We start from the raw sequence: 576716 nt of genomic DNA, 5'->3' as shown, positions 1-576716 counted from the left end.
ATGCCTATTTCTATTTTTGGCTACCATTGTTGGTACTAGTCGATAACGAATGAGGACTTCAAAAGTCACAAAATGGCATGTTTTTCCACTGCAATCGCCCACGGGAATTGAGTAAGTGTTCATGAGAGTTCACTCAAGGTAAAAATCTCACCACAGCCGCCTTCGGGAATTGAGTGAGGCAATTTTTTCGAGCTGTCACTTCACATTCGCGCATCAGAATCAGCCCCATTATTACGTGTCATGCCGGGAATAACTGTGTGACAATAATTTTTTGTTTCGTGTCCTTTTTCGCTGCAGCCAACGTCGTCGCGTTGTTTGAGGGGGAGTGTGGGATTAATGCTGACTGGTGTTGATATTCCTATTGGGGTAATCCTGATGATGCGTATTTACCGAGGTCGCCGGTGGTATGTGTTTCCCGGTCATGGGTAAATATGAGACCCGGCAAAATCAGGTGACACAACCAAGTTTACTGTGTGTATAACCCCATTCACGGATGTATCGACATAATATTGGGACGGAAGGCAAGAAAGGTGTTGGCGGCATTGTGGTGAAAGTAAATTTTAATTATCAGGATGTATTTTATTCAACTTCGCGTTCAATGGGGTTGGAGCGAAAATATGCAAGAGCGCCCACAGGTGAGATTGAAATCCTCAATTATTGGTTTCCGGGGCTCGTGAAAAATGCATTTTTTAAAGATACATTGAATTTTTAATCCACCTTTAACGGGTAATTATGCAGGAAATTTTAATCAATTATGGAACAATACGGGGATTCATCAATAATCCAACTGTTTTTTTGTCAACACATCATTCATTCAATGTTGTGCTAGAGCACAATTTCATTCGAAATCCTGAACTGATCCAGATGAGATTAACATCATCCGGCTTGTCTGGAATAACGCAATATAGAAGAAATCGATTATCCGTTTCTCCGAAAACGTTCCACGACTACTACATCGTCCACAAACAACAATTGAGAAATGCATTTCTTGGGAATCGACGATAAAAAGTTTAAATTGAGTTTCGATTAATTTCAATTTGTCGTCTTTTTTATCTATTGCTGCCATATTGCTATAGTCTCGCGTGTTTCCCGTCACTTCGAGAACTAATTATCGACGCCAAAGTCATCTCCACCTGAAAGCAGTGCTACTCAGAGTCATTAACACACGGATCTAGACACATGACCATACTTCAGTTGCGAAGAACCTCGGATGGGAATGATCCCATGTCTGTTGGTGTGCTTAGCTGGCCAAGCATCTACCGACGCCGTCCTCTCCGGAGCCGTTGTTTCTCCATGACTCGTCTTTACATTTTGCTTGTTTGTTCGTGCTGCAAACCCCCCCCCCCCCCTACAGAAACTTAGTAGCCGCTCTCACGTTATCGCTAAATTGTCCAATTAAATAACCGGCAGGTTATTTTTTGTTTTCTTCACATCACCCCCACATCCTTTGAGCTTTCCCATGCCGACGAATCGAAAGCCTAATTCTAATTTTCTGTTTATTTTCCTAATAAGTTTTCCCGAAATCTACCCAAGTGTTTCGTTCCGTGACTTTTTGTGCTTTTTCCGGTCCCATTTATCGTGAGAAAAAAAAAAGTACGATTGCTCGAAACAATTGGAAAAGTTTCGTCAACTCGTTTGCTTTTATGTTTGTGTTTTCTCTTCCTCACGAAAAAAAGCCACATGCATGCAGTGCCATTGCATTTCGAGTTTTGATTTCATCAAATACGGTTGGAGGGACCATTTAAAAAACACAACGTGTCTCGGTCGGTTTTTTGCATAGTTATGGAAGGTACTAACTAGACGGCAAATCTTTGGGAACCGTTTGGGAAATGTTGGTGTCAATGTATCGATATGAAAATATTCGGAGTATTCCACTAGTCTGAATGTAACTTAGGGAAGGGAAGGTTTAGAATCTGACAGTAGAGTTGGCGATTTGCAAATGTTTCAGGAACGGAATGGTTTTCAAAAGATGAAATTTGAATTGGCAGTTCTTAAGTACAATTTTAACCCGATGGAATTTGGTCTGGGTTTCCGGGGATTGATACATTTGAAGTTTGGTCTTTGTATGAAATTTTCCATTATGTACGTATTGATGATGAAAAAATTGTGATGGGTTGTATCTAGGACACGTCCGCAGTTTTCGACAGAAAGCCTGTCCACGTTAAATTTCGGACACTTTTCTTTCAGTGTAGTTTATTAAATATTTCATTCCTCTCCTCTTTATTTCGATATCCAACATGTTTACATTCTTCTTCAGTTTGATAAAATGGCGTCGAAGTACGCAAACGCATTTTGCGCGAACGGCAGCAAAATCCAACACTGTCTGTACGCGATCTCGCCAGAAAGCTAAACATGTCGAAGACATGTCGTGTCGTGTTTAGTTTGTGCAAATCGTTTGACCAGCGCTTAACTGTGGATCGGAAGGTTGGAAGCGGAACAAATCGAAAAGTATGTTCCCTACAGATGGACCTAAAGGTGGTTGCCATTATTGAGAAACATCCTAAACTTTTAGTTAGAAATGTGGTTCTGAAGGTAGGAAAATCAAAATCATTTGTACAAAAAGTGAAGCAGAGGCATGTACTGAAGGCGTACAAAGTGAAAAAGGTGCCCAATCGTGATGATAAGCAAAATATCACTGCAAAAAGCCGTGCTAAAGTACTCTGCACCCATTTTTTGCAAAAATATTCATGCACCAGAAAGAACGATGAAACTCATGTTCTCGAAGACTTCAAACAGCTTCCGTGTCTCGCTTTTTATACTGCAATGCGAAGGAACGCCGTAGCCGAGTGTTTCCGGACCAAGAAGCCTAAATTCCCCGAAAAGTATTTGGTTTGGCAGGCCATATGCAGTTGTGGCCGAAAATCCAAATCTTTCGTCTCTACCGGCACTATCAACAAAGATGTCTACGAGCAGGAATGTCTCCAGAAGCGGTTGCTACCATTCATAAGAAGCCACGACTCTCCAGCGTTGTTTTGGCCAGATTTGGCCTCTTGTCACTATGCAAAATTCATCCTGGAATGGTATAATGCACATGAGGTCAAATATGTGCCAAAAACAGCAAATCCACCGAACTGTCCAGAACTTCGCCCAGTGGAAAAGTACTGGGCTCTGATTAAGCGAAAAATATTCGAAACTAAGAAGAAAGCGAATGGCATTAATGATTTCAAAAGGAGATGGAAAAGCGCCGCTCCCAGCATATCTGAGGATACTGTACGAAACCTGATGGCAGATGTTCCCAAGAAAGCTCGTGAATTTTACAGACAACATATTTAACATCGAAGTAAGCTTTCCTTGTTTTAAATATGAGTCTATTTTACTGAAATAAACAATCGGTTTTGTTGTATTACGTGAATTTTTGTTCTACTGGCATCATCTTGGTGTCCGAAATTTAACGTGGACAGGCTTTAAAAATACGGAAATATATTATTCGATCCACTTGTTTCTCACTTTGGATAATATTTTAGAATCCATCGAAATTTTTGAAATAACTATTTAGCTATTTAGTGTTTTATTACTTCAGTAGAGTCGACACATGCATGCGACTCAGAATCGTCGAAAGCTATTAGCACTTTTCGTTTATTTGGTTCCGTCCTCACTTTAGGATTGCACTGCACTGTTAACTCGCATCAGACTTTCTTCCCACTCAGATATCGATCACAAACTACAATCACTTTTGCTCCTATATTCCGCTGGAGATGTGATCAAACCCCACAACATGCAACAGTAAGGTTTCCCTGCTGGAATTGGATCCATACTTCCATGGAAGATATGTTGTATCTAAATAAATGTAGTGTATATCTATATTCCAAAATTTTGGATACTCTTCCATATCCGCACTAGCACGAAAATGTCCCATGTGCACCTTCTTTGTCGTAGTACACTTTGCTACAGAGAGCTTCCTCATTTTGTATCGGGCAGTTTATGTATATGTGTGTGAAATCAGCATTAGGCATGAGCAGAGATGCCAACCTTCCTGATTTTTCAGGATTTCCCAGACTTTTTAGCACGCTCCCTGATATTCTGACGAACACTCAATTTATCCTGATTTTTCTGAAATGATCCTGATTTTTGTATCCTTTACATTATTCGTAATAAATATACTGGTTTCCATGCCAAAGTTTTCTGTCATGATAGTTCTCCGGTTCGCACTTGTATATATCTTACATTAAGTTAAACTGTATACTGACCTTTTTTATCTCTACTCTCAATTGTTTCGTGGCTTCCCAAAGCAGTGCCAGAAAATTTCATGAAACCAGATTTTCTGACGAATTTATGAAATTACAACGAGATTAAGTTTGAGGAACAACATTGCTTTAACTAGGATAATGTGTATGTAAATGTATGTAATAATAATGTACGAATACGTTTCAGAGTGTAAAATTACTCAAGAAAAAATTTTTGAATCCACAGTAAATATATAAAGATTTTATCTGCAATTTGTTCGTCTGATTCAAAGTAGAATAAACACTAATGATGGGACTATACTAAATATATCTACAACCGTACTAAATATCATAAAAATTAGGAAAAATAAACAAGCCTTCCACTGCTGATATGTTTTCCGAATTTGTTGAGTAAATATTTACTCTAAAGCATGTATGATGAATTCAGTGGAAATTTGAATATTGATTTCTCTGCAATTGGATGTAGTGATGCTGTAGGTTTTTCGGAAAAAATGTAAACGATCAAAAAGTCAGGCGAAACACTAACATTTCCGCTTATGCGATGATTTATACCATGCTTATTAATTCTTTTACATATCCGGTCTTCATTCGAAGGAAGATATACTCTGTTTCTGGTGGGATTTGGAATGGATTCTGTATTATGAGCTACTACCAAGCAACCTGTTTCTCACATGTATGGCTCGCAGCAGTTTTCGAAGAGGAAACAAACATGTTCTGAGAGGATAGAATATTTGAGTTGTGTGAAAGATTGCGAAAAATTGTGAAACGGAACTATGGATATAAAATTAAATTATAATGCTTTGATTGAAAATGATGTTTTTGTTTTCCCAAAAATCAACATTAACTTTTCGGACAACCCAATATAAACTATCCTGATTTATACTGATTTTTATTTTCATTCTTCCTGATTTTTTCAAATTATTAACCCTGGGCATGAGTGATATCGGCTCGTTGTGCTGAGCTTGCTAGCTCGCTCGCAACTGCGGTTTTGTTTTTCGCCTCTAGCCCTGAAAAGGGCCCTTGTGGAAAGAAATTCTACCCCATACTCCTCCTTCACCAATCTTGAAAATGACAATCCATTCCCGCACGACGCTCTCCGGCAACAATGTTGCTTTGATGACCACCAAACGAGAAGTGGTGTGGCTTCAAATCGCGGATGGCTTATTTATACCAAATATGTTGAAAACGAGCAGAAACAAATGTATTAGTTGCTGGTTATTGATGGTACGGATAGGGTTAGCACACAAATCGGCAGAACAAATGTATGGGAAAATGAGAAAGCTCCCAGTTTTCATTAATTTTAACTGTTAAGGCATTCGTGAATTGTAATGTATAGCATATCAAACAAATCTTAGAGAATTTCAGATTCGGTTGGTGTGCAAATCATTAGAATTTGTTCGCTGTGAAAGTAGTTATTAACGTTAACTTTATTTCTTATAAACGTGACCTGTTTTCTGATTTGACACTCTTCCTGAAAGACGTAGTTCTACGTCAAAAATCGAATCATAAGAGGCGGGTCTTATGATGTGATTTGCTGTTTAAGTTTATACAACCAACATTTCCGTCGCGATTTTGTCTCTCTAGCTTCCTACAAATATTCCTCAAGAAGCTTCGAAGCTTCGCTTCGACTAGCACTACTTCGGCATTCGCCGTCAATATGATTTGACATGACTAGAAAATGATTGTTAATGGTCAACGTCGTTTGACTATTTATGGAGACGTATGTGCTGTGTCACTAATGAACATCATGAAATGAACAGTCAAACGACCGTCGAGCTGAAAATGTCATACGACATTTCGACTTTTTTCGTTTTATTCATTAGGTATCCATACCATCCATCGTGTGTGTATGTGTGAGTGAGGAGGAGGATGTATGTGTGCAGCTACGCTTGAATGCAGAATAAAGAGAGAAAAAGAATGCATACCACTGCAGTTTTAATGTCAAATGACCACCATAATGTCAAATGACATTAAAACTACAGTCAAATTAGCCGGAATTGAAGGATGGTTATGACCACGAATGGTAGAAAGAGAATAGCATTCGTTCGACAGAAAGAGAGAACATATAAACGTTCAAATGATGGTCGTGTTTGCGGCTTTGCATTTATTTCTGATGTGACTGTTGGAACCGAGCAATGCATTCTTGGTCATATTCACAGTACATATCGAGCCGTGACTCTCGCGCAAGGGCAGTATGTGATGGTTAGGAAAAATGCCGACCGCAGAAAGTCATTTCCAATTGAATTAGAAGGGAAGGAAGGAAGGAATTTCAGCATAGTCCGCAGACTACCTCAGTTGAATATGACTATGCCAAGCCCTGTCGGCAACCACTAAACCGAAACGGAAGCAACTACCAGCAAAATAGAAGACATTGGGCCTGACCACGAACGTCACTGTACGGTGAAAACGATATGAAGTGCATACAAATTACATACAATGCATTTCGTTTTCACCGTGAAGTGACGTTCGTGATCAGGCCCATTGTTATCCTAGTGAACGATATGGGAGTAATTTTCGATCGGCCAACTTGTTCCAGAGATGTAGATGAAACAAGTTCTGGCTGAAATGGGTCTTGAGACTGAGATCGTGTTGAATTCCCATTTGTGGAATAACGTTCATTGTCATTCAGTTGTCCAAAATTTTAACAGTGAAGTTTTCCCTCTCCGGACCGGCTTTCCGTGAGTAGCCCCACGGAGCAACTCGAAAAAATGCTCAATCATGAACGGAACGGATTTCTTGTTTTCTGGCTACTTTAAAGTGCCATTCACATACAACATCCACGTCACGTACACGTCACGTTACGTCAATCATTCTCCCATGCAATTCTTATGAAAGCATTAACATACAGCGGCAACGGCAACTTCGACTGATTTCGACTGAGCCTATTTCGAAGCTTATTTTTGTTCTGATAATATTCAGAAAAAAATCGCTCGACAGTTGCAGAGGAGTGAGGCATAGTGAGAACGTTACAAACAAGACATCGAAGCGCCAAAATGCGAACGAACCGTCAGATCTTTTTAGCCATCCAATTTTTGTCCACCAGCCCTGCACATGCTCGTTTTCTGAAACTGTGATTTCCTTGCGTAGTAATTCAATCTTTGAAGTACAGAATTTATTCTCTACATCTTGCACATTCGCATTGTAGAATCTTGGAAACGCTTCTAACATTACGCTAATGCTTGTCAAATTGGAAAAGTTTATGGGATATAACATTGGCGCAGCCTTCAGCGTCGAATCATCAAAATCGAATATTTTTCTCGTTTGCTTAACCAGCTCCACGAAAAAACTGCGACAAATATCCTTTGAAATGATCTGTCTTTTGCTATCCATTGTACTGACAATTTCTTCTGCTGCTATTCCAACTTAAAAATTGTTGTTGCTTTTCAAATGATCTTCATATTTAATAGCATTGGACATTGAAACAACACAAGATTCCTTGCAGATAGTAGTGAGAATGATCAAATGAAAATTTTTCAGCTCTTCATGTATCATCGTGGATTCAGGGTTTCCAGCATGGAATAAACGATTCAATTGATCTGGGTCAAACCATACGTCGCACCGTCAGACGATCCTTGTAAGGAATTCCGTCCTTATGAAACTGACCAATCATTGCATTGTAAACGTTTTTATGTTTTTTTACACGATTTGCTCGAAATTACGCGATTTTCGACTAGGTCTGCGCTTTCAGCGTGCCCACGCAGAATTGCGAGCGCACGCACAAACGCATACACAACGCCGGAAGCACGCGCACGCACATACCAAATGCGTGCACAAACACGCACACACACGCGCAAACATGCACAAACATGTGCACAAAAAACGCGAGCGCACACAAACATACAAATGGACGCACAGGTGCGCACAAACGCGCACACACAAGCACATACACGTGCACACGCACAGACGCACGCACGGAAAGAAACGAGCACGCACGTGCACACACGCACACAAATACGTACACACGTACGCACACACACCCACACATGCCCACGCACAAAAAACGCGCACACCTGCACGCAAGCAAGAAAAAAAACATGCGCAAACGCACGTACACACGCGCACACAAACACGCACAAATGCGCGCAAACACGCCTACACATGCCCGCGCATAAAAAAGCGCACACTGCATGCAAGCAAAAAAAACACGCGCAAACGCACGCGCACACACGCACACAAACACCCAAAAAACGCGCGAACATACACGTGCACGCACACAAACAAGCACAAACACAAACATCGGGCTGTCGAATACTCGGCTATCCGGACTCCAAGCTGACCGGTATCCAGTATCCGACCAAACCACTATCCGTTTTATCACTAATTTCACACTGACAACTAGCGCCGGTAAATAATTACTCCTGCAGGCATACTACACAACCCTCACTGCACCGTTTTCATTAGTTTCAGTGAATAAGTTTCGAATGCAACAAGGAAACATTCATTTCTGTACAAACTGCCAGAATACATGGATGCTTCAAATTAATTTCCAAGTGACGATTTCTAACGTCGCTTTTGTTTGCAGAATGAAAGGAATCAACGTGAAATGAAAGGAATATGTACGAAAGAGACGAGATATTTTTCTTATTGTGCGTGAAAAGAGAATAGACATATTTTTAGCCTGCATGGTTCTGGTTCTGTTCTGAGAAGCGATAGACACATTATTGAGTGACGATGTGCTAATTGAAGTGAAATTGTCAGGCCCTGATCCTTATGTATAACGGAAGTAAAAAGATAAGTGTTTCTCGCTTCCGAAAACCCGTAGTTTTTTCCTGCGATTTCGTTGGTTACTGGTAGCTATGTTCGGTTTTCCTCACGAATGAGGTCATCTGCTGTTGCTAGAGGATTCCCTAGTATTTTGTACACTCTTCTGCCTATGCACGTGCAGTACCACTGTTGGACCGTCCAGAGCTAAGTAGACAGGGAAAGACATTCACGAATCGCTGCCAGTAAAAAGCACGTCCCGTTGTACCTCTCGGCGAGCTCCCCGTTACCCAACACCTAAAATCCTCGCGCTAAGCTCCGTAACAAACACTAATTGCCGTAATATGCTCTGAGGAAACATGAGAGAAAAATGTAAGCTGAAGGAGAGATGTGATATTGCACTGGTCTTTTTTTTTACGCGGGCACCGCGTTTTAAAAACGCCTTAATTGAAAACCCGCGTAAAAACCGCGTTAATTGGAAAATCCGCGTAAAAAAAACCTCGTAAAAAACGCACAAAAAAAACTGCGTAAAAAAACCTGGGTGTATATCGAATATGATTTGATCAAATTTCGACGAAAAAACGCATAAATTCATCCGATTTAGCTGTATATGTGCGAGTGACCACTATACCTCCAAGCAACAAAAGTTCGATTTCCATCAATGAGTTGAACTATAATATTCTTAGAAAACGGGAATTGTAGCGATATGTGGACGCTGGAAATACACATATTCCTTAGGGTGACCACTATGCCCCCACTTCCCCTAAATTGAAACTCGTTTCCTGTTGCTGCTGCTGAGGTTGTTTCTGTTGGAGTGGCTGCTTTGCTACCACTCCTTTTGCGGATGTTGGATTTGATTACCCAGTTTCTTTTCGGTTTCTTCCATAATGATTGATGGTGTTGACTACTTTTAGGTTAGAAAATAACCGATCGCATCGCTGCGAAGAAGCGAATTTTATGCATACTGGCTGTCAGAAGAATCACACTGGCATGAAGGTTTTTTCGCTTCTCTTCAGACTTCCATTGTATCACCGTTGTATGTGATATCAGCATTAAGAAAGTCTGTTGTCTGCTCGCTAGCTGGTATGAGACTGAAATTGACTAGAGTGAGGCCAGTATTTATTTATAACGTTTTATTAATTTTCTTATTCCCTTTGGATAGAATGACATGCACAGTGGATAGTTACGATTGTTTTTGCTGCGATATTGGTGTATTCAAATTGTATTTCACTGCTGCTCTAGTCGCTCCGTTTGGTCGGTTACAATTTAACCAGCACAAATCTCATCAGCTGCTTGTTTTTGGAAACAAACTGCTGTTAGAGATTCTAGAGCCGGCCATTGGGAGCGCTGTATTGAACAAAAGCGTACCGATTAAGAAAACCGAGCTTAAGAAAAAAAGGATTAAAAAGACAAAAACTAATCAAAGCCTGGTAGTTTTGAGAGAATCGGAGATAAGGACAGTCTCTCACGGTCAGAATTGTGTGGCACATTTCAACAGAAATATTAGACCTACCAATAGCGTTTATTCATAAGGAAATTCTGAAAAAAAAAATCAGTTTCAGTCAAAGTCAAACACACTCACCGTAACCGTTGACGCAAAATTGAGCCTTCCTCTAGAAACGCAACATAATAGAAGCGTCTTGAATAACTTGTAAATTCTTCCTCTTCGCTAACTAGCGGCAACTTCTGACTTCCGGCATCCCGATGGAACAATGCTAGAGGCGTCTGGCTGACGAAGAAGCTATTCTTGGGTCGTAACCAATGGAGGAAATGGCTCGAATCTAATTTCTAAAACTTTTCCATCATTTCACTTTATGAGGAACTGATTTCCACGGAGGCGTACTTCCCGGAAGGGTTCCATCGCAACACAGAGGGATGCGGGTTCTAAGGCGAAAAAGGCCAATGCAAAGTCGACTAGTCGAAGGTGTAATTACATTTCCAATGGAATTGATTTGAATTTATTCGCACTTAGTCTTCGCCGGATTTGCGTTCCTGTGCTTCTGTTCTGTTTGGCCCGCCGGTAACCTAACCGGAATGGGACGGTTTTCTGATCAGTTGAGATTTGCCAAAGTTTACGCGTTTTCAAGTTTTGCGTCGAGTGATAGATGGAATGGTTAAAGACTTGATTTGAATTGCGGATGCGCGTGGATTAATTCGTGAAAAATGATGTGAGCGGTGTGATTTATACGAATGTTGGGAGTAATCTGGTGTTATTTTAATGTTATTGAAATGAATTCTTCGTTGCAAACTAAGCCAGAAGGTAAATATTCTTATTCTGATCGGGAAGTCACTCCAATCTAGGTAGGTCTTTAGTCGCAATTAACAATAAATTGGCTCTAATGCCGACTCGATCCCACGCAGAAATCACGCTCATATATGTTCATACCAGTGGTTGTGTGTATTGCGGTTGACGTTCCGGAAACGAATGTACTTTACATGTTTATCACTTACCGGAATTGAAGATAAGTACGAGCCGACTCTATTGCCACGGGCCAATCGCTGCCAAAGGACATGGCATTAGGCAGCCCCGTGAGTCTCGTTCAGAATGTCTCCGTTTTCTAATTCTCGAGACAATTTAATTTATTAGCTTTCTGTGGCACGATTCGATTTATCTTTTCAAAGCCTGTGTGTTGTGGTGCTGTGACTCCCCTCTGCTCCGGTGACAGCACCACCGGTGGGAAGCGGAAGATTTATTCGTCGATTGTCCTTCTACTTCTTCTTGGTTCCACCCTAATCTTACCACTGGATTGGATGAATGTACCGCTCTATATACAGTCGCATATCAAGATTGCGCGTTTCCTCTTTCCCCGCCGGGGCAATATATCGCGAATTAGTTCCGGTAAGTGACGTTTCCGATGTGATTGATTTATTCGACTGTACATTGAGCGAGGATGGGGCGAATAGAAATGCATCAATGTGCAACATTGTATAACCTTAGAGCATTGCTGTTAAGTTATTATTTTTCGAATATATTCCATTCATTCAAAGTTCACCCTTTTACCTGACGCATAATTAGACAGAAACCATCCGAGCAAAATACGGCTCGACTTCGCAATTCAGTTGGTGTGCAATTAGTGAAATGAGGCATATGGCCGTGAATAAAGCACTCCGTTCTATATCCGCTTTACACGAGGATCTCTACTGATGGACTGCCAAAATGAGTCTTGGTATTGCCGAAACATTTTACGTTAATTTGGCTTCGCCATAGCACGCGCATCATTTAAAAGATTAAAAGTTGTAAAAATAATTTATACGTATAGAGGGTACTTCGTTTTCGATGTTCATTTGTTTTCGAAATTCGTCTGAATCTAAAGAATGATTGTATTTATACGCATAATTTCTGTATCTCCATTATTCGAAACAATAACCATTGGGGATTATACAGCGTTTCGAATTGAACAAGATTTTTTTTTAAAATATGAGAACAAAGACCAATTCAGTATATTTTATGCATTTTATTCCAAGAACTCCACAAAGTGAAAACACTTTTCACACAATTCTCGTGTAACTTTTGAAAAGGTCCTATGTAACAAATGTAAACAAATCGAGTTAATGGACGCTATTAGTTTTCAATCATTGAATGTATTACAAAAACAATCGTTCACGTATCTATCTTCTTCATCATTTTATCGCCGATATAAAAAATATCCAATGTACAGATTCGGATTTTAAGCGCCCGGTTGTTACTTCGGACGCTTCCTTCCTCCAACGCCCGAAACGTCCGAAGTAAAGTAAAGCAGTCAAAACAATACGAAGTCGTACTTCGGTCGTTTCGAGTTTTTGTTTCTTACAGGTGTTGTTACCGATCTCAGTACAATTCAACGAGTGATAACAATAATAATCTGCCTTCAGAATGAAATGCTGAAGGCAGATTATTATTGTTGTTTAGTAGTTAGTTTCAAATTCTTATCGTGCAACGTAATATGTCCAATGTGCAAATGCGGGTAGTCAAAACGTCCAATGTAACATTTTTCGCTCCTAGTCTTCAACTTTAATCTCAAATCACGGAACAACAGTTACGATTGGTTTTTCAGAGTTATTCTTGACTGCTAGTGGTGAAAGTAGCGATAAAGATCGAAAGCTTTTAAGACAATTCGCGGAATAATGTTTGGGTCTTCAACTTCGTTTTTCTCGAGTTGACGAAAATGTTACATTGGACCTTTTCAAAAGTTACGCGAGAATTGCATGTTGAATGTTAATGAAAAGGTGAAAACGCGCAGTGCTATAGTGAGTAAATTCGCGAAACTGGATAATGATGACGAAAAAAAGTATGATCAAAAAATCAATTTCCTTCGTATGTCGAATTCAATTTAAGCGGAAAGACCATTCGATATACCGAATATTGTAATGAAACGTACTGCAAGGCAGTTTTGAGCGGATTCCAGGACAAGAATTTGAAATCTCGTTAGATCGGCCTAGATAAATAGATAAATTTCAGAAGAAGTTTCTTCCTTTTCTGAAGCCGCATAGCGGTGATTGCCTTTTCTGACCCGACTTGACAAGCTGTCGCAGCCAGGGCTCGGCACAGTCATATTCAAACGAGGATAGTCAGCGGACTATGAAAAAATTCCCCGTCGTATTCAATTAGAAATGACTTTTGGCTTCTTCACGCAGTACCTCCATCAACATGACTCAATAATTTTAGTTCAATAGTCAATATTTTTTGGTAAATATTACCAATGATTAGCCTATTTTTGCAATACGAATTAGTCGTACATATTACGCGATAACATTGGTAAACAAATGTAAAACCGCCCAGTAATGTTATGTTTAGATTTTCTTCGCGGTTGCCAGTAATGACAATCGTCAAAGTTACCGATACCGCGTAGTAAAAAGTACCAATCGCTGATAGGGATGTGTATTGCATCAGACATTCATTTTACATACAGTTGGTAATATTTACAGAAAATATGTGTGTTCATTCTCTGAAGAGAAGAGAAACTTTGCATCGCAAATTCATCCCCTCCACCTTTTATGATTCTCCTGTCAGCTGGGATAGCGACCCAGCAGCGAGAAGAAGAGAGTATTTTTCCATCCGTGAAAAAGTGCACATCAAATTAAAACCGAAATAGAAGCAAAACAGGAGACCTTAAAAGTGTTGGAACATGTTTTATCCTCCACCATATTTGACAGTGAAGAGTTGAGATTTTTGTCAAACATGGATAAAAGACCTCGTGTGTTTTTATGCTTTATTCTTGTCGCATCGTGTTTTTTCTTTGTGTAATCAAGTAAACTATTCCTCGAAAGTGTTTCCGCAGTGAACTTTGCAAGTTTAAGCGTCCATTGGCAGGTTTTCCCCAGTAAAACGGTGCCCCATCCGACGCTCTCGAGCTTATCGAACGAACAATGTACATTTTACTAATGTTTACATTATCAAAGGTTTGGTAGCTTTTTTTAGTAACCCATTTTCTGGATAGATGTATCGATGTTTGAGTTCAACGTGGTTTTATATATACTACTGAGGTGAGCTAGATTGTTTTGTATCGTACACGAAAATTACTCACACGTAAAGAATAGCATGCAATGTTGTGCCCAAACTGCACTTCGAAGATTTCGAGTTCTGATCGTCAGTGCCATAGCCTGCATGATAGACACATATGATGTTGATTAGACCGATTTTACGTGTTTTTGTGTGTCAGAAAAACTCCATTCTTATTCCTAAATAAATTCACGGGTCCCTATATGCTTGAGCGGCTAGCTTCGATTCTGGGATCGAATGAAATGTGTTTCCTGAGCCAAGATGATAAAGCATGTGTCTTAATGGGTTGAACAGCAGCCAGTAAGCAAGCTCTGATAGATGCATCTCAAACTACATGACTACATAATAATCTGTATTTCTACAGATTTTTTAGTTTTTTTTAAACCAAGAATCTGTACATACAGATTACAATTTTTGTGTGTTTGATACAGAATTTGCTTTAATTTTTTAAAATAACATGCAATAATGGCTTGAGATTAATAATATATTCCCCATCCCATTTATAATACAGCGTTATTATCAATAAATAACATCGTTTATTTTTTTCTTACTAAATACAGAAAATGTAAATTCCAAAAGTGTACTCATACTGTCATGAAAATTATTTTGAATAATTTGAATTTTATTTTTCAAATGAATTGAACAAAAGAATTGAAAATGCACAGCTCAAAACGAAAAGAAGGGATTAAAACAATAGTTCAGGAAATACTGAAGCTCGGACCATTGAATATGCTGAATTCGCCCGCTCTCACTGGAATCCGTCGTTGAACATAACCTAGAGAGATTCAACTACGAAGCTATTTCACTGTTTTTTGAATATTGTTTTGTTATTGCTTTTTGGATGACCGCCCATGGAAAAGCTTACGCGGATACGCGAAAAAACAGACACATAGATGAAAATGGAGAACTAAAATGCAAAGTACCCTCAACTTCTTTTTCGCCTTTGGGATATCTTCAACGGACTTGTTATATACAGTGGTAGACATTCGTTTAGCCGCACCCTATTTTTCCTCAATATTTTTAAAAATAAGTCAAATCTTTGTAAAGTTTTGCTCATAAAAGACGATTATTGTTCATTTTCATCGAATTCATTCTAAAAAAAAGTATAAATTCACTTTTTGTTTTCCAAGTAATTCAAATATGTGGAATCAGGGTGGACATTCGTTTAGCCGCATCCTAAAATTTCAATAAAAGAAAATTTGTGCGGCAAATTTCGAGTCCAATCGGTAGCTAATATTTAGTATGTCCACCTCCTTTTCGGATCACTTTGAAAACTCGATTTGGCATCGAGTCAGACAGCTTTTAAAGTGTTGCCATATTGATCATAGCCCAACATTCCTGAATTACTACCTTGAGAATGGAAATGTTGTCAAACTGTCAACCGTTTGCATAGACCATTTCGGCCAAGATTCTCCATAGGTTCTTTATGGGATTGCAATCGACTGCCAGCAGGTCATTCAAGAATGAATGTCCTTCTTGGCAAACCATGCCTTCGATTTCTTGGAAACGTGGATCTATGCATAATCCTGCTGAAAAAACGACATCCTCGGTAGTGTTATTCTCGAAAAAGCCAATCAAAACGTCTTCCAGTAATTGAAGATACTTTTCGGAGTACATTCGGGTGAAAATGAAACAAATGGGAAGCTTGCTGTGATAGGAAACTGCTCCCTACACTGTCAAACTTCCGCCCCTAAAGTTTCGCTTCGATCTCACGACATGCCGTTGACTTAAATTGTACCAAATACTGAAATTTCAGTTTCTGTTAAAATGTCGGGCTCTTATGATTTTGAACGCTAGCATTGATTTAGGAAAAAAAAAACTAATTTCATTTGCTTATTTTTACTTTTAATAACAACTCTTTTCCTATGTAGTGGACTATTACGAGGGTCACTATTTATATTTCGGGAATAGGAACAAAAACAAATAGTTAAGCTGCGAATATATTTTTATTGTTTTTCAAAGTACTCGCCACGATGATCGATACATTTTTGCATGCGCTTAAACCAATTTTCAAAGCATTTATTCCAATCGACACGAGCCTTTTTTTTGAGCGATTGTCAAATTATGTGGGATCCAATGTGAACATAATTTTCGCACAACTAAGCGTTCATGTAAAATCGCATATATGCTGGTGGAACTAATGCTTAGGGATGCCTCAATCTCACAATAGGTTACATGACGATCTTGCTTAATCATTTCGTGCACAGCATCGGTGTTTTCTGGCACTACAGTCGATTTTGGACGACCTTCACGAAACTCGTCGGACAGCGAACTACGACCACGATTGAATTCACTATACCAGCGATACACAGTGGTTTTTGATGGAGCTTCATCGCCAAAAGTCAAATTAAGTTGATTGACGCACTCTTGTTGTGATAATCCACGTCGAAAGTCGTAAAAAATCATCGCACGAAAATGTTCACGATTCAGTTCCATTTTTTTGCCGAGACCAAACTTTCAACTAAATATAAAATAAACAAATAGCGTCCGTATGACAAAATGTTCTGAGTACGTATATCGTCAAAAATGTCAAACTTTACGATGGAACCAGATGGAGTCAGATGGACTCACATGACATCAGTGTTGCCAATTCCCGAAATATAAATAGTGACCCTCGTATAAGAAAAGTAACATACATAAACAAAATCTGTGACGTCACAGATTTAGAAAATCTTCCCACCTTTTATTTTCCATCTCGGATGTACACGATGTATATTTTGATTGACATCATATACGATTGACATTTGATACCATTTTATATATATTACTTAGAATATACCATGTTTTTACGATTTAATGTTCGCTGGGTAGCGTGTTAAATTATCTGAATTTGTATGGTTTTTCTAAAATGTTTATTATTTAATGGGAACGGACAGGTATTTCTTCCCAAAAAGTCTCATATTTGATGTAAAAAAATATGCGTTTTACACCATTTAATATATTCTATCTACATATTTATAATGAAAAATATAGTTTATATGGTATATATAATATTTACTGTCAAATGCCAGCGTTGTCTCTGTTGCAGTCTGACGCGGTTTATTTTGAACCTAGCATCGTACGCCTGGTTGATAACATCCAACAACAAGAGATTTTACATTGAAACATAAATGGATACATGAAACAGTTGCTTCCAAGCTACAAAAAGGTCACTAAGTATTATTCTAAGTGCATTCTTTGATGTGCAACACTGACAAATCTTGACGAAAAAAGAAACATTACTTGTGCGCTACCATGGAGACACAATGTTAGAATAGGGATGCTCAGAGGCTGACATAAAACGACATCCTACCCTAGGCTGGTCTTCAACTATTTCCAATTGTTTCAATTCATTAATGTTCAGCTAGTTCAAAGGTACCATCCCACCGTTTATGCAGCGCAGCAATCAGTCAGATCGCAATGCGCTGGAGGGACACGTGACTGTTTCACATGTCACATGATTAACGTAAATCGTAGAAATGTTCACTCACGTTTTATAAATATACAGAGCAAGTATATGATTGTGCGAAACTCGCTCCACCCTAATTTTGGGAAATGGAAATTATGTTCTTCTGAGACATTATGTAAGCCTTCCCGATTTGATGGCTGTCAATTTGCCACCAACGAACAGACTTTGTCAGCAGCATGATTAATGATGCGTGTGTTGTGCCGTGATCGATGATTGGCTTGGCTTCTTGGTTTCTTTTTTTTCGCCACAGTCTGATTGTTATCGGATACGATTAATCGTACGTTTCCGCACATAAATATTATTATAACGCTATCGCTAGGCTGCATTTCTCTTTTTCAAAGACGACTTGCGTATGGTAGATACAAACGTTCGGTCATCGGCCCTCCATTTCATCCTTCGCTCCATTTCAAGACGGGGTCAACTGAACGACCTGCACGGAACACGGTTTTATTTCCACGAAGTGCCATCTTTTATCGATGTCAACTCAACCGGAAGAAGCAACAAAAAACAGAAACAACCCCGCATGCATTCGTGGCACAGCACCCGTTCGATTTTGGCGACACGCTTCAAAAGTTCCTGCTGCCAAAATTGAGCCACGTCAAAATCGAACGGGCACTGTATCATTTTCACGAATATTTTAATGTGTGCTTTGTGTTTTGGGTGGAAATGTGTGGGAAGATTCGTTCAAAGTATATTAGGAAGAACATTTGTTGCACGAGAGAACAAACTAAATGTTCGGCCACGTCTCGGAAGATGAAATCGACTGACAGTTGCTTCTCATAAGTTCCTTCAGAGAATTATAACGTCATTATAACATTTTAGTGTGAAGCGATTTCGTGAATGTTTTGTTCTCGAATGTTTATGGAAAATATTTCCGGAAAACAAGAGTCTAAGAATGCTACATTTTTCTAAAATTCCAAGGAGACTCGAATTTGATGTTTCGTATGTTTTGTTCACCTCTATCTGTATCTTTCCAATCGATCCTTCTCAAGAACACCATATGAAGCTGAAGTATTCTCGAACCGTCCTGGCAGAAGCATCCGTTTATCGGGATTTCTTAAAACATAACCACTAAAATATTTATTCTCGTGCCACGTCAAATCCCAAATCTTATAATCTCCGGCACATCCTTGAATAATTAGAACTACCAGAGAGCGTAGCAAAAAAAAAAGCGGATAGCATAATACGCGGCTTTACGCTTTTCCGCTTGCTCTACCCGGTCAGCCGGAGACCAATGGTCAGGGTTGCCAACTATAATTTAAAAAAATCAGGAAGTATGAAAATAAAAATCAGAATAATCAGGATAGCTCTTACTGGGTTGTCCGAAAAGTTAATGTCGATTTTTGAGAAAACAAAAACATTATTTTCAATCAAAGCATTATAATTTGATTCTATAACCATAGTTTTGTTTCACAATATTTCGCCATCTTTCACATAGTTTAAATATTCTATCCTCCCAGAACATATTGAAAACTGCTGCGGGACATACATGTGAGAAACAGGTTGCTTGGTAGTAGCTTATAATACAGAATCCATTTCAAATCCCACCAGAAACAGAGTATATCTTTCTTCGGGCGAAGACCGGATATGTAAAAAAATTAATAAGCATGGTATAAATCCTCGCATAAGCGGAAATGCTAGTGTTTCGCCAGTCTTTTTGATCGTTTATATTTTTTCCGAAAAACCTACAGCATCACTACAGTTAATTGCAGATAAATCAATATTCAAATTTTCACTAGATTTATCATCAAATGAGGAAATGAGGAAAACGAGGAAAGCATATCAGCATTTAGTACGGTTATTGATACATTTCTCATAGTACCATAATTAAAGTTCATTCTACTTTGAACCAGACGAACAAATTACATATAAACTCTTTTTTTATTGACTGTGGACTCAAAAATTTTCTCTTGAGTAATTTTACGTTGATAGAGCAACGTTGTTTCTCAAACTTAATCTCGTTGTTATTTCTTAAATTTGTCAGACAATCTGGTTTAATTAAATTTTCTAGCATTGTTTTGGAAAGCCACGAAACAATTGAGGGTAGAGATGAAAAAAACTTAAGTACAGCTTCGCTTCTAAAGAATTTAACTTAATGTAAGATATATCATTTCAGGAAAATCAGGATAAATTGAGTGTTCGTCAGGATATCAGGGAGCGTGCTAAAAAGTCTGGGAAATCCTAAAAAATCAGGAAGGTTGGCATCTCTGCCAATGGGTCCAACCGATGCTGCTGACCGGCCATGTTGTTGTTTTCCGAATTGATTCGTAGGTAGTAATTAATCTTTCCTGTCGTTATCAGTGGACGGGGCCGATGTAGCCGACCTCCCCCCGCAGTGCTCCACAGCTCGCTCTTCTTCCGGTGCGCTGCGATGTTGGACAATTAGCTGAAAGACTTCATTTGTGCTTTCGCTGTTCTTCTATTCTGCCGACAGATCAGTTTCGGTAAATGGGTAAACTCATTTTCAGATGAAAGCAGCCCTTGTGGTTGGCTGTATTTCGATGTGGGAGTGCGAGGGATGATAATCTAGATAATATCAGCAAATCTGCGAAGGCCAATTTAGTTGTTTATGGTGTTAATTGGATCGGGGCAAACCTTTTGTTGGTGGGCTAAGTTTTCGTGTTTTCTGGGACTATCCTTGTGTAGGCGCTTGGTAGTTTTTGGCTCTTCTCATTCAGCATTCAGTAGTTTGGTTGATTTATATTCATGAGCAACAGTTGCACCCATCGCGTGAATTATTAACCAGTTTTTCCACGTTTCTTCGTCTAGGCAGGATGCAAACAAGTGCGGAAATTGCATCGCATGCAAGACAGCAAACAAAAAAAAAAAGAAGAGCGAAATTAGCCCAAACGAATGGCTTCAGCACTCGACTGTGATGACAGGAAATGGGGCAATATTTTCTGTGCACACCATTTTCTCCCGGCTGGCCATTAGTGAAATTGTGAAAATAAACATTTAAAACGGTATAAAATATACACAATTCCCATTCGCACAAATGGCGAAATGGTAAAGCGAGCGGATACGGGATTCGATTGCGTTCTGCAACAGTCTGGAGATTTTAAATATTGAAACGACATTGCGAAGGTTGTTAGTGTGTGGAAGTGCTGTTTCCCAGGCGCGAACTGTTGTTCCTTCCTCCTTCCCACGCTATCCCGGGGATGGCCTGTCTGCACAGGAAGTTCCATGGTGGAGATAAATATATCAAAAACTTCAGGAGTCATGGGACGGAAGGGATGCTCAGGAATAGTGAAGATAAAAAACCGCGAGTGTAAAAGGCGCCTGAGAAGGTACGTAACGATCGACTTTGATGTCGGGATCATGACGAAGGGCAATTTGCTTGAAGGGTCCCAGTGCTAAATGGGCAAAAAGGTGAACACGTTAATTTAGGGAAACAATAAAACATGAAAGTAAACTTTGAAACACGTGCCACAACTGATGTTTGCCACTCCCCTCCAATCAATTATCTTTGTTGACCGTCGTCATCCTTTAACCGGACGACTTTTGCACTAACTTTCGTTGAAAAATTACAACAACAACAACCGTCCCCTTGGTGGACGGTTGTTTTTTCCCGCTGATTACTAATAGAAACGAAAATTGAAAGTATTCATTTTCTGTCTTACCATCAGTAGTTTCTATGATTTCAGTTCTGGTTCTATACTACTTAGCATATGCATTATTTCTATATTTTCTATTTTCAGGAGTACTGTACTGCCGTTCCACGCATAGTTGTCTCATGATCCAAAATAAGCAACTGTGAAAAACGCAATCGAAGTTTTCTACCATATTTGTCTACCAGGAGCTTTGAGCGTTTCAATTTAGCAATACACCGGATTTTTTATAAGCAGTAAACTATTGTCAATCTTGATTACGGATTTATGAATTCATGGTGAGACAGTTATGCCTAGAATGTCAACATGGGACAATTGAGCTTGATGTTGTTTTTTGAAATACTGGGAACAAATATTGTTTTTTGTTGTGTTTTTCCGAAAGATTATGCACAAAATCATCGTTTTATGAAGAAAGGTGAAAATTTTCAAAAAGTTACATGGGACAACTATGCATAGAACGGCAGTATAGGTGTGTGTAATCTTTGGAAGACAGATTACCGGGAGGCGATCTGGCGTAGTGGTCACATCCATACCTCTCACGCAGAGATCACGAGTTCAATTCTCACTCCCGACATTCTTCCAAAAATGGAAGTAAAAGTGACGAACCAGCCGAAATGTGCTGAAAATCACTATAATAGAGAGAAAAAAAAAAAAGACAGATTACCAGATGTTTGAAAAAAAAAAGTATGTGAAAAAAATTTTTATCCACCACGGTCAAGCTTGATTCATTTAGAATCCTGAATCACCAAACCAGTTGTATCGCGAGATTGGTTAAAGGTACTTGAAATGTTGTTATAACAAAATTCACCTAATTTATGTTTTTTTTCAGAAAAATATCGAAAAAGTCATTCCTTTACAGTTTTGATTAATTTTTGTACTTTTCTTCGGATACCCTCCATCACAGTTTGGAGTCTCTGTTGGTCAACCTAATCGGCCATTTTGCAGGAAAACCTGTTTTTGTGCGGTTGCTTTTTGTGCGGTTGCTTTTTGTGCGATTTCTCATTTGTGTGAGTGCGATTAGTTTTCGTGATTCAAGACTCGATGTCATAATAAAATCGCACAAAAAGAGTCACACAAACGAGGAATCACGCCAAAAGGGACCGCACAAAACCAGGTTTGCCTGTATTGCACAATCCCTTTATTTCTAAAGCATCTCAAGTTACTTTGGAACCCATCCACTCTTCCCTATACATTTGCGAGTCCATTGTCTTGTTTGTGACGAGAACCTTGGTTTTCTGTCCACAGCTGCAAATCCTTGCCAAATTAAGAACTTCCTGGCAAATTCATCAGCAAAATCGAACTTAGATTTGCTGAGGACATCTTTTCTTATAGAATTTCAGGACTGGGAGCATGTATCCTTCGCACTTTGACAAAACTTTGCTGTACAACTTTCGACCGCGTCTTTTGGCCCCCAGAGTTTGTCCTGTTTGGTTGCTTGCATGCACGGAAATTACGATCAGTGCCACAAATTATCAAAATTTATTCACGAATGAGAGAATTAGATTTATCCCAGTGTCGTATGACTTCTCTTCTGTTGAAACTCAACACCATATCTGTCATAATGAGTATAACACATGAGTCGAGACGCGTGAACTTCGTGTGGTATATTGAATGAAAATAGTATGAACGAATCTCGGAAAGCCTGCATTCAGGCACTTTCATTACTGTCAATAATTTCATTTGATTATCACGAAGGTGTATGCCATTCCCGGCCAATCGGTAGTAAATTCATAAAACATAGCAAGAGTTATCTATACATTCTATTGCCGAAGTCGAAAAAAACAAGAATTTTGTGTGGTGAATGGCCATGTTTTACCATTAACCAATTTCACTCTCAATTGGTTGACGTTAAATTTTATGCTTTGATTTCGACTGACACGCAATGATCTTCAATTTATACGTTACGAATATCATGACGAAAATGAAGATACAAATGAAAAATGAACTGTATGACAAGCTGATGTTGATGTTCATTCCACTGGTGTTCATTGATAGTGTTGTTTCATATTTATCGACTCTCGCTTGAGCAGTAAGTAATCAATACAAGGCAGGCAGAAATTCGCCGTATTTGAGTGTCGTGAACGTGAATATTTTGAGCACTGATTACGATAACCTTCTTGCATACGAATTCTTTGGATGGTACTTTGGTTAGAGCGTAAGTTCCACTACGACCCGTCTTCTGATCCCTCCCGGCAAAAATAGGTCAGGGCCTTTCAGATTAAACGCTTTTTGATTTCGGACATATTCTTCAGGCTCGATTTAATTTTCGGGAGTGTATTTTCGAAACATCATCTGAACCTTCCTGAGTCTCCTCCATTTCGATAGGACCACTATTTTCCATGTTTTCTAGTATATCAGTATTTGTCATTATTTCACATCTTTCCGATACCATTTTTCCTTTTGCTTGAATAGTGTTGACACCGTACTTTGTGCAACACTAAAATTTTTTGCAACTTTAGATACTTTCCGCCCATGCTTTTCGACCTGCTCGATTACTATTTACTATTTAATTTCTGTTTTTTAGTTTGCTATCGGAGCTCGAATTTGAGTTATTTTGCAAAAGTTTCACTGCAATTGATGAAAGAAATTGGATTTTCTTCGAATTTTACTTTCGTGAGCTGCTTATTAGACCGCTGACTCGCTGACCCGGCAAACTTCGTCCCGCCCAAAATGGATTTTTTTTTGTTATCAAACATTCACGTTTTCTTACTAAGCCAACGCTCATGGGTCCAATTTTACTATATGTTTCCTAGTACTTCTACGGAAACTCGTCATTATAATATCAAATTATTATCAAACATTTCACTTGCAAATAACATGTTACTCCGTTACATGGAATATATGTTTGATAAAGGAAATATAGTTCAATGAAGATTCAAATCAAACGATTACTTCCTTGAGTTTTTCGCTTACCAACACATTTGGTGATGCATTTTTATTTATATAGTTATAAGATATAGGGGAGCATTTTTTCGCCTGAAAATCCATTTCCACTTTCGAACAAAGATCGTTAGCGCAAACATCAAATGGTCTAAAACGGCTTGTCATTATGCAATTGTAGAACATATGGGTATTGAATTTTCCGGATTTTCCCATTTTCATTCAGAGTTTACCGAACATTTGCAGTTTGGTTGGGATATGGTTGGTTAAAATATGGGTAATATTTTATGGGACCTCCCTCTCCCTTGCAGAGGATGCAGGGGTGTCAAACCATCATAGAAACATTTCTCGTACCTAAAAACCCTCGAATGGCAAATTTGGCTCCATTTGCTTGATTAGTTCTCAAGTTATGCAGAAGTTTGTGTTTCATTTGTATGGCCCCTTACAGAGGGGGAGGAGTGTTGAACCACCATAGAAACATGTATTGGGCCTTAGGACCTCTGTATGCCATATTTGGTTCCATTTGATTGATTATCTCTCGAGTTATGCAGAAAAAAATTATTGACCCCTAAAATTTCCATATGCCAAATTTGGTTCGCAAAAACTGAAGCTTGGCCATCGGTAGTCATTTCAGCAAGATATTAGAGCATATAGAAGCATATCTCGAAGCTGGTATCAAATTGGTTTACGGAATGTTCGTGTAATTCAAGGGAAACACACGGTTCTTCCGATAGCGATGATTATATTTCAGTCAGCTTCAAGCTGTAAATATTCCTAATTAATTTTACACAGTATGTTGGCAATGATACCTACATTACAGTGTGCCTGTATAAATTACGCAATGGACACCGGCAGCAATATCCTTAGATGTAGTGCTGTTTCGCTGGGTAGTTATAGGAATATAATTTACTTCAAGCCCAAATTCATACTCATAAATTCAATTTCTAACCGGTATTGTCAATCACTTCTATTCACATAGAGTATAAAGTGTTTTGACCTTTTAAATGTAGAATGCTAGAATTTTAATATTCACTTAGTTAATCCTTATATATCTAATTTGTAACACTATTGTCACCAGTGAATTTTATATAATCAAGATCAAAAAACAGTTCCACGAGTTTTTATAAAGCACGCTCTTCAATCCTATGATCTGGCAGATTGCTTTCTATTGTTCATATGCTTTGACGTTGTCTGTCAATAAATGTCGTTGGATCTCCATAGTGGGATTAGATTATGTGCCTTTAGTGGCAGATAGGGTCGCCAGCGATTGTGCCTCTGCAGCAACATGGAAAAAAAAAGTTTAGGAGTAGCCTGCACAACTTAGTATAACATTTTGTGATCTATTTGCAAAGTTGAAGTTAATTGCTACTAAGTGGAGCAATATCTCACCAGAAACTATAGCTAAGCTTGTCGAATCAATGCCATGGCGATGTCAAGCTGTCATTCATGCCAAGAGTGGACCCACAAAATATCAATTGGATGTCCGGAAGAAAGTGTATATACTTTTATGCCGTAGTTTTCACTGTTATTGAAATCACCTGATCTCAAAAATTGACCAAGTTTACCAAGTTTACTTTCATATTTCCTTCGAAACACAACCTGAAACAAATATCGGTCTGTCTTTATTTCCGTACGAATTTGTATGCGTTATATTTTTTTCGATCATCACTAGAGCAAAAACAATCATAGGAGGAAGAAATTTTTCCACTCCCTTCACGCCAACGCGAACCAGGACGAGTGGAAATAATTACACTGTGAAGCGATTTCTGCCTCTTATTCTTCTGCAAGCATCCGGTCAAACACTGCCCACTGGCTTCTGCCAGTTTGTTGTTTCCAACAACGAATAGCTCCGGGAATAGTTTGGATTTTACACAGCGGGAAACGACAACCAAAAGTGAGCACCGCTACACATAATTTTATTTTGATAATTTATTTAGCTTTAGTTTATCACAGCTGAGGCTGTGAACTCTTCTCATCGGTTGTGATGTTCTGAAAAATTATCAATTAATCAAAATAAGACGTGAGTTCCTGTCATTTTCCAGTAATATAACTTGACATAAAACACGTGCAGCGCTGGGTTCTGCCCTCTTCTTGGCGCACTAACAGTTTATCTATATCACTTCGAGGAAATTGGAAATATTTCTTATTTCGCGACAGGACACTAGAGCTGGACCAATTCCAACAAACATCGCTAATATATACACAGAACTTGTTTCATTACTGTTATAGCTATACGCCCCAGGTCACACTGAGGGGCGTCCAGCTGGGGGTACAAATGCACGATCGCAATCAGCAATAAAACTTCATGTTTGCGAAAATCCTGTACCATCAACACCCCTTGGAAAAGCTGCTGGACGACTGATGCCGACGGTATTACAATTTATTCGCGCGACTAAGAGCCAAGCTGTGGTAAGGTGGGTTGGATTCGAATTGTTAGAAATTCGATATTTGCATAAATTGAGGCTACAGTTCTATGTTATCCCATAGATCAATTCCACGCCAAATAAGCCAAAGTACAACCAATTTAGACGCGAACATTTTCGATTTTTTTTTAAATCCTTGTACATAAGGTGCTAGATACCCATAATCACAATTTTCACTATTATATCATAAAAGGCAATTAAAAATATTCAAAGTTAATTCCTAGCAATAAGAATGTTGACAGCTCGCTGCCTGAAGCGAAACTAGATTGAAATTACAAATGATTTTTGTGTATAGTCTGGCCCTTACAAATTGTGTGCAAGGGCGGAGCTTAAGTCATTAGGATTTCCGCTATATGTCATTAGTGCAGTGTGACTATTACGTAAAATAACATTCACTTGTTGGCATTCAGCGCCATCATTCGAACATGCGAACATGCAGGAAACGTCGAGATCTATGATATTTTCTATCCATATAATACTGCGACCAAATACGTTTGGTTTTGTGATTTTTCAATCCAGTGCAATTAGCAGGAAAGCTTCTGGAGATTATTCTTCCCCATCAGTAGAATATTTTCGTATCCAATATTGGAGGCGCACGCAATGGAAAATGTCTCGCATCGCGAAAATCATATACTTTTCAATCGATTATTTTCGCTCAGTCGCTGAAAGTTTCAAACTCAGATAGTTTATTCGCCTCTAGTTTGCCTCCCAAATTGCCATTATAAACCATACCTTCTCTCAATTCAAACATGGACAAAAAGCATACTGAAGCAATATTCTGGTGGTGAAACGCATTCAATATGTTTCGAACTGTGAGGGAATGCAGAAGGGCCGATTTTTACATCGGGATTACCACATTACACGTATTCGGTCCCAGACGTTGCTGGATTTATGAGATTGAGTGGCAAAAGCGAGAATTACCGCACACGCACGTTTTACTTTGGTTCGTAGACAAAATACGCTCTGAGGAAATTTGTAGCGTTATTTCCTCTGAGTTTCCAGATCCGTGTACTAATCATCTACTTTCCTATGGTCTGAAATCCGATCGTGTCACAATTACCCGAACAGATCGCAATATTGCATTCTGTAATCCGTTCGGCTCAATTGGGTCATGCAAATGGTGCCACCTTGCCATACAATTCGACATAGACTCCATAGAGCTTCATGTTCCATTTCTGTGAAGGGATATTGATAATGAATTTTCTGGTGAAATAAGCACGCTTTTAAAACAAAAAATATAAATGAAAATAGAACCTAATGGTCCCTATTGTAGAAATCGAGGCGATAAGAATTTTGCTCGTTAACTCCATTTTACTATTATAGAAATCGAGCAATTCGATAGCACCGAGCGAGTGATAGCTATCGATGCAAGTGTCAGAGCTTTTCGAGTAACAATCCCTAATTATTATTGATTTTCTGTATTGACGTGGGACTACGTCTAACCGGAGTATATGGGGGTAAAATGAAAACCTAAACATAGAACATGCAAGAAAAAATGAAAGATTCCGAATGTTCGTAACTCGATCATTTCTTATTGGATCGGAAGGATGTTTGCATTAGTTGATACGGAATATTTCTACGCTTCTATCGCAATTAATAAAATGTTTTTTTTTTATTAGATAATCAACTGAATAACTGTCAAATGTTAAGCGCTATCTAAACGCCCTAACTAGCTCGTTTTGATTGGCCTGATTTACGGTTTCCCCAACACAGCCATCAAAACCAAGCAGCCTTGGGGAAATCGGCATTGCAAACACATGAAAGTATGGGGACTTTCGCTCGCACTGAAATGTGTTCCCTAACACAGACTTCAAAACCAAGCAGCGTTAGAGAAATCGGCATTGCAAATACATGAAAGTCGGGCCGATGAAAGTCGGGGAGTATTTTTGTTCCGACTGAAATGTGTTTCCCTAACACAGACTTCAAATCCATGGAGCGTGGGGAAATTGGCATTGTAAATACATGCAAGTCGGGGGCATTTTTGTTCCGACTGAAATATATTTCCCCAACTTCAGAACCAAGGTGTCTGGGGAAATCGGCATTGCAAATACATGCAAATCGGGAGTATTTTTGTTCTGACTGAAATGTTTGCCTAACACATACATCAAAACCAAGATGTCATCATACCAAACGTAATAGACTGTCATTAAATTTACTTGTAACGAAGAACATAATCTATTGCATGAATTGACCTCACATGGCATTGTACAATCTTTTTACTCACAAAGCAAATATATTGAATTCAATTGAATCCGGAAATTGTTTCATTCAATCAAAATTTGAATCAATAAAAACAAATGATTGCTAAGCTAAGGAAGTCCCACGTCAACCTTGCGGTTATATCATAGATATAACCCACCCTTTTTTTTTGTTACAGAACAAAAATATATAATTTTTTCACTCTACATTTAACCTTTAAGAGATCGAATATGTCAGTTACGTTAATGAAATACATAAAATAAGGAAAAGTAATGGTCTGTTTTTTTTTAGTTTTTTGTTGGCGGTCGTCATCTTGGCGCTCTATTCCTCGGTATGTCAAACAGAACTATGGCACATGAGTCACGAACATTTCACTTTGTTTATCGAATGAGGATACGCGCCGTCACTTTCGGCAGCATAAACATCAAACACACTTTCGTTCAAATCGTTTCATTCGTTCTATTCTATCGATTTTATTGATTGTTAAAACATTTAACCCATTTTAGGCCAAGCGTTCGAAAAATCGAACAGCAACTTTTATAATTTTTCATGTCTTTGGGAAGCAACCAAATGGTAATGTTTTTCATTCTAAAGATAGCTTAATTTGTTAGCTACCACTTACCATCAATTATATTCAGTTTTGTTCAACTTTATTGAGCAATAAGTTCGATTTAAAGCAAGCATGTATGGAAGGTGTTTCAAATTCAAATAAAAACCCTCAATAAAATACAAAAATATGAAAATTTTCTTACAGTTTTACTTTGATAAAAGAATACACATTGTATTGCAGGGCAAAATCATTCGATTGATCCTTCTGCAGGGAAATAACAGCCAGGAAAATTGAGTGTTCGAAAAATCGAACGTTTTTTTCTGCTGAATTAATACCAACACATCTAACCTCCGCAGCGTATTCTGGTTTGTTCACTTTGGAAGACGGAAGGTTTTTTAATTAATTTTTGCATTCCCAAATGTGAAAGTTTGCAAGTATTGATAAATTAAGAAATGATTTATTGTCCATAATAACCTTAGGAGTCCGTAGAATTTCGTGTCTGGAGGATCTGGAGGAAATCTTCAGTACGTGTACCGAGAATTCTAAAGGGACTTCTGGTGTCAATATTCTTCCGCCGGATCCGGTGGGCGGTCTCATCGATGAAGTAAACCTAAGTGACGATTCTATCCAACTGAATGGTAACCTCTCAAACTCAATGCCATTGTTTTTTCGCAGCGTTTTTGTACTTTGCAGGTTTTGGGAAATGTTCGATTTTTCGAGAAATGAACAATCGGAAAGAAATAATTCTTAAGCAATGACATTTCTCCACAATCAATGATAAAAATAACAGCACTAACTTTTGTTTGAAAGGAAGTGCCTGCCGGTAATAAGTTAAAACTACATGAAATAAGAAATGTTACATCTCACCATAAATTAATTAATTTAAGTGTTATTACTTAGGATTGAAAGGATGAAAGGAATAAGGCTTATACTTAGAGACTTTAATTCTCCTGTGCCCCCAGAATGCAAAATCAATGCATTTATGAATGCCGCATACTTGCTAATTGAAGTGACTTTTAGTTCGCAGTATGTTTGTACTTGCAAAAAAAAAGTGCGGGTTTGGGCCAATGTTCGATTTTTTGAACAGCCATTTCTCGGAAAACGGGAGATGGGAAAAAAATAATTCTTGAACATTGGGATTTCTTTAGCGTCAATTACACCAATGGCTTTTGTCAAAAAAATAATTTTGACGGTTTGGTCGTTAATGGGTTAAATAAACTATCAATATATTGATTATTTTTTATTCAACAAACAAAATATCCACTAGCAATAATTTATATGGCACAACAAAGTTTGCCGGGTCAGCTAGTAATAAGTACAATAACTAAACTAACATGACTGTGATTGGTAGGGCTTTCCTAGTACTGAATGGGTTATTCGACTCTCCACAGCATTCTTCTTGACCACTAGGACTAGCCTAGCGTCACCGCTACAATGTTTGTTAACATATGAGTATGAAAATAAAAAATCCAGAGATAGCATCGAAATGACAACAAATTGTGAGTCAAAATGCAGAGAACCTCATCGGATGTGTTCCTGTGGCTGGAGGAAAAAGCCAACCATCCAACCAGGATGAAAGGTGGGAATGTTTATGTTTATATATGATTTATCGTACGATTTAATTGAATACATAAGAGTTGTCAACAAAACTGGAGTTAAGCACATTTTTAAATTTGAACAAATATTGATGAGAGATTCCCAGCAATTCTTGATGTTTATTGCATGATTTGGTTACTGTATAACTTGTTTGAAACGAAGGTTTAGTGTAATGATTTTATTTTGAGGATTATATTCACAAACATACAAGTATGATTAATATAAATTGCATGTATATGATGCGCCTAGCCAGCCCATACATGCAAACGTGGAGGCGATATACATACATCCTATAAAAAAATAAATCGTATAATTATCGTTTATATTACATCATATACCCCATATACATGTATATGGCCTCCAATTTCATATGCATATGCCAGTTATACACATCATACAAGTAATGTGTCTTGAATGTATATATATCGCCTCCAATTTTAGATTTTTGACATAGGATTACGTCTTACACTAAGGGTGCCAAATCAGAAAGCAGGTCACGTTTTTGTGAAATAAAGTTAACGTTAATAACTATTTTTGCTACGAACGGAATTTTCTAAGATTTGTTTGATATGCTATACATTACAATCCCATAGTCTGTATATGGTTTAAATTGATGAACATTGGAAGCATTCCCATTTTCCCATACATTTGTTCTGTCCATTTGTGTGCTTTTCCAAACAGAGCTGTCAATAACGGGAAATTTATGCAGCCGCTAGAACAGAAACAACGAAGGGGGATAGCGTAAAGAGAATATTTGCGAAGTAAACTCCACGCTTGCATAGTAAGTAAGCTGTCGCTAGCGTATAAGTATTGCATCTCCTCTGAGGAAAATTCTCAGAATCTTTCTGTGCCCGAAACAACAAAGGTCGCTTATTCTGCTCGTTTAGTGTTTTATATTTCCCCTCGAGCTGTGAACGCTAGCGAATATTCCACTTGAAGTGCATCTGGCATTGCAATTAGCACAATCATCCGAGTCATGGCAAAGCAGGCGAAAAAAGAGAAGAATGCAAATGATTATAAGTCGCTTCTAAACATCACTGTTTGGTTTCGTGTGTGTTGCTTGTTTCCGTTGCGCGAAACTTAGAACTTAAAAACTTTGTTGACAGTTTTGACCGAGAGTCGAGAAACGATTTTTCATAAACGGTCATTCTCCCGATGTTTCATTTTTAGCACTGCAACTGTGTGCATCTGTAAGACTGTGTTTGATGCTTGTTGGATGGCGATGCACTTCTTCTTCTTCTTTTGAATTATAGACACTTGAAACTCAGAGAGGTCATTCGTATTTGATGGCGATGCACGGAAGATGTCTCTCGTTAATATTCAGTGCAATGCGTGCATTGATATAAAGAAACAAATTGCGACATATGACCAATTAGTGAATTATTCTCGCAAAGGCAAAACATGATCGTTGCTTCTCGAAATGATTCTTCAAAACTACGCAAGCAATTAAACCTTTTAAGGGTCCCGGAACTTTTTACTAAAAAGTTATTTATGAAATTTCGACGTATTCGCAAATAATATTCGAAATGATAAACCATCAAATTTCAAAAGAAAAAAGATTGCGTAGTCCTACGTTCTAAGCGGTCATGTCTCGGATACAACCCTTCGAATTTTTTTACGATTTAATGTTTGCTGGGCAGGCCCGAAGGCAGTTTTAAATTATTAAAATATGAATAAATTTTTTTGCTTCGTGTTATTTGATTACTTGAAATATGTAGTACTGAACTTTATTTAACCAGTTCTATATAAATTTTGCGATATTTCCACTAAAGCACAATAAACAATCAGGAATGACGTATCCGATTGCAACTCTTTCATATCCTATGTAAGAGCTTTAATTGCCCTAGAATCATATTTCAGATAGCCGTACGAGATAGCTGCGGCTTGATAATCCAAACAACCGGAGTTCAAATCCCATCGGAGCAATTTTATAACCATCGCGACCACTCATATCACACATTTATATCCCCAAAAGTCAATTGATTAATTCCTATTTGTACAAACATAAATGTTTGTAAAGGTTATATATACATACAAAAATGGTGATTTCCCGGGTTGAACATTTTACTTTAATATTTTCCGCCATTTTTTATGTAACAGTAAGTTACCTCTAATTCGATATTTAGTTAATTGGACAGACCTGTAATGTGACACAAATAGTTATATTTTCATCTCTATTTGGATATTTTTGTAAACATCGAGTTCGGTACCCAAAGTATGACCCCAGATTGAAAGTCGCCACCAGACGTCGATATTGTACCACTATCATCGCGAATGTCCAATTACAGGCCAATCACCTCTAATGCGACACTGAGTAGTGCCTCGGCATGTCGAGGATTAGAGGTAACTTACTGTATATGCTATTAGGGCGCATCATATACCACCCAAAATATCAGATATTCGATGCTCTATATACGATAGTTATACGATTTAATATTTGCTGGGTTGGCATACTTGGCAGCTTGGTTTGTCAAGTTTATAATCTAATGTTTATAGTTTTGAGTTAAGTGCAATTAAATGACGAAGTTGAACTAATTTATTTTTGTCACTATGCATATCAGAACGTAAAAGACCGGCAAACAGATAATATTTCGTTCTTAAAAGTAAAAATAAACAAAGCAACTTTAACTTTCACTTTTCTTGAAACCGGAAATATTCGGACTTAAAAATAATTTTAACGTAATATTCCAAACATACATGTAATTACAAAAATCTATAATAATTATTATAATTATCAAGAACGTTTTCCGCCATTCGTTTTTTTGGTTGTCTGTAGTAAATCGTATATACGCATGACAATAGTCTTACTAGATGCATGTACAAGTCGTATACTCATCCATCCTACCATTGTGAATACTGTTGCAAATGGAACATAAATGTGTGTTCGTTGCTTATGATGCGAACATAAATAACAATATAATACAGTAATTTAAATTTAATGCGACATGCCGAGGCACCACTCAGTGTCGCTTTGGAGACGATTTTGGAATGTAATTGAACATTGACGATGTGAATTAAGGTGGCGCCATAATTTGAGCCCCGAACTTGATGTTTACAAAAATGTCCATTTAAACGTGTCACATTGCAGGTCTGTCCAATAATCTAAACGTCGCATTAAATGTAACTTACTGTATATATAAACATTTTTTTTTTGAGGCATCTCGCACAAATTGACAATATCATTCAGTTGTCAGTGCAAGTCGGTGCAATTTTTAGAGTGTAAAAAAAGTTCACTGTTTACATAAAAGCAATCTCGAACCGGTCCCACTTTTTTGCTTGAAGTTACTATTCCCTGATAATACGCTCAAATTATGGATAGTGTTTTAAAAAACAACGCCAGCCGCAGAAATTTTTTAGAGTGAAAAAAACTACAGAAACTTCAACAAGAAAGAGAGATAGATTCCGGATGGGAACAGGACGAGAGCTACATGATATATAGTTTTAATCCTTTTATTATATTTCCGTCGCGTGGCAAACATTGTAGAACAATATTTATGTGTCTACGACCGCCATGAGGTTTACGAGTTGAGGTCGGAAGAAGAGAATACGGTATTGTATGTCGTCACGTGACTTTTTAAGGGGCGCATTTGTCATCATCGATGCTAAAATGGAAACAACCTTCAGACCAATATTTTGTTCGATCCTGAATAAATAAAACAGTCTCACCCAAATGCGAACGTATGTAAAAATATAAAAACAACCCAGTCGATACTGTCGTTCGGAGAGCGAATAATACCATCGATGAAGGAAGTATAATTTAATATTATTTATGCGCGTATCTTTCGTTTTCCGTTCAATTTATGATGCAATAATGTCGATCTGCTTCCTCCCACCACAACCGGTATCATCGCCATAAAATGGCTACCACAGGCGAGAAATCCATTCCCGATGGCATAAATATTGAGCCTCGCAGCGATGGTATGCGAAACATTTTTCCAATATGGACCACTCGGTGGGTATCCTCGCAATAGTTTGATTAACGCACCTTTCTGTGTTCCCTTTGGAATCTGATAAGGCTGGCACACACACACACTGCTGGGTCTGGGCGCGGATTATTGAAAATTGTCGTTTTCGCTGAAAGCGCATTAAACGTCGCATTATTCGAACCATATTGTACAATATTGCACCGATACGCCGAGCTTACGAGCCGTATGCTAAAATCGTAATTCCGGCGAAATATGCAAGCTAGGTTTGGGCAGAGATTTAATTAAAACATCCGCTCTGAGGAAATTGCGATACTTTGCATCGTTTCGGTATCGCTCATCGGATATAGCAATGATTTGTGTGCGCCATGTTTTCGGGTGAATTTATGATCGAATAAAGGGGATATCTACGGATTGTTTCAGTTAGGTTGGAAAATAGAACAAAAGTCTATTAATATGCGAAAATGAGTTTCGACAAATGAACACCTCAGCAAATTCACACAAACAAGGACTTTCGTCCTTGAATTTTCCCTGTGACAAGGCTCGGAAACGTTCCGCCACTATATACAATCACATGACGTGGAATATCGGAACCCGTTCGAACATCACGTTTATAGTCATTCGCTGCCCCAGGAGTCCAATTAGTTATTCTCGTAACGATGAGCTAGTAGAAATGTTGTTTGCGATGATCATCTGCCACTCTGGGGACTCCACTCCAATTAGGGTGTATGTCACTAGTTGTGAATTTACATGCCCCTAAGTCTGTCGATTGTGGCATGTCCGAATGTGTTCAATAATACTTGTGGAACAAACAATGTTGAACACGAAAAAATCCGGATGAACGAAAAAAGCTGCCGTTTTTAATATTTTCATGAACCGCTTACGATGTAATCATTTGCTTTGAGAGTTTATTGGCAATTACCGATTCCTTGAGTAGGTAATTGCTCCTTTATCCGAGAGTAACATCTTCGAACCAATTTCAATATCAGTCCAATCTACAAGTTGCAACATAGGAGTGCATCCCTTCGAGCACCTCAATCATTTCGTATGCTCATCCGACTATGCCTCTAAATACTTGACGGCATATTCTAAAACCAGCATCCGTATTAAAACTCATTGCTCATTTCATTTTTTTCCCGAGACAATGATATTGTCATACTTACAAAAATATGGATACGCCCGGACATCTCTAGCTCGGAACTCGCCTTGATGTATAGCATATTTCGGTGCGGTAATCTACACACTAGGCAACCTCAGTTGGAAACCGACTCAACGAATATCACAAAAAAGTCGAGAGCACGTGTCCTCAAATGGAAGCATACACGCTAGGCAACTGGCAACTCAGGTCGGACCAACTTTTTCGATTCAACTCAGCATTCTACATTGAAGGAAATTTAAATTAATAAGTTAATTTTGAACAATGCTTGGTAGATTATTCAAGGATTATAATTTTTGTTATGTATTGAGCATTCATTAAACTTAACTTGAGATTTCGAAGTTAATTCCAATAAATGTGAACAAATATATATTATACTAGCTGACCCGGTAAACTTCGTCCCGCCCAAAATTTATTTTTTGTTATCAATACCTCCAAACTTCTTACTTACTTACTTCCTTCCTACTTACGATCATGGGTCCAATCGCAAAACTTTTCATTGATTTATCTTCTAATTGACCTTTTACAATTTACTTTTAATATAAATTTCCTAAGACTTCTACCAAAACTCGTCATTATAATATCTTGCACTTTCAAATAACATGTTTCTCCGTTACATTGAATAAATATGTAATATGTAATATTTTTATGGGACCCGCACTCCATTCCAGAGGAGGGAGGGTTGTCATACTATCATAGAAACATTTCTCGTACCTAAAAACCGTCACATCTCAAATTTGGATCCATTTGCTTGATTAGTTCTCGAGTTGTGTTTCATTTTGTATGACAGCCCCCTTCCACTTAGAGAGGGGGGAGGAGTATCGAACCATCATAGAAACATTTTGTGCCCTCTAAAACAACCAAATGCCAAATTTGGTTTCGTTTGCTTGATTGATTCTCGAGTTATGCGAGTGTCAAACCACTATAGAAACATTTATTGCCCCTTATATTATTATTATTCATTGATTCTCGAGTTCTGCAACATCCCCCCCTGAGAGAGGGGGGAGGAGTGTCAAACTACCATAGAAATTGTATGGCAGTTTCTTCAACTCTTAAAGCGGGAGGAGGAATGTCCATCCAACATAGAAACATTTTTTGCATTCTAAAATCTCCACATGCCAAATTTGGGTTAGTTTGCTTGATTGATTCTCGAGTTATGAAGAAATGTGTGTTTCATTTGTATGGTAGCCCCCCTTAGAGAGGGGGAGGAGTGCCTATCCAACATAGAAACATTTATTGTACCCTAAAACTTCCACATGCCAAATATTAATTCTCGAGTTATAAAGAAATTTATGTTTCATGTGTTTTTTTTTCGGAATACGAAACGAAAAGTATGGTTTTGGGTGCCAATAAAAATAATTATTTCGATTTTTTATTCGGAGCTTGCTACGAAATGTTGATTTCAACGATGATATAGCCTATGTGAAATATTAGCCCATTCGGACTTCATTTACTGGTGTCACAAACATTAAAATTTGAATTTTCTTTGAAAAATAAAGTCCCAGAGTGCCGATTTTCGACAAAAAAAAAATTAGAGATGACATTTCATGCCATTTTAAGACATTTGGCATCAAATTTTTTTTTCGAAAATCACGATCTCCTTTACTCCCCCCTTGGGTGATATATTGGGCAGCCACGACATAAATTTTATGAGGTTTATAAACTTGATGAACCCTTAATTGAGTGAATATCTCCCAAATTCTTTCTCAAAAACGGAATCATGATAAATGTTCTATGAAGGCAGGCTATACGAAGAAAAAGAGTTGTTAATAAAAATTGTTTGACAAATGAGAGTTATCCATTCTATTTTTTGGCATTTAAAAAAATAGGATGGATAACTCTCATTTGTCCAGCATTTTTTATAAACAACTCTTTTTTTTATTTCAGCTTTGAAATTTTGGATAATTATTGTGAAACGCTATGTAACCGGAAGCCCTTCGATTGTGAAGTGGTCATGAAAAACAAGCGAGTGGATTTCACCGAGATAAAAGTCAACATTGACTACTAAGGACAAAAGTAAACAAGTGACACTGTTAAAAAGCGAGCGGATGACACTAAGACAAAAGCCTTACTTCTTCTTTTCGGCCAATTTAATGAAAAAAAAAATCTCCAAAAATCCACATATCACATATTTCATAACGTCTTCAAAAGTAAGTTAAATGTCTTCAAAATGAGGACATGTCTTTACACTCGGGCTGTAGCACTTTCGGAAAAAGTACATCCAGGAATGTCATACAAAGAGATTTTTCTGTTACAGGGCAAGTTGTATTTCAAAGGTTCCGGTGTCATTCCATTGTAGAGTTTTTAAAAGTTGCGCATACATTTGTAAATTTGCAAAATCAAACACTTTTGTTTTCTAATTTCGCTCGTATTAGGAAAAATCTCAAGTTAATGTTTTCGTTTTCAAGAACATTTTTCATAAATTGCTCCACATATGATTTCTTTCAGTAGTGGCATCACTGCCAGCAATTATGCAGTTTATGGTGACGGATGAAAACTTCACGACTTCATCACGTTTGAGTTGCCTCAATGTGCAGAGCTGAGTAGGAGATGCGATTGACATCGCCAACATAGATCGGGTTGCGGTTGCACAATGTGTAGAAGGCCTAAGAGTGTGGCAACAACAAGTGATTGGCATTATTGGGCATATCAACAAACACAACACAATGTGAAAAACATGTTAAAACAGAAAAAATAATTGAAAATCAACAATAACCAAAAAAACGATAACAAAACAAAAAACAAATAACTATTATAAAAGTGTGCAAAATACATAATGTAGATTAAAAACACTATTAAAAATTTATCGTGCTGAAGAAGCTTGCGCAAAGGATGTTTATAAAAATGTCCAATTAGACGTGAAAACGTCCATTTATTCGTGTCGTATTACAGGTTTGTCCAATTAACTAGATGTCGACTTAGGGGCGAATCCTTGTATACACATTATCCAACTTCTATAAAACCATCCTGATTATGTTTCGTTGCAACACAAACAGTTAGAATTTCAACAAGATACATTCATACATTGTTGAATGCTTAGAATAAAGTATATTTAACGTCAATTTCGTTCAATAGAGTTGTTTGTTTATTTATTGTGCTTAAATATAATAATTTCAGCTGTCCAGTTTCTATAAGACCATTTGAAAATTCATTAGCATTATCAATGAAAAATTCAAAGCTATTGCCTGATTTACATGTCAAAAATTGGAATCCTCGGCCTTTCGGCCAATAACATGGAAAATTCCTGTTGGCATACTATTTACCAAATTTCGCTGAACGGATTTCTCGATATTTTTCTATTTTTCTGAAATTGCGACCTTGAGCTCTTTAATCGTGGTGTACCGCTTTCCTCCAGTGAAGATTCTTAGTACAAGGATCCCTCTAAGATTTTCAACAGGATTCAAGTCTGGAGAGCGAACCAGTCAGTCTAAAAATTGAGTTTTTGGTCCCTAATCCATTGCTTAGTTTACTTGCTGGTATGAATAGTATCATTTTATTGATGGATTGTGATTTTTGAAGTATTCGAAGCTGTTATAATTATTTCCCGCTTATCCCGGTCAGAGAGCTTCGTTTTACGTGGAGCTCTCTTATTTTTACCGTATCCTTGAGGATTCGTCAAATAATCCTCCTCCTTAGAGCAATTTCTCTAATTCCAACACTATCTTGGTGAAATGCGTCGATTTGTCCTTTTTCTCTATCCGTGAGCACTTTTCCTTTCAGCATTTTCTAGATTTATTAATTAAACTAACTAAAAACAAAGGAAACCGTAACTGGTCTTATAGAAACCTGACACTTGAACAATACAAAACATTTGTTTACGCTCAACGCTTGAACACACACATATGAAAATCACGCAATGTATGACAGTTACCAATACATATACATTATAATATAAATTGAAGCGTTGTTTGTTTACAATGACACAAACCAGCAAGATCATCTCTTGGTCTTATAGAAGTTGGACAGAGTGTATAGCATTTTATGTTTACAAACTTGGAGTTTAGGGACACCATATTTATAGCAAACCTTGCGCTGAAATGGAAGCTGTCACTGACAGCCTGTCAGTGAGAGAGAGTAGCCGGAGTCGCAACCGAAGTGGAGAACAAAAGGTGAGAAAATTCACGGGTTGTGGTTGTGTTAAACTTTGATAGTATTAGTAAATATTTTTCATACCATTTACTTATTTATTTAGGCTCATTAGCATTTTATCTGTAACAGAGCCGGATTTTAATCGTGTACATGTCACATGTTTTGTCGTATCTATAAATATCACATTATACAGTTGCCATTTTTTGAGCGTAAGAGTATTCCTTCTATACCATTGCATATTGTACATTACACAGTAGCAATTTAGGTGTAAGAGTATTCCTTCTGTTCTTCCATTGTTCAGTTAGACCACCGGACAGCAGAGACAGTTGATATGATCATTGACGTGTTATTAATAGAACAACAGCCCGATGTATCTCGCAGAGCAGAGCAGTTGTAGGGATGATCGATCTTATTTCGACCGTGGATCAATCTCCATCCCTGATGATAGTTGCGTGAACGTAGTTATTCTATAACAACACCTAGATGATCAACTAAGGGCCCTGAGTTTTGAACTCACGATCGATCGCTTACTAAGTGAACGCGCAACCTGTGCGGCTACGAAGATTCCCTATAGTAGCTATTTGATAAATAGGAAGTTCACATGTCAGGCATACTAGTCAGTTAGTCAAATGGTACAAAATTGAATGTGTCACGAATAACGTTGAAAGAGGATATACAGAATCTAATTACAAATTGGCAAAAATATTTTTCACTGAAAAATACCACATGTCACGAACTAAAATATTTTATTTTTTCTTTGATTTCTTCTTATATCAGAATTAGTATTCTAATGTTCATTATTTTTGGATTCTGGAGGAACTTTAGGCAAGTTTATCTCTTGTCCACAGTTGTTTTTTTCCACAATTGAGCTGCTGAACAATTCAGCCTTCTAACTTGAACGCAAGCGGAAAACTTTTCTTCTCAATCTAAGTCCAGCGAAGTCAGTAAAATTTATTTTTCACGCGCATATTTCAATCGTGGATTTTTTTTCCCTATGCACTATCTGTCAAATGTTTCTCCGATCGAATTAAAAACAATTTTGTGACTCGAACTTTGTTGAGCCAGATTTTCACCTTAGAAAGATTGTCATTCTGCAGAATTCTTTTTTTTCTTTCTTTTTGTGACGTTGGGTTCCTGCTACATGTAGCTGAGAGACGAAGCTATCGAGAATTCAGGAAACGCTTATTCGAAATAATGAAATTCTTTCTCGGTTTCAATGTTGGTTTCAGCGCGATATTAATGACGGAATTTGTTTACATTCAAGTCAGTTTTTTAATGGAGTATACCAAGCACGGCATAGAAAACATTCTATGTATTCAAAACATTGCATTCCTTGCTTTGTCTCGAATGAGCCGCTCTATTGGTATGTCTCCACTCAATTACCAGAGAGGTGTCCTAATCTGGACAGTTAAGAAATAATCTAGCATCCCGATTCTGTATTTGATTCACAAAACAGTGGGCTTTCAACTTCTTAAAAAACAGGAAGTGGGTTATATCTATGGTATAACCGCAAGGGTGACGTAGGACTATCGTTGATTTAGAGATCATTTGTATGAAGTTGAATCTGAATTCATTCTGAATGAATGAATATTTGGAGAACTTCGAAAACGAGAGCGTTACGTTGGAGGCACAAGGTTTTATGCATCCAATATTGGATACGGAAATATCCTACTGATGGGGAAGAATAATCTTCAGAAGCTATCCTGTTGATTGCGATTGATTGGAAAATCACAAAACCTAATGTATTTGGTCACAGTGTTACATGGATAGAAAACATTAAAATAAACTCTTTCATATGAATGTAATTTTAAAATCCCAGAGGAACTGGCAGATTATTTTCAGTAACGATTAGATATTTCCACATTTTCCTCGATACTGGAAGCCCACCAGTGGTTAATGCTAACTCGATAACCATCTGTTAATAGCACTTGATTGAAACATATTTGGTCACAGTGTTACATGGATAGAAAACATTCAAATAAACTCTTTCACATGAATGTATTTTTAAATTCCTAGAGGAACTGGCAGATTATTTTCCGGATCTTTCTCGATCCAAACGGAAAGAATTCCGTGCGTGTATGTGTGTGTGTGTAGCGGCTGCTTCGAGATCTTCCCGGGGAACCGTTTGTAGCATCACTCTCCTCCTGATGGATTCCCTTCTGGCCTAAGGTGCACAAACAGGCTCTTGGTGACACCGTTCATCCGCGCTTTCATGATAAATGAAGAGCTTCACCACAACAGCGACAACATGCTCCAATCGCTGTTCAATTAGAACTGAGTGGATTTCCGAGCGGCGCTCGCTTATATACCGATTGGTGATTTCAATAGCCTATTTTGAAAGCAAATTTAAGACTATTGAAACAAGTTTTTGGATCAGAAAGTAACAAGTATAGAACGCGTAGACATTTTATCTTTCGAATGAAGTGTTTATCATACCATTTCGTTCAGTTGTTTAGGAGTTATTAACACTCAAAATCTCGGTCTCCGGCGTAACGCTTTCGTTTTCGAAACTTTGATTTTACACCCCGGTATAGAAATGAAAGACGTAGTCCTACGTCAAAATCGAATCGTAATAAATGAAAATTCAGATGCTCGGCTTGAGCGGCAACGCTTTCGAAGTAAGGCGAATTCTTGTTTGTTCCAATAAAATCAACATATAGTAGCGCTTGGTGGTTTGTTATTTATCTTGTGCTATGTTTCTAAGCAAATATTTTTAAGCTATACATTCAAAACCAAACTCTTCTCCCTCGGTTGATAAATCATTGTTTTTCTAGGACATGAAGTTTCGGATCCTAAGTTTGGTCGTTGGCATCGCATTATTGTTTGTTTGTTTTTTTTTTTCCAAAAACGTATCTCCCTTATATTGCACGAAGGAGGTGAAGAAATCCGCATTGCGGCTAAAAAGTCAGATACGTGTCCTCCAGTCGCCAGTTCGGCGGCTCATAATATCCCAGGGCCCGATCCAGTCGGTTGGTGTCTTTCTCCCCACCGAACTCATGGCTTTCGCAAAACAAAAAAATTAAATAACTATTTCGCAGATGAACTGTATCTTCGATGCACACAATGTAAGACAACTTTCGGGCTGAGTTGGGAGTAAATTTATGCTTGAGTTTTGTTTCTTTCCCTTAGCCGACTGGCAGGAGTCTGATGGAGGGAAACCACATGGAGTGAAAGGAAAAATCGACCAAAATAAAAAGTTTCAAAAGTTGATTTTCTCAACATACGCGAGCAAGCAAGACCTCAGAGCTCAGTAAAGCAAATATTCCGCTCACTGTTGGGGTCGACAAAAAAAATAAGTTCGAAATGGGCTCGGGCAGAACTACGGGAAGGAAAAATCGTTTGAAACTTCGGACTGGTTCCGATAAACAGTCAACGAGCGTTGGAAGAAAGTGCATACCAATTTTGAAACTTTTAACCCTTCGCGTATAGGTCCATCGCTCACGCTGCCCTGCTTCTTTTCGCGTAGTTTCTTGAGCTCTATCTTCCTTCCATCCACAAAAAAATGGATGTTTTATCATAAACATAAAACTGTCAGAAGAAAAAAGAAGTTGGTTGTTTGCCCAACTGGAAATACGAATGTTCCGAAACCGTAGGTCTTCTGCATGCACTCCTTTTTTTTCCTTCCCGCATCCCGGGATCTTTTGGCACTTAATCCCAAACTCGGGATGGGCCGGAAAAAGTTGATTGCTTGATAAACTTTTCTGTGCTTCGTGTGGAAATTTAATTTTTTGCTTCCGTCTCGCCATGCTAAAAGCACGTCCCCTCATCCCTTTGGGGTGCCCCTTCATTGCCTGGACTGTCAAAACGTGTGACAGAGGAGAGCTCATTTTCGCGCCTACCGGAATAGAGTAAACGCAATCGGTGAGTGTAAAAGCGCGAAAAAGGGGGGAAAATCGAGTTTTTAATTTAAATTTCGCTCGTAAAACAAGTTTCTGATTAAACCTGGTGAGGTTTGCCAGTTTTTTTTTTGCTTCATCCTTCCGCTCTGCACCACTAACATTTGACGGTTCTACATGCGAACGCGAACAGGAATCTTTTTACCGCATCCATGGGGTTGTAAGTGTTTCCCAGCGAACACACCGCCGCATTCGCACCAACAGGAAACGCTGGCGCTGCGGTTCGAATAAGTTATTTAGAAGGGACAGGATGGTTAGAAGGAGAGGATAGCGGGTTATTTTTTTTGCTTGTATCGCTAAGTGGAAGAAAGTAATTGCTAGGAAAGTGATGCCGTAGAGAAAAAAGCTGTTTTGCAGCATTTGGGATCCCCTCTGTGGTGGTTGCTGGAGACGCGATGACGGAGCAACGGGACGTGCATTACAAAAAGGGTTACTGTGGCTCGAGGCCTACAAGAAGGACATCCAACCCATATCAGAGCTTTGCGTGGTGCACGTTGGACTAGTTGGATTTAATTGTGTTTTACATTCGAATGAACCGGAAATGTCTAATGTGGTGATTATCCAATGTACCTCACATTTATATCAGACAAAATTAAAATTGATCGATTCACCAACTGTTTTCTTTTTTAAATATATAAACTCATCTACTCAAAAGGCCGCTAGTGTTTGATTTTCCTGAGAGTTTTTCATTTTATTCTTCAAGATGCCGCACAATGTCAGGCCACAATTCTACCAGTTGTGATTTACCTTGCGGAATCAGGGATTTCAAATATTTTCGCTCCATCGTATTAAAAACTGATGAGCTTCTATTAAAAAAATACAAATAGTGTTTAAAAAAACGATATTTATGTCTGATGGAGCTGACGAATTTCATGCCAACTCGACTGGCCGTTGGCTGCACCATCTCAGATAGCAGTGAAACGTTGTGGGTGTAAAGACATTGGTCATTTAAGCAACTTTGCATACTTGAAATATTCGAAAATTAATTAGACTACTTTCTGGAAAAAGCCAAATTTTTATTTCTTAATTTTTTACAAAAATTGTTTGAAATTGTTTGAATTTTCACAAAAAAAAAACAAAACTTTTTGGAAAACAATTTCGCTGACAAAAAAGTTATTTTAAAAATTAAAATTCATTTTTCTCAAAAACGTTTTTTCCCAATTCCCAAAAATATATATATGAATAGCCCTTACAATATCCAACAAGTCGTCCATACATCGGAAGATGGGAACTTTTACAGGGAAAAAGTTTTTCGAACAACAACTTTTTCATGTTTCCTTTGAAAAAATACAACCAATCCTAATTTTGTTTAAAGTCAAGATAGCGATATAGTGTATTCGATAAAGTTTTAGATCTTGTTAAAAAACTTTTGTCGAAGCAGAAGCAGATCATGCAAGTTGCGATAATTTATACATAAAAATGTAACGAATAGAACATTAATAGCCTTTTTTCAAAAAAACATGAAAAAGTTGTTGTTCGAAAAACTTTTTCCATGTAAATGTGCCCATCGTCCGATGTATGGAAAACTTGTTGGAAATTTTAAAATTTAATCTTTTTTTTCAGAATTTTAAGAGCATATTTTTTCGAGAAAAATTAATTTCAATTTTCAAATTTTTTTTACAATGTTTTTTTTTTTTCAAAAAATATCTTTGATAATTTTTTATGAAAACCTAAGTAATTTCCTACATTTCATTCTCTGACCAACTTTTTGTAGATCTTATAGTTTTTAATTAAGATTTTTTGAAAAAATGTTCTGGTCAAAAAAATGGAATGCAGGAAATTATTTTGGTTTTCATTAAAAATAACCAAATTAAAAAATTAAATCATTTAAAAAAAATATTTTGAAAAATTAAAATTCATTTTTCTCGAAAACATAAGCTTTTAAATTCTGAAAAAAATAGATACAAATAACCCTTGAAATTTCCAACAAGTTTTTAATACATCGGACGATGGGCACATTTACATGGAAAAAGTTGTTCGAACAACAACTTTTTCATGTTTTACTTTGAAAAAATAAAAGCTTTACTTCCAAAATATTCGGTACATTTTTATGTTTAAATTATTGCATTTTGAATGCTCTGCTAACTTTTCTCTATTTAGAAACATGTCAAGAACATGTCAAACGTTAGAATTTACACACAAAAATGTTACGAGCAAAACATTATTTTTTTTCAGGAGATGAAAGATAGACAAAAAATTATATTTTAACAAGATCTAAAACTTTGTCCAGTACATTATAACGCTATCTTGACTTTAAACAAAATTAGGATTAGTTGTATTTTTTTTCAAAGAAAATATGAAAAAGTTATTGTTCGAAGAACTTTTTCCCTGTAAAAGTTCCCATCTTCCGATGTATGGACAACTTGTTGAAAATTTTAAGGGCTATTCATATATATATTTTTGAGAATTAAAAAAAATACCTTTTTGAGAAAAATAAATTTGAATTTTTCAAATAACTTTTTTGTCCGCGATCTTTTTTTCCAAAAAACTTTTGGTATTATTTTTTGTAAAAATTCAAACAATTTCCTACATTTCATCCTTTGTCAAAAAATTTTTAAGTATCATAGTTTTTAAGTTACAATTTTTTGATAAAAATTAAGAAAACAAAAGTAGTCTAATTCTTTTTCGAATATTTCAAGTATGCAAAGTTGCTTAAATGATCCATGTCTTTACACCCACAACGTTTCACTGCTATATGAGATGGTGCTGCCAACTCCTGAGACGAGTTGGCATGGAATTCGTCTGCTTCAATAGTAAAAATGCAAATCTTTGTAAATTCAAAATAAAATATAACATCGATGCTAAACTAACCTCCTTTTTCGCAGTGAATCTACTCTCAATGGGTCGGAAATGACGTACACCTCCAATTAAATAGGTAATGAGTGAAAATATTAGGCGTACCGGTTAGTTTCTTCGGCTTTAGAACAGATGGCGTAACTTGATTATTATTCCAGAGAATCAAATTTCCAGACATTCTTTGGAAACCTACTGTCATTGCGCGTCATTTTCAGTATACCGCAATGAGGTACATATAGAGGTGGAGCAGTAGGCGAAGTGTATCTGTATTGGCAAACAAAATATCGTATCGTAATATTTGCATTCAATATGGAATGTATATGGAAGAAACACAACAATGTTGAGAGTACTCACGGTTGCATGATAATTTGAGTCAAAGTTCTCATGAAATCATTCAACTGGTTGTTTTTTAACAGATGACAATTATATCGTGGCTTATTTCGATTTCGGCAAAAAGGTCCAGAGAGCAGTCGTATGCTTAGTTCTCGAAAACAGTAACATTTTCGGTGAAATTTTGATTAATTTGCGATTATTATCTCACAACATACACACCGACACTGAGAGCCTTCGAAAAATCAACTTCATAACGGTAAAATAATGAAACTTTGTTTGTTTCCATGAACATGGGGAGCGAAAATGCCGCATGGAAATATCACTTTTATCCGTCGTTTTCGACGTGATTTCACTAATATTCACTCCACGCTATCACATTAGCCTCATAGTCAGAGGGAGCTCTACAAAAATGAACGTTTTTAATTGATAAATTACTTCCTGAAAATAGTATTTTCACGTGAACGCGGTGGGTTTGATTGCCCACAACACAACGACTGACGTCACTATATGCGAAATAGTTATGGCAGTGCATGCTATGTCTCTCGAAACTCGACCATCTTCATTACCTTTTATCCATGACATTGAGTATACCGTGAAAGCTCTCTATAGCTACATCGCAAGGGACCGGCGTTATAGAAAATTGTCGCTATAAAAGATTGTCGTTATAGAGAGCTTAGATATCGCTATAAGGAGAGAAACGCCCAAGCTCACGCAAAACAATCAAATTATATTAGAAACAAAAGTAATTGATGTCTAACTATCTTGAACCAAAAAAAAAATATTACAATGAATATAAAATTCAGCCCATTCGTCCGATACAAATTTTTCTGTTGATAGAAAAAATTGTAAACTGTTAATTGATTTTATTTTTGCACAGATAGATAATCTGGAAAGCATCTGCTTGCTGGGTGGGCTTATAGGTTCAATGTTGAATGTTCCGTCATGTCTTGATTTGATGAATGATTGATTTTATTTATCTCATCGCCAGACAAAATATATTAATTGAACATCATTGAAGCCAAAATTCTTACCCTTTTCACGACTCTAGTCCATATTTTTGATGATGCATGAATTCGCATTGTGCCGCACATTCAATTCATTAGACAATGTTGTATTTTAGTACCCTTTACGAACCTTTGGATTATGTCCAATTTATTTTTAGCGTTGAAGATTTTCGTGTATTTCAACCCATTTTGGGCAGTGAATGTTTTCGAAGTGAAACAAACGATACTTCAAGTTATTGTCTGAATTTGATATCAAAAGCTTTATACATATAACAATTGCGCAAACAATGCATTCATTTGCATTCATTTTATTGCAAAGTTAATGCAATTGCATTCTAGGACGGGATTCTTGTACAATAATTCGATTAATTTGTTTCAATAAGCTTTCCTATTTTTTATGGTTTAAATTTCTGTTTTTGTAAGTATCCGAAAATTTAAATCAATTGGGCGTGAACTGATGTTTAAAGTTGATTAAATCTTATAATACACAACATAGACTATTTACGTTCGTAAGCACTGACATTGACACACACAATTAGCGGCTCTACAAAGCTTATGCGATTGAGCCTTACAAATAAATGAATTGGAAAGTGGAGTGAAATTGAACATTGTCGCAATAGAGAATGTTATGTTTATGTAGATAGAAGCGATAAAGTGTCGTTATAGGAAAAGGTCGTTATAGAGGTATGTCGCAATAAAGAAAAAAATTTCTATGCGATTTTGAAGGGACCTTTGGACATGTCGTTATAGAAAGATTTGTTGCTATAAAGATTGTCGTTATAGAGAGCTTTGACTGTATATCAAAAAGTTGAAGCGTGAACAACACAGTTTTTTGCCACTTCGAATATGTCGAATATCGTACCAACGAGAGAGTTTTTGCGGGGAGTGTTACTCCATTACTTCAATATGAAGAAAAAAGCTGTGGAAAGTCATCGCATTTTGGTGAAAGTTTATGGTGACCATGCTCCAACTGAGCGAACGTGTCAGACGTGGTTTGCATGGTTTAAAAGTGGTAATTTTCACCTGGAAGACGAAGAACGTTCCGGACCGCCAAAAAAGTTTGAGTATGAAGAATTGGAGGCTTTGATCGATCAAGATCGTCACAAACGCAACAAGAAGTTGCAGATACACTTGGAGTAGTTCAGAAAACCATATATTTATATTGAATGGCGTTAACGTTCCCATGGAACTTTTGCCATCTCAACGTATGCATTAGCTAGCGTCATTCATTAATACTTAGTTGAGCCAAATAACACGCCTTGAATGTATTCCGAGGGGCAAGCTCTAGAATACGCGTGACCACAGTGCAAGTCGAAGGAAATTTCTTTGACGAAAAATCCCCCGGCCAGAACGGGAATCGAACCCGTACAAACGGCATGATAATGTGAGACGCTAACCACTCGGCCACGTGTGCACACAGAAAACCATAAACGATCGTTTAAAAGCAATGGGAATGATCCGAAAGATAGAACATTGAGTGCCGTATGATTGAAGCCACGAAACGTCGAACGCCGTTTTTTCACGTGCGAATAACTGCTCCAACGCCATAAAAGGAAGGGTTTTTTTTTCATCGAATCGTTACCATGCATCAACATCGACGGCCGCGCGATATATTCACGAATGTTATGCTGTCTGTTTGGTGGGACCAGCTGGGTGTGGTGTACTATGAGCTGCTTAAACCGAATGAAAGAGAGGGAGACCTCTACCGGCGACAACTGATGCGTTTGAGCAGTGCACGGAAGGAAAAACGGCCACAATACGAGCAAAGACACGATAAAGTTATTTTGCAGCACGACAAAGCTTGGCCGCATGTCGCGAAACCGGTCAAAACATACTTGGAGACGCTGAAATGGGAGGTTCTGTCCCACCCGACGTATTCTCAAGACATTGCTCCGTTCGATTACTACCTTTTTCGATCGATGCAACATGACCACTTCTCCAATTATGATGAAGTCAAAAATTGGATCGACTCGTGGTTAGCCGACAAACCGGCAAATTATTTCCGCAAAGGGATCCGTGAATTGCCAGAAAGATGGGAAGTTGTGACTACCGATGGCAAATACTTTGAATATTAAATTTGTAATCATTTTTGTAGAACAAAGCGTTTATTTTTTGAAAACTAAGAAACTTACCGGTACTTACCTCCTTGAACAAAATATTTATGTACAATTGAACAATAATTCCATAAATCGACGAAAGTGTTTCATTTATAGAAAAGCTAGTGGGAAAGGGTGACACGAAATGACTAAACATATGTTTTACATTTTTCATTTTTGAATCTTTATTTGCCAAAATCAAAGTAACTAAGTAACTAAACATGTACAACTTCATTCATTCTTGTCAGCAATGCTTCGGTCAGACTCTCATCTCCTCTAGATGTTGTATGTACCCTGTGAATGGGACCGATTTTTGTCATCTCGAGATACGGATCGAGTTCTAGAGCCTGAATTGGAACGTGAAGAAGATCGAGAGATGGAGCGCAAGGAGAACTTTGAACGGGGTCGAACTTTGTTGTCTCTTAATTTTGAACGATTGTATGAACGACGCTCCGATTTGGAATGCGAACGAGAGCGGAACGTATTCTTGCTTTGTTTTTGATCACGCAAACTAGATTTTACATCGGGATTGCTTGAACCTGAACGAGAGCGATGGTGTAGTGTTTCATTCTTGGAATCCTTAAGTTGTACTGACGAACGAGAACGAGAGCGTGATTTGCTGTTTTCCAGGTTGGATCGTGGGGACTTTGAACGTGACCGAGAACAATACTTCTTCGCATCGCCATTGATCGATCGTGAGCGCGAACGAGACTCTTCACGATGGCGTTTTCGTCGTTCATCGCGTCGTTTTTTCGGCGACACTGATCTGAACGACGACCTTGATTCTGAACGCGTGCGATAAGAACAACCAGATCGTGATCGAGAACGACGACGCGATCGTGATCGGGATCGGCTGTCTATCGAACGGAAATAACCACGCTTGCTGCGGGCACCGTCATCCACCATCAACCGAATATGACGGCCATTTAATTCTGTGTTGTCCATTTCATCAATCGCTTTCTCCATATCTCTCCTCGACTCAAACTCTACTATTCCTTCATTCTTCCTTGGCCGATGGGTGTCGGCATAGGTGACTTCCCCGGCTTGACGAAGGTAGTCTTTCAAATCCTGCCAGCTAACACTTGATGAGACATTCTTCACAATCGCACGATACTTGGACCTTCTCGGAGGTCCGTTACGAGATCCCTTACGGACTTTTCCAGAGCGTCCACCCCGACGTACAACGCCTCCACGGGGTCTCTCTCTAGCTTGCTCGACGGACACTCTCTCGCCCAGTAGATCTTTACCGTCCAATTCACAGACGGCATCGTCCGCATCTCGGCGGTCCTCGAGTTCAACGAAGCCATATCCGTTCTTAATCATGATGTCACATATTCTTCCGTAGCCTTTGAAGAACCGTTCCAAATCACGTTCCCGTGTACCACGGGGCATACCACCAACGTACAATCGTGAGCCAGCCATTTTCACTTGTTTTCTTGTAGATTTATTTACAATGGGTCACTGATAATGCAAATTTCTAAAAACTGTTGATTAAATCTGCGGAATATTCAGTAACTGTCTGGTGAAGCTAGCTTGAGTGCAAGTTTTTATATGGATTAATATCTCGAATTGCTACCTATGGTCGGGTAGATTATTCAGAGTTTGCGGTATATATAATCATTTAAATGAGTACACTAGACCAGGTAACACTTTTTGTTGTGTTACCTCTCGCGTTGGTGGGTTTGTTGTTGGTTTGTGTTGACTAAAAATCCTACCCAGAATCAACGCTCGTAATGTAACGAAAAAAGTGCAATTGTATCAGGTTATGCATTTTTTCGAGAATTTTGTGTAATCTAATAAGCATGATCAGTCTCAAAAATTTGCGAGATGTCGGAAAACACCTAGTTTATGTTAAAAACCTCGATGAAAACAAACCATGCTCTTTCGTGCTCCCATGATGTTATTTTATTCATTATATGAAATAATTTAGTTTTCGCTCCACACAACTCAAACTGCTTGTTTCTATGATTTTTAGAAATAATCTGAAAACGTATACAATGTACGAAAATGCAAATTTTCAACATTAATTTTAACATACAAAAAATGTGTGCCAAATGATGTGTAAAACTCTCGCGTTTGAATCACAATGAACTAACAAAAAACTGTATCGAATTACTTTGAAAATGAATTGAATGATGGGAAAATATGTATGACACGAATATGATAAAATGTCTTAAATAATATGACAAATAAGATCTTCATGTGTAATAATCTATATAAATACAAATGATTTGGTGCCAGTACCTCACGGCTCACTCGAGGGCGGAGCTACGGACTTGAACAGTCTGTATCAGGTTTGATGAGTCTTAGTCTGTTACAAGTTTATATGTCAAAAAAAAATATAAAAATCATTCGGAAAGATTTAAAATTGAAAAGTCACTTTTTCAGCAAATTTTGTATATCTTTACAGCTATTCCATGCCAAATCGAGGTCTGTTGACATGAAGATTGAATCCACTGTCACCTCCTCCCTGGCCACGGGAGCAGGGAAGTCGCTTAAACGCGTTCCCCCCTCAGAAGATGTCTCTTCCGAGGAAGAGTTCACCCACCTCAACAAACCCCTCTCAAGAAAATTTGCAAACCTTTTCTCTTCGCCCCCTCAATCTCCCACTCTCGCTCTCGCTCTCGCTTCAGCTCCAGCTCTTTATTTCTTTATTTCTTTATTTCTTTTCTTTAAACCATCTGACTCACACTTGGTCTTAATGATTTTCTTAAAACTAAACGACACTACTAAATCAAAATACAATGGTCCAACAAAATAAAACAATACAAAGATTTCATCTACGAGTGAGTCGTCTGTAAAAGGTGTCCGAAGAGATATTAAAGTCAAATAAGTCGAACACATCATTGAAACGGACTGACATAAAACGAACAGGATTGTGCAACGCATAGTTCACACTGCGTCCCTCAAGATACAAAAAGTTTCTGGTACGAAGAATACGTTCAGGCGCATACATATTAATTTGCTCCAACAGTGCAGGGCAGTCGATTTCTCCGGTCAAAAGTTTGGCGACAAACATAGCCTGAGCGTTGAAACGTCTCCTTTCCAGCGTCTCCAGTCCCAAGAGTTGGCAACGAGCCTCGTACGGTGGCAAGTTTAGTGGATCCTGCCACGGAAGATTCCGGAGAGCATGTCGCACAAATTTCCGCTGAATAGACTCAATCCTACAAATCCAGTTAGTTTGAAACGGGCACCAGACAACTGCACTAAACTCCAGTGTAGATCGAACTAGCGAGCAGTATAGAGATCGAAGACAGTGTGGATCACGAAATTCACTTGTAATTTTATGAACGAATCCCAACTGCCGGTTGGCTTTAGCAATAATTTCGTTGAAGTGCAGTCGGAAACTGAGCGCATTATCAAGGGTCACTCCAAGGTCACGGATGTGGCTCACTCGCGACAGAACTTGACCAGAAATGGAGTAGTTAAACACTATTGGCTTGAGCTTCCGGTGAAACGAAATAGTGCTGCATTTCGAGATACTGAGCGACATCATATTCCTCAAGCACCATTCTTCAAAGCGGTTGACCAGATCCTGAAGCCTATGGCAATCTAGTGCGTTCCTGATTGCCATATAAATTTTCACATCATCAGCATAGAATAAGCGGCACCCAGTTGGAAGTATCAAGGATACTTCGTTGATGTATAGTGAGAACAACAATGGACCTAGGTTGCTTCCTTGAGGCACTCCCGAAGGATTAGAGAATGTCGCAGATTGTGCAGGTCCGATTTTGACACACATCTGTCTATCTTTCAGATACGAGTTCAACCATGTCGTTAGTCTTGATGAAATCCCGAGTTTGTTCAGCCTTGCTAGAAGGATTTTGTGATCGACGCGATCGAAAGCAGCCTTGAGGTCCGTATACACTGCGTCCACCTGTGTACCTTGCTCCATATTGCGCAGACAAATGGAAACAAAGTCGACCAAATTGGTTGCGACAGACCTTTTTGGGAAAAAACCGTGCTGATCCATTGACAGATAGTTCTTGCAACAGGAAAACACAGCATCATTGACAATGATTTCGAAAACTTTTGAACAGGCGCAAAGTGATGTGATTCCTCGGTAGTTTTCTATGTTACGTTTGTCTCCTTTCTTGTGTACTGGAAACATCACTGACTGCTTCCATAGCGAAGGAAACATACTCTGCTGTAGAGAGGTGTCGAATAGAACCGATAAAGGGTAGGCAAGACTTGGCGCACATTTTTTGAGTACACAAGAAGGGATACCGTCCGGACCGGGAGTCAAAGAATACTTCAATTTGCGGATCGCAGCCTCCACAACATCGCTGGTGACTCGGAAGATGTCAAGATTCAATACGTTGGTTTGAGTGTCTCTAACGGCGGCAGCAACTTGCATTTCGGAGGACGAACGGTAATTGAATGCTCGCTTGAAGTGAGTAGCGAAAAGATTGCATTTCTCGAGTGCAGTGTTAACCGAGTGGTTCACCAGAAACATGTTCACGGGCAAGCCTTTTTCCATTCTCTTGGAGTTGACAAAGGACCAGAAAAGTTTCGGGTTTCTACGGAGATTTTTCTGCATACGCCTCGTATACTGTTTATACAGGAAGCGATTGTACAAACGGTATTCGTTGCTCGTTCGGTTCAGCTCTTGCTTAGCAAACGGACAGCGCAACCTACAGAAACGCCGGAGAGCAGAGGATCGCAATCTTTTGAGTTCTCCCAGTCGTCTATTGCCCCAGATTGGTCTCCGTGCAGTCCTCCGCACAGGAACGCAATCAACGATGATACGGGTCATGACATCAGAAAACCTGGCAACGGCAGCATCCACATCCTCGATGGTCTCCAGAAATTCCCAGTCGACTTGAGCTATAGCTTGATGTAATGCTGCGAAATCAGCTTTCTGGAAATTGAAGGAAGTCAGATCTGGTACATCTTCAAATCCAGTTGGCGTCGGTAGATTGACGTCAACTTCTAGTGCTGGATGATCGGTGTCGAGCGGAGTAACTGGATCGGCAGCCTCGGTGATCGAGCACCTCGATAAAGCAGCATCATTCGCCAGCACTAGATCGAGCAAGCGGCCATTCCTGTTCGGCACTGGATTGATCTGCGTTAGACCATGGAAACAGAATCCATCGAGTAAGGCCGAGGAAGCAGTCGAAAAACGTGATCGTGAGCAGTCAACAGAAGGTGGAGCATTCGACGGGATATTCCACACTAAACCAGACTGATTGTAGTCGCCGAACGCAAATGCAACATCCTGTGCTTCAAGCTGAGAAATGATGGCTCCGATGGAATCAATATGCTTCTCAATACATCTGAGATCACCTCTCTTATCGGGTGGTAAATAAATAACACCGATACTAACGACCAAACCTTCTATCCGGATTTTGACCCAAAGCTGTTCGAGAGTATCACACACTGGAGTAGGATCAATGAAACCGCCTAACATGGATGAGACGGCTATCAAAACACCACCGCCGCGTGATTTGGAGCTGTTACGTGAATTACGATCGTTACGATAAACGGTGAACGTGTTTCCAAACAGTTGCGGAGAGAAAATACGGTCGTCTAGCCAGGTCTCCGTAAGAATGATAATGTCATAATATGATTCTGATACAGCTGCGAAGAAGTCGTCGATTTTGGTGCGCAGCCCCCGAACGTTCTGATAGTAAATCAGTAGCCGGTTAGAGTCACGTGTTACATGTCGGGGGACGTTGCGTTGCTGATGCCCTTCGATGACGTGAAGTCTTACTGCGCGGTCGTGATTATTCTCCGGTGGCAGCGTGTCGTAACTGGGATTATGGGATATTTCAGGGAGTGAATAGTTGCTAATACGATGGTACTTGCCTGGAGAGGCACGGTGGAAGACCCCTTCTCCGATCCCATACACAGGACCGGGACGACTGCTGGTTACTGGTTGAAAGGACTCGACTGTGATGGGCGGATTAGGAGCTCCCATGGTGCTTGTGGCAGAATTGCGTCCCAGTATCTGGCTGCATCCCAGTGTTCGGTACGTAGGGGTAAGTTCGGGTTGTTGTGGACATTGACTGCTGCAACTAGGAGAAGTATCACGGTACGGAGATCTTGAGGAAACTGGATACTTGCCTGCCATTTCTTTTTGGAAGACCCCTTCTCCGATCCCAAACACAGGACCGGGACGGCTGCAGGTCACTGGATGGAGAGGCTCGACTGTGATGGGCAGATTAGGGGCTTCCACTGTGCGTGCGGCAAGTTTGCATCCCGGTATCTGACCTGAAGATGCGGTGCACAGTATTCCTGAAGAATGAAGCGATGGAGGTAGCGGTGATATGCCGGGTATTAAGCTCTGGCCCCCACTCGCGCTCAACCTCCGATATTGCATCCTAACTATGCAGTCCCTGAACGCGCTCAAACATCGATCTCAACCTCGACCACCCCCTCAGTTGCTTCCTCTCCTCGTGTCAAGATCTATCCAGAAGATTCACCATGAACTGGCCCATGGGTTGGTTTCTTCCGGCCCAAACCAAAAGGAAAATCTCTAAATGTCATTAAAATTTCGAAAGATCTGGCAAGATATTATTCCTCCGTGGTCGAAATCTCCAGGGTTAGATGGAACAAACTGCGTGTTGTCGTGGCTAATCGGAAGCAAGCTAACGGTACTGGTATCGACAAGCGGTTTGTAATAGAATGCCGCGCATACGTGCCCTGCCATAACGTAGAAATTTCGGGGGTGATTACAGAAACGGGTCTGACGAGTGATTTGATAAAAAAGAGATGGCAGATTTAAACAGCTCTCTTTGATGTATGTTAACATTTTGGACTACCATCAACTAGGAAAAGATTCCCAGGCTGGGGAATAAACAAAACTCACGCCGTCCGAATCGTTTTTGCAATCTTGCCGACAGTAATCTCTGCTTTTGTGGTTACCACGACATCGAATACGTTGTTTGGTCGTGCGAGCTGTACCGTTTTGTCTCATATTCCGAACAGAAAAAATGCAATTAAAAAAAATAATAACTTTTAAACTACTAAACCGATTCATATGATCAATATACCAAATTAAAGTCAAAACTTGTATTTTTTGGAAAAATGTTATGCTCGCAAAAAAATGGAATTTGTTTCTGTAATTATTGATTGCATGTGTTTCTTATAGTTTACATGGCTTCGGGACCAAGGGCGCTATATCGGTATCGATATCTGTAAATGATGTTAAAATGAAGCCTATAATCAGGAGGCGATATGGCGTAGCGGTAACATCCATACCTCTCACGCAGAGATCACGAGTTCAATTCTCACTCCCGACATTCTTCCAAAAATGGAAGTAAAAGTGACGAACCAGCCGCGAAATGTGTTGAAAATCAATATAATAAAGAAAAAAAACATATAATCCAAAGATTGTCAGGGTTTTGGATATTAAATTATTTATAACATAAAAGTTCACATTTAAAAATTCTCAATTTTAATCATGCGTAGAAACTTGATTCATATCCCGAACACTAATTTTAATGAAGATTTCTGTATAAAATGTCATTTTATTTCATCAATTTATTGTAGATTCTTACCATTTCTAGCACTTAACATAAAAACAACAAACAAATAGTTGAAAAAACAATAAAAACTGAAAAATTAACGATACTTGTTTTTAACAGATTTTGCTAAAACAAACATTTCATCATTGGTTTTGACTGTCTTTTTTTTCAAATGCTCAATATTATAAATAATAGGCTGTATCGATACATGTAAATGATGTTAATATGGGGGCTTTAATCCAAAGAATATCTGGGTTTTGATTACACTAAATAAATAACATTAAAGACAACATTAAAGTTCAGTAAATTTACATTTCAAAATGAAGTGTTCGGAATTTGAATGATGCGTAGAAACTTGGTTTGTATTCCGAACACTACTTCAATGTTAGTTTTAATGAAGATTTCTGCATAAAATATATTTTTTTTCAACCAGTTTTTGTAGGTTCTTACATTCTCTAGCACTTAACATGAAAACAGCAAACAAAATAATTGAAACAACTACAAAAACTGAAAAATGAATGATACTTGTTTTTTGCGGAATTCGCTAACGCAAACATTTTATCATTCGTTTTGACTGTCACTTTTTTGCAAATGTCTAATACTAAAAATTATAGGCTGTATCGATGCCTGAAAATGATGTTAAAATGAAGCCTATACCTCAAAGAATGTCTGTGTTTTGATTATTCAATTATTTATAACATAAAAGTCTGGTAAATTTACATTTAGAAATGAAGTGTTCGGAATTTGAGACTGTTCGGAATATGAGACAAAACGGAATCGAATTTAGAAAACTCTTTTCGGGCCCGAGGAAGGCGGCCCAATGTGCCGGTGAGAGATGTGTTGGCTCGGTTACCCGTAAATCTCGACGATTGATGCAATTTTAAGACATTTGGCATCAAACTTTTTTTTAATGAAAATCTCGATTTTCGGTGATTTTTCGTTTTTCAAAAAAAAAAACCCGAATTTCAACGTTTGTGACACCAGTAAATGAAGTCCGAATGAGCTAATATTTAGCATAGGGTATATTATAATGCAAATCAACATTTCGTAGCAAGTTTCGAATGAAAAATCGAGATAACTATTTTTATTGGCACCCGAAACCATACTTTTCGTTTCGTACTCCGAAAAAAAAACTAAGCCCCAGAGTGTCGATTTTTGACAAAAAAAATTTTTTTCAGATGCAATTTTAAGACATTTGGCATCAAATTTTTTTTTCGAAAACCCCGATTTCCTTCACAGTGATTTTTCGATTTTCAAAAAACTTAGACTTTGACCGCTTTGCGCCACTCTACCTTAAGCCCGATTGAGCTGATATTTTGCATAGGGTGTTTTTTCGAAGTGGTAAACATTTTTTATGGGGCAACTTTTTGAAATTCGAGATGACAATTTTTATTGGCACCCTAATGGACATATAGTGGAGGGAATATGGACAAGTTTGTAATATATGAAGCGTAGAGGTTTATCGATCGCGAGAGGAATTATTTTATTCAAGCATTCATTTCATTCATCTCGAATGTCAGTTAAATGATGAAAAAATCTGATTAATCCATCTAGAAGTAATATCGTGCTTTTCAGTAGTATAAACGGACAGACCCTCAACTATTTTACTTTTGGTTTCAGTCAGCTTCTAAACAGTCCATATTTGGCGATTTGATTTCCGTTTATAGACGCAGGGCATTCCTTAGGAATAGATTTAACAGATTTTTCACTGTCCATCTCACTCCCACTGGCAACTGTCCGTTTTACCCCACCAGTACAATTATTTCAATAATTAAAATTTCCACTCTAACATGAATTTACTTTTCCATACATACCTAATATCGCTTCTATGTTAATTCACAAACCGAAATATAACCATCAGCGAATTGAATTTTAAAATAAAACCCCAATACTAACATTAGAATGACAGTTCCAAATGACAATTCCAAATGAAATCGTCCTAAAAATGCAGATTTTAAAATTTTTATATTTGATTCCAATGAAAGTGTATATTCCGTTTGGGTTGGAGAAAATATGAGTTTTTCACAGCAATTGGGAATTTTTTGACTCAAGCGTAACTTTTGAAAAGGGCGTATCAATTTGGGTAAGAGAAATCTTTGATAATTTATATCTCATAAAATATGAGTCGTACCGAAATAGTATCATAGAAAGAGTTATATAGTATTGTTGGCTTAATTCGAAAAAAATATACACTGAGAAGCAAAATTAGTACTCTTTTTTTTATTTACAAAATAATATTTTAATTTGCGATATGTATTTTTTTATATTTCTTTCAATTCTTTCGTATAAAATAGAAGTCATGTAGAAAATTTGAAAAATGGGCCCAAGATGGTAAAACTATTTTTGACGAACTTTGTGGAACATCGAATTTTTAGGAATTTTCGAAACTTCGAGTTTTTGTATGTTAGCAGTCATTTTTAATCACAAATTATGAATCCTGATGTTATTTAAAACAAAAAATGTTATTATCAATCTCCTTCTAATTCTCGAGATATTTAAAAAAATATTTGTAATTTATTGTCTTTTTAATAGTAAACAGGCCCTTTAAATATGTTTGTCGTGTTATAACATCATGTTCATGAGATTTTATGAATTCGCTTATAATTTCCAACAACTTTTCCAAATACATCGTTATGGTAAAGACATATGTTTAGGAGTTACGTTACGAAACATTCGAAGACATGTGAGTTAATACTAAAAAATCTTTTTTATCTTAATACAAACTTCAATCAATCATTGTTGAAAATTATCAGAAAATTCATAAAATTTCATGAACATGACGGTATAACACGACAGACATGTTAAAAGCGATTATTTATTATAAAAAAGATTATGAATTATGAAATATTTTTTAAAATATCTCGGCTGCATTTAGAAGGAGATTGATAATAACCTTTTTGTTTTAAATCACATCAGAATTCATAATTTGTGATTAAAAATGATTGCTAACATACAAAAATTCGAAGATTCGAAGAAAATTCCTAAAAATTCGATATTCTACAAATTTCATCAAAAATAGTTTTACCATCTTGGGCCCATTTTTCAAATTTTCTACATGACTTCTATTTCATACGAAAAAATTGAAAAAAATATTAAAAAATACATATTTTTTGATATCGCAAATTGAAATTTTATTTTGTAAATAAAGAATAGAGTACTATTTTTTTTTCTCAGTCTACATTTTTTTCATATTCAACCATCAATGCTCTATAACTCTTTCTAAGACACTATTTCGGTACGACTCATAGTTTTTGAGATATAAATTACGTTAAAAAAAGAGAGAGAGATATAAAAAAGTTACGCTTGAGTCAAAAAATTACCAATTGCTGAGGAAAACTTATATTTCCTCTAACCCAAACGGAATACACACTTTCATTCGAATCAAAAATACTCATGTTTTGTCATTTGTCGATTGCATTTGGAATTACTCATGAGTTGAATGAGAATTGCGTGTGGAGTGTAAATGAGAATGTGAATGTGAATCTGAGTATGAGTGTGAACATTGTTACAATCTCCTTACATTCCATCTGTTTCCTAGTGAAGATGTGTCACCCTTCTAAACTCGAGTCGACCGTGAGTAATCGGTTTCCTTTTTTTTAACCATAGAATTAAGGAAACATGTTAATAAAGTCTTGTAGAAATATTGTTAAGAGTTTGGCTCGTTTAAACCTATGTAACTGAGCCTGTAAAAATAAACGGATTAATAAAAAAAATCTTCCTTAAAACAATGCTTGCAACCAAACGACAAGTTACAACGCCCATAAGCTGGAGGAAATGTAATAGCTATTATTCACGAAGGAGCCGATTGCACGAACAATCTAAATCATTTCGCGGAAATGAGACGAAAATAGGCCACCATATAGCTTCATTATGCATTCGAATTTCAACTCATCACCGGTGCGCCATACACGCACCAAAATTCTGACCATGCGAAGCCTTTTCTCCGAATATTACCCAATGTCAAACGGGGCGATTGATATCTCTAAAACATGTAATTCCAATATCCAGCCCCGAATAAAACTATCAGCCCACGTCAAACAGTTTCTTATCTCTAATTCCATCTCGTGTCGAAAAACTGTCGTGACAGCTCCATCAAAATCCATCACCAGAGTTGACTCCCTCAAACGGCACGAATGTCCACTTATTAAATCCGATGATAGACCGATAGCAGCAGCTCCAGCGCTTAATAAAACTCTTGTTCCCTCCCCCTCAAATCGACCGAAGGCATGTGGGACTGGATTGGGGATATATTTTGACAAATTTATCCGAAACGTCTATTTCACGAGAGATGTTCCGTTTTATTACGGCACAATACTGAACAGGCCCTTTGTCAACACATTCGAAACATGTGATCAATGGTGATGAATCAAAAGTTATCCGAAACTGGATTGATGGAATTAAGTTCCAGTGTTTGCATTTGACAGGTCATCCATAGAGCCAATACGAGCGTTTCCCAATTCTCAACCGTATCGTCCAGATCCGGTGCTGTGGTCGCCTATTATATGCAATTTGTATGTCATGTGTCATTCGTGCACTCCGTAATTTGAGAAAGTAACCGGACGCTCCCGGACAGTTCATCACAAAATGCCGCCCACATTTGGGTATGGTTTCAGTTTAAAAGGAGTGGCAAGAACTGGGGTTGCATGCAAAGGGCACATTTGGAAACAAAACATTCACTTCATACTCTCGTCAGGGTGGGAAAAGGTGAATAAATCAACGTTGTTAATGTCAAGTTTCAACCGACTGCCATCCGATTGTTTCGAATGTTTCCTCTATCCACTGCTCTAGCTTATTCTATCAATTTTCTACATTAAACGAGTGCTTTTTTTCGTACCCAACCGTACGGAGGTAGTACTCAAGAAATCATCACACACGTAGAGCGTGAAAGTGCAGTTCTTTTTGACAGAGAAATGGAGAAAAAAAACGCCAACGCCAACCGTCTGCCCCCAGAACCGAGAACCAGGAGGTGGAAATTCAGAAGTCAGAAATGCTAACGTTGGCAAGGATTTGGAGTGCGCCGAAAAGCACGTTTGGCCCGCGAAAGGAGTCGGAAAAAAAGGCCGCGCGTTTGGTGCTGCGGTGATGGCAAAATTTCCACGAATCGCTCGATGAAGACACGGAGCGGTGCTGATCATCGGTAACCGAGAGCAGAATTGTTGGCAGAAGCAGAAAAAATGCAAACGACATTAAATACTGCTGATAAGTTGGGTCTGGGCTGAGGGGAAAAAAGCACCTAGCGTAGCGAATTGTGGGCTGTGACTTGTGCGACTGGTTTTTATTGCTACGGTTCGCGTTGGATTCTCACTCGTGTGAGTCTTTCCAATACGCCCCGGAGTAGATTGTAATATGTATCGTGTGGCGTAACGAGTGCTAACCGGAGTGCTGACTCTTCTGCCTCCCAACCAGGTTGATTTGGTTCGTTCGTCTATCTCGTTGCGGTGAGTATTCACGGAGAGGGCTACGAGTGTAGACAGCAATTTGGAAATCGTACATCAGACAGCAATTTGCTGATAAAGCGAAGCACAGTCAAAGCGAATAGTAATTTGCTCTGAGAAGTCGGTAAAATGAGTGTACTTTGCACTTATCAGGAATAATTTAGAGAGCCAGGTGATATTCCATGATTATTTCGTTTTCTGGTGGAATAAATTAATGATCGGTTGAATGTTGAAATGTTGTTTATTGCTCTATACCAATAAAAGTACATTTATGTACGCTGAAGCCGGCTCTCCGTATCCATTACTAGATTGAAGTCATACTAATATACACTACGTGCAGTAACCGAAATAAAAGATGAACACGAAAAAAATCAAACGCGAAAATGTAGAAATCATGCGTATACAAAATTGGGTGAGAACATTTTTCCAGCCTTACTTTTCACTGCAGTCTGTTCTAGACCTTTTACCCGAACACGACCCTTCTCTGCAGATTTTGTTTGACATCCATGTTTTCGTTAGAGGCGGATGAACTGAAAAGTTTAAAGTCTCTTAAAAACAATGCACTGAGCTGAATGTTTTCATCGCCTGCAGTTCCAGCTTGCTTCTCCAGTTCACATTTTCGTTCACAATGCCACAATCGGCTTTTATTTCGTCAGAAAATTCTCGTAGATCATAGTTGGGCATTTATTTTTTACTAGATATAGCTTCGCGTTACGGTCATACACTCTGTCCAACTTCTATAAGACCACCCTGATTGTATTTCGTTGCAACCCAAACAGTTAGAATTTCAACAAGATACATTCATACATTGTTGAATGCTTAGAATAAAATATATTTTACGTCAATTTCGTCCAGAAGAGTTGTTTGTTTATTTGTTGTGTTTAAATATGATAATTTTAGCTGTCCAGTTTCTATAAGACCACTTCAAAACTCATAAGTATTATCAATGAAAAACTCAAAACGATAGGCTGACTTACATGTCAATAATTGGCAACCTTGCCATTTCGACTAATAACCTTCAAAATTCGTGTTGGAATACCAAATTTACAAAAATCTGCTGAACGGATTTCTCGACATTTTTCCATTTTTCCGAAATTGCGACCTTGAGCTCTTCAACCGTGGTGTACTGTTTTCCCTCAGGGTAGATTCTGCGTACAAGGATCCCCCCCTAAAATTTTCAACAGGATTCAAGTCTGGAGAGCGAGCCGGCCAGTTCAAAAAATTAAGTTTTTAGTCCTTAATCCGTTGCTTAGTTTACTTGCTGGTAAACTAAGTAACATTGTTTTGCTGGAATGTGATTTTTTGTGACGATATCCACGAAAAAACGGTAGAAGAGAGGATTCCAGAACATGTGTGTAATCCTTGAATGGTGTGAAAGCTATCTTGAGCTTTCCGGTTGCACAGAATCCCGTCCAAACCATGCACTTTATTTGCTTTATTTGAATAAGTGATTTTGAGGTATTCGAAGCTGTTCTTGCTATTTCCCGCTTATCCTTGTCAGAGAGCTTCGATTTACGTGGAGCTCTCTCCTTCTTACCGTATCCTTGAGAATTCGCCAAATAATTTAGCACTACTCGACGGGATCGTCCAATCCGACGAGCAATTTCTCTGATACCAACATTTTCTAGGTGAAATGCATCGATTTGTCTTCCTTCTCTTCCCGTGAGCACTTTTCCCTTCGGCATTTTCCAGATTTATTGATCAAAACAACTAAAACAGCGGAAAATGTAACTGGTCTTATAGGAACTTGACAGTTGAAAGATACGAAAACATTCGTTTACGCTCACACATACATATGAAAATCATGCAGTTTATGGTAGTCACCAATACCTACACACTAGAATATAAATTGAAGCATTATTTGTTTAAAATAATACAAAGCACCAAGATCACCTGGTCTTATAGAAGTTGGACAGAGTGTATAGCAGAATTTGGTAAAGTTAGTGCCCCGGAACTTCTCAAACAAACCAAACCAGTACATGAAATTTGGCTTCCGTGTGAACGGAACAGGGGCATACCACAATAGTTCAAAATAATGGACGCAGTTTACTTGTTTACCGATCCACATTACTTCGTCTAACATTGCACCCTGTTATGTGTTATCCTGATATTCATGTCAGAATCTAATTTTGTTTTTTGTTCGGATCAAACTAGTCGAAATGTCGCAACATTTAATTGCTATTTACAATCAGATTTATTGTCGCAATAGGCGCAAGTGAGAAAGTGACACAAAAAAGACTGCCCTAATTGTTGCAGAATTACATTCAAAAAACAAAAAAAAACAATCGAACAATCACAGTCTTACGTCAAACTTCTGTCTGTGCCCCTAGGCTCAAACTAGAGATGGGCGAGCGCTCACGAGCCGCTCATTTGAGCCGGTACGTCAGAAAGAGCGTACGATCCACGGTTCTTTAAAAATGAGCCGCGGCTCTCAAATGAACGGCTCTTATATGTACGGCTCTTGAATGAACCACGGTTCAAAAAAGACCCACGGTTCTTTTATGAGCCGTGGCTCTTTTTGAACCGCGGTTCATTTAAGAGCCGTTCATTTGAGAACCACGGTTCAAAAAAGAACTGCGGTTCATTAAAGAACCGTGTTTCTTTTGAGAGCTGGCTTATTGATAAAAAACCGTGAATCGTACGCTTGTTCTGTCGAACCGTGGCTTGCGGCAGTGCGGAAGAAATATATGTTTCCCATGCTGCTTTTCAAGCGGTTTCATTTATCTGTTTGTATGTTTGTAAATTTTGGCAGAATACATATTTTCTCGAAGCTCTATCAATATGAGTATCTAATGAAAGGACTAGACTAGTAGGACACAGTTATTTATGTAAAATGGAGATCCAAGATGGCGGACGTTACAAAATGGCAGACAGTTAGTTTCGCCAAAACCCTATCAATATGGATAACAAATAAAAGGGTTTGCCTAGTAGATCACAGTTATTTATGAAAAATGTAAATTCAAAATGGCCGCCATCCCAAAATGGCGAAATATGTATTTTTTTTTCAAAACCCCCTCAATATGGGTATCTAATGAAAGGACTTGACTAGTAAGACACAGATATTTATGTAAAATGGAAATCCAAGATGGCGGCCGTTATTAAATGACAGACTACTAATTTCGTCAAAACCCCATCAATATGGGTATCAAATGAAAGGGTTTGCCTAGTAGATCACAGTTATTTATGAAAAATGTAAATCCAAAATGGCCGCCACCCCAAAATGGCGAAATATGATTTTTTTCCAAAACCCCCTCAATATGGGTATCTAATGAAAGGACTTGACTAGTAGAACACAGTAATTCATGAAAAATGGAAATCTAAAATGGCGACCGTTACGAAATGCCAGACTACATTTCTTCTGAAAACCCCATCATATGTGTATCAGATGAACGGTGTTGACTAGTAAATCACAGTTATTTATGATAAATCCAACCCGCATATGGGTATCGAATGAAATGATTTGACTAATATAATACAGTTAATCATGAAAATATTCCATTCGAAATATTTTAAAAACGTTTGGGATATAAAACGGGGAGAAAACTGTGTCTGCTTTATTCTCCCGACTGATAATTCGACATGATCAACATTATATGGATCAAGTGAAATCAGTTCTAGTGATTATAAAAAAGCTCTGTATAAATTGATTCCGGAGCTGGTAAAGCGATCTACAAATCTTGAGTCAGACGAATTAGTAGCCTAACAAATACTGCTAGATCCTCGCTTCAAGGAGCAAGGTTTTGGGGATAACAGAAAACACAACTATGAACACCAGTCGTTGATAAGGATGCTAAAAATGACATCCATAGAACACACCTACGAAACTACCACAAATCGTTGGTGATGAAGCGCTGTCATCTGTATGGGAGGAGTTTAATGCATTGGTTGGCAATCTTCGATCCTCACATGATCCAAAAGCTGTTGCAATATCTATTGTAGATAAACATTTAGCGGAACCACATTTGCTGAGACTAAGCGACCCTTCGTTTTGGTGGAATGAAAGGAAATTTATCTCTCCGCGGCTCTATGTTTTTTTTTGAAAATATTATGTATTCCGGCGACTTCAGTACCATATGAGCGAGTTTTTCCGAAAGCAAGACAAGTTTGCAGTGAAAGATGTAGTAGACTTCCATCATATAACATTGGAAAGATAATGTTTATAAATAAAAAAAATGGGTGGGTTATATCTACGATATAACCGCAAGGTTGACGTGGGACTACCTTAGCTTAGCAATCATTCGTTTGTATTGATTAAATTCTTGATTGAATGAAACAGTTTCCGAATTCAGTTGAATTCAATATAATTGCTTTGTGAGTAAAAAGATTGTATAATGCCATGTAAAGTCAATTCAAGAATTGTGATAGATTATGTTCTTCGTTACCAGTAAATTTATTGACAGATCTTTCACGTTTGGTATGATTCCTAGGACAAAATATATGTACGGAAGACTTATCAAACGATTATTTTATTTTACAATTTCTTTCTGAATTTTACATCTTTCAAATGTACGTACCGTGAATTTGCTTGAAACTGGAAAGTTCATTCGCTTCTAGTGTCTGCAACGATTTTCCCAAGTTCCTAAGTTTAGAAGATCGTGTTAGGACAGATATATTCCCGTCTGCACAAAGGCAAGCGAGGACAAAAGCATTTATTTGCAGAGCCGATTTCCCCAGAAACCTTGATTTTGAAGTCTGTGTTAGGGAAACACATTTCAATCGGAACAAAAATACCCCCGACTTGTATGAATTCGCAATGTCGATTTCTCCACGCTCCATGCATTCGAGGTCAGTGTTAGGGAAACACATTTCAGTCGGAACAAAAATACCCTCGACTTACGTGTATCTGCAATGCCAATTTCCCCAAATACCATGGATTTGAAATTTGTGTTAGGGAAACACATTTTAGTCGGAACAAAAATAGCCCCGACTTGCATGAATTTGAAATGCCGATTTCCTCAAGGCACTTTGGTTTAGCAATCTCTGTTAGGGAACACATTTCGGTGGGAACAAAAGCTCCCTCTACTTTCATGTGTTTGCAATGCCGATTTCTCCATCGCTGCTTGGTTTTGAAGTCTGTGTTAGGGAAACCGTAAATCGGGCCAATTAAAACGAGGCAGTTAGGGCGTTTAGATAACGCCTAATATTTTACAGTTATTCAATTGTTTATCTAATGAAAAATACCATTTTGTCAGTTGCGATAGTTGCGTAGAAATATTCCCTATCAATTGATGCAAACATCTTTCCGATCCAGTAAGAAATGTTCGAGTTCTAAGCATTCAAAATCTTTCATTTTTTCCTGCATGTTATGTGTTTAGGTTTTCATTTTACCCTCTATATATTCCGGTTAGACGTAGTCCCACGTCAAAAAAAAAAGAATATCATTGTGATGGAAATATTTCAGAGAAAACCTTTAGTAAAGTAATATTTTTACTTTTCTCTGCACTGATTATTGTTTTAAACCTTATTTTTTACGTCTTCCATTCTTTACATATCCGAATAAACCAGTTCTTGAAAAGAGCCGTCGAGCCGCTCAAATGATCCGGCTCTTTTCATTGAGCGCACGGCTCTGAGCCGCTCACTGAAATGAACCGTTTTGCCCATCTCTAGCTCAAACCCTTCTACTTTCTTTACTATTTTTTCTGTTTGTGTTTCGAGCAAAAAAAAATCTTGTCTAATTGTATATACAGGCAAACCTGTTTTTGTGCGGGGGATAAGGGCCGCACAAACAAAAATCGTACTAAACTTCACCTGTAGCTTTTTAAAATAGTGTTCGCTACACAATTTGAAAAAAAAACTTTTTTTTATGCAGCGGATAGGGATCGCATAAAAAAAGTTCCTTAAGGGGGGACCCCTGTCTGGAAGGTCGGAAAATAATGAATTTTTGTGGATTTTATTCGGATGTTACGTGTTCGCGTATTTTGGTTATTGTTTAAGATATACTTGAAGGTGTATTTTCCATTTTTTGAGTGCATGAATAATGATTATGACGCTATTGACAGCTGAATGCGTAGATGATGTCTGAAAATCGGTACCTTGCTGGTAGTATCGGTTCTGAAGCAACGGAGCGTCGTAAAACAAATTCCAATGAATATTTTGAAACTTTATGACAATACCTAAAGCGTTACATAGGTGTTTTTGAAAATTCGAAAAATTGCCAAAACGGAGGCCATTTTTGTTGAAGATAAGATATTTTTCATGAAAAATAAAAAAAATAGCGATTTTTTTAAAACCGAAAAAATTAGATATCAAAAAACGGCTATATAACGCCTTGGATAATTTATTTTTACATGCTGATAAAAAATTTGAGCCAAATCGGACGAGTAGATCCTGAGATATCGATCCAACCAGTTGAAATAACATGGTTTCGAGAAAAACGCGTTTTAAAATTCGTACAGCAATACTATATCCCTTGAGGTGACTTCATACTTTTGGCTGTAACTTTCCAGCGAAATCAAATATCGAAAAATCCTTTTAGGACAACATTTTTGAGGGCATAAGCTTGCAAAAAATGCAAACAACTAAAATTAATTTTTTTTCGATTTTCCAGACCGGGATCCCCCCTTAAGAAAATAACCCAAATCTTAATGATTCCATTCGTGATCAACATTCGATTTCCTATTTTCACTTTAATAAGCGCAGATCATAAAATCAACTCTATGCTCCTTTCAATAAGGTCCTACTGACACCATAAAACAAACAAAACAAAACATGAGAATGGAAATAAGCTGGCACAGTCCCTATGTTGAGCGATGAAAAACATATCAAGGATAGAAAAAATAAATTAAATGACCGATGACTTAATTTTTTTCAAATACCGCACAAAAAAAAATCGCATGAGAAAAAATGCACGAAAAAAAATTCGCATAAAAAAATCGCACAAAAAACAGGTTTTACTGTAACACAACATGTGTCGCAATAACGATTTTGAGTAAGATGTGTTTGAAATCACCCACATTTTTCATTTTTCGTAGAGTGTCCCTCCTATTTAATAGAAATCAAAGACATAGTTCTATGTCAAAATTACGTGGCATCCATGTCCACAACATATGAACTTGTTCTGACAACTAATGCCTACTGTGATACTCTACACTCTCAACGTAGTTAGATGAAAATTAGAAAATATTACTTATAATATAAATAAACTAGCTGACCCGGCAAACGTTGTTTTGCCATAAAAATTATTTCTAGTCGATGGCGATTGAAAAAAAAATACAAACCATTCTTTGTATTCCATTCCCGATGTATTTCATTAACGAATCTGAAGTGAGAAAAGGAATATATTGTTGTCGTAAAGTAGACAAATTAAATGAAGAACATCAATATAAACTTCGTTGTTGCAAATGTATTTGTTGCTTAACATTAATATAAGCATTGAATGTTTTGCTCAGCTGAGGCGAATATAGCACTGCCGAACGATTTTCCATGTCAATGTCTGCGTTGTTAATTTTCATGAATGATTGTCTGTCTTTATCTGTTTTCAGTCGTTGATATATTGGACATCCACCTAAGGTTGCGGTCGTGTCGTTGGTGAGATCTTTAAGAAAATGCATTGTACATTTTCCATCTGCCATGCAAGGCTATCAAAGTTTTAGATTACCGCACTGTTCGGTCATGAACCATGTTTGTGGTAACAATACCGAACAATCACCTGACCTGAAAGTAATTTTAAGTTGTTGAAATTTGAATTAAAATTTTTGTTCGATGTTGTTTCAATACTTAGTAGACATAGTCCTGACCCTAGCTCAACTATTTATCTATTGATCTTCTTGCATTTCAACCAAAATATCATTCAGAATATAAAATAATTATCAGGGACTATTCTCGTTCAAGATACCTGCAGATAATGTATTATTCTGCTACACAGAACACACAATAGAGCCATATTTCATTTAATTTTCTTTGTTTTAGAAGCGTGTTTATTTCACTCGAAAATTTATAACAATTTACGCTTCACATAAATGGAACACGAAGCTCAATGACTGGAATTTTTGAGTAAATTACACTATCAATTTCATCAGGGCGTATTTTGTCGATTATCCGAATTAAAAAAGTGCATATGAGGTAATCCTAATTTTTTGTAATTTTGCCATCCAGCTGAATAAATTCTGCAAGGTTTGGAACCGAATACATGTAACGTTGTAATGAATCTCATTCCACATTTCATTCATTTTTTTTGTTTGAACACACGTTTTGTATTATCATGACAATACATGTGTCTAGACCTGGCAATATCAAAGGCTGCGTCTGGCAAGTGAGTGTATGTTTCCTCACACCGCTTCTGATTGTTTAGAATCGCAGTCGTTCGCTCTCTACCTCTATATCGTTCGCAATTCATTCTACGTTGAGATGGTGAACGTTAGGAACATTAGAAACATTAGTACCATTGAAGAAGACGATGGAGAGTGTCGTTTGAACGATGGGTGCCAACGATGAACTCCAGATTGTTGTTTCTTCTTCTTCGAATCACAGTTTCTCGCGTCACTGAGCAGTCGCCTACCATGGCTCCAGCAATGTATTCAACGACATACGCATTGAATGTATACATGTGTTCTCCAGTCGGTGTTACATTAGAATTGATGAAAATAACGTGATCGTCACCTTGCAAACCGAGCATGTATGATATGAAGAATTTCAATAATTCATTATGTTTATTCAAAAAGATTTCCAGCTCGCTGGAAATATGCATGGCTTTAGTCGAATTAAAGTTATTGGCGCATGTGAGGATGAATGCGTTCAATGAAGTGAACTTAGCTCCATCTGTCATTTAACAACGTAAATAAATTCGCTCTCTTTGAAAAACAAACTACGGGTCGATTATTTGAATATTATTTATACCAAAATACTAAAATCGCGAATAAAAATAGGAGATGGGGGATAACCTGTGAGCTTATATTTAGTTTTATGTCAAATTTAAGAAAAAAATTGAAATAAAAATTTAAAAAAAAATTCTACATACCCTAATCGGTATTAAACATATGGTAATCGGTACCCTAGCGGTATCATATATAGTTTACGTCCTATTCTCATGCCTACCAAGTTTTTTATGCATAATCTCATGAGAATCGTTCGAGCCGTTTCGGAGGAGTTCTACCACGAACATCGTGACACGAGATTTTTATATATAAGATGGTAGCATTTTTCGAGTGTCCGGAGATTTCCGCTTTCAACCCAAACATTGGGTGAAAATAGTTTCCTGTGTTGATAATAAAATGCAGCTTTTGTAATTTTTCATTTGCTCATCAACATAACCGTCTTAATGCGCTGTACATCGTTCATCAATTTGCCAAAATATTTATAAATTGCGTTGAAAAAATTTAAGATATGGACATTTTTTTAGTGGTTTTCTGAATTTTCAAAAAAATTTGTTTAGTAATTTTTTGTTGAAATTAGTTTATCTTTTCTAAAGTTTTCTTCTGAACGGAACATATTGGCTGCTCCTTTTGAACGGCACAATTTGAGAAGTACAAATCGGGTCGATCAAAACGTGGAATTTAGCCCGTTTAGATAATGCTTGACATTTACCAATTATTCAATAGTTTATCTCGAGAAAAATAAAATTTGACTTAGAAGAAGATTTAGAAGATGCGGGGAAATATTTACTATCAAATGGTGCAAAAATCTTTGCGATCTATTGAGAATTCCTCGAGTTATATCAGATCCTTCATTTTTTCTACAGGTTTAGCGTTTAGATTTTCGTTTACAGATTACATGAATTACACGAATACACATTTTGTATGGAAATGTAAAATTTCATTCATAATTTTCATATTAAAAGTGTGTTTATTTCATCCGAAAAGCCATTATCATTTTCGCCTCACAAATCGGAAGACGAATCGTCAATGCCGTCAACGCAAATTCTATATGTAAACAGTTCAGCGCGAGGATGCCAGATATGGTAACATGTCATGTTTTGTGAATAATTGAATTGTTGTCAGTTATCTTCTTTCATTGAAAAATATTAAAGAATGCGATATTCAAAAAAACATCAACCGAATATCTAAATTGCAAGTCAGGAAAATGAAACATTTTCATCAATGACATTTGATTTCAGTGATCCACAGTGTTTCATATCATTCATTTTTTTCCGAAAAAGTGCACGATGAACTCAGTTACTTCTATCTAGCAAATTAAAGTCTTCCAACCACTTTACAATTCGTTCTTCGGTACCATCCTGTTTATTCCTTATTATTCTCTATCACTTCCTGAAATATTCTGGGTCAGTCACCTAACACCCTGTGTTTCGTTTCACCTTGTTTCACGTTTCACCATTCACGGAGACAGATGTTGACTCGATGAGATACAACACACCTTCGATTGAACAAGCGCGGATACTTTCGGCAAATTTTGAGTGTTTAAAACAGGGGGATAACGAATTTAGGAATCAAGGAATTGTTATTTAAATTGTTATTTAAATTTAAACTTGGTTCTCGAATCTTTTTTCACATAGCCAAATTCAAGCGCGTAGTTGAAATATAATCAAAGCGAGCTATCCGGAAGCGGGCGAAACAAAAAGCAAGTGGACTTTTGGCGATCATCTTAGAAGGTAGAAGAATAATGGGAAGATAAACAGCCTACAATTCAATTAGGCCATTATGGAGAACAAAAAGTTTCTTCCTTGCCTTCCCAAGGACGCGCATTACTGCAGGTGACCAGCCCACTGCCGGAACGGTCAGTCTAGGAGCGGTTTCAGTCGGATTTTATAATGGGGATAATATCTGCCGAAAGTACCAGCTTTAGCTTTTAGGCAGCTCAGCGCACGGTGGCTATTAAATTGGGATCAATTTTCATTATGTTTGTGCGCTATTTTTTGGTTTCTTTTATCCATATTTTCCCATTTAATGATACAATATGAAAAAGTTGGCAATGCCTATGCCTATGCTGACGCCATATAGAACAAGTTTTTTGCTTTACGGCAACGCCCATCATTAAAACGAAACATAGCATTTGGCTCCTTCCGTGCTGAGCCCGGGGCTAACTTTGTCGGCTCCCCCGATAAGGTAGGGCTGGTGACATTATCAATCGTTAAATTTTTTGAATGTCAATGATTCGAGAAGATTTTGTATTTTTTCTTCCTTTCGTAACCTTCGCTGTTTACTGGTTCCGAAACTAATACTTTAATCCAATTACCGAAGGATCAAATTTTTGAACAATGATACGAAGTCAAATTCAATTAAATACCCGCTTGACCCCTTACAGCAATGGGAACAGGAAAACACGAAACCAATATAAGGTCGTTTTCTAGTAGTCTACGTGGAGAATTTAATTATTTTCTCCAGTGGTACTTTGCACTCAGGACTTGGCGCGAATATTTGAGTTCCAATCTCCAGCGTCGGAATGTGGTTACAGTGCTGAAAATAGCTAACTTTTGGCGTCAGGAAAAGAGTCGCAAATATGCTTTCTTCGCATTCGTATTGCTCTCTCTGAAAGCCATCTTCAACTTCAAAACAAGATTGGAACCGAACTCGTAGATATTCGAATTCTCATCCTCCGGAGTTAAAGTTACTTTCACCGGAGAATACTGGCGCCATAGTTATCGCGTACGGGAAGCCGAACTAAAGTGGCTGAAGGATACATCTCGTGTAAGCTGGTGGGAAAGAGGGTATGAACAGAATATCTATATTCGGTTTTTTTCTCATCCCAAACAACGATCGTTTCGCTCGTTATGATTCCATGTGCAGTAAAAGTTTTCTCCGTGCGCCTTTCTCTAATTGAAGATATTTTTCTTTCTTTCACCCCAGCGCTCGACACTCGTGCTACCGATGTGCCGGGCGAATCCCGAGTTATGGGGGTGGAACGGACAGTAGCTGGGCTGAGTGAGCGATACTAAACTGTATGGCAACGAATTAGTGAATAATGCTATCTGCTGCTACTGCCGTTGCTGCAGCGAACATCCCTCGGTCACACGGCAAACCAATCAGGGCGGTTGCTCTGTACGAGATGAAAGAAATCCTGGACATGGAGTATTATGAGCGGATATGGAGCGGTAGGATGGACAGGGAACCGACAGATGTAAAAAAAAGAACAAGAAAGGAGAACAGCAATATAAAAATCAATTTTCTTTTATGAATACGAACTATGGAGAGGCAGTGCTGGAGGAATGGCTGCGGCCACCGAAAAATGCTTGCAAATGGTCGGTGTTCTCTCTCACATCGTCATCGGATATCTTTTTTGTTGCGGTAGGGGTTCTGTGCAGAGATCACAAGTGGTTAAATGTTTGAAGGTGTTGTAATGGTAGCGTGTACAGGATTTTACTTTTTTATTTTACCCAATTTATTGATTTTTTGTTGGAAACCATTGGGAACAATGAGGGATTTTTCGTTCTGACCCGCATGTTGTGCATCTAATTGCGTCTAAACGCTTGCCGAGAAGTGCAGTTGACACAAACTTGATTCTTACCATCAAAAGCTAGATGTTTCTCCTCATACTATTCGCGTTGACGGCGGAATGGTGTCGACATCTGGATACGACATTAGTTTGTATGAGGCTAACTCTTCTCTATCAGATTAGTCGGCCCTAAGGCAGTTTTAAATTACTAAAATTTGTATGAAATTTTTTTCTTGGCGTTATTTACCTACTAGAAGTACGTTGTTCCGACTCTAATTTAAACTATTTCTTATGAATTTTCAGATATTCTCACCAAAACTTACCACTATAATATAAAATTATCTTTAGACAAAATTTTTGTACGATATTTTTTCACCACTTGCAAGCAAACGTGATTTTCATTTACATAGAGTACGAGTTTAATTTGGGAAAAATAATTTTCTTTCATAATTTTTATTTTAAAAGTGTGTTCAACTTTTGTGCAAACGCATATTGTCATGCCTACTTCCCCATTCCGTAATATGAAGCGCAATTCGCGTTGACAGTGCGACGGTAGTGCCTCCTGGTGTTGGCAGGTGTTGGCTTCTCATTAGGGGGCAAAACATAAACAAACCGCCATCGAAAATATACAAATTTGATACAGTGATTACTCATTGTAATTCTTTGATTGTGTCGTCTGCTGGTTTTAGGAATCTTTAAACAGCTTTCAAACAGCATATTACGGTGAATAACGAATATTCTGGCCTCATTCAGCGTTTGTAGGAGGCAGAAAAAATAGGCGCATCTGGAGGACTGAGATTTTAGGGTAATTTCTTTAATAAAATTATGAATGAAACTTGAAAAGAAATGAAGTGCTGTTATATTAAACAGTTCTGTCAATTCATTGTCTTTAATAATAAAGCGAAAAACATTACGATACAATTCATTTGCAGTGCAGTGCTTCGTGGAGAAAATGGCCGAGTGGAAGCAAAGTGAACCTTGCAACGAGCCTTGTGATGAAAATATCGGGATTCAATCTATAACACCGCATTCTAGTAAAGTGGTTTGTATAGTTCCTGGATGTCGTACACGGAATGGCCAAGGATATTCATTCCACAACTTTCCCCCGAAGGCGGATAGAAAACGGTATAAGGTTTGGTTGACAAAATTGCGACTGAATTATGAGCCATCTCCGTCGTCGAAAGCTTGCAGCTTACATTTTAGCATTACAAACTTTGTTGTTCCTAGTAAGTAGTGTTTTTCTGTTGCATTCTAAAATACTAATGTCTAATATTTTATTCTAGCTGCGAGAAGGCTTACTGAACGGATGATTTTAAAAAGAACAGCCATACCAGACATCAACTTACCTAAACCAATTTGTAACACAGTGAGAGAAATAGCAGCTAAAAATCGCGCAGAACGAGCAGCCAGGCGGAATGAATTTAAACCAGATCTGAATCATTATATGGAGGACAGCCAAATGTCGATCTGTGATGATACTGAGGACGCAATAGACATTATTACAGCACCGGACTTTGAGCAAGCAGCTGTTATTACATCACCGGACTTTGTGGAAGCAGCTGTTCAGGTGGACACGCTTGATTTGGATAAACTTTTTACCGGTCGTCGTAGAACTATGTCTGTCCACTTTCAAACCGATTCGGAGTTGAACTCCTGGACAGGGTTAGCTTCCCTCAAAATGTTGGATACCATCGTTGAGGGCTTATGTTCGTTGGCCGCGTATAAGAAGCGATCGCACTCTACCGTTCCTGTAGAAGAGGAAGTGCTTGTAGTGTTTGTGAAAATGAAAACGAATATATCGTTCTCTTGCATGAGTGCTCTGTTTAACTTACATTACCAGACTATTTCTCAGGTGTTTTACCGGACAGTTCCATTGTTGAAGATGATGTGCACTCCATTAGTACCATGGCCAACACAAGAAGAAGTTAATCGCAATATGCCACACTATTTCCGACCATATTATACTGACGTTATCGCTGTACTCGATTGCACTGAAATGCCAATTAAAAAACCAAAATGTCTCCACTGCAGGATCAACGCATATTCGCATTATAAAGGACGTGAGACTGCGAAGTACTTGATTGCAGTTACTCCAGGAGGAACAATATGCTATATAAGTCATGGATATGGCGGGAAGGCTTCGGATAAGCAAATAGTTACTGCGGAAAAATTGCTCGAAAAATTTAAAATTGGTGAAGCAGTGATGACCGATAAAGGTTTCAGCATAGATACTGAATGTAAAGCCCTCGGAGTGAAGCTTGTGCGACCACCATTTCTAACGGCTCCTCGATATCAGCTGAGTACAATGGATGCTCGTGTAAATGTTTCTATAGCCGCGTCAAGAGTACATGTGGAACGAGCTATACAACGCATAAAAATTTTCGAAATATTCAACAACAAAATCGATACACGTTTTCTTCCTATATTGGATGATTTAATATACATTGCCTGTGGAATTGTCAATATTTCGAAGCCAATTCTGTCAAACGAACGATTTTAGAATTAGAATTTTTTTATTAATAATACTTTAGAATACATATATTAAACAGACGAATATAGATATTTCAAAAAAACATTAAAATAAACCTCCTTCAGCACTGCTACCATCGTTCTAACATAATCTGGATCGAATTGAACTTCCTGAACATAGCATTTATCATCATATTCTGAATAGATTATAAAATCTGCTACTCTACATTTTGTTATGAACATAGTTAGTTGCAACTGTGCGTAATATTGATGATTTTTTTTCAAAACATTTAATCTTGTAAAATAGGGAAGAAAATCAATTAAATCACTCAATGATTTATTTTCCCCTTCTTTTGGACACTTAATTTCTATTGTTCTCCCTTCGTTTATAACAATTCCGTCAGGAGAACATCCCAGCCATGAAATATGTGGGGGTATTACGAAACCACAACTCCAAACGTTTTTTCTGTAATCTCGCTCATATGCTGCTATGGCTTTTGATTCGCATCGGATCCCATGTACGATTGCTGGTGTTGAAAGATGTTTCGGTGTCACCATACTCAGGATTTTACTTTTCCAATTTTTGTTCTTGTCGGGTTGATTTGTGTAGTATGTATACACAGAGTATGCACTGGATGAAGTGATGCGCCGGCTTCGTTCTTTTTTCCATTGCGATGATACTCTTTGTTCTATAGTTCTTGTACATATTTTCAAAGACTCGTATTCCGATACTTTCACATTAATTTCGAAATGAAGTTGCAGATCCTTTTCTAACGGACCTATAAATTCCATTATTTCACGATCAATCATCGTGAAGTTATCAGGATGAAACGATCTTCTCAGGAAGGATTTAAGTAGACTGCAAGTCATATTTTCTTCAATAGAAATTAACGAATCAATGGATTCTGTAGAATGACTTTGCACATCTATATCGAGAAGTGTATTCAGAACATCAGATTCATCATTTTTGTCAATATTTTTCATTTCTCGTCCTTTCTTTTCGTATGCCAGACCGCTTTCAGGGAATCCTAATAATTAATAATTAAAATTTTATTTTAAAAAATCGATCAATAAATTGGAAGCAAACCTTTCACGAAAAGCTGAAGAATGTTGGTACCCTCATCGTGAGTCAAACCCGCCGGCGAGGCAGCTTCAGTCGTATCTTTTGTATTCGTCATTTTTTTGCAGAATGCGGTCAATGGTGTTGTCTTGTACATATCGTCAGCAACCTTTTCTGCAATTTTACCCCACTTTTGTTGCTAATCTGTTACTGTAAGCAATGGAACTGAAGGGAACCTAAAAATAGAAAAATTGATTTTTGCCATTTGTATTTAAGAAAATCACAAAAAACACATTAGAAGGTGTTTTAAAACGGCCATTATGTGTTTGCATTTTCCCATTCCAGCTTTGCACGAACACTGAAAAGACCACTTTTCAAAGGAAGGTCTGGTGCGGACGGAAATTTTGTGTGGATCAGCTCTAGGTGATGATGACTTCAAACAAGTCGCAAATATGGTAAAGCCGTCCTCGTGCACGGTTTGAACTCCGACAAGAAGCAAGTGGTTAGCTTGAAACACCCGTTCACCTTCGACTATCAACCTGCTTCCTCCTCCGACGTATTGAAAAATATCGGCAAGCTGCAAATTAACCGTCATCATCGAAGAGTTTATCGCATTGGATGCCTGTTTAAGAAAGAAATATTAAAGGTTTTCATTAGCTTTTCATTGCATTAGAAATATTCCGGAACTATTTTTTGTTCAAATCGCACTAAAGTAACTAAAGATTTTTACCACAGATTCAGGAAGAAACCTCGAAACATCGATTTTCATTCATAATTTTGATTCGAAACGAGAGATGAAATTCCAATTCGCAAATCATACTAGTTTTTGAATATTAATTATGGACGAACAATACAAGTACGATTTGCACGAATGGTGAAAAAAGATTATGCATATGGTATATGATATTTTCTTACTCACCATTTTTGCAGAAAGCTATAGAATCTCAAGATAACTTTGAACAAAAATTATAGTTTTTCCCACTGCGTTTGTTTACGTTTCACCCCCTAATTTGAAATGTCAAACTCAATGCCGTCAACGCGGATAGGACACCCAGCAGAAGGTAAACATAAACAACCGGTGTGCGCGTAATTAAGGAACGCTGTGAAACGGAACGCTATTGCTCTATTGTTAGTGTTGCCAGTTCTGCGGCTTTCACCGTTGTCATTTTAATTCGCTGCGTTGAAACTACTGTATTTCGCTATGCAAGGCGTGTATGAAAAATGCACAGTTGAGCTTCCTGCTGATTACTGGGCCTGTGGTGGGTTTTGTTCCGGCCGGTTTTGCTTCAAATGCACTGGTGTGTCCTCTGAAATACAGCACGCTGTGAATTCCAACGCTTGCCTGCATTGGATGTGTAACGCATGCACCGGACTTATGGCGAAAGCGCGATTCACCAAGGCCGTTCACTCCGTCAATGCTGCTTATGAGGGAATCATCGAAACTATAAAGACCGAAATTCGTGACAACATTTTGTCCGAAATTCGATCCGAGATACGCAATAATCTCAAGCAAATTCCTGAAATTGTAGCCAACACACCGATTAGAAACCTACCCACTCGGATTCCGCTGATGCGCAGTTCCGCTAAACGCCCACGTGTAAACGATGAGAATGACGGAATTAGCGCCCCACCACGTAAACTCATTTGCGGTACAGGCGGGCAGAATTCAGATACATGTGGTATTACTATTGATACTGCAAGTTCAGATGCCAAACTTTTCTGGATATATTTGTCGGGAATAGATCCCAGAGCTCCGGACGAAAAAGTGATCAAGATGGTCAAGACCAGATTAGCGACAGATGATGTAAAGCTTGTTAAGCTTGTCCCTCGCGGTAGAGACGTTTCCAGCCTCACGTATGTGTCATTTAAGCTCGGTGTGTGTCATGATCTGAAGCCAAAGGCCATGACATCGTCCACCTGGCCCATGGGTATTCGTATTCGAGAATTCGAAAACTACAGCTCGAACAAACCGGGGTTCTGGGATCCCGCAGTCGATCAACCGCAACCGGATACGCCGTCAGCGACCAACTAACGCCACAAACGTCTATTGTCTGTAACACCACCATTCGAAACCTGCTCCCGCCGATTTTAACTGTTCCAGCTCTGGTTAATCACTTAACCATATACTACAAGAATGTACGTGGAATGCGAACTAAAACAAATGAATTCTTCACGAAAATGGCATGTGGTGATTACGACATCGTCGTTCTTACCGAAACTTGGCTGCGACCCGATATCGCGAATACTGAGCTGGCGTCCGATTATACGATTTTCCGTTGCGATCGTAGTGAAAGATCAAGTTCTTTACGACGCGGAGGTGGAGTTCTAATCGCAGTTAGGTCTTCCTTTCGTTGCAATTCTGTATCGCTCAGTAACTAAACTCAATTGGAGCAAGTCGTCGCTTCCGTCAAACTCCCTAACCTTACTATTTACATCTGTGGCATCTACATTCGGCCCAACTCTCATCCCGATGTATACACCATGCATTCTAACGCCGTATGTGACATCTGCGACCGCGCATTGGACACTGACTCCATTGTCGTAGTCGGCGACTATAATCTCCCATACTTATCATGGACGTTCGACGAGGACATAAACAGTTATTTGCCTAGTAACGCCTCCACGGAAGCCGAACTTGTGTTCACGGAAACAATAGCTGCATCTGGACTCCATCAAATCAACACGCTTCGCAACTCGAACAATAGGATTCTCGACTTAGCATTTGTTAACGATAGTTGCAATGCCGAAATCATCGAGCCACCCTTTCCTCTTTTGAAACTTGACGCTCGTCATAAACCTTTTGTTCTCCGTATTCAACTCGACGTGTGTTCTCAGCAAGTTCCTGATGATTCTTGTGACGATCCCGATTTTGACTTCAAGCGATGTGACTTCACTGCACTGAACAACCTTCTTTCAGGTGTTGACTGGAACGAAATCATTGGCGCAGAGTCAACAAACTGCGCAACGGCAGTATTCTATGAAAAAGTTTACGAGATCCTTCGCGATAACGTTCCTCGCAAACGAATATGTCAAGCACCCAGTTTTAAGCACTCATGGTGGACGTCGGAGTTGCGACGTCTCCGTAATAGCGTCCGCAAAGCCCGAAAAGTTTACTTTCGAGAAAAATCCAGTGACGCGAAAGAAAAGCTTAAGCTTCTTGAAGCGTGCTATAGTGAGTGTCGAATAGCAGCTTTTCGCTCTTATACAGATCGAATTGAATCGAATTTGAAACAGAATCCGAAAAGCTTCTGGTCGTATGTGAAAAGTCGTAAAAGCGGATCGCATATTCCGGAGAATGTATCGTATGGTGACTTAACAGCTACCACCCCTGAAGAAGCGGCTAATCTGTTCGCAAATTTCTTCCGAAGCGTGCACAGTGATGACCCACCAGCATTCTCTGCAACAGAGTTTGACAACATTTCGCCGCTAAACGTAAGTTTGCCACCGTTAACCATCACGCCGAATGATGTTCTTTCAGCTCTGAAGAAACTTGACATCTCCAAAGGCGCTGGTACCGATCGTTTGCCTCCAACTTTCCTAAAAGAGTGTGCCGAATCTCTGATGACTCCGCTCAGCTTCATCTTCAACCGTTCGCTGATTGAACGATCGTTCCCAACTATGTGGAAGACGGCTTCGATTACTCCCGTGCATAAATCGGGTGGTACTCACATAGTCGACAACTATCGTGGAATTTCCATCCTTAGCATAGCAAAAGCAAAAGTTTTCGAAGATATTATTCACGCAGTCCTCTACAATGCAGCACGCCCGCTTATATCTGACGCTCAACATGGATTCGTGATGAAAAGATCAACTGTCTCGAACCTTATGTGCTACACAACATCACTCGTGGAGCAAATGGACAAGCGTTGCCAGGTGGACTCTATATATTTCGACTTTTCGAAGGCGTTCGACAAGGTGCCTCATGGTCTTGCCATTCGAAAGCTTAATCATCTGGGACTTCCAAGCTGGATAACAGAATGGCTCAGTTCGTACCTGGCTGGAAGAGAAGCATTTGTGAAAATTGGAAACGCTCGCTCACGTATGTATAGCATCCCCTCAGGAGTTCCTCAAGGTAGTATTCTCGGCCCTCTCATTTTCATTCTATTTGTAAATGACCTCACCGGATGTCTGAAATCTGGAAAGCTATTGTACGCTGACGATCTTAAAATGTACAGGACAATTCACTCAGTTCTCGACTGTTGTGCTTTGCAAGCTGATATCGATGAGCTCACTAGATGGTGCTCAGCTAACGGAATGCAGTTGAACATAACGAAATGCAAATCAACTACTTTCACTCGCTGCCAAACTTCCATCAGTTTCAACTATAAAATCGCCTCTAATAACGTTGAACGCGTCAATTGCATCCGTGATCTCGGTGTCATCCTAGACAGCAAACTGAAGTTCGACGAGCATATCAGCACTACCGCCACGAAAGGGTTCGCAGTACTAGGATTCATTCGCCGAAACTCACTAACATTTCAGGATCCATACACGCTGAAGACATTGTATTGTTCCCTAGTAAGGAGTATCGTTGAATATGCAAGCTGTGTGTGGTCTCCCTATCACGCAACGCAAATGTTACGCATTGAGAAAGTGCAGAAAAGCTTTATACGTTACGCGCTACGGGGTCTTCCCTGGAACGATCCGTCTAACCTCCCCGATTATGCAAGCCGCTGTAGACTGATCGATATTGAAACCCTACAGTCAAGGCGAACGAAAACCCAACGCCTGTTTGTGTTTGACATGTTGACCGGCAACATGGATTGTTCAGAGCTGATACAGAATGCACGAATCTACGCTCCATCTAGACGTCTCCGAGGCAGACAACTCCTAGCGATCCCTCCATGCAGGACCACCTACGGTCAAAACAGTCCTCTACTTAAATGTTTCCGTGAGTTCAATGTAGCGAATAATTGTTTTGATTTTAATATATCCAAAAATGTATTCAAAAATAGAATTAAGGAACTAGCCTAAGTAAACAGTCTGTACGAATCTTTATATCCAAGACGGTGAAATAAATAAATAAATAAATAAATAAATAAAGTATGCAAAGTTAAAGTTAAATGACCAATTTTTTTTACACCCACAACGTTTCACTGCAATATGGAATGGTGCTGCCATCTCCTAAGACGATTGGCATGAAATCCGTCAAAAGCAGAACTAGACAAATAGTTAGCGGAGCCATATTTGCAGAGAATAAGTGACCCTTTGCTTTGGGAAGAAGGAACAATATTTGACTATCCTCAGCTCTAAGAAATGTTTTTGTAAATTCTCTGTATTTTTGCTACTTCAGTATCATGTGAGCGGTTGACGCATGGTTTGCAACGGAGACGGGTCGACTCTTAGCAGATAGCATCGAAAAAACTAAACTTAATCAACCAAAAATACGCAATTATGATGATTGTGATGGAAATGTATTAGAGAAAAAGAGTAATATTCTTGCAATTTTATGCACTAGTTATCCGAATAAACCGCTTCTTGAAAAAAAGCCATCGAGCCGCTCGAATGAGCCAGTTCATTGATCGTACGGCTCTAAGCCGCTTACTGAAATGAACCATTTTGCCCATCTCTAGTATAAAGAGTGTCAACCCACCTTAAGAGGGGACCCCTGTGTGGAAAGTCGAGAAATAATGAATTTTCGTGATTTTTTTTCGGATTTTAGGCATAAAGTGAAGTACTCGGGTATTTTATTTATTGTTTAAGGTATATTTGAAGATGTATTTTCCATTTTTTGAGTGCACGAATAAATTCACTGTTGACAGCTTCTCAGATGCGTAGATGCTGTCTGAAAATCGGTACCTTGCTGGTGGTATCGGTTCTGAAGCAACGGGGTGTCGCAGAAATAATTCCAATGAACATTTTGAAACTTTAGGACAATACCTAAAGCGTTACATAGGGGTTTTTGAAAATTCGCAAAATTGCCAAAATGGCGGCATTTTTTGTCAAAAATGAATGATTTTCATGATAAATCACTGTTTAGAAGCTCATAAATCGTAAAAATTAGATACCAAAAAACGGTTATATAACGGTTTAGATAATTCATTTTTGCATGCTGATACGACCAAATTCAACCAAATCGGTCGATTAGATCCTGAGATATCGATACCACCAGGTGAAAAACATGGTTTCGAGAAGAATGCGTTTAAAAATTCGTACTGCAATACCATTTGACCTCATACTTTTGGCTGTAACTTTCCAACGAAATCAAATATCGAAAATCCTTTCAGGACAACATTTCTAAAGTTACAAAAATAAAAAAAAATTGGATTATTTCGACCTTCCATACCGGGGTCTTTAAGATTTACGTGAGTCTTGTCAGAATTTGAACAATTTTGACGAAACGTGTGATGCAATCCATTGTGATTCATTTTGAATTCCAAATCAGATCCAGGAGTAGATGCGTGGATCTCAAAGAACCTGTTTTAAAGAGTGAGTTCATCGAATTCGAACCACGCATTCTCTGGCACCACTATTCCACTTCCCTACGTCAGACAGGCGTTCGGCTTTAATTGTCCGGACGGCGCCATCGGAAGCTTTTTGCTCAGGTTTCCTTTTAGCTATTCTTTTTTTCACTCTAATCTCTACTCTAACACATCTAATCCGCACTTTATATCAACCTCAAAAGCATGGCGTGAACAAGCGTTGGGTAGAGAGCTGGAGAGAAAAAAATTACACAAAAGATTACCCAAAGAAAAAGTGTAGTTGAAACTGTGTGGAAAGTTTTTCTATCCCTATCCGTTTTCCCGGAGGATCGGTGGGAGCGAGGGAACACGAGAAACTTATCGTTTCTTTTATGTCATACAAAAGAATATGAGCGACGGTCGCCGGGAATCCGGTCCCGGGAGAAGTTCTGGGCGTTGCGGTGTAATATAACACTTAACAGACAGACCAGAGGATATGTGTCACTGTGCAAACAACCGTACGAAGTCCTTTTCGTGAATGGCTGGAAAATTGTTTGGATTGACTTGTGCGACGGAGTTTCCTCCATTTATCAGAAATAGTGGCTACGCGTGATAGTTTTTTTCGTGCTAAAAAACCAAGAGACTCCATTGGAAGTCAAATAAATCACCCATGGAACGTTGCGCTGAGGCCGTTACGTTACGTCTCAACGTAGTTCTACCAAAGTCATAACATAGATCATTAATATGGATTACCCAATTCATCAAAAGATGCTATTGAGTGCGCGAGAGAAGGCAAAAAAAGATGATTCTAGCAGAGGAGCTAACGTTTCAATCTCGCCGTAGATTATTTACGCTCGAATCACCAGTTTATTAAACCACAAAACCATTGCTAACGAAGGGCGATATTTCTTCCCTTGGGAATGGGGAAAGAAGCGAATCACTCAGAGTGAGCAGCACTAGCAGTTAGACTAGACGGCGACTTTTGTCAATAACAATAAAGTATGGCGGATGGATAAAAGTTTTATTTTCACCGGAAAGCACACCCGAGCAGAGAGCTGTTTACTGCTGCTGCTTTTGATTAAGATATTTGTCATGTGAATGGAAGCACTTTTTATGGTCCTGAAACCGAAGTGGATCTCTGAATGGGGTGCTCTCGAGCTCCCAACAACGCATATTCGAAAGAAAAAACTGGTTCATCTTACATGTAGTTTTCCGGCTTTATTATTTTTGTTCTGTTGTTTTTACGTAAGTCCATGTTTTCAGTTTTAAACATATTCAAATTCTTAAAAAGGGTTAACACGAAGAAATTATGGCACGAAAATCTTTTTAGAGTAAAAGTGTGCTTTTTATTTTCTTATTTTCTCCTGTTGAAGTGTTTCCAGGTTAAATTTAACGACTTGAGTAATACACTCTGTCCCACTTCCACAAGACCACCTTGAATATATTTCGTTGTAACACGGACAGTTTGAATTTCAACAAGATATTTTCATACATCGTTGAATGCTTAGAATAAAGTATATTTAACGTCAATTTCGTTCAAACGAGTCGTTTGTTTTCCGGTAGCAGGGAATCCCGCCCAAACCATGCTCGAACCTCCACCAAAGTTCCTCGTTGAAAAATATTGTTTCCATGAAGGATTCGAGATGGAAACACACACTGGAACAAGTCACCCCACATATGGTCCAAATCACCCCGCATCAAATTTTAATGTCCAAAAATCATCTCTTTTATTTTATGATATATTTGGTAGTTTAAAGCTTGATATAATGAATAAACATTATTGATTGAGAGAAAATAAGTGTAGCTTAGTATACAATGTGACATTTTTTATTTAGACCTTTTTGGTTTGGAAATATTAGGCGATTTGCTTAGGTGGTCCAAATTCCCCCCTTTTTCCCTACCCCGAACACTCTTACTTAGGACAGCTGATTGATTCTGATATATTCTCTATTGTTGCACACAGAGACTGTCGGCAAAACTATATGTGCTTGTATATCGTGACTGTTTTTTTTTCTCTTATAGTGACTTTCAACACATTTCGGCTGGTTCATCACTTTTACTTCCATTTTTGGAAGAATGTCGGGAGTGAGAATTGAACTCGTGATCTCTGCGTGAGAGATATGGATGTTATCACTACGCCAGATCGCCTCCACATATATCGTGACTGTGTTTAAATTCAAATTTCGCTATTTCTGTATCCGAAATTAAGTACGGTTGCGCGCGAACAGGCTCTTTTAATATGTTTGTCGTGTTATATCGCCATACTATAAACCGAAAATAACTGCGATTCTAATAAACCCGTCTATAGAAATATTTTTGCAAAGAAAATAAATTGATTCAAGATTCCATTGAGAAAAAATAGATGAATTTACTGATGAGAATTAGCTGGTAATTCTAGCTCACGAGCTCTTTGTAAGACGCGTAATGTAGGTAGATTTGGAAATAATTTTTTTTTCAATGTTCTGGAGAAGTTTTGACCGAAAGATGACTTTGAGGAATCAAAAACCGAGAGTGTAGATGAAGCAGCTTTTCCAGTGGTCGAAATTTCGTTACGATGGAACGAAGCTTCATCTCAGATTTGGGCGAACGAAACTTTGCTGCATATAACAGAACAAATGAGCACCTGCAGCAGCAACATGTGTTTGGGACAGACATAACCCTTAATGAGCTGCAGATGAGTGCTGCAGCGATTTCCGTTGGGATCTGATGAATAGGATGGGATTAAAATATCATTAAATGATAAGTCGGTTCCATCCCTTCGTCGGGGCCTTTGTCGTATCGTCCTGACTTGCGTCGTTCCCGATGTTTGGTACAGTGAGACAAGGAGCGGAGAGTCACCATCCATCCTGTCACCTGCCGTAGCGTAGCATAATTGATTGTAAGGATCTGCTTGATGTGTACGAGGGAAGAATAATTGAATGACGCGCCATGATGTGATGGTGAAAATTGGAAAGATTATACGCTTCTTTTAACCGGGCGGAAGTCTGTGTGTGTGAGCAAAAAACAAACATCCCCAAACGGCGACTAAGGGAAGGGGTTGCACGGTCGAAGGATGGAATTAATTAGTTTAGAAAAAGCGCGAAGCAGCGAGAATCCCGATCATCATCGTATCAAGTGAGAAGGATGTGGTTTTTGCGAAAAATTTCACGCTTTTTGCGCTTCTCTGTGCTTCTGACGGGAGTTCTGGGAGTCTGTGTGGAAAAATTGATGCAGGGGCTTCGGTTGACGTCGACTGACTTCTGCTGTCTGGGAAAAGTTTTTCAACTCATTCTTCCGAAATGTGTATTATAATTATGGGCCCGGCCTCGGATGTAGGAAGTCAGAAATTCTCTTCTGTCTTGTGCAATGACAAATGAGAAACTCCTGCCGCACTCTTGGAAGCAGAATTTACCGGAGATCGAGACAAAACTCATTTGCTTGTTTCATGATGGGGACGGGAAGATTTAAACTTTGTGAAACTTGAAAACAATTAGGACACGATTTAATAGCATTTCCATTGGAAAGGAACGAAGAAAAATTTGAGTGTTTTTTTTTTCTTGGAAACGATTAGTAAAATTATTCCCATGTTCCATTCTTAAATCAAAGCTTAGGTTATAAGACATCGGAAGATTCCCTTAAACATTTTTTTTTCATTTTAAGGCAGTATTGTAGTCAAGAAATTTGAAAATTGTAAGGGGTTGTGCCAAGGACACGACCGCATTTTCGACGTAGAACTACGGAATCAAAGACCGATCAGCCATTGTGAAACAACACTTGGTAAATGTAAAATTTTGTATGGTAGCGGTTGCGGTAAAATGACTTGAAATATGGAATGGTTTATTTCAATTTTCAGAAATGGAAAGGTGTGCTCCCGCTTTAGAATGGATCGTCCGGTTTAAGCTGTCTGTTATTTTTCATCCAAGGAAAGCTTATGCAGCGAAAAAAATTGGAAAAAGGAAGGAATATTCGAAAAAGTGATTTCCCATATGGAAGTAATAGAGTAACATGTTTTTTTTCTCTGGTGAGACAATGATAATTATCTTATATCACATATGTTAGTTTTTTTTTCTTTATTTCATCTATACATAACACAGGACCCATCTCGTCTTGAGCTACAAGACTTTCCTCATATCTCATTTCAATTCGGCATCTTCTATTTTGATACGCACCATCCAACGACTTATCCCTCTTCTTCAGTCATCATCCCTCGGTTGTAAACACTGGTGGAGTGAACAAACAATACCCAACAACCAAACGAAACGGCCCCTTTTCAGGGGCGCTAATTCATTATCAAAAAGTTGAAAGATGTAATTCTTCAAACATATCTAAAATCAGCATGCAACAGATAGCCTAAGCGTATCCTACCAACAACAAGGCGGTCGTGTCTCGTACACAACCCTCCTGTGACAATTTTAGCTCAATTTTTGTTTCATTGTTAAATGATAGATAAACAAATAATGACATAATGGATAGTAAAAATATTCTTTGTTTTATTTTTTCGGAGCTCGAAAAATAGTCCGAAATTCGTGGTTTTTATTACCAAGTGGAAGTTACCCAGTTATCTGGCCTCAAACAAACATTGCCATCTCGATTCCGATCATCCGTATCACAAACAAACATTCCAAACATTGCCTTTGACCCATCCAACCTTCGATGCCGATGTCCGAACGAAGAGGACTCGCGTCCTCTCGCCGCCAGTAATCAACAAACAACGTGGATCACGCGGATAGAACGCAGGGAATTGGCTTCGGATAACCCTATTGGTTGACAAGAAAAATGCAAATGTTCGTTTTTGTCGTGTCCATCCTCTCATCGTGTTTCGGATTCTGTGTCAATCGATTTTTTTTTCCTGGTTCCTATTTTTGGAACAGGTTGAATCCTGCCCTAGCATCCACCGGTCGGATCGGATCGCAAAACGGATTTTCGTGGATATCCGTTTCAATTTCAGCAGTGCGAGACTGATTCAATAAACGAGAGACGGATTTGTGCCTGCCTGTCCGTGCGGTGGAAATGGTTTGTATGCAAATCGGATCTGCTGATTAGGCATGGAGGACGTTGTAAACAGTTGCAGTTCCGCTCAAGGCACACATGTCAAACCCTCTCAATAAATGTTTCGTGCAGACGCCATTGTTGTTTGAAATTTGTTTAAATGAACTAGGTTATGTGATATCGATTACGTTTGTTTTTCTTTATGATAACGATATTTTCACAACGCAATAGATTATTGGAGCAAACGAGGAGTGAACAAAATTTCCAAAGACAAAGTGTCGAGAAGATACGCAATATACCTAGTTATTATATCACACAGGCACAGTTGTTTTAACCTTTGGGTACGTATTACACTAAACATTACATTACATTATATGCAAAATTACGTTCCTTGTGAATGTGCCATATCCATTCCTCAGAACAGAAGTTTCAATAGACTTAAATCTAATCATAAATCAAAGCACCATTATTCATTCCAATAGTTTTGGATTATTTTCAAAGTCACTCAATGTGTCGCTCAAGTTTCATTCCGCATTTCACAGCAATTTTATGTCTATTCAATTTAATTCACACCCCATACTGTCCTGTTAAACGTAGCACTAGGTTGCAACAATCGACATGTGACAATTTGACCTGTTTCAACATAATATCGCAAACAATATATCAATTTCGCGCATGAAGATGCACAATAATGAATTGTTTTCATTTCTACGATACACACATTCGAAAGCCACTACTCATCGAAAATCCCCGGTGGGAGAGGTCGCGACGTAATTAAATAATAATTGCTTTCGATAATAGCTAATTAACATTCCGCTCGCGTGATAGAGTTTTCCCCAGCGCAAATAATCCTATTATAAATAAACAGTTTATTTTCATCGTTCCATCTGTCATTCTGCCGTCAAGTACGAGTATTAAGCGGTGTGGACCGGACACGGCCATCAATCGTTTCATTTTAATGATGTCGGCATGATGTCCACGTGCCCGGAGAAAAAAACTGCCCTCTCAATTGCTCTCCGTTTATTTCTGCAATTCTGTACACTGTATGAAATAGTCTGTACCTGATTTCATTTTATGCTGCTATTTTTTAATTAAGCGCATTCCTGAAAAAAAAGTGAACAGAGAACTCCTCTGGAACCGATCAACAGAAGCGGTGTTGGTGTTTATTTTCCACCGGAAAAACTTTATTTTTCTTTCACGAGCGTTTGTAGTGCTTTTTGTTTGTAAAGTTTCTGTTCTTCCATCTCTCGATTAAAAACCGGCGTTTTGTTCCGTTAGACGGAGGTAATTTCAAGATTGAAATAAACGGGATAACCACCCCTCCAGCACTGGAAGTAAATTATTTACATATAATTCCAAACTTTTAACCATAGCCACCACCGACATAGTTATGCTCCTAGTTTCGTCTTGTTTTTTTTTTACCTCATCTGATTTTCCGCTCGCCCGCAACAACTAACTAACTGTTAAACTTTTTCTCGTTGTTTCAAAATTAATTTTTTTCGACGAGTCGCGAAAGCAGCAAAAAAAAAGATCCTAGTTGTTTGCCTGTTAGTATGAGTCCCACCGTGATTCTTATCGGGTCTCCCGACGATTGTTATTGAGGTTTGCTTTTCCCTCACCTCCACCGGAGCGGTTCGGCTGCCATATAAGACACAGGGTGGAAAGTTTTATTTTTCTACTCCTACTCCTGCTATTTTTTCTACAGTGAAGTCGGATATTCATTCGTGCGGCGATTCATGCATGTTTGACGGTTCAGAATATTATTCTTCATATGTTTTTTTTTATTGGCTGAATTTCACAACCTCCAATAAAAATCCGCAAATCCATCTATACACAAGGGTGGGTCTCTCAACCACTCTCCGAGAAGAATTTTTTTTTGTGGTTATATTTGATTGTATGCTCCCTGCAAATACAAACAGTATGACCAATACAAAGTTGGAATCAAAATTTCCAACGTAACCGACAATGGAGTCGGTCGAGAGTATATCAATATTGGACTCCAGGAGTTTTAAGTTTACCCGGGTATATAAGTGCACAGTTGAAATGATGTATAAGGGTAGGATACACAGTACGTAAAAAAATCACCCTCTGCTCTTAATTTGTTTATCCACCCTTATTCTGTATTCCGACGGATTTCCATTTCGCTCGAAACTGTTATTTCGTTCGAGTTATGATTTCGCATTCCCTATTCAATGTTCGAAGAGAAGCAGATCGAACGAATTACAAAAGCAACTCGAACGGAATACAGAATGGAATGTTTCCTGATCAGAGTTGGTGTTATTTTGCTTCAAAATGCCCACAAATTTATCTGAAAACTGATAATAGAACACCTTGTCCCCGGCAAAAGCTATCTTCAAATTGTTGATATTGTCCGACTAAGCTATGATAGGATATGGTTCAAAAGTTTCAAAACCATCAAGGGTTCTCTAATTGACAGGACTATCGTTTAAAACATTAATCAAACTCGAGGTTTATCGGCTTTCAAAATTTCAAAACAAATAGAGTTTGAAATTTCCATCCACGTGACACCTCAAACAGTACGAAATCAACTTCATAAACAAGGTTTTAAAGGGTCGAGTGGCACTTGAGACACCATGGCAATCAGGGGAAAACATTAAGAAACGGCTGAATCGAGCAAAAGAGCACATTAATTGGATAATTGATGACTGGAGGAAGCTAATTTGGTTAGATGAGACTAAAAAAATGTTATTTGATTCTCATCTGAGCCAACATGGAGGATGTCGCAACAATTCACCTGCAACATCATAATTTGCCAAGTATTTTTTGTTCAACAATTTTTCACCATTTCCAGCGTAGGTCGAGTCATATTTTGGGGCTAGATGGTATCATCTGGCGTCGGAGAACTCGAATTCATTCACGCAATAATGACAAAAAAGGGCTTATCTGGACATATTGAAGTGAATACTTCCAGCAAGCTCGCAAAACCTGAAGCTTGGTCATCGGTACACATTTCAGCAAGATCCGAAGCGTTCCTTGGAGCTGGTGCGAAAAGTTTGTGGAAAGAAAAATCAATGTTTTGGAGTCCCCATCACAATCTCCTGGTCTTAACCCAATATATCATTTGTGGTCTATTTCGTATGATAAAGGGTGTGTCACATCAAATTGCATCACGGAAAAAACGCTGTAGAAATTCGCCCAGTAGACCGATCGAACTATTAAACAACTTTTGGCATTTTCTTTTTATTCATACTTCGAGCCCAAGCCCGTATGCTCGCACCTTCCTCTTTACCCCGTCCATAAGGTTCTGTACAACGTCAGGTTGTAGTTTTTTTTGAACAGAAATCCATTTTCTCTTGAAGTCCGCCTCCGATTTGACAACTTTTGGGTTCTTCCGGAGGGCCTGCTTCATAATCGCCCAATATTTCTCTATTGGGCGAAGCTCCGGCGCGTTGGGCGGGTTCATTTCCTTTGGCACGAAGGTGACCCCGTTGGCTTCGTACCACTCCAACACGTCCTTTGAATAGTGGCACGAAGCGAGATCCGGCCAGAAGATGGTCGGGCCCTCGTGCTGCTTCAATAGTGGTACTAAGCGCTTCTGTAGGCACTCCTTAAGGTAAACCTGTCCGTTTACCGTGCCGGTCATCACGAAGGGGGCGCTCCGCTTTCCGCAAGAGCAGATCGCTTGCCACACCATGTACTTTTCGGCAAACTTGGATAGTTTCTGCTTGCGAATCTCCTCCGGAATGCTAATTTGTCCTCTGCGGAGAAGAACAACAGGCCCGGCAGCTGACGAAAGTCCGCTTTGACGTAGGTTTCGTCGTCCATTGCCAGGCAATGCGGCTTCGTCAGCATTTCGGTGTACAGCTTCCGGGCTCGCGTCTTCCCCACCATGTTTTGCCTTTCGTCGCGGTTAGGAGCCTTCTGAACCTTGTATGTACGCAGGCCCTCCCGCTGCTTGGTCCGCTGGACGAATGAACTTGACAAATTCAGCTTATTGGCGACATCCCGGACCGAACTTCTCGGATCACGTCTAAACTGCTTAACTTCGCGCTTGTGATCTTTTTCACTGACGGAGCATCCATTTTTGCCGTTCTTCACCTTCCGGTCGATGGTTAGGTTCTCGAAGTATCGTTTTAGTGCTCTGCTGACCGTAGATTGGACGATTCCCAGCATCTTACCGATGTCCCGTTGTGACAACTCCGGATTCTCGAAATGATTGCACAGGATTAATTCACGACGCTCTTTTTCGTTCGACGACATTTTTCCAAATTTACGAAAAATTGACAGTGAAGCATGGCCAACGTGATCTATACACTCTTATCTGATTATAAGCGAAAGCTGAAGATATAATTCCTAAAAATTAAATTTCTACAGCATTTTTTACGTGATGCAATTTGATGTGACACACCCTTTAGGGCTCAAGGAAATAATCCAACAATCCTTCAACAAGTAATTGCAATTGAGTGTAACATAATCGCACCAGAAACTATAGCCAAGCATGTTGTTGAATGTATATTTGATTTTTAACTTAAAATTATGATTGTTTTTATCACTGCAATTAAATTTGATTCTCGGCAAAGCTGTAAATCTTCAATACATTATAATACATTTTTTTCAATTTATGTGTAATTCAGGGCGGACTCGATTATATACAGTCTCCAATTTCTTTTCACTGTATACACTGCGCTTCACAACTATAGAACAATTCATTTTTTCTGAGTTTCCAGAGGTATGTAAGAAGTCGGTTGAATTGAAGTACATCGAGTAGAATACAATAACTATCTTCATTAATAAGACTGGCCATTTCAACTTTATTGTTGTGTTTAGTCGCGAAACATTAAAAAAAACTAAAATTGCAGTGTTTCATAACTATAGAACCAGATGGAAAAACTCTCGCTCCTTTACAAAATTAACGCCAATTTAACATGAATTACGATAAGTTTCTAATGCGTAGGTCATCTTTAGTTCTGAATCAGTTCAAATAACCCATTCGGGATAGTGCACCCGTGGCCGAGTGGTTAGTGTCTCACATTATCATGCCGGGTGTTCGGGTTAGATTCCCGTTCTGGCCGGAGGATTTTTCGTCAGAGAAATTTCCTTCGACTTGCACTGTGGTCACGCGTATTCTAGAGCTTGCCCCTCGGAATGCCTTTAAGGCGTGTTATTTGGCTTAAGAAATCTCAACTAAGTATTAAAAAATGACGCTAGTTAATACATTCGTTGAGACGGCAAAAGTTCCACAGAGAACGTTAACGCCATTCAAGAAGAAGAACCCATTCGGGATGGTTTCGACCAATGTGCACCATGTGGTAGTGTGTATCTCGTTCTGCACAGAGGATACTGCTCGTATATGCTCTTCAAAACACTCATAATGCTTGTAAGCTGCATTTACTATTCGTTCGATCACTCCTCATCAGCTCCTGACAGGATTTTGATTTGGTAAACAAGCTAACCAGTCCAGAATCTAAAGCCCCTATTTATAAAACCATTCCATGACCTTCCAGATTTTCTGAATTGATGCTCAAATTACCCAATTATCAAACTGTTTCTGATGCAAAAACAGCAGTAAATGATTCTGAAGTACTTCGTTGCACTTCTAACTGTTCATTCGTGTTGATGGCCTTTTGGAGAAAATTCTATAGTTGTGAAACGCAGTGTATAATCGTATCTCGTATTTTAGGTTGGGGAAAAAGTAATCCATTATTTTTGGGTGAAATTCTAAACTATTTTTAATATGCATCGGATTGTCCGATTTGGGTCAAATATACACTGTAGCACGGTACTGATTTCGACATATGGAAGCCCCTCGTTTATTAAATCTGAGTTCCTCCCTTCTGTATTTGTTTGGATGAATGGCAGAGCGAGAGCCTCTCCGCTTTGTAGATTTGAGCAACTTGCCATAATGGGTGCTGGATGTGATTCGGCGGCTGTGTTTTAGCCAAGACACCCACATACCAATACACCCGAAAGACTCATGCTTTCCTTTATTTTACTTTTTTTCGTTTGGATATTTCCTCCAAACAGCAGAGTCTTTCGGCGGGGTTTTCTTGTTCTTCAAATTTCAAAACCCGGCGAGCGCTTCGACTTGAACTCTGCTCGGGAGGTTAAAGGGTATCGCCCGCGAATGCTTGAATGCGCGACCAATGAAAGCGCAGGGGAATTTCGGTGTGAATACGGAATAGTTAACATCGTTAACTATTACGTAATTCCGGTTCCAATGAATGTCTCGCTGATCTGAGGATCTTGAGATATGCTTGCCCATTCCGACTTCGACCGTGGAATAGGCAGGGCGGACCAGTTTTTTTTGCATCGCGAGTGGACGGTAAAAAGGTACCGTAGGTGAAAGGCTACACGTGCTAGTCAGTAGACTAAAGTTTTTTTTGGTTTTTTTTCTGTTTTTTTTTTGTCTCTTTGTTTCTTTGGACTCGTCATTCATCGCCTACCGTGGAACGGCGGTAAAGTAGATGCACGTAAAGCCTAGGTAGTGTGAGTACAAAACTTCTTTCACCCTAAAAATAACATGCGCATGTAGGGTTAAGATCAAAAATAAAAACCACACACAAATTAACAACGCCACACAATTGTCACAAAATTTAGAAGTATAGAGCAATACCGTCAGCGTGCACATGCTGCTCGCTAGCAAGAAGGGTTCACACAAGATGGAGAATTAGACTCGATAGTAAGATCGCTGGGCTTGAATTCCAGGGTCCGGTGTTCGAAACCCATATGAGGATTTAGTGAAATAAATTTAGTAACCATTATTTTTCGTTATTTGTTGTGATGATTTCGTATGTAATATAGATGTGAATATAACCTAGATTCGTGGGAAGATGTGGAGAACTTAATAAATGTTTAAAGAATCAATGTAATTTGAAGTAGACATAAATGTTGTGCATTTACTGGCTAGCGGTAGCCTAAACACCCGATACAATTTTCAGATAGGTCACGAGCCCAGGGTTGGGGCTCCTCTTCTGTTGTGGACAACTTTTCAACCCCCGCACCTCGTCCTCTGAAACTTCAAGGTGGGTGGGTTTGGCATCATTGCGTAGGTCCAATGATGAGAATTTTGGCATAAACGGTGTTCATTGGAAACAACCGTATTGCCTCTGTTGCCTGAATTGTGGAACGCGGACAAACGGTGTCGCGGGTCCTTCTTAGCGCAGAAGAGTCGCGGAAATAACCGGGTTTGTGAGAAAAAGGACAAACCCGCCCTCAGTGGGTGTCTCATTGCCGGGCAAGGATAAAACACGGCGGTCGGTCTCCCTCGCGGGAGTGGCGCTTAAGCCGACCGCTTATCTGCGCAAAATCCCCGGTCGCGACGAACTCGCGCGCTTCCCCGGCGTCGCGGGTTACAACACTTTTGTTGGAAAATTTGCTGCCATTTAAAAGGTAGCTTCATAATGTCTCTATCATAGAGGTCCTAATTAGCAAAAAAACAGAGCAACATTTTTTAAGAAAATTAAAAAAAAATGTTGAAAAAAATTAATTTACACGTATTTTACTGTTGCAGTATCGGCACCATAAACATCAATCACAATTTCAGCGGCCTGGCTTGCATTTTCGCATTTATGGAATAAAAAGTGTAAAATGTACCAAATTTTCTCTTTGTTGACCTCTATTGTTAACATCGTGTAACTCACAACTGAATAGAACAAACAAAAAACATCAAAAGATTTTTTTTAGTGTGAAATGCCACCTTTACAACGAGCCTAAACTTGAAATTATATGATCGATATTACGCGAGATATGGATCACTAAAGCCAACGAAAAAATAATGGATAACTTTTTCCCCAACCTAATAGAATCGAGTCGAACATTTTTTTCTAGATTTTTTTTTGTAATACATATATGTTTCGTTTTTTGACTATTAAAAAAGAATTTAATTTTTGATTCATCCCCTTGAAGTCATAAGTCTCATATGACGAATTTCATGCCAACTCGTCTTAGGAATCGGCAGCACGATCTCAGATAGCAGTGAAACGTTGTGGGTGTAAATACATGGGTCATTTAAGCAACTTTGCATGCTTGAAATATTCGAAAAAAATTAGACTATTTTTTGGAAAAAGCCAAAAATTTTTTCTTAAATTTTTACAAAAACATTGTAACTTAAAAACTACGATACTTACAAAATTCTTGTCAAAGAATGAAATGTAAGAAATTGTTTAAATTTTTACAAAAAAAAAACACCAAAAAAATTTTGCTGACAAAAAAGTTATTTAAAAAAATTTAAAAAAATAAAATTAAAATTCATTTTTCTCGAAAAAATATGCTTTTAAAATTCTGAAAAAAATAGATTTAAATAGCCCTTAAAATTTCCAACAAGTTTTCCATACATCGGACGATGGGCACATTTGCACGGAAAAAGTTTTTCGAACAACAACTTTTTCATGTTTTTCTTTGAAAAAAATGCTGTTAATGTTCTATTCGTTACATTTTTATGTATAAATTATCGCAATTTGCATGATCTGCTAAATTTTCTCTATTTAGAAACATGTCAAACGTGAGAGTTTACACACAATAATGTTACGAGCAAAACTTTATTTTTTTTCAGGAGTCTTCATACAAAAATGACTTATATTCAAAAAACTATAACAGATAGAATGTTGACGACTTCGACAAAAGTTCATATTTTATTAAGATCTAAAACTTTGTCGAATACACTATATCGCTATCTTGACTTTAAATAAAATTAGGATTAGTTGTATTTTTTTCAAAGAAAACATGAATAAGTTGTTGTTCGAAAAACTTTTTTCCTGTAAAAATGCCCATCTTTCGATGTATGGACGGCTTATTGAAAATTCTGAGGGCTATTCACATATATGTTTTTGGGAATTTTAAAAAAATACATTTTTGAGAAAAATGAATTTTTATTTTTAAAATAACTTTTTCGACAGCAATATTTTTTTTCCATAATAAATTTTGGTATTTTGGTAAAAATTTAAACAATTTCCTACATTTCATCCTTTGGCATGGATTTTGTAGATATCATAGTTTTTATGTTATAAATTTTTGTAAAAAACTAAGAAAACATTTTTTGGCTTTTTCCAAAAAGTTGTCAAATTATTTTTCGAATATTTCAAATATGCAAAGTTGCTTAAATGACCCATGTATTTACACCCACAAAGTTTCAATGCTGTCTGTTGGCATGAAATTCGTCATATAAAAAATCCAAATTATTTTAGGAATTGATGGAGAATCACATTTGACGAAAAAAATTATTCTACGCATATGTTCGAATTTCAATAATGACCGAGTTATCGACCTTTTTCTCTGTTTTGGGCTCTACTTGCCTTAAACTGGCTCTAATTCAAAAATTACGCTACGTAGAATAATTCTGTACAATTCCATTCAGAAGGTGAGAAAATTTTATACAGGATAAAGCAGTGAACCTTCCATGTTGGTGGGTTTAAGTAACAATTCAGTGAAAAACTTAAAAGTTAGTGGTTTTGAACATGTTATTCTTGATTTTTTCAAAAAAAAACATAATAGACTTGAATATTTCTATCAACGAAATTGAAGCTCTCTAATCGCTCTACAATTCGTTCGTTGACACCTAACTTCTATCTTTTTAAATTTCGCTGCAATATCATTTTAAACAATTTCTGGTGAATTTTCAACTAGAATCTACAAAAATCACGATTTTTACTTCACTGTACTCATTAAAGCCAATTAACTTTCACTTTATCGTTGAAATATTTCATTCTCGCTTGAAATAAGTTTGAAATATAAAATAAAAAAAAAATAAAAAAATATAAGAGTCCTAGAGTCCGACCTGTATTTAGTCCTTCCTAGAGTCCGACCTGTATTTATATTCTTTCTGTTTATCAAAAAAAATCCATGGGAAGCTAAGCCAATTCATGAATTGGATAAACAAATAATTTTCTAGCGGGAAAGCAAATTCAAAACAATGTTCCCTCGTTGCTTCCAATCCATTGTTTGGCTTATTGAGTGTACGTGCTATCGTGATAAAAAATACCGGAATATTTGTTAAAATTTATAAATGTCGTTGCAGGATTTTTTCTCTGATTGAACTGTTATGAAATTTGATCATCGATGGAACCTAGGTTGAGCACCAACAGATGATGTGAATAATTGAGCGAATCAACTTATTAAAGCCTGTTCAGGTTAAATTTCGGGCGCTTTTCTTTCAGTGTAGTTTATGAAATATTTCACTAATCAATGAATTATTTCACTTACATGACATCTGAAACCTTCCTTCAGTTTGGTGAAATGGCGTCGTGGAAAGTGGAAGTACGCAAACGCATTTTGCGCGAACGGCAGCAAAATCCAACACTGTCGGTACGCGATCTCGCCAAAAATCTAAAACTGCCGAAGAGTACCGTGTTTAGTGTGTGCAAATCGTTTGACCAGCGTTTAACTGTGGATCGGAATGTTGGAAGCGGAACAAATCGAAAAGTATGCTCCCGACAGATGGACCGAAAGGTAGTTGCCATTATTGAGAAACATCCCAATCTTTCAGTTAGAAATGTGGCTCGGAAGGTTGGTAAATCAAAATCATATGTACAAAAAATGAAGCAGAGGCATGGACAAAGTGAAAAAGGTGCCCAATCATGATGATAATCAAAATTTCACTGCAAAAAGCCGTGCTAAGGTGCTCTACACCCAGTTTTTGCAAAAATGTTCATGCACCATGATGGACGATGAAACGTATGTTCTCGAAGAGTTCAAACAGCTTCCGGGTCTCGCTTTTTATACTGCAATGGGAAGGAATGCCGTAGCCGAGTGTTTCCGGACCAAGAAGCTTAAATACCCCGAAAAGTACTTGGTTTGGCAGGTCATATGCAGTTGTGGCCGAAAATCCAAATCTTTCGTTTCTACCGGCACTATCAACAAAGATGTCTACGAGAAGGAATGTCTCCAGAAGCGGTTGCTTCCATTCATAAGAAGCCACGACTTTCCAGCGTTGTTTTGGCCAGATTCGGCCTCTTGTCACTATGCAAAATCCATCCTGGAATGTCATAATGCACATGAGGTCAAATAAAGGGTGTTCGGATCAAAAAGTTGTCAAACTAAATTGCGTGTAGATCGATTATTTGTTTATTAAAAAAATCAAGGTATCTTTCTTTTTGAAGTTCAATATGTATAAAAGCCGGAAAAAATACTCAGTTAAGATTCCGGTCGATCTAGTCCAAATTGGCGAGCCTTTCGTTTGACGCCTGCCATCAGATTTTGTACAGTCACTTTATCCACTTTCCTCGCCGCAGAATGCCAGTTTGCTTTGAACTGCTTCTCACTGCTTACAGTTTTTTGGGTCTTCTTAAGGTTCTGCTTAACTATCGCTCAATATTTTTCGATTGGGCGAAGTTCTGGTGTTTTGGGAGGGTTCTTATCCTTGGGCACAACCTGCATTTTGTTAGCGGCATACCACTCCATGGCCTTTTTTCCATAATGGCAGGATGCCAAATCCGGCCAAAACAGCACAGACAAGTCATGCTTCTTCAGGAAAGGCAGCAAACGCTTTTGAAGACACTCTTTCACGTAAATTTCCTGGTTGACGGTTGCAACGAAAATGTCGCTATTCAAGCAACAGGTACAGATAGCTTGCCAAACGAGATATTTCTTGGCAAACTTTGATAGTTTAATATGCTTGAAAATGTCTGCCACCTTTCCCCTTCCGGTTGCTGTATAATACTCTTGTCCAGGAAGCTGTCTGAAGTCTGCTTTGACGTAGGTTTCGTCGTCCATTTCCACGCAATCAAACTTTGTCAACAATGTCGCATACAGCTTCCGAGATCTTGTTTTTGCCGTAAGGTTTTGCTTATCGTTGCGATTTGGAGTCACTACCTTCTTATAAGTCGATAGTCCGGATCGTTTTTCAGCTTCATGCACGCTTGTAGACGATATTCCCAACTTATTTGCGACATCTCGAACGGAGAGGTTGGACTCTTCTGTTCGTCACTGCGGCTCCCGGCTTTCGATTTCCCCCAGATCCAGGCTTTCTAGTTGTCGACAAACGTTCCCCGAACACTTTTATTACTTTGGTGACGGTTGATTTGGCCACATTCAACGATTTTGCTATTTCTGCGTGCGTGTAGTTTGGATTTTCACGACGCATGAACACAATTTTGATTTGTCGCTCCTCTTGCTTTGACGCCATTTTGATAACTAAAGATCTAATATCAAAATTCAAATAGAGGCATCATTCTACACACACACACCTACGAAATGAGGGGTGATCAGGTTTTTTATATGAATGATTAGAAAAAATACAGCGGCCCAGCATATCTGAGAATACTGTACGGAGCCTAATGGCAGATGTTCCCAAGAAAGTTCGTGATTTTTACAGACAACGTAATTAACATCGAAGTGAGCTGTCCTTGTTTTAGATATTAGTCTATTTTACTGAAATAAACAATCGGTTTTCTTGTATTACGGAATTTTCGGTTTACTGGCATCATCTTGGTGTACGAAATTTAACGTTGACATGCTTTGGTGTTTAATTTACCTTGGCGTATCGTGTTATACTTTCGGTCCGTTCATTGTTGCAATTTTTCTTAAGCAATTCACTTTTCAAAAGTGTATCGGCCCCCACTTCAGTCGACTTAAAATTTCGGAACATGCTGTTCATCATTATTGATATTGATTTGACAGATCCACGATATTCTGTTCCTCTGCTGTTCGGCAGTTTCGTTGGCCACAATTATACTCCATTTTCAATCCAAGACATCGGAACTGCCAGCACTCGAAATTGCTGATGTTTGATGATAGTAACAACGGCGAGCATTCCTTCTATTCATATTTGCAACAAAACGGAGTGAAATACGCCATTTAACGTATATTCTTAGATGTATACTACATCGAATTTGACACATCGCATCGCTTTGCAAGGTTGCCAGATTGATCTATTATATTTATTATAATAATAATCAGAACCTGAGTTGAATATGCTCGAGAGAACAAATTGTACAGTGAAAATGGTAATAAAAATAATTTAAAATTGACATAGTTTCATTGATATTCATTTATTTATTATTATTCCAATTCAATGATATTATATATATATGATTTCTATGATAGGGAAGACAAAGATCCTCTTTCTTAAAACATAGTTAAAGAAATAAAATCGGCAACCAGGAATGACTGTGCCTACTATATAGAATGTATTAGGTTATATGTTTTTCGAGTCATATGTATGAGTTTTAACCGCCGTTGAATTATATTTCAAATAGCCGTACGACTCAGTTGGTGGATGATAATCCAGACGACCGGAGTTCGAGCCCGTTAACCCTTCTGTACTCGCGTGCAAAATCATAACTCGTATACTCGCGCACTTATATTTTCGAATAGAAGTATGTATAACAACCTTCTAGATAGTTACTAGATGATAAAGGTTCTGGACTTTCATATTTTCATATTTCTAGTATTCTTTGTCGCTATGTTCTTGGTAAACTAAGAATCAATACCTGTTTTTCAATACAAGTAGACCACAAAAAAAATGATATAAAAGGATTTCTAGGAACTTTCTGCGGCTTGTTTTCTTGTCGATATTGTTCAGTCCATATATTATAGGAAAAATATCCCCGAAACTGTAATTGTAAAAAATAACCATAAGCCACCGATTAGTTTATAGTTTACAGTTTACAATTCTTCCACAAGTGCATTTCTTTCACAAGTGTGTATATTAGGGTGCCAATGAAAAAGTTACCCCAACACCCAAGGGGTGAGTGTCATCTCGAAATTTTTTTTTGTCAAAAATCGGTACTCTGGGACTTTTTGGGTTCGATTCCCAATCTGTAAGGATCTTCCCGAGTTGGAAATTTTCTTGACATGCCTTAAAAATACTTTGGCTCGAAGTTGAGATTATCATTATGATAATGTCGATACGGATAGGACCATTGTTTTTCTTTTAAAGTTTATGCCTATTTATAATGTTCGATTAATAGAAATTCATGCCTGCAACAGAGTCAGTTCGCTGTAAATATAAACCTCAATGTGTCATGCAATTTTAAGACATTTGGCATCTATATAAAATCTATATAAAACCTCGATTTCCGGTGATTTTCCGGTTTTCAAAAAACTCAAATTTTATCGTATGCGACACCAGTGAGTGAAGTCCGAATGAGCTAATATTTTGCATAGGGTATATTATTGTGCAAATCAACATTTTGTAGCAAATTCCGAATGAAAAATCGAGATAACTATTTGGGTCGATTTTTTCGCATACATTCATTGGCACCCTAACGTATATGGCCTCCATTTTTGCATGTATATGCCCGTTAGGCGCATTATATGCCAATCAAAATTTAGGGCTTATAATGATATATCTACGCTTGTTATGCGACTTAATGTTTGCTGGGATGTCCTCAATTACGATCTAATAGGATTCACTGTTCAATGATATTCCACAGCATGTAACATGACTTTTCGCATTACTACACTGTCGTTCTACGCATAGTTGCCTCATGTCACTTTTGACAATTTCCACTGTTCTTCATAAAACGATGTTTTTATCCATAATCTTCCGGAAAAACACAAAAAAACTTACAATTTGTTCCCAGTGTTTAAAAAACAACATCAAGTTCAAGTGGCCCGTGTTGATATTCTAGGCATAACTGTCCCACCATAAATTTGAAGCCCGTAACCAAGCTTGATTGATTCAAATGAGGGGATCTTGTCACAATTTCATTAAACAATAGTTTAGTGCTTTTAAAAAAACCCGGTGTATTGCTAAAAGGCTTAAAGCTTAAAGAAAACTTTGATTGCGCTTTTCTCAGTTGCGGATTTTGGAACATGAGAAAATTATGCGCAGAACGGCAGAGCACTGATTCAAATTATATGTGAGGGGCTTAGAATGCAAGGTGTGTAAGTGACTTGATCGATTCCTCTTCATCAACTTTTTCTTTATTTAATAACTCAACTGCAAAAACGTTCCAATTTAAGTTTACTATACGAGGGTCACTATTTATATTTCGGGAATTGGCAACACTGATGTCATGTGAGTCCATCTGACGGTTCCATCGTAAAGTTTTACATTTTGACGATATACGTACTCAGAACATTTTGTCATACGGACGCTATTTGTTTATTTTATATTTAGTTGAAAGTTTGGTCTCGGCAAAAAAATGGAACTGAATCGTGAACATTTTCGTGCGATGATTTTTTACGACTTTCGACGTCGATTATCACAACAAGAGTGCGTCAATCAACTTAATTTGACTTTTGGCGATGAAGCTCCATCAAAAACCACTGTGTATCGCTGGTATAGTGAATTCAATCGTGGTCGTAGTTCGCTGTCCGACGAGTTTCGTGAAGGTCGTCCAAAATCGACTGTAGTGCCAGAAAACACCGATGCTGTGCACGAAATGATTAAGCAAGATCGTCATGTAACCTATTGTGAGATTGAGGCATCCCTAAGCATTAGTTCCACCAGCATATATGCGATTTTACATGAACACTTAGTTGTGCGAAAATTATGTTCACGTTGGATCCCACATAATTTGACAATCGCTCAAAAAAAAGGCTCGTGTCGATTGGAATAAATGCTTTGAAAATTGGTTTAAGCGCGTGCAAAAGTGTATCGATCATCGTGGCGAGTACTTTGAAAAACAATAAAAATATATTCGCAGCTTAACTATTTGCTTTTGTTCCTATTCCCGAAATATAAATAGTGACCCTCGTGTAATCCGATAGATGAGGTTCTGACCTATCTTCCACATTTTCAAATTCAGCTGGGAATGTATTTGCAGTTAAGCTATGACCAAAAGAGAGAGTCGATGTAGAGAAGTCGATCAAATCACTTACACCCCTTTCATTCTAAGTCCCTCATGTTTATGTGACTCTCGAACTGCACCTGCCTGTTATGCATATATGATGTCAATTTATTCAACTTTACGATAGTGCATATCATAAATCCGATGTTTTTTATACCCAATTACGACTTAATCTGTCGTGATAAATGCAATTAGATTTTTCGCATTTGTTATTTGATTTTAGATCTACGCGGTGTACGCTTTGATCCACAAGATCTACGATTGTAATTCGATTAAGTCTCCTTTTAGTCTTCCTATCGGGCTGGCTAGCGTTTTTAGTTTGTAATGGTTGTGGAATTCTTGTCCGATATCAACGATTCATTTGTCAGGGAACCCTCTCAAAACCATCTTGTACGGCTTATCACCGAGTGGACGCGCAGCCATTAGGAATCCGGAGAACCGTTCTCCAGTTCTTGTGCAGTCCTGCAAAAACAATGATGGGGCCAATGGAAAACGGTTGATTTTTTAAGGATAGCTCTATCGGAAACAGAAACCCATGGTTCCACATCTTGATTGCGATTTTTTCTCTGAACTGTAACCCGATGAAAAATTGCACGTGTTAATTCTTGTTTCCCTTGGTTATTCGATGAAATGAGAGCAACATTTTTTACCGGTGATCATTAAAATTGCACCCGAAGAAGTATAGTTTTCTCCGCTCCGCTATCGGTACCAGTCTAACCTAAAACTGCAGTTTCATTGTTGTATATTTTCACGTGCTTCTATGGAAACTTTTTCGTCTATATTCAATTAATTAGAAACACCCGCAACGATGGGCAGGATCCAGGCTGGCAGCGGTAGTCTGTGAGCATGTGTGAAACCCCACAGTTTGAAACCATTAGCGCATTGGCGTAAACGAGAGTTCAGCATTTTTCCCAGATATGTTCAGGTATTCAAGCTTCCATCAGTTCCTGGTTTGTGCTATACGGTCATAACATACCATCATGTGGACATCCCTACCGTGGCTAGAAATGCGATAGCAAGCCACTGGCCAGTGAGGGACCATCGTGAGCTGCATGCTGTTTATTTATTGTTTATAAATTAATTTTCTACTTCTACGGTTCGCGTTTTCCCGGAAGTAGTATCCGTGGCCAGTCAATGAGGCGTCCAACAGTTGTGAAAAACGACGAGCGTCGATTCAATTGCTAATGAGATTCTGTGTCGGTACGCTTGAGTTTGACTGCAGGCAAAATTTGCGTTTTCCGACACATTTCAGCTGTTTTTTCCCGTGCATGTACAATCCATAATGCATGAGTTTCTGTTTCAAACTTCAAATCACTACTCAAATCACCATCCGCCAGTCGCACCTTCCCCTCCGAAGGACCACATTCCTCCCGCTCTCGGGGGCTGCTAAACGACGAGGCCTTCAACACGGCAACAGACTTGTGTGCCGTGGAAGCAAAATTAAGCTTCGCGTTCATTTATATTAATGCTGCCATGGCAGGTCTCCACCGCCCAGCTCTGAAGGGGCGATTTCCACCCCTCATCCAAAACGAGATCCTGCTTATTCTGGGGCAGCAGCACAGGTCAGACGACCATACAGCGATATCTACAATCCGCTACTCTCAGCGGGCACTTGTCGCTCTAATGAATAGGTGTGCGAAGTGGTTGTTAAAAATATATATATATATTCTACCCCGGTCACGGTCTCGGCAAAAGCCCCGGTCTGGTCGTCCGGCAAAGGGCCAAAACGTGCAGCGTCATCAGCGGGAAGAACAATGCGCCACTGCGGGTAACGGGTGTGAAAATGAACAGTAACGGAACCTTCCGGACCAGGAGCACTATCGGGGGCAATATTTATCCAGTTAATGATGAGCTCCATAAATCCAGCAGCAGTGGGAAAGAGGTATGGCATGAGCAGCATCGTAACAACGAGTCATGAGCGATTCCGGAAGAAATATTGCCGGCCAGGCTTGCGGCCAAGTCATTGTTACACGGGAGCAAAATTAAATGTTGTGTGCTGTTAAGAGTGACATATTAGGGGTACTTTCAACATGAAATGCATGGGACATAATTTCCCCAAATTTACCGACCGACAATGTAGTACACAGTCCTCGTCATAAAGTTTACAAACTCCAAGACGTGTCGCTACGGCATTTCGCTTCGTTTTCAACTTAAAATCAGCTTTTGACCCATTTTTTCGTATTGGACAAAACCATAAATTAATTTTCACGTCGTATACGAGGAAATTTATTCCCCTCCAGATTGTCCCTCGTGAGAATGCATGGCGTCCAAAAGCTCGGAAGAATGTTGAAAACGGAATGAAAACGTTCGCGGAAGCAGTGGCCTTCTCGGGGACCACAATCCGCCGTAATTGCAAGGTATGTGATCCGCATTTCTGGTCATTCCTCATTCTAAGGGGGAGCTACGGAAAGGCTATCGGTAGGACTGCTGACTTTTCGTTCGGACATTTCGTACCGGCAATTTGTGCCTTTGCAGCGGTGGTGAATTTAACTACCAAGCGACAAACATTTTGACCGTCATTTTACTTAGCCAAAATTTTAATCATCATGTTTTATTTGATATACAGAGAAAACTATTTGTTTATGTAGGACTACGTATTTCAGTAAGGATGTCAAATCAGAAAACAGGTCACGTTTTTATGAAATAAGGTTAACGTTAATAACTATTCTCGCTACGAATGAACCCTGATGATTTGCACATCAATCGAATCGGAAATTCCCCAAGATTTGTTTGATATGTTATACATTATGATTCCTTTATCCTTAAATGGTTTTAATCAATGAAAATTGGAAGCATTCCCATTTTCCCATACATTTGTTCTACCCATTTGTGTGCTTACCTACCCGTTCCGCCAATAACGGGCATCTAATGAATTATTTTTTGTCCGTCTCTACTTATCTATATCTATAATAAAATAGAAAAAAAAACTTTTTAAGTTAAACGGTTTAATTGTGATTAAACATAATAATGTACTAAAAGCTAGAAAATAATTAGGCAAGTAGCAGTTAGCAGTTATCACACCTTTCGTTCATTAGACTAGGGCATTGATAAGACTAAAATAAAATCGTGGGACATATAACGAAGCCGCTAATTGTGGATAATGGAAATCCAACGTTTTTTTACTTATTTTATTTTCTAGTTTTTAGTACATTATCTGTTTCATTAGAATATTCCTCTACAATAAAAACATTGTACTGTATTTTCTCAGTCAAATAATTTCATTTGATATCGATATTGAGTGTATTGCAGAAAATACATAGTATGTTCTCCAAGTCAAGTTCGTTCGTTTGATACAAATATCTCAATCAACCTTTTTTTTGAGATAATATGGAATCAGCTATTTTGTAGCGGCAGCCAAATATAATTTTTCAAGATAAGCAGTTTTAAAATGACAGCAGAGATAGAGGTGTTTTATAAATTCGGTCAGTTCCTATTGGTCCCTATTCCCTATTCCTATTAATGTGGGACAACCCTACAGGCATACAAACATACATACAAACAGTTTAAGCAAAATAAAACCGTTTAATAAAGTAATTTTCTATTCTGTGATTGCGGCCATCTTGGATTTGGATTTTTCATGATCTACTGTGATCTACTATTCAAGCCCTTTGATTTGATACCCATATTAATCGGGTTTTGAGAAAATATGTAGCCCTCCATTTGGTAGTGGCAGCCATCTTGGATTTGCACATTTCTTAAACAACTGTGTTCTACTAGTCAAGCCCTTTCATTTGATACTCTTAATAAAAAAGTTTTGAAAAAATATGTAGTCCGCCATTTTATACTGGCAGCTATCTTGAATATGCATTTTTCACGAAAATAACTGTGTTCTACTAGTCAAACCCTTTCATTTGATACCCTGTCATATTGATAGGGTTTAGTAGAATAATAGGGTTTTGAGAAAATATGTAGTCCGCCATTTTGTGGTGGAAGCCATCTTGGATTAGCATTTTTCATAAATTACTGTGTTCTACTAGTCAAGCCCTCACATTTGATACCCATAATAATAAAGTTTTGAGAAAATATGTAGTCCGCCATTTTGTAGTGGCAGCCCTCTTGGATTTAATTTTTTTATCAGTCAAGCCCTTTCATTTGATACCCATATTAATGAGGTTTTGAGAAAATATATAGTCCCCCATTTTGTAGTAGCAGCCATCTTGGATTTGTATTTTTCATAAATAACTGTGTTCTACCAGTCATTCCCTTTCATTTGATACCCATATTAATCGGGTTTTGAAAAAATATGTAGTCCGCCATTTGGTAGTGGCTGCCACTACCAAATTACATATTACCAAATTACATGGCTGCCACTATTATATGTAATGTCGATTGTAGTCAGCAAAAGACATAGTGTCTATAGTGAAATATATGTTAAAAGGTGAGACCTGTCCTATTTGTAGAAGGATTAAATAGTGTTATGGTTGCTTATTTCATATTACGACAATATTGCGAGTGCGAGAAGCTTTAATAGTAGTATACCACAGTTAGATCAGAACATTGCGATTCGCTAAGGTAACCACGTATGTTTTATGATACATTTCAATTCATCAATCTTGGATTTACATTTTTCATGAATAACTGTGTTCTACTAGTCAAGCCCTTTCATTTGATACCCATATCAATGAGGTTTCGAGAAAATATATAGTCCGCCATTTGGTAGGATTTTGATGGATTTGCATTTTTCATAAATAACCGTGTTCTACTAGTCAAGCCCTTTCATTTGATACTCTGCCATAATGATAGGGTTTAGTAGAATAATAGGGTTTTGAAAAAATATGTAGCCCTCCATTTGGTAGTGGCAGCCATCTTGGATTTGCATTTTTCTTAAACAACTGTGTTCTACTAGTCAAGTCATCACATTTGATACCCATAATAATAAAGTTTTGAGAAAATATGTAGTTCGCCATTTTTTAGTGGCAACCATCTTGGATTTACATTTTGCATAAATAACCGTATTCTACTAGTCAAACCCTTTCATTTGATACCCATATTGATGGGGTTTTGGAAAACCCATATCGATGAGGTTTCGAGAAAATTTGTGATCCGCCATTTTATAGCGGCCGCCATCTTGGATTTTCAAGATCATGAAATACGCAGTTTTATAATGACTACAGAGATAAAGGTGTGTTCCAAATTTCAGATCAATCGGTCAACAGGAAGGGGGTCAAATTTCTATTAATGTGGGTCAGCGCTACAGACAAACATGTTACAAACATACAAACATACAAACAGATTACAGGGCAAGCTAAATAAAACCGTTCGATAAAAATGGATTTCTGTCTGTCTGATTCTTATGGACTTGGGAACTACTGAACCGATCGACATGGAAATTGGTATGTAGGGGTTTTTGGGGCCGGGAAAGGTTCTTATGATAGTTCGAGACCCCTCTCCTCCTCTCTAAGGGGGCTGCCATACAAATGAAACACAAATTTCTGCATTAATCGAGAATTAATCAAGCGAATGAAACCAAATTTGGCATTTGGAGGTTTTAGGGTGCAATAAATGATTCTATGATAGATTGACACTCCTCCTTCTTCTCTTAGGGGGGGCTGCCATACAAATGAAACACAGATTTCTGCAGTACTCGAGAACTATTCAAGCAAATGGAGTCAAATTTGGGATGTGAAAGTTTTTGGGTACGAGAAATGTTTCTATGATGGTATGACACCCCTTCCTCCTTTGGAAAGAAGAGGGGGTTCCATAAAAATAATGCACATATTTCAACCAAACATGACAATTGAAAATTTTCGGAAAACTCTGAAGGAAAATGGAAAAATTCGAAAAATTCAATTCGCATGTGTTCTACAATTACATATTGACAAGCGTTGTTAGCCCATTTGATTTTTGCGGTAACGAAATTGATCTCCGTTCGAAAGTGGAAATTTTAATGTGATGAAAAGCACTCTATCTATATGAATAAAAATGGATCGGGTAATAGGGTAATAGGGTAAATGCTTGCAAATATCACAAAATGCTAAATGCTTGCAAATATCACAAAAGAGGTTGTTGAAAGTTATTTCAAGTTAATCAAAAAGTGGTAAAAGCTCTATTATAAGTTACAGGCCATCAATGGTTGTAGAGAGTTATGTGGGCATGGAAGGTTGCAGTACATTTTCAGACAAACCAAGTCGTTGTTATTTTCGCATGTTTGATCATTTCATTACATTAGTAATTGTACAGAAATATAAATTGAGCTTAAAACCTCATAAACCGTTATACAAACAGAGTGTCCGAAATTCGATTTTCTTTTCATAAATAGTGTCCGAAGTTTGTTTTCTATTCCATTGAAACTTGAATTGAAAACATTTTTATTCGATAATTTTTTGATGTTTTCAATCAAATAGGTACCATAGCAGAACTTTTGAATTGAACTAATTTATTGAAAATCTCAACCAAATAAAACCTGTGCATAAAGTTTAGATCTGTTTTCCGCATCATATGCCTTAAATTTCCAAAATATGATTCAGAACGGTAACTCTGCCTTAGCAATCGTTTCACCTCATTTCAATTCCCCTCTCAATGTTGTTTCTGCCAAATTAAAAAAAAAATATTGCAGCAACTACCACACAACGTACTTTTTAGGTATTAAAATGGTCGAAAATGATATCACGCAAAATCTGAAATGATTTCTAGCGCACCAACCACAATGCGTGTCCGTTGACCACAATGCATCATAAATGGATCTTTGTGTGCCGAAAATAAAAAGGACACCCAATGTACATTACGTGCAACTCCACCACCTTTGGGTTATCACATTATCGTTAGCAGTATAAGCTACCTTTGCAGCCGCAATCGTCCAGACAATTGGTTTGATTATGATTTGGAACGCCGTTGCTACCACTGATTAACTTTATCCTTGTATATAATGTGTGAAAGAGGTTGACTATTATTCAGAACTTTCTCTGTTGAATATAATTACCAGAGAGTAGTGATTAAATACTTCATTTGAGTTACATGTACGACACCATAAAGCTGAACGGCTTTAAAATCTAGTTTTCAACAGTCTTCCATTTGCACTTTTCGCCTAAATTATCCCGTTCTGTTGAGGGCTTCAAAATTGTTGGTACCCGGGCTCTGTGGTTAACCGCCGCTTCAGGTGAAGTGGAGCTCTCTTATTGTAGTGTGCGCCACAGTGTTCTTCATGTTTTCCGCTGTAAGTGCATATATGCGATGGAAGCTTTCGTGAATGTGGTTTTTATTTAACTTCCCAAATCGTTTCCAGTTTGACGAAAAAGCTCGACTAGCTGCTCGAAAAATAACGACGAACCGGTTGAGACTCTTGAATATTTTAAACTTACTAGCTGAATTCCATCAGCCGAGAATCGGATTTCCTGGCAATAATATTTTTTACATCATTCTATGCAATATCGAAGCACATATAAATTCCAGCTCACTATTTAATCGTCCATGCAAACGGAAGCGATCTTTGTCCTGCCATTGTTGTATCGTTGCCGTTCGGATTCTTCTCGTTTTGCGAAATCCGACTCCGTAGCGATGGTTTACAAAGCGTGAAAAAAGAAACACACCCTTAGCAAGTATGGAAGAACACAAAAAAAAACTGTAGGGGAAAGTAGGTAAAGACGGACACTGCGGGTAAGATGGACACTTTTAATATTTCATTAACTAAAATTTTTTGAAATATTTTAGTTATGCAAATACTTTCAATAAAGTGTATCAATACTTTCGAGACACACTGTTGATTTCCAGCGAGCGAACTGTCAAGCTTGTAAGCAAAACAAAAATTATCTTCGCGGGTGCACCATTCGATGTAATTTTTACTCCGTAGAAAATAGCGAAAAGTTCGTGATTTTTTGTTTTTTACGTGTTCCTCCAACGGGTAAGTGTTTATTTAGTCCATCATTAACTATGCTGTGATAATTCAGAGGTTTTTCAACGCTTTTAGGAAGAGCTACGGTCATTCGAAAAAAAAGCTGCCAGTTCGGGCAAGACGGACGCATTAAGGTAAGGAAAGACGGACACTAGTATTTTCCTAGGGTATTTAACAAAACTTTTTGGTTTTACTATAAAGATGCCTACAAATTACAAGCGCAAGAGTAACCGGCAGTCATGGACCGCTCAGCAGTTGGAACAAGCCATTAAGGCTGTAAAAAGTGGATCGCCGGTGAAGACAGCAGCAAGAAGTTACGCAATTCCAAGATCCACACTGATTCGCCACCTCACAAGTCCAACTGTATCAACTCGGCTAGGACCTCTTGATTCCGTATTCAATTCTCAACAAGAAGAGGAGCTGGTACAACATCTGTTGGATTTGGAAAAGAGGTTCTATGGAATAACGATGACTATTGTTCGAAAGCTTGCTTTTGATCTGGCCGAAAAAAATGGATTGCCACACCCGTTCAACAAGTCTACCAAGATGGCTAGAAAAGCTTGGCTAAGCAATTTTCTGAAACGAAATCCCAAATTGTCGTTCCGTAAACCTGAAGCTACCTCTGCCGCCCGAGCCAGAGGCTTCAATAAGCCAGCAGTATCTGCGTTTTACGATTGGCTGGAAGAAGCGCTGAAAGATCCCAAATTGACGCCAGATCGTGTTTTGAACCGATGAGACTAGTGTTTGTACCGTTAGTATTTGTTTTGGCATTGTAGTTAGTTTAAAAATCAGTTTAATTTTTATTCATACTTTCTTAGGGGCTGTCCATATACCACGTGGACAACTTTAGGGGGGTTAGGGATTACGAAAATGTCCACGCTTGTCCACGGTGAGGGGGGAGGAGGTTCAGATAATGTCCACGTGGACACGTAAAGTACATTGAAAGGGGTGTAAGTGCCATCATCGATTTCTCTACATCGACTCTTTCTTTTGGTCATAATATTCTATATTTACAAGATATTTTTAAATATACGCCCACCCTGAATACTCTGTATTCAACAATAAAAAGACTGAGTTGCCTGAGAGTGCTGCCCGGTCAGACATCCATATTTCTTCATATGGCTGGATTTCCTCCCGGAGATGTATATTTTGAAAAAAAAAACGCACATGAACTGGCATCGATCAATTTATTCCAACCTGTAATGGAGGATCATGTATTCCGTCAGGATAAAGACACAAAAAATGTTGGAATTTTTGTAGTATGAAAAATCACGACTTATGTGCAGGTTTCGATTCAGCTTCTGCTCTTGACGACAAAACGGCTTCGTATATATTTTCCGAGAGCTACCAAGGTTTTCCGAAAATTGAAACGAACAACAAATTCTTCCATGAGTGCACGGGCCGTATCTGTGGAGATCTGTTTCTTGCAATGATGTTTTTCTTTATTGATATCTGATAATTTTTGTAATACGCTTCTAGTGGGTTACAAGGTTGCAACATTTGCACAACCCGTTTGGATTTGACTCGATCAGTTGAATGAACGCAATATTGCGCTAATTTCAAATCCGACCGGATTCCGGAATAAGGAACATTTGAAAGAACGCATCTCAATCTACGATTTGTTTCATAAACGCAACGAAAATGCATGACTTGACTTGGATGGCACCCAGTGGAACATTAGTCTTCTCAACGTAGGTATAACTTTCGTCATTTTTATTAGTAGAAAGTACTTAGTTGAGGTTTCTATGCCGAAGAACACGCCTTGAATGTATTCAGGAGTGTGAAGCTCTAGAATACGCGTGACCTCGGTGCAAGTCGAACTCGAACCCCCAGCATGATAATGTGTGACGCTAACCACTCGGCCACGGGAGCACAAAAATATATATTTGTAGCAAATTGTGACGAGCAAATCATTCACAATAATGTTGAGTTAAAAAATATTGGACAAGTTAATAAACCCCCGAAGCAGGTTCTCTGGATCTGGTAGGACTAGAAGGAAATCTGCATTATGAACTTCTACCAAGCAACTAGTCTCGTTTAATTCCAACAAGTACTGCTCGCAGCTGAACGTATTAAAATCAACGATATAGAACACTTCAAGGGCACTTCTAAGACTCCACCCGCCTTACTCATCAGATAATGTATCTTCAGATTATCAACTGTTAAGATTTCTGTAAAACGAGAAAATATTTCGCAATCCGCGATCATGAATGGATTCTGAAACATATTACGTTCATTTTAGAATTTTAAAAAAATGAATGGAAATTTTGACTTGGTGTTATTTGATTGCTTGGTTAATTACACGTACTCCTGACCCCGTCTTAACTACTTCTTCTTCTTTCTTTGTTTTTAAGAGGCTTTAAACTTTGCAGTTCATTCGCCTCTAAAACTCTTAACTACTATATTACCGCTAAAATTGATCATTATAATATAAAATCATGATTAGACATAACCTTCCATAACAAAATTTCACCACTCGAGAATTAATATAATTTAAAATTACATAGAATAGATATTTGATACGGAGAAGTAAATTTTAATTAATAATTTTTATTTTCAAAGTGTGTTCAATCCACCAATCCATTGTCATTATCCCTTCCCAATAACGAAGCACAAAGTTTAATGCAGTCAATACAAATAACGTTTATTCGGTTGAGTGACATTTCGGGTGTGATGAACAATCCAAAACTAGGAATATATACACTACAACATTTAGACGATTTTAACAGCGCGTTGATATCAAAATCGGTGAATTTAAAACAAATCGTTTCTATTAACAAGGCTATCCTTTCTAATAACAAAACATGTAATAGAAAATTGAAACAAACTTGAAATTAGATTTGTGCGAGAAATATAGGATTCTGTTGATTTGCTTGCAAAAACTAGAGAAATGTCCACGTGCACAACAGGGGGAGGGGTATAAGGAATGTCCACGCTTGTCCACGGAGGGGGAGGGGGGTGTCTAAAATCATGCCTTTTCTGTCCACGTGGTATGTGGACAGCCCCTTACAGGTTCCTCCGAAGAAGTCTAAGGTAGCGGCATTGAAAGGCAAAAAACATGTTGGTGGTATTACATCTGCGGAACGCGGAGAAACAGCTACGGCAGTAATGTGCATGTCCGCAACCGTACAGCACCTTCCGCCGTTCTTCATTTTTCTTCGCATGCGGATGCACGAAGCTTTGAAGAAAAGGGCATCACGTGGAAACAAATTTGCCTGTAATGCATCGGGTTACATGACGGTCGAAATATTCAATGAGTGGTTCGATCACTTTTTGGAGCATGTAAAACCTTCTGAAGACAGTCCTGCCTTGCTCATAATCGATGGCCACTCGTCGCACACGAAGAACCTAGCTTTTACCGAGAAAGCTAGAGCTAACTTCGTTGAGGTTCTAGTTTTACCACCTCACACTGGCAACAAACTTCAACCGCTTGATGTATCCTTTATGGCACCTTTCAAGACGTACTACGCACAGGAAGTAGAGCGTTTCCTACAAAAGAATCCAGGTAAAGTCGTCAGTCAATATGAAGTTGCCGAGCTCATGAAACCTGCATTCATCAAGGCGGCTACTACGGAAATTGCTGAGAATGGGTTCGAAAAATCATCCATTTCCATTTGATCCATTTGATCGCCATTTGATCGCAATATTTTTTTCCGATAATGACTTTGCCCCGGCCACGGTGACTGATCAACCCGATCCTGAGATTCTTCGTAAAGAAGAGACGTTCCGATTGCATCTTGAAGGTGCGCCTAGTCAATCGACCGTAAATCGCATTTCCTGTGAGGATAAAGAAGTTCAAGTGCTTCCCGAAGACATCATAGCTGATTTCGCAGAACCGGACAGCATCTCAACGGCCAATAACCCGGTGTTTGAAATATCTCCGTCGATCAAACTTCCGTTACCAAAAATGGTCACCTCGAGAGTCACGAAGAGAAAACGCCAAGCAGAAAAGGCAGCTGACATAACGTCTGCTCAATACGCTGACACTTTGAAGAAGGCGAAAGCATCGAAAGACATTAAATCCATCAAAAAAGAACAAAAACAACGCTCTTCGAAGAAGCCTAAGCAAAATAAGGGCAAAGGGGACAAATCATCTGATAATCTATGCGAGAAATGCGGAAGCCAGTTTTCTGATTCAGATTTCGGGACAGGTTGGACAATATGCTTACAATGCCTTTCATGGTTCCACGCTGAATGCTTTACTTCTGCTGCAACTATTTGTCAGAACTGCTCTTGATTCTTCTTTTTTTCTGGTTTTTTTTATTCCCACTGAAAATTGAATTAATTTAAATACTCAAATGAACTTAAACCATCGATGAATTGTTTTTAATGCTTTATAAAAAAACTTTCGTTTTGAAGTGTATCATTAAACTTTACAAATGAATTATCGTCTTCCTAGGAGGTCATTTAAAATATGCGTGGACAGGTTGTTGGCTATTTCAGATCCTTTTCCTTCCTTTGCGAGGACAATGGCCCGCAATTGCATCCAGAAATTTTTGCATGGAGTGTATGTATTTGACCTCTTCTGTCGTTCCCTTCCAAGGATGAAACTGTCCACGAACAACGTGAGTAGCCTTTCGAATCGTAGCGTAATTAAAGAACACTCCCCATTGCTGAAAACACTAAAATACGTACAAAAACTACAACTTTTCCGTAAGTGTCTATCTTTCCCACCTTAGTGTCCGTCTTACCCATTCCAGATGTCCGTCTTTCCCGACCATGTGAAGAAATAGTATTTCGATCCATTTTTTTCAATGACCCAGAATACATCAATGTTGGAATAAATTTACTAGTATCAACGGTAATTATGATAGAAAAGGACCTGATGTTTCAATTTGTACAACAACTGCGATCATGAAAGCTATATATGTGTAAAAATTGAGATTACACCTTAGGGTGTCCGTCTTTACCTACTTTCCCCTACAGGATGCAAAACATGGCAGAATATCACCACCAGGGTGGTGTCCGGTGGTTCCAAATAGTCTTGTGAGTATTTTTCCGGCACATATTTCCGATTCGGTTGGTTAGTGTTTCACTTGTTCGCAACCCACCCCCAAAGACACGTGGGAGCGTCAAGGTGTACTCGGGAAACGCAAAATGCTGCCTCATTGTAGGCAGCAGTGTGTTACGAAACAAGTGTAAATGAATTCCGGCACCCCCTTGAGTGGGTGTGGGCACGCGGGGAGGGTTATGATTATATTTTGAAGTATGTGCTCATTTCCAACACAGCTGACTTCCGCATCCCGCACTGGAGCTCACATCATCACAATGGTCCGCGCTAACAGCACTTCCTGTGCTTCAACAATAAGCAGTGCACTCGACGACGAAGGACTAGCTTTGTGTTTTGTTTCTTTTGCTTGCTTTTTGCTGTGTTCCTATTCCAGTTGTTACACTATGTTTCCAAAAACATAAAAAAGCTCACATAAATGTGAGAAATAATACACAGCGCAATTGTTTACATGTTTGCTGAAGCTCGGCAAAAGAGTGGGAACAACAGCAAATGTGTGCATCCTCCCACTGTGAATCGCATCCTGGGAAGGATGTGACTAACGAAGTCCCGAAACGAGATACCGATTCCCGGAGAGTAGTGATACTCGCGCAAATTTCATTTCGGAACTTCAGCACGAAACAAGAAACATATGTTTTTTCTTTCTGTCCAGTTCCGTGTCGGAACAAATGCTGGAGCTTTTACGATGTACAAGAATTGATGTTTGGCAAATATTGTCACCACATCCTTTTTTGTTGTTTCAGAATTCTGATTTGCAGGAAATAGTCGGGCGTGCCGATATTTGGCACCCCGGGCGAAACCAATTCCACGCGGTCTCATTTGTCAGACTCCATTTGGTATATGAAGACTATTTATAGCGAGTTTTTATGAGCATGCTATCCATGCATGCTATTTATTAATTGTAAGAAAATCTATTAAACCTAGAAAATGGTGAATAAAATTTTAGCGGTTAGCTGTCACATTCTTCAACACCAAAAACAATTTGCAGCAATCCGCACAATTATTTGTTCCGTCTTAGTCCGTAACGACACCGTCCGACGAATTCCTCCAAGGAGCCAACAACCGGATGCCACAAGTCTATTCAAAGCACTCGAGAATACACTGCAATAATATCGTAATCTTCAACTTTTAAGCAATGAAACAACATCGCTCCCATCGCCGAGAAGAGCTGCTCGAAGGGCAACTTTCATCGTAACTGAGCCACACCTGGCAAGACCACTCATTCTCGGGTTCAATTCCACCGCCATTTGCCGAACAACAACAAGTGGTGCGTAGTGTAGGGTACCTGGAGTGTTTCCGATTAGTTGCTGGCGGTGGGTGAATACGATTTGGAACGATTGGAAAACCGTCGAGCATTCAAGTACCAAAATGGTACATATCGTTGGGTCTCGGGGAAAGTGCACTTCCGGAGGGGGGTGAACTTGGAAAGCACCTGTCAATATGGAGGATACGTTTTAGAGTGGAAATATAGAGTGTTGTACTGTAGTTGAAAATTAGTGAACAATATAGATCAATAAGCGGACGTTCTGAATATGACTATAATATTGAGTTAGTTGACTTTACCCATTCTTTGTGTGGACACCGACTGGACAACATCGTTGCTGGACGGGCTGGACGGCGAGGGATCGAGTGCCTTTCTCAAGGCAAGAGGGCGGAGGTGGCAGCGCTGGAGTAGAATAGAGTAGAGTTTTCAAAGGGCCTTTCTCAAGGCTAGAGACGAATGAACTGCAAAAGTTTAAAGTCTCTATAATACAATACCTTCCTTCCTTCCTTACCCACTTCACAGACAGAGGTGTTTTGGGCAAAGAAGTTCTATTTTGGTTGGATTTGGCATCCTGCCATCATGGAAAGAAGGCGATGAAATGGTACAAGAATAAAGTGATAGTTGTGTCCAAAGATCAAAATTATCCTAACACCCAAGAACTGTGGAACTTGAAGAAGACGCAAAAAACCCGTGGAAAGCGAAAGACAGTTCAAAGAAAACTGGTATTCTGCGGCGAACAAAGTCGGCCAGGCTGCTGTACAAAACATAACGGCGGGTGTTAAGCGTAAGTGAAAATAAAATAAGTAAAAAAAAACTTAAAAAAGTTAAACGGTTTAATTGTAATTAAACATAATAATGTACTAAAAGCTAAAAAATAATTAGGCAAGTAGCAGTTAGCAGTTATCACACCTCTCCTTCATTAGTCTAGGGCATTGATAAGACTAAAATAAAATCGTGGGACATATCATGAAGTCGCTAATTGTGGATAATGGAAATCCAACGTGCCCCACGATTTTATTTTAGTCTTATTAATGCCCTAGACCAGGGGTTTTCGATTTTTTTTATGGCAGAGCACTTTTCATAGCAAAAACATTTGACGGAGCACCTGCATTTTTTGAATCTACTGTGATCTGCTATCCAAGCCCTTTCATTTGATACCCATATTAATTGGGTTTTCAGAAAAATATGCAGCCCGCTATTTGATAGTGGCAGCCATCATGGATTTGCATTTTTTCATAAATAAGCGTGTTCTACTAGTCAAGCCCTTTCATTTGATACCCATATTAATGAGGTTTTGAGAAAACATGTAGTCCGTCATTTTGTAGTGGCAGCCATCTTGGATTTACATTTATTATAAATAACCGTATTCAACTAGTCAAGCCCTTTCATTTGATACCCATATTGATAGGGTTTTGGAAAACCCATATTGATGAGGTTTTGAAAAAATATGTGATCCGCCAATTTGTAGCGGCCGCCATCTTGGAATTTCAAGATCATGAAATATGCAGTTTTATAATGACTACCGAGATAAAGATGTGTTCCAAATTTCAGATCAATCGGTCAACAGGAAGGGGGTCACATTTCTATTAATGTGGGTCAGCGCTACAGACAAACATGTTACAAACACACAAACATACAAACAAACAAACATACAAACAGATTACAGGACAAGCTAAATAAAACCGTTTAAAAAGTCTGCAGTGTGCGGGGGCCCTTATGAGAGAGAATAGGATGTATGCAGCGTTGCCAATGTTCCAGTTTAAACTGGATTCTTCCATTTTTTTCTCTCGATCCAGTTATCCAGTTGAACCTTAAAATTGTACAATATTCATAGAAAGGAAACTTACCCAAAATAGTTCATAGAGTCCGCGTGCTATGCTGGCTCTGAGTTTATATAAACATCATCTATAACATGATCCTCCAAAACATTCTGAAGCTCAGAAGGTCATAGAGTAAATGGTTTCCATTGACTTTAATCGATATGAATATAAAACCCAAGTAATCTTGCTTCCGTTTACAACAAATGGATATTAGTTTCTCATAGTCACTCTAAGGAATTTTAGTTCTAAATATAATTAATTTAATTAATGCAAACAAACTTCCCCTAAATAGCTAATGCATACTTTGCATAAAATGCATGTGAACCATAGTGTATATTTTGCAAGAAAGCATACTATGCATATTTTTTCAAATGTACTTTCTCGAGCTAGAGAAAATATTTAAGGGCCCCTCATCTTGATCTTGATACCGAAATTTGGTTTGCACAAGCCTAATATAAGATGTAAATTAGCAATGAATAATACCAAAAAAAAAATGAGAGAAATAGCTTCTCAATACCAAAATTTTATAATTTCAATACCAAAGTAATACTTAAGCAACATTGTTTGTGTTTATTTGATAATGTTATTGAAATAACATTATGAGAAGTTGTTAATGGTATTTTTTTTGGTATTTTACCTCGTATCTCATGCTTATCCGTACCTTTTTGAGGTATCGAACTATACGCAGTTTTGCTACGCTCTTCTGTCAGCGATTTTATGGATTTTATGAAGCGATAAATACGAAACTCTTCAAGTTTTGCCCAAATAAAACTATCTCTCAAATATTGTTTTACAGTAATTACAGTTACAGTTTTATGAGCTACATATAAATACTACACAAAGCATAAAAAAATCTATTTCTCAAGCATTGAAATGGGTAACAAATCAATTTAGATCATAGTCGGTCTTCTTAAGACAAAAAGGTTTCACAGGATCCAGTTTTCTTCCAGTTTTTTAAAGAGTAATCTTCCAGTTTTTTCAAAAATATTATTGGCAACCCTGGATGTATGTACGTGTGAGTACATAAGAGAGAGAGAGAGAGAGAGAGAGAGAGAGAGAACGTTTGGGAGAAAAATCATTCAATTTTGCTGTGCTCTCGCCATTAGACGGCATTCGAGTTCGTTCGCCATTTCAGTTTCTATTGGCAATCACTTTTTCATCGCTGTGGTGTGTGTTGTGAAAATTGAAGCAAAATGGAAGCCTGCCCTGGTAAAAAAGAAAAGTGGCTGACGAAGGATGTGTATTCCAGAGCAAATTGTCTGAAATATTCTTTTTTACGTGCATAATTTAGAAAATGGTTCATTTGATTTGTAATTAAGCTGCTGCTGTTCCAACGGTTCAATCTGAAACGAAAATATGAGTCGAAACATGCGTCAAAAATGGAAAAGTTTGTTGTCACATCCTGTACTGGAAAATTGACGGAGTTAGGAGCGAAAATTGTTTGTTTGAAAGTTTGAAAGAACGAGCTGCTGATTCAGTTGTGATAGATGAGAGAAGGATTTAGAAGTTATCGAGGAATTGGCTTGCATTTTTCTTAGGAATGTAAGATTCGAGGATGTCTTGAAAGATATTGTCCAAATCATCAATCAACTCGCACGCTTTGGATCATCGTAAGTTCCAAGCTTCTTTTCTTTTTCTTACTTTTTTATTCACTCAAAAACAAATTCAAGTTCGAACAACAGATAGGAGATTTTCATTTTACCTATTTTCTGACATTGAAAACTTCTCAAGTGTCGACAACTAGGAAAAATGTTGATGCACTCCAGTCGATTAATGCTGATTTTTCTCGCAGATTTTGGAACTTCAAAGCACATGAAAGAATTCCTCAATTTGTTCTACCCCATTCAGTTTCGATGATGTACGTGCCACTGAAAACATGTAGATGGAACTCATTGGAGCGCAGTGTGATTTAGAGCTGCGTGACAAATTTGAAAAATCCATGAAGCTTTGGATTTCAACTCCAGATTTGTTCCATAAGCGCGATTTCCAGAACTAATAAAACATGTTCATTTTTTTACTTCTTTGTTTTATTTAACAACTATTTGTGAGCAATTGTTTCAGTTATGAATGAAGTGAAACCAAAGTCAAGGAACAAAATCACTGACAGTCATTTGGAAAACACGCTTCGCGTCGCTATCTCTCACATTCAAGCTGTATTTGATAAAATAGCTCAAGAAAAGTAGTTTGAAATTCGAAATTCGATTTTTGCATGTGTTTTCACAATAACAAAAGTTGCTTCACTCTCAAAGCTGTAACTCACGAACCAATCGACCGATTGGTGTCAAATTTTGACACGTATCCATTGAAAGATGGTACTTTGTGATAGTCAAGTAGATTTTTGCAAGAGGCGTCATCTAGACGTCAACCTTATGAATTTTTCAGCCGAACTGTTAGGGTTGTTTTCCAAAGCCATGAAAAATTATCAAAGTTGCTGTTCGAGTTTTCGAATGCTTGGGGCCTAACATGGGTTGATGTCGTAGACATAATCGGAGAGACGTGGGACTACACCTTCTCACTTTCGTTCGATTGTTTTTATTCTTTGTTTGTTTCATTGACCTCGACCATTTTTGTAGTTCATTTGGTGAATCGACTCACCTCCAATCGTGTCGTTTTCAGCGGCCCTATGGTTACTGCGAGGGTAATCCGTAGATGAATAGACTTCAACCTGACGCTCATCGACTCGATTAAGACACGTGTTCCTGCTCACTTCAGCAATCCTTTTCGTTTTTATACATTTGATGCTCTGGGGCGAACGACCTGCAATAACCTGTCATAGCTCCGGGTCTCGAGTATAGTTCGGCCTTCTTACCTGTCTGGTGTATCCACCGCGTGGGAAAACATATTTGTCAATCTGCATCAAAAGGAAACCTCTTCTCTAGAATGGATTCTGCATTTCCGTTCCGCGTTCCGACAATTGTCCCGCTCAAAGGACTGTCATCAAAGCAAGCGACACCACCTATGGTTATTTGTTATTTCAATTAATTTTATTCCACCATTCACCATTTTGTTTTTTTGTTCTTCACACAAACTTGTTTTTTTTTGTAATTTTTCCATCGTCCTGTAGTTTGCGTGTGATGTGAGTGTGTGCGCGTGTGTGTGTCTCAAATTTCTCGCACCGAACTTACATTTCCTCTTTTTTTTTTGTTTTGTTTTTGCTGTATATGCTTTGAGAGAAGAGTACAAACTTAAGGCTAAAATAGGAAATAAAACCCATTTTCATCGCGATTTCATAAATCGCTGATCGCATCCGGCTTACAAGACTACAAGTACACTTGATCTTAATCACGGCGGTGTGCCGCTCCGTTTCGACTCTCCGTTTTTTTTCTCTTCTCAAATCATTTGATTTCTGTCTGCGTCTATTGATTTTTTTTTTCATTTGTATGTTTGGGGGAGTTCGTGTTCGATAAGGAGACTGACGGCAAGATTCACGAAATTAAACATATTTTCCTAACCTACATCTTCGTTGCTGAAAAAAAGGAACAAGATCCGGTCGAACCAATACAAGATAATTGAACCGGGGTGGAATTGAATCGTTGTTTTTTTTGCCGATGACAAAAACGGAAGCCCCAAACAACGGAACACGTGAACAACAGCCAGAACCCACAGCTAGACTCTGTGCCCCTGGGACAGTTTATATATTTTAATTAGTGTGAAAATGTATGCAGGCAGATAAACAAGAAACTCAAATACGTTGCTTCCGGGCGGTTGATGTGTGTTTGGGGCTTCCTCCTGCAAGTGAGGATGAAATGTTGAATGTCCGTTTTTTTTTTGTTTTCTCTCTTCTGTTCTGATTCCCACACGGCCATCTGATTCTTTTCCCGTATTTGTATAAAAAATATTTACCTAACCAACTTGTCCTTAAAATTGCATTCCTTCGCCTCTCACTGTCGCTATCATTATACTGCCTTTATACATAGTTTAACTTTAATTATCTCTTCATAATAATTTTCTTTTTTTTGCGCTCATCCGCTCGCTTGTGTCGTGCTCTAGTTATAGATTTTTTTCGTTTAATAACATTTTTTTCTTCTTCTTCTTCTCTTCTGCTCAGTCGATTGGCACTCTTGTTATATTCTTTAATTAATTACATAGCTACCTCATATTCTAGTACTCATCCCTATTCGCGAGAGAAAAAAAGGAGAAACTCCAGAGTAGGGGTGTGCGACTGACGACTCGATTCGACTTTGGGGTGGATTGGGAGGATGATGATTGGACAGAGCGGAGTGGCTCTCCCTCTTCCGACTGAACAATAATGTGGCAATAATATTAACCGAGCCGCGGGTCCTGTTTTCAGTTCGATTGCGGGCGGAATCCCATCGCCGGACATACCACACGGTCGAAGCGTTTTGCCTGTCCCTATCATGTCTGCTTTCAATCCTCTGGCTGGCTTCTGTTCGTTTGGGACTGGGGAAGTTCAATTGTGGTCCGCATCGTTAATTAATACATCACATAAACGCAAAGAGACGGGGGACTCCCGAGCGTGACGATTGACATAGGTGGCGTGAGAAAGAAGAGGGTCGACACCGGCACTGGTCTGGCGCTTTGATAATGATATTTTTCTGAGAAATAAATAACACAAACAGAGAATCGATAGACGACTGCATGCCGGGAGTGAACACTCGAATAATTGCATTTCAGAAAAATCGCTAACAGATGGCTACCTGTTGTTATTTGACAAACACTGTCATCGCACGGAATTGATACATCGTCTGTAAAAAGAATACAGAGAATATTTAATGCGGGTTTGTTCGTAATTGTTGGCCCATGTTCCACAATTAGCAACTGAGAAACACACAATCAACACAATTCTACCATATTTTTGTCTACCTGAATCTTCAAGCATTTCAGTTTTACAATACACCGGGTTTTTTTATAAGCAGTAAACTATTTGAAGACTCGTGTCATGTACATGGGCCAGAAATGTTTAATGAAAATACTCGTTTTTGAGCAAAACTGCATTTATTCCGACATTTCGATTCCATTTTTATAGTAAGAAACGTCTAAAACTCCGGAATATGCCTCAGTTTCTGGAATGACTTCCTCATTCGATGTGAATATCTTTCCCTGGAGCCACCACTCGAGGTTTGGGAACATAGAGTAGTCGCTGGAGAATATGGTGGGTGAGCAACCAATTGGAATCGTATTTGGTCAAACTTCGCCATCGTTTTGAAGGACGTATGCGACGGTGCGTTGTCGTGATAGTACAGCACTAAGTGACAAACCAGCCAAAAGTGTTGAAAGTCACTATAATACAGATATAAGAATAAATGGTACATAACTTTTTTCTTTACCATATGGGGCTGTTTTTTCTTTATTTCGTCGTTCAGTTTGTCCAATAACGCTGCATAATACTCTCCGGTAATTGTTTTTCCCTTCTGCAGATAATCGATGGAGATTACGCCATGCGCATCACGAAAAATGGAAGCTTCCCTGCCTTTTGGCCGCTTTGGCCGGCTTTCTTGGCTTGCCAGCCACTCTGCAGACTGCCTATTGGACTCAGGAGTGTGGTAATGGATCCACGTTTCATTCATTTCCACAATACGTCGAAAGAAGTTCACTCGATTACGCTTCAGCAACACCAATCCGACTGTTGTCGCGCCGCTGTTTTTGATCGACGGTCAGCAAACGCGGCAAATAGATTCCCGTCGAACCGGTGTGCTGCTGCTATACAAATGAAACACAAATTTCTGTATAACTCTAAAACTAATCAAGTAAATGGAGCCAAATTTGGCATGTGAAGGTTTGAGGGGGCACGAAACGTTTCTATGGTGAATAGATACCTTTTTTGTTGACGTAGAACTACGTCTTTCATGAAGGGTGCCAAATCAGAAAACAGGTCACGTTTTTATGAAATGAAGTTAATGTTAATAACTATTTTTGCCGTGAACGGATTCTGACGATTTACATACCAAACGAATTGGAAATTCCCTAAGATTTGTTTGATTTGTTTGATATGCTATACATTACAATCCCATAGTCTGTATATGGTTTAAATCGATGAAAATTGGAAGCATTCCCATTTCATAATACATTTGTTCTGTCCATTTGTATGATTTCCCGAACAGAGCTGTCAATAACGAGCAACTTATCGATTAGCAACGCAGGGGAAATCGTAAGATGTAAAGTCTCCGTGAACATAGAAAAAGAAGAAGAACGATGGGGAATATTTGCCTACAGTATAAACAGTGGATCTTGCTGAGGCAAACTTCATTCTTCGCGAAGACACCGACTGGACAACACCGTTGCTGGGCGAGCTGGACGGCGAGGGATCAAATGGTTTTCTCAAGGCAATGAGGGTGGCGGAGTAATATGAGGAAAAAAGTAGAGTTTTCCAAGGGCTTTTTTGAAGGCTAGAGACGAAAGAACTGACGAAGTTGAAAGTCTTTCTAATTCAACAAGGAAAGGAAGGAAAGGCAAACTTTCAGTATCGTTCTAGATACGAAACAATGAACATCGCTTGTTCTTCCTTGTTTTGCCCCATCACATGTCTTCGTTTCGAACTGAGCTGAAGACGCGACAAAATTACTCACTCGCTGATGTCTCTGGCTTTGCAATCATTGCATCAAACTGACGCCATTGTATTGATGTTTTGAGCTACACAATTGTGTGGGGAATTGTCAAGCTAGGCTATCGTCAGCTCACCAAGAAAATAAATCTTCTGGAATCTTGTCAGTGATTTGGTTTGGTTACCGCATGACGGTAGGAAAACTCTCTCCATAAAGGATGACAGCTAAGCTAATCTAGGCTGGCAATATTAACAGAAAGGACTTGTGTTGAGAAGAGCGCAAAATAGAAATAAGTGTGTGTATATTTAGTTGCTTCAAGCCATCGATATATGGATATTTGTGTGCGTACGTGCGTGCTTCATAACCCGTACGTAAAAAATAGTGCATCTTCGCTACACTGAAACTCCATTTGTAATGATAAATATTAACAAGGAAGGGAGATAGCGGGAGGGAATTATTTACGCTAGGGTACTAGTAATGAATCTCTGCTGAGGAAAATATTCAGTCTTCTCCCAAGCAGTTAACATTGTTTGTTTACTGCCATCATAAAGGCTTCGTTGGTGCCTTTGATATTGCATCAATGCATAGAACTGACGCTATGGTGAAGCAGGTGTTAAGGTTGTGCAATAAAAAAACATTTCAGGGCGACCAAACGGGTAGAATGGTTATTTCAATATTTTCGTAGTATTATAAAATAATATCCGCAGCTATAAACAAGCGACTTGAATTAAACTACAGCGTAGTTCTACGTCAACAATGCGGTCGTGTCTTGAACACAACCTCCTATAATTTTCTTTTCTTAAATGATGATGCTCTCACCTCATTCCCCTACAAAGGTTTGAGTGGGACGAGTTATCTTATTGATAATACTTGAATTACTGTATTTCATTGTTACATCATATTAACCAGTGAGTACAATAAATTGAAAAAAACGGACTGGTTATTCCGCAGACATACATTACTAATCGAAAGAACAGTTTAAGCCTTTATCTAAATTATTCATTCCATGGCATGTCGAGAGAATTGCCAACCCGGGAAGACTCTAGACCAATCGGGAATTGAACCAAATGCCTACGTCAGCATTAGCCTTGAATTTACAAAGGAATTCCCGCTTCACTGGATACCCGACAAAGATCTGTTAATCATTTTCGAGACCAGACAGCTGAGCAAGTCTTATTCCAGCCGATACTTCAGGCCCATTATCCAACCTGGAGTATAAACGTGTCAACCTGAATCTGCAATGAGATCTACCACAACACAGAAAAGTCTTGATATAATGTTGAGAAGATGAATTTACAAGTATTCCGATTGAGCTATTCCTAGCTCATCCCAGGTTTCCACATTAAACCCATTTGAATACTTTTTAACGTAGGATTACGTCTTTCGGGAACATATTGGGGTACAAATTGAAAACCGAAAATCGAGCACATCGTGAAAAATGTACAATTTCAAACGCCATTTCATGATGGATTGATAAAATTTTTGCGTCAATCAATTTCGGCATCCCATAACAATTTTTTATATTGTAGAAAATAATATATGTCATGAAACTAACTATCGAACAATTGAAAAATCTCAACCCCTATCCTAACGGAAATACCCACTTATGGTTGGTCGAAATTGATGACATATGCGGCGGGTCCCTAACAGAGACATCAAAACCAAGCTGCCTGGGGGAAATCGGCATTGCAAATACATGAAAGTAGGGGGAGCTTTTGTTCCTGCCGAAATGTATTCCCTAACAGAGACATCAAAATCAAGCTGCCTGGGGGAAATCGACATTGCATATATATGCCAGTCGGGGGCATTTCTATATTGCAAGTAAGGTGAGTGATACGATTAATTCTAGCAAATGAAATTTAAATTTGAAAATTAAATGTTGGTTACTTAGTGAAATTTCATTTCAATGATCGGTCGTGTATTGTGAAAAATTTAGCACGAGTCTAAGTGTAAAATTATATACGGTAGCACTTGTGTTAAAAATGACTTGATATATGAAACGATTCATTTAAATTTTCATAAAAAAAAACCACGGTGTGTTCCTTCTCGAGAACGGGTCGTTTGGTTTAAGCTGTCTGTTTTGTTGTGTTCATTTTCACCCAAGGAATGTTTATACGGTGAGAAAAATTGGAAAAGTGAAGAAATATTAGAAAAAGTGATTTCCTATTTGCTCTACTTATAGTATTGGGTGTTGTTAGTCCAATTAAAATTTGCATTGTGTTGAATAAACACTCAAGAAGTGAAAATTATAAAATAAAATTACCTATTCCATTTCAAATATGCTTTCTCTATATTAAAGTAACATGTTTTTATTGATGAGGAAAAATGATAATTGTGTTGGGTATTGGTAATTATCTTACACAGTAGAACCTCGATTATCCGTGAGTGGATGATCCGCGGTGCGGATTATCCGCGAATGCGAGTTCCTTAGTCATTCTATGAACCTTCCCGAAATTTGTCAGTGAGTGGTAGAGTCTTGCTCTTTTGTTCCACTTTTTGTTCTCGTTCTACTTCGGTATCTTTTATCGGATACGCACCATCCAAAAAGTGTTTACCATCCTTCTGTCATCATCACTCGGTAAACACTGGTGGAGTGAACAAACAATACCCAACAACCAAACAAAACGGTCCTTTTCAGGGCCACCAAATCATTATCAAAGAGTTTAACGATGTAATTCTTAAAACATATCCAAAATCAACAGAAAGCCTAACGGAATCCTACGTCAATTATCCGGTCGTGTCTCAGACACAACCCTCCACTTTTTCAAAAAAATAATTGTTTTTTCATATGTTCTATCTCAAGTTGTCTATGTTTGCCAACGCACGCGGGCTCAAGCTATTGAAGATTTCACAAGTATTGTTTAAGTTAAGGTCTACAGGCAAAGGAAAAAAAACTAACCATCATCATTATAGCCTAAAGATAAGAAAATACAAATATCCGTTAAAACTTCGTCATCTTTTATACTAACATTAGTTATATTCAGGGTCAAAAATCTAAATCATGCTTCAAAAACTCTTTATAAATACTACGAAGGCTTGTTGCTGTCTTTGCTTCATTTGGTAATGTGTTATACAGGCGATATCCTTTTTAAAAAGGTGAGTTTTGGGTACATGACATTCGAAAGTTCATGGTTCTCAGGCCACTTGCTTGTCTTGTGTTATATCGGTGCATATCTCTTCCATACGTTATAGTGTTTTGTAAATAGTTCGGTGTCATACCGCTAATCATCTTATATATGAACGTAACAGTGCAATATTTGATACGCTATCCCACTGACATCCATTGTAGGCATTCAAGCATAAATCTTCGTGGAGTAAGTCGATCGCATCTCAATATCAAGCGCATGGCCTTGTTTTGAACAATTTGGATTCTTTTCAATTGATATTTCTCTAATTTGCGAGAAATATCACAGATGCACAATAATTGAAATGTGGATCGACCAATGCTTTGTAGATGGTGATTTTACTTTCAAAGGTCAAGAATCGATTATTTCTGCAAAGCACTCCATATTTTTGAGCTGCTTTTGAGCAGTTTGCCCATCGATAGTTATACTAAGACTATCACTGTCAAGATTGCGTGTCGATACTACCATATACTTTGTTCAACTTAAGTTTTTTTTTCATTTTAACCATTCGTCTAAGTTTTGCAGTTCACGGTTCATCTTGGCGTAGCAATCTTGCAATGTCTCAGCAACAATGAATATTACTGTGTCGTCAGCAAACAAGTTTACGTCACTGTCATTTAACACCTGTTTGATGTCATTAATATAAAGCAAGAAAAGCAGCGGCCCCAGAACACTTCCTTGAGGTACACCCAGATTCACTGTCCCTGTAAATAGTGATTTGTGTTCGCTCGTTCAGGTAACTTTCAAACCAGTTCAATACAGGTCCGGTTACATTATAATTGGAGAGCAAATTTAGTAATTTCAGTCGATCTATTGTTTCAAAAGTCCTCTTCAAGTCAATAAATACAGCCAATACTATTTTCTTCATCTCTATAGCCTGTTTTCATTTCAGGAGTAATGAATTGAGAGCCGTTTCACAAGAGTGCTTTTTCCTGAACCCCGACTGTTCCTCCACCAGAATTCCATTTTTCGTTATATGTTCCAACAGTTGGTCTTTGATAACGATTTCGAGGATCTTTTCGTATAATGGCAACATATTAACTGGTCCCCGGTCTTCTGGTTTGGCCGATTTCGGATTTTTTGGAATCGGTATGACAACAGATATCTTTCAACTATGAGGGTATTCGCCACGAAGCATCGATTCATCCATTATATATAGTAGATTTCCTTTGATTAGATCAAATGCGTCTACTAATACGGTTTTATTGATATTCTCAACACCTGCAGTTTTTCAAATCCATTACTACATTCTCAAGAGTTTCCATGTTGATAGTTTTGAAGCATCTCAATTGTGAAGACAGGCCAGGGGAAACAAAATTCGGTCTATTTGATGGAGCTAAAATACCATTGTGGATTTCTTCCACACTTGAAGTGAAAAAATTGTTGAATTTCTCTGCTGTTATATTATTTTCCTTTTTAACGTCAAACTCAATGTCGATATCCTTGCACCGCCTGGACTACACATTGCTTTGATTTTTTTCCATAGCTTTTCGGATTATGCTGAATTGTATTTATCTCATTTTGGATGAATTTATTCTTGGAATGCTTAAGTTCACGTACATAAATATTTCTCCATATTCTATACGTGCTCCAATAGTGTTTGTGCGTTTGGCTATTATTAAGTAATAATCTCTTCGTCACTTTATGTAAGCCAACGTAGAGTTATACCAGGCTCCGTTACTAATATTTCTGAGTACTGGAACGGTAGTCTGACTACCAGCAATTATCTGTTTCATTGAAGCTTCTTCCAGATTTTTTGCAACCTCATGAAGAGAGATTCGTTCTCCGATCGGAGTTATTTTGTTCTGTAGAACAGATTGCAATATTCGTTTTGCATAATTGTTCCAACACTTATATGATTTTCTTTTTTTTATTTCAGAAAAGTCAACATCAGAAAAATGGTAGACCATACCAATTGTTTCATGATCCGATAGTTTGCTATTATAAAAAATTTCAATCACACCATCGTCAAAATTCGTAAAAACTAAGTCAGTGGTCGTCGAAGATGTTCTGGTTTTTTCTAGTGTGATCACTAATTCTTTGTCTGAATCCAGCGACTTGGGTGATTGCTTTTAATTCAAAAGATTTCCTATGCTCGTCCCAATCAATGTTAAAATCACCAGTTATGACAATCCTTTTTTGTTCATACACTTGTAAATTTATATTCAAAGAATTCATTCATCTGTTACTAAACCTAAAACGAAACTAATTGCAATTGCAGGTTAGATGTCTCAGGATGAGATGGCTCAAAACCAGGTTTGAAATGTTAAAATTTGTATGAAAGTTTTTGAAATTATTAAAATATGTATTCCTGATTTGACAGTACAGAAAAACCTGTTTTTGTGCGGTTGATTTTCGTGTGATTTCTCATTTGTGTGACTGTTCAGATGCGATATTATTATTTGTGCGATTAGTTTGTGTGATTCAACACCCGATGTCGTAATAAAATCGCACAAAAGAGGAATCACGCGAAAAGGGACCGCACAATAACAGGTTTGCCTGTATAGACAAATGGTTTAGTCTAAAACTGTTCATTGTAATACAAAATAATTTTCAGAAACAATCACGTTTTTCCAAAGCTTACAAAAGCCTGTTAATCTACCATATAAAATACTTATTTGATACGGAACAAAATTATTCATCATATTCATATTAAAGTTTGTTCATTCCACATTGAAAACCTTAACCATTTTCGCCTCACTAATTGGAAGACGAACCGTCAATGCCGTCAACGCGAATTGCAATTTTGCAACAACCGACAAATTCTATCCTTTAATAAAAACGCATAATTTTTCTAAATAAAAAACACAGAACAAAAACACTAAGTATCTGAAGATAAACGACCATCATCAGCATTAATTCATTTTTTTCCGTTCCTCACTGGCTGATTCTACGCCCCCTTCAAAAAGTTTCTAATCTAAGGAGCTGTGGAGCAGATAAAAGAAGCCACTCTCCTTCTCTTCCCCCTTCAGCTGCCGCTAGATTTCACGTTCCGACGCCTTCCAATCAGCGGCAGAAAACAAACGACGCGCACACACCTCCTTCCTCACAGCGCGCTGGAAGGAAATCTACGATGCGCTCATATTTTTCCCGCCGCTTTAAAACAACTTAATGTAATACGGTGATGGTGCCGCTTTCGCCGCCCCTGCGGCTCTTAATTTCATCCCAAATTCGAATCCTGGCAATGCCCAAAAAATTGCTCCCTTTTTCTTAATTAATTTTTTGCTGCCTCCGTCTTTTGTTTTTGATTTCGCCGAATTACGGCCGGATGTTTTTCTTGTCATTATCTACTGCTTCCCAGCCGGGTCTCCCTCTCCTCCCTTCCATCACACAGACCGGTCCAGCCCACAGCCCCACCAGAGTCACGGCCAGATAGAGAGTGGAGTAATATTTCAATGAAGATTAAAATAATGGAAACAGAAGAATTTGCCTCACTTTGTCAGTCGCGGAATAATTGTCGGGCTCGGGCGCTCCGGTTGAGAAGTACCACGATTCGTGTGCTGGGACGACAAAATTAATTAGCGTATCTTCTGCGTCCAGAGTTCTATATTTTGTAAATATACCACCCGTCGTAATTCAGTCGATTAAAAAAAAATCTATCCGAACCATCATCGCCATTGTCGTTTTCCCCTTCCAACCTCCCTCGCTATCCCTATCCTCATCGTAGCCACCCCCGCCGGGTCCGCAGTTTACCTTGCCTCCGTTAGAATAAATAGCTATTATTACGATCACTTCATCACTTTCGTTCCACTTTATTATAGCCTAACTTAAGGTAATAACATTATACTAATCCAAATTTTTGATCTTTATCATTTCTGTCAGCTGAATTTTTTTTCATGGTTCACTTTTTGTCGTTTTCTTATAAAAAAAACCATAATAGTACTTTGAATGCTATTATCCCGATTTCACTTTCAATATACACTAATCGTTTTACTTCTCCGCTTTCCACTCTTTTACTCCTACTATTTACGCACGTTTAAATAGAGTAGAAAAAAATAACTATTAACTATGTTTCCCCCAAATATACTATCGAATATATAAGAGTTTTTTTTTGCTCTTTTCTTTTAAAAGCTACTCACACTACCGACAATTAGTCGGTATTTTCGTCGTCGTCGTCATTTATTGCGGCGCCGCTGGCCCGAGATCCGCGCGAGGAGATCGCAACTAAACCTCCGTTCCGTCCTCGCCCTCGTCCGCAAACAAGGGACTGGTGCTGCTCGTGTTGACCAGCGCACTGCTGCCGGTCGGTCCACTCGCAATGCTAGGCTTCTTCTTAGGCTTCGGCGGTGGCCGTGGGGGAACTTTACTCCTACTGCTGCTGCTGTTGCTGCCGTTGCTCAGGATGCTACTGTTGGGTCCGGTGGTTCTGCCGTAGATCGACTCGAGACCGCTAAGCGTTGACGTGTTTGCCGCCATCGCTTTCGCTAGCAGCGCTGATTGTCCTCCACCTGTTCCTCCTCCCGCTTCTGGAATCGATTCGTAGTTGCTGGTGCTGTTGGCTGCCGCTGCCCCCGTGGCAATCTGTCCACCGGGCGTCGCTGGAAGGGGTCGATTCTTCATACTGTACGTACTGTTGCTGCTTGGTCCAGCCTTGGCGCTTTTGTTCAGTTTGAGCGTCGAATTCCCGGAAGCCGTCGTTCGGAGGCCCAGATTGTCGTACACCGGTTCCGCCGCGGCCAGCAGTTCTCCGGTGGAGGTTGGGCTCGTGGGTGGAAGCAACTCAGCCGTGGTTGCCGTGGAGGTGACGGAAGGGGTCCAACTGGGGGTGCGAGGCTTCCTCGGAATGGTCACGTAACCTTGCTTCATCACCACCTGGGGATAGATGAGGGGCGCCGGTGTGAAGGGTGAATTTGCTCGCTGCGCTGCGATCGCTATCGTTCGGCCCGTCTTCGGGTGCTGCAGCGTGCGGAAACCGGCAGGAACTTGACCGCTGGCAGAGGCCCCCAAAATACCCGGACTGTGCTGATAGATTGGACTCGAAAGGGGCGACTTGCCGTATATTCGTCCGTCGTGGATGTTCGACATCGAGCTCTGGATCGAAGGCGACTGGGGAAAGCGAGTGGACGGGAAGGCTAGCAGATCCGGCGGCAGCGTGGCACCGTACCCATCCTCAACGTAGGCGGCCCTCGAACGCGGCGTTGTGTCCGACAGAGCAACCGAGGCGGTTTCCTCATCCTGAGTGGCTGGAAAGAAGGGTAAGCAAAAACGAAGGATTGTTCGAATTAGTATCAATATGTTCCTATATTATTTGTTTATTTGTTTAGTTCATAAAATTCAACTGACAATTGGTCGGTGTAAAGTCAGCAAATTAAAAATTAAAAGTTATTTATTATACAGCAGGAATAACGAATCGAAATTGTTATGATTGATCAATGAAAACCCCTCATAGTATAGTATGCAGTTAGAGTGGACCATGTGCTATAAACCATGGCGCTATGCTGCCGTGATCTCGCAAAGTGACGCAAGCGCCAAAATTGACATTTACGTTTTTGATATAGATCGATAAATAATACCAAATCCTTTCAAACAACGGTAAAGTTTTACAGAAATGTGGAAAAATTACCCCGTAAAAGCTTGAAAACGGTTTGACGCAAGAATCCAGTTTAAACTGGAACATTGGCCACGCTAATTACAAGGATTCCCTAATAGTGCCTTTTTTCTTCAGGCATCAAGGGACAAAGCTTCTTGACGATGTTAACTTTTCTCGCCTGCTCAATTGATTGAAGGGTAAATGTCGGATTTGGTAAACAGTCGCACTCTCCTAAATGCTTCATCGAAACGCATATTGTAACAAAACTCAAAACATCCTCGCGTAAGCTTTATCTGCTTTACATCGGATAATTTCGGACGGCATTATCTTATTTAACACGGATGGTTCCAATTGCATTCTGAACTCGAAAAAATCGGTGCTGTCCAAAATTATTACAATCGGGTTCTCAACTACGTTAACCTACTCGACGCATGCTACAAAGTCGGAAAAATGCGTGGATTCTTCTGCCTGATGCTTCCTCATGCTTCGCTCAACGGCGGCATGTTGAAGAAAATAATTGGAAATAGATTCGCGCATACATTGATGGATGAACGCCAATAGGTTGTGGAAACAGCGATTTAAATCTGCTGTTTCCACAACAAACTGGCGTAGGTGGCATAGCTTAAATAAAACAGCCTTTTTTTAAAAATCAAGCCGATGGTAATGTTTTTCCATCAACAGTACACCTTTTGTACAGATCAGATTTTCGTAATGCACGCGTATGCTGATTATACATGCAATTTTACAAAATGTCTCGTACTGAAAATGCTTCCCTCTGGCGCTTGCGTCACTTTGCGAAATTACGGCAGTATGGCTCTATATCAGCGGTGGCCAAACTTTTAGGAATTACGGGCGACTATTTGTCCAAATATTAGGCTGCGGTCTACCAACGTTTACTGTATCAAAAAAATCATTAGACAATTAATGCAGTACTAGACTATCAACCCTCCCGATCAACGCACGCATAACTCATACCTCGTATACTCGCGCACGGTGTCACAGACTGTGCGTACCTCTGTAATTTTGCTGTTGTGCATTTTTAGGCATGATTGGTATTTATTTAAAGTAAAAAAATTAAATGAAAAAAACTCCATAAAATATTTTTTCTTCAACTTCATTCAGTTTCAATATTGTTGATTGTCGATGATACCGGATACAGGTTGGACTCGATTACCCGGAGTATTGATTTTTTTTTTCACTCTGGATAATCGAATCCTCTCTCAGTAAACGTAATATAATTATGATTTGCACTTATTTATTAAACGGTTTTATCTAGGTTGACCCGGTTGTATGTTTGTGACTTTGTAACTTTGTAGCGCTGTATCACATTAATAGAAATTTAACCCCCTTCCTGTTGACCAATTGATCTGAAATTTAGAACACATCTTTATCTCTGTTGTCATTATAAAACTGCGTATTCCATGATCTTGAAAATCCAAGATGACGGCCGCTACAAAATGGCGGATTATGTTCATATTTTCTCAAATCCCATCAATATGGGTTTTCCCAAAACCCCATCAATATGGGTATGGAATGAAAGAGCTTGATCAGTAGAACACAACTATTTATGGAAATGTAAATCAAAGATGGCGATCGCCATAAAATGGCGGATTACAAATTTTCTCAGAACCTCATCAATATGTATATCAAATGATAGGGATTGACTAGTAGAACACATAGCAGATAATGAAAAATCCAATTCCAAAATGGCCGCAGTTCCAATTACTTTTTAAATGGTTTCATTCAGCTTGACCTGTTTCTATGTATGTTTGAATGTTTGTAGGGTTGTCCCACATTAATAAGAAATTGACCCCATTCCTGTTGCCTGATTGATCTGAAATTTGGAATGTATGTAGGGGTGGTGGCGTGCTCCCGTGGCCGAGTGGTTAGCGTCATAACTAACATGCCGGGTGTTCGGGTTCGATTCCCGTTCTGGTCGGGGGAATTTTTCGTCAAAGAAATTTCCTCTGACTTGCACTGTGGTCAAGCGTATTCTAGAGCTTGCCACTCAGAATGCATTCAAGGCGTGTTATTTGGCATAGAAATGTCAACTAAGTACTAATAAAAATGACGCAATACTACGTTGATACGGCGAAGTTGGAACGTTAGTGCCATTGAAGAAGAAGAAGAAGTAGGGGTGGTGGGGGTAAAACGGACATGTTCAGAAGAACTTCAATTATATCTTTGGAAACTCATATTTCCCAAAACTTTGATGCAGTTTCTTGCAATTCAATGTACTGTTTTCTACCTAAATGGGCAAATATTTTTCAAAGAAGTGTTTTTCAATGTTTTTTACTGAAATTAAAACAGACCCAAAAGTACAACATTTTTTTCGATGCGGGTAATATGGACATATAGTGGGGGTATTAAGGACAGGTTTGTAATATATGAAGCGAAGAATCACGAATGTCCGTTAAATGATGAAGAAATCAAATTAATCCACCTACACCTAAACTAGCGTTGGCAGAAAACATTTCATCTTTGGCAGAAAAGATGCCATTTCCTGTGCATGAGAGTCAAATGCGCAAATAATGAGCTGTTTTAAAAGCTTGAAAAGGGTTTGTACGTATGCGAGCAGACATCTTTTTTCTGTTTTCTTTTCTCTTTTCATTTGGGATTGTGCAAAAAAAAAGCCCATACGACGTCAATGGGGATCGAACCAAGGCCGGCTGGAATGCAAAGTTACTTTACCTGACCACGCTATCCATATAGCTGCCAGCGCTGTTATAAAGGAGCGTGATAATATTACACCTGATCATAAAATGAAGTTGGGAGATGTTTTCTAAGACGATAAAAAAGAACATGAACGAAAATATATCTTTCTCTGTCTGGGCCGTGTATATGGCAAACTATACGAAAAGCTTTCATATGCTTTCATTTAAATGTGTCTCCTGTTTCGCTCGCTCATATTGCCACTAGCATATATATTATACAAATGATATACTTGTATTGGGGAGTAGAACATTTTATGTTATCTTTCAGCTCATTTAATGTAGTAAATCGGGATACCAGAACATGTGCTAAAAATTTATTTTGGGTGTAGAAGTGATATCGTGCTTTTCTGCAGTATAAACGGACATACCCTCAACTATTTTGCTTTTGGTTCCAGTCAATTTCTAAACAGTCTATATTTGGCGATTTGATTTCCATTTATAGACGCAGGATAGTTCAAACAGACTTTTTACAGTCCATCTCACTTCCACTGGCAAAGGCCGTTTTACCCCACCAGTACAATTATTTCAATAATTTAAATTTTCCAATCAAAAACGAATTTACTTTTCCGTACATACCCAACATCGCTTCTCAGTTAACTCACGAACCGGAATATAACCATCAGCGAATTGAATTTTGATATAAATTCACTCAAAATGCTTAATATCGAAGCAGCTAAAATTACATTCACACGCGTAATTATGTATGATTTTCGGTTTTTGTTTCCCTATTCCACTTTTGATCAGTATTCATTGCCATAGGGTGCCTTAAATATTATAGAATAACATGTAGAAGGTGTTCTCATTAACAGAAATCTGAAATTCAAAATGTAACTAAACAAATCAACCACCTGCCCGTATGACCCACACTGTTCGTATTACCCGCGGTTCCCCTACTATATTTTATTAGTCAAATCATTTCATTCGATACCGATATTGAGGGAATTGCAAAATATACATAGTCGACCATTTAGTGGTGGCGACCTTTTTGAATTTATGTTGTTTATTATGTTTCGTGTTCTCCAAGTCAAATCATTCAGCCATTTTTTAGCGGCGGCCAAATTTAATTTTTCAAGATCATGGAATACGCAGTTTTACAATGACAGTGGAATTAAATGTATGTTCCAAATTTCAGATCAATCATTCAACAGAAACGGGGTCAATTTTCTTTTAATGTGAGACAACCCTACAAACGTTCAAGCATACATAGAAACAGATCAAGCTTAATGGAACCATTTAAAAAGTAATTAGTTGTTTGAGAACTGCGGCTATCTTGGAATTGGATTTATCATTATCTGCTATGTTCTACTAGTCGAGAACTTTCTTTTGAGCTTGAGCTTGAGCTTGGGTAGACTGTACAATTCGTAGTTGCTCTCCGTGATTGACCTGAACCAACCAAATTGCACAAAGAACACACAGAATGACGCTTGGGACTAGCAAATCATTCTCGTTGTGCAATTTTCGGTGATTCGAGCTTTCAATGATCAATAACGACGCCGGCCACGTCCTTACAGTCACCAGGGGAAGGGTAGGAATGTTAGTATGATATTCGCCGCCCGAAGGCCAGAAGGGTCGCCTCTATAGCGTGGTTCCCTAGCGTTTATCATGGAAGGGATAGTTTGTTAGTGGGAAGGGGTAATAATCAGGATTCACTGTGGTAAGTGATGTGATTATGCTAACGCAAACTAGAGATCACTTGACGAAACGAAAACTTGAAAACCAAATGCATTTCGTAGCCGTGAAGATATTAAAGGGTGACCTGAAAAGGTCTCTGCAAAAGGATCATAACTCTGGTAAGTGAATTAATTTTGTAAGCGTGGACCCAATTACTCGTTGAAACGAAAACTCGAACATCAAATGCATTTCGTAGCAGCTGAACGGTAACCTGAAAAGTCTCCTCTGTTCAACGGAGCAAAAACTCGAAAATCAAATGCATTTGAAGATTGAATATATTGAAGGGTCACCTGATAAGGTCTTATCAGACTCGGATCGGACTTAATACTTGTGCCTAGTCGCACGTCATGCTCTTCCATTGTAATACACGGAAATCACGGAAGTTTTCCGAATTGAGACTCTAGCATCTTGAACCTAGTCTTGCAATTTATATTTGAACCTCGAAAAGGAAAACTTGATACCTGCGATTTGGATTTGTAATAAAAACTAACAATTTCTCAAGTAATCATTCGAGCAATTATTAACGAAATCATTGTTCTTGTAGTAAGGGTTAGAATGACATAATTGAAGGAAAAGCAACGTCAATCCTCTATTCAAAAAAAAAAAACCGAAAAGGAGATACATACAAGAAGAACTCACTGACATTCAAGGTGAACTACTAATCCCAAGAAAAAACATGGGTGAGCAAAAGAGACAAATGTAAGTTAATTCAAACTTTTCTCTCGACCTCCGTAACATTCTCATGGTCGAAACGCACACTACATTGAATATTCTTGCATGGAAATCTTATGGCCGCTTGTACATACACATTAAAGTCAACGTCTAGCTAGATTTAAAAGAAAAGAAAATCGATGTTACGTTGACGTCAATGCGCTCTTTACCACGAAGACAATATTAGATATATAAAAACCTCTAAAACTATTGGATCTTCTAAAACTCTAGAATGTCGTTTAGATTGAATGCAACTTCGCGCGAAAATGCGGCTGCACAAATCTCACGCAACTGCGAGAAGTAAACAACGACATAGAACTGCACCGGCGTGGCTACACCGTCCGCTCCGCCTTGCCGTGACCGAAATCGTCTGCCTCGAACAAACAAAACAGCCTGCCTCCATCCGTCAGCTATCGCACAATCAAAATATGCTCTCCGATCCAATCCTCTCACAAAAACTCGACTGTACGTCAACCGACGAAAAGAATCAAACTCTCTACTAGTCGAGAACTTTCTTTTGATACCCATATTGATGACATTTTGAAAAAAATATATATGGTGCTATCTTGTGGTGGCGGCCATTTTGGGTTTACATTTTTCATAAATAACTGTATTCTACTAGTCAAGCCTTTTCATTTGATACCCTTATTGATAGGGTTCAAAGAAAATATGTAATCCGCCATCTTGTAGTAGCCGCCATCTTGGATTTGAATTTTTCATAAATAACTGTGTTCTACTAGTCAAGCCCTTTCATTCGATACCCATATTAGCTATTCAATATGGAATTATTATACAAATTATTCAAAATTTCCGAAAATCAAAAATGAAATGCTCCGGATAATCGAGTCTAAAATTCCGGATAATTCTTTTTTATTTTTATTATTATTTTATTCTAATAATGAAAAATGTACCACACCCATACCTCGCTTTACGGCCTAGATAAGTTCCATCAAACTCGGCCGCAAAGCGAAAAGCCGTATAAGAAATCAGTTGTTCTAATACGAATTCATACAAATTCAATCGGATCGGTTCCAAATTTGTTTAATATGTAACATGGTTTGTTATTGAAAATACATTTAATCTTTCTATTTTATTTAAATCAAAAATACATATGTAACAAGTATATAAATTTGTCCATGAAATAGCAATATACCAACCAAAATCCAACAATTAAACAAAAATGAAATGTTACATAAAATATGTGTATGTATATTAGAGTGCTAATGAAATAGACATCTCTAGTTTTCAAGCGAGATTTTCCTGAAAAATTTGATTCTCACGAAAAACTACCAGATGCAAAATATCAGCTCAATCGCAAACTCAAACTCAAACTTTGACGGCTGTGCGACATAAGTAAATGAAGTCCGATTGGGCTGATATTTTGCACATGGTAGTTTTTCGAGGGAATCAACATTTTTAAGAAAGTTCCGATTGAAAATTCGAGATGGTCATTTTCATTGGCACTCTAATATAAACCTACCTAGATGTACCGACATCGAATAAAAAATTGTCGTTATAACGGAACATTTTAGGCCGTAAATCGAAAACGTGCCTTAATTGAAGAGGGCCGTTGTAGCGAAATGCCGTATAAAGAGCGGCCGTATAGCGAGGTGTGGGTGTATTTTCATAATAAAAACCGCTTGTTATCTTGAACTACAATAAGTTGAGTTACAATATTCTTCGAAGAACGGGAATTTGTGTGGTATGTGGACACAGGAAATGGGCATGTTCCTTAGGGTGACCACATTCCTCCCAGTTCCACTATCACCTTTTTCTTGCATTGGAAAATTTCCAGAGTGATAAGAAATTGGGATCACGAGAAGATTGTAAAAATCTATTGCTATGGTTTTTCGCAAATAAGGACCGAGATCTCTATGATAGAGACATTACGAAGCTACCTTTAGAATGAACAGATTTTCCAATAAAATGTTGCATATTTGACCCAAATCGGATAATCCAAAGCATATTAAAAATAGTTTTGAATTTGACTAAAAAATAATGGATTGTTTTTCCCCAAACTTAAATTATAGGGTCCATTGTCATTATTATGATGTTGTCAATTAGGTGCGTTGGTGCTCTTTCTAAAACTGGTGGTACATTTTTCCAAAACCTAGTGAACCGATCTCGAAATCGAAAATTAATCATCTAAATTGTTACGTTGCCTTTTTTTATATCTAAATTTAATTTTTTAATAATTTTTCAGTCACTATTAAGGCTTTTATTCAAAACAAAGCCAAGTTTTATTCGAATGGTCGCCATTTTGGCAATTTCCCGAATTTTCAAAAACCGGCCAATGCCAATTTCAGCCAGATCGACTCAATAGATTCTAAGAAAAACTAGTTTTAGAAAGAGCATCCACGCGCCTAGCCGTCAACAGCATAATAATCACTATGTTGGCATTCAAAAAAAAAAAAAAACATCTTCGAATATACCTTAACCAATCACCAAAACGTCTGAACGCCCAAAAATATCACGAAAATCCGTTATTGTTCGACCTTCCAGAGTAGGGTTCCCCCTTAAGGCCACAGGGCAGATGAGAAACAAAAATAAAATAAAACGTATCGCGAATACTCACCAAATCCCGTTTCTTCCAGCAGTGTCTTCTTAACCTCGTGCCCTTCGTCGTAGTCCACCTTCTCGTTCGCCTCTATATCCGCCCGCCGCGGAGGTTTCTCGACTGGGTTAACCTCGGTCAACAGGCTTTTCTGCATCTCCATTATGACCGAACCCCCGTCGAGCACCGAACCATCCGTCGATTTATCCATCTTCGAATTCATCAACCCATTCTCGCTGATCGAGGAGTTTTTCTTGAACCGTCTCGCCTTCCGACAAACGCAGCACAGGATCACAATGGTCAGTATCAGAATCAGCAGAATGGCAAGCACCACAAACAGAACGATCCACAGGATATCGTTCGTTCGATTGGGCGGAATTTTGGCGGGTTCCTTCTTCAGATCGAAGAACTGTTCGCTCTCATCCGTCCCACCGGTATTGGTCGCCTTGCACACATACGCGCCCCTATCCGAGGGTTTCACCCCCACAATGGTCAACTCCGAGACCAGAATCTCATTCGAATCCTTACCGTTCGTTCGCACGGCATAGGTAACGCTCAGGCGCTTGTCATTCTTGGGAAACGGTCGCTTGTGGAACAACCAGTCCACCTTGGGAAGCGGTTGGCCGATAACCCGACACGTGATGGTGGCGTTTTCCCCATCCCCTGGGTATATAATACGATTCTCTATGATCTGTGGTCGACAGGCGAACTCGTCCAGATGGATGTCGTTCCACCCTTTACCAGCCAGAAGCGGTGGATCCGCACAGGTCGTTGGATTCCGATACAAACTGCGGGTCATAATGAACTCGCTGAAATTTCGCAGCGCACAGCTACAGTTCCAGGGATTGTTCGTCAACGAGAGGCTGGCCAACTTCTCCAAGTTAATAAACGTCTCACGACGCAGGATCCTCAGCTCATTGAAGTCCAGCTCGATCTGGGACAGCATCGGAACGTTATTGAAACTGTGCTGTGCTATCCGATAGATAGAATTATCCCGCAGCTCCACCTTGGTCAAGTACACCAAATTCTGGAACAAATTATTTTCGATCCGCTCGATTTGGTTGTGGTTAAGAATCAGAACGCGCAGCTTCAGCAAATCATCGAACAGACCCGGATCCAATCGCTTCACTTTATTCATCGACAGATCCAGCTCGATCAGGATCAACAGATTCCGGAACGCATCCCGGTGCAAACTTTCGATCGTGCTGTTTTTGATGTACAGCTTGTGTAAATTCTGCTGATTCCCATGCATCAACTCGTGCGCGCGGATCTCTCCGATCCGATTGTTGGACAGATCGAGTAGCTGCAGCTCCGAGCTCAAATCGTTCGGAATGAACTCGAGCCCCAGGCTGGTACAGTCCGCATTTCTTTTGCCGCTCTTCCAGCTGCACCGACACTTGTTGCACTGCTGGGTGAAATCCTTTTCCGTCTCCGCTCCCGTGCTTCCGGCCAGCAGCAGCATCAGCAGGGTCGTCACGATCAGTCCGGTGGTCCAGAGGGAAGGAAACACTACCGCAGCAGCAGCAGAGCGCCATCTCCCCCGCTGGCATCGCTGGTGATAGTCGTCCATCGTTGTGCTGTGTCGGTTTTAGGTTCCAGGTTGGGGTTTGATTTTTTTTTTGAATCTACCTTGCTATCGCCACCGTTAGCTTTGATGTGGTATCATTAAAGCGAAAACGCGCGCGTGCCTCGTCTCGTTTGTTCACAGCTGCTGCTTAGTTATGCCTTGTTTACCTCGTTGTTTGTTATCGTTCTTAGATATGGCCGTCGATCTGCAAATGATCAGAAAAAAGATACTATAGACGCTTGCAGTTTTGTGTTCATAATAAAACAAAATTAATACTTTATATCGCAATAATCACTATCAGTCTTTCATTTAATCTTTATATTAAAGGTATTTCGATGATTGGATTTGACACCTTCGCGGTACAACAATACAAATGCTAACAAAAGATTAAAATAATAAAAAAATAATAAACAAGCGCATTTCGGCCCACGCCGCAACAGCTGCTTCTGACAGGTAACTTTTTTTTTGTTTACCTGCAGCAGGGATGCCAGAAAACGTGTATTCATCCATATTTTTATATGGCGGACTTTACACGCTAAATGTTTTCATCAATATACAGTGACTCGAACTCGTAATCGTACTTCACCATGAAGATCTTTTTTTCCTTCTTTTGAAAGTCGGAAACAAGCTTCGTGTGTTTAAATGTTTTATCGATCTATAAAATTAATTGATTGCCATCGATGAAGGATAGATTCCACGTGGATATCGAGCAGATACGTGAAGATTTAACTGTGTATTGCATTAAACCGTGGGAAAATAGACTTCCAGAATCCGAGTGTGTTGTGAAGATGGAAATGAGAGCTATGGTATACAGCGAAATGGAGCGCTTTAGACGATAACCGCCGACAAAAATTAAACAAAAAAACTTTTGTTTTTAAATTGCTAAATTTTGAATGAAAATCATTACTGGATGTTGTTTTAAAACTAAACTACTATCGATGAAAACCAAATTACCTTCAGCAAATATGCACTCCCATCGTGCAACATGCTGTGGAATATCATTCAAAGATCGTAATTGCGGACATATTACATCATATTATGAATTTAAAACATCAAGATATTTGATGTTCATTTCAAGACTGGTGGTACAAGGTGCGTTCGTTTGGTCATTTGGTTGCACAGGGTAGCTGTATATGAAAATAGTACGAAAGAAAGCGTTCGCCTGAAGCATGAGAGAGCGAGGTTAGACACAAGCGTTCGAAATTCTGCATTCTTCTGAATTATATTTCATATAACCGTACGAGATAGTTGTTGTTCGACGACAATCCGAACAGCCGTTGTTGGAATCCCATCGGAGCAATTTTTTCAACGATCACCACCACTGATTTCAAAAATTTATATTCCACTTCCTCTAAAATCCAATTAAATAGTTTCTAAATATAATATTCTCTTACATAGAAATGACGATTAGTGAGGTTATAAGTGTAATTATAACCTCACAAGTATTTTCCAGCATTTGCATATTTATTGAGGTTAGAATATTGGATATTGAAGGAAATATGTTCCCACATATTGAGCGTGAAGGGTGCCTATATCACAAAATCGGCCTCTTAAAAAAGGTCACCTGCAAAACACAACGTCGATCATTGAACAAAATACAACATTTATGTGTAGTAACAATTATCTTTTTAGTTGTATACCCATACCTCGCTTTACGCCTTATATACGTTCCACGAAACTTGACCGCAAAGCGAAAAGCCGTATAAGAAATCAATTATTCTAATACAAATTCATACAAATCCAATCGGATCTGTAATAAATACGGAAAATATGTAACATGGTTTATCATTCAAAATACATATTATCTTTTCATTTTATTTGTACATAAAATAATAACAGACTCCAAAAATCAACAATACTCTATAAACAAAAATGAAACAACTTCATGTTCCATGAATTATGTATTAATATCGACATCGAAATTTTTTTGTTGCCGTTATAGCGAAACATTTTAGGCCGTAAATCGAAAACGTGCCTTATTTGAAGAGGGCCGTAATAGCGAAATGCCGTATAGAGAACGGTCGTATAGCGAGCTATGGGTGTATTTCACACAATATTAAGAAATATTTCTTCAAATGTCTTTCCGTTGTTTGAAATGCCTTCGAAGAGTTGTCACAAGCTTACATGTCTTCATAGTAAGTCAGATATCTTCAGAATGCATATACGTCTTCACATCTGGCAGCCCTGTACTGCAGGCGGCAGGCGGAGGCGTTGATCGATAAAAATTCGATCTACCCGAGGCTTTTAATCCGTGATGACAAATGTACAGTGTCGCCGTCTGTTGGCGATATCCGTTCAGTGAAATTTCAAAATAAAAAAAAATGAACGAAAACTCTTACTTTGTGTTATTTGAACATGTTTCAACGTTGTTCTGATCCTTACTAAATTTTTTTATAAATTCACTTGCTTCCTCGTTAAAACTCATAATTATAATATAAAATCATCATCAGAAACAATTCCCGCTTATGATTTTATATCAAGCAAAAGCCAAATAAAATTAATGCTTGAGGGGAAAAGGGAACAATATTTATTTCATTTCATTTTTTGCAGAGATTATCGGGACAAATACCGAAAAAAAAATACATAGAAAAAAAATCAGGTGAACGAAAATTCCAGACACGTATATAGATTCGGACATTCGAATACAAAAAAATCGGGCACAGAATAAAATCAGACTAAGGAAATATTTCGGATATATAACAAAACTCGGGCATGCATAAATTCTAGATACAAAAATATCGGACACAGAGATAAATTCGGAGAACGAAACAAAATCGGATACGGAACGAAATTCTGGTACAGAACAAGATTCGGACACAGAGAAAAACGGGCACATAAAATTCACAAAGAAAAAAAATCGCACGCGCCAAACAATTTGGAATAACTAATAATTTGGGTAACGGAAAAATCGGTATCAGAAAAACACAGAACACAGAACACAGGCACAGAAAAACAAAATTGCACACAGTAAAAAATTTTTGACATCAAATACAGAAAATAATTCGGACAAACGAATGAACATAGAAATATAACTTGGACACAAAATATCCAAACAAAAAAAAATCGAACACCAAAAAATAGTATACACAAAAAAAAGGTTGCACAAAAAAAACCAACACACGACAAATATGAACACAGAAAGAAACTCGGACGCAAAACAATAGGAAAAAATGGACACAAAAAACGAACAAAATTCTTTCATTCTCACAAAAAAAAATCACTTCCTAAACGAGTGGTACACATACAAATGGGAACAATATAAATTTTTATTTTATTTATAGAAGTTATTGCTAGAATTTGCATTTAAAAAAATCGGTTCCTTTTTTTTGCTCAACTTGTTCCAATGATATAGTATCTTTCAGATATCTTGTTTAGCTCAATAATTTATAGGGGTAGCTCCAAGCTTGAAGAAATGACTTCAGTTCAATCGAAAGCAACATGATAATGAGTGAAATCTGAAACTGATGCTCATTTCGATTCCGTATATGTTTTTTCACCTCAAATAAAGTTGGTGCTTCTCCGCTAAAAGTTTAATACAATTTCGAGTGTTTCTCGGTATTTATGGGCCCCTAAAAGCACATACACATCATCGCCTTCCAAAGTGCGTGTAATCAAACTAGAAACAAGCGTCGATATCCTACACTAGAACTCCTTTCAAAAAACGCCCCCTGTCACTCAAACACGCAAACATCTTCGCCGCATCAGACACTAGGAACGGGGAGGACACATTGCTGTTTGTGCCAATATTTGGCATAAATATCAATATTTGATTTGTAGCCAAAACTACCACCGGAGGAGCTTCCTCGGGATACCACTTCAATCCGCCCAAACTTCCTCCATTCGGTACACATCGATTGATTTTCCGAAACGCGAGACTCGTGCCCCTCCCCATTTCGCGATCCAACCGGAAGTTACGATCCACCTTCCCTGTGAAACTGTTAACTCTGAGCTCGCGAATGAAGCATATTTCGCGATAGATTACCGCGGCGGAGTTTTTTTTTTCTGTTTTCAACGTCTCTCAAAACAAAAAAAAAATGGAAATGAAGATATTTTTCCTTCATCTAAACTATGCAAAACGATACCGACATCGTGTCGATGGAAATATTGCTTGATTATTTTTCTTTTTCCCGCCACCGAAAGCAAGCCCAACCGAAGGCGAGCGAGGAGTGGTGGGGAGGTACGTGAACAGCTGGGAAGTGGCACAATTTAATTTTCCAATTAGTGTTCAATAAATTGGGCGCTATATTTTTTGTGGGCGTAGCCTTCCCGGAAACGAAAGGCGCCAGGGACCAAAGGTCAAAAATTAATTTTTCTGATATTTTTCGGCGTTTAAAATTTTGACAGCGGTTGGCATAGAGGAAGGGATCGAATTGGGGTTCTAGCTTGGTTTAAATCCGGAAAATTGGTTTATCATTTTAGGGTTCGTTTACGAGGTGTTGAATGAATCCGGGATTGGAAATCGATGGGGTTCTGTTTCGCCGTTTTTGTAATTGCGGAATATTAAAGAGCTGTTTGACATTGGGTTTCGATAATCGGGTAATCAGATCGATGAAGGTTAATTGTAAGTTATCATTAACGAAATCAAAATAAGAATGTCATTTGTGTGAATCATATTCACTGAATTTTAATTTTCAACTTCATTTACATTACACTTTTCGAATTAAAAAATGACACATGCAAAATATTGCGAAAATAAATCGGAGAGGGTAACATAAAGGGTGTGTCACATCAAATTGCATCACGGAAAAAACGCTGTAGAAATTTAATTTTTAGGAATTATATCTTCAGCTTCAGCTTATAATCAGATAAGAGTGTATAGATCACGTTGGCCATGCTTCACTGTAAATTTTTCGTAAATTTGGAAAAATGTCGTCGAACGAAAAAGAGCGTCGTGAATTAATCCTGCGCACTCATTTCGAGAATCCGGAGTTGTCACATCGGGACATCGGTAAGATGCTGGGAATCGTCCAATCCACGGTCAGCAGAGTACTAAAACGATACTTCGAGAACCTAACCATCGACCGGAAGGTGAAGAACGGCAAAAATGGATGCTCCGTCAGTGAAAAAGATCACAAGCGCGTAGTTAAGCAGTTTAGACGTGATCCGAGAAGTTCGGTCCGGGATGTCGCCAATAAGCTGAATTTGTCAAGTTCATTCGTCCAGCGGACCAAGCAGCGGGAGGGCCTGCGTACATACAAGATTCAGAGGGCTCCTAACCGCGACGAAAGGCAAAACATGGTGGGGAAGACGCGAGCTCGGAAGCTGTACACCGAAATGCTGACGAAGCCGCATTGCCTGGTAATGGACGACGAAACCTACGTCAAAGCGGACTTTCGTCAGCTGCCAGGCCTGTTGTTCTTCTCCGCAGAGGACAAATTCAGCGTTCCGGAGGAGATTCGCAAGCAGAAACTATCCAAGTTTGCCAAAAAGCACATGGTGTGGCAAGCGATCTGCTCTTGCGGAAAGCGGAGCGCCCCCTTCGTGATGACCGGCACGGTAAACGGGCAGGTTTACCTTAAGGAGTGCATACAGAAGCGCTTACTACCACTATTGAAGCAGCACGAGGGCCCGACCATCTTCTGGCCGGATCTCGCTTCGTGCCACTATTCAAAGGACGTGTTGGAGTGGTACGAAGCCAATGGGGTCACCTTCGTGCCAAAGGAAATGAACCCGCCCAACGCGCCGGAGCTTCGCCCAATAGAAAAATATTGGGCGATTATGAAGCAGACCCTCCGGAAGAACCCAAAAGTTGTCAAATCGGAGACGGACTTCAAGAGAAAATGGATTTCTGTTCAAAAAAAACTACAACCTGACGTTGTACAGAACCTTATGGACGGGGTAAAGAGGAGGGTGCGAGCATACGGGCTTGGGCTCGAAGTATGAATAAAAAGAAAATGCCAAAAGTTGTTTAATAGTTTTTATTTTACTGTCTAGAATTTTCAAAAGGATCGGTCTACTGGGCGAATTTCTACAGCGTTTTTTCCGTGATACAATTTGATGTGACACACCCTTTAACCGAAGATTTCCTTCCATTCCGTTCCTTATGCCAATAACGAGGAAAAAGTAAGAGCAAATTATTTTTCAATAATCAAATTCGCATGACGGTAACGCACACGCACTCTGCAAAGCCATAAAGAAACACAACCGAGATCTCAAATCGACATTATTCTGATTGTAAATCCAGATCCTAGTAATGCTATCCGTAGGGTCATTGCCATAGGCCTGTTATTTTATTCTTCTCCCAGTAATCACCACCGGAAAATGGTTCGGAAACACTCCCAAAACACATTTGCCAAAATCCCATCCAACCGGGATATGGTTGCACCCTTCGTCGTCACACGACCCTCTTGTTTCGTTCGCCACTAAACACACCCACCCCTACACCAACTATGGAGAGTATCTTTTTGTATTTCGCTACATTTTTCGGGAAGATTTGTTTTTACGACAATGGTTCGCTGTAATTTCTTGGCTCTATCTCCGGGCGTCATGGCGCGAGGATCTATCGACGACGGTTTCGCTTCTCGGTTAATAGAATTTTCAGGGACGGAAGCCGTATACTGGTGAATCCTTCGCGCGCGCGATACGTAATCATTTCCTACCACCGCTTTTATGACGACAACACGTAACAGGACGTAAGACTGTCTCTCTCTCCCGCCCGGCGACAGAACAAACGAATTTGTGCTACATATTTGGCGGCACATAACATCCTCTCGGGGGGATCGAGTCGCTTAAGATGTCCTCCCCCCTCCCCTTCTTCATCAGCGGTGAGAGATGGAGTGTGACACATCGTGGCGTATCGAATTATCTCACAAACTAGCGATGGCGGCGGCAACGGCAAGGATGTGCCACCCAGAGAAGCGAGCTTTATGTAAGTTCCGGTTTTGAGCGTCGGCTGATTAAATTTGTTTCGCGCGATGAGTCGAAAATGCTACACGAACGAAACTAAGGAGCCGATGCTGATGTTCTCAAGCTGATGTCGGCGATGATGATGATGTCGTTTGTCGTTTGCTTGCCTCGTCACCGCCTCCATCGATCTAACCACAGGTTGGCACAGAAAAAAGTAAACACCATAAATTGGTTCGTTCGGAGAATATAGAGCGTGATAGAAAGCTGCGGTTTGCAATAACAAAAAAAAAAAAAGAATTATACGCTTCGGAAATCACTCTCGTAGCAGCTGATTTTTCGCTTCATCTCATATTCCGTGTCTGGATTTCTTAATACATTTTGAATATAGGCTGAGCCAGCTTGTGCGATCGGGATCGTAGTATTGGAAGCCGTTTTTGAGCATTCGGTGTCTTCCAGAGAATGTCCATCCCGTAATAGTTCCGTTGGGATCCGAGTTTGGAATCCTAATTTCAAATCTGAATCTGTTTGGTGGTAAATAAATCTGGAGTCTAAACCGAGAATTTGATTTTGCAGTTTGAATCTGGAATCTAAATCTCTACACTGCGTTTCATAACTATAGAACCACTCATTTTTTTTCTGAGTTTCCAGAGATATGTAAGCAGTCAGTTGAATTGAAGTATATAGTATACACGAATGAACAGTCAGAAGCGCAACGAAGTACTTCAAAATCATTTACTGCTGTTTTTGGATCAAAAGCAATTTGATAATCCAACACCTTATAATTTTGATAATCCAACACCTTATAATCGAGCACTTCAGGTAATTTGGCATCAATTCATAAAATTTGGAAGATTATAGCATGGTTCAATGAATAGGGGCTTCAGATTCTGGACTGGTCAGCTTGTTTACCAATTCAAAACCCTGTCAGGAGGTTATGAAGAGTGATCAGACGAATAGTAGATGCAACTTACAAGCAGTATGAGTGATCTGGAGAGCTTCAACGAGCAGTAACCTCTGCGTAGAACGAGATACACACTACCACATGGTGCACATTGGTCAAAACCATCCCGAATGGGTTATTTGAACTGATTGAGAACTAAAGATGATCTACGAATTAGAAACTTATCGTAATCCTTATTAAATTGACGTTAATTTTGTAAAGAAGTGAGAGTTTTCCATCTGGTTCTATAGTTATGAAACACTGGAATTTTAGTTTTTAAAATCTTTCGCGCCTGGACACAACAATAAAGTTGAAATGGCCAGCCTTATAAATGAAGATAGTTATTGTTTACTACACTATATACTTCAATTCAACTGACTTCTAACATATCTCTGGAAACTCAGAAAAAATGAGTGGTTCTATAGTTGTGAAACGCAGTGTATCTGAGTACAGGGCGGACTCGATTATATACATTTTCGGATTTCTTTTCACTGTATACAATCGAATCCTGTATATAATCGAGTCGAAAAAAAAATTCTGCATTCGTTTTTTATGCATATACTAGCTGACCCGGCAAACTTCGTCCCGCCCAAAATTTGTTTTGACATAGGACTTTGTCTTTGATTTCTATATAGGGGGGTCACTCTACGAAAAATGTAACGTTTCATTAAGAGTTTTCAAATGCATATTACTCAAAATCATTATTGTGACATAAATTGTGTTATATACCATTAGACAGGATATTTATCCAGCATTTTTTTTACTTAAAACATGAACAGTGAATGTAGTCGTATGTCGTATGAATAAAAAGAAGTATTTACTTATTCTGCCCGTTTCCAATTAAAGTAAACTTTCCTAGTATTTACTTGAAACCGTATGAATAAAAGTTTACTTTACTAATTTCATTTTAACGCATGTTCGAATTCGAACATAGTTTATACTTTGTCAAACTGTCAACTGATTGTTTAGGTTTCGTTTCAAAACGTTTTTTTTTTGACAAAGCGTGTATGAGCGATGAAAAAGGAATAGTGTCGACGTCTGGTGGCGACTTTCAATTAGGGATCATAGTTTGGGTCCCTATCTCGTTAGTGTAATACCTATCAGATTAGAAGACACGAAGCCAGTTTTCAAATGTTAAAATTTGAATGAAAATGTTCACATCATGTTATTTAATCACTTAAAACACTTTTTCCCGACATTTATTTAACCCTTTGTTTATACATTTCCAACATTATTACTGAGTCTTTTCATTATGATATAAAGTTGTCTTCTAAAACAATTTTCGTACAAGATTTTTTCGCCACCTGCAAACAAAAGTGTTTTTCATTTAAACAGAATGCTAAATTGGTACGGAAGGTTATTTTTCATTCATAATTTAAATTTTAAAAACGTGTTCATTCCGCCTGAAAATCAATCAATTTTTTTATGCTCCCCTAAACTAGTAAACGAAGCTCAAAACTCAAAACTCAAAACATCAAAACGATTGAAAGTGTTTTCAGATCCGAAGTAAATACTTGATGAATGCTGTTTTATTCATACGAAATCAGCTAAACATCCATTTTCGAAAAGTAAATACTTTGTTGTTTCTTTTATTCATACCAAACGTAGTAAAAACTTAATATCACTGCTCGACTGCTCGAATGAAGTAAAGTAAAGGTGAATTTTGTTTTTATTCATACGGCCTAATGATACACCAAGGTTTTTTTACGCGAAGGATACGAACCTCGTAAAAAAATCCGCGTTAATTGGAAAATCCGCGTAAAAAACCACGTTAGTTCGAAAATCCGCGTAAAAAATACCATGTCACCTAATGATAGATATCAAATACTACGTTGAACGGAGGTAAAAAGTTGAGTGTTGCTCGACTCCGAAAACCCGTAGTTTTTTCCTGCAGTTTCGTTGGTTACTGGTAGCTATAGTTCGGTTTTCCTCACGAATGAGATCATCTGGTGTTGCTAGAAGATTCCCTGGTGATTTGTACACTCTAGTGCCGATGCACGTACAGTAACACTGTTGGAACGTCCAGAGCTAAGTAGACAGGGAAATCCATTCACGAATAGCTGGCCGTAAAAACCCCGTCCCGTTATACCGCCCGGTGAGCTACCCGTTACCCAACACCTAATCCACGTATGAATCGTGATAAGGTGCGGCACTCATTCCCTTCATAAGCGCTAAGCTCCGTTACAAGCACTAATTACTGTGATATGCTCTAAGGGAACATAAGAGAAAAATGTGAGCTGAGGGGGTGATGTGATATTGCACGGGTCTTTTTTTTAAAAAAAAAACCGCGTTAATTTGAAAATCCGCCTAAAAAAAACCGCGTTAATTGGAAAATCCGCGTAAATTGGAAAATCCGCGTAAAAAAACCAGGGTGTAGTTGATGCGTGTAAAGAATTATTCTCCATTTACCGATAAAAGGCATTTATCAGTCATTGTATTGTATGTTGCCCAATCAATTCGTGTTCAATTCATTTTTTGTTAGGTCTTGCTACTAACAATTTATGTAATTGTGGTCCAGGATGTCATAACATCGAGCATGTTGTTTGGTTATGTAAAAAATGCAATTAACGAATTTAACTGGCTGCTGATTTAGAAGATCGAAAGTATATACTCACGCATATCAGATGATGATAGCTTGAATAGTTGCGATCTTAATACTATGCTCCCCATATATGTCTTCTTTAGAAGCCCGCGTCACTTCCTCGAATGCACTTCCCCATTCTTCTTTCCCTTTCCTATACATAAGCAGAACTTGGCACCCAATGGGATCAGCTACACGAACTTCCCAAGAGAGCACTCATAGCCATAGAATAATCAAACATCACCGGGCTATAAAGTTAATACAGACAATGTTCCGGACAACGCGACAACGAAAAAGAAAATGCTATTTTTATTTATAATATATTATTGTAGTCATAGATTTATTTGACTCAGGCTCACATTTATGTAGATCTTAACTATTTGGACTAGTGTTTAAAAATGATACATGATGGCACTTTATCTTCTTCTGCATAATGGTATTTTTATGTACATTTTTGAACAGAATGTGGTTCCGGGTTCTATCAACGTTATCTCATCTAACTCGTTTAAAAGATACTAGTTCATACAGGAAACGTTTATTTTCAGGGCCTGCATTTGATGTATCAAAAGAGAAAAAATACAGATTTTGAACAATGAAAAAACTCAATTTAAATGCAATTACTACACACAATCACAGTCCTATGTCAAGATCCCGTCCGTGCCTCTAGGCTCAGACCCATCAACTTTTTTTTTATTAATACCTTCAAACATTCACGTTTTCTTGCTCCAATCGGGTCCAACCGCAGAACTGTTCATTGATTGATCTTCTAATCGATCCCGTTGAATTTACCTTTTACTATTACTATAATTCCTAGTATGCCTAACAAAACTTATCATTATAATATCAAATTATTTTCAGACACAATTCTCGTTCAAGATTTTCCAACCATTTGCAAATAACGTTACATGGAATAAATGTTTTATACAGAAAACATGATGGATTAAATACAGCCCTAAATCGGACAATTTTTTCCTCGAGTTCTGCTCTTATCAACACATTCGGCGATACTTTTTTATTCGTATAGATAGAAGAAGATATAGGAGTGCGTTTCATCACATTAAAATCCATTTTTAGTTTCGAACAAAGATCAATTTCGCTCAAGGTCTAACCGAGCCAACACATCCCGCACGGGTACTTTGGGTTTTTCTCCTCGGGCCCGAATTCGATCTGGCTACAAGATACATCTCGCACGACCAAACAACATGCTCGATATAGTGATAACTTTTACCACAAACACAGAGACAAGATTTATACGAAATATCAGCGCGTCTAACGAACAGTGATTGGACATGAGTCGGGAGAAGGTCTCGACTCAAGTCCAGACTTTTGAACCACGGTTTGAGGCTAGCCTTAGGGATAATTGAGTGGAGCCAGCGGCCCAATTCATCTTCATTCCATTTGCGTTGCCAGTTAGCGATGGTACTTTTTCGGACAAAAGAGTAAAATTCATTGAATGCGATTTGACGCTGATAAATGTCGCTTTCAATTGCACCCACCTTTGCTAATGAGTCAGCCCTTCCATTACCCGGACCCAGACAAAGGTGATGACATAACTGCGTCTGGATAAAGCACTCAAAATTTCTCGAATTTTCTCAAGGAAGTACGGCGAGTACTTTTCCGGCCTCACTGAACGGATAGCTTCGACAGAGCTAAGACTATTCGTTATAACGTAATAGTGTTCAACAGGTCGTGAGGCGAAGCTGTCCAGCGCCCAGTGAATAGCTGCCAATTCGGCAATATACACTGAGCAAGGATACTGAAGACTGTGGGAGGTGCTAAAAAATTCGTTGAACACTCCAAATCCTGTGGACTCGGAGCCATCAGTAAAGTACTTACTATTTATACGTTAAATACGTTAAATACGTTTGAAAATTCTCAATGGTTCCACTTTTCCGGAAAGCTTTAACTGCATTCGATTTTTCTACATGAAGTTGGAACACTGGCTATCACACCATGGATTGGGACTGGTGGAACCTGGGATGGGTTTCGTTTGAGCGCGAACTGCGTTGTCATAAATCGAACGAGAAAGGAATTTATACTCCTCCAATGCAGGTAAACCATCTCTGGAATTGATGGTTGAAGCAATCGGGTCCACATATTGTTTCCAGTCAATGTGCCTCGTGAGGTCATATGTCATGTTTATAGATTCAGAAGAACTCAACCTACTGGTGATAGAAATTGTGATTAGCAAGTGATCACTACCGTTGGGGTTCTGGATTACATTCCACTTGCAATCTAACGATAGTGAATTCGAGCAAAGCGAAAGGTCAAGAGCACTTGGGTTAGCAGGAGTTTTCGGTACACGTTTTGTTTCCCCAGTGTTCAAAACGGTCATATTGAAGCTGGTACAAAGATCATACATCAACAATGAACGGTTGTCGTCGTACTGTTCCCCCCAGGCGGTTCCGTAAGAGTTGAAGTCTCCCACGATCAACCGTGGCTCAGGAAAAAGTGAGCAAATGTTGGCAAGTTGCTTCCGGCTAACTGTCACTCTCGGAGGCAAATACAAACTGACAATGAAGAGGTCCTTGCCTCTGATGGCAAGCAACAACTTTGATCCCTCCAATAGCTGGAAGGTCAATTCGAAAAAATGAGTGGCACTTATTGATCCCCAACTGCATCCCTCCGTATCTGTCATCACGGTCCAAGCGTATAATATTAAAATCGTGGAAAGAGAGACCATCTCGCGAAGAAAGCCAAGTTTCGGACAGAGCAAATACATCACAATTGAAGTTATGAATTAAAAATTTGAATGTATCCTATTTAGGGATAAGACTACGACAATTCCACTGTAAAATAGTGATATCTCCGACCTCTCCATCTAAATTAGACTTCAAGAGAGATGATCATTGCAAGAAGGGGCCATGCTTGCATCAATTGCTGCAAAATTGTCTTTAATACTGGAAACATTGAGATGGTTCTGATGGAGTCGATTGGGAAGTTGAACTGGACGCGAAAACAGGCACAGTTGGGGTTTTAGATGTCATCTCGAGTGCTAGGTCGTTCGAAGGTGAACTATTACCTCGGAAGCCAGGAGGAACCTGATTTTGCTTGTCCGCTGCACTCGATATTTTAGGCTAGTTAACATGAGGTATCACCGATGGGACTTGTTGTTGAACTTTGGGAGTGGATACATTTTTGCGCCGGGCATTCCCTTTGAAAATAAACGATGTGCCCTTGTTAGCAGTTTCCACTTCCAATTTGTCAACTGGCAGTGAAGCAAAGACATTGTTTTTTGGTAATGGTTGCATTTGTTGCAAGTCATGGGCTTTGGCACGAAGAGTCGCACCGGTAGCCTCAATTTGTCTACCATGACGTTGTCCGGGAGAGCGAAACCTGCAAAAGTGACTCGAAACGAACCAGACGGCGTGAATTTTTTTTTCCTCTTCTTGGGTGACTTTACCGAGTTGGCGACAGTCCAAGATTTTGACTTCCGCCGAAGGGAGTTTCATCAACTTGCCAACTCCTTCACTTCTAATTTTTTCGCACATCAGACCCGTTTCAGTTGTCACCCTCTCCGATTTCTTTGTCATGGGAGGAAATCCATACGCGAGATTCGAGGATGAAGTGCTTATCAGCAACAATCTTGTTTGCGTCCTTCCGGTCAGACACGACAACTCGCATTTTGTTCGATCTAACCTTACAAATTTCCGTTACGGAGATATATCTGGTCAGATCTGTCATGATCTGAATGACCCTCAGGGCTATACCATTAGGTTTGGGCCGGAAGAAAACAACCCATGGGCCAGTTCCAGGAGCATTTTCTGGATAGACCCTGATACGTGGAGCGGATACAACAGGGGAGGAATGTGAGGACGAGGGTTGAGAGGAAACCGAGACATCAGTGGGAGGAATTAACGATAATAGGGTGGGAGTATTCGAGGGTTGAGGGGAGAGGTTTTCAATTTTTTTGGAAGGAGTTTGGTAGGGTGGACTGATTCATTCCCGGAAGAAGTATCTTCTGTTGCAGTAACACGTTTTAAATTTTTTCCTGATCTTTTATTTCATATCGTTTTCAGTATCGGAGATCTCCATCTCAGGAGCTTTCATTCATTTTTATTCATTTTTATTTTTAAAGTTATCGTTTTCTTAAAATTATTTTTAATTGCATCTATACCGATTTATTTGGACGTTTCAGTTTTGTATTTTCTAATCTAACTCGCCGCCTCTTCGAGGGATTGGGAGAAATGTCAAATCCAATAATTTTCGATCAGGATATGTTGCACTGAAAGATTGTAGTGACAAATGAACTCATTGGTCATTTGTTCTATCGTCAGGGAAAATAATTACACCTTTGAACAGATAGAATCTTAGGCTGATCGGCAGTTTGATGCTTATTGAGTTATCTTATTTTCCCAAACCAATTTGATTGTAAAAATTTCTCGTTCGACCCACACGACGTTGTGGAATTGACCAGAGAAATCCGACAGCAAGTCATCCCGAAGATGAGAAAGTTCTCTGTAATTCTGTCCCCGCAGCGGAAGTTTTGGGAACAATTTTCTTAATTAAATTGTGCGCTCGCGGGGCTGAATGTCGACCCCACGGAACAGCAGAAGGCACGGGAATACATGAAATAACAGCTCCTCTAGGTCTTCTGAAATAATCATTCCAAATCGATAACGCACAATTTGGAAAGCCCACTGGCAAATCCATCCTCTGCCTGGGCTGTGGGACTTTGTGAAGACACGCTTCCGCGCGTCCGCATTATCGGCCGGGTCTGACACGTGTTTTTCTTCCCAAAGTCCCACAGCCATTTGTGTGGACAACGCTCTTACGTGATGGCTGTATTCAGGGATGCGGATGCTGCTGTTATGTTGATAAAATTATGTCGACTTTAGCAGAAGGACAGCTTTTCCTCTCGTCACGTTGCAATTGGGGGACTCCGCAGAGTGACAGCTCGCTTACCCTCGTCTTTGTTCCGTGTGACACAAAAACGAAGATATTGTCACACAACTTTCGCAACTGACAGCGCAAATCTGGCACGAGGTTCTCCCCGCGAATCGTTAAGTAGGTATTCAAAATGCATGGGATGATGCGAACCCAGGTATACACTGTATCCGGCCTGGATGAAAGCTACTTAATGGTAACGGATCCGGGCAAGCCTCCGAGTGTGCCGTGCAGCGGGGATACAGCGTGAAGGCCTCGAGAATTTTCAATTTCCTGCAAAAGTGGCGTGTGCCGCATTAGCAGGGCTAACGCCGCGGATTCGACGAGATTTATATGTACGCATGCTTTCATCTGCAATCTCCATCTTCTCCGCTGGTGTTCAGGACGCGCAAAGAGCACGAATCATAAAGTATCATGTAGCATTAGTTTAGCTCGTTCTCATTCGTTCGACTCATCATCATATTGGCTTTGACGGCGCTAAGGTGTCGACATTTATCACGTCACATTGCCGATAGATTTTGTTTACTCAGAAGCGCGCTATGGAGAAAATACATCCTGCCTGTCTTTGTTTTGTTATACCGTAGAAGCTAAAAAGCTTCCTTCCCCTGCTGCTGCTGGTGTCTGACATGTATGTATTCATCAGATCAAGTCAAACGAGCGATGTCATCGTGTAGGTTACGCTCCGTGTGCTATATATCGCTTGATTTATGTGGAAATCGACAGTAAGCCCCCTATATTTTTCTGTTGGCAGTTCCGCATGTTTTCCGAGTCCCCTTAGTGGGCGGTGGGCTTATGAAGCCACATAGATTTTTTTTGCCTGTTTACTTCCTCTCTCATTAATTCAGGCTAAAATTCAACAAAATTCATGTCATGCAGCCGGTTATAATTGAGAGAGTGCTGCGGAAGAAGGACATTTTTTGATTGGCTGTTGATGGAGAATGATTTCAAGAGAAGATTGTTTAGCGCTGCCGTAAGGATGGATGGCTGTCATCCTGTCCTTCATTATGCAAATCTAGCCTTTTTCTGTTGCTAATGAATATCACATCATGGCTCGGAATAATCAATTCATCAATTTATTTTGTCATTGATTTTTTTTTTCTTTTCAGAGGGAACTTTTCGATCTCATGCATGTTCGAGTATAAGCATCGACTTCAAATGAAATTATTTGTCACATTCTTGTGAATTGCATTCTATTCCCATATAGCTGGATCTGGAAATTAACACCCAGAATCTATAATTTGGCGTTAAATTTCAATCTGATAGTTGTGATTTTCAAATCTGGAATTTTGATCTGAAAACTGGAGAAGAAACATGTTCGCGATGCATACTCAGAAGGATATATAATAGATAGATAATTAGTAGGAAAGGTGCGACATAAGGCCAGCTTGTGTACTGTTCTTGTGAGGGCAATCATGAATCTTGAATCAACCCTCTTCAGCTGATTCTATAACACCACATAAAACATCGGCGCTTTTCAGAGCCTCTGTGGCCTTGCTTCGTTTTGTTCTTTTCTTTTTAGATGGTTCTCATAGAGAAAATTCGCCGTCTCTACGTATTATTACTTGCGTAGTTTTTATAAGCACTTAGTTGAGATTCCTATTCCAAAGCGCGTTTACTATATTCGGAATGGCAAATTTGAGAATACCCGTTACCAGAACGGGTATTGAACTCGAAACCCACGGAATGAAATATGTGACGCTAGCCACTCGGCCACGGGAGCTATGATGTTGGTCTTAATATTAAATAAATAGGTCAAAAAAGTCCATGCATTCTGAAATATTATCCAAAGGGATGAACAAGCGAATTGGATAAAACAATTTGGTGGTTCTACGTCAACAATGCGGCCATTTCCTGGATGCCATTCTCTCTCTCTCTCTCTTCTATTTCTTTATTGAATCGTCGAAACTTTGCATTTTGGATAAATAAAAGCCAGCTTAAACTGTTTATGATCCTGAAAACGTTTTGTCAACATTTTTAACCAATTTCAAATCAACAACACATTGGCATTACTCTTTGGTTTTGTACATTTTTGACCGACATACGAATACTACTATTACTTAAAGTAGCTTTGAAAAAAATTGATTCAAAGTGATTTAAAAAACATTTCAATGGAGGATTCGACACATAAGACAATCCCCGGCCGACAGATGGCATCGATGTTTTTTTGAAATTATTTTATGATTTATTTCGGTATTTCTGATGTTCATATCGAAGAGCCGGGCTAGGGGAGCATGTGGAAAGTGGCCAAAAAATTACCAAAAATATGGAAAATTTTGTATAAGGTAACAAATAACAGAATTATGTAATTTTTTTAATCCCTATAATGTTTTTTTTAATATTGAGAACCAGTACTGTTCTAATTTTTAATTGAAATGTGTACTTTTGTTATATTTGTGTTTTTTAGTTAATTTTTAGATTTCAAATTTTTTCCATTGATTTTTGACGTGGGACTACGTCTAACCGGAATATATGGGGGGTAAAATGAAAACATAAACACTGAACCTGCAGGAAAAAATGCAAGATTTCGAATGCTTATAACTCGAACATTTTCTACTGGATCAGAAAGATGTTTGCATCAATTGATAGGGAATATTTCTACGCATCTATCGCAATTAATAAAATGTAATTTTTCATTAGATAAATAATTGAATAACTGTAAAATGTTAAGCGTTATCTAAACGCCCTAACTGCCTCGTTTTGATTGGTCCGATTTACGGTTTCCCCAACACAGACTTCAAAACCAAGCAGCGTTGGGGAAATCGGAATTGAAAATACATGAAAGTAGGGGGACTTTTGTTCTCTCCGAAATATGTTCCCTAACACAGACTTCAAAACCAAGCAGCATTGGCGAAATCGACATTGCAAATACATGAAAGTAGGGGCAGCTTTTGTTCCCACCGAAATGCGTTTCCCTAACGCAGACTTCAAGTCCAAGGAGCGTGGGAAAGTTAGCATTGCAAATACATGCAATTCGGGGGCATTTTTGTTCCGACTGAAATGTGTTTCCCTACCACAGACTTCAAATCCATGGAGCGAGGGAAAATTGGCATTGCTAATACATGCAAGTCGAGGGCAATTTGTTCCGACTAAAATATGTTTCCCCAACACAGGCTTCAGAAACAAGGTGTCCAGGGAAATTGGTATTGCAAATTCATGCAGGTCGGGAGTATTTTTGTTCTGACTGAAATCTGATTACCTATAAAGACTTCTAAACCAAGGTGTCTGGGGAAATCGCCATTGCAAATACATGCAAACTGCAATCAATACATACAAATGGTTACTAAGCTAAGATAGTCCCACGTCAACCTTGCGGTTATATCATAGATATAACCCACCCATTTTTTTTTCAGAATTTTTAGAACATGCACAATAAACAATAAATATTATTTTTTGGCATTTCAAAATTTAATTTCTGAATTTTTAAACCTGATGAAACCATGATTCTTATTTAATTGTGCTCATATGTCATTGAAAAATCACAATTTATAGAGCATTGCACGATACAGCAAAATATGTTTTTTTTAATAGTTCATATATTTTCCAACAACTTCGATAATCATCATTTTTTAATCAGACATCTGGTTTTTAGTAACGATGATTTTTTTGAAGAAAGATCAATGATTTTGAATACGCCCTTCTAATAAATCAGTCGTAATTTCAATTGGTCATATGATTATGAAAATTGTGATTTTGAGTAGCTCTCACCATGAGTACCAAGTTTCAAAAAAAAAAAAAAAAAAAGGAGAGGGTCGGAGGTAGGAGGTAGGAGGGCAACAGCACCAGTGGCTATGTGGATCGATTTTTAATTTTTTTTGTATTTTTTGATTTTTCGATCATTTGATTTTTTGATATTTAGATATTTTGATTTTTGGATTTTGCAATTCTTCGATTTTTTTTATACGAATCTACGTTTTTTTTTTCTTATTTTGATTTTATGTTTTGTTTTAAATATGATTATTTTTGGATTTTTGGATTTTTAAATTTTTGGATTTTTAGATTTTTCGATTTTTGGATTTTTAAATTTTTGGATTTTTAGATTTTTCGATTGTTGGATTTTTAGATTTTTAGATTTTTGGATTTTTGGATTTTTGGATTTTTGAATTTTTGAATTTTTGGATTTTTGGATTTTTGGATTTTTGGATTTTTGGATTTTTGGATTTTTGGATTTTTGGATTTTTGGATTTTTGGATTTTTGGATTTTTGGATTTTTGGATTTTTGGATTGTTGGATTGTTGGATGGTTGGATTGTTGGATTGTTGGATTGTTGGATTTTTGGATTTTTAGATTTTTGGATTTTTGGATTTTTGGATTTTTGGATTTTTGGATTTTTGGATTTTTGGATTTTTGGATTTTTGGATTTTTGGATTTTTGGATTTTTGGATTTTTGGATTTTTGAATTTTTGGATTTTTGGATTTTTAGATTTTTGGATTTTTGGATTTTTGGATTTTTGGATTTTTGGATTTTTGGATTTTTGGATTTTTGGATTTTTGGATTTTTGGATTTTTGGATTTTTGGATTTTTGGATTTTTGGATTTTTGGATTTTTGGATTTTTGGATTTTTGGATTGTTGGATTGTTGGATTGTTGGATTGTTGGATTGTTGGATTTTTGGATTTTTGGATTTTTGGATTTTTGGATTTTTGGATTTTTGGATTTTTGGATTTTTGGAATTTGGGATTTTTGGATTTTTGGATTTTTGGATTTTTGGAGTTTTGGAGTTTTGGAATTTTTGATTTTTGGATTTTTGGATTTTTGGATTTTTGGATTTTTGGATTTTTGGATTTTTGGATTGTTGGATGGTTGGATTGTTGGATTGTTGGATTGTTGGATTTTTGGATTTTTAGATTTTTGGATTTTTGGATTTTTGGATTTTTGGATTCTTGGATTTTTGGATTTTTGGATTTTTGGATTTTTGGATTTTTGGATTTTTGGATTTTTGGATTTTTGAATTTTTGGATTTTTGGATTTTTAGATTTTTGGATTTTTGGATTTTTGGATTTTTGGATTTTTGGATTTTTGGATTTTTGGATTTTTGGATTTTTGGATTTTTGGATTTTTGGATTTTTGGATTTTTGGATTTTTGGATTTTTGGATTTTTGGATTTTTGGATTTTTGGATTTTTGGATTTTTGGATTTTTGGATTTTTGGATTTTTGGATTTTTGGATTTTTGGATTTTTGGATTTTTGGATTGTTGGATTGTTGGATTGTTGGATTGTTGGATTTTTAGATTTTTGGATTTTTGGATTTTTGGATTTTTGGATTTTTGGATTTTTGGATTTTTGGATTTTTGGATTTTTGGATTTTTGGATTTTTGGATTTTTGGATTTTTGGATTTTTGGAGTTTTGGAATTTTTGATTTTTGGATTTTTGGATTTTTGTTTTTTTTTATGTTTTATTTTTCGATTTTTCGAATTTTGTTTTTGGAATTATGATTTTTGATTAATGGATAAAAAATCTTATCAAAAACTTTTTTTTGCGTTTTGCAATTTCGTATTTTAAATTTTAAGTTCGTATGTATTTGTTATAAGCTTTTCCTTGCTCAAAGTTGTTAAAGGTACGAGGTACAAAAACAATATTCCATATGTTTCGTATTTTGATATCCTGTTTCTTTTGAGATCCAGTGCCGCTCTTAATATTTTTTTTTGAAATACCAGAATATTTAACACAACGTGATTAATAAATTTTTGAACTAACAAATATAAAAAAACACGTACGAGTAAATTTAAAATAAAACTAAGAGCAGTATTGGGTCTTAGAAAAACACTTTGGAAACGAACAATGTGTTAATTTTGAGACCCAATGTTGTTGTTAGAAAAACTTTTTCCCTGTAAAGGTGCCTATATTTCAATGTATGAGAATTCAAAAAAATGCGTTTTTGAGAAAAATAAGTTTAAATTTTCAAAACATTTTTTTTCAGCGAAATTAAAAAAAGCTTACGAAAATTTAAACAATTTCCTACATATAAAAGACTCAAAATTTTTTAGGTATGATATTTTTTGAGTTATAATTTTTTGTAAAAAATGAAGAAACATTTTATGACCCTTTTAAAAAAGTAGTATAATTCTTTCTTGAATGTTTTAAGTATGAAAAGTTCCTTAAAAGACCCATTTGTTAACGCTTACAACGTTTCACTGATATATCAGATGGTGCTGCTAACGATCAGCCGAGTTGGCATGAAATTCGTCTATATTTAAATATCATTTATTTGGAGCAGCACTGAGTCTTAAAACATAGAAAAAATATTTCAGAATTTTGAAATACCAAAAAATATGAAATATTGTTTTCGTACCTCGCAATACTTTTACGATTCTTATAAAACTGCACGTATAAAATAATATGTGTAAACAGATTTAAACAAAATGAGAGCATTGCTGGGTTCCAAAATTTAAAAAAAATGAAATGGCGAAAAAACTTATAGAATTTTTTTATCTGAAAATCGAATAATTCAGAATTTGCAAAAAAAAAATCACTGCGAACACATGGTTTTAAAAAAACAGTAACCATGATTAGAATCATGAAATGGATTAATTGCAATAACCCACTCCATCTGAACCTCCCAAATCTACTACTCTACACACAAACTACCGTTGTCAGAAAGCATTTCATTTCCGGCAGAAAAGATGTCTTTTCGTGTCCTGAGGCGTCTGTATGTCTCAAAAGCTTTAAAATGTTTGTATGTATGGGAGCAGACATCTCTTTATTTCTTCATCTCTTTTGGGATAGCACCAAAAAAAAAGTCCAAATGATGTCAACGGGGATCGAACCAAGGCCGGCTAGAATGGAAGGCTGTTTTACACGACCACGCTATCCACATAGCTACTGGTGCTGTTGCGTAAATATGTGATAATATTACACCTCATTATATCATGAAGTTGGAGAGTGTTTTCTAAGAGTAAAAAGGAGATCATAAAGGAGATTTATATCCATCTCGGTATGGGCCGTGTATTTGGGAAACTAAAGGGTGTGTCACATCAAATTGCATCACGGAAAAAACGCTGTAGAAATTTAATTTTTAGGAATTATATCTTCAGCTTTCGCTTATAATCAGATAAGAGTGTATAGATCACGTTGGCCATGCTTCACTGTCAATTTTTCGTAAATTTGGAAAAATGTCGTCGAACGAAAAAGAGCGTCGTGAATTAATCCTGTGCACTCATTTCGAGAATCCGGAGTTGTCACATCGGGACATTGGTAAGATGCTAGGAATCGTCCAATCCACGGTCAGCAGAGTACTAAAACGATACTTCGAGAACCTAACTATCGACCGGAAGGTGAAGAACGGCAAAAATGGATGCTCCGACAATGAAAAAGATACACTATAATACAGAAAAAAAAAAAAAAAAAAAAGTTCGGTCCGGGATGTCGCCAATAAGCTGAATTTGTCAAGTTCATTCGTCCAGCGGACCAAGCAGCGGGAGGGCCTGCGTACATACAAGGTTCAGAAGGCTCCTAACCGCGACGAAAGGCAAAACATGGTGGGGAAGACGCGAGCCCGGAAGCTGTACACCGAAATGCTGACGAAGCCGCATTGCCTGGTAATGGACGACGAAACCTACGTCAAAGCGGACTTTCGTCAGCTGCCGGGCCTGTTGTTCTTTTCCGCAGAGGACAAATTCAGCGTTCCGGAGGAGATTCGCAAGCAGAAACTATCCAAGTTTGCCAAAAAGTACATGGTGTGGCAAGCGATCTGCTCTTGCGGAAAGCGGAGCGCCCCCTTCGTGATGACCGGCACGGTAAACGGTTACCTCAAGGAGTGCCTACAGAAGCGCTTACTACCACTATTGAAGCAGCACGAGGGCCCGGCCATCTTCTGGCCGGATCTCGCTTCGTGCCACTATTCAAAGGACGTGTTGGAGTGGTACGAAGCCAACGGGGTCACCTTCGTGCCAAAGGAAATGAACCCGCCCAACGCGCCGGAGCTTCGCCCAATAGAGAAATATTGGGCGATTATGAAGCAGGCCCTCCGGAAGAACCCAAAAGTTGTCAAATCGGAGGCGGACTTCAAGAGAAAATGGATTTCTGTTAAAAAAAAAAACTACAACCTGACGTTGTACAGAACCTTATGGACGGGGTAAAGAGGAAGGTGCGAGCATACGGGCTTGGGCTCGAAGTATGAATAAAAAGAAAATGCCAAAAGTTGTTTAATAGTTTTTATTTTACTGTCTAAAATTTTCAAAAGGATCGGTCTACTGGACGAATTTCTACAGCGTTTTTTCCGTGATGCAATTTGATGTGACACACCCTTTATACGATAAGCTTTCATATGCTTTCATTTCAATGTGTCTATTGTTTTCACTCGCTCATATTGGCTCATATTGGATCTAGCATATATATTATACGAATGAGAGTAGCGCATTTTTTGTTATTTTTGAGCTCATTTAGGGTAATAAATCGGGATGACAAAACATGTGCTAAAATTAATTTTGGGTGTAGCTCATGAACCCATGACCTAAATGGTTACATCACCTGCGAGCAACAGGATTCATCGTTCCACCTACTCCAGACTTGAACTTATTTCGGCCGACACTCGACTCTCCGGAAACACAGGAAAAACAGGAAGCACGGGAGCTCTTGATTAGCACTCCCAAATCCGTCGACAAGAACAACAACAACAACGGCAGATCCGACAGATCTCGTTAAATTTATCTCCCGCCGCACTCGGCAGGGGCCAACGTAATTGTCTGTCAAAAGACAAATATAATTTGCTGTCTGTTTAATGAGATACTCCTGCTGCTGCTGGTGCTGGTTGTGTCACTTCTGGCCGACAAATCCGTACGACGAAAGGCGCAAAGCACACACGTGAAACACAACACAGCTCACTGTCCTTGTCGTTACCCCGTGGGTTTCTCCGCAATTCCCAAGCGGGGTTCAAAGGGGTTGGGATTTTTTGGGGTCTTTCATGTGTATGTATACAAGATTAGAAGCGATATACCTACGGTACACGAGGAGTTTGCGTTGTGCCGAAAGTAACAACAAGCGGCGACGAGACAGAGAGACGATAAGAAGCAATGTGACATCACACGGACGCGACCCGGGTATGTGTGCTGTATGTGTGCAGCATAAGCACGAGGCACGGAGAGATAGGAATGGAAATAAATGACAGTCGCTGACTTTCGAGACATAAACGCTTGTTATCCTAACCCAAAACAAGGAACTCGCAAGGCCCATGTTGTAATGGGTGACAGCTTTAACATGATTTTTCGCCTGCTCGGAAGAGTTTTGCCGCCGACACTGGCCGGGGGCCACTTAGCAGATATGGCTCTGCTACAATTTATGGTCGTTGTTACTTCTAATGATAGTGAAAGGGGTGGTGGTGGTCTCCGAAGCCACACGACCCTCCCACCCTCTCGACTGTTGCAAGTGTCGTGTGTCATAGCGTGTGATGACACTTTTTTTCTACTCGGATTTAAACCGACCGATCCGATGAATCCTCCAATTACGATGGGTGATTTGTTATCTGATGGCAGCAGCAATAACGAGCCACCGCTGGACTATATTTTTTGGGGCTGAGTTATGAAAAATCTTCGATACGTGCTTCCCCCGAAACCATAAGAGCGGGACGACGGGAAATGATAGAGGCGGTTTCTCAAACGACGGATAGAAACAAACAACAACCAATATAACGAAGTGGGCACGTAAATCGTATCAACGGAAAACTGCTTTTCGCAACGGGTTTTTGTTTTTTCGTGGCCAAAATGGGCCAGGGATTACGGGTAATGAAGGGAACAACAAAATGCCAGCAAAGGGATATCCGCCATAGTTTCGCTGTCATTTGAGTTATGATGTGGTTTTTGGCTCGGTTTTCGCAAGGAATCCTAATTTTACTAATGGAGGCAAAAGGAAGCAGCAGCACATAAATTACCTCTTTGTGCTGCCATTCGTTGGCTTTTTTCCGGTTTTTTTTGTTTCTCATTTGTAATTTCTATTTTGTGGGTTATTTATCGAAAAGGGGTTCTCTCGCAATTGCTTCTCTTGCCAATCTCGAATGGAATCGAACAAATTCGGGTGTGGAAATTCCAATTTGTTGTGGGTTCACCATGAATTGGGTTCGGCGGAAGGGACGAAGTCAATTGGATTCACTTCTATCGGCGGATAAAACCAAGATTTCGAATGATCCCAGGGGGTGAACGACAGTAATTGTATCACCATTTGCTGGGTCTATTTTTTTTGCCTACATAACAAGTTTCGGGTCTACTTGTGTATCGAAATTGAAAATAAATTCCACTGTACTATATAGCTTTATTCCCATCGAAAGTTAACTGTCGATACAGCAGAAATCTCTCGCTTCTTCATGGTGAACAAGCGTTTACTGGTTTATAGGGGATAATACGAATTAGCAAATCAGATTACAACAGTTTATCCATAATGTGACTATACGATCCAATGCTGCACGTTCGCTCATGCTCAGACAACCATTCAAGATGAAGCGCACCACTGTCCTGTTGGTATTAACTTCTCATCCCCATCGGGGATTCGACTGTTACACTCTCTGATGATTCGACATACTGGTAAATAAATCATCGGAACGATGCGTTCTAGATCTAGACACTTAATGGCTGGAACATCGCATGGTAATTGTTGACTCGTGCTCTCGATGAATATTTATCAGTCGGTATTGTTACGTATCTTAGATATGAATGACAAAGAAGAACACAACACATCACGAACGAGCGATGTTTCTTGATGGAACCGTCTCATGAGTTATGCAAGCGCTTCTCATGTTTACTAATCTATCGCCGTCTTTCAATCATTTAGCGTCTCGCTAATGTATCAATATAACACTCAGTTCACGAATGAGAGAAGCTACAATTTCCAATCCCACACCACAGAACCGGATCTGCCCTCCCACATTCAGGAACTGGTTGGTGAATCGAGGCAACTAATTCCATTCCAACCAAATGGAATTTGTTCGAATGTAGCATTAAACCACTTCAAACGTGATACAACGTGATACACGGTACTCCAACGCAATATTAAAATAACAAACGAACAAGAGCAATATTGTTTTGAATGAATATTGCTTCGTTTTTTGTTTTCCAGCGGAACGGCTTTGATGCTTTTGTACCATGCATTGAATGAAATATGCCGCTTTTGCTTCGAATCATCCGCTTAAAACTAGGGCTTGAGTGCCATATTCCTAAACTCATTCAAAGTTTGATATTCGGATTACAAATGCAGCATCCCAAATCCATGTTTCAGTTCTAGATTCCAGCTTCCTAATTCTTGATTTTAAAAATCATACGCGAATTCCAATTTTAATATATTTTTTTCGAAGCTCACCTTCAAGATATATGATTTTATTTCCAGATTCCCAGAGAAATGTGTTATGATTCAATGTATAGATATTAGTATCGCATGTAACATGTCTGATTCCATTATTCGGATTCCGGCTCCGAAGACAGATTCCAAAATTTAAGATCAAATTTTCGAATTTTTGAATTTTAAAATTTTCGAATTTTCAAATTTTTGAATTTCCTTTTTCGAACTTTCAAAACTTTGGAATTATCGAATTTTCGAGTTCGAAAATTTATAAATTAAAATTTTAGAATTTTCAGATTTTGGGATTTCGGAATTTAAGGATTTAGGAAATTTGAAATTTCCGAATTAAGGAATTTAGATATTTTAGAATTTTAGAAATTTGGAATTTTGGAACTTAGGAATTTTAGTATTTTGGAATTTTGGAATTTTGGAATTTTTGGAATTTTGGAATTTCGGAATGTTGGAATTTTCGTTTTATTGCATTTTTGATTTTTTGTTTCTTTGATCCCTTGATTTCTTGATCTTTCAATTTTTCTTCAAATTTTGATTTTTCAGTTTTTTGATTCATGTGTTTTTTTTAATTCTGAACAAAACATGTATGAATAGTCCATATAATTACCAACAAGTCACCCATACATTGAAAGAAGGGCAGGAAAAAAGTTTACTAACTCGTAACATTTTGATGAGCTATAGATTTAAGCGAGTCTCCATACAAAAATGCCATATACAGGCATACCTTTTTTTTGTGGGGGATAGGGACCGCACAAAAAAATTGCATGGGAAAAAATCGTACTTAACTTCACCAGTAGCTTTAAAAATAGTGTTCGCGACACAATTTAAAAAAAAAAATTGTTATGCGATGGAAAGAGACTCCATAAAAAAAGTTTCCTTAAGAAAATATCCCAAATCCTGATTCCATTCGTGATCAACATTCGATTTCCCTTTTTTACTATAATAAACGGCCTACTCACTTGTGCTGATCATAAAATCAACACTTCGTTCCTTTCAATAAACTCCTATTGACACCATAAAACCAACAAAACAAAACATGAGAATGGGAATTATCTGACACAGTTCTAAGTAGAGCGATGAAATACATATCAAAGATAGAAAACATAAAATAAGTGACCGAAGACTTCATTTTTTTTCAAATACCGCAAAAAAAATTCGCCGGGGATTTTTGATGGCTTTTTGTTGGCGATGGCACAATGTTATTCATAATTTTAATTTTTTTATTGTTTTTAGTGTTAATTTTTTTTTCAAATTTTTGTGTATTTTTTATGAAAGTATTGACTACATCTCCCTACATTCCCTACATTTCATTCTTTGGTCAAAAAATAGTAAAAAAAAGTAAATTTTAAAATTTTAAAATTTTTAAATTTTTTGATTTTTATTTTTCAATAATTTTTTGATTTTGCAATTTTTGAAATTAATTTTTTTTTAATTTTTCTATTTTTCAATTCTTAAAAAAATAAATTCAAAATATTCAATTTTGCTCTTTTGTTGTGTTTTCGCCACTTTCCCCATTTTTTCCTTTGTTTATTTTTTCCATTTTGTCCCATTTTCTTTCATTTTATTCCATTTTCCCCATTTTTCCAGGAAAAAAATCCTTTTTTTCCATATTTCCCTCCTTTTCTATTGTTATGTATTTTATGTAACTTTTTCTTTTTCCCCATTTTGTTCCATGTTTTCCAACATTCCTTTTTTTTTCTCATTCGTTTTCCATTTTCTCCATTTATTTTTTTTTCAATTTTTTCATTTGTTTCCATTGCTTTTAATTTTTTTTCCAATTTTTCTTGCTTTTTCCCGTATATTTACCGTTTCTAGTGTTATTCATTTTTTCCAGTTTGTTTCACTTTTCCTCCTTTTTTCCTTGGTTTTTAAATTTTATACATTTTTTCATTTTTCTTTTCTCATATATTTTTTTTTAAATTTAGCTTCCGTTTCTCAGAGGAGAAGACTCGCGATAGCATCAACACTTGAATTTTCTAGTGATAGCTTCATTAATAGCAAGACTCGGAGTATCAGATGACAATTGTGGCATGATACATCGGATCATTTCAAAAGCCAGTTTTGAGATTCGGATTCTATATTCACATAGAATTTTAATAAACAAATAAATTAACACGTTGAGCGTCGGAATGTTCATGTTGCGCTATTTATTCAGCCAGAATAAAGTGCGCAATACCAGTGTCGGTCCCAGCTCCCGAAGATATTTATTGTCTAAAAAGGAAATACTCTGAAGTCGCTTTTTACGCGGTTTTATTTCACACAGCTTTTTTAGGCGGTTTTTGGAATTTACGCGGTTTATTTTTACGCGGATTTCGGAATTTACGCGGTTTTTTTTTACGCAGATTTCGAAATTTGCGCGGTTTTTTTACGCAGTACGTATCAACTTATTGATGTGACTATTCACGAAATAAGTTTGTATTGTATCACTAAATAGTAGCTGAGAAACAAAAGGAGACACAGATATCATGATGGCAACATACAAAAAATCAGTTAACCAATTGTTAGAATATGGACTGCATTTTTAATTAATAATTCACTGTTTGTTAGATTTTTATCCGGATTTTGAAATCCACCCGGTTTATTTTTACGCGGATTTTGGAATTTACGCGGTTTCCTTTACGCGGTTTTTGTTTACGCGGCACGTATATCCCGCGTAAAAAGCGACTCTAGTGTAGTGAAAAATTCCAATAGAAATTAGTCAAATTTCGTAACACATCCGAAAACAAAGCCTTATTTTTTTGTAACTGTCAGTCCCAGTGAGCAACGCTCTGCTAACAAAAAGCTCAATGTCGATGTTTAGGGCGGTGCTCAACGTGTTAAGAAAAATTCCAACAGGATTCATCCTTTGAAAGCAATCCCAGAGAGGAAAGTGATAGAGAGTGAGAAGTGACACGAGAAGAAATGGAACAGCTGCTGACCAACGTGCCAAGATGATACACACAGAGCACGAGAGGTGTGTATCTAAAAAATCTGGAATCTTGGAAATTTAGAACCATGAAATCTTAGAGTCTTGGAATTTAGGAATCTTGGAGTCTTGGAATCTTGGAATATAGGTATCTTCCGAGAATTTTGGAATCTTCCAAGATTACAAAATCTAAGAATTTAAAATGTGGAATCTTGGAATCTTGGAATTTTAGAGTCTTAGAATGTTCTGAGAGCTATGGAATATAGGAATCTTCCATGTATTTGGGATCTTGCAATCGTGGAATCTTCCAAGAGTCTTGGAGTCGAGGAATCTTGAAGTCTTGAATTCTTCCAAAAGTTTTGGAATTTTTGGAATCTCTGAATTTAAGAATTGTCCATGAATTTCGGAATCCTGGATCTAGGAATCTTGAAATCTTCCAGGAGTCACGAAATCTACGAATCTTGGAATCTAAGAATATTCCAAGAGTCCTGGGATCTAGGAATCTTCCAATAATTTTGGATTCATGCAATTTTGGAACCTTCCAAGAGTAGGAATCTAGAAATCTTGGAGTCTAGGAATTTTTCAAGAGTCTTGGAATGCTGGAATTTTGGAATCTGGAAGCCTTGGCAGCAAATAAATTTGAAATTTTGGAATCTTCCAATAATCTTAGAATCTTTTACAGGAACCCTGATTCAGATCGCGAACATGATCACACTCTAAATTATAAATTATTGAATCGAAATTTCACATTTCTATTATATGATTTCATATTTGGCACACGGATTCAAGATAGACATATATTTATTACTTTAGATTGTAGATCAAATTGCAAGTTCTAGATTCTAGATTTAGAATAAAGATTAAGATTCGAGCTGATTCACGAGCTCAAACTCCACATTACGATGTCACATCTCGATCATCGATTGTCGGATTTAAATTTCAAATTGTATAGTTAGCTTGTTCCTGAGAAGAAATTCTACCGTAAACAGATACACATTTGTGCAAAAAGCAGTTGGGAGATAAAAGCAGGCTTTCCGAAGGGAATGGGGTTTGTTTGCTTCAGAGGGAACATTCCCGCGTCTTTCCGTCATCGCGCAGTGCAAATGAAAAATAAACATCATTTAACTAGATTAAGCATGCCGCCGTTGAAAGGAATTCTCAATCTAATTTCTTCTACGCCGCGTCTTGCGTAGATACTGGTGATGATACACACATTGTATGCGTCTATAATTCACGCTCCCGACAAAGTGTCGCACTAAATTCAATTTGCGCCCGCAAAGGCGGCCTGCCTGTTGTTGTTCCGCCGGGAGCGAGTATGTAGCACATGAAGGATTGTGCTTCGTGAATTGGGGCTTCACCAACAGCCAGGTTCTCCCAAATGCGGCGGGTTCTGCCTCGATTCAGATTATTCGTCAGATGAATGCGATAATTTGCTTGATTGATTAGCACCCGCCGAAAGTATACAGTACGGATCATATTGTGTGTATTACATGTAGATTTTATTTCGGAGTGGCTTCAAATTGATCTTCTTCAAAATGTCATTCGAGGGAAATTTGCGTAGCAGTTGTTTGCGCGCTATCCTGGCTGAGGATTTATGTCGGGTTTTAATCCCACGGATTACAGAGAAATTAATTAATGTTCTCTCAATACAAACAAGTCATAAATCTAAATTAAACTTTTTACCCATTTTTTTAGCTTCAAAACTAAAGGGCAATTACGTTAATGCACCGCTTGGAAACCTACTCCAGCCGAGGGCCACTATCTTCTCTTCGGAGGAGCAACGTACAATCGAGCCAATCAACAAACCGCAGAAAATTGCTTGTTTGTCACACAAATACGGGCCCTCGCGGCATGTAACAATTTTTATTCCTTGTTCCCATATTTTATTCCGTACAAATAATCTTCGACGAAGGCGAAACTAGTGAGCTCGAGAGAGAAAAAAAACACACTCATAAATTACACTTTCCAACCATATTCCGTGCGCGCACCCTTTCCATTTATCAGATTAGAACCCTTCACTCGTCATCTGTGCCACACGTGCTGCACCGGTCCCGGGTAAACGAGGATGATGAGGGGAAATATGCATGCGAAATTCGCTTGAGGTGAATCCTTACTCGAGATCGTCAGCCCATCGCAGTCTCGCGCAAAAAAATAGATACATTCTCCCGATAATCCTGCATGTGACACACACACTGTCTGCATACGCCACGGCACTGCAATGGATCTATGGAGAAACAGCCCGAAAGCCTTCAAACGAATGTATATCACAACAGGTACCACCACCTTCATGTACTCATGCATTTCTGCCATTTTGAGAAAACACATTTTTGCTCGAAAACATCCGAAACATGTGAGCTCTTCTATTGCAATCCATCCGCCTCATCCCCAGCTTCCGGTGGTGGGGTGTGTGAGATTACCAACGGTGTGAAAGAGGAAACGCGGCTTATTATTTGATAGGGTTGCCACGGATACCACCAGCCTTCCCCAAACTCCGTCCAAAGAACACTCCAACGATGATAAGATTCTTCCCGCTTCTTGTCTCACCTGGCAAAATAGTTGTACTAGTGATGGTAGTAGTTTCTTTCTATGACTCGTGTAAATATTTAATTCAACTTTATCTTCTCGGGGCCTCGTCCGTGTTACACGATGGAGCGGCACCTCCTAGAGATGTACCACTTTTCCCCGAAAGGTGCTAATCACTCACTCAAATCCGCGACGAGATGTAGGATACCGGGGCTCTAATGTTTCTGGGAACAGAATTGTAACTGGGTCCCGCTCCCGACTCCGGAGCGGCAAGTGTACATCCCTCGCCACGGTTCAGTGCACTACTACTGGAGGAGTGAAGCAGCAGTGAAGTGCACTCCAGACAAACAAACATCCGGGAGCCTGTGGGTGTGCTTCGGAGGCATTGAAAAGAGGACCGCCGCTATCGCGATGATACGGATCGTGAACTTCAGCATCCGCCGCCGGCAGTGAAGTCGTCGTCAGCAGGTAGCTTCCAGCAACTGGCGGAATAATTAGAAGCAACGTGGCAGCAGTGTGTAAACAGGCAGTAAATTATATACTATACGCTCGCTGATAAGATCTGCATTTAATGACATTGCCTTTCGGCCGGGTCATGATGTGGAGGAGACTTCCTGAACAGAACGGATTACTTTAAATTTTGTACCGGTAATGACGAGGTAAATACCAATCTTCTAGTAATTACTTCGCAGCCTTGCGGTTGCTTGTTTGTGTATGTATAAGACATGACGCCTGTTTCGGGCGAAAAGTGTGTGAATATAAAGTGACTCTTCAAACAAAATTGTCAACAGAACATACATCTCATACCCATATTTGCTTGATTAGTTTTTGAGTTATGCAGAAATTAATGCTTTCTTTTGTATGGCAGCTTCTCCTTTGAGAGTGAGGTAGGAAGGGGGGGGGGGGATGCGGGATTGGAGGAGTGTCGAACCTCCATAGAAACTTTATCAATCCCTAAAACCTCTATATGTCAAGTTTTATTCCATTTGCTTGATTAGTTCTCGAGTTATTCATTGGACTCAAGAGTGTGGTAACGGATCCACGTTTAATCCATTGTTACAAAACGCCGAAAGAAGTCCACTCGATTACGCTTCAGCAACGCCAAACCGGCTGTTGAATCATCAACGCGCCGCTGGTTTTGGTCGACGGTCAGCAATCGCGGCACCCATCGCACGGATAGCTTTTTCATGTACAAAACGTGGTATAAAATGTGCCCCACTCGTTCTTTTGAAATGCCTACGGCGTCAGCTAACTCGCGTAACTTCACTTTACGATTGTTCAAAACGAGTCGTTGCACTTGTTTTACGATTTCTGGATTCGTAGGCTCTTTCGGCCTTCCAGAGCGAGGTGCATCTGCGGTGCTTGTACGGCCCATTTCAAATTAACGAAACCACCAATAAACTGTTGTTCTCGAAGGAGTAGAAGTGGAATAACATTTCGTCAACCACTGCACCACTGCATTGAGTTTTCCAATAAAAAAAACCAATGTTTGATCAAAATACGATATTACTCCTTCTCAATATTCTATACGAATGCTCAGGTAATGACACATAAACAACTGTAGTTTGTGAACAAATAAACGAAATGTCATGAATCTTCACACATGCCCACTATTGTACATTTTTAGTGGTGTTGTCTGTTGAAAAATCCCGGGACTTTTCAGCCCATGTAGTAGAATAATGCATCATTTTCAGAATGCATCAGAATTTGAGAAATAGCTCTTTATTGGAATGTTTTATTGGCCTTGAAAAGAGCTGATGGTTTACGTGTTTGTTTAGACACATCTATAGATTGGTTATTTTAAGATTTATTTCAGTCCTCGCGAGAATATTACACAACATGGTCATATGTTAAAATTTGTGTCCTAAATACCAATGCACGTGTTCCAGTGAGTATGCAAGGGAGCGTTCTTCTTGTTGACACACAACAGATACACACTGCGGCCACAGGCGATTATATATATTTGTTTGACTACCACCTATATCTACCTTTAATTACACGAAAAACCAATGTACGTGTGATCAAAATTGAACTTCGAAGTGAGACCTCTCATTCACAACGCACTATCGACCCTCCGAAGCGATTTCGCTTACGGACTTCACGTCGGGCAGAACCTCTGTGTGGTGTGGAAGCACTACACTATGCTTGCTTTGTACGTATTCTTAGGATTCATTCCGAAACAACAACGATTGTGCGTATTCTTTACGCATACGATTACGATTCTTCAATTTTGTTCTTTTCTGCTGTCGTTTCATTTGAATTTGAAAGCAGGCACTTGACGATTAGTACTTATATATTTTGCATATATATTTATAATCGAGTCAAAATAACTTGACTTAGTTTCAATGCTGGTATGAATGGCGGCATTGTCTTGTGGCAATGTGATTTTTTGCGACAATTTCTACGCAAAAACGATAGAAGAGAGGATTCCAGAACATGTATATAATTCTTGCTATTCATTCTGAAGGACGTGGAAGCTATCTTGAGTTTTCCGGTTGCACAGAATTCCGCGCAAAGCATGCAAGAGCCTCCCCCAAAGATCTTGCTTGAAAAATACTGTTCCTCCGTCCGTAAATTACGCCAGTACCCGTTGAAACCATCAGTACCATCTAAATTGAACTTTCTTTCGTCACCAAAGATAACCTAGCCAAGTTTTCTTGGTGAAATGCATCGATTTGTCCTTTTTTTTCTCTCCGTGAGCATTTCTCTCTTCGATGTTTTCCAGATTTATTGATCAAAACAACTAGAACAACGGGAAATGTAACTGGCCTTATACAAACTTGATACTAGAAAAATACAAACCCATTTGATTACGTTCAGCGCTTGCACACACACACATGATAATCATGCGGTATATGGTAGTTACCAATGCTAATACTACAATATAAACTGAAGCGTTGTTTGTTTGCAATGACACAAAGCAGTAATATCATGCACTGGCCCTCTAGAAGTTGGACAGAGTGTACTGTACCTAAACACTGTAAAAATCATTATTTTAATAATTCTAATTGAAGGCTCACCAGTTGTATTTTTTTCAAAGAAAACATGAGAAAGTTGTTGCCAGAAAAACTTTTTCCCTGTAAAGGTGTCCATCTTCCGATGTATGGAAGATTTGTTGGAAATTGTAAGGGCTATTTATATCTATTTTTTTAGAATGTTTATAACACATGTTTTCGAGAAAAATGAATTTTAATTTTCAAATTATTTTTTTCCAACGATTTTTTCTTTTCATTTTTTTTTTGGTTTTTTCTAATGAAAACCAAAATAATTTCATACATTTCATTCATTAATCAACATTTTGTAGGTTTTATAGTTTTGAAATTGGGGTTTTTGTAGAAAAAGATTTAAAAAGACTCAAAATTCTAGAATATTTCTCACACAAAATCAAACCTACACAATTTTAGCCAAGAAAGAAATGTAGGAAATTATTTAAGTTTTTTTAAAAAAATATCAATCAAATTTTTGAAAAAAAAATTGAAAACAAAATATTTTGAAAATTAAAATTTAATTTTCGCGAAAACATGCTTTTTTCAATTCTTAAAAAAAGTAGATATGAATTACCCTTACAGTTTCCATCAAGTCACCCATACATCGGACGATGGGCACTTTTACAGGAAAAAAGTTTTACGAACAACAACTTTTTCATGTTCTTCTTTGAAAAATAACTATTAATGTTTAACTCGTTACATGTTTATGTATAAATTATCGCGATTTACATGCTCTGTTACCATTTTTCAATTTATTGACATGTCAAGAACATGTCAAACGCGATAATTTACACACAAAAATGTTACGCGTAGAACATTATTTTTTCAGTAGTCTCCGAACAAAAATGTATTATATTCCAGAAACTTTAAAAGAAAGAAAATTGAGGACTTCGACAAAAGTTCATATTTTAAAAAGATCTAAAAGTTTATCGAATACACTATATCGCTATCTTGACTTTAAACAAAATTAGAATAAGTTGTAATTTTTTCAAAGAAAACGTGAAAAAGTTTTTGTTAGAAAAACTTTATCCCAGTAGAAGTGCCCAACTCCCAGTGTATGGACTACTTGTTGAAAAAAAAATTGTAAGGGTTATTCATTTAATTTTTTTTTAGATTTAAAAAAAATACGTTTTTGAGAAAAATCAGTTTAAATTTTTAAAATAATTTATTTTCAGTGAAATTTTTTGGAAAAAAGTTTGGTAATTTTTTGTGAAAATCTAAACAATTTCCTGGATTTTATTTTTGACAAAAGTTTTGTAGGTATTACAGTTTCTTAGTTATAATTTCTTATAAAAAATCAAGAAACAGGGGTCTAATTTTTTTTTTTGAATATTTCAATTATGCAAAGTTGCTGTAAAGATCCATGTGTTAACACCCACAACATTTCACAGATATCTGAGATGGTGCTGCCAACGGCCAGTCGAGTTGGCATGAAATTCGTCACATTGTTTGTCACTGATTTTCAAACTCTTCCCCGTTTGTGAGTGATATAATTCCAATATCATTTCCTATAGACAAATTATCTGTCAGCCTACCTAAATGTTGCGCTCGCTTTTCGCTCTTCCTCACAAAACCCACTTCCCGTTTGAGAAACTGTAGAGGAAACATTGTTCGCCTGCGAGCGAATGATTTTTTTTTCGTATGAAAAATTGAGATGATCATTTTCATTGACACCCTGAACCAAACGTTTTGACTCGTGCAATTCCAAATGAAATCGACAAATGACAAAACATGGGTATTTTTGATTCAAATGAAAGTTTGTATTTCGCTTGGGTTGGAGGAAATATGAGTTTTCCATAGCATTTGGGAATTTTTTGACTCAAGTGTAATTTCTGAAAAGGGCGTATCGATTTTAGTGAGAGAAATCTTTGATAATTTATATCTCTAAACTATGAGTCCTACCGAAATAGTGTCTTAGGAAGAGTTATAGAGCATTGATGTCCACAAACGTAAAAAAAATATACACTGAGAAAAAAATAGTACTTTTTTATTTACAAAAAAAAACTTGAATTTGCAATATCTAAAATATATATTTTTATTTTTTTTTAATTTTTCATTTGAAAAATGAGTCTAAGATGGTAAAACTATTTTTGACGGACTTTGTGGAACATCGAATTTTTATGAATTTTCGAAATTATGAATCCTAATGTGATTTAAAACAAAAAAGCTCTTTATCAATCTCCTTATAAATGTAGTCATTCTCGAGATATTTTCTTTGCCCTCCACTCACCCCGATCTCGAAGATACGCTCATTTGAGGATCCTAGAGTAGGGCTCCAGTTATTTAAAAGAAAGGACACAAACAAACATTTAGAAATGAGGTGAGTGGACAAAACCATGAAGAACAAAAATGTATGGACCCCCGTGGAAAATAATATTTTTCTTTTAAGGGATCCATAAAATAAGAGGAAAAACATATAATATAAAGAAAAACAAATAAACATGGAACATTAAGTTCACAAAATAGGGTAGGCATACAACGATACATGGAGTATTGTAGTTGATCGATCTATATTACGAAAACATTGGTCATTGATTTGAGATATTGTTTTAATTTCTTTTTAAAATTATCAGAACGTGTGATAATTCGAATTTCAGATGGCAAGGCATTAAAACGAGATGGTCCATAAAACAGAATGCGTCGCTGACCAACATTAGTTGTTGCTCTACTTCGCATTAAATGTTGTGCTTGTCGTGTGATGTGTTGATGATTTACTATAGGTATTGTCGAGTTATGATGAATATTATTGTCATTTATAACGCTGTGGATAAGTTTAATAGTCTGAAATTCGCGTAGTCCAAGAAGGGGCAATATTTTATGACAATCGTCGGTATATAAGTCTAACGTTGGATGAAAGATTGGTAGTCTGTATATTATTTTCAGACACTTATTTTGCAACACTTGCAGTTTTTTTGAGTTTCGTTTTACATGCATATCCCCAAACCACTATTTCATATTGCAGTAATGAGTGAATACATGCAAAATAAAAAAAATCAACGGTCTCTGTGATACAAAGTAGGATACTCTCTTCAATATACCACAAAATGAAGAAATTTTTCTTTCTACATCATTATGGTAAAAATATATGTTTAGGAGTTACGTTGAAAAACATTTGAAGACATGTGGGTTAAAAAAAATCGTAGCGATAATGTTTTCCAACTAAACTCCTAAGCATATAATTTTACCAGAAGGATATACTTGAAAAAGTTGTTGAAAATTATAAGCGAATTCATAAAATTTCATGAACATGGCGGTATAACACGCCAAACATATTAAAAAAGCCTACTTACTATAAAAAATCGATACGCCCTTTTTAAAAGTTACAGATGACTCACTCTGAGTTAGAATTTGTAGAAAATGGGTTCTTTGATTCGTCCGTATGGTATAATCTCGCATCCAAATCACCAATGATTGATACCTGTCATTCTGCTCGGCCAGAACCATTCCACATGTATATATCGATGGTTTTTTTTCATGCAAGCTTCAACGCTAATTGGATTTCGTCTAATAATCAAAAGTGACCACAGAGGATGGAACCACAAAAGAGCTTTTACGGAACGATATATGATGAAGGAAAGAATTTATCAGTAGACCACGTAATCGACCACTAATCGTCTACTCTGTCTTTTTAGTCAAAGAATAAAAAGGTAGCAGGGTCAATTACTACACTCCGATTTGCCGGATGCACTCACTTGCAGCAAAGGAACCTTTATCAGCCCCCGGGAGCCCTGAGCTCCTGCAGGGCTTTGTTCGAATTCAAACATAGGCTTGTTATAAACCAGACAAATGCTATCTCCGGTGCAACACGATGCGAATCGTTATGCCCCAGCAGTTGATTGGCTATAGTTTCCTCTGCTCACAACATTCAGAGCACAATAAATGAACCGATGTGGAATTTAAATTGATAAATTAACGGACAATTAGAATGACCTCAATTGTCCCCTTTCCTTCTACACAGTTTGCGCGCGGACATCATTGGTGCTTTGCCAGCCGACCAGCCAGCCAGTGAATTGGTTCGCTGCCTCAGGCTGCCGCCGTCGTGACCTATTGTCCGCCTCCTCGGTCGGGAGTGCATTGGAATCTCGAACGGCCGATGGCTGATGAAATTTAAAGCCAGCATCACTTTAAAGCGAGAGCGCTCGCATCAGCACTCGGAAGTCGTTGATTGAGAGGGGCCGCCCGCACCGCCGCCACTCGCCTCTCACAAATCAAACTTATCATTGATTCCGATCAAATCAAATCCGGGTAATGATTCTTCTCATCTCCTAAGCCGAAGATTTTGTGGAGAAGGAACAAAACAACAGAAAAAACAATACTGGGTCACCATCAATATCCGCCTGAAATCATCTCCATAAATTTCCATCGCTCGATTGGATCGCCGCATTGAAATGGCAACAATCGGCCGGCGGAAAGGCCGTCGGGCCGTCCGATGGAACAATTCATCCTCGGTGGCCTGGAGGCACCCTTTTGGCTATTGGGATGGGGGGTGTTTCGGTGAAGCAGTTTAAATTAACATAACGAACCACTGTGTTCGTTGACTGTTTTGTGTGTATTTTGTGTTTGATTGTTTCTTTTGCGAGCACGCTATACAACAATACACAAAAGCTCAGATTTTGGTACCGTGCGTGCGCTTGAAATGGCGCGCTTCGTCCGAAGAACTCCACGTGAAATATGAGCCACCCTCTCATCTCTTCCGGTCGTGTGCGTGCTCTATTGTGAGTGAAAATTTACGATCAGATTTTTCTCGGCCCAGAACAAGAGAACAACAGCAGCAGCAGCAACAAGGCTGGAAGAACATTATCCAAAACGAAACATTTTCCCTCCTCCGACGACCGACGAGACGTGTATTGAATCGAAGAAGAAAAATATTGATTTAATTTTCCTCAGTCGCCACTGGCTCTCTATCTTTGGGTCTCTCTTTCCCTCTCTCTCTCTCTTCGCTTTCATCCGACATTATCCTTCTACTCCTCCGACAAACAGGAATAGCAGGAAAGCCGTTAGCGCTGTGCTAGCAGAACCAAATTTTCCATTTCTCGACAGCCCTTGGAGGGAAATCGGAACGATGATTTCAATATCCATTATAATAACAACAGACTCGAACGGGGAGGAGGCGAAGAAAAAAACAAACCGGAACACGATATGGAGCAGGAGATCGGTATTAACATATATGTTAAACAGTCCAGCGAACCGGGCGGCGTCCGAGATGATGATGTTCGGGGAAAAGATTCTACTTGTTGGGAAATTGCTTTCAGAACGAGAATGGGTCCGTGTTCCGGACCATCCGAAACAAGCAGCAACGATGCACCACTCGCAACAGAGGCAGACCCTCTTGAGAGTCGTTGCGCTATCTATCGGTGGCGAATTTAGTTATCGATGATAACAATAACACTCAAGCCAAGGTTAAGCGAGAGAAAGCGGGATTGGAAACAAATTGGGAAATTTGCATTTTGTTTTCGGAGGCATTTTGCGTTACGCTATTTCAATTTCAATCATAGGAAGGTTTTTTTTTCTCGAACATATGAGGAAAATTCCACATTTAAGTTGTTTCACCAAGAGTGAGATGGAAACCATTTGAAATCTCATCTGACCATCTTAGATACGAATGATACTTTGCACAAAATTTCGGCTCAAGTGACTAAGCTTCGTTTTGAAGCCCAGTTTTGGAATGTTGTGCGTACACATTTTCAACTTTAAGCGAAGTATGTGAAGTGCAGACAAATATTCGTAAAGATATTTGTTTATTTGTTTTCGTTTTTTGACCGTAGGACAACGTCTTTCAGAAAGGGTACCAAATCAGGAATCGGGTAACGTTTTTTATGAAATAATGTGAACGTTAATAACTATTTTTGATGCGAGCGAATTTTGATAATTGCATACCAATCCTCTAATATTTGTTCGATATGCTCTACATTACAATCATCTAGTGATGTGGTACGGACAATTACCATCATTGTCTCGACATTGTTTCTCTAGGATTCAGCCTCACGGGAGGTAGATCCGTAGACATGACGAGACGTGTGTAATGATTGGTTCGTCTCATGGCATCCTATCAAGTAAACAAGATAGGGTATATATTATGAATAGGCAGGCAAACAGAATAGGTACATGATAAGAATATACGAACCGACAAGAAAAGGAAAATAAACGAGAGACAGTGAGTCCTAAAAGTGATCTCAACGCGTAAAGTCTATTATGAGAAAGGGCTCCCTCAACACTAGTCTATCATGCCGTCTGGTGGAGAGTGTTTGTGCGTTTCTGCATCACACAAAAACACTGTTTTTGTTTTCCAATGTAAAGCGGTTTTAATGTGTTTTGTCTGTTAGAAATGTGGAATAATTTTAGTGATGAATCGAACAGGCAATCGCCTGTAACCATGTATGTATCAACTGGAAAAAGACCGACTTTTATAGATGTACTATCAAGAAGAATAACATCGCTTGCGATGCATGCTCGATATATCGCCAGTTTGTGTATTATTCTCGCGATGGAAAGAATGAATCATGAATCATGAGTAAAACCATTCTGAGCTGATTCTACAAAAGCACAGCTCTTCCCAGCACCACTGGAACTTTCTACAAAGGGGTTTATTTCTAAAACTTCGATGCACTTTAAAGTAATATCTGAAGTGATAAACAAGTGGACTGAGTCAATAGATTTTTTAGTCCCACGTCAAGAATGTGGTCGTGTCCCTAGACACAATTCTTCAATTCCTTTTTTTCCAATCTAGTAAATAATCCAACTAAACCACTTAAGGGGGGACCCTACACTGGAAGGTCAAAAAATAAGGGATTTTCGTGTTTTTTCCTAATGTTGGAATTAAAGTTGAGTTTTGACACATTTTGGTTATTGGTTAAGGTATATTCGAAGATGTTTCTTTTTTTAAATTCCTTTTTGGGTGTCAATATAGTGGTGAAACGTTTTTCTCAACATCCAGTGGACTGATTAGGCTGAAATTGGACTGAAAAATGTAAAAGTTAATTATCTAAATTGTTAAGTAACGATTTTTAAAAATTCGAAAAATTGCCAAAATGATGGCCATTCGAATAAATAATATATAATTATTTTCTAGATGTTTTTTCAACAAACTTATTATTTACAAAATCATGAAAAATTGAAAAATTGAGATATAAAAAAACGGCTACGTAACAATTCACGGAAATCACGAAAATCCGTTATTTTCAGACCTTCCAAAGTAGGGTAGGGTTGCATAGTATATTTTACTATAGACGGATTTCATATCAACTCGTCTTTGAAGTTGGCAGCACCATCTTAGATAGCAGAAATGTTGCGGGTGTAAACACATAGGTCGTTTAAGCAACTATATATGTATTCAAATACTTCAAATAATCAAAAAAGACTCCTTTTTTAAAAAGACAAAAAAAAATTTCTTTGTTTTTACAAAAAAATTATAACTCAAAAAATTATAATACCTACCAAATTCTGGTCAAAGGATGAAATGTAACTTTTTCATGTTCCTTTGAAAAAATTACAATGAATCCTAATTTTGTTCAAAGTCAAGATAGAGATATAGTGTAATGAGCAAAGTTTTAGACCTTATCAAAATATGAACATTTGTCGAAGACGTCGACTTTCTATCTTTTATAGTTTCTGGAATAGAAGGCATTTTCATATGAAGACTTCTGAAAAAAAAGTTTTACTCATAACATTTTTGTGTATAAATTCTTACGTTTGACATTTAACAAGTTTTTCTAAACAGAAAAGAGGTAGAATAACATGTAAATCATGATAATTCATACATAAAAATGTTACGAATTAAACATAGTGATTTTTCAAAGAAAAACATGAAACAGTTGATGTTTGAAAAACTTTTTCTCTGTAAAAGTGCCCATCTCCCTATGTATGGACGACCTGTTGGAAATTGTAAGGGTTATTTATATTAATTTTTTCAAAATTTTTAAAAATCATTTTTTCGAGAAAAATAAATTTTAATTTTCAAAATATTTTTTTTCAATGTTTTTTTTTTAAATTTGATAAAGCACAGAATTTCTACATTTCATTCTTTGACTAAAATGTTGTAGGTCCGATAGATTTTGTGTGAGAAATTTTTTGAATTATTGAGTTATTTTTAAATTTTTTTCACACCTTTTTTTTCAAAAAATCTTAATTTAAAAACTTCACTGATTTTTTTTTAATTAAAATTCATATATCTTGAAATCATTTGTTTTTAAAATTTTGAAAAATAGGTATAAATAGCCCTTATAATTTCCAACAAGTTCAATTCTTTTCTGGTATTTTTTATGAAAATTTGAACAATTTCCTACATTTCACCCTTTCGTCATAATTTTGCATGTATTATAGTTTTTGAGTTATAATTTTTTTTGTAAAGAATTAAGAAGAAATTTTGTTTAGCCTTTTTCAAAGAGGAGTCTAATTTTTTTTAATATTTCAAGAATGCAAAGTTGCTTAAAAGACCAATGTGTTCACACCCACAACGTTTCACTGCTATCCGAGATGGTGCTGCCAACTCCAAAGACGAGTTGGCATGAAATCTGTCTATAGTGATATTTTTCATTGAATTAAAAAGTTACACTTACTTACTCACTTAGATCATGAAAAATTCATTAAATAATTAATGAATGGACAGCAAATAGTTTTGGCAGATTTGAAAACTTAGAAACAAATTGTAAAAGATTAATTTTTTTTATTAATCCGTGTATTTTTACAGGCTCGGTTACATAGGTTTAAAGGAGCCAACGTCTTAACTATATTCAATTTTTGCTTTAACTAAAAAAATGTTCTACAACGATTAAAAAACAAAACTGCAAAAAACAAGTATTTGTAGTGTTTTAGAAAATCTACCATAATTCTGCAAATATTGCAGCAAGTCAGAGTGTTTTAAAGACATAAAACATAAGTTGCAAACAAAAATAAAGGAAAGTTTTCTGAAATCTGGAAACCCAGAATCTCGAATTTAGCATCTGGAATTTGGAATCTGGAATCTGGAATATGAAATTTGGAATTATTAATCTGGAATCTGAATTTTGAAATTTGGAATCTAAGAATCTGGAACTCAGAGAAGGGGAGGGAACTGGTGAATTGAGATCTGAGAATTTGAGAACATAAGAATCTTAGAATCTGAAAATTAAAAAAATTAGACAATATGACAATTTGGGAATCTGAGAATCTAATAATTTGAGAATCATAGAAACTGGTAATATTTGAATCTGAGAATCTGAGAATTTTGAAATCCTAGATCTGAGAATCTGAGAACTGAGAATCTACTAATCTGAGATTTTGAGAATCTAAGAATCTGAGAATGAGAGATTCGGTCTATCTCAGAATCTAGGATTTGAGATTCTGAGATCTTAGAATTGGTCAATCTTAAAATCTGAGAACCTGAGATTTCGAGAATCTAGGAATCTGAGATTCTGTGAATCTATGATTCTCAGAATATGAGAATCTAGGAATCTGAAAATCTAAGAATCTGAGAATCTGAGAATCTGAGAATCTGAGAATCTAAGAATCTGAAAATCTGAGAATCTGAGAATCTGAGATTCGGTTAATCTTAGAATCTAGGAATCTTAGATTCTGATAATTTGAGAATCTGAGATTCTGATGATCTGATAAGCTGAGATTCTGAGAATCTGAGAATCTTAGAATCCGAAAATATGAGAATCTGAGAATCTAAGAATTCGAGAATCTGAGAATCTGAGAATCTGAGAATCTAGGAATATGAGAATCTGAGAATCTGAGAATTTGAGAATCTAAGATTCTGAGAAACTTAGAATTTGAGAATCTTAGAATCCGAAAATATGAGAAACTGTGAATCTGAGAATCTGGGAATCTAAGAATCTGAGAATCTGGGATTCTGAGAATCTGAGAATTTAGGAATCTGAGAATCCAAGATTCTGAGAATTTAGGAATCTGAGAATCCAAGATTCTGAGAATCTAATAATCTGAAAATCAGATCTGGGATTCTGAGACTACCGGCAAGGTTTAGATCAATGATTATATCGACGAGGCAGCGGAGGAGAGAGAATCTGAGAATTTGAGAATCTACGAATCTGACATTTGGAGAATCTAAGATTCTAAGAATTTGAGATTCGGTCAATCTTAGAATATAGGATCTGAGATTCTGGGAATCGTAGAATTTGACAGTCTTAGAATCTGAGAACCTGAGATTTCGAGAATCTAGAAATCTGAGATTCTGAGAATCTATGATTCTGAGAATATGAGAATTTAGGAATCTGAAAATCCAAGAATCTGAGAATCTGAAAATCTAGGAATCTGAGATTCTGAGAATCATAAGTTCAGAGAATCTTAGAATCTGAGAACCTAGAAATCTCAGAATCTAGAAATTTCTGAGAATCTGAGAATCTTAGAAACTTAGAATCTGATAATCTTAGAATCCGAAAATATGAGAATCTGAGAATCTGAGAATCTTAGAATCTTAGAATCTTATAATCTTAGAATCTTAGAATCTGAGAGAATCTGAGAATCTTAGAATTTAAGAATATGAGAATCCAACAATATGAGAATCTTAGAATTTGAGATTTTGAGAATCTAAGAATCTGAGATTCTGGCCAGGGAATGGCCAGGTTAAATTGCGGATATTTTCAGTTCATTCGGGCTGGAATCACTCTTTTCTCATAAACGTAAAAAAATCCCACATTTGTGCCCGGAACATATATTTCCCACACTATTAATGTGTTTAACGTTGTTGTCCTAGGACGGTTAGTAATTACCACCGTATCGATCCGCTGTTTACTCCTCTCAAGGCACACACGAGGTTCTACACACTTTGCTATGGCTCGTTTTCCACGCGAGCTAGAAAGCAAATTAATGTCAAAACACCCTTCGGAGGGTTCCTTCCGTCGGACGCCGCGTCGGACCATTTCAAAACGGAACACACTCGGAAGGACTCGGTTACGCCATCAACCTTGAGACGACTGTTCAAGCCACAAAGTAATGGCGCAAAAGAGACGTTAATGATGTTTAGCCGAGGGAAAATGCCGCCTGGGAAATGTTCTTCGAGCCCGCAGAGGTCTTGAAAGGACTTGGAAAATCAATAGACTGCTGGAAAAGATTTACATCATTGCTATTTTTTGTTTTCGCTCACGCACTTCGTCGTCATCAGTGATTACCTAGAGAGTCGGAGGGTATTTGTTTCGTAAATTTGACAGCCAATTTACGTGGCATTCGATGACTTGTAACGTTTCGAAACGAGAGAAAAGTTTCGACAAAAACAAAAAATATAACCATAATTTCGAGAAGAGCCGTGGCAGCGTAAAGTTTCCATCAAACAAGGATAAAATGCTATAAAGTTATGGGAAAATCCACTGTGTGTATGCTTCGGTTCCATTTTGGAGAGTAATAATAGAATTAACGCTTTATTCATTTATCCCTCCGCATACTTCAATGCGAATTTTCCGTCCCGGCGGAACCGGAACCGAAACGCTCATTCGCAGCTTTTCAAGCACACGGCACACAAAAGAAACAACGGCAGGGACTGGTGGTGTTGTTCTCAAGGACAGTTCCTGTGCTGATCCGTTCTGCTTTGCCGGCACAAACAAGGAAGCGAGGAAAAAGAAGTGAAAAGGGCCGAAGGGAAACTCGCCACGTCATGTTATAATGAAAATTTATAACGATCGTGGAAATAACATCAATCCTCATTGTTATTGCCTGCTGCTACTACTGCTGCATTCAGCCAACCAAGTCAAGCTTTCCGAAGGGCTCTATAGCCCAACGCAACAGCACTACTACTTGTTCAAACGGATGTTACGTGGCAAAAAAAAAAAGCTCGAGCTCCGCTTTTCCGCTGAAATAATCCTATTACTACAGTGGACACGTCCCGTGGAAAATATCCGAACCCTCATTCCTCATCGCCACTAGCGCGCTCGAGGATAGTGGGTTTGGTTCGGTATTTTGGTGTGATCCAATATTGTGAAAGTTAGTATAGCACTAGAACTGAATATCAAAATTTTCGAAACATCCTGTGGTCAATTTCGCAACAATCCATTTAGCTATTGGCTTGTGAGTGTTTATTTTATTGAATGTGATTTTTTTTCATTGGAATTTCGATAAACACATTCTAAATAGTTTTTTGTAACATTTTGAACCAGAATGTTTCGAAAACATCAGAGTGGATAAGCAAAGTATCACAAAATAATAAACAAAAGTTTCTAAGCTAAATTTTCGAGAAATACCAAAATGAAAAAAAAAAGAATTTCATGAATCGTCGAGAACAGATCAGAAAATATCCAAAAAGTAAAAACAATTAAACAAAACTAAATAAGTAGAACGAAATCATGAAGCAAAAAAACAATTAAAAATGTAAAAATAATGTATAATGTGAAAAAAAAAGCAAAATTAACTTTTCATAAAACTCTATAAAATCTAGGAGTGTGAAGTTTGTTTCACATTTCAGAGGCGTTCAGCTAAATGACTCTTAGGCTCGAGAGTATTATGTAGTGATGTAAATAAATCAACAAATATTTGTTATATAATCTATGGGAAGTTGGAAGTTAAACTGCATGGTTGCAAAAGTTTTAGTCACGAGGAAAATTGAATTATTTCTTTAAACCTTGATGAACAAATTATCGGATAGATGTAATTTATGGTTGAGCAACTAAAAAAAAGTTTAAACTTGAAATTGTTATTGAATTAGATCTTGGGGAAATTAAAAGTCTACATAAGATAACCGATTCTCCTTCATGAGTTCTTCTTCATAACTCAAGCATTTATCAAAGACCAGATTGGCACAGTACAAATGCGAAAAACTGCGAGCAGTCTTGAAGTGATTTAATTAAAATGGCAATGAATAAAATTCATCAACAAAACTAGAAACAGAACAAAACTAAAGATTCTTCAATATAATCCTAAGTGAGCATAAGCATCAACTTATAACCCACTATTTGAGCATCTCCAATGCGAAAGAACAGTATACCAGCATTTTAATAGTTGTAAACATTGTTAATGCTGAGTATATGCATTAACAATGTTTACAACTATTAAAATGCTGGTATACTGTTAATGAAAACATCGGGAATAGTTACAAAACACAATACAAATTGGAATAATGGTTCAGTAAATAAAAAATTTAAGAAATAAAATGAAAAAGAAAATATGTACATAAAAATAATAAAGAAAAAAAAATAAACATTACACACATAGGAATGATCGATAAAAACAAAGCAAAGTAGGAAAAATCGAAATGATTTCAGTCAAGAAGCGCAAATAAAAAAAAAACAAACTGAAAAAAATTATTGAGGAAATAATCGATCTAGTGTTCAGCATAAGACTGCAGAAAATCATTGTTCTTCTCAATTATTTTGTTTAGGTTTTTTTCAATAGTGTTATTAACTATTTTTCACTCATTTGTTGGACTGTTTTTCTCTTTATTTACGGTATACGTAAAAAATATGCTGTGAATGCTTATCAATTGAATCAAGAAGTGATTTGAGAATAAAACACAACAAAAAGCAAGAAATTAATTTTGTTGAATTTACGAGTCATTTGATTACTTGTAGAGTGACTTATAATTACGTCCCATGGATTTAACACAATTATTATTGAACTTTCGAAACGATAGGAACAATTCATGATGACAAACGATTCTAGAAAATAAACATATCTTCTTCTTCTTCAATGGCACTAACGTTCCTAGAGGAACTTCGCCGTCTCAACGTAGTATTACTTGCGTCATTTTTATTAGTACTTAGTTGAGATTTCTATGCCAAATAACACGCCTTGAATGCATTCTGAGTGGCAAGCTCTAGAATACGCGTGATCACAGTGCAAGTCGGAGGAAATTTCTTTGACGAAAAATTCCCCCGACCAGAACGGGAATCGAACCCGAACACCCGGCATGTTAGTTATGACGCTAACCACTCGGCCAAGGGAGCACATATAAACATATAAGTATGATAAAAAATATTTTTTGAAAAATGATGCGAAAAAAAATAGTTAATACATCAGTCATTCCATGCGAAACCGATATAGTGGTTCTGAGATTTTCGTGAAAAGTAATGATTTTGTTCTTTATCGCAAATTAGACCCGTATTTTTTTATTTATTTTTATTAGGGTGCCCTTTCCATTTTAGGATGGTCCAAAGAATCATTTTTTTCGACTTTTTCCCAAAAATGACTTCTTTCAAAAACTCATAACTTTTGAACTACTAAACCGATTCAGATGATCGATATATCAAATTAAAGGATATATCAGTCGCATACTTCCTGTCTAGTCGCATAGATATATTGGACGAAAACTAAAACAAGTGAACTTTGAAAAATCATAATTTATAAACGAAAAATAACACATCCCATTTTTTTTCAAATGTTATGTAAAAGAACCTCAGCCTTCAAGAACAATATAAAAAAATATAGCGTCCTTGGTCCCACAACCATGTAAACTATTAAAACCTAATACAATCAAGAATAACGAATTAAAAATCCAATTATTTCCGCAGACCTAATATTTTTTTCAAAAAACTCTATCTAATTGGCTTTAATTTGATAAGTCGATCATCTGAGTCGGTCCAGTAGTTTAAAAGTTATGAATTTGTGAAAAAAGTCATTTTTGGAAAAAAATTAAAAATAAATGATTTTTCAAACCTAAATGGAAATGGTCACCCGAACAAAAAAATAAAAAGAAACACGGGTCTAGTATTTTGCGATAAGGAACAAAACTGCAACTTTTCTCGTGAATCTGAGAACCGCTACATCGGTTTGGCATGGAATGGCTGACGTGATAAGTACTTAAATGACAGAAAGCATAAGAAAGTAAGAAATGCTAACTTTCAAAGGTCAGTGTGAGAGGAACACAAAACAAGGTTTGGAATGAAGAAGGAATGTATTAAATGACTAAAGGTGATTAAAAAACAAAATGTAGTACTGAACTGAACTGAATTTTCGTATGCATCCAAAAAATGATAAGAACTGCGAGGTATTTGTAAAATGTGAGTATGCACAAAAAATTATGGAAGAGTCGCATAGAAAGGTTATTAGATGACAAAAGAATCATTTGAAATACAGAAAAATCAATATTTGAAAAAATTATAAAAAGTAAAAGCAGACATCAGTGAGACCGAAAACAGAACCGTAATATTTTTGAGTCATTGTTTAAGACTGCTTCTTCCGATCACATGCATAATCCTTTAATTCCGGTGTATATTTTTAAATATTCTATCGGGTTCCGATAATTCAGTTCAATTTTTGAGTCTTTTTTCTAATTTCATATTTCCTTTTTTTTTATTTGCGTACAAGTTTTATTTTATTACGATCAATGTTCTTTTTTTTATTTTTAATGATCATTTTGCCATGCTAACAGTTTAAGCTATTTTTCCTAGTTCTTTTTTATTTGCATACACGTTTTATTTTATTACGATCAATGTTTTTTTTTATTTTTAATGATCATTTTGTCATGCTAACAAGTTAAGCTATTTTTTATATATTACTTTTTTTATTTTGTTTATATACTTCCTATTATTATTTCATCATTTGATAATCAATGAATCACCTAGTGCTTCGAAATTGTTGTTTGAATTTGTCAAATTGATAAACTATTTGACGATTTTCGTTTCAATAACATTGTGAAAATATTAATTTAATTTAATATTACTTAGAAAATAAATCATAAAAACCAGGCGAAAGACAACAATATGAGAAGAATGTAAAGATAAATTAACAGACAACGTAAAATCAATATATAGCAAATCAAGAATAATTTAAGTTGCATAAATAAAAAATAAATGTAGATATAAGTGGGACCGAAAAATGAGAATGAAGTAAAATACGAAAGAAAAGCTAACAAAATTGTTTACTGACAGAAAATGAATGCAAAAATATCCACCAAATCAAGTCAAAAGAAAAGAGCACAATGTAGCAAATTAACTTGTAAATGTATCAAAAAATTGATAAGAAGCTGTAATGATAACGATGTATTGATGAATAGTAAGTATCGAAAAATTCATAATGGAAGAATTGCAATAAATATTAATAGATACACGAAAAATAAATATTTTAGAAATATGAGTTTTTAATGCTACCAAACATATGAAATAAAACAATAACAGCATCCTTACTGTAAGACGTAGTTCTATGTCAAAATATGATTCGAATTGGGGAGACGATCTGGGAAGTAAACCCAGGGAATCAAAATCGGATCAAAGCAAATAATCAATTTAATTTTTTATTGTTAAATTCAAGGAAACAAACGAATTAAATTTTCTAAGCAAACACAAAATTAGCAGAAGATGACATCATATATTCTTTTTTTATAAAAAAAAAATCAAGAATCATCAATTCAATATGTACGAGAAAAAAGGAACAACTAATCTTAAGTTTTTTTTCATATGTTAAATATTTTTGAACGATTTTGCGAAATATTGTATTGAAAATAATAGACAATTAAAAAAATGGAAACGGCTATCTACTATGACCGAAAGAATATTCTCTACGAGAGATTATGAATGATCGCGAAATAATTAAATAAGAAAATTCGAAAAAAAACCAAGATCAAATATAAATCGTAAGTTAAATAGTAAATTATTAAAAAAAATAAGAGAAAATACCTGCAAATTATGATACACCACTAAACATCCGAACCGACATGTAAGCATGTAAACATGTTAAAATATTTTCGCAATTTTTCTTTGGTTACTTTTTGTTGTTCTATTATGGAATAATGAGCAATTGATGGATAACAATCAAAATTATATGAAAAACAAAAGGAAAACCATAGAAATAAACAAACAATCAAAAAGGAAAGCAAACTACTCTATCGATGAAGAATTCATTCTCAAATTAAAAATTCCAAGTAAGAAGAAAAATAAATGTGATTTATTTTGGGGAAAAAAGTTTCGGCGAGATTAAGTTAACGGTAAAATAGGATCGGAAGAAAAATCAAAACTTATAAATTGACAGTTATTCGATGGATAATAAAATAAACATCCGATTCAGTCGCATCTAGCCCTGATATATTGATTTTATGTATAATTCAGAAATATAAAGAATAAATAAGAAAAAAAGTAAATATATGAGAATTCAAAAAATCGAAAAATTTGAAATAAGAATATATGAAAATATGAAAATATGAAAATATGAAAGTATGAAAATATGAAAATATGAAAATATCAAAATATCAAAATATCAAAATATGAAAATATGAAAATATAAATATATGAAAATATGAAAATATAAATATATGAAAATATGAAAATATGAAAATATGAGAAAATGAAAATATGAAAATATGAAAATATGAAAATATGAAAATATGAAAATATGAAAATATGAAAATATGAAAATATGAAAATATGAAAATATGAAAATATGAAAATATAAAAATATAAAAATATGAAAATAAAACATGAACTCGAAATAAATTTTCCTATAATTTTGAGCATATTATATTATCTGATGAAAACAGAGAACCGAAGAAGTCAATTTCGACTAGAACGCAGCACCAATCCCCACTGTGAGCACCCCTTTCACTCCTTATGTGTGAGGGATTTTGTCGTATGTCCTCTCTTTCGGAGTTCGGCTCCATCTTTACCTAAACTCGAGCTAAGCGATTTGTAACTATGTTTTCGCTCGGAGCAGCTTGGATTTCTCATGCGGAATGGCAGTTATTTTTCATATTATTACGATTTCCTTTTTGGTGGGTAGTTTTTGTTTTTATTTTCGGCTAGTTTTCGACTCAAACCAACCACGTCCACAACGGTTGTTGTCGTTGTTACAGCAATATTCAATTAGCCGCGGAGGAGCGGAGGGGGCGAGGAGTTTTATTGCCTTTTCATAAGCGAACTTATTTTTCACAATTCCTGATGGTTGACATGTGCTCTTGTTCTCATTGTGATATTTCAGAGGAGGGATGGAGTGTTGCCAAATGTATCGCAACGGTTGATTGAATGATTTTCTTCGAGTATTTGGCAACACTTCAGGAGCAGAAGAGTTCTAGAAATCCAATCTTTTTTCATTCCCATTGTTTTCAGGATTCACTTGATGCGATTTTGGTGTCCTTTGCGAGCGCACGAATGCAAGAATTCACCCTTTGAGAAAGTGCTCCACTCTACGCTGGTGAAACCAAAAGAATGCCGATGAGAGGGAAAATACTAAAACGATGTGCTCATTTCCCCACTCAAACGTGTCTCGGAAAACTTTGTTGGAGCTTCTTAAATGAAAAATAATGTTCAAGACTTAATGAACGAGACACAAGTTGCTGAAAGTTTTCGAGTTGCGAGAGATTTCAACCACCTCCCCCCCCCTTTTTTGTATTTGGAAATGTAACATGTCTTATTAATGTTCCCTTACGGCGGAGTAGTTGTTCCATGACCGACCAAAAGTGGCACGACAATCGAATTGTTTGCGCTGGTTTCAAATGTGGTAAGTTACAGTAGAAGTAGACAGCAGTTTTGGGCTGATTTTCGAGTCTAAAATTCACCTCATCGAAAATCCTTTCAAATCCTTTCAGATCCTCTACAAAACCACAGCACCACATTCGGAATAATCGAAACCATTTACCGCTCGAGCAGGATTCTGATCCATTTCCCATTCCTCGCTTCTGCCACATATTGGAGCATGCTTCGCTTGTTGGAACATTCCGTAAAGTGCAGTTCTTGGTTTTCATTGACGGCTTCTTTGGGTTTCTCTATCGTGGGAAAACGGGAAAAACGGGGTAACATTTCAATTTCAGACACTTTGAATCTATCCCAGTCGTCTTCATCCTGATGATGCTCCCATATACTTCCGTCGGGATCGGGATGAGATGTGATAAATACTTTTCCCATCGTGAGTCTAAAGCTCGCTTACGAAAATAAACGCATTCAAATATTGAACGGTACGAGCCTTAGCCGTTGGATCGCATCCACTCGTCTCACTCCCAAAACAGTCCCTACCTCTGCTGTTTGCTGCTTCAAATCCTATGCTACCCACTGAATTTCCATCGCAATCGGTCTGCTCAATATTCTGGACAGCTGCCACAGAAACATAATCTCAAACACGAGTTTTGTTTTTTTTTTTGGTTTGTTTGTGTTCTCTCCTCTGACATTATGGCTTTATTATGGGTGCCAGAAAGCAGTGCAGACAAAAAAAGAGGTTATTGTCACGCCGCTTTGCGATCGGGGGCCGAGAAGCGGGAGAGCAAAATGATGGAGATTTGGGGAATTATTTTAAATCCGACCACCCCAAAAAGCGGATGAAAAATTTATCGTTTTATTACACACCAAATCAGAAGTGTATAAACTTTTTGCGAGCGTTCGGGATGCTTTGCGTGTGACAACGCTCGGCAAAAAGGGATTAAAATATGGGTTCGATTGGATGAGCGACAGATTTTTATCGATTTTTGTTTTCTTTTGCATAATAGGGTGTGCTCTTTCGATGTACATTCAAGGGGACCGCAAATGTCGCCATTAGATTTGATTTATGCCCCAATTGATAATATCTTTGTTTATCTTAAGAAAAAAGTTTGGCATTTGATTTATTCGATGCTTTCGGGAGAATCCTTTTTGTGTAAATGAGAATTCAGTAGAAAAAGATAAAATAAATTTGAAGAATTTCATTTCTCGGAAAGGAATACTTACTCGTTTTTCACGTACAGACATAAATGTTTCGTTCTCCTTCTGTGTATGTGGTTGGATGCAGCCAGATAAATCGTAGTGAAGAAACTGGAATAATGAAATATGAAATAAAGAAACGGTAAGAATCCATTGGTATGTTTGACTTGTATTGACATCGATGAAACATTTTTTTTTTAACTGGAATGTGTGAAAAATTATCAGCATTATTTTGTTATAGAGACGAAAAAAAATCACTCGGTAAAGTTTTCCGTTCAAAATCGTCATATCACACGATTTATAAACATTAAAAAAATTGTGGTTCTCAGATTTCCGTGAAATTGGAAGTTTTGTTTCTGATCGTAAAATATTAGACCCATATTTTTTTTTTCATTAGAGTGACCATTTCCATTTAAGGGTGACCCAAAAAATCATTTTTTACCCATGTTTTCATAATTTTTTTTTATTTTAGACATAAAACATGCCTAAAGCTACTGACGAATTTGCCAATTCTACAGGCCTTTGGGTGTAAAGACATTGGTCATTTAATCAACTTTGCGTAGTTGAAATGCTCAAAAAAGAATTAGACTACTTTTTGAAAAGGGCCAAAGCGCTTTTTTACTCAAATGCTATAATATCTCGATCAAAGATTGGAATGTAGGAAATTGTTTTCATTTTCATAAAAAAATGCCAAATTTTTATTTTGAATCGATTACACTGAAACAAAATATTTAAAAGTTTTAATTCGTTTTTCTCAAACATATTTTTTTTTCCAAAATTCTCTAAAAAATTATTTGAATAGTCCTTACAATTTTCAACAAGTCATCCATTCACCAGGAGATGGGCACTTTTACATGAAAATTTTTTTTCTAACAACATTTTCATATTGTTTTCGAAAAAAATTATAACTAATCCTAACTTTGTTTAAAGTCAAGACAGCGATATAGTGTACTGGACAAAGTTTTATATCTTATTAAAATATGAACTTTTGTCGAAGATGACAACTTTCTATCTTTTTTAGTTTCTGAAATAGGCATATGGCATTTTTGTATGAAGACTCCTGAAAACTTTCTCGTAACATTTCTGTGTGTAAATTCTCGCGTATGACATGTTCTTGAAATGTTGCTAAATAGAAAAAAAAAAGCAGAATGTGTCGTCCGCGATAATTTACACACTGAAATGTTGGGAGCTGAAAAATATAGAAGTTTTTCCAAGAAAACATGAAATAGTTGTTTTTTGGGAAGTTTTTTCCCTGTTAAATTGCCCATCCTGCGATGTATAGATGACTTCCTGGAAATCGAAAGGACTATTCACATTTTTTTTTGAATTTAAAAAAATACGTTTTCGAGAAAAATTAATTTAAAATTTTTTTTTTAGTGTGGCTTTGAAACAATTTTTTTGTATTTTTTCATGAACAACTTCCTATATTTCATTCTTTTACCAAAATTTTGTAGGTAGAATAGTTTTTGAGTTATGATTTTTTATAAAAAAATAAGAAAAAAGCTTTGGCCCTTCCAAAAAAGTAGTCTACCTTTTTATTAGAATATTTCAAGTATGCGAAATTGCTCAAATGATCAATGTTTTTACACCCACAACGTTGCACGTTGCTATCTCTGAGATGGGGCTGGCAACTCATAAGACGACTTGCCATGAAATACGTCAACTTTTACAATTTCGCAGAGTGTTCTTTCGATAACGAGAATTGTTTTACTATATTATAGTTTTCGTTTCCACCCTTACACTGTTACTAGCTAATGAGCTTCAATTTAATATCTGAATTGGTCCAGTAGTTTAAAAGTTAAGAATTTGAAATTAAAACGTTTTTGGAAAAAAAGGTGAAAAAAAAATATTTTTCGGACCATCGGTTGACTTTGAAAAATCTTAACTCAAAAACGAAATAAAAAGCGCTTTTGATTTTGGATATGTTATGTAGCAAAACCTCAGCTTTCAAGAATTTTTGAAAAAATACCACACTTCCTCGAAAATTGTATTCAAGTTGCATAGATGTTGTCTAGTCGCATAGGAATATTGAATGAAAACTAAAAACATATTAACTTTGAAAAATCATATCTCATAAACGAAAAACTTTTGATTTTTGGTTTTGAACTTTTGATTTTTGAAATTGATTTTTCGGACCATCGGTTTATTTTGAAAAATCATAATTGAAGAACAAAAAATAGCACCTCTCTGATTTTTGGATATATTATGTTAAAAAATCTTAGCTTACAAGAAAAAATATAACAAGTATAGCGCCCTTGATCCCGAGACCATGTAAACTATAAAAAACGCATACAACCAATTATTATGAGGAAGAACCCTTTTTTTGCAAAGGTAATATTTTTTTTAGTTTATTGTCTTTAATTTGATATGTTGATCATCGGAATCGGTTCAGTTCTCCAAAAGTTATGAATTTTTGAAAAAAGTCAATTTTGGAGAAAAGAGGAAAAATGTGATGTTTCGGACCACCCTAAGATGGAAATGGTCACCCTAATGAAAAAATTGGAAAATACGGATGTAATGTTTTGCGGTAAAGAAACAATATTACCACTTTTCACGAAAATCTGAGAACCACTATATCGGTTTGGCATAGGATGACTGTTTTAATAAAACTAGCTGACCCGGTAAGAGTTGTTCTGCCATATAAATTATTCCTGATGAATGTGTTGGTGAATTTAACTTATTTATTGTAAGCACGTTCAAATGTCTTACCGATTTATGAAATTGGTGGAACGGGACCGAGAAAAAAGATAAAATAAATGTTTGTGGTAACAATATTGAATAGTCACCAATATTCCAAAATTCGATTGATTTGAAACTCGATCGGATCTAACGATTCGATCGGAATCGACATTCTGAAATCCGTCCGACTAAAATTCAATCGTGCTATGGAATGTGCCAATCTTGCCTCGACGCAAAATAAACGTTAAATAAATTTTTTTTAAATCGTATTTGTGGAGCAATTTACTCTCCAGCAGATTGGCAGACCCGAATGCAATGTTCAATTGTTAAATGAAATTTATTACTTAGAGAATGATATCCGTTTTGATTCATTTCGAGAGGTTCATCTGTCACTAGCTTATGTGTGAAGTTTCATGACATTTCGTTTATTTGTTTACAAACTACAGTTGCTTAAGTGTCATTATCTGAGCATTCGTATAGAAAACGAAAAAAGAGGAGCATTGTTTTTTGGCGGGAAATACTCCTGAACAATCAATGCAGTGGTTGAAGAAATATTTTTCTACTTCTGCTCCCTCGAGACAACAGTTTATCGGTGGTTTAGTGAATTGAAAATGGACTGTACAAGCACCGCAGATACACCTCGCTCTGGAAGGCCAAAAGAGACTACGAATCCAGAAATCGTAAAACGAGCGCATTGACTCGTTTTGAACGATCGTAAGGTGAAGTTACGCGAGTTAGCTGAGGCCGTAGGCAGAACGAGTGGGATACATTTTGCACTACATTTTGGACATCCGCGCGATGGGTGCCGCGTTTGCTGACTGTCGACCAAAAACAGCGGCACGATGATGATCCAACAGCTGGTTTGGCGTTGTTGAAGCGCAATCGAGTGGACTTCTTTTGACGTTTTGTGACAATGGAAGAAACGTGAATCCATTACCACCCTCCTGAATCCAATAGGCAGTCGGCAGATTGTTTTCATTAAAAATCCCGAGACTTTTAAGCCCATGTAGTAAGCTAGGAACGTTAGTACCATTGAAAAAAAGATGAAGAACGTCGTATTAACGGTGTTTGTGCATTGGATCTTCACAACACACGTACTCAAAACCCAGTACCCATAACAAAAACCATACTAAATACTTCATTCAGCGTGGAGGCGATCTGGCGTAGTGGTAACATCCATGCCTCTCACGCTAAAGGTCACGAGTTCAATTCTCACTCCCGACATTCTTCCAAAAATGGAAGTAACAGTGACGAACCAACCAAATGAGTTTAAAGTCACTATAATACAGATAAAAAAAAAAAAAAAACTTCATTCAGCGATGTAATAGTTTACATTTTATTCTAAACGAATTTTAATGTCTAGTGAATTTTTCCAAGAATTTATACGGTGTTTCTTTGAATAATAGGTAACGGTATTTGGTATAAATAAAATATTTTCAGCGTGGAAAGATAAGATGGTCTGTTTCAGGAAATTTATTCCGACCGCAAAAGGGTTAATCAAATGGAAATGCTTTTTGTATATGTTTATATTTATTTTTTCAATTTTGAAATCATTGCTTCCATTGTTCTATTTTTTGTTTTGATAATTATCCGAATTATTTTCAGCTAATGGAATTTTTTTTAACTTTTTTTTTCAATTTGTTTTTCTTATGAAATCAGGGGACTCATTCCATTTATCTCTCACTCTCGGAGCAACGAAGGTGCTGAATAAACTTTGAGCCGCAAGTATTTAGGTATTATCGCTTGTACTCCACTTCTCGAAGAGCCATACTGAGCAATGAAGCCATCCACTCCTCGTCTTGTTTCACCCTTAACACGTTGAGCCCCCTGTCGGTCCCTAGGAACTGACGTTGAATGGAACGAACCGAAACCATCGTCCTGCCACATTCGATAATTTTGTATGCTGTCGACAGCGACCCTTGACCATCATAACCCAACCAAACTTAGAAGAAAGTTCTATTCCGCAATCCATGCTGCAGCACATTAACAATTAGTATCACTCGAAGAGGGATTTTTCGAACGACTTCCAGGAACCGTTTGCTCGTGAACCACTTATACCCTCGATTTTGAACCCCACCCCACCAAGCTCAATAGCCGCAATTTCACATCGACCGTGGCCTGGACGGTCAACGGTCGCCAACGTCGACGCACATCGTAAAATTGACTTCCAGCTAAATTGCTTTTTTATGGGACGACGACAAATTGGTCAAGGGACACAATCTTCTCGGCAGGGCGCGCGGAACATGTGCCGCAGAAGCCTTTCTACCCCTCACGTAACAGTGCATGATGCTCCTGCTGCTACCGGTGGTGGTGGCTGTTGGGCAGCTTTTGCGATTAAAAATTCATTTGTCATCCTTCGCTGATTACGATATATATAAACGTGGGGCGTGGGGACGTTGGTCCCTTTCGTCTAGCGGTCCCCGGGTCCAATCAAGCACAGCACAAGCAGAAAAATTGAGTTTTTCTTGGAATACGGGGAGCCTCCGCTATTGCTTCGGACGTCCGCAGATGGGCGCGGGTGAAAGTCAACATCAATTGACCATGCGACCGTTCCGAACCTTCCGTGTATGTATGTGTATGTGTTCTGTGTAGACGTACAGCGAAAAGGGAGTATGGGGCGTTCAAACGCCGCCTGGTTGACGAGTGTTCGTCAGGGTGAGTCATGATTCCGACGTTAATAATTGATCGTTGACAAGTTGGATTGATGCGAAATGGACTGTGAGAAGGGGTGACACGACTTTCACTCGCTGAAAGAAGTTGTTGTCGAGAATTTATTGAGAATGTGTTTCGACAACCATAAAAAAAACTAAGATGTTATTGCAGCAAATGAAGAGCTATTTAATACAACTTTCCATAAAGAAAAGTTGATTTCTCAATGTGGTATAATTTGCGTTCTATTGGTAACTGATTAGGATTTAGAGCTTATGTATACACTAGAGAACATTGTTAACAAATTTCATGCCAACTCGACTGGCCATTGGCAGCCATTGGCATATATTGTTCACTTAAGAAACTTTTCATACTTGAAATATTAAAAAAGAATTAGACTACCTTTTGAAAAAGGCCAAAGTTTTTTTTTCTTAAATTTTTACAAAAAAAAATAACTCAAACACTTTTCCACAAATTTGTACGGAATTAACGGAGTTTCCATGAACAATAGGTAATGGCACTCGTTATTAACAAAATATTATTAGCGTGGAAAGATAAAAGGATATCATTCAAGGGAAATTAATTCCGACCGCAAAGGGTTAATAGATGATATTCAAAAAGCGGAAAACTCGTTAAATTATCTTTAAAAGATAAAAAAGAGTTCACATTATAAATCGCAGTGCAATTAACTGCAACACTCATGACAAATGTGAAAATGTCAAGAATTGAACGAATACAGGAACACAAGCGTCCGAAAACGTGCGACCGAGTAAAAAAAAAGATCATAGATGATTAAATATTAGTACGCAGTAAGGTTGTAAAATAACGAGATATGGAATGAAAACAACACAAAAATAGATGAAGGATATAAACCCAACCTGAGGATGGCATGAAAGCGGTGCGGACAATCAACAATTTATTCTGAATAAATGGGAAATCACAAAAAACTATCATTTCACTCGATGGTAATCAAAATCACGGAATAACAAAGATTGTAAATGTAAATCAAGTAAATCAATTCAGGAAAAAAGCGATAAATGAGAAATGTTTTAAATACAACAAACAGAAAACAAAGCGCCAGACTACTCCAGACGAACGTTCTCACCAAAAATCGAAATCGAAATTCCGCGTAATTGGATTTACAGTATCGGGACCATAAACACCATACACCATTCATCTCATCACATCTCAGTCGCCTGGTTTTCATTTTCGCCTTTTTACGAAGAAAAATCGTTAAATCCGCCGGTTTTTTTTTCCATTGAGTATTTTTGACCAAAACTGAATGATTTTTCAAAACTGAATTTATTCAAAAGAGTAATTCCGAATGAAATCGTCCTAAAAATGCAGATTTGAAAAACATGTATTTTTGATTCCGTTTGGGTTGAAGGAAATATGAGTTTACCATAGCAATTGGGATCTTTTGACTCAAGTGTAACTTTTGAAAAGGGCCGATTTTAGTAAGAGAAATCTTTGTTAATTTATATCTCAAAAACTATGAGTCGTACCGAAATAGTGTCTTAGAAAGAGTTATAGAGTATTGATGTTTAAACGTGATAAGGATATACACTTAGGAAAAAACTAGTACTCTTTTTTTCATTCACGAAAAAAACTATAATTTGCAATTGCAATTTGCTGCAATATTAGTATTTTAAAAAAAACAAATAAAATCATATATGTAGAAAATTCAAAAAATTAGTCCAAGATGGTAAAACTATTTTTTGATGAACTTTGTGGAACATCGAATTTTTATGAATTTTTGGAACATAGAATTTTAGTATGTTAACAATCAATTTTGATCAAAAATTATGAATTCTGATGTGATTTAGAACAAAAAAGCTCTTAATCATATTTAAAAAAATATTTATAATTTATTGTTTTTTTTATAGTAAATAGGCCCTTCATATGATAGTCGTGTTATATAATTTTATGGATTTGCTCACAATTTCCAACCACTTTTCCAAATACATCATTATGGTAAAAATATACGTTTAGGAGTCACGTTGAAAAACATTTGAAGACACGTGGGTTAAAAAATAACGAAGCGATATTCAAAAATCTTTTTTTTTCTCAATACAAACTTTTAACATATATATTATATATATTATTCGTGATGCACAATCAAACATTTACACATTAATACAACATAACTCTTTCTAAGATACTAATTCTGTACGACTCACAGTTTTTGAGATATAAATTACCAAAGACTTCCTTTACTAAAATCGATACGCCCTATTGAAAAGTTACACTTGAGTCAATAATTTCCTAATTGCTGTGGAAAACTCATATTTCCTCCAACCCAAACAGAATACAAACTTTCATTCGAATCAAAAATACTCATGTTACCTCATTCGTCGATTTCATTTGGGATTGCTCCTAAGCAGAAGCCATGAAAGATATTACTCGTTGCAGATGAAACTGATACGTTATTCTTTTACAGCAACGTTCTTCATTACGATTGTTTTAATCGTTGACTCTAAATGGCAGATTCCACATTAGGAGTCCTAGATTTAAAATTCCATGTCCCAAAAAGCAGGATTTTGAAATTCAGATGCCGATTGCACAATCAGATTTCATATGTTTAATCATAAACATAGAAACATTCCAAGCACTCCATGTTAAAACTTTGAATGCCCTATTCAACTTGAGAATCCGGATAACCGTTTCCAAATTCCATTCTTAGATATGGGGCTTCGGACGAATTATCAAATATCAAGGGCTGAATGGCCGAATAAGATTTAAGATTTAAGATTTAAGATTTAAGATTTAAGATTTAAGATTTAAGATTTAAGATTTAAGATTTAAGATTTAAGATTTAAGATTTAAGATTTAAGATTTAAGATTTAAGATTTAAGATTTAAGATTTAAGATTTAAGATTTAAGATTTAAGATTTAAGATTTAAGATTTAAGATTTAAGATTTAAGATTTAAGATTTAAGATTTAAGATTTAAGATTTAAGATTTAAGATTTAAGATTTAAGATTTAAGATTTAAGATTTAAGATTTAAGATTTAAGATTTAAGATTTAAGATTTAAGATTTAAGATTTAAGATTTAAGATTTAAGATTTAAGATTTAAGATTTAAGATTTAAGATTTAAGATTTAAGATTTAAGATTTAAGATTTAAGAATTAAGATTTAAGATTTAAGATTTAAGATTTAAGATTTAAGATTTAAGATTTAAGATTTAAGATTTAAGATTTAAGATTTAAGATTTATGATTTAAGATTTAAGATTTAAGATTTAAGGTTTAAGATTTAAGATTTAAGATTTAAGATTTAAGATTTAAGATTTAAGATTTAAGATTTAAGATTTAAGATTTAAGATTTAAGATTTAAGATTTAAGATTTAAGATTTAAGATTTAAGATTTAAGATTTAAGATTTAAGATTTAAGATTTAAGATTTAAGATTTAAGATTTAAGATTTAAGATTTAAGATTTAAGATTTAAGAATTAAGATTTAAGATTTAAGATTTAAGATTTAAGATTTAAGATTTAAGATTTAAGATTTAAGATTTAAGATTTAAGATTTAAGATTTAAGATTTAAGATTTAAGATTTAAGATTTAAGATTTAAGATTTAAGATTTAAGATTTAAGATTTAAGATTTAAGATTTAAGATTTAAGATTTAAGATTTAAGATTTAAGATTTAAGATTTAAGATTTAAGATTTAAGATTTAAGATTTAAGATTTAAGATTTAAGATTTAAGATTCAAGATTTAATATTTGAGATTTAAGATTTAAGATTTAAGATTTAAGATGTCCCCAGGTTCAAATTTCGGACGGCAGATTGAGATTCAAGATTCAGATTTCAGATTCAGTTTCAAGATTCCAGATTTAAACTCCAGATTCCAGAAGCCAAACTCCAGATGAAAATTTCAGATTAAGATCCCAGATTTGGATTTAAGATACAGATCCCAGATTCAGAATCCAGATTCAGATTCCGGATTCAGATTCCAGATTCAGATTCCAAATTCAGATTCCAGATTCAGATTCCAGATTCAGATTCCAGATTCAGATTTCAGATTCAGATTCCAGATTCTGATTCCAGACTTAGATTTCAGATTCCAGATTCTCGATTCAAGATTCCAGATTCCAGATTCCAGATTCAGAATCCAGAATCCAAAATCAAGGATTCAGAATCAAGAATCTAGAATCCAGGGTGCAGAATCTGGAGTCTAGAAAATAAAATCCAGAATCCATAATCCAGAAACCAGATTCTACATCCGAATCTCATTCGACTTCGATTTTTGTCGCGTTATTCGTTCTATTAAATATATTCTCATAATTATGTTCATGTATTTATCTGATTTTTCACCGTAGCCTCCTATTTTATTTTTAAACACTTGTATGTATTTGCATGTATTTTAGAAAAATCTCACCTCTTTACGCGAGTCATTTTGATACTTGCTTCGACATTTTGTATGTATGCTTTAATAATGCTTTTTTTAATTAATTTTTAACTGAATAGAACATCTCCTCTGTTCGGAATAGACTATAGACGATATAGTGGTTCTCAGATTTTCGTGAAAAGTGGTTGATTTGTTCTTTATCGCAAAGCATTAGACCTGTATTTTTTTATTCTTTCATTAGGGTGCCCATTTCCATTTTAGGGTGGTCCGAAAAATCCCTTTTCTCGCTTTTTTCCCAAAAATGACTTTTTTCGAGAATTCATAAGTTTTGAACTACTGGACCGAATCAGCTGATCGACATATCAAATTGAAGCCATTTACTCTTTTTTTGGAAAAATACCACGCTTGCCAGAAATTTGAATTTTGTTGTTGTTTTGTTGTTTTCATGGCTTTGGACTAGAGGATGCTTTATATTTTTATGTTTTTTCATGAAAGCTGAAAAATATTACATATCCGAAAATCAGAGATGTGATTTTTCAAAAAAGCCTTTTTTAAAATAACCACTACTCATAATCATTTGCGAAAAATTTGGATTTTCGTTTTAGTAATTATTGATTGTGTTAGTTTTTCATAGTTTTCTCGGTTAAAAATAGATGGCTGTAAATTTTTCATATATTTTCTTGTATGCTGAGGTTTTTTACATAAAATATTCAGAAATCAGAGATGTGTCTTTCATCGTTCTTGAGTTATGATTTTTCAAATTTAACTTGTTTTCAGTCTTCGTTCAATATTCCTATGCAACTATACAAGATATGTGCGACTAGAATTAAATTTTTTTCAAGTGTAATATTTTTCAAAAAAGACTAGATCATTGGATTCAATTTTATATGTCAATCGGACTAGTAGTTCAAAAAATATGAATTTTTGAAAGAGTATTTTTTTGAAGAAAAGGCAATAGTAATTAATTTTCAAAGTCATTTTTGAAAAAAAAGGTAAAAAAAGGATTTTTTGAACCACTAAAAAATGGAAAAGAGTACCCTAACGAAAAAATAAAAAAATACGGATCCAATATTTTGCGATAGAAAACAAATATACCACTTTTGACGAAAATCTGATAACCACTATATCGGTTTGGTGTGGAATGGCTGATAGGTATACTCAACAATCAAAAAAGACTCTATAGAAAAACCTGAATGGTTTCGATCGATTGTCATAAAGAATGTATCGAATACAAAATGTTTCGCAAGCGGTAAAACAAATTGCAGAAAATGTTATTTGAAGAGAGCATGTTCGGAGGCGATTGCTTTATCTCGGTAGCTACTGTTTCATCTGTACCGGCTTCTCTCGATTAAATAGTTTTCTTTTTCTCGCCATCTAACTTTTAGTGATATTTTTCGAAAATACGTTGTTGCTATTCGAGCTCAACATAAGTCAACCTGAGCTCGAGCAAAACAAACAAACCAACAGTCTTTGAACGTCGTCTGTGCACGGATTTGATGGCTATTTGTCTTGTTGCCACTCTAAGAGTATTCCTTCCCCACTTCTCATTCCCCCTTCATCTTTTCCGGGGCTGCCCTTAATGATAAAACTTTTAATCAGCAGCATCGACATTCCGCCGCGTACTTGCCCACAAAAAGCAGCGGCACATTAAAAACACCAACTTAGGAAATATGGCGCTACCAGCGCTTCTCTGTTGGGAAAATAAGATATAATTATAGACCCCTCCCACTCTCGAACCCGTCATCCGACGCCTTATTCCGTCGACTCTCGGAAAAGCGCACTCATTCAGCGAAAACTTACTTCATGCCTTAATTACATTATTTAGACACAACTGGTGGGGCAAAGAAGCAACAAAAAAAAAAAGCCGGAACGAGTCGAGCTGCTAAAATAGCTGTACCAAGCTGGCAGTCGGACAGTCCCCCACGGAGTTGGAAAAGGCCAAACTTTACGCCCTCTCCGGATACGCGCGACTGACAGCACGAAGTGCGAGAAGTGGCACGGAAGTGAGAGACTGTAATTGGGACCTCGGATATTCCCGCTGACATTGGGTTTCCCCTTTGTTGCAACCGCTTGAAACCGCGCAGAACCATGTAGACCAGACTATACACGAGATGCTCACCTGGCACAGCAGCTTCACACCGTTTATTCGTTTATTGTTGGCCACAATTCAAGCGCTAATTTGTCAGAAGCTTCGTCGCAGGGGGATGGTAAACCCGCGACTCATCTTTTATGAGGTTCTCGCAACACATTGTTAATTCACCGTAAATTTCAATTCCGTGCAATTAACCTTGGGGAAATGAGCTCGATGGATTTCCAACGATCCGCGCGGAAGGAGAGGCTTGTTCGGAAATGTTGCGTTCCGAAGATTGCCATGTCGATTGATGATAGACAGAGGAGAAAGTAATATCAATTCATTTTACGCACAGTTTTGTTACGAGGCAGCAAACTGTGGGCGTTGAATTTTCTTTATCGAGCTTTCCAGCGAATGGAAATGAATCTTCTTCCGGCGCCAGCGACATTATGCAATGCGAATAGCATTTCCTCGCAGGGATGGATGGATGGATGGATGGAGACGCCCCCTGCGAGTTTCCTTTCACCCAACCTACCCCCCGGAAACTGGGATCCCGCTTCTAAGCACAAAGATTCCATGATCGACAACGATGACGACGACTACAGTGGGAGATAAAATTGTTTACCAACCCAAAAATTTGTGAACAACTGGCAAATGCTACGAGACCGCATCTTACATACCACCATGGGAGCTGGAGGTGGCGGGGCTGCAGCATTTGAGTACAAATTTTCAGCCCCATGATTGCGAATCTAATTATCGTAAAATTTTACATGTATTATTCTTTACGTCAACAAGCTGCGCGAGGCGTCGCATCTCGGTGGCGATTCAGGGTTTAAACGATGTCGTGATTTTTTCATCGCTGTTCTTGTTGTTTTCCCTCTTTTGAAAACACATTAAAACGTGGCAATAAAGTTGGGACAATTTTCGGACACTTTCCGGTGGTGGCATAACCAACAACAACAATGAATTCTAAGCGTTATGGGTCTCATCATCAGCGGCATCAAGCACGTAACGATTTAATTATCGTTAGCGTTTAGTTTTATCTTCAAAATGCGCGCAAATGGAGTTTATTTCATGTTTAATGCAGGGACCTATTAATGCGTTATTTGGCAGCGTGACGAGGGGCCATTCATTCGCTACTGAAAGGGTTTCATTACATTATTTATTGAAGTTTGTTCCTTACTGCAAAATATTAGACCCGTTCTTCATTAGGGTGCCCATTTCTATTTTTTGGTGGTCCGAAAAATAAATTTTTTAGCAATTTTCGAAAAATTATTTTTTTTCAAAAATTTATAACTTTTGGAATATTGGACCAACATATCGTTTTGTCTCAAATTCCGAACACTTAAGCTTTGATGGCCATTAAACAGTGTCTCATTACTCAAAATGGTACTCTTTCGCGAAATTCAATTGATTTTTGGATACAATAGAGCCTTCTTTTTCATTTGACTACAATACAATAGATTTACAAATACATATTCATGGTGAAAAACTAAAAATATGTTTAATCTCTTTTGTCTCAAATTCCGAACACCATTTTTGTCACTGACTCATATTCCGAACACTTTTGTTTCAAATTCCGAACGGCAAAAATACATTTTTTTCAAAAATCATATCTTTTGAACTACTGGACCGATTCATATGATCGATATATCAAATTAAAATCAATTAGCTAGCTCCTTTTTTGGAAAAATGTTATACTCGCAAAAAAAAAAGGATTTTGCTTTCGTAATTATAATCGTAATGTAATGATTGTATTCGTTTTTCATAGTTTACATTGTTTCTGTACCAAGGGCGCTATATCGGTATCAATACCTAAAAATGATGTTAAAATGAAGTCTATAACCAAAATAATGTGAAGGTTTAGATTATTCAATTATTTATAACATTCAAGTTCAGTAACTTCACATTGAAAAATGAAGTGTTCGCAATTTGAATCATGTGTTGAAACCTGATTCATATTCCGAACACTAATTTTAATGAAGATTTCTGCATAAAATATCGTTTTTTCACCCAGTTATTGTAGGTTCTTACATTTTCTAGCGCTTAACATGAAAACAACAAACAAAATAGTTGAAAAACTGCAAAAACTTAAAAATTAACGATGCTTGTTTTCTAAAGAATTTGCTAACGCAAACATTTAATCATTGGTTTCGACTGTCAGTTTTTTGCAAATTCTCAATATTATATATTATAGGCTGTATCGATACTTGCAAATTCTGTTAAAATAAAGGCTATAAGCCAAAGAATTTCGGGGTATTGATTATTCAATTATTTATAACATTAATGTTCAGTAAATTTACATTTGAAAATGAAGTGTTCGGAATTTGAATCATGCGTAGAAGTTTGATTCATATTCCGAACACTACTTCAATATTAATTTTAATGTAGATTTCTGCATAAAATATTATTTCTTTCACCCAGTTATTGTAGGTTCTTACATTTTCTAGCACTTAACATGAAAACAGCAATCAAAATAGTTGAAACAACAGCAAAAACTGAAAAATGAACAATTGCTAACGCAAACATTTTATCATTGGTTTTGACTGTCACTTTTTTGCATATGTCTAATATTATAAATAATAGGCTGTATTGATACCTGTAAATGATGTCAAAATGAAGCCTATGCCTCAAACAATGTCTGTGTTTTCATTATTCAATTATTTATAGCATAAAAGTTTAGTAAACTTATATTTAAAAATGAAGTATTCGGAATTTGAGACTGTTCGGGATATGAGACAAAACGGTAACTAATTGAAACAAAGAAGCTAGTCTTTTTTGATTTTTTTTAAAAAAACGTTTGCGAAAAAATTTGGTTCTACTCACACAGGAATATTGAACGAAAACTGAAAACAAGTTAAGTTTGAAAAATTATAACTCAAAAAAAAAACAACAGTTCTTTCATGTTTGGATATGTCATGTAAAAAAAACCTCAGCATTCAAGAAAAAATATTTGAAAAATGGCGTCCTTGGTCTCAAGTCCATGTAAACCATAATAGCAAATTCCATCGATAATCACGAGAACAAAATCGAATTCTTGCGCATGTGTGATATTCAAAGAAGAAGACTAGCTCATTAGCTTCAATTTGATATGTTGGTCATCTGAATCGGCTCAGTGATTCAAAATTTATGAATTTTTGAAAAAAAAAATCATTTTTGGGAAAAGGGTACAAATTTGATTTTTCGGACCACCCTAATATGGGAATGGTAACCGTAATAAAAAAATATATGACAAATACGGGTTTAATATTTTGCGATGAGGAACAAAACTACCAATTTTCAGATAAATCTGAGAAGCATTTTACGGTTTGCTACTGAATGGCTGAATAATCAGTCCAAACTTACTTTTTTTTCTTTTTTTTTTAATTCGTTTATTTTTACAGGCTCAGTTACTTAAGTTTAAAGGAGCCGAATTCTTAAATATAATTTTAAAACTATATATATAAACAATTTTCTTACATCTATGGTTAGTAAGGTGGAAAACCGATTACTCGGGGTGTACTCGAGTTTAGGAGGGTGACATATTTTTAGGAGAAGGATGGGATATAAGGAAATTGTAACAATGTTGATGAACACTCAATTTATAAATCTATTCGTATATCTATAGTGTATTTACATTTCAACTTATTCTACTATTTATAGCAAGGGGACGAATTACCCGCAAAGGAAGGAAAGGAGGGTATAAGGATGTAGGGACAATCACACACGAAGATTTATAGCTTTAAGGAAAACATATATATGGGACATGTAATCAAGGTCTAACCGAGCCAACACATCTCTCACCGGCACATTGGGCTGTCTTCCTCGGGCCCGAAGGGAGTTTTCTAAATTCGATCTGGCGACCAGATACACCTCGCACGACCAAACAACGTGCTCGATGTCGTGATAACCTTGGCCACAAACGCAGAGATTGCTGCTGGCAAGATTGAAACGGAAGAGTAGTGCATCTAACGAACAGTGATTGGACATGAGTCGGGAGAAGGTGCGAATAAAGTCCCGGCTCAAGTCCAGACTTTTGAACCACGGTTTGAGGCTAACCTTAGGGATAATCGAGTGAAACCACCGGCCCAATTCATCTTCATTCCACTTGCGTTGCCAGTTAGCGATGGTATTTTTGCGGACTAAAGAATAAAATTCATTGAAGGCGATTTGACGCTGATAAATATCGCCTTCAATTGCACCTACCTTTGCTAATAAGTCAGCCCTCTCATTACCCGGAATTGAGCAATGTGAAGGGACCCAGACAAAGGTAATGACATAACAGCGTCTGGTTAAAGCACTCAAATTTTCTCGTATTCTCTCAAGGAAGTACGGCGAGTGCTTTTCCAGCCTCACTGAACAGATAGCTTCGACAGAGCTAAGACTATCCGTTACAATGTAATAGTGTTCAACAGGTCGTGAGGCGACGCGCCCAATGAATTGCTGCCAATTCAGCAATATACACTGAGCAAGGATTCTGAAGACTGTGTGAGGTGCTAAAAAATTCGTTGAACACTCCAAATCCTGTGGACTCGTTTATAGTGGACCCATCAGTAAAGTACATATTATCGCAATTGATACCCCCATACTTTTCATCGAAGATCGTTGGAGCGATCCTCGATCGTTGGTAATCTTAATATCCATGGATATCTTGCTTCATGGACAGATCAAAATGCACAGAGGAATTGATGTAGTCAGGGAAACAAACACGGTTGGGAATATACGAAGAAGGATCAACCTGCATGGAGATGAATTCATGATATGAACTCATGAATCCGGAGTGAAAATTTAGCTCGATCAGCTGCTCAAAATTTCCGATCACCAATGGGTTCATGACCTTACACCGGATGAAGAACCGAATAGATAATAAATTGAAGCGATCTTTTAGTGGGAGTAGGCCTGCCAAAACCTCGAGACTCATGGTATGCGTTGAGGGCATACATCCAAACGCGATACGGAGACAAAGATACTGAATTCGCTCGAGTTTAATGAGGTGTGTTTTGGCAGCTGATTGAAAACAGAAACTGCCATACTCCATCACTGAGAGAATAGTTGTTCGATACAACATTATAAGTTCTTCTGGGTGGGCTCCCCACCAGGTGCCGGTAATTGTACGGAGAAAGTTTATTCTTTGTTGGCATTTTTTACTCAGATACCTAATATGGGCCCCCCATGTACATTTGGAGTCGAACCAGACCCCAAGATACTTGAATGACATAGCATGAGTGATCGGTTTACCCAAAAGTTGAAGCTTTGGTTTTGCTGGTCTATGCTTCCTAGAAAAAACCACCATCTCTGTTTTCTCCGTGGAGAATTCGATCCCTAGCCCAATGGCCCAGGTTGAAAAATTGTTCAAAGTATCTTGTAAGGGTCCTTGCAGGTCGGATTCGTTTGGTCCTACGACAGACACCACTCCATCATCTGCAAGTTGTCTTAGGCTGCAATTTTGTGTAAGGCAATTGTCGATGTCGCTTACATAGAAGTTGTTCAAAAGGGGGCTTAAACATGAGACATGAGCCCTGGGGGAGGCCCATGTAAGTCCAAACTTACTTGATTTAAAATGTTTTTGTATTTTAAATATTTTTCATAAGGTTTGAAAATTTTTGGGCCCAAAGTTTTTGTCAGTAAATTTTTAAAAAAAGGCTGATATTTCCACGTTCAACTAGATTTAGGGTATCAATTTTTCTTCGTATATTTCTTTAATACATTAAATTGAAATGATTCAGTATCTGAAAGAAGATTCAAACAGCGCATAGTCAAGAATCGTTCACTATTTTCGATTGTATCTCGATAACGGTTTCATTTGAAAAATACTGTATACCACTTTTTGGCATTTATTACTTCCGGTATTATATTAGGTATATCGTACATTTTATCCTCCGACCAGAATTTAGTAGTTATTATAGTTTGTGAGTTATAAATTTTTGTAAAAAATCAAGAAAAAAATTCCGGCCCTTTTCGAAAAGTAGTTTAATTTTTTTTGGATTATTTCAAGTATGCAAAGTTGCTTAAATGACCAATGTCTTTACACTCACAATTTTTCACTACAATCTGAGATGCTGCTGTCAATGGGCAAACGAGTTGGCGTGAAATTCCTCTGTTAAATTCAAGAAACGCTTATTGCGTCGCATAGAAAGCTCCCACTGAGCGGCGTGAGCAATCGGCACAGCAGCAATATTTTAGAAACTAAAAAAATCGAGAAGTTCCAGCATTATGACACGTAGTTTACTATAGAACAATATATAGAAGGGGTTCATTCACAGTAATATGAAATTCATAATATATACAAATCAATCATATGCCCATTTTACGCCCACTATCCGTCTTACTCGAACTATCCTACGAACAAATTTAAATAAAATTAGAGCAGCGAAAAAACAAAATTGAGCAGTACTGGGTCTCTGAATAAAAAAACAAATTTTGAAATATCAGAAATATATTCTTTTGTGCTCCACAAAATTTGGAAAAAAACCAAAAATCACTCATAGAGCAATTCCACGCCAAACCGTCTGGCCGCTGATCCGACTCTCTCCAATTTTTTTGAAACATGATACATGTTATGAAAGCTGCCCAAAATTACAATTTTCATTATAATATGACCAATTTAAATTACGACTGATTGAAAAGGGCGTATTTAAAATCGTTGATCTTTATTCCAAAAAATCGTAACTCAAAATCCAGATGTCTCATTGAAATACAATGTTTGACAAAGTTGTTGAATAATCAATCAGCTGTTTAGGAAAATAACATTTAAAATACACAGTTAAAACATATTACTCAATAATTGAATTTAATATTAAGGGAAAAGCCTTCTAACTCAAAAAAAGTTGACGTATAGTGGTGCCGTGTCGAACTCATCGAAATGGAGATATAATTTCTTAAAAATTTTAGAAACTTCAATACTTTATGAAATCATAACCATTTAAGAAAAGTAATATGAACAATAAAATTTACAGGCCATTCAGCATGAAAAATTATATATAACATTTTATCCTAGGACTAACCGTTCTAGAGATATAACCAATTTCTTATAATGAAAAAAAAAATAGTAAAAAGTCGGAATCTCAGCTGTAGTGTGCAGTAGAAGTATGTATTTTCTGTTATTTCAGTTACGGTTAGACGGTTAGTTTTTCATGTTGAATGTTCATGTTTTCCAATAAAAATATATCGAAGGGGAAGTGTTTTGTGGTATAAAAGTTTTTGATATTAAATTCAATTTTTGAGTAATATGTTTCAACTGTGTATTTTGAATGTTATTTCTCCTAAATAGCTATTTGATTTTTCAACAAATTTGTCGAAAATTATATTTTTATGAGAAATCTGGATTTTGAGTAACGATTTTTTGAAATAAAGATCAATGATTTTGAATACGCCCTTTTCAAGAAATAGTCGTAATTTAAATTGGTCATATTATAATGAAAATTCTGATTGAGCTTTCATCATAAGTACCAAGTTTCAAAAAAAATCGGAGAACGCTGCATTTGCTTTTTCTATTTCGTAGAAAAAACTTACCTTGTTAATTTGTTTTCTGATTTAACACCATAACTGGAAGACGTAGCCCTACGTCAAAAAAAGGCAATGATTTCACATACAAAACAATTTAAAATAATGTAACACAAGATGGGCCAACCAGAAGAGCCCGCGGGCCGCAGGTTGTGTATGACTGGTCTGGATGTAGACAATTTAGGTACAAATCAATATTTTTATTGTAGTCTAGCTGACCTGGCGAACTTCGTCCCGCCTAAAATTGATTTTTGACATGAATACATTCGATCATTCACATTTTCCTACAAAGTACGATCGCGGGTTCAATCCCATAACTAGTCATTAATTGATCTTTTTGTTGTCCGTGCACCCGTGACTGAGTGGTTAGCGTCTCACATTATCATGCCGGGTGTTCGGGTTCGATTCCCGTTCACGCCGGGGGATTTTTCGTCAAAGAAATTTCCTTCGACTTGCACTGTGGTTACGCGTATTCAAGAGCTTGCCCCTCGGAATACATTCAAGGCGAGTTATTTGGCTTAAGAAATCTCAACTAAGTATTGATAAATGACGCTAGTTAATGCATACGTTGGGATGGCAAAAGTTCCACATGGAACGTTAACGCCATTCAAGAAGAAGTTGTCCGTTTTATAATATGAATTTTCTAATACAGCGCGGACTCGATTATATACAGTTTCTGATTTCTTTTCACTGTATATAATCGAATCCCGTGTATGATCGAGTCAAAAAAAAATCGTTTTTTTTTTGCATGTATTTTGCGTTTTTTGAATATAAAACAGAAATTTTATTTTTGATTCATCCCCTTAAAGTCAGAAAACACCTTACTCACATGAAAAAAAAAAAAGACGGGTGGGTAATGTCGGGGACATAACCGGAGTGACGTAGGACTATACAAAGGGGACAGCTTTTGTTAAATATATATTTTAAATATATTGTTTTATTTTCTTCTACTACGTGAATACCTACCTATCTACCTGAAAAATTGATTAGTTTACTGTTTACTCTTTATGAATATGTTGATGGTTCTGAAAAGAACCTTTGGTGTTGTGTTTTTGTTATCACTCGATATTCCCATCTTGTTCGGTTAAACCTTCCTGTTTAGCTATTGCGTTTGCCACTCGCCACAGCTTTCACAGTTGAAAAATTTCTTCCCATCCAGCTTGTGACATGTTGTTCAGTAAATTACATTTAATTCGACGTGCCGGAGAAACACTTTGCCACTCACTGAAACTAATTGTTGCCTTGATGAGCGCCGAACCGAAGCTGCTCTGTTCTTGTTGCGGGTTTTCTGATTGTCGTGAGCAACTTTGCAAGCCAACTCGAGCACTCCGAAGGCCGAAACTCTATAATCGCTGTTAGGTATACTGGTGCTCCGGCACCAATCCGTTCGGCCTAGTTACCCTTGCGGAGCAATCAGTGAATGCGACCAACAGGGAACTGGAGACCAGCACGGTTCGAGTGAGACTTTGCCTTTCCCTCAACTTGTCCTCCTTTGTTACGTCCACGATGCCGATGCCGTACAACAACACGGGTTTACGGTTTGAAAGAAAATAAGATATTTTTTTTGGGGTCCGCGTGTTTCATACTCTAGCGGTACACACTCACAGGATAGAGACAAATCGGCAGACTCAGCCAGAGGGGCGAGTCCAACGAGACGAACGAATGAGCGTTAAAAGGGAGCGATGGCAAAAAAATACATTCATTACGATTTGTTCGCTCGTTGGATTCACATGCAGGCTAAAAAGGGTCCTTTTCAGGATCACAAAATTATCTTCAATCTAAAGAGTTTATTGTTTTGTTATCACTCGATATCCCCATCTTGTTCGGCTAAACCTTCCTGTTTAGCGATTTGTTGCCACTCGCCACAGCTTTCACACTTGGAAAATTTCTTCCCATCCAGCTTTGTGACATGTTTTACAGTAAATTACATTCAATACGACGTGCCGAAGCACCACTCAGTGTCGCATTGGAGGCGATTTTAACCTGTAATTGAACATTTGCGATGACAGTGATAAGTGTCGACTTTCAATGTGGGGTCATAATTTGGACCCCGAACTCTATGTTTACAAAAATGTCCAACTAAATATGTCGCATTACATGTCCGTCCAATTAGCTAAATGTCTAACTAATTGTAAATTACTGTACTGAAAAAATTATTTAAATTATGAAAAAATCAATTTGTTTTTTATTATTATTTTGGAGAATGTTTAAGAAAGCATTGAACTGTATTTCCTAAACTCTTTTTTGGAAGGTTTAATGGCCCTGAAAAGCGCCTTGTTTTGACGTAGGACTACGTCTAACCGGAAGATATAGGGGGTGAAATGGAAATCTAGGCACTGAACAAGTAGGAAAAAATGCAAGATTTGGAACGCTTATAACTCGAGCATTTCTCAATAGATCGCAAAGGTTTTTGCATCAATTGATAGGAAATATATCTACGCATCTATCATAACGAATAACATTTCATTTTTCTTGAGATAAATAATTGAATAATTGTGAAATATCAAGCATTGTCCAAATGCACTATGTGCCCATTTTTGATTGGTCCATTTTGTGCTCCTCAAATCGTACCGACCAAAACGGGCAACCAGAGCAGCAGCGAAATAGAATGAAGCACGATTGGAAAGGAAAAAGAAAACAATGAACGAAACATTGGTCGCAGTCTCACACATGCGTAATTCTCGAGCCAGCCAGTCAGCTTAAAAATCCCCGCTCCGCTGCCGTAACGATCATTCTTTGTGTGGACACCGACTGGACAACATCGTTGCTGGACGAGCTGGACGGCGAGGGATCGAGTGCCTTTCTCAAGGCAAGAGGGCAGAGGTGGTAGCGCTGGAGTAGAGTAATAGAGTAGAGTAGAGTTTTCAAAGGGCCTTTCTCAAGGCTAGAGACGAATGAACTGCAAAAGTTTAAAGTCTCTATAATTCAAGACCTTCCTTCCTTCCTTCCGTAACGATCATTCTCATTCAAACCGTACACCACATCGGTTCGCATCACAACACATCAACAAACCAACCCAAGCAGCCATGTCTGGACATGGTAAAGGAGGAAAAGTGAAGGGAAATGGAAAATCCCGCTCGAACCGTGTTGATTTGGAGTTCCCCGCAAGGGTAGCTAGGCCGAGCGCGTTAGTACCAGTGCACCTAGCCGGCGTTGTATAGCTTCGGCCGCCGAAGTGATCGAGTTAGCTGGCAAAGCTGCTCGCGACGATAAGAAAACCTGCATTCGGAACAGAACACATTCGGTTCGGTGGACATCAAGACAACAGGCAGTTGCAGCGAGTGGCGAGTGGCAAACGCAATCGCAAAACGGCTTCAGGTAGCAGAAGAAAAAAGTTTGTTCTTTATACAAACTGCTTTGATGGCAAATCCAGAACAAGGCGGCATCGAGGGCGTTCGAAATGGTTTTTCTCAAAACCACGAGTACTAAGTTTTCTAAATTGGAACCATTCCATAAAACAAGGCGCTTTTCAGGGCCATTAAACACTCCAAAAAAGAGTTTAGGAAATAAAGTTCAATGCTTTCTAAAACATTATCCAAAATAATAATAAAACACAAATTGATGTTTTCATAATTTGTTTGCCAGGATTTGATGAGTATGTGAATTTGGCAGTTGTTCTGAGCTTATTGATAGTTGGGGACTTTCCTGATTATTAAATTTTCACCAATTCTTAAATTGTTTCCAGATTGAAAGTACAGTAATCTACAATTAGTTCGACATTTAGCTAATTGGACGGACATGTAATGCGACTTAATTAGTTGGACATTTTTGTAAACATAGAGATCCAAATTATGACCCCACATTGAAAGTCGACACTGTACCACTGTCATCGCAAATGTTCAATTACAGGTTAAAATCCTCCAATGCGACACTGAGTGGCGCTTCGGCACGTCGCATTGAATGTAATTTACTGTACAACATGTCACAAAGCTGGATGGGAAGAAATTTTGCAACTGTGAAAGCTGTGGCAAGTGGCAAACGCAATAGCTAAACAGGAAGGTTTAACCGAACAAGATGGGAATATCGAGTGATAAGAAAAGCACAACACCAAAGGTTCTTTTCAGAACCATCAACATATTCATAAAGAGTAAACAGTAAACTAATCCATTAGGTAGATAGGTAGGTATTCACGTAGGAGAAGAAAATAAAACAATATATTTAAAATATATATTTAACAAAAGCTGTCCCCTTTGTATAGTCCTACGTCACTCCGGTTATGTCCCCGACATTACCCACCCGTCTTTTATGAAATGGTTTCAATTTAGAAAACTTAGTACTCGTGGTTTTGAAAAAAATCATTTCGAACGCCCTCGATGCCGCCTTGTTCTGGATTTGCCACCAAAGCAGTTTGTATAAAGAACAAACTTTTTTCTTCTGCTACCTGATGCCGTTTTGCGATTGCGTTTGCCACTCGCCACTCGCTGCAACTGCCTGTTGTCTTGATGTCCACCGAATCGAATGTGTTCTGTTCCGAATGCGGGTTTTCTTATCGTCGCGAGCAGCTTTGCCAGCTAACTCGATCACTTCGGCGGCCGAAACTATATAACACCGGCTAGGTGGACTGGTGCACTGGTACTAACGCGCTCGGCCTAGCTACCCTTGCGGGGAACTCCAGATCAACACGGTTCGAGCGGGATTTTGCCTTTCCCTTCACTTTTCCTCCAGACATGGCTGCTTGGGTTGGTTTGTTGATGTGTTGTGATGCGAACCGATGTGGTGTACGGTTTGAATGAGAATGATCGTTACGGCAGCGGAGCGGGGATTTTAAGCTGACTGGCTGGCTCGAGAATTACGCATGTGTGAGACTGCGACCAATGTTTCGTTCATTTTTTTCTTTTTCCTTTCCAATCGTGCTTCATTCTATTTCGCTGCTGTTCTGGTTGCCCGTTTTTGTCGGTACGATTTGAGGAGCACAAAATGGACCAATCAAAAATGGGCACATAGAGCATTTTGACAATGATTGATATTTCACAATTATTCAATTATTTATCTCAAGAAAAATGAAATGTTATTCGTTATGATAGATGCGTAGATATATTTCCTATCAATTGATGCAAAAACCTTTGCGATCTATTGAGAAATGCTCGAGTTATAAGCGTTCCAAATCTTGCATTTTTTCCTACTTGTTCAGTGCCTAGATTTCCATTTCACCCCCTATATCTTCCGGTTAGACGTAGTCCTACGTCAAAAAAAATTATCTATATTCTCTCAGGAGATGATAAATGGTCATATTTGATGAAAAAAATCTTCCTACGCATATGTTAGAATTTCAACAATGACAGAGTTTTTTTTTTTTTTTATCTTCGCTTATTTTTCGTCGGCCTATTTCCGCCACTTTAGTGCCAATCACCGACATCAGGGAGGCGACTCCACCTGTTCCTACCTATCAGACTCAACAACTCATGAGCCGGGCCAACTTCTTTTACTTCCGCTCCGAAGGAAGACGTAACCAGAGATTTTTCGCCTCAGAAAATCCCAACGACGCCAGCTGGGATTGAACCCAGGCCGATCGGATTGTGAGGCTGTTACGCTAACCATACAACCACTGGCGCCGTCAATGACAGAGTTATAGACCTTTTTTTTGTTTCAGACTCTGTTACCTCAAACTGGCTCTACAATACAAAGGAAGACGATTCTGTTGCTTTCATTTGAAAGATGAGAAAATTTAGTACATAGTATAGTAGTGGAACATCTAAAGTAGTGGATTTTAATAACATTTTGGAAGTGAGAAACTTAAAAATTAATCATTTTTAATGTGTTATTATTAATTTCATCCTAAAAATTTACATTACACTAGATTGTTTCTATCAATTAAATTGTAGGTCTCTAACCGCTCTACAATTTGTTCTTTGACACCCAACTTCTATCCTTCTTAATTTGGCTGCTATATCGATATGAACAATTCTGGTGAAAATTTAAGCAAAATCTTCAAAAATCACGATTTTCACCCCACTGTACATGTAATAGCCACTTAAATTACACCTTAACGTTGAAAGGCTACATTTCTTCTTGAAATAAGTCATATTTGAAACACAAAAAAAAATCCAAACTGTATATGATCGAGTCCAAAATTGTATATAATCGAATCACATATAATCGAGTCCGACCTGTACAACCATTTCATGTCAAACCGATATAGTGGTTCTCAGATTTTCGTGAAAAGTGGTAGTTTTATTCCTTTTCGCAAAATATTCAACCCGTATTTTTTAATATTTTTTCAGCAGAGTACCCATTTCCATTTTAGGGTGGCCCAAAAAATCAAATTTTCCTCCTTTTTCCAAAAAAGACTTTATAGTTGTGTTGTTACTTTAAGTACTAACATCATTGGAATGGAAATCATCTGTTGACAAATACAAAAAAAAAAATAAAAATAAATAAATAAAAAAAAATGGTTCTCAAATGGGGATCAACACTAGGGTAGGAGCCTACCTGTTGGTCTCAAATGTTCCTATCTCACGCCTCCACGAAGATCATATGACGACATTTTTAGATCGGGCGTGAACTGGAAACACACACCTGGTCTTGGCTCCGAGAACGGGTGTCGAAAGTGGCTAAGTGAGGGGGTGCGAGCGAGTCAGAGCGCTATATCTCTCCCGGGGAAGGCCTCCCGGGTCATGGAGGCCTTGCCAACCCGCTGTCTCCCGGGCAAAGGAGATACACCCAGACAATGGAGCTAAGGTCAAGACGAATACTACGAATGCGATCACCCGAGGAGGGTCCCCGAACTGGAGCTGGTCCTGGAACGGGCGTAAGAGCGAGCGGCCAGCGGCTGGAGGGCGATGTGCAAGAGCGGGCCACCAGCCGGGTTCAACCCGAAGAGCTACCGCCACACGGAAACAGCAGCCATCGACATCACCAACGAAACGCTGCGCCTACGAGGCGTGTTGCGACTGTCAGACGACAGTCGTCCACACTTGTGGGTACTACTAGGCGACGGATCATGTGGACACACGAAATGAACGAATTCGTGATCCGCGCCTATTACATCTGCACTGCTTTGGAGACGGACATGAGCGGTCGCCCTCGAATACTCGCAATGTTCGAGGAAGCGTATCCAGAGTTCGTCGGGAGGCTTGACCAAAACGCGATGAACGCGAGGCGTAGAGCGATTGTACGCAACAATATGCTCTCCCAAACGCAAGTCGACGAGATCAAGCAGCAGGTGCAGAGAGAACTAAGCTCCAGAACAAGCAGAGCAAGCGATGTGTCGAGACGAAGTTCAGTACGGCTGAGCAATTCATTCGCGAGTGGAGCACGCGAATCAGCACCAGTGGAGGCCACAGTACAACAACCCTCTGAGCCGGAAGATCCACAACCAGATCAACAACTACTACGCGATCTGGTCTTCCATTACGACGAGGCGATCTCACAGTTCCGCGACACGGACCCTTTGTCGCGCCCCAGGATCCCGAAGTTGCAGCATTCCCGCAGGCTGACAAGTGCAGTAAAGCTCATGAACGAGCACGTTCTTCCGCTGCACTTGGTTGATGCTGAGAACATGGAGGAGCTGCAACTGAAAGTTTACTGTGCTGCTGTGGCGACCGCCAAAAGTTTAGGATACCGTATTAGGCCAAGAGGCGGACTGCTCCAACATCTCCGTGAAAGGCGTGAGCCTCCATGGCGAAGGAGATTGGAGCAACGGATCCTAAACAAGCGCGCCGCAATTGGAAGACTGATGGCGTACAAAAGAGGCAGCAGATCGGTGAAATTATGTCGCCAAGTTGCTGTGATCGTGCGGCCTACTGAACTTCGCCAGCTGGGAGCTCACCAGCTGACGGAAAAACTCGACACACTGGTACAGCAATTGAGCGTCCTAACTAAACGGCTGAAACGTTACTCTGACTCTGCAAAGCGCCAGGAACAAAATCGGATGTTCAGAGATAACGAAAAAGCGTTCTACGACCACATTAGCGACGAGAAGCCCGACTACCGCGAAGGTTTGCCAGATATTAGCGATGTGACGAACTTCTGGGCTGGTATTTGGGAGACCCCAGTAGAACATCGCGACGGGCAAATGTGGTTAAGACGGGAGGAGGAGAGTTGTGGTGAAATTGGAGAGATGCCAGCTATCATCGTCGGAGAGAACGATGTCCGCGAAGCCTCGCGGTACCTGAGGAACTGGGCAGCACCGGGCCCCGATGGTGTCCAGAACTTTTGGCACAAGAAGCTGACCGTCGCACATCCAAAGATAGCTGAGTGCTTCAACAAGGTGCTACGTGACCCACACAACCTTCCTGAATTCGCCACCCGTGGCGTCACCTTCCTCCTCCCGAAAGACAGCAACACATTGAACCCATCAAAGTACAGACCGATAACGTGCCTATCGAGTCTGTACAAAATACTGAGCAGCATAATTACCGCCAAAGTTTCTGCTCACTGCGAACAGCATCACATCATCGCAGAAGAGCAGAAAGGATGCAGGAAAAATACGCATGGCTGCAAAGACCAGGCCATCATCGACGCAGCCATAGTCGGCCAGGCGGTATATAACCAGCGGAACCTAAGTATGGCCTACATCGATTACAGGAAGGCTTATGACTCCATACCTCACTCGTTTCTCGTCCGGGTATTGGAGCTCTACAAAATTGATCCCGTCGTCGTTAGGTTCCTGCAGCATGCGATGAGGCAGTGGAGTACGTCTCTGCACCTCAGTGATGGGGAAAATGTGTTGCAGTCTAGAACGCTGCAGATAAAGAGGGGGATATTCCAAGGCGACTCTTTCAGCCCGCTTTGGTTTTGTCTGGCACTGAACCCCCTCAGTAGGACGCTCAATAGAAACGGTCATGGCTATAAAATAAGGTATGGCGACGGCGCCCACGAAGAAGTGACCCATACCTTCTACATGGATGATCTCAAGGTCTGGCCAAGGCTGATTCACGTCAGCGTCTAGGTGTAGCTATCCGGGTTGTCGAAGACATAAGCAGGTACATCTGCATGGAGTTCGGCCTTGACAAGTGCCGCTGTGTCCATATGCTGAAAGGGCAGCTTACCGAATCTGGAGGTTACGAGGTCTATGACGGCGAGTTCATAAGAGACATGGTTCGTGGCGAATCCTATAAATATCTTGGATTCCGACAGCTCACCGGGATTCGCCACTCCGACATCAAGACGGAGCTGCGAGACAAGTTCTTGAGTCGAGTGAACTGTGTCCTGAGGACTTTCCTCAACGCGGGGAACAAGGTACGCGCGATCAACACATTCGCGGTTCCCCTGCTGACCTTCAGTTTTGGTGTAGTCAAATGGAGCAAAACTGTCCTCTAGGTCAGCCTTGAGAGGAGGATGAGGAAAGCATTCAAAGAGGCCGGAATGCACCATCCTCAATCGGCACTGGAGAGAGTTTCACTGCCACGCAAAGAAGGGGGACTTGGAATAGTCGACATATCTGCACTGTGTGTTGCCCAGGTACGACAACTGCGCGAGTACTTCGCAGAACGCGCCAACCAAAACGCGCTATACCGGGCTGTCTGCGCCGCCGACAGAGGATACAGCGCTCTGCACTTGGCGCAAGCGGAGTACCAACTCAACTGCAATCTGCAGACAGTGGAGGAGAAGATTGCAGCTTGGAAGCAGAAGGCAGTGCATGGTGCCCACCCCCATCAACTGGATCGGCCACACGTCGACAAGGCCGCATCTAATCTGTGGCTAACGCGTGGTGAACTCTCTTCAGTAGTAGAAGCCGACATGATAGCCATCCAGGACAGGATAATGCCGACGAGAAACTGCAGGCGGTACGTCTGGCATCAAGACGTTGATGACATTTGCCGGATGTGCCATCAACCAGGTGAAAACATAGAGCACATTATGGGAGGCTGTCCCGTTTTGGCCAACGCAGCCTACACCGAGCGCCACAACAACGTGGCCCGTATTGTTCATCGACAACTGGCGCTCCAATGTGCTCTACTGGAAGACAACGTACCAAACTACCGGTACCTGCCTGCACCTGTCCTGGAGAATGACCGTTTCAAGCTGTACTGGGATCGCACTGTTCTGACCGACCTCTCGATCCACCACAACCGGCCAGATATAATGGTTTACGACAAGAGCGACCGCAAAGTCACCATCATCGATGTCGCTATTCCACTGAACCAGAATCTGGAGGAGACCCACGGTCGCAAAATCTGCAAGTACCGACCATTGGCCGTGGAGCTCAAGGAACTGTGGGGGCTAAGGGAGGTCCCAAGAATTGTTCCAGTCGTTCTCTCTGGAACTGGAATTGTCCCGAAGACACTTCTGGAAGCGCTAAAGGTGTTGAATATGGAGAAGGAATTGGCCGGCATCCAAAAGTCGGTCATCCTTAGCACCTGCGCGATTGTCCGACAATTTCTCGGTCAGGACTGAAACAGCACGAGCATGCAGATACGTGCATTCCGCAGAGCCTAGTCCCCCTTTGGCATTCAGAAGCCCGGGGGCAGGTGAAAATTCTGGCTAGGTTCGCCTAGTTAAGAAGTGAGATAAGTCTGCCAAAATAAATAACTTCCATCCATTCCTGGAACTGTGTGTGTATATGTGTTTGAAATAAAAACTAGGCATGAATTATGTTCATTCGTTGTGTTGTGCTTGCCAGCTCGCTCGCAACTGTGGTTTCACTCCATTCCATTCCATATTCGGTTTTAAACGCCTTCAGTTCATTCGTATCTAGCCCTCAGAAGGGCCCTTGTGGAAAAAAAACTTTACTCCATACTCCTCCTTCACCTGTCTTAAGAAAGACAATCTATTTACGCTCGACGCTCGCCGGCAACGATGTAAATCATCAGCAAAGCATCAGAATTCGTTCGCTGTAAAAATAGTTAACTTTATTTCATGAAACCTGTTTTCTGATTTGGCACTCTTCCTGTAAAACGTAGTTCTACGTCAAAGTTCACTAATTTCGAACAAAGGCATGCACTACCACAGACAACATTGTTGCTGGTATTTTTACTACACACAACTGTACGGAATTACTCTTTGACCGCCTTGCCCGATACGGCCCGTCTTGTTCTTACCCCGACTGTGAAATAAAGAGTGATTTTTGATCATTTTTAAAATTGATGAGAAAATCACAAACAATAATTAATCAACAGTTATATATTTCTTGAGAGTAGATCAATAATACGCTCAATTATATGCAAATTTTTATTAAAAAAAATGTTTTCTGAAGATTCCCCGTTTTCCCCTATATGGTTCAAGTCTGCGCTACTTGTATCATTTTTTTTCCTTTCTTTTATGCTCTCAATAAGTTCAAGGAGTATTTTGGGATATATCGAAACGGATTGGAATATCAAACCCGTTGTAATTAACTGAGAACTAGGCAAGCCACTATTCCAAGCCGAACTAACTCACCAGATCCCGTTGGTGTCATTGTCCCATATGGTTTCGCATTGAGCCGCACGAATCCCACACCGGATAGAGAATTTGCGCCGACAACACCTTGGGCGAACATAAAACACGCAATCACGAAAATCGCCCGATGCATTCCCTGTTTTCTCACTGGGGTGCCACTGTTTTGGCAAAAAAACAAACGTTTTTCGAAATGTTGTGTTCGCTAAATCCAACCAATAAATCGACGAATGAGGTCTGCTGTTGCAGTTCCACGAAAGTGAAGGAAACCCTTCCCCCACAAAGCCATCTGAGGCACAGAAGGGAGGGGGTCTTTTTTCCGATAATGCTACAGTCATTTGGGATTATGGCGGAACGAGCTGCCAATCACAATGATCAGCACGTGAGACACACTCGAACGATTTCCGTGACAAAAGGAGTCATCTCCGCGCGTTTATCGCCACTTGCTCATATCGGGGACCCGGGAAGGATGGGATTAGCGTGTGTGTCCGAAATAAAAGACGGCTTCCCCTAGGTGAAACGTGACAGGCAAGGCAATATATAACATATAAATACGACGAAATGGTTTTCTTTTCTTTTTTCCTGGATTTTTTGTTGGGTAATCTTTTAAGCCCACCACCCGTTGTGTGTTCTAAGGGATGGCGACATCGTTGGCGTGCAAGTTTTCCAGCCCCAGCATCCGTCGCCGCATTGCAGTTAATAATTCCTTCGGTGTCCGATTTATTGGCATGGCACCAGGTGCAAATAATTACTTCGGTAGGCCATGTTCCCGTTGCCGTTATGGTTGAATTTAGGGCTGTCCCGCACAATCACCGTTTTTAGAACACCAGCCAATCCGAGTTTCGTTCATTGAACCGATGGGCGGCCACAATCCCAAGCTAGGGTCTCCGACCACTAGCTAATGAGCACTTTATTGCGTCTTGGTAATGACTAATGATTTTTTCCTCCCTCGTCCGCCTGATGGACAGCTTTCCACGCTTTGCGTGGGAGTATTTTCACGGTCAATTAGCTTGAGTGGTATAGTACGGAGGCCAAGCCGAGCAAAATACGAATGTAAAGTGAGCACTTTGTTTGCAATGGTGGGTGTTATCCGACCGCGATTGACGATTTCCGTCAATCGAATATTGATGAACACTTTGAGTGTATGTATCGGAAAATTATCCCAACTTTTCCCATTAGCTGCATTCTTTACTGTTCCCATCAATATTCATAATGGGCGGAAAAAAAGTATCACAACGACTTCTCAACAGTGGCTTCACCTGATCGCAAAACTTCGACGCATTTTATGGCTTCGTTAGCCATAATCGACTGACTCTTAATGGCGGGGCAGCAAAAGTTTTAAACCGAAACAAAGTATGACCCATATAAAAATTGCCTACGAGAGGAAACTCTTCTCGCAAATTTTAAAGTCCTGCACACGTCACCCCAACCCATCCCACACCTTGTTCCTCCTCGTCTTCTTCTTTCGGTAGTCTTGCAAACAGATGAATGGATGTCATGTCTCGTATTGCTCGGAAGCACTGAATTCCCTGGAATGCCAACGGGGACGAGTCGAGCAAAGTTCACTTTCTCTCGTTTCTCTCTCGCTTTGCTTCCCCACAAAGTACATTAGAAGCTGCTGAACCTCAAGCGAACTTGCGAACTTGCAAACTTCCACATACACACACACACATGCTGCTCGAGGGCGTTTTTGACATTTTGGTGTTGTCCTTTGAACTCGCTGGTTCACGTCGTCGTCGTCGTCGGAAGCTTCCACGACGTACGGAGCACATTTTTTCACGCCTCGCGCCTAGCCTTTATTACATATTAAATCAGCACCATCTTGAGCTCGAATGACATGGAACGGATTGAATGCGGACAAGAGGGAGGGGGAAGGGAGGGGGGGTGTATCATAATCATATGCATAAGGGAGTTCGTCATACGTGATGCTGCTGGGCTGAAGGAAGTATGTTTCCGGACTTATTCGACTTTTCTCTTGCGCGCACACGCGATGATAGTGTTCTAAGATGAAAGAAGCGGAAGTCGGGGGAGTCCCGGGCGATGATGGCGAGCGTGATGTATGCTTCGCGGAGCTTCAGATTAGGTTGTACTTTTGTACAAACATACACCCACCCCCACTCACTCATGCACACACACACACACGGCTACCTACCCATATTGCGACGGAGAACAATTTCATTCCAGCACGAGCGGGAGTAAATATAGCTTTTATTATTCATGGCAATATAACGAATCACGTTGACTCCAGGCTGTGTGGACGCGTGGTTGATTATTTCGGTTTTCTATGATGGAACTTGGAAGAAATTCGTTCACAATTGCGAGCGAAGAAAATCAAGGTAATGTCGGGCACTTCAATTAGTTCAGACTGGACAAATGAGAGAAGCCACATAAATCTTTAAAATAATCAATGATTTTTGAAAGATGGTCCCTCGCAAACTGAAGTCGTTTTTTTATGTTGGTGTTGCTGATCATCAGTCGCTTTTTGGCGAAGTAGCTCTTCGGATCTACCGCTACCGCAAAAAAAAAAAATTTCAAATTGTGCACCGAACATGATTTCTTAAAGCTACTGCTGAAGTTTTGCACGTTTTTTTTGTGCGGTCCCTATCCCCCGCACAAAAATTCCATTAGAACATTCATTGTGAAAAAAATAATGCCGCAAAAATTCCTCTGAACAGTCAAATTCATGATTAGCATTAGCATTAGCATTGAGCAAGTTGTACAATATCGTAGGTGGTACGAATTCAGAACTATCAAGTTAAAAGCTAGCCTCCATCCGTTGCTGATGATTAGTAATATCTCTTAGATGAAGGCATGCTTTCTCCAACAGTTAAGAATTGTCCTGGCCACGTCCTTACAACTGCTGAGGAAAGGGGAGGAATGTTAGTTCAACATTTACTTAAGAGAGATGCAGAGAACTCTACGACCTCTCATAAATGTCTCGGGAATTCGGGAATGTGTTAGTATGGAAGGTAAGCCATAGGATACACTCAGCCGGTGTTACTGGCGTAGCTTGTTGTTACTAATTATTAAGCGGTACTTGATACTTATATAATTTTACTATAACTATAACTATAACTATATCTATAACTATAACTATAACTATAACTACAACTATAAATACAACTATAACCATAACTACAACTATAACTACAACTATAGCTATAGTTATAACTATAACTATAACAATAACTATAACTATAACTATAACTATAACTACTTATGGTTATAGTTAAAGTAATACTATTACTTATTTCTTATCACTATTACTATTACTTAGTGAAAATGGTGGCTGCTGGGGGAATTGGTTAGTAAAATAGAATTAAAATAAATCGTAGAATGTATCAAATGTTCTGCCTGCCGACTGTTGTCACATTGGTTACTGTTAAAAACTATAATTATAATAAGTATAAAAAGTAATATGAAATTCAAAATATAAATATAAATAATAATTGGTTAGTGATATTATTCTATAGTTAGTAGTAGTGCACTCCGAACTTCCAATTGCTACCACGACTGTGGAACAAGTGTTCTATCAAATCTTAACATGGAACGATAACATTATGGATTTTGTTCATTGCTAGATTGGAAAATTCTCGGGAGTGAGTGTTCCAACTATCGCTTCTTAAATAGGCATGAACATCCATGGCTATTAATCTTGATGACAAAGATATTCTGCATGGTCCTGGAGAAGTTTAACTTTAGTCAAGAACAAGATTCTACACAAAAAAAAATCAAAATTATATTATCTAGATATGAATAACCTGCACAGCAGTTGAACACTGAAACTCGGAAATATTCATAAACTCGAACATGAAATTCATAATTCAAAATCCAACATCTGAAATATGGAATTTCTGAATTATATGTTATGTAATAAGTCTCCGGAATCTGGTGTAAATGGAAATTTATCAAATTAGATAATCCAATGTTGTCTTAGAAAACTAAAATTTGAAACATAAAAAAAATATTTTGAAATATTCAGAATTTCGATTCTACATACGTTTAATGTATCTGAAATTGAATCTACTTCTAGAATATTTATACGCTCAAACATACACACACGAATATTAGACAAAATAAAATAGTTCTCGTTCACTAACTGGGCTTTTTCCTAGTTCAACCCGATTATCGAATTCCACACGCTGCAAAATAGCAAAACTTCAAATTGAATATTACGTCTATCATTAATACATAAGTGGACTGCAGCATAGTTATTGTACGCTCTGTTAAAAGTAGTCCAGTAACAATAGGCCCAGTTAGCGAACGACTACTGTAAAGCCAAAAAAGAAAATATTGCAATATATTAAAGCAGCTGCTGTCGTGTCCTCTGAACAGTCAATGAATATTTATTCCAGTATTGTTTGTTCCGCAATTTAAATGCACAATATGAGTTAGCACGTTGAGCCTCAAATTATTCTTGCTGCGCTTTCTATTCAGCCCACATCAATTGTATTGTATAAATAGAAATTAACAGTTCGGCTGAAAAGTTCATAAGGGTGACGTCTAGATGGCGCCTCTTGCAAAAATCTACTTGACTATCACAAAGCACCATCTTTCAGTGGATACGTGTCAAAAAATGACAGCAATCGGTCGATCGGTTCGTGAGTTACAGCATTGAGAGTGAAGTAACTTTTGTTATTGTGAAAAAATTGTAAAAATCACAAATCACTGAATACGATGGCAAAATTGCATGCATTGGGCTTCGAATTGCTTCCGCATCCACCGTATTCTTCAGATCTGGCCCCCAGCGACTGTTTTCTGTTCGCAGACCTGAAGAGAATGCTCGCTGGCAAGAAATTTAAGACCGATAATCATTCAAGCAAACGGAACCAAAATTGTGCATGTGGAGGTTTCAGAGGGAGGAACTAATCAAGCAAATGGACCCAAATTTGGAATGTGAGGGTTTTTGGGAACGAGAAATGTTTCTATGATGTTACGACACTCCTCCCTCCTCTGGAATGGTGAGGAGGTCCCATAACAATATTACACGTATTCCAACCAAACACGACAATTGAAGAATTTTTGAAAAACTCTGAAGGAAAATGGAAAAATTAAATTCCCATATGTTCTACAATTACATAGTGAATTGTCAGATTTAGGGCTATCTTTATTCTATCATATTGTCCGTATCAAACATTTATTCCATATAACGGATAAACATGTTATTTGGAAGTGGTTGGAAAATTTTGAACGAGAATTCAATAATTGAATTCAATTGTGTCTGAAAATAATCTGATATTGTAATGACGAGTTTTGTTAGAAGTACTAGGAATTTTATAGTGAAAGGTTATTTTAAAGGGTCGATTAGAAGGTCAGTTAATGAACAGCTCTGCGATCGGACTCATGAACGTGCGCTTAGTACAAAAAAACGTGAATGTTTGAAGGTATGGATAACAAAAAATTGATTTTGGGCGGGTCAGCTAGTAAGAAATAAAAATCGTCTACATAATGCTCATCAGAATAAAATAACGAAATAGTTTCTAATAGAAATAGGTAGTAAATAGTACATTCGAACAAATGTTACACTCGGGTAAATGTTACACAATCGGTCTGAAGAATTTTTAGAAAAATTTCTAGAAAAAAATGTCCCTCGAATTTTTCATTTTAGAAGAAAATTGAAACAAAATTTGTTTGTGGTTTTCGAGGTGTACTGCGACCGAAAAGACCCAAGCTGTTCACATTTGTTTTGGAAAACACTCATTTTTGTATACATCTCTTAAAAGTTACCAGTTACATCTAGTTAATGGAGATCAGAGCTCGGCAAAGTCATATTCAACTGAGGACAGTCAGGAGACTATGAGGAATTTCGCCTTCGTGTGCAATTGGAAATGAGTTTTGGCTTCTTCCAGCAGTTTCTCCGTCAACATGACTCAACCGTCATTCGGGCGTTCAGTTGGTATCTCACTCTACAACTCGACTAACTCTTGGCCGCTGATCCGAATATCTCTTTTTGTAAACTTGGTTCTTATGATGCTACCCAAAATCACCATTTTCATTATCATGTGCTATCATGTGCTTCAATTAAGTCATTTACGGTAGATTTTTTTAAAAGGGCGTATTAAAAAAAATTGATCTTTTTTTTCAAAAATTGTAGCTCGAAATCAAGATATCCGATTGAATTATGATGTTCGACGAAGCTGTTGAAATGAAATGTTGACGAAAAATAACAATTTAAATGCATTGTTAGAAAATCTTGCTCGAGAATTGAATTTAATATTAAATACTTTTGTACCTCGAAACATTCCCCATTCGATATTTAGTTGAATATTTTAACATATAGCGGCCAAGCGGACTCTCAAAAATAGAGATATGAGTTTTTACAAATTTATCAAATTTCAATACATTGTGAAATCCTAACCTGTTGAGAAAAGTAAAATGAAAAAAATGAAATCCACATGTGATTCAATATGAAAAACTGTATATAACGTTTTATCCCAGGACCAACCGTTCTCGAGATATAACAATTTCTTTTCGTTTTGAGATATGGAAGATTTTAATATTGAATTGAATCTACGAGTAATATTTTTCAAACGTGTATTCAAAATGTTATTTTTCCTAAATAGTTCATCGATTTCAAAACAGCTTTGTAACATATCATATTTAAATTATACGTCTATATTTGGAGTTAAAAATTTTTGGAGAAATGGTCAATGTTTTTGAATACACACTTATAAAGATCAGTCCCAATCAAAATTGGAAATATTATAATGAAGATAGCGATTTTGAGCAGCTGTGTATAAAGTTTAAAAAATTCCGAATTACGGTTTTTTTTCAGTCAAATACAGAATTCCATCAAAAGATTCCCATTTCCTTTCAGACTTAAGATCCCCAATTCCATCTCAGTTTTTAGATATGTATTGCATGAACAGATCTCAGACGAAGTTCAGAAGCTGGGGCCAGTGCCAGGGCAGGCTAAGAAAACCAAAGAATTGTTGGTAAAACATTTACAAAGAAACTAAGTGTAGCATAAAAGATAAAATTATCAAAGGTCTTATTGCCGGAAGCAGATTATTCATAATGTCGTGTTTCCTATCTCCCTAAGATTAACCCACCCAGCAGTAACAATCTTTCTAATGTTCTAAAAATGCTCTGTGATGAGTGGTTCAGAAATATCGCTACTCCAGAATATAAATTTATATATTCAAGCTAGCTTAACATTCACATGATTTGGCGAATCAACTATGTACTCCCCCCGTTGGAAGCAACTAACGTTTTGGAGCTAATACATCTATTATACACTATTTGAACAGCATCAACAAATTCCGCTATCAAAACCGACGGCCCCTCTCCTACACTCATGACCCCGGGGTACCCACATTGTTCGCTAATCAACACACAAAGCAGCGCGCGCACCGTGCTCATTAAAATTTATGACTACCCAAATGCTACATAATCCGATTGTTACCAATTGTTGCCTCAGCTGTTGCCTCGCCTTCGCCCTCCTGAATCCTTTCTGTCTACATTAAATCCACTCCACCCCATTATACTCACAACAAAACAATCAACGGAACATTTTGCCACTCTCAATAAACCAAACGCCAATCCGCACCATCTGCGACTCGCGTGCACTCAGAGTTCCACCCGCGCGCCATCATCATCATCCAATCTCACCTATGAAAACTGACGCACAGACTCTTCCGAGGCGAGCATACATTTAATTTATTTTGCATAACCGGTATTTCCTACTTTCAAACTGGGAGCTTTGGTCGGTCTCTTCTGTTTGTTGGCTGCGCTGGCTGGAGCGGGCCCCTCAAGAAGCGAGTAGGACGACAGGAAGATTTATCACCCCTTTTTGTTGGTCGGCGGCCGCTGACAAAAGATCCCCCGCCTCCACCAGAAAAGATCCGGCAAATGAGGTTTCATGGAGTGTGTTGTGAGTTGCCGTTAAATTTCGAAAGATATGCTCGGGCTGTTACTTTGCTCTGGCGGGGGGCAGGACAAGGCAGAAAAAGGTGGTATACAACTGGCTATTACTAAATATGGACGCATTCACTAGTGATAATCCAACCTTTGGAGAGTGATGGATCGTGTCTTCGGAAGCGCTTGATGACATGGAAAAATGGGTTCTCCAGCTGTGGGATTGGCAGGAAATTTAGCAAAATGTGTTCGATAGGAAGGGAGACGGCAAGCCATTGTGTCGCCTCTGATTAACGATGAAAACCAGAACCTAGAAAACTCGACTCAAATATTCCTAGTGGTGGAGATGAGATAGGTTTCGTCAGGGGGGAAACGGGACTTTTGAATTTTTAAATGTTTACAAATGATTTATCACGCTATAGATCTTGTTAACGTTTCCTGTTTAGCATTAGTCTTTAAAAGAATAATTCAACTCCGAAGGTCATCAAGGTTTGACTTTATTGAAAACCGAAAAATCACCCAAATAGAGAGAGGAGTGGCGGTAACATGAAATTGAGATTAAAAAAATTGATGCCAAATGTCTTAAAATTACATGAAACATCGAAATTAATTGTTATCTTAAAAAAATCGATAAAGAATTTTTTTTCGAGATGACAGTAGATCTCGACAATTAGTGCAATTTTAAGACAGTTAGCATCAATTTTCTTTTTGAAAACCCAAATTTCATGTACGACTCTCTTTAGTTGAATGTGTTGGTGTCCCTCAAAGGTCCCAATGTCTGGTAATCGCTGGTAATCATTTTAATCTGTTTTTGGGAACGTATAAAGACCAACGATAATGTGTGCGTGTGATGCAACTACACAAGCACTCTCCACCAGACGTCATGAAATCCGACGCTTTGTATCATTTTTATCTTGGATTTGAGGTTGTGAAGAAGAAAATCGAACAGCGATTTGAAGTTCGCTGCTCGCAAACAGAAGCAAGGTGGTTGTGTAAGAGAAATTTCGCCTCAACCGTGTCCATGAGTTGCCATCGGGCGGGGCTCAAATTATCTCTCCCCAGTGTCCACTCACATGTTGCAGTTTCTGTTCTATTTGCAGCGCTTTTATTTCGAGTGTCTAGCATCTTTACTGAAAGATTCTCATTCTCATTAGCAAATCGACACTCGAATAAGACCATGCATTAATTGTTCCACGTTCGTTTTATCCTTCATCCTTAAATTTTTTTAAATTTTTATGAAAAAAAACAATAAAAACAAAATTGGAATCTGATTATGAAACTAATAATAATGGAATGAAAAATGACACCATCGGGCGATGAGGATTTTATATCTAAAGTATCTACTAAACTTTTTTCAATTGCACTTGTAGAAATTTTATATTAGTAAAGCAGTACAAAAGTTTGAAATTATAGAGAAATGAGCGAATTGGAAAAATTGCAGATTTTTAGGCCACCCTTATTTTGAACTATGCACTCTTTCGCTCTAAGGATAAGACAAAAAAACAACGAAAAATAATATGTCTATGATTTTTCGAAAAAAAAATATAGGAGGTTGTGTCCAAGACACGACCACATTGTTGACGTAGAACTACGATGTTATTTTGTTCAAGTCCTCCGCTTCGCGCTCTTCTTAACAGAAGCCATTTCTTTTAATATTTCGTGTCCCGATTAGCTTAGCTGTCATCCTTGGTGGAAATAGTTTTGTTACTGTTATTCGAAACCAAATCACACACAAAATTCCTGGTAATTAATTTTTTGGTAAGTAACTCCTGTTATTTTATTGGTGAGCCGATGATAACCTAGTTTGATGATTCCCCACACAACTGCGTAGTTCAGAACCTTAGTGGAATGGCGTCAGTTTGGTGTGATGATTGCAATGCCAGAGACATCAGCGAGTAAATAATTTGATCGCGTCCGCAGCTCAATCCGAAACGAAGACATGTGATGACACAAAACAAGGAAGAACACGAACAAGGAAGGAAAGTTTGCTCCAGCGAGATCCAATATTTATACTCTAGGCAAATATTCCCCTTCGTTGTTCTTCTTCTTCTATTCTTTGTTCACGGAAACTTTAAATGATTCCCCTTCGTTGATCGCCGATAAGTTGCTCGTTATTGACGGCATGGGTAGGAATACTCACAAATGACAAATGTATGGGAAAATGGAAATGCTTCTAGTTTTCATCAATTTAAACCGTTTACACACCAGGGGATTGTAATATATAGCATAAAAAACAAATCTTAGGAAATTTCCGATTCGTTTTTCCGTTCGCGGCAAAAATAGTTACTAACGTTAACTTTATTTCATGCTGAAGGATGTAGTTCTACGTCAAAAATCAGAGTTTTTTTTGTAACTGCTTTTTCATTATATTATTGTATGATTGAACATATTTCTACGAGTTACAATGTGGTGTAATATTCCAACTCAAAACCATTAAACATATTTATATCCACCTAAACCTGTACACACCCAGGTTTTTACGCGGTTTTTACGCGATTTTTTACAAGGTTTTTTTTACGTAGATTTTCCAATTAACGCGTTTTTCTACGCAGTCCGTGTCAAGTCGACCTCAAATCGTGGGTATTAATACTTCTAGTGTTTACGATATAATATTATTAACCATATTATGTTTTTAATAATCAGTATTTCAAAGACAGTATCGAACATTTTTGGCAAAATATAAATATAATATGGGGCTGTCCACATACCACGTGGACAGAAAAAGCACGATTTTAGACTCCCCCTCCGTGGACAAGCGTGGACATTTTCATACCCCTCCCCCTGTTGACCACGTGGACATTTTTCCTTATTTTATTAGAATAATTTAGAAAATAACTGAATTGCGTATAAATTAAATTTCAATTCCATTTAAGGGGGGACCCCTGTCTAGAGGGTCGAAAAGTAATGAATTTTCGTGATTTTTTTTTTCGGTTGTTAGGAATAAGATGAAGCGTTGGGACATTTTGGTTATTGTTTAAGGTACATTTGAAGATGTATTTTGCATTTTTTGCGTGCATGAATAAGGATTATTACGCTGTTGACAGCTGGATGCGTAGATGCTCTCTGAAAATCGGTACCATGTTGGTGGCAACGGGGTGTCGTAGAACAAATTCCAATTAATATTTTTAAACTTTAGGACAATACCTGAAACGCTACATAGGCGTTTTTAAAAATTCGGAAAATTCCAAAATGGTGGCCATTTTTGTTAAAAATAAGTAAGTTATTTTTCATGCAAAATCGCATAAAAAATCGAAAAGTGAGATATCAAAACAGGGCTATGTAACGCTTTAGATAATCCATCTTTACATGCTGATATGAAAATTCAGCCAAATCGGTCGAGAAGATCCTTAGATATCGAGACCACCAGTTGAAAAAAACATGGTTTCGAGAAAAACGCGTTTGAAATTCGTACAGCAATACGGTATCCCTTGAGCGGACCTCATACTTTTGGCTGTAACTTTCCAACCAAATTATATATCGAAAAATCCTTTTAGTACAATATTTCTGAGGGTATAAGCTTCCCAAAAATGCTAAAAACAAAAATTATATTTTTTTGATTATTCAGACCCGGGTCCCCCCTTAAGTTTATTTTGTTTCAAATTTTACTAGCTGTACCCTGCCTCGCTGTAGCACATTGAGGTTTTATGACAGAGAAATGAGTAGCAAAACGAATATGGTCCGCATCCGAATATAAATCAAACAATTCCAAAGATTGATTTTGAGCAATCTCAATCGAATTAAAATAAATGGATTCAAAATCATTATCAGATGCAATTTTAGTTAACGATTTTTAAACACTTTCAAAGAAATGTGCTGCCATCACATAGAATACATATTCAATACTTGAAAATTAATTACCTTCACAGCATAATTTCAGAAGTGTCTGGAAATCTCAAAGGTTCCTGAGGTGTTGGCAGTAGCAACGACAATCTGTGAAGTGGATTGCATATTGAGTCACAATATGTGATGGAATGCCGAACTTTTCGAGTTTTTGAAGCGCACGAAAACGAACAGAACAGTTTTATATGCATGGATTATTTTTTTTTATCAATTTTTTTTAATTCAATTTTTTATCAAAAGAATTTCAAAAAAAGAAAAGATTAAATAGGGAGCTTCACTGATATCTATTGATCCTTTGTCAAGATTACGGAGTAAAGGGTTGAATTTTTTAAGGGATTTTGGAACACCTGTAGATTTGATATAAATGATGACATGAAGATAAAACACTGCCTGAAATCTCTCTTCTGCTCGCTTGTTCGGCCGATTCTTGAAACCGCATCTGTAGTATGGAGCCCTTACCAACACATGTGGATCGTCAGGATTGAACGGATTCAAAAATGGTTCATCCGTAGAGCGCTTAGGAATCTGCCTTGGCGTGACCCGCGGAACCTGCCGTCATATACAGCTAGATGTCGCTTACTGAACTTCAATACTCTTGAGCGTCGTAGGCGTATTCAACAAGCCACCTTCGTTGCCAAACTTCTTTGTGGTGAAATCGATGCGCCTAACTTGCTCGAGAAGATGAACTTTCGCGCTCCCAGTAGAATTCTACGATCACCGTTTTTGCTGCAACCGCTTGCACATCGTTCATCGTATGGTCAACATGAGCCGGTCACGGAAATGATCAGAACCTTTGCATCCGTAGAGCAGTTTTATGACTTTGGAGAATCATCACTACGCTTCAGAAACCGAATTGAGAATCCCGATGAGTTTAATGTTATTTTTTTTTTTTTTTTTTTTATCTGTATTATAGTGATTTTCAACTCATTTGGCTGGTTCGTCACTTTTTACTTCCATTTTTGGAAGAATGTCGGGAGTGAGAATTGAACTCGTGACCTTTAGCGTGAGAGGCATGGATGTTACCACTACGCCAGATCGCCTCCCTATAGTTTAATGTTATGTTTCCATGTTTTTGTTCGACTATTTTACTAATTTTTGTTCATTAAGACGATGTTGTCAGATGAATGTTATATCTAAACAAATAAACAAATAAACAAATAAACAGCATTTTCAAGCTACAAATGTCTAGTTCAGGGATATCGTACGTACATATTTTTAGTTTGATGTGTATAGGCGTTGTAGACAGACATTGTAAGAAAAGATAAAGCGTTTTTTGTTTGCGCCGATGGTCAAATCTCAACTACGAAAGAATTATTGAACTTTTCCTCGAGACCGGTTTTTACCTTAAACTGACTTTAATTCGAGAAGTACGCTGCTTATCACAATTCAATTGCTTCCATTTGAGGAACTTTTGTATAAAATTCTGTTGTGAAACATTCAAATTAGTGGAAGATAACAAGAAGAATAACAGTGTGGTGTCTAGCAAGGAATTGGAGAGCTTTAATTTAGCTGATAGAAACAATCCGGTTTATCATGCACTTTTGGAAAATTAACAAAACAACACAATATTTTAAAGTTGTTCTGTTCACTACATCTAAAAGTTACTTGGTTTCATTAATGTAAATGTTCTACAACTGCATTCAACGCAAAATTTTCTAATCTTTCAAATGAGCAGCATAATTATTCTAAGTAGTGTACTTTCTAAATTTTAGTCAGCTCAAGACATAAAATTAGGCTCAAGGAAAGTTCAACAATGTCCTAGTGACTAGTGATGCATGGACAATCTCATGCAAATATAAATATTGATTCCTAGAAATTTCTGAAATTAAAATACTTTATAAAAATGATTTCACACGCAATTCTATATGAGAAACTATACAGACATTATTATTATATTATTTTATCATAAGACTAGCTGTTCTCGAGATATAACAAAATGTATAGAAAATTATATTTGATGAAAAATCATTTACCCATATCATGAAATTTCAACTCATAATGGTTGAGATTTCATGATATGGATCGTTTAGTTTTAATTAGTTTAGGACTATAAGGGCCTATGCACACCCCGTACCTACAAAAGTTCGATCATAGGAAATAGTTTGGTCATCCACAGTTTACGTGAAATATTTTTATAATACAGATTTCACTGAAAATCAATGATCAATGAAAAAATATATGAACATTTGACCGGGCAGTTCTCTCAGGTGGCTCAATCCGTTTTTTGATAAATACGGAGTTTTGAAATTCTTGAAAATACCCCCTCCCCCCTCTCCGGGGACAAGCGTGGACATTTCCCTACCCCCTACCCCCCCTAAAGTTGTCCACGTGGTATGTGGACAGCCCCTATGATGTCTAGTTCATCCGAAGTATACGACTACCAAGCGTTTCCATTTATCATGCCTAACAAAGTAAACGGCTGGTTGTTAGTCAATTTTGAAATCGATCGAAATGATAGCGAAATCGAGACCGAAATGTTCAAAACTCAATTTCAGGAACTATGCGCGCATCGGAATTGCAGCAAATATACCAGCTAATTTGCATTAATACTCTTAGGAAAGCAGCTCATCAACAACTTTCCAAGAAACTTCACCGCCGTAAATTCCCACCTCTTGGGGGGAGAACTCGCTACGGGTAAGTGAAGCTAGCTTTCCGTGAATATTGAAAAACCCTTGCCTTTGTACACTTTATACATCTGCGGTTCCATGAACAGTTACGCCCATTCCCCCGGTCGACTGAAGAATAAGCGCAATAAGCCACCTTTCTGTGAACACCGGCTGATGGTGATGATGATGGCGGCGGTCGCGGTGGTATTAGAAAGAGCTTGTGTTGTAATTATTTCATGAATTAAACAATTTCACGTTCCACATTCAGCCGGGCAAGAGGGAAAGTATTGATTTTCCACCACGCTCGAGGAAGAGGTTTGGTGTTGGCATTTCATTTCTTCCCCGCAGCCTGGCTAATAAATAAGGAATGAAAATTCGAACTGTTTACCGTTCGAAGGAAAATAGCCGATGGCTGCCGGGAGAAACAATTGTTTGTATAGCCGCTGAGAGGGGTCATAATTGAAACGCTGAAAATGAGTGCGTGTTGATAGCCCCTCTCGCGACAACAAGGTGGGAATAGCGGGGGAAAAAATATCCTTTCTTTCGCCTGACCGGGCCGGTTCGGACCTGGCCCAGGGGGGCTTGGTGAAAATCGTTTTCCAGCTCATAAAACATTCATCAGTCATTCCCGGATTGGACGGAAGAGTAAAACAGGCTCAAATTGACAGGCGCATAATTGATTAGCGAGTGAACTTCGAGGCGTGGAGGTTCCCAGCTCATTGTACCTCACTTGACAGGGGTTTATCGAGAGTCCGCGGATAAATCGTACATCGTGTAAACCGGTGCCAAAACGAGTGGATCGATCAACGAGCGCAGAATGAATTTCATTTGGGGTTGTGATTCGTTAGCAAACCAAAACCAGAGCCGAGTGCTGTCACACGGTGCCATCGAGATAAAAATTCAATTAAATTCACAGTCTGATCGACGCGGCCAAATCGTCTGACAGGAGCAGTGGCGGCGGCGGCATGTGTCTGAAGCTAGCATGACGACTGACATTTACACGAATGCATTCACCGAACGGCAAACATGTATACCAGATTGTCACCTGATAACAAAAACAGTCGTTTAAATGGTTTTTGGGAGGGGAAAGGGATGGGTTGAAATGAGCGTGACACGCGGGGGTCTGTGAAAGATCGGTGTTTGGTGATAAACTGTTGGTTGTGTAGTTTCGCCAATAGAGATGTGAAATGGTTGTTTCGCACCCTCGCTCCCGCCCTGATGACGATGATGATAATGATGATGATGATGTCGAAATAATGCATTCCATCGATTGGCTGATGCCAACGTCGATAAAGTGCCACTTAATGTTTCTCGTATCGCAATAACGAGCTTGGGCGGCTTGGGTATTATGTATGGGGGCGAATGTGAGAGATAAATTAATACAATTATGTCGCTCCGACTAAGAGCGAGGTATGATGGACGCGCTCACGCGATTTATATTTGTCTCATTACGAGAGACAAATGTAATTTCCGATTCTGTACAAAGGGAAATGGTTGATGACAATCGTATTAAATCTTCGAGATCAGTTTTGAAACGGGATTGACGGATGCATTATGTTTTAAATCGATTTATACACAAATCCATCCAGCATTTCTAATCGAAATGTCCTCCATAATTAATTTTGTTTTCAGTGTGATTTTTTTCCTCAAAATCTTGGCAGTTACTTATAATTCTTATCTGAAAAGTTTTCTATACAATCGAATGTTTTCGAGCTACAACTCATTGATTGAATACGCCCTTTTAACTCCCAGCTTTTAATCAATATTCCGATATATTCATACATCATTTATATTTCATTTATTAGAATGTAACGCACCTGCGAATACTTGCATACAGAACTGTTGGCTACATAATTCCTTTCGATTCAGTGACCATAACTCAGGAATGAGCAATTGATTGCGATGAAATTAGTCGCGAATTCAAACAGAAATTCCAGGAATTTTCGTACATTCCATATCCGACAGAGAGAAACAAAACAATTCAGTGCAATTCAATACTAACGAGAATCTATTGAATCACATCTGGTTACTTCTTCCGATTAGCTTAGAATTTAGAATTTAGTTTTAGAATCTATGGGGGTTAGACTCTCCACCCCCTTCTCTAAGGGGGGGGGGGGGGGGGGGGGTAGTGAGTGTCTGCCATACAAATAAAACTCAAATTTCTGCATTACTCGAGAATTGATCAAGAAAATGGAACCAAATTTGGCATGTGGAGGTTTTAGGGTGCAATAAATGATTCTATGGTGGTTAGATACTCCTCCCCTTCTCTTAGGTGGGGAGCCATAAAAATGAAACACAAATTTCTGCATTACTCGATAATTAATCAAGGAAATAAAACCAAATTTGGCATGTAGAGGTGTGAATTTATATAGGATGCAATAAATATTTCTATGGTGGTTAGACACTCCTCCCGCTCTCTAAGGGTGGGCTGTCATACAAATGAAACACAAATTTCTGCATAACTCGAGAACTAATCAAGCACAATTTGGGATGGGAGGGTTTTTGGGTAAGAGAAATGTTTCTATAATGGTATGACAACCCTCTCTCCTCTGGAATGGAAGGGGTCCCATAAAAATATTACACATATTTCAACCAAAAATATTGTAACCAAACATGAAAATTGAAAATTTTTGGAAAACTCTGAAGGAAAAAGGGAAAATTCGGAAAATTAAATTCCCATATGTTCTATAATTACATTGTGACAAGTGCTGTTAGTCCATTTGATGTTTGCGCTAGCGAAATTGATCTTTATTCGAAACTGGAAATGGATTTTAATGTAATGAAATGCAATCCTATATCCTCTCCTATCTATACAAAAAAAAAAAGGATCGCCGGATGTGTTGATATGTGCAGAACTCGGGGAAGGAATTGTCCGATTTAGGGCTGTCTTTATTCTATCATATTTTCTGTATAAAACATTTATTCCATGTAACGGAGAAACATGTTATTTGCAAGTGGTTGAATAATCTTGAACGAGAATTGTGTCTGAAAATAATCTGATATTATAATGATGAGCTTTGTTAGAAATACTAGGAATTTTATAGTAAAAGGTAAATTCAAAGGGGTCGAATAGAAGATCAATCAATGAACAGTTCTGCGATTGGACTAATGAACTTGCTCATAGTAAGAAAACGTGAATGTATGAAGGTATTGATAACAAAAAACAAATTTTGGGCGGGACGAAGTTTGCCGGGTCAGCTAGTACATAATAAATATGATCAACCGAATTAAAGTTTCCATTCTGCAATAATATCATTTTAAACAATTCTTGGTGAGCATTCAATCAGAATCTTCGAAAATCACGATTTTACCTCCACCGTTTTTATGTTAGCGAACTCATCTTAACGTTGAAATATTTGTTTTTTTTCTTGAAATAAGCCATAGTTCAAATATAAAAAAATAAACTGTAAAATATTTTTTTTAACTGTGAACTTCAATCGAGTCCGATCTGTACACCAAAAATAATATGAAAAAAAACACAATGAGAGATAAAACTACGAAATATTACAAAAAAAAAAACAAAAAACTAACAGTAAAATAACATAAAGCATTCGGATTCCACTTTAAATGAGTAAATTTTTGATGGTCTTAAACATAGTGAATATGGTTCCCATAGAACGTTCAGTTCTGACTGTCAAATTCAATTTCAAAGCAATGGAAAAGTTTCTTCAAAAATAATATATACAAATGGTAATAATCGGAGTAGTGATACAATAAAAAAAATCAAATTCAAGATGGAATTAACGTAATAAAGCATTTTTTCATCATACATCAAAATAACAAAAAAAAATCAGTAACCGATCAGAAAAATGCAAAACAAATTATTTACGAACTCAAAATAACAAAAAATATCGAGTGACCAAAAAACTAAAAACAAAATGCGCAAAAATATCCAAATTATTCTCAGCATTAACTTCAAAAAATGCCTAATTATTAACCGAAATATAAAAAATAAATACTAAACAAATTATTAGCAAATTCAGGAATAGAACATCGAATGACAAAACCATAAAATAAGCTTAAATTAGATAAAACATTCAGTTTCAACTTTAGATTGTACAAATTTGGTAATCCGAAGCATTCTACATTAGGTCTTGATGTTAACTCAAAAAAATGATTTTTTTTTTAATTTTAATGGCAAACAAAGACGTATTAAAAAAAAGTGTTGAAAATACGTGCAAACAATGGATTCTCTCTCAAACTAGTAAAGCAAATTATAAAGAAAACGAAACAATAAAAAATAAGAAATAAACAAAATCAAGCAAAATAATCCGATCAGAGAATGAACTAAACAAGTCAACATTGCTACAATATCCTCTCTTTTTCCTGACGAAAATATGTCACCCTTCTAAACTCGAACCGACCGCGAAAAATTGGTTTTACGATTTTTGCCCTAAAAAAATTGGAAAATTGCTTGTATATACAGTAGGGGACCAATGAAAATGTTCACCTCTAATTTCAAAAAGTTACCCCATAAAAAAATGTTAACCTAAAACCACCCCGAAAAACACCCTATGCAAAATATTAGCTCAATCGGACATAAGTGAGAGTGGCGCAAAGCGGTCAAAGTTTGAGTTTTTTGAAAATCGAAAAATTAACCAAGGGGGGAATAAAGGAAATCGGGGTTTTCGAAAATAAATCGTTATGCCAAATGTCTTAAAATTGCATGAAACGTCGAGATCTACGGTGATCTCGACATTTTTTTTTGCAAAACTCGACACTCTGGGACTTTTTTGGGTTTTTTTTCGGAATACGAAACGAAACGTATGGTTTTGGGTACCAATAAAAATAGTTATCTCGATTTTTCATTCGGAACTTGCTATGAAATGTTGAATTGCACGATAATACACCCTTTGCAAAATATTAGCTTATTCGAAATTCATTTATTAGTACCCGTTATTTACTTAACAGGTAATTGACTGTAAATCTCGGTTTGCCACGCAATTTTAAGACATTTAGCATAATTTTTTTTGAAAACCCCGATTTCCGGTGATTTTTCGTTTTTCAAAAAAACTCAAATTTTAACGTCTGCAACACTGATAAATAAATTTCGAATGAGCTTTTGAATAGGGTATATTATCATGCAAATCAACATTTCGCAACAAGTTCCGAATCAAAAATCGAGATAATTATTTTTATTGGCACTTAAAATCATACGTTTCGTCTCGTACTCCAGTCCCAGATTGTCGATTTTTGAAAAAAAAAAAAAAATTCGAGATGACACTAGATCTCGACGTTTAATGCAATTTTAAGACATTTGGCATCAAAAATTTTTTTTCGAAAACCCCCCTTGGGTGATTTTTCGATTTTCAAAAAAACCCAAACTTTGACCGCATTGCGCCACTTGAGCTTGAGCTTGAGCTTGGGTAGACTGTACAATTCGTAGTTGCTCTCCGTGATTGACCTGAACCAACCAAATTGCACAAAGAACACACAGAATGACGCTTAAACTTTGACCGCTTTGCGCCACTCTCCCTTAAGTCCGGTTGAGCTGATATTTGGCATAGGGTGTTTTTTCGAGTTGGTAAACATTTTGTATAGGGTAACTTTTCGAAATTTTAGGGTCGACTTTTTCCCATACATTCATTGGCACCCTAATATACAGCCATTCCATGTCAAACCGATATAGTGGCTCTCAGATTTCCGTCGAAAGTGGTATATTTGTTCTTTACGCAAAATATTAGATCGGTTTTTTTTTTTATTTTGTCATTGGGGCGCCCATTTCCATTTTAGGGAAGAATTCATTTTTTCGCCATTTTCCCAAAAATAACTTTTTTTTCGGAAATTCCTAACTATTGAACTACTGAACCGAATTAGATGATCAACATATCAAATCAAAGATAATTAGTTGAAATTTTTTAGAAAAAATATTACAATTGCAAAATGAATGGATTTTGTTTTTGTAATTATCGATTTTTTTTTTGTTTTCAAGGCTATGGACTAGAAGGCGCCATATTTTTTTATGTTTTTTTCTTGAAAGTTGGGGATTTTTTACCTAACATATCAAAATCAGAGATGTGATTTTTTTCTTTTTTAAGTTATGATATTTCAAAGTCAACCGATGGTCAGAAAAATCATGTTATGCAAAAATGACTTTTTCAAAAATTCATAACTTTTGAACTACTGGACCAAATTCAGATAATCGACATATGATATTGAATTAAAAAAGATATTACACGTGCGAAAAATATGATTCGAATCGTATAGACCCAATATAGTTGCATAGGAATGTTGAACGAAGAATGAAAACAAGTTAAATTTGAAAAATCATAACTCAAAAACGAAAAAAGATACATCTTTGGTTTTTTAGATATGTTTTGTAAAAAAAAACTCAGCTTTCAAGAAAACATATAAAAAAATACAGCGCCCTTTATGTTTAACCGAGAGAACTACGAAAAACTAACACAATCAATAATTACTAAAAATTCAAATTTATCGCGAATTTAATATTTTTTCAAAGAAGATCATTGATTTCAATTTGGCATGTCGATCATCTAAATCGGTTCAGTTGTTCATAAGTTATCAATTTCCCCAAAAAAAGTCATTTTTGGGAAAAAGGCGAAAAAATGGATTTTCGGGCCACCCCTAAAATGGAAATCGTCACGTTAATGAAAAATTAAAAAACGAGTCTAATATTTTGCGATAAAGAAAAAAAACTATCACTATTCACGAAAATCTGAGAACCACTATATGTGTTCGACATGGAATGGCTGTATAAGAGTACCATAAAAAAAAAATACTGGAATACTAATACACCCTGCATCTCCATCAGTTAAATGTAATCGAACTGGTCCAATGGAGTCGCATTATATTTAAATGCAAAAAATATTCTTCAATAAGTATAGCTCGTGTACAAGATTTGAGCAAAGTGAGACCAATATATCTGTGCATTTCTCTAATACCATTTTTATTGGTTGGGCAAGATTTCGAATGTTGTCAGCTCGTTTTGGGTACAATCGTTCCAGTTAATTGAATCTGAACCATGAGAGAAGAAGTGCCGTTCCAAATTCATTGTTTTGCCTCGTTGTATGGGTGTGTGTTTTCCACCACCGCATACTATGCCAATCCAATTAGCACAAATTGATACCAGGAAGCACTTGATGTTGCACCGGGGAGCAATAATCTATTTGACATGATGAAACGGCGGTACGCTCCGCCAGCGAACCGCCAATAGTTCTGTGGCAATATTTCAGCAAGTACACGGCATCTGATCGCGCACCTTCTCTATACATATTTTGCATTTGATGCTCTGCGGATGCGTGTTTGTCTGATGGAGCAAAAGACGAGAGACCATTATATCTCTGCTCGAACGGGCGTTCGCTCGTTTGTGATGCTGCTGCTGCTGCTGCTGAGATAACCAAATGAAGGACCAACGGTGGAGAACCCCACACGCGCGACACGGTTCTTCACCGCACCGCGGGTGCTATCTGCGGTCGCCTCGCACAACACCACAAAAGCACGCGTGTACTTCACGAGTTTATGGTTGGAAGATATGAAAGAAGTGCCATCGCGCGTCGGCTCTTCGTAGAATATTTTATGAAGGTGTGGCGCGACAAAAGAGACCAAAGCCACCAGCGAACGGTTGAGGACGAGGGCGGGATGTGTGTTCAATTCAACTTTTAATAACTTTAGTCTGCCCTGGATAGACGTTCGTGTGCAACAATAATAACAGGCGTTTCGATTGAGCTTATGAGCTTGCTCGCTGGCTGAGTGTTTCTTCCGATTTGGGGGGTGGTGGTAAGGGTAAAGTTTCAGGATAATAATGACGACAGAATCGAAGGACCGACGGGTCTGTCATGTGTATATGTGTATGTGTGTGATACCACAAGTCACATGAGAAAAGCCAGAGGTCGACACATTCGGAGTATTCCCGTAACTTACCACCCAGAAGCGGTCGACAACGAGACATCCCGCACCTGGTGAAATTAGAAAAGTTTTTGGAGTACCCAAAAGTTTTACTTTTCCTCCCGTGCACAAGCGGATCAATTGTTGATTCTGATCCGCTGACAGGGTTTCAGAGGAGGGCACCGGTTGATGAAGTGTAAGGATTCACGGTTGATTGGCATCTAAATAGTTAAGCCCAAGCAGGGGTTCCACATTTGCAGCTGATCGCTTCCCACAGAGGAAGATTTAGAGCTTTCACCCATCAGCTTCACAATATTAATCGCAAACTATCCAGGTAATCACCGTTGGAGAACCCTGGTAAACCACCTGGAAATTTAAACAGGAATGCAAGCCACACAAATACACGCATTCCATCGCTCGTAACGGAATCAATTCTTACCACTGTTTGAACCCTTGAAATTGGCCACAATATTTTTTCCGACAACAAGTGGGGCATGATTTCTCGGTCCGAAAATGTTTTCCATTCCTAATGATTAATTTTCAGCTTCCCCTGACGACAGCCGATTGGTCTTCGTTTGCTGTTTGCCTTTTTCGCTTTCGCCGAACTGACCTCTGATGGGACCGCTTTGATCTCGCATTGTTTGGGACGGAAGCAATATGACGATTGTTATCGGTGGTAACAACAACAAAGCCAAAATCAAAAGGTCGCGAAGGATGACCACGACCAGCACCTAGACGTGCGGAATACGAACGGAAATGAGGGTTGTGTGTGTGTTGATTTTCTGTGCCAATCATTCCGGTTTGCTTCGTAGTTTTTTTGGGATGGAAAAACTGACAATTGCTCACTCGCACCGGAAAACTCGATGGAAAATATGATTCGGGTGAATTCGAATAGCTGCAGTCAATGCAACATTGTGGTCAAAAGCATCTGCTAAAACTCTTGTTCAATATCCGGAAAGTGATTCTTTCAATAAAATTCATTGTTCGCGAGCGATTCGCAAAGTAATATAAAGCCAATTTGAGTAAATTGTCAAACTAATTCTCAGTTTCAGCAACAACATGTACTGATGATTGCTCGCTGTCCAGAGCGACATTGAAACACTGAACTTATTGAATATCCAAGTAGTCTTTCAGTATCTTTTAGCAAAATTAAACACCCTAAATTCCCAAAGAAATAGTCAACAAATTGTAGCAGTACCTATCGCGAAATGGAAACGGAAAATCCTAACCGGATTGGTTGTGTGATGGCGGCCGCATCGGAATAACATTTCCGCTACAATTCGAATAGAAAAACACCACTGGAAAATAATTTCTTCACATACGGAAAAAAATGCGCTGCACATTGGCATCACTTCTAACCCGGAAACAATGCACGATTTTGCGAAAATTGAATGGTCGTTCGGAAAAAGTTATGAGACAAGGCCATTGGCAGTACCACTTTGCGAACTTTGTGGGTGTAAAAAACTATTGACCATTCAAACAACCTTGCAATCGCTTTAAATCTCAAAAATAAAAAAGCTTTTTAAAAAGGGCCTAATTTTTTTCTCAATTTTTTACACAAAATTCGAACTCGAAAACAATTAGACCTACGAAATATTGGTTAAAGAATGTAGGAAAATGATTGAATTTTCATGAAAAAATATCAAAAATTTAAAAAAAACAGAAAGAAAGTTATTTCAAAAAAGGAAAGTATTTTTTCACAAAAACGTTTTTTTTAAATTCTCAAAAAAAAAATTAATAGCCCATACACAAACGAACAAGTCATCCATACGTCAGAAGATTGGCACTTCTACAGGGAAGTATGTTTTTTCACAACAATTTTTTGTATGATTTTGTTTAAACTTAAGATACCAATATAGTGTATTCGGCAAAGTTTCAGATATCATTAAAATATGGACTTTTGTCGAAGACGTCAATTTTCTACCTTTTACAGATTCTGGCTCATATGGCATTTGAGCGTGGTGATTCTTGAAAAACTAATGTTTTTATAATGTAAGAATATTTTTGTGTGTAAATTCTCGCTTTTGAGATAGTTTTGAAATGTTTCTGAATAGGGAAGAGTTTGCAGTATTTTTCAAAGAAAACATGGAAAAAGGTTTTGTTGGAAAAGCCCTTTCCTTGTACCAGTGCTCTTCTTCCAATCTATGGATGATTTGTTGGTTGTTATATATATTGTTTATTTTGTTCTTTTATCCACAAAAATACTTTTCGCAAAAATTCATAGCATTTGAACTACTGAACCGATTTAGATGATTGACACATGAAATTGAAGCCGAAAAACTAATCTTCTATGAAAAAATATCACATTTGCGGGAAGATTGGATTCTAGTCTAGTCACATACAAATTTTAAACGAAGACTTAAAACATGTTAAATTTGCAAAACGAAAAAACGAAAAAATAGCACCTCTGATGTCGAGATATGTTATGTAAAAAATACTCAGCTTTCCAGAAAAAATTTAGTGCCCTCTATCTTTAACCGAGAAAACTATGAAAAACTAACTCAATCAATAATGACAAAGCAATATTTTCGCAAAAGTATATTTTTCCAAAGAAACCTAACTTATAAGCTTCGATTTGATATGTCGATCATCTGAATCGGTCCGGTAGTTCAAAAGTTATGACTTCTTGTAAGGACAAAAATGGGGAAAAATTGGTTTTCCGAACCATCGAATAACTTTGAAAAATCATAACTCAAAAACGAAAAAATTGCATCTTCGATATCGAGATATGTTATGAAAAAAATCCTCAGCTTTCGCCCTCTAGTCCAAAGCCATGAAAACAATAAAAACGATTACAATCAAACTTACGAAAATCAAATCAATTTCTTTTGCAAGTTATTTTTTTATGAAAGGCTAGCTCATTGGATTCAATTTGATATGTCGATCATCTAAATCGATTCAGTGGTTCAAAAGTTCAATAGAATTTTCAAAAAAAATTTTTTTTGGGAAAAAGTGGAAAAAATGATTCCTCAAAATGGAAATGGGCACCCTAATAAAAAATAAAAAAACACGGGTCTAATGTTTTGCGATGAAGAACAAAATTACCACTTTTGACGAAAATCTGAGAACCACTATATCGGTTTGGCATGGAATGGCTGATATGATAACCAACAAATCACCTATGCATCGGAAGAAGGGCACTGCTTCAGAGAAATATTTTTTCCAAAAACAACTTTCCATGTTTTCTTACCGCGCGTTGTTGACACATAAGATTTTCGTTTCATCGAGTGGTCGATAGTTCGCGGTTACAGATTCACATAGCATACCTCAGTGGATTCTGAATCTCACCTCTCCCCACGGTTTTCGAGGAACATTAATATTAATTTTTTAGATAGTTTTTTTTCAGTGTGCTTAATTAAAATAGTGTTAATTAAACATTTTTATATATTTGAAATGAAATTTAAACAATTTATCACATTTCATTACTTGGCTAAAAATGTTTTAGTTCAAAATTTTTGTAGAAATTTAAGAAAAAAAACTCAAGCCATTTCCAAAAAGTCTTTTAGTTTTTTTTAAATGCAAATGTGCAATGCAGTAAATGGCCAATGTTTTCACACCCACAAAGTTTCACTGCAGACGGCGCCAGTGGTTGTATGGTTAGCGTAACAGTCTCACAAATCCGATCGGCCTGGGTTCAATCCCAGCTGGCGTCGTTGGGATTTTCTGAGGCGAAAAATCTCTGGTTACGTCTTCCTTCGGAGCGGAAGTAAAAGAAGTTGGCCCGGCTCATGAGTTGTTGAGTCTGATAGGTAGGAACAGGTGGAGTCGCCTCCCTGATGTCGGTGATTGGCACTAAAGTGGCGGAAATAGGCCGACGAAAAATAAGCGAAGATAAAAAAAAAAAAAAAGTTTCACTGCAACCTGCGAGGGTGCTGCCAACTCCTAAGATGAGTTGACTCAAAATTCATGCACTGCGAAAACAATCGTAGCTAATCATCGTGCATATCATTATATCCAAAGGAAATAAGAAAAATAGAAAACAACACTCTAATCATTGTTGCACCAGCTAGCGAGCAGATAACAATCTTTCCTAATGCTGATATCACATATAACGGCACGAAACATTGTGTCGCAAGCCCAAAGCCTGTGGAAAAAAACAACCTGAACAGCAGCAACAACGTCGGCAGCAACAGTAGCAGCAAAAAAAAAGGTGTAATACTGAATCAATCATCAGATGGTTCCATAAAATAACTGCCTTTTTCAGGGCCACTAAACATTCACGAGAGAGTTATTTAAAAATTTTCGATGCATTCTAAAGTTCGAAATCACAAAAAGCATTTTTCGTAGCTTTTATTTTCCGGCAGAGAATGTGTGAATTTAGGAGCACCGATGGATCATAAAATTTTCACGAATTCATGCATTGTTTCCGGGATAAAACTGGCATCAAATTAGAGCGCTCTTCGAGCCGGATGTGAAGAAGATGTTTTCCAGCGGTGAGAGCTGAGTTTTTCGGTTGAAAAATGAAGGTAAAAACTAGTTTCGCTGCGATTGCTATCGCCTCCACCGCCATCACACGACCGGTTCGATTCGGATTCTCTGTCTTTATCGTGCGAAAGGTGCTCTCTCATATGTTTTACCCTCCCTCTTCCATAGGAGGAAACGTTGTCATCATAGAGACATTTCTCGTGCCCAGAAACCATCACATGCCAATTTTGGCTCCATTTGCTTGATTGATTCTCGAGTTGTGCGGGTAAATGGTTTTCTCGGACCATCGGATAATTTTGAAAAATCATAACTCAGGAACAATGCATAACACCTCTCTGAATATTGGATATGTTATGCAAAAATCCTTAGCTTCCAAAAAACAAAAAATTCAAATAAAAAAATATAGCGCCTGTGGTCCAAACCATGAAAACTATAAATAATGAATACAATCGATAATTACGAAACAAAAATCCAAGTGTAATATTTCCAAGAAAATGTAATATGTCCAAGAAAGGATAGCTTATATATGAGGGGCTCAAAATGAAATGGGTGTAAGTGACATCATCGATTTCTCGGTTAAAACTTAGTAGCAAACACATTCCCAGCTGTATTTGACAATGTAGAAGATAGGTCAGAACCTCTTCTATCGGATTCCATAGCAAACTCAATTTGGAACGTTTTTGCTGTTGAGTTATTAACAAAAGTAAAACTTGATGAAGAGAGATCGATCAACTCACTTACATCGCTTTCCTTCTGAGCCCCTCATATTTGAATTTGATATGTCGATCATTTTAATCGTTTCAGTGGTTTGAAAGTTATGAATATCTGAAAAAAGTCATTTTTGGAAAAAAAAGAGGAAAATTGAATGAAAATATAAGAAAATACGGGCCTAGTATATTGCCGTAATGAACAAAACTACCGATTTTCACGAAAATCTGAGAACCACTATACCGGTTTGGTATGGAATGGCTGTATATTAAGGTGCCAATAAATGTATGGGAAAAATTGAATTGCATGAAACGTCGAGATCTAGTGTCATCTCGAAAAAATTTTTTTTGTCAAAAATCGGCACTCTGAGTCTTAGTTTTTTTCGGAGTACGAAACGGAAAGTATGGTTTAGGGTGCCAATAAAAATAGTTATCTCGATTTTTCATTCGGAACTTGCAACGAAATGTTGATCTGCACGATAATATACCCTATGCAAAATAAGTCCCGAATGCCGATTTTTGAGAAATATTTTTTTTTTACACTAGATCTCGACGCTTCATGCAATTTTAAGACATTTTTTTTTCGAAAACCCCGACATTCTTTACTTCTCTCTTGGGTGATTTTTCGATTTTCAAAAAACTCAAACTTTGACCGCTTTGCGCCACTCTCCCTTAAGTCCGATTGAGCTGATATTTAGCATAAGGTGTTTTTTTCGAGATGGTGAACGAATTTTATGGGGTAACTTTTTGAAATTCGAGATGACCAATTTCAATTTCTTATTGTCTTTATTGCAAAACATTAAACCTGTATTTTTTTTGTTAGGTTGCCCATTTCCGTAGGGTGCTTCGAAAAATCTTTTTTTTTCACTTTTCCCCAAAAATGACTTTTTTTAAATTCTTAACTTTCAAGCCACTGAACCGAGTTAGATGATCGACATATCAAATTGAAGCCAATGAGCTAGCCTATACTATTGAACTTGCAAAAAAATGGATTTTATTTTCGTAATTATTGGTTGTAGTCGTTTTTTATTGTTTCCATGGCAAGGGGACGCTATATTTTTTTCTATTTGTTCTTGAAAGTTGAGGATGTTTTACATAACATATCTCGATATCAAAGAGGTTTTTGAGATATGATTTTTCAAAATTAACCGGTTTGGATTTTTCCCGTTTTTATCCAAAAATGTCTTTTTGCAAAAATTCATAGCATTTGAACAACTGAACCTAATTAGATGATCGACATATGAAATTGAAGCCAATAAGCTAACCTTCTTCGAAACAAGATCCATTTTAGGGTGGCCAAATAAATCTATCGAAGTTGCAGAGTGTTTCAAAGTAATGTACTTTCTTTCGAAAAAATTCTAAAAACATTAATATGCCTAACTTTGAAAAGTCATCAAAAAAATCAGATTTAATGATATTGTGTCCAAATCTGGGATTTAAGCACTTGAATATTATAGCAAGAAAGGAAAATTGTTACGAAACAGCTGACGCCATTTTTGTTTTTTTTCCTGTTGGCCAGCGATTCCCATCTATGCATTGGTCCCTGAGCCCATGTTCGGGTAGAAACTCTCTCGAACCGTATCAATGCCGAACAGATTGTGTTCCCAAAGGATTTAGTTTTCCTGTTCGGTCAGTGTTGAATATTCTCACTTAGCGACTTGCAATTAGCTGCCTTCACTGAGTGCTGAAATCGTCTTTCATGATATTAAAGCCAACGCCCACAAAGAAAAAGAAAAATCCGTAGGAGAGTACTTACAAAAACAACCATTACTGACTATCCATCCATTTTTTTCCTTTTCGTATGGCAATTCGAATTCATCACTCACCTGTAAAAGAAAGAAAAGACAGACTAGAAATCAATTTGAATAGGCATACGCACCCATAGATATGCATTCATGTGAATAATATCCTGTCGAAGCCTTCGCATTTCATTCCGTTCGAGTGGAGCGACGTTTGGATCGGATTTTTCATCGTTTCTTCTCCCCGAGTCACCGAGAGGTCGGTTGTGAAAATGGAACGAACGCCGGCATCGTCATCGCCGGTTCCCCGACGATTCGATGGGTCGAAATTCCGTCGAAGCAGTTCTTCATCTGACACTGGGGACTGACCGGATGGAGGACGAAGCGTTCCTCGCTTTATATCCAACATTCACAAGAGCACACAGAAGAAAATAACCATTTTCCGGAGCCGTTTTATCCTTCATCAATTTTCACGCCCATCTAATAGACTTCTCCTCCTCCCCCCCGCCACCCCCCCCCCCCCACACACACACACACACGCTTGGTGACACCGGAGCAAACAAAAACTGAACACCTCTCTGAAAGGTCGAATGGAGTTGTGTTCTTTTTCTCCTATTCAACCCTATTTCTTCTCGCTCATTCGGTGCACTGCAAATAGTTCATAAACTATTATGAAACATGCAGGAATGCCCCGTTCGACCTTCTGTCTCGGGACCCCTGCAGTGGTTGGGATTGCTGGCAGGCATCAGCTTGTGCCCCCGTCCTCTTCGAAGGACGCCTCCACCGATGCATATAGAGTTTAGACAGGTGCATAAGAAGGGATCAACCCGGCGAGGGTGGGCCAAGTAAAGAAAAACTTCCGCTGCACGTTGCCCTTCGGTGTTGCGCCCGGGATTTAGCCATGGTGAGAAAATGGGAAAATAATGTCCAACGGTCCAGTGGAATTTGCGAGCAAGCTGGGAAGTAGCACAGAGTTGCAGTTGTCGTTTCGCACCAATGGTTCCGAGACCTACTGCCGGAAGCCAAAATGGGGCAGAAAGGTGTGGGGTCGATACCTGAATGGTTTCGTATTCCGATACAGGGTGGGGTCGAGCTAATGACGGACGGACGGGCGAACAGGGGTGGAAAAAGTTTGGGGCAATCTCTGGCAAACGGTAAAATATGTGTTTTTAATGGCTGTACATTGTTTATTAATTTTAGCTTTCCACGGAGCGGATGATGAAAAACGAGAAGGTTGTAACCTTTTGGGAGATAAGCAAAAGTTGCTTGTTTTTGTTGCTCTAATGGATTACTGTGACCAAGATTGCGCCATCGGATGAAAACGTCGTTTCAGCGCCATCGTTCAGAAATCTCTAGACGGGGGATTTGAGGTACTATTAAACAACGTTTTTGTATTTTTACACGTAGCGACACACACACCAGCCAAGCAAGGACAGGTCTCTCATTCCGTGCCCCAAATATCCTTGCGAGCGTGAAAGCTTCCCCTTTGCTGTTTATTAGATTAGTTTCCGAAGGCAAAAAATCGTCTACCTTAGATACGAGCCAATACTGAACAAATTGGGACGAACTGAGGCATGACGAAACTGGAGAAAACCTGTAATAAAACGATGTCTCCATGTGGAAAAGGGTCGCTCCGACATATGCGAACGGAGGCAAAAACGGCGCTGTCGTCTATTATCCCTTTCGGAAAATGACGACAGTTTGCTTGACATCAAACTTAAATAGAGCAAGCGATTGGGTGCGGTACAAATTAGTGGCGGAAAAGGGTTCACATAACCCATGTTGTGGTGTCCCAAAATGAGCAAAAAAAAAAATCTTCAAAATAAGCCTACGCGTGGCAGTTTCAAGGGCATAAAATGTAAAACATTTCCATCAGACTGACAATGAATCGGGTGACTTTTCCGAGAAATATGACAAACAAATATTACACATCCAGCGTGCAAACACACATATGCTCAGCAGTCTCGTCACACGCGAGAAAGGGCATGTGCTCAGGTGTGCCAAAAATGTAATCGATCTTAATCAACGTTGCGTACAAAAGCAGTTGTGCGGGGGCGCTGTCACCCCCGAGCGAATGTTTGGGTTTGGGTGTTTCCAGGCAGGATGGGACCGGCACCGTAACCAGTGCCGGTGTGTAAATACCACCGGAGAACATGTATTTAGGAGTCACGCTTGTGCTTCCATTGTCACGGACGATAATAATCGGAAAATGTGGGTGTTTCGGTGCGATTTAGTCGTGGATAGTGTGGTATTTTGTTTCTATTTTGTGTGGAAAATGTATAACAATTGTTGTGATGACGTATTCCCCCCAAAGATGGAGTTAATTGCGTATATCGTATAATGAGCTACGCTTACCGACAAGTCTGCTAATATATTTTCATGAGAATTAATAGATTTAACAAAGCACACATTTCCCCAAAATTTTCGTATTAATTTCATATTCATACATTGAGAAAAAAAAAAACAGAAATATATATTTTTGATTTTTAGACTGATGTTTTGTCACAAAACTACCATGCGTCTCTATTGGTCCTGCCCTCTTACATTCACCTGATGGAAATGCTTGATTGTTTTTGATGCTAGAGGTTGGATTCATTAATAAGAAAAAATATATTAGGGAAAAATAAATTCATTGCTCTTTCGGTGGAGGACTGTAAATATCTAGTAAAGTTGTCGGGAGCTCTTTGGATAGGCTTCATTTGAATTGAGAATGCCGTTACCAACTAACTCAAATAATTTATTTTTCTTCGTCCTTTGCACATAAATTCTTGCCATTTACTTATTCTACATTGTTCCTGTTTTTACTCTCATGATGCATATCTCCCAGGACTTTGTTAGACAAACCGATCATTCATCCATTTTTTGTTTAAAACTTTGCAGTTCATTTATCTTTAAAACCTATCAACAAACAAATCTCAGCATGTATATGGATTCGCCTCCCACGAGAATAAATCTATATAAATGAAAATGGAAGGCCAAAATGTGTAGGTAAACGGGAAACCAGAGAAAGGGATGGTCCGATTTGAGCCGTCTTTATTTTGTTGTATTCGTCTCTTCCTGTGGATCAATATAGCATAAAAAAAATCGGAAAATTTCCGGAAAACTCTGAAGGAAGGTCGAATATTCGGAAAACTGAATTCCCATACGTTCTACAATTACATCATGATGAGCGTTGTTTGTCCATTTGATGTTTGCGCTAACGAAATTGCTCTTTGTTCGAAAGTGGAAATGGATTTTTTAACGAAATAACGCACTCCTATATCTTCTATCTATGTAAATAAAAATTGATTATCAGATGTGTTGGTAAGCGCAAAACTCGAGCAAGAATTTGAGCTGTCGTTATTTTATAATATTATCTGTATCGAACATGTATTCCATGCAACGGAGAAACACATTATTTGTAAGTGATTGAATAATCTTGAACGAGAATTGAGTCTGAAAATATTTTTATATCATAATGACGAATTTTAGTAGAAGTACTAGGAAATAAGTAATAAAACGAAATGGAGAATTCTGCGATTGCATCCACGAACGTTCGCTCAGTGAGAAAACGTGTATATTTAATAGTATTTATATAAAAAAAATAATTTCGGGCGGGACGAAGTTCGCTGGGCCAGCTAGTCCTAAATAAACAAAGTGAATCATACTGACAACAAAGTATCGTTTAAAAAAAATAAAATTTGAGCTCGTTGGAAAGAAGACATTTCAAAATTGTACTAAATTCTAAGATTCAAAGATTTCACAAATTTAAAAGTTATACAGCATTAAAACTTCACAGACTCGAAGTTAAAAGTTGATTATTTTTTAAATTTGTATAATCAAGCTTTTGCAAAAAAAATTATATTATGAAATTGAATTTTTTACAAAAACCAATTTATTTTTTAACAAATTCAACAAATTTCGTAAATTTACTAGTGTTAAAAATTAACGAATTATTTCACAAATTTGAAAATTATGCGAACTAATTTCTTTGTATATTCTAAGTTTATACAAAAAGTTAACAAATTTAACAAATTTGACAAATTCAAATTTTCAACAAATTCGGATAATTCTACAAAAAAAATGCTAAGATTCAATGAATCCAACGAATATTTAAAATAAAATAAACAAAAATTCAACCAATCCAACAATGATTTAATATAACAAATTCAATTCAACAAATCGGTTTGTGGCCAAGGTTATCACGACATCGAGCACGTTGTTTGGTCGTGCGAGGTGTATCTGGTCGCCAGATCGAATTTAGAAAACTCCCTTCAGGCCCGAGGAAGACAGCCCAATGTGCCGGTGAGAGATGTGTTGGCTCGGTTGATTACATGTCCCATATATATGTTTTCCTTAAAGCTATTGATTTTCGTGTGTGATTGTCCCTATATCCTTATACCCTTCTTTCCTTCCTTTGCGGGTAATTCGTCCCCTTGCTATAAACAGTAGAATATGTTGAAACGTAAATACGCTATAGATATACGAATAGATTTAAGAATTGAGTGTTCATTAACATTGTTACGATTTCCTTATATCCCATCCTTCTCCTAAAAATATGTCACCCTTCTAAACTCGAGTACACCGCGAGTAATCGGTTTCCCACCTTACTAACCATAGATGTAAGAAAATTGTTTATATATATATATATATATATATATATATATATATATATATATATATATATATATATAGTTTAAAATTATATTTAAGAATTCGGCTCCTTCAAACTTAAGTAACTGAGCCTGTAAAAGTAAACGAATTAATAAAAAAATCAACAAATTCGGCTAATTCCACAAAAAAAAATGCTAAGATCCAATAAACCCAACGAATATTTAAAATAAAATAAACAAAAATTTAACCAATCCAACAAACATTTAATATAAAATCAACAACAACTCATCAAGTAAAAAAAATTAACAAATTCGATGAATTCAGCAAATTTACGAATCAAAAAGTTTAAGAAATGCAACTTCAATGCAACGAATTTCAAAATCATGCAAATTGTTTTTTTTCACTTTTTTATGAATTCTGAAAAAAGTAACAAAAAATCAGCAAATTCGAAAAATTTAACACATCAATAAATATCATCAAAAAATAAACGAATTCAATCGATCCAACAAAAAATTCAAAAGAAATTAATAGAAATTTAATCAAAATCGAACAAAAATTCGACAAATTTATACAATTTAATTAATTCATCGGATCAATAAATTTATCAAATTCAACAAATTCAACATATTTATTTTATTTTCTGTAGTGACTTTCAACACTTTTGGCTGGTTCGTTACTTTTAATTTCATTTCTGGAAGAATGTCGAGAGTGAGAATTTAACTCGTACCCTTGCGCGTGAAAGGTACGGATGTTACCAATACGCCAGATCGGCTCCTCTAAATTCAACATAAAATTAAAAAAAAAATCACAAAAATTCAAAAACAAAAACACATTCAATAAACAATGTAACAAAAATTCAACGGAAATTGAAAAAAAAATCAACAGTAACAGTAATTCAACAAAATATAAAAAAAATTTGAAAAAAATCAGTATTTTAACAAACTCATCAAATTTAACAAATTTGAAGAACACGAAACAAATCAAACAAATTTTTCAAAAAATCAACTACAATTAAAAATAATCAACCAAATTTCAGACAAAAAACAAATAAAGAAAAAAAGATAGAATTATAAAAAAATCAAAAATCAAAAAAAAAATTATAATTGAAACATTGAAAATATTTTTGAAACGAAAGAAAAACGAAAATTTGACAGATTGAAAACTTAGAAAAGTGAAACATTTAAAAATATAAAATTTTTAAAAATTTAGAAATGCAAAAATTTAAAAAGCTGAAACCTTCAAAAATATGAAACAAATCTAGAAAAAATGAAAAAAAATTGAGTCAAATTGAGAAAAATTGAAACATTGAGAGAAACATTGAAGCAAATTTGAAAAAAATAGGAAAAATGGAAAACCAAAAAAAATGGAAAACCTAAAAATTAATAATTTAGAAATATAAAATTTTATAAATTTGAAAGTGTAATAATTCAGAAATACAAAAACTGAAAAATTGAAAAATTGCGATAAATTGAGAAAGTTTTGAGCAAAATTTAGGCAAATTTAGAAAAACTAAGACAAATTGCGACAAATTGAGAAAATTGAAAACCAAAATAAATTTGTAATTTTTACGAATTTAAAATTAAATTTTGTTTCTTAATTTAACGAATTGGAAAAAAATAGTTTCTGTATTTCATTTCTTTTTTCTTTATTTTCATTTCGAACTAGCTGACCCGGCAAACTTCGTCTCGCCCAACATTTGTTTTTTGTTATCAATACCTTCAAACATTCACGTTTTCTTACTATGAGCAAGTTCATGGGTCCAATCGCAAAACTGTTCATTGATTGATCTTCTTATCGACCCCGTTGAATTTACCTTATACTATAAACTTTCTAGTATTGCTAACAAAACTCATCACAATATCATAATCATAGTATCAGATTATTTTCAGACATAACATGTCTGTTTATATGATAGAATAAAGACGCCCCCTGTAATTTGTGTTTCATTTGTATGGCTACCCCCCCCCCCCCCTTAGAGAGGAGGGAGGAGTGTTTAACCAACATAGAAAAATTTATTGCACCCTAAAACCTCCATATGCCTAATTTGGTCTTATTTGCTTGATTAGTTCTCCAGTCATGCAGAAATTTGTGTTTCATTTCTATGGCAGCCTCACATGGTACCCTCACAAAAGTGGGAGGAGTATTGAACCACTTTAGAAATGTTTCTTGCCCCCTAAAACCTCCGCATGCCAAATTTGGTTCAGTTTGCTTGATTAGTTCTTGAATTATGCAGAAATGTATGTTTCATTTGTATGACAAAAAAATGAAAAATAAAAATAAAACGGAAAAGTTAAAAATAATAAGAATGAAAATTTGAAAACATAGAATACATTTAAAAAATTAGAAAAAAAAAACAAAATTTAAAAACCGAAAAATTGAAAAGATTGACAAAAATGAGAGAATATTTTTTCAAATTAAGAAAAATTTGAAAAACATACGAAAAAAAATGGGAAATTTCAAAACTAAAAATTCTAAAAATGTGTAAAAGTGTAAAAATTCAAAAATTCAAAACCAGAAAATTTAAAAAGTGCGTTAAGTTGAGAAATTTTTGAGCAAAATTTAGGCCAATTAATGAAAATTAAGACCAATTGAGATAAATTGAAAAGAATTGAGGAAAAAATGCGAAAAAAACTGAGCAAATTGGGATTAAATACAAAAAAAATTGAACAATGAAACAATAAAATGAGACAACATGGGAAAAGTTGAAATTTTTTTAAAAAATTGAGCAAAATTAAGAAAAAATAGAAAAATAAGAAAATCTGGAATCTGAATCAGGAATTTGGGTAAACTCTATACTTCGTAGTTGCTCTCCGTGATTGACCTGAACCAGCGAAATTGCACGAAGAACACACTGAATGACTCCTGGGTGTAGCAAACCATGTAGATGCAAATTTCCAGAAAGAACTCCCGATTAAGATATATATTGAATTAGAATTCAGCAGGTTCCAAATTCTAGATTCTGTCAGTTGATTTTCTTACCAATGAATTCCGCCACATTAAATTGCCGCGCTTTCAAGCTGTCACGTTCCGGCGGTTGTCGCTGCAGGCTTCCCCCACTCCCAGAAGCGATTGCGTACGTGAAATAAAAGCCATTTCCCGATTTTTCCGTAACCCCCCAGAAAATGTCACTTCAAAAGCTCTCTTTCTCTCTCTTTTGCTATCGGTTCAAAGTGGTGTTGCCATCCGATTCCCTCCTAGCGGTTTTCTCCTGTCACGGTTGCTGTCGTACAGAGGGTAGAAGGCGGCATATCACACATCTCAATTAGGGTGATCACGCCGGTATATAATCAAGTGAGGCTGCTATTCGGATTCGGTGCCTCAATTGTCTCACCGATGTCGCACGTGCACCTAGAAATCTGGATTAAAATTCATGCTTCGTGTTCTGGTTCTAGTCGAGTAGGGGAGAAGCGACCGATGAGTTGAAATGAAATTTGCAATGCATCCAACTGAATAATTTTCATTGTACCACCCACTTTTAGTACCATAGAACCGCTACGAGTCATTATTTATTGGCTCCAACCGCAACTCGTAAGGGGTTATTATTTAATTTCAACCTCTCCAATAGCGGGAGAGCGTAAATAAGCAATAACGAGGCTTCACTACCGAAGAAGACATCATCATCGTCAACATTATTACCATCAGTGCCTCCTAACCAGTACAGACGGAATTGCATTTCTGCCGTCCGTGGAATGTGCTCCTACTAGTACTCCTGGAACTGATTCCCACCAATCCTACCGCACACTTCACGGCCCTCACCGGTAATAAATTGTCATTCTGCCCTCGTAGAATTGCCCCCGGTAATGTTTTTCCGGCCTGAACTAACCGCCGACCGAACGACCAACCGCCACCGTCACCCCCCTCGCAGTTCCATTTCCGAAGCTCGTTTAGAGACTCTTCGAGCTGAGCCGTGCGCAAGAGTTGCGTGGAAAATTTCAAGATTTATGGGTAATTACTGCAAATTTTAATGTTTAATATGGGAACCGAGAGTCGGTTGTCGCGCAGTCGATGTCGTTGTCGAGACATTCACTCGGTCGCTCGCTACCATATAATGGAGATCCCGTTGGATCCCGTAACAGCTGGCCCGGCTTGATTTAGTGTGCGAACATGGGTACCCGTCGTTAAGGAAAAGGGGGACAGAGCAGCACCGAGGCTTCGGTTAGTCACATATACCGCGCTGCGGTTAACTAACGATTTGCTGCTGTTCGCGTTATTAGCCGCGTGTGCCATAAAAATGTCTGTTCCAATAAAATGATGCTATCATCAATGGCCAAGTTTCCAATGACTTTCATGGGCTTTTAATGGGCCAAAGCCGATTGGTTGATGTGGCAGGTTATGACATTTCCAAACATTTTAATGGGGGGAGGGGCTTTTATTTTGATGATAATTTATGAAATATGAAGCATTAAATCTCTAGAAAATGAGTTCGATCCGAGATTTATTGTTAAGTCTGATTCTGAAAATATAAATCCTCTGAATCTGGAATGTAACTTCCAAATCATCCGAAATATTATATATATATAACATCCGTGTATTTATATCTTGACCTTTAATATAAATTTTAATTAACAATCGATTCGAAATACATGGTTTGGGATACTCAATCGGAGCTTCACACCATAAACGGGAATCTAATATAATATAACATAGGATCATGTTTTGTAATCCGGACTAGGAATTTGTAATCAGTTCTTTAATCTGAAGTTCAAATATATAATCTGAGTCCTGATTTAAATCTTCAATATTAAAGTCGGGTTGGAACAAGGAAACAGGGATCAAAGTTTAACGATCTCTTTGCAAAAGTTCGAATCTGAATGGGGAGGTCGAGAATGGATTTGGAATCTAGACACTGAAACTTGAACTAGAATCTGTTCATGAAATCTTGGTTCGATATCAAAATCTACATACTGAATCTGGAAATCAAGTTCGAAATCTCAATTTAGAATGCGCTCCATGAATCTGGAATCTTTATTTGAAATCAAAATCCGGGCTATGAATTCAAAGTCTGAGTCACGAATCAGAATTCAGAATGTAAACCTGAATCTGTTATTCGGAATCTCGACTCTGGAATCCGAAGTCTGATCCGAAACCTAAATTCAGAATCTGAATCCGGAATTTGAATCCTGGAGTTGAATCCGAAAAGAAATCTAGAACTCAAATCCAAAATCTGACCCGAACCCAGAATTTAAATACGAAAACTGAATACGAAATCAAGATCTGGAATATAGATAAATAATTTGAATTCGGAATCTGAATCTGAATAGTAATTCCTTATTTGAATCCGGAAGTTGAATCCAAAATAACAATCCAGAATCTGAATCTGAACCCGAAATTTGAATAAAATTTGGGTTTAAAATCTGACCGTGAAATCAGACACTGGAATCTGAATCCGGAATCTGCATCCCGAATCTGAGTCCGATGCTAGATCCAGAAGCTAAATCCGGAATTTGCATTTGGAATCTGAATCCGAATTCGAATCCGAAACATGTACTTGGAATATGAATCCGAATATGAATCCCGAATTTGAATCCGAACGTTGAATCGGAAAGAAAAATCCAGAATCTGAATCCGTACCCGAAATATGAATACAATTTGGATTTAGAATCTGAACGTGAAATCAGACACTAGAATATGAATCCGAAATCTGAGTCCGATTTTGAATCCGGAATTTGCATTCGGAATCTGAATCCGAATCTAAATCTGGAATCTAAACTCAGAATCTGAGCCCGAAATCAGAATCCAAAAACTTAATCCGAAATTCGAGATCAAAATTCGGAAACTGAATCTGGATCCGGAATTTGAATCCGAAAACTGGAAACGTAATCAAAATCTGGAATATAAATATAAATTTTGAATCCTAAATCGGACTATGGAATCTAATTTTGGTAACTGAATTCAGAATCTGAATCCAAAGCTGAGCCCGAAATTAGAATCCAAATTTTTAATCCGAAGTTTAAATCCACAATCAGAAGTCGAAATCTAAATCCAGAATATGAATCTGGATCCAGATCTGAATCTGGAATTTCGGAAATTCGGAATCTGAATCTGGAATTTGATTTCGGAATCTGAATCCGGAATTTGATCCTAAGTCTGAATCCAGAATTAAGATTCGACATCTGAATCTGATCCCGGAATTTGAATCCGAAAACTGGATACGGATTCAAAATCTGAAATATAAATATAATGTTTGAATTTCAAATCAAATTCTGGAATCTAATTTTGGTATCTGAATCCAGATCTGAGTCCGAAATCAGAATTGAAAATTTTAATCCGAAATGTAATCCAGAATCAAAACTCGAAATCTGAATCCAGAATATGAGTCTGGATCCGGATCTGAATCCGGAATATGAATCGGAAAACACAATGCGGAATCTTAATCCAGAATCTGATTTTGGAATTTGAATTCGGAATCTCAACCCGGAATCGGAATCTGAACCCTGAATTTATATCCGAAACTGGATACTGGATACAAATTTTTATATCTCTGAAATCTGATTTTGATATCCGAATCTGAAATGTGCAATCATGAATTCGAAATCCGAATCCGAATCTGAGTCCGAAAATAGAATCAAAAATTTGAACACGAAATTAGAATCCGAAATCAGAATTCCGAATCTGAATCCAAATCAGGGTCCGAATCTAAATCCGGAAACAAAATCCGGAATTTCAATTCGAAATGTGAAACCGGATTTGAATCTGAATTCAGAATCAAAATTCGGATTCTGGATTTGGAACTTGAGTCCGGAATCTGAAGCCGATTCTGAATCTGGAATTTAAACCCGGAATTTGAATATTGAAATCCGGTATTGAATCTGAATACGAATTAGAATCTGGAAAAAAAAAACTTAACCGGAATCCGAACATGAATCCACCTTTTGAATTCGGAATGTATTCCCGGAATTCGAATCCAGAATCTGACTAAGGAATCCAAATTCTGAATATGGATTTATAATGTAAAATCAGAATCTGGAATCTTATTTTGGTAACTAAATCTTGAATCTGAATCTGGCGTTTGAATCTGGAATCCGTATCTGGAATCTGAATCTGGAATCTGAATCTGGAATCTGAATCTAGAATCGGAATTTGGATTCTGAATTCGGTCTCTAAATCTGGTTTTTAAATTCCGAATCTGAGCCCGGAGTTTGAATCCGGCTTTTGAATTTTGACTTTGTATTCGGAATATGCATTTAAAATCTGAATCTGACCAATCAGACTCTGGATTCTGATTTAAGTATCTGAATCATAAATCTAATCAGAAATCTGAATCAGAAATCTGAATCAGAAATTTGAATCAGAAATCTGAATCTGAAATCGAGAAATTTGAATTCGGAATCTAAATCAGGAATTTAATCTGAAATCGGAATTCGGCATCTGAATTTGAATCCGCAATCTAAATCTAGAATTCGATTTCGGAATAAGTATTTAGAATTTGAATCTGAAATCAAACTGTGAAATTTGATGTTGGTATCGAAATCAGAAATCTGAGTCTGGAATATGAATCCCAAATCCGAATCTGGAATCTGAATGCGAAATATCGATTTAGAATCTGTATCAGCAAACAGGACTATGGAATCTGTTCTTGGAACCTGAATCTGGAATTCGAATCCGGAACCCGAATTCGGAATTTTAATTCGAATTCTGTATCCAGAATTTTCGAATTCGAAATCTGATTATAGAATCTAAATCTGAAATCCGAAATATGGATTCAAAATCTGAATCTGAAATCGGACTTTGGAATTTAATTTCGGTATCTGAAGCTAGAATATGAACTGCAATCTACATCTTGAATTTGAATCCGAAATCTGGATATGGAATCTGAATTCGGATTATGGATTTAGAATCTGAACCTGCAATCTGATTTTAGAATTTGAATTTGGTATCCGAATCCGGATTCCGGAATCTGGAACCCGTCATGAATCTGAATCCGGATTTTTAATTCGAAACCAGAATCTGGGATCTAAGTTAAGAATATGAATTTAAAAAGCTGAACCTGAAATCAGACACTGGAATTCGATTCTAGTATTCAAATCTGGATTCTGAAACTGCAATCTGAATCTGGAATTCCTTATATAGAATATGAATCCGAAATCCGAATCTGGAATACGAATCCAGAATCTGAATCCGGAATTTGAATCTGAAATTGATTTTTTTTAAACTTCAAAACAAGATCATCACAAGATCATTGAAAAAAAAATATTCTGAATTCAGATTAGAACCCAAAACTAAGGTTTCTGTTGAAGACCTACTTAATATCTTATTCCTGTTTTCATATCTCAATGTTGTATACTTTGAAGTTTCATCAACCTCCCCAAGGAATTAGCCCGACTACAAACCGTTTTGGGATCGCTAATAACAAATTAAGCCTGTCACATCAAACTCCCACGATAGCCCTTCTCTCAAGTCAATCCATATAAATATCCGGAAAGAAAGAACCCAAAAAGTGATGTTTATTTGTTGTTCTCTCATTTGAATAATTTATACGATGCTCAGAACACTCACCGAAAAGGATACTCGAAAAGTGGTCCCTCGGTTTGCTGCGAGCAGCTTTGATTAACCCCAAACGACGACGATTGAGCCGTTGCCGCCGTTGGCTTGGAAAAAAGCGACAAAAATGCTGGCAAATGGGAAACGAATGGATCCAGCAAAAAAAAGCAGCCAAAGCTTCGACGAGAAGAATAAATCTCGTGACACTCCGACAATTACTTGCCTCATACCAATCCTGCTCTGTTCATTGGAAGGCCGTTCGGGGAAAGTTCAGTAGCCTTCCGGTAGGTGGCGTCACTCTCGACCGGTCATTATTTCCCACTCACGCCGTTGTTTGTCGTGGATTCAATTGATTGATTGCCCTTATGTTGGGGTATGTGCACATAGATTGTTTTGCGAAACATAACACAGCTTCAAAATGACCGATCCGAGCTTCTGTGTCAGCTTGGCATAAATTCTTACACATGTTGCCGGGCTTGTACAATTCCATCACCGGGGAAACAACGGCAGCGATAATGTCAAGGCTTCACGGCCGTTCCCTTTCCATCACCGCCGTGAGTAATGCTTCCATTGGGAGCGCCACTTTTTACTTTTTACGCTTCCACAGAAACGCTGTCATGTGCTCAATGCAAATAAACTCACTTTCAACCGACCCCCTCCCCCCTCAATCTTCCCACCCATCGGTGGGCAAAAAAGGAAGACAAACGGGGTAAAAGAACAGTAGCTTCTAAAATTTATATTCCATTCGCTGGGAGACACACGAAAGCTCTCCCCGTTGGGACGCAAACGCAGGACGGACGCAAACCAGAAGAGAGGACAACACTGAAAGCATAAAGCAGGACCAAATTTGCATCTTGATTGTATTCAAATGTTATTGCTTCTTCGGAAATGGTGTTGTTGTTGCGTTTTTTTATTTGTTACCATCGCTCTGTGTTCATTCACCCTCTTCCGAGAGCACGTTTCAAAATGATTGCGTGGAGGAGTGCCGAGGGGAAGGGCTTCTCGCTTGACCATTGGAGCGAAATTGCCGGATTTTGGGAGCAAGGCTTTCCCACCGTTGATTGAAATTTGTTTGGTAAATTTAACCGATGAAGTGGAACACGAAAAACACGTGTTGAAATGGTGTATCGAATTGATTTCCAATCGGTGTAAGGGTTGTAACTGATGAAATGTTCGGAAACTTGATGAGAATCGAAATGAAATGCGATTTTTAACCCACAATATGACTTATGAGTGTTGAAACTAAACGTTCGCTTGGAACGCTTCGAAACATTTCATTGACAAAAGAAATATTCCAGTCGAATATTTTCCAGAGTATACAAAAGTATACAAGTATAATTCAAAGACAACAGAGCAAGTGTTGATTAACGTTTTCCACACAAAAATGAATCCTTTCGAGAATCAATTGAAAACCAATGAATTGTCAACAAAATAAAGCTCCCTTAAATCGAATTTTTGTTTTTGGCATTTTTGGGAAGCTTAAAAAGAAATGAAAGAAATGTTGTCCTAAAAGGATTTACCGATATTTGATTTCGCGTTTTTCTCGAAACGATGATTTTTAGGATTTTAGACAGCATCTACGCATCCAGCTGTCAACAGCGTAATAATAATGATTCGTGCAATCAAAAAATTCAAAATACATCTTCAAATATATCTTAAAAAATAACCAAAATACCTTTATTCCCAACATCCGAAAGAAAATCACAAACATTCATCATTTTTGGACCTTCCATACTGGGGCCCCTTCTTAAATCACACTTTGAGACGCGAGTACAAATTGTTTTGAAACATGAAAATATCATATTCGAAATGTGAATGTTGTTACTGAAGAGAAAACATGAAGAATGAGATAAAAAGACTAAAAAACAAAAAAAAAACATGGAGGATACCCTACCCATTCTATAAACAAAATTAAATAAAACAATAATCTAATAAAAAACATCATACAACTCTTTTCTGCCTCAGTTCGAAATAGATACTCGAACAATTTCTTCACGACGGACAAAATAGAATTTTCCCGATTACATTTTCTTGAAATAGATTTTATTATTTCTTAGATGCAAAACCTAAGACATTCAGTTCTGCATTTGTTGTTGGAAGTTCTCTTCATTAACATGAAACTGTTATAAATTTTGGTTTGAACTTGGATGTCACAATGCTTGAGAGATAGAATCTCCTTCGAAGATTTATGGAGTATTTATATGTAGTTCACAAAATGGTGACATGATCCAATAATTAATCATATCATTCGGGCAGATCAAAACAACGTTTCTGTTCACTCGAACATTACTGTGAAACAATATTTGATGATATTTTTTCATCTAAAAATCTCTAAACAGAATATATAATATAATATAGATAAAAAACGTTTTTTTCAAACGTTTTCAAAATTCTTGAATTTATTGCTTTACGGCCACAATATTGCTGATAGAATGAATGCTCGACAATGTGATCAATTGAAATTGAAATTGAAACTCAAGACAAATGTAGACCAAGGTTTATACATTGCAAATATTTTTAACATAAAATGCATAAAACTGGAGCACACAAAAAACTGGAAGTTTTTTAGAATTTAACTGTTTGACTGGATCGAAGAAAAACTGGAAGCCGGAATCTGAATCTGAATCCAGAACCTAAGTCCGAATCCGGAATATGAGTCTGAATCCGGAATCTAAATCTGGTATCTGAAATCGGAATCCGATCCGGAATTTGAATCTGAATCCGAGATCTGAATCCTAGATCTGAATTTAAAATCTTAATTTGAATCCAGAATCTGAATCTGAATCCCGAATCAGAATCTGATTCTGGAATCAGAATCTGAATCCGTAATCTGAATCTGGAACCGAAATCTGAATTCAGAATCCGAATCCAGAATTTAAATCCAGAATCTGTATCCGGAATCTGAATCCAGATTCTGAATCCTGAGTCTAACTCCGGAATCTGAATCCGGAATCTGAATCCAGAATTTAGATCAAGAATGTGAATCCGGAATCCGAATCTGGAATCTGGAATCTGGAATCCGAATCCAAAATTTGAATCAGGAATCTGGATACGCTGAGACCGAGATCGGAAGTTGAGTTCGATATCTGAGTCCAGCATCTGAATTCCGAATCTGCAGGACAAGAATGTATTATCTCCAGCTTCTTCTACAAAACCACACAAAGCATCGGCCCTTTTAAGGGCCATCTAATTCTTGTACCAAAGTATTCTTTCAAAAATGACGATTAATTCTAAAATAATGTCTGAAGTGATAAGCAAGCGATTGAAATAAAATAATTTCGTAGTCCTACGCCAACAATGTGACTACAGGTCACGACTTGCACTTCACCCTCTATATTTTTTCCAAGATCGAGTTTTCTATTTTATTGTTGGCTAGCTGATCCGGCAAACTTCGTCTCGCCCAAAATTTATTTTTCGTTATCACATCCACGTTTTCAGCGATCCATTTTTATTTGTATAGATAGAAGACGATATAGGAGTGCGTTTTATCACATTAAAATCCATTTCCACTTTCGAACGAAGCTTAATTTCGTTACCGCAAACATCAAATGGACTAAAAACGTTTGTCAATATGTAATTGTAGAACACATGCGAATTGAATTTTTCGAATTTTCTTATTTTCCTCAGAATTTTCCGAAAATTTTCAATTGTCATGTTTGGTTAGAATATGTTTGATTGAAATATGAGCATTATTTCTATGAGACCCCCTCATAGGAACATTTCTCGTACCCAAAAACCCTCACATCCCAAATTCGGCTCCATTTGGGGTTACATGTGTCGAAAACCTCCACATGTCAAATATGGCTCAATTTACACCCTAAAACCTCCACATGCCAAATTTCGTTTGATTTGCTTGATTAATTCTCGAGTAATGCAGAAATTTGTGTTTCATTTGTATTCTGCGAGTGCGCGTGGAAGTATCGTTGTGACGAGCGCGCGTCGAATACAGTGAATTTCATCTTTTTGACGTAGGGCTCAAATCACAGTCTCTATCCAGGTAGCGAGCAGACAACACTCTTTCCTAATGCTGTTATCACACACATCATGTTTTGGTCATGACTTTCACATTATCTGGCCACTGGTGTACATGACCTTACAGATGAACAGTTTAATGATTTATAAAAACACAGCCTTTATGCTGAAACATCTTTTGTTCGTGTTTGCACCTCGTTTTTAGTCCTTTGTTGCGCTGTTCGCTATTTTTGTTATTCGTGGTGATCTTGCCAGACTATCCCGCAGATAATCAGGGTTCTTTTGTACTAGATGTAATGCATAAGCTGGCATAAGCAAACAAACTGTGTATTGTTCTCACAAGAGAAAGAATGAGTCTTGAATCAACCAGCTATCGAGCCTTTTCAGGGTCACTAAAATTTTCTACTTTCTATTTTCCACAATTCAAAAATTCCGATGCATTCTTAAGGAATATCCGAGGTAATGAAAAGCCAATTGATTTTTTGACGTAGGACTACGTCTTTCATTTCTGTACCGCGATGTAAGTTCAATGTTTTGAGAACGACAGAGTGACACTGGAGTGTAAGGTTTTGAACGTTGATACCTCTTTGCCGCCTGAAGGGAGTGGTATTATAATCATTTCATTCGAAACAAAAAAAAGTCCAAGAGTTATATGTTTGCTACTTATTGACACGAAAATTGTTTCAAATTTAGCTTTGAAAACAGGTTATTGAAAACATATATAAACTCGCACACGCTCTGGAAATCCTTTTAGCTGATGCGGCGATGTGAGATGCGAAAGGTCACGCTTAGTCCTATGCATTATGTTTTTCTTCTCCAATACCATTTCTCTTCTGCAGTCGCACTGAACGATGTATTTAGCGAAAATCGAGGCATCGATGATAATTCGATACCGATGGGTGCCATTGACTATGGATTTGAGCGTGTAGAATACGAAATGTTTGATATGGTGTAGTGGGTATTATTTCATCATATCGAAGAAATCACATTTATGAAAGCAGCGTTATAAAATTATTTGCTTACGAATGCCGCAATCGATCATCGTTGTTGGGAAGGGGGTCTTATTTTTGCTGTGTAATTCCGAGGAGGAATCCATTCTTTCTTAAGCGTTAATAATACTGCTCCGGATCAACAATGATTCCAATTTTCAAGGCTTGGAGAGGGGGTACTATTTGCGCAGGGTATTTCTGACGAGGAATCGATTCCTTAGAGTCTTACATCCATTTTGCGGTTATATCAAAAATATAACCCATTTCTAGTTTTTTTCAGAGAGAGAGAGAGAGAGAGAGATTTTGAGAATTTATGCATTGTTTCTAGGTTAAAAGAGGCGTCAAAGTGCAACGCATTCAAAGCCGGATGTGAAGAAATTATTTAGCAGCGACGAGAGCATAGCTTCGGTGGAAAACTGAGGTTCTGCAGCGGTTGCTGTCGCCACCGCCGCACACAGCTGGTGGTTTGCTTCGGATTTTCAGTACATTTTTTTGCCAAGATATACTTAAAAACTACTTGGCCATTCAATAAACTCAGTGTTTCAGTGTTGCTCTAGACAGCGAGCCAGCAACGGTACATATTAATGCTGAGTGTTGATTTCTCAATTTGCTCAAATTGGCTTTTTATTGCCCTGGTGAATCGTTCGCGCTCCTTACGCCAAATGCCAAATATTTGAACTAAAGAGTATATTCTTAAATTTCTATAACGTTTATTCTCGGTGACAATAATTTCGGAGTCCTACGTCGACAATGCGGTCGTGTTTTGAACACCTTCAAATTTTTATATGCTTTTTTGGACTTTTTTTAAAATATTTTCCATTTATTATCATTCTGTTATTCTGTTATTCATTTATATTTTTTTTTCTTCATTGTTTTTTTTATCAATCATTGCATTTTTCCGGTAATCAAAAGTTAAAAAAAAGGAATTAAGAAAATAAATAAACAATGCATCGTATTTTATATGATTCACGCCGAGAGGCAAACAAAAGCTTAAAACGAATAACAATGGTTGGATGTGCAGGGTCCTAGAAGCTTTCATTCAACTGTTTCCTTAACGTGAAACTCAAAAAAAAAAAAATTCCGAGGCAACATCTAAAATTTCAACAAATCGATACTTTTCGACAGATGTCTCAGACATTGGTCTTTTGTTCACGCACGAAGACAAACAGCTAATCAAATCAAGTCTTTTTGATATCCACACCTTTCCAAGCCTACCCCGTCAGGAAGACTACTCTGAGATCGATATTCAATTAACGCCTTCGTCAGATGATAGAAAACCAACGCGAAACGGTTCAATTTCATTCCGATCGAAACAGAATGAACACAGGAGAAAAAAAACACGCAACCAAACATAGATACATATTTCCGCACCACATTTTCCCCGCCCTTCATCATATTCCTCCGCGTTTGTTCTCGGCTACGCTTCCGACTTTTCACTTTACATCCTCTTCCTGATGATCTCATTTTGCCATTTTTCAACCCCTCGACACCACATGAGGGGAGAAAGATGATATTGGGTATGTGTGTGTGTATGTGGTTTGCGAGTGTTTGCTTTGGCACACTCACCCCGATATTGAATTTCACACCCCCCCTCTCCACGCCACCCCTAGGGGGGAAGCACAATCACATAATCACGACGACGATCGTGTCTCATTTTGCCTTTGGCTGCGATTTTTGGTTTTTTGGGTTGGAAAACGGCAGAAAAACATAAATTGATCCGTTTGCACCCCCGCTATTCTGCTCCCCCCTCGAAAGGATGCCCGATTCGTGACGGAACGCGTCACGAACGCGCTGTCTAGTCGATGTTATTGGGCGTTCGGTTCTTTTTTTGCCGGCGCCTGTCATCACTATGGGATTTCAGGCGGACAAAAATCGGAGAAGTGTCTGTCACTGATCCGATTGCTATATTTCCTGTAGAAAGTAGACACTTTAACTAAGAAAAGTTAATTATTTCAGGACTGTAGCGGGTACTATACCTGAGATATCGAGAAGTAAAGATGAAAAATTGAAAAAATGCATTTTTTTTCGAAATAAATTCTAAAAAATTTTTTTGGTCATAATTATAGAATAACTTATAAGTATATTATATTCATATAAACGTTATTGATTGGGCTTTCCGAAAAAACTTGTGGTTAAGAGGCTATATAGGTGAATATAAAAAGACCCGGGTCGGGCCCGGTTTTTGACGTAGGACTACGTCTAACCGGAATATATGGAAGGTAAAATGAAAACCTTAACACAGGACAAGAAGGAAAAAATGAAAGATTTCGAATGCTTAAAACTCTAACACTTCCTAATGAGTCGGAAAGATGTTTGCATCAATTGATAGGAGATATTTCCACGCATCTATCACAATCAAGCAAACCATTTGTCATGCGTAAATGCGAAAACAGAATAGAAACATACGGTATGAGGCATGATGTCGAAGCCAACCTCTCTCAGTTTCTATTCTGTTTTCGCATTTTTGCATGACAATTGTCATGACAAATGGTTTGCTTGATCACAATTCATAAAATGTTATTTTTTCTCAGATAAGCTGTAAAATGTAAAGCCTTCTAAACGCCTTAACTGCCGGTTTCCCCAACACAGCCATTTAAATCAAGGTACCTGGTGAAATTGGCATTGCAAATACATGCAAGTAGCAGGAACTTTTGTTCCCACCGAAATGCGCTGCCTAATACAGCTCTCAAAACCAAGGTGACTTACATTATATGGCGTTTGTTCAAATTCTTTACTTACACAGCAATCAATACAAACAAATTATTACTAAGCCAACGGTAGTCCCTCATCAACCTTGCGGTTATATCATAGATATAACCCACCCATTTTTTCAAGTTTTAGGTATATACAGCCATTCCATGCCAAACCGATATCGTGGTTCTCAGATTTTCGTGAAAAGTGGTAGTTTTATTTTTTATCGCAAAACATTAGAACCGTATTTTTTTTCCAGGTAGGGTGACCATTTCCATTTTAGGGTTGTCCGAAAAATCAACTTTTTCCTCTTTTTTCCAAAAATTACTTTTTTTTAAATCATAGCTTTTGAACTACTAGACAGATTCAGACGATCGACATATTAAATTAAAGCCAATCACCTGCATACAATCAAGAAATGCTGCACCTGCGGAACGATATGTGTGTTGCTTGTGGCACTCTCCACCAGTACCGTTGGTGCACTTGCATAACGGTTGTGAGAGAGGGAGAGAAACAGATATTTTTTAACTGTTCAAAACAGAGTTGTTAGACAAAGGTTCGGATCAAACATTGTAACGCTACCAACGAGGGAGTATTTTTCATATATATAAATAAAAATGGAAGAGCACTAGAGCACTGAGAGCAAAAGGCAGACAATCGGATATCCCCGTCCGGGATATCTTAGGTAGCCGTGATCCTGATCTTCTGCTTCATCTATACCTGTTCCTCAGAAACGCCGATGTCAACGTTCCATTTTTTCTGTTATTTCTTAAAGCGTCGGTGGTGTGATTAAAATGTTTTATTCTCAAACCGATCCGAAAACTTGAAAAAAGGTTTTCGAAGAGATCGAAGGATCCTTTGTACATATTTTATTAGCATTTTATTACATAAAGTGGAGTGAAATGCTGCAATAGAAAGTGGTGAAGTTTAGCGATTCAGTGTGTTAAGCGTTCATTTTGCATATTTCCTGCATGGACACGCGCAAATATTTATGTGTGTGTGAAGTGCAGAGCAGTTTACTGTGAGAATATTGGGCGACATCAGAGAATGAAACCCGCATTCACACCAGTGACGTGATGAATACAATCAGGCTAAGTCTCTTCATGTTATGCTCTTTCTCTTAGTCTCTCTATTTCTCTTCATCTGTAACTCTCGTTTGCTTAGATCTTTCGTGACAGTAGAGGTCCGATGGAGGAATAGGCATTGTTATTTAGAATTGTTAGATATGGTTTGGCAACAACAAGTGTGTTCTCGCAAAAAAAAAGCTATTTTTGGTTTCCAACATAGCTTTTGATAGCGGACTTCATATGCTATTACAAAAAAATGCTTTGCTGGACCGTTGAAGACATTTCATACTCAAATAATAAAGCAGCGGAAGGAAAATTTTGAATATATTTTGAATTTCGTATGTTAGTTTACACTTGCATCTGTGTATGCAGCTATGAATAATTGAGACAGAAGATATTGCGCGTGTTTTTCTATCGATTAATCGAACGATTATCGGGGATCACTAGGAGTAGCGTTCCGGACTAAAGTGTGATACAGAGGGCCTCATTACGAGCGTCGCTTCGCGGTGAGGGCGAGATGATTTGTATGCAAGGTTATATACACTTCATCTCTTTTTCACCGTGAGGTGATGTTCGTGATCAGGCTCAGAGTATGTGTGATGAATTACAGAACATATCGCCGGATCGGTTGGCCTTTGAGGAGTTTTCTCGATTACTATATCAGGTCTCCCACTATTGAATCTCCGCCAACGCGATTGAATATCGATGAAAAGTACATCGAATGAATACTAGAATATATTAATATAATATATTATGTAAAATGTATCAATTTTTAAGGTTTTCCTTCTCAGGATACCTAAAGACAATCTCTGCCGCGTGTTGTAACACATGAGATTTTCGGATTTTTGTTTTGTCGAGAGGTCAATTGTTCGCATTTACATAATCACATCACTTACCGCAGTGAATCCTGATTTTTCTTAACCATTCCCACTAACAACAATCCCTCCCATGATAAACGCTAGGGAACCACGCTATAGAGGCGACCCTTCTGGCCTTCGGGCGGCGAATATCATACTAACATTCCTTCCCTTCCCTTGGTGACTGTAAGGACGTGGCCGGCGTCGTTATTGACCATTTAAAGCTCGAATCACCGAAAATTGCACAACGAGAATGATTTGCTAGTCCCAAGCGTCATTCTGTGTGTTTTTTGTGCAATTTGGTTGGTTCAGGTACAATCACGGAGAGCAACTACGAATTGTACAGTCTACCCAAGTTCAAACTCAAGCTCAAGCTCTATATAAATAAAAATGGAAGACCAAATGTGCTGGTAAGCGAAAGACCGGAAGAAGGGATGGTCCGATTTGAGCTGCCTTTATATTGTTGTATTCGTATCTTCCCGTAGCGGAAAGAAAAATCGAAAAAAATCGGAAAACTCTGAAGAAAGGTCATGTAACGGTGAAATAGGTTATTTGCAAGTGAATTAAGAATCTTGAGCGAAAATTGTGTCTGAAACAGCTCGGGCAATTTTAATGAAATTATACACAAAATGTTTGTTAGGCATGAGAACAGGTCGTAAACTACATTACATATTACTAGGATACGGATCATCGCATCTTTCTGAATACTTTTTGCGTATTTTTTAAAAATTGGATTAAAAAATACATAAAAATCTAAATTTCTATCCTCTTAACCCCATTCTCTTCTTTCACTTCGCGATTTTATGATTTTTGTAAACACAATGTCCAAATAAAAAATTTATGTGCCGGTCATTTTTCAAAAATATCGAATTTATTTACGTCGTTGGATAACAAAGGACATTACGTCCCCTTCTTCGAACTTTCATCCACATATGCGCAAGTAACCTCCATTCGCCTAGAGCCAGGCGCATCACCGGCGAGCTGGATGCCTTATTGAATGAGTACAATGAATTATTGAAATCCTTCATATCTCACATGCTGGGATATCAAAATATCGATCATGCTATTGTCATAAAACCAGATAAAACATTCTGGAGAGCATGTATGTGAATTGAATGATTCGAATTAATATTTTCGAATATGTGATTCCAAAAGACGAAACAATGAAGAAAGTGCGCTCGATGGATTTTTATGTGCACCGTACGATAATTGGACGCAGTCAGGGTAACGACATTCTACCACGACACCACGACAGCTGTGACAAAAATTCATGGTCAACATGTACTCGAAGGTAGAAAGCTGACTTAATCACAATGCATTGTCATGGAAATCGATAGTGTAATTGCTTCGGAAATTCCAGATTCGTCTACTGATCAACTACTCACCCGTATTCTAAAATACGCGACGGAGTCAAAACTACTCGAACGGATCGCATTTTTCCATTCTGTACTCCGTTCGACTCAAGACCAATCGAGTTGTGATAATATGGTACACATCATCTGGAGAGCATGTATGTGAGTTCAATAATTCGAATTAATATTTTTGAATATGTGGTTCCAAAAGACGAAACAAACAAGAAAGTGCGCTCGATGGATTTTTATGTGTATCGTACGATAATTCGACGCAGTCAGGGTAACAACATTCTACCACGACACCACGACAGCTGCGACAAAAATTCAAGGTCAACATGTACACGAAGGTAGAAAGGGAATGAGTGCGATACGTACGACGCAAGCGATAGAGCGAGACGCTATCATGAGCAACGCCGACACAGCATTTGCTATTGCCAAGCTTAAACACGAAATGGAAATGGAAATCGATAGTGTAATTGTTTCGTGAGTATTCTGAACAGAGTCAAAACATTGAGCTACGTGTTCCATTTCTGTGAAAATGGTAACAGGAGGAATAAACACGTTTTTAAAAAGAAAAATATAAATGGAAATTAACTATGCCGTTTCAAATTCTATGTAACCGAGTAACACATTTTCTGCAAGTGCAATTTCCCGCAATCTTGAACGAAAATTGTGTCTGATAATGTTTTTGTGTTATGTATAAAGTTTTGGCGAAAATTCAAGTAAAAAATATAAAAAAATAGTTGAGCTAGGGGCAAGACTCTGTCTCCTAAGTATTCGAAAAACATCGAGTAATAACTTTCATTCAAATGCGTTTTCCTAGATATTTAACCAACGACACGATCACAAGCGCAGGCGGATGTCCAATAAGAAAAACGAAGAAATACTGATAATGGCGAAGAATCATTCACAAATATCAACAACGCAGACATTGACACACTTGCAATACATTAATATAAGGTTGGGGAAAATTTTAATATGCTTAATATGCATTTTTAATATGCTTCGAATTGTCCGATTCGGGTCAAATATACACCGCTTTGTTGGAAAATTTGTTGCCATTCTAGAGGTAACTTTTCTATATTACAATCTTCCTTTGATCCCAATTTCTTATCACTCTGGAAATTTTCCAATGCGAGAAGAAGGTGACAATCGTTTGGTGCCAGATTCGAACTATATGGTGGATGCATTAAAACATCCCAATCCAGCCCTCAGAATTGTGTGCTCTTGCGTTGTCCTGATAGAACACAACACCTGTTCTGTTGGCCAATTCTAAACATTTCTGTTGTTGACTGTAGAGATCATAATTTAGTGTATTGCACTGCAAAAAATTTAAAAAATTTGAAAATAAATTAAATTGCACGTATTTTATTGTTACAGTATCGGCACAATAAACATCGATCATAATTTCAACGGCCTGGCCTGCATTTTCGTATTTATAAAATAAAAAGTGTAAAATGTACCGAATTTTCTCTTTGTTAACCTCCATTGCTAACATCCTGTAACTCACAACTGAATGGAACAAACAAAAAACAACAAAAGATTTTTTTTGTGTGAAACTCCACCATTACAACGTGCCTAAACATGATCGATATTACGCGAGATATTGATCACTAAAGCTAGCCAACGAGAAAATAATGGATAACTTTTTCTCTAACCTAATATTTTTTAAATTTAGCAATCATTTTTTTATCTCTATTATAGTGACTTTTAGCACATTTTGGCTGGTTTGTCACTTTTACCTTCCGTTTTTGGAAGAATGTCGGGAGTATTTTTTGTCTCTATTATAGTGACTTTCAACACATTTCGCCTGGTTCGTCACTTTTACTTCCATTTTTGGAAGAATGTCGGGAGTGAAAATTAAACTCGTGATCTCTGCGTGAGAGGTATGGATGTTACCACTACGCCAGATCGCCTCCATTTAGCAATCAAAATATTTACTATGAAAAAAAATATTTGGAACAACGTTTGGCGGGTCAGCTAGTTTTTTCTATAAATTTGCTTACATTTCCTCCAAAAGTTTATTCATAATATAAAAGCATTATTAGACACAATTTTCGGTCAAGGTTTTTTCTTACATGCGTTGTGTTTGCCTTAGAACACATATTTCATAAGTTGAGCTAATTTTCATTCAAAATTTTTGTTCATAAACACGGATTTCATGCCAACTCGTCTTAGGAGTTGGAAGCATAATACTAGATAGCAGTGAAACGTCGTGGGTGTAAATGCATTGGTTATTTAACCCTTTAACGGGCACTGGCAACTATATTGCCACCAACAGAAAATATATTTTTCGCTGCACCTGGTATATTATTTCAATATTTTACATAGCCAAAATATTCCAAAGGTATCTGGTATTTTTTTTGGGCTGCTAAAAATGTACGATATTAATTTGGGAGTCATGTTTATGTACCAAAACTACGATTTTAAAGCGCCGACAGAAAATTCTGTTTAAATTCGTTGAAAATTCAACAAGTTGAAAAGTTTTCCACTGTAAACTGTAAACTGTGTACTATTTAGGATCTACTGTGTAAGACCATGTAGTTTTCTCAATAAGATAAATGATGTATTTGATGAAAAATTCAAATTTTTATTTTTATTTTTGAAACTCTATATAAAAAACAGGGTTTTTCGCTGCACTAAAAATATTGTAAATCACTGAAATAATCGGTATGCACTGGAAATAGTGTTTTTATTTTTGCATAACTAAAGGCGCAATAAAGTGTAGTGTTTTTGGGGTTAACGAGCCGTGGCAACTATATTGCCACCAATCTTTTCAACTGTTTCAATAGTTTTTTTTTTTTCAAATGTTCTCTGAAGTTGGAGTCGATTCGTTGCCTTGTTTCCACGGCCCGTTAAAGGGTCAAGCAACTTTGTATACATAAAATTTTCGAAAAAGAGTTAGACTACTTTTTGAAATGGACCAAAAATGTTTTCGTTATTATTTGCAAAAAGTTACAATATCTGCAAAAATCTGGTCAATTTGAAATTGAAATTGATTTTTCACAAAAACATACTTTTTTAAAAAAATTTTAATAAATTTAAATAAATTATGTATTTGATGAAAAATTCAAATTTTTATTTTTTCCTTTGAAACTCTATATAAAAAAACAGGTTTTTTCGCTGCACTAGAAATATTGTAAATCGCTGAAATAATCGGTATCACTGCACTAGAAATATTGTTTTGATTTTTGCATAACTAAAGGCACAATAAAGTGTAGTGTTTTTGGGGTTAACGGTTTACTATATTGCCCCCAATTTTGTCAACTGTTTCAATAGTTAATTTTTTTTTCAAATGTAGATGTGTTATTCCTCATGTAAGGAGTATGTTCTCTGAGGTTAAAGTCGATTCGTTGCCTAGTTTCCACGGCCTGTTGAAGGGTTAAGCAACTTTGCATACATAAAATCTTCGAAAAAGAGTTAGACTACTTTTTGAAATGGACCAAAAATGTTTTCGTTATTATTTGCAAAAATTTACAATATCTGCAAAAATCTGGTCAAAATCTCGTTAAATTTCCATTGTCATTGCCAAAAAAAATTTTGAAGAAAAATTACTCTGAAAAAAAAATATTTCAAAATTGAAATTGATTTTTCACAAAAACATACTTTTTTAAATTTTTTTTAATAAATTAAAATAAATTATGTATTTGATGAAAAATTCAAATTTTTATTTTTTCCTTTGAAACTCTATATAAAAAAACAGGTTTTTTCGCTGCACTAGAAATATTGTAAATCGCTGAAATAATCGGTATCACTGCACTAGAAATATTGTTTTGATTTTTGCATAACTAAAGGCACAATAAAGTGTAGTGTTTTTGGGGTTAACGGTTTACTATATTGCCCCCAATTTTGTCAACTGTTTCAATAGTTAATTTTTTTTTTCAAATGTAGATGTGTTATTCCTCATGTAAGGAGTATGTTCTCTGAGGTTGGAGTCGATTCGTTGCTTGGTTTCCACGGCCCGTTGAAGGGTTAAGCAACTTTGCATACATAAAATCTTCGAAAAAGAGTTAGACTACTTTTTGAAATGGACCAAACATGTTTTCGTTATTATTTGCAAAAATTTATAACTCAAAAACTATAATATCTACAAAACTCTGGTCAAAATCTGGTAAATTTTCATTGTCTTTGCCAAAACAAAATTTAAAAAAAAAATTACTCTGAAAAAAAATATTTCAAAAATTGAAGTTGATTTTTCTCAAAAACGTACTTTTTTTAAAAATTCACAAAAAAAATATGGGAATAGCCCTTTCAATTTCCAACATGTCACCACCCACACATCGAAAGATTGGCTTTTTTACAGGGAAAAAGGTTTTCTAACAACAACTTTTTCATGTTTTCTTTTGGAAAAGATACTCATAATTCTAATTTTGTATAGAGTAAAGATAGCGATATAGCGTATTCGACAAAGTTTTAGATCTTTTTGAAATATGAACTTTTGTGGAGGAGTTTCAATCGGGTGGTCGTCGGGTGCGGACGTGTTTTTGTTGCTCCGCGTATTTCGTTCGCGAGTGCTTGTCTTGTCATAGTGTTGAGCAGGGGACAGTGCATTGAAAAAGATGTGCCTGTTTGTGCTGTATTGTTCATATTTTGAATGACCAAAAAATAGTCCACTCTGCCCTAGTGATTTCGAAACTAGTATAGTTTCATTGAATTCTGATGGAGTGTGAAAAATGTGAAAAAACTGAGAGTGGTGTTAATCGATCTTCTCAAATTCATGGATTCGAGAGTTCATGGATTTGTGGATTCGTTGATTCGTGGGTTCGAGGATTCGTGAGTTCATGAGTTCGTAGATTCATGGATTCATTGATTCACGAATTTATGGATTTATAGATTCATGAATTCTTAAATCCACATATTCATAGATTCATAATTTTTTAAATCCATAGATTCAATCATAAATTCATAAATTCTTTAATTCTTAATTTTTTTTATTTCTTGAAATCTCTATTTTTTAATCTTTCAATTCATTAATTCTTTAACTTTTTAAATCCTTCCCGCCATTGCAATCGGAGTTCAATAAAGAATACGCTCGATGTTTTACAGAATTATTCGCAAGTTCGATTGATTTCTGAATGCTCTCGGAAACCTTTTCAAGTTTCCTGAAGATAACTCTCCATCGCTACGAATGGGGTTGAATGCAGACTATGCGCGTGGAATAACGGAATATATCGCACATCTGGATCCGATTGTTTTTAAAGCAGTTGTATTGGTTACCTTCTCAGGTTTCCCACAGTGAACTCTCCACCGTCGCAATTGCGTTGCGATAAAAAAAAGTGCGATGCATACGATGCAATGAGAATCGTTAGGCAGTGTTAGGATGTAAATTATTTTTACAGGTTTTCCTTATCAGTATACCTAAAAATAATCTCTGCCGCGTCTTGTGACGTATGAGATTTTCGTTTCATAGAGTAGTATTATAGAATAACATCACTTACCTCAGTGAATCCTTATTCTTACCTCTGCCCACTAACAACTATCCACTCCATGATAAACGCTAGGGAACCACGTTACACAGGCGACCCTTCTGGCCTTCGTGCGGCGAATATCATACTAACATTCCTTCCCTTCCGCTGGTGACTGTAAGGACGTGGCCGGCGTCGTTATTGACTATTTAAAGCTCGAATCACCGAAACTTGCACAATGAGAAGGTTTGGCTAGTCCCAAGCGTCATTCAGTGCGTTCTTTGTGCAATTTCGTTGGTTCTGGTCAATCACGGAGAGCAACTACGAATTGTACAGTCTACCCAAGCTCAAGGTTAAGCTCAAGCCTATTTAAATATGAACTTTTGTCGAAGACATTAACTTTATATCTTTTATAGTTTCTGGAATACATGACATTTTTGTACGGGTACTCCTGAAAAAGTAATGTTGAAAAACTGATGTAAGTATGTTTGTCCGCTTGCCTGTATGGAAATCTCCCATAGTGGATATGGGCCCCCTCTGTTACTAGGACATCCGCCGGAGGGCGCGCTCGAAATTGAATTGTGTCGATTATGAACCGCCACGCTGTCTCTCTGCCGGATGGAGTCGACCCATTTGGTGTTCCAAAAAATTTCATTTCGCCATTCGAAAACTCGACACAGGAGTAGCGACGCCCGGTAGCGGTGGCGGCGATGGCTGTCAAAACGCGCGATGGATTGCATGTAAAACGCAATCCATCGGGATATGAGCGCCAAATGCAACAGCAATAACCCCACACCAAAATGGGATGCACAGACATGAATGGTACATTGATGAACACTTTCCAAAACTAATCTCGTGTTTCTGTCATGAATAATAAACCTAATATGCGCGCGGGAAGCCTTTTACTTCTTCTTTTTTTTGCAACGTCGGCAGGAAGTGAGTCAGGGTGGAGCGCAGATGGAACAAAAAAAGGCGAAAGGTACATAAACTTTCTGAAGGATTATGGACAAATTATTGATGGATCAACGCTACGCTAGCCCGGAGAAAGGCGGGAAATAATGGATTGGTGAAACTGGAACGAATTTAACACCCATCAGCGGCAGCGTTTGGACCGGTTAGCGCCAATTTAAGCGTTTCGATTTGAAGGGGGGAAAGATTTGCGAGAGTGCTTTTGATAGTGATGGGTTGAGACACGTAGATGGAATTGACAGGAGGTTTGATGGACATAAGGCAAAAGATTGACAGACTTGACAGGAAGTTGGAATGAAATTGCGTGCCATAATTTGACACGTTTCGCATTCGCACTTCTCTGTGCCGATTTTAATCACCGGGACCGTTTGATATAAGATATCCGCATTGTCAAACTTCAATCGTATATTATTGATACGATCTCCAATGCGGTAGTAATACATGTTCCTCCGAATTCCTTTTAATCCATCGTCATTCTCGCTGTGTTCTCTCGCACACATCGATTGGCGACAGATTAATTATTCATTTCAATTAAATGGAACAGCTACATCCCGCTTTTGCTCCATTATTGTTATTACGGTTTTAGGGATGGCAATGGTTGTTGGTATTCGGCGAAATGAAGGCGTGCGAATTATCCCTTCATTTGCAATGGCCCAATTCTATCGGCATCCGCCGAAAACGCGCTACTTTTGGCAACCCCATCGTCATCGGAAGAGCGCGCCACATCCGAGCATGTGAGTAAAATACAAGCGCCCCCTGCCCCTGCATCCTTCCACCGACAGGAAATTGTAACGAAGGAAGGCAGCAGCACACAGATTGTCAGCATCGAATGAATATTTTAACATGTTCCGCAGCACTAAAATATGAATGGTAATATTCAAACACCAACGATGCCAATCCTGGTTCCGATCCTCGCTACTATTTTCTTTTTTCGCTGCTGCTCCTCGGTGTGGTGGATTTTCCGCTCCATGGGCAACGTCGTTCCGCAGCAGCATCCTTTTCTGGCTTTTGTTCCTGCGCCCACCCGTTGCTGCCGCTAGCTCCCGCGCTTCATTATTTATTAATTTGCCTTGATTGCACCGCTTTCGTCGTGCGTTAGGAAACATTTCGCCCTGCTCCGAAAAAAAAATATATATATACACATAGAGAAGGTGATCCCGTCAACATCGAACACTCGCGGGGGTATGCGTAGACGCGCGTCTCTTGCTGCTCTTCCACTCTCGACCGAGAAGCAGCACTTACTAATTAGGTTAATCAACGGATGGAATCTAATAATGGCGGAATGATTACGGAGAGAATACTCAAGCAGTGGAAGTTCTCCTCCAGGCGCTCAGCCACCTGTCGATTGGTATCCTCGAGGAGACGGGAACTTTTCGGCAGATGTTGGTGTTGAGCGATGGCTTCCTCCCGGGGGTGAGTTGATTATGCGTACTTAATTTGTTTTCGAACTTTGATCAAGCTTGTATCTTGTCAGTCTTGATACCTGCTCCGAATCCGGCAGGATTTGGAAGCGTTCTGGGTGGTTACGTGCGCAAATCTATTCAATTTCAACAACAAAAAAGCTGAAGATTGGCAGTCACTAGCAAAAAAAAAATACTACAGGTCCATTTTAAAATCGTGACTTAATTCTTCAAAAAAATCCAGCAAGCTGTGAGCCTCAATGGAAACTTTGGCGCAACGCAATATTGGATACAATATAACAATACAGATACAGATACATTCTGCCAAATATATATATCGGAAATTTACAATTTAAAATTTTTCCGCTTAACATTTTTCAATTTTTTGTTAAATTTGGTACATACTGTGACCATTGAGTGTGATCTGTCATTTATTTCGTTCACAGCGGCATTAAGAACAAGTTGATTTTTTTTTGCTCGACGATTTTTGATATGGGTAGTTCTATTGGTCAAAAATATTGCGTGAAATTTGGTGTTGCAAACAAAATTACTGGTGCCGAAACGTTGGAAAAGTTGTAGAATACATTTGGTGACTCATAAGGCATTCTGCACTCATTTAGGACTCATATAAGGCATTCTACGGCGGCCGAGCAGAGATGAACAATTTGTCACGTCAAGGACGATCAAATTTTGATTCCACGGTCATTCAACGCATACTTACTGGCGACTCTGGCGACTGGCGACTTACTGTGACTCTTTCTTTATATTTCCGAAACTCGAATCACCGCTTTGTGGGACCCGTTTTGACATCATTGAATATATAAAAACGAATTCGTTGCGTGAACTGAAGGCAATTCCTGAATACAGCTATAAACAGTCTTTCGATGACTGGATTGATCGTTTGAGAAAGTAAAATATAAAGAAATACAAAAATATGAAAAATATCACAAAAAAATGGCGCAAAAAAATCACACGTTTACGCACAAAAACAGGTTTTGCTGTGATAAATCTCGAAAATCTCGAAAATCGGAAAAAACTACTGAAATATATTTTGAAATATATTGAAAATAAAAATTAACAAAATTTCAAAAATAGCCAAATCAACAGAATATCAAAAAAAAAAAGCCAAATCCACAAAAATCGCACAAATAACAAAATTCTAGGAATTCTGAAAAATATACAAAATATCGAAAATTTAAAAAAAAACACAATAATTCTAAGATATACCACAAATAGTAATAATCTCTAAAACCACAGAGATCCATGCAACCTAAAACACTTTAAAATTATCAAAAACATCAAAAATATCACAAATGCCAAGAATATCGAAAATTTCAAAAATATCAAAAATATTAAAAATATCAAAAATATTAAAGATATCAAAAATATCAAGAATATAAAAAATATCAAGCATTTCAAACATATCAAACACATAAAAAGTATCAAAAATATTAAAAATATCTGTTGTGGCACCGCTGGAAACACTGTCAGATGATACAAGCGCTCTCCAGCGGTGAGCGCGACAACCGACGCACAAAAAACGTCATCGACAACAAAATAAAAATAAAAACAAAGTATAAGGTTGATGAGTATACAAAAATAGAAAATTGTGAAATTAATTAAAGTTAAAATAATTGTTTATCAAGGGTAAATATGAGTGAAATGCTTAACATTGAAATTGTATTGATGAAATGATAATTAAATATAGAAAACAGGAGGATATTAGGCGGAAATTAGCTGGTTGAAGAAAAAGGTAGTTGTAGCATAGAACTTACTCATGTGATTAACAGTTTGTTACAAAAAAAAAATGTTATTATTAAATAAAGTTCATTGCAGTTTTGAGCTGCTAATAAAGAAAAAAAAGTTGCTCCAAAAATCTAGTTCAAGACAACGTCCGAACAATATCAACAATATCAAAAATATCAAAAATATCAAAAATATCAAAAATATCAAAAATATCAAAAATATCAAAAAGATCAAAAATGTCAAAAATACCAAAAATCTTTAAAATCATCAAAAAACTCAAAAATCACAAAAATAGCTCTCGGTCCAAAAACCCGAAATATAAAATAACCCAAACCGTAAAAATCACAAACATTTTGGAATTCTCAAGAATCTTAAATTTTTCAAAAATATACAAAATATCAAAAATCGCAAAAACTTCAAAGATCACAAAAATATCTTCAAAAATGATTATGATCATAAATATATCTCAATATTTCCCCACAAAAAAAAAAAAACAAATCCACATCTTTCACTGTTCGATCTCTTTTTGTTTTCTTGCTTTGCGATGGGACAGTTTGCCTTCTCGGTTGCGCGTGGCTGTGTTTTTAGTTGCATGTCGAAACTTGTTGCTGTTAGAAATCATGCCATGCGCAACATAAAGCATTTATACCGCGCAAAAAAAGCGTGCAGAAACAGAAAATCGCACAAAAAAGACCGCAGAAAAAAGGTTTTCCTGTATATCAAAAATACGTAAATATTTGAAAAATTCAAAACTAGAAATAAACTCAAAATTTCAGAAATTCTGAAAATCTGGAAAAATTCGTTACACAAAAATCTTGAAAATCTCAAAAATATCGAAAATTTAAAAAAAATCTAAAAAAAATAATCTTATAGAAAATTTTAAAAATCTTGATAATCTCATAAAACTACAAAATCTCAATCTAAATCTCAAAAATCCCAAAAATATAAAAAAACAGCAAAAATCTCAAAAATAACAAAAATTAAAAAAAAATAACTCAAATATCCAAAACCCGAAAATCAGAACAATCACAAAAAAACTTGGAATTCTCAAAAATCTTGAAATTCTTAAAAATGTTCAAAACATCACAAATCGTAAAAAACTCAAAAACTCACAAAAGTCTAAAATATTTTTAAAAATCGAAAAGATCTAACAAAATCTTCAAACCTAAAAAAATGCATTAAAATCTGAAAAATCTTGAAAATTCGAAAATCTAAATAATATTACAAATCTGAAAAAAATCTAAATCAACAATATAAAAAAGCACAAAAATCTCAACAATCTCAAAAATATTTAAAAAAAAACATTTTACAATTACAAAAATGTCAAAGACAGCAAAAACTTTTAATTTGTGTTGATACCAATCTTGATTGAGTAATGTCATTATTAATCTTCAAACGTTTTCGGTTGGCCATACGTTTTTTGTCTTTAATATTAAAATCACCACTTTTGAATCGTACAACCATTCCTTACGAAATCTATCTGATGGGGCTGATCCACAATAATAGAAAAAAATCTAAAAACTCTGAAAAATCTAAAAACTTTGAAAAATCTTCAAAATTTCAATTTTCAGATTTTTTTTTAAAACCTCAAAAATTCCAAAAATACCAAAAAAATACAAAATGTCAAAAATATTGACAACCTCAGAAATTAACCTGAAAAAAAAACTAAAAAAAAAATCTGAAAATATATTCTGAATATCTGAAAAATTGCTAAAATCTCAAAAATCTACAAAATATCAAATGTGTATCACAAAAATCTTGCAAATCTTAAAAGTATCAAAAATTTCAAAAATTTAGAAAATATTGAAAATCTAAATGCAAGTCGAACCCGATTATACACAGTCTCGATTATATTAGGTTGGGGAAAAAGTAATCCATTATTTTTGGGTGAAATTCAGAACTATTTTTAATATGCTTCAGATTGTCCGTTTTGGGTCATAATGTTGCTTCATAATGTCTCTATCATAGAGGTCTTGGTTTTTATTCGCGATAAACTCTAGCAACAGATTTTAACAATCTTCTCTTCATCCCAATTTATTATCACTCTGAAAATTTTGCAATGCGAAAAAACTGTGGTAGTCACTTGGTGCCGGGTCCGGACTATATGTTGGATGCATAAAAACATCCTAATCAAGCTCTCGGAAATCTGTCCTTGCGATGTCCTGATGGAACACAAAACCTCTTCTGCTAGCCAATTTTGAACGTTTCTAGTCAATCGCTAGCTTCAAACGGTCCATTTGTAGACAGTACAGATCTCAATTTTATATATTGCACTAAAATAGAAATTTAAAAAAATTAGAAAAAACAATTTTAAAAAAATTAAAAAAAGCAATTTGAAAAAAAAAATGAAAAAAAAATAAAGTTAAATTAAGTTGCACCTATTTTACTGTTGCAGTATCGACACCATACACACAAATTGCGGCTTAGCTTGCATTTTCGCATTTATAAAAGCAAGAGTGTAAAATGTACCGAAATTCCTCTTCGTTGATCTCCATTATTAACACTCTGTAACTCACAACTGAATGGAACAAACGAAAAATAGGAAAAGATTTTTTTTTAAGTGAAAAAACACCTTTACAACGAGCCTAAACTTGAAATTGTTTGATCGATACTACGCCAGATATCGATCACTAAAGCCAGCTATCGAGAAAATAATGGATAACTTTTTCCCCAACTTAATATAAAGTAAAAAAAAATATATTAAGATATTAGTTTTATATTTCAAATTCTAATTGAAAACTCATCAGGAACTATTGAAAATGATATTGCAGCGAAATTTGAAAAAGATAAAAGTTGAACGTCGAAGAACGAATTGTAGAGCGGTTAGAGAGGTTTCGTTTGGTTGAAAGAAACAATCAAGTTTATCGTGTATTTCCGGAGAAAATATTTAAAAAAATGTTTAAAAACACTTAAGAAAAAACAAACTATGTATTTATCCTAAAAATGATAATCCGACATTCCCGAAAGAGATCTTTTTTCACAAGCATTCACACACAACCTTCGATCCCATCGATAGGAGTGAGAGGCCTTTCCGAAAATGAGCGCCACAAAACACGATCCGGGGAGTGTTTCAATGTTGGTAAAAAAAAGGGAAAACGATACCCATCTCGATTTCTAATAATTGATTCATCAGTTTCGGAAATTCTTTTTTTCGCGAGATGAAAGTGCCAAAAAAGGTTTGTTTTTCCGTAGCGCGAAAGCGAAGCAAAAAACCAAACGCGACGTTTTGAAGGATCTCGTGGCGTTTGTGGCGCTGCCTACAGCTGGCCTGGATTTCGACCGTGTAGGTCGAGCAGTCGCATAGAAAATCAAAACACCCCAACACGTGATGCAGATTGATGCAAATATGCAAATTCCCGACAAACCAACGACGTTGACGACATCGTTGGGCTCAATGTCAGTCGGCCAAACTGCAGACGCCAACGCCAATGCCAATGCCGCCGGCGGAGATTAAATCTAGTACTTGAATTTATGTGACCTCACGTCGCTGGAATTTAAATTATTTCCCGGCAAACGCGAAACGACTGTGTGTGTGTGTTTTTTTTTCTTCTTTTGCACTGAAGAGAGGAATCCAACCATTCTATTGCTCGTGTTATCATTTTTCAGACCGGAGAAAAGCTTAATATAAACTCACCTCATCAAAATTCCAACAGCATAAAGGTTTTATCACATGTCGCAGGAACAGACATCACCTCTCGTCGTTCTCTCCGTTGGCATTCGGCAGGGAAAAGAGACCTAAATGTGGGGAAGAAAAAAAGAGAGAAAAAAAGCAATGTTATTAAAATTTCCCATTGGCAAGCAAAACGAAGCACAAGATTTACATTCTACTTCATGCCCCCCGGGATCCGGCTTTCGGGAGTGCCGGAGTGCCAATCGAACGGCAATAGTCATCGAGGAGAATCAGGGGACATATTGGAAAACCAATTTCGGGTATGATTGTGGTAAAATTTGCAAATTCATCAGTTCTGCACGCACGGTTGGGTCATGCCACCACCCCACTTGGAATTTATCTGTGACATACAAACAAATTTTCTCCGGTTTCTCCTCGCACACATTTTCTTCCTCTCAGAGGAAGGGGCCCAAAAGGGTAGTCAAACAGGATGTCGGAGGAGCCGAGGAGGGTCGAGGAGCAGCAGCAATAGCATCACGATATACAACACCCCGATAAACACTCGAGCTCAAATGAGAAGTCAAGTGCTGATGGAAGATATATCGAGGGAAAAGATTCATTAATTCCGGATTTTAACCAGCCGAAAGGATCGGCTCGGGAAGTGATCTCCGTCAAGTGTGTGGGGTCTGTTATTTTTTCCTCTGTATTCTAAGATAAAGGCTCCCCCCGGAAGAAGGGAATGGATGGAATAATAATTTTACAGTATTGCTGAATGTTTTGCATTTCTGTATCCCAGGCGGGGGATTCATTACGTGCGAAATGCCTTCTGTGAGTCACAACGGCGGAATGTCGAAGCCAAGTGAGGGAGGGATATGTACGATGGGGAAGTCGGTCAGAGAAACATTTACTGAATAATTCCCCCATCCGGATATAGGGAACTTTGAGGACAACCAGCATTGTATTTGCAGTTTTGGGATGCACAGGTAATACGAGGAGCTACATTTTGTAAATAATATTGGAAAAGATCAATTAAGGCATATTAGAAGACAGACTTCATCATCGATTTAGGGTCGTTTCTCAGCCCAAACACACAAAATGAGACAGTCAGTGAGACACATATTTCGACAGGGAATGATCTTTTGACCTATCAAAGTAATGTTATTCGAACCTCACTCATAGCTAGGTTTGCTTGTTTCAAATACGCTAGCTATAAAAATCTGAAGCACATTATATTTTTGTAGAATTTTGGGTAACGAATTTTGCTCCACGAATTCCGGGTACCTCAACCATTGATCCTAGCTAAACACAATTTTCCAGTATCTTCCAGTAGCTTTCCAGAAATTGCGAAGTATATTTATTCACGATTCTGTTCACGGTTGATGGATAAAAATTTTAATTTTTTGATTTTAAAATTTGAATTTTCGGTTTTTTAATTTTTCAATTTTCCAATTTCCCAAATTTTCAATTTTTTAATTTTTCAATTTTGTAATTTTTTAATTTTTTTAATTTTTACACTTTTTAATTTTTTAATTTTTAAAATTTTTCAATTTCCGAATTTTTTTAATTTTTAATTTTTTTAATTTTTAGATTTTTTTATTTCTTAATTTTTTAATTTTTTAATTTTTTATTTTTTTAAATTCTTTAATTTTTTAATTTTTTTAATTTTCAAATTTTTTAATTTTTCAATTTTTAATTTTTCAATTTTTTAATTTTTTAATTTTTTAATATTTCAATATTCCAATATTTCAATATTTCAATAGTTCAATATTTCAATAGTTCAATATTTCAATATTTCACTCGAATCACCGAAAATTGCACAACGGGAATGATTTGCTAGTCCCAAGCGTCATTCTTTGTGCAATTTGGTTGGTTCAGGTCAATCACGGAGAGCAACTACGAATTGTACAGTCTACCCAAGCTCAAGCTCAAGTTCAATATTCCAATATTTCAATATATATTGAAATATTTCCAATATTTTCAATATTTCAATATTTCAATATTTCAATATTTCAATATTTCAATATTTCAATATTTCAATACTTCAATACTTCAATATTTCAATACTTCAATATTTCATTATTTCAATATTTCAATATTGAAATATTTCAATATTTCAATATTTCAATATTTCAATATTTCAATATTTCAATATTTCAATATTTCAATATTTCAATATTTCAATATTTCAATATTTCAATATTTAATATTTCAATTAAAAAAAATAATTTTTAAATTTTTAAATTTTTGAATTTTTAATTTTTTAAATTTTTAAATGTTTAAATTTTGAAATTTTTAAATTTTTAAATTTTTGAATTTTAAAATTTTTAATTTTTTTAATTTTTTAATTTTGAAATTTTGAATTTTTTTTCCAATTTTTCATTTTCTCAATTTTTCATGTTTTCAATTTTAAAATCTTTAAATTTTTCAATCTTTCAATTTTTAAAAATTTAAAAATTTTCAAAGTTTTTAATTTTTCTATATTTAATTTTTCAATATTTCAATTTTTCAATTTCATTTTTTAGATTTTTAAATTTTTAAATTTTTCTATTTTTCTTATTTTTCTCATATTTCCTATTTCTCTATACAGAAATTCCACGCCAAATCAGTCGGCTGCTGAAAAAATCAGTCGTATTTGAAATTGCCCATGTGTTAATAATAATTGTGATTTTGGGGGGCTTCCATCAAAAGTACAATGTTTCAGAAAAAAGAATAGGGGCGGATTTTCTGTTTTTCGGCTGATTTGGTGTGGAATTGCGTTCCAAACGAAGTCAATGGGGATCGAAGCTAGGTCGGCTAAAATGCATGGCGATTTTAATATGCTTTTTTTATGCTGTTGCATTAATGTGTGATAATATTACACCTCATTATAAAATGAAGTTAAAAATTGTTTTCTAAGAGTAAAAAGGAGAACATAAACGTGAATCTATATCTATATAGATATATTTAATGCATGCTTATTTGCAATGTGTCTCTTGTTTCGCTCGCTCATATTGATCTTGTATTGCCGTACTATATATATTATAAAAATGCTATACCAGTATTTGAGAGTAATGATATTTTCTGTTATTTAATGGCTCATTCAATGTAATAAATCGGGATGACAAAACATCTGCTAAAAATTAATTTTGGGTGTACGTTTGTACATGTTACCTTTTCTGTTGCGCACAAGATAGAAGGATGGGTATTATCTGAAGAGTCGAAATAATCGGATGCAAGCTTGCTCTTTACGCACTACCAGTTGTGAATAAACTACAAAATACGCTTTGAAATAAATCTTATTATAAAGGTCCATTCATTATTAGATTTAAAAATTTAAATGCATTTATATTCTTTTCATCCTTTTTGTTTCAATTTCAGTTTTTCCAATTTTTCCAATGTTTCATTTTCTTTTCAGTTTACATTTTTTTTCAATTTTTTTATTTTTCATTTTTTACTATTTTTTCTATTTATACTATGCTTCTTATTCTTCCTGTTTCCCCATTTTTTTCTCATTTTACCTGTGTTTCCTATGTTTCCCATGTGTCAAACGTTACCTAGGTTTCCTTTGTTTCATATTTTTTCTTTTTGTCTATTTCTCCTATTTTTCCTTGTTTTTCTTATTTTTCCTATTTCCTGCTTTCTATTTTCTTATTTCCGATTATATAATCCTAAAATGATTCTGAAAATCTTTACCAAATATCATCCACAGTGCGAAAACAACAAAAAACAATCTGTCACATTCACTCAAACACGATATCAAATTTCTCTCCCCTTGGGGGGTACTATCAACGCCCTATCATTTCATTAAACCACGTAAAGCCACTTTATTAATGTTTTCCCTTAAATATTCGCAGGCATGCATCATTTTTCTCCTCGGTTAACCTCGCTTAATTTCGCTTCCTTATCGCTGATAGTCTTGCAGCGCAAAGAAACTGCCTCTAATTAATTGTAACAACTTACTCTTGAAGTCCGCCCTCACGAGTATCTTTTTTCTGCGTTTTTGCTCTCTGCCGCTCGTGTGTTTCGTTCGCTTTTACGCCCAAGGCCGATCCACTTTGTCCGCGCAACAAATTTATTCTGACGGTGGAGATAATACCATTACCTTGCCCGTTTTGTGCCACCCCCCATGGCAAGCCCCCCCCCCCAGCACGTGCTCCGCCGCAAATGACAGATTCTCAAGTACCGGCGAAAACGTGCACGTGAAAACTAATGAGGGAAAAAGCATAAGGCGGCGGATGAGAATAAACCTATGTTGGAAGCGATCACCGAGTGGAACAGAGGACGATCCTCTCTCTTTACGCCTACCATTTGCAGGCCTCCGCCGCCGCCGTCGTCATCCCATCCGGGCGAGAACGGTTCCACCTCAAAGTAATATTATTCTGTTGTTATTTTTTCAAGGACTTCTCCCTCTCCCCTTCGTCTTGTGAGTGGAGGAAAAACTTTTGCAATCATAAAACACCGGTCCGGGACCAACCTTTAGGTCTGTGTTCTTTTCGGTGTGCTCGAGAACATTCCTCTTCCCCAACAACCGCCGCGCCGGTTCACAGCTGAAGTATGACGGCATAAACATTTCGGAAGGTTATACGAATGAGAAAGAGAATTTGTTACCCACCCATTCGACACCACGAACATAGCGTTTAAAACTACTAATTGCATTGGCCGCTGTCGGGAGGTATGCGATTATGTGAGACCACAGCCGAACGAGGAAATTTGTTTTTGAAATGAAAGTAAACAAAATCCTATCGAGGTCCGAAATAGCTTATCGCTTCCTATCGCGGATCTAGGATAAAGATTGCTGATTTCAGACCTAGGTTTAGTAACAAATTCAAAATTCAGAGTTAAAACATTTGATACAAACTTCAAATAACATTCCAGTGTTATCTCTTTTTTTTGAGTGAAGTAAAAAGAATACTTGTTTAAAATTTCGATCTCACTACTCAGATCCAGGGCCTCACAAATACACTCTCATTGACAAATCGTCTTTAAAAAGTGAACTTGCTGCATTTCATATTGCGCCTTATTCACTCTGGATCAATGAAGAAAAAACAATCTTCTTCTTCGTGCACGCTTCATACGATTTACGATTATTCGTTCCATTCGATACAGCGGAGCGTCCTTTTCAGAGCGAACATTACACCTTCATTACACGTGTTAATTCTGTGCGGTGAAATTCAATCCCTACACGAGCAATTCCTCGCATAAACGATCAAAATGGGACGCGGATATCGCATAAATTCCACATTAAGGATTCAGATTAATTTTCAGATTTCATCTCCTGATTCACATTCCAAATGAAGATTCTAGATTTAGTTTCCGGATTCATATTTCAGACTTTCAGATTCCATCTCCTGATTCAAATTCCAAATCAAGATTCTAGATTCTGTGTCCGGATTTAGATTCCAGACTATTATTCCGCATTCAGATTCCAGACTGATGCGGATTTATGATTTCAGCTCATATATCAGATCCACAATTCCAATAACTGATTTTGAATGTAGTTCTCCGATACTTACTACAAAAAAAAAACCCAAAGTTAGCTTCCAGATACAGATTCTAGGTGAAGATTTTTGAATTGCAGAAACGGAATCCATATTTCGATTTTGAATTGATATAGTTCCTGAACTCGGATACCACCCAAAAATTTCGCATTCCAAATTCTGATTCGGAATAAAGATCCAAATCAGGTTCAGATTTCGGATTCAGATTCAGATTACGCACTCAGATCCATACTCCGGATTCAGGTTCAGATTCCAATTCGTGGATTAAGATTCAGTTTACGGATACAGATGAGGAATTAAATTTAGATTCAGATTATGAATTAAGATTCAGGATTCAGGATCAGACTCAGATTCCGAACTAAGATTCCGAATTCAGATTCAGATTCCAGATTCCGATACAGATTCCGGATTAGAATTCCGATTTAAGATTCTGGATTCATGTTTCGGATTCAGATTTCGGATTCAGATGTAATCTACACATACAGATGCTGGATTCAGATTAAGATCCCGGATCCAGATACAGATTACCAATTTAGATTCAGATTCCGAATTTAGAATAAAATTCCAGATTCAGACTCCGGATTCAGATACAGAAATTCTGGATCCCGGATTAAGATTAAGAGTCAAATTCAGATTCAGATTCCAGATTTAGATTCAGACTAAAGGTTCAGATTCCGGATCAAGATTCCAGATTCAGATATAGATTCCATATTCAGATTCAGATTCAGGTTCAGGTTCCGAATTGAAATTAAGAGTCAAATTCGGATTCAGATCTTAGTATTCCGGGTTCAGATCCAGATTTCCGATTCAGATTAAGAGTCAAATTCAGATACAGATTTCGGATTAAAATTCTCGTTTTTTGTTCCAGATTTAGACTCCGGAGTCTGATTCAGACTCCAGATTCAGATATAGGTTCTGGCATTCAGATATATATTACGGATTCAGATTAAGATTCTGAATTTAGACTTAGATTCCAGATTCAGCTTCAGATCCCGGATTGAGATTGAAAATCAAATTCAGATTCGGATTCTAGACTCAGATTCAGATTCCGGAGAGAGATTCTGGATTTTGATCTAGATTCCGTATTTAGATTCAGATTACCGATTCAGATTTAGGTTCCAAATTGAAATTAATATTCAAATGCAGATTCAGATGAGGAGGCATAGACAGATACAGATTCCGGGTTAAGATTACGGTTTAAAATTCTGAATTCATGTTCCAGATTTAGACTCCGGATTCAGATTCAGAATCTGGATTCCGGTTCAGATTCCAGATTCAGACTCAGATTCGGGATTCAGACTCCAGATTCAGATACTGATTCCGGATTTAAATTCAGATTTCGGATTCAGACTCCGGATTCAGATACAGATTACGAATTCAAATACAGATTCCGGATTAAGATAACGGTTTAAAATTCTGGTTTCATGTTCTGGATTTAGACTCCGCATTCTGATCTAGATTCCGTATTCAGATTCAGATTCTGTAATGATTCAGATTCAGATTTCCGATTCGGATTAAGAATCAAATTCAGATACAGATTCCGGATTAAGATTCCAGTTAAAAATTCGGGTTTCATGCTCCGGATTAAGACTCCGGATTCAGCTTCAGAATCTGGATTCAGGTTCAGATTCCAGATAATGACTCAGATTCTGGATTCAGATATAGATTCCGGATTTAGATTCACATTCCGGATTCCGGATTTAGAGTCAGATTCAGATTCTGGATTAAGATTCCGGCTACATATCCGGGATTTGAATTAGAATCCGTATTCGGATTTATATTTCGAATTTAGATTCAGATTCAGATTATAGATTTAATCTCCGGATTCAGATTCCAGATTTAGAGTTCAGATCTCGGATTCAAGATTCGGATCCCGAATCTGTAATGCGTATTCAGCTTCAGATTTCCGATTCGGATTCAGAGTCAAATTCAAATATAGATTTCGGATTAAGATTCCGGATAAAGACTACAGATTCAGATTCAGACGCAGATTCTGGATTCAGATACCAATTCCGGATTTAGAATCATATTCCGGATTCCGGATTCCGGATTCCGGATTTAGAGTTTGATTCAGATTCTGGATTAAGATTCCGGCTACAGATCCGGGATTCGGACTAGATTCCGTATTTAGATTCAGATTCTGTAATGCGAACTCAGATTCAGATTTCCGATTCGGATTAAGAGTCTAATTCAGATACAGATTCCGGTTAAAAATTCGGGTTTCATGCTCCAGATTAAGACTCCGGATTCAGATTCAGAATCTGGATTCCGGTTCAGATTCCAGATTCAGACTCAGATTCCAGATTCAGGCTCAGATTCCGAATTCAGACTCCAGATTTAGATACTGATTCCAGATTCAAAATCAGATTCCGGATTCAAACTCCGGATTCAGATACAGATTACGAACTCAGATGCAAATTCCGGATTAAGATTACGGTTTAAAATTCTGGTTTCATGTTCCGGATTTAGATCTCTGATCTAGATCCCGTATTCAGATTCAGATTCCGAATTCAGATTTAGATTATGTAATACGGATTTTGATTCAGATTTCAGAATCGGATTAAGAGTCAAATTCAGATACAGATTCAGGTTAAAAATTCGGGTTTCATACTCCGGATTAAGACTTCAGATTCAAATTCAGAATCTGGATTCAGGTTAAGATTCTGGATTCAGACTCAGATTCTGGATTCAGATACAGATTCCGGATTTAGATTCATATTCCGGATTCCGGATTTAGAGTCAGATTCAGATACTGGATTAAGATTCCGGCTACATATTCGGGATTCGGATTAGAATCCTTATTCGAATATTTCGAATTTAGATTCAGATTCAGATTATAGATTTAATCTCCGGATTCAGATTCCAGATTTAGAATTCAGATCTCGGATTCAAGATTCGGATCCCGATTCCGTATTCAAATACCGTAGTTAGATGCCAGATTCAAATTTCAGATCCAAGTACTGGTTTCAGATTTCGGATTGAGATCTCGTATCCCGATTCCGGATTCGATTCCCAACTATACAGATTCATGTTCAGATTCGGACTCCTTCTTAAATTCAAAAAATAAGATTTCAGGTCTATAACTCAATTCCATACGCCAGAATCCAAGTTGCATGCCTAGACTACGGATTCGGGATTCTGATTACAGACTCAGATCTCATAATTCACAATTTTGATCTCAGGATCCGGATTAAGATTAGCATTATGAGAATCTATCAAAATCTGAAGTAAGCAAACAGTACAAATTGAGCTGTGTATTTCTGCGAAAGAGGGTTATCCTATGCCCGCTGTATGTTGAACTATGAGCACTTGGATGTGGTGCAGAATTTTTTCAGATAGCTTTTGGACTTGAACGTGAACGGTAAAAATATTTCAATAAAATCCCTTTGCGAATTCGGGACTAATATGCCTAATTTTTTGAAAGTTTGATTCCCAAAACACGTACTGGTCATCTATTCGGGTTGAAATTTAGTTTATGTCGATTACGAATTCAGATTCCGAATAAATATTCAGATTCTAGATTCAACTTCAGATTCCGTATCCAGATTTTCGATTCAGATTAAGATTCAAATTCAGATACAGATTCCGGATCATAAAATTTAAAATTCTGGTTTAATGTTACGGATTTAGACTCCGGATTCAGATTCAGAATCTGCATTCAGGTTCTGATTCCAGATTCAGACTTCAGATTAAACATACTTTAATGAAAACAATTTGCGAATTCAAGGCTAATATGCCTCATTTTTTAAAAGTTTGATTCCCAAAACATTTACTGGTCATCGATCTGGGTTGGAATTTAGTTTATGACGTAGAATAACGGTTTCCAAATCAGGAAAAAATCACGTTTTTATGAAATTGTTTTTTTTTTGATTTTTTTCGCTGCGAACGGATTTTAGTCAGATACCAATCGAACATTTTCATTAGGATGACTATTTCCATTTTAGGGTGGTTTGTTTTACAAAAAAAAAGAAACTTTTGAACTACTAAACCGATTCAGATGATCGACACATCAAATTAAAACCAATTAACTCTCTAAAAATGCAAGTTCAACAAAATGCTAAATTATTTTATCTAGTGATATTTTGATTTTAAACAGATATGAACATATGGCAGAGAATATAACCTATATTTTGCATTATTTTTTCGCAGAGCGACGAGGCGAAAATTCAGGTCAGACGATTGAAAATGAGAAAGTGTTTATGGTTGGAGGTATAGGCTTCGAACCGTTGTTATGATCTTTTTCTTCGCAGTTTCTCCATGTTCTGTAGATGGCATAACTATTGGCAGAATTCATAGAATTCCATATAATTATCCCTAAAACCATTAAAAAAATCAATTGGAATTTTTTTTTCTTAGAATCATATTCAATTCTCTTTGCGTCTGACTACAACTGCAGACCTCGCGACTTCCAGCATGGAGCCAAAATGACGCACTATTTTCGATTGAATTTTGCGTGTCTTCTTCGTCGATGGCGCACGATAGCGAAACCTGCTGGATGCCTCCGATCCCCAACCATAAATCATCGTCTGCGGCAGTGTAGTTATCGGCTTTGCGCGCCGCGCTATACAAATGATACGAGTTGAATCACACAATTCACGGATCCACGCGCGCCCAAGAGCCCAACGCTACTACTGCTAGCCATCAATCACAACCGGAATCTCGCGCCGAATCGACGACCATAATCTAAAATCATCGTCTATTGTGTGTAATAACTCCACCAGAAGGGGAGGGGTGGGATACAGGCGACTAGAACTGCCGAAACCGAGCCGTCTCCTTGCCGCAGCGAACACACGCTGTTGTGGCATGTACATTAATTCCCACATTTTGACTTTGGCCGTCGTCTATTAGCACATAACTTGAGATTAACCACCAACTTTCGGCGTTCGGAGGAGAGGGAGGCTAAATTGCTTCGGTCACGCGAGAAGCCCATTCGAAGCCACCATCGCCATCTTCTGCACCGCCGCCGCCGCCCATTTCATCGACAACTCGACGAGTTAGCGACCGGCGGCGACTCCAAGTAACAACAGGCCCCAGGCCCCAGTCACTTTCGGTACGGTTAATGATTTGGGACAAGTAAAAATAGCACCCGGGCTTGTCGAAGCAAGTGGACAAATTCATTTGCACGCCAGCAAGAGCTTATCTCGCGACGGAGATCTTCCATCATGTTGTCCTGGTCACTGGAATGGATTCGGGGATACGTGATCAATCTCTTACGTGGTATTATGCGGTGCCGACTTTTGAATTATGAGTCGATTGTCAATTCGGGCCGAAGCTTGTTTCATCTAATCTCATCGATTATTTGATTAGCTCACATACATACACACAAACACACACTCCCGCACAGGGAACACAACATCGGAGAGTGCGTTTGCGTGTCCCATTGAATTCCTCGTGTACCGGATCGGATCGCATCGACCTGATTCGGATGACAGGAAGTGTGCTGCTAGGGATGACGAGAAGCTATTATCCTTTGGGTTATGAGCGGGTTACGGTAGCGTCTGGTCCCTTGTATGGAGCGGGCACAATGGAGGGGGCAATTTTTCGGAACGTTGGATCCATCGAAAAAAGGATTAAAGGACTCGGGGAGGGAAGGATAGGAGGTTAGGTTACGATGCGTAGGTGAAACGAATCAGCCGAATTAGTTTAGTAGAAATGAGGGTAAATGGAATCGAACGAAATTATGTCGGCAGACTTGCAAAGTACAGAAATTGCGTGCCGAGAGAGGGCGGCGGCTCGTTTGATTGGGGGGAACCGAGGGATGGATGATTGCATGAATTACATAGTCGAGCCGAAGCGAGGAGGAAAGGTTGTTAATTTGATCGAAATGGGATGGAATTTTTGGACATTCCCGGCATGTCACGATACGAGCAAGCGTGTGGAGGAGGCTTTAATACCGGGAATCGCTTGACACGAAATGGGTTTTCTACGATATCGTTGAAAACTTTTTTTTTCTCGAACACGCAACCAAAGTTTGGGAATAGTTTTATAGACTTCGTTATTAGTAGGCTCTTGCGCTGGTTGAAGTTGTTGAACAGCATAATGATGTTCAAACTACCCCCTTAAATCAGAATGCTTCATAGTACTGACAGAATGTGATGATATTGTAGTCATAACAAGGTTAATGTTAACAAAGTAGTTCCGTAAACTTCACATTTTGTTTGCAAATTTTCAGTATTAATACTTGAAACAAAAGCGGTTGATTACTTTAATTACAAATTAAGGTTCAGTTCGAATTCCGGTTTCGGATTTTGTATTCAGATTCCAGATTCCGATTTCCGATTCCAAATTCAGATTCCTGATTCAGATTTCGGATTCAAATTCCGGTTTTGGATTCCGGATTCTGATTCTGGATTCAGATTTCGGATTCAAGATTCCGGATTAAAAATCCAAATTAGGATTTAGGATGTAGATTCTGGATTTAGAATCCATATTAAGATTCCGGATTCAGATTCCAGATTCAGATTCCAGATTCAGATTTTGGATTCAGATTCGGATTTAAATTCCGAATTCATTTACTAGATTCTGATTTTGGACTCAGATTCCGAATTCAGATTCCTGATTTAGATTACAGATTCTGACCGAAATCAGATTCTGGATTCAGATTTACAATTCAGGTTCCATATTCGGTTTCTGGATTCAGACTACAGATTCAGAATTCAAGTTGAGATATCTGATTCGAATTCGGATTCAAATTCTGGATTCCGATAACGAATTCATTTTCCGAATTCAGAATCCTTATTCTGATTCCTAATTTAGATTTGAACTCAGATTCAAGATTCAAATTTCAGACTCAGATTCCCGATCCAGATGTCGGATTCGAATGATTGCTTCGAATTTTGGATTCAGATTCCAGATACAGATTTCCGATCCAGTTTCCAAATTCATTTTCCGGATTCGGATTTCGGATTCATATTCCGATTTTGGATTCTGATTTCGGATTCAGATACCAAAATCAGATTCAAGAGTCTGATTGAGTCGAATTATGATTCTATATTCAGAATTCGGATTCAAGATTCCGGGTTCACAATCCAAATTAAGATTCTGGATTCTGAATCCTTATTAAGATTCCGGATTCAGATTCCAGATTTAGATTTCGAATTCAGATCACGAATTCAGATTTCGGATTCAAATTCTGGGTTCAGAATCCAAATTAAAGGTTCCAGATTCAAATTCGAGATTCAGACTCGGATTCAGATTTCCAATTTAGATTCCGGATTCAGATTTAGATTCTAGATCCATATTTCCAAATTAGATTTCAGATTCAGATTCTCGATATATATTCTAGATTCCGATTCCGATTTCGCATTCAGATTTTGGATTCAAATTTAGGATTCAGATTCTGAACTCAGAATCCAAATTAGGATTCTGGATTCATATTTCAGATTCAGATTCAGATTCCGGATATTGATTCTAGTTTCAGATTTAGTTTTCGGATTCAGATTACGGAGTCCAAACCAAAATTCAGAATCCAGATTCAGCTTCCAAGTTCAAACACCAAACTCAGCTTCTAAATCAATATTCCCAATTCAGATTTCGGACTCTGAATTCAGATTCTGGATTGAAATTACAGATTCAGTTACCAGATAGAAATTTTGGGTTTAGATTCTGCATTCAGAATCCTTAACTTCGGATTCCGAATATTTACTCAAAAATCGGTTTAAAAAATCATTAATTCCATTATATAAATTCAATTCTAATTTCAGATATGAAATCGAAAGTTCAGAGTTAGAATCTAAATTTTCGAAAATCCAAATTTCAATAGCATAAATAGTTTCCGGACGAATATAGGTTCTCGATTCCAAATAATATCTGCAGGTTGTGGTAGCCCATTTTACCATTGAGATTCTATACGTTGATAGTAACTCAAATCTCGTACTCCAATTCTTACATTCATAGTTTCATTTTCAGATTCTGAGTCCGAATTCCAGGTAAGACTCAGGCTTGCGATGAATATTTCATATTCCAGATCTTCCAGGCTTCCATATATGGTATTTAAACTTCAAATTTAGATTGCAGTTTATTGGTTCTCGATGTCGATTCCTAGATTCTTTAGGCATCAGATTTCGTATAAGTATTCCAGACTTTTATACATAATTCAAAACCCATATACTAGGTCCAGACTTTGCTTTTGGATTCAGAGTTCAGATTCAGCTTCTCATCCCAGATATTCAGAGGTTAGGTTCCGAATCAAAAGTCAAACTCCTGATAGAAAAAAAAATCCGGGTTAAGATTCAGATTTCAGATTCAGCTTCTCATCCCAGAAATTCAGAGGTTAGGTTTCGATTCAAAGGTAAACTCCTGATAAAAAAAATCCGGGTTGAGATTCAGATTTCAGATTCCATATTCTAATTTCCAATTCAGATTCTAGCTTGAATAAGATTCCAAATTAGAAAAATCGATGTAGATTCTCGATCAAACTCAGATCCAGATCCAAATTCAATTCAATTCGGATTCTTCATTCAAAAATTCCAAATAGAAATACCAAATTATTAAAAAATCCAAATATAAATTCCAGATTCAAATCCAGATACAGATCCGCGGAATTGAATGGGATCGCGATAAAAGATTCCAGTTACAAATATCGAATACAGATTCTCGATTCAGATTCACACTTCCAATGAAAAATTCAAATTCAAATTCTAAATTCAGTTTGAAAATTCAATTCCAATTTCAGATATCAGATTCTAAAAGTTCAGACTAGGATTCTTGAATTTGAATTTTTCATCCGGTTCCACGATTTCTGACTAGGAATCTCAAATCTGCATCTGAATCTAAATCTGAGATGTTCATGCGAATATCAGAAATGGGAATCGAAATCTGAATTCTGAACATTCAGATCTTTTTTTTTTTCCTTTAATTATTTGATTAGGCTCAAGTGGATAACAAGTCATCATCTAGCAGACCTCATATTCCGAATCAAAAATTAGATTGCAGAGAGAAGTTCTGGATCTCGATTTTCGATTCAGAATAACGAATAAAAACAAAGACTCTAGATAGAAGCCTCGGATTTAAATGCTAGATCCAAACTTTAGATTCCGGATTCAGGTTCCGAATATAAATTCCGAGTTCAATTCATAAATTTTTATTGTAGATATATAACGCGAGAATAAATTTGGATATCATAACTTGGAGATCATGCCTGAAATCAGAATGAGAAATCTAGAGTATTTAGATTCCACACATTTGGAGCCCTCATACTATATATTCTACATTTACATCCACAGTTCCCGATACCAACTTAAATGATTTTTTTCTCATTCTAGTTGTTGGATTTCAAATTTCAAAAAATCCCTATTTCTATGCAAATTCCTAGATTTTCCAGATACAAAATCCACGTTCATATAAAACATCCAGAATCCAAATTCTGGATTATGTTTTCAAGTTTCAGAATCCAGATTCATATTGGCCTTCTAATCTTCAGATCAAGACATCAGATATTTTTAAGACCCGGATTCATATTTCAAAAATACACGCGTTTAAAAACATTGCTGTATATCTCACATTTAAATTCTGCATTCCGTATTCCAGTTCCCAAATTTCTTATTCACTCACCAGAGTTTTGATTCCATGCACCGGATATGGATTCCTGATTTCAACAAGATTTAGGTTTCCAACACCCAAATTCAGATTTTAAACTAAGTTTTCAAAATTAGATTCATGATTCCTAACATTAGGCATGGTTCTTGAATGACTGTAGATTTCTCATTCAAGCACCATCTTCGCAAACGGATAGTATTGGAATACTCGTGCTCCAAATTTTACATTCAGATTTTCAACTCTAGACGCCGAGTTAAGATTACGATAAATAGTCTATATTCAGATCTCGGATTACCGATTTCAAATTTAAATTTCAGACTTACTTAGATTTTCTATGCAAATTCCTAGATTCTCCAGATATTGGATACAAATTCCTCATCCATAAATATGGTTCAGAATTAAAATTCTGGATCATCATTTACGTTTTGAATTCAGAATCCAGATTTAGATTCTAATGTCTGAGCTTCAGATGAAGACGTCAGGTTTTGAATTCAAGATCGCATTTCTCGATTGTTGAATCCAGTTTCCGGGTCATAGATGTTGCATTTGAATGTGATATTTTTCATCTTCATTCAGAATAGAGATTTTTTGGGTGGGTTCCCTGATTTGAACCGATGAACGTATATTTTTGCACTTGCCACATAGAATCGAATTGAAACATATCGCTATTTGGCATCGCGATCGCAACGATACACTAATTATCACCATGGAGCAAGTAATTCCGATTAAGATTTTGACTTCTAGCCATCAATGCAAAATCAAAAAATATAGTTATCAATGCAAAATCTAAAAATATAGCCATTCTATGCCAAATCGGTATAGTAGTTTCTTAGACGTTCGTAATAATTGATAGTTTTGTTTCTTATCGCAAAATATAAGACCCGTATATTTAATTTTTTCGTTAAAGTTATCAATTCCATATTTTAGGGTGGTCCGAAAAATATTGTTTTTTCTCACTATTTTTTTTCCAAAAATGCATTTTTTCAAAAATTCATAACTTTTGAATTACTGCACGATTTCAGATGCTCAACATATCAAGTTGAAGCCAATTTGCTGGTACTAGACTTACAAAAACATTGAAATTTGCTTTCGTAATTTCGTAATTTATTGTGTTTTTTTTTTCTTTTGTAGTTTACTTGGGCTCGGGACCAAGGGGCTAAATCTTGTTTTAATGTTTTTTTCGAAAAACGAGGTTTTTTACATGGTTTTACTGGAATGAAAATATACCTTATATTGTGCTAAAGCGTCAAATGCACAAATAAAAGCACCTGTTTTTTTAGAGTGGTAAAATGTTTGTATGAAGGGAGCAGACATCTCAATCCCTCATACTAAACGTCAGCTTGGAATTGTTAAAAAAAAATCTTAAACGTTACCAAGGGATTGAACCAAGGCCGGCTGGGTTGTAGGGCTGTTCCACACAACCACGCTATCCACATAACCACTGATGATGTCGTACCAATGCACGAGAATATAACACCGTATTATAAAATGAAACTGGATCTTCTTTTACTCTCACAAAAAACCCGAAAAGATTTTTTTCTCTGACAGTGAAAGAGAAATTATTTGAACTTGGATGCGTGTTTATTTGCAAAGTGTTTTTTATTTTACACTTATATTGCTATAGTATATATATTATACACAAACTCGCCTCTCGCTTGAGTACATGCTGTGCCAGTATGGGTGGATAGCACATGTAATTGAAACTTCTAAGCTCATTTAATGTAATGTTGTCGAAAAATATGCTAAATATTTATTTCGTATGTAGGGTACTTTAGAATACAGGTTGCAGATTCCTAATTTAGTATTTTTCGGATTCCGAAATCAAGATTCTCACTCGTTAACGCGTATCTTTGAACATGTCATTCAAAATACAATTGAGGCGTGCTTTCTCCGGCGATTAAAGAAGATTCTAGGATCCATCGAGAAGTAGCAAAACGAAAAACGCATGTCTCACAATGTATACAATTCTAGCAGTTCCAGTCCAAACCCAAATAATCTAATCTCATTTTTGCCCATTTATCTGCCACATGGTGGGTTAGCTATCCATCCCAAATCAATATTTCATTCGTCCACTCAATCTCTAAATGACTTGACATAGCTGCTTTCGACGAGGGTTCGTCGCACCCATTGGTGACGACGATCGGAAGCAATAATCGTGTTTTGGACCTTCGCTAGGATAGAAATCCTTCATGATGAGTGCGAAAAAATACAATCATATTTATCTTTGGAAAAATTTGGAATAGTTCCCACGGACAGACCCATATCAGTGTTATTAATGGAAGGATCATCCACCCTTGGGACCGTTGTTTGCGAAGACACTTTTTTTCGAGCAGAGATTTATAACGAATAGTGCTTGAGTTTTACAACATTTTTGGATTTCACTGCCTGCAATGAGTTCACCACATTTAGGGCTTTTGCCGACTTCGTTGTGCCTTCCGTGAAAACAACTTCACACACGAGGTTGGCACTCAATTGTCCCAATCTCAAGATTAAAAGTCCCAAGCTATGTCCGAAATCAACAGCCAAAAAAGTTCGACCTCACCGCACTTCAATTCCACGAGGGACCAATGAGGAATCCAATATTTAATTCAGCAGCTTTTCACTTTTCTCAATTCGTTCGGTCAATTCGGCAAGGAAACTCCGAAACTTTTGTTTAGCGTCACTCGAAAAGGGCATTCCTTCGCTGGAACCCCCACCCCACCACCGCTCGCTTCTATCCTTTTTTATCGGTCGAAAAAGTTTCCCTCGAGAGAGGCACAGAAAGAGCAAATTGGTCAATTTTATTCCATGGGAATCCACTTCGGAGTTATGCTTTGTTGCACACACTCACACAAACACACTGTCAGTGCTATGGATTGCGTTTCGCCGGGATCCTTCCGCGTGGATGTCTGTAATAAACCTAGCCAGTGGTGGGTTCACTGAGCACAGGCGACCGGATGCAAGATTTATGACCGTGGCCAACGCGAACCGAACTCGGCACACCTCTCTTGAAGACCTCGCCCCCGCCCCCTTCTACGGGAGATGAGTGGATGAAAAACCACTCCGAACCGTAAGCCGAACCGTAAACCGAACCGTAAGGACGTGTGAATGGTTGCACATGGGTGGCACTTTCAAACGGAAGTTTTTCCCCCTTTCCTCCACTGTTCGTGTGTTGCTCTTTCAGAGGAAATTGTTGACCGTATCGGATATTCTCCACTGCTAGATGCAATCTTCATCTGACCACGCGGGTGAGGATTGGTTGGGGGGGGGACTGTGAAAGGGTGTGGTTTTTGTTTATATATGCCACACCACACGATGATGTCGGGGGGCAAAATCGTTTCGGTCTAGGGCACTTCCCAGTTTCCCAGAGGTCCATCGGTTTGTCGATCGATCTACACCATAGACGACGACAACGGGAGAACGGAAGCGCGGGAGGAACGTAAAATCGGTCCAGCAAAATCGGTTGAGTGGACTTTTTCGCTTGAATCGCTGTTACTTTTATTGAAACCATAGTCCGTATCGGTTATATTTTATGACACATTTTCCGTTTTTATTGGGCAATACAGTTTCCACTTCCGCATGCATGCTCGTCTGGCGGGGTATCGGAGGACTGATGGCGCCAACGCTCTGTCGTTAATTTTCCATTGTTGTCGTTGTCTGTCGGGGGGAAATCTGCCATTCGGTAGAGTATTTACGACTAACGAAGTGCCATTCATCTTATTGTTTTGTTTACCTCACGATACGTTGCTGTTCGAAATAGGTGTTTTTTTTTCGTTTGCAACGATAGCTTAGGTGGTTGCCTTCCAATCTTGGTCATTGATAATTAATTCCACGTAGAATCATCGATCAACAATCTGTGTGAGAGAAACGTTGACGAATTGGACGGAGAGTATCCACAAATAAATCATTCGCTGCACAAATCGATTTGACTTCACAAAAAAAAAGTGGACAAAAATAGAAAATAAATGCGCATTATTTATTCAAATTTTATCAATACAGAAATCAAATAAATATTGTAAAATGTAAACAAATGTAAATTCCATGAAACGGTAAAGTAAGATATTAATAAGCAAAAAACAACTGAATTAAAATCAAAATATACCGTTTTGTCTTCATTTTCCAAAAAAAGATTTTTGGCTTTAATTTAATATATCGATCATCTGAATCGGTCCAGTACTTCAAAAGTTTTGAATTTTGGCCATTAAACAGTGCCTCGTTACTCAAAATGGTACTCCTTCGCGAAATCGAGAAAAGATCTAATTAATTTTGAATACAATAGAGCTCATTTGACTTCAATAATATTGATCTATAAATAAACATTCATGGTGAAAAACTAAAAATATATCACTGATTCGAATTCCGAACAACAAAAATGCAAATGATATGCTCCTAGTATCTTTGGACGTTAAGGTCCACAATAAAAGGGGCCATCTACATATGCCAGGTGACAGTTTAAAAGAGTGAATGTTGAGGCCTTGGTCACATATGTGACACCAAGCGCCCTCTATAAGGCGACGTCCTGATTCGGAATCTTTGGGAACCGCTGACGACTTCATACGTCATTCCTAATAAAACCTGACTAAGCAAATCAATTTAACTCTCGTTGGTTTGCGTCTGCGACCTACGATTTGCAGGAAAAAAGCTTACAAACATTTGTTAAAGAATGGTATTTTTATATTGTTGCTCCAGAACTGGATTGAGCTTGTACCCCAATTTGTGAACTATCGCTGTATTTGCCTGAAAATAGTATGATCAAACATCTTCTGTTCGGAATTTGAATCATGCGTCGAAACTTGGTTCAAATTCAGAATCCACTTAAATGCTAATTTTAATGAAGATTTCTGCATAAAAGGTCATTTGTTCATCCATGAAAATAGCAGGCAAAATTGATAAAACATCTACAAAAATTGAAAAAATAGACTGTATCGATACCTGTTATTGGATTTAAAATGAAGGCTATAACCCATAGATTATCAGGGTTTGGTTTTTCAATTATTTATAACATTGAAGTTCAGTAAATTTACATTTAAAAATGAAGTGTTCGGAATTTGAATCATGCGTAGAAATTTGTATTATATTCCGAACACTACCTCACTACTGATTTGAATGAAGATTTTTTTAACCATTTATTGTAAATTTTTACATTCTCTAGCACCTCACATGAAAACAGCAAACAAAATAGTTGAAACAACTACGAAGACCAAAGAATAAACAATGCTTGTTTTTTACGGAATTTGCTAAAGCAAACATTTTATCTTTGGTTTTGACTGTAACTTTTTTTGCAAATGTTCAATATCATAAATTATAGGCTGTATCGATACCTGTAAATGATGTCCAAATGAAGCCTATACACCAAAGAATGTCAGCGTTTTCATTATTCAATTATTTATAACATAAAAGTTTATTGTTCGGAATTTGAGACTGTTCGGAATATGAGACAAAACGGTACCTTGCCTCTGCCAAGAGAATGGAAAAAGCACCTCCTGTATACAATCTTAGGGAAACAACTCACCGATGAAACAATTTTCTCTTTTTCTCTCAGCTGAGCTATTTCTTTCATAAGAATAAACCATATCTTTATATATAAAAGAAGGATTTTCCCACATACGTGTAAAATATCATTACGGGAGGACGGCTGATCAGATCTGCGTCATCCGTATATTTTGCGAGTTTTTCTTCACCCAAATTACAATGATAGATTACTTTGGAAAATATTTGAGATGATTAGAAAAATTCGAAACAATTTACTATACATATCTTTATATATAAAAGAAGGATTTTCCCACGTACGTGTAAAATATCATAACGGGAAGACGGCTGATCAGATCTGCGTCATCCATATATTTTGCGAGTTTGTCTTCACCCAAATTAGAACAATAGACTACTTTGAAAAATATTTAAAATGATTAGAAAAAAATTACTATGCATTTCTTTATGTATAAAAGAAGGATATTTAAAATAAAAAGGGAAAATTCGGAGATAAGAGGTACGCATATGTATGTTTGGCAGTGAAAATCATCATTTGGATCAATTTTCCAGATCTGAACGATTACATACAAACTTGAAATCTATTCGTTATTTTTTGCTAACCAAAACTATTCTCTAGGAATAAATTATATGGCAGAACAACGTTTGCTGGGTCAGCTAGCATTTCATAAATTCAATTTATAACTTGATGCGTGGACTAAATAATTATATCAATTGTGAAGAACTCTGATATCGATTGACGCTTATTTTGTTCAGAACAGATAAAGATGTGTATTTTATTTGCCCCAAATTTTGGACGAAAAAGCACCTCTTGCACACAAGCTTAGGGAAACAACTCACCGATGAAACTATTTTCTCTTTTTCTCTCAGCTCAGCTATTTCTCTCATAATAATAAACCAGATTTAATATAAGACTCAATGAAACTACTTTAAGAGAAAACTATTGTCATATCTTCTCCTTCTATATACACACTGTCCAGCTTCTATAAGACCACCCTGATTCTATTTCGTTGCAACACAAACAGTTAGAATTTCAACAAGATATATTCATATACTGTTGAATGCTTAGAATACAGTACATTTAACGTCAATTTCGTTCAAAAGAGTTGTTTGTTTATTTATTGTGCTCAAATATGATAATTTCTACTGTCCAGTTTCTATAAGACCATTTCAAAATTCAAAACGATCGGCTGATTTACATGTCAATAATTGGTAACCATTGCCATTCCAGCTAATAAGCTGAAAAATTCGTGTTGGAATACCATTTACCAAATTCTGCAGAACGGATTTCTCGATATTTTTCCATGCTTCTGAAATTACGACCTTGAGCTCTTCAATCGTGGCGCAGCGCTTTCCCTCAGTGTAGATTCTGCGTACAAGGTTCCCCCTAACATTTTCAACACGATTCAAGTCTATAGAGCGAGCCAGCCAGTCCAAAAAAATAAGTTTTTGATCCTTAATCGTTTGCTTAGTTCCCTTGCTGGTATGAATAGTAGCATAGTTTTGCTGGAATGTGAATTTTTCGAGACGATATCCACGCAAAAATGGTAGGAGAAAGAATTCCAGAACATGTATGTAATCCTTGAATGATGTAAAAGCTATCTTGAGCTTTCCGGTTGCACAGAATACCGCCCAAACCATACACGAGCCTCCACCAAAATTCCTGGTTGAAAAATACTGTTCCTTCTTTCGTAAATCACGCCAACACCCGTTGAAACCATCAGAACCATCCAAATCGAACTAATTTTTGTCAGTGAAGATAACCTATACATTGAAGAACTTTCCGTTATGGTATATAGAAAAATGTATTCTTTTGGAAACATTCTTTGTCACAACATACCATGTCCCACTGCCGTTTCATGTGAGTTTTGGCAAAACTCAGACATCCTCCGGTGTGAGATGGTGTAAGATGAGGAGCGTTAACCTTTCCCCTCTATGTGAGAATTTTTCACCAAAACTTGACGAAATGTCACTCGAGTAACATTTAAATTGAAATAAAGCTTAATTTGCATAAGCGATTTTGGGGTGTTCGAAGCTGTTCTAGCAATTTCTCGCTTATCCCGGTCAGAGAGCTTCGATTTACGTGGAACTCTCTCCTTCTGTGTATCCGTGAGGATCCGCCAAATAATTGAGCATTACTTGATGGGATCGTCCAAACCGACGAGCAATCTCTCTAATACCGACATTTTCTTGATGAAATGCATCGATTTGTCTTTCTTCTCTCTCAGTGAGCATTCGGCATTTGCCAGATTTATTGATCAAAACAACTAAAACAACGGAAAATGTAACTGGTCTTATAGAAACTTGACACTTGAAAAATACAAAAACATTCGTTTACACTGAGCGCTTGCACACAAACATATGAAAATCAAGCAGTGTATGGTAGTCACCAATACCTACACACTAGAATATAAATTGAAGCATTGTTTATTTTTAATGACACAAAGCAGCTAGAGCATCACCCGGTCTTATAGAAGTTGGACAGAGTGTACATAAAATGGATTTTTGTCTTTCTGATTCTTATGGACTCAGAAATTACAGAACCGATCGACGTGAAAATTAGTATGCAGGGATTTTCGGAGCCGGGGAAGGTTCTTCTGATAGCTCCAGATCCCTCTCCTCTCTCTAAGAGGTAGGCTGCCATACAAGTGAAATTTCACATAAAACAAATTTCTGCATAACTCGAAAACAAATCAAGCAAATGGAGCTAAATTGTTTCCGCCATACAAATGAAGGATAAATTTCTGCATAATTCCAGAACTAATCAAGTAACATTGACATGTTTAAGGAGATTTAAGGTACAAGACACGCTTCTAAGGTGGTTCAACACTCCTCCCACTTGTCTACGTATACGAATAAAACACAAATTTCTGCATAACTCGAGAACTAATCAAGCAAGTGCAACCAAATTTGGAAATGGAGGTTTTAAGGGTAAATGGATGTTTCTATGGTAGTCTATAAGCGGAAGGGGATCTAAATAACTCGAGAACTAATCATACAAATGGGATCAATCTTGGCATATAGAGGTTTTAGGGATAGATGAAGTTGCATAAGTCGAGAAACACACAAGCAAACTGAACCAAATTTGGCATATGGAGGTTTCAGGAAGTAATAAATGTGTCTATGGTGATTCGACACACTTACCCCCTCTCTAAGGGGAAGAGGGCTGCCATACAAATGAAACACAAACATCTGCATAACTCGAAAACTAATCAAGCAAATGGAGCCAAATTCGGGATAATTGGGTTTTTGGGTACGAGAAATGTTTCTATGATGGTATGAATGAAGGAAAATGAGAAAATTCGTATAATTCAATTCCCATATGTTCTACAATTACATAGTGACAAGCGTTTTTAGTCCATTAGATATTTGCGCTAACAAAATTGATCTTTGTTCGAAAGTGGAAATGGATTTTATCTGATAAAACGCACTCCTATAATCTGATAAAACGCACTCTTATATCTTCTTCTATGTATATAAATAGAAATGGATCACCGTATGTGTTGATAAGAGCAAAACTCGAGGAAGGAATTGTTCGGTTTAAGGCTGTCTCTATTCTATCATATTTTCTGTATCAAACATTTATTCCATGTAACGGAGAACCGTGTTATTTGCAAGTGATTGAACAATCTTGAACGAGAATTGTGTCCGAAAATAATCTGATATTGTAATGACGAGTTTTCTTAGAAGTACCAAGAATTTAATAGTAAGAGGTAATTTTAGAGGGTCGATTAGAAGATCAATCAATGAACAGTTCTGCTATTGGGCCCATGAACGTGCGCTTAGTAAGAAAACGAGAATGTGATAACGAAAACTATATTTTGGGCGGGACGAAGATTGCCGGGTCAGCTAGTTTAAAATAAGAATGTAATTCATATCAATCATACATAGATGTCCATTAGAGTGCCAATGAAAATTGCCATCTCGAATTTTCAAAATACGTCCCACGATTTTGTTTTAGTCTCATCAATGCCTCAGATTAATGAAGGAATGGGTTTGATAACTACTAACTGCTACTTGCCTAATTTCATTTTTTTTTTTTTATTTAAATCGTTTATTTTTACAGGCTCAGTTACATAGGTTTAAAGGAGCCGAACTCCTTACTGTATTGTTACTAGTATATAAACATTTTTCCTTAATTCTAATGTTAATAATATAGGAAACCGATTACTCGCGGTCAACTCGAGTTTAGAAGGGTGACATATTTTCTTCAGGAAAAGGAGGGGATATGAGGATATGTTGACAATGATCACACTCACACTCTCAATCACACTCATCACACTCAATTCTTAAACCTATCTTATATCTAATATGTATTTACATTTCATCTTATTCTTAAGAAGGGATCCGATCTCTCACAAAGGAAAAGGAAAAGGAAAAACTAAGGGTATAAGGACAATCACACACGAAGATCGATAGCTTTAAGGAATACATATATTTGGGACATGTAATCAAGGTCTAACCGAGCCAACACGTCTCTCACCGGCACATTGGGCTGCCTTCCTCGGGCCCGAAGGGTGACTACTAAATTCGATCTGGCGACAAGATACAGCTCGCACGACCAAACAACGTGCTCGATGTCGTGGTAACCTTGGCCACAAACACAAAGATTGTTGTCGGCAAGATTAATACGAAAGAGTAGCGCATCTAACGAACAGTGATTGGACATGAGTCGGGAGAAGGTGCGAATAAAGTCCCGACTCAAGTCCAGACTTTTGAACCATGGTTTGAGGCTAACCTTAGGGATAATCGAGTGGAGCCACCGGCCCAGTTCATCTTCGTTCCATTTGCGTTGCCAGTTAACTATGGTATTTTTGCGGACTAAAGAATAAAATTCATTGAAGGCGATTTGACGCTGATATATATCGCCTTCAATTGCACCTACCTTTGCTAATGAGTCAGCCCTCTCATTACCCAGAATTGATCAATGTGAAGGGACCCAGATAAAGGTAATGACATAACAGCGTCTGGATAAAGCACTCAAAATTTTGCCTAATTTCATAACTACTACCATAATGCATGAAATGACTTAAATTGGGATTTGTTTGCATTTGAATTCGTTCCATCCATTCACTAGTTTAATCAGTACACACAAAAGATAGCTTCCAATGCAGTCGTGAATAATCGAGCCAAAGCGTTGCATTTGTACCCGCTTTTGTAGACCGTGATAGCAAAACGAATTTCGGACTCTAAAAATGTTTGGGGGTATAAAAGTATTGCCGACATGAATGTATCTGCAATGCCCATTTTCCCAACTTCTTAGTTTCGGAATCAGTATTAGGAAAACACGTTCCGGTTTGCAAAAATGCAAGAGAGTACAAAAGAAGCCGTAGTTTGCATCTTTTTTGCAATGCCAATTACCCCAGGCTCCATGTTTTTCAAATCTGTGTTAGGGAAACATTCCGATTTGCAGAAACGCAAGCTAGTACAAAAGTAGCCGCAGCTCGCATCTATTTTGCAATGCCGTTTTCCGCAGGCTTCATGATTTTGATGTCTGTGTTGGGGAAACATTCCAATTTGCAAAAACGCAAACGAGTACAAAAGAACCCGCAGCTTGTTGCTATTTTGCAATGCCGATTTCCAAGGCTCCATGGTTCTGAAGTCTGTGTTGGGGAAACATTGCAACTTCCAGATGCGCAAGCTAGTACAAAAGTACCCGGGAATCGAACCCGAACACCCGGCATAATAATGTGAGACGCTAACCACTCGGCCACGGGTGCACTTGAAAACAATTTTAGGGCTATTGAAACGAGTTTTTGGATCAGAAAGTAACAAGCATATAACGCGTAGACATTTTATCTTTCGAATGAAGTGTTTATGGTACCATTTCGTTCAGTTGTTTAGGAGCTATTAACGCTCAAAATCTCGTTCTCCGGTGTAACGCTTTCGTTTTCGAAACTTTGAACTTACACCCTAGTATAGAAATGAAAGGCGTAGTCCTACGTCAAAAATGAATTTGTACGAAATTTTTACAAATTGTGAAATAGGATGCATTGTTGGCTGTTGATGTAAATACTTAAATACACAAAGTAGGATACAATGTATCAAAGTAGGTGACATCTAGAGACAGCGTGTAGAAAACACGTGTTAAAAGGGTGTGTCACATCAAATTGCATCACGGAAAAAACGCTGTAGAAATTTATTTTTTAGGAATTATATCTTCAGCTATCGCTTATAATCAGATAAGAGTGTATAGATCACGTTGGCCATGCTTCACTGTCAATTTTTCGTAAATTTGGAAAAATGTCGTCGAACGAAAAAGGGCGTCGTGAATTAATCCTGTGCACTCATTTAGAGAATCCGGAGTTGTCACATCGGGACGTCGGTAAGATGCTGGGAATCGTCCAATCCACGGTCAGAAGAGTACTAAAACGATACTTCGAGAACCTAACCATCGACCGGAAGGTGAAGAACGGCAAAAATGGATGCTCCGTCAGTGAAAAAGATCACAAGCGTGTAGTTAAGCAGTTTAGACGTGATCTCAGAAGTTCGGTCCGGGATGTCGCCAATAAGCTGAATTTGTCAAGTTCATTCGTCCAGCGGACCAAGCAGCGGGAGGGCCTGCGCACATACAAGGTTCAGAAGGCTCCTAACCGCGACGAAAGGCAAAACATGGTGGGGAAGACGCAAGCCCGGAAGCTGTACACCGAAATGCTGACGAAGCCGCACCTACGTCAAAGCGGACTTTCGTCAGCTGCCGGGCCTGTTGTTCTTCTCCGCAGAGGATAAATTCAGCGTTCCGGAGGAGATTCGCAAGCAGAAACTATCCAAGTTTGCCAAAAAGTACATGGTGTGGCAAGCGATCTGCTCTTGCGGAAAGCGGAGCGCCCCCTTCGTGATGACCGGCACGGTAAACGGGCAGGTTTACCTTAAGGAGTGCCTACAGAAGCGCTTACTACCACTATTGAAGCAGCACGAGGGCCCGACCATCTTCTGGCCGGATCTCGCTTCGTGCCACTATTCAAAGGACGTGTTGGAGTGGTACGAAGCCAACGGGGTCACCTTCGTGCCAAAGGAAATGAACCCGCCCAACGCGTTGGAGCTTCGCCCAATAGAGAAATATTGGGCGATTATGAAGCAGGCCCTCCGGAAGAACCCAAAAGTTGTCAAATCGGAGGCGGACTTCAAGAGAAAATGGATTTCTGTTAAAAAAAAAACTACAACCTGACGTTGTACAGAACCTTATGGACGGGGTAAAGAGGAAGGTGCGAGCATACGGGCTCGGGCTCGAAGTATGAATAAAAAGAAAATGCCAGAAGTTGATTAATAGTTTTTATTTTACTGTCTAAAATTTTCAAAAGGATCGGTCTACTGGGCGAATTTCTACAGCGTTTTTTCCGTGATGCAATTTGATGTGACACACCCTTTATTTCGTGATCCATCCATAACAGACGGAATGCGAAATACGAGGAAACTCGTTAACGGTTAACGGTAATGTGTTAAAACGAAATAACGACCAAGTGCCAAAAAGTCAATCTTTGAAATTTTCTTTTCGAAATAACAGTAAATCTCCACGTTTCATGCAATTCTAAGACATTTGGCATCGAACATTTTTTAAAACCCCGATCACCTTCACTTCCCTCTTGGGTGATTTTTCGATTTTCAGGAAACTTGAATTTTGACATCTGCGACACTAGCAAATGAAGTTCGATTGAGCTAACATTTTGCATAGGGTATTTTATCGTGCAAATCAACATTTCGCTGGAGGTCCTGTATGAAAAACCGATATGAGGATTTTCTTTGGTACCCTAAACCATACGTTTTGCCTCATATTTCGAAAAAAACGATTCGATTTCTGACAAAAAAAAAATTCGAAATGACAGTTGATCTTGCAATTTGAACATATTTTTCATCAAATTTTATTTTTCGAAAACCCCAATTTCCTGATTTTTCGGTTTCGGTTTCGGATTTTTCGGATTTTTTGGTTCGGTTTGTGCACATTCAAAATTGTCACAGCGAAAAAGTGAAGAAATTATTGGAAAAGAAACCAAATGATTGCTCGACCTAAGCATAAACTCTATGTTTTCTCTCTTGTCTTTGACCGTTCGAATTCATGCTGACTCTAAGGCTTCTTTCCGAACGTTCATTGAAAATAGAAGCAGCACTCGAAATTCTGTACTACGCAAACATTTGACTAGCAAAAATACTGCTGGCTGCGCACGATGCATTCTGTTCATTCTTTCTGGCTTCCTGGTAATTGCAGCCAAATTCATACCCGGGAGCCATCATTACGCCCGCCTTCGACGGTCCTAAATTCGTAAGCATCCGGCGGCTCTTCCGGATCGCTCGCAAACGTAAAACATTGTTGACTAAAGGAAAAGGTATCCGAATAATTACAACAGCAAACTGTAGATTATGATGATGATGATTATGAAGACGCGGAGATAATCCAAAGCTGCTCCGCGGGAAAAAGCGCACAAATGACGACAATTCCGTTCCACCGTCGTCATTACTCTCGGAGCAGTTGAAGGCGAACAAAAGGTGTGCGAACGAATTATGTAGCCTAACAAGAAAAAAACGATGAACGATGCACACGAATTGCAGCGTGCAACACACCACCATTGTAGGTTTGGCATTGTATTTGGGAGACGGGAATCCTTCCCAGGAACAGCGACATCTGGTTCCCGTGTCTCAGGATGTAATTTCTGCGGCAGAAATATGTTCCACTCGTGGGGATAACTGTCAGCGAGAGTTCACACAATCTTCACCCTGTGGCATTCGTTTTGAGAAGACAATTAAATCACGTAACGCTCCTCTCTTCAGCTGCAACTGTCCCACAAAATTGTTCCAATTCAAAACGACGAAACATTTCGGTTCCATGTTCCGAGACAATGCCATCGACCAAAGTTTTACGACTCACGGCCCAGAGGAACCCCAGAATCGAACTCACGTTACGAGAGCATTTTATAACCCTTTTTAAAAACCATACCGCTGATAACATGCTCATCATTATGGTGTGGGGGAGTGGGAGGTTTTCCAGCGGGAGCAGCACGCAACATGAACATCATAATTCAATCACGTCATGTTGGCTTTTTTTTGGAGAGTCCTTTCGTTCGTTCATATTGCCTTTGTCAACGGCAAACCGCCAGCGCCATGTGGACTCTCTCTCTTGTATGGAGATAATGCTGCCCTCTATGTGTGACCCCAAAGAGGCCCGCTGTCGTAAAAAAATGGGGGGAATTTAAATAGAAACATTTTTCCAAGAGCAAGAATAGACGCCGCTTCATCGGGAATGGTCTCGATGTTTTTTTTCTTCCGGTGTTCCTTGTCGATTCGGAGAGAAGACGCGGCGGGTGATTTTCTAGGGAAGGTGGTGATAATAAAATGTCGTTTTATGTCTGTTTAGCAGCAGCATGGAATACTGACAATGGTTTGTGTCGTGTTTTTTTGACGTCCGCTCCCATAATGGGTTATATTGTTGAATGTTTTATGGGCCGAGATAGGGTCTTCTTTGAGTGGATAATGAGATACAGATATCGGCCATGATTTGAGAGGCCTCCTCAATTTAATCGCTTCCCAGTGACGGTACTTGGGATTATTTGCATGCGCACTTTGCCGCTCCCGAGTTGGGTTCATTTTTATAAGCGTGACGTTTTGTTGGCTTTTTAGTGTGGAATCGTGGGAGAATGTAAATCACTCCGGAAGAAAGACGATGTGCATGGTTTAATTTTGTTTGAGTGGATCCAGCAATCTTGACAACGTGAGAAACGATTGATTTCTTTTGTCATCCGAAACATAAACGTTTTAAATTCGATTGTAAATTATGAAGATTTGTTCTTTACCCATCAAACTCTCAGAAAGTCGAAAATAATTTGAAAATTAAAAAAATTCTTGAATATTTTCATTCTCTATCTGCATCTGATTACGAAATCCGAGTCCGGAATCTGAATCCAGAATCTGAAACAGGATTCCTAATCCGAAATCGAGAATATGAATCCAAAATCTGAATCTGTAATTCAACCCGGAATCTGAATTCAAAAACAAAATCTGAATCTGAATCCAGAATCTGAATTCGGAATCTGAATCGGAAATCTGCATCTAAAACCTTGTATCCAGAATATGAGGAATCCAGCATCTGATTCCGAAGTCCGAATCCGGAATCTAATACCAAAAGCTGAAACAGGAATCCTAATCCGAGATCCGAAATCTTATTCTGAATCCAAATCCGGAATCTGAATCCAGAATATGAATCTGAAATTTGATTCCGGAATCTGAATTCAGAATCCAAATCCGAAATCTGAACTCAGATTTTAATACGGAATATGAATCCGAAATTCAAATCCGATTTTGAATCCAGAATCTGAATTTGAAATCTGAATCTGGAATCCGAATTCTGAATACATAATCTGAATAATCAGAATCCGAATCCGGAATCTAAATTCGTAATTTGAATCTGAAATCTGTTTCCGGAATCCGAATCCAAAATCCAAATCCAGATTTGAACTAAGATCCAAACCTTGAATCTGAATCCAGAATCCGTATCCGAAATCTGAAATCCAAAATCCGAAACCAGGATCCGAAATCTAAATCTGAATCCAGAATCTGTATTCGGAATCTGAGTCCAGAATCTAAGCCCGGAATCTGAATCCGAAATCGAAATTCGGAATCTGAATTCAGATCCATAATCTGGAATCTGAACTCGAAGTTTAAATCTGAATCTGAATCCAAAATCCGAATCTAGCAATTGAATTCAGAGTGCGAAACCGGAATTTGAATCCGGTATCTAAAAACGTAAACTGAATCCGGAATCTGTATTTGAAATCCGATATCATAATCTGGAATCTGAAATCAAAATCTAAATCGAAATCTGAATCCAGAGCCTGTATCGAAATCTGAATCCGAAGTCCTCTGGAATCTGAATTCAGAATCTGAATCCAAAGTCTGAATCACAATTTGAATCCAGAATCTGAATCCGAAATTTGAATTCAGAACCTCTATCCGGGATCTGAATCCGAAATCTAAATCCGAATCGAAATCAAGAATCTGAATTCGGAATCTGTATCTAGAACCTTGAATCCAGCACCGGAACCCGAAATCTGAATCCGGTATCTAAACTTGGAGACCGAATCCGGAATCTGAATCTAGAATCCAAATCTGGAATCTGCATCTGAATCCGAAATTGAAATCGAGATCCGGAATCTGAATTCAGAACAGACTGAATCCGCAATCTGAATCTGGATTCTAGATCAGGAGTCTGATTTCAGGTTCCGAATGCGGAATATGAATCCAAAATAGAAGGGTGATGGCGACCGCATTGTTGACATAGGATTATCTGTATATTTTTTTAAAATTTAAATAGCTTGCTTATCATTTAGGATATTATTTTAAAATTATATTTACCTAAATTACCCAGACATGTTGGGTATGTATTTCGAAGGCAACGATTTGGGTACGAACAATCTGCGTAAAAGCAGAGTAGCAACCGTCGAAAATCAAGCCTTTTTCATTCTGGAGCCCTGTCAATTTGGAATCGGTACGCATTTGGGTTCTTTATCCTTAGCACTGCCTTAACCATGCGTTCCGGAGTGAACGTTTTGGGCGCAATCGATTTGCACGGTAGCAGATAAACAACTGGGTTCATTGTTTTGTTATATGTTCAAATGAGATATTTTAATTTTAAAGCACTTCGGAAAGCCAAACCATCATGTGACGAAATTTTCGGATACAATTCCTGTTTTTCGAAAATATGGAGTTCAACTTATTTGTGTTCAAGTTAACAAACGGGTTTAATTATAAAAATTGTGAATACAGGTCGGACTCGATTATATACAATTTTGGACTTGATTACATAGTTTGAAAAAAATGTTCGTTACATTTCAAATATGAAAAACAAATTTTGTCATTTTTCTAATGGAAGTAACAGAATGGTCTTCCGTAGCGTACTTTTTTATGTAACGCCAGTTTGAGGCAACAGAGTACGAAACAGAAAAAAGTTCTATAACTCTGTCGTTGTTAAAATTCGAACTTTCCGTAGAAGGATTTTTTACATCAAATATGATCGTCTATCACCCCCTGAGAGATTATGGATAAATTATTTTTTTTCATGTGTTTTATGTGTTTTAGGTGTTTTATGGCTTCAAAAATTAAATTCTTCTTTTATATTCAATAAACGGAACATATATGCATAAACAACGAATTTTTTTTTATTTGACTCGATTATATACAGGATTCGATTATATACAGTGAAAAAAAAATCCAAGACTGTATATAATCGAGTCCGCCCTGTAGCACCTTTCTCATATTTTTTTTTCAAGTTGAAAACCATTTTTTAGTGCAGAGGTAAACTAGTCACTTGCACATATCATGCTAAATGTGAAAGATTTATGCGTTGTTTCTTGTAAAAATTTAAAAATTTAAATCATTATTGAACTAGTAGGTATGTGTTTGAAGTAAGCTGGGCCTAGACTAGTAATTGAAATTTTCTCATATGTACAAAAACGTGGTAAGAAACACATTTCTGCTTTTATCCATATTTTGATATGCGAAAGCTTTACTGAAGTACAGGGAGACTCAAATGTCATTAAGCCCTCCAAACATAAGTTGACTACACCCAAAATTGATTTTAGGCTCACGTTTTGTCATCCCAATTTATGACATTAAATGAGACATAACATAACAGAAAATGTCATGACTCACAAATACTGGTAAGCATTTGTGCATATTATGGTACAGCAATATAAGGTTAATCGTATGGACTTTTTTTGGCCCAATCCTAAATGAAATGAGAAAAGAAAACATAAAGAGATGTCTGCACACGCATACATACAAACCATTTTTAAGCTTTCAAAATAGCGCATTATTTGCGCATTTGACTCAACAGCACACTAAATGGCATCGTTTCTGCCAAAGATGACCTGTTTTCTGCCAACACTAGTTTGGGTGTATCAATACAGCATCAATAGTCACTAGTTATACTACCAAATAAGCAGGTGACCACATTGCCCCCACTACTCCTATACACAAATTCGTTACCAGAATTGGATTAAGACTTATATTTACAACAGAACACATTGCCTTCCGAAGCTTCTGTAACTCATCGACACGTGGCACCTGGATAAGATAGAACAACAAAAAAACACTGTACCAGTAATGATTCACACCGAAGAACAAATTAGCAAGTAGATGAACAAAGCTTCCACCCCAAGTCAAGGCCGCCTACTCATTTTAAAAGCTGTAACTATTGATTTTCTGCCCCTCCTTCCGCCTCCACACGGTGTCGAAGCGATACCAAAATTGATGGTAACCGAAGTAGAATTAATGATCATGATGAATCTCTTGTCGGAGCGACTCCCATTATTATTTTGGGGGAGAAAGCCTGGGCCCCGGAACACTCAGCAAGCGAAGGACGGCCCGATTTGGTTCTAATTAAAAGCAACTCAATTCGCCGGCTCAAATAAACAAGTGATTCTTCAGCGCTGCTGATGCCGTCTGGCTGCAGAGGACACCCTCACGACTGCTGATGCTGCGCCTTCGTGATGAGAAGACTGGCTTTTATTACACTAATCAATCAGATTGCTCCTTCTTGTAGGAGTCAGGAGGCATTGAATTAATTCAGAGCAGTTCGCTCTCTCGCAGCTTAATGAAGCGGAAAATTGTGAGATGAGATGATACCCGGAGTTGCAACGCTTCGAAACACACCCCGAAGGAGTATCCACGGGTGGAATTAATAAATCAACAAGTCCACAGGAAATGACCGTGCTCAGAACGGGATAAAAATTGTTTTCCCAAGGCGGGGGCGGAACGGTTAATACGGCGCAATTCTTCACGGCACTCGGCACAACTCCTTCTGCTTTTGACCGGAATTCAATAATTGCACACAAAGCGTGCTCATTCCATAGGCTCAATTGCAGTGGACTACGGGACTCCCTGTGGCCGCCAGCTGGGTCAAACCAATTAAGCAAATTACGGTGAAGAAATGGGGAAAACGAACAAAAAAGCCGGGAATTGCAGCTTAACATGTTATACAGCGCTCATTTATGGATCGTTGGAACTGCTCCGGGGTTTCAATGCTGACTTTTTGCGCCTCATATTCTTACTCTTGACACAATACTAGAGGCAGAATTGGGCGGAGTTGTAGAGAATCGTAATTTTGCTACCGTGTATGTGACGAATTATAGCGTCTTGGTTGATTGATTTTTGCCGCTGGTAAAGTTTTCTTCCAACTTTACATTATCTCGAAGAACACCAATGCCCAAAATGGTTTGCCAAATCTTGTTACTGCAATTTTTATTTATAAAAGATGCACTACTTTTCATCTGAATTCCTATAACTCTGAATTTGAACATTCCAAAATTGCAAAATATTAAAATCTGAAACTCTAAAAATTCCAAAATCTTAAAATATTCAAATCCAAAAAACTTAAAATCTCAAAGTCTGAAATTTCAAAATCTCTAAATCCCAAATCAGAAAATTTGCTCTGAGTTTGAGATTATGAGTTTTTGAGATATTGAGATTTTGGGATTTAGAGATTGTGCGTAGATTTAGGATGTACAGATTTTGAGATTTTGCAATTTTTCGATTTGGGCATCTTGAAATTTTCAGATTTGAAGATTTTAAGACTTTGAGATTATGTGATGTTGAGATTATGAGATTTTGAAATTTTCCAATCTTCAGATTTCCAGATCCTCAGATTTCAAAGTTTCCAGACTTTATGCTTTTTGCTGTGCTCCCTTGGCCGAGTGGTTAGCGTCATAACTAACATGCCGGGTGTTCGGGTTCGATTCCCGTTCTGGTCGGGGGAATTTTTCGTCAAAGAAATTTCCTCCGACTTGCACTGTGTTCACGCGTATTCTAGAGCTTGCCACTCAGAATGCATTCAAGGCGTGTTATTTGGCATAGAAATCTCAACTAAGTACTAATAAAAATGACGCAAGTAATACTACGTTGAGACGGCGAAGTTCCTCTAGGAACGTTAGTGCCATTGAAGAAGAAGAAGAAGACTTTTTGCTATTGAGACTCTGAAATTTAGAGAATTGGAAATTTTAAACTTTTGAGAACTTGCAATTATGCGATTTCGAGATTTTGAGATTATTAGGATTGAAGATATTGAGATTTTTTAATTTTCCAATTTCTCGATTTTCAGAATTACAGATTAATAGATTTTTAGATTTTCTAATTTTCTGATTTTCTGATTTTAAATTTGTTTTTATATTTCAAGTTTTTCAGATTATATTTTAAGACCTTTGTCAAAAGCTTTGAAATTTAGGGATGTATAGATTTTGAGATTTTGAGATATTGCAGTTCTTCTATTTAGAGTGTCTAATATTTTTAGATTATATGATTTTTAAGAGATTTTGGAATTTTCCGATTTGTAGATTTTATTATTTTCAATTTTTCAGATTTTTAGATTATAAATTTTGAAATTTTAGGATTTATAGATTTTGGAGTTTTGCAAATCAGCTATTTTGCGATTTTGTTTATGAGATTTCTTGGTTCGAAGATTTTGAGATTTTGAAAGTTCCCGATTTTCAGATTTTCAGATTTACAAATTTTTAGATTTTCAGATTTTCCGAGTTTCAGATTTTTAGAAATATGTTTTTATATTTCTGAATTTTCAGATTTCATCATATCATCATATTTTAAGATGCTTAGATTTTGAGATCTCAAAATTTAGAAATTTTGAAATTTTCAAAATTTAGGAATTTAGAAATTTTAAAATTTTGAAATTGAGTAATAAAAATTAATTCAAAATTTGAAATTTTAAATTTTTAGTTTTCGATTTGTAATTTTCTATTTTCTATTTAAAATTTAAAATTTTGAATGAATTCTAATTCCTCCATTTAAAAATTTTAAAATTTTAAGATCTCAAGATCTTAAAATAGATTTTGATCATAGATCAGAAATTTGAAAATTCAAAAAAATGAGAACAAATTTTTGAAAATCTAAAACTCGGAAAATCTGCAAATCGGATAATTTCTAAATCTCAAAATCTTCGAACCAAGAAATCTCATTAACTCCAAATCGCAAAATAGCTGATTTGCAAAATTCCAAAATCTATAAATCTCAAAATTGATGATCTGAAATCTAAAAAATTGTTAATCAAAAAAACTACAAATGGGATAATTTCAACATCTTAAAATTTAAAAATTGTAAACACTCAAAAAAGAAATTGCAATATCTCAAAATTCTAAAATCTATACCTTCCTTAATTTCAAAATTTTTAGATTTCCAAATTTGAAAATCTTCGAATCTAAATCATTAAAATCTACGAATCTGCAAATTTGAAATTCTTAACATCTGAAAATTTTAAAATGTTGAAATCTCAAAATCTCAAAATCTGTGCATTTTAAATCTAAAATCCCATTATCTTAAAAACTCTAAATCTCAAAATCAGATAATATTTTCTGATTTTAAAATTTAGAGATTTTGAGATTCTAAGATTTCGAGATTTTGGAATTTTAGGATTATGAGACTGTGAAATTGTGAGATTCTGTGATTTTTTATTTAGAAATTTTTCGATTTCTTTTTTTTCGGTTTTGTGATTTTGCGATTTCCTGTTTTTGAGGGTTTATTGAGATTATGAGAATATAAAATTTTAATATTTTTCAACTGCAAAAGTTTAAAATTTAGAGATTTTGAGATGGAATTTGAGAATAATAAAATTTGAAATCTAAAAATTAAAAACAGGAAAAATTTCAAAATATGAAAACACGAAATGAAATATTTTTTAAAATTTCTGAAAGGTCTCAAAATCTAAAAACCTTAAAATCCAATCTGAAAATCCGAAACTCAGAAAATCTGAAAATAAAAAAAATCTGTAATTATAAAAATCGGAAAATCGGGAAATTTAAAAATATTCAAACTTAAAATTTTCAAAATCTCAAGATCGCGAAATTGAAAGTCATCAAATTTCTAAATTTATAAATCTCAAAATTTCAGAATCTAGAAATCAGAAAACCTTAAAATCTGAGGATCTTGAAATCTGAAAATTGAAAAAATTCAAAATATCATAATCTCAACATCACAAAAATTCAAAATCTTAGAATCTCAAAATTTCAAAATACACAAATCGAAAGATTGGAAAATCTCAAAATCTGTGCATTCTAAATCTACGCACAATCTCAAAATCTCATAATCTCGAAAACTCAAAAAAATTAAAATCCCAAAATCTCAAACTCAGAGCGAATTTTCTGATTAGGAGATTTTGAGATTTTGAAATTTGAAATTTTGAGATTTAAAGTTTTTGAAATTTAAAGATTTTAAAATTTTGGAATTTTAAGAGTTTCAGATTTTAATATTTTGCTATTTTGGAATTTTCAAATTTAGAGATATAGGGATTTTGAGATGAAAATTTGAGCATTATAAAATTTAAAGTCAGAAATATTTAATAATTGGAAAATTTGAAAATTCAAAAATATGAAAAAAATAAGTACGAAAATAATGTTCAAAATGTCTAAATCTCTAAATTTTAAGATTTCAAATTCTAAAAACCTTAAAATATCAAGATCCTAAAACTGAAAATCTGAAATTTGTAAAACAAATTTTATATCTGAAAATCAGGAAATTCCAAAATCAGAAAATTTTCTGTTTGTAAATCTGAAAATCTGAAAATCGGGAAATTTTAAAATCTAAAAATTTTCTATTTTCAATTTTCAATTTTCAATTTTCAATTCTCAATTTTCAATTTTCAATTTTCAATATTTTCTCAGTGTATATTTCTTTCATCTTTCAACATCGATACTCCATAACTCTTCACTTCATCACTGCTCATGCCGAGTAATTCCGAGTGTAGCTTCCTGGGAGCTTTGGTCTGGTTCACAACTCATCTCTCGGTAAGCCTACAAACCCCCGCCGCTAGTGGCAGTAACTTGCAAATTGAACTGACTTTCATCTTGAATTCTTGAATCTCCGACTTCGCTCGTCCATCTCCTCCTCGCCCCCATCTAGGAGAAAATGTGGAAATTGGCCCAACAAAACTATGGAATGCATATCCGCCTCTGTTCCGCACGACCGCATCCCAATCGCGTTTCTGGCATTCCACCGACAACACCAACAAAAACAACAACGACTCCTCCAAATCCAGAGACGACAGAATTTCTTTTGTTTGTGAATATTTTCATTCCGCTCGGGGTTTTTCTTTTCATTTTTTGTTGTATTTTTTGTGTCTTCCCATGCCCATTTCGGGAGGAGGCGGCGGAAAAAGATGAAAGTTATTGAAATTGAAACCGGTGGTGTAAAGCTGAGCCATTGTGCATTTTGCCCGAGTTTCGGAGAAGCCGAGCAATATGACCTTTCGAGGTTCCCAGAGGCGCGCACGCACACACAGTAGGATCTGTCGTATGTTTCCATAGAAGAAAAACTAACGTGAACATTGTTGCTATTCATTCAATTTTCCACCGCCACTTTCCCTGGAAATTTGTTTCGCTTTTCGGCGAACTGAAAATTCATAGAAATACACTTTATGACCCCAACAACAGTGGTGCGCCTATCCATCGGGGGGAGGCCTATCTTTGTTGGCACTGCACGGAAGTACCGGGTGTGCCCTGTAGGGACCAAACTGTTTGCCATAAAATCGGCTTCAAAAGGCTCCGAACAGCCCGGATTTTTTTTTCACAGTGAAGACACAGTGTGCATTCAGGTTCTTCCTGCCCCCGATTGTGGTGTGTATATTGCGGATGCGGAACCAGGCACTGCGCGCGGCATGTCAAACAGTTTTATGGGGTTATGTCATGTGTCTGCGACTCCATCCCACTGCACCACTCGCTCCTCTTTCGCATCTGGTTGAGCTGGTAGTGAAAAACACACAACAATGCTGGCTGGCTGGTTGTGTGTTACGCTGTTGTGAACGGGTAAGGGATCCGGAAAATTATGGGATTCTCTTCGTAGAATGCGAGCCAAGCTGGAGCAACTTCCAACATGTTCAGCATGTTTACGATGTGGAAGGCGCGGGGGGCGGGGGACGAAAGGAGGTCAAACAAAGGCAAGGATGTTGCCGATGGTAGTTAGCAGCGAATCTGACATGTGTTTTCGTACTTTAATGCGTGTCGAAGAAGATACCGACGAGGGGCGCACAAGCACAAGCGGGTGTGTCACCACCACCACCACCACCACCATCACTAGCTGCTAACAAGCGGAAGTTGGATGGGGCTCCAGGAAGCGCGGTGGGAGCAGTTTTCGGGAGGTCATCATTTGTGATTATGAGTGTAAAACATTATCTTTTTTTTTTTGCGCTGTATTCTTTCGAAAGTGTGACAAAGTCATTACTTACGAAGGCATTCACTTAAGTCGATGTTATTCAGTTTGGTTCGAGATGAACCAAAAAATGAATGAAAAAACATTCAATCTTGAAGATTTCAAATTACAATTTTCGAGGCGAATTCAGAATTTAAATCTTAGATAGAAGATCTAGATTCCTTCTTGAAGTGTCAGATCTACGCCCAACCTAGCGTTGGCAGAAAACATATCATCTTCGACAGAACAAATGCTTGTGTGCTGAAGGGTGAAATGAATAAGTAAAACACATCTTTCAAAAGTTTTAAAATGTTTGAATGTATCGGAGCAGACATCTCTCAGATTGAACGTTAGCTTGGAATTTTATCCAAAAAAAATAATTAAATAATGTCAAGCGGGAATCGAGCCAAGGACGGCTGGAATGTGAGGCTGCTTTATACGATTACGCTATCCACATTGCTACCAGTGTTGTTGCATAAATGCGTGTTAATATTTCACCACATTGTCGTGTATATGGCAAAGTATGTGAAAGCTTTAATGCATGCTTATTTACAATGTGTCTCTTGTTTCACTCGCTCAATGCTGTACCAGTATGGGAGAGTAGTACATTTTCTGTTATTGACGTAGGACTACGTCTTTCATTTCTATACTGGGGCGTAAGTTCAAAGTTTCGGAAACGAAAGCGTTACGCCGGAGATCGTGATTTTGAGCGTTAAAAGCTCCTAAACAACTGAACGAAATGGTATGATAAACACTTCATTCGAAAATGTCTACGCGTTATATGCTTGTTACTTTTTGATCCAAAAACTTTTTTCAATAACCTTAACATTGCTTTCAAAACAGGCTATTGAAATCACCCCAATCGGTATATAAGCGAGTGCCGCTCGGAAATCCACTCAGTTATGATTGCGCAACGTTTGAGGTACGATCGCTGGAATGGATGGATATTTCCCTAACACAGACTTCAAAACCATGGAGCCAGGGGAAATTGACATAGCCAATTAGATGCAAGCAGCGGGTACTTTTGTACTCGTTTCCGTTTTTGCAAATTGGAATGTTTCCCTAACACAGACTTCAAAACCATGAATACATGAGGGAATCAACATTGTAAAATAGAAGCAAGCTGCGAGTACTTTTGTACTCGCTTGCATTTTTGCAAATCGGAAGGTGTTTTCTCAATACAGATTCCGAAACTAAGAAGTTGGGAAAATCGGCATTGCAGATACATTCAAGTCGGCTATACTTTAATGCCCCCATGCATTTTTAAACTCCGGAATTCCGCTAACACGGTCTACAAAAGTGGGTACAAATGCAACGCTTTGGCTCGATTATTCAAGACTGCATTGGAGGATATCTCTTCATGTCGCCAGCTCACTGAACTTCTACGCATATCGTTTGATGATTACCCAAAATGTTGATAAATATTTGCTGCGATAACTACTACTATTATGCATGAATTGACTTAAATTGGGATTTGTTCGCAATTGAATTCGTAAATAGTTCCATTCATTCACTAGTTTAATCAATAATTTAATCAATACACACAAAAGATAACCCTGCGCAGCGGCGATATCGTACCCAATGAGGAACATCCGAGGTGGGATTATTGTTAATTGAAGAAACACAATTGATTACTAAGCCATCGGTAGTCCTACGTCAACTTACGGTTATATCATAGGTATAACACATCCATAGTTTTTTAAGCTCATTTTAAGTAATACATCAGAATGCCAAAACATTTGCTGAAAATTAATTTTGGGTTTAGATTCGCTTACCGGAGTCGCAGACAAACGGCATATTAATTATATATTCTGAGCCACAGGTTTAGATCACCTAATCCGATTTACACTTTAAAATGTAAAATTGAGAGATACTGGATTCCAAACACGGAGTTGAGAGTTTCAATTACATTTCTGTTCAGAGTTCAAATTCTCATCTCTTCAATTCCAGTATTGAATCCAGGCTTCAGATTCAGATTCTCTTTTGGTCTTCATACTGTTATCAAATTTTTATTCCAAATTTAAATGTAAAATCCAGATTCAATCTTCGAAATTGAGAATGAAGCTCACGTTGGACTTGGGTGAATCAGGTATCCAAGTATAACAAGATTCAACCCGAAATCAAAACATGATATTTCAATTCCAAAAATTCCAATCACACACAAATACAAATCTGGGATTCACATTTCGAATTATCAGTTTTCAGGTTTCAACTTCGGGATTTTAAATCCAAATTGAGAATCAAATTTCAGATGAAAATTCTATGGCTGAGTCCCAAAAAGTCGATTTTTGGCCAAAATTTTTTTTTCGAGATGACACCATATCTCGACGTTTTATGCATTTTTAAGTCATTTGGCATCGAAAAAAATCGATCTTCCTTATTTCCTCCCTTGGAAGGTTTTCGAGGATCAAAAAATCAGAACTTTGAGCGCTTTGAGACACCCCTACATCATGTCCAATTGAGCTGAAACTTTGCAAAGGTCATTTTTTTGAGCCAATTTTGAAATTTTGAAATTTGACATGACCATTTTCGCTGCCACCCTAATATATATACAGCTATTCCATGCCAAACCGATATAGTGGTTCTTAGATTTCCATGAGAAGCGGTATTTTTGATCTTTATCGCAAAACATTAGAACCGTATTTTTTTTATTAGGGTGCCCATTTCCATTTTATGGTGGTCCGAAAAATCATTAGGGTGCCAAGGAATGTATGGGAAAAAATTGACCCTAAAAAAAGTTACCCTATACAAAATGATCCTCGAAAAAACACCCTATATATGTACAAACGTTGATTACATGATTGCAGGACTCTTGAGCAGGGCTGGTATTTTATCGAAACTTTGATTCCGTATTCAGATTCTGATTCTGGACTCAGATTTAAATTTCGAATTCAGATTCAGATTCAAGATCCTGATTAAGATTCCGCATGCAGAATCAGATTCCAGAATCAGATTTAGATTTCGGATTCAAATTCACATTCCGAATTATATGTATCTATTCTTGATTCCTATTCACACCCCGGATTCTTATTCGGATTCTTATTCGGATTCCGGATTAAGATTCAGCTGGCGGACTCAGATTTATATTTCATATTCAGATTCTGATTCATCTTTTGATTTCAGCTTCAGATTCAGAATTTAGATTCAGATTCTGGATTCAAATTTTGGATTCGAATTGCGGATTCAAATTCCTAGTTTGGATTCGAATTCCGAATTCAGATTCAGATTCCAGATTGATATTTCGGATTCAGAATCAGAATACAAACATAGATTCATATTCCAGATTTGGATTCAGATTCTGGACTCAAATTCCGGTTTTGGATTCAGATTCCAGGTTCATATTCAGACTCCAGATTCATACATCGGATTCGAATTGCGGTTTTCAAATCAGATTCTAGATTCAGGCCTAACTTCCAGATTCATACTCAGACTCCAGTTTCTGATTTTGTTTCCGGATTCTTATTCAGATTCCGAATTCATACTCAGATTCTGGACTCGGATTCATATTTCGGATTCATATTCAAATTCCGGTTTCGGATTCTGATTCCGGACCCAGATCCATATATTATTGATTGCGGATTCAAATTCAAGTTCCATATTCAGATTCAGTTTCCGAATTCAGATTGAAATTTCGGTTTCAGATTAAAATTCCGGATTCATATTCAGATTGTATACTCGGATTCACATTTCGAATTGCGATTCAAATTCTGAATCCACATTCAAATTCCGGCTTCGGATTCAGATTCCAGATTCATATTTCGGATTGCGGATTAAGATTCGAAATCCGGTTTTCAAATCAGATTCCATATTCAGGCTCAACTTCCAAATTCATACTTCAGATTCCGGATTCTTATTCAGTTTCCGGATTCTGATTCAGATTCCGGACTCAGATTCATATTTGGGATTCACATTCAAATTCCGGTTCAGAATCAGATTCCGGATTCATATTCAGATAGCGGACTCTGAATCATAATTCAGATCAAAATTCTGATTCAGACTTCAGACTTCAGATTCAGATTCAGATTCAGATTCCGAATTCAGATTCAGAAAACGAACTCAAATTCACATTTCGGATTCGCATTGCAGTTTCAGATTCAAATTTCTGTTCCAGATTTAGATTTCGGATTCATACTCAGATTCAAGATTCTGATTCAGATTCCGGATTCCTATTCAGATTCAAATCCCGGTTTCAGTTTCAAATTCCGAATTCATATCTAGATTGCCGACTCAGATTCATATTTTGGATTCAGATTCCGGATTCATATTCAAATCAAGATTCTGATTCAGATTCCGGACCCAGATTCATATTTCGGATTCAGGTTCAAATTCCGGCTCAGATTCAGATTCCGGATTCATATTCAGATTGCGGACTCTGATTCATGTTCAGATCAAGATTCTGATTCAGACTTCAAAGTCAGATTCAGATTCAGAAAAAGAACTCAAATTCATATTTCGGATTCGGATTGCGGATTAAGATTCAAATTTCGGGTTGAGATTTAGATTCTGGATTCAAATTTACATTCATATTCCGAATTCGGATTCAAATTCCGATTTCAGATTCAGATTTTTATTCCAAACTAGCTGACCCGGTAAACTCCGTCCCACCCAAAAACGCCAGACCGCTGAAATTGTGAATGGTGTTTATGGTGCTGATATTGCAACAGTAAAATACGCAATTTGAATCATTTTTGATTTTTTTTTAATTTTTTATAAAAGAAGAGGTGTTGTGTTCCATCAGGACAACGCAAAGCCATACAATTTCGATAGCTTGATTGGGATGTTTTAATGCACTCTTCATATAGGCCCGAGCAGACACCAAGCGATCACTACCTTTTCTTGCATTGTAAAATCTCCAGAGTGATGAGGAATTGGGATCAAGGGAAGATTGTAAAAATCTTTTGCTAGAGTTTATTGCCAATAAGGTCCAATACCTCTATGATAGAGACATTGTGAAGCTACCTTTAGAATGGCAACAAATTTTACAAAAAATAATGGATTACTTTTTTTGCAAACGACAACCTCGAAAAGGAATCAGTCTCTGATGCAAAGTAGTTGTGTGGCGTACAATTTGTCATAATCTTCCTGATGAACATGCAAGAGCGATATGCATAGAATCGTTCAAACGGGCAACCCACAAGATTTTGTTGAAAATGGCTCACTCTGGAGAAACGATTTAAACCATAAACAAATCGTACACAACTGTTTAGTGCAACACACAGCCTATCCAATGATCCCAACACTCGAATTTACATGAAACACACGCCAAACAAAAAATACGGAAGAATCAGGCTCTTAAACAGTGTATAGATTCAGATTGAAATTACAGTTTCAGATTTATATTGCGAATTCATACTCAGATTCAGATTCCGAATTAATTTTCATATTTCGGATTCCAGATTCACAATTAGATTCCGGATTCAAATTCAGATTCCGGACTCAAATTTAGATTCCGAATTCAGTTTCAGATTCGGAATTATTTTTTCCAATTTCGAATTCCATATTCAGATTCCGGATTCAAATTCAGATTTCGGATTCAAATTCAGAATCCGGATTCAGATTCTCAGCTTAGATTACGGTTTCAATTTCTATATTCAGGCTCCAGATTGCAATTAAATATCGTAGAATAGAGAGTCAGATTTAAGATTCAGATTCGTATACCAGATTCTAGATTCATATTTGATATTTGAATTTCGGATTCACATTTCCGACTCAGCTTTATTTTCAGATAAAATCTTTTGATTCCAAATTTAGATACAGAAATCCAACCTCCGATTTCGATTTCAGATAACCTATCTCTGAGGGATATTGATCTATAGTCTAGAATGCAGTCAAAATTTTTAAATTGCAATTCCAGTTCGAGATTTTAAATCCTGGGATTCAATCATATTCGATTTAAGCACAGCTGGGTTCTCAAGACTCCGCTCGATTGTAACCTCCATTAACGGATAACTTTATGATCGCATCAATTCGACCGAGAGGGAAGCGCATATATTGCAACGACCCGCGATCCGCTTCCCTACTTTGTTGCCATTTCGATACAAAGAACCATCAAGAATGAAACAATAACAAAAGATATACGCTCGCTCAACACTGCACAATTTTTGCCACACTCTTCGGCCATCCTCCGCCGCCTCGACCCGATTTTTTCATAATCCAAACATACACTCACACACTCAAAATGGTGAAGTGAGCAAAATAAATAAAACACGGTTGAGTTTGTTATAACGCTCTCCGAAACGGGAGAAAAAAAATATAAACCGAGATCTAAATCCGTATGGCATGGCGTGGAAATTACTAGTGGTGCACGGGCTGAGATGAATTATGGATGCTACGAGGGGTGCGACGTTTGAACGGAACGGTGGGGAGGCAATAGAAAAGATTTATGGTTTCTAATGTGTTCCATATGCGCGAGAAAGGGGAAGCAGCAGCAGCAGCAGCCCAGCATCCGATACCCGATGCAAAAACCCCAAAGCTCATAAATTGTTCATCTGGTTGATGGAAATGTGCTTTCGATTTGAATTACAGTACATATATGTGTTTTTCTCTCTCTCTATTCGCTGGTTTTGTTATTTTTATTTTTTTACTTGATGCGGTCCGCGTGTCGGCGAATGAAATATGAGCGGTTTGCTCTCGGTAGACCCTCGCTTAAAAACCCATAAGTGTGGCCCGTGGCGATTAGTGTCAAAATGGTGGTGGTCCACAGATTGTTTTCGGGCAAATCTGTCGGTTATACACAACAATCGAGTAAGGGGGTCGATTGTTGGCCGTGATTATAGAAAATTTGTAACGGATACGGTTCCTGAATTCAAATTTAAATTTCAGCTTACAAATTCTGAGTACAGATTGATGTTAGAGACTCAACATCCAGATCCCAATCCCCAGTTCTCAAAATTTCGGTTTCGGGATTCCAATTTTTCTATTCTAGATTTGGTTTCGGATTCCATCTTTTGATCCGCTCAAGTTGATACAATTAGAATCAGAATTCAACGTTCGGTTTCAGTGCATAGATTCCCGACTTTGTGTTCCTTTGTGTTCCGTAATCAGATACGGGATTTAGATTCAGATTACGAATTCTAGACTTAGATTACAGATCCAGATTCAAACCCCATATTTAGACTCTAAAGATTCAGCTAAGAGTTAACGCCATGTTACGTCAAATTTCTGAATCCGCCACGCACAGGGTACACTCCTAACATCCCTCATGACGTGTCATCCAATGACATGACATGAATCAAAGCGTCCAGATGCGCACAGAGACCCTCAAACTGAGGCAGACGGAAAGAACACTCCAGACAGACGGGAGATTCTCGCCCATCACAACTATATGTGAATTGGGGGAAAAGCATAAGCAAATCATCTGTAAAAACTAATCAACTCATCCTAACATGGTTGTCTGATGTTAAGTGTCAAAGTGGCTGCCATTGACATGCTTTTGTTTACTCACAAAATTTTAGATTTTATTACTCCAATCGTCCAATCTTCCACTCCATTTACCGGATTGATATTAATTCCAATTGATGCAACGGCAAAACATACTCGTATATGAATTCATAACCATAGCAAAATGACATTTTCAAGCCCCTGGGAAACCGCGAGCTTCACGGGAAAATAATCTCGAGCGACGAATTCGATTCCCAAGTGCGAACAGAACAGATTGGGGAAAATTTCATAACACACATCTCTCAAGCAGACGACTTTTTTTTTCTCTTCTATGTGGCTCCTTCTTCTGTTCCCAGCCAAGATTCAATTTATCACACTCGAAAATGATGAATACCTAATGGGAGTCGTCGTGAATCCGCACCCTAGAAGGACGCACCCAACAATTTTCGCCTTCGAGGCAGCTTTACTTCTTTTAGTCGGATAAAATCAGTGGAAGCTGGTGGTGGATGATATCGCCAAGCAAGATGATGATAAAATAAGCTAACCGGTGCACACACACACACACACACACACACCTGGTTTGGTAAGTAACTTCGGAGGACTTCGGAAACAATTTCATACCCAATGTATACACACTCGAAGCGTATCGATTCTGGATGACGGGGATGAGGTCAATCAATCAAATTATCAATTGAATCTAAAATTCTCGAAACATTTCTGAAGCCCGAATCCACTTCATGTAAATCGGTAATCGATCTTTCGGCAAAACTTCGTTACGCGAAACACTTTTTTGATCTAAAAAAAAACTGTTGTCATCCCGGGTCGCCTTCAAATGTCAGGGTTGCCTGATGTACTCATAAACACTCGTTTGGTTATTGCATAAAATACATTGCGTTGTGTTTTATACAATGCCGTGTGTTTCATGCAATATCTTTGGCCTTGGAGTCTCATGCTTGCTCGAAAATTAGATCTTTTCAAAGGGTTCGGAGCCAACTTTGTGGGACCTGATTCAGATTCAAGTTTAGTTCCCGATTTAAATTCTTGATGTCATTCCAAATTCAGATTCTCGATACGAGTCTTGGATTCAGATTCTCATTACCAATCTAAAATTCAAATATCTGTTTAATCATCCTTCTTTGAAACTTAAGCTTGAAAACCTTCAGAATACTTCTGAATCCTTTCAGACTGCAGTGTTATGCGAGATTTTCGATTCTCTACTCAAACTATTCAGAATCCAAACCAAACTCATACTTTCAAGATTCGGTATCTGGATTTGAAACCTTCAAGCTTCAGCAAGCATTCGAAATCCTGATACAGATTTTCGAAGTATAAAAGTTTACTAATCGTAAACACAGCTTCCCAATCCAGCCTCAAGATTCTTGATACAGATCTTAGATTTGAATACCGTTTCTCGTATTAACGGGGGTTCAAGGATTTCAGGTTCAGAACCCACAGTAAAAGTCAGATCCAGATTCCAGGAACGGCTCCTGATGTCATGTCAATGTCAGTCACAAAATCACAAAAATACAGATTCAGATTTCCGGAATCCGAATTCTAGTTACATCTAGTTACATATTCCAAGTTTAGAATTTAATCGTCATTTCTAGCTTTTGAAATCAAGATTCTTGTGTTTCAGCACTTTTGTTCTACAGGTTTAAATTTCAGATCCAGAATTTCGATTCAGAATCCAGAATAAAATCCAAAATTCAGGATTCAGAAACCGATTCAAATCCCAGATTCATATTTCCCATTCTAATTCCAAATATAAAATCTAGGTGTCAATTATAGATTTCAGAACCGAGATCGACGGAGGAATATCAGATTTAGATTCCAAAGTTGATCCTCGATTTCGTTCTCAAATTTTGATCTCAGATTTCTAGTTCAAAAACAAATGTCAGGATCCGATTCCAGATCCCGGATGCAGAATCAAAGTCAGACACCAATTTATGATTCTAGATTTTGGTTACTGGATTTAGGTTCCAGATTTGAATAACAGATTCTCGATATGAATTACACTAACAATTTTTGATTTTTCGACGTTCATTTTCGTAACCCTCGTTACACTTTCGTAAGACCATCTGATCTGTTTTTCGGAATAAAAACCTATTTTTGGAAGCATTTTTCATTCGATCGAGAATCCAATTTGGTCATTCGGAGAACCGGACCCTGTATACTGCATAATGTAAATATTGTTTCAGCTCTTGGATTGCGCTGACGGAAACATATTTCGGATTGCATACATAGATGCAGAATCTAGATCAAAATCTCCGGCACAGAATCCAGATGTCGTTTCCATATTCAGATGTCAGTTTTCCGAGATTCAGATAATGCAAATACCGAATTAAGATTCCGAAATAAGATTTCAGATCCAGATTCGGCTTCTATATTCCATATAATGCAAGTAGACGGAGACGGCGAAGTTCCTCCATGAACGGTAGTGCCACCGAGGAAGAAGAAGAATAAAGAAGAAGATTCCGTATACCTTATTACATGTTTCAATTCCTATTCCAATTCTAGGCTCGGATTGCCGATCTCAGATTTAGAAATACCAAATTCTAAGTCATAGATTCATGGTTCTAGGTTCCAGATTCCAGAATCCAGAACACAGAATCCGAAATTCTAAATCCAGAATGCATAATGTCAAATTTAGAGTCCAGAGTCCAGATTTTCGATTTCAAATTACAGATTCCTGATTTTAGATTCCAGATTCCATATTACAGAAACCAGGTTTCCAATTCCCAATTTCACAATCAAAAATCCAAAATCCATGAATCCAAAATGTGGAATCTGGAATCCAAATTTCAGAATCCAGAATCCAGATCCCGCATTTAGAATCCAAAAATCGTGATCCAGAATCCAGATTCCGAATATAGAATCAAAAACCAAAATCCTGAATCAAGAATGGAGCATCCAGTATCTAATATCCAGAATCCAGGATCAGGAAAAAAATCCAGTATTAGAGATGACACGGATATCTGATAACTATCCGACTATTGCATGTGAGTTATGTTCGGTGTTCTATGTGCAGTCTCATCCTTATCCGAATACTTTGTTTTATGCAGCAACATGCGAAAAGGACCTCGGATGTACAGGAGAGGACAGACAGTTCTAAGTTTTTTTAATCTTGAATGAAAATAATTGATTGATGTTCTTTGCGTATTTGAATTCGTAGTACTTACTTTTACTCGACCAGTATTGAAATTAATTCAAAATATCCACAACAAACTTTTTGCATTGTAATAGAAAATCCTTATCGTACAAAAATCTGCTCAAGATTCTTTGCAGAAAACTTGATACCGCATCAAAGGATATTCATTCTAAACAAAAAAAATTAATCATTTTTAATTATTTTTATGTAAAAATGTATTCATTTTTCTTTAAAACGTATTCCTTTATTTGCTTCATTCAGAATCTAGAAACTGGGATCCAGAATCCAGAATCATGAGTCCAAATTTCAGAATCATGAATCCAATTTCCAGAATCTAGAATCCAGCGTTCAGAATCCAGGAATCCAAAAATCAGAATCGAAAATCGAGAACTCAGAACCCAGAGTTCAGAATACAGGATTCGAAATTCAGGATATAGAATCTAGACTTCGGAATCTAGAATTCAGAGTCCAGACACTAGAATTGAAGTTTTGGATTCTGGACTCCGGAATCCAGAATCCCGAATCACAAATCCAAATTCCTGAATACACTATCCACAATCTGGAATCCAGGATCCGGAATCCGGAATCCAGAATCCAGAATCCGGAATCAAGGATCCAGGAACCAGAATTTAGTATCCGAAATCCAGGATCCAAAAGCTAGAATCCAGAATCCAAATCCAGAATCAAGAGCCAAATTCCGGAATCCACAATCCGGAATCCAGAATCCAGTGTCCAGCATCCCCAATTCCAATTTCAAGTTTTAGATTTTTGATTTCATGATTTTTTCAGATTCCATACCGCAGATTCCAGATTTCAGATTTCAGAGTTCACATTTCCGATTCCAGATTTCAGAACTAAAATTCCAGATACCGGATTTTAGATTTCAGATTTATGATTTTAAAAATTTCCGATTTACAACTTACAATTTCATATTTCAAATTTTTGATTTCATGTTTCCGAATTTCAGATTTCAGATAAGTTTTACCACAGGATCTCACTCCAATTTCCGAAATCTAGTTCCAGGTTCTATGCACGGATTCACAGTCTGAGGTTATGAATCCATTCAGATTCAGATTCGATTCCTGCGCTCAGTTTTCGATTTCCGGACTCTTATTATAAATTCCGATTATGCACCCAAAATTGATTTTTAGCTCATGTTTTGTCATCTCGATTTATTAAATTAAATGAGCGTAAAAATTACAGAAAATGACATGACTCACAAATACTGGTAAGCATTTGTATAATATATATGGTACGGCAATATAAGATTGATACGAGCGAGCGAAACAAGAGACACGTTTCGAATAAGCACGTATTACTTGGCCACGGCCCAGACCGAGACGGATATACATCTCCTTTATGCTGGAAAGTATTTTCTAGGAGTAAATTTAGAAAACACTTTCAAACTTCAATTTGTAATGAGCTGTAATATTATCACGCTCCTCCCCAACAGCATCATTAGCTATGTGGATAGTGTGATCGTGTAGAACAGTCTTGCATTCCAGCCGGCCTTGGTTCGATTCCCGTTGACGTCGTTTGGATTTTTTTTATTTGGGTGCAATCCCTAAAAAGATGAAAAAAGAAAAAAAAAAAAGAGATGTCTGCTTCCATACATACAAACACTTTAAAGTGTTGGGGGACACATGACTTTTTTTGCCTATTTGACGCTTCAAGGCACGAAATGACATGTTTTATGTCGAAAATGAATGCTTTCTGACAACGCTAGTTTGGGTGTACTATAGGATTTTAGATTCTATTTCATGACTCGAGTTCAACCACAGGATCTCATTCCAGATTTCAGTATTTAGTTCCAAATTCTAAATACGGATACGGAGTTTTAAATTCCGAATCCGTTTGAATTTGGGGTCGATTCCTGAATCCTGGTTTCGAATTCCGGATTCAGATTCAAAGATAGATTCAAGGTAGATACAAAGTATAGATTCCGGTCCTAAGCTAGGATTTGAAATTCAATTTCAACATTCGAGCTTTACTACAGGATCTCATTCCATATTTTAGAAACTAGTTGCAAATTCTGGGTACGGATCCCCATTGATAGATTACCAATCCGTTCGGATTCAAATTTGATTCCTAAACCTAGGTTTCAATTTTCATATTCCTATTCCAAATTTCTACAGAAATAGATTCCGGTTATAGACTTGGATTCTAGGTTCAATTTCAATATTTGAGTTTTAACACGGGATTTCCTTCCAGATTTCAGAATCTAGAGCCAGATTTTAGCTCCGGATTTCCAGTTACAGATTCGATTCCTGAACCTAGGTTTCAAGGGCCAGGTTTAGATTCTAGATTCCAATTACAGATACAAATTCTAGACATGGATTTGATTCAGACTTCACATTCCGGATTTCAAAATTCAGAATTCACTTTCTGATTCCAACATCAGACTCCATGTTTCGAATTCCATTTCACTTCTTCCCTTTTTCCGTATTCATATTACATACACAAAGAGAGGTCAGATTATGATACAGACACTCTTTTCAATCGACCGGAGGAGTAGAGTACAATCTCCATCACATACGTAACTCATTCCTCTCTGCTTCCAAGTTAGTATTACCTCCAGTAGACGGATGTAAAGCTATAGATAATTACTCCAGAGGATTTTCCAAGGTTTATGGAAAATAATAACGAGCACCGCAGCTTCTGCTGGTTCCGGAATATTTCAGGGAAGACACCGGAAAGGAGAATACAAGGGATGAATTTCCTCCTCAGTAATAGGATTACCTTTTCAACTTCCCTCCACCAGTTTGGGGGATTAAGAATCGGGAGCTTGTACGAATCGTGATAGCAGCATAGAATGGAGCGAGCAATTTCGCAGCCAGAGTCGGAATCATCCAGAAAATTGGTTGCTGGAGTTATGGAATCGTCAGAATCACACTCTAGTTCATCCACTGCGGCTCATTAATATCATCTATCAATCCACTAACAATTGACCAGACAGACCGCTTTAAAGTATAATCTACTAGTGTAAACCACTGAGCCCAACACAGCTCCCGGAATCACTTCACGGCAGTAGTTTATCCTAACCAACCAATCAACCAACCCGCCGAACGAAGGCAGCAAGCCACCGTTCCGCGCACCGAACGAGTGCCGGGGATTAGTTCAAACTCCATAAATCAGTCGGAGACCGCAGCAGACCGACCGGCGGCCCTTGGATTCCGGATTCCGAGCGTCCAAAGAAGAGCTTTGTTTATTTGTACACAACGAATGCTTACGCAGGACGCCGCCCGCAACGGCCGAGGAGAGAATTAATCTTTCCGGACACCGGTGTTTATCCAGCAGATTATGAACTCGACTACACTGTATGTATACACGTGGATGGATGTGGGTAAACAACACACGGACACGGTTTGCCCATTCAGGTGTGCAGATGGGCCCCCACACTTAAAGGTGGGATTGGACAAGCCAAAGACAAATCGTACCCTTCGAAATCGTCCGGCCGACCGAGGGTGGAGAGACTTCCGAGTTTGGCAAGCAGCTTAGAGTTTGAAACTTTCCACCTGACCGCCTTACCTTCTTTATGAGGGGTGGAGCGCGAGTGAACAAAGACCACCAGAGCAAGAGTGCATTAATAATCTTCCACCACGATTGGGGCGCTGCCATTATTGTTGGGTTTACACAATTCATTTCTTGGAATAATTTAGCGATGTTAATTTACTCAGCACACACACACACACATGCCGTAAGTAATTAGTGCAAACAACTTTGTGGTCCAGGTATGATTCGATTTCCGGTTCGGTAAATCTTCAAAGCCCGGGGCGTTTCCTTTCACGCCAACGTTATCCGGACAGTGCGCACCTTAATTACGCTAGGTCCTCTCAAACTCCGATGGACAGGATGATAATAAGATACTGTCACGCGTAACCGATTGCATTTTGATTGATGGGTTGTTGGTCTCATTGGCGAAGAGAGATCGTAATTGAGATCTAACGCAGCCTCCTCCACGTGGAGTCCAGCCCCGTTGGGTTCCGCCGCTGTCAGTCGTCAGCGGAGCGGTTGACCAAATTAATTGGCATGATATTGGCGGAGCGGGGTTTTTTTTGGTTGAGTTGCGAGGCCACGAAACGACGATGCAATTTACCACCGATTTCATTGGTTTGTGGCGTAGGAGAGACTGCGTTTCCTTCGGTCTGTCGTAAATCATATTGCGTGTCGTGGAGAGAGAGAATCTAGCCATGGTCCCATTCCCAAATCGTCATTAGGCGAGCGTGGTTGGCATCGTTTGTGTTGCAAGTTCGCAACGCGCGCCTGCAACGAGACAGCAGCAAAAACAAAAGATAACAAGAGATAATGATCATTATGTTTATGATAACAAAATTTATGACCCGAAATAAATGGCCCGAACAGGGGAACCGGGCTGAACCGTTTGCAGTCAAGGAAAGCGCACAGAGTGAAAGCTCGCGATTAAGTAGGGGGCCCGGGTTCAGGTTTTCCTTCGTTTTCTCAAGTAACCTAGTCTGTCAGCGGGCTTTTCAGGTAGGGTGAAATATCGAAAACTGAATCCGGTTCGAGGTCATTGAAAGGGCGTTTATATATAAAGTTAGTAGTGACTTGGCTGCTTCGAAAGTATAGCGCACCCAATCAATATACAATTTTACTTTCGGGTGAGACTTATTATACCGCAAGCGGTTTGGAGGTTCATGTTCTACGCTGGTAATCAAACTGAAAGTAGCGGTTGGAATTTTTTTCACCTGAGTCGTGTGATTTAAAGTAAAATCTTAGCCTTTACATGAATTCTATCCTTTCAGTATCAGTATCAGTTCCTACACCCAAAGTTAATTTGCACATGTCCTGGCATCCCGATTCATTACATTAAATAAGCTGAAAGATAACATAAAATGATCTACTCCCCAATACACGTATATCATTCGTATGATATATATGCTAGAGCCAATATGAGCGAGCGAAACAGGAGACACATTTAAATGAAAGCATATGAAAGCTTTTCGTATAGTTTGCCTAATACACGGCCCAGACAGAGAAAGATATATTCTCGATCATGTTCTTCTTTATCGTCTTTATCGAAAACACCTTCCAACTTCATTTTATGATGAGGTGTAAAATAATCACGCTCCTTTATAATATCGCTGGCAGCTATATGGATAGGGTGGTCGTGTAAAGTAACTTTGCATTCCAGCCGACCTTGGTTCGATCCCCATTGACGTCGTACTTTCTTTTTTTTGCACAATCCCAAATGAAAAGAGAAAAGAAAACAGAAATAGATGTCTGCTTGCATACATACAAACCATTTTTAAGCTTTTAAAATAGCTCATTATTTGCGCATTTGACTCTCATGCACAGGAAATGGCATCTTTTCTGCCAAAGATGACATGTTTTATGCCAACGCTAGTTTGGGTGTAGTAGTTAAAAGATACAAACTGATTCTTCCTCGAATCGGAATGCCGGGATCGTAGCACCGTTTGCAATCTTCTGTCTTTAAACGGCTATTCCACATCAAAAGCAAAAACGAATTTAAGCTCCGAATTTGCTCAAACTTTCTCTTTTTTTCCTTTTCGCAAAACTTATTTTCTCGCTTGACCCATAAGTCGGCTTTTTATCGACATATAAAATTTATGCTAATGAGCTAGTCTTTTTAGAAAATACTATACCTCCGTTACGGCACCACTATACGTCAAACTTCGTGATATTAAAAGGGGTTTTCTAATAATAATATTTGAAGAAAAATCTAAGGGGACATGTATATTAAAATCAATTTTTGAGTACGATATTTTTAAATTTTCAATTTAAACGATTTTTAAAATGTTATTTTAGTAAATAGTTAATTGATTTTTCCAGCTACTTTTTCGTACATCATATTTTAATCAGATATATGGATTACGAGTTATGATTCGACGCAAAAAAGATCTCGATCCTGGATACGCCCTTTTAAAAAATCAGTCTTAATTGAAATTGGTCATTTCATAACGAAAATTGTATTCATGGGTAGCCAGGTACCACCATATGTATAAATTTAAAAAAAAAATCGGATAGGATCGGAGCAGCAACCGGCTGATTTGGCGTGGAATTGCTCTATACTCAAATCGGAAATCTGGATGCTAAATATAGAATCAAAAAACAAGGATCTGAACAGAAGGCTTCGGAGTATGAATCTGGCTTCTGGCTACAGGGATCTGAGGTTCTGGAGGAGTTTTGTTGATCTTAAACAGGAATCCCAATCGGTTTCAAAAACATTTTTTTTATTAAAATTGCATGAAACGTCGAGATCTACTGTCATCTCGAAATATTTTTTTTGTCAAAAATCGACACTCTGGGACTTTTAATTTTTGAAAAACGAAATCGTAATCCGAAAAATCACCCAAGGGGGGAGAAGAGAAATCGAGGTTTTCAAAAAAGAATTTCCGATGCCAAATGTCTTGAAATAGCATTAAACGTTGAGATTTACTTTTCCAAAAAAAAATAATTCAGGTTCAAGAAAACAATTTTTCCGCTTTTTTCCACTACAAAAATCCATTACTCTTGACCAATTCAAACGATCGACATTTCAAAGTAAAGCTTATGAGTTAGCTTTCTTTGAGAAAATATTGCTTTCGCAAAAAACATCGATTTACATTTTTATAATTATTGATTGAGTTAGCTTTTCATAGTTTTCTCGATTATATATTATATATAGGGCGTTATATTTTTTACATTTTTTCTGGAGGTTTTTTCGGATATAATATCTCCGAAAATCGAAGTGTTACTTTTAGTTTTCGAGTTATTATTTTGTAAATTTTACAATATTCATATGTGACTACACAAGTCCTATGCGACTAGCACCCAATCTTCTCGCAAGTATGATTCCAGAGAGGTTGGTCGGATTATTGGCCTCAATTTCAAGCCAAAAGGTGGAAAAGTTATTTTTCGGACCACCCTAAAATGGAAATGAGCACCCTAATAAGAAAAAAATTAAAAAATACGGGTCTAATGTTTCGTGATAAAGAACAAATGCGTTGCCATGCGTTTCATTATCAGTAAACTCGAATTCAAAGGAGGAATAGTGATCGATGATCATAACAGTGCTTCTCATTGTCAACAAACATCTGTAAATTCACAGAGCAATAAAAGTAGTGACTCAATGACATATTTTTCACGATTTTATGGTTTCAAACAAAGAATTTTTTTTTTCTGTATTATAGTGACTTTCAACGCTTCTGGCTGGTTCGTCACTTTTACCTTCCATTTTGGAAGAATGTCGGGAGTGAGAATTGAACTCGTGATCTTGAGCGTGAGAAGTATGGATGTTACCTCCACGCCAGATCGGCTCCAAGAATAAATTTATTATAACCTTCATTTCTTCTTTGCCGTCTCCTGAACGACTTGGGCAAAATATTTCAGAGGTGCCATTCGAGTGCAAAAAGTTGTAGAATCGTGCAACAGCCGTTTTGTATCATTTCACCCCACATAATTATGAAAACATCGATCAGAACAAAAACAAACAAACGACTAAACTGCAATCAGAACCTATTTCATCGTTTGACAATCCCCCTCCATTTTTTTCTGGCCTGATCGGTGAAACGAAGCGCGAAATTGCATTATCCACCCCACCAACCGAACGCATCTCGAATTTCCCCAACTCGGGCGCCCGCCACGGTTGACTGGGGCCTCCGATTCCCAAACGTGAAAATAGTGAGAAGATAATAATTGGGAAGCCACGATAAAAAAAAAATGACAGAATGAACAATTTTTCAGTCTCGTGACCTCGAGGGACCGAGGATCAGTCTTCGTCCAATTGTACTTCACCATTTCGACGACTGACTGAGCGATTGTTTGATTGACTGCCGGCTGAGTGGATTTGTTTTTGTCGCAAAAAAATGAGTATACATACATGTCGCTTCGGTATCACCGCGATTTATGTTTTCCGCACGTTCGGACACATATTTGTGTTTATTGAATTATTCGCACACGCAGATTTTATTGCTCGAAAGTTGGATTCAGAGTATTTTTAACTCGATTACGATGCAAAATCGATTATATACGATGCGTTTTTGCTTGGTTCTCCCGACGATGAGAGGGCTGGGCTCAATTAAATCTATCAAATCAATCATTTGTTTTCCGAAGATGCAACTCTGATTTGAATTCAACACATTGGAATTCCGTTAACAACTGAGTTCCTCGGGGATAATTTTTCGTCCGCGGGAACGTTGGAACGCAACTCAAACAGCGCTCCCAAAACCAACTAAGTTTGCAAAGTGGAAAAAAATGCTGTTCAAAGGAACAAATGAACGACCCACGAAGAACCAACCGAGCTGATCTTGCCCTAGGCAGTATTATAGGTTCATAATTGTACAACCAAGCCGACCAACCGCGACTCGCATCAGATGAGGCGAGCTTAACGGTTGCTTTTGCCGTTCGAAAGCTTGACGGGGATGATGCTTGCTTGTAGCAAAACTTACACACACACAGAGGCCACTCAGCGCAAATGAAGTTTCCCATTCATGGAACGACGAAGGTGGTGCCTTCCATCCGGACGGAACCGGTACGAAGGTGGATGATGAACGGCGACCGCAGAAAAAAAACGAACCAAACGAAAAACAGGTGCGTTGCTTCTCACACCGCAAGATTGCGCATTCACCCGAAAAATGAGAGCAAACTTTTTGGTGAAAACTCGATAAGCCCGTGGAGAATGTTGTTATGTGTCTGATTTGGGAAAGGGTTGCACGGATTACATATCAAAATTCTCTTCGATATCGAAGGACCGTCCCTTTTGCCAGGTTAGATTCTACAAAAAATTTTTTTTTCATAAACAGCATTTTTTAAACCCTAACTTCTGAACTGCTGAACTTTTTCTGGTGATTAGTCCCTCTCGCTCTCTATCTATCAATCTCTCTCTCTCTCCCTCTCTCTCTTCCTCTCTCTCTCTCTCTCTCTCTCGCTCTCTCTCTCTCTCCCTCTCTCGCTCGCTCTCTCTCTCTCTCTCTCTCTCTCTCCCTCTCTCTCTCCCTCTCTCTCTCCCTCTCTCTCTCTCTCTCGCTCTCTCTCTCTCTCTCTCTCTCTCTCTCTCTCTCTCCCTCTCTCTCTCTCTCCCTCTCTCTCTCTCTCCCTCTCTTTCGCTCTCTCCCTCTCTCTCTCTCCCTCTCACTCTCTCTCCCTCTCTCTCTCTCTCTCTCCCTCTCACTCTTTCTCTCCCTCTCTCTCTCGCGCGTTCTCACCGAAGATCCGTCGCGTTTAATTTTTCGATCATCCGAAAGTCCGTGTTAAGTTAACTTCATATGGCGACCGTGACAGCAACATCAACAACCGAAATGCTTCCATCTTCCTGAATTTTTGATACAGTATGTAAACAAGTCTCATCTTTCAAAAAAAAAAAAAAATGTAAGGATCATAGGGGTCTCTTTGGACTCAAAATTCAAAAAAATCCTAAAGTAATTTATTTCCAGAATTTAGTAGTATACAATTTTTCCTAAGAAGCTTATTCAAATATCGTTCAACGATTTTAAGCATCGTTAAACGATTTTAGGCAATTCCATTAAAATTAGGCACCTCAACCATATAATATTTTTTTCTGTTATTTCTTCTGTTATTTTTCATGAGATAAACAATTGAATAACTGTATAATATCAAGCGTTATTTAAACGCCCACATGACAAGTCTTGATTGGCCCGGTTTACGGTTTCCTCAACACAGACTTCAAAATGAATGTACCTGAGGAATCCGCTTTGTGAATATACATGTATGTAGGGGGTATTTTTGTTCCCACCGAGCTGTGTTTTCCTAAAACGGACTTTCAAAATCAATATGCCTGGGGGACTCCGCTTTGCAAATATATGCTCCGAGTACTTTTGTACTCGCTTGTCTTTGTGCAGATCGGAATGTTTCCCTAAAACGTACTTTTAAACTGAGAAGCCTGAGAAAATCGTCATTTCAGATACTAGAGGTGAATGAACTTTCGCGGTTCGAGTACTACGTAAACATGAGAAATGCAGTAATTTCAGAGGGAAAGCTAAAATACAATGATCGTTTGACAATTCATCCGTTCACATATTTTGGTAGTCCTAGGCATCATATCAAGCGTAAAAGGTCGGTCATCAAATTTACTTGTATCGATGAACATAATCTATCACAATGCATGAATTGATCTTGTATGGCAACTGTTCAAACTTTTACTTACAAAGCAAATATGTTGAATTCAATTGAATTCGAGAATTATTTCATTCAATCGACAATATAATCAATACGATACAAATTCTTACTAGGACACCTTGGACAACCTTGCGGTTATATCATAGATTTAACCTACACTTTTTTTTTCTAGTTATTTAGTTTTTTTTCACCGGGAGAAGCCTTATTGGTGACTTTTTCCGATCAATCATTAAATTTTCGCGAATTCGAGCATTGTTTCCATGTTAAAAGAGGAGCGACAGTGCGACGCACTACAATCTGGATTTGGAGGAGGTTTTTACTGCGGTTTTCTTCGGTTGAAAATTTTTATTTTTTTTATTTTTCAGATGTTTTTAATGGACATTTAATCAGTTTACTACATTTCATTTTTTGACCACAATTTTGTAGGTCTTCCAGATTTATAAAATTTATTATCTTTTAAAATTTTTGTAAAAATTAAAGAAAAAAAATTATAGGAGGTTGTGTCCAAGACACGACCACATTGTTGACGTAGAACTACGCTGGTATTTTGTTCAAGTGGCTTGGTAATAGCTTCGGATATTATTTTACTCGCGCACACTTGTCTCGTCTTTGCGCTCTTCTCAGAAGAAGCCTTTTATATTAATATTTCCGGTCTCGATTAGCTTAGCTGTCATCCTTGGTGGAAATAGTTTTGTTACTGTCATGCTCAACCAAATCGCACACAAAATTCCAGAACAATTATTTTCTTGGTGAGCCGATCATAGCCTAGTTTGATTATTCCCCACACAATTGTGTAGTTCAGAACATTAATGGAATGGCTTCAGTTTGATGTAATGATTGCAATGCCAGAGACATCAGCGAGTAAGTAATTTGATAGCGTCCACAGCTCAATCCAAAACGAAGCCATTTAATTACGCAAAACAAGAACGAATAAACGATGTTTATTGTTTCGTATCTAGAACGATGCTGAAAGTTTGCCTCAGCGAAATCCAATATTTATGCTCCATGTAAATATTCCCCTTCGTTCGTTCTTCTTCTTCTTTTCTTTGTTCACGGAGACTTTACATCATTCCCCTTCATTGATCGCCGATAAGTTGCTCGTTATTGGTGGCATGGGTAGGGAAGCTCACAAACGAACAGAACACATGTATGGGAAAATGGAAATGGTTCTATTTTTCCATCAATCACATCAGGGGATTATAATATATAGCATAAAAGGTAAATCTTAGGGAATTTCCGATTCGTTTGGTATGTAAATCGTCTAAATCCGTTCCCGGCAAAAATAGTTATTAACGTTAACTTTATTTCATAAACACGTGACCTGTTTCTGATTTGGCAACCTTAATGAAAGACGTAGTTCTACGTCAAAAATTTAAGTCCTTTTCATGAAGTCGTCTAGTGTTTTTTTATGGGATTTCGAGAATGCAAGGTTGCCTAAATGACCAATATTTACATACCCACAAAATTTCTCTGCAGTTGAGGTGATGTTGCCAACTCGTAAGATGAGTTTTATGTACTATCCGAAATAAGAAAAAATAGATTTTTTTTGGCCTTTACATTTAGGGAATATTTTATCACTATACCCGTGAAAGTTACTTGTCTTGTACACACGAGTTTACTTGAGACTGATTATAAAAATCAATTAGAATATTAAATGATTACTGTTTTCCATTTCTTACAGTTTTATCTTCAGGTCTCTAATTCGAATATATAAATTTATTAGTGATCACTTCTTCCATCGCACAATCAACGAACAACCGTAATAATCACCAGCACAGTCACTCTGGCTCTGGAATACCTAATCTACGGGACGAAAGTTTTTCCGTGGCGAGAAGAACAAAATACAGAGTAGCTCCAGCTTGCGCCCTCTATAATCATGGGCTGCCCTGATGCGCGCTTCTGAAGTATGCCCGAGCCGTAGAACCTGGCGAGCATTACAAATAGTCGTCGTGCGGAGAGTTCCTTGTTGTTCCCCTCTATTTACATTCGTTGAATTTTAATGAGTACTTTGTACCGACAAATAAAACTATAACTGGAGCATAGTGGTAATACGACGCGAAGCTCGAACGCATCGCATCGCACGTTACCAGCCAGCCGGGCGTTCCCTTGGTTCAGTTCTAGGGTAGATGGCGCAACGGCGTGATCTTCGGAAAGTTGGGGCGGTCCATTAAAAAGGCCGAGCCCAGGCTCATTACATTTCATTATTATTTCCCGGTGGCGTACGCCACTGGAATACTAAGTAGAACCGCGATGCATGGCGAATGGTGCAGCAATATGCTAGGAGTTACAAGAGCAAAAAAAAGTATGATAAAGAGTCGTTTTTCGTTTCCAGCTCTGCTCACGCTCGCACGGAGCTAATGAAGTTTTGTTGTGCGCTGGCATTTGTACATTGGACTCTGGGTTAGCTACGTTAGACTAATTGGATACATACCATTGGCTAGTGACATGACATTTGTTTACTCTCAATATGACTCATAGTTTGTCCGCCGCTTGTGAGGATAAACGCATCAGGAGTACCAACCTGCGGATGAAAGGAACGAGAAGAAAGAAACAATATCAGTCAAATGCCCAACCAATCATCGGCACGAGGCGCACGAAACATGAAATGTCACAAGGTCAGCACAAATCCCGGATGCAACGAGATGCAAACAAACGGCTTTGGCTAAACAACAACAGCCCTCGGCTTCGCTTGTCAGTCAGACTCTAGGACTACTCTCGATTAATCCTGTCCCGACCCTCGGTGAAAAACGCACAGTGCGTTTTTTGCCACACACACACACTTCACTGGCGTCGTTTTCCCACTGGGAACGTTTGCATAAGCTGATACGGATTTATTCTCGGGATTAAACAGAACACGGAACAGGGAGCTGCATTCCATAAGTGAAATACTGGAGGAATCTTTCCGAGCAATGCGAAGCAATCCCGAAGCACAAACACATTTGCAACAGTTTCTCGGATGTCGAGCAGAGAGCCTCCCCTCACTCCATTTGCTGTACAGATATTCCAGCAATAAACAAACGCTTCATTATATTTCGAGCGAGCAAGCAAATTCTCCTGCGAAAAGGATATGCAGAGCATTTCTCCTTCCCCGCCTTGACAGTGATGACCACCTTCCGCTTCAGCAAGCTTAGCTCCAGAAAGAGCGATAAAAAGAAGGACCACTCACATCGGGAGACGCCTGGAACGGGCCGGTTTTCGTTTCAATGACTTTTGGGACCGGGATTTGTCGGAGACCATAAGAGCTTCTCGTGTGTTTCGTCGTTTCGATTGCGCCCCTCTATCCTCCCATTCCGCAACTGTTCGGCTCGAAATTGAAAATCAACCCCACCAACGCCGTCGATGGTTCTATCCGACAATTGGGAGGCAAGTGCCCGCACTTTGAGGATACGCCCTGCACTTTCCGTCGGAGCTTAGCGAGGATGAAAGATAATAGAAAGGGGAGGGGGGTCATTCAGGGGGTTGGAACGGAGTGTTTGCGGTGTGGCAACCGTTCAACATTCCACCCCAAGGCGCATTGGATCCGGACGGGATGGGCAGGCATATGCACTCTTGTCCGAAATTTTATTCTCGGATACTGTTTTGCCTTGGGTGTAATGTAGGTATTGTTAATATTGTAACCACAGGGTGACCAGATGGTCGTTTTGAAATTGTTTCGCAGGAAAAAGTTTTTTTTGTTCATTATGAAGAGAAATGAACTATAGAGCACATTTTTTTCATGCGGTAATCTATTCATCGTTACACCAGCATTTGGAATGTTATTACCGAGTCAAAGTTTGGAAGATCTGTAATTTAATTCCGAACCTGGCGGTCAAGATCTGGCTGAATTTGAATCTATATACATTAGGGTGCCCATGAGAATAGTCATCTCGAATTTCAAAAAGTTACCTCATAAAAAAATATTCACCACCTCGAAGAAACACCCTATGCAAAATTTCAGCTCAATCGGACTCAAGGGAGAGTGGCGCAAAGCGGTCAAAGTTTGAGTTTTTTGAAAATCGAAAAATCTCCCAAGGGGAGAGTCAAGAAAATCGGGGTTTTCGAAAGTTTTTTTTTTGATGCCGAGTGTCTTAAAATTGCATGAAACGTCGATTGCATGAAATTTCATTGCATGAAAATCGACACTCTAGGACTTCGTTTTTTTCTGAGTACGAAGCTATAGTTATGGGTGCCAATAAAAATAGTTATCTCGATTTTTTACTCGGAAATTCATGCGTAATCTTGTTTTGCACGATAATATACCCAATGCAAAGTATCAGCTCAATCGGACTTCATTTAGCAGTGTCGCAAACATTAAAACTGAAGTTTTTTGAAAACCAAAAAAAAACCGGAAATCAGGGCTTTCAAAAAAATCTTTTTGATGCCAAATGTCTTATAATTACACGAAACGTCGATATTTACTGTTATCATAAAAAAAGTTTTAATAAAAACAATTTTTTCGGCACTCGGTCGTTTTTCCATCTGAAAATCGAGTTTTGACAAACTTTCTTTTGAGATAACTATCAATATAAAATTTTATATAACTATATATAATTATATAATATATATAACTATATGTTGTATATAAATTTTATATAATTTTATATAATAACTGTAAAAGCAATGTTATGACATTTGGCATAAAAAAAAATCGAAGGCCCCGATTTTCCTTACTCCTCCCTTGGGAGATTTTTCGATTCTCAAAAAAAACTCAAACTTTAACCGCTTTGCGTCACTCTCCCTTGAGGCCGATTGAGCTTAAATTTTGCATACGGTGTTTTTCCAGGTGGTGGACATTTTGTATGGGATAACTTTTTGAAATTTTAGGGTCGATTTTTTCCCATACATTCATTGGCACCCTAATATATACACACTAGGGTGGCAATGAATGTATGGAAAAAAATTCATCAACAAATTTCAAAAACCAACCATGTACATTTTGTTTTTTGGCCCAAAAAAATGCAAAATCGGTGCAAAGTTTCAGCTCAATCGGATATGATTTAGGGTTCCTCAAAGCGCTCAAAGTTTTGAAAATCTTCCTACGGGGGAGTAATGGAAATTTGGAAAATCGAATTTTTTTTCCGATGCCAAATGAGGGGCTTAGAATGAAAGGGGTGTAAATGATTTGATCGACTACATCGACTCTCTCTTTTGGTCATAACTTAGCTGCAAATACATTCCCAGCTGTATTTGACAATGTGGAAGATAGGTCAGAACCTCATCTATCGGATTGTATAGCAAACTTAAATTGGAACGTTTTTGCAGTTGAGTTATTAACTAAATAAAAAGTTGATGAAGAGAAATCGATCAAGTCACTTACACCCCTTGCATTCTGAGCCCCTCAAATGATGTAAAAATGCGTGAACGTCGAGATTTGGTGTCATCTAAAAAAATTAAACCGAAAATCGACCTTTTGGAACTTAGCCTGAGAGGGTATGGAAGTTATGGAAAAACAATAATGATCGAATTCAAAGAACCGACAATACTCATTTTGTTTATTGGCCCAAAAAAAAAATACCTGTGCAAAATTTCAACTCAATCGGGCATGATTTAGGGGTGCCACAACTCAAAGTTTTGAAGTCGCAAAAAGTCGATTTTCGGCCAAAATATTTCTGTCGAGATGACACCAGATCTCGACGTTTCATGCATTTTTAAGTCATTTGGCAACAACAAAAATTTCGATTTTCATAATTTCCTTTATTATCCCTTGGAAGATTTTCGAGGATCAAAAAATCTAAAATTTGAGCGCTTTGAGGCACCCCTAAATCATGTTCGATTGAGCTGAAACTTAGCACAGGTCATTTTTTGGACCAATAAACAAAATGTGCATGGTCGGTGTTTGAAATTCGACATGACCATTTTCACTGCCACCCTAATATACACTATGTCAGAAAATCAGATCAGAGAGCCTAGGGAAGCTTTTCATTGTTTATCATGTTTTCTTTCCAAAAATTAAAACTGAAGATTACACTACATCAAATCATAGTTGAAGAGATTTCAAAATATGAATTCAGAATTTAGTTCTAGATTGTATAGATTGTTCGATTTCCAAACTCAGATATTTAATCTAGTTTTTCGAGTCTAAAAGTTGGCTTTCGATTAAGGAATCTAGTGGATTTAGTTTCGGCAGCTTAAATTTCAAGGTTAAAAAACCAAGGTATGGTTTTGAGATTTGAGTTTTAACACAGGCTCTCTTTCCAAATATAGGAATCAAGTTGCAGATTCTTGGTACGGATTCCTTGTTTTAGATTATGAAACCGTTTGGACCAAGAATTTTAGAATCTGAATCTAAGCTTCAATTCAGATTGTAGATTATAATGATAGATTTCGATCATATACTAGTATTTTAAATTCAGTTTCAAGATTTGAGTCTTGACATAGTATCTCGTTACAGATTCTAGAAATAAGAAAGAAACTCAGAAGCTAGTTCGTATTCCTGATTGAAGATCAACATTCTACGCTCAAATCTGAAGGACGCATCCAGATTTGAAATTCTCTATTCCAAATACAGGATCAAAATTCCAAAAACCTGAAATCCTCCTGAAAATTCCGGAGTAAGATTTTAGATTCTAATTATAGATTCCGATTCTAAGTTTGGATTTTAGAGTTTTATTTCAAGACCTGACCTCCTTTCAGTTTCTAGAATCTAGTGCCAGATTCCAGGTACGGATACACAGATTTTGCAAATCCGTTTGAGTTCAGATTCGATACCTGATACCTGAACCCAACATAGTTTAAGAATCCCTTTAAATCCATTTTCGATTCCTGAACTTAGTTTTCAAGTTCCTGATTCAAATTCTGGATTTTAATTATAGAAGCCGATTCTAGACTAGAACTCTAGATTCAATTTCCAGATTCGAGTTTTAACACAGTATCTCAATCAAAATTTCAGAATATGGTTTCAGATTCTACGAATTGACAGCTTGAGATTACGAATCCGTTACGATACAGTTTCGATTGCTGTACCCAGATTTCAAATTCGGGATACAATTTCTGGATTCTAATCATAGAGTCCGATCTGGATTTTGGATTCGATTTCAAATTTCGAGGACTAACAAAGGACCTCATTTCAGATTTCAGAATCTGGTTACAGATTATAGGTACGGATTTAGAATCCATTCGAATCTAGATTTGATTCCTGAAACTAGCTTCAATAGAAATAGAAACAACAGAAACAATCATGTTTAATATGTGTTTTTATGATAAAATTTATAATAACACATTCAGAAATGCTAACTTTTATGTTTTCACTTCCGGAATGTTATTTAAATCCACTAATTCAGATGTTCCACTACTACATCTTGTACTAAATTTTCTCATCTTTCTCATGGAAGCAACAGTCTCCCGTAGCGTACTTTTTGATGTAGAGTCTGTTTGAGGCAACAGAGTCCGAAACAGAAAAAAAAGTTCTATAACTCTATCATTGTTGAAATTCGAACATATGCGTAGAAGGATTTTTTTTCATCAAATATGATCATCTATCACCTCCTGGGAGATTTTGGATAAATTTATTTTTTTCATGTGAGAATTTTTTTTTCTGATTTTAGGGAGATAAATCAAAAGTTAGATTATTCTTTTATATTCAAAAAATTGAAACATATATGCATAATAAAACGAATAAAATTTTTTTTTGACTCGATTATATACATGTTTCGATTACATACAGTGAAAAGAAATCCGAGACTGTATATAATCGAGTCCGACCTGTATTAGTCATTTGGGGACATATTGGGGGTATAAATTGAAAAGTAATTGTCGGTCGCGTCACGGAAAAACTTCAAATTTTGTGCGTTCATTGCTTGGTAGTTTCTTGATGGATTCACGATATTCTTGCATTAAACGATATGGACACTCCGTAACATTCTGTTGCGATACAGAAAACTAGCAGACCTGACGAGCTTCGTCTCGCCCAAAATCGTTTTCGGGAGCTTTATTCCGAAATTGTTTTTTTTTCCTACATTCGTAGTCGCAGACGCCTTTCGAATTCCAATTAGCGAACGAATGAAATGTTTTTCAAATTCCCTTTAATTCGACACCTTTTATCCATAGCGGGGTTAATTTCTCGATGATAATCCGGTTTCTAACTTGCCAACAAAATAAATTTGAAGAAATTTGTGTTTTCCATTTGCTGGCGGCTGGCGTTTTAAAAAGGTTTTATTTAACTTCAAATTCAAGATGGCGGTCGCTACAAAATGGCGGATTACATATTTTCTCAAAGCTTCATCATTGACTAGTAGAACACAGTTATTTATGAAAATGCAAATTCGAGATGGCGGTCGCTACAATATGGCGGATTGCATATTTTCTCAAAACTCCATTAATACAGGTATCAAATGAAAGGGGTTAGCTAGCAGAACGAAGTTATTTATGAAGAATGCAAATTCAAGATGGCGCCCGCTACAAAATGGCGGATTACATATTTTCTCATCAACATCTCATCTCATCAATATGGGTATCAAATGAGAGGGCTTGACTAGTAGAACAGAGTAATTTATTTCCATTATCCACAGTTAGGGGTTTCATCATATGTCCCACGATTTTATTTTAGTCTCATCAATACCCTGGACTTATGAAGGAATGGGTGTGATAACCACTAACTGCTACTCGCCTAATTATTTTCTAGCTTTTAGCACATTATCTGTATTATTATAACGTTTAATCATAATGAAACCGTCAAACTTAAAAATATTTTTTTACCTTTTTTTTAATATCTTCGGGAAACAAACGGGACAACATTTCGAAAAAGTCTGGATTTGTGATTTACTTTGACTTCTAACAGAACAAGTGATAAAAATATTTCTATCCCAGTAACGTCGTATAAATACCCTTGAAAGGCCTCCTTCGATCGCCTGGAATGGTCTGCAATTCCTTTTGTCGTGTGATACCAAACCATGATTCATACACAGCCCTAATCTGTTGCTAATGCCCTGTGGCAAAGAAAAAAACAGGCACTAAATCGCACATTCCGCCACAGTTATTATCCGGGAAACGACATCCGCGCCTCGGGCACTTCTCGAACTCCCTCCTCGCGGTTCCTTTAATAACTCAATTTCAAGCATGTGGACTTTCCGTGTTTATTCACACCAACTCTCGCGCATCAGTGCTTCCCAGTGTCACAATTAAACTTATGGGTCGCCTTTCCCGGGCGCGCTCCTCCGCCTCCATCTCAATTTTATGATCCTGGATGACACTGTGGATGGTCCCATATGTAAATCCTCTCACGAACCGGATCTCCCGTGTTGTTTGTGTGTATGTATACTTCTACTAAGTCAGTCCGCTTGATACCACCAAATGTGCACTAGCTAGCTAGCAGCGGCACCATCGAAAGTCATGATGCGGGCACATAAAACAAATCCCCTCCTCCTCCAGCCCCTTTGTCATGCTGACAATACTAAAAAAAAAAGTCACAACTGGCAAAACGCGACATTGCCACTGTCGTTCGGCGCGCAACATATTGCTTAGATTACCCTTGTGTGGGTGTGTGTGTGTGGACTGCTCTTTTTGTGTCGATGTAAAACGTCATAAAACCTTGTTTATATGCGGATCCGCAGAGCACTGTAATCGCCCGTATATTACAGAGGACGCGAGGGGTGGAGCGCATAAGTTCTGTGTCCCAACGGAAGGAAAACCACGCGCGCGTAGCGTGGCACTCGGACACCGAAATCCCTAATCGATGGCTTCCAACACAGCCAGCAAGCCAGCCAGCCGGACGTGACTGGAAATGGCTTTCAATAAAATTAAAACATTCCCGCGATTTCCACCTACATTTCAGGATTTTTTTTCTCTGTGCGCCCACGAAGCATTACTCAATAATTCCCGGGATGAGTACGATTCGGTCCGTAAAGCATCTCGCACCTGAGCAAAATACCAAACAGTTATGATCTTTTCCGGTGGAGTTACAACAGACCAAGGAATTAGCGTGATGTAAGGAAGAACATTTTTAATATAATACACCTCAGTCGATGCGAAGAAGATGAAAAAAATGGCAATTCCATGGCGAAAGAAAATGGGAAAATGCATTTTCGAAATGAATTCACAATTCAGCAAGGTAGGAATCGAAACCACATTTCTCAGCGCACCCACCCAGCATACAAATGTACACAGGGATAGAGAAAGCAGCAAACAGAGTGCAGACACCGTCGTCATCTTCCGCCGCCAAACCACTGTGGGAAGATGCTGCTGCTGCTGTAAATTCATTCAAGTTAGTCGAAAAATATGCGCTTTTCGCAGAATAAAGCAGCCTCGAAGAGGGAGAGAGAGAGAGAGAGAGAAAGAGAGAGAGAAAGAGAAAGAGAGGACAAGGAGTGGAGTAAACGAACCAAAATGCGCTATCCTGTCGGAAAGTTATTTCTTCCTTTTATCGAGGCATCAGAGAATCAGAAAATTTGTATGTCAGGAAGATGGTTTTGCAACCGGGGAAGACAAACTATTTATTTGCTGCAACGAATGGAGCGCCACTCGGGCGCAAACCCTCGAGAGCTTTGGGCTCTGTGTCTTTAACACTTCTGTGGAATGATGCAAACATAGGAAGTTTTCGCCCGAGAGAAACGAGAAAATTGTTTGAAATTGTGTGCTCACAATTTATGCTGGTAATTATAAAGCTGATCCGTTTGCCTCGTCCCAAATGACATTCACAGTCCAAAAAAGTTAGTCAGCAAGTGGTCGGGGATGGTGAAGCTTTTTTTTACCTAGGATCTCATCTTTCGGTACATATTGGAGCTACAACGTTCTTTACTTAGTTCATTTCGATTGATTGAGCTTCTAATAGGTCTTTTTGAAGGCTAGACACAAATGAACTGTGTAGTTTGAAGCCTCTATGATAGACAAAAATAAACCAACCAAGCACTCTAACAATACAAGCTAGCTGATTTTTTATAAGAGCGGCAATTTTCTAAGAATTGGAAAACGCTTCCAATTTAACAAAGTATCCGAAAAAATGCTTTTACGTGTCCTTCAGCAAGATCAAATGAACCAATAAAAGCACCATCTACAGAAGATTTAAATTGTTTGTATGTATGGGAGCAGACATCTCTTGGCATCTCAGATTGAACGTCAAGTTGGGATTGTTCCAAAAAAAAATCCAAACGATGTCGTCGGGGATCGAACCAAGAACAGCTGGAATGCAAAGCTGATTTACACGACCACGCTAACCACATAGCCACTGGTACTTATTGCATAAATGCGTGATAATATTACACTTAGTTATAAAATGAAGTTGGAAAGCGTTTTCTAAAAATAAAAAGGAGAACATAAATATGAATATATATCCTTCTCGGATTGTGCCGTGTATGTGGCAAAATATTCGAAAAGCTTTAATGCGTACTTATTTTCAATGTGTCTCTTGTTTCGCTGTTTTGCTCTTATATTGCTATTGCATATATATTATACAAATGGTATACCAGTATGCGAGAATAGTACATTTTCTGTTATTTTTAAGCTCATTTAATGAAATAAATCGATGTGTCAAAACATGTGCTAATTCTTCAAAGGAAACATGAAAAGGTTGTTGGTGTTAAAACTTTTCCCCTGCAGCAGTGTCCTTCTTCCGATGTTTAGATGACTTGTTGATTTTTGTTTGATTTCGATGGTCGGACTCGATTATCCGGAGACTCGATTATCCGGAATTTTAGACTCGATTATCCGGAGTATTTTATTTTTGATTTTCGGAAATTTTGAATAATTTGTGTAATAATTCAATATTGAATAGCTAATATGGGTATGAAAAAAGGGCTTGACTAGTAGAATGCAGTTATTTATGAAACATGAAAATCCAAGATGGCGACCACTACAAAATGGCGGGTTGCATATTTTCTCAGAACTCCATCAATATGGGTATCAAATGAAAGGGCTTGGCTAGTAGAACACAGTTATTTATGAAAAATGCAAATTCAAAATGGCCGCCACCGCAAGATGGCCCCATATATATGTTTTTCACAACCCCATCAAATGAAAGGGCTTGACTAGTAGAATACAGTTATTTATGAAAAATGCAAATCTAAGATGGCGACCACTACAAAATGGCGGATTTTTTTTTTCAGAGCCCCATCAATATGGGTACCAAATAAAAAGGCTTGACTAGTAGAACACAGTTATTCATGGAAAATGCCCAAAAATGTATCAAAAGAAAGTTCTCGACTAGTAGAACATAGCAGATAAAAAAAATCCAATTTCAAGATGGCCGCAGTCCCCAAACAACTAATTACTTTTTGAATGGTTTCATTCAGCTTGACCTGTTTCTATATATGTTTGAATGTTTGTAGGGTTATCCCAGATTAATAGAAAATTGAGCCCGTTCCTGTTAAATGATAGATCTGAAATATGTAACATACATTTAATTCTACTGTCTTTATAAATCTGAGTAATCCATGATCTTGAAAAATTCAATTTGGCCGCCGCAAAAAAAATGGCTGAATGGCTTGATTTGGAGAATACATTACACTATGAACAACATAAGTTCGAAAAGGTCGCCACCACAAAATGGTCGAATATGTGTTTTTTGCAATCCCCTCAATATTGGTATCAAATGAAATGATATGACTAACAGAATACAGTATAGGTCGGACTCAATTATATGTGATTCGATTATATTCAATTTGGAATTTTTTATTATATTTCAAATATGACTTATTTCATCAAGAAATGTAACGTCTCAATGTTAAGGTGAAGTTTTAATGTCTATTACATGTACAGTGGGGTAACAATCGTGATTTTTGAAGATTTTGCTTGAATTTTCACCGGGAATTGTTTATATCGATATTGCATCCAAATTAAGAAAGATAGAATTTGTGCGTCAAAGAACAAATTGTGGAGCGGTTAAAGAACTTCATTTTAATTGATAGAAACAATCTAGTTTAATATAAATTTTTAGGATAAAATTAATAATAACACATTAAAAATTATTAACTTTTAAGTGTTTCACTGCCAAAATGTTATGAAAATTCACTAATTTAGTTTTTCCTCTACTATATCCTGTACTAAATTTTCTCATCATCATATCAATTTTCTCAATGAAAACATCAGAATCGTATTCCGTTGCGTACTTTTTAATGTAGAGCTTTCATACTGGAGTCCGAAACAAAAAAAAAAGTTTTGTAACTCTGTCATTGTTGAAATTCGAACATATGCGTAGGAGGATTTTTTTCATCAAATATGCTCGTCTATCACCTCCTGAGAGAATCTGGAACAAAAATTTTTTTTCATGTGAGAAAGGTGATTTCTGACTTTAAGGGGATGAATCAAAAATCAAAATCCACTTTTATTTTCGAAAAACGAAAAATACATGCAAAAAAACAAATAAAGAAAAAAAAATATTTTGACTCGATTATCCGGAGGATCCGATTATCCGGAGTGAAAAAAGAATCAATACTCCGGATAATCGAGTCCGACCCGTATATATATTTTTTTTTTTCAAATTAAAAAATATATTTTTTTAAATTAAAAAAAAACGTTTGCGTGAAAAAAAAATCGTTGAATATTCTAATATTAGAAATATTTTTTCCTCAGTGTAAATTTCTTCAAAAAATTGATGGATATTTTTCAATTAATTGAAACAAACTCCTACATTTCATTCATTGACCAAAATTTCATCTGCCTCCCAGCTTTTCAGTTAGACATTTTTGTAATTATGATATTTTTTACAAAGTATTCTCAAAAACTATAAGGCCTACAATTTTGGTCAACGAATGAAATGCAAGAAATTGTTTAAATTTTTCACTGAAAAATATCAAACAATTGCCATTAGGATCTCGTTCTGGAGCGTTGTTCCCAAATCCGAGCTGAAGACACGGTGAAAAGACACTTCGCATCATTTTTTAAACAGTTAGGTGGAGAGTGTTCATGTATGATAGAATTTGAAAATATTTCTGATTTCATGCCACGTCAATGGTGGTGGGGGTATAAACATAGAATAGCTTGTGGCTGCAAAAAGAGATGCATTTCGTGCATGAGAAATAAATACATTAATTTCAACATATTGCCAGCTTGTGTATTGTTCTCGCGCGAACGAGAACGACTCATGAATCAACCATCTACAGCTGCCATAAAATAACGAACATTTCGATCAAAAATTTCACTTAAGACTTATTTTAAAAAAATCGATACATTCTAAATTAATATCCATTAAAAGTGGCTTAAGGCAGTATTCTAGTCTAGAAATTTGAAAAAAAAACAATTTTTTTGCTTCATATTTCTGTAGTTTAGGCATTCAAGAAGTTATTCAAGAAGAACTTCAAACGCGGTTTTCTCGAAACTAGTTTTTTCGAACTGGCGTACACGATATCTCAAGTTCTACTGAACCGATTCGTATCGAATTTATATGGACACAATCTGCAGGCATCTCTCTATCGCATGAGTCTCTAAAAAACAATATTTTTAAATTTTACTATTTTTTAAAAATCGGGAAACGTAAGAAAAAAACGTTTTGAACCGCATTTTGTTCTTCAAACGGCCGCCATTTTGTCAAAAAAGATGTTTTTGACTTGGTCGAGGTTCATGCGATAGCGGAATCTTTACTGATACAGAATCTGTTCGATTTTTTTTGTCACAGATAACCAGAAGGACTGGAATCGTGTACGCCATGGTACAACTTTTTGTTGGACTCTCTCACTTCATCGGATCTCAACAATTCTAGTTATGAATATTTTTTTCTCCGTTTAATTGTGTTATTGTTGAAAGATAGATGAACAAATAATTATATAATGGATAGTAAAAATATTATTTGTTTTATTTTTGCGGAGCTCGAAAAAAACGTCCGAAATTCGTGTATCTACACTAGAATACCCCCTTAAAAGTTCATTGCCTTTTGAGCCGAATATGAAGCAGATATTTCACTACGTGAGCTGTGTTTTTTGCTTAAAATTTTGGATTTTTAAAATTTTGAATTTAGAAAATTTTCGAATTTTAAAATTTTCGCGCTTTCAAAAAAATTTGAATTTTGAAGTTTCGGAATTTTGGAATTTTAAACTTTTGAATTTTGAAATTTTTGAATCTTCAAACTTTCGAATTCATATTTTCGAATCTCAGAATTTTCATTTTTTTTAATTTGTAAATTTCCGAATTTTATACTTATTGAATGTTGACACTTTGGAATTACGGAATCTGGAATTTTTAAATACAGCCATTCCATGCCAAACCGTTTTAGTGGTTTTAAGATTTTCGTTCAAATTTGTAGTTTTGTTAATTATCACAAAATATTTAACTCGTATTTTTTTATTAGTTCTTATTTCCATTTTAGTGTGGTCTGAAACCTTTTTCCAAAAATGACATTTTTAAAAAAAATTTATGACTTTTGAACTACTGGACAGATTCAGATGATCGACATATCAAATTAAAGCCAGCTAGTCTCCAAATGATTCAAATCTCTACTTATAACATGATAGTCGAAGAATGGAAATTATAATGAATATCGATTACGTAACCATGTTACAGTCGCTATAAATCAATGTAGGCATATGGTAGTCTAGTCGCACACGAATACTGAACGAAGACTGGAAACATATTATGTTTGAAAAATTCTAACCCAAAAGCGATAAAAAACATCTCTGTTTTTTGAATATTTTATGTAAAAAGACCTAAACTATCAGGAAAAAATCCATAAAACATATAGCGCCCTTTATCACTAGATCATATAAAGCATAAAAAAAATACAATCAATAACTACGAAACCAAAATCCAATTTTTTGCTAGTATAATATAACGTAGCTAGTTATTAGTAGTGTAATAAAACCTAGCTAGTTCACACTAATTTGATATGTCGATCGTTTCATTTTTTAAATAAAAAGGAAACATTATTTTTCGAACCACCCTAAAATGGATGAAATATGGATAAAATAATGAAAAAAGTGAGGATCTAAAATTTTGCGGTGAGAAACAAAACTACCAATTTTCACGAACATCTGAGAAACACTATATCGACTTGACATGAAATATCTGAATATTGGAATTTTGGGATTTGCAAATTTTCAAATTTTTGAACTTTGAAAATTTAAGAATTTTAAAGTTTTGGAATTCTTTTTGGCGTTTTTGAATTTTAGATTTTTTAAATCTTTGAATTTTTGTAACAGTTCCGCAGCGGTTACTATATCGCTTCTGCCAGCACCACTGAAGTAATTCGGATCGGATTTTCTGTTGCCATTCTGCATATGCTGCTTAGGGTGGCAATGGATGTATGGAAAAAATTTCATCATCGAATTTCAAAAATCGACCATATACATTTTGTTTATTGGCCCAAACAAATGACCTGCGCAAAGTTTCAGCTCAATTGGACATGATTTAGGGGTGCCTCAAAGCGCAGAAAGTTTTGATTTCGAAAATCTTCCAAATTTTTGGCCGAAAATAGACTTTTGGGACTTACCTGAGAGGCAATGAGGGTATGGAAAAAAAATTATTATCGAATCAAAAGAACCGACCGTGTACATTTTATTTATTGGTCCAAAAAATGACATGTGCAACATTTCAGTTCAATCCGACATGATTTAGGGGTGCCTCAAAGTACTCAAAGTTTTGATTTTTTGGTCACTCAGTTCCAAAAGGTCGATCTTCGGCCAAAATTTTTTTTTCGAGATGACACAAGATCTCGACGTTTTATGCATTTTTAAGTCACTTGGCATAAAAAAAACGATTTTCCAAATTTCCTCTACTCCCCCCTTGGAAGATTTTCGAGGATCAAAAAATCAAAACTTTGAGCGCTTTGAGGCACCTCCGATTGAGCTGAAATTTTGCACAGGTCATTTTTTTGGGGTCAATAAACAAAATGTTCATGGTCGGTTTTTTAAATTTAACATGACCATTTTCGCTGCCATCCTAATGCTGCTGCATAGTAATAGTTTTAAAGTTATTTTTTTTGTAAAACAATTAAGAAAAAAGCTTTGATCCTTTCCAAAGGTATTTTAATTCCTTTTTGCACATTTCAAGTATGCAAAGTTGCTTAAATGACCAATGTCTTCACACCCACAACGTTCACTGCTATCTGAGATGGTGCTGCCATCTCCTAACACGAGCTGGCATGAAATTCATCTTTCACACGAGCTAAATCTAAACACATTTGTCTATGTTACAATGTCGAAAGAAGTTGTGGAATAGAAGCGATCTCCCTAACCCACTCCACCATCTACATCACCCTTATTTCTATCACACTGACTGTATGTCTAAAAAATATAATAAAACGAAGTTGTTGTACACAATTTTGTGTTGCATACAACATTCACGAGAACTAAAACTGAAAGAAACCTTGCCTAATACAGAATTCACCCCTGCATCAGGGTTGCCATAATAAAATCTGTGTTTTTGGTCCGAAAAAATCTTTTTATCTTAGTTTTTTCTTAAAAAATCTGTATTGAAATCTGTATTAAATTTATAAGTATAAGTTATAATTTTCAAGCATAATTTTACCTTCAGTATCAATGATTGATATAGTTATTATTGATTAAACGATGCTGATGGTATCCACGTAAACCCACACAAAAATGTAGTGTTTTTTTCTAGAAATTCGTTAATTTTTACAGGCTCAGTCACATAAGTTTAAAGAATTTTTAAATATATTTAAAAAATATATATATATATATATATATATATATATATATATATATATATATATATATATATATAAACAATTTTTTAAATTTATGGTTAGTAATGTTGGAAACCGATTACTCGCGGTGGACTCGAGATTAGAAAGGTGACAGAATTTACATTTCAACTTATTCTCCTGTTTATAGCAAGGGGACCAATTACTCACAAAGGAAGAAAAGGAGGGTATAAGGATCTAAGGATAATCACACACGAACATCGATAGCTTTAAGAAAACATACATTTGGGACATGTAATCTCTCACCGGTACATTGGGCTGCCTTCCTCTAGCCCGAAGGGAGTTTTCTAAATTCGATCTGGCGACAAGATACACCTCACACGACCAAACAACGTGTTCGATGTCGTGGTAACCTCGGCCACAAACGCTGCGCTGAGATTGCTACCGGCCAGATTGAAACGGAAGGGTAGCGCGTCTAACGAAAATCAGTCGGAAGAAGGTGCGAATAAAGACCCGAAATGTAATGGTTGTAATGAATTAAAAGGTAACATAATGAGGAATCAATTCAAAAACTAGAGGGCCGTCAACGCTTGAGAAGGGAACACATAAATACAATGAAGCTAATGCTTAGGATACGGGTAGGTTTCGAAATTATTTTTCATTGATGTATAATTCTTGGCTTTTATTGCTAAAAAGAGTAAAATAAAGTGTTCTGGCCTCCGAATTAATCTGAGTTAATTCAGGTGTTTCAGTTTGTTTTGTTCAAATAGGTTTGGTCATCAAATCGTTTAAATTGTTCAAACTTCGTTTAATTTGTTGGTTTTGGTCTTAGTTGAATCTCTCTAGGTGATGTTTAACGACGGATTCCAGTGAGAGCTATTTTGTTGAGGGGTAATTTAGCATTTTCAATAGTTACTATAAATATCTAGACCAACATGTGTTTGTCCAATTCGACTAGACCAATTTTCTAATTCGTGTTAGGGAAGCGTCTTGCAGTCTACACGTATATATGGAGAATTAGAAGCTCTATTTTCAATGTTATTTTAACATATTAGCTACAGGAAATTTTATAATTGCATTGCAATAGATTGTTAGCGAAAGCCCAAATCAATTGGCAAAAATCATCATATATCATGAAATTACCATGAAATTTTTGAGCATAAAACACACAAAATTGAACAATTTGTTATATGTACTCCCCATATATTCTCGGAACGTAATCCTGCGTCAAAACGTCTCGGTCCTCTTTTTAGATATTTTTTTTTAATATATCATCACCCCGATTCTGCATTCCGCCGGATTTGCGTATCGTTCGAAGCCATTACATATTTCGTTCGGGTTATAATTTCATATTCCCTATTTCGAACGATTTGTCCATTTAATGTTCGAAGAGAAACAGATCGAACGAAATGCAAACACAACTCGGACAGAATACAGAATGGAATTTCATCAAGTCGTTCGAATTATTTCGAATCAATCGAAATATAGAATAATGGTGAATATGAGCGCCCTTTTGTATTTTACATTCTCTATAGTAAGAAAAGCCGAACAGTGTTATTCATTTATTATTATTCGTTTCACCCAAAATAGATTTTTTGATATGAATTCTTTCGAACATTCACGTTTTCTTAATAAGGGAACGTTTGTGGGTTCAATCGCAGAACCTTTCATTGATTTATCTTCTAATTGGCCCGCTACAATTTCCTTTTAATAAAAATTTTCTAGTATTTCTTCCAAAACTCGTCATTATAATAAAAAAACTATTTTCAGACACAATTTTCGCTAAAGGTTCTTGATTCATTTGCAAATAACATTTTTCTTCGTTACATGTAATACATGTTTGGTACAGAAAAGTAAGTTTTCATTCATAATTTTGAATTTCGAAGCGCTATTCCACCTAAGAATCCATTACCGTTTTCGCTTCACATCAACGGAACACGAAGCCTAATTTCGCAAACGCAAAATCCAATTGAACTAACAACGATGACATTCAAGAACATAGAATTACTTGCATTCGAACTTTCCCTCAAAGTTTTTCAAAAATTTTTCTACGGACAGAGACGGTTACTATTATTGGAACGTTATTTTGAAAAATCGGTATATTCTGTATGAAACCCAAGAAATCTCAAGAATCTACAGATTCTTGGTCTCAAAAAATCTAAAAAATCTGTAGAAATACAGATTATTCTGTAGATATGGTAACCCTGCCCTGCATTCGCTCGCCAAATATATTTTTTTATTCTTTAAATTTTTCAACGTGTTTTACTATCTCGACTCTGTGTGTTTTGGCCTTGAAAAATACGATTCTATAGTTATTCCTTCAACACATTCGACATCCCTTATCCCTCGGAAGTACACCCAAAGTTAATTTTTAGCACATTTTCTGGGATCCCGATTTATTACATTAAATGAGCTGAAAGATAACATAAAATGTCCTACTCCCCAATTCATGTATATCATTTGTATAATATATATGCTAGAGCCAATATGAGCGAGCGAAACAGGAGACACATTTAGATGAAAGCTTTTCGTATAGTTTGCCAAATACACGGCCCAGACAGAGAAAGATATATTCTCGTTCATGTTCTTCTTTATCGTCTTAGAAAACACCTTCCAACTTCATTTTATGTTGAGGTGTAATGTTATCACGCTCCTTTATAATAGCGCTGGCAGCTATATGGATAGCGTGGTCGTGTAAAGTAACTTCGCATTCCAGCCGGCCTTGGTTCGATCCCCATTGACGTCGTATGGGCTTTTTTTTTGCACAATCTCAAATGAAAAGAGAAAAGAAAACAGAAAGAGATGTCTGCTCGCATACATACAAACCATTTTTAAGCTTCAAAATAGCTCATTATTTGCGCATTTGACTCTCATGACCAGGAAATGGCATCTTTTCTGCCAACGCTAGTTTGGGTGTAGAAGCACCAGCTATTACACGTACTTCATAAGGATCCATCCGATCTGTTACGAAAGCTGCCACATCGACAACAAAAAATAACACTGACCGTGGTGGAGAAAAAAAACCAGGCACATCATCCGGCCTCCAAACATTGCCCTAGACCAAAATCCGGGAAGTTGCAGCAAAAAGAAGAAAAAAAAAACAGATGATCGGCACTAAATTATGAGCCATACAATTCACGCCGTCAGACTCCGCCTGACAGACGAATGAACGACGGCGGTTCAGGGGGAAAATTTATCGCCTTCAGTCTTGCGCTGATGCTGTCACTGCCACTCTCGAGTGAGTTGACCTCTCCGTAGATGCCCCGGAACAAGATGGCAACGATGATGCAAAAACACCTGGGATAGATCTAAGAATGAAAACAGGAAAAAAATATGGGGACACGAACAGCGACAGACGGACACAGACGGCTAGATCCTGGTTTTTTTTCCCTTGCCTACTTTCCATCCAGTAGTCAGGAGACAGGGTGTTATTGTTGACGAACTTCCTGTTCTCGTTTTCCTGGGCTCCAGGGACTGGAAATGGTCGGACGGTAGCTTGGATACACAGTCGACAGTCGTCAGTGAGTCGAGGTGGAATACAGGGAATGTGGAAGTAAAGGTTAATAACAATAAATTGTAAGCCATGGTTTGGGGGGAGTGTACTGAGGAAATCGGGATGTAAATTGCCTCGGATGCGCAACGGGGGGAAGTTTCCACCGAGATTAACTTCGGCATATTGATTTTCGGGTTCCTTTCGAGGAAGTATTGCGTTATGGCCGAGCGGACGCCATCATTAAAATGACTAATCGACAAAATAATAACAACGCAAATCCAATCATATCATGCGAATTCAGTTCAGGATAAAAGAAGTAACCTATACCCTTAACAAGGTAACAAGATTTGTGTTCTTCTAAAACGAATAGAAAGAAAAGGTGCTTCGTGTGTGGTGAGGTAAAAACAAATAAACACAAACAACATCTCCGAGTTTCGTTTGTTGAGTTGAGTTGATATCTCACACACTTGGAAGAAGGAAAGACAGGAATAATGGCTGACGAGAGATAAAAGGCGTTCACTGGCAGCAATCAATGGCGATATAAAGTGCGGGCATCAATCGGAGCTGCCGGAATTGGTAAACAACAACAAGGTCTCGTTTGAAAGCGGCGAAGAAATGCTGACGAAGGATGTTTATCTGGCAGACACGTGTGCGCTGATATTTACACGTCGTGGATGTTTTCCTCACATGCACGTTTTGCGACTCCATTATTTACGAAACCCGTAAACCAGTGAAAACCTCCAACGTAAAGATAACCACCGGATTACAGTGATTGCATTTAATTATGTCAAAATTGAAACAACTTTCGACAAACTCTCCCCATGCAGCAGTCCGGTTTTATCTCTCGAATCCAAATGTTTGCTTAATGGAGCGATGCGATGCAATTTGTGTGCGCATTTCGTCGCGAACAAATTCAGGCAATAAATCTAAATAACCAACAATTTATGCATAATCTGCATCGCAAATAAGGAAACCGTTTCGGACCACAAAAATGGAAACCGAAACAAGCAAAAAAAAAAAACAAACCAGCGGTGAACCATTTCAGCGGTGTGAGACGGCGGACAGCTTGGTGTGTATGTGATGTTTACTAAAACATTGGGCGATCAGTTGGTGCAGACAGCGCGACAACAACCCAAAAAACGCACCAACCATTATTGTTGACCACAGAGTGGAATAACATTTTCACGCTTTCCTCCTCCGATGGTGGCAGACACACTCCGCCTTTGGAGTGCTGACAAGTGCTCGTTTTGGGGTGCGGTTGACATAACAGCTTCCCAGCTGAAGGGTGACGTGTTGTTTTTTTTCTTTGTATTCGGATCGGTTCGCATCGGTTTGAGTTTATTAATATTATTTATTTTTGCTGTAAGTGATTCTCCATTTGAACGACAGGAAAAAAAACGAAAAAAACAGTTGAGCGCCAATTGACGACGGGTGCACTTGTTTTGACAATATTAAATATTTGACCACACAATTCTCACCGTCCGCATCTCTTATCGCGGGCTATTTGGTGGTGGAGTGACATTTTATGATCCCCCTTTCCGTTTCTCCACCTCTGGTAGACTGGTCCAGCACTGTGCAATTTTCCAACAAAATTCACTTTTTTGGGTGCGATCCGGCGGCAGGCTGGTCGAATTACGGTGCTATGTTTAGGCTTTATGCTAATATTCGCCATTCGTTTTTATTTTGCGGTACAATTTATGCATCAGCATATGGGAATTCCAAAGCGCAGAGAGAGGGTTTGTGGCATATTTCTGTGATATATTGAAGGATTATGCCTGCAAAAACTCGAATTGCCATCAGGCAAGCTTTAGGAGTAGTCTCCCAAATGAAACCATCCTAAAAATGCAGATTTTAAAAACATGCATTTTTGATTCGAATGAAAGTTTGTATTCCGTTTGGGTTGGAGGAAATATAAGTTTTCCACGGGAATTGGAAATTTTCTGACTCAAGTTTAACTTTTGAAAACGGTTTATCGATTTTAGTAAGAGAAATCTTTGATAATTTTTATCTCAAAAACTATGAGTCGTGCCGAAATCGTGTCTTAGAAAGAGTAATAGAGCATTGATGTTAAAATGTGAAAAAAAACATACGATGAGAAAAAAATTGGTACTCTTTTTTCATTTACAAAAAAAAGTTAATTTACAATATCTAAAATAGGGTAGAAGTACCTATCATCGCAATAGTACCAAGTGGCTGCACATACCACGTGGACAGAAAAAGCATGATTTTAGACTCCCCCCTCCTCTCCGTGGACAAGCGTGGACATTTTCAGACATTTTCCTTTTCAAATTAAAATAATTAAGGAAATAACTGATTTGCGCCTAAATTCCATTTTAATTCCATTGAAGTTGTTTTTATTTCAAATTTTACTTGCTGTACTCTGTACCTGCTTTGCTGTGACCCATTGTTCTTGAATGGTAGAGAAATGAGTGGCATAACAAAGCACATGCTTCTTGTGGGTTTAATTTTGAAACACTTATGAGTTATCACTTTTTTATAGATATCACATAGACGCCAGTAATAATCTAGTCAACTTGATTATTTCGCTTTCATTTGATTCATATTCCAGTAGAACCTTTTACTACAGAGATATTCTCGATCGAATGAAAAGTTATCCTTTCATTTTGAATTATGAATATTTAATGACATAACGATCGCACAGCAAATCGAAGTGCAATTGTGGAAACTTGAAAATGATCCAGTTATTGCTTTGACAAATGCATTGTTTTATAACAGAGTTACAGTGTTACTCAAAATTTTAGATTAAACAAATCTTTGCCCACTCCGGAATATGATCGATCACAGTAAATGCCGATTCATTTTCAATCTAGATTTCCGATTCACCTTTAGTCGGTAGCGCAAGTCAAAACCTTTTCCGACATAGTTCGGACAATTTTCAGAGGGTATTAAAGGCAAAATATTTCAAAATATTTTATTGTTTTTTAAATCCTTATGGGCCATTTTGCATTGAGTGTCTAGATGACTTTCAAAGTGCTTGCGGGGAAAAATGATATCAGACAATTCACGATACATTGATTCCCAACTCAAGCTCAAATCTCAACTATGAAAGTTGAATCTTTCTTGAGACTCATTTTTTGCTCTAAATTGACCCCAATTCAAAATTACGCTACTTAGAAGAATTTAATTGCATTCATTTGAAAGATTAGGAAATTTTCTGTTATGGAACATTATAAATAGTGAAAGATAACGATAGGAATAACATTGTGGTGTCGAGAAGGGAATTGTAGAAGGGTTGGAGAGCTTTAATTTTGTTGATAGAAACAATCAAGTTTATTTTTATAATATTTATAAAAAATATAAAAACCCTTGAAAAAGGACAAATTTTAATTATTTCTTAACTTCTAAAAGGTACTTCAATCCATCAATTCAAATGTTTTACAACTGCATTATATGCGAAATTTTCTGAAAAAAATAGATTTTACACGAAATTCTGCATGAAAAATTATACAGACATTATTATCCTAAGACTGTTCTCGAGATAGAACAAAATCTATAGAAAATTGAGGGGCTTAGAATGCAAGGGGTGTAAGTGACTTGATCGATTTCTCTCCATCGACTTTCTCTTTTGATCATAACTTAACTGCAAACACATTCCCAGCTTATTTCACAATGTGGACGATAGGTCAGAACCTCAATTATCGGATTCTATAGCAAAACCAAATTGGAACGTTTTTGTGTGCTGAGTTATTCACGAAAGAAAAAGTTGATGAAGAGAAATCGATCAAGTCACTTACACCCCTTGCATTCTAAGCCCCTCAATTATGTTTGATGAAAAAACCATATGTGTAATATCATGAAAACTTAACCATCGTCACGTTTGGACGTTTTATGCATTTTTAAGTCATTTGGCATCGAAAAAAAAACGATTTTCCAAATTTCACTTCAAAACTTTGAGTGTTTTGAGACACCCCAAAATCATGTCCGATTGAGCTGAAATTTTGCACAGGTCATTTTTCTGGGCCAATAAACAAATTGTACATGGTCGTTTTTTTTTTCGATGATGAAATTTTTTCCATACATCCATTGCCATGTTCCTATTATGGTTGTACGTTGTTATGCTTTTATGGTTGTATCTCACGTTTTCACACTTTTCAATTGCATATCACAGGGCGCTTTTGAACGCTCAGTAGTGTTGTGAAATAGCACTATGCGTGTCCGACCGAAGCATATTTGTTTGATTCACTCTGTTGAAAATTAAATCTTAGGTGAATGTGTTAATATCCTTTGTTCAGTTCCTGAAGAGAAGCGTAAACTGCATCCCAACCCTCACTCCTTTGTGATTCTCTTATCAGCTAGCAGAGAGACGTAGCAATGAGGAGCAGGCTGTTATTTTACATCCAACAGTCTAATCTAGAGATGGAACGGATATTCGGTATCCTGCTTATCCAGCCAATATTTGGTATCCGGCTGGGAACCGGATATTAGAAAAAAAAACAATAATTTCTCATTAACGAAACATAAATCATAACCGGAACTTGTAATGCTTGTTAATTCTTTATTGATTGGTAGTAAATTAAGTATATCCTGTCTCAGATTATCATCCCGAAAGTTCTTAGTTTTTTTTTAAATTTAGAACACAAATAATTGGTTGATGTTCTTTGCATATTGAAATTATGTGGCACAAAATCTATCTGGAAAGTCATGGTTATCGTAAGAGTAAGTCAATTTAGAGAATCGATCAAAGCAAACATTATGCAAAAATTGCCGAATAATGAATAATAAATAATTAGCCTTGTACAGTATTTATTCAACAATTTATTATATAGTTTTCAAAACTGCATTCTGATTTGGGAATAATCGTATAGGTTAAAATTATTTAAAACACATTAAAAACTATGAACTTTTAAGTTTTTCACTTCCAAAATGTTATTAAAATCCACTAATTTAAATGTTCCACTACTATATCCTGTACTAAATTTTCTCAGCTTACAAATGAAAGCAACAGAATCATCTTCCGTAGCGTACTTTTTAATGAAGAATCAGTTAGAGACAACAGAGTCCGAAACAAAAAAAAGTTCTATTACTCTGTCATTGTTGAAATTCGAACATATGGAAGAAATTTTTTTTATAATATGATCGTCTATCACCTCCTGAGAGAATCTGGATAAATTATTTTTCTTTCATGTGAGGAAGGTGTTTTCTGACTTTAAGGGGATGAAACAAAAATCAAAATTTCTCTTTTATATTCGAAAAAAGAAAAATACATGCAAAAAAAAACAAATAATATTTTTTTTTGACTCGATTATATACAGTGAAAAGTAATCAGAAACTGTATATAATCGGGTCCGCACTGTATTGTATTCCATAATATCGAGAATGCAGAACGTATTCCAATGAATATTTTGGAACTTCAGGACATTATCTAAAGCGTTACATAGGGGATTTTGAAAATTCGAAAATTTTCAAAACGGCAGCTTTTTTTGTATAAAATCGAAAAAATGAGATATCAAAAAACGGCTATGTAACGCTTTAGATAATTCATTTTTACATGCTGAAAATTTTTTCAGCCAAATCGGTCAAGTAGATCCTGAGATATCGATACCACCAGTTGAGAAGACATGGTTTCGAGAAAAACGATTTTCGACCTCCCAGACTGGGGTACCCCTTTAATCTAGGGCGTGGATGAGATTAGAATAAAATCGTGGGGCACATCGGATTTTCATTATCCACAGTTAGTGCTTTCATTATATGTCCCACGATTTTGTCTTAGTCTCATCGATGTCCTAGATTAATGAAGAAATATGTGTGATAACTACTAACTGCTACTTGCCTAATTTTTTTTTTCATTTTAAACTTTTTTTTCGAAGACCTAAACAATTTTGATCAAAGAATGAAATGTAGAAAATTGTGAAATGTGATTTTTTTTCAAATTTGATAGAAAATTTTTGTTGTTGCGGGTAAAACATTATTTTTTCTGGAGCCTCCGTACAATAATGCCATATATTCCTGAAAGTATAGTAGATACAAAATTGATATTTTCGACAAAATTCCTTTTAAGATCTTTCAATTTTTGTCGAACACACTATATCGCTGTCTTGACTTCAAACAAAACGGTGTATCAAGAAAAAATATAAAAAAAATATTTTTTTATCAAAAATTGAAGTACTAAAAAAATATTGAAATTTTAAAAAAATTATTTTGGGATTTAGAGATTCAGTACTACTCTAATTCATATTTTAATGTGTTCATACGGCTTTTCTAGATATGTGTGAATTTTTTTCAGATTTTTTTCAGTGTTACGTGATACAAAAAAATATTTTTTTAATTTCCAAAGGGTCTGACTGGGTTAGGGAGTAAACCATCCCCCAAACCAAATCACCTGTATAGAAAATATTGTATAGAGTACTAAATAAAACATTTTGGCAGTAGCACCATATATTTGAGTCCTTATATGGTACACCATAGGATCTATGGTGAAAAATGCACCTTCTCGTTTTTTTTCACGCCATTCTCAACAGCTTTGAGACAAAAATATAGAAAAAATACTGAGATAACATCTTACTAAGGTGTATCGATAAATATACTCAAAAAATTTTTTCATCAAAAAACGTAATTATAAAAAAAATTAATATGCGGTACAAACAAATTTAATATATTTTCTGGCATTTCGAAATTGTGAAAAAAATATAACTTTGAGACCCGCTTCTGTTCGAATTTATATTTAAATGTGTTCGTATGTGCCTTTTTTTCTACATGTGGTGCAATTTTTCCTGAATGTTTAAGAGCATTGCGAGACACAAACATAATTTTCTTCATCGTCTGCAATATTATTTTTATTTTCTTGAAATCGATAAAAAAAAATAAAAAAATTAAACAAAAATAAATAATAATAATAAGTTTTTAAGTGTTTTCCTCATTAAACCGAACGATGTTTCTACAAGGACTTTTTTTTCTCACAGAGCTCTGTCGTAGTGCTGACTCCTATGAATTTGGTAAACCATCTAAATCCGATGTAAAGATAATTTCATATATTTCAAGATATGAGAAAAAAATCTTTGTACAGCGCAATGCTCTAAATATACCGACAAAATTTAGACGTATAAAAAACAAAATTTAAATAAATATCAGAGTAGTACTGGGTCACTAAATTCAAAATCAACTAAAAATGCCCAAAGGCCGAAAAATTATTTTTTTTTCGCGCAATCGTCTTCAAGCTTCAAGAAAAAATTACGCTACATGTAGGATAAACAACATATACGAACGCATTTAAAAAAAATTAGTGCAAAAGTAGGTCTCAAAGTAATATTTCTTTCAAAATTTCAAAATGCATTAAAATATATATAATTTTTTTTGCATCGCGAAAAACAATCTAAAAATACTGCAAAAAATCACATATACCTAAAATAGACGTAGGAAGAAATTTGATTGCAAACTAGAGTAGTACTGAATCCCAGAATAAAAAAAAATAATTTAAAATTAAAATAAAAATTAATTTAATTTTTTTTTAATATTTGGTTTTTTGATGAAGAAATCATTTGAAAATATTGATCTATACAACTTAGTAAGATGTATTTCCATATTTTTGGCTCGAAGCTATTCAGAATGGCGTGAAAAAAACAGGAAGGTGCATTTTTCACCATAGATCCTGTGATGTACCATATAAGGACTCAAATATATGGTACTACTGCCAAAATGTTTTATTTAATACTCTATACAATTTTCCATACAGCTGGTCATTTGGTTTGAAGACACTTTTTACTCCCTTACCCAGTCAGTCAATCCCTTTGGAAATATAAAAAAATATTTTTTTGTACCACGCAACACTGAAAAAAATCACACATATCTAGAAAAGCCGTAGGAACACATTTAAATATGATTTAGAGTAGTACTGAATCTCTAAATCCCAAAAAAAAAATTCAAAATTTCAATATTTTTTTTAGTACTTCAATTTTTGATAAAATTTTTTTTTGATAATTTTTCTTCATACACCGTAGTAAGATGCACATTCAGCATTTTTTTCAAATTTTTATCTCGAAGCTTTTGAGGATGGCGTGAAATAAACGAAAAAGTACGTTTTTCACTATAGATCCTATTTCAAACCACATAGGGGTTCAAAAAATCCGCCAACATTTCTTAGTTAATATCCTATACAATATTTGCCATACAGCTGGTGATTTGGTTTGGGGGCACTTTTTACTTCCTTACCCGGCCAGGCCCTTTGATCGTCTATCACTTCCTGGGAGAATTTTGATAAATTTATTTTTTCATGTGAGAAAGGTATTTTCTGACTTTAAGGGGATGAATCAACAATCAAATTCCTCTTTTATATTCAAAAACCGAAAAATACATGCAAAAAAAACGAATAAAAAAATATTTTATTTTGACTCGATTATATACAGGATTCGATTATATACAGTGAAAAGAATTCAAAACGGTATATAATCGAGTCCGCGCTGTATTTGTATTTTTTCAAAGAAAACATGAAAATGTTGTTAGGAAGAGAAGTTTTCCTGTAGAAGCGTCCATTTCCCAGTGTATGGATGTCTTGCAGGTTATTGTATGGTCTGTTCGTATTTCTTTTTATTTAAAAAAAACCTTAGAAAAAATTGTTTTCCATTTAAAAAAAATTCTCGTGTTTTTTTATTATTTGTATTTTTTCATGAAATAATTTTAAACAATTTCTAGCATTTAATTCCCTGACCAACCAAATTAGGAAAAAAAACTTTGGCCCTTTTCAAAAAGTAGTCTAATTCTTTTAGATATCAAGTATGTAAAATTCCAATGTCTTTCCACGTACAAAGCTTCACTGCAATCTGAGTTGGTGCGACAATGGCCAGCAGAGTGCCAATGAAAATGGCCATCTCGAATTTTCAAAGCGAACTTGATTAAAACAGAGCGGCAATTTGTCATTGTATATGTTAGTATTATTGTATGTTGACTATCGCCACATTACCACCAAACGACGTGCAACAAAATATAAACCGACGAAACAAATTCCTCACTCTTCGATACTAAATAGTTTGTCAGAGTGTGTTGACGACCAAAGCATGTTGCAAGTTAGTGCCGTATGATCGTCAAGACGGGAAATACCATGTCACTTGATGTAATGGAAGTTTACACGTTTACCAGGGTGCATTTGTTTACGTTGGGCTACCTGAATACTATTCTTATACAAAATGCTAAAACTTCGGGTACTCAAACTAAACGGACTTTCAAATATGTGATTTTCGATCTCGGGCAGAAATTTGAACGAAGAGATAAATTTCTTCGTTATTTCAGCATGTAGAGATTTTTCAAGCTTCGGTCAATTATATATTCCGTTGCCTAAATGATTTGCTATTGCTCACACGTTATCGCGTGTTCGACGTAGTATTTACTTCAGTAAATACCAGAAACAACAACCGGAACGAAAATCGAACCTTTGCTCGATGAAGATAAAATGCAGTCTCCGACAATCATCAATTCGATGCTGATAATTTTACCGCCTACTTGGTCGGTCAAAACGTATTTTTTTTTCAGTAACAGGTATAGTGTTGCATCTTACTCCGTCAGTCACCATTAAAAATGTTGATTCCCACTAAAAACTACCCTATGCAAAATATCAGCTCAATCGGACTTCATTTACTAGTGTCGCACAGCGGTCAAAGTTTGAGCTTTTTGAAAACCGAAAAATCATCTAAGGGGGGAAAGGAAAGGAAATCGGGGTTTTCGAAAAAAAATTTTTGATGCCAAATGTCTTAAAATTGCATGATTTACTGCTATCTCGAATAAAAATTTTGTCAAAAAACGATTTTTCAGACAAAAACGACAAAGTGCCGAAAAGCCAATTTCTGACAAAAAAAAAAGTTTTCGAGATAACAGTAAATCTCGAAGTTCCATGCAATTCTAAGACACTTGACATCAAAAAACTTTTTTTGAAAACCCCGATTTCCTTTACCTTCCCCTTGAATGATTTTTTCGATTTTCAGAAAACTAAAATTTTGAGATCTGCGACAATAGTGAATGAAGCCCGTATGAACCAATATTTTGCAGAGGGTATTTTATCGTGCAACATTTCGTAGGGAGTCCCGTATGAAAAATCGATATGACGATTTTCATTAGCATCCAATACCATACGTTTTGCTTCGTATTCCGGAAAAAAATGTGTTGCCAGATCTCAAAAAAAAAATTACTTTTTGACAATTTTTTTCCAAAATTTTCGATAAAATGTCTAGCTCTAATACTATACAATCTAAAAAATTTTAGTCAAAGAATGAAATTCTGGAATTATTTTTCCTTAAAAAAACAAATTTTGAAAAAATACACTGAAAAATATATTTTAAAGGTGCCTTTTTTTATTCTTTTCAATGTTTTTTCTAGTTTTTTCTAGTTTTTTTTTGGGTTTCCAAAGGATCGAATTTTATTGAAAAATGTGCACATTTCCCTGCGATAACGCTTCCCATTGGATCGATTACAACCACGATATATTGACACTGTTATACCCTCCTCCCGCTATTTTTTCCCAATATAATTCAAAATTCATGCACACCAGACATTGACGCGCGTCCCCTCCCATGATGATGGAGTATCACTTCCTGTCCCTTCGTTCGCTGCCGCAATCGTGGTGTCGTAGTGGCAAAGTGAATTTTGATCCGCTTAACGAAGCGAAGACTGTCGACGAAAAGCTGCCCATCAAAGCCCAGAAATTTTCCTCCAACAGACCCACACACACACACGCGGCCACACGCTTCCCTCCCTCTTCGCCTTCGTCTGACTTGTCGCGTTTCCATTTATGCAAATAAGCTCCCCAATCCGCTGAAAGAAGTTACAAAAAAAAAACAAAAAAAAAAAAAGATTTAGAACACCCACCGCGAGTTCGTATTATTTATCATTTTTGCGAAACACAAGCGCGCGCTTTGTGGGTAAATTTGATTTTCATTTTATTTTTTTCTCTTTCTTTCCCTCTCTCTTGTGTGTGTTTGATTTTGACGGTAGTCATTCATTATGATGTTGGCGATGATGACGATGGTGATATACGGTTTCCAGCAGAAAGCAGCGCGTCCATTGGGTGCCTCGGAATGACCGCTATTTGCCAACATGTTATTTCGCTTCTTGTGTGTTTATTGGCACACATTTTTCACCGTCATAAAATAATTAGTGTGATATTGTTTACTTGTTTATTTTTTTTTGTTGGTGTTCGATAATTATGAAAAATGAAGTTTTATGGAATTATGCCTAATGGATTTTGCGTGTTTGTTGTGGCTTTCGAGCATAGATTGGAGTGATTTTTTGCTTTCTTTGAAATGAAACATCAAAAATTCATCAACTCGGGAATTCTCATCATGTAGCGCACTTGATGAGAGTTTGAATTGGAAAAAAGGAAAATCATCCTCCGACACAAAATTCCCTGTATTGTACATGGCATCAAACATTGAATTAGACTTTGTTAGCTCCGTCCGCCGGTAGACCGCCTTCTCGCTGCCAAATCCAGCGAAATTTCTATTTGCGTGCTTCTCTTGTGCTTCCTCTAATCTCGTCGTTGCCGTTGAGTATTTTCCTTTTTCTCGGAAATCCTCTCTACCAGCCAGAATTGAAAAAAAAGAAGAACTAAAAAGTTGAATCGAAGTTGACGGGTATGGCAAAAATTTTGTGTAAACAGCCTAACAATAACGGAATACTTCCCCCCCACCCCGCTTTCCGCATTCTGCCACGTGTCGGTTAGATTTTACCTCGCCGTCTCCGCCATAAACTGGGTCTTACTTTCCCGAGCCGAAACGCTTTCCACTTCTGTCGTGGATCTGGCTTCTTTAAATATTTTTTTCCATTAAAAGAATCCTTAGCAAGCAACACGCTAAGCCCATCCTTCCCGGTTCGTCCCTCCGCCCTGCCCAATCCCTGCGGCATGGATCACCATCCCCATCCCGCAGTTCGTATGTTTATTTTCCCAATTTAATGGCAGTTATCATCTTTTCCCCCCGCGATGGAAGTGCCACAGGCATTATGCAAATTATCTCCTTCGTTGTGTAGAGAAATGTTGCCTCAGCGCTGGGGAGCCCCACAGTGGAGCCATTAGCAAAGTGGCAACAGTGAACAAAATGGGCAGTTGAGTCAGGTCTCTTTCGGCTAGATGATGGAAGCCCCCAGCGATAGATCATCGTCGTTTTGCTACTGCTGTCCGTCTGTCCGTCTGGGTCACGCACGGCAATTTATAGCCCCTTCCGAACGATGTTACGACCTGTCAAGCGATGCCACACATTCGAGGTCTCGGCCGGCTGAGCCACAGGACAATCGGCGATGGGTGTCAACTCTTTCATTTTTTTTTCGTCCTTTGCCCATCATGTTGGTGATGGCAAAGGGCGCCGGTAATTAACAGCCACTGTGTCACCCCATCAGAGTGGCGATAGCTGCTGCGAGTTGTGTAAGAAAAAAAATGTGGACAAGTCCGAGCAAAATATAATGCGAACATAATGACCGGAGAACAATTCTTCCGCACAGTTGTCTGTTTTCTAGTAATTATAAATGAGTTTTATCCAAACCGGATCATCCTTCAGTGCAATTAATCCTTCGTTCACACAGCAGGCTTCACAATGGATCCATCCTCCAGTCGAACTTGGTTCCAACCCATCTCGAGAGTTTATCTTCTTGATTACATGTGTTTTCTATTAATTTGGGACAACCGTACAAACATTTAAACATATATACAAACAGGTCAAGCTGAACGAAACTATTTAAATAGTAATTAGTTATTTGGAAACTGCGGTCATCTTGGATTTGGATTTTTCATGATCTGCTATGTTCTAATAGTCAATCCCTTTCATTTGATATCCATATTGGTGCGTTTCCGAGAAAATATGTAATTCGTCATTTTGTAGTGGCCGCCATCTTGGATTTGCATTTATCATAAATCACTGTGTTCTACTAGACAATCCCTTTCGTTTGATACCCATATAGATGGGGTTTTGAAACAAATATATATGGCGCGATCTTGTGGTGGCGGCCATTTTGTATTTGCATTTTCCATAAATAACTGTGTTCTGCTGGTCAATCCCTTTGATTGGATATCCATATTGGTGGGGTTTTGAGGAAATATGTAATCTGCCATTTTGTAGTGGCCGCCATCTTGGATTTGCATTTTTCATAAATAACTGCGTTCTACTAGTCAAGCTCTTTAATTTGATACCCATATTGGGTATTAAATATGGAATTATTATACAAATTATTCAAAATTTCCGAAAATCAAAAATAAAAAACTACGGATAATCGAGTCCCGGATAATCGAGTCTCCGGATTATCGAGTCCGACCTGTATTTCTATCAAAACTCGACATTATCATATCTTATTTTCAGACACAATTCTCGTTCAAGAATGTTAAACCACTTGCAAATAACAAGTTTCTCTGTTACGTGGAATAAATGTTTGATACAGAAAATAGGATAGAATAAAGGCAGTCCTAAATCGGACAATTACTCCCTCGAGTTTTGCTCTCATCAACACATTCGGCGATTCATTTATGTTTACATAGATAGAAAGATATAAAAGTGTGTTCTTTTTAGGATTGGGCGATTTTCATAAAAGATCGATCTTGTCGAATCAATTTTCCAAACGGCGTAGGGATCGATCCACTGATTAAATCGGTACCAAAGAATCGATCTTTGAAAAATCGAAAAAAAATTCCAATTCATCCGCTTATTCTATAGATGTCGTCTTTTATTTAAACAGGGAATACAAATTTCATATTTATAATGAAACATCAAAAGCATTTTGTTTTGTTCCTCAGCACAGGTCACAACAGACTTTAAAGTACAGAAAAAAATTCCAGGGCATTCATCTTGTGCCGTCAAGGAGTCATTAAGGAGAATATTATTTGAAAAAGCATTAATGGAAATTCAATAAATAGAATTTGCCCAGAACTCAGCTGACAACGATCTCATACAAGGCAATCGTGTCATACGTCTGTCATTGAGTCGAAACCGATTTCTAATTTGGCGCCGGTTCTAAAAAACATAATTTCGCCTGGAATTGACGTCAACATCTAGTTCAGTGATCCTATGAGCCACTGGTTACAGTACATACCCTCAATAACTGTCGCTAGTTCTGTCTCTGTCAGCATTTGTACGGAAGTAACTCGTAGAAGATGCAATACAAATGTTGACATTATGCTTGAAAAAATTGTTGGGTGGTCTTTGGTAAGATTGAAATCGATGTATACTGAAAAACAAAACTACAAAAAGAACGAAATCTAAGATCGGAAAAATCGGAAGCAAAAAGATCGATTTTCTCGATTTTCTCGAGTAAAAAAGATCGATCCAAAAAATCGGAAATCAAAATGGAAAAGATCGATCTTCTGAAAATCGATCCGAAATCGCCCAATCCTAATAAAAAAAATCCATTTCTACTTTCTAACAAAGATCAATTTCGTTAGCGCAAACATCAAATGAACTAACAACGCTTGTCACTATGTAATTGTAGAACATATACGAATTGAAAATTCCGAAGTTTCTCATACTATTTTTAAGAGACCTCTTCTCCATTCCAGAGAAGGGAGGGATTTAATAGCATCATAGAAACATTTCTCGTACCCAAAAACTCTCACATCTCAAATTCGGCTCGATTTGCTTGATTAGTTCTCGAGTTATGCAAAAATTTGTGCTTCATTTGTATGATAGCCTGCCCTTAGAGTGGGGGAGGAGGGTCAAACCACCATATAAACATTTATTGCCTCCCAAAACCTACATATGCCAAATTTAGTTCCGTTTGGTTTATTAGTTCTTGATTTATGCTGAAATTTGTGTTTCATTTGTATGGCAGACAACCCCATTAACACCCCAGTGATCCATTATTTTTGAGTGAAATTCAAAACTATTTTGATATGCTTCGCTTTATCCGATTTGGGTCAAATATGCATCGTTTTGTTGTCATTATAAAGGTAGCTCCATAATGTCTCTATCATAGAGGGGTTGGTCCTAATGGGCGAAAAACTCTAGCAATAGATTTTTGCAACCTTCTCTTGATCCCAGTTTCTTATCACTATGGAAATTTTGCAATGCGAGAAAAATGTAGTAATCGTTTGGTGCCAGGTCCGGACTGTATGGTGGATGCATTAAAACATCCTTATCAAGCTCTCGGAGTTGTGGGGCCGTGCGTTGTCCTGATGGAACACAACACCTCCTCTGTTGGCCAATTCTGAACGTTTCTGGTCAATCGCTAGCTTTAAACGGTCTATTTGTCGACAGAAGAGATCCTAATTGCACTAGAAAGAAATTTAAAAAAGAATTTTGAAAAAAATTCAAAAATAATTTTTTTTTAAATAAATTAAATTGCACATATTTTACTGTTGCAGTATCGGCACCATGTACATTATTCACAATTTCAGCGGCCTGGCTTGCATTTTCGAATTTATAGAAGAAAAATGGGTGGGTTATATCTATGATATAACCGCAAGGTTGACGTGGGACTACCGTTGTCTTAGTAAACATTTGTATTGTATTGATTAAATTATCGATTGAATGAAACAAATTTCGAAATCAATAGAATTCAACATATTTGCTTTGTAAGTAAAAAGTTTGAACAGTTGCCATGTAAGATCAACTCATGCATCGTTCTTCGTTACAAGTAAACTTTTTTACATGCATAATGTTCTTGGTTACAAGTAAACTTGATGACCGTCCTTTTACGTTTGATGAACGATGATTGTATTTTACATATGATGAAGCCATTAACTATGGATAATGGAAATCCGATGTGCCCCACGATTTTATTTTAGTCTCATCAATGCCCTAGATTAAAGAAGGAATGGGTGTGATAACTACTAACTGCTATTCACCTAATTATTTTTTAGCTTTTAGTACATTATCTGTATTATTATTACGTTTAATCACAATGAACCGTTTCACATAAAAAGATTTTTTTACTTATTTTATTTTCTAGTTTTTAGTACATTATCTGTATCATTAGTATATTTCTCTATAATACAACCATACAACAATTTTTTTTGAATGTTTTAATCATGTACCGTTTTCGGTGACCTTTTTGGATTTATGTTATTCATAAAGTAGTGTGTTCTCCATGTCAGCAATTTTTTAGCGGTTGTCAAATTGAATTTCCGATATTACGGAATAAAATAATTATAATGACAGAGTAAATAAAGGTGCGTACTAAATTTCGGAGCAAACAATCAAAAGTTAGGGGATCTTTCATTTGATATCTATATGCCGGAGTCACATTAATAGTAATTGTCCATTTTTTGACTGCCGCCATCTTGGATTTGCATTTTTCATAAATAACTTTGTTCTACTAGTTAATCCCTTTCATTTGATACCCATATTGGTGGGGTTTTGAGAAAATATGTAATCCACCATTTTGAAGCAGCCGCCATCTTGAAATTGTGTTCTTCACTAGTTGACCCGGCGAACTTCGTCCCGCCGAGAATGATTGTTTTGATATGAATTCTAAATTTTTTCTCGTCATAACATTGTTCTATGGGCAGAATACAACAAATACAACAAAATGAAGACGGCTCAAATGGACCTTTCCTTCTTCGGAATTTGCGATTAGCAACACATTTGGCCTACCTTTTTTATTTATATAGATAGGAATGCGTTATTCCGCCTGAAAATTCTTTTCCACCTTCAAACAAAGATCAATTTTGTTAGCGCAAACATCGAATGAACTAACAATACTCATGATGATGTTATTTTCGAACATATGGGTATTCAATTTACCGAATTTTCCGAACTTCCTTCAGAGTTTTCCGATTTTTCTATCCGCTATATTGATCTATGGGCCAAGACAAATACAACAAAATAAAGACGACTCAAATCGTACCATCCTTTCTTCGGGTTTTTCGCTTGGCAACACATTAGGCCTTCCTTTTTTATTTAAACAGACAAATAACTTTGTTCTACTAGTTAAGCCCTATCATTTGATACCCATAGTGCTGGAGTTTGAGAAAATATGTAATCCGCCATTTTGTAGCAACGACCATCTTGGATTTTCATGATCATAGAATACGCAGTTTTATAACGACTGCAGGGATAAAGCTGTGTTCCAAATTTCAGATCAATCGGTCAACAGGAAGGGGGTCAAATTTGTATGAATGTGGGACAGCGCTACAGACAAAATAACAAAATCACAAAGTTACAAAGTTACCCACGTACATACAAACGGATGAAGTTGAATAAAACCCTTTAAAAACCCCAAAGCTTGAGATTTTTATTGTGCACAACGGAAAAAAGATACAGAACAATGAATACTACAGCTTCTATGGTAAATCGTCAGTTTATGGTATCGAGTTGAACGGACATGCGAAATATTTTAATAGGTGTAAAATAGGGTGTCAATGAATGTATGGGAAAACATTGACCCTCAAATTTCAAAAAGTTTTCCTATACAAAATGTTCACCATCTCGAATAAAAAACGCCCTATGCTAAATTTCAGCTCAATCGGACTTAAGGGAGAGTGGCGCGATGCGGTCATAGTTTGAGTTTTTTGAAAATCGAAAAATCACCCATGGAGGAGTAAAGGAAATCGGGGGTTTCAAACATTTTTTTGATGCCAATTGCATGAAATTTCGAGATCTACTGTCATCTCGAATGTTTTTTTTTCGTCAAAAAATCTACACTATGGGACTTTTTTTTCGGAATACGAGACAAAACATATGGTTTTGGGTGCCAATAAAATTAATTATATTGATTTTTCATTCGGAACTTGCTGCGAAATGTTGATTTGCACGATAATATACCCAATGCAAAATATTACCTCAATCGGACTTTATTTACTAGTGTCGCAGACGTTAAAATTTGGATTTTTTGAAAATCGAAAAAAAAATTATTAGAATTAGACTACTTTGTGGAAAGGGCCTTTCTTATTTTTTACGAAAATCTATAACAACTCCAAAACTGTAATACCTACAAAATTTTGGTCAAAGAATGAAGTGTAGCAAATTTCTTAAATTTTCAGTTAAAAATACATAAATAAAATTACACTGAAAAAAACATTTTTAAAGATTGAAATTGATTTTTCTCAAAAATGCATTCTTTGCAAATGCTCATAAAAATCACAGTCCTCTTCTTCTAATGTATGGGGACGTGTTGGTAGTTGTATGGAATATTCATAATGTTTTAAAGAAAAACAAATTCAAAATTTAAAAATAATTTTGTTTAAGGTTTTTTTTAAAAATGAGTTTGATATTTTTTAATGAAAGCGTGAACAATTTCTTACATTTCATCGCCTGTCCAAAACTATGTAGTTCGTATAGTATCGTATAGTTCCCTTTTTTCGAAAAAAATAACTTAAAAATTTTAAGATCTACAAAATTTCAGTAATAGATAAAATAGAGTTAGATGTAGAAATTGATTTAATCCTTCATAAAAAAATACATTTTTTTTTAATTTTGCTGAAAAAAAGTATTTTAAAAATTGAAAATAATTTATCTCGATAATATTTTTAAATTCTGAACGAATATTGTATGAATAGTCCATACAACTATCAACATTGGAAAAAAGCACTATCACAAAAAAAAGTTTTTTTTAACAAGTAAGCCTATTTACCCTCAATCAACAGTATGAAGGGAAACAGCATAGAAAAGGTTGGCTTCTCATTCTAGTTGTATTTTGATATCATTATTTACTAACTATACCTAAGTAGCATCACAATATAGTAATATGAGCTATATTTCTGAGTTCTTTATTATGCTTCGATATAACGTACAATTCGATACAACGTACAATTTTGAAAGTGAAATGTACGTTATATCGATGTTTCCCTGTATAAGGTACACCGGGGCAAGTTGAAACACGGAGTAAGTTAAAGCGGAATCCATAACTTTAACTAGGAGGGTTCTGTGATTGGACCCATGAACATTCGCTTAGTAAGATAACGTGAATGTTTGGAAGTATTCATAACATAAAATCCACTGTGGGCGGGAAGAAGTTTGTCGGGTCAGCTAGTCTTAAATAAACTTTTGAATGTCACAAAAAAAGGGATTTATTTTTCCCCAACTCAATATATTCCATACGTGTTATACGGTATCAAAGCCTCAAATAAGCCAATTTAAAGGAATTAATAATCAGAGACTTTCAGAGGTGCAACAACGAGGTGCAGTAACCCCGATTAGATGATATTACCAATTCATCAGCACCAATCGAGCGATTCTGTGGAGATAACCACACAAGGATGATGATTCCATAGTCGCAAGTGGCCGCAAGTCTTTGTCCGGTAAATTCCGGGAAGGCACATAGTCACCGATTCGTGGATGTGTTTGTGTGGATGTGAAAAGTGACGAGTGCACACCACACATCATCATGCATGACTGTTGAGTGATCTTTAGCTAGATTATGCACGAGGGCTGATAACACACGAACGCGATGGATGTGGGCCATGACAGCTGCTCTCTGTGAACGTTGTGACGAGCGCAGCAAGCAGCGAATCAATATTCCAATATATTTGCATCCATTATCACTTCAAAGTAGTCGATGGCTTTTACTGTTCTATCATCGCAAACGTGGCAGGGCGATTGATTCAATCATCGCCCTTCGAAGCGAAACGAGCGCGGGTTGGTGCGCTGGTTAGGTGTTTTATAGCATAGGTCATCTGAGCGAAACCGTCGTATTTTCACTGTGGGAATAATTAGAGTATGTGTGGTTTCGTTGATCATGTTGATGTACACAGAACGAGTTTGTCAGCGTTTTCAGTGGAGCATTGAGCTTTTGAAGCTTCATGCGCCCCTGGAAAAGGGGGTCGACCTGCATTCATAAATATCCGATAATCATGAAGGATTTCGCGCCAACTCGTGTCTATGGGATTGGCATAACCCTCTCAGAACTTAATGAAACTTTCTGGGCGTGAAGACCTTACCTAATAAAGCAATTCAGCATACTTAGTTTTTCGAAAATTTATCTAGACTAACATATGGAAAGGGCCAAACATTTTTGACCATTTTTTGACGTAGAACTACGTCTTTCAGGAAGGGTGCTAAATCAGAAAACAGGCCACATTTTTATGAAATAAAGTTAACGTTAATAACAGTTTCTGCCGCGAAAGGATTTCGGTGATTAATATACCAAACGAATCGAAAATTCCCTAAGATTTGCTTGATGTGCTATACATTACAATCCCCTGGTGTGTAAATGGTTTAAATTGATAAAAAATTGAAGCATTTCCGTTTTCCCATACATTTGTTCTGCTCATTTGTGAGATTTCCTACCCGGGCCGTCAAAAACGAGCAACCTATCGACGATCATCGAAGGAAAATATTTGCCTAGTGTATAAATATCGGATCTCGCTGAGACTAACTTTCCACAAAAAACTAGAAAAGTTTAGGCATGATTTTACAATAGGAATATGAAACAATCGAATAATGTGTATGATACAAATCATTACAAAACTTGACATTGCAACTTAAAGATGTAGAACCCTAGGTTGATCACTTGATATGTAGTACTTTATTATAATGTAAACCAAATTAAGAAATAAAAAGAATTTAAGTGAAAAAAAAAAAAAAAAAGACTAACTTTCCATTCTTCGTGGGACACTCAACTGGTGAACATCGTTTGCTGGACGGGTCTCGGCGGGAGATTGAATGCCGGAGGAGTAATGATTGAATGAGGAGGAGTAGTTCAACAGGAGTTTTCGTCAAGGACCATTTTGAAGGGTAGAGACGAATGAACTGAAGAAGCTTAGAGTGTGTTTAATTCTACAAGAAAGGAAGGAAGGCTAACTTTCAGTCTCGTTCTGTATTCGGAGCAATGCACATCACTTGTTCTTACTTGTTTTGCGTCATCACATGTCTTCGTTTCGGATCGAGCTGTGACAGCAAATCTAGATCGGCAATATTAACAAGAACTGCTTTTGTTGAGAAGGGTGCAAAACAGAGATAAGTTTGTGTATATTTAGTTCCTTCAAGCCTTCGATATATTGATATATGTGTGCGTACGTGTGTGCTTCATAACCCGTATGTAAAAATTGTACATCGTCGTTATGCTGAAATTGTATTTGTATCCATTTGTATCTGCTCCCGTGTGCATTGGCCCTGTCGCGTTGCAACAATCGTCTATTTTTTTTTTTTATGCTATAATGGACGATTATGCAGCCGTGATGATGAATATAAACAAGGAGGGGTGATATCGGGAGGGAAATATTTGCGCTAGATATTTGATAGTAATAAGTAATGCCATTGTTGTTGTTTCCATGAGGTGAAAAAGATAGATTGATGTAGTTATGAGATGTGGAATGATGGTGCTGGCGCAACAAGAATATAATCGACTGTAGCCGAGTGTATGTCAATTGCGAAAAAGGCCACCGGAATAGCGTTAGAGGTAAATTCTGAATGCACACATGAAACAAATTGCAACATACGATCAGCTAGTGTATTGTTCTCCGAATGAATCATCTATCAATTATCGTCAACTAAATCTACAATAAAAAACCAATTCAGGGCGACCAAACCGTTTTACTTAACAGTTATTTCTAAAATTTCGCAGCATTATGAAATGATATCCGAAGTTAAAAACAAGCGACTTCAATTGAATTACAGCGTAGTTCTACGTCAACAATGCGGTCGTATCTTGGACACAACCTCCTATAATTTTTATAAAATTGTTTTACTCGAAAATGGTAAGTCCTACAAAAAAGTGATCTATGGAAAAGTTTTAGGAAAATAATTGGATTTTCAGAAAAAATACAGAAATTTTTTTTTTGAAATCCTACACTGAAAAAAGTCGATTTTAAAAACTAAAAGTCGATTTTCTCAAAAATGGTCATTTCAGATTTTGATGAAATGGTAGATAAATATGTGCTCTACAACTCTTCCATACACTGCAACTTGTTCATATTTAAGACAAAAAAGTTTTTCTAGCAAAAACTTTTTCAATATTTTATTGAAATTAAGTTCATTTCTTTTTTCAGTGCAAAAAGCCAACCCAAAATAAAAAAAAATAATAATTACAGTCAACTCTCCCTAATTCGATATCCAAAGGGACCATCGAGTTAGGGAGGTATCGAGATACAGAACATTTTTTCCTATTTTTTTTTATGTCTTAAATTGTCATATATTAGGGTAAGTGTCCCAATTATGGTATTAATTTGAATTTTTGATTCATTCCCTTAAAGTGAGAAAACACCTTTCTCATATAAAAAAAATATTTTTTCCAGAATCTTTCAGGAGGTGATAGACGGTTATATTTCACGAAAAAAAATCCTTCTACGCATATGTTAGAATTTCAACGATGACAGACTTATAGAACTTTTTCTTTGTTTCGGATTCTGTTGGCTCAAACTGACTCTACATTGAAAAGTATGCTACGTAATCCGATTTTGTTGCTTTCATTTGAAAGATGAGAAAATTTAGTACAGGATATAGTAGTGGAACATCTAAATTAGTGGATTAAAATAACATTTTTGAAGTGGAAAATTTAAGTTTTTTTTTTATTTGTAATTATTAATTTTATCCTAAAAATTCATACTAAACTTGATTGTTTCTATCAATTAAATTAAAGCTCTCTAACCTCTCTACAATTTGTTCTTTGACGCCCAACTCCTATCTCTCTTAATTTCGCTGCAATATCGATATAAACAATTCCTGATGAAGATTCAATCAAAATCTTCAAAAATCGCGATTTTTAATCCACTGTACTTATAAAAGCCACTTAAATTTCACCTTAATGCTGAAAGGTTAATTTTTTTTCTTGAAATTATTCATATTTGAATTATAAAAAAAAACTTTTTTTTCAAACTGTATACAATCGAGTCCTAAATTTTACATAATCGAATCATATATAATCGAGTTTGTATATAATCGAGTCCGACTTGCACGAGGCACTAGGTTAACAAAGAAAATATTGATTAAGTATGTTACCCAAACTGAATTGTAACGATTACGCAGGAACTGTTCAATCACAAAGAAATGTTCGAATAGTTTCACAGGAACAGTTTCAGTTGATTTCAATATTCCGGACATATTCTTCAGGTTTGATTTAACGTTCGAATTAACATCTCAATAGAACTACTATCTTCAGCGTTTTTCTCAGGTTTTTCAACACTCTCTAGTATATCGGTATCTGGCATCAGATCACAGCAAATCACGTTTTGGTCCTTTTTGCACTAATTATTAAAAGACATTGAGCAATCGAACGGTATTGTACCGTCGACATCGCTCACGACACATTAATTATGCCAGCGGAATATCACTCCCGTCCATGTTGGTTGTGCTTTAAAGTTAGGATTTCCCAGTTTCTGGACAAATTCTCAAGCCATATCCCGAAGAATAGAAGAGGGGTAAATTATTTTGTCTAGCTTGACAAGACAAAAATTTATTGACCGCTCCAGCTTCTCGATTCTGACCAACCTTATATGCTTTTGGTCTAGATACAATTTTCCATTCTGATTCCATTTTTACTTTAGTTTGAGTAGTGTTGATACCGCACTTTGTGATATACTGAAATTATTTGCAGCTTCAGACCCCTTCCGTCCATATTTTTCGACCTGCTCGATGATGCTCAAACCTTGCGCAATGGTTAGCGTTTTGATTGTTCGCTTGAAAGGTTTCTCGTGGTTTTCCATACTTGAAAAGAAATTGTTTGATGACACGAACACTTAGTCTTCACTTTCAAGGGCAATAGAAATATGAGGTAATAACGCACAAAAAAATCAATCGAGTTAGGGAGGTGAAAATCCATGGAAAAATGAATCAAAACACATCGAGTAAGAGAGGCATCGAGTTAGGGAGGTATCGTGTTATGGAGAGAAGAATGCTTGTAAAATCGAAGGTGCCATGAAATCCATCGAGTTAGGGAAAATATCGAGATACAGAACATCGAGTTAGGGAGAGTTGACTGTATAATAAAAATGTTGAATGGGTGTTTTAGAGGTCTTTATTTCAAATCAAATGTAATATGACATTTGTTGACATTAAATTCATTTTTAATTCATATGATCTTATACCATGTACATTAGGGTACCAATGAATGTATGGGAAAAAATCGACCCTAAAATTTCAAAAAGTTACCATATACAAAATGTTTACCACCTCGAAAAAACACCCTGTGTCAAATATCAGCTCAATCGGACTTAAGGGAGAGTGGCGCAAAGCGGTCAAAGTTTGAGTTTTTCGAAAATCGGAAAATCACCCAAGGGGGGAGTAAACGAAATCGGGGCTTTCAAAAAAAATTGTTTTATGCCAAATGTCTTAAAATTGCATAAAACGTCGACATCTAGTGTCATCTCAAAAAATCGGCAATGTGGGACTTAGTTTGTTTTCGGAATACGAAACAAAAAAATATGGTTTAGGGAGCCAATAAAAATAGTTATCTCGATTTTTCATTCGGAACTTGCTACGAAATGTTGATGTGCACGATTATACACCCTATGCAAAATATTAGTTCGTTTACTGGTGTCACAAACGTAAAAAAAAATGATTTTTTCGAAAACCGAAAAATCGCCGAAAATCCGTGTTTTTGAAAAAAATTGTTGATGCCAAATGTCTTAAAATTACATTACTCGTCGAGATTTACAGTTATCTCGAATTAATCGATTTTTGCCAAAAAAAAATATTTTTTTCATATAACTGTAAAACTCGAACTGTCATGCAATTTTGAGACATTTGGCATCAACAATTTTTTTAAAAAAACTAAGATTTCCGGTGATTTTTCGGTTTTTAAAAAACTCAAATTTTAAGGTGGTGTCGCAGTAGGGGAACCGCGGACGATACGGACAGTGGGGGGTAATATTTTTACCCCCATCTCCCCTAAATGAAGTCCGTAATATTTTGCATAGGGTATATTATCGTGCTAATCAACATTTCGTAGCAAGTTCCGAATAAAAAATCGAGATAACTAATTTCGAAATTATTTTTTTCGAAAACCCCGATTTTCCCCTTAAATGATTTTTTGATTTTCATAAAACTCAAACTTTGGCCGCTTTGGGCCACTCTCCCTTAAGTCCGATTCAGCTGAAATTTGGCATAGGGTGTTCTTTCGAGGTGGTGAACATTTTGTATAGGGTAACTTTTTGAAATTTTGGGGTCGATTTTTTTCCCATACATCCATTTGCACCCTAATGTACGTGTTAACTTATACTCTAAAAGATACAATCATCATATCTTTCCTATTTTTTTACTTTTTATCTAACATTTTGAAGATTTCGGAATCATCTACAGAATTTGAAAACTTGAAAACTGTGATTTTATTTTCATCTACAGGAATAAAGCAATGAAATTTTGGTGTCCCCGATATTGTTTTCGCGTGATTGAATGGTTCCTCAAGCTCACTTGCATTTTTGTACGTTGTTCTTTTGATACGTAACAGAAATTCAACTTCGTGATATATTTGACATTTTGTTGACCTTCCTAATCATAAAGCTCTAATGCTGTTCGGATTGTGTTTCCAAATCATCAATTCATCAATTTTAAAACCAATCGGTGAATTTGTGCCGTCTTTTGTTGATAAAGTAGACAAACTCATAGAGCATGACTTTATTTACAAATAGCAATCTGTTTTTTTGCGAAATTAAAAAAAAATTGACGCAAGGAGAAATAATAGTGATTTGTGATGTTTTTCAGAGAATTATTTATTCACAATTCAAAATGCAGTACAGGGTTATCACTGGAATAACTCGCAAGCAACTATTCACCCATTTGAAAATACTACAAAATATGGTAAACTAGAAAACGTAAGCTTTATAGTTATGTCAGAAGTTTTAACACACGGCACTGTGGCTGTGCTGTTGATTATAAAAAAAAATTATAGAATTTGTCAGAAAATTAATCGATTTTACTAAAATTACTCTCATGTCCGCTTCATCGGTACCACACCACAAAAACAAAAATAATCTCGCCAGTCTGTGTAATTTCAAAAAAGTTTACGGACTAGAAGCAGAATGGCATTTCTTTGCCACCTCCCACGGGAAAGGGTTCCTGTGATGCAATAGGAGGGACTCTAAAACGAATGGCAAAGAGAGCAAGTCTTGCCCAAGATTACGGAAACACAATCCAAACAGCACTAGAGCTTTATGATTGGGCAGTTAAACAAAATGACAAAAGTATCACGAAATTTAATTTCTGTTGCGTATCCAATGAATGAATGAAATGTCGAAAAATCGAGATAACTATTTTTATTGGTACCCAAAACCATACTTTTCGTCTCGTACTCCGAGGCCCAGAGTGTCGATTTTTGACAATTTTTTTTTTCGAGATGACTCTAGATATCGGCGTTTCATGCAATTTTAAGACATTTGGCATCAAACTTTTTTTTCGAAAACCGAAATTTCCTTGACTCCCCCCTTGGGTGATTTTTCAATTTTTCAAAACTCAAACTTTAACCGCTTTGCGCCACTCTCCCTTAAGTCTGATTGAGCTAATATTTGGTATAGGGTGTTTCTTCGAGGTGGTGAACATTTTTTATGAGGTAACTTTTTGAAATTAGAGATGACCATTTTCATTGACACCTTAATGTACATGGTATAAGATCAGATGGATAAAAATGAATTTAATGTCGAAAAATGTGATAAGTTTTATTACTTTTGATTTGAATTAAATACCTCAAAAACATTCATTAAACATTTTTATTATAATTATTTTTGGCGTAGAATTACGTCTTTCAGGAAGGGTGCCTAATCAGAAAACAAGTCACGTTTTTATGAAATAAAGTTAACGTTAATAACTATTTTCACTGTGAACGAATTCTCATGATTTGCATACCAATCGAATCGGAAATTCTCTATTTGTTTGATATGCTATACATTACAATTCGCTAATCTCTAAACGGTTTAAATTCACGAAAACTGGAAGAACTTCCTTTTTTCCCATACATTTGTACTGGCGATTTGTGTGCTAACACTACCCGTATTTCGAATACTTATAACTCGAACATTTCTTAACAGATCGGAAAGATGTTTGTATCAATTGATAGGAAATATTTTTACGCGTCTATCACAATTAATAGAATGTTATTTTTCATGAGGTGAACAACTGAATAACTGTAAAATTTCAAGCGTTATCTAAACGCCCTAACTGCCAAGGGTTTATTGGCCTGATTCCACTTTGCAAATACATGCAATTCGGGGTTATTTTTTGGTGTTGAGTACTATTGTACTCGCTTGTCGTTGTGCAGACCGGAATGTTTCCCTAAAACGTACTTTCAAACTGAGAAGCCTGGGAAAATCGTCTTTTCAGATACTAGAGGTGAATGAACTTTCGCGGTTCGAGAACTACTTAAACATGAGATGTGCAATAATTTCAGAAAATGTAAGGAAATGTAAATCACAATGTTTGACAATTCTTCCGTTCACATATTCTGGTAGTCCTAGGCATCACATCAAACGTAAAAGGACGTTCATCAAATTCATTGGTAACGAAGAACATAATCTAGTTCAAAAATTTCGATGCATTCTAGAATCATATTCGAAGTGGTAAACTAGTGTATTGCATAATATAATTGTGTAGTTCTACGTCGAAAATGTGCGGTCGTGTCTTAGATACAACCCCTTACAATTTTTTTTGGTTGGCTTTCTGCACTGAAAAAAGAATTTAAACTTAATGTCAATAAAATATTGAAAAAGTTTTTGTAAGATGAGCATTTAAGAAAATCTTTTAGTTTTTAAAATCGATTTTTCAAAATCGGAATTTTTTACTGAAAACTCAATTATTTTCCTAGAACTTTTCTATAGATCACTTTTTTTTGCAGGACTTACCTTTTTTTAGAGTAAAAAAAATATATACACTGAAGTCGCTTTTTACGCGGTTTTTTTATACGCGGTTTTATTTTACGCGGCTTTTTTTACGCGGTTTTAGGAATTTACGCGGTTTATTTTTACGCGTATTTAGAAATTTACGCATTTTTTTACGCAGCACTTATCAACCGTCAGCAAATTCAATGTGCTTATGGTGTGACTTTTCACGAAATAACTTGGTATTGTATCACTGATAACAGCATACAAAAAAAAAAGGTAATCAATTGTTAGAACATGGGATGCATTTTTAATTAATAATCCACTGTTTGTTAGATTTTTATTCTGATTTTGAAATTTACTCGGTTTATTTTTACGCGGATTTTGGAATTTACACGGATTTTGGAATTTACGCGATTTTTTACGCTGATTTCGGAATTTACGCGGTTTTTTAAGCTGATTTCGGAATTTGCGCGGTTTTTTTACGCGGATTTTGGAATTTACGCGGTTTTCTTTTACGCAGTTTTTGTTTACGCGGCACGTATCCCCCGCGTAAAAAGCGACTCCAGTGTATAAAAAAAATGTTCAAAAATTGGCCCTTTCCATATGTTAGTCTAGATAAATTTTCGGAAAACTAAGTATGCCAAGTTGCTTATTTAGGTAAGTTCTTCACGCCCAGAAAGTTTCATTAAGTTCTGGGAGGGTCATTCCAACATCTGGTCGAGTTGGCGCGTCCGTCTCATGTGAAACATTGTCCGCTGCAGGAGCCAGCAAGCTTAATCATAACGCCCACTGAATCGTTTATGTGCGTCAAAACCACACCCCTCGACTGTCGCAAATTTATGGGAAAATTATACATCATCACACAGCTGCCATCTGGCGGTTGAGTGTGGCAGCAGAACCGAAACAGGGAGCGCATGTTACTTTTGCACTCGACCAAAAAAAAACAAGCTTCGGAGCGATGTGTTCTGAGGGGTGGAAGAAAAGAAACCAGTTCAGAAACATGAGAGTTTATGGCGCACACAAACGCATATTTGCAATTTAGCGAAATTTCAACTCCATTCCGCCATCAGTAAAGTGCTTTTGTCGTCGGAGCAAACGTGTGTCGTGCGCCATTTTTTCCCCTCTTCTCTCACTATAAGTTATGCTGCTCAGCTCTGTGCGAGTGTGGGTGTGCAAATATGAGTGAATGGAAGCTGTGCCCTGCAAAGGGAAAAAGCTTTACGTAATCACTTACTTTGCGCGTTCCAATTAACTTTTTTTTATGCATGAAAAGCAAATCCTTGTGGAATGGAAACAAATTTCTGATATTAATAGTGCATGATTCACTTTGGCTTGTTTACCTTTTCATCTGGGTTTTTTTTTTCGTCGCCGACGCAAGTTTGTTGGCAAAATAGCAGTGCATAATTAAATCTCCACCGCAACCGAACTCATTCATGGTCAACTATCGCTTAGGATGGGCGCCCTTCCCCTTTTTGGGACGCTGAAACTTTGAACCACTATTGGCGTGCAAACGGCATACAGTATGCATGAGTGCACTTTCGTCGCAAATAGTAACGTTGAACCAAAAAAAGCCCTTCGGTTCCCGTCCTTGGAGAAAAACCAGGCGAATGTCATGATGCAGATATGGAGCAACCATGGTGCTGCGCCCGTGGTACAACATTATCAAAAAGTTGCAGCACCACAAGCAATGGCGTTTGAGGAGAGCAAATCTGCGGCTGAGATGGGGTTGGCTCCGACTTGCGGAGGAGTAATGGGAGGGGGAGGAGGCCGGCAACCATTGTTTGCTCTCGTTCTGTTTGTGTTTCTGTTACTGCCCTCCGATGGCTCGTAAGCTTTTTCCGGCTCAATGATGACACATAGCCCGCGGGGAGAGAAGTTTTAGAAGCTTACACTAACTGGAATGTTCCTGTGGAATATGAGGGTTAGTGAAAGTGCCCTAGTTCGGAGTTCTACAGAGGCGCAGATTGAGTGGCACGATCGAACTTTGCGTCTATCAATGGATGCTACTTGATAGAAGCAATTATATCTAATAAAAACAAATATGCCTGTGACACCAGGGAATAAAACACTTACTACCAACATTTTGCAAATTTATACACCAACAATTCACATTACGATTAGCGGTATATCACTATATCAGAGAGTAAGTCCACAAACTGCACGAATCGCAGATCATTACAACAGTGTGGTGTTATAAATTTAAAAAAAATTACGCGGAAAGTCCATAACTTGATGCAAAGAAGAGTGACAACAAGTGCTGGTTAACAGCGTATACTATATTTTATGGCTCATCACGATTCACCAGTGTCACGCTATTCCACCATACCGAGCTTTAAATTACACGGTTTACAAAAACCGGACTCGAGCTGAGATTACATCTTAAGTAGATAATTGTTTAGTCAATATTTGTTTTAATTTCACAGCCGGAACAAAACGCTATTTTTGTGTCGATTTTTTAGCTTCTCTACATACAACACTTAATTCTTGTCATGAGTATTGAGTGAACCTAATTTATTTCAAGATATTTGGCCTTAAAAAAACGAAAATACCATTTTCATGTACATACTAAAAAAAAGAACATGATTTTGGGGAGTAAAAAACATGAAAATGGCAAAAACTAAAAAAAACTGAATAAAACTGTGAAAACTAAAAAAAAAACTGGAGAATTTCAGAATTTTAGAGTACAATATTATAATTTATATATTTTTTTTAACAATTTTCATTGGTCAATACATATTTATAATAGTCCAAAATTCAAAATTTCAAAATGGAAAATTTTAAAATTCCAGAAACACAGTTTTTTAGAATTTTCAAATTTAAGGATTTCAGAATCATAGCATAATTTGAGCATTTTAGAGTTTCAAAATTTCGAAACAACAAAATCAAAAGATTCAAAAATTTGAGAGTTTGAAAATTTTTAATGATTAAAAGAAAATAAACATTCAGATTTTCAGTATTTAGAATTTTCAGAATCGCAGAACTTCGGAGTCATATTTTAGATTTAGATTAAAAATTTCAGGAAATAAAGAAACTAAAAATTTTTAAATTTTAACCCATTCACGTACAACATCGACTCTCACTCGATGTGACATGTTTGTGCGAAAACGTACATCATCGAGTCTCTCTCTCGTGGTGCGCTTGCATATCACAAGGCGTCAAGACTCAGCTCAGCAGAGTAGTGAAACCCATCGTGACCCATCAAAGCGTTTCCATTTGGTCCGCTCTTTTGAAAATTAAATCATGCGCTAAGGGGTTGAAAGCAAAAAATATAAAAATTTACAAAAAAAAATTTTTTTTGTATGCTCATAGTTTAAAAATTGATTTTTAATCAAAAATTTTTAAAATTAAAAATTTCAAAGTTTTAGAATTCGAGAAATGCAGAATTTCCGGATGACACCTGGATGACACTTTAAATCTGACATTTGAATTCGAAAATTTTCGAAAATTATTATTTGGGTCAAATGTCCGATTTAAAATTTCTAAATTCAGGTTTCAGATATACGAACGAAAATTTTTTGTAAAATTATAGAATTCTTTATTTCTTATTTTAGAATTTTCTAGTTTCAAAACTTAAAATCCTCGAATTTTCGATTTTCAATTATAGAATTTTAGCTACTTAGCGTTTCAGCATTTTAGTTCATCATTTTTGGAATTTTTTGGTTTCAGCATTTCCTTGGCATTTTAGAGTTTGGAATTTCAGAAAGGCAGAATTTAAAAACTTTAGAATTGCCGAATCCAGATGTCAGATGACATTTGACATCTGATAACTGGAATCGCAGGTTCTGAAAATTTGTGTCAAAGACCAAATGTGAGATTTCAGATATTAGATTCCGGATCGTAGATTTCAGATTTTAAAATTCTGTACTATCGATCACAAAATTTCATGTTTAGACTTGTTGAAAAGGATATTTCACACTATTTTTTTATAAAGCCGAAAATACAAGCCAGTCTGCTGAAATTGTGAATGGTGTTTATGGTGCCGATACTGTAACAGTAAAATACAGTAACAGTAATTTTTTTTATTTAAATTATTTTTTTTAAATTCTAAATCCAGATCTTCACTATCAACAAGGGGACTGTATAAAGCTAGTGATTGACCAGAAATGTCCAGAATTGACAAACAAAAGAGGGGTTGTGTTCCATCAGGACAACGCAAGGCCACACAACTTCGAGAGCTTGATCGGGATGTTTCGAAGCTTCTACTATATAGTGCGGACCTGGCCCCGAGCGATCACCAACTTTTTTTTCGAATTGCAAAATTTTCAGCGCGATAAGAAATTAGGATCAAGAGAAGATTGTAAAAATCTATTGCTAGAGTTTTTCGCCAATAAGGACCAACCCTTTTTTAGAGAAGTATTATGAGGCTACCTTTAGAATGACAACAAGTTTTACAACAAAACGGTGCACATTTGATCCGAATCGAACAATCCGAAGCATAATAAAAAAAAAAGTTTTGAACTTCACGCAATAATGATGATATAAAAGAATACAATATGAAATTAAAAATTTTAAATTCTAAAATTATAAAAATTGAGAAAAAATTTAAACTTCTATATTTTCATATTTTTATAGTGTTAAATTTTCATGTTTTAAAATTTTCATATTTTTTTCAATTTTTTCAAATTTTGAATTGTTTTGATTATCATATTTTCAAACTTTAAAATGTTCACGTTTTTAATTAAAAATCAAAATTTTATAATGATAAAATTTTTGAATTTCAACATTTTAGCATTGTTTAGCATATTTTAGTTTTTTTTAGCATTATTTTCAGCATTTTTAGAATTTATTGTCGTTTTTTGGTATTTTAGCATTTTGGCCTTTCAAAATTTTAACATTATAGCATATTTTAGTAGTTTTTTTTTAGCATTTTTGAGCATTTAGTAACATATTTTCGTATGCATTCTAGAATATCGTCATTTTATCGTTTTATCTATTATCATTTCATCATTTGATCATCTGATCATCTGATCATCTGATCATCTGATCATCTGATCATCTGATCATCTGATCATCTGATCATTTGATCATTTGATTATTTGATCATTTGATCATTTGATCATTTGATCATTTGATCATTTGATCATTTGATCATTTGATCATTTGATCATTTGATCATTTGATCATTTGATCATTTGATCATTTGATCATTTGATCATTTGATCATTTGATCATTTGATCATTTGATCATTTGATCATTTGATCATTTGATCATTTGATCATTTGATCATTTGATCATTTGATCATTTGATCATTTGATCATTTGATCATTTGATCATTTGATCATTTGATCATTTGATCATTTGATCATTTGATCATTTGATCATTTGATCATTTGATCATTTGATCATTTGGTCATTTGATCATTTGATCATTTGATCATTTGATCATTTGATCATTTGATCATTTGATCATTTGATCGTGTGATCATTTGATCATTTGATCATTTTATCATTTTATCTTTTTATCATTTTATCATATTAGCGTTTTAGTATTTTTACAATCAGAATTTTTTTATATTTTTAGCATATTGGCATGTTTTGCATTTTTGCTTTTTATCATCTCCGCATTGTAGCATTTTAGAATTATAGCATTTTTTAGCATTATACCTTTCAGAACATTAACATTTTTAAGCTTTTTAGCATTGTAGCATTTTGGCATTCTATAATTTTTGTTGGCAATTTATTAGCATTTCGAGGCATTTCTAAGCATTTTCAAGCATTTTCAAGCATTTCTTAGCATTTTTGAACAATTTAAAGCAGTGTTTAGTATTTTTTTAGCTTTCTAGCACTTTTGCAATTTAGCAATTCTGATTGGTTGTTTTTTTTTTGGTTTTTGGGGTCGGGGAAGGTTCTTATGATAGTTCGAGACCCCTACCCCACTCTAAAGGGAGGGGGGGGTGTTTGTGTGTGCTGCCATACAAAGGAAACACAAATTTCTGCATTACTCGGGAATTAATCAAGCAAACGAAACTAAAGCTAGCATGTGGAGGTTTCAGGGTGCAATAAATGTTTCTATAGTGGTTAGACACTCCTCCCCACTCTCTAAGTGGGGGCTGGCATACAAATGAAACACAAATTTCTGTATAACTCGAAAACTAATCAAGTAAATGGAACCAATTTTGGCATGTGAAGGTTTTAGGGGCCACGAAACGTTTCTATGGTAAATAGATACTCCTCCTCCCTCTATAAGGGGAGGCTGCCATACAAATGAAGCATGAATTTCTGCATAACTTAAGAATTAATCAAGCAAACGAAATTAAATTTGGCGTGTGGAGGTTTTTTTATTCCATGTAACGAAGAAACATGTTATTTGCAAGTGGTTGAAAAATCTTGAACGAGAATTGTGTCCGAAAATAATCTGACATTATAATGACGAGTTTTGGTAGATGTGCTAGGAATTTTACAGTAAAAGGTAGTTTTAAGGGATATATTAGAAGATCAATCAATGAACTGTTCTGCGATTGGACCCACGAACGTGCGCTTAGTAAGAAAACGTGGATGAGATAACGAAAAATAAATTTTGGGTGGGACGAAGTTCAGCTAGTCTACAATAAATGGATGGAATAAAATTATATTTTATGCTGAAATCTTCATTAAAATTAGTGTTCGGAATATCAATCAAATTTCTACGCATGATTCAAATTGTGAACGTTTCATTTTTAAATGTAAATTTACTGAACTTCAATGTTATAAATAATTGAATAAACAAATCCCGGGAATTCTATGGGTTGTAGACTTCATACTGATACAGCGCTTCCGGTCCCGAAACCATGTAAACTATAAGAAACAAATACAATCAATAATTACAAAAACAAAATACATTTTTGCTAGCATAACGTTTTTCCAAAAAAGACTAGCTAATTGACTTTAATTTGATTTATCGATCATATGAATCGGTCGTGTAGTTAAAAAGTTGATTGATTTTTTGAAAAAAGTAATTTTTGGAAAAAAAGTGAAAAAAGTGATTTTTCGAACCTAAAATGGAAATGGGCACCCTAATAAAAAAATAAAATAAAAACGGGTATAATATTTTGCGAAAAGGAACAAAATTAGCACATTTCACGAAAATCTTAGAATCACTGCATCGGTTTGTCATGGGGCGGCTGAATATGGATTCAGACTAAAAAGGATCGCACAAAAACAGGTTTGCCTGTAAGTACTACTTATAAAAATGACGTAAGTAATATGAGACGCTCAGATGGCAAATTTCACAGGGTTTCTAAAATTAGCTTGACCGAATTCAGATTTCTGCCGAGCAGTTCCATTAGCAGAGAAACCAGAAATTGCAAAAAAAAAATTAAAGTTGTGATAGACAATGGGCAGTACCTAAAACGATATGACAGCAGGGTTTTTGCAATCCTCATAAATTTCTGATTAAGTGTTGAACATTTCGACAAGTTTGAGCTTATTGTTTAGCATGTTGGGTACAGTTAATTATTGTTCATGACAGTGAATGATTGCGAACAATCATTTAGGATAAAACACAAATTTATCCCACAATTGAGCCGATTCGCCGTATTTACACATCCTTGTTATCATTTGCCACATCCATTTCTGTCACCGGAATGAAAACAATCACGTCCCGGCTTTGGAAAGCGAACATCTGATAAAAGAATGTCCATCCATCATCGCATCACAATATGCATCATATTCTGCACATATACAATTGAACAGGAAATGAAACAACTCGCTCTGGTGGAGTGATAACAAACGAGAAAATAAAACATTGGTCAACTATTATTAACATACCGACGAAATAATGCTCTCGTAGCCTTCATACCGTCCCCGCCTTTCCCGAACCGCTCGCCTACCAGAGATTGGATGAAATATATGCTATCGATTTGAAACAAATTAAGGCTTAATAATTAGCAATCAAGTTTTAATTCAACTTCACAATGCATCGCCGGATCGTTGCGGTGAAATAGATGTCGTTCGATCCCGCGATGCTTTTTTTTTTGAACGAGACGAGCGATAATCGATTTTTAAAATGCAAACCACACTTTTGGTTGAGGTGAATAAATGATGCTCGTGTGAAAGTGCACGAGAAAAGAATTGGAGAAAAAAAACCGATTGGGTTTTTTATTTCAGAATTGGAGATGATTTTGTGGGATTCGCTAAATAATGGATGGTGACACAGAATGAAACATAATGATTGAAATTTTTGCTCGTCGTGTGAAGAACGAGTGACAGTGGCATTGCACGCAAGAAAATAAAAGCTTCATTTAATGCTCAAAGTGTGTTCCCTCAATTGCGATAACTCACAAGTTAGAAGATAAAAACTAATGTTCTGCCTTCCAAGTGCTTTCTGTCATTTCACACATCGTCCACCATCATTAAGCGAGATTCCCTCCGTCCACCGCCTCTGCTCGGGCGTTGACAATTGGCTTTATTTTTAGCTCCAGCTTGTGGAGGGAACACAGCGCTTCCAAACTCCGAAACGATGGCAGCAGCGACTGCACTGCACAAATGCATCTCTGGTGTCGCACACAAAGCCAAACATAATATTTAGAGACCATCAGAGCTACTGTTAATGGGGGCATTTTCCGTCGTCGTGATAAGATTACCCTCTTGGAATGCGTTGTTTGGTGTTTGCTTTAATTGCGATGTCAGCGATGTCTGGCGCGCAATTATTCCCTTTAATTATTCCCGCTCGAACCAATAAACACACCAAGATCTGAGTGCCACCCAAAAATTCCGTCTCCATTGGGGCCAATTTATCTGCGATGCGATGTTGTCTCGGCTTTATGGCGCTGGGTGTTCTGTGAAAGCGGGCGTGTCATTAAAAGCAACCTTACTTTCTCGTCGCGCGTCGGGAATTACACTTCTTGCTCCCATTTCTTCCGCATATGAAGACGAAGTGAGCTAGCAGGCAGAGAAGTACATTTACAAATGAAGGCACACACTCGAGCTGTCACGAGTTAATGATCTAGTGTTGAAAAGAAAAAAAAATAAAACACTCCGCTGCACTGAGCGACATTTGGTGTGCAACATATCTTCTCTCAAGACGAGATGAAAGACGCGTCAAGCGGATCTGCTTTCCGTGCGCTCATAGCTCGCTGTCAACGCATTGTCATTGGCAGTGAATCTCCGGGACACCGGGAAGCAGAAAAATAAACCCATACCCACACCGGGAAACCAGGCCTGATAGAAATGTTTGCAAACAAACCTAGCCCGACAACTGTGCGAGGTGGCGTGACACCGGAGCCGCGCATTGACAGTCCCTCCCTTCTTCGTCCACGTTTATGCTTGTCCTCCCCACTCTGCTGGCCATGAACTGTGCAGCAGGGCACTGTAGAAACGATCGTCACCCAGACGTCAAGGTTTCGAGTCGTAACCAGGAAGTGCATTTATTATTGTTTGGGATCTGTTGATCGCTAATTGAACACTTGGGTGGGACTATCTGCTATGAAACGATTGCTGACGATGGATGAGAGTTTCCGTGAATGCCGTATCTCGAATGAGGTTTCATTTGTTTTCTACCATATCTTGATATTATTACTAACGAAATTTTGACGCAGGACTACGTCTAATCTTGCTAGCCATTCGATAATTTGAGTGGAAGAAAGGATATATTTTGGACGTGATAATTTATTCAATAAATGAATGAAATTTGATTCCAAACTAAACAAGTAAATACCTTTCTCGTTTGATCTATGACAGCGCAGTTCGCGCTCAAACGAAACCCATCCCAGGTTCCACCATTTGCCGAAGGCCTCCCAATCTATGGTGGGATAGCCAATGTTCCAAGCTTTATATACAAAAATCGAATGCATTTAAAGCTTTTCGGAAACGTGGAACTCCTAAAAATTTTCAAACGTATTTAGCCCTTGAGAATCAGTTCAACAATTTGATTAAAGGGAAAAAACGTGCTTATTGGCGAAATTTTGTGGGAGGTTTGTCACGAGAAACGTCAATGAAAAAATTATGGAAAGTGGCTCGAAACATGAGAAATCGCTCTTCAACTAATGAAAGCGAAGGATATTCACATCGATGGATTTTTAATTTGGCACGGAAGATTTGTCCCGTGCAAAAAATTGTTCGAGATATACCACATGATAGGTGCGATCTTGATTCCGAATTTTCGATGGTAGAATTCTCTCTTGCTCTCCTTTCATGTAACAATTCTGCTCCGGGATCGGATCGAATTAAGTTCAACTTGTTGAAAAACCTCCCTGATGTGGCGAAACATCGCTTGTTGAGTTTATTCAATCGGTTTCTGGAGCATAATATTGTTCCAGATGATTGGAGACAAGTACGAATTATAGCTATTCAAAAACCCGGAAAACCCGCGCCCGACTTCAATTCGTACCGCCCAATAGCAATGCTGTCTTGTATACGGAAAGTGTTGGAAAAAAATGATCTTGTTTCGCCTTGATCGATGGGTTGAAACGAATGGCCTCCTCTCAGATACACAATATGGGTTCCACAGGGGCAAGGGGACGAGTGATTGTCTTGCGTTGCTTTCTTCAGAAATTCAAATGGCTTACGCCGAAAAAAAAAACAAATGGCTTCAGTATTCTTGGACATAAAGGGGGCCTTTGACTCTGTTTCAACAAAGGTTTTATCAGACAAATTACACACTCGGGGTCTGCCGTCTCTATTGAATAATATGTTATATAACTTGTTTTGTGAGAAACATTTGAATTTTTCTCACGGGGATTCGACAGTAAGTCGGGTCTCCTACATGGGACTCCCCCAGGGCTCATGTTTAAGTCCCCTTTTGTACAATTTCTATGTAAGCGACATCGACAATTGCCTTACACAAAATTGCATCCTAAGACAACTTGAAGATGATGGAGTAGTGTCTGTCGTAGGATCAAAATAATCCGACCTGCAAGAACCCTTACAAGATACTTTGAACAATTTTTCAACTTGGGCCATTGGGCTAGGGATCGAATTCTCCACGGAGAAAACAGAGATGGTGGTTTTTTCTAGGAAGCATAGACCAGCAAAACCAAACCTTCAACTTTTAGGTAAACCGATCACTCATGCTATGTCATTCAAGTATCTTGGGGTCTCCAAATGTACTTGGAGGCCCACACTCCAAATGTACTTGGGGCCCATATTAGGTATTTGGGTAAAAAATGCCAACAAATAATAAACTTTATCCGTACAATTACCGGCACCTGGTGGGGAGCCCATCCAGAAAATTTTATAATGTTGTATCGAACAACTATTCTCTCAGTGATGGAGTATGGCAGTTTCTGTTGTCAATCAGCTGCCAAAACACACCTCATTAAACTCGAGTGAATTCAGTATCTTTGTCTCCGTATTGCGTTGGGATGTATGCCCTCAACGCATACCACGAGTCTCGAGGTTTTGGCAGGCGTACTTCCACTAAAAGATCGCTTCAATTTTTCATCTCTTCGGTTCCTCATCCGGTGTAAGGTTATGAATCCATTGGTGATCGGAAAATTTGAACAGTTTATTGAGCTAAATTTTCGCTCCGGATTCATGAGTACATATCATGAATTCATCTCCATGCAGGTTGTTTCTTCTTCGTATATTCCCAACCGTGTTTGTTTCCCTGACTACATCAATTCCTCTGTGCATTTTGATCTGTTCATGAAGGAGAAAATCCATGATATTCCAGATTATCATCTATCGGGGATCGTTCCGACGATCTTCAATGCAAAGTATGGGCGTATCAATTGTGATAATATGTACTTTACTGATGGGTCCTCTATGAATGAGTTCACAGGATTTGGAGTGTTCAACGAATTTTTTAGCATCTCCCACAGTCTTCAGAATCCTTGCTCAGTGTATATTGCTGAATTGGCAGCGATATACTGGGCGCTGGACAGCGTCGCCTCACGACCTGTTGAACACTATTATATTGTAACGGATAGTCTTAGCTCTGTCGAAGCTATCCGTTCAGCGAGGACGGAAAAGCACTCGCCGTACTTCCTTGAGAGAATACGAGAAAATTTGAGTACTTTACCCAGACGCTGCTATGTAATTACCTTTGTCTGGGTCCCCTCACATTGCTCCATTCCGGGTAATGAAAGGGCTGACTCATTAGCAAAGGTAGGTGCAATTGAAGGCGATATTTATCAGCGTCAAATCGCTTTCAATGAATTTTATTCTTTAGTCCGTAAAAATACCATCGCTAACTGGCATCGCAAATGGAACGAAGATGAATTGGGCGGTGGCTCCATTCCATTATCCCTAAGGTCTCTTTATTCCTCATCACTCTCTTTATTCCTCTTCACTCTCTCTCTTCCTCTTCACTCTCTCTCTTTCTCTTCACTTTCTCTATTACTCTTCACTCTCTCTATTCCTCTTCAATCTCTCTCTCTCTAGTTCTCTCTCAATCTCTCTCTCTCTAGTTCTCTCTCAATCTCTCTCTCTCGCTCTCTCGCTCTCTCACTCTCTCCCTCGTTCTCTCGCTCTCTCACTCTCTCTCTCGCTCTCTCACTCTCTCTCTCAATCTCTTTCTCTCAATCTCTTTCTCTCAATCTCTTTCTCTTTCTCTCTCTCACTCTCGCTCTCTCGCTCTCTCACTCTCTCTTTCCATCTCTCTCCATCTCTATCTCTTTATATATCTCTCTCTTCATCCATCTCTCTCCATCTCTATCTCTTTATCTATCTCTCTCTTTATCCATCTCTCTATCTCTTTTTATCTCTTTCTCTATCTCTCTCTCTGTCTCTCTCCTTATCTCTCTCTCTACCTCTCTCTCTGTCTCTCTCCTAATCTCTCTCTATATCTCTCTGTCTCTCTCCTTATCTCTCTCTATCTCTCTCTGTCTCTCTCCTTATCTCTCTCTAACTCTTTTTATCTCTCTCTCTGTCTCTCTCTGTCTCTCTCTCTATCTCTCTCTCTGTCTCTCTCTTTATTTCTTTCTCTATCTCTCTCTGTCTCTCTCTCTATCTCTCTCTCTATTTTCAACTGTTTCAAACTAGGGATTTCTCAGATTTTCAAATTTTTATTCAAAAATTCCTTTTACTTGTTTTTTTGTTTCTTCTCCAGAATTCTAAAGAAATTTCAATTTTGAAACTTTGTTTTTTTTTTAGAATTAAAAATAATGTTTTGATTTTAATTTGAATGTGTTCGTGGATATTTAAAAACCGTTAAGGGGGTATTCTAGTATAGAAATTTTAAAAAACTCGATTTTTTTTTCTTCATATTTCTGAAGTTTATACACTCAAGAACATACCCTGGTAAGGACTTTTCGAAAATTCCATTACTTACTGAGTTATTGCCATTTTAGTGATACTGTATCTAATCTGGTACGGCCATGACTCAGAACTTCAAACGCGTTTTTCTCGTAATTAGTTTTTTCAAACTGGCATACACGATATCTCAAGTTCTACAGAACCGATTCATTACAAATTTGTTGTAAATTAATCGTTATACATATCTCTATCGCATGAACCAATAAAAATTATTATTTTTCAATGTCACTATTTTCAAAAAATTGAAATCGTCATAAAAAACGTGCTAAAAAGCTATTTTTGTTTTCTAACGGCCGCCATTTTGTCCAAAAACATGTTTTGATTTGTCCGAGGTTCATGCGATAGCGGCATCTATACTGATTCAGAATCTGTTCGTTATTTCTGTTTCAGATAACCAGAAAGGCTGGAATCGTGTGCACAACATGGCACAACTTTTTTTTTCATCAGCTTGTAACTATGCTAATTATGTATATATTTTTTCCTTTTAATTTTTGTTTTATTGTTAAAAGATAGATAAACAAATAATGATATAATGGATAATGAAATTATTCTTTATTTTATTTTTTCGGAGCATGCAAAAATGTCTAAAATTCGTGCCTCTACACTAGAATACCCTTAAGTACGGCACCATTTTTTTCGGTATTTCATTTGAATTTTGAGGCCATTCTCCATTCTTAATTTAAATGTGTTCATAAATGTTTTTTGGGGATACTGCTCTGACCTGTATTCAAATGAGATCGTATGTGTTTTTTCTATATGTTTAATTTTTTACAATTTTTTTTAAGCAGTGTGCTCCCACAAAGTCAGTGTTTAGATTTTTAGTTTACCCCCATATAGTCCTGTTAGAGGTAGTCTCACGTCAAGAATGGTTTATTATTCCGAAATTTAGTATTTCTTTCTTCTTTGCTTTGAGGCCTGATACTGCTCATGTTCACATCATTGTTCATTAAGTTGAATTGTTGAGCAAGTATATTTTTTGGTATATTTCGATTGGCTAACTTCTAATTTCTAATAAATAAATATTATAACATTCATTTTAATATATTCCCACGTATTTTATTTGAATTTTATATTTTCCAGAGTTTAAAATTCAAAAATTCGAAATATCAGAAATATTCAAGAAAATTTGTACCGCGCAGCGTCTCAAAATTCAGATGAAATTGACACATTCAGAGAAAAATTTACCCGAACAAATTTAAATTTAAAATAGAGCTGTACTGGATCTATAAATTCGAAAAAATGATTCCAAAATTTCGGAAAAAATAACAAAAATGTTCAATGTTTCTATTTGTACTGCGCAATGAACAAAAGTTCTGAAGAAGATCACACCCAAAAAGCACGTACGAACATATTTCAATAAAAATTTGAGCAGTGCTGGGTCTGAAAATTCAAACAAAAAATATTCAAGATTTAGAAATATCATGAAATATATTTAAAAATTTAACGATTTTTTTAAAAGTTTGATTTCTGTATTATTTCCAATCCAAAGTTTGTAAAACATTGCGCGACACAAAAATGTATTTTTGGAATTGCTTCTTTTTTTATTTTGGAATCAGTACTGTTCTAATTTTTATTTGAATGTGTTTATACATGTTTTTTGAATGTATGTATTTGAAAACATAAGTTTGGAACAAATTACAACTCTCATTTTAATTAAAATGTGTTCGTTTATTTTTTTGTTTTTTCATGTTTTTATTTTGAACTGAATGATTGAAATAGTTTTTTTTAGTTTTGGTATTTCAGTATTTTTATGATTCGAAATTTTTGAAAACATTTCTTAGGACTGTTTACAGAGCGGGCTCAATTATATACAATCTTCATTTTTTGTTCAATAGAAGCGAAACATATTTGTTTTTCGATTGTTTTATACAAAATCTCATTTCCACTTCTCATTTGAAAATGAGAAAATTTAATACAGGACAAACCTGCGAAATATTAAAACTAGTGGATTTAAGTAACATTTGAAACTCTCAAATCTAGAAGTCCTCATTCTCATCATCCAAGTCAGTAACACTACGATTATTGATTTTCTCACAAAAATGCATAATAAACATAATTGTTCCTACCAATAAAGCTCTCTAACCGCTCCAAATTTTGATCTTTGACACCCAATTTCTATCTTTTCCTAAATTTCGCTGCAATATCATTTAAAACAATTCCTGGCGAGACTCCGGTTAGAATCTTCAAAAATCAAGATTTTTACTCCAATGTACTCTTTAAAGCCAACTAACTTTCGCACTATCGTTGAAATATTGTATTTTTGCAAAATTAGCCATATGTGTAATATAATATGAAATAATCATGTCCGGCCTGTGTTGCTCCTATTTTCAACTGAATATGTAAACATGATCTAAAATTAAAAAAAATCACAAATTTGAAAAAAAAATCTCACATCATTCACGTTTTAGAAATGCCAAAAAATATAAAATATTTTCGTGTCGCGCGTATAAACATTTCTTTTTTTTTTATTTAAGTCATTTATTTTTACAGGCTCAGTTACATAGGTTTCAAGCAGCCGAACTCTTAGCTATACTTTTATTAGTATATATCAACATGTTTCCTTAAATCTAGGGTTAATAAAGTAGGAAACCGATTACTCGCGGTTGACTCGAGATTAGAAGGGTGACATAGTTTCTTTTGGAAAAAGAGGGGATATAAACATATTCAGATAAAAATTAAAACAATATGGGGTCTCAAAATGTAGAAGAAAAAATCAAAAAATTTTGAAATACTAAAAAAAATTTAAAAAAATCGCGTGGTCCCGTATTTCAGACCGCGTAGTCCTGATAAATCTGGAAAAATCACAAATATCAAAAACCAAATACATTATAATTTTTCATTTTTAAAATTAAAAATACCAAAAATTGAAAAATCTGCCACAACGTGCTCTGAAAATTCTGATAATAACGACACATAAAAGAACAAATACGAGCAAATTTAAATAAAAAATCCACACATTTAAATAAGAAAATCCAAAATTTCGAAACACAAAAAAAAAGATGAAAATGTATTCTTTTGTCTGAAAAGTTTTTTTTTTCGGGTGTAATATCCATTTTTTTGCGGGTGTAATATTTTTTGATTGCCTTTTCATTGCCTCCAGTTTGATATGTCAACCATCGAAATCGGTGTAGTAGTTCAAAAGTTATGAATCAAAAAAAAATTTTTTTTGGAAAAACCAGCGAAAAGCCAGCCAAAAGTGTACAGAAAAGAGTAATACAAAAAAAAATGTATTGTGTTTGTATTTTGGTCTTCAACCTTGAGAAAGACAATTCGTAGATCAAAACCATCTCTTGAAGATTTTAGGCTGATGTTACACATAATGAACACCCACAACAGTTATCGCGGCGTTCTTTCACGCAGTTGACAACGCATAAAAACAACAACAACAACAATCTGCACGAGCGATGCAATTACACACAAACACGCTCCACTGGACGGTGTAAGAGGAGACGGGGTGCAGATTATAACTTTCAGACTGTTGATGTAGTTTCAGATTCTGGCGCTACGAAACGATTCGTAAGATCATATCCCATTTTTGTCTCCCCGAGCCTTGAGCCCAAGCTCGGCTGTAATAAAATGAAATCGGACTCGTTCAATCGATTTCCATATAAAAACTAATCGATGACAAATCCACGAAAGATGTAATCCAAACAAAATCCTCCTCTACACGATGTAATCCGCTTACCGTTGGAATCAGTTGTCAGTTCGAAACGAGGTAGTGAATCCATCCGATCGAAACAAGAGAATTCTCGTTGTGCACCTCGCCACTATCCGGAGGAAAACGATTCACAATAACTGAAGCGGAAGTTTTGCCGCGGGGAAAAAGTCAATCGCTTCGATTCGATTCGGAGATGTTCAACCATAAAGTATGATGACAAGTGAGAGGAAGAGAGACCCAGTCCTCGCGCGCCTTGCTGCCTCAGTGCCCCCCGTCCCCGGCGGATCGCGAGAAGCCACGAAACGCAGATCGAGATTCATCACGACGTGAGCGCTGGCGACCGAATGGCACCGGCGATGAATCACGCCAATCACGTAAAAGGGTAGAGTATCGCCCCGTGGCGCGAGTCCCGCGCCAATAGAGGATGAACCCGATGAAATTTAGAATCTACTCGAGGGCTCGATTTGCTTTCGCCATTTTTATGATTTGTTCTGTTCCCTTTTTCGGTGCTAGCGGCGGTAAAGTTTTCTCCAAAGTGGGGGTTGATTTCGAGGGCTTGCTTTTGCGAGTGGGGGGCTGGCTGCAAAGAATAGAGAAAGAAGTCTTGCGTGTCTGAGAGGCCACTTTTGGTTTAGCGCGTTTTTTCCCCTTCTTCACTCGTTCAAGTCGATTGCAAACATAATATCACCCACTACCGGAGGTTCTATGGAAGGGATTTGTTGTTTGTGAGATCTAGCTCTTTCGTTTTCTTCTTCTCAATGTTAGAATCTTTTGGAAATCGGTGCTCCGCACCAGGGTCAACAAACCCGCCAAGCGTTCCGAAGAGGGCAAACAAATCCGAAAACCAACATTTGATAACAACACGGAACACCTCTTTCCGATTGTGTGTTCGAACGCTGGTATAAAACGGTTCCACCGTTCGGTTTGCCGAGTCGAGTTGCTGACCAACGGACCGATGCAAGCCCATAAATTGTGAGTTTCCTGTGTTAGCCTTAGACCACCGCCCCGCATGCCACCACCGAGGCAGCTCCACAATGCATTTCGGTATTTATCTTTGTCGATTTGGTAAGCGGCGGGAGAACCGGTCCGAATGGTCGGCCCGATATCGCTGTTCAAATATCGAACCGTCTCGGAAGACGACGGCATGGGAAGCTAGGCTTTGTTCTGTGTTCTGTATGTGTGTGTGTGTGTGTGTGTGTATGCTGGTCGTTTATTGAACTGCTGTGTTATCTGTTTCGAGCCAGAGCCGTTGGCGAGTCGAGAACTTATTAGAAGCGTTCTCAGGTCGTTGTTCCAAAACGGCAAAAACGAAGGCTTGCTGCCGCTATCAGTGATTCAACAAATGTTGGAATGTACATACTTTGTGTGGCATGGCTGCAAATGATACGAGTACTTATTTCCGACCAGATTAAACCTAAATCGGTTTATGACACACAATGCTAACTGTACGAAATGTGTGAAACATTTGTTTGAAGCTAATCTCTGGATCCGTACTCAAGTGATTTATGCAATGTGAAAATAGCTATCCGCTCGAAGGCATTCATCGAAATCATTTTTTAAGAAGGGATCAGCTTCGTACACACATTTATTCCGAAAGATCAGTTTTCAAAACGTTATACAGACACACACGTTATTAAACCTGGGTTACAGATCGCGATTCGATGTTCATACGAGGGTCACTATTTATATTTCGGAAATTGGCAACACTGATGTCATGTGAGTCCATCTGACGGTTCCATCGTAAAGATTGACATTTTTGACGATATACGTACTCAGAACATTTTATCATACGGACGCTATTTGTTTATTTTATATTTAGTTGAAAGTTTGGTCTCGGCGAAAAAATGGAACTGAATCGTGAACATTTTCATGCGATGATTTTTTACGACTTTCGACGTGGATTATCACAACAAGAGTGCGTCAATCAACTTAATTTGACTTTTGGCGATGAAGCTCCATCAAAAACCACTGTGTATCGCTGGTATAGTGAATTCAATCGTGGCCGTAGTTCGCTGTCCGACGAGTTTCGTGAAGGTCGTCCAAAATCGACTGTAGTGCCAGAAAACATCGATGCTGTGCACGAAATGATTAAGCAAGATCGTGATGTAACCTATTGTGAGATTGAGGCATCCCTAAGCATTAGTTCCACCAGCATATATGCGATTTTACATGAACACTTAGTTGTGCGAAAATTATGTTCACGTTGGATCCTACATAATTTGACAATCGCTAAAAAAAAGTCTGTCGATTGGAATAAATGCTTTGAAAATTGGTTTAAGCGCATGCGCAAGTGTATCGATCATCGTGGCGAGTACTTTGAAAAACAATAAAAATTTATTCGCAGCTTAACTATTTGTTTTTGTTCCTATTCCCGAAATATAAATAGTGACCCTCGTATTATAAGTTTGAAGTTTCATAATCTGGAATCTGATTCAAAGGCAAGGATTTACATTCAGTTCACGGATTCTATCAATTTTAAAAATCTTTTTTTTTTCTCGATTTGTCAGATTCTAGATTGCATATTGTATATCACAGTTTGCTAATAGTGGATTAGGGCTCAAAATTCATTTCCAAATACCGAAGTTCCCAGGTAATAAAGTAAGATAGAGATTCGTAAAGTAAGGAAGATTCATAATTCAAGATATAGAATACGGAACTCAAAATTTTCACTCGGACTAAAAATTCGAATTTCGTTTACATCTACACACAGATTCTTCGTATAGATTCTTGGATTCATTGATTCCTTGTTCAGGATTCTGGATTCCAGATTATCGGATCACAGATTTTAAAATTTTTATTTCAGATCTGAATACCAGACTCAGATCTCATAGAGTAGTGCGGGCCAAAGGTGCGCACCTAACTGTTGTCGTCCAATAACTCTTGAAATAAAAGCAAATAAAATTCGGTTTGCTTACCAAATTGTTACTATATATATATACCTTCGAAATGTAGTTTCTCGAGTTTTGTTTGTAGTTGGACAAAAACCTATTTTAATACAAAATGACAAATGTATACTTTTGCCCCATAGTGGTGGCAAAAGAGCGCACTTATTGAATTATACTTCTGAGGTAACTTGTAACAAAAATAAATGCTTCATCATTACCAGCGTGAGAAGCATCATTACCAGAGTGGGTAGGCACCATCCAGTGGGGAGGAGGGGGGTATTGTATAATGTTTTACGGGTGAAGATGGGTGGGTGTTATGGTCGTACATACCACGCGGAAATTTTTTGGAACGGAGGAGACTGACAATATAAGATATCTGAATATATCCAACATTTGAAACTGACCCGGCGAACTTCGTCCCACCCACAATTGATATATTGATATAAATCATTTCGAACACTCAAGTTCTCACAGAAATTATTTTCATGAACGTAATCTACACTCGCGGTATATAATCTCTTTTTTGACATATAAACTTGATGCAGACTAAGACGCATCAATCCTGATACTGACTGTTTAAATCCGTTGCTCCGTTCTTGAGTTAAATCGTGAGGAACGGACACCAAATCATTTTTATTCATATAGATCAAGTTTATAAATACATAGTTACCTTCCCTTGATTTATTTGAAACTCATTGTTGAAAAACAATATTTATCTAAAGTTCATTGTGAAAACATAAACATAAATGAAACATAACCGTTATTGAATAGAATGCATGGTGAAAATAAACACATTTTTCATTCGAAAATATTTTTAAGTAAATGTTCATGTTTCTTCCTCATCTTGGATCGATATTGAGGATTCCGAGGCTTTGCCTTGGAGCACTGTTGAGCGTTTCTGGAGTGCATTTCTTCAAATCAGTTTTCTTCTTGTGGGTCCCGATAAAAATTTGGTTGAAAACATTTTTTTAATTATTTTTTTAGAGCAAAACGCTGTTGCGCACCTTTTCCCCACAAGCAATTTTTGTACTAATCGAATGTTTGAAAAAAGCTCTTGAGCTTTTTCACAAAAAAACGCAATATCAGAATGAAGCTTTCCTTGACGGTGTAGTTTCGAACTTTCCAGTTATTTTAGATCAAAATATCGAAAAACTCTTTTTACCTCATAACTTTTTACCACTTTCATGAAATGTATTTTATATGTGTGAGCTGCTGGTGTAATAGTAAATTGTTCGATACAAATACACTGTTGTTGAATTTTTGCGCTCTTTTGCTTCAAAAAGGCCAATGCGCACTTTTACCCCGCACTACTCTACTGAAGATGTGAGCTCAACATTCTACATTCAGATTCCAATTTTCGGATTCGAATGTCAGGTTCAAATCCTCTAAATTTTGATTCATACATTCTGGAATGATCGATGATTGTTGTACTTAGAGTGAGATTGGCTGCTTCCAGTTTCGGACACTAGCCTGCGGTCTATGGGCGGATCATCGCGAACCTCATCTAACGACCGATGAATTATCGAAATCCACTTTTCTTCCCTATCGGATGGATTCCAAGTGTTTCGAAGGCTGCTTGAATCTTGATCAAGTTAAGCTTCCAATTCATCGTCTTCCACTGTGTCAAAGTGACTCAATTTGGAAACGTGCAAACCATGTCTTCTACTGTGTATTTGAAGGACTATATTCGCTATGGAATCCCACAAGCAAATGGGTCAGTTGTTTCTGCGTAAAAGTGACTGAACAAAAGTTCCTGCAAAAGCAACTGAATTCGGATTAGAATTTCGGGTTTAGATTTAATTTACAACTTCAATTCATATTCCAGATACACAATAAAATTCGGTTTTCAAATATGGAACAGGCATTTGGAATTTAAACTCTGAAACCTCAGCTTTCGATGCATACATCCAAAATTGGTTTTTAGCACATTTTCGGCATCCGGATTCATTTCACTAAATGATCAACAAAAAACAACAGTAAATGTGCTACTCGCCCATACTGGTATAGCATTTCTATGATATTTATGCTATACCAATATAAGAGCAATATGAGCGAAACAAGAGACACATTGCAAATAAGCACGCATTAGAGCTTTTCGTGTACTTTGTCACATACACGGCCCAGACCGAAAGGGATATAGATTCACGTTTATGTTCTCCTTTTTACTCTTAGAAAACACTTTCCAACTTCATTTTATAATTAGGTTTTAAATTATCACGCATATATGTAACAGCACCCATGGCTATGAGGATAGCGTGGTCGTGAAAACAGTCTTGCATTCCAGCAGGCCTAGGTTCGATCCCCGTTGACATCGTTCGAACTTTTCTTGTTTGGCTACAATCCCAAGCTGACGTTCAGTCTGAGAGAAAGAGATGTCTGCTCCCATACATACAAACATGTTCAAGCCTTCGAAAAGGGTGCTTTTATTTGTTCATTTCACCCTTCAGCACACGAAAAAGCATTTTTTTCTGCCGAGGATGAAAAGTTTTCTGCCAACGCTAGTTTGGCCGCATTCTATATCCCAAGTAACAGATAACAGACCAGGTTCCTGAACTTCAAGACTACATCCAAACTAGCTTCGGCAGAAAAGATAGAGAAAAGATGTCACAGTGACAAATGCACAAATAAAAGCATATTTGGTGTAGAGATTTCACAATATATTGTGATACAAAATTCCGTATTTAGATCTAAAATTTATATGTAAATTTAAGACCGAAATCTGATTTTGAACCCGAATTTAAATCTGTATATAAATTTGAATCAATATCTGATTCTGAAATTAGAAAACTGGTTTTTGATACTAACCTTGAAGTAGGTTTACGTATAATTTTGGGTTTTGAGCAGACTAAGGCATTTGGATCTGAATCCTAATATAAAATCTATATCTGAAATTGGGATCTGAATATGAATCATATTTGATCCTCAACTGAATCTGAATTTGAATTTGAATCTTCAACTGAATCCAAATCATAAGCTGATTACGGAATCAGAAATCTGTTATTGGATTTTGTTCTGTGTCTAAATATTGAATCCAGAAACTGAAATTTAAATTTCGGTCTAAGTGAAGCCTTGTTTTGGAATTTGAATCTTGATTTCGTGTTTGTAATATATATGATGTTTGTAAGTTATGATCTAAAACATTAAACTGAATGTTTAAAAACATGGAAACGAAATCTGACTTCATGGCCTGGATCCTAAATGCTCGGTATACATATAAAGGGAATCCTCATAATAGAATAAGGTACCTCTATCAACAACCTAATGAAGAATCTGGAAACCGAAATCTGTATTCCAGGATTTTCCTTTTTTTCTGAATTCGTGTCTGTCTCTGAAATCGAATCATGAGAATCATAGCTCCAATTACGTAAAATGTATCCTAACATGAAATCATGATCTGATGTCTAGAATCTAAATTTCAGATTTAGAGTGAATTTGGATGGGTATATAATTCAAATTGTGTCTCCAAAATTGGAATTTGTTCTCCAACCGATATACATTACATATATATTTTTATTCCAATCTTCTCCTAGAATTTCTATCTATAGATGGAAATTAGAATTTTGGTCATACTTAAATTTTATTTCATCAAATTTTATTCTATTCATATCGGATATACACACGGAATCTAGAAACCAAATCCGAAACCGCCAAACAAAATCTGTATAAAGTATCCGAATACTTGAGGAATTGATTTTTAGAAATTTAATCTCGAATGGGACCGAATTTTGAGTCGAAATTTCAGCATTTCTGTATCTGAATCTGATAACTCTCAATCTGAATCTTAACCTGAATCTAGAATACGAAAAAAACGAATTTCATAACCAAAGTTTGTCATCTTGGTTTATCAATATGAATTTGAAATCTGAACTTCGAATGGATATCGGAAACTTAGATAGAGTTCGTAATTGGGATCTTCAATCGGAATACTTCATTCTAAATTCGGCAAGGATACTTAATTTGGGTCTGAATCCAAATGAAATCTTAGACTGGGATTGTAATCCGAAATCTCAAATATTAACCTTCTACCGTACAAGATAAAAACCTTATCTAAAAAAATCTACTCCGCAGAAAGCTGCCAGCATAAAAAAATGTGTATGTGTGATAGATGAAAATATTCTCAAGACGTTCGAGTAGGAGTGAACATTGAAAATAATGTCTGAATAATTTGGGAAGAGAATCAGCGAAGCCCGTCTAAAGGCGGGCTTGAGCTGTAGAGGGTTAAATCTGGACACCAAAATCGAAAAATCTGATACTGGAATCCCACTTTATAATCTAGAACGAAAATCTGGACCTCAAAGTCAAACTGCATTTGAATCTTAATCCGAATCTGGATCTGAGCGTGAAATGGAGTTTGCGTCTTGATCGAACTGAATTTGAAATTTTCATCCTAATCTACTAGATTAAAGTTTCATAAATTGAATATAAATTTTGAAATATGATAATATGAACGCGGACTCTCGTACCCAAATCACAAAATACGTACACAAAATCTTGAATACAAAACAAGCAATCATAAATAATAAATATGTACTCTAGAATGTAGAATGACTTGTTTGGAAACTGAAATCAACAATTCTGGGTTTCTGTATTTCGGAATCTGAGCAAGATTCTGAATTTGTTTACGGATTTAAATTTCAAATAGAGATGCCGAAAACAGATACCAAATTTAATTTACAGATCCAAAATCCGAATCCATAATGGAGATTTTTAGCAGATTATCAGAATTCTGGTCCATAAGCTCTAGAATCGAATATCATGTTCTACTTAGAATCCGAATCGACAATGCGTTATTTGGATTTTATGTAGATAATATATGGAGTTTAAACCTGGAGTTCGACATATTAAAGATGGGGATGCTAAGTTTATAAACATAATCTTTTGTAATAAAAATCCTAATATCTATTGAAGATTCATAATTACCGTCCTAAGCTCCCGCTTCAAGTTCAAATAGAAAGGCACAAAAACTAGATTGATATTCCAAATTCAAAACCCCGATTCTAGATACTGAAGAGCATTTTATATGTCAGTTTAAATTCCGCGAATTCCAGAGTACAGATTCTGAACATTTGAATTTTGAAATTGAGATTGAAATTTGAAGCTCCCATCACGGTTTATACGCAGAGAACAACCACATGCGAACGGACACTGTTGAGAGAGGAAATATGGTAACGAGAGTGTAAAAGCAGAATATTTTCATGTTCTGTCACATGTTCATATCTTTCCAGCGAGCAGTCAACATCAAATCGCGATGTGGTTTTCGTTCGCAACTACAAATCCAAGGTTACCGATACTAAGCGTCGGTCTTTCATGCCGTTTGGTGAAGAGCGCTTGTGTATTTTTGCTCCACACCCACTGTTCAGTCCCTGGAGAGCAGCGAGAACTGCATTTATCTCTCTCTCTTTCTCTCTCTTTCTCTCTATCTCTTTCTTTCTCTTTCTCTCTCTCTATATCTCTCTTTCTCTCTCTATATCTCTCTTTCTCTCTCTATATATATATCTCTTTCTCTCTCACACACGCTCTCTCTCTCTTTCTCTCTTCCTTCCTCTCTCTCTTTCTCTCTTCCTTTCTCTCTCTCTTTCTCTCTCTCTCACTCTCTCTCTCTCTCTCTATCTCTCTCTCTTTTCTCTCTCTTTCTCACTCTTTAAGTCTTTTCCAACCGTGAAGTAGTGAATAACCAATCAGTCGAACCCGCACAGCATCAACAGTCTCGGTAACATCAACAGCAGCAAAAAAGTGTTTAACCCTTTGCGGAAGGAGGCGCTCGACGGGCGATCGTCGCAGTGGACGATATGCATTGGTTTTTCGAAAAACTTGTTCATAAAATCTAACAAAGACCGTCTTCAATTTCATTGAGAGGCTATAGTTTCACATTTCTATTTAACAAAACATAAAAAATGCTTTATTGTGACCATTTCAATATGATAAAACATCAATAATGTGAGCGTGCAATCCGAAAATACACAAGCGCTCTCCACCGGACGGCATAAAATGTTTAATTGAACAGTGCATTTAAAAAAAAATATGCCCTTTTCAAAAAGTCGTCGAGATATTTGCTGACCAATGACCAATGTTTTTACAACCACAAAGTTTCACTGCGATCTGAGATGGTGCTACCAAATTCTAAGACGGGTTGCCATGAAATATTATATTCTTAAGTCTAAGTTTAAAAACAGCTTTATTTATATTGAGTTCGAACACTGCACTAACATTAATAAAATCTCTCAAACATGTATGAAAAGGATTGTAGTATCCATACGTCGTTCTACTCGTAGGGAGCGAAAGAAAAAGCTGGTTACGTAGTCGACGTTGAGGTACAGTTATGTTGACGTTTTGAAGAAGAGACGGGCAGTCTATGTTAGCTGTCAGCAGGTCAAACACGAACAGTCGTCGCAGTTTAGTTCGTCTGGACGCAAGTATCTCAAGGTCGATTAGTTTACAACGATCGGTATACTCCGGAAGTCTGAAACCGTTCCTCCACGATAGCTGGCGTAGAGCGTAGCGCAGGAAACATTTTTGGACTCTTTCAATTTTCATACACTGTACTGCATGGTACGGAGCCCATACCGGGACAGCATATTCCAGTATGTTTCGCACAAGCGAACAGTACAAGACCTTTAGAGCATACACATCGGTGAAGAACTGCGTACTACGTTTTAAAAATCCAAGAACTGTAAACGCTTTGGTCGTGGTCCGTGGTTGGCTATGTGCTTGTTGAACTGCAGCTTGCTATCAATTATCACACCAAGATCACGAATAGAGTTTACACGCTCAAGGGAAACCGAGTTTGTACTATAGTCGAAGCGAATGAACCACTGTCTACGTGTGAAGGAGATTATTTTCGTCTTCGCCATATTTATTCCCATACCATTATTAGAACACCAGCCCTGCAATTCATTGATATCGGCTTGGAGGGCGCAACAGTCGAGAGCTGAAGTGATGGTCCGGTATATCTTCAGATCATCCGCAAAGATATACCGGACCATCACTTCAGCTCTCGACTGTTGCGTCCTCCAAGCCGATATCAATGAACGCTTAAATTAACGGCTCATCTTACCCCACAACCGTTTCACTCGTAAAATAAAAAAAAATACATTTTTGGGTTGCTTTATTCCAGTATAACAAGGATACACCTCACTGTAATAAAATTAACCAGAAAATCCAAACAACGATCAAAGGGTCTGGTTTGGAAAATTAAGACTTCTGATGAAAAAAGTACTTTCACATTTTTTACGTCATTCTCAGTAGCTTCGAAATAAAAATTTGGAAAAAAACACTGAAAGTGTATCGTGAAATAAAGTCAAAAATCAATTCATCAAAAATTCAATCAATAAAAAATTTAAACATTTAGAAAAGATTTTTTTTTTGGTTTTGAGATTCGGCACTGCTTTGATTTGTATTTAAACGTGTCCCTGGGCTTTTTTAGATATGTGTGAATTTGTTTAGAATTTTCAAAAGTGTTACACGGTACAAAAAACAGTTTTTTTTGAGTCACGGAATTTCGATTTTTTTTAGAATTATCAGATCCAGTACTGCTTTAGTTTTCAATTAAATGTGTTCGCATATTTTTTTTTATTAGCACGTTTTTTAAGAATTTTTCTTTTATTTTTTTGCCTTTGGCAAGGATTCGAAAACATTGTCAAAAAGACGGGTGGGTAATGTCGGTGACATAACCGGAGTGACGTAGGACTATACAAAGGGGACAGCTTTTGCTAAATATATATTTTAAATATATTGTTTTATTTTCTTCTCCTACGTGAATTTCTACCTATCTACCTGAAAAATGGATTAGTTTACTGTTAACTCTTTATGAACATGTTGGGGGTTCTGAAAGAACCTTTGGTGTTGTGATGTGATTTTGCGTTTTTTTTTACAATCTTGATTCTTGATTTTTTTCTGAAGGCTTTGTACTTATAAAATGTTCAACGTCGGGCATCTTTCAGAGTATACACATATCGTACAATCAAAATGATGGCTGTGATAGGGAATGCACAGGTGGTCATCAGCTCGTTCACTATCATATATTTCACTATTGAGCACATTACCGTACCTTAAGCTGTGGTTTCGGAGACGAATGAATTGTAAGATTTGTAGTCTCCGCAAACAAAGTAAATAAAAATGAAAAAGAACTGAGGTTTTGGAGACGAACTTTACGATATGTCGAGAAATAAACGAGCTATAAGCGTTCTGAAAAACCAACAGTAAATACAGGGACGGATGACCTTCGGATTAAAGTCCTTTAAAATAAGAACAGAGCAGCAGGAAATACATAGCTCATCGTGTTGCTCCTTAGTTATTTCTCTATGCAATGCAGATGTAACGTCAGTCAATTTTCAACATCAGTTATCAACTAAAGAAAGCAGTTCTTGCTACCGAGAAAATTCGTTAATGCCATCCTGCATACAATGTGTTGTAATTTGAAGCCACTTTTAATTCGGAAACCATACATGGGTTTGTGAAAACTGAATGATCAATTTAAAAAAACCCAACCACAAATAAGTTCAAGAACAAGCATAAACAAAAAAAAACAGTTTATATTATATGTCATATTATGTCACTTTAGAGTGCATTGGTATTGTGAAAAACTTTTAATAACTCTTCTTTGAATGGTTTAATGGCCCTGAAAAGCGCCGTGTTTTACGGTGGCTGGTTTTGCCCCCAAAGCAGTCTGTATAAACAAACTTTTTCTTTCTTCTACCTGCTGCCGTTTTGCGATTGCGTTTGCCACTCGCTGAAACCAGTTGTTGCCTTGATGAGCGCCGAACCGAAGTTGCTCTGTTCTTGATGCGTGTTTTCTGATTGCCGTGAGCAGCTTTGGAAGCCAACTCGAGCACTCCGACGGTCGAAACTCTATCATCGTTGTTAGGTATACTGGTGCTCCGGCACCAATCCGTTCGGCCTAGTTACCATTGCGGAGCAATCAGTGAATGCGACCAACAGGGAACTGGAGACCTGCACGGTTCGAGTGAGACCTTGCCTTTCCCTTAATTTGTCCTCCTTTGTTACGTCCACACGTCCACGTTACTTTTTGTTTTCTTTTTATGATGTGATGCAATGCGATGTTAAACGATGCCGTACAACCACACTGGTTTACGGTTTGAAAGAAAATGAGATATTTTTTTGGGATCCGCGCGTTTTATACACTAGCGGTACACGCTCACAAGATAGAGATAAATCGGCTGACTCAGCCAAAGGGGCGAGTCCAACGAGACGAACGAATGAGCGTTAAAAGGCAGCGATGGCAAAAAATACATTCATTACGATTTGTTCGCTCGTTGGATTCACATGCAGGCTAAAAAGGGTCCTTTTCAGGATCACAAAATTATCTTCAATCTAAAGAGTTTATTGTTCTGTTATCACTCGATATCCCCATCTTGTTCGGCTAAACCTTCCTGTTTAGCGATTTGTTGCCACTCGCCACAGCTTTCACAGTTGGAAAATTTCTTTCCATCCAGCTTCGTGACATGATGTACAGTAAATTACATTCAATGCGACGTGCCGAAGCACCACTCAGTGTCGCATTAGAGGCGATTTTAACCTGTAATTGAACATTTGCGATGACAGTGGTACAGTGTCGACTTTCAATGTGGGGTCATAATTTGGATCTTTATGTTTACAAAAATGTCCAACTAAATATGTCGCATTACATATCCGTCCAATTACCTAAATGTCGAATTAATTGTAAATTATTGTACTTTCATTCTGGAAACAATTTAAGAATTGGTGAAAATTGAATAATCAGGAAAGTCCCCAACTATCAATAAGCTCAGAACAACTGCCAAATTCACATACTAATCAGATCCTGGCAAACAAATTATGAAAAATTCAATTTGTGTTTTATTATTATTTTGGATATTATTTTAGAAAGCATTGAACTGTATTTCGTAAACTCTTTTTTGAAAGGTTTAATAGCCCTGATAAGCACCTTGTTTTATGGAATGGTTCCAATTTAGAAAACTTAGTACTCGTGTAAATCATTTCGAACGCCCTCGATGCCGCCTTGTTCTGGATTTGCCACCAAAGCAGATTGTATAAAGAACAAACTTTTTTCTTCTGCTACTAGCTGCCGTTTTGCGATTGCGTTTGCCACTCGCCACTCGCTGCAACTGCCTGTTGTCTTGATGTCCACCGAACCGAATGAGTTCTGTTCTGAATGCGGGTTTTCTTATCGTCGCGAGCAGCTTTGCCAGCTAACTCGATCACTTCGGCGGCCGAAACTATATAACGCCGGCTAGGTGGACTGGTGCACTGGTACTAACGCGCTCGGCCTAGCTACCCTTGCGGGGAACTCCAGATCAACACGGTTCGAGCGGGATTTTGCCTTTCCCTTCACTTTTCCTCCTTTACCATGTCCAGACATGGCTGCTTGGGTTGGTTTGTTGATGTGTTGTGATGCGAACCGACGTGGTGTACGGTTTGAATGAGAATGATCGTTACGGCAGCGGAGCGGGGACTTTTAAGCTGACTGACTGGCTCGAGAATTACGCATGTGTGAGATTGCGACCAATGTTTCGTTCATTTTTTTCTTTTTCCTTTCCAATCGTGCTTCATTCTATTTCGCTGCTGCTCTGGTTGCCCGTTTTGGTCGGTTCGATTTGAGGAGCACAAAGTGGACCAATCAAAAATGGGCACATAGTGCATTTTGACAATGCTTGATATTTCACAATTATTCAATTATTTATCTCAAGAAAAATGAAATGTTATTCGTTATGATAGATGCGTAGATATATTTCCTATCAATTGATGCAAAAACCTTTGCGATCTATTGAGAAATGCTCGAGTTATAAGCGTTCCAAATCTTGCATTTTTTCCTTCTTGTTCAGTGCCTAGATTTCCATTTCACCCCCTATATCTTCCGGTTAGACGTAGTCCTACGTCAAAAAAAAATTGGCACCTTATACAATATTTTCCATAGTGCTTATGATATGTCGGTGAAGAGACCAATACCTTCCAATTACAACTGGCACCTTCTCCCGAGAATATTCTGAGATCATAGGTCACCGTATAGGACCATTTTAGATGGTTCCTGTAACCCATCTAGTCACCTTAATGACCGATAATCACTTTCATTTTGTAGCTGATTAAACGACATTTTTTTCCATTTGAATTAGAAGCACACCATCCCGCGAGATTATTCTGAGGTGATGAAGTCTTGGAGCTGACCCATCTTCAAAAATTCAAGAAATTTACGATAATGATCAAATCCTACAGTAACCACCGTCGATCATATTTATCATGGCGGATGAAAAAAATAGCATTCCATCGGCTACGAAATGAAGGTGATTATCGGGCATTAATTAAGGCATTGAGATGGATTAAAGGAACCAGTCAAAATGACCTCAAAAGGTGACTTATGATCTCAGAATATTCTCAGGAGAAGGTGTCAGTTGTAATTGAAAGGTATTGGTATCTTCACCGACATTGCTAGTGATAAGTGACTTTTTACATGCATACCCTGCCAGGCCTTTTTAAACGCATCGAATAAAATAATAGATTTTGGGAAACTAACAAAATTGCAGACGGTGAAAAAATGGAGATTTTTAGCACAAAAAAAATAATTTTGAAATCACGAATGAAATAAAAAAACCGGCGATCGCTTTTGAATATAAACTAAAGCAGCATAGGATCTGAACATTCAGAAAAAAATATTCAAAACTTCGAAACACGCAACGCTTCTAAAGCTCTGGAAAAAATTACACAAATCTAAAAGGACGTAGACACACATTTGAATACAAATTGGTACTAGATTTCAAAACCCACAAACATTTTTTTTAATAATTTTTTTTCAAATTACTTTTTCTCATAGATTGACTTTTTGATACAATTTTTTTTGACAATATTTCTCAATACATCATAGTAATATACACTTTCAGTATTTTTTTTCAAATTTTTATCTCAAAGCCATCAAGTCATTAAGAATTGTGTAAAAAAAAGTATGTTTTACACCATAAGTCCTATGGTAACCCATATTGGGATTATAAAAAATTGACTACTTTTTTATTTGGTACTCTGTACAATATTTTCCATAGTGCTGGAAGTTCTTCTTAACCTATCCATTTCACTCGCTGGTTCCGCTACTCATACAATTCTGAAATTTTCTGAACGATTCAGGGCACGATCGTAATCAATATTAATTGCAGATATCCGCGTTGTAGAGCCATAAAGCTTTGCTCGCCATAAACACAAATAATGCATCCACCAGATGATGGGCAATGCCAGTTGGCGTGTGTATAAACATTCCTTGCTCGGCACAATAGGCCTGTGATCGATTCGAGTAATCATAATCATTCGAGAAACACTAATCGCAGAACATCTGCTGCTGCTGCTGCTGCTGCTGGTACACGGATGTATTTATTTGTTTGCGTCTGAATAAAACTCGAGCAAATAATGGCAAACCCGACGCAAGCGTGAGAGAGAAAGAAAACGCAGCCAAAATTCGACACACGCAGCAAAAACGCTTCTTTTTTTTGCACGGTAACTCCAGACGTGAGCCGGCTGCAGCGCTGGCGAAAGGTAAACTTCATAATTGCCCACAATGGCGGCAGTGTCCGATGAGCTTCAGGGATATGGGTGGGTCGTATGTGCGAAATTCGTATCGATTGGAAACCATTCAGCCGGGGAGATTGTTCAAACTCGACTTTGTTTTGGGGGAAGGGTCGACAGCTGCCGGTTTCGAATGAGAATTTTCAGCATCGATAGAGAATGCACTCGCCAAATTGGTCCCTGGTTCCAAACAATATATATAAATGCTCAATCGAATGGCACAGTTTCGTCTGCAATGTCGCAAACATCTGTGGCATGAGAGCCACTTTCAATTAGTGATGGCAAATAGATAAAATTATCCATGAAATCAAGTTTGCCCAAAATTTCCACTCACTGTAAAAGGGCGTCTCCCGGAGCAATATCGTGAACGGCAGTTCAGCAGTTCGGCACTTCCTGACACTGTGCAATTTGTGCAATCGAGCAATTCCAAATGAAATCGACAAATAACAATTATATGAGTATTTTTGATTCGAACGAAAGTTCGTATTCCGTTTGGGCTGGAGGAAATATGAGTTTTCCACAGCAATTGGGATTTTTTTTACTGAAGTTACACAACTTTTGAAAAGGGCATGTCGATTTTAGTAAGAGAAATCTTTGATAATTTATAGCTCAAAAACTGTAAGTCATACTGAAAAAGTGTCTTGGAAAGAGTTATAGTGTATTGATATTGTCGGCGATCGATACACGCCGACCTTACGACGCGAGTTGGGTTGCCGGTCAGACCGTCCAAGACTTAACCAGAAGTTAGACAATGAAAATCCCGCGTAACGAGAACTCCAATGATAACTTCCTTGCAAGGGAGAGGTTTGGTTAGAACCGTCCTGCAGTACAGGCCAATTCTAATTCCAAGTTTGTTTGTAAGTTTCTATGTTCCACTTGCAGCACAAGTGAAACAGAGTAACTCAGGATTTGTAGCGAAGTGAAAGATGCAACTTAGTAAACTTCCTCACGCCGGAGGAAAACCTTTTTCGGATGCAGAGGACCCGAACGTACTACTTGAATATTCTTTGGATACTTTATTGATACTGATTATTTACATGCTTTATGGGTTCTTAAATACTAAGATAATGGATTGTCAGCAATTTTGATGCCCCTTGCTTCCCAGTGTGAAAGGAGTTACAATTTCATTCAATAATATTTTGCCACCCGGGAAGCAAAGGGCGTTCAAATTCGGTATCCCTTTCGAATCGGGAATGTGTCCATGCTATACTTTTTATACAGTATGTTCTCTTCCAGTCGCTGGTTAGGTTAAACCGCGACGAAATCTAATTGCTGATCCTAGCACAACTGACCTATATCCATACTCGCGAACGCGTGCGCGTAATGAATCAGCTTTTTGTAATCTGATCCCTCGCTCGGTCAGTGGCACGGCAGCGCGCTCATATTGTCGCTTTACAGCTGGTGGAAGGAAAATTGAACGAACGCTAACAGCTGATTTCAGCTAGCGGCGACAGATATTAAATATGAAAAATATACTCTGAGAAAAAAATTGTATTTTTTTTTGCTCTTTAGGGAGGGGGAAGAATGTCTAACCACCATAGAACCATTTATTGCATCTTAAAACCTCGATATGCCAAATTTGGTTCCATTTGCTTGATTAGTTTTTGAGTTGTGGAGAAATTTATGCTTCATTTGTATGACAGTCCTTTTTTTAACTCTTTTGAAACTCCAAATAGTAGCCCTGAAAAGGGCCGTTCGTTGTACGTACTCATAACCTCAAACGGTTTCTAACGAACAAAAAAAGAAAATTAGCTTCTGGCAGAAAGTTCAACTGTCTGACTGAAAAATTATTAATGAATATCAGTGTGACACATAACATGATAGAATGGTAGATGAAGCATATCGTCATTGATTACATTGAATATGAATATGAGGGGTATTATATAAGTTCGCGCTAGTGTAAACGGTTTATGCGATTTCTATAAATCTGATCATATTTCTTCGCATGAATATATCGCTAGTCTAAACCCACCGTAAGATGTTTGTCATCCCGTCATATACATAAGTCATTGGCTAACTGGGCAATCTTCAACTGGAGTTATCTATAACATGGCTTATGTTAACTGGGCTGCAAATGTAATCTTCAATTTGAAGTATTGCTTTCACTGTTTCGCAGTCCAGTTAGCGAGGAATTCGACAATTGTATTGATTTTCCGACCCAATCAACGAACGATCACTGTATGGGTGGCACTTTCCTCGTTGCTTTGATGAAATCTTGCATGAAATTTGAGTGATGCATGAAATCTTGCATCTGATTACTTCAATATGTTCACATTCGATAAAAGGTCTTACGAATTTGTTTGATAGAACGAACTATTGCACACAATTTTGTGTTGTGCACAACATTCATGGGAACGATGTTGAAAGAAAGAATGCATAATACATGATTTACCTTCGCGTCCGCTCGCAAAACATACTTCCCTTATTTGTTAAATTGCTCACTTGTTTCATTATTTCCACTGTTGATGTCTCATGCGAAAAAATGCTGTCGTCTAATGGCATATATTATAACATATATCGTGTGAACGATTCTGCGTAATACGCACTTGAAAACTCTTAATAAACGTTCGTTTTTCGTACAGTGACCTCCCCCCCATAAGGAATCAAAGACGTAGTCCTACGTCAAAAAATTTGACCGAAAATCGACCTTCTGGGACTTGGTTTGAGTGGCAATGAAGTTATGGAAAAAAATAATTATTGAATTTGAAGAATCGTGGTCTGGCAAATTTATTTCCAATTTATTAGGGTGGTATGGAAAATCATTTTTTCCACTTTTTCTTAAAAATGACTTTTTTCAAAAATTGATAACTTTTGAACCACTGAACCGATTTGGATAATCGACATATAAAATAGATGCCAATAAGCTAGCCTTCTATTGAAAAATACGAAACGAATCTTATTTATTGATTGTAGTCGTCGTCAGTCGTTTTATCAGGTTCATGGCTGTGTACTAGAGGCTATATTTTTTATTTTTTTTTCTTGAAAGCTGAGAATTGTTTTTCGGACCACCAGATAACTTTGAAAAATCATATCTCAAAAACGAACAAAATAGCATTCTCTGATGATGTTATGTAAAAAATCCTCAGCTTTCAAGAAAAAATATAAAAAAATATAGCCTCTAGTCCAAAACTATGAAACTAATAAAAAACGACTACAATCAATAATTACGAAAATAAAATCGATTTCCTTTGCAAATTTAGTATTTTTCAATAAAAGGCTAGCTCATTGGCTTCAATTTAATATGTCGATCATCAGTGATTCAAAGGTTATGGATTTTTGAAAAAAGTCATTTTTGGAAAAAAGTGGGAAAAAAATTAGAGGAGTTTGTGTTCAAGACACGACCGCATTGTTGACGTAGAACTACGTTGTAGTTTAATTCAATATTATATTATTTTATAATGCTGCGAAAATAACCATTTTACCAGTTTGGTCGCCCTGAAATGTTTTTTTTTATTGTAGAATCATTTGACGATAATTGTTTGATGATTCATTTTTGTGCTCGCAGAATAATACATGCTCGACATAAGCACAGCTGTCATCCTCAGTGGAGAAAGTTTTGCTACTGACAAGCGAAACCAAATCACATACAAAATTTCAGAAAGACATTTACTTTCTTGCTGACTAAATAAACGAAATAAACTCTATCTGTTAATATCAAAAACATCGAAAAGAGTAGCACTGCTTCATAATGCACACGGGAGCAGAATCAAATGGGGTTTCAGCGCAGCGAAAATGCACTATTTTACGTACGGGTAATGAAGCACGCACGTACGCATACAAATATACATATATCGATGGCTTGAAGCACCTAACTATTGCCAGACTAGATTAGCTTAGCTGTTATCCTTTGTGGAGATAGTCTTACCGTCATGCGAAACCAAATCACTGACAAAATTCCAGAACATTTATTTTCTTGGTGAGCTGACGATAGCCTAGCTTGATGATTCCCCACACACTTGAGTAGTTCAGGACCTTAATGCAATGGCGTTAGTTTGATGCAATTACTGCAATGCCAGAGACATCAACAAGTGAGCAATTTGGTCGCGTCCACAGCTCAATCCGAAACAAAGACATGTGATGACACAAAACAAGGAAGAACAAGCGATATTCATTGCTTTGAATACAGAACGATACTGAAAGTTTGCCTTCCTTCTTTGTTTTGCTTTATAATATTACTCCTCCACTCCCATTGCCTTGAGAAAGGCATTCGATCCCTCGTCGTCCAGCTCGCCCAGCAACGATGTTGTTCAGTCGATTTCCTCACGAAGAATGAAAGTTTGCCTCAGCGAGATCCACTGTTTATACTCTAGGCAAATATTCCCCTTCGTTCTTCGTCTTTTCCTTTGTTCACGGAGACTTTACATCTTACGACTTACCCTTCGTTGCTCGTCGATAAGTTGCTCGTTATTGACAGCTCTGTTCGGGAAAGTACACAAATGGACAGAACAAATGTATGAAGAAATGGGAATGCTTCCAATTTTCATCGATTGAAACCATATAAAGACTATGGGATTGTAATGTATAGCATATCCAACAGATCTTAGGGAATTTCCGATTCGTTTGGTATATAAATCGCCAAAATCCGTTCGTGGCAAAAATAGTTATTAACGTTAACTTTATTTCATAAAAACGTTACCTGTTTTCTGATCTGGCACCCTTAATGAAAAACGTAGTTCTACTTAAAAATGATTTTTCAGACCACCTTAAAATGGAAATGAGCACCCTAATGAAAATATAAAAATACGGGTTTATTGTTTTGCGATAAATAACAAAATTGCCACTTTTGACGAAAATCTACGAATCACTACATTGGTTTGGCATGGAATGGATGTATACTCCTAACTCCTGAACATTTTTTTTACCATAATGATGCATTTGGAAAAGTTGTTGGAAATTATAAGCAAATTCATAAAATTTCATGAACATAACTCGACAAACACATTGAAAGAGCCTAGTATATAAAAGTATAAAAATAAACAATAAATTAGTAATATTTTTTTTTAATATCTCGAGAATGGCTGCATTTGGAAGGAGATTGATAATGAGCTTTTTCGTTTTAAGTAACATCAGGACTCATAATTTGTGGCTAAAATTGAATGTTAACATACAAAAACTCGATGTTTTGAAAATTCTTAAAAATATCGATGTTCCAAAAAGTTTGTCAAAAATAGTTTTACCATCTTGGAATCATTTTTGGAATTTTCTGCAAATTTTATATGGAATTTAAAAAAAAATACTTACTTTAGATATTTTAAATTAATGTTTTTTCGTAAATAAAAGAAAAGAGTACTAATTTTTTTCTCAGTGTATTTTGTTCACGTTTGACAATCAATACTCTATAATTCTCTCAGTACGACTCATAGTTTTTGAAATATAAATTATCAAGGATTTCTCTTACTAAAATTGATACACCCTATTAAATAGTTACCCTCAAGTCAAAATATTCCCAATTGCCGAGGAAAACTCATATTTCCTCCAACCCAAACGGAATACAAACTTTCATTCGAATCAAAAATACATGTGTTTTAAATGCTGCATTTTTAGGACGATTTCATTTGAAATTGCTTAATACTCAATGCAATGGGCTCTCTTCTTTAGCGCTGTTTCCCGCTGTTTTTTTTCTGAGTACTGCACACTGCGATGATGATATCCGGGATTAGCAACGGTGCGGCGGTTCATTTATCCTTTTTGTGTTTGTGGAGAAAAATAATTCAAAAACACATTTTCATTTGCAGCATTCATTGGGCCCCATTAGCGGTTCTGTTGCGTGTATACAGAGGAGATACAAAAAAAAACACGAGAAAAGCGAGAGAATTTGATGTGAAAAAAGGGAACACCGCACAATGCATTAGCTAATTCATGAGTGGAGTTTCCGATTTGGGCTCTTTCGCCTCGAGACTGGGAAAGGCAGCAGCTGATTGAAAAAACGATGATTACTGGCGCGTTGCGCCTATTTATTTACACGCACGAAAAAAAAATCGAGGGTCGATTCATATAATGCTCAATATTTTCATTAGGGCGGTAATTGGATATAATAGCTTCTTGTTGAAAGGATCCGTTGAACGATTGTTATATTTACCGATAGTCAGCGGCGACTTCAGTTCTTCTACCGACCTGGAAAGAGAAAGGAGAATGGGAGTTCTATAATTTACAGCGGCATTAATTTTTTATTGGAAATTCACGGTAATGTATAAGATATGTCCAAAAGTAAATGCTCTGAAAACGAGGAGTCTTCCCCGCCAAGACGCAAAACCCCGGCAGCAAAATTTCCAGCACTAATAAGCCACGGTAAAAGTCCTACCCTGCCATTTTCCCCTCCTACACCGTCGCACGGGAAAAAAATAACAATTAATCATTCCTTTGGAGCGCCGGAGCAAAGCGAGAGATGTCCGACCATTATCAGCTCTGCAAAGAAAATAGCTTTCCATTTGGGAAAAAAGCGCCACAGCCCCCACCCAAAATGTAATAACTGTGTTTATCGTGTTTCGCTGCTTGACGTCTGTCCACCACAAACAGGGACCCCTCGCACGCCTCCGGCAATCGGCCACGCGATAACATTTGCTGGTATTGGCTGGAACTGGCCGCTGCTTCAATTAATCGAACATGACAGATGGTATTTCTATGGCCAGACCGACAGACAGATACGGAAAAATGTATCCTCTCACGCTGTATCTCTCGGTTGTGGTTTTTGGTCGAATTGATCGATCTTCCGAAAACAAAAGCGGCTACCCCGGCTACCGTTTCCCCCGCCACCTACATCGGAGGGACAGTTTCGATTACAGCTCAGTTCTCTACCGCCCTCCTTTCGAGGGGATCGAGGCTCTGTTGCTGCCCTGGCTGGCGAGGGCTCTGCAGCGGTTCCAGGCGGTTGAGAGCAAGGAAAGTTGTCAATAAATGGTTGTGGGGTTTCGTCGTGGGGGCCGTCGTGATTTGGCACTAAATGAGCCGTGCTTTGGCTGTGTTCAATGGCGAGTCTCGGTGGTTATCGTCCGTGATATGGCTTCATTGACACCCGAGGCTACTCTAGCTACGAATTGTCGCACACTCTCTGGACCAGGGTGGAGAGAATTTGGGTTAATGGACGCTGAACTGGGTATCGTGTATCGAGGATGCTTTCTGTGGATTTCATTACACGCGTTTATACTTTTGATACAGACTGTTTGCCTCGATTTGCTCTGTTGATTTTTGAAATTGATATTTTAGGGGGTATGTCTGCGTCAATTATGGTTATTCAGCAACTAAAAGTAATGACCAAGCAATGGTTGTGTTTAACAAACTTTTTATGCTAGCTTATTTTTAAATCAATTTCACATTTTATGATCAATTATTTGTTGATTACTTCAATTTGCCTTTTTTTAGTCCACAATAACTTCCCTATAGTTATTCGTAGTTATTGAGATTGAAGTTATCAACAGTTATTGAGATTGTTCTCATGGTTATGTTCACAATTTTGACAGTTTCTCTAAAATTTCAGATTGCGTACATTGATATGATATTGGAAATACATATTCATACTTCATATTCCGAATATGAGGTTGGAGATTCCAGACTCAGATTTCAGATTAAGATACTAGAAATCACAAGCTAGTATGCACATTTCTTGTAAGGAATCTCGATTTTATATTCAGAAGTAAGACATAATAAAATATTTCAAAATATTATAGCTCGACCATTTCATGACAGATCAGAAAAATGTGTGCATCAATTGACTAGAAATATTCCTACGCACCTATCACAATAATGAAAATTATATTGACGTAGGACCACGTCTTTGATTTTTATATAGGGGGTTCGTGAATGTTCGTGAATGAAAACACAAAATTGTGTGCAATAATTCGTTCTATCAAACAAATTAGACGTCCAGTCAATGTGTATGGATAAGGGCGATGTCGATGGTAGAGTGGGTCAGTAAGATGGCTTCAGCTCCATAGAAAATGTGTGTGACGAAAAATATAGTCTGCAAGCGAACATTATTTCACCGAAAAAGCTACTATTCCCGATGACATAGAATAAGAAAACGCACAAAATGATAGCTATCGATTAAAAATAAATCAACTTTATGATTCCATGTGTATTTTGCCTCAAAATATCACGAAATCGTAAGTATTGTCAACATTTCTCTGTTTTTTCCCATAAACTTCGTATTCAATGTTATCAATGACGATATTTTTTTTGTTTATCGATTCAATTCCACCCTGTTATGTGTCTCACTGTTATTCATTTATCATTTTCAGTTGAACAGTTCAACCTCCAGCCAAAAGCTAAGTTTTGTTTTTTGTTCGTTACAACCCGACGGTTATGGGTACATATAACAAACGACTCTTTTCATGACCACCATTTGAAGGTTCAAAAGAGTTTAAATAACAGACTTCTAAAAAATCAAAAGAATAACATTAAAAAAAATCACAGGAGGGTTGTGTCCGAGACATGACCGCATAGTTGACGTAGGATTTCGTTAGGCTTTCTGTTGATTTTGGATATGTTTGAAGAATTACATGTTTGATATGTTTGAAGAATTACACCGTTCAAGTCTTGGATGATGATTTGGTGGCCTTGAAAAGGGCCGTTTTATTTGGTAGCTTGGTATTGTTTGTTGTTTGGTGGAGTACCATTGTCTACTAGGGATTGCATTACCGTGTCAAAATTTCAATAACCGGTTATTCGGTTATGAAAATTTCATTACCGGTAAAACCGGTAAATTACCGGGAAAAAACATACTTTAATATGTCCAATTTGCTTGAAGAAACTTCTATTTAGAATAATTAGTTTACAAAAAAAACAAAATTTGATACAGATTCTCTGATACAGTTTTTGCAATAGGCAAACATCGAAGATGAACCAAAACACGTGTAAGAAAAGCAGTTGTCGAAAATTAACTGAACATTCTAAATAGCCGTTCTTATCAGCATAAGTGAGAGACATGAGTACCAACATAATGGCACAAAAAAAAAAATCTCAAATCGAATATGTGTAACCCGCGTAAATTCGAAATTCGCGATACTTTTTGAACAGACCTCGTAGACGTTGAGTTTGAGCTGGACGTTGATACCTTTGATTGTTGCAATCGTCGTTCAAGTTTTTCCTTAACGTTCAACTGCAGGTTTCACATCGTCCAATGGATTTTTCCTTCCCGTTGTCCAGCTACTGAATCAATATCATCATCGTCAAATTTGATCAAATCAAGAACAATTTGAAATGCCTGCTTGATCAATACAGTCCGTGACGTTTGATAGAAAACGTCAAAGTTATAATTAATTGTGTTATGACCAGGAGCAGAATGATTATTATCCAGAGATGAACCAGTCTTCGGCTGAAAATCTCTTTAATAAAGAAAGAAAAAAAAGAATGATTATTCATATACGGGAATAAATCTGCATATACGAAACGTCTTTCTGCAATCCTTCCAATCAGGGCTTCAAGCAGCTGCTTCGAAATTTCCGATGATCGGAGCTGTCTCCAATGCTCTGTACGTGTGCCCGACACGGGATACTTCCTATTGGGATGCAGCTGACCATTAATCAGCAACGCCCCCCTAGTATGTACCCCATATCTAGCGTGGTGCGTCTTCTCGACTCGAGGAATCCAGGATAGAATGGTCAATAGCCGGCTCAATCATCAGCTCGTGTAGAGTTGTCATGAGCGGTACAACCTTTGGCTTATGATGATCGGAGCTGTTCTAGAATAAATTGTAATCTGACGTCAGCTTCATAAAGGGTGCAATAGCAGGTCAATAGCGACAAGAACTGATTCGAGGGCATCAACCAAATCCTTTATCGCTGTCAGTTCATAGATCTTCGCTGTCAGGTCATAGATCTTTCGAGTAATATTTCAAAGCAACATAAAGGCAACTATTATTTATGGCGTAAAAATAATTACCGAAATTACCGGTTATTGATTGTAAAAGTACCGGTAATTCGGTAACGGAAAATGACCCGGTATTACCGGTAAAACCGGTTAACAATCCTTAATGTTTACCGAGTGATGATGACAGAAGGATGGTAGAAAGTCGTTGGATGGTGATGGTGCGTATCAGATAAAATACACTGAAGTGGAACGAGATATGATGAAAACCGCCTTCTGTGTTCCTAGACGAGATGCCTCTTGTGATATGTATGGATGAAATAAAGAAAAAAAAAACTCACCAATGTAATATAAAATAATAACCAATACCGAACACAATTATCAATTTTTCTCATCAGTAAAAACATGTTACTTTAATATAGAGAAAACATATTTGAAATGGAAAAGGTAATTTTCTTTTATAATGTTTACTTTCTGAGTGTTTATTCAACTCAATGCGATTTTTAATTGGACTAACAACAATGTAGAGCATATGGGAAATCACTGTTTCTAATATTTTTTCACATTTTTCTCGTCGTATGAACATTCCTTGGGTGAAAATGAACACAACAAAACGGACAGCTTAAACCAAACGACCCGTTCTCTAGCGGGAACACAGTTTGGCTTTCATTTATGCAAATTGAAATCGTTTCATATATCAAATCATTTTTAACACAACTGCTGCCATATACAACTTAACACTTACATTTGTGCTAAATTTTTCACAATAGACGATCGGTCATTGATATGAAATTTCACGAAGAAACCAACCATAAAGTTTCAAATTTGAATTTTATTTGCTAGAGTTAGTCGTATCATCCACCTTACTTGCAATACAAAAATAGCCCCCGACTTGCATATATTTGCAATGCCGATTTCCCCCAGGCAGCTTGGTTTTGATGTCTCTGTTAGGGACCCGCCGCATGTGTCGTCAATTTCGTCCAATCAGAAGCGGGTATTTCCGTTAGAATAGGGGTTGAGATTTTTCAATTATTCGATAGTTAGTTTCATGACGTTTATTATGTTCTTCAATATAAAAAAAAATGTTATGGAGTGCCGAAATTGATTGACGCAAAAATTGCATCAATCCATCATGAAATGAGTGAGCAATGAGCGTTTGTAATTGGACAATTTTTACGATGTACTCGATTTTCGATTTTCAATTCTCGAAAGACATAATCCTGCGTCAAAAACAATTGTTCCGTCCTGCGTCAAACTTACGTCCGTGTACGTCCTAGGCTCAGACTCTTCTACTTCTTTTTATAATATACAATTGAAGAATACTAAAATACTAAAATAAGCCATATCCGACGTTTCGATTGAACCAATTTGTGCTCCTCAAATTGTACCGCTCAAAAATAGCGACTGGAGTAGCAGCGAAATACAATTTGAATACATCAATACCGCTGTGAAAAGAATCGTAGTTATTTGTGAATACAATTATAACCGGTGGAATCAAGAAAAATGGAAAAAAACAAAGCAACCAAATAACTCTCTAGTCAACCTCAGTCTAGTACCAACTAGTGAGCATTCAACACTCATTCCGAATACTCACATACAACGGTTTTGCTCGCTGTACAACCATTCCATGCCAATCCGATATGGTGTTCTCGGACCCGTATTTTTTTTTTTTTTTTATTAAGGTGACCAATTCTAGTATAGGATGGTCCGAAAACTCAATTTTTCCCCTTTTTCCAAAAATTCAAAACTTTTGAACTGCTGAACCGATTTAGATGATCGATATATCAAATTGAAGTCAATGAGCTAGCTTCTTTTTGAAAAAATATCATACTTGCGAAAAAAATGGATTTCGTTTTCGTGATTGTTAGTTTCATATACATATTTGTTTTTTATAGTATCGGCACCAAGGGCGCTATATTTTATAAACAAAAATTCTTGAAAGGCGAGGTTATTTTACATAACATATCAACAAATAAGAGAGGTGTTGTTTTTCAGTTTTTGAGTTATGATTTTTCAAATTTAATCGATAGTCCGAAATTCATTTTCCCCTTTCTTCCAAAAATGACTTTTTTTTAAAATTCATCACTTATTATTGGACCGATTCAGATGATAACAGATTCAGAATGATTAACGTCAAATGAAAGCTATTAGCTGTTCTTTTTTGAAAAAAATACTATATCTGCGGAAGAACTGGATTCTAGTCGCACAGAAATATTGCAAGAAGGCTGAAAACGGAAAATAACACCTCTCTGGGTTTTGGGATATGTAATGTAAAAAAAGCAGCTTTTAAGAAAAAAATATGTTTGGTCCTTAAATCTTGTAAATACAAAAGCCACAAACAATCAAAAATCACGACAACAAAATCCACTGTTTTCGCAGGTGTAATATTTTTTTCAAAGAAGACAAAGAATTTTCTTGGCTTCAATTTGATATATCGATCATCTTAATCAGATATCCTAAAATGGAAACGGTCACCATAATAAAACGGGTCTAATGTTTTGCGATAGAGCCATTCCAAATAAAATCGATAAATGACAAAATATGAGTATTCTTGATTCGAATGAAAGTTTCATTTACAAAAAAAAACTTGTTTGCAATATATAAAAATTGTAATGTTTTTAAAAAAATTTTCTTATAAAGTAGAAGTTATGTAGAATATTTAAAAAATGAGTCCAAGATGGTAGAACTATTTTTGACGAACTTTGTGGAACATAGATATTTTAGGAATTTTCGGAACTTCGCATTTTTGAATATTATTAATCATTTTTAGCCACAAATTATGAATCCTGATGTGATTTGAAACAAAAAAGCTCTTAATCAAATTCCTTCTAAATGCTGCCATTCCTAACAACTTTTCCAAATACATCATTATGGTAAAAATATATGTTTTGGAGTTAGCCATGTTATGTTTAGGAGTTTTCACCCTAATGTTTTTAAATGTTTTTCAACGTAACTCCTGAACATACATTTTTACCATAATGATGTATTTGGAAAAATTTTTGAAAATTATAAGCAAATTCATTAAATTTCATAAACATGACGGTATAACACGACAAACATATTAAAAGAGCCTATTTACTATGAAAAAGACAATAAATTAGAAATATTTTTTTTAATGTCCCGAGAATGGCAGCATTTAGAAGGAAATTGATAACGAGCTTTTTGGTTTCGAATCTCATCAGGATTCATAATTTGTTGCTAAAAATTATTGTTTTATTGTTATTGTTTTATCATCAAAACTCTGTAACTTTTCCTATAATTTTTGAAATATAAATTATCAAAGATTTCTCTTACTAAAATCGATACGTCCTTTTCAAAAGTTACACTTGAGTCAAAAAATTCCCATTTGCTGTGGAAAACTCATATTTCCTCCAACCCAAACGTAATACAAACTTTCATTCGAATAAAAAATACATGTTTTTAAAATCTGCATTTTTAGGACGATTTCATTTCGATTTACTCTATATATTTAGGAGCCACAATAAAAATCAATTTAATAAAACTAATACGAATAATAACAATATTTAAAAAATTCTAATATACGACATTTTGACATGTTGTACACAAACATTTTTATACGCAAACATTTACAGAAAAAAAAATAATCAATCAAAGTCAAATAACGTTTTTGCACTCGTCAAATAATTTTGCACCAGTCAAATAACGTTTTTGCACTCGTAATCAAATGTTCATGCTGCCTAGCCAAACTAGCTCTTGTTGTCATCCTTTTTAATGTACCACCAATTGCATCACAAGGTGCTTTGCCGTGTGATATTGCAAAAAAAAATGCCATTCTGCGTAAATGTCGTATTTCAGTTTAAAGCGACAGAAATTTTTTTCCCCTTCTTTATACTGGGACGCAGCACCATCCGACATTTTATTCTTTTTACCTGCATTTTTTGTTTCATAAATGTAACCAATTTAGAAATAAATACTAAATTCTAATGATCTTCTTTACTCGGGTCATGCTTGAAGTTATATTTGGGATCATTAAATAATCGCGTGAATCAAAACTTGGATAATGGACTAGTCAGTTTGAAATACGAAGTTATCAAGAAAAGAACATTAAATCATTCCCAGAACAACCTGTAGATCTGGGGACACGATAAAACAAAATTTATGTCTACTTCCACGAACACGAACATTCATCCCAAAAAAAAAACAACCGAAGGGAATAAACAGTGCGAAGCGTTCGTGAGCGCAAATTATTGAAATAAACATTTCTATCAGCGTGTTCCTTCCTCGACTAACGGACTCATCACTCATCCTGCCTACGCGCTTATCAGTTTTGGATTAGATTGACAGTGTGTGTTTGTTTACATGAGATAAAGATGCAAACGGCTGAAGGCTGATAATCGTGTGGCTCTTCAAATTTGGAAAAATACGCCTCGGGGGAAGCGAATGTAATGTAAACACACCACAGCAGAGGAAAAAAAACGCTATCACAGAGTAAACTGTTATCTGGAATCGCCTGAATGTTGGCGGCCATCTTTCGACAGTCGATCAGGCGAAACGTTGCGGCGATTGATTGAACGATAAACTGCTCCAGAGGGCGGCGGCTCTTGGATGGGGTGGCGTTGTGGACGACGATGATAACGTTCTAGTCAAACGAATAGATGCAAGCACAACACGCACACCTGGGTAGCAGCGCGCGTTGCCTGCGGCTGCCGAACCATTAATCAAAACCATAATGTGTCCTGTCAGTTCGATTTGTGTGTGCGAATATTATGCCACAAGCAGAGTGGGATGGGGAGGGGCTCACCCATTTTGTTCAGAGCGATGAGCCAGGATTCCATAGGCGGGCATGAGTTTGGCATCAGCTGGTTCCCAGAATAACGTCTCGAAAACTGATGCCAACCGAGCCGCGTTGTCAGATTCTTGTCAATATGTACTCATGGGTGTAAAATCATTGTCTGTTGAAACAGCTTTATATGCTTTAAATCTTCAAAAAAAATCTAGACGACTTTATGAAAAGGGCATTTTGAACATTTTAACAATTTGTTATATTTAATTTTGTTATCAAAATTGTGTCCAATTGTCGAGAATAATTAGAAAAGTGAAGGAGCATTCAAAAAAGTTATTTCCCATATGCTTTACATATCGCATTTGGTGCTGTTAGTCCAATTAAAATACACTTTGAGACATTAAGCATTGTGTTGCGTTGGTTTTGAAGCGAAAATTGAAATGGGTTGAATAAATTCAGTAAGTAAAAATTATTAAAAAAAACCTTTTTTTATTTCAAATATATTTTGATGATATTTGATGATATTGAAATGATAATTGCCGATTCGATATTGATAATTATCTTACATGACATTGGTGAGTTTTTCTTCTATTTCATCCATACAGAACAAAGGAGGCATCTCGTCTAGGGCCACAGAGGGCGATGTTTAACGATGTAATTTTCCAAACATATCCAAAATCAGCATGCAACAGATAGCCTAACGGAATCCTACGTCAACTATGCGGTCGTGTCCCGGACACAACCCTCCTGTATCTTTTTTCGTCAGTATTCAGTTTATACGAGGCCCCCTCGGTTCTCTACAACTCGTTCCAGAGAAGCTTTTTCTATTGAACCATGGTTGTGGTCAGGATCGAACGCATACGACCGCATTGTTGAAGTAAAACTAGGAAGTTATTTTATACGCTTTCGCAAATCACTTTTTTCATCTCATTTGTTTATTTATTTAGGCTCATTCGCATTTCAGCTGTAACAGAGACGAGTTTTAAACGTGTACATGAACATAAGAGTGCCAATGAAAATGGCCATCTCGAATTTTCAAAGCGAATTTAAAAATGTCGTCAAAAATCGACTTTTCAGACAAAAAACCAGAAACTCAATTTTTGACAAAAAAAAATTTTCCTAGATAACAGTAAATCTCGACGTTTCCTGCCATTTTAAGACTTATCGCACCAACAACTTTGTTTTGAGAACCACGATTTCCCTTACTCCTCCCTCGGGTGATTTCTCGATTTTCAGAAAACTTAGATTTTGACACCAAATCATACGTTTTGCCTCCTATTCCATAAAACGACAGAGTCCCTGAGTATCGAATTTTGACAATTTGTTTTTCGAGATGACAGAAGATTTCGACGTTATATGCAATTTGAAGACATTTGGCGACAAATTGTTTTTCCTATACTCCTTGAGTTTTCTAAAAAACTTTCGGTTTCTAAAAAACTCAAATTTACCCGCTGTGCGACACTAGTAAATGAAGTCCGATTGAGCTGATATTTTACATAGGATAGTTTTTCGTGGGAATCAACATTTTCATTCAAGTACGCTTTGAAATTTCGAGGGTCACTTTTTTCCCATACATCCATTGGCACTCTAATGTACATGTTTATGGTTCTATAAATTGTAAATTACACAGTAGTAATAGCCATTTAGGCGTAAGAGTATTTTTTCCTGTTCCATTACATTATGATAAATTACACAGCAGTGGCCATTTAGGCGTAAGGGTATTCTTTCTGATCTTCTATTGTTCAGCAGATCAGACAGCGAAAACAGTTGATATGATCATTGTTGTGTTATTTATAGCACAACAGCCCGACGTTTCTTGCAGAGCTGAGCTGCCATTTAAATGAAGCATACATTTTTGCACAACTCAAGAACTAATCAAGCAAACGGAACCAAATTTGGCATGTGGAGGTTTTAGGGGGCAAGAAACGTTTCTATGGTGAATCGTCACTCCTCCTCCATCTCTGAGGGGACTGCCATACAGATAAAACACAAACTTCTGCATAACTCGAGAATTAATCAAGCAAATGGAACCAAATTTGGCATGTAGAGGATTGAGGATGCAATAAATGTTTCTATGGTGGTTAGACACCCCTTCCCTTCTCCCTAAAAGGGGATTGCCATGCAATTGAAAAAAAATCTGCATAACTCAAGAACTAATCAAGCAAACGGAACCAAATTTGACATGTGGAGGATTTGGGGGGTTATCATTGTTTCTATGGTGACAATCCTTCCCCCTCTCTAAAGGAGAGGGGGCTGAATGACTCAAGAACTAATAAAGCAAATGGAATCAAACTTGGCATATAAAGATTTTAGGGATCCACAAATTGTCTGAAAATAATCTGATCTTGTAATGACGAGTTTTGGCAGAAGCACGAGGAATTTTATAGTAAAAGGTAATTTTAAAGGATCGATTAGAGGATCAATCAATGAGCAGTTCTGCGATTAGACCCATGAACGTGCGTTTAGTAAGAAAACGTGAATTTTTGATGGTATTGATAACAAAAAACAAAATTTTGGGCGGGACAAACTTTGCCGGGCCAGCTACTTCCTCTATATTCCAAAACACGGATGAGGACGTATATTTATGGCTTTCCTAGTAGAAGAATCAACGTACAGTCCATTGTCACATGCTGTCAGATGTTCTAGAATTCTCGGAATTATTCTGAAATTCCGATCAAATGTCAAAATCTGACATCTCTGCTTGGCGCTGACCATCAGCGTGGCGATTCCCGGAACAACGCACGAAATTGAAGCGATTTGAGTGACACATCCTTTCATACGGCATTTTTTCTCTGTTCCTCGTTTGATGACTTGCCGTTTTGGCGCCTCGCAATCGTCACTTACATAAAGTCACAGCAAATCTTTGATGAACGAACACGAACATGGTTTGTTGTTTCGGCGCTGTCTGCCAGCGAATGCCGGTGGCGATGATGATGGCGTTTATACGATGTGTATGTTTTTACCGCCGATTTCCAATCGGAATACTAATTAGCAGAGAGGGGGCTTTTTGTTACGGCATTTGAATGGCAAATGAATGTGATTCGGATGGTGACATGGTGAAAGGCAAGTAGGCAGTAATGGAGCGAAATCAATCGAAATACACGTTCTCGGAAATACTTCTTCCATTAGTCCTTTATTTTTGCTCGTTTATTCACTTGTGCCGGTTTAGCGACAGACGGTTTCAAAGACGGTGTTTCCGTTTCGAGTCTCTCCCGCTCTTCAGTATTCGTAGATATTTTTACCTCCCAAAATTCCCAAGGAGCTTCCAAATGAATACATCAGCCAATTGGAGGGGAAATTTCGCACGATTTCCATGTCATCGCCTGTACACGCATCATGGCTCTCCATAGCTCAAATCGAGAGTAACGGAAATCTGTAATTTTCCACATGTGTAATCAAGCAGTCTTTGGTGTGTATGTATGTGTGTATGATATAATCGGAAATGGTGATCCTCTCACTGAGATGGCTCAGAAAACTTAAGAAGAGGGATGCGAATTTTTCCACCGCGGACGTGTGTCCCCCCCCCTCCATTCAACACCCTGCCCAAACAAGAGGGAGCTTGTATGAACGATGAATATTCCGGGGAACAAGAGAATGTGGCATATCAGCTTTTCCCTGCGATCGCAGCGAGCCATCATTCATCGCACAGTGTGTTATGGGCTGCCTAAAGTTTCGAATGACGTGTTGAATGGCTGAAAGCACTTTCCGTAATGAACATTTCGTGACTCATCATTCCCGTCGTCATCGCCGCCGTCTGTCCGTGTTCTCCCAACTCATTTGAAAATTTGCACAGGCCCAGAAAAAGAAAATCAGGACGAGGACCAGCAGCAGCTGAAAGAAGCGGCATTCGAAACGTTGCTTTTGTGGAGTTTTTCTAAACGTTTGCAGGAGAATGAAAAATAAACTGCTAACACAGTGATTTTAGCGCTTCCCCTTCCCTTTCCCCGTCTTCCCGGATCCTTGAAATCAATCGGATTCGGAAGGCGCAACAACCGGAGGCGGAATAGAAAGATAGAGGATAAATGCTCTGTGTCTCTATCTCTCGCTATCGAGCGCGCTCATTGAGATGTTAAATCACTCGCTACCGCCATTGTTTGGATTGGGAGCGTTCGGAAAAATCGGAGATAAATCAAATTAAGTTAAACCGTTTTGTGCGCTTTGGTTTCGAACCTATCTTCCTCCGCGCGTAGAGTCTTATTTTTTTTCGAAAGAATCATTCCGATCAATCGATACGCAACAAATAAAACAATTGATTATCGCCCACTGTTATGCTCTTGGTTTCCGACCGAGTCGTGATTTGAAACAAAAAAGCAGCGCGTTTATTTTATTTTTCGCTTCGCAGAAAGAAGCATAACGAAATGGAAGCTGTGCTTTGCTTGTATACCGCGGGGTGTCGATTCGCTTCATGTGTTTGTGAGTTGTGATTTTTCATCTTGAAAATTGCTGCTTTGTCACGTTTCGATTCCGTTAAGCTTAAGCCTGCTAAGCCTGAGTTCTTATAAACTCTGGGAACGGTCAACTTTAGGAAAAATTTAATTGATTGAGTCTCGATAAGATTGCTCGGTCGTCGAATAACGCTCTCAAATATTTTCTTGCTTATAAAATCATCGTGTTTCGGCAGACGATCACACCTTCTGATGGGGGAAAAATAGAGTGTCCTTAAATACTCAAACAAGTTATGAATACATTAGAATTATTAAAAGTTTTAACAACTGGGGAAACTGGTGAACCTCGTCTCGCATTTTTTTTTCTTGAACTCGCACAATCTACACTCGACAAAAAAAATAGAATAACAAATTGCAAAGTCGAAAATATTAGGTTGGGGAAAAGGTTATCCAATATTTTCTCAAGAGCTGGCTTTAGTGATCAATATCTCGCGTAATATCGATCATACAATTTCAATTTTAGGCTCGTTGTGAAGGTGGCATTCCACACTAAAACAAATTCTTATGCTGTACTTTGTTTGCTCCATTCAGTTGTAAGTTGCAGGGTGTTAACCATGAAGGCCAACAAAGAAAAGATTTGGTACATTTTACACTTTTTCTTTTATAAATGCGAAAATGCAAGCCAGGCCGCTGAAATTGGGAATGGTGTTCATGGTGCCGATACAGCATCAGAAAAATACGTTCAATTTAATTTATTTTAAAAAAATGTTTTTTTTAAATATTTTTTATTTTTTTTTTTCTAAAATGTTTTCGTAAGTGCAATATACTAAATTACGATCTGTACTGTCAACAAATGGACCGTTTGAAGCTAGCAATTGACCAGAAACGTCCAGAATTTCCCAACAGAAGAGGTGCCGTGTTGCATCAGGACAACGCAAGGCCACACAATTCCGAGAGCTCGATTGGGATGTTCGAATGCATCCGGCATATAGTCCGGACCTGGCACCAAGCTATTACCCCCTTTTTCTTGCATTGCAAGATTTCCAGGGTGATAAGAAATTGGGATCAAGAGAAGATTGTGATAATATATTGCTAGAGTTTTTCATCAATAATTACCAAGACCTCCATGATAGAGACATTATGAAGCTACCATTAGAATAGCAACGAATTTTACAACAAAACGGTGCATATTTTACCCAAATCGGACAATCCGAAGCATATTAAAAATAGTTTTGAATTTCACCCAAAAATCATGGATTGCTTTTTTCCCCAACCTAATATTGAACGATTTTTAAATGCTGTGACTTCGTGAAAAATCAACGCATATCGATGGGATGTACATCATTTTGAAGCTACAACTTATCTTAGTGTATTGTACAATGCTGAAAAAAATAAAAATTCGATTTTTTCTGTTTTTTCAAAAAAATTGCGGACTATCCAATTAACCTAATTAACCCCTTGAACGGAAATTACGAGTCCAGCTCGTCATAAACTTTCATGAACAAACTGACAATGACGAGCTGGATTTGCCAGAAATTATTGAGGTATGATGAGGTTTTTATGAGAGCAGTATATGTAAGTGATATCGATCTATTGCTTTGATATACTTGTGTGCATGCATCTAGAAAAATTTAAAAAAATTAAATCGTTTGCCGAAGCAGTACTGATTGAAAGAAGATTGTCGTTCAAGGGGTTAAACAGCTTTCATTTGGCTTCTAGAACGTTTATGTAGAACCTTCCCATACAAGGATATATCAGTTTGAAAGAAAAATTACCCCTTCGTCTTTGATGATGAATAATACAATACATAAGCGTTGCATCGCAAATCGAAAGGCAGGTTTGAAAACTCCAAAAAGTTCTGCACAAAGATAATTGTTACTTTGACAAAAAAAAAATATTTAAATTTTTTGCATCGTTTTCAAAAAGTGCATGAGACAGAATTTTTATAGTGCTTCTTCTGCTGTAAGTCTGCGAATATTGCAGTAAGTTCTAATGTTTGCAGACAAATTTTTAGCCTAGTGTAAACATCTGTCCTGTGCCCTGTGTCCTGTCACGGTCGCCATGTAGTGTTTTCGGATTGAATAAGTACGGTAAGCAAATTGGTTTAAGACTGCCGGACAAAGGCCTGCTCATTGGTTTTATTCAACGTAAAGTTTCCTATGTAAATGGTTATGCTATGATTATTCCAAGGCGTGGTCAGACGCATTCATCAAATAACGGAGAAAGATATCTCTTTAGAGCTGCAAAGGTAAATTTGAACAAAAAATGGGTGGGTTATATATATGATATAAATGCAAGAGACTACCGTTGGCTTAATAATCATTTGTTTGTATTGACTGAACTATTGATTAAATGAAAAAAAATTCGAATCCAATTGTATTCAATATTTTTGCTGTGTAAAAAGTTCCCCCAACTTGCATGTATCGCAATGCCAATTTCTACAGACACCTTGGTTTTGAAATCTCTGTTAGGGAACACGTTTCGGTGGGAACAAAAGCTCCCCCGACTCTCATGTATTCGCAATGCCGATTTTCCCCAGGCACCTTGGTTTTGAAGTCCGTGTTAGGGAAACACATTTCGGTGTGAACGAAAGTTCATCCAACTTGCATGCATTTGTAAGCGAATTCCCCCAGGTACATTGATTTTGAAGTCTGTGTTAGGGAAATCGTTATTCGGGCCAATCAAAACAAGGCAGTTAGGGCGTGTGGATAATGCTTGACATTTCACAGTTAGTCAATTGTTTTTGTGTGTTTAGGTTTTCATTTCACTCCCATACACTCTGGTTAGATGTAGTCCCATGTCAAAAGTGAAAACACATATGTTTCTCGAAGCGCAACATGTGTTAACCATTCGTTACTGCTAGCCAAGCTAACGGCAAAGCGGGAAGAAAACAAACGCACAACTTCAACAAGAAAGCTGAACTGCGTGTGCGTTCTCGAGTAATCATATTACAATGCTCCGCTTACTCTCAGAATGAACGATTCGGAACTTCGGCAGAAAAAATGCTTTTTCGTGTGCTGAAGGGTAAAATGAGCAAATAAAATCATATATCTCAAAAGCATTAAAATGTTTGTATGTATGGGAGCAGACATTGGAATTGTACCCAAAAAAAGGTCCAAACGAAGTAAACGGGGATCGAGCCAAGGCCGGCTAGAGTGCAAGGATGTTTTACACGACCACGCTGTCCACAAAACTACTGGTGCTGTTGCATAAATGCGTGATCTTATTACACCTCATTATAAAATGAAGTTGGGAAGTGTTTTCTAGGAGTAAAAAGGAGAGCATAAACGTGAACCTATATCCTTTTCGGTTTGGACCGTGTATGTGACAAAGTATGTGAAAAGCTTCAAGTCGTGCTTATTTGCAACGTGTCTCTTGCTCGCTCGCTCATAGCGCACTTATATTGGTAAAGCATATATATTATATAAATGAGGGGCTCAAAATGCAAGGGGTGTAAGTGACTTGATCGATTTCTCAACTTTTCTCATCAACTTTTTATTTAGTTAATAACTCAACTGCAAAAACGTTCCAATTTAAGTTTGCTTTACAATCCGATAGATGGATTCTGACCAATCTTCCACATTTTCAAATACAGCTGGGAATGTATTTGCAGCTAAGTTATGACCAAAAGAGAGAGTCGATGTAGAGAAATCGATCAAATCACTTACACCCCTTTCATTCTAAGCTCCTCAAATAATATACCAGTATGAAGGATTAGCGCATGCCAAAACATGTGTTAAAAATTATTTTTGGGTGTAGGATCTCGGAAAGAGAGGAAAGGAAAGAGAGTGAGAAAGAGAAAGAAAGAGAGAGTGAGAAGGAGAAAGACAGAAAGTGAAAAAGAGAATGAGAGAGAAAAAGAGTGAGAGAGAGGAAAAAAGAGAGAAAGATGAAAGGAGAAAAAAGAGAGGAAAAGAGAGAGAGAGAGAGAGAGAGAGAGAGAAAGAGAAAACAGAAAGAGACGAATGAAAGAACATAAAGAGGTAGAGACAAACACAATTTCTACATCTCACCCGATGCAAAGTGACATGTGCGGAATCCATTATCGAATCACCAGAACAAACACATATTCCATAGTACAATCCCTTATTTTGTTCAACATATGTATATTTAACCTCTCAAATCGCTTCCACTGAACGGCGCTAAATCCTCAGGTTTTAGCTTTGCTTCTTTTGTGGTTCTGCTTCGTTTTGCTTGACGGTGTTAAAGAATGACCGACCGCTTCGCTGGGGGGCAGCTTTATTTATGCAAGTGGCTGGCAGAAAATAACTTTTTTATGATTATATAATTCTTCTGTTTGTGTTTGTAACCTTCGAATCACTTTTACAGCAAATAAAATGTATAGGGATGGTAATTTTACAAAAAAAAACGAACTCCGGAGCAAATGCGTATTTTACGGCGAAAAATCATTCTTTTTTTTACATAACATACAATAAAATCAGGGAAGCGTGTAATTTAGTTTTGAGCTATATTATATCTAAATATTATATTCTATGGAAAATATCCCAGCAAAAATAACAGAAAAAAACAATATCTCATAAACAAAAAAAATATACATTCAAAATTCTTATATTTTTTATAAAAAAAAATTCTGATACGATGATTCCATACAAGAGGCAGCAGTGAGCGAACCACCCGCACGGGGACCCCTTTTTTAACCTTTTCTTTCGTTACTTTCATAGAGGTTTTAAAATTTTATATTCACTCGCCTCTATCCTTGAAAAGGGCATTTAGAAGATTGTCAATCGAACCAAAGATCACTGGGATCGTGCAGAGAAACGCTGTGGCTGTAAAAACATTGGCCATTTATGCAACTTTGCATACTTGAAATCTAAAAAAAATAAATAATAATCCAGAGAAAATTGAGCCCTTTTCAAAAAAGGCCTGTGTTTTTTTCTTAGCTTTCTACAAAAACTTCCAACTTAAAAACTACAGGACCTGCAAAAATTTAGTCAAAGTATGAAATGTAGGAAATAGTTGGAATTTCATTGAAAAAATATCAAGCAAATTTTTAAAAAAATAAATACAAAAAAAAACAGTTTTTCTTAAGAATTTTTTTAAAATTTTTTTTTGTTCTACATAGAAAAAAGATTGAAAAACAGGTCAATCGCGAGAATTTACACACAAAAATGTAATTTTTCTCGAAAATGTATTAATACGTTTTAATAGAAAAAATGTTTTAGAACACATCAATCGCGAGATTTACAAACAAAAATGTTACGCGTAAAACATTCGTTTTCCAGGAGCTACCAACAAAATTATGACTAGTATTGTAATTTTTCAAGGAAAACATGAAAAAGTTTTTGATGAGGAAAAACTCTTTCCTCTCATCTTCCGATATATGGATGACTTGTTGCTTATTGTATGGGCAATTCATCTATTTTCTAAGAATTTACAACAAAAAATACTTTTTCAAGAAAAATTACTTTAAATTTTAATAATATTTTTATTAAATCAAAAGTTTTTATATTGTGTCTTGAATTCGTTGTTCGTTGGTCAAAAATTCGACTTCAAAATATCAAATTTTCATTCTGATTTATTCTTAAAGCAAACTGAAAAAAGGTTATGTTTGAATTTGATGGTGCTTCAAAAGCCGCTCTCTCTCTCGGCCCTAATAACAATAAAATCCATTCCGAGAGCACACCCAATAAACCACATCTGCCCCCTGTACAAAACATACGTGAATGGTGGCACAATCGAAGCCTCACAATAAAACAATCCCACCTGCAGCACATAGCAACAGCAACAACAACAACAACAACAACATCAAAGTCGGGTGCTTCTTCACACAAAGCACAACCAAAAGAGCCGCCGCCCCCTGGTGTGTATCTTCATTTACTATCTAGTGTCCAGCCGGCTTGAAAAACATTTTCTCTATATGGGTCCTGGCCAAACTATTTATCAACCATCCCCTCGCCCGGCTTTTCTCCGCCTGCTGGGGGACAATGTCCCAGCCAAATGGCACTCATCCATCATAATGTGTGGGCTTTAGAGGGTTCCCTTTCCTCCGAAAGGTGGCACTCGGCAATCGGAAGGACACAGTCCATCGGGCGCTGCTTAGTTCAAAAGAAGCTCGATTGAAAGAAGAAGGACCGAACGAACAAACGACCGGTTCCGCTTGATGTGGGTGCAAATGAATAAACACACTGCGGATGGGCGATGTGGTGTGCCAGGGAGGAAGGGGGAGAGGGGGGGGGGTTAATTCGATTGTCCAATGTCGGGGAGAGTCCCCCTGAAAATGCTGATAAATATTCTGTCTAATTTCGTCTGACTCCCAGGTGTCCTAATTTGATTTGAGGGTGGCGGAGATGATGGTGGCTAACTGTGTTGGAGCTTTTGAAGCCTCAACTATTTAAGAGTCTGGCAGAGATGAATTCATCCAGCGCTGGGGTTCGGGTTTGGGCGGCCAGTGGAGAATTTCCGTCGTGTGGGGAGGATCAGTATAAAAATTTAATTAAAACCGAACGTCGGCATCCAGGACTAATGATTTGCCGTAAAGCTTTCTCTCTCTTCCAGCTTCCAGTAATCTAAATTAAATTTATTATTAAAATATTCCACCCGGCACCTCGCTGCTGCTGTTGCTGTTGGTTGCGGCAAAGGGGCGGAGGAGATTTAAGTTTCGTGATATTTTAGGGTCCCTTCGTCGCACGCACATACCTATGAACGGAGCGCGCCGTGAGATGTTGCTTCCGCTGGTGGACCCGCAAAAATAGACACATAAACGGCAATGAATTTGATGAAAAGGTAGCGAGCGAACGATTTCCCACCGCCGCCACCGCTATTTTGCTGGGTCGATTGTTTTCGGGAGGGTGAACGCGAGAAGCGAAAATCCTAGAAGGTGAGAGGGGGTTTATTTATTGTTTGCCGTTTATTTCTCAGTTTGCTGGCGCCGGTGGAAGCTGAGGGGGGTTGGGTGGTAAGACAAAAACAAAATTCATTGCTACAAATTGTTTCAGCGCGATCCCCAAGGCCACCGAAAATCTCATAATTAGGTAAACAGGCGGCGAGAAGTTCACAATAAGAGTCAGGCCAAATGGGCGCGCGCGCTCACGGTTCATTCAACCTTGAAATGAGACATATTTTGGGGCGAAATATAATCGGTTTACGAGCGGGTAAAAGAGGAGGGAGCGGGCCAGGCATTCGGTGGAATTAAGCGACGGCTCTTCGGTCGCTTTTGGGCAATTGAAATCCATGGTTCAACATTAGTTGATGTTTACGGACTAGGAAATAAAGATAATCATCTTTTCGGTATTATGGATTTCCAGCTGGCTTGAAACTTTTATTCCCATGGTTTGATTTTCTGTCATTTGAAACATAAATTTAAGCCAAGGAGCATCATCCATCCCTGAGGCGTGCCATCACCGGCGAAAGTATCGAAAAGGGCATCCGGTTGCTCCGGTTGGGGCTCGACTCTCTTCTAAGCTTCCCATTACTACGCGCCCGGGAATTTTCCGTGCAGCATTGACATTTGGCCATTGAACCGGCGGCAGCGACTGGTCGCCCCCGAAAAGTTTCTTCCCCCTCTCGGATGACAGCATTTATGCAACGCGTTTCGGTTTGATAAAGTTCTCCCCAGCCGCATCCCCCCGACGACGGGAGCTCTATCGGGGAGAAATATGACCACGTCGCAAAGTTTTTCGAACCGGCTCTGATGAGAAGGCTGCCAAGCTGGAAGGCTTAAAGTTTGGTAAAGCTTTTGCCTCCCGACGACTGGGGAAGAATGTAAATCTGTGCTGTTGCATCTGCTGCTTTCTCTCCTCTTTAAATGGGTAGTGCAAACTTGGGCAGAAAGAGAGTTCTATAAACAAACTTCCAAACGCAAGTTGTTGTGTGATACTTTTTGTGTTGTTAGGGATTTCTGTCGAACATCAAGCATTCCTCTAATGGCGCTGGGGAGGAACACCCGCTTTCGTTGTTCCGTTTTTTCCAGATTTAGAGCAGTGAACTGAAAGTTTACGTTTCTTTTATATTGCATTTCACTCTGTGTTTCATCTGAAGAAAATGCACATTCATTGTTTTTTCTTAGTTTCGGTTGCAAATTTTTTTTCCGAACTGTTACCAACGAATGAAAGGTTTATGTAAATTTTGTATGAAAAATACGGAACTACACTCAATGTAACTACTTAACTTAACTACTACGCGAAACCTTTGAAAATTTTAGTTTTTCGTGGTTTTTGAGGTATCGAAACTGAAGGGTTCTAAGCGGTTCAAATCATTTTTGGAAAGCTCATCTTTTTTTGTTTATTGCCCCAAAAAAATAACCTGTGCAAAGTTTCAGCTCAATCGGACATGATTTGAGGATGCAAAGTTTTGATTTTTCGATCCTCGAAAATCTTCCAAGGGGAGAAAAAGGAAAATTTGGAAAATTGAATTTTTTTTTTTCGATGCCAAATGACTTAAAAATGCATGAAACGTCGAGATCTTGTGTCATCTCGAAAACAAATTTTTGGCCGAAAATCGACCTTTTGGGACTTCGCCTAAGAGGCAATGGAAGTATGGAAAAAATATTTATCGAATTTAAGGAACCGACCATGTACATCTCGTTTATTGGCCCATAAAAATGACCTGTGCAAAATTTCAGCTCAATCGGATATGATTCAGGAGTGCCTCGAAGCACACAAAGTTTTGATTTTTTGGTCACTCAGTCCCAAAAAGTCGATTTTCGGCCAAAAATTTTTCTTCGAAATAACACAAGATCTCGACATTTTATTTATTTTTAAGTCATTTGGCATCGAAAAAAATGTTTTTCCCTAAGTCATGTCCGATTCAGCTGAAACTTTGCACAGGTCATTTTTTTTGGGCCAATAAACAAAATGTACATGGTCGGTTTTTGAAATTTAACATGACCATTTTCACTGCTACCCTAATATACAGCCATTTCATGCCAAACCGATATAGTAGTTCTTAGATATTTGTCAAAAGTGGTTATATTGTTCTTTTTCGTAAAACCTTAAACCCGTAGTTTTTTTAATTTTTTATCAGGGTGCCCATTTGCATTTTAGGGTGGTCCGAAAAATCTATTTTTCCACATCTCCCAAAAAAGCTTTTTTTTTTAATTCGTAACTTTTAAACCACTGAACCGATTCAGATGATCGACATATCAAATTGAAACCAATGAGCTTTTATTCAAAATTACTGAATTTGCAAAAGAAATGGATTTCATTTTATTGTATATTAATTGTAGTAATTATTAAACGACTAGAATTTTTGTTATTTCTCCAAAGAAGATTAGCTTATTGGCTTCAATTTAATATGACGATCACCTAAATCGGTTGAGTAGTTCAAATGTTATGATTTTTTGCAAAAAGTCATTTTTGGATAAAGGGGAAAAATGTTTTTTTTGGGCCACCGGTTAACTTTGAAAAATCATATCTCAAAAACGAAAAAAAGCATCTCTGATATCGAGATATGTTATTAAAAAAATCCTCAGCTTTCAATAAAAAATATTAAAAAAATATAACGCCCTTCAGTTCAAAGCCATGAAAACAATAAAAAACTACTACAATGAATTATTACGAACATAAAATCCATTTTTTGCAGGTTCGATATTTTTTTAATAAACGGATAGCTCATTGGCTTCAATTTGATATGTCGATCATCTAAATCGGTTCAGTGGTTCAGTGCTCTTTACCGCAAAATATTAGACCCGTATTTTTCTATTTTGACGTAGGACTACGTCTTTCATTTCTATACCGGGGTGTAAAATCAAAGTTTCGAAAATGAAAGCGTTACGCCGGAGACCTAGATTTTGAGCGTTAATAGCTCCTAAACAACTGAACGAAATGGTATTATAAACACTTCATTCGAAAGATAAAATGTCTACGCGTTATATACTTGTTACTTTTTCATCCAAAAACTTGTTTCAATAGCCTTAAAATTGCTTTCAAACAGGCTATTGAAATCACCAATCGGTATATAAGCGAGCGCCGCTCGTAAACCCACTCAGTTATAATTGAACAGCGACTGGAGCATGTTGTCGCTGTTGTGATGAAGCTAACTTCGTTTATCATGAAAGCGCTGATGAACGGTGTTACCAAGAGCCTGTTTGTACATCTTAGGCCAGAAGGGAATCCATCACGAGGAGAGTGATGCCACGGTTCCGTTTGAAAAATCGGAGCAGCCGCCACATACACATACACGCGCGGAACTCTCGTTGCTGAAAAATAATCTACCAGTTCCCCTGGGAATTGAAAAATACATTCATGCGAAAGAGTTTATTTTGATGTTTTCTATCCATACAACACTGCAACCAAATACATTTGGTTTTGTGACTTTTCAATCAATCGCAATTGACAGGAAAGCTTCTATTATTTTTCCCCATCAGTAGATAATTTTCGTATCCAATATTGGAGGCATAACATGAAAAACGGAAAAATTTTCACATCGCCAAAATCATGTAATTTTCGAGTAATTATTTGCTTCCTACTCATATAATGCTGCGACCAAATACATTTCGTTTTGGATTTTTCAATCAAGTGCAATCAAAGTAAGACCACGTCTTTCAGCAATTTATTAGAGGTGCAATGAATCTTGAGGAATTCCCGCTCCAAACGCACTGGCAGACGATGTTTACTCAACAATTTCTCAAATGAGAAATGTGTGTTGTGAGAAAGGATTAGCGACGACGACAAACGGGAGAAAGAGATGTTTGGAGGTTGAAGAAAATTGGCAGAAAACATCTTCATTTTATCATTCGAATAATGTGATTCATACCACTTCGTTTTGCCAGAAAGAGATTATTATTGCTCAAAGGAGGAATCGAGTCCTCCGAGGAAATTACCCAGCGCAAATGAGAGTCGACTATCGATTGCGGCATTCGTAAACAAATAATTTTATAATGCAGTTTCATCACAGTGATTTCTTCGATATGGGGATATATTCACTACATCATGTCATATATTTCATATTCTTCATTATCAAATCCATATCCATGGCACTTATCGGTATCGAATTATCATCGACACAACGATTTTCGTTAAATGCTTCTTCAGTTCGGCCTGCAAAAAACTTTTCTGAACTCTTATCCATCAAATTTGGAGCCCTGAAAAGAGCCGTTGATTTTATGCTAAGCTAATAGCACGCTCTCCACGGATACGATGGGCCAGCTGGATGTTCTTGGGCATGATGTGACGCGTTTTGCATGGATAGCACACAAATTGGTATCTTCGAATAGGCCTCCTGAAGCGTCATAACCGCGGAACTTTGGAAGCGCAAGTCGGTATTGAAGTCCTGAGCAATTCCACGAATCAAATGCTGCAAAGGTAGATTGCGGATCAGCAATTCGGTCGACTTCTGATAGCGACGAATTTCACGCAAAGTTCCCGGTCGATAGCGATGTAGTCACACTTCCCGCGGCTGGTGCACTTATCCGAGCTGCTTTCGTGGCAGGCTCGCCAAAACCACATCCCAGAAACGATTCAGGTGAGTGACTCTGTTCAAATTGATTCCATTACTAAACATTTGATTAGGCTTCGGAACCTCTATCGAAGGCAGTACCAACGTACTGGTATTCGAGAGAGGAAACGACAGTATAATCAGTTAACCAAGGTTATCCAGGCCAGAATGATTGATCTTCGTAACAAAAAATTCGCAAAAGATATTAGTAAACTTCCGAATAACTCCAAGCCATTTTGGAGACTCGCTAAAATTCTCAAGACGAAGTCTAATCCTATTCCTCCTCTTCTTCAACCTGACAATTCAGAACGATTGATAACACCTGCCGAAAAGGCTAATGCAATTGGCAACCATTTCGATAGTTTACACAATCTTGGCCAGAACATTACAAGTCCATTTGAAGCTTTGGCGAATGATACTGTAAGGGCTATTGACAATATCCATCTGTACCTCAAGAGAATGAAATCATCTCGACTGCAGAGGTTATCTCGGTTATACGCTCGTTGAAGATAATGAAGGCCCCCGGCTTCGACAGTATATTTAACATTGAGTTGAAACATCTTAGTAACAACTTATATGCAATTATGACTTCTGTCTTCAACAGATGTCTATCACTTGGCTACTTCCCCTCGAGTTGGAAGTTGGCAAAAGTGATCCCGATACTAAAACCCGGAAAAGATCTTTCTTCTTCAAAGAGCTATCGACTAATTAGCCTTCTCCCACCATTTTCGAAAGTATTCGAAAAAATTATATTAACGCGCATTCTTGCTTTTGGAGATGAGCACAATATATTTTTGGATGAGCAGTTTGAATTCCGAAAAGGTCACTTTACAATTCACCAGCTTCGTAGAGTATACAATATAATCAGACGAAACAAGTCAGTTTGAAAATCATCTGCCATGGCACTTCTTGATGTTGAAAAAGCATTTGATAATGTTTGGCATAATGATCTCATTTACAAGCTTCAGAACTTTGGTTTTCCTACATACTTGAAAAAATTATCAAAAATTATCTTTCTGATAGAGCGTTCAATGTTTCTATAAACAATATTTCATCAGAGAAATTGATTGTGAATGCAGGTGTTCCTCAAGGGTCCATCTTGGGACCAATTCTTTTCAATATCTACACTTCAGATACACTTTCCCATCTGATGGGAAATTGTCACTATTTGCAGATGACACTGCCATCATTTACAAGGGCAGAAGTATCACAGAACTAAGATATAAACTTCAGAGAGGGTTAGACTCTTTGTTTGGATATTTCAATAATTGGAAAATATGCATAAATATATATTGTCAGTCTTAATGGCAATAGTATTGAATGGTCTTCAGAAGTAGTGTATCTGGGTCTAACTTTCGATCGAAAGCTTACCTTCAGAGCACACATTGACAAAACAGACACAAGATGCAACATTTTAATCAGGTCATTGTATCCCCTGATCAATAGATACTCTCGATTATCTCTAACGAATAAACTTGCAGTATACAAACAAATAATATTTCCAGTTATCGCATATGCGATGCCCGTTTGGGAGTGCTGTGCTCCAACACACAAATTAAAACTTCAACGCATACAAAACAAAATTCTTCGTATGATTCTAAACTCTCCACCCAGAACGCGAAATTCGGAGATACATCAGCTGGCCGGGATTAAAACCTTGGATGAAATTATCAATGGTAATTGTATGAAATTTGAACAGAGTTGCGCTCTCTCAATACACGGAATAATACAAAATCTGTATGATTATGCTACCTGACTTTATAGTCGTTACCTTTCAAGGTAACGGCTTTGGGATTAGGGTAGATATATTTATTTCCAGTTAGATAAGTAGTTTAAGTTGGGACAATGTAAATAATTTGGGGAGGGTATCTTATAAGTTAGATTTAGGTAAAAAAAAGGTAACAAAAAACTAGAAAAGTTTAGGCATGATTTTACAATAGGAATATGAAACAAACGGATAATGTGTATGATGAAAATCTTTACAGAACTTGACATTGGAATTTAAAGATGTAGAACCCTAGGTTGATCACTTGAAATGTAGTATTATATTATAATGTAAACCAAATTATGAAATAAAAAGAATTCAAGTGAAAAAAAAACTATCGACCGGGAACTTTGCGTGAAATTCGTCGCTATCAGAAGTCGACCGAATTGCTGATCCGCAATCTACCTTTGCAGCATTTGATTCGTGGAATTGCTCAGAAACCGATTTGCGCTTCCAAAGTTCCGCGGTTATGATGCTGCAGGAGGCCTATTCGAAAATAACAATTTGTGTGCTATCCACGCAAAGCGCGTCACATTATACCCAAGGACATCCAGCTGGCCCATCGTATCCGAGGAGAACGTGCTATTAGCTTATCATAAAATCAACTGCCCTTTTCAGGCCTCCAAATTTGATGGATAAGAGTTCAGAAAAGTTTTTTACAGACCAAACTGAAAGGAATATTTTCGTTTGGACGCCATTCAGCATCGAGAAAATTTCGGAAAGATCTAATCGTTGCTGAAAAATAATCTGCCAGTTCCCTGAAAAATATATTCATGCGAAAGAGTTTATTTTAATTTTTTCTAACCATATAACACAGCGACCAAATATTTTTCAATCAAGTGCTATTAACAGGTGGTTATCGAGTTAGCAATAACCACTGGATGGCTGGAAAGAACTAATCATTGCTGAAAAATAATCTGCCAGTTCCCCTGGGAATCGAAAAATACATTCATGTGAAAGAGTTTATTTGAATGTTTTCTATCCATGTAACACTGCGACCAAATATTTTTCAATCAAATGCTACTAACAGGTGGTTTAGTATTTAGTATTAACCACTGGTGGGCTTCGAGTATCGAGGAAAATCTGAAAAGAATTAATCGTTGCTGAAAAATACTCTGCCAGTTCCCCTGGGAATTGAAAAATACATTGATGCGAAATAGTTTATTCTAATGTTTTCTATCCATATAACACTGCAATCAAATTCATTTGGTTTTGTGATTTTTCAATCAATCGCAATTAACAGGAAAGCTTCTGAAAATTATTCTTCCCCATCAGTAAGATATTTCCGTATCCAATATTGGATGCATAAAACCTTGTGCCTCCAACGTAACGCTCTCGTTTTCAAAGTCCCCCAAATATTCATTCATTCAGAATGAATTCAGATTCAACTTCAAACAAATGATCTCTAAATCAACGATAGTCCTACGTCACCTTTGCGGTTATACCATAGATATAACCCAATTCCTGTTTTTTCATAAGGGTGCCCATTTCCATATTAGAGTGGTTCGAAAAATTATTTTTTTCACCTTTTTCCCAAAAATGATTTTTTTTCAAAAATTCATAACTTTTGAACTAAGGGAACTGATTTAATTTATCGATCAAATTGAAGCCAATGAACTATTCGTTTATAAAAAAATAATGAACTTGCAAAATAAATGGATTTTATTTTCGTAATTACTGATTGTAGTCTTTTTTAATTTCATTGCAAAATCATTTTAAACAATTCCTGGTGGATCTTCAACTAAAACCTACCAAAATCACGATTTTTACTTCACTGTACTCGTAATAGCTAGTTAACTTTCACTTTAACGTTGGCACATTTCATTTTCGCTTGAAATAAGTCATATTTGAAATATAACTGTATATAATCGAGTCTAAAATTGTATATAATCGAATCATATACAGGGCGAACTCGATTATACACAGTTTCGGATTTCTTTTCACTGTAATAATCGAATCGTGTATATAATCGAGTCAAAAAAATGTTTTTTATCGCTTTTTTTATGCATGTATTTTTCGATTTTTGAATATAAAAAAGAATTTAATTTTTGATTCATTCCCTTTAAGTAATAAAATACCTTTCTCATATCAAAAATCCGAATTCATTCGGGAGGTGATAGGGGATCATATTTGATGAGAAAAAATCCTTCTCCGCACATATGTTTGAATTTCAACAATGACAGCGTTATAGAACTTTTCGTTTGTTTCTGATTCTGTCACCTCAAACTGGCGCAACATTAAAAAGTACGCTACAGAAAACGATTATGTTGCTTCCGTTAGAAAGATGAGAAAATTTAGTACAGTATATAGTTGTGAAGCATCTAAATTAGTGAATTTAAATAACATTTCGGAAGAGAAAAATTTCAAAGTTAGTAATTTTTAATGTGTAATTATTAATTTTATCTTAAAAAATCATATTGAACTTGATTGTTTATATCAATTAAATTAAAGCTTCCTAACCACTCTACAATTTGTTCGTTGACACCCAACTTCTATCTATCTTCATTTCGCTGCAATATCGATATAAACAATTCCTGGTGAAAATTCAAGCAAAATCTTCAAAAATCACGATACTCACTCAAATTTCAACTTAACGTTGAAAGGTAATATTTTTCGTGAAATAAGTCATATTTGAATTATAAAAAAAACTGTATATAATCGAGTCCAAAATTGTATATAATCGCATCATATATAATCGAGTCTGCAAAAATCTACTTGACTATCACAAAGCACCATCTTTCAGTGGATACGTGTCAAAATTTGACAGCAATCGACCGATTGGTTCGTGGGTTACAGGATTGAGAGTGAAGCAACTTTTGTTATTGTGAAAAAAAAAAATGGAAAAATCACAAATCAATTAGAACTATGGCAAAATTGCATGAATTGGGATTCGAATTGCTTCCACATCCACCGTATTCTCCAGATCTGGCCCCAGCGACTGTTTTCTGTTCGCAGACCTGAAGAGAATGCTCGCTGGCAAGAAATTTAAGACCGATGATGAAGTGATTACCGAAACTGTGGCCTATTTTGAGAAAAAACCGAGAGGGTACTATAAAAATGGTATCGAAAAGTTGCAAGATCGCAATAATCGCTGTATCGCCCTCGAAGGTGATTATGTTGAATGATAAAATTGAATTTTGCAAAAAAAATAGTTTAACTGTGTTACCTTATAAACTTTTCAGCTGAACTGTTATAATCGAGTCCGACCTGTACATGCAAGTTGGGCATGTTTTTGTTCCAATCGTTGTAATAATTTCAGAAGGAAATGTAAAATACAATGATCATTTGACAATTCCTCCGTTCACATATTTTGATAGTCCTAGACATCATATCAAACGTAATAGAACGGTCATCAAATGTACTTGCAATGAAGAACATAATCTTTTGCAATACATTAATTGATCTTACATGGCAATTGTTCAAACTCTTTACTCTGAATTCAATTGAATTCGAAAATTGTTCCACTCAATCAATAATTTAATCAATACAAACAAATGCTTACTCTGCCAACGGTAGTCCCACGTCAACCTTGCGGTTATATCAGTGATATAACCCACCCTTATTTTTTAATTCACATTATTAACCATGATCAGAGTTGTCAACTGTACATTCTAAAATCAGGAAGAATGAAAATAAAAATCAGGAAGAAACAGGATAGCTCATATTGAGTTGTCCGGAAAGATCTGGACGACTTTTGGGAAAACCAAATGATGATTATTATATCCAACCATCTTTTACATGGAAGTTTATCATGGAAGGGATAGTTGTTAGTGGGAATGGGAATGGAAATGGAAAATCAAATGAAACCAGTATGATATATGTGTGAGAGAGAAGAGAACCTTGCTGGAGAAGAGAAGAGCGAACTTGAGAAAAACAGCTTCACTTAGCTCAACAAAACAAACACCCTCTCTACACATACACACAATGAGGAACGTCACCGCACATAACAGCGTGTGACCTTTAAAAGCAGAGAGTTCATGGTACGCGAGAATCAAAGAGACTTGCACCTCATATCGCTTCCAAACTTTCATATGAAATACTGTTTACGCCTGCAGATTCTCCCTCGGTGATACATTCACTGCGGCACATAAACAAACACACACACATACTTCGTATTAAAATGAAAGAAAAAACACGAGATAACAAAATCCCGTCCGTATTATAATAAATCGTGAATAAACGCGCACAACTTTTCCTTCAGAAATATAGTTTTCTCGTATGTGTATGCTGGCCATAAAGTAGAAGTTTTTTTCACACAAAGATGGTCAGTTGAGGGCCCTGAGTTATAAGCTCATGATTGCTCGCTTAGTAGCGGACACGCATCCAATTAGGCTACGAAGACCCCCAAGTAGAAAAATCGGACAATTCCTTCCTCGAGTTCTGCTCTTATCAACACATTCGGCGATACTTTTGTATTGGTATAGATAGAAGAAGATATAGGAGAGCGTTTCATCGTGCGTAGAACATATGGGAATTTAATTTTCCGAATTTTCCGTTTTTCCTTCAGAGTTTTCCGAAAATTTTCAATTGTCATGTTTGGTTGGAATATTTTTGGTTGAAATATGTGTAATATTTTTATGGGACCTCCTCTCCATTCCAGAGGAGGTAGGGGTGTCATACCATCATAGAAACCTTTCTCATGCCCAAAAACTCTTACATCCCAAATTGTGCTTGATTATTTCTCGAGTTATGCAGAAATTTGTGTTTCATTTCTATGACAGTCTCACCCCCGCCCCTCTCAGAAAGGTTTTAGGAGTGTTGAACGACTTTAGAAATGTTTCTTGTCCCCTACAACCTCCACATACCAAATTTGGTTCAGTTTGCTTGACTAGTTCTTGAATTATGCAGAAATGTATGCTTCATTTCTATGGCAGTCCCCCCCCCTCCTCCTCAGAGAGAGGGGATGAGTATCTATTCACCATGGAAACGTTTCGTGTGCCCTAAAACATTCGCATGACAAATTTGGCTCCATCTGCTTGATTAGATTTCGAATTATGCAGAAATTTGTCTTTCATTTGTTTGGCAACTCCCCCTTATAGAGGGGGGTGGAGTGTCTAACCACCGTAAAGACATTTTTTGCACCCTAAAACCTCCACATGCCAAATTTGGTTTCATATGCTTCATTAATCTCGAGTTATGCAGAAATTTGTGTTTCATTTTTATGGCGGCCCCACCTAAGAGAGAGGGAGGAGTATCTAACCACCATAGAATCATTTATTGCACCCTAAAACCTCCACATGCCAAATTTGGTTTCATTTGCTTGATTAATTCTCGAGTAATGCAGAAATTTGTGTTTCATTTGTATGGCAGCCCCTCTTAGAGAGGGGGGAGGGGTCTCAAACTATCACGAAAACCTTCCCCGGCCCCAAAAAACCCCTACATACCAATTTTCATGATGATCGGTTCACTAGTTTCCGAGTCCATAAGAATCAGACAGACAGACAGACAAACATGCGGTAATGTCTCAGACACAAGCCTCCTTTGACTTTTTTCGTGTCTGCTACTTCGTTTCTTCTGTCACTGTGATCGCTTTGGACCCTAATCAGTTTCCGCGTGAAGACTGTTGCGAGACGGCTGTCACGAGCAGACATCGTTAAACGCAATGCAACGTATGAACCGGAGAGCATAAACAAATTGATCCGAATTGAATTACTTTTTGTTCAATGAAAACTCGTTATTTTTGGTAGTAGAATTTGGACCGAATTACCAATTTTCGGTAAAGTTAAAACTAGTATTCCCAACCATGGGCCTATTTGGGTGACGCATTTTTTAGGTTTCCGTAGAGATCTCTTATTTGGCTGTTAGTGCGTTTTCATGCATTCGAGAAGTATAGAAGTGCTCTTTCGATTGCCTACTCAGGTTGCCCAGAGTGATTACTCATAATAAATTTCCAACAAAATTTTCACTAGCTATATAGCGAAGCCAAAAAAATAGACAATCTCCCGTGGTTGTGAATGATAAAACCAAACCGCGATTCGCGATTTGCGGGGGTAGCAGGAGAATGAAAAAGCACTTTATGATAACCACCAACAGCTCTCCCGGTGGTAATGCTTGAAAGCGCCCTTTTGCGCATAAGTATCTCACAAACCCACGAAGCACGGGGTTTCGTGCTAAAACCCAAACCCACGAGCCACGTGAACATGAGGCGGTGGCATAGGGTGTAGAGTACAATAAAACTTTCATAAATACGATTGAATTATTGATGAGTGCCGGGCGTTTAGTTCATTAGACTCCCGTCCCGACTCGATTAGGGATTCATGGGCGGTGGTAACCCATCCCGCCCTGCGCCCTGCTGTGTTTGTATGCATGTGTTTAGCTGTGTACACATTCGAACAAAACTCCGATAAAACTTCGACCGTTATCATATCGAAAGTTATTAATTTTTACGACAGGCATGGTTGGGCGGATATTGTTGATTCGATTATTTGGGCCGCTGGTTTATTCATCGTGCCGTTGCCGAAGCATGGGAAGGTCGCACGCGGTGTACACAAAGGATGTTTACCGAATTAATGATGGACCCACTTTCCATGCGCGGGGGAAGGAGTAGAGGTTCCCGTATGTCCCCCGAATGCTACGCGAAAGTTCATCCATAATTGATTTATTGACTTGGATTAAAGCTCTGCCACTCGGACGTCATTGAGAAATGTCGGGTCGAATATTGAATTTGGGACAGGGATACATGCATGCGTGAATGACGAACAAACAAATATGATGGTGGTTTTTCTGCCCGTGATAATAATTTAATTTCAAACCGACGCCTGGCTTTCAACTTTTGACGTGGGATCACGTCTAACCGGAATATATGGGGGATAAAAGAAAAACCTAAACACAGAACATGCAGGCAAAAATGAAAGATTTCGAATGCTTTTAACTCGAAATATTTCTACGCATGTGATAAAATTAATAAAATGTTATTTTTCCTGAGATAAACAATTGAATAACTGTAAATTGTTATGCGCTATCTTGCTCCGTTTTGACTGGTCCGATTACGGTTTCCCCAACACAGTCATCAAAACCAAGGTGTCTTACATTACATGACGTTTGTTCAATTTTTTTACTTACACAGCAAATATGTTGAATTCAATTGAAATCGAAAATTGTTTTATTCAATCAATAATTTAACCAATACAAACAAATGATTACTAAGCCAGCGGCAGTTCCACGTCAGTCCATTTTTTGAAGAGTGAAAAAAGGCGAAGGTTTTTTTTTATTTGGTGCAGCCTGCAAAAATAGGAAGCAGGCTTGTGATTGGATTTCCCACTTATATGGCTCAACTGATCAGCCAATTTCGTTCGGAGTGAGCGGCAAGTTTTGATTATAATTTCTCCGCTCAACTGCCGCCACACGCGCTGATTGGAAAAGTTAACGTCCCGAGACTCGGCGTTTCGTGCGGTAGCATCACCACCGGGAGACTGCGAAAAAGCGGCCACAGCTCAATGTCAATTATCGGGAACTAATTATTTTTGCGCCGTACAGAAATTGGGTTAATCAAACTTCGACTGAGTAAGTTCGTCAGTTCTCTTGGGTGAACCGCAACATCGTGTGCCTGATCGACGAGGACTTCAATGTGGCTACTGGCAATTGATATCGGGCGGTAATTCGAGAAAATTTAAACGATGTCGCGTCGTTCCTGTGGTGCTGTCATCGGTTGTTTCCAATGACGGTTTGTCAGGCGAAGAACCGGTCCGGACGAATGATGACAGAGCGTCACAACACCATTCGCTTTGAAATAGAAATGCTTCTTTTGCAAGCGAAACTCGACCCCCATCCAGCGGTCTTGAATTTCATCCTTTGGCTCAACTATTACCACCAGCTAACCCTGTGGCTTGGGCTTGGCTTCGGCTGCTTCTACTGTTCACATCTGAAGCCATCGAGCTGAGTCAATCCCGGCTACCGTTGCGTAATCGGTTATTAAAAAGCTGTGTCCCGCAAACCATGGAATATGAGACAACCCCGCTGCTGGCTGCCTAGACAAAACAAACTCAGCAGTTCATTACGTGCCTCCGCCAGTAATTAGCCGTAATTTTACGCTCTGCTGTTCGGGAAAAACGAACGACAGTATTTTATTCCAACGTATATCGCAATTTGTCAACAACGAACACACTTTGTGCATTTCACTGAACCCCGAGTGTCTCACATTACTCTTGCTTTGAAGTTTTAGCACAGCTATAGACACATACGAACAACCCGGGCGAAGACGGAAAGCACGAAACCAATCAGCAGCGCTCACACAATACACACAATATTCTATCCACTCTTCTAAATTGGCACTTTGATAACTGCATTCGGAAAGGCAACGGCTTGCCACTAACACGCTGCTGGAAGTGCAACTGTGCTACCCGAGAGGATCCGGTTGCTCATTCCGAGGCAGTTTTAGATAAATTTCGAATGTCACTATTTGTGTCCCACGTGACAGATCTGAGTGAACGAATTTTGTGGTAGAACTTAATTGGACTGGAGGAGTTTTTGGGGATGAATGATATCTCCTCGGAAACGGATATTTTTGGAAACACGTAGGGGCATTTTTTTTGTTTTGATTACACACACTCTCGCTGTATACACGAATTACCTTCTTCTGCACTGAATCACCGAATTCTAATCTGGAATCCTGAATGGAAATCTGACCCTGAATCTGAAACTGGAATGTTCAATCTAGCAACTGTAATCTTGAAATATGAATATGAATCAGAATCTGGAATCTGGTATCATAAATCAGAATCTGTTTAATTTTGAATCTTGAATCTGGAGCAGCATCTGGTATCTGAATCTGAATCCAGAATCTGAATCTAAAAATGAATTTGGAATCCGTATCTGAAAAAGAATCTGGAACCTGGAAAATTCTTATCTGAATCTGGAGCCCTAAACGGAAATCAGAATTTAAATCTTAACCTGAATCCGGAATCTATCATCTGAAACTGAAATTTGCGATCTTGAATTTAGCAACTGGAAATTGTGAATCCAAATCTGAATCTAAAATCCGAAATCTGAATCTGAATCTTCATCTGAACCTGAATCTGGAATCTGCAATCTGAATCTAAAAATGAATCTGGAATCTGAATCTAGAAATGAATCTGGAATCTGAATCTGAAATTAAAATCAGTCAAGCAGAATATCGAATTCTAATCTGGAATCCTGAATAGAAATCTGAACCTGAATTTGGATCATGGAATCTTCAATCTAGCAACTGTAATGTGGATGTATGAATCTAGCAACTGGAAATTGAAAATCTATATCTGAATCGGAATCTAAAATTGGAGGCGATCTGGCGTAATTGTAACATCCGTACCTCTCACCATAATGTCACGAGTTCAATTCTCACTCTTGACATTCTTCCAAAAAAAACTGGAAGTAAAGTGACGATTCAGCCAAAAGAGTTGAAAGTCACTATAATAGGGAAAAAAAATCTCAAATCTTGAATCAGAATCTAAAATCTGGAATCCGTAATCCGGAATCTGAATCTGAAGCTGAATCTGGAATCTGAATCTAAAAATTTTAAAACGTATCTGGAATCTGGATGATGAATCACAAACTGAATCCTGAAGCTGAATCTGGAATCTGAATCTAAATCCGAATCCGAATCTGAATCTGAATCTGGATCCTGATCCTGGAAATGAATCTGGAATCTGAATCTGAAATCCATGATGAAATTCTAATCTTGAATCTTGAATTGGAATCTGAATCTGAATCCGAATGTGGAGTATGAAATTTTCAATCCAGCAACTGTAATCTTGAAATATGAACATGAATCAAAATCTGGAATTCGGTATCTTAAATCAGAATCAGAATCTGAAATATACTCGAATCTAAAATCTGGAGCAGCATCTGGTATCTGAATCTGAATCTAAAATCTGAATCTGAAAATGGAATTTGAATCTATAATCTGAATCAGATATCGAAATCTAATCTGAATCTGGAATCTGAGCCTAAATTTGAATTTGGAATCTGGGATATGAATTTGGAATTCAGAATCTTATATCAGCAGAATCTTAGAGCAGCATCTAGGATCTGAAATCTGATTCTGAATCTAAAATCAGAATCTTAACCTGAATCTGGAATCTAGAATCTGAACTAGGAATTTGGAATCTTAAATCTTCTTCGGCTTCTTCTTAAATGGCACTAACGTTGCGACATTTTTATTGGTACTTAGTTGAGATTTCCTAGAATGCATTCTGAGTGGCAAGCTCTAGAATACGCATAACCACAGCGCAAGTAGTGATCTGAATCAGAATACTGAATTCTAAGCTGAATTCAAAATCCTAAACTGGAATCTGAATCTGGAAACTGGAGTTTAGAATCTAGCATCTAAAAACTGGGAATATGAGTATGAATCAGAATTTGGTATTTGAATCCTGAATCTGAAGTTGAAATCTGGAATCTGGTATCTGAATCTGAATTTGAATTCAAGTCTGCAGCCTGAATCAAGAATCGGAGTAATAAATTCTAATTTGAATCGGAAATCGTAAACTGGAATCTGAATCTAGAATTTGGAATCTAAAATCTGAATCTGGGGTTAAAAATCTAGCATCTGAAATCTGGAATCTTGAATAAGAATCTGAATCTGGGATCTGGTATCTGGTATCTGGAAACTGAATCTGAATTTGATTCTGCGATCGGAATCAAGAAGCAGAATATCGAATTTTATTTTGAATCAGGAATCTTGATCTAAATTTGGAATCCGAAAACCGAATCTGAAATCCGAATCTGGAATCTGAATTTGGAATCCTAATCTGAATATGACTTTTAATTTGACTGTGAATTTGGCATCTGCAATCTGGACTGAATCTAAATATCTGATTCTGGAATTTGGCATATCGAGTCTTGAAACTGGATATGAAATCTGGACTCTGGAATCTGAATCTAGAATCTAGAATCTACAATCTTGATCCAAGAATTTAGATATGAATTTGAAAACTAGAATTTGTAATCTGAAATGGGAAACCTAAATCTGAATATGGAATTTGAACCTGAAGTCAGAATATTCAATCCTAATCTGTATTTAGTATGCCAATCTAGATCTGGAATCCAAAATCTGACTACAAATCTGGAATCTAAAACCGGAATCTGAAATCTGAATATGGCATCTGCAATCTGAATAATCTGAATCTAGAATCTAAATCTGGAGTTTGAAATCTTGAATCTAACATATGTAATCTGGAGATCTAAATCTGGAAACTGAAATTCGGAAGTCTGAAAACTTGAATCTGTCTGGATCTGGAATCCAAAAATGGAATCTGAACCTGAATCTGGAATTTGAATCTGGATCTGAATGGTAATCTGAATAATCTAGCATCTGAAATCTGGAAATATGAATCATGAAAATATGAAAATCTGAATCTGGAATCTGTAAGTTTAGAAGAGTTTAGAGTTCTGTTAGAATTTAGAAACTGGAATCTGGAATCTGAATCTGATACTTAATTTGAATCTACAATCGGAATCAAGGATCAGAATATCGAGTTATATTTAAAATCAGGGATCCTAATCTGAATTTGGAATCTGAAACCTGAAAATTAAATGAATTTTGAATCTGAATCCATAATCGGAATCGAATATTGAGTTCTGTCTGGATCTGGAATCCAAAACTGGAATCTGGATTTTAATCGTAATCTGCAATTTGGAATCTTTATTCTAGCATCTGAAATATCGAAATAAAAATATGAATCTTAATCTGGTATTTAAAATTTAGAAACTGGAATCTGCATATGAAATTAAGAATTAGGAATCTGAATATGAATCCGAGTTTGAATCTGGAATCGGAATCAAAGATCAGAATAGCGTATACTATTCTAAATCAGGAATCCTAATTTAAATCTGGAATCCTGATCAGAATCTGTGTTTTAATTTGAATGTGAACCTGACATCTGGAATCTGGACTAAATCTAAATATGAATCTGACACTAGAATCTGGCATTTCGAATCTTGAAACTGGATCTGGAATCTGGAATCTGGAATCTCGACTCTGGAATCTGATTTAGAATCTAGAATTTGAATCTGGAATCGTGAAGCTAGAATTTAAATAAGATTTGGAAAACTACCATCTGTAATCAGAAATCGGAACCTTGAAGTTGGAATCTGTATATGAATCTGCAATCTGAATGAAGAATCAGAATATTCAATCCTAATCTGTATTTGGAATCCAAATCCGAATCTTATATCCGAAATCTAAATCTAAATCTGGAATCTGGAATCAGAAATCTGAATCTGAAATCTAATATGGGAATATGGTATCGGCAATCTGGAATCTGAATCCGAATCTGAATCATGAATCTGGTATCGAAATTAAAAAATCCAAAATTTGAAATCGAAATCTGAAATCTTGAATCTTGAATAAATCTGGCACCTAGAGTTTTGAGTGTGAATTTAGATTCTGAAACAGGAATCTGAATCCAAACCTGGATCTGCATACGAAATCTTGATGTCTGTATATAATAGTATAATATAGTATAGTATATTATAGTACTATTAGCACTTCAAATGCTGTTTTATTCGAATTGTGTCATCCAAACACAAATGATTGTGTAGCTTCAAAATTTGTAACATTCACATTTCTCTATTTTCCAGGTCTTCCAGGAATGGTGCCAAATCAGAAAACAGGTAAACGTGAACAACTATTTTCACGAATCGAAAATTCTCTAAGATTTGTTTGATATTCTATACATTACAATTCCCTAGTCCCTAAACGGTTCAAATTGACGAAAGCTGGAAGCATTCACATTTTCCTATACAGCGTTGGCAGAAAACATCTCGTCTTCGGCAGAAATAACGCTTCTTCGTGTGCTGAAGCAAATAATGAGCTGTTTCAAAAGCTTAAAAATGGTTTTTATGTATGGGAGCAGACATCTCTTTCTTTTTTCTTTGTTCATCTCTTCTAAGATTGTACAACGGGGATCCAACCAAGGCCAGATGGAATGCAAGGCTGTTTTACACCTGCTGTTGTATAAATGCGTGATAATATTATTCCACCTCATTATAAAAGGAAGTTGGAAAGTGTTTTCTAAAAGTAAAAATAATAGCATAAACGAGAATCTATGTCTTTTTAGGACTGGGCCGTGTATTTGGCAAACTATACCAAAAACTTTCATTTGTGGTTAGTCGCAATGTGTCTCCTTTTTTGCTCGCTCATATTGCTTTAGGATATCTTCTTCTTCTTCTTCAATGGCACTAACGTTCCTAGAGGAACTTCGCCGTCTCAACGTAGTATGACTTGCGTCATTTTTAATAGTACTTAGTTGGGATTTCTATGCCAAATAACACGCCTTGAATGCATTCTGAGTGGCAAGCTCTAGAATACTCGTGATCACAGTGCAAGTCGGAGGAAATTTCTTTGACGAAAAATTCCCCCGACCAGAACGGGAATCGAACCCTAACACCCGGCATGTTAGTTATGACGCTAACCACTCGGCCACGGGTGCACGTTGCTTTAGGATATATAATATACAAATTAGCTGACCCGACGAACTTCGTCATGTCCAAAACTATTGTTTCGATATGAATTCTTTAGAACATATTTCTAAACTTTTTCTCATCATAACATTGTTCTATGGGCAGAATACAGCGAATACAACAAAATGAAAACGGCTCAAGAGGGATCATTCCTTCTTCGGATTTTGCGATTAGCAACGCATTTGGCTTTACATTTTTATTTATATAGATAGATAGAAGATATAGGAGTGCGTTATTTCACCTGAAAATCCATTTCCACTGTCAAACAATGATCAATTTCAAGAGCGCAAACATCGAATGAACCGACAACGCTTATCATGATGTAATTTTAAAACATATGGGAAATCAATTTTCCGAATTCTCCGACCTTCCTTCAGAGTTTTCCGAAAATTCTCCGATTTTTCTCTCCATAACATTGATCTACGGGTAGAGACGAATACATCAAAATAAAGATGGCTCAAATCGGACGATCCCTTCTTCGGGTTTCGCGCTTAGCAACACATTTGTCCTTACATTTTTATTTATATAGATGACATACAAGCATTGGGGAGTAGCGCATTTCCTTTATTTTTAGACTCATTAATTTGATAAACAATCAAAATAAAGATGGCTCAGATCGGACGATTCCTTCTTCGGGTTTCGCGCGTAGCAACACATTTGTCCTTACATTTTCATTTATATAGATGATATACAAGTATTTGGAAGTAGCGCATTTCCTTTATTTTTAGACTCATTAATTTGATAAATCGAGATGCCAAAATATGTGCTAGAAATTAATTTTGGGTGTACAGATGTGGGTTTCAGGTAGAATTCCAGCTCATCAATTTCGGATCCCACATACATCAGATACCTCTTAGCCTACGATTTTCCGGATGCAAACGACGCTGATTTCGGAAATCTCAAATATGAGATAGTTCAGAATTCAGCAAAGTCATATTTGAATTTCTATGAAAAAAAACGAAGAACGTTCTTCCAACGACCATAAGAATGTGAAATCAATACTTAACTGGTTACGGCTTACCGCTCAAACGATCCGTTCGAACGAAATACTCTGCACGTCAGCCAGAAATTATTGTTTCCGCCTCCAATTTATATACCTTATATTTATATTCAAAAGATACGAATCTATCATGCTTCTATCGCATACCTTTGTGTAACCAAAAATAGCCCGCCCAAGAAGCGATATGCTAGGGTGCTCATTATCATGAATATATGCCCCACCCTCCGTTTCGACAAGAATGTTGGGGTGGGGGGAGAGAGAGGGAAATACCCTATAATTACCATTCACTTTCCCAGGGCTAACGGCTTCCGCTCACACGCAAACAGCCCCATAAATACTACATATTCTAACATTCCGCGCTCACTTCCAGCCTCTCGATGGAGAAGGAAAGCATACGGCGGCAACATGGGCGGCGAACGGTGATTGTTAAATGTGATTGATAAGTAATCCAATATCCGTTAGTTATGAGCACACTTCTCGCAAATATACGTACGCACACAAACAGCTTCAAACGTGCGCGCCTCCTTCTTCGAGGGGGTGGCACACGCCGGAAGCCGAGGAGGAAATCAATCACTCGTATCTCAACACACAAACACACACACACCCACACGCCTCGCTTCTATTTTTTTTTCTCGGCAACAGATTTGTTCCCACCGTCGTTTGTTGGTTGATGAATAAAATGGTGGATCGGTAGCCGCGATTTCACTTTCGACTCTCGATCGACTCACAGGAAACAACAAATTGGGCGGATAATGGAAATAATCTTTCCTCGGGAAGAAAATATCTCATTTTCCGCGGTAGCAGCCAAGGTTTTTTTTTTGTGGGGGAGTTGGAAAATATTTACGATGCCAAACGTTATTATTATAATTATTTTGGATATTGTTATTCTGTTTAACAGAAAACTGGAACCAAAAAATGCTGATCGTAGGCAATGTCGATGTTTGTAAGAAAGGTCAAGTGTCTCACCGGAGAAATTTTTCGAGTTTTTCCTCGTCCGTTCAAAAGTCTGATGCAGACAATTCTGCAAACGAGAGTGTGGGATAGGCCGTACCTGAAAGTAAAACAAACAAAAGTTAATCAAATTCGCTGTCGGGATAATACGGTTCGGAGGAGCGCTGAAATTGGGATAAACTTTTTCTCCAGAGGATGAAAATACGAGAGTGGGGGCACATCAAAGCATTTAAGTTTTCTCGGCAAAGTTTCAAAAAATGCAATCATCTGTACTTAATAAATGAAATTCGGCGGTATGGGGAAACGAGAACCATCGTTTTTTTGTTCATATTAATTTCGCGCCAATCATCTGTCGACCTCGAAACGCTATAACCAACTTTCGCACTCGAGAATTTTTGTGCGAAAGTTTTCCGCAACTGTTTCCAGCTTCCACCACACAAACCCCGGACGGAAATCCCAATCCAATCAATTGAAGTTAACTTTCGCTGCACTTTAAAAAGTGCAATCCTTCGCCACAGTTGGCAAAGGCAAAATCCAATAAAGTTCCACGTGCTGCTGGTATCATCGTCCGCTCGACCCAAGTTAAGCCTCTTCGCTAGGCACAACAACTGAGGCCCAGTTGTTTGCATTGCGAAGCGAATGATTGGCATAGTGCTTCTCGAGCGCTTACGCATCTAGGCTGCTCTACCAGCCAGCGGAGCAACAGCACTCAAGCCGATCCAAGCCGTGTTGGATGAGGATCATTGACTGTTTTTGTATTATGGCACAATTTTCCGCAACGTCCGAGCCCATCCTTTGTTGTCCAGCCAACTGGTCCCTGATTGGATGCCACAACGGCAGGATTTTTGTGTTGATTCAGTGACTTATAGCGAAAGATAGGGGGCGTATTTCGAGCGAAACTGCACACACAGTTTTCGCTTCGAAAAATCGACTGAAATCGCAGTAGATTTTGCTCAAATCTCATATATTTGGTCCTTTACCAACAAGTTAATTTTGAACATTTATTCGGCTAAGGGTGTGCATTAGAATGCCAATGAAAATGGCCATCTCGAATTTTCAAAGCGAACTTGATTAAAAATGTTGATTCCCACGAAAAAGTACCCTATGCTAAATATCAGACTTCATTTACTAGTGTCGCACAGCGGTCAAAGTTTGAGTTTTTTGAAAACCGAAAAATCACCCAAGGGGGGAGTAAAGGAAATCGGGATTTAAAAAAAAAAATTTGATGCCAAATGTCTTAGAATCGCATTTGTCAAATATTGACTTTTCGGCACTCGGTCGTTTTTGTCTGAAAAGTCGATTTTTGATGAAATTTTTTTTTTCGAGATAATCATGCAATGCAATCCTAAGACGTTTGGCATTAACAATTTTTTTTATGAAAACCCCGATTTCCTTTACTCGCCCCTTGGGTAATTTTTCGGTTTTCAGAAAATATGAATTTTTACATCTGCGACAATAGTAAGAGAAATCCGAATGAGCTAATAATTTGCAGAGGGTATTTTATCGTGCAAATTAACATTTCGCAGGGAGTCCCGTATGAAAAATCGATATGACGATTTCCATCGGCACCCTCAACCATACGTTTTGCCTCGTATTCCGGAAAAACGTCCCAGAGCGTCGATTTTTTGACAAATTTTTTTTTTCAGATGACAGTAGATCTCGACGTTTCATGCAATTTGACATCAAAATTTTTTTTCGAAAACTCCGATTTCCTTTTCCCTTGGGTGATTTTTTTTTACTCAAATTTTGACCGCTGTACGACACTAGTAAATGAAGTCTGACATTTAGTATAGGGTACTTTTTCGTGGGAATCAATATTTTTAATCAAGTTCGCTTTGAAAATTCAAGGGTCATTTTTTTCCCATACATCCATTGGCACTCTAGTGTGCATCCTGCACTGGGATGTTCTGAAAATTTTACTTTTTGTCGATTTAGCCAAATTATATAATATTAGCCAAATAATTCGTTACTCGTTATCGATTTCCGATCTCTTACCAGCAAATGAAAGTATTTAAGAGTACTTTCTATAAAAATCCCTCAAAATGTGTACTTTTTATTTTAAAAAAAATTGTCAAGACCAAGGAGACCCTAGCAGTAAATGCCATTTTTGAAAGCTCGAACTTTTTTGCATAATATACCATAACTTTAGGAGCACTTGTTTTCGTTTGTTTGTGAGTTATACATTTTCCCAATGTTCCGCTGCTTCGACTAATAAACTCATTTAAATGTTTTTTGAACAACTTCATTTACGGCTTAGCTTATGACTATAAGCTAATAATTTATAAAATAAAGTGATTCTTCCAGGCCAACTTTTAAATATTAAAATTGGCTATTATTTTTTTTTTCTAATTGCTCATGTGTTTGTGCATATGATCCAGTCTTACATCTATTTTCTACATATGGTGTCAAGCTATTCAAAATCAGAGTTTTCATTACCATGTCAACAATTTCAACTGCGACTGATTTTGTATAATTGCATATCCAGAATCATTGACCTGTTTGCAAAAAAAGCATAGCTTGAAATTCAGATGTCCGATTGAAATATGATGTAGCACAAATGTTCGCAGCATTAAAAAAATTTACTTAAAAATTGTATTTAATATTAATATTAAAAAAAACGAAAAAACTAATTATGAATGAAAAATTTAAAAAAAATTATTATAAAAAGGTAGAGATTAGATATCATCACCATTATCTTAAAACATTTTAAACTAACGTTATATCTCTCTGTCAAAATTACATGACAAAAATCTTTTCGTAGATCTTAACACGTTAAGCCCTGATTTTTTACTGCTTCGCTTTCCATTCAATCCGCATCAAGAGCATTTGCAACATCAGTCCCCAGTCCCCACTCCCACCGATATGTGTTTTTTTTTATCTCATCTGTTTATTCTTTATTATTAGGCTCATCTAGCAATTCAGCTGTAACAGAGCTGAATTCATCGTGTACCTTTTTCTCATGTTGTATATTACACAGTGGCCATTTAGGCGTAATAGTATTCCTATCTCATCGATACACATTTTTATCTAAAGGGTGTGTCACATCAAATTGCATCACGGAAAAAACGCTGTAGAAATTTAATTTTTAGGAATTATATCTTCAGCTTCCGCTTATAATCAGATAAGAGTGTATAGATCACGTTGGCCATGCTTCACTGTCAATTTTTCGTAAATTTGGAAAAATGTCGTCGAACGAAAAAGAGCGTCGTGAATTAATCCTGCGCACTCATTTCGAGAATCCGGAGTTGTCACATCGGGAAATCGGTAAGATGCTGGGAATCGTCCAATCCACGGTCAGCAGAGTACTAAAACGATACTTCGGGAACCTAACCATCGACCGGAAGGTGAAGAACGGCAAAAATGGATGCTCCGTCAGTGAAAAAGATCACAAGCGCGTAGTTAAGCAGTTTAGACGTGATCCGAGAAGTTCGGTCCGGGATGTCGTCAATAAGCTGAATTTGTCAAGTTCATTCGTCCAGTGGACCAAGCAGCGGGAGGGCCTGCGTACATACAAGGTTCAGAAGGCTCCTAACCGCGACGAAAGGCAAAACATGGTGGGGAAGACGCGAGCCCGGAAGCTGTACACCGAAATGCTGACGAAGCCGCATTGCCTGGTAATGGACGACGAAACCTACGTCAAAGCGGACTTTCGTCAGCTGCCGGGCCTGTTGTTCTTCTCCGCAGAGGACAAATTCAGCGTTCCGGAGGAGATTCGCAAGCAGAAACTATCCAAGTTTGCCAAAAAGTACATGGTGTGGCAAGCGATCTGCTCTTGCGGAAAGCGGAGCGCCCCCTTCGTGATGACCGGCACGGTAAACGGGCAGGTTTACCTTAAGGAGTGCCTACAGAAGCGCTTACTACCACTATTGAAGCAGCACGAGGGCCCGACCATCTTCTGGCCGGATCTCGCTTCGTGCCACTATTCAAAGGACGTGTTGGAGTGGTACGAAGCCAACGGGGTCACCTTCGTGCCAAAGGAAATGAACCCGCCCAACGCGCCGGAGCTTCGCCCAATAGAGAAATATTGGGCGATTATGAAGCAGGCCCTCCGGAAGAACCCAAAAGTTGTCAAATCGGAGGCGGACTTCAAGAGAAAATGGATTTCTGTTCAAAAAAAACTACAACCTGACGTTGTACAGAACCTTATGGACGGGGTAAAGAGGAAGGTGCGAGCATACGGGCTTGGGCTCGAAGTATGAATAAAAAGAAAATTGCCAAAAGTTGTTTAATAGTTTTTATTTTACTGTCTAAAATTTTCAAAAGGATCGGTCTACTGGGCGAATTTCTACAGCGTTTTTTCCGTGATGCAATTTGATGTGACACACCCTTTGTTACACATTAGCCGTTTAGGTGTTAGAGTATTCCTATTCTATCGATACACAACACATGTCGCATTCTTTGGCCTCAAAATCTTAAGCGTTTAATTTCGAAATTTCAAATAGGGAGAATTTTCAAATTGAAAATATTCATGTGTTTCAATTTTTAGATATTCAGATTTTCGGAATTTATGATTTTTTGGAGAATCTTAACTCAGCCATCCAGATTTTCAGATCAGCTCTTTTTAATTTAGATATTTTGAGAATCCTAAGATTGTCCGATTTTGAGGTTTCCACAATTTTTAATTTTTTGAGAAGTATTACATTTCCATATTTTCAGATTTAAAATTTTTAGATTATTATGCTTTGAGATTTTGAGATTTGGAGATGCTTAGGTTTTAAGATATTAAGATTTTCTGATCTCAAGATCATCAGGTTTTGACATGTTCAGATTTTTGGATTTTAATTTTTTTCGATTTCAAGATTTTAAGAATCGATGATATAAAGAATTTTTTGGATTTTTAGAATGTGTTGAGATTCTGAGATTTTCAGATTTGAAAATGTGGATATTTTGAGATTTTGAGATTTCGAAATTGAAAAAACTTCGTTAAATTATTATAAAAAAGGTATAGATTAGATGTCATCACCATGATCTTCAAACAAATTAACAAAAAACATTATGTCTATCAGTAAAAATTACATGACAAAAATCTTTTCGTAGATCTTAACACGTTAAGCCCCGATTTTTTCCTGCTTCGCTTTCCATTCAACCCGCATCAAGAGCATTTGCACAACATCAGTGTCGGTCCCCACTCCCACAGATATTTGTGTTTTTTATCCCATCTGTTTATTCCTTATTATTAGGCTCATCTAGCAATTCAGCTGTAACAGAGCTGAATTCATCGTGTACATTTTTCTCATGTTGTATATCAGCCATTTAGGCGTTAGAGTATTCCTATTCTATCGATACACAACACATGTCGCACTTTCCGGCGTAATTATATTCCTATTGTTCGAATGTTCTCAATTGGACACAGCGGGACTGTTGATATGAGGCTTCCATTGTTGTGTTTATGAATAGCACCAATTACCGATGAGCAGATCGATCGTATGTGGAGTGAGAGGCTTGGATCACCATCACATGATGATTGATGCATGGAAGTAGGAGCTAGAATAACACACAAAGATGGTCAGTTGAGGGCACTGAGTTATAAGCTCATGATTGTTCGCTTAGTAACGGACACGCAACCAACTGGACTACGACCTCCCTTAGATATATGTTGTATAAAATGAGAATGGTCAGAAATTTGATTAGAAAGTAATCACTCATCGTAAAACATCCGAAAACAAACCATTTTTAAAATATTTCTTCATTTTGTCACAGTCAGCCCCAGTGATCAACATTTTTCTAACGAAAAGTTCAACGTCGGTCCCTAGGAAATCTGATAATCTGATAATCTAAAAAATAGATAAATCCGAAATTGAGAATCGAAAATTATATTCAAAATCGCAAAATCACAAAATTAAGATATAGGTCGGACTCGATTATATACAGACTCGATTATATAGGATTCGATTATATACAGTTCGAATTTGTGTTTATATTTCAAATATGATATGATTTCAAGCGAAAACGAAATATTTCAACGTTAAAGTGAATATTAATTGGCTACAATGAGTACAGATGAAGATACACTAGGAATTGCTTAAAATTATATTGCAGCGGAATTGATAAAAAAGATAGAGGTTGGGTGTCGAAGAAGGAATTGAAGAGCGGTTCGAGAGCTTCAAATTGGTTGATTGAATCAATTATTATGATTTTTTTTTGATAAAATATAGAATGACACCTTAAGAACAGCTAACTTTTAAGTTTTTCACTTCTTAAATGTTACTTAAATCCACCAATTTGGAAGTTACACAACTGTATCCTGAACAAAATATTCTCATTTTTCAAATGGAAGTAACAGAATTGTCCTACGTAGCGGAATTTTTGAACTAGAGCCAGTTTAAGGTAAACAGAGCTTGATACAGAGAAAAAGTTCAATAACTCTGTCATTGTTGAAATTCGAACATATGTCCATGGATTTTTTTCATCAAATATGGTTCTCATTCACCTCCTGAAATAAGGTATTTTATGACTTTAAGTGGATGAATCAAAAATTAAATTCTTTTTTATATCCAAAAGAGAAAAATATATGTATGAAAAACAAATGAAAAAAATATTTTTTTAACTCCATTATAAACAGGAGACTGTATATAATCGAGTCCGCCCTGTGCCTGAAAAACTCAAAATCTCAAAATCTCAAAATCTCAGAATCTCAAATCTGAAAATCTAAAATTTGAAGAACCTGAAATTTTAAATCTACAGTCTAACAATATGAAAATCTGCGAAATCTGAAAAATTTTACAAACCTTAAAATCTCAAAAATTCTGAAATCTTATAATCTGAAATCTGAAAATCTCAAAATCTGAAAACCTAAAGCTCAAAAATCTAAAAGTCTATAAGTCTGAAAATCTGAAAAAGTGAAAACAAACAATTCTGAAAATCTCCAAATCGCATTTTTCTTGAAAATATAAATATCTCAAATTTTTCAAATTGCAAAATTTAAAAACTTTAAGAACTACAAAACCTCAGAATATCAAATTTTGAAACCTCAAAACTGAAAATCCAAATGTCTCAAAATCTTATTAAGCGTTTGAAAATTTCGAAATTCCAAGCAGGGAAAATTTCAAAATTAAAAATTTTCAAATGTTTCAATTTTGAGATATTCAGATATTCGGTATTTCTGAATTTTTGGTTTTGAGATTCTCAGCCATACGGATTTTCGGATTTTCAGTTTTTTGATTTTACAAATTTTGATACTTTGAGCAATTGAGGATTGTCAGATTTTGAGGTTTTTAGATTTTTAGATTTTTGAAATGTATCACATTTTCAGATTTTCAGATTTTTAGATTTTTATACTTTGTGTTTTTAAGCTTTGGAAATGTTCGGGTTTTGTGATTTTGAGATTTGGAAATGTTCAGGTTTTAGGATTTTGAGATTTTTTGATTTCAAGATTTTCAGATTTTGACATGTTGAGATTTTGAGATTTTAAAATTTTCTTTTTAGATTTCTAGATTTTCATTTTTTCAGATATTGATATTGTGCTATTTTGAGGTTTAACAATTTTTAGATTTTTAGGTTTTCAAATTCTAGGAATGGAAGATATTCAGAATTTTAGAGGATTTCGGCATGGGTTGAGATTTTGAGTAATTTAGACATTCAGATCTTAAATTTCTAAAAAATCTGAAAATCTGGAAATCTGAAAAACTTAAAGTCCAAAAAATTGAAAATCTAAATATCTTAAATTTCAAAATTCTGAAATCTGAAAATCTGAAATCCGGAACCTGAAAATCTGAAAACAGAAAATTTGTAAATCAGAAAACTTCAAATCGGAATATCTAAAAATCTGAAAATCTATAATTAAGAAATTCTGGAAATCTGTAAATCCAAGATCTTATAATCTGAAAATATTCAAATCTCAAATTACTATTATTCTAAAAAATCGGAAAACCTCAAATTCTCAAAATTTTAAAATCTTAAAATCTAAGATCTGTAAATCTAAGTAAATCTTTAAATCTAAGATTTACAAAACCTCAGAATATCAAAATCTGAAAACCTCCAAAAATTGAAAATTAAAAGTCTCAAAATCTCAAAAATTTAAAATTTGAGAAAATTTTCAGAATCGAAAATTTCAAAATCTAAAAATTCTAAAAATTTTGAAATTTTCAAAATTTGAAATAGTTCAATTTTTCTGAATTTCTGATTTTAAGATTCTCAGTTTTCTGGATTTTCAGACCATCAGTTTTTTTTTATTTAAGAGAGTTTGAGATTTGAAGATGTTTAGATATTTTATTGGCTTTCAGAATACGTTTACATTCTGAGATTTTGAGATTTGGAGGTTTTGAAATTTAGTGATTGCGAAAAACATTATGTGATGAGATTTTTAGATTTGGAGATTTTGGGATTTGGAGGTTTTGGGATTTGAAGATTGAGAAAGATTTTGTGGTTTTTCGATTTTCAAATTCTTGGATTTTTAGCTATCTAGATTTTTAAATTTTCAAATTTTCAGATATAGTTAAGTTGCGATTCTTGGATTTCGCATTTTTTTTTATTTTTAGATTTTCAGATTTTAAGATTGAAACATATCCAAAATTTTGAAGAACTTCAGAATGGATTGAAGTTCTGAGATTTTTAGATTTTGAGATTTTGATTTCCAATTAAGACTTTTAGAATCTCAAATCTGGAAAAATTCGACATCTGAAACCTAAAATCTATAATCAAGAATCTGAAGAACCTAAAAATCTGTTAATGTAAAAATTTTAAATCTGAAAACCTGAAAATCTAAAAATAATGGATTTCAGAATCTGAAGTCTGCAACCTGAAAATCGGAAAATCTGAAAACCTGAAATCTGATTTTGAGATTTGGAGATGTTCATGTTTTAAGATTTTGAGATTTTCTGAATCAGATTTTGACATTTTGAAATTATGCTATTTTAGAATTTTTCCATATCGAGATTTTTAAATTTGAAGATGTTTTGAAATTTCTAGAATTTCAGAATGTGTTGAGATTCTGAGGTTTTTAGATTTGAAAATTTGGAGATCTTGAAATTTAAGATTGAGAAAAAGACTGTAATTTTTAGATTTTCAAATTCTTAGATTTTCAGATTTCTGAATTTTTAAATTTTCAAATAACGATATTTAGCAATTTTGGAATTTTGAAATTTTTTTATTTTTCATTTTCAGAATTTAAGATATTCAGATTTTTTGAGAATTTCAGAACTTGGTTCAGATTTTGAGATTTTGAGATTGTAGGATTTTGTGAATTTCAGTCTGAAATATGAAATCTGAAATCAACAATATGAAAAACCTGAAAATCTGAAAATCTGTTTAGGTGAAAATTTCTGAAAATTTGAAGGTCTGAAAATCTGTAAACACGGAAATTCAAAAATCTAAAGATCTTAAAATCTGGAATCAGAAAATTTGAAAATCTGCAAATTTGAAATTCTGAAAAAACTAAAATCTAAAAATCTAAAAATGTGAAAATCTGAAATAAAGAAATTCTAAAATCTATAAATCTAATTCATCTAAAAATCTCCAAATATCAAAATCATATTTTTTCTCAAAAATTTGAAATTTAAATTTATTAAAATTTTAAAATCTAAAAATTTATATAATCTACAAAACCTTCTCAAACATCAAAATCTGTAAACCTCGAAATCACGAATCACAAAAATTAAAAATTCGAGTATTCAAAGATCTAAAGATATAAAAATATGACAGACCGAAAATCTAAATATTTAAGCATTTCAAAATTACAAAATCAAAAAAAAATTAAGGTAGGAAAATTTTAAAATTTGAAATTGAAATATTTTGAGATTTTCATATTTTAAGATTTTCTGATTTTGAGGTTTCCAGATTTAGAGTTTTCAGATTCTAGTTTTTTAAACTTTAAGACGTTGAGATCTTAAGGTTTGTGGATGGTAAGGTTTTGAGATTTTCAGGATTTGAGGATTCGAGAATTTCTGATTTCAAGATTTTGGGATTTGAAAATTTTTCGCTTCCCAGATTTTTCTATGGTTCATTATTTTACTTCCTATTCATATTTCCTTTTTTCAATTTTTGTTCTTCAGAAGTAAAAAGGTGAAATAGAAGCACCGTGTTAGTTTTTTGATACTGTCATGTGGAGAGTAGCTCCCCCAGTTATGCCCCAACATTACCCACCGGTCTTCATTTGTATTAGAAAGTTTTTCTAATACAAATGAAGTTTGTCTAATTCCGACAATAGTTATTAAGATTGCAGTGCAGATGTAATGTAAGCAAATTATATGCTTGCACTGAGTGGTGCAAACTGTTCTCAAAGCAGAGAAACAATATAATTTTCTCGTTAGTTCTCAGTTTTACCATTAATATGTACTGTTGATTGCTCGCTGTCTAGAAAGGCACTGAAACACTGACTGTTTGAATGTTTGAATGAATGATTCAGATACATGTTGGATTATGGTTAATATTACATTGAATCTAATGTAATTCAAGTGAATGTTTTGTTCTTTCCGTTAAGTGATGTAAAATAAATTCCAAACAATAATTTTATGAAATTTGAATCTAGGACATTAATTAACACACAGTGTCTGATGCTCAGAAATCAGGATGGATCAGGAATCTAGTAGAAACATTTTCGGAATATATTTCGAATTTGCAGTTCTTGTATGAATAAGCAAATGAATTGATTATTACGATTAACTTTTCCTGTAACTAAAGACAACATCACAGTATGAAAAAAAGTAAGAAAAACGAATAATTTATAACTGCTACTCAAACCAACAGGATCAAAGCAGTTTACCTAGCTTGCTATACAATGTTGAGCTATAAAATTTCGCCTAAATTCAAAAAAAGATGATGCTGCAGATCGAAATCACGACCAAACTTTGAAAAATACGTTTTCAATGAAACAGAAATATCGAAATAAAATATAGAATATCTCGTATTTAAGAGCATTTTAATTCTAAAAGTTTTGAGAAAATTATAAAAATTGTTGATATGTTGATACTTTATACAATGGTTTCAAATTGAAAAATACTCAGAAAGTTCAACTTCTACAAACGTTTTTTTTCAGGAAAATTGAAATTAAATTTAAGTGAAGAAGAGGGAATTTCGTTCGAGGATTTCTTCAAATCTGGTGAAACAATAAACTTCAAACAAAAATTGTTTGATGTGGGTACGATAAAACCGGCGCAAACTTGACGGAAAAATCATTGTCATTTCCCAGAGATCGACGCGGGGCTCAACGTGTTATAAGGCTCAATAGTAAAATTCGTCCAGCAACAAAATGTTCTACATTCAAAATCAAACGGAACCACAGAAGAAACAGAACTGCAAAAGAGCATTTATGTCCGAATGGTTCGGTGGAATCATTCTGACAACATGTCGCAATAATATTTACACTCTCTGACATGCTCATATGCCGCTTCTGTGTTCGTATCAGAAAAGCACTTAAAATGACATACTTTTTACTATCGATAAGCGCGCACAGCGCTACAAACTCAAATGCCACACACCCCACACAATGTTTATACTGAGGGCACCATTTTGAAACACAACGATAAGCCCTGCCCTGCCCCATCGATTGTGACACATCCCGGAAGGGAGGGAATACTTCGCCGCCCAACATTTAGTAGCAATGGTTGATCGATTTTAATGCGCTCCCATAAAAATGGCATTCATTGATTCCACGAAGCAGAAATAAAAATTGAATCACCACAACAGTTTCAGGTCAACTTCATTGGCCAAAGACACCCTTTGTCACACACCACCTTCCCCGGTCGAGTTGCGTCAAAAGCGGAGCAGTGTTTATGAGTCAGCAATTCGCCGATTCGCGCGGGCGCATGTTTATGACAGAGGGGGCAGCACATGGAATCACTCGCGCCTGCGAAAGCAAAATACGCTCTCGTGTGCGATTTGGCACACATGACAGCCCAGCACTACCGCGAATGAGTTTATGGCTGCTAAACTCCCCACAAAAATCCGACTATTTGCTGACGCTTCCAGGATGGAACGTGGCACGGAATTTGCCTTTAACCAAAAAAAAAAAAAAAAACGACGGGAATACAGAAAAACCGGAATCGACACGATCACGTAGTTCCGATATTTTACATGTTATCTGCCCTGTCGGGTCTGTGTGTCCATCACCCCTTGCCGGGGTTGTTCCTTCCGAGCAATATAAAAATCCAATCTTCCCCAAGGAAGAGATCTATCGAGGGTTCATCGGATGTTATTTATTGCTCTTTAATAAGCTCTCCATTCGTGATTTGCTACGAGAGAGCACATACGTTTGTAAAGATTTGGAATCTGTGTCTCTGCCTCGGGTTGATTTTGAACTGGTATTTATTGATACACGAGGCATCGACTGGATACCAAGGAGTCGAGTAGTTGTTTGCTTCGGTTCAGTAAAAATCATAAAGTCGAAGGCCGGGGATCATATATTATCAATTTCCAATCGAATGCCAATTGAGCCTCGGCATTCGTTGCGTGACGAAATTGGACGTTCTCGTCGAAGTTTTCCAGTCAATAACCTTTGTCGAGAATTTTTAGTTCTTCAGATGCCAGAAAGTGTATTGCTAAAGCAATTGAATACTGACATATACCGGAGAGTACCCGTCATCTGCGACAAGTGTTGCCGACTACGATACTGAACTAGAAATCCGAATCCAAAAATTTCAAGGTATGAGTAACCCAAATCCGTGCACAGAATCTGGATTTGGATTAAATTTCAGAAGATAGAATCAAATATTCGAAAGCATTGGCACATCAAATCTGAAATCATTATCTGGATAACAAATCAAAATTTATTTGATATCCAAACCGAGCATCAAGCAGGCAATTGTAGGATTCGTATGTGGTAGTAAAACAAAGATTCGGAATTAAGAATATAGAGTCTAGAATGTGACTCCGAAATCTATAAACTGGAATCTGAGCTTTTATTATGAATCTGAATTTGGAAACTTAAGATAAAATTAAATCTAGGATTTAAATTGAAGGAATCTAGGTATAAGAAGATCTTGAATCTGAATCCGCATTCAGACTTTGCATTGTATAAAATCCAGTAACCAGAATTTCAACGAGAAATCAAAAATCTAGAATGTGTATCACCGAGCCAAAAAATGGATCTAGATCTGTAATCTGAATGTGTTATCAACTAAATAAAAAAGAGCTGTGAAATATATAACAGTTCGGCTAGAAAGTTCATAAGGTTGACGTCTAGATGGCGCCTCTTGCAAAAAAAAAATCTACTTGACTATCACAAAGCACCATCTTTCAATGGATACGTGTAAAAATTTGACAGCAATCGGTCGATTGGTTCGTGAGTTACAGCGTTAAGAGTGAAGCAACTTTTGTTATTGTGAAAAAATGTAAGGGGTTGTATCTAGGACACGACCGCATATTTTCGACGTAGAACTACGCAATTATATTATGCAATCCACTTGTTTACCACTTCGAAAATTATTCCAGAACGCATCGACATTTTTGTAATAGATTATGTTCATTGTTACAAATAAATTTGATGAACGTCCTTTTACGTTTGATATGATGCCTAGGACTATCAAAATATGTGAACGGAAGAATTGTCAAACGATCATTGTATTTCACATTTCCCTCTGAAAATATTGCACATCTCATGTTTACGTAGTTTTCGAACCGCGAAAGTTCATTCACCTCTAGTATCTGGAATGACGATTTTCCCAGGCTTCTCAGTTTAAAAGTACGTTTTAGTGGAACAAATTCCGGTCTGCACAACGACAAGCGAGTACAAAAGTACTCAACACCAAGAAATACTCCCAACTTGCATGTATTTGCAAAGCGGACTCCTCCAGGCACATTATTTAAAGTCCGTGTTAGGGAAACACAGCCCAGTGGGAACAAAATACTCCCGAATTTCATGTTTTGATAAAGCGGATTCCCCCAGGCACATTGATTTTGAAGTCCGTGTTAGGGAAGGTTCGGTGGGAACAAAAATATAGCATAAAAAATACAAATCTTAGAGAATTTCCAATTCGATTGGTATGCAAATCATGAGAATTCATTCACAGTGAAAATAGTCATTAACGTTAACTTTATTTCATAAAAACGTGACCTGTTTTCTGATTTGGCACCCTCCCTGAAGGACGTAGTTCTACGTCAAAAATGGGAAAAAATCCGAATTTCGTGTATTGATAAAACATTGCTTTTTGTAGAAAAAATACAGTGCAAACCAAAGCATGGCTTGACAAACGTTATCCGGACAAACAGAGTCAAAAAGCGATGCTTTATCAATACACGAAATTCGGATTTTTTTCCATTTTTGACGTAGAACTACGTCCTTCAAGGAGGGTGCCAAATCAGAAAACGGGTCACGTTTTTATGAAATAAAGTTAACGTTAATGACTAATATTGCTGCGAACGGATTTCAACGATTTGTATACCAATCGAATCGGAAGTTCTCTAAGATTTTTTATATATGCTACACATTACAGTCCCATAGTCTATATATGATTTAAATTGATGAAAATTGGAAGTATTCCCATTTCCCCATACATTTGTTCTGTCCATTTGTGTGCTTTCCCGAACAGAGTTGTCAATAACGGTCAACTTATGCAGCCGCTAGAATAGAAACATCGAGGGGGGATAGCGAAAAGAGAATGTTTGCGAAGTAAACTGCGAAGACGGTTTTGACCGAGAGTCGAGAAACGATTTTTCATAAACGGTCATTCTCGCGATGTTTTAATTTTTTTGCTGCAACGGTGTGCATCTTTTAGATGCGTGTTTGATGCTTGTTAAATGGCGATGCACGGAAGAAGCCTCTGGTTATATACTCAGTGGAATGCGTGCATCGATATAAAAAAAACAAATTGCGACATATGACCAATTAGTGCATTGTTCTCGCAAAGGCAAGACAGAATCGTTGCTTCTCGAAATAATTCTACAAAACCACGCAAGACATTAAACCTTCTCAGGGTCCCCGAACTTTTTAATAAAGAGTTATTTATGAAATTTCAACGTATTCGCAAATAATATCCAAAATGATAAACCAAGAAATTACAAAAAAAAAAGATTGCGTATAGATTGAATTTTTTCACAATAACAAAAGTTGCTTCACTCTCAATGCTGTTACTTACAAACCAATCGACCGATTGCTGTCAAATTTTGACACGTATCCATTGAAATATGGTGCTTTGTGATAGTCAAGTAGATTTTCGCAAGAGGCGCCATCTAGACGTCAACCTTATGAACTTTTCAGCCGAACTGTTAACTCTGATCTCAGAATCTGCTATCTGGAATCTCTATTCCAGAATCTGAAAACAGCTGGAATTAGTCATGAATCTGAATTTTTGGCGTAGTATCGAAAATTTGAAAGAAATGTTAAATCAATACAGGATCTGGTACTTTTGGATCGTGAATCTTTTATCTGGTATCTAGTGTCTGGAATCTTAAATCTGGAAGCTGGACTTGAAGTAGAATTAAGAATCTGAGACGACATCCGTACCCAAATGGATATGAGTGAATTTTATCATTCTATTTTTATGATGTGGGACGACCACGTCTAACCAGAGTATATTGGGGGTGGAATGACAACCTAAACACAGAACATGCAAGAAAAAATTAAAGATTTTGAATGCTTATAACTCGAATATTTCTTAATGGATCGGAAAGATGTAAACAATATCATGTAATATAACTTGCATCAATTGATATGAAATATTTCTACGCGTTTATCATAATTAATAAAATTTTATTTTTTTTTAATTTTATTTTTTTTCATAAACAATTTAATATCTCTAAAATATCAAGCGTTATCTAAACGCCCTAGCTGCCAAGTTTTGATTGTCCCGATTTACGGTTTCCCCAACACAGCCATCAAAATCAAGGTGCCTGGTGGAATCCGCTTTGCAAATAATTCCTGGAAATACTGTCGCCGACAAATTAGCCGGTAGGGACAGAACCCAAGAACCCACTAATAAAAAGTGGGGACATAGCCTGGAGAAAAAGCAGATCAACTTTTCTTCAAAAAATTAAAAACAACACTCTTCCAGGGCATGACAGAAACAACAGCAAGGAAATACGGTTTCTCACCCGTCATCGAATCGGTCACACCGAAGTCACTCATACTTATCTACTTCAGAGGAAAGAAAAACCTCAATGCTCCTGCAATGAGACCCACATTTCTGTGAGTCACTTACTACTGGATTGCCAACATACAACGGACGCTAGAACTAAAATTAATATAGGCAGAACTTGAGAGATGTTCTAAGTAACGAGGAAACACAGGAAAATAATTTAATAAAAGTTTTAGAAGAAACTGAACTTTACAAGAAAATATAAATAAACTTTACCAGAATACCAGAGATGAATGAATCGTAAGATTTAAAGTCTCCGTGAACAAAGAAAAAGAAGAAGGCGAATTTGCAAATACATGCAAGTGAAGGATTTTCGTTTCCATCGAAGTATGTTCCATAATACAGGCATCGAAAGTAAGGTGCCTGGAGAAATTGGCATTGCAAATAAATGCAAGTTGAGTGAATTTTTGTTCCCATCGAAATGTGTTCCCTAACCCAGCCATCAAAACCAAGGTGCCTTACATTACATGGCGTTTGTTCACATTCTTTGCTTACAGCAATTATGTTGAATTCAATTGAATTCGAATATTGTTTCATTCAATCAATAATGTAATCAATACAAACAAATAACTAATAAGCTAACGTTAGTCCCACGTCAACCTTGCGGTTGTATCATAGATATAACCCACCCATTTTTCACTTACAAAGCAAATATGTTGAATTCAATTCAACTCTAAAATTGTTTCTTTCAACCAATAATGTATTGATTCAAATTCTTGAAATAATATTTTTTTGTAACTTCGAGGGCTAGAACTGCCTCAACTTTTATTTAAAGGTGTTTTTGGTGTGCCAAAAATTTGCAATGTTACAGAAAAAAAATTAACATAGATTTTCAATAACTCAAAAGCCATTCTTTTTTACCTTTCTCCATCGCCGAATCTCTAAAACATATAATTTTTGATTCAGAATATTACAGTAATCCACAACAGTGTCGAACCAACCTCCGGACCTGTCTTTAACTAACTTCTCCAATAATTTTAGAATTGTCACATAACAATTCTCTGTTACCCAGATCTGCACACCCTTTGTAACAAACAAGACCGATTCCAGCAAGGTCCACAATTCAGAGCTTACATCGAGCCCAATTGGGATTATATTACCCCAAAGAAATCGAAATTTATGTGCAGTTGAGCCTAAATTTCTTTTCCGCAGCCTCAAAATTTTGTCCGTTGTTGTTTCGCTATCGATTGCATACACTATGTATGCTGGGGCGTTAAGATCGTTTTTTTTTTTATCTGGCCGTGGATTGCGCGCTACATCCACAGATCTGACCCTTCGCAGCCATAAACTCCCCGACTGTCGCCAGCAGGAAGGGGCACGAAGCATTCGCCAAACCCAAACACAGTCCGAGGAGAGTTTATTGTTGTCCCTCGAGGTTTGCTGTGTGACCTAGCCTCCGGGAAATCAACGACTCAATTGTTTTTTCGTGGTTTGTTTTTATGGCTTTTGGAGAAGGTGGATTGGAATTTTGTTAAGTTTCCAATCGACACCCGACTTAATCCGAAACTATTATCGTCCCCATTGAACATCCCCAGAGAGCGAACACAGACGTCATGCACGCATGCTTGGCGTTGATGGTGATTGGGACCAAACATGACTTCCATCAACGCCTCGTCATCGTTGAATGAGAGAAAAAAGTGAGCACACACACGTCACCCAGGGAGATCGACCAGTGCATTAATCACTCTGTTTACCCTCGATGATTACCCAAATGAAACACTTCTCGTTTCGTATCTCGTTTCATTTGCATAATCTGGAAGGGGGCCTTCGCCTCGGAATGGTGTTCGGACTGGTTCTGGCAGGAAGCAAAACCAATTTTCTGGCGTGATTAATTACGCTCCAATTCATCTTTCGCTCTTCTCCACACTTGAGCCTGGGCTAATCACTCGTCACTACCCGAAAACCCGAAATCCTGGGGAAAATCAAACGCACACACGTACTCGAACGCCGTTGATGAAGTGTACATTTGTGTGTATGTGTATACAAGCGCGCATCCGTCCACAACGAGAAGGAATCAAGTGCTGGAATATTCGGAGGACACGGCAGAAGTGGTTGGTGCTCTCATTCGAGTCAAATTACAGCTGTGCACGGTAAGTGGGACTTGGAGGGAAAAACTTTTCCCGAAAGCCTCCCATCGGCCAGCAGACGTACGGTTCGAGTGGATGCCACCACAACGCTAGGGAACCGCAAGAAAGAGCCTGATGAAAAATATAGATTCAGTCGAAACCGTCTGAATAATTGAGTGCGTTCCCTGGAACAGGAGATGAATTGGATGACACGATGGAGGAAAATGTGAATTTGCCCAGAAATGAAGATTGAGTGTCCTGGGGTGGCATTGCGCATTTCGAAACGAGTAACTCGTTTCGAGAAAATTCGAACTCAAATCGAAATGGTTTAAGTATTGTGTATATTTTTCTAGCTCATATTTTCGGTGTACAAGATTTAGAGCAAAATTTGTCTCGTAGAGAAATGTAAAATTTTTGGGTTCGTAAACAAAGCTGGTCAAAGGCATGTAAAAATGGTCGAAACGAACAAAAATCAAATCGTTTCGAAATGCGCAATGTCACCCCTGGTCTGGTGTACCATCTGTCTGTCGCCTCCAGGAAGCAACAAAATCCAGCTCCAAAAACTCGTCTGCTTCTTCGGTTCACTCCCACTGCGTGGGATCTGTGACCAACCCCGAGGCTCATAGCATCAACAACATTGGCAGCTAATCAAGAAATGCGAAATAATAAAGCTTACGGGAAGGGGAAGACCGAAATGAGTAAAATGAATGCTCGGGTGAATGCTTGAAACGGTCCGAACCGACCAAAACTAAAGCCGGAAAATCGATATCAAATACAACTCATCGATTCGCTTCGATCCGTGTGTGTCCCAAAATTTATTTGGGTGTTGCTCCGCTGTCAGTTCCAACAGGTAATGAAATGAGTAATCGATGCGTGGGGAGCTCGCGGACCATGTTTGAAAGACCAGCTTCCGCTCAATCAAAGTCAATGGCGCGCGACACGGCCAAACACAGGCCGAATCGAAAATGCCAAACGAGATAAGAAAGGCGCGGGAAGTGATCGGCTGCTAGCGACATGAATGGCGCGCGCTGCGAAACAAATGTGGCTGAGATGGACGACAGATCCCCGGAGGCGTTTTTTCTCCTTTCGTACGAAACCGGTTCGAATTCGGTGAGTGAATCGGTTGCTATGGACGAGGACGATTGATGCGATTTCCAGCACAAGAAAAATCGGTTCCTCTCCGGTGCGTATGTGTGCAAGGAATTGGTCAGGCTTCGTTGGACACATTCCGCCTGATTGGTTCAGCCGGAGGGAGAAAAAAAAGTGCTGTAACTGAGTGACACATATATATGTTTCATACTTGTACGTTGATGGAAGACAAAGCTGCTTCCTCCACCCTAACCGACTGTTTACAATATATATTAAATTCACAGAAAACGTTGTGATACACTGGGATCTGTTACGTAAACTTCATTACCAACCCAAACACACTGTTTCTCAGATGAATCAGGAATTGAAACTGAAACTGCATCATATTATCATATCACTTTTTTGGAGTTCATCAAATTACAAACGCAGAAAGCAATAGAACCTTAATTTCTTAATTTTTCAAACTGAAGCAAAGCGAACTGGAACATTCATTCATTCTAGCAGTTTATGCTCTAATGAAAGTTTTGTTGTTATATTTAAAAAATAACTCACAGAAGCAGTGGCAGGCATCAGTGGTGTAGTGGTAAGCGTGATTGCTATGCTCTCCTAGGTATCCTTTCAATACAACTTTTGACGTGGGACTACGTTTAACCGAAATAAATGGGGGGTGGGGGGTTTAAGATGAAAACCTAAACACAGAACATGCAGGAACAAATGAAAGATTTCGAACGCTTATAACTCGAACATTTCTTAATAGATCGGCACGATGTTTGCATCAATTGATAGGAAATATTTCCACGCATCTACCACAAATCATAAAATGTTTTTTTTCCTGAGATAAGCAATTGAATAACTGTAAAATGTCAAGCGATATCTAGACGCCCCAACTACCTCGTTTTGATTGGCCAGATTTACGTTTTCCCCAACACAGACTTCAAAACCGAGGTGCCTGGGGAAATTGGCATTGCAAATACATGCAATTGGGGGAACTTAATCAATACAAACAAATGATTACTAAGCCAACGGTACTCCCACGTCAACCTTGCGGTTATATCATTTACATAACCCCCCACCCCTTTTTTTTGACGTGGGACTACGTCTAACCGGAATATATGGAGGGTAAAATGAAAACCTAAACACAGAACATGCAGGAAAAAAATGAAAGATTTCGAATGCTTATAGCTCGAACATTTCGTACTGGATAGGAGAGATGTTTGCATCACTTGATAGGGAATATTTCTACGCATCTATCGCAACTAACAAAATGTTGTTTTTCATTAGATAAACAATTGAATAACTGTAAAATATTAGGCGTTATCTAAACGCCCTAACTGCATCGTTTTGATTGGCCCGATTTACGGTTTCCCTAACACAGCCATCAAAACCAAGCAGCCTTGGGGAAATCGGCATTGCAAATACATGAAAGTAGGGGGACTTTTGTTTGGGACAATGTTCCCTAACACAGACTTTAAAACCAAGCAGCGAAATCGGCATTGCAAACACACGAAAGAGCCTAGAGGCGAGTGAACTGAAATGTTTAAACCCTCTTAAAGCCAAAAAGAAGAAAAAGAACACACGAAAGTGGTGGGAGCTTTTGTTCCCACCGAAATGTGTTCCCTAATAGAGATTTCTAAACCAAGGTGCCTGGAGAAATCGGTATTTCAAATTCATGCAAGTCGGGGGTATTTTTGTTCCGATTGAAATGTGTTTCCCTAACACAGACTTCAAAACCGAGGTTTCTGGGGAAATCGGCTCTGCATATAAATGCAAACTGCGACTACTTTTGTCCTCGCTTGCCTTTGTGCAGAGTGGAATATGTCTGTCCTAACATGATCTTCTAAACTTAGGAACCTGGGAAAATCGTGCAGCCACTAGAAGCGAATGAACTTCCCAGTTTCAAGCAAATTCGAGATTCGAGAAGTATGTACACTTTTGGAATGTAAACTTCAGAGGGAAATGTAAAATAAAATAATCGTTTGATAATTTTTTTTTGTCTTTATTGGAAAGATTTTCAGCCTTAGGCTGGTTCATCAAACGTTTGATAATTCTTCCGTACATATATTTTGTTCTAGTCATCATACCAAACGTAAAAGGTCCGTCATTAAATTTACTTGTAACGAAGAACAATCAATCACAATAAATGAATTGACTTTACATGGCATTTGTTCATTTTTTGACGTGGGACTACGTCTAACCGGAGTATATGGGGGGTAAAATGAAAACCTAAACACAGAACATGAAGGAAAAAATGAAAGATTCTGAATGCTTATAACTCAAACATTTCTTACTGGATCAGAAAGATGTTTGCATCAATTGGTAGGGAATGATTCTACGCATCTATCGCCATCGCCAAAATATTATTTTTCATTAGATAAACAATTGAATAACTGTAAAATGTTGAGCGTTATCTAAACGCCCTGACTGCCTCGTTTTGATTGGCTCGGTTTACGGTTTCCCCAACACAGCCATCTAAACCAAGCAGCCTTGAGTTAATCGGCATTGCAAATACATGAAAAAAGGGGGAGCTTTTGTTCCCACCGGAATGTGTTCCCTAACAGAGATTTTAAAACCAAGGTGCCTGGAGGAAATCGGCATTGTAAATACATGCAAGTAGGGGGTATTTTTGTTCCGACTGAAATGTGTTTCGCCTACACAGACTTCAGAACCAAGTTGTCGGAGGGAATTGGCATTGCAAATTCATGTATGTCAGGGGCATTTTTGTTCCGACTGAAATGTGTTTCCCTAACACAGACTTCAAATCCATGGAGCGTGGGAAATTGGCATTGCAAATACATGCAAGTCGGGGGAATTTTTGTCCCGACTGAAATGTGTTTGCCTAACATAGACTTCAAAACCATGGTGTCTGGGGAGATTGGCTTTGCAAATAAATGCAAACTGCGAGTATTTTTGTACTCGCTTGCTTTTGTGAAGACTAGAATATATTTCCTTAACACGGTCTTTTAATCTTAGGAACTTGGGAAAATCATGCAGACATTAGAGACGAATGAATGTTCGTGTTAAAAGCCTCTATAGTATAAAAAGTAGAAGTTGAAGTTGTTGTTTCATGCAAGCCGGGGGTACTTCTGCACTCGCATGTTTTTTTGTACTCCGAAAAGTGTTTTCTTAACATGGATTAAAAAAGCAGGTACGAGCACAACGCTTCGGCTCGGTTATTCAATATTGCATTGAAAGATATGCATTCATATCTTCTGCTCACTGAATTTTTACGCATACCATTTGATGTTTAGTCAAAATGTCGACAACCATTTGCTCCAACCATAGGCGTTATTGATTAATCAATATGCGTTCGACGTACATGTTAAAATCGAAAATGAGTGCCTAAAGTTCATCAAATCAAGCAAATGCGCGGTTCGAGAAGTACGTACGCTTGAGAGATGCAAACTTCAGAGGGAAATGATGAATAAAATAATCGTTTGATAATTCTTCCGTTCACCTATTTTGTCCTAGGCATCATACCAAACGTAAAAGGACTGTCGTTAAATTTACATGTAACGAAGAACATAATCTATCGGCAAGGCGAATGAACTGAAAAGTTTAAAACCTCTATAATTCATCACGTTCGTTCGTATCACAATGCATGAACTGACCTTACATGTCGTTTATTCAATCTCTTTACTCACAAAACAGATATATTGAATTCGGAAATTGTTTCATTCAATCAAGAATTTGATCAATACAAACATATGATTGCTAAGCTAAGGTAGTCCCACGTCAACCTTGCGGTTATATCATAGATATAACCCTCCCATTTTTTCACTCACAGAGCAAATATATTGAACTCAATTGAATTTGGAAACTGTTTCATTCAATCAAGAATTTAATCAATACAAACGAATGATTGCTAAGCTAAGGTAGTTCCACGTGAACCTTGCGGTTATATCATAGATATAACCCACTCATTTTTTTTTGAAGACTATTCGGGACAATCCGTTTAGTTGAAGTGAAATGGAGAAAAACTCGCAAAGGGATTGCTGCGAGCGTCTTTTCGCATGCGAAATGAAACTCTTCAACGAGGATAATAAATCTAGCACATTCGGGCAAACAATGAAAACTTTTGTTTTCTAAATTGACAGGAAATGACAACAGAAACAAAAGAATCGATGTTTCAGCCTGCGTAGAGATACCGATTTCACTTTACCCCAGTCGACTAAAATGAATCAATCAATGATTACGACTGATATGGAAGGAATAAGAAAAAAAAATCATTTCTGTTCCTTTTTTAGATTTCAATTATCAGATTTTAGATTTCCGATTCCAGATTCCAGATTTCAGATTATAGATTCAAATTCTAGATTCCAAAATTAACACTAGAACTACCGGCAGTTGTTATATACCTATAACCGATCATTTTGACCGGTGTGTAGTAGAGTGCCAATGGATGTATGGGAAAAAAGTGACTTTCGAATTTTCAAAGCGAACTTGATTAGTCAAAGTTTGAATTTTTTGAAAACCGAAAAATCACCCAAGGGGAGAGTAAAGGAAATCGGGGTTTCCGAAATTAAAAAAAAAACCGCGTAAAAAGCGACTTCAGTGTATTTCTTTCGCTGTTTTGCAGTCCAGTTTGCGAGTAAAATTCGATAATTGTAATGTTTTCCGCCCTAATTTACGAACGATCACTGTGTGGGTGGCACTTTCCTCGTTGCTTTTATAAAATCTGGCATGAAATTTGAGTGATGCTTGAAATCTTGCATCTCATTACTTTTTGCTAATATGCTTGAAAGAACGAATTATTGCACACAATTTCATGTTGCATACAACATAAGTGGGAAAGAAGTTGAAAGAAAGAGTGCATAATACATGATTTATCTTCGCATCCGCTCGCAAAACACACCTCTTTTATGTGTTAAATTGCTCACTTGTTTTATTATTTCCACTGTTGATGTCTCAGGCGAAAAAAATGCTGGGTAAATTTGCCGTCTAATGGTACATTATTATATATCGTAAGAACGATTCTGCGTAATATGCATTTGAAAACTCTTAATAAACGTTACATTTTTCGTAGAGTGACCCATATCTCGATATCAAAAACAGGAAGTGGGTTATATCTATGGTATAACCGCAAGGGTGACGTAGGACTATCGTTGATTTAGAGATCATTTGTTTGAAGTTGAATCTAAATCCATTCTGAATGAATGAATAAATGAATATTTGGGAGACTTCGAAAACGAGAGCGTTTGTATGAGTTGGAGTCGGTTGGAGGCACAAGGTTTTATGCATCCAATATAGGATACGAAAAACCTTGTTCTGAAGAATAATCTTCAGAAGCTAACCTGCTAACTGTACTTGATTGACAAATCACAAATCCAAATGTATTATATGGATATTTTATGGATAGAAAACCTTAAAATAAACTCTTTCACATGAATGTAATTTTAAATTCCCAGAGGAACTGGCAGATTATTTTCAGTAACGATTAGATATTTCCACATTTTCCTCGATACTGGAAGCCCACCAGTGGTTATTGCCAACTCGATAACCACCTGTTAATAGCACTTGATTGAAACATATTTGGTCACAGTGTTACATGGATAGAAAACATTCAATTAAACTCTTTCACATGAATATATTTTGAAAATTCCCAAAGGAACTGGCAGATTATTTTCCAGCAATGATTAGATCTTTCCGGAACTTTCTCGATGCTGAATGGCATCCTAACGGAAAGAGTTATGCGCGTGTATGTGTCGATCCTTCGCCGTCCACCTCCTCCAGCACGTTAGGCAACGATGTTGTCTTGTCGATGTCCTCACGAAAAATGAATGTGTCTCACCACCAGAATATCGCTTAAGTATGCTTTTTGTGTGTGATTGAATCGAGAGAAGGTGTGGTTTACGATGGCAATTTGGAAGGCAAACTAGAGGGGAATGAACTCTCTGAGCTCGGAACTTTCGGCGACTGAGCAATAATCGATTGCGGGCGCATACAATATTGGATACGGAAATATCCTACTGATGGGGAAAAATAATCTTCAGAAGCTATCCTGTTAATTGCGATTGATTGAAAAATCACAAAACCAAATGTATTTGGTCACAGTGTTACATGGATAGAAAACATTCAAATAAACTCTTTCACATGAATGTATTTTTAAATTCCCAGAGGAACTGGCAGATTATTTTTCGGATCTTTCTCGATGCTGAATGGCATCCAAACGGAAAGAATTCCGCGCGTGTATATGTGTGTGTAGCGGCTGCTTCGAGATCTTCCCGGGGAACTGTTTGTGGTATCACTCTCCTCCTGATGGATTCCCTTCTGGCCTAAGGTGCACAAACAGGCTCTTGGTGACACCGTTCATCCGCGCTTTCATGATAAACGAAGAGCTTCACCACAACAGCGACAACATGCTCCAATCGCTGTTCAATTAGAACTGAGTGGATTTCCGAGCGGCGCACGCTTATATACCGATTGGTGATTTCAATAGCCTGTTTTGAAAGCAATTTTAAGACTATTGAAACAAGTTTTTGGATCAAAAAGTAACAAGTATAGAACGCGTAGACATTTTATCTTTCGAATGAAGTGTTTATCATACCATTTCGTTCAGTTGTTTAGGAGCTATTAACGCTCAAAATCTCGGTCTCCGGCGTAACGCTTTCGTTTTCGAAACTTTGATTTTACACCCCGGTATAGAAATGAAAGACGTAGTCCTACGTCAAAATGCTTTTTTTCGATTTTGAAATATGATTGTTCAAAGTTAACTGGTCGTCCGAAAAATCGTTTTTCCACTTTTATCCAAAAAAGCCGTTTTTCAAAAATTCATAACATTTGAACTGCTGAACCGATTTAGATGATCGACACATTAAATTGAAGCCAATGAGCTAACATTCTATGAAAAAATATCACACTTGCGGGAATATTGAATTCTAAACGCATTGGTCTAGTCTAAGAATTCTAGAAGGCTTAAAACATGTTAAATTTGCGAAATAGTAACTCAAAAAAGAAAAGTAACACATCTCTGATTTTCGGATATAATATGCAAAAAAAAACCTCAGCATTCAAGAAAAAAAAAAAAAGTATAGCGCCCTCTATCAATAATTACAAAAACGAAAATCCAAATTTAATAGATTTATATTTATTCATTTGCCAACAGATACAATAGTTATCCCAATGACATGAAAATTACGACACTACACATATTAATTAAAAACTCTACGGAAACAACTCTTATTTCTACAACGTGAAACATTAAAGTCAAACACATCGTAGTATCTGTTGAAGACACGGCACATCCTTCGCATGGGCATCGCTTGGTTTCCGTATCACGAGATACAACTTGAGGTCGTCCGTCGTCATATACAGCAGAAACAGGAATGGCCCTAGATGGCTACCTTGAGGAACGCCAGATGTCACGGGGAAGGAAGGAGCAACATAGTCCGCAATTTTGACAGTCATGCTTCGACCAGTCAAATAAGAAGAAAGCCAAGCAAGCAGGTCGTTCTGAACACCTAACCTGTCATACTTAGCCAAAGCAATGTCGTGATTCATTTTATCGAATGCTGCAGAGAGGTCTGTATATATAGCATCTACTTGATGGCCTTGCTCAATTTCACGGATGATGTAGGAAGTGAACTGTACTAAATTGGTAGTCGTTGAGCGCTTGGACATGAAACCATGCTGGTCCATCGAAATGCAGTGAGCGAAGTTTTGAACCAATTCTTCGAGAATAATTAGCTCGAGAAGTTTCGACGTAGCACTTAAAGCGGCTATAGTTCGATACAGTCCTTTTGCAACCCTTTTTGTGAATCGGAAAAACGTAAGATTCCTTCCAGCAGGATGGGAAGTCACCCGACCTCAGGGAGAGATTGAAAGTATTGGCTAGAGGTGTTGCTAGAGCAATCAAGCAGCGTTTCAGGACCAAGGACGGAATACCATCAGGACCGGAACCCCTCGAACTTTTCAGTTGACTCCCGGCTGAGATAACCATTTCTCTCGTAATAGCAAACGATCCACTTGAGAAGGATGAGAAAGGAACGTTGCGAGATGCAGCTGCTACGCCCTGGCTGTTTGTTCGTTCGTTACTGAAAACGCTGCTGAACTGTTTACGAAATAATTCTGCAATATCTGGAATGGTTGCAGCGTTCACTACACCGTTAGTCATGGTTGAGGGGAACCCTGTTTCCTTCCTTTGACTATTCACGTGTTGCCAGAACCTCTTAGGGTTGGATTTCAGACGACGTTGGAGCTGTCTTAGGTGCGCTTGATGTAGTTGATCGTTCAATCGTCTGTAGTCCGAATTAGCCTTGGAATAACGCGTTTTCGTGGATTCGGTATGAAGTTTGGCATGTTCCCGAAGAGCTGCCCTTTTCCGTTTCTTCAAACGCTTAAGCTCCGAGTTCGACCATGCAGGTTTAAGAGGTACACGGTTAGTTCGCTTAGGTAGAAATTGATCAATGGCATAGATTATGATGCACGATACCGTTGATGCCGCGTCGTTGACGTCGCGATTGGCCAATTCTTCTTCCCAATTAACGTTTGAGAGGAAATTGTTCATCTCGTCGAAGTTGGCTTTGTCGAAGTTGTAGTATATGCTCTCTGTCGTGTCTTTGTAATCACATTGTACGCAACTGACCAGCAACGGGGGATGATGTATGCAACTTTTCACTAGCGGAGCAGTTCAATTTCAATTTTTCGCAAAGATAATATGTTTTCAAAGAGAACTAACTTATACTAACCTAACTAACCTCTAATTTGATATGTCGATCATCTAAATCGATTCAGTGGTTCAAAGGTTATAGATTTAAAAAAAAGTCATTTTTGGGAAAAAGTGGAAAAATTGATTTTTCGGACCAAAATGGAAATGGGCACCCTAATGAAAACAATAAAAAATACGGGTCTAATGTTGTGCGATAAAGAACAAAATTACCACGAAAACTGACGGAAATCTGAGAACCACTTTATCGGTTTGGCATGGAATGGCTGTATAGGCATACCACATATGTATATCAGAAAAACTGGGAAGTGGGAGATCATTTATCTATTTATTTATCTATATATATATAAAAATGGAGTGATGTCTGTCTGTCTGTCTGATTCTTATAGACTCGGAAACTACTGAACCGGTCGACATGAAAATTGGTATGTAGGGGTTTTTGGGGCCGGGGAAGGTTTTCGTGATATTTTGAGACCCCTCCCCCCTCTCTAAGGGGGGGCTGCCATACAAATGAAACACAAATTTCTGCATTACTCGGAAATTAACCAAGCAAACGAAACCAAAGTTGGCATGTGAAAGTTTTAGGGTGCAATAAATGTTTCTATGATGGTTAGACAGTCCTTCCCCCACTCAAAGGGGGGGGGGGTCTGCCATACAAATGAAACACACATTTCTGCATTACTCGAGAATTAATCTAGCAAATGAAACCAAATTTGGCATGTGGAGGTTTTAGGATGCAATAAATGTTTCTATGGTGATAAGATACTCCTTCCCCCTCTCTTAGAGGGGGCTGCCATACAAATGAAACACAATTTTTTGCATTACCCGGAAATTAATCAATCAAACGAAACCAAAGTTGTCATGTGAAAGTTTTAGGGTGCAATAAATGTTTCTATGATGGTTAGACAGTCCTTCCCCCACTCAAAGGGGGGGGGGGTCTGCCATACAAATGAAACACAAATTTCTGCATTACTCGAGAATTAATCAAGCAAATGAAACCAAATTTGGCATGTGGAGGTTTTAGGATGCAATAAATGTTTCTATGGTGTTAAGATACTCCTTCCCCCTCTCTTAGGGGTGGCTGCCATACAAATAAAACACAAATTTCTGCATTACTCGAGAATTAATCAAGTAAATGGGCGGGACGAAGTTTGCCGGGTTAGCTAGTCTATATATAAAAATGGAGTGATGTCTGTCTGATTCTTATGGACTCGGAAACTACTGAACTGATCGACATGAAAATTGGTATGTAGAGGTTTTTGGGGTCGGGGAAGGTTTTTATGATAGTTTGAGACCCCTCCCCCTTCTCTAAGGGGGGTGGCTACCATACAAGTGAAACACAAATTTCTGCATTACTCGAGAATTAATCAAGCAAATGAAACCAAATTAGGCATATGGAGGTTTTAAGGTGCAATAAATGTTTCTATGGTAGTTAGACACCCACCCCCTCTCTAAGAGGGGGCTGCCGTACAAATGAAACACAAATTTCTGCATTACTCGGAAATTAATTAAGGAAATGAAATCAATTTTGGCATGTGGAGATTTTAGGGTGCAATAAATGATTCTATGGTGGTTAGATAATGCTTCCCTTCTCATTAGGTATTGATAACAAAAAAAAATCCATTTTGGGCGGAACGAAGTTTGCCGGGTCTGTTAGTAATCTATATATATAAAAATGTTTTGTTCGTTTGTGTTCGTTTGCGTTAAAAACTCGAAAAGATCGGAACCGATTGAGCTCAAAGTTGGACACAATATATAATTCACTTTAAGGAATGTTGTTACGGCATAAAAAATATAAACAATGATTTATATTGTCATATTGCGTTACTGAAATTACTGAAACTTCTAATGAAAATCGTCTATACCATATTAAATACGTGTTCTATGTGATGGACACTTTTTATTTAAGTGTTTGAGAAAATCGTGAATTGAAATTGTGTTTTAAAATGATTTAAAATTTATCGATTTTCCTCATCTATAAATATCAAAAGATCTGTTCGTTTGTGTACGCGTCATAAACTCGAAGAGTTTTAAAATCCTGTTATTTTATATCAACCATCGCTGAAAACTCGCCTCCATTGTGTAGACCACATTCGGAATGGAACGGGTACAAACGAGTCTAAACCAATTTAATCACTTGCTCCATAATAACATCACATCAAAATAAAGTTCAAGCATTCGTTTGTTCCCTCTCTCACTCTTGACTCATAATGGTATTGTGTTGAGCGCAATTCAGAGCGCGACGACTCTGCCCAAAGGAACGGGAAGACGAAGAAGGACAACGCGCGGACCAACCGCAACCCGCCGCATCCTGTGGGAAGGTTTTTTCTTCCTGCCTGTTTGCCTGAGTCCACGCTAACAACGATCGCGCGGTCCAATTCAAGATAAACGCGCAAGCGAGGCGCGATGTACGAAAATAACCTCACGAGTTCTGGTGTCAGACCAGCAAAAGCTACAACGGAAGAAGAGCGAAGGTGGCGACGGCGGCGGCAACGTCATAAACAAACCATAAAATCCCATTTGTGTATGTGTGTGTGTGTGTGTGGGTGTCGGTGTGTGTATGTAGGTAGTGGTTTTAGTGGTGGTTGCGCCACCATGAAACATTCAAAATTCTGTCCGACCGTTGTAAACGAAAACGTGCCCTGCCTGGCGGTTCCCGTGAGAGCCTATGGTCGATGGCGAGATGCGGACGTGACGTGAGAGGCAAAGCCGAGAAGAAGGGTCACTTGAACTCGCGCACACAGACACACACACGGACACACATCCATAGATGTTTGCGGAAGAGAACGTGAACAAGATCACCGGCAGAAAGAAAAGCTTGAAGGCTCTGTCCAAAGAGTGCTTTTGAATGACGGCGGGCTGAAGCAGAACCTGCTGCTGCTGGTGCTGGGAAGAGTGGAAATTGATGCTCAGGATAATATCATTATTTGTCCCTTAAAACCATATGTTATCCTAAAGGTGGAATAAAATAATCGAGTTAGGCGGGACAAATGGTGGGGACATGATAACGAAGCTAAGACCCTGAGCCCGGTGGGGCTGCAGCACCGAAGTCGACCGTAGATCGTGACTTCAAGATGAATGTGTGGGGTACAACCGACAGTGGGAGGCGAGTGTGAAGCCTGTCCCGGACACGTTCGCATGGACAGAAATGGGAACGATGCCTACCCGGCCGAGCGGAGCAACATCTTCGGCGTGAGCTTTATTTGGAGCACGTACCGAACCTTGTCTGCAAAATCATGCCCATTACCGGCTGTGTGAATGCACACATAAGGCGGCCATCCAACAACAACAAAAAAGCATTCGCATTCGAAGAAAATGAGGCACAATAAACCATGATGTAAGACCGGGCCGGGGAACAAGAATATTAACTCGTTCAGGACGGACGACTCACAGAAAGACGATGCTCTCGAGCGCGTCAATTTTCGTTTGCCAACCACCACCCCGGAAGCAGAAGAAATTGGTTGGGTCATTCAAACACCAAATCTCGTTTCACATTTCATGCTCGGGGTTCCATTGGGAGCTAATTTCCACCATTGAGTTGGAGAGGGGTTAGCAACCAATAAGGAAGGAACATTCCGGTCCCATGTATTCATCGGCATTCAGAGCGCCAAAAACCCTCCATAGTAACCCGCGCAAACTATGCGTGTTGAATTTGCTATTCTGGTCGTGTATATGCTGCTCTCGTGGGGAGGTGGGACCAAATTTATAGGCTCTCAATGCTTGGATGGAAGCAGTGACGAATTCGTTCGATACAGCCGGAATCGAATCATGGGAACGACATTTTGGAAGCAATGAACTATTCACGGGCTGTTGTCCCGTTTGGCTGCCGCTCTTTCCGAATGCTTCAAATTTAGCGTACGAATCTATCAAAATGTTATATTATGCTTCCATTTAATGTATGAATGAGAATGACTAATCACAATCTACGAAATGAAACTGGATGACGGTGTTGACAGGCCAAACCGGTAATCGTGATTAATTTCCATCATAAACTCAAATGTGATTCACGATCTATAATTACAAAACAAAAAACAAATGTGATAACTCCATACGAACTCATTCTCCCGCCGTGCGATGATTACATCGCAAAAGAGAGCAGAAAACCAGCATTCGCAGCAGTTTATGGGAGCTTCAATTTTTGCACCGCTGCAAAATCAGTGGAACACCACAATCCTCATCAAACCGGTGGAGGGTGAGAGAAGGGGAGGGGGTGGGGCTACCCGAGCATTGCATCTGAACAATAGCAATGTATATATGGGAAAGAAAATACAGACAACTCTTGAAGTCGTGCTATCTCTCGCTGGAATCAAATATCAAACAAAGATCAAACCTCGCACAGGACGAGAGAATCTCGTATTTAAATGCGCACAACACTACGAGATGCTGATCATGCATAACGCCTCGGCGATATTGTGCAGAACTCATCGTAACGTGACCTGTTTTGATGTGTGTGGTTGTTGAGTCACGCTTCTCCGGGGAACGAACTCATAAATGTAGATGGGTTGTTAATAAGAGCTTGCTGGGTCGTTAGGTCGATCGAACAAAAGTGTGGTAAACTAAGTCTAAGTCTTGCAAGCAAAGAGCACCGGCCGCAACGTTCATCGGATCTGGAGTATTGATCGCGATGGGGAGAAGCTCGGCACGAATATCACACTACCAGCACTATGCCAAGAAGCATACACACACAGATGTGACTCGAAACAATTTCCACTCTCGAGTGCCGTGATTTGACCAGTTAACCTCCGCTGTTATATAAATGAGGTAGAAGACGTTCATCATATCGCGGAATGAACCGCGATAATGTTTCCACTGGGAATATCGTGACTGATTGGAGCTGATCAGATGCTTTCGCTAAATGAGATTTTAACCTTCTCGAACTTTGTTGCCTCTCGAAACTTCAACCGGAAACTTTCAATCATCTACGCTTAGTGAAATGAAAATCCGGGAAAATCCTTGTTCTGAATCCGAAACATGACAACCAGATCTGGATCCTATATAATATTGATTTTTTTTTGACGTAGGATTACCTCTTTCGGGAACATATTTGGGTACAAATTGAAAATCGAAAATCGAGCACATCGAGAAAATTGACCAATTTCAAACGCTTATTGTTCAGTCATTTTATGATGGATTGATGAAATTTTTGCGTCAACCGACACTCCATAACAATTTTTTATATTGAATAACATAATATTTGTCATGAAACCAACTATCGAACAATTAAAAACGGGGAGGGGAGGAGGTTGTGTCCAAGATACGACCGAATTGTTTACGTAGAACTACGCTGTTATTTTATATAAGTCGCTTATTCATACCTTCGGATATTATTCTATAATGCTGTGAAATTTTAGAAACAACTGCTTAGTACAATAATCTCTGAAATGGTTTCTTCATTGTAGAATCAGTTGACGATAACTGATTGATGATTCATTATTGACCTCACAGAACAATACACTAGCTGATCGTATGTCGCAATTTATTTCATGTCAATGCATTGAAAATTTACCTCGAATGCTATTCCGGTGGCCTTTTTTGCAATTGACATAGACTCGGCTACAGTCGATTATATACATGTTGCACCAGAACCATTATTCCACATCTCATAACTACATCAATATATCTTTGGTACCGCATGGAAACAACAACAATGTCAACACTTGCAAATATCAAATATCATGCTACATGTTATTTAGTCTTGCCTCAAAGGAATCGCACCTCTAGGCATCGTTCGTACAACGTAAAACAAGCACCAAACAAGCGTTCGCCAGAGCATGCATACAGAGCCATACATTGGTGGCTTGAAACTACTAGGAATATAAACACTTCTCATCATTTTGCGCAATTCTCAAAAGAAACGCTTCTGTTGATATTACCGGCCTCGAAAAAAGTTGCATTACGCATGCTCGATAGAAGCGCAGCTGTCGCCCTTAGTGGGGGAAATTTTGCTACTGGCAAGCGAAACCTAATCACATGCAAAATTCCAGAACGACATTTACTTTTTTGGTGACTGAACAAGCGAAATAAACTCTTTTTGTTAATAACAACCTCGAAAACAGTAGCAATTCTTCATTATGATCAATATTAGCGCAAATGCAATCCTAGTTGATCCTAGTTTTGCGACTGGCACGCGAACTCAAATAACTTATAACATTCCAGTAAGACATTCAAGATGCTTGGTATTCCTCAAATAATTTTTTGGCGCACAACCTTAACGCCTGATTCGCCATAACGGATCGAAGCGCATCGAAAGCAAAGTGAACTGAATTGCTCAACAGTCCGATGCCGAATTAAAGTTTGCCTCAGCGAGATCCACTGTTTATACTCTAGGCAAGTATTCCCCTTCATTCTTCTACCTTTTCCTTTGTTCACGGAGACTTTAAATCCTACGATTTCCCCTCCGTTGGTCGTCGATAAGTTGCTCGTTATTGACAGCTCTGTTCGGGAAAGCACACAAATGGACAGAACAAATGTATGGGAAAATGGAAATGCTTAAAGTTTTCATGAATTTTAACCATCTACAAACCAGGGGAATCTAATGTATAGCACATTAAACAAATCTTACGAAATTTCCGATTCGTTTAGTATGTAAATCGCCAAAATCCGTTCGCGGCAAAAATAGTTATTAACGTTAACTTTATTTCATAAAAACGTGACCTGTTTTCTGATTTGGCACCCTTAATGAAAGACGTAGTTCTACGTCAAAAATTTCAACCCCTATCCTAACGGAAATATCCACTTCTAACTGGTCGAAATTGACGACACATGCGGCGGTTCCCTAACAGAGACATCAACACCAAGCTGCCTGGTGGAAATCGGCATAGCAAATACATGAAAGTAGGGGGAACTTTTGCTCCTACCGAAATGTGTTCCCTAACAGAGACATCAAAACCAAGGTGCCCGAGCGAAATCGGCATTGCAAATATATGTAAGTCGGGGGCATTTTTATATTGCAAGTAGGGTGAGTGATACGATTAATTCTAGCAAATAAAATTTAAATTTGGAACTTTAATGTTGGTTGCTTCGTGAAATTTCATATCAATGACCGATCGTGTATTGTGAAAAATTTAGCTTGTGAAACTTGATATATGAAACGATTTGTTTCAATTTTCATAAATAAAAACCAAGGTGTGTTCTTTCTCGAGAACGGGTCTTTTGGTTTAAGCTGTCTATTTTTGTGTGTTCATTTTCACCCAAGGAAAGTTCATGCGGCGAGAAAAAAATTGGAAATGTGAAGAAATATTCGAATAAGTGATTTCCCATATGCTCTAAATAGATATAGTATTAGGTGTTGTTAGTTCAATTTAGATTCGCATTGGGTTGAATAAACACTCAGAGCGTAAAAATTATAAAACAAAATTACCTTTTCCCGTTCAAATATGCTTTCTCTATATTAAAATAACATGTTTTTACTGATGAGAAAAATTGATAATTGTGTTCGGTATTGGTAATTATCTTATATTACATTGGTAAGTTTTTTTTTCTTTATTTCATCCATACAGAACACAGGAGTGAACAAACAATACCCAACAACCAAACAAAATAGCCCTTTTCAGGTCCACCAAATCATTATCAAAGAGTTTAACGATGTAATTCTTCAAACATATCCAAAATCAACAGATAGCCTAACAGAACTCTACGTCAACTATGCGGTCGTGTCTCGGACACAACCCTCCAGTGACTTTTTTATAAATATTTTCCTCAGATAATTACGATTTCGCAGAGTGTTGAAATTTCATAAATTTTCAAAAATTTATCATTTTGGTGTGTCCGACACGGTATCATTAAACCTACAGCTTTATAACTTTATAACTTATAACTTTATAACTCGAACATTTCATAATAGATCGGAAAGATGTTTGTATCAATTGATAGGAACTTCAAAATCAAGGTGCCTGGAACAATATTCTTTCTTCTTTTTTTAATGGCACCCATGGTTCCCAGTGGAACTTTTGCCTTCTCAACGTAGATATTACTTGCGTCATTTTTCTTAATAGTACTTAGTTTTTTATATGCCGAAATACACGCCTAGGATGTATTCTGCGTGGCAAGCTCTAGAATACGTGTGACCTCAGTGCAAGTCTGAAGAAATTTCTTTGACGAAAAATCCCCCGGTCAGAACGCAAAAAAAGGAGGGGTGAGAGCTTTGTTCTTCGGATCAAAATTGAAGGAAAAAATTTTTGTCACTGCTGCCAACACACAACCGATTTGGTTCGAATTTTCTGTTGTCGTTCTGCGAAAGGTTGCTAGACTGGAATCTGGAATGGGAACCTGGAATTCGAATCAAGTTCTAGGGTGCGATTAGTCATTTAAGCCAGGAAATTCTACTGACTGATTCTCCATCTCTGGTCCTTATTCGTAGCATTAATTTAATATTCAGAAGATAGATCCAGCTTTTTAGAATTTGGAATTTAGACTGAAATTTCAATGCTAATTTGGAGATATCAATCAGGGATTGTAGCTAGACAACTGAATAAGGAAGCTTATTCTTAATCTGAGTACGATATTTTGGATCCTGGAATATATATAAAAAAATAGCACTTGGAATGCTATTTTTTCGAACTGTATCTTTCAGACCCGTCTGAGTCTGAGTTTATATATAAAATTTCATTGAAATCTGGAAATTTAATTCTGAAATTTCAATCTGGAGTTATAGATAATCGAATAAAGAATCTGAACGAGTAAAATATATAGGAATACGGAGATCAGTTCTGATAGCTGAGAATAGATGACCAAAATGCCCACTTCTAGATTGTGGTAAACTGGTTGTATTTCGTACCGTTTAGACAGTCTGCATTCGAAGCTAGACCTGAGACCTGCAAGATCCTGAAAAGTTAATCTGACATAGGACCCCAAAGTTTGAAGCCTAAATCAGGAATCTGGAATCTTGAATCTAGAATAAGGATCTTGTCATTCAAAAATACGATGCGGGATGGGAATCAAAAAATGTTATCTGGTATTTGAGATCTGAAGCCTGGATTAGCATTCCACCGATTCAAGCAAGAATTTGACTAAAATCTAAATTCGATTTGGGGATCTAGAACTGAAGCTCGAATTTCAAATCCAGTTCTAGAATGTAAGGCGTCGTGCACAACTTACGTAACGCTAAAAATGAGGTTTTCGGACCTCCCCCCCCCTATGTAACGAAAAGTAACGCAACACATCTAAAATCGAAATCTGTTACCAAAATCCATGCACACCATGCACAAAATCTATGAAAATATCTAGTTCCGTTGCTGAGTCTCAGTTCCAAATTCGCGCTTGTAATTTGTCACCAAAAATCTAAATCTGAAGCCGAGAATCTGTTTCTAGAATCCAAACATAGAATCGTGTGTTTGCGATCCAGATTTGGAATAGAAAACTGTATTGAAAAATCGCTGCGTTTCTGTTGATAAAAATGTCGATTCACGATTCCGAAACCTGAAAAACGGTGTTGCTGAATTTAAGCCATGAATCTGAGAATTTAAATCTAAATCAAAGAATCAGAATATTAATTTGATAATCTAAATATGAATCTGGATCAAAGAACCAACATCCGAGAATCAGAGCATGCATCTGAATCTGAGAAACTGGATCTGATAATATAAATCTGAGAATCTGAATCAAAGAACCCGAATCTGATAATCAGAATATAAAACATATAAATCTGAGAATTTAAATCTGAATCAGAGAATCTGTTAACGGAAATCTAGAGTCACGTTTCCGAAATTTGAACAACGGTGTTTCTGAATCTATGTCGTGTATCTGAGAAAATGAATTTGAGAATCGTAATCATGGAATCCAAAAAAAAAATCTCCAAAATCCAAAAAACAGAATCTGATAATCAGAATCTAAGAATCTGAACCTGAATAATAGAATCAGAATATGAATTTCACAATCTAAATCTGAATCTGGATCAGAGAATCAATATACAAGAATCAGGATCTGAGAATTTGGAATTGATGGTACAAAAATCGGTGCTTTTCTGTTAACGAAAATCTAGATTCACAGATTCCGAAATCTGAGCAACGCTATTGCTGAATCTACGTCGTGAATCTGAGAATAGGAAACTGGGAATCTAAATCTGAACCAGAGAATCAGAATATGAATCTGATAATCTGAATCTGAGTCAAAGAATCAACAACCAAATTTTGACCATATGAATCTGAGAATCTGGATCTGGTAGTAAGCATCTGAGAATCCAAATCTAAATAGTTGATATTGGAGTCTGACATATGATTTGGTAATCTGCAATCAAATTTTTAACCTGAAATTTGAATCGGGAATCAGAATCTAAAAATCTGCATAGAGAACCAGAGAGGGGTGCAATGTGGATATGAATGTGACAATCGATCACAAAGCCGTGTATCATAGAAACAAGGATATTAATCCTCACATTGATCGGGATTGTGAAATCTGAATCCGGAACTAAAAACTGAATCTAGAATTTGGAATGACGAATTCCATCTCCGATTGCAGTGAAACTTTGTGGGTGTAAAACATTGGTAATTGTAAAAACATTGCATGCACGAAATCTGGGGGAAAATAAACTTCTTTTTGAAAAAGTATGTTTCTGGAATTTTCTACAAAATTTTAGAATCAGAATTTGAATCTGGTTCAGACAATCAATAACCAAGAATCAAAATCTGAGCATCTGAATCTGAGAATCTGGATCTGATAATACGGTAATGCCGCGTTTTGAATCTGATGATACAAAAATCACTGCATTTTTATTAACCAAAAATGATAGGGGAGATGGGGGTAAGACGGACATATTAAGGGAAACTTCAATTGTATCTTTGGAAACTCATGTTTGCCAAGACTTAAAAGCAGTTTCTTACAGTTCAATATACTGGTTTTCGAAATGATTGGCAAAATGTTTTATAAAAATGTGTTTTTTCATGTTTTTTACTGAAATTAAAACAAGCCGAAAAGTAGAATCTAAATAATCTTGATCTTAATCTGGATCAGAGAATCAACATCCGCGAATCAGAATCTGAGCATATGAATCTGAGAATCTGGATCAGATAATACAATAATACTTCGTTCTGGACAATTATAATAATATAATAAAACAAAAAATCGCTGCTTATTTGTTAACGAAAATCTAGAAATCTGAACAACGGAATTGCTAAATCTATGTCGCGAATCTGAGAGAATGGATCTGATGATCTTAATCTGAATCATAATCTGGGAATCAATATTTTCACTAACAATTATCATCAGAATCTAAGAATATAAATCCGAGAATCTAAATGTGAAACAGAGAATTAGAATATGGCTCTGAGAATCTAAACGCGACTCAGTGAATCAAGGTCCGAGAATCAGAATCTGAGCATCAGGATCTGGATGATACAAAAATTGCTGCTTCTCTGTTAACGAAAATCTAGATTCACAATTCCGAAATATGAACAACGCTATTGCTGAATCTATGTTGTGAATCTGAGAATAGAACTGAGAATCTAAATCAAGATCTGATTTAGGAAATCGGAATCCGAGAATGAGAATCTGAGAATCTGAATCTAAGAAAATAAATCTGAATCAGAATCTGAGTAACATAATCAACAGCCGTATCAGAATCAGTATCAGAATCTGAGAATCCACATCTCAATACTTCATATTCGATTCTGAAATATGGTTCAAATTTATAACATAAAATTCAAATCGGGAATCAGAATCTTGGAATCTGCTTATGAGGACAGAGCGGTGTGCAATGTTGATATAAATTTTAAAGCTGCATTCGAATCTTGAGCTGTCATGAAAATTTCAAAACAGAAAACAAGTCAGCAAACCCTGGTCCTGAACCTGGAGACAATCCATACATAGATCGGGATTGTGTAATCTTAATCCGGTTCTCAAACCTGAATCTGGAATTTGCAATAATGAATTTTCATCTGAATTTACACAAAATCTGCAAATCTAAATTCACAATTCCAAAATATGAACAACGGAATTGCTAAATCTGAGTTTGCAAATCTGAGAAAATGAATCTGAATCTTAATCAGGGAATCAAAATCCGAGAATCTGCATCTGATAATCATGATTTTAGAATATAAATCCGGAAATCTAAATGGGAGTCAGAGAATCAGAATATGACTCTGAGAATATAAATCTGAACCTGGATAAGAGAATCAAGATTCGAGAATCAGAATCTGAGAATCTGAAGCAGATGATACAAAAATCGCTGGTTTTCTGTTAACGAAAATCTAGATTCACAATTCTGAAATCTGAACATCGCTGAAACTGCGAATATAAAACTGAGAATCTACATCAAAATCAAAATTTGAATCAAGGAATCAGAATCCGATAATCTGAATCTAAGAAAATAAATCTGAATCCGAATCTAAGTCATATAATCAACAGCCGAGTGTCAGCAACTGAGAATCTGGATTTGATAATACGTATCTGGGAATCCACATCTCAATATTTCATATTCGGGTCTTAAATATGGTTCAAATTTATAAGCTGAAATTCAAATCGAGAATCAGAATTTTGGAACATACTTATAAGATTAGAAATGTGTGCAATGCTGATATAAATTTTGAAGCTGCATTCGAATCTTAAGCTGTCATGAAAATCTCAAAACAGAATATCCGCAAGCCCTGAACCTAGATCTGGAGACAAGAGTATTAATCCATACATAGATCGGGATTGTGAAATCAGAGTCCGAATCTAAAACCTGAATCTGGAATTTGCAGTAATGAATTTTCTTCTGAGTTTGCACTGAATCTGTATGTGGAGTTCAACACGTTGAGCCCTGCTTTTTTCTTGCTGCGCTTCCCATTCTTTCCGCATCAAGAATGTTTGCACAATATCAGTGTCGATCCCAGCTCCTAAAGATACTTATTGTATAGATAGAATAGAGTCAGAAACTCGACCAGAAAGTGGCCACATTCTGTAATACACCCGAAGACAAACCATATATAGTTTTATTTTCATATTTTGTAAATGTCAGTCCCAATCAGTCAGTGCTTTCCTACCAAAAAGCTTAATGTCGGCCCCTAGGGACTGACGCGAGACTCAACATGATAAATATGATATCTTAAATAGTTTGATATTGGAATCTGGGTTTAATAAGTAGAAATCTTCGCTCAGAATAAAAATCTGATTTTTTTTATCGGGGCTTCAATTGGAATCCGAAACCAAATTCGTGATCTAGATGTGGAGTTTGAGTATAGAATTTGAAATACAAAATATGAATTGCATTGAGGAATCTGAATTTAGTAAAGATCCAGAGCTTAAATATGAAATTCAATACGGAATCCGGATCAGAAGTCTATCTGAGTTGGAACCCGAAATCTGGAAATATTGCTGTGGGTCTGGAATCTCAATCGGATACTGAAAATTTAATTCTGGATCTGAATCTGGAATCTGCGTCTTTAATCCGAAGGCATCGAAAGTTCCAAAACTGAAAACCGCGAAGCATATTTTCCAAGTTAGAATTTATTGAGTATTTGTGAAACATTGCACAAAATCGCAGGTCTGCTTCCAAGATACTCTGTAGCTCTCAACTTTCAGCCTCGAAACCCTGATTCGAATGCGAAAAAATACTTTCACTAAAAATCTAATCTTATCAACCCGCAAATATAAATTAAGATTGAATTTAGAAAAAAAAACACCTTTCCTTCTACTCTTGGGGAATGTTCTCTAAGCGGGTTACGACGATGCCTTTACAAGTCAAATAGCAACAAAAAAAAACTCCTCAATTCTCGGATGTTCTCACCGCCCCTTTTTTTTGTTGTGCTTTCCCAAGTGCCAAAGAACATCTCGAGCCACGAGAGAAAAAAAAAGAAGAGATAAAACCTTCAATTCGAAGCAAAGCATCACGTCTAGCGGAGATAAGAATCGGGCTACGAACCATCGCAGATAAGCACACTAATTCCAACCCGGCCACCAAGATTTGCTGCTGCTTCTCCAAAAGTTGTATGCCTGCATCCGTTTCGGCGGGTTGAGACCAAGGGGTGCTGAGCATTCCATTGCTCTTTTCGCAACGGTTGGCGGTCTTATCAGTTGGGAGTTATCTCGGGAAAGATTTGTGTGTGGGTGTTGGACTTTACGTATGTGTGCTTGGTCGATAATTTGAGGTAAGCAGCAGATTTGGTTCGTGTTTTGGCGAACGGTTGAATGAATATTTCGATTTTTCCTACTCAAAATATGATCGCTGATAAAGAGCGAGGATTTCCTGCGCTGATGGGTTTGTATACCATTGCTTCGGGTTCCAATCGATGGAAAATCTATTAATAGGACGCAGATAATTATGAGCATTTCGACAATTACGCTCCCTCGAATGAGCTTTCTGAACGAAGGGACGCTAATCCGCACGCTGAGAACCACAGCAATTGCTTTTAATTGAATGGGAGGGGTCTCCTTTGAAATCCGTTCCACCGTTTTCCTTCGTCAGATTTTTGCATTACGATTAAGTCAATTGTCGACCCATTTCTTCTCGCTGGGTGCGGAAAGCTACCTTCTGAATTCTTCGCCAGCCGTGAGAATACGTGATGGGAATTCTACGAGAACTGGAGCGAGTTGTTATCCTGTTTTACCAGCTCCGGCGGAAATACTTTAAATTTTCATCGCTTCCACGAGCCTATCACGAACACTCGAACAAAAGCCGAAGACCGGAAAAAATTCAAAAGGCGAAAGATTAAACATCGCTCGTTCCGTGTGCCAGCTGGCACAGTCACACAGGGAGCACCCAACCCAACAAGGATTCCGATGGGAGACTCCTGCCATTGCAAACGGAATCGACAAGAAAGCGGAAACTGAGCAAATTGAAAATGAATGAATTCAATGCAGTCTGGAGAAAAATTGTTGCAACGGGACGACGACTGACGGGGCGCGTCTTCGGGAAGAGTTCTTGTTGGTCCTGCTCGCTATAAAGACCGGCCGTCAGATCTCCGGGTGAAGGGCAGCAGGCGGGTAGTTTTTATACCATCCGGTCATCCCTCAAAGCGCCTTTAGCTTCTGGCGGAGTTATTGTTTTTTACCCTCCCGATCCTTCATCCTTCCCTCTCTCTTCCTCTGAGGTACTTTCCATCAACCATTGTTTGATGATGATTCAGAAAGACGATGGGATTCGGACGGTTTTATTTAGGGTTCAGGGTCAAGCTCCGGAAATAGAAAAGTTTTCGCCCCTCGCTGCTTCTACTGCTGCTGCGCCCGACCTAAATTAGCCTTTATTTATATGTGGGTCTCCCCCCCCCCCCCCTCTTGCCGAATCCTTATCCGTTATGAAGGCGCGGGATGCAGGGCGCTGGTGGTTATGGTATCATATTTCATAGAGCCTTCTGTTCGTTGCCGGCCCGGAGAGTATCAGAATTTCGTTTGAGGACAATTACAATAGGAGTTCAGGGGTTGGGATGTTTTTATAATATTTCGGTGACAAACAATGCTGTGAACTGAAGACAATGTGTTTCGTTGTCATTGTGGTACTTAGCCACCGGTTGGTCATCAAAACAATTTATCTTAAATCAATTTGAGTGTTTTCTTATGCGTCTTTATAAGGTTTCTCCCGAAAATAGACGATGAACTTGATTAACCAAATTGAAACTCGCTCAACGCTTGTGAATTGTATAAAATTCCTGTTTATATATCCCTGTTCTCAGATTCAGCTTCATTTCAATGAAGCGTTTGGATTCCGGACCCCACAATGCAGGTTTGGGATGAAGATATCTTGTTTTCAAATTTCGAATGCTTGAAGCTCAGAAACAGTCTTTCAGATTTAGATTATTAGATTCCAGTTTCAGGGTTCAATTCTCAATTTTCGAGTTTTAGAACTCACGCTCAGAACTAGGTTGCAAATACAACTATCCGGACTTCAGAGTTCGGATTCGAGTTCTAGGGAATATCAGTTTGAAAGCTCAGTTTCTGAATCTGGAATTCTATTCAAATATGAGAGATTTAGATTACAGATACCTGATTCGGAGCTATACATTTTATATTTTACTAGCTGACCTGGCAAACTTCGTTCCGTCCAAAATTAATTTTTCGTTATCACATCCACGTTTTCTTACTAAGCGCACGTTTATGGGTCCAATCGCAGAATTGTTCATTGATTGATCTATTAAAGGGTGTGTCACATCAAATTGCATCATGGAAAAAACGCTGTAGAAATTCGCCCAGTAGACCGATCCTTTTGAAAATTTTAGACAGTAAAATAAAAACTATTAAACAACTTTTGGCATTTTCTTTTTATTCATACTTCCAGCCCAAGCCCGTATGCTCGCACCTTCCTCTTTACCCCGTCCATAAGGTTCTGTACAACGTCAGGTTGTAGTTTTTTTTTTTTTACAGAAATCCATTTTCTCTTGAAGTCCGCCTCCGATTTGACAACTTTTGGGTTCTTCCGGAGGGCCTGCTTCATAATCGCCCAATATTTCTCTATCGGGCGAAGCTCCGGTGCGTTGGGCGGGTTCATTTCCTTTGGCACGAAGGTGACCCCGTTGGCTTCGTACCACTCCAACACGTCCTTTGAATAGTGGCACGAAGCGAGATCCGGCCAGAAGATGGTCGGGCCCTCGTGCTGCTTCAATAGTGGTAGTAAGCGCTTCTGTAGGCACTCCTTAAGGTAAACCTGCCCGTTTACCGTGCCGGTCATCACGAAGGGGGCGCTCCGCTTTCCGCAAGAGCAGATCGCTTGCCACACCATGTACTTTTTGGCAAACTTGGATAGTTTCTACTTGCGAATCTCCTCCGGAACGCTGAATTTGTCCTCTTCGGAGAAGAACAACAGGCCCGGCAGCTGACGAAAGTCCGCTTTGACGTAGGTTTCGTCGTTCATTACCAGGTAATGCGGCTTCGTCAGCATTTCGGTGTACAGCTTCCGGGCTCGCGTCTTCCCCACCATGTTTTGCCTTTCGTCGCGGTTAGGAGCCTTCTGAACCTTGTATGCACGCAGGCCCTCCCGCTGCTTGGTCCGCTGGACGAATGAACTTGACAAATTCAGCTTATTGGCGACATCCCGGACCGAACTTCTGAGATCACGTCTAAACTGCTTAACTACGCGCTTGTGATCTTTTTCACTGACGGAGCATCCATTTTTGCCGTTCTTCACCTTCCGGTCGATGGTTAGGTTCTCGAAGTATCGTTTTAGTACTCTTCTGACCGTGGATTGGACGATTCCCAGCATCTTACCGACGTCCCGATGTGACAACTCCGGATTCTCGAAATGAGTGCACAGGATTAATTCACGACGCCCTTTTTCGTTCGACGACATTTTTCCAAATTTACGAAAAATTGACAGTGAAGCATGGCCAAAGTGATCTATACACTCTTATCTGATTATAAGCGAAAGCTGGAGATATAATTCCTAAAAATTAAATTTCTACAGCGTTTTTTCCGTGATGCAATTTGATGTGACACACCCTTTAATTTACCCTTTAAAATTATTTTTTGCTATAAAATTTCAGTACTTTCAACAAAACTCGACATGATTATGTCAAATTAATTTCAAACACAATTCTCGTGCAAGATTTTTCATCCACATGCAAATAACAAGTTTCTCCGTTACATGGAATAAATGTTTGATACAGAACAAATGTCAAACCACTTAAGAAACGTTTCTTGTCTCCTGAAATCTCCACATGCCAAATTTGGTTCTGTTTGCATGAGCAGTTCTCGAGTTATGCAGACATTTATGCTTCATTTGTATGGCAACCCCCCCAAAGGGAAGGGGAGGAGTATTTAACCACCATAGAATCATTTGTTGCACACTAAAACCTCCACATGCCAAATTTTGTTTCATTTACTTGATTAATTCTCGAGTAATGTAGAAATTTGTGTTTTATTTGTATGGCAGCCCCTCCCTTAGAGTGGGGGAGGAGTCTCGAACTATCATGAGAACCTTCCCCGACCTCAAACACCCCTACATACCAATTTTCATGTCAATCGGTTCAGTAGTTTCCGAGTCCATAAGAATCAAACAGACAGACAGACAGAAATTCATTTATATATATATATACTAGCTGACCCGGCAAACTTCGTCTCGCCCAAAATTTGTTTTTCGTTAATAATACCTTCAAACATTCACGTTTTCTTACTAAGCGCAAGTTCATGAGTCCAATCGCAGAAATATTCACTGATTGATCTTCTAATCGACCCCGTTGAATATACCTTTTACTAAAAAATTCCTAGTACTTCTACCAAAACTCATCATTTTAATATCAGATTATTTTCAGACACAATTCTCGTTCAAGATTTTTCAACCACTTTGAAATAAAATGTTTCTCCGTTACATGGAATAAGTGTTTAATACAGAAAATATGATAGAATAAAAACAGGCCTCTCCCCTCTTCTCCTCTTAGAGGGGGGGGAGGAGTGTCCATTCACCATAGAAACGTTTCGTGCCCCCTAAAATCTTCACATGCCAAATTTGGCTCCATTTGCTGGATTAGTTTTCGAGTTATGTAGAAATTTGTGCTTCATTTGTATGGCAGCCCCCTCTAAGAGAAGGGGGGGGAGATCTAACCACTATAGGAACATTTATTGCACCCTAAAACCTCTATATGCCTATTTTGGTTTCATTTGCTTGAATCATTCTCGAGTAATGCAGAAATTTGTGTTTCATTTGTATGGCAGCCCCCCTGAGAGAGGGGGGTAGAGTGTCTAATAACCATAGAAACATTTTTTGCACCCTAAAACCATCATATGTCCAATTTGGTTTTATTTGCTTGATTAATTCTCGAGTAATGTAGAAATTTGTTTTTAATTTGTTTTATTTGTATCATGAAAAGGGCGTGATTTTCGCGATTTTTTAAAACGAGAAAATATATTACTATGATTAATCTGATATCACAGTTTTATTAGGTATATATTACTTAACAAACAAAGAATACATTGGCGTCAATTGGACTGTCCCCTGAATAGTCGCAACCGGTTTGTTGTTCAACCCCTGCAGCCAGAACCTTGTAAACAGGTGGGAGTTCTACAACTATTTCTAGTGGACCGATTTGAATCAATGATATTTTGACTTGATTATTTCCTGTCATCGTACGTAGGATTTTTTTAAAATATTGATTTTTGACGAAATGGCGACATTTTGTGTAAAAAAAATTGCGTTCACCAAAATTTTATTTATCAAAATATCAAAAAAAAATCCTACGTACGATGACACGAAATTGTGTGGAAAAACAATTTCATCAAAATCAGACGGACCGTTCAGAAGGTAGAACTCCCACCAATTTGCGAAACTTAGTTTCGAGAAAAACGCGTTTTAAATTTTGGATCCGCGCTCCTACGAGGTATGGCTATTAAATAACGAGACTGGTTACGAAAAAGGGTTATATTTTTAAAACTACGGTACAACGATATAATCCCCTTCAATATACTACCCTTGGCTCTTCACACATCTTTCCATACGTTTTTTCCATTGTTCGAAGCAGTGCTAAAACTCTTCTTTCGTGATGGCGTTCAAAAGCCGCGTCGCTTTTTCCTTCGCCTCTTCTACGGACTGAAATCGGGTACCTTTCAACGCGAATTTGATCTTGGGGAATAGAAAAAAGTCGCATGGGGCTAGATCTGGCGAGTACGGCACATGTTCGAGCACTGGAATGCCCTTATCGGCTAAAAATTGCTTCACCGACAGCGCGTTATGGGCAGGTGCATTGTTGTTCGTGTTTTTCGTCACACATGATTTCCGATGCGCACTACAAACCACGTTCCATTCAAACCACTGCTGCTCGCAAACTACTATAGTGACAAAAACGTGTTTTTGTACGTTTATAGCAGACACTTCAAGCTACCGAATGCACTATTCGTTTTTCCCCCCACCCCTCTAGGGCGCCCTCCAGACGCGCAGTCTCGTTATTTAATAGCCATACCTCGTATTAGCCCTCAATCACCGGTATGAAGGAAAAAATGACGATAAAAGTTGGCTCCACCTACTGATGGATTTTATCACCATTATTTACTTACCATGCTCTAACAACAGCAACAAAATAAAGTAATTTGAGCTATATTTGTGAATTATTTTTAATGCTTCGATAAAACGTACAATTTTGAAAGTGAAATGTGCGTTACACTGGAGTCGCTTTTTACGCGGGGGTTCTGCGTAAACAAAAACCGCGTAAATTCCAAAATTCGCGTAAATCCAAAACTCGCGTAAATCCAAAATCCGCGTGAATTCCTAAATTATCCGCGTAAAAATAAACCAAGTAATTTTCAAAATCCATGTAAAAATCTAACAAACAGTGAATTGTTAGTTTAAAATGCAACCCACATTCTAACAATTGATTAACTGTTTTTTTTTTCGCATGCTACATTCATGATATCTGTAATTCCTTTTATTTCTCAGCTACTAATCAGTGATACAATACAAACTTATTTCGTGAAAAGTCACACCAATTATCATATCACATCAATCATCATATTCAATTTTTACGCGATTGATACGTGCCGCGTAAAAAAACGCGTAAAATTCGAAATCCGCGTAAATTCCGAAATTCGCGTAAAAATAAACCGCGCAAATTCCAAAAACCGCGTAAAAAGCGACTTTGGTTTATATCGAAGTTTCCCTATATTCAGAGATGCAAATCTTCCTGATTTTTCAGGATTTCCTAGAATTTTTGACACGCTCTCTGATACCCTAACAAACACTCAATTTGCCTTGATTTAAAAAAAAATGATCCTGATTTTTGTACTTTTCATTTCAACAGATAAAAAATATCCCTAACAAATAGACTAAGATCTTTACCAAAATTCTTCTGGTACAAAGCTGTACCTCACTTCTTATCATACATATTGCCAGTTGCAAATCGACAGAATAAGCTTGTCTAGGAAGAAAATCTCGAATCATATTCACTACATTCAAAATGTCAAGATTTTTTAACCAGGGCTGGATAATTTCATGAAACCAGAATATTTGGCGAACTGAAGGGATCATAACGAGATTATGTTTGAGGCACAACATTACCTTAGTGAGGATGATGTGTATGTAGGAGTAGTCGCAAAGTTATTGATGAAGGAATTCATTTCAGAGTGTAACATCACACAAGAGAAAAAAATTTGAATTCAAAGTCAATACAATAAGGTTTATATAATCGAACCAAACAATATCAAAATTTGAAAACAATCTTCAATTCTTCCTCTGCTGATATGCTTTCCTCATTTGGTGAGTAAATATTCAGTTCACAGCATGCATGCGAAATGCAGAGAAATTCTGAATATATTTTTGACGTAGGACTACGTCTAACCGGAAGATATAGGGGGTGAAATGGAAATCTAGGCACTGAACAAGTAGGAAAAAATGCAAGATTTGGAACGCTTATAACTCGAGCATATCTCAATAGATCGCAAAGGTTTTTGCATCAATTGATAGGAAATATATCTACGCATCTATCATAACGAATAACATTTCATTTTTCATGAGATAAATAATTGAATAATTGTGAAATATCAAGCATTGTCAAATGCCCTATGTGCCCATTTTTGATTGGTCCATTTTGTGCTCCTCAAATCGTACCGACCAAAACGGGCAACCAGAGCAGCAGCGGAATACAACGCAGCACGATTGGAAAGGAAAAAGAAAAAAAATGAACGAAACATTGGTCGCAGTCTCACACATGCGTAATTCTCGAGCCAGCCAGTCAGCTTAAAAATCCCCGCTCCGCTGTCGTAACGATCATTCTCATTCAAACCGTACACCACATCAGTTCGCATCACAACACATCAACAAACCAACCCAAGCAGCCATGTCTGGACATGGTAAAGGAGGAAAAGTGAAGGGAAAGGCAAAACGCTCGAACCGTGTTGATCTGGAGTTCCCCGCAAGGGTAGCTAGGCCGAGCGCGTTAGTACCAGTGCACCAGTCCACCTAGCCGGCGTTATATAGTTTCGGCCGCCGAAGTGATCGAGTTAGCTGGCAAAGCTGCTCGCGACGATAAGAAAACCCGCATTCGGAACAGAACACATTCGGTTCGGTGGACATCAAGACAATAGGCAGTTGCAGCGAGTGGCGAGTGGCAAACGCAATCGCAAAACGGTATCAGGTAGCAGAAGAAAAAAGTTTGTTCTTTATACAAACTGCTTTGATGGCAAATCCAGAACAAGGCGGCATCGAGGGCGTTCGAAATGGTTTTTTTTCAAAACCACGAGTACTAAGTTTTCTAAATTGGAACCATTCCATAAAACAAGGCGCTTCTCAGGGCCATTAAACCTTCCAAAAAAGAGTTTAGGAAATACAGTTCAATGCTTTCTAAAACATTATCCAAAATAATAATAAAACACAAATTGATTTTTTCATAATTTGTTTGCCAGGATCTGATGAGTATGTGAATTTGGCAGTTGTTCTGAGCTTATTGATAGGTGGGGACTTTCCTGATTATTCAATTTTCACCAATTCTTAAATTGTTTCCAGATTGAAAGTACAGTAATTTACAATTAGTTGGACATTTAGCTAATTGGACGGACATGTAATGCGACATATTTAGTTGGACATTTTTGTAAACATAGAGTTCGGGGTCCAAATTATGACCCCACATTGAAAGTCGACACTGTACCACTGTCATCGCAAATGTTCAATTACAGGTTAAAATCGCCTCCAATGCGACACTGAGTGGTGCTTCGGCACGTCGCATTGAATGTAATTTACTGTACAACATGTCACAAAGCTTGATGGGAAGAAATTTTCCAACTGTGAAAGCTGTGGCGAGTGGCAAATGCAATCGCTAAACAGAAAGGTTTAGCCGAACAATATGGGGATATCGAGTGATAACTAAACAATAAACTCTTTAGATTGAAGATAATTTTGTGATCCTGAAAAGGACCCTTTTTAGCCTGCATGTGAATCCAACGAGCGAACAAATCGTAATGAATGTATTTTTCTGCCATCGCTCCCTATTAACGCTCATTCGTTCGTCTCGTTGGACTCGCCCCTCTGGCTGAGTCTGCCGATTTGTCTCTATCCTGTGAGTGTGTACCGCTAGAGTATAAAACACGCGGACCCCAAAAAAATATCTTATTTTCTTTCAAACCGTAAACCCGTGTGGTTGTACGGCATCGGCATCGTGGACGTAACAAAGGAGGACAAGTTAAGGGAAAGGCAAAGTCTCACTCGAACCGTGCAGGTCTCCAGTTCCCTGTTGGTCGCATTCACTGATTGCTCCGCAAGGGTAACTAGGCCGAACGGATTGGTGCCGGAGCACCAGTATACCTAACAGCGATTATAGAGTTTCGGCCGTCGGAGTGCTCCAGTTGGCTTGCAAAGCTGCTCACGACAATCAGAAAACCCGCATCAAGAACAGAGCAGCTTCGGTTCGGCGCTCATCAAGGCAACAATTAGTTTCAGTGAGTGGCAAAGTGTTTCTCCGGCACGTCGCATTAAATGTAATTTACTGAACAACATGCCACAAGTTGGATGGGAAGAAATTTACCAACTGTGAAAGCTGTGGCGAGTGGCAAACGTAATAGCTAAACAGGAAGATTTAACCGAACAAGATGGGAATATCGAGTGATAACAAAAACACAACACCAAAGGTTCTTTTCAGAACCATCAATACATTCATAAAGAGTAAACAGTAAATTAATCCATTTTTCAGGTAGATAGGTAGGTATTCACGTAGGAGAAGAAAATAAAACAATATATTTAAAATATATATTTAACAAAAGCTGTCTCCTTTGTATAGTCCTACGTCACTCCGGTTATGTCCCCGACATTACCCACCCATCTTTTTTCTGTAATTGACTATAGATTTGGGGAAAAAATATTAACGATCAAAAGATCCGGCGACACACCGGATTTCTCACTTCTGGGAGTGTTCGCGACCGACAGCGCGAAAAAGAGCCAGAAACAACTTTTCTTTTTCATCCTAATACTTTTCCTATCCAAGCCTCCCCATCCTTTCCAAAATTTAAATATGTGCATAACATAACTATACAGCAGCAAAACCCGAAACGCATGCATACAAATAATTGCATACAGAAGATTCTTCCCAATAGAATTCCATTCCAATTTCAACCTTTAACCGAATAAAATCGCGAATAAAAACCATCCAATGTGTAAAAATATTCCAAGTGTTTGATTTCCAATGTGTTATTCTATTCTCTAGTGCAAGCCATTTTCCAAAATCCTGAGCTATCATCCAGGTTTCGTTCAGCCGAAGGAACCGCCAATTTCCTCAATGGTATGATCCACCAGGAAGAGTCTTCAACATCGGTTGAACAACTTTTCTCTCAATTCAATCTCGATAAAACGAGGATTACAAGAATACACTAGAAATGGAAACATTGAAAGCAATGTCAGCCACTTACAAATATGTAGGGCTAAATAAAGTCCCATTAAGTTTCGCATCAAATAACATCTAATTATATCAAATACATTATTTAGAAATAAGAATTATGAATAATCTATATTAAGTTGTTTGAATGTTCGTGCCGCCTCAGATAATGACCAAATCGAAACGTTGATCAAGAATAATCCTCGGGATATGACAAATGAATAAGCAGATTCTCTACAGATACCTAAAACCACCGTTCATGTAGATATTGACGAACTTCATGCCAACTCGACTGGCCGATGGCAGCACCATCTCAGATAGTAGTGAAACGTTGTGGATGTAAAGACATGGGTCATTTAAGCAACTTTGCATACTTGAAATATTCGAAAAATAATTAGACTATTTTTTGGAAAAAGCCAAATTTTTTTTTCTTAATTTTTTTACAAAAATTTATAACTTAAAAACTATGATACCTGCAAAATTCTTGTCAAAGAATGAAATGTAGGAAATTATTTTGGTTTTCATTCAAAATTATCAAACATTTTTTTGGAAAATAAATTTTAAATATTTAAATTCATTTTTCTCGAAAACATATACTTTGAAAATTCTGGAAAAAATAGATATAAATAGCCCCTAAAATTTCCAACAAGTTTTCCATACATCGGATCTTGACTTTAAATAATATTAGGGTTAGTTGTATTTTTTTCAAAGAAAACATGAAAAAGTTGTTGTTCGAAATACTTTTTCCCTGTAAAAGTGCCCATCTTCCGATGTATGGACGACTTGTTGGAAATTGCAAGGGCTATCTATTCATATATATATTTTTGGGAGTTTTGAAAAAAATACGTTTTTGAGAAAAATGAATTTAAATATTTAAACTAAATTGGGCCAAAAAAAACCTTTGATAGACAAAAAAAGGCCAAAAAAGACCTTTGATTTTGAAGCGAGCCGAAGGCTCGCTTCAAAAACGTAACGAAAATGCCGTTTTGAAGCAAATCGTGAAATAATTGGCTGACTCCAAATCTTCACCCGAAGAAAGTCACACCCTGTGTCTGGTGGGATTGGGAAAGAATTCTCTATTTTGAGCTTCTACCAAGTAGGGGAAATCAGGGTAAAAGCGACACCCTAAGGATTCCCACATATTTCCAAGATCTACCCTGTGTCTTAGACTTCAAATCGTTACAGAACCTCTCTTCAACTGTTCATGAACCATTCTACAGTATCTGTTTGATCATTTTCTGATTAGTACTCGACTTTTGATAGAATACAAAAATTCATGTTTTCAGGTTAAATAAATGAGAGTGCGGGTAAAACCGACACTTTTGAAGAAACGAATAAAAACTTGTTACAATAATTTCAAAGTTTTAAGAGGTTATTTATATACTATGTAGACACTTGAAGATCCCAGTTTAGGTAGCAACCATGCTGATATGCTCGATTCAACGTTGGATTTGGCTGTTTTATTAGTTCAGCTCTGCCGTTTTGTCTTTCGAATATAAACACGAGGCATCTACAAAAAGTAAGAATGCATTTTTCCTGTCTGTGAAACACAAACCAGGTTTCAGTTTCACCCTGACTGAAGGTGTCGGTGTAATCTCGTATGGACTCGAAATTTCAAAACAATGTTCTCGAGAATTAATAAGCAACAAAATCACCTACCGTCTCACAAAATTCTCTAAGATTTGTTTGATATGCTATACATTACAATTCGTTAATCTCTAAACGGTTTAAATTCATGAAAACTGGAAGAACTTCCTTCTTTCCCATACATTTGTCCTGCCGGTTTTTGTTTTCCCCCTTCCCGTATTTCGAATGCTTATAACTCGAACATTTCTTAATAGATCGAAAAGATGTTTGTATAAATTGATAGAAAATATTTCTATGCGTCTATCACAATTAACAAAATTTTATTTTTCATGAGATGAACAATTGAATATCTGTAAAATGTCAAGCGTTATCTAAACGCCCTAACTGCCAAGTTTTGATTGGCTCGATTTACGGTTTCCCCAACACAGACTTCAAAATCGGTGTACCTGTGGATATCCGCTCTGCAAATATACATGCAAGTCGGGGGTATTTTTGTTCCCACTGAGCTGTGTTTCCCTGACACGGACCTCAAAATTAATGTGCCTGAGGGAATCCGTTCTGTAAATACATGCAAGTCGGGGGTAATTTTTGGTGTTGAGTCATTTTGTACTCGCTTGTCGTTGTGCAGACCGGAATATGTTTCCCTAAAACGTACTTTTAAACTGAGCAGTCTGGGAAAATCATCATTTCAGATGCTAGAGATGAATGAACTCTCGCGGTTCGAGAACTACGTGAACATGAGATGTGCAATAATTTCAGAAGGAAATGTAAAATACAATGATCGTTTGACAATTTTTCCGTTCAAATATTTTGGTAGAAGGACATTCATCAAATTTTATTTGTAACGAAGAACATAATCTATTACAAAAATTTCGATGCATTCTAAAATAATATTCGAAGTCCCACATACCACGTGGATAGAAAAAGCACGATTTTAGACTCCCCTCCCCCCTTCTCCTTCGTGAATTGCGCCTGCATTCCATTTAAGTACCAGCTTTGCTGTGGCTCATTGTTGTATCTTGCATCTGAATATAAACTACACAACTTCAAAGATTGATCTTGAGCATTACTAATTGTGATTGCAAACGCCAATCGAATAAAAATAAACGGGTTTAAAATTACGGCTCTACTTGGATTTTTTTATAATTGCATCTCCTTCTATTGTTGAACCGTATGTACCTAACGTAAAAAAACTTTGGTAAAATTCGACAGGTGGAAGAAAACGGTAGCATGAACACAACAAGCACTTTGATTGTCAAAAAAAATGTGAGTTTTCCGATCGTGTTTTTAAGGTTTTTCTCGCTGATTAAACTAACTTTTTTGTGTATTGCGCAGTAAAGTTCTGTTCGTCTACAGAAGAGGAAAAAATTGATGCAGCGAAACTGTCAGTTTGATAACAATAAATGGAATTAATTGCATTTCAATTTTTGCATGTTGTGTGAGGTGATATGGATATGATATGGTTTCTGTGGGGTGAACTGGTCCTACAGGTTTAAGGCTTTTCTTTGGTCTAATTGATTCCAGATGCCGCTGAATTACAAAAAAAAAAGGATGGGCAAACAACATTGGAAGAAGGGAGAGCTTGAAAGAGCAACGCAGGCCATCAAGAACGGATTTTCTTTGACCAAGCATCGAAAGTGTTTGAAAATGCTCTAAAAACAGTGAAAAGATCCATGCAGAATTCGAGATGGTGTCAATCCAATTTTTCTGGTCTGGAATCTAGCCAAGACACCTGGTATCGATCCCAGAACACTGTTACTGAATGTAACATTATCCTAAAATACTTTACATAAACATAAGCATTTTTTTTTTCGATGGAACACACACTGGATCAAATCACCCCACAGACGGTCAAAATCACCCCGCATCAAATTTTAATGTCCAAAAATCATCTCTTTTATTTTATGATATATTTGGTAATTTGAAGCTTGATAAAATGAATAAACATTATTGATTGAAAGAAAACAAGTGTAGCTCAGTATACAATGTGACATTTTTTATTTAGACCGTATTGGTTTGGAAATATCAGACGATTTGTTTAGGCGGTCCAAATTCCCCCCATTTCCCCTATATACAATAATGTTAATTTGAGTTTTCAGCTTCATTTCAGAAGTGTACTTATTCCATCTGGAAATCGAATGGAAAATTATCCTTTCATTTTGGATTATGCATATTTCATGATATAACGATCGCATAGCAAATCGACGGGCAGTTTTGAAATGTTCTATACGAGTCAGTTTTTGCTTTGACAAATGCATCGTTTTATGACAGAGTTACGCACTCAAAATTTTCGAAAATTTTACACGTAATTGTGCATGAAAAACTATACAGACCTTTTTATTCTAACATTAACTGTTCTCGAGTTAGAAAAAAATGTATAGAAAATTATATTTGATGAAAAAACCATATTCGTAATATCATGAAAACTCAACCATCATGGAATTCTCGCGTAACTTTTGAAAAGGTCCTATGCAACAAATGTGAACAAATCGAGTTAATGTCCCTCATCTCTCTGTCGCCCACCCTCGACAGATAGTCGAACACCAGATGCTATCTCTGGTCATTATGCACAATGCTACAGTGCGTGCGGCAACTCTCGGTTGAGACAATGATACCTCATATCCATATCCCTAACCTGACCCATCCCACAAAAATTGTTGCCCCTCTAACCTCGAGTAAACCGCGAGTAATCGGTCGAAACCTACTAAACATAGATTTAAGTTGAAATTCTGTAAAAACAAACCATGAATTAGTGGCTCCGCAAAGCTCATGCGATTGAGCCTTACAAATAAATGAATTGGAAAAAAAATCGAGTTAATGGGTGCACGCTATTAGTTTTCAACCATTGAATGCATTACAAAAACAATCGTTCACGTATCTTTTTTCTTCATCCTTTTATCGCCGATACATAAAATATCCAATGGATTAGGATTTTAAGCACGCGCCTGTTACTTCGACGCCCGAAACATCCGAAATAACAAAGCAGTCAAAACAACACGAAGTCGTACTTTTGGTCGTTTTGAGTTTTTGTTTCTTTCAGGTGTTGTTATCCATTTCAGTGTAAATCAACGAGAGATAACAATGATAATCTGTCTTTAGAACAAAATGCTGATATTTATATTGTCGTTTAGTAGTTAGTTTCAAATTCTTGTCGTGCAACGTAATAAGACCAATGTGCAAACGCGAGCAGTCAAAACGTCCGACGTAACTTTTTTCCTTCCGAGACTCCAACTTTAATCTCAAATCACGGAACAACAGTTACGATTGGTTTCTCAGAGTTATTCTTGACTGCTAGTGGTGAAAGTAGCGATCAAGATCGATAGCTTTGAACACTTTGCGGACCGCTCACGAGATTTCTCGTTTTCGCGTTCCTTCTTTACGGACTTGTGTGAAATTAGTGGATAAAAGTTTTTGTTGTGTGCAAGCTTCTGTTCAACGCCTTGCTGGATTTAATGAATAATGAATTATTTTAGTTGAAATAAATTGATTGTTTATCAAGTAACAACCCTCAAAATTGTACTCATTAGAAAGAGAATTGAATCATTCTTCTTTCCACATAATTCATTTTTTTCTTGACGTGACAGAGAAAAGTTATAGACTGAAACGTGAGCATGGATCGATATAGGAAAATAAACAGAATTTTGAAAATCAAAAAAAAAGTTGTTCGAATAGAGTTATCGATGTTATTCGATAGAGAAATCTTTTACCTATTCTCCAGCCACAATTTTATTAATCGAAAAAGGGCATTAAAAAAGTTATAGGCCAAGTTGTATGGAAGAAATTAATTATTTTAAACAAGATTGAAAAAAAGTTATTTCAAAGGACCCAAAACACATTCTCGAGATAGTACTTATTCGATATAGAATATTTGTATCTATCTTTAGCTAAATTTCCATTGGTCGGAATTGGGTCTATGAAAAGTTATAGCTCAAAACCTTTACAACTTGTTTGGGGAAAATTGATTAAATTGAAGAAAATTTAAAAAGTTATTTGAAAGGACCCAAAGCACATTTTTGAGATAATACTCATTGGATAGAGAATACTTTTATCCATTTTGAGCCAAATTTCGTTGATCGGAAAAGAGTCTGAGAAAAGGTATGGGCCAAAATGTACACAAGTTGTAGGAGGAAATTAATAAATTTAACGAAAATGGGAATAGAACTTTTTCACACTCGAAAAAAATATTGAACAAACAGAGTGCGAAGTCGAAATTTTAGGCGATTTTTGAAATGCTTTAAAATCGTGAAATATCAACGCATGAAGATGGGATATAAAATACATTACGGCATAATTTACATGGATTTACATGGAATATTTTACAGAGAAATTTGTATTTCAATGTATGTAGATGTAGTGGACAAAAATATCGGGAAGAAATGAGAAATCGATTTCTTTCGGTTTTTTTTTCAAAGATAGTAAATCCTATTAACGTTATCCACTATCTTCCATTTGATTTCTGTAACGTTGCTGTAGGACCATTCAGTAATGAGATATTATTGTATGAACGAAAAATTTTGAATTCGTATTTGATAATAAATAGTTCAAAGAAAAATCATCGAAAAACAGTTTTGCAAACTCTAATAAATTCTATACACCCAGGATTTTTTACGCGGGGGACGGAATTTTGTTATAATTTGTCGCGGTACACCATAGTAGATAGACTTTGAGAATTTTCTCAAATTTTCATTCCCTAGCCTATTGAGAATGCGGAAAAAAAGAAAAACTGATTTTTTCACTATAGCTCTTATAGTAACCCATATAGGAAAATTATCTTATTATTATTAAAAAAAAATATCTATAAAAGGCGTAATAACACATTTAAATAAGAATTGTAGTAGTACTGAATCTCTAAATCCTCAAAAAAAAATCAATATTTCAAGATTTTTTTCTTTAGTACTTTAATTTTTTAGGAATTTAGTTTTAGATTATATTTCTTGTTATATCATAGTAAGATGCACTTTCAGTATTTTTTCAATTTTTCATCTCGAAGCTATTGAGAATGGCGTGCTAAAATTGGGAGGTACGTTTTTCACCATAGATTCTATGGTGAATTACATAGGTATTCGAAATACAGTCAACTCTCCCTAACTCGATATCCAAAGGGACCATCGAGTTAGGGAGGTATCGAGATACAGAACATTTTTTCCTAATTTTTTTTTATGTCTCAAATTGTCATATATTAGGGTAAGTGTCCCAATTATGGTATGAATTTGAATTTTTGATTCATTCCCTTAAAGTGAAAAACACTTTTCTCATATAAAACAAATTTTTTCCAGAATCTTTCAGGAGGTGATAGACACTTATATTTCACGAAAAAAATCCTTCTACGCATATGTTAGAATTTCAACGATGACAGACTTATAGAACTTTTTCTTTGTTTCGGATTCTGTTGGCTCAAACTGACTCTACATTGAAAAGTATGCTACGTAATCCGATTTTGTTGCTTTCATTTGAAAGATGAGAAAATTTAGTACAGGATATAGTAGTGGAACATCTAAATTAGTGGATTAAACATTTTTGAAGTGGAAAATTTAAAAGTTTTTTTTTTATTTGTAATTATTAATTTTATCCTGAAAATTCATACTAAACTTGATTGTTTCTATCAATTAAATTGAAGCTCTCTAACCTCTCTACAATTTGTTCTTTGACGCCCAACTTCTATCTCTCTTAATTTCGCTGCAATATCGATATAAACAATTCCTGATGAAGATTCAATCAAAATCTTCAAAAATCGCGATTTTTAACCCACTGTACTTATAAAAGCCACTTAAATTTCACCTTAATGCTGAAAGGTTAATTTTTTTTCTTGAAATTATTCATATTTGAATTATAAAAAAAACTGTTTTTTTCAAACTGTATACAATCGAGTCCTAAATTTTACATAATCGAATCATTGGGCAAAAAAGTTGATGATCTCGCGTCGACCAAAACGCAAGCGGCTGGAGAAAAAATGTATCAATCGTTCACACCTTCGCTTCGTATATGGCCTAAGCTTGGAGTAAAACGCCCTCGTGTGGAGCAAAACGACTCGTTATCTTTGGCAACGGATCGTGGCACTAGAACAATTGACCTGAGTGATCTGTCTATTGGTTCTATTATGCCTGCTTCTAAGCCCCCCAAATTCTGGATATATTTGTCGGGGTTTCAGCCTCTCATTTCAGCCGAAGATGTGCAGAAAATCGTGGCTCGCTGTCTTGATATAACATCATCATGTGATGTGATTCGCTTGATTCCGAAAGGAAAGGATGTCTCGAACATGTCGTTCGTTTCGTTTAAAATTGGTCTCGATCCATCGATGCAACAACGTGCGCTGCTTCCATCGACATGGCCGGAAGGAGTAATATTCCGGGAATTTGTAGACCGAGCAAAAAACTTGCATGGAGCATCACTCAAACCTGTGGACAACAATCATACACCAATTACGAACAATCGGACAATACAATAATTTTCAACCAACCTTCGCCGGGATGCAGCTGCGAAAATCATAAGGAAAACCCTTACCCACACAAAACAGTCGCGCAATCCACCGGTAAAAAATGTACATCCCGACACTCACATATGTCCTGCCATCGAAGTCATCCCGGCCCTGTTTTTGTGGAAAGGGAAAGGGTTTTCCGAAATCCACTCGCAGGCAAGTATTTAAATTACACATCCCTTTTCCTGCCTGAAGTTTCTTCGGATTGCAGCAGTGCACGCTCCGAGGCTACCAACGCTGACGATCAACTGAACTCAACTCACACGACATTCGCACCAGTTAGTCTACCGCAATACACACAAAAAGGACTACCTGCGCCGGGATGCACCTGCGAAAGCCGTAAGGAAGACCCCCACCCACCCGAAACAGTCGTGCCAACCACCGATAGCAATCGCACAACACGTGACACAGTCGAATTATGTCACCAGAGTCATCCCGGCCCTGTATTCGTGGAAAGGGAAAGGGTTTTCCTCAATCCACTCGCAGGCAAGTATTTGAATTGTTCCTCCATTCTTCGGCCTGAAGTTTTTTCGGATTTCAGTTGCCCTGGACATGTTGAAACGAATGGCGCATCTCCAATTGATTCGGCTCTAATGTTCAACACAAACACGACGTCAACCAATCGCTTTCTGTCGGTGTATTACCAAAATGTCAGGGGACTGCGTACCAAAACGAACGAGCTTCGACTGATGCTTTCCAGCTGCGATTATGACATTCTTGTGCTGACAGAAACATGGCTTCGACCTGACATCGTTGATAGCGAACTGTCATCCGACTATCATATCTTCAAATGCGATCGAAGTGATTCTACAAGTGAACTATCAAGAGGTGGCGGAGTGCTCATTGCCGTCAAGATTTCTCATCAATGCAGTGCAATCTCTGTGGATAATTGCGATCAGCTTGAACAAACTAGTATTCGCATCAAATTAGCAAACCGTTCACTTTATGTTGTCGGAATCTACCTCAGACCGTCGTCTAATGCATGCAAATATATTGCGCACACTAATGCAATCCAGGACGTATGCGACAACTCAACTAACGCTGACATTGTTTTAGCATTAGGCGACTACAACTTACCAGACCTTCGATGGAAATTTGACGAAGATATAATCGGTTATCTACCCGTGAACGCATCAACAGAGCAGGAGATAATGCTGACCGAAGCAATGTCCGCTATTGGACTTGTTCAGATGAACGGACTCCGGAACGTGAATGGTAGAATTCTCGACCTAGCGTATGTCAACATTCCTGATTACGTCGAACATTTTAGCCCTCCAATTCCACTCCTAAAATTAGATGAACATCATAAACCGTTCATTCTGAGGCTGGACACTCAATTAACTGTGCCATGTTTCAGCCACGCTCCGGCGGAAGCCACGTATTTCGACTTCAAAAGATGTGATATTAGCTCGTTGAAAAATGAACTTTCGGTAATTGACTGGGCACAACGCTTGAGCTGTACTCCACTGGATGAAACTGTGGCTGCTTTCTATGCTACGCTACATAACGTTTTCGATAAGCTAGTTCCACGTCGCCACACTGGCACTTTCATTGTTATCCGTAAACCTTGGTGGCCGCCCGAGCTCCGTCACTTGCGCAACAAGCTTCGTAAAGCCCGCAATCGATTCTTTAGTGCCAGATCTGAAGAAAACAGCAACATCCTACGACACATTGAAAGTGAATATAATGTTCTGCTTAAGACAACATATGCAGCGTACGTAGATAAGCCCCAATCTGATTTGAAGTTGAATCCTTCATCTTTTTGGGCTTTTGTTAGAGCTCAAAAATCATCGAAACGCATTCCATGCAATGTGGAATATAAAGGACGCCGTGCAAGCACAGCCAAAGAAGCCGCCAACCTGTTTGCTGAATTTTTTCAAACTGTTTTCCGATCCACATCTCCAGCATCGAATACGGAAACATTCCGTCTCACACCTTCGTATGATGTGTATCGTCCTCATTTCCGTTTTACTACTAGAGACGTTTTCGAAGCGCTGAACGATCTGGATGTTTCCAAAGGACCTGGTGTGGATGGATTGACGCCATTCATCGTCAAGGGATGCGCAGCCGAACTGGTTTCACCTATAACGTTAATTTTTAATCGTTCATTAGCCGAGCGTACGTTTCCGTCAATGTGGAAAAGTGCTAAAATGGTCCCAATCCATAAAGCAGGAAGCATGAATCACGTCGAAAACTACCGTGGAATATCGATACTTTGCTGTCTGGGCAATGTTTTCGAAACAGTCTTCCATCGTTTTCTGAATAATGCTGCCAAGCTTTTAATCAGCGAATTCCAGCATGGTTTCGTCGAGCGTCGTTCAACGACGACCAATCTGATGGAATACAGTAACACATTGTTTCCTGCAGTAGAATCCCGTTGCCAAGTAGATTTGATCTACGTGGACTTCTCAAAGGCTTTCGACGTGGTTCCTCACATCCTCGTTGTCGACAAACTTTCAGATTTAGGCTTCCCAAATTGGATAGTTGATTGGCTGAAGTCATATCTTACCGGGCGGATAGCTTTCGTATAAGTTGATCACGAAGTCTCGGCATCGTTTAACATTACATCTGGAGTTCCTCAAGGAAGCGTACTCGGGCCTCTTACCTTCGTTCTATACATAAACGATCTCGCCCACCGTTTGTCATCGAAAAAATTATTCTTTGCCGACGACCTGAAAATATTCCGGGTGATTGCATCCGTCCTGGATTGTGAAGCTTTGCAAACTGATATAGATCAACTTTTGTTGTGGTGCGATGCAAATGGTATGACTGTAAATATCAAAAAATGCAAAGTTATCTCTTTTACCCGCTGTAAAACCGCTATTAAACTCAGTTACCATATTAATTCGACCGCTCTTGAGCGGGTTAATTCCATACGTGACCTAGGTGTGACCGTGGACAGTAAGCTGAGATTCAGTGAACATGTTGTGTCAACTGCAGCCAAGGCATTCTCTGCACTGGGATTCATCCGTCGCCACACAGCATTCATCACTGATGTATATGCTCTTAAATCACTATACTGCTCCGTAGTACGCAGTGTTATGGAATATGCAGCGCCAGTTTGGGCACCTTATCACGTCTCACATGGTCTGAAACTTGAACGAGTACAGAAGCATTTCATCCGATTCGCTCTTCGTCAGCTTCCCTGGGCTAACCCTACCGAATTGCCACCGTACACATCACGCTGCCTGCTGATTGGTTTGGAGACATTATCAGCCAGACGCCTGAAGCTGCAGCGAGTGTTTATCTTCGACATTCTCACAAATCGTATGGATTGCCCGGCATTACTTCAGAGTATCTACATAAACGTCCCGTCTCGCACTCTTCGACATCACAACGCTCTTCGACTACCAGATAACAGAACAAACTACGGGTTCAACAATCCTTTTAGTGCATGTATTCGTGCTTTTAACGCAGTTTATGACAATTTTGATTTCAGTATCAGCAAGGATGTGTTCGTTAACAGAATTAGAAATTTAGTTTAGTTTAAGTCACAGTCTGTACGATTTAACACCGAAGACTAAGAATAAATAAATAAATAAATATATAATCGAGTTTGTATATAATCGAGTCCGACTAGGTTGACAAACAAAATATTGATTAAGTATGTTACTCAAACTGAATTGTAACGATCACGCAGGAACTGTTCAATCACAAAGAAATGTTCGAATAGTTTCACAGGAACATTTTCAGTTGATTTCAATATTCCGGACATATTCTTCAGGTTTGATTTAACGTTCGAATTAACATATCAATAGAACTACTATCTTCAGCGTTTTTCTCAGGTTTTTCAACACTTTCTAGTATATCGGTATCTGGCATCAGATCACAGCAAATCACGTTTTGGTCCTTTTTGCACTAATTATTAAAAGACATTGAACAATCGACATCGCTCACGACACATTAATTATGCCAGCGGAATATCACTCCCGTCCATGTTGGTTGTGCTTTAAAGTTAGGATTTCCCAGTTTCTGGACAAATTCTCAAGCCATATCCCGAAGAATAGAAGAGGGGTAAATTATTTTGTCTAGCTTGACAAGACAAAAATTCATTGACCGCTCCAGCTTCTCGATTCTGACCAACCTTATATGCTTTTGGTCTAGATACAATTTTCCATTCTGATTCCATTTTTACTTTAGTTTGAGTAGTGTTGATACCGCACTTTGTGATATACTGAAATTATTTGCAGCTTCAGACCCCTTCCGTCCATATTTTTCGACCTGCTCGATGATGCTCAAACCTTGCGCAATGGTTAGCGTTTTGATTGTTCGCTTGAAAGGTTTCTCGTGGTTTTCCATACTTGAAAAGAAATTGATTGATGACACGAACACTCCGTCTTCACTTTCAAGGGCAATTGAAATCTGAGGTAATAACGCACAAAAACATGTACGCGAAAATCAATCGAGTTAGGGAGGTGAAAATCCATGGAAAAATGAATCAAAACACATCGAGTAAGAGAGGCATCGAGTTAGGGAGGTATCGTGTTATGGAGAGAAGAATGCTTGTAAAATCGAAGGTGCCATGAAATCCATCGAGTTAGGGAAAATATCGAGATACAGAACATCGAGTTAGGGAGAGTTGACTGTATATTCAAAATTTCTATACAATATACATTTTTACTTCCTTTTTACGTTTTACTTCCTTACCCAGTCAGACCCTATTCCCCGTACAACTCGTGAACGTTTTGGCCAATAACTTTTCTCATACGCTTTTCGAACCAATGAAACTTTTGCTAAAAATAAATAAAAATATTCTCGAACATGTGTTTTGGATCTTTTCAAATAACTTTTTTCAATTTTCTTTAAATTAAGTTATTTCACCCATACAAGTTTTACAGGTTTTGGCCTATAACTTTTCTTAGACCCTTTTTCAACCAATGAAAATTTGGCTTAAGATAGATAAAAATATTCTCTATCGAATGAGTATTATCTCGCAAATGTGTTTTGGGTCCTTTAAAATATATTTTTCCAATTTTCTTTGAATTTATTGATTTCTCCCATACAAGTTGTATAGGTTTTGGCCTATAACTTTTCTTAGACCCTTATCCGATCAATGAAAATTTGGGTAAAATAAATAAAAATATTCTTTGTCGAATGAGTACTATCTCGAGAATGTGTTTTCGGTCCTTTCAAATAACTTTTTTTCGATTTTCTTTAAAATAATCAATGTCTCCCATACAACTTGGGCTATAACTTTTCTCAGACCCTTTTCCGATTAATAAAATTGTGACTCGAAGATAGGTAAAATGTGTATCTATCGAATAACTTCGATAACTCTGTTCGAACAACTTTTTTTTTTTGATTTTCAAAATTCTGTATATTTTTCTATATTGACCGCTCTCGTTTCAGTCTATAATTTTTCTCTGTCACCATTTGAAAAAAAAACTATATGGAAAGATGAATGATTCAATTCCCTATCTAATGAGCATGATTTTGAAGGCTGTCTATTTATTTCAACTGAAATAATTCGTTATTCATTAAATCTATCAAGACGTAGAACAGAAACTTGCACGCAACAAAAACTTTTATCCGCTAACTTCACACATAGAGGCGAATCAACTGCAAACTTTAAAGCCTCTTAAAAACTTGCAGGCAAAGCAGGCAACTTCACACAAGTCAAAACGTGCGGTCCCAGGCGTATGTTTTACAGATTTCTTCCCGGTCCTTGAAGTGTTGAGACAATTCGCGGAATTATGTTCGGGTCTTCTCGAGGTGACGAAAATGTTACATTGGATTTTGTGAGTTTTTTTTTTTCAGAATATGGATTTCAGTCCAATGATTTAGTAAAAATAACTGAAGTAGTCTCAGGCAACTTAATCAGTTGATTGATAATTACGGAATACTCAGGTTGGGCGGAGTTCTAAAATTCTTGAATACGGTACAGTTTTTATTTAATTCAGAATGTATCGGTGATTATATTTGAAAAAAATATTTATTCTTCGTGTCCACGTGGACATAGTCTATACCCCCTCCCCCCTCTCCGTGGACAAGCGTGGACATTTTGATACCCCTACCCCCCTGGAGTTGTCCACGTGGTATGTGGACAGCCCCTAATTGCGTAGTTCTACGTCGAAAATATGCGGTCGTGTCCTAGATACAACCCCTTACAATTTTTTTTAAAATTATAGTTGGCCACCCTACCTGTTTTGAGGGCGCCATCTCACCCCTCCCTAAGCTTAAATCCTATTCCTTTTGGCACTACCCGATAATGACCTGCAACCAATTGAGAGCCCTTTAAATTTCAATTTCAGTACCCATCGCTCCATCGCGGATCAAATAAAATAAATCCGATTACTCATTCCGTCTCCGTGCGCACCATTTGTTCACACGGACTTTAGGCGCTGCAGCGCTTGTTTTGGGAAACAAATCAGGTGTGGAAACGTCCATTGCCGACCGGCCATCAAAATTTAATTGCAGCTTTAAATAGCTAACCGTTTACGTGTTTTTATTACAGCCTATGGAAGGTTACCGACCTGTTTGTTGTTTGGTGGAATGTGTTGCAGCCCGTTGATCTCGAAGTCCGCTGGGATTTGATGCGTGTTTGCTCAGACACAGTTTATCTTTTCTGTTTGGCTCGTGTGTGTGTGCGCACCTCTGTATATTCCAGTTTGACGGAGCGCGCTTGGATGCTGCTTCACTTTACTTTTAATTAATCATTAATTTGGCTTCTCTCTCGACTTTGCACTCAATTCTGGAACACACAAAAAATAAATATATATGCACACACAAACACTTTCCTCCCTTTTCTCGGAATGCTTCTTCTTTCTTCGATTACTTAATTAACTCTCCATCTTTCGCTCCCACTTTTATTCGCACTTAATCGAAAAACAAATTTTCACCCTCTTCACCGCTGGACTTCGGGCTCCCCGCTCGATCTTAGACACCGTGGGATCGCTGAAGCGTGCCTTCAGTATAGAGGTGTGTATAAATATAATTATTTCACTGCAATATCATATGGCAGCGCTCACTGCGCCATCATCGAAGCAATCGTGTGCATGTTTCACCAGAAAACCTTTACATGGGGAACTGCGCCAGGAACACTGCCCTCTCCCACCCCGCGTTACGGTTGCTGTTGTTGTTGTTGTTGTTGTTGCAGTTGAAGGTAAGTCAAGCGTGTAATTTTCTTCTTCTTGTTTCATGTAATGCGCTTTTATTGGCGCAGTCCTCGACGTAACCCTAGGCGTATGCTTCACGAGGGCACCGAACACAAACACACGCACCGATGATTAGTCCGAGGTTTTGTTTACCGTTCTCTTCACGTTCTTATCCCGGTCAGCAGCGAGGAACCGGTTCGCGAGAAATGTATAGGTTAGCTATCCTATCGTATGTGTGTAGGTGATGATCTGTGCCTCACAACAAAATCGATCACAAACCTCTCCTCTTCTCCATCGCCGCACACCACACCATTCATGAGAGGCTGCAGTAGGCCTTGGATTTGAACTCTCGGTCTACAGCAAAACAGAACTTCACACCGACACAGCTGTCGTTGTCACTTTATCTTCTTCTGTGGCCGACTTCGTTTGAGCGCTTAGAGCGCGCTGCTTCGAACAACGAACAGAACGGTACCAATTATGTTCCTCCGGAGCAACGGTGGTGCACACTTTTATCGCTCTCCTCCAGTACTCTCAAAGCAACCTTTATTTAGCTGAATTCTTCTTCCACCGCACTTTTTCTTCTTCATATCATCATTCGCTCGCGCACGGCCTGCTGCTAACAAAATCCACCATCGCCACACCAACACAAAAAGAACACCACTCTTTTTCTTCTCGTTGTTGTTCGCATGCAACACGAAAAAAAGAAGGCACCTTTTGCCTCAATTCCATACAGACAAAGTAGGCCGAATCCACAACTTTCAGCACAATCACCACATCACTTTTCTATTGTTTTTCTTTTCCTTCATAATCGCACCGGAAACTGACTGCACAAACCCAATCTTTCGCATCCCGCTGGCACCCTCACTAGCTCACTCACTCAGGGCGCTGAGCGTGTTGCGTGACAAAAGCGTAAACACACGACCTCCTACACTCTCGCTCGCAGATGCAGCAAGCAAACACGCGCGCTTTACCGTTGTGCGTAGACTACGAGTCTGAGCCGACCGACGTCCCGAGTGAAACTGGAGAGCCACACACCGTGTCGGCTGCTCTGCTACCGCAGCCGTGTCGGGCGTTACGCTGTCTCTCCGGCCTGCTTTTGTTTAGGCCCGTCCGAATGTAAACAAAGAGCTCAGAGCTGGCGCTCACCGCTCCGAGTGTCGTGTGATGGATTGTGTCACTTCGAGTGCTGGAGTGGAAGGCGTTACGTGGCTCTCATTCAGCATTCCTCATTCTCTTGCACACGAGAGATTGCATTTCGAATCAGAGGTGCCAGATCCAAGGAGTATCAATATGTTTCGGGCAACAACGTTTGGCATGAAATTGTTCGATGAAGTCAAGAAGGCACAACAAATGTGACCACTCCCAAAGTTCAAGGACAAGCCGCTCCGGCGATACCGCTTGTTAGCTTGCCTAAAATATCGAGTGCATCGGTAAAGCAAAATCAGGTTCCTCCTGGCTTCCGCGGGAATAGTTCACCTTCGAACGACCCAGCACCCGAGGGGACCTCAAAAACCCCAACTGTTTCGTGTTACCGCCAAGTTCAACTTTCCAATCGGAATTTATAAAGTTGTCTGGCATTGTGGATCAAATCTTCACGTGCCACAATGTTTCCGACTTCATCAGAACCATTGTTATCGCAATACTTCTAGTATTAAAGACAATTTTGCAGCATTTTAAGCAAACATGGCCCCTTCTTGCAATCATTATCTCTCTTGATGTCTAATTTAACACGTTCGTCGCCCAAAGCAACTTTTCTGAGTTTCTTGCGGAGCCCAACTTGCGTATAAATTATTAAATGAAGATCAAACATTGTATGTAGACAACTTTTAAATGAACATGACAAAGTCATATTATATGGGATTCGCAAAAAGCTGCAGTTCGAACCATCCGCTCTATAAATTAATAAAAAGTATAGTATAAACATTATAATGATATGGTAATAATTTTATTATTTTTCTACATATCCTACAGTTACACTTAGGTTCCTATTCTACCAAATTCCTTTTGAAAATCCTATTCAATTTGAATGAGGAAAGTGTCACCTATATCTGGGTGACAGGGCGACGAAAGTGTTAAATAGAGAGGTCGGAGATATCACTGTTTTCTACAGTGGAATTGTCGTAGTCTTACCCCTAAAATGGATACGTTCAAATTTTTGATTCATAATATTAATTGTTTTTTTTTTCCCTGTCCGAAACTTGGTTTTCTATGGGAATAGACCTCTCTTTCCACGATTTTTATAATATACGCTTGGACCGTGATGACAGATACGGAGGGGTGCTATTGGGGATCAATAGTGCCACTCATGTGTGCTCTCGTGGCCGAGTGGTTAGCGTCGCACCAAACATGCCGGGGGTACGGGTTCCGTCCCGTTCTGGTCGGGGGAATTTTTCATCAAAAAAATTTCCTCCGACTTGCACTGTGGTCACGCGTATTCTAGAGCTTGCCACTCAGAATGCATTCAAGGCGTGTTATTTGGCATAGAAATCGCAACTAAGTACTAATTAAAATGACGCAAGTAATGCTATGTTGAGACGGCGAAGTTCCTCTAGGAACGTTAGTGCCATTCAAGTCAAGTGCCACTCATTTTTTCGAATAGACCTTCCACTTATTGGAGGGATCGAAGCTATTGCTTGTCATACAAATATCAGAGGCAAAGACTTCTGTATTGTTAGCTTGTATTGGCCTCCGAAAGTTACAGTTAGCCGGAAGCAGCTTGCAGACATGTGCTCACTCCTTCCTAAGCCACAGAACAGTACGACGACAATCGTTCATTGTTGATATATGATCTTTGCAATAGCTTTGATATGACCGTTTTGAACACTGGGGAAACAACACGTGTACCTAAACCTCCTGCTAACCCAAGTGCTCTTGACCTCTCGCTTTGCTCGAATTTATTATCGTTAGATTGCAAGTGAAATGTAATCCAGGATCCCAACGGTAGTAATCACTTGACAATCAAAATATCTATCACAACAGGGTCGAATTATTGTGAATCTATAAACATGGCATATGACGCCACAAGACACATTGACTGGAAAGAATATGTTCAAGATTTACCACAAGGTAGGCGCGATCTAGGTTCCATGTTTTCGATGGGAGAATTCACTCTTGCTCTTCTTTCATGTAACAATTCTGCTCCAGGATCGGATAGAGTTAAGTTCAACTTGTTAAAAAATCTCCTTGATGTGGACAAACATCGTTTGTTGAATTTATTTAATCAGTTTCTTGAGCATAATATTGTTCCTGATGATTGAAGACAAGTACGAATTATAGCTATTCTAAACCCCGGAAAACTCACGTCCGACATCAATTCGTACCGCCCAATAGCAATGCTATCTTGTATACGGAAATTATTGGTGAAAATGATCTTGTTTCACCTTGGTGGATAGGTTGAAACGCAGGGCATACTCTCATATACACAATATGGGTTCCGCAGGGGCCAGGAGACGAACGATTGTTTAGCGTTGTTTTCTTCAGAAATGCAAATTGCTTACGCCGAAAAAAAAAATGGCTTCAGTATTCTTGGACAGTATTATTGTCAGATAAATCACACTCTCGGGTCTGCCACCTCTATTGAATAACATTTTATATAACTCCCCCTGGGCTCATATTCAAGCACTCTTTTGTACAATTTCTGCGAAAGTGATATTGACAATTGCCTTACGCAAAAATTGCAGCCCAAGACAACTTGCAGATGATGGAGTGATGTATGTCGTAGGATCAAACGAAAATGACTTGCAAGGACCCTTAGAAGATACATTGAACCATTTTTCAACTTGGGCCATTGGTCTAGGGTTTCAAATCTCCACGGAGAAAACGTAGATGGTCATCTAATGATGGTATCGAAAAACTATTCTCTCTGTGATGGAGTATGGCAGTTTTCGTTTTCAACTGCCAAAAGCTGCCAAAGCATACCTCATTAAACTCGAGCGAATTCAATATGTTTGTCGACGGGATGTATGCCCTCACCGCACACCAGCATTTGTGACATACTTGGTAATGACCCTTCAAGAACTACCGCAATGTTTTGTTTTCTAAAAAATGCCGATTTGTATTTAATTTTATATAAGAAATTGTGATCCAAATATCCTTATTTGTTCTTTTTAACGATAAGGGTAACAGGAACAGTCACATTCCTCACCTGGGGGCCTAGGGCCTTGGCACATCGTACATCCTTGACAAACGACCAAGGAAAAGAACTCAATGTGTAAATGTGTTATAATTCTCGTGATATATGAAATTCAAATTGTATGTGATATTAATTAATGTTAGTAATAAGTTCATTGTAAACACACCTCGCAGCACTTTTGAGGTCGTAATTGCTGAAATGAACCAACCTAGGAATCTAGGAAAAGAAGAGGAAAGCGAAAAATCTCAAAAATTGAAGAATAGAAAACGAGATATATCGTAATAACAACGTAAAAGAAATTTGGAAAAATTACTAAACAGCTATACAAATAACTTCACAAGAAAAGCTAGGGGACAAATAAATAAATGGAATGAACTGCTACCATTGCACAATGGTTCAGGAGGTGCATTTAAGTTTAAATTAGCATTTAGAGCTCGACAATTATTCACTAGACAAAAACTGTCTTCGACAAATTTATTACATATAATAGAACATTCATTTCTATGTTATAAAAACTAGGGTGACCAAAATTGTTGATGAAATAAAAAATCTAACTTTCTTATCTTCATAGATAGAAACAAGAAAATAGTTCGGCAATGTTGTATCTCCAGTCATTCGAGACATCTTTGTAGAACAAAGTTTTTTTTTTCTATCTCTTGAAATAACCACACCTTTTTTTTAGGTCACCACGAAAAAAAATGTTTTTTTTTTGCTCTAACTTTCATATTTCAAATACTACATGCCAATTATCTTCGAAAGACTTTAGAACTTACTAATACAAACATTTTGCGATGCAGAATTTGTCAATATCTCAACTCCACTCAAAATTATTCCCAAAAAATACGCTCTCTTCATTTGTTTGTCATTCGTTATGAGGCAACCATAAACAAAATTTCTTGACGGTATTTGAAAGAGCATGTTTCACTCTAAATAATGTATGATTTCCAAAACTATGTTTTTTTTTGTGTTTAAGTAAATTAAAATTGATATCATGAGTTTTGGGTGAAAAACCATCAATAACTTCATTAAGATATTGACTAATTTCCACTTAAATGCACTTCCTAGACCACTGTGTATTGATAAAGCATTTCTATCAATGTTAACACGTATGAAATACAAAGACTACGGATTTACACCAATAAAAATCTGGCATCTCTTCTGCAGCATCGCTGGAGCGATAGGCGTTACAGGGTTCTCTTTCATCTCTCCAGCGAACGACAGAATGCATTCCGAACTGCGTTACGAGGGAGAGGCTTCATTCACCGTTTTTCGCTGTATTCGTAACAACGAAGGTAAAATCTATCCACTGCGGCCAATGAATGAATTTACCATGTTTCGTAGTGAACTCGAGCGCTGGTTTCATTCATTGCATCAAAATAGGAATAACTTGTTGCGCTGCGCTGGCTCTGAGTGATGCATCATGTGGTTGTGTGTGTGTGTGTAAGCGTGTGTTGGTGTTGTTCTTGTTGGACTTTGGTATCAGTTCATTTTTGTTTGTTTCATTTTATTGGCGTCAGATTGTGATTAGAATGATGATTCACCTTTTCGGAGCATATGACGATTATTGAGTTATGTGCATTTTTTTTTGGTTGACGGTTTTTCTGTGAAATTGATTTCATCGGATGCGGATGCAGGTCGGACCCGTTTATATTTTGTTTCCATTTTTTCATTTTATACCCTGCGTTTCATAACTATAGAAACACCCCATTTCTCAGAGTTTCCAGAGATATGTAAGAAGTCGGTATATAGTGTAGGATATAACTCACTTCTTTACAAAATCAACGTCAATTTCACATGAATTACAATAAGTTTCTAATTTGTAGGTCATCTTTAGTTTTCAATCAATTCAAATAACCCATTCGGGATGGTTTCTGCCAAGCTGCGTCATGTTGTAGTGTGAATTTCGTTCTACGCAAAGGATACTGCTCGTTTGAGCTCTTCAACCCACTCATACTGCTTGTAAGCTGCATCTACTATTCGTACGATCGCTCCTTATAAGTTCTTGATAGGGGTTTGATCTGGTAAACAAGCTGAACAGTCCAGAATCTGAAGCCCGTATTCGTTAAACCATGCCATGACCTTCCGGATTTTATGAATTGATGCCAAATTACCCAATTATTACCCAATCAATAGATATAAATGATTCTGAAGTACTGCATAGCACTTCTGACTGTGCATTCGGGTTGATGAAAAGCTATCTGAACCAGGCCTTTTTGAAAATATTTTCCTCCTATTCAAAACCCGTTTCTTTGTTCTTTACTTTTACGTGAGAACTATCTTGGAAAGCCCAGAAGTAAAATATATGTGATTTATTTATTTCAGGTTTCAGATAATGATGATCAGTACATAGTAAATAAAAATTCATTTTCATAATGAAAAGGAAAACTTCATTCAAAATTCTAACATCAATCCCAAGGCGATTAAAGACCTCCCATTTATTCACTGTTTGTGAATATAAAGTATGCTGATTTTTAAAACATTCTCAGAAGCAATTGTTTCATGCTGGATACAATACAAGTGTTGATTGATCATTATTTAACGCGAAAAATGGTTAACCAATGTCAACATTGTTAACAGACCCACCGCAATTCAATGGTTTTTATGAGTATTTTAAATGGTTGGAGTTCAGTGCTAGTATTGAGGAGTCGAAAAAAGATTCTTGGCAGTCTTGATGCCCTAAATGTCATATTTCTAAAACATTCATTTCGCTTTTCCAAATAACGTAGTTTTTTTTTCTGTAATCAAATATAAAAACAAGTAAATGCAAATCAAAATCATGGAAAAAGTTTAGCGCTGTAATTAGCGATGACAAATGTCCATCGTCGACAACTTTTGGAGACATTCGTCAGGGGATAGTAACTTCAAGCAAAAAAGTGGGACCGGTTCGAGATTGCTTTTATGTAAACAGTGAACTTTTTTTACACTCTACAAATCGAACCGACTTGCACTGACAACTGAATGATATTGTCAATTTGTGCGAGATGCCTCAAAACAGCTGGGAATAAATATTGTTTATATACAGTAAGTTACATTTAATGCGACATTTTGATTATTGAACAGACCTGTAATGTGACACGTTTAATTGGACATTCTTGTAAACATCGAGTTCGGGGACCAAATTATGGCGTCACATTAAAGTTGCCACCAGACGTCGACACTGTACCTCTCACATCGCCAATGTTCAATTACAGGCCAAAATCGCCTCCAAAGTGACACTGAGTGGTGCCTCGGCATGTCGTATTAAATTTAAATTAATGTATTATGTTGTTATTTATGTCATAATGCATAATGTCATAAGCAATGAACACACATTTATTTTCCACTTGCAACAGTATTCACGATGATTGGATGGATGAATATACGACTCCTACATGCATCTAGTACGACTATCGTCATGCGTATATACGATTTACTACAGACAACCCAAAAACGAATGGCGGAAAACGTTCTTGATAATTATGATAATTATTATAGATTCTTATAAATACATGTATGTTATTATTTTTATTTTTTTTATCATTTTTAAGTCAGAATATTTCCGGTTTTAAGAAAAGTGAAAATTAAAGTTGCTTTTGTTTATATTTTTAACTTTTAAGTTTGCGGTCTTTTGAGTTCTGATAAACATAGTGACAAAAATAAATTAGTTCAACTTCGTCATTCAATTGCACTTAACTCAAAACTGTAGACATGAGATTATGAACTTGACAAATCAAGCTGTCAAGTATGCCAACCCAGCAAACATTGAATCGTATAACTATCGTATATAGAGCATCGAATATCTGATATTTTGGGTGGTATATGATGCGCCCAAATAGCATATATCTCCAATTAGAGATGGAAAAGTCCTATTATTTGTATCTCATTACAGGTCTGTCCAATTACCTCTAATTCCACATTTAGTTAACTTACTGTACATGCAAGGTTATTAGGCAATACCTAATAACATAATAAGTCTGTTGTCATACGAATATACGATTCATCACTGCCGTAAAAAATGGCGGAAAATATTAAAGTAAAATGTACCGGGGAATCATCTTTTTTGTAGGTATATAGAACCATTATAAACATTATGTTTGTACAAATAGGAATTAATGAATTGACTTTCAGGGATATAAATGTTTGATATGAGTGGGGCCACGCTTATAAAACTGCTCCGATGGGATTATCGTTGTTAGGTTGTTTGAATTATCAAGACGCAGCTATCTCGTACTGCTATCTGAAATATGATTCTAGGGCAATTAAAGTTCTTACATATGATACGAAAGAGTTGCACTCGGATACTTCATTCCTGATTGTTTATTGTGCTTTAGTGGAAATATCGAAAAATTGATATAGAAATGGTTAAATAAAGTTCAGTACTACATGTTCCAAGTAATCAAATAACATGAAGTAAAAAATTTCATTCATTTTTTAACAATTTAAAACTGCCTTCGGGCCTGCCCAGCAAACATTAAATCGTAAAAAAATATTCGAGGGGTTGTATCAGAGACACGACTGCTTAGAGCGTAGGACTACGCAATCTTTTTTCTTTTGAAATTTGATGGTTTATCATTTCGAATAATATTTGCGAATACGTCGAAATAACTCTTTAGTAAAAAGTTCCGGGGACCCTGAAAATGTTTAATGACTTGCGTAGTTTTGTAGACTCATTTCGAGAAGCAACGATAATTTTTTGCCCTTGCGAGAACAATACGCTATGGTCATATGTCGCAATTCGTTTCTTTATATCAATGCACGCATATTAACTGAATATTAACGAGTGGCATCTTCCGTGCATCGCCATCGAAGACGAATGAACTCTCTGAGTTTCAAGTGTCTATAATTCAAAAGAAGAAGAAGAAGTGCATCGCCATCCAACAAGCATAAAACACGCGTCTAACAGATGCATACAGTTGCAGTGCTAAAAATGAAACATCGCAAGAATGACCGTTTATGAAAAATCGTTTCTCGGCACTCGGTCGATACCGTCAACAAAGTTTCTAAGTTCTATGTTTTGCGCAATGAAAACAAGCTACACAAAAAAAAACCAAACACTGATGTTTAGAAGCGACCTAAAATCATTTGTACTCTTCTCTTTTTTCGCCTGCTTTGCCATGCCTCGGATGGTTGTGTTAATTGCAATGCCAGATGCACTTCAAGTGAAATATTCACTAGCGTTCACAGCTCGAAGGGATACATTAAACACAAAACGAGCAGAATAAGCGACCTTTGTTGTTTCGGGCACAGAAATATTCTGAGAATTTTCCTCAGAGGAGATGCAATACTTATACGCTAGCGACAGCTTACACACTATGCAAGGGTGGAGTTTACTTCGCAATTTTTTGACGTAGAACTTCGTCTTTCATTAAGGGTGCCAAATTAGAAAACAGGTCACGTTTTTATGAAATAAAGTTAACGTTAATAACTATTTTTGCCGTGAACGGATTTGGGCGATTTACATACTATACATTAGAAAATCCCTAAGATTTGTTTAATATGCTATACATTAGAATCCCTTGGTATGTAAATGGTTAAAATTCATGAAAACTTTAAGCGTTTCCATTTTCCCATACATTTGTTCTGTCCATTTGTGTGCTTTCCCGAACAGAGATATCAATAACGAGCAACTTATCGACGACCAACGGAGGGGAAATCGTAGGATTTAAAGTCTCCGTGAACAAAGAAAAAGAAGAAGAATGAAGGGGAATACTTGCCTAGAGTATAAACAGTGGTCGGTCGCTCTTGACAAACTCATCGATGGCTGTTACACCAGAGTACAAACTGTGTGGCATGATTCAGCCTTTTTCCAAGCAGTTAACATTGTTTGTTTACCGTCATCATAAGGGCTTCTTTGGTGCCTTTGAGAATGCATCAATGCATTAAACTGACATTATGGCGAAGCAGGCGTTACGGTTGTGCTTCAAAAAAATATTTTGGGAATACCAAGCAGGCTGAATGTCTTACTGGAATGTTATATGTTATTTAGGTTCGCGTGCCAGTCACAAAACTGTCTTCAACTAGGATTGCATTTGCGCTAATATTGATCATAATGGAGCATTGCTACTGTTTTCGAGGTTGTTGATATTAACAAAAAGAGTTTATTTCGCTTGTTTAGTCACCGAGAAAGTAAATGTCGTTCTGGAATTTTGTATGTCATTAGGTTTCGCTTGCCAGTAGCAAAAATTCCTCTACTAAGGGTGACAGCTGCGCTTCTATCGAGCATGAGAAAGTGATGGAACTTTTTTCTGAGGCCAGTAATATTAACACATGCGTTTCTTTTGAGAATAGCGCAAAATGATGAGAAGTATTTATTTTCCTAGTAGTTTCAAGTCATCAATTTATGGCTCTGTATACATGCTATGGTCAACGCTTGTTTGGCGCTTGGTTTACGCTTAGTTTGTACGAACGATGCCTAGAGATGCGATTCCTTTGAGGCAATACTAAATAACATGTAGCATGATATTTGATACTTGCAAGTGTTATCATTGTTGTTGTTTCCATGCGGTGCCAAAGATATATTGATGTAGTTATGAAATGTGGAATGATGGTGCTGATATAACATGTATATAATCGACTGTAGCCGAGTCTATGTCAATTGCGAAAAAGGCTACCGGAATAGCTATCGAGGTAAATTTTCAATGCATTGACATGAAATAAATTGTGACATACGATCAGCTAGTGTATTGTTTTGCGAGGGCATTATCGTCAACTGATTCTACAATGAAAGAAACATTTCAGAGATTATTTTACTAAGCAGTTGTTTCTAAAATTTCACAGCATTATAGAATAATATCCGAAGGTATAAACAAGCGACTTATATAAAATAACAGCGTAGTTCTACGTCAACAATGCGGTCGTATCTTGGACACAACCTCCTATAACTTTTTTCTTTTCGCTTTCGCCCCTTCGTTGTTTCTGTTCTAGCGGCTGCATAAGTTACCCGTTATTGACAGCTCTGTTCGGGAAAGCACACAAATGGACAGAACAAATGTATGGAAAAATGGGAATGCTTCCATTTTTCATCAATTTCAACCATATACAGACTATGGGATTGTAATGTATAGCATATAAAAAAAAAATCTTTATTTCATAAAAAGTGACCTGTTTTCTGATTTGGCACCCTTAATGTAAGACGTAGTCCTACGTCAAAAATTTAAAATTGGAGGCGATTTACATACATCTTAGACACATTACTTGTATGATGTGTATAACTGGCATATGCATATGAAATTGGAGGCCATATACATGTATATGGGGTATATGGTATATGACGCAATATAAACGATAATTATACGATTTATTATTTTCTACGATGTATGTATATCGCCTCCACGTTTGCATGTATGAGCTGGCTAGGCGCATCATATACATGCAATTTATATTAATCATACTTGTATGTTTGTGAATATAATCCTCAAAATAAAATAATTACACTAAACCTTCATTTCAAACAACTTATGCAGTTACCAAATCACGCAATAAACATCAAGAATTGCTGGGAATCTCTTATCAATATTTGTTCAAATTTAAAAATGTGCTTAACACCAGTTTTGTTGACAACTTTTATGCATTCAATTAAATCGTACGATAAATTATATATAAACATAAACATTCCCACCTTTCATCCTTCATTAAACACCTCGTAGTAGAAATCTGTTAGTATGCATACACTCTCCTACGAAACATAGTGGAAAAAAAAAATTCGTCGATGTAAACAAGCAGTGAAAAAGGAGACACTTTTCGACGAGTGATTTGTATGAAGTTCCACTGCCGTGCATTCGTGTTTGTGCGGCATATTATCTGCTATCAGATTTGCAGGGCCGAAGATAATTTTTCTAAATTATGGAAAATGTGAATGAAAATTTTTACTTCATGTTATTTTCGTATAAGATTTATGCGCTGAAAAGGTTAGAAAACACACATAAACAGTATTGTCGAATTTAGGCAAAGCCGAATCAGCTTTGTTCGTTTATTCTACGCCCTTAAAAACAAGATTCGGTCGTGATTATTTATTTTATTTCTATTTAGATTCATTTCAACCATTAAATATCGTCAGTATATGGTATATTTACGGTGGTTTCAATATGCGATTGGATCAAAGTCATTGATAATCTTAAGACGCGTCCACATTACGCCAATCGGCCTTGGCCGCCCGGTAAAGCCGACTAAATGTGGACGTACCGCCCAGGCTTGCCGACGTGCCGAAAACCGACTCGAATCAAACCGAACCCAACCCGAAACAAATAGGTCCGGTTCGAGAAGTCGAACCAAAACAAAACGAAGTAAATAAGCGTTGACGACATTGTGATTCGTGTGTTCGTGACGGCTTCGTGCACCCGATGGGGCGTCAACATTACATAACGAATCGAATATGCCGCCTGGTACAGACCGATCGGCATCATTCGGCATATTGTGGACGCACCTTTAGCAAGTTTTAAGTTTGATAATGCATTAAGGTTGTAAATACTGTGGATAGTTGCGATGAAATCAATATCATATTAAATTGGATGATATAATTGTTATGTGCGGGCCGATACGAGAAGGATTTGCAGTATTTTTAGCGCAACACATACTCATCGTTTACATAGTTGAAACAAAAAATAAGGTTACAACACTTATACCAAGCCATTACCACATTGTGAAATGATGGTTTTCTAATCTTATTAGCGTAGAAAAAATACTTGAAACCGGAAATTTTAAAGAAAAATGCAGATTTTTTAACGAATTTCAAACAATTTTGAACTGAAAAAAAACCAATAATCATCATTTCATTCGCTCTACCATCCGGTTGTGAATCTAACGTAAATTCGTCAATACATTCAAGATAAGATCGTGGCTGAGTGGTTTTGACCTAAGACTAGACATGACAACTGGCTTCTTACTCTTACTCTTCGACCAAGTGCAAGCAACAGGAAAGCCGAACCACTCGAGATGTCAATTTTCCAAATGTGATAAAGTTTTTAAAGACTATTTTTTCACGTCCCTAGAATATGTTTTGGTATCATATATTCTATGAATTATTATCAAATTTGGATGATGTAAAGCAAAATTGTGGCATATTATACAACAGATTATTTTTTTCAGTTATGCTGTTATTCATCATGAAAACTAGTGTGAGAGTTCATATCATGAATACTTTATGTAGAAGTGTATTCTCAAATATTATTGCCAATCCTTTAGAATTGACCAATCAGCAGCTGGTCCGAAATCAGCCCTGCTATTCTAAGACAAGATGGGACAACTGGCTTCTTATTCTTCTTCGTCGTACAAAAACGAAGCTATGACATAAAGATGCCAAAGTTGCCAAATATTACAAAATTTCGGATTTTTGTTTAATTTCTGTTTTTTATGAATCGTAACATTTGGTTGGTGCGAATTTAATGATTTTGCATATTTTCAATAAGGCAATCTCAAAAAGGATAAAGGATAAAATAAGTCTTTTAAATACCAATATCTATAATATGATAACAATGATATCCATAACAACTCGTCCAAGATTGTCTGGAGAATCTTTTCGTCCAAAACAACGGCGCTCAACTCCATTGTAATTCAGAAACAACTTGAAAATCGTAACCCTTTCGCAATACATGACCGTAGTACCGAATGCTTCGCATACAGCTGATACACAAGAACATCTTGTTGGATTGATGGACTTGCTATCAAAGCGGCGAGAAGAATGTTCAGCCCAGAAATTAATGGACAGTGAAGCAGCATCGACATCATATCGAATTCCAGCTTCATCTAATTTGAGTGATAATGTGGATGATATGAATATTGGGTTCGACTATAAGTACACCGTCGATGAAGCGAAAACTTTCCTCGACAGAACAGAACAACATTCGTAGCTCTTTACATCGTCAAAATAAGTCAGCGGGGAAGAACATGTCAGCAGTGTAACAATTGGTGGTCAGCAAAACACAACCTGGATCTCTTTTTTTCATATTTACGAACTAGAACTAACAACTCTGCCATCTGCATAGTGAATGATGAGACTTTCCATTTCTTCATAGCAATGGACATTATATTCCTAAATATGAAATCGCATTAGGGACCTAACGAAGCTAAATTGACAAATGAGTGTTTTGTCGTTCACTTTACTCCATTGTGAAAAAAAACACATACATAAATTTATATATAATTCCTTCACATTTCCTTTAAACTAAATATCGGAACATTCATTAAATTCTGAATTCAATACAAATTCGACGCTATTTATTTTTATTGGCAAGACTGAAAAAATCGGCTTTGTTTACAAAATTCATCGCAATCAGCCAATCAAAAATCAGAACGACTGACAAAAATTTGGTCCGTAAAAGACTCCCTATTGTCTGATCTTATCTAAGCCCCTATTGGCGATCTAACGTACAAATCTACATCTAGGCGGCGCTGCGGTGAAAGTGATGATGGTTTTAAATTTTGCAATGTGAGTTTATGGAAGGTTTGTAGTTCTTTCCATTAATTACAATGTTATAATCATAAAATATTATTTGATTGCGATGAGTTTGGAAGAAATTTAATTCTGCGCAATTTTATATATATAACATGTTATTTTCTTACTTCTTTCAGTAGTAAAAACTGTATAAATATTGACAATGGTTGAGCTTGAGCTTGGGTAGACTGTACAATTCGTAGTTGCTCTCCGTGATTGACCTGAACCAACCAAATAGCACAAAGAACACACAGAATGACGCTTGGGACTAGCAAATCATTCTCGTTGTGCAATTTTCGGCGATTCAAGCTTTAAATGGTCAATAACGACGCCGGCCACGTCCTTACAGTCACCAGGGGAAGGGAAGGAATGTTAGTATGATATTCGCCGCCCGAAGGCCAGAAGGGTCGCCTCTATAGCGTGGTTCCCTTAGCGTTTATCAAGGAAGGGAAAGTTGTTAGTGGGAATGGTTAAGAAAAATCAGGATTCACTGCGGTAAGTGATATGATTTTAAAAACGTTAACTCTCAACTATTCGACGAAATGAGATTTGAAGAAAATATACATTCTTATCGGATCGGTCATGCATTTCATTGTTCATCGTGCGTAGTACATAGATATTTTTCCTGACCTAAGAAGGTCATAAAAAACTCCTTTAACAACTCTCGATCTGTGTATAAATATTGACAATGGTTGAATCGAAAAAGGAAATTCAAGAGCACAATCAAAAACAAGTTGAAAAATGCATAGTTCCTGCATGTGAGAACTACCTTGGAAAGCCCGGAAGTAAAATGTACGTGATTTGTTTTTTAGTTTTGGGTTACATTATCATCACTTTCTTAGTTCAAAAACAAAATCCAGATGTCTCACCGATCGTTTACGTTTTGCGTTAGATCGCCAATTGACGAATTTACGCAAAGCTGAATCAGCTCATGCGACACCTACATTAGAACTCAGAACCACGAAAGTGATGATGTTTGTTTATTCTACACACTGAAAAGCAAGATTCGGTCGTGATTATTCTTTTCTTCTGTTCAGATTCATTTCAACCATTAAATGTCGTCAGTATATGGTAAGAAAGTTAGGACTTTGTATATTTACGATGGTTTCAACACGCGATTGAAAGTCATTGATAATCTTCAAAAATTTTAAGTTTGATGCTGCATACAGGTTATGAATACTCTGGATAATGGTGATGAAATCGATATCATATTAAGTTGAATTATATCATTGATAATGTAAGGGCCGATACGAGAAGGATTTGCAGTATTTCTAGCGCAACACATGCTACTCATCGTTTACCTAGTTGAAAAATAATAAAGTTATGACTTATACCAAGTCATTTTTCAAAATATGCATATCACATTGGAAACAGGCGATTTTCTAACCTTTTCAGTGCAGAAAGAATACGTGAAACCGGGAAATTTGAAGATAAATTCTGATTTTTCTAGAAAATTTGAACGAATTTTATACCAAAAAAAAAAACAAAACATCCTCATTTTATTCGCTGCGCCATCTGGTTGTAAATCCAACGTAAATTCGTCAATTGTCTCGTCTTCTCTTAGGTTTTGACATCCGCGATGACGACAGTACGGTGTCAACATCTGGATACGACATAAGTGTTTACGACTCTCCATAAGATTGACCGGCCTGAAGGCAGTTTAAAATTGCTTAAATTTGAATGGCAATTTACAATTAAGCTTACCATATTAGTAGAAAAATCTCATACAAGTAAATCAGTAAATCAAAAGTTGTTTCGCTATCTGAAAAAAAGTGTTTTTCATTCACATTCAGTACTAATTTTATAGGAAGAAGTTAATTTTTATTCATGATTTTTATTTTGGAAGTGTGTTCACTCCGCCAGAAAATCCATTATTATCTTTGACGTTTCACCGTTTCGCAAAACGAAGACGGCGGAATGGTGTCGACATTCGGATACGACATTAGTTTGTATGGTGCCAACTCTTCTCTATCAAATTAGTTGGCCCTAAGGCAGTATTAAATTACTAAAATCTGTATGAAAATGTTTTCTTGGTGTTTTTTACATACGAGAAGTACGTTGTTCTGACCCTAATTTGAACTATTTTCTATTAATTTTCCGATATTCTCACCAAAACTTACCTTTGTAATATAAAATTATCTTTAGACACAATTTTTGTATGTTATTTTTTCACTATTTGCAAGCAAAAGCGATTTTCATTTACATAGAGTACTAATTTGGTTTGAGAAAAATAATTTTCATTCATAATTTATATTTTAAAAGTGTGTTCATTTCTTCTGCAAACCCATATTGTCATGCGTACTCCCCCATTTCGTAATACGAAGCTCAATGCCGTCCCAAGTAAAAAGAATACCAGGCATATTTTTCCTCTTTTTGTTTAAGTAATGGTAGGTAAAGAAAAAAAAGCAAGAAGCAATTTTAATACCATCGACTGAATGCATCTCAACGGTTTTTCTATCTTAACGTCTTATCTATTGGAAAACGATGAAAATATATCTTGATTCCTTCGTTGATTTCAGTTCTGCTCTCCTCGTTCCGGCATCATGGGACGTTGCATTTCGAAATTTTTGCGGAAGTAAACCAACAGGGATCATTATGATTATGAGGAAAGATCACATAAAACCTTACCTGCAATGAAAACCCGATACACTATTGTATGTGTCGTCAGACCAGCTTCAAGTGTGTCACTTTTCATTAATTTTAAAACAAGTAATAAAGCATAATATTTGAAAAGCTTTACGACGTCGAACAAATAGAGAATTTATTGAAATTAGCCTCTTTTTTTCGTTGACATAGGCGATGTAACATACCTGGTATTCTATTTACTCTGAATGCCGTCAACACGAATCTTGGCTCACCATTAGATGCACCTCTAAGCACCTTGACCCAATTGGTAGTGTTGGCAGATTTTTGGCTGTCATTCGCAAATAAAAACCAATCAACAGATCGATTGCGAAGCGGAAAGCTGTAGGCTTCACTTTTCTCAATATTGGCAGAGAAACAAAAGGTGAACGAGAAGTAGAGCAGATACCATCTGGTCGGAGTTGAAAATCAGGATACCTGTCACAGTGACTCTTATCACCAAATCATTGTCATTCTTTTGGGATATAAATAAATAAAAACACGTCGTTTGTTATTTGCTCTTCCAGAGACCAAAAAACTTACTTAAATCTATTTAAACGCACTTCTCGGACGATCCATGCGGTGAAAATATTCCGGAGACTTCGGTTCTGTTCATCAAACATCATGCACAATAGTGACAGAGAAGAGAAGTGGAACATGAGAGAAAAAAGTGGCAACGATTTGTGGCAAGAAAATGTAAACAGTGAAAAAATTGACAGATGGTTCACGCTCTAAAAATTGAACATAATGTTAAGATGTCTCTAAAATGGTGGGAGACGTCATATATAAGGTAGAAGGTTCATATATCAAGTTATTAATGTTGACATCATCAAATACGGCGAATGGGATAGAAATTACGAACTGAAAATTGAAGTATATATATATATATATATATATATCTATATATATATATATATGTATCTATATATATATATATATATATATATATATATATATATATATATCTATATATATAAAAATGGAGTGATGTCTGTCTGTCTGTCTGATTCTTATAGACTCGGAAACTACTGAACCGATCGACATGAAAATTGGAATGTAGGGGTTTTTGGGGCCGGGGAAGGTTTTCGTGATATTTTGAGACCCCTCCCCCCTCTCTAAGGGGGGGCTGCCATACAAATGAAACACAAATTTCTGCATTACTCGGAAATTAACCAAGCAAACGAAACCAAAGTTGGCATGTGAAAGTTTTAGGGTGCAATAAATGTTTCTATGATGGTTAGACAGTCCTTCCCCCACTCAAAGGGGGGGCTGCCATACAAATGAAACACAAATTTCTGCATTACTCGAGAATTAATCAAGCAAATGAAACCAAATTTGGCATGTGGAGGTTTTAGGATGCAATAAATGTTTCTATGGTGATAAGATACTCCTTCCCCCTCTCTTAGAGGGGGCTGCCATACAAATGAAACACAATTTTTTGCATTACTCGGAAATTAATCAATCAAACGAAACCAAAGTTGGCATGTGAAAGTTTTAGGGTGCAATAAATGTTTCTATGATGGTTAGACAGTCCTTCCCCCACTCAAAGGGGGGGCTGCCATACAAATGAAACACAAATTTCTGCATTACTCGAGAATAATCAAGCAAATGAAACCAAATTTGGCATGTGGAGGTTTTAGGATGCAATAAATGTTTCTATGGTGTTAAGATACTCCTTCTCCCTCTCTTAGAGGGGGCTGCCGTACAAATGAAACACAAATTTTTGCATTTCTCGAGAATTAATCAAGTAAATGGGCGGGACGAAGTTTGCCGGGTTTGCTAGTATATATATATATATATATATATATATATATATATATATATATATATATATATATATATATAAAAGTGCTGTGGACAAATATTATAATGCATTTTATCGGTTTATAAATAATGTCGTTAATATTAATTTTCTTCAGTTTCGAACACACCCTGTAAAAAGCCATTTTTATTTTTTAAATTACCCTCTGTTGGTATTGTATCTATAATTTACAAGATAATGTAACGTTAACATCACTGAGTTTCTAGTAATCAGCTTTTTAGTTGCCGGGGAAATTAACATCAAACTATATTTTTTTAGTGTTATAAATATTACATACCAAACCGATGTAGTGGTTCCCAGATTTTCGTCTAAATTGGTAGTCTTGTTCCTTATCGCAAAATATTAGATCCCATTCCATTTTAGGGTGCTTCGAAAAATCTAGTTTTTCCCCTTTTTTCCAAAAATAATTTTTTGAAAAAATTCATATCTTTGGAACTACTAAACCGATTCAGATGATCGACACATCAAATTGGCCAGTTAGTCTTTTTTGAAAAAATACTACACTTGCAAAAAAATAAGTATGTTTTCTTAATTATTGATCGTATTGTTCTTTATAGTTTTCATGGTCCACGAGCGCTATATTTCTTCTCGACGTGTTCTTCTTCGTTTTTGAATTATGATTTTTCAAATTTAACCGATGGTTCAAAAAATCATTTTTCTCCTTTTTTTCAAAAATTACGTTTTTCAAAAATTCATAGCTTTTGATCTACTGAACCGATTCAGATAAACGACATAGTAAATTGAAGTCAATAATTTCACACTTGCAAAAAAGGGGAATTCTATTCGCATATTGCATCCGTACTGAAGCAAAGGTAATCATGGATTTTTTATAACCATCTCAAAAAATACTGAAAGATACATTTCTTTTTTAAATTTTTGATAAAACTGCATTGAATGAAGGGCAATATTAATATTTGAACAAACTTATGTAATTATAAACATGTTTATATAAACCTTCCCATCTTATCAATCTTCATTAAAGACCTTGTGTCAAGACAGTTAGAAATCCATACACTCTTAAATCAAGTGTGCCTGAAAAAAATATATTCTTCACGTAAACAAGCGATGAAAATGTGGACACTTTTTAGTCAGTGAATTGTATGGATTTCCACTGCTGTATGTATGAAACGCAAGAGTTTCTTCTGCAGCCCAAATCTTCTAAGCGATGTGATTTTTACCCCGCATAATTCAGTATGGATTTGGTGGTTGATTCCAATTGAATATTCTTGCAATGTTTCGGTGTTTTGTTTACACAACACTTATAAATCACAATTTGCAGCACTTTGTCTCTTAATCATTAGATACGTTTTTCTGTGAGACAAAAGTACTTCTGGCGCAGTTCGTCGGTAAAATGACACTTCCGTTTAGACATTTAAAAATCAACTCGGAATATCAAAACAAAACACAAAACCACCCGGTGAAACGAAAACTATGGGTGAAAACAGATGGAAGATCTCGTGAAAGATGCAACTGTCACGCTCTACACACTTGCAAACTTTTAATCACCAACCAAAAATTACAGGAGGGTTGTATCTAACGTTCCTAGTGGAATTTCGCCGTCCCAACGTTGCATTACTTGCGTCATAAAAACCAGGACACCCCAATAGCATCTCAAAATCAGGACGAATGATATCCCTAACGATGGGGGGACAATCAAAATTTGGTTATGGGTATGAGCTGCTGGGACTGAGGATGACCAAATAACAACAACATATATAGAAAGGATTCTGTGAGATTCTGAAACATTAACAATTCCTAGTCTAACAGCATATTTCATTAATCAGACGACAATAATTGGCGTAATAACCCATGTTGTTAAAGGGACCAAGCTGTCATGACACACCTTTCACCCCGATAATCGCAAGGTAGAACGGCACCAAAAGAGGGGGTTACGATCCGGCCTGTTGACTCGGACCGTAATTAATCAAACAAATACATTCAACGTAACAAAACAAAGTATATTCCAGGAGGAAGCTTCGGAACACTGAAGAATACGAAACGAGCAAACGAAACAAAACAAAAACAAAGAGTACAATCCCGTGGGTGCTGCAGAATGACAACGACAGCGGTAAAGTAAACAAACACGCTTTTGTGTAGTAACGAATAATCGGAATACTACAACGGGTAGCAAGGCAGCAGAAATTGTAATCAAACATGTCCCAAAGCGTTTGCGATAGTAATTATACGGAAGGAGCCGAGTGGGACGCAGAATAAAATGCATAGCAAATCAGCAGACCCTCCCTCAGCACTATTCTCTCTCCAAGTGGGTGGTAATTTCGGGGGAAAATGTTTCTATCCTAGTACCATTTTTACACTCAACGGACTGTCATCGAGGAACCACGAGGGATGTTTATCTGGAAGGAAAGATGAGTTGAAAATACACAATGTATGACATATTATCGAGTGACACCTATTGGCAGTGGGTGGCGACAATTCATTTTCCGCAACCAATACTACCACAAATATTTTCATCAATCGCACTAATTAAACATTTTTTCCATTCTCCAGGGTTAGAGGGTGTGTGTGGGGGGTGGAGGGGGGTGTTTCAGAGCAGCTCTGACTCAGGTGGAGAAAACCCGATGAACACGCATGGAATCCAGTCAGCCAACACCGGCACTGAGGTGAGTTTTCATCGCCAGCATTACAGAACTCGACAAACGTCTTGCTATTATTTCAGCAGCTTATCGTTTCATCGTCCGGCTCCGAGCGGTGGACTTTATTTGTGGCTTGGAATCCAATTTACCTTTGGTCATCCAGCTTGTCGTATAAGCTGGCCAAAGACAGTCGGTGGTGGAGGTATAATAGGATGGAGGAAATTCATTCCACATGGCTTGAATGTAATCTCAACAGCCACAATAAGTTTAGAGATTACGGATGATCTTTTCGCAAATCTTGAACACTGAACATTTGAACAACCTGCTCAAAGCGGTCTCTCCGACTCGACTTTCTCTGCTCTCTCTCTGTCTGTTATCGAAATTCCATATGATATCTGCGAGGAGGGAGCTCAAGGATTCAGGTTCCTTTGTTCGCTGGTATGTGAAAGGAATGATCTGATTTAAGCAAACCAAAAGAACCAACCACAAGATTTTCCTCCAGCATAGCTCTCTCTCTCTCTCTCTCTCTCTCTCTCTCTCGTACATTCGTATCATACTTGAAGCCACATGGCAAACTTCAGTAGCAAATGAAATTCTATACGACTTTAACCAGTGCCACCGTGGAAGAAAAATTTTGGTTAGCCTCTACTAAATTCAAACACCGTAAACTAATCGCTCGATAATCCGCAAATATTTTATGGATGTACCGAAAAACCACAACACGCAGGATAAACAGCTACCGAGAGCAACAAACACAATCACCCGACCCCCCCACACATGCACATGTCGACAAGAGCATAAGTGATGTTTATTCAATTTTATTTTCATAATAATATACATTTTGCACACAATGCATAGCCACCCTCGCGGGAACGGCGGAAACCTCTAATCGAAATAATTAGTGGCTCAAAACGACCCGATATTGTTGGTTTGTTTGTTAATATGGTTTGTTGTTATCATTATCATCCACTGCTTTACATCGAGGTGGGTACGCTACGAGAGGGGATCGGAATATTTGCCACTCTCCAAGCGCGTGTTTTATGGTCGCACAAGTTGATTATGGTGCATTCAACCTTGTCATTGTAATACCTAATTTATAGTTATCATCATTATGTTCGTTTTTGCTGGTCAATGGTCAGTATCGAGAGTATTAATCTAATTGGGTAATGTACGAATCAGCTACCGGATTCGAGCTTCAGTACACTCAAGTACCTATCGGATCGTGTTCCAAGGTTTTTTTTTGTGTTACAAGAGGCGTTTAATCGTTTTTGTGTAGTATCGCAACAGTTGATAGGCTTGCATTTCTCAAATATTCGTTTTTATATCAATGACAAAAAATAATACCAATCATAAAGTACTTCCCGCATCGATATCGAACCGACATCGTATCGTTCATAAGTACAGCAATTCTCACAGAAAAGCATTATACACGCTTACCGGAACTGAGTATCATGGCAACACTGCATATATTCTCAAGCCGTAATTCGATCTATTCGGCTTGATACATCCAACACGTCAATGGTTGTTGCTTATTGCAGTGCATCATTTGTCGACATAATTGGTCTTGTCGAGCAATGTTGGCCTCATCCGACAGCCGTGGACAAAAATCAATTTTAATTTCGTGTGTCCAATGTACTCATACTTGTCTATGTTAGCCTAAAACTACGTGAACAATTATTGGTAAGCAAGATTTTGCATGCGAAGGATCTTGTGAAAATTCAAACGTATTTCAACTCGTGT

The 576716-nt window shown here is 37.4% G+C and overlaps 5 protein-coding genes across 12 annotated transcripts; 2 read left to right on the top strand and 3 right to left on the bottom strand.

Moving 5' to 3' along the window:
* Nucleotides 1-50637: 50637 nt before the first annotated feature.
* On the bottom strand, nt 50638-51783 carry LOC129780045 (serine/arginine-rich splicing factor 5-like). The gene is made up of 2 exons (XM_055787928.1): nt 50957-51783; nt 50638-50851 (listed from the first exon to the last, which is right to left on the bottom strand). Exons 1-2 carry the CDS (start codon nt 51781-51783, stop codon nt 50638-50640), a joined length of 1041 nt encoding a protein of 346 aa, XP_055643903.1.
* Nucleotides 51784-76167: 24384 nt separating this feature from the next.
* On the top strand, nt 76168-78089 carry LOC129780035 (uncharacterized). Its single transcript, XM_055787904.1, has 2 exons — nt 76168-76815; nt 76873-78089. Exons 1-2 carry the CDS (start codon nt 76542-76544, stop codon nt 78087-78089), a joined length of 1491 nt encoding a protein of 496 aa, XP_055643879.1. The 5' UTR covers nt 76168-76541.
* A 39-nt stretch (nt 78090-78128) lies between these two features.
* LOC129761782 (uncharacterized) lies at nt 78129-80106 on the bottom strand. Of its 3 annotated transcripts, none has more exons than XM_055759546.1 (4): nt 80038-80106; nt 79412-79740; nt 79146-79354; nt 78129-79086 (listed from the first exon to the last, which is right to left on the bottom strand). In XM_055759546.1, the coding sequence occupies exons 3-4, from the start codon at nt 79273-79275 to the stop codon at nt 78131-78133; spliced, it is 1086 nt and encodes a 361-aa protein (XP_055615521.1). In that variant the 5' UTR covers nt 79276-79354; nt 79412-79740; nt 80038-80106; the 3' UTR covers nt 78129-78130. The 3 variants fall into 3 exon arrangements, with proteins under 3 accessions (XP_055615521.1, XP_055615524.1, XP_055615523.1); XM_055759549.1 differs by having other exon boundaries at nt 79644-79740; nt 80038-80102; XM_055759548.1 differs by lacking the exon at nt 80038-80106 and adding an exon at nt 79849-79996.
* Nucleotides 80107-81599: 1493 nt separating this feature from the next.
* Nucleotides 81600-114742, top strand: LOC129780031 (uncharacterized). The gene is made up of 3 exons (XM_055787890.1): nt 81600-84009; nt 114083-114141; nt 114209-114742. Exons 1-3 carry the CDS (start codon nt 81600-81602, stop codon nt 114740-114742), a joined length of 3003 nt encoding a protein of 1000 aa, XP_055643865.1.
* An 18864-nt stretch (nt 114743-133606) lies between these two features.
* Nucleotides 133607-554428, bottom strand: LOC129775066 (leucine-rich repeat-containing protein 24). Of its 6 annotated transcripts, XM_055779408.1 has the most exons (6): nt 552778-554428; nt 297653-297753; nt 260514-260583; nt 200957-201040; nt 144929-146679; nt 133607-136910 (listed from the first exon to the last, which is right to left on the bottom strand). In XM_055779408.1, exons 5-6 carry the CDS (start codon nt 146475-146477, stop codon nt 135892-135894), a joined length of 2568 nt encoding a protein of 855 aa, XP_055635383.1. In that variant the 5' UTR covers nt 146478-146679; nt 200957-201040; nt 260514-260583; nt 297653-297753; nt 552778-554428; the 3' UTR covers nt 133607-135891. The 6 variants fall into 6 exon arrangements, with proteins under 6 accessions (XP_055635383.1, XP_055635299.1, XP_055635474.1 ...); XM_055779324.1 differs by lacking the exon at nt 260514-260583; XM_055779499.1 differs by lacking the exons at nt 260514-260583; nt 552778-554428 and adding an exon at nt 360333-360393.
* Nucleotides 554429-576716: the final 22288 nt, after the last annotated feature.

Source organism: Toxorhynchites rutilus, chromosome 1 (assembly GCF_029784135.1).
Source record: "Toxorhynchites rutilus septentrionalis strain SRP chromosome 1, ASM2978413v1, whole genome shotgun sequence".
NCBI lineage: Eukaryota > Metazoa > Arthropoda > Insecta > Diptera > Culicidae > Toxorhynchites > Toxorhynchites rutilus.
Note: the sequence above shows the minus strand (reverse complement) of the source record. Positions and strands in the feature narration are given on the sequence as shown.

Coding starts and splice junctions, on each gene's coding strand:
- LOC129761782 (XM_055759546.1), bottom strand. CDS start 79,275: ATGTACAAGACAACACCATTGACCGCATTCTGCAAAAAAATGACGAAT. Junction 79,087..79,145: donor TCTTCAGCTTTTCGTGAAAG/GTTTGCTTCCAA, acceptor ATTAATTATTAG/GATTCCCTGAAAGCGGTCTG.
- LOC129780045 (XM_055787928.1), bottom strand. CDS start 51,783: ATGGCTGGCTCACGATTGTACGTTGGTGGTATGCCCCGTGGTACACGG. Junction 50,852..50,956: donor TCACGCTCTCGTTCTCGTTC/GTCAGTACAACT, acceptor TCAAAAACAAAG/CAAGAATACGTTCCGCTCTC.
- LOC129780031 (XM_055787890.1), top strand. CDS start 81,600: ATGCATTCTAACGCCGTATGTGACATCTGCGACCGCGCATTGGACACT. Junction 84,010..114,082: donor TCCTCTACTTAAATGTTTCC/GTGAGTTCAATG, acceptor CAACGCTTTTAG/GAAGAGCTACGGTCATTCGA. Junction 114,142..114,208: donor GGCAAGACGGACGCATTAAG/GTAAGGAAAGAC, acceptor TTTACTATAAAG/ATGCCTACAAATTACAAGCG.
- LOC129780035 (XM_055787904.1), top strand. CDS start 76,542: ATGGCCGAGTGGAAGCAAAGTGAACCTTGCAACGAGCCTTGTGATGAA. Junction 76,816..76,872: donor TACAAACTTTGTTGTTCCTA/GTAAGTAGTGTT, acceptor ATTTTATTCTAG/CTGCGAGAAGGCTTACTGAA.
- LOC129775066 (XM_055779408.1), bottom strand. CDS start 146,477: ATGGACGACTATCACCAGCGATGCCAGCGGGGGAGATGGCGCTCTGCT. Junction 136,911..144,928: donor GCTGGAAGAAACGGGATTTG/GTGAGTATTCGC, acceptor CCTTCTTTCCAG/CCACTCAGGATGAGGAAACC.